This window comes from Hippocampus guttulatus, chromosome 16 (genome assembly GCF_054856545.1).
Source record: "Hippocampus guttulatus isolate MCC_2025c chromosome 16, RoL_Hgut_1.0, whole genome shotgun sequence".
NCBI classification, from domain to species: Eukaryota; Metazoa; Chordata; class Actinopteri; order Syngnathiformes; family Syngnathidae; genus Hippocampus; species Hippocampus guttulatus.
This window is the reverse complement of record NC_141276.1, coordinates 12,927,344-13,440,000: the sequence shown is the minus strand read 5'-3', so window position 1 is coordinate 13,440,000 and position 512,657 is coordinate 12,927,344. Positions and strand designations below refer to the sequence as shown.

The window sequence follows — 512,657 nt, the reverse complement described above, 5'->3', positions numbered from 1 at the left end:
TCTTGAATTAGGCCAGTTTAAAAAGAAAACAGTTGCGGGTTTGGCGCAATGCTGGTTTTAGTTTTATCTTGTAATCAGCTTGGAGCTCCTTGCTAACGCGGAAAGCTATTCCGGTCAGAGATTAAGACACGACACGAGCTATGTTCGGAATTTGGCACTTCTGCCCTCTTTTCTAATCACGACAGAGGACGAACGAATGGCTTTTTATGTAGTGGACTCCACTGTTCACTTATTAATCAAGAGAAATGTGTTTTCACACGAATCGGGCGAGGCGCAAAATACGTCATTGCTGTCGCATAAATTCGACGTATGAGAGGAACGTCCGCTGGTGGACTTTCCGCTGAGTTTGTTGCAACGCCATTCGAATGAAGCGCGTGACCTTTTCTAATTCCACTGGGGCAAGCAAGTATGTTCAGAAAGAGACGAACACTCTTTCAGTCTATTCGACAAAATTAATACAAGAAAAAACATAATGGGCATTTATTTGCTGCTCCTCTCATCCGCCTGTCCGCCGTTCCCTTTGTTTCGTCCCAGGTTTTTCTCCAGATATAGGGACTAAAATAATCAACAGCCTGGTGCCGAAGCGACATGCTTACGGGTGGCCATATTGTTGGGGGCAACGTCCGCATCAGAGACAATGCATGCACAGTACACCGAAAATAAATCATAATTTACTAATTTCTCCAATTTTCATGAGTTTTATTTTTTTTAAATTATAAAACTTGTGCCATTAACGCAGAGCATTTTAAATATAAATAGATATGTAGCTAGATTGATAGATCATAAATGGATGGAAGGATGCAGTTCCAGAGGCCAAGGAATCATGGAAGCCGCGCGATTAGCACGTCCGTCTCACAGTTCTGAGGTTGGCTGTTTGAATCCGGGCTTCGACCTTCTTTGTGTAGATTTTTAAGAGTAGAGTTTTCAGTGGGTTTTCCCCGGGTGCACAGGTTTCCTCCCCCATTCCCAAAACATGCATGTTTGGTTAATTGAAGACTCTAAATTGTCCTTAATGTAAGTGTAAATGCCTATATCAGGGGTTGGAAACCATTTACACTCGAAGAGTCTCTTTGAACCGGTTTCCATGCATTATAAGATCGAATGTTCAAAATAAATAAATAAATAAAGTACCCACTGTGATTGGCTGGCAACCGGTTCAGGGTGTCCCCCACCTAATGCCTGAAGACAGCTGGAATAAGCTCCAGCACCCCCAGTGACCCTTGTGAGGATAAAGCGGATCGGAAAATGGATGGATGGGTGGATTAAGTACACAATAATCAAAGCTTTACAAATAGTACTGTTAAATTGGTGGAGCTTACGTTATGTTTTATGACTAAATTGTACTTCCATCCATCCATCCATCCATTTTCTAATCCGCTTATCCTCACATGGATCGCAGGGTGTGCCGGAGCCTATCTCAGCTGTCTTCGGGCAGTAAGTGGGGTGCACCCAGATCTGGTTGACAGGAAATCATGAATTGAAGATCAAGAACAAGTACATGAGGAAATGTGGGAGTTCTACAATCATTTGTACAAATCTATGTTCCAAGAAAAAGAATGTGATTTGATGACAAAATTAAGAAAATAAGTGCAGCAGAAAAAGACATACCGGGTAATTTAAGCATATCGGACTTGCTATCTAATGCCTTCATGGAATGTGTAGAAAAAGGTTCCTTATCCTCTCATGAAAATGAGATTCTTCTGCCCTAACCATGCGTTTGAGATGAGAGCACAGCGTAGACAGCAAGCTAAACAATCCTCCAATAAAAATACGAAGATGAGAATCCACCGTTTGGTATTTTTATGGAGTCTTTCTTGTAAAACTGTACACAAATAGAAACACAATACAAATGTTTGTATAGCATCTAATTATACATTTGGAATGCTATTCGACACTCTTGTAACAGCCCTATTCTCTAACTTATTCAACAAAGCTATGGTAAATATCTACAAAGATTAATTCATGAAATACTTATACTGTATAGGACAATAAATAACTTGTACAGCAAAAGAGTGGTATATACAACTGTGTAAATGTACTTACAGATTGTGCCTGAATGTGTCAAAAGGAGGAAGATGGAAGTGGATGTTATTACACCTCTCCACTGTTTCATTCTTATGAATTAAAATGGCTACCCCACTGACTTTATGGGTGGTTCTAACTACTTCCACCACTAGAGGCACGGTACTGAACTGTAATACAATTACTGGGGGCAGAATAGAGATTGATAACATTATGGCGTAAAAACCAAATACGGATCGATTGAAATTCGATCATTGGAGGCCTTTAACGTTGTTATGCAATGACTATAAGATACTAGCACTGGTGTATGCAAATCAACTCAAACATGTTTTGGCTAAATTAGTCAGTGAATATCAATCAACTTTTGTTGAAGGCCGAGTTACTCATCACAATGTTAGGTTAATACGAGAAATTCTGCACTTTCAATCTTCCTTTGAAGATAAGCCTTTTGTTCTGTTCATTGGTGTCCTTAAAGCCTTTGATTCTATCAAACAGCAATTTTTAATCAATACACAAATTTGGGTTTGAAGCTAGATTCTGCAAGGTCATTAAAATGTTTTACAATGACATCAAGAGCGACATCTCTCTCAACTCAGGAATGACCCCGAGAACAAATATTCTTAAAGGAATTAGACAAGACTGTCCGGTATCACCAAAAATGTTCAGTCTGTGTCCCCAAATATTGGAATATTTCATCATTAATCACTCTGCAATTAATGCGATTAACTTTGGGGTTATTATTTTATTTTTAAAAAGACAAATCGACAGTTGTAAAGGCTTGAAAAGTGATCTCCATTTTCTCCAGAGCATCTGGTTCAAATTTCAACTGATTAAATGTGAAATTCTCTCATTGTCTTGTGATGAAATCCAAGTAATGTCTATTCCTGTTAAAAAAGAAGTAAAATATTTGGATTTATATATGTACAGTAATAGCAAATAATAAATTGAGGAAAAGTAACAATTCCAAAGACAAGTTGAAAGCTATGGAAAAGACTCAAAATCACTGGCCTCTCTATTTTTGGATGAAACAGATTATGCAAGGTCAAATCTGGCCTGTCCATGTCTGTCTCAATTTATTGTTCACCAATATTGCTCACCAAAACATTAAGAAAGCCATCTTACTTACATATGATTTAATATGATGAAACAAAGCACACTATGTAAGACAGTCAAAATTAGTCAAAAATGTAAAAAAAAAATAAAGACATTTTAAAAAGCAGGTTTCTGAATACAGCGCACTTTGAATCAATGATAGGAATGTTTCGGATGGATTTGATAAAAGACTTTCTTTCGGAAACTGAATCCATATGGTTCCATATTGCACAAAGTAATTTTAAGAAAGTTTGAGGTTTGGACTGAAATGTGAATATGACATCACAAAATTGCCCATGAAATTATCTGGCTTTCATAAGCAAGTGTTACACAAATGGAAAATGGCATTTACCCACAACCTTAGTCCACATGGTTCCACCCAACTACACAACAGAACAATAACGATACATCGAAGCACTCTGCTCGAGCAAATGTAGTTTGACTAGGGTATATTTGTAGCTGACCTTATGGATAGTTCTGGATCAATTATGCCGTTTGACTCTTTTGATGATAAATTTGGCAAACTGTGTTCTTATAGAGAATACGGAAAAATATGTCACACTATTCCAACTCCCTTAGCTCAACAAATTAAAAGCACACTTTCACATTCAGAAGTGAAGATAACTTTACCAGACATTCAAATTGGTCAATATAGAGTTGGAGATTAAAAGTGGAGTCATAGTAATTCAAAGAAATCTTCTTTATTGATCTGGTAAAAGCTATTAACTTAAAAACTAACGTAATGAACTCAAGAATCTCGAATAAACATGTAAAATATATGAAATGGCCAAGCCCTCCCAAAGCTAAAGAGTTGCAATTCAAGATTATCCGGAATTATTATGCAGCTGCTGATAAATTATGAAAGAGATTTGGTTTTGAGGTGGAGCCATGTGGTTTCTGTCACACACAGTGAAACGACTGAACTTTTTTTTTTTTTTTTACTTATGTCGAGTCGTCACACTATTTTGAAAGTCTTTGTTTAATTGGCAAAAAAAACAACAACATTGATACCATCACTCCCTTTAACAAACAACAATTTATTCTATTAAAGGATGAGTCCCCTTTTTTGTCAAAATTTATAAATATGATTATACTGGGGGCGGCCCGGTGGTCCAGTGGTTAGCGCGTCGACCTCACAGTGCAGAGGTTCAATTCCAGCTCTGGCCTCCCTGTGTGGAGTTCTCCCCGGGCCTGCGTAGGTTTTCTTCGGGTACTCCGGTTTCCTCCCACATTCCAAAAACATGCATGAAAGGCTGATTGAACACTCAAATTTGTCCCTACGTGTGAGTGTGAGTGCAGATGGTTCATCTCTGTGTGCCCTGCGATTGGCTGGCAACCGGTTCAGGGTGCCCCCCGCCTACTGCCCGAAGACAGCTGGGATAGGCTCCAGCACCCCCCGCGACCCTTGTGAGGATAAAGCGGATCATAAAATGGATTGATGGATGGATGTTACGTTTCGTATTGAACCAATATGGGAGGTGGTTTGTTCCGTATTTTCCTCATTGTATGCATCTGTCTCACACAAAGGTGAACACTGAATTTCACAATAATGAACAAAATAAAAGACAGGAAATATTAAAGACAGCAACGTGGTATTGGCGGGAGGTACGCTTTTCAGTGGCACATTTTGTGTTTTTTGTTGTCGTTTGTTTTTGTGCATTATTTTTCTATTCTGAATCATCGTGTCAATTTAGGAACCTCGTCATCATTACTCTTGTTGTGATGCCATAGCAATGGTCAGAATGCAGACCACACTGTGTTCCAATTAACTTTCATTGTTTTCCTAATTAACTCATTCAGTACCAGCCAATTCTGGACCAAGTCTGAAAAGACGTTTAAAAACGTCTTTGGGAGTGAATGAGTTAAAAATGTTTGTTCAAATGCACTGCGCCAAAGATGAAGCCACTGTATTTGGGATCACGGATTATGCCTAAACAAAACAGCACATCATGGATTTATGAATCATTTATTTTCAGCAATCACTTAAATGTGGGACAAAACAGGCCAGACTTCACTTTTGTGTCTGTAAAGAAAATTTAAAACTCTTGAATGCTATGCTGCTGAGTGCCTTCGAAAATGTGTTTATTCGTGTCAGGCTTTCAACAGCAGCATTTCTTGCCTATGTTAATGTGAATTTCTTGTATCACCCACACCCTTTGCATAGATCGACATCTAACAGACAGGTATTAATAGTATAAATTAAAGATACCTTATTATTCTTGTCCCAAGTCGATTGCAAGGGCTTTCGAGGAAAAATAAACCCAACCCAAAACATTTGTGTGTTTAAACCGAGGGCAACTTTGCCAAAAACGCCTATGGAAAGGTGCACCCAAAGTAAATTTGGAGCTGTTCTTGAACCATTTGGAGTATCAGCATAGTTTTGGTCTCTGTTTGAAATATTCAAAATTTTATCATTATGAATATTTCTCCCATACAATAAGAATCTGTGTAAGTGATCCTGTCACTGAACTATGGATGTTCGAAAACAGAAAAAAAAGGCGAATCTTATGTTTGCCCAATTTCTTTTCACAAAATCTGCCTTGAAAATGGATTTAGAATGTTGATTAGGACTTGAAAACACCACAGAATCAAAGCTTGAGGTCTCCCCAAGTTCCGGTTCAAATTCGACAATTGTAACATGTAGGGTACCATTCAAATCTCCAGAAACTCAGCTTTTAAAAGATGTATAACATGTTCACACATGTACTCAGCTGACGACGTGCATCAGCGATTTGTTTTGACAGATGACGGAGGGCCCTTCGATGGGCCCTCCTAACTTTAAGGGTTTAATGATATATTTTTGGGTTAGTGCACACTGCACCCTAATCATCCGATAGTCTCACTTTCACAAAAAGTATTTAAAATCAATAAATAAATAAAATAATACAGGTCACCTTGAACTTATGGTGGCGGGTGACCTGCATCACCGCAAGTTGTTAGCGGTCAGCAGTCTACAATTGCAGCTTGCGATCAGAACTGTTGCACTATATATTTTATTGTTATTCTTATTCTCATTCAAGGTTTGTTTCATATACAATTCACAGAGGGAAAAGAATGGATATCTGGAGGGCCGGGAGAAGCATTTAGAAACGGAACACGTGAGCTACGATAGTTAACACGCTGAAAAGTCCTTCCCATGCCTCTGCGTCAGGCCTCCACAAAGGTAGGTAGTGATTTCCTTTTCGCAAACCCACAAACTCTTGGTTCAACTTTATTTTTCTGTTTCGTTCATCTTTGGGGTCGCTATGGCTGTTGCTCATCATGGCATGTGTGAGTAAGTGCGTGCGTATGCGCGTGTGTGTGGTTGATTGAAAAGTAGATCTTCGGTCAAAAAGATTGGGCACCCCTGGTCTAGCTGAACCCACAAAGAACTTTTCAGAGAACACGAAGACTGTCAAACACTGCAGTCTTCTGCATTGCCCAGATTGTCACAAGGGCTGTGCTCCCGGTTTAAAATCCGGGTACTCTCTTGACCTATGTTAACAAATCCCGAGATACCAAACCAAAAGCGCCGAGAACAATGGGAAGTTGGATGACTTTGTGCTTATAGGGTGCAAGCAGGACATTTCAAATGCGAGGTCTGCATACATTATATGTTTCTCGTGGGTCTTGTCAATCACACTGCTGTCAGATGGGACAGAGCATTAAATAATTTAATTGGCTCTATCAAATAGAACAAGATCAGGCTTGTTAGCTTCCGTCGTATGAAGGCTGTATATGGGCGTATTCCGTAAAGGTTTGAAGCTATCATTTTCCATGATGCAATGAACATATACTGGGTCATACCAAGACAGAACATCAGAGTCAAGTTTGCCAGGGATGATAATAAAATGAACGAGCCACTCCATCATGACTCTTTTAAATAAAGTGTTTGTGCCAAAGCAGGACAACCACTACAACATGTTGGACAGCCTTATTATTATTATTATTATTATTATTATTATTATTATCATTATTAGTAGTAGTAGTTAGTCTTTTGCAGCCAATAATCAATTGTATGAAAATAAGCACACGGCAGGGCCAATGATGAGCATTATCACTAGTCAATCTGTCATTGCTGTACATATACGAAATAGAATACTGTTCAAAAACCTGTTGACCCTTTCTTCATATTTAATGTCAGACCTCGTCCAATATTGTTATGGCTAGGCATATTCAAATAGTTGTGTTGCTATGGTAACACAATAAAAGCAATGAAGAGTTAATTATGTACTAACAGTCCTAGAGGATGCAATGCAAGATAAACAAAAGTGACTAAACCTCCTTCATAAACAACAATCCCCCATGGAGAGCCCGCCCTGCAGTTAACGAGAGTGTTTATCTGTACTCCTTGAGCTTGTCAAGCATACTGTATCACTGCATCAGCACCCTGCCCATTTGCCAGCAATCTTTTCCGATCCTGATGCATGCTGCTCATTCTCTCCGCATTTAGTGTCAACACACCCTTCAGTAAATTGCTTATTTGCATTAGAAATATATTACCAGACTTTAAAGGCCACTTCCCTTAGATTTAAGGCTATGAGATGTTCCATAACTTAACACAGGCAAATGTCTTAGCAAATTTGTTTGACCCAATGACCCAAAAGGCTGAATGTCAAAAAATAACACTGATGAGATGAAAGGAATATTGAAACGAAATAACATCTTTGATCAAATTTTAAGACTTTTTAAAATCAAGTATTTGGCCCTGGAACCTTCTTGCTCTGTGGTCCTCATACATGAAGGTATGCCATGGCGTAGGCACGTACAGCTGCTGATGTAATTGGTTCCCTGTATATGTTAATGATGTGACTGCTGACCAAAATAGCAGGATAAATTCTGAAGTGTTTCAGGCACTATCATCTGCTCACATTTGGTCAAATGCTTCAGAACTCATTTGACATTCACAGTGTAGACCAGTGGTGTCAAACATACGGCCCGCGGGCCGGAACCGGCCCGCAAGGAGATTCAATCAGGCCCGCAGGATAATTTAAAAGTGGAAAAAAATGCATAAAAGACACAGAATTAATATTTTTAACAAGGTGCAATTAATTGAGTATCCGCTAGGGGACACTGTTTTGATCAGAGAAGAAGACAACAGCAGCCTCAGTCCGTCACTGAGACAGACCCATGGCAGCAGACGCTATCAATAGCACTCTCACATTTACACATTTAATAGCACTCTCCTTAGTTTGTAAGGTGTAGGCAGGGATTACATTTAGATTTTATATGCACGTGTAAATGGTTTAAAACTTCTTTTCTTTATAAATCTCATTTAATCTTAACGTGCATTACTATATTTTTCAAAACCAATTAATTGTTAAAGTTTGTACAATCAGTGGGATCAGTTGCAATGCATATATGTGAATGATAAAAGAAAATTGTCGAAGGAAATGTAAGGTGCTTCATGAAATGTTTTGTAAAAGATATGTTCATTAAATTTCAACATGTTCCTAATGTTCTTGTGCTTCTTTATAGCAAAACAAAGGTTAGACATATTGTTTTGGTTATTTATAGCAAAGTATGGTATCATTTTAATGGTCCGGCCCACTTGACATCTACCGAGGCCGTATGTGGCCCACCATGTGAAATGAGTTTGACACCCCTGGTGTAGACGGACAATGACCTGAAGCATACTGTGCAACCAACCAAAGGGTTTTTTGAGGCAAAGAAGAGAATGTTATGCAATAACCAAGTCAAATCACCTGATCTTATCCCGATTGAGAATGCAATTCACTTGCTGAAGACAAGGCTGAAGCCAAAATAGCTCAAGAATAAGCAACAACCGAAGATGGTTGCAGTTGTTATGTTTCTGTTTGTTTGGTTGCGTTTGGTTTTGTTCCCTCATGTGCCCTTTTTGTCGCCACCTGTTCTCGTCATCAGTGTCCCTTGTGTTTAACCCGGGGGTCAGCAACACGCGGCTCCCGTGCCACATGCGGCTCTTTAGCGCTTCCTAGTGGCTCCCTTTTTAAAAGGTTTGAAAATGGAAAAAGATGGGGGAGTGAAAATATATTTTTGTTTGAATATGGTTTCTGTAGGAGGACAAACATTCTTAACATTTTCCAATGCTATAAAAATATGCCGAATAAATATTGCATTTCAACATTTCTGTCAATGAAGATTTGCGTCATAGCCTGGGACACACGTTTCTATTAGCAGAGCTAATAAATTCCAACCTTCGACCTCATCATGGTGGGGGGGTGAATGGGTAATCTACCCGGCCAACAGAAGGCTCTGGTAGAAGCAGGGCTGGGGACACGGCTTTTCAATAAATTCCCACAAAACTTCTTCATGACTTCACGACAGACTGTAATTACGACTCGAGCTATGGCGTCCGCGCGAACCAACGCTCCTGCCCTCAGCTCGACGGGTTGAGTGATAAATGTGCAAGTCGGGCACCACTACCCCCTCCACCATCACCTCCTCCGACGCCGTGAGCGCCTCAAAATTGCTTGCTGGAACATCCGGACTCTCCGCGACGAAGGGACCCAAGCCCTCACCATGAGGTCACTTCACAACTATGGCGTCAGTGTGGCATGCCTTTCCGAAGTACGCCTCCCTGATGCCGGGCAGCGAGAGCTGAAGGTCCCGGGTGTCGATGTGGTCTACAAATCTCTACCATAGTGGAGTGACGGACAACAGCGGCCGGCACGGCGTTGCAATCGCCCTTGCTCCCGAGGCACAGGCTGCACTGCTGGGGTGGGAACCCATCTCCCCCCGCCTTGCCAAGGTGCGCTTGAGGGGTGCCTTTGCCAACATCTCTGTCGTGGCGGTATTCGCGCCCACATTGAACGCTGCTGACGTGGACAAGGAGCAGTTCTATCATAAGCTCCAGACGACTGTCGATGGCATCCCCTCCAATGACATCCTGATGGTCGCAGGACACTGGAATGCGCGCACCGGACCGGCGAATGACACCACGCGACGAGTGCTGGGGTGTTTTGCTCTGGGAAGACGCTGCGACAATGGCGAATGGCTCGTTAACTTTGCCGCCTCAAATCACCTAGTCGTGATGAATACACGCTTCCAACACCCCCAACATCAGCTAGTCACCTGGTACTCCAACGATGGGCGGACGACTAACCAGATTGACTACATACTGGTTCGGTCACGTTGGGCGAGTTCAGTCCTTGACACGCGGGCGTACCGTGGAGCAGACATGGGAGGCAAGAGCGGCTCCGACCACATGCTTGTGCGTGCTACCCTTCGTATCAGACTTAAAGTTAATCGCCCTCCAAAACGCACCACGTGGATCGATGTTGCAAAACTGAAGCTGGATGGGGGGGAAGAATTTTCAAGCGGAGGTCCAAAACCACTTCGCTCAACTACAACCGGCTTCCAATGAGCCGGAGCAGGAGTGGCGGGAACGCAAATCTACCATCGTTGCAGCTGCGCGCGCACACCTCAGCTCCACCAAACGCCAGAACCGCGACTGGATCACTGCAAACACTCTGGCCCTTGCAGAACGATCCAGGCTTGCGCGAGTAACGGGAGCAGCCAACTTCCGCGAACTACGGCGACTTACCACTCGGGCGATTCGGGCAGATCGAAATGCCTATGCGTCGCACACTGGAGCAACAATGGGCCTACCAACAACCGACAGTCATGTGCTTCATCGACTTTGCCGCGGCATTTGATTCAGTTGACTGGGGTGTGTTGTAGATGATCATGAAGGCTGACGGGATCCCTGTGAAACTGCTTCGGCTCATCCAGGGATACTACCGGTCAACCCGAGTCCGAGTGCGGGCCTACGGCAGCGAATCAGAAACCTTCGAGGGCGTCCGACAAGGCTGCGCGCTCTCGCCAACCTTATTCAACTATGCCATCGATCACATCCTCAACACTGCTCTCCATGGCTTTGAGGGTGTGAGGGTCGGCCGAGATGTCGCAGTGTCGGACCTGGCGTACGCAGATGACATCGCTCTACTTGGAAACACGTTTGAGGAAGTTGAAAACGCGCTGATGAAAATCCATCGAACCGCCCTGACCGTTGGAATGCGCATCAATGCCTCGAAGACCAAGATCATGTCCTCCCTCACCAACCGAGCTGACCAACGGTCGCTGTCACTGGAGGGCGTGACCCTGGAAAACGTTGATTCCTTCACATATCTCGGCTGCTCTGTGGTTCCGTCAGGGCAAGGAGAAGCAGAAGTCGTTCATCGCATCGGGGCCGCCAGATCCGCCTTCGTGCGCCTACAATGCCATCTGTGGGGTCGGTGCGAGATCTCGGCGGTGACAAAGGAGCGTGTCTACCAGGCGATCGTGCGGACCATGCTGCTTTATGGCTGTGAGACCTGGCCTATGAGAGTGGCTGACCAGCGCAAGCTAGAAGTCTTCAATAACGATTGCCTCCGCCGTATTCTCCGCCGCCGCCGATCGGACCGGGTCCCCACTGCTGACCTTCGTCGCTGCCTGCACCTTCGTCCCTTACCAGCGTTTCTCCTGCAACGCCGACAGCGTTGGTTCGGGCATGCGGCACGCCACCAGGAGGGCGAGTTGATCAGGGATGTTCTCCTTCCTGCTCCTGTGCCAGCCTGGCGCAAGCGGCGTGGTGGACAAGTCAAGACCTGGGCCACCACGATGAAAGATGACCTCGCGTACCTTTCCGGCCCCCAGGTGGTGGGTCTGAGACGGTGGAACCAGGACTGGCTGAAGCTGTCGGTTGACCTGGCACAGGATCGCCGCGCTTGGGCCGCCATGATCAGGGATGTCGTGCGCGCCAAGGAAGAAGCCGGTTCAACCCGCCCAGGGTGAAGGCCGTTGCAAACCAAAAAAAAATTAGCAGAGCGGGATGCCAGGTAGGTTGGCTGTTGTAAGAAGAAACAGCGTTTCATGTCCAATTCGCCGAGGGAACCGGCAAAGAATGGCAATCTGAAGGACCGAGAGAAGCATTTTAAAGCGGTGCACGTCAGCTATGAAAGTTAACACGCTGCAAAAGTGCGTCCCGTGCCTCATTCATTTTAGCCGCCGTTATGGCTGTTGCTCATTATGGCATGCGTGTGTAAGTGCGTGTGTTTGCGTGCGTGTGCGGTCACGGGTCAATCGCGGGAGGCTGGTTGATCGAAAAGTAGAGCTTTGGTCAAAAAAGGTTGGCCCCCCCTGCTCTACAGGATGCACTGCAGGGAAAAAAACATTTAATCAGGAAGGCTCATTGTGTATTTGTAGCTAAATTAGTCATTTTGATAGTAAGCTAATATAGATACATACAGCATGTGTTGCCTTCTTTCTGAGGCGTTTAATTTGTTGCGGCTCCAGACACATTTGTTTTTCGTTTTTTTGGTCCAATATGGCTCTTTCAACAGTTTGGGTTGCCAACCCCTGGTTTAACCAATCAGCTCCCTCAACCCTTTGTGTCTTGTCCAGGTGTTTCTCGTTTTCTCGTCACTTTGGTTCTATTTAGTTCCCTGAGTTCTGTCAGTCTTTGTTGGGTCATTGTGAGTCTCTGTGCGCTCCGCTCCTGTCGCGTTTTATTTTCTGTCACAGGTTTCTTTTGTTACTTTGGCTCCTTGGGATTGGCAGGACTATGTTTGAGCAATTGTAGCTAGTTAATCATTTTCCAGTGTTCTATTTTCCTGTTTGTATTTTTGTTAAATACATCTTGGTCAGTTCCACCTTGCCTCCCTGCTTTTTGGGGTCGTCCAATGACTCCACCATCATGCAAAACGTGACAGCAGTGAAGGACTTGCTGCCCAGGGATGAAATCCAGCGTCTGGTGAGGATGATGCGTTTCAGAATACATGCTGAAATTGACTGCAAAGGATTTGCAAAAAAGTCTTCAAAAGTGAATGTTTGATTTATGATTGTTAATATGTTCCATTAATATTGTTCCCTTTACACAACCTGTTAAACTCCCTTTGCCATTCACTACATTTGGATGTAAACCCTCAAATTAAAGCTGAAAGTCTGCAGTTTGAAGCCTGTTCTGTTCATTTCATTTCAAAACAATGGTGATGTTTGCAGCCCAAAACAATACTTATGGACCTGTCTGTAACAGTCGTTCAACCATCCAGACAGGGATTGAGCAATGCCAGTGTTAAATGTCCGTGTTGACCTTTTCCTGGCCGCGAGAGCCTCAGAGGCATCAAACATCTGCATCTCTTTATCTCCATCTGTCATTACCTTCACCCCTCTTCCCCCTCCATGGTCTCTGGATGTTTGTTGTTAGCTTCCTGTCACAGAGGAAGTGCCTCACCCTGCCACCTCGCTCGCTATTGGTCCCTTCTCTGATCAACTGTGATTTTGACCCAGTGAGGGGGGGGGGCTTACAAGATTGAAAAGGATTTGAAAAGGCAGAAGGAGGCTGCACTGAATACTTCTCGGCTTTACTGCCTGTTGGGCTTGGAGGTAAGAAGGCCATTCGTAACTTTCCCCACTAGAAAACTCGCTGTGAACTCTGTTTCTAATGTTTAATGCCGATAGATCAGCTGAAATTGTGTCATACCATCTGCTGCATATGTGTAATTATGTATGTTTGCTAAAGTGTATTTTACAGAAAAGGTGTGGTTAACCTCTATTTGTCATACACACTTAGTGTGGACATAATGTATATACTGTACAGGTATATACATTATGGTTTAGTTTTCTTTTTTAAAAAAACACTTTAGTTTTACAAATGCAGAATGGCAACTGATTGACCTCCCAGTGTGGAACAGTCTTATTTCATAATGTGCTGTTTGTTTGTAACTATATATATATATATATATATATATATAATGAATAATTGCAATCCCTTACCTGATGTGTTCTAGCATAGGAGTCTTCAGATTTCTTGGTGTGGCTACTCCCAATCCTTGTACCAGTGTCTTGATTCCACACGGACGCTGGACTGGTTTGGGGGGAGTTGTTCCAAGTAATAACGGCTGGAAATTTATTGCTCCGTTCCTTAGAAATTAAATCCGTTACGTGGCCAAAATTATGTTTTAGTCTTGGTTTTATGTGACAAGTGAATGGAGTCATCGTTGTCATCATCATAGTACTGTATAATTTGTGGAAGTAAATAAACAAAAGAGGAATGTGAAGACAAAATCATGTTCCTTTTGCGAGGTGGATGTCTCTCTTTTGTCAGATATGTGAACAATGTCAAATACAGGAACCCTATTCTTGATCAAATTGAATTGAACAAGCACATTTTTGATGGGAAATGTGAGTGAGCAATAAAAACATTCATTTTTCGTGTGTATGGTGTGTTTTCATTGCAGAAACTGCATTCAATGTGTTGACCCAGTAATTTCAAAACCCTTGCTTTGAGCTTGACAAAAAAAGGCTGACAAATCTGCATTAAAATGCACATGTTTTGGGGGCCAAAGTCAAATAAAAATGTATATTTATACATTAAAATTGGATCTACAGTGTTAATGTGGGTTTTAGTTCCTTCCCAGTGAAAGTGAGAATCTGAGTGTAAATAGCTGTATGCCTCCGTATGTGCACTGATTGAATGCCGACCAATGTGGGCAACCAAGCCTTTTTTCAAGCCAGCTCAAACGTTTTTGCAGGTACAAAGATAGAGAGCGAGGGTTGGAGTCAGGAAAAGACAAAGGGGAAAAAAAGGATGCCAGAACTTATAAGGAATCTTACACAAATAGTAGAGCATTTCAAAGAGGACTAGTGACTGACCATCAGTCCAGGTTCGCTCAAAGTCAGCTGGGAAAGGCTCCTGCTCCCCGTGACATTGAACAGATTAAATGGATAGAAATTGAATTGATAACATTGAGGTGTGAATGAAATGGAAGGCCAACATTTTATTATAAAAAAACATTCATTGTGAATCACTGCCCCCCCATCCCTGCCTCCTTTTTATATGAAAATATATTTTAAAAATTCATCCATCCATCCATCCATTTTCTAATGCACTTTTCCTCACAAGGGTCACGGGTGTGCTGGAGCCTATCCCAGTTGACCTCGGGCAGTAGGCGGGGTCCACCTTCAACTGGTGGCCAGCCAGTCGCAGAGCACACATGGACGAACAACCATTTGCACTCACAATCACACCCAAGGTGGCAATTTAATTGTTCCATTTACCTGCCAAGCATGTTTTTGGAATGTGGAAAAGAACTTGAGTACCCGGAGAAAACCCACGCAGGCACGGGTAGAACATGTAAACTCCACACAAGAAAGTTGGAGCCAGAATCGAACCATGCACTTCTACACTGTGAGGCGGATGTGCTAACTGTGCCACCTTATATATGTAACCAGGTGAACCTTACTTAGACGCTTGTAGTGAAGGCTTCCTTGTTTAACAAATGTAGCACTGTCACTTTAAGAGCCACATTAGATCAAAACACGCGGGAACATATGCAGCGTGTGAGAATCAGACCAGTAAGGGTGACTGACATGCACGTGAAGGAGGGTAGTCGCTGAACTGTGTCCACTGCTTGTCCCAACTTGATACACCCATGATCGTCGTCGTAACCCTGGCGATATTCAGAGCACAATATCTGGAGTGGTTTGGTTTGGAGTTTGAAATCGACCACTAGTGAGTCGTGTGAACAGCTGTACAGCAGAGGAGATCATTTGTGTTTGTCCACGTGCTTTGTACACACCCAACACACCGGAACATATCGACAAGCCACTGCTGTTGTCTATTGTGGCGTAATTGTCTTTAATCTGTTAGATGATTTTCTTTGATCTCTTAGATCCCTTTTCAAACTCTTTTAAAATTCAGTTTACATCTCAGACTTTCATCTTAAAGCTGTACAATTTCTCATTGTTCAGTCGGGAATAAAGCCCACATAAAAATTATTTTGTGTCCAGTCTCATCCTTCCAGAGACTCGGCTACATATAAAAAATATTTACAATAATCATTCAATAATCAATTTAAGGAACTTGAATTTGCCCATTTTAAGACTGTGTGGTAGCCTAAACATACACACACACACACACACACACACACACACACACACACACACACACAAATCAATCAGTGCTTGGATTGACTTTTCAGTCACTGGCCGATGGCCACAACACAGCCCAACATGACTGCATGAGATGTGATGCAAAATATATAAAGTTCATCCCAAATTATGCCTGGAGTTGGGTTATTTTTTCTCTCCTTCACCCCTCACCCCCATGAAATTTAAAAGAATGTATTCCTAAAATACAGAAACAACCACTTGATGTGTAGATTATTGGTGTGCTGAGCCAATTGTAACTGCAGATGTTGCCAAAGTAATTCCTAAATATCATTTGAAAATACCTCCTGAACACTCCCTAAAATGTCTTTTGTTTCTTTGATGGCTCAGCAATTTGATGATCATCTTATATGTGGAATACTACAGATCACATAAGTTTTAGATCATTATTTTTGTATGATTTTGTTGATGACTTCCTTGGAATTGTTCAGCTATATGGTTTAAACAGACATTTTAAACAGTAGGTATTATACTTATGTTATAGGTTGTGTCTCTCACAGGTAGTGAACCCTGTTGCTAAAACATTTTTAGATATTCTAATCAAGAAGAGAAAAAGGTAAGCTACATGGCTCAGGCGAAACGGCATCATAAATGTAATGACTCAGACCTGTGGTACAGTAAGTCATTACTTCTGCTTTTTTTTAACACTGTTAGTCCATATTATTAGAAAAACACACCAATATCAAACTTTTAAATATATACAGTATATATATAACATTCACATTGATTCACACCCGTTACTTGCAACCTGCAGAGTAATACTAAAATACAAATTGTACTGTACTCCAATGAAATTTGAATGATTTATTCAACAATATTTTTTTTTATTCATAGCATCCCATATGTTTTTCTTGTGCCTGAATACTGGATCTGTATGAAGGGTGTGTCAAACATAGCAATGGATATAGCATGACACATCTCCCCAAAAAGTGTACCATTGATGGTGGAGATTAATCAGTCCAATGATATGGCTTATTACCTGTTTATTTTAGAATTATAACAACGAACTATCAAGCAAAAGGTCAACTTTTTCCAAAAATGTTGGTGCCTAAATTGTCCTCCAATTCTGGAATGACGCAAGTACATTTCAGAGTCTGTCTTTTTCACGTTCACTGATGTCAAATGAGTTATATCTATTCTTCTCCTTTGATAAAGGTTTATTATAATCATTTCCTGATAAATATACACATGTTTATTTTGCCGCTTCTATCATCTTGTAAATCAGGGGTCACCACCGTGGTGCCCACGGGCATGAGTAGTCCGTGGGCCTATCCAAAAATAGCTCGCCGGTGATGACTCCAGGAATATTGGAGAAGCGATCATTTCAAAATGTGAACACTGGCAGATATTTTTCATAAAGTATGGCCAATTGATACTTAAGCTATTTGTGTCATTGTGAGAAATCGCTAATGTGATCAGTGTATTCTCAGAAATGAATATCATTAATCATTAATTATAACATATGAGGGTTCAAGCAAATTTATTTCTAAAGTGTATACTCTCCGCAATAATCAGATGCCGAGAAAGAACTCTTCGTATCAAAAAGGTTGGTGACCCCTGTTGAAAAGTGTGGCCGAGTGCCTGCTCACGAAATGTCAGGAGAGCCAAGGAGGACATCCAGTGGCACACCGGGACAACTACATCGACAGAGTAGCATGGAACTCATTGGGACAAGTTGTAGAACTATTGGGTAGGACGCTTCACTCCAGGCCCCGCCCCTCGCGGTTCGGCGTACACTACTATCAAAACTGTAAGCACTGTTAAGTGGCGAGTATTGACCCCTCAAATCTCTACCACGATTCGGGAACACCGACTCACGAAGGTACGAATACTCACACGTCTGACGCATGTTTATTCTGCCCATCACTTTAACAGTTACAGAGACGTTTAGTAAATTCTGTGTCGACTTTAAAATGTCACCCAGGTAGTTTGTATGGTAAAATGCGCGCCGTGTACGGTGAGAGGTTGTATTTCCATTCAGACTGAAAGGTAGTTATATCCAGCGTTGGGATGATTTTTAAATCATTTAGTCATTGTACAATTTAACGATGGTAAACTTTGATTTCGTTTTACTTGGGGGCGTCACATCGGTTCCCTCCGGGAACTTTTCTCGCGAGACCGCGCTCGACCGAAACCGGCATATTAAAATGTTACATTGTCGTTTATTACATTTGATAAAAGTCATTGAGTTGTCTCAAGTTGCCAGACGGAGGGGTACGGAGACAAAGCGATAGTTGTGAAAAGTGTACAACAAGTGCTCACAGTAAAGTTGGAAAAAAAATACATAAAAGTTTACAGTGACGTCACTGTGTTTTTCAGTCGCGCCATGGTCGGAATAGTGTTGTGGCGCCGAGCATTCAACGTGGTTATTTGATTTTGATTAAGTTGAATAATATACGGTGTATGTGCGCTACTCATAGAGAGGCATTTTACAGGAGAGAGCAAAAATACCGACAGACAAGACAGCGACAGTTAAGAGACTCGTTGGTAACACAGATATCAACCAAACAAACGGAGAGAACGAGAATGAAAGGGTGGGGTGATGCATTGTGGGAATCCCCAAGAGTTTCCTTTAGGCCAGTTTTTCTCAAAAATTAAGAAGACATATCACATATTTTACATTTGAAAAATCTCATGGCACACACCACCACATAAAAATGTTTCCCAAAGGAGGACTATATCTCGTGCAGTTAAGATGATCTATTCTGAATGTACTCACTGGCAACCAGGTAAGGGTGTATCCCGCCTACTGCTGGAAGACAGCTGGGATAGGCTCCAGTACGCCTGTGAGAATAAGCGGGATCGAAAATGTCTGGATGGATGGATGTTCCTTACTTGGTGTGAAATCCGACCCAGTTTAGTTGGATACAAAGTTATTACAGTGGTACCTTGTCTTGCAAGAAAAATTCCTTCAGTGACTAGGCTTGTTACTAAATTCACTCATACCGTAGCCTATGTTAAAGTCATAGTCCCCATTGAAATATATTCAAACGGCAATTAATCTGTTTCAGTCCCCCAAAGAATACCACAATTTTTTCATGACGTTTTTAAGAAAGAAAAGACTTGTCACTTTAAAAATGTAGAATTTCGGGCACTTATAAATCAAGGTACAGTACCACCGTATTCTGTTTAATGAAAGTTAACAGGTGGATACACAAGCACGTCGGCTTCACAGTGCAGAGGTACCGGGTTCAATTCCAGCTCCGGCCTCCCTGTGTGGAGTTTGCATGTTCTCCCCGGGCCTGCGTGGGTTTTCTCCGGGTGCTCCGGTTTCCTCCCACATTCCAAAAACATGCATGGCAGGCTGATTGGACGCTCTAAATTGTCCCTAGGTGTGAGTGTGAGCGTGGTTGGTTGTTCGTCTCTGTGTGCCCTGCGATTGGCTGGCAACTGATTCAGGGTGTCCCCCGCCTACTGCCCAGAGACGGCTGGGATAGGCTCCAGCACCCCCCGCGACCCTAGTGAGGATCAAGCGGTTCGGAAAATGGATGGATGGATGGAAGGTGGATACACAGGCTAATAGTATCCTCTACAACAGGGGTCACCAACCTTTTTGAGAGTGACAGCTACTACATGTGTCCTGATTGTGTGAAGGGCTACCAAATTGATACACGTCTGAAATAACATTTGTACAAATTACGTTTAATAATATTAGAATGTGTTATTTTTCATACTTAATGATTTTAATTTTCAGGCTCTGATCATCTTAAAGATGTCTCAAAATACAGCCACTGTTTGCATTTTTAAATCATACTTTCGACAAGCAAATCACAATCCTAGCACGGGCGGGCTATTGGTGTGGTCCTCACGGGCTACCTGGTGCCCGCTGGCACTACGTTGGTGACCCCTGCTCTACAATCTATTGGAAGAGGATTTAGCTGTTATTGCCTGCCACTGTACTTTACGGGAATACAAAGATGGACAAAGAGAGATTATTTGTTATTAATAAAAAATAATTATCATTCCAATTAAGTGAAACACCTACATACACACAAACACATTTTTCACATTCAGGTTTAATTTTTTTCCATTGCCTTGCAAGTTTTATGCATGTCAGAAATATGCAGTTTTTGTACAAATTCAGAGGTGTACTTTGACCCCAAAATCTTCTGCCTTGTACCTCTCATTCAAGTAACACAGAAGGAATATACATTTTCTAATTCACTTTTCTGTCTTACTTCATATTAGCTATGTCTATGAATCGCTCTTCCTCCGTGACCTCCATCTCTCTGCTTGAGATTAAAGCTGAGAGCCGTCTTGTTCTCCAAGCTTTCCTCCATCGAACACTGTCTGTCCCATTTCTGGAGCGGCCGGGCAGAATAGGAGGTGCTTACAAGGATGACAACAAGTACAGGTAATTTACTTGTCACTCAATGTTACAATAGTACAAGGGTTGGTGTTGTTCCTTTGTGTCATCATTTGTGACAAAATACTACGAGAAGATAGTATAACACATTTCTGTGGATATTGTGCCGCCATAAAATTGCCCTTGAAAAGATGATTTTTGTTTGTAGTGTTGTACTATCCGCTCCGCCCTATTTTATGTTTCTTGACCTTCTCTGTCAGGAGCAAGAACTCAGGGCCGCAATCCGGGGCGGGGTAGACTGACCGCTGCATTTGGTTACTAACTTGCTTCTCTTAGTCTGGTGTCTTAAAAGGTGCGCAAGTACAAATAAAATAGACGTAATATGTTGTCACACTCATTTAACTGGAGGCTTTATTCCATCCTCCAGCTTCATAAGTAATGTATTAGTGGCCCTTCCTTCGACATACAAATGTGAGGTGTCACATATGCAAGGTGGTGGTGGGCCCCAAAAAGCAGGCAGAAGGAAGGAGCAGGGTGTACTTGAAAGATTGTATTAAAACTCAGAAAATCCAAAACAAAGTCCAAAGTATCAAACAAAACACATGACTGAAGATAAAACTTAACAATGACTGACTGAAACAAACATGACGGCAGCCAACAAACAGCCACAAACAATGACCTGACCATGAGTGGTCGGGCGGGAGCCCTTTTATATTACTAATTACATAACGAACAACAGGTGTGCAGCTGCAGGGGGAGCCCTACAGTGCCACCTGTTGGTCACAAACAGAATCATGACATGAGGGTACATTTGTCAAAGTATCATCTAGATCAGGGGTCACCAACGTTGTGCCTGTGGGCACCAGGTAGCCCGTGAGGACCACACCAATAGCCCGCCAGTCCTAGGATTGTGATTTGTGAGTAGAAATTATGATTTAAAAATGCAAACACTGGCAGAATTGTGAGACATCTTTAAGATGATCAGAGCCTGAAAATTTACATAAATCATTAAGTATTAAAAATAACACATTTGAATATTATTAAAATGTAATTTGTACAGATGTTATTTCAGACGTGTATCAATTTGGTAGCCCTTCTCACAATCAGTATACATGAAGTAGCTCTCACTCTCAAAAAGGTTGGTGACCCCTGATCTAGATAGTAATTTTATTAGGTGTTTGAAGTTCTCTGAAGAACGGTAAACCAGAAAGGCCTAGCTTTGTGCATGCACCAAACAAAAATGAAAACAGAAAATGCTTGCCTTGCTCTGTTGCTGGTACTATTGTGTATGGAAGAGTTACCGGCCTTTAGTCTTAGGAATTGTAATTGTGGAAGGTAGATTACAAAATCACAGATGGGCCTGTCTGCTATTTAGTAAATTAAGATGCCAAAAATTTCAAACAGATGCGGGATCAAATCATATGATATGAAATGACGACACATCAATATGGCGGTACCCGCAAAGCTGTGTGATTCACGGAGAGGAGTGAAAATTATGTTATGTATAAATTTGTAATTACATCATATTATTAGGTGTTGGATTAGACGTTTCTGATCCACTGGTGAAAGGACACTTTGATCCTCTCCTCTTTCATCTATAACTGCTTCAGACAACAAAGTGTATGCAGAAAAGTGGTGAAGATTGCACGACTGTCTGTGTCCTATGTGTTGTGTTGTGTTATTTTTGTTATTTTGACGTCAAAATTTCCAGCAGCTCCTATATTTTGTTCTACTTCTTCCTTTCATAATTTTGCTGCTGTGAATTAGGAATTTCTCCATTGCGAGACTAATAAAGGTTTTCTTATCTTATATGATTTTTTTCTCTAAAAGATTGCGATTTAATCGTTTTTTTTGTGGTTTTTTTGTCTACCACAGGGGTGCCCATTACGTCGATCCTGATCGACCGGTAGATCTAGGACTTGTCCCAATTAGATCCGAAAGGTGTAGAGGAGAAAAAACAAAACATGTGTGTCTTTGTACATGTTGGTCATATATTTTTTGTGTTAATGTACACTGCACCCTAATCATCCTATCAGTCTCATTTCCCCCAAAAAATATTTTAAAAATGAACTAAAATAAAGCAGGTAAATCTTTAACCTACGGTGGCACGTGACCTACATCAGCGGAAGTTGTTTGCGCTCAGCAGTCTGCAATTGCAGCTTGTGATCAGAGCTGTTGCACTATATCTTTGATTGTCATTATTCTCATTCAGAGTTTGCTTCGTGTACAATTCACCAAGGAGATGGGCAAAGTATAGGAATCTAGAGGGCTGAGGGAAGCACTTTAAAACGGTACGTGTGAGCTACGAAAGTCAATAGGCTGCAAAAGTGCATTGCTTGCTTCCGTGTTTGGCTTCTCATCATGCGCGCGTGTGTGTGTGTGTGTGTGTGTGTGTGTGTGTGTGTGTGTGTGTGTGTGTGTGTGTGTGTGTGTGTGTGTGTGTGTGTGTGTGCGTGTGGAGGTTGGTTGAACGAAAAGTCGATCTTCGGTCCAAAAAGTTTGGGCACCCCTGGTCTACCAGTAGTCATAATTTGTAGCCTGCTATTAATGAACAAATATGCAATTAAACAACCACAAATTGGAGACATGACATTTTTTCACCTTGGCCCGGTGAGGGAAGTCTGGCCTTCGGTGAGAATGTAGTTAGTTACACAATACATGGGCATGGAGTTTTGTACTATGCATCAAAATGATGGGAAGCTTTTGTGGACTGTGCCATCACAGCCCTGTTGTTCATTATTGTTCACGCTGTTACTTCGTTCACAGTGCTATCGTCAATCCAGAACCAAAAGTAAAAGACGGATGGGATTCTCAAGCAGAAGATCAATGCTCAGGAGACGAGAAGAAGAAGGGGTTTAAGGACTTCCTTAAGCAGCTGCCTCGGCGCAATACTGTGCTCACCTCTGCAAAAGATGGGAAAGGTTCTCTTGAAAAGGACAGCAAGCCCATACCACCAAACATCAAAGAGCTATCGGAGGTAAGCAAATTATCTCAAGTCTCCAAATGTCAGTTGATGTGCAAACAAATTGCAGCAATAAAAATCTGCTCTTTGGGTTTCTCCTATGTGGGATTGCCACATTGAGTAACAGTATCCGTTTACGGCATTACAGTAGTTCGGAATGGGGCTGACTGATTTTGAAAAAGTCATTTAACATTTCCCCTCCCCCACAATATTTTTAATATAATATATAATAAATATTTCCTTTACGATTATTTTTAAAGGTCCTCTTCCCATGTAGTTTTTAACAAGCACAAGCAATAAATAAATATGCATTACAATAAACAATATCACATTCATAATACATGTTTTGTCAGAAAATGGATGGATGGATGTTACAGACATATTTTGGTTTGATAGGTTAAGTTTATGCTAAAAGGCAGATGAGCCATGAAATAATATGAAAGACAGCTTATCAGTCTACTTCAGTCAATTATTAATTTACTAAAAAGTAGCATTCTTTTAAGCATTCATGTCAACAACTTTACAAAATTTTACCAAACAAGTTTGGCAGAAACGAAAGACAGGAAGTCATAAAATGACAACCAGATTGAAAACAAATCTGTGACTTTGTCACTTCATCTTTTGAGGAAGCAATTGTCTGTGTGTACATGGCTAAATATGTATTAAAATGTACTTTTTAACGTATAATTTATACACACACACTATATAACCGTGTGTCTGTGTGTGTCTGTGTGTGTGTGTGTATATATATATATATATATATATATATATATATAGGCAAAAGAATGAGCACAGAACACCATCCAGTGTGGGTCCTTGGGCAAGATCCTTCACGTACCTACCTCATACAATGATGAGAGACTATAAAACGAATGACATGCCAGCTGAGACGTCGCTCGGCCAAACAAGGTCTGCGTCAGGTGCTGGGGAACCAGAGCACCTTGATGAAAAATGGGCTACTGGAACAAAGCGGAGATGGGCGAGATGCGATAACATGGCTCTGTTGGAATGCTATGACTCAAGCAACCCTAGTCAGAGGGGTTACATGCAGAGAATGTGGGCTAAATGGTTACTTCGAAACCCACAGTCACGGTTGACCACCAAACAACTAGTAGCTCAGTGTTCCAACATCCACAAACGGCAACTGCTGTCACAACTTGAGATTGATGAGGTACAACGCAGGTTCCATGGTGAAGGGCCCCAGGCTGCCAGATCAGAGGAGGAGGTCATACCAGAGGTTGGGAGGCAAGCCCCAATGAATGCAGATGATGAGATTGGGAGGCCAGCCCCAATGAATGAAATGCTGAGTGAGGCAGCAACTGACCTGAAAGCTAAAATCATGGTGAGAATGAAAGCTGGGCAACCGAGACTGATTACAACGGCTATGTGAAGTACCACCTGAAAGCCTCATGGAAAGTGTGAATGCAGCACTGAGGGCGATCCCTACCGTAACGATCACGGAAACCAATGAGCTGATATACGCTTCAGCATCAGTGATCCTAGAGATGCTTGGCTATAAGAGCAACCATGGAAGCCATGAGATACGTTACCCACCATGGAAAAGACGGTTGGAGGCTAAGATCAAGGCGGCTCGGAAAGATGTGAGTCAATTGACGGAGGCCCAGAGAGGTGTGATGAAAAGGCCGATACCCGAGAGGTACATCCAGATGACCATACCTGAAGCACTCGAAACTGCCAAACAAAGGCTCCAAGCCTTGTCCAGCAGCCTAAAGCGGTACACGAAAGAGAATGAGGCCAGACGAATAAACAGGCTGTTCGCAACACAACCTGCGAAAGTGTACGCTCAGTGGCAGGGTCCTAACAACAGAGCTGACCCACCAAGACTGGAAACTGAAAGGTACTGGAAAGGCATATGGGAGAAGGAGGTTGCACATAACAGCAGTGCACAATGGTAACCCTGAGAGAGGAGCACAGCAACCTCCTGAACAGAACCCAGTTACCATAACAGTGGCAGACATACAGGAAAGAGTCTCAGATATGAAGAACTGGACAGCACCAGGCCCGGACATGGTCCACACCTACTGGCTAAAGAAACTCACAGCACTCCATGAGCGCCGAGCAGCACAAATGAACCAGCTGCTGAGGGATGGGACTCACCCAGGATGGCTAACCGAAGGGCGAACAATCCTGATCATGAAGTATCCCTCAAAGGGTGCGGTATGGGACTGCACCCTTTGAGGGATCTCAAACTCCAACTATCGGCCAATAACCTGTCTCTCCACAACATGGAAGCTCATGTCAGGCATCATTGCGGCTAAGATAAGTGGACACATGGATCAATACATGAGCGAAGCACAGAAGGGCTTACCAGCCAGTAGAGATACCAGAGGAGGCAAACATCAGCTCCTGGTTGACAGAACAGTCGCACAAAACTGCAGGTCCCGACATACCAACAGCCTGGATTGATTACAAGAAAGCCTATGACTCGATGCCACATACATCACTGAATGCTTGGAGTTGTATCAGGTGAACAGGACCCTAAGAGCCTTCGTTGTGAACTCGATGAGGATGTGGAAACCACACTTGAAGCCAATGGCAAGCCACTTACCCAAGTGTCCATCAAATGTGGCATATACCAAGGTGATGCACTCTCCCCACTGCTGTCTGCATAGGACTGACCCCCCTAAGCCAAGTAATCACCAAGACAGGCTATGGATACCGCCTCAGAAATGGAGCTACGATCAGTCACCTCCACTACATGAATGACATAAAGCTGTATGCTGAGCGAAAGGGACATAGACTCCCTGATCCACACAACCAGGATCTACAGCAGCGACATTGGGATGTCATTCGGGCTTGAGAAATGTAGTCGGATGGTGACTAAGAGAGGTAAGGTAGTCCGCACTGAAGGGGTCTCACTCCCTGAAGGAACAATAGCAGACATTGAGGACAGCTACAAGTACCTCGGTGTACCACAAGCCAATGGCAACCTCGAACTGGCAACAAGGAAAGCGGCTACGGCCAAATACCTCCAGCGAGTGAGGCAAGTCCAAAGAAGCCAGCTCAATGGCCAGAATAAGACCCGGGCAATAAACAGCTATGCCCTGCCAGTGATCAGATACCCTGCAGGAATAATAAGGTGGCCAAAGGAAGAGATTCAGACCACGGACGTTAAAACCCGAAAACTCCTAACCATGCACGGAGGGTTCCATCCCAAATCCAGCACCCTGAGACTGTACGTAAGCCGAAAGGAAGGACGCCGGGTACTAGGGAGTGTGAGAGCCACTGTCCAGGATGAAACATCCAAGCTCCATGAATACATCAAAGAGAAGGCTCCAACGGATGACGTACTTAGAGAATGTCTCAGACAATGGGAAACAGAGGATGAGGCGCTGGAAGAGGAACCATCATGGGAGGACAAGCCCCGACACGGAATGTACCACCGGACCATAACTGAAGTGGCTGATCTCAAGAAGTTCTATCAGTGGCTTGAGAGTATGGACTGGAAACCCCAAGGTCAAAATGGGAAACACCTCCGAAGGTGGTGGAGAATGACAGAGCGAAGATCCTCTGGGACTTCCAGATCCAGACTGACAAGTTGGTAATGGCGAACCAACCAGATATCGTGATCATAGAAAAAATCAGAGGAAAGCCGTTGTAGTGGAGGTAGCGGTCCCAAGTGATGGAAACATCAGAAAGAAGGAACACGAGAATCTCGAGAAATACCAAGGGCTCAGAGAGGAGCTGGAGAACGCCTGGAAAGTAAAGGTGACAGTCGTGCCTGTGGTGGTCGGAGTACTCGGGACAGTGACCCCCAAACTAGATGAGTGGTTGCAACAGATCCCGGGAACAACATCGGACATCTCAGTCCAGAAATGTGCAGTGCTTGGAACAGCAAGGATACTGCGCAGAACCCTCAAGCTTCCTGGCCTCTGGTAGAGGAGCCGAGCTGAATGAGGGACGGACACCACCCGAGGGGTGAGACGAAGATTTATATATATAGAGCTGTCAAACGATTAAAATATTTAATCTAATTAAAAATGCAACTGTCATAATTAACTCAAATGAACTAAAAAATTAATCGTGATTACGCACACATTTTTTATTGTTTCCGAATTTCCTTTTATAGTTTTTTTGTTCTATTTTTCCCCATTTTAATGCTCTCATCAACATGGAATCATGAATCAGTTTTCTCTGTGCAAAATGCAAATATTTACTGAAATAACAATTTCAATTTTCAATTTTACATGAACATTTTTCACTTGGAGCAGTTATTCACACATAATCTCTCACACAATATTACTGTCCATCAACAACAGTGAAAAAATATTTTGTCACACAACAGCTGCTTTAACAGCTTTTTTATGGAATCAAAACAGAGCAATATAACATTATAAAGTGCATATCTAAGGTAAACTAGTACTCAGCCTCTAGTGGATTTAAACCATGGTTGCATACTTCGTTTTTCTCAAGTTTGCTTTGAACACAGCAGTCAGGCTATGTTGATTCTGTTAGTCCTTCTTGCGCGGAAGTCTCTCTACGGTTTTGTGTAGACATCATTTCGGATGACTACACTTGGTTCGATGACAACACTGGAGACGTTTTATTTTCGCTAGGACGCTACCACTGCACCGCTGAACCTTCGTTGTCATGTTACCTCCTCAGCGCACTGTCACTGTCAGACGAACACAAAGAAGCTCAAACCCGCTCTATTTATATGGACACGGAACACTGTAACCTTCCACACAAAATAGTTTCAAACAAGTAACAATCGCGTCAGTGGCATACATCGTATACCTGTATGGTACAGGTAAATTTGGTCTTGTCAGTGGAACAATCTGGCAACTTTTTAAAAGTAAACTTTCCATTCATAAACTCTTAAAGTATCCGTTTTTGGTGTCTCGCGCTGCCGTGGCTGGCAAAACAAACGTGAGTGGACCTGTGCAGCTTGTTGTTTTGTTTCTGGTTTATTTATAGAGCAACGTAACATCCGCTGTGACGTGTGCAGCGTTAATCTCGTGAGAAAAAATTTAATCCCGTTAAAATGTATTTAAATTCATGCCAATAAAAACACGCTAAACTGACAGCTCTAATATATATATATACACACACACACACATGTATAATTTATACAGTATCAAGATGTATATTTTAAAAAAAAAGACAAATTATTTTACTGGTCCACCAAAATTAAGGTGAGGTTTTTTTTTTGTTGCTGTTGTTTTCGTATTTCAGATTTTGCAGTTTAAAAACTTGAATCTACTACAGCTCAATATCGATTTAATTTGCCCTAATTCGGAACCAAACACACATTTACAATTGATCTAATGTTTGGAATAAATAAAAAAATCAAATAATGTACAGTATATCTACAATTCAGTAATATTTTATCATACAATGTGTTTCAAATTATGTATTCAGGATTTAAGTTCAATAAACACGTTTTTGTTTCCATGGGGAGGTGTGGTCAAATCTTATTTTCTTCTCTTGTTAGATGACTGGTACAAATCTCAGAGCAGATAACTGGTTTTCTTACGTGAATCTAATTAAAGTAAAATTGTCCAGGGTGTGCCACATTATAAAGCATCGTTATTATGCCTGGGGGGGAAAAAAGGAAATGGCAATCCATCCATCTATCCATTTTCTAATCTTCTTATCCTCACGAGGGTCGCGGGCGTGCTCCAGCCTATCCCAGCTGTCTTCGGGCAGTAGGCGGGGGACACCCTGAACCGGTTGCCATCCAATCGCAGGGCACACAGAGACGAACAAACATCCGCGCTCGCAATCACATTTATTGACAATTTGGAATGTTCCATTTGCCTGCTGTGCATGTTTTTGGAATGTGGGAGGAAACCGGAGTACCTGGAGAAAACCCACGAAGGCACGGGGAGAACATGGAAACTCCACATAGCCAGGCCGGAGCCTGAATCAAACCCTGCACCACTGCACTGTGAGGCATACATGCTCGCCAGTAAACCAAGAAAATGGCAATTTACACTGCATAAAAATTCCTTGAAACTTTAACTGCCACGGGGAAAAAAAGTAGTTATGATGCGGCCACCATCATCCCCTTACCCAAACCCTATTGAGAAGCTATGGAAGGCAGTGAGAGATTCCATCCATCCATCCAGTATCTGAACTGCTTTATCCTCACAAGGGTCGCAGGCGTGCTGGAGCCTATCCCAGCCATCTTCGGGTAGCAGGGAGGTTCAACCCTGAACTGGTTGCCAGCCAATCGCAGGGCAGACAGAGACAAACAACCATTCACACTCACAATCTAACCTATACAGTACTTAGTCAATTGTCATGTCAAAGAATATGATTCATTTGTTGTTGTTGTCTGAAAAAAACTTTGAAAGAAGTGTTAAATTTCATGTAATTTCCCTAAGAGATTGTGGGGGCTACAATGAAAACAAAATATTGTGATCCTTGTGTTCATTCTCATGAAATGTATCCATCAGCATTCTTGCACCCTAAATGTTGACCAAAAAACCTTTTTCGCGCAGGAAGATCTTTTGTCTCCTTCCTCGACATCTGAAGAGGATGACAGTGACAGGAAACAGAGCAAGAAATTGTACAAAAAGAAGATCAAAAAGAGCATTTCCAAAATTTTCAAGCTTAAGAGTAAGGAAAGCTTGGAGAAAGAGAGGGAGAAGAAGAAAGAGGAACCTGGATCTCAACCTCAGAGGCCTTCCACATTGCCATTTGACAAAACCACTGAGCCAGAACCAAGCCTTGTTTCTCCAAGTAAGCTTCTCAATTACAAACCGGAATTAAACAAACCAGCTTTGTGAACCACAATAATATGAAGAGGTTGGCACCACTGCAATGTGGTACCAACCTCCTGCCTTTTGAGTTGTTGCTATCGACAGTCCGATCTTGTAATATATTAAAAAAAAGTTTTCACTTTTATTTTCGCAGTATTTTCTTGCCCAAGGTTTCGGTCAAACACATTATAGCTCCAGGTTCAATTGAAAAAGGAACAAATGCGCTTCAGCCATATTTAAATACGATGAACAGTTGCAGGAGATACATTAGCAAGTTGAACTCCTCCAGTTCCACCAGGGTGTCTGTAAAACGACTTGTCGCAGGCTTGACACGAGCGTAACCCTTGTGTTGTTGTTTCCCGGGCATGTAGATCACCCTCCTGCGTTCTATCATGAAGTGGCAGAGAAGTTGGAAAAAATTGCCCAGAGGTCTGCCAGTACAAAGAGGCCGAGCCCCACTCCACCGCAGGCTCCCTCAGGTAATACACCTGTACACTCATATACATACAAACCCCACAAGGAAATACCCAACTCATTACAATCAAGTGGAAAGTCAAAACCTGTTCCTCAGGCTTGCCCCACATTCTACCGCACCACTATGTAAATTACATTTATTGCCTTCGTCACCTTATTGCTTCTGGTTGCTTACTTGTTAACCATGACTGTGTCAGAGACATCTTGTAGACTTCACACATACTTCCGGGTGTTGCAAAAACTTGACCTTCGATGTCATTTGACCAAGGCAGAGCAATTGATAAAGCAAGCTAAATATTCTGAATGTGTATTTTAATCTTTGGCCGTAATTTGAATGTGTGATGTATCAGTTGAAAAGACGATGTGGGGCAAAGTGCAAGGAAGACCAGGACAGCGCGTGCAAATTACAATCCACGTGGACAAAATCTTTGGTACCCCTCTGTTAATGAAATAAAAAGCCACAGCAGTCACGAAATATCTTGGCTTTGACAAAAGTTATAAATACTAAATAAAAATTGAAGGAAAATTAACTAGACAGTATGGTGGATCACTGGCTAGCACATCAGCCTTACAGTGCAGAGGACATGGGTTTGAAAAAAAACCTAATCAGCATAAATTGTATTTTTTACATTTTAGTGTATTGGAAATTGAGTTAATGATGTTGAGCAATTTTTGTATTTAAAATTTCTTGATTTTATTACATTGTATTTGTCAGTGTCATATAGTTCAATGAGCCAGTCAAAAATGTTTGCACATAAACGAAAAATTCAATTTTGATTTGAATTTCAGACAAACAGATTTCCTTTAAATCTTTTGTTACAGACAATAAGGCAGGGGTGTCAAACATACGGCCAGCGGGCTGGAACCGCCCCCCCCCCCAACAAGGTTTGATGAGGCCCGCAGGATAATTTAAGAGTGAAAAATGCATTAAAGAGACGCAATGAGTATTTTTAATAAGCTGCAATTCATGGATTATCCGCTAGGGGAACACTGTTTTGATCAGAGTAGAAGACAACATTGTTTTTATCAGAGAAGAAGACAAAAGCAATCTCAGTCTGTCACTGAGACAGACCCAACACAGCAGTAAAAGCCAGCTACCTAATTGCTAGCGAAATAGCAGTAGCATCAAAGCCGCATTCCAACGCTGACTTTGTTAAACGATGCATGATGAAGGCGGCTGAACTTTTATGTCCTGAGAAGTGACAAGCTTTAGCGAATATTAGCCTGATGAGGAATACTATAGATGAGAAGATTTCGGACCTATCAGCAGATTTAGACAGCCAATTGAAACAGAGAGTCAAGTCATTTTATCAAATGTAAAAGGTATGTTCATTAAATTTAAAGATTAATTTTAATTGTCCGGCCCACTTGACATCTACCGAGGCGGTATGTGCCCCACAATGTGAAATGAGTTTGACACCCCTGCTATAAGCGGTTCGGAAAATGAATAGATGGATAAAAATAAACGTTAGTTATTCTTTGTTGGAAGTGGTCTACATTTCTTAATTTTTTTTTCATTTTCTTTAACGTTCATAAGGATACAGTGTTGAATAAGTGTACATAATTTTTTTTTCGACAAACGATACTATTTAAAGTCGCGGTGGAGAGTTGGAGGGGCGCGAAAGGTTTTCGTTTTCCTCGGAGAGTCATAACAGAAAATAATTGAGTATCTGAGTATCTGATGCGTCAGTTTAAATAATCAAGCTATAGTGGTGGTAGGAAGTTTCCTTTTAATTCCTTTAGGTGCCATATAAACCTCTTACATCGTAAGAGTTAGAAAATAAGACAAACATGACGCCATGAGTAGCGCTTATCTACTCACATGTAAAGATGAATTAAACATATATTCTTATCACAAACATAAAACGTTTTCCTCGGAGAGTCATAACAGAAAATAATTGAGTAGCACTGCAATAGGGACATGTTGAACCAAGATGTATCCTTTAACACGGGTCCCCAACCTTTTTAGCCTCCCAGACCGGTTTAATATCAGACAGTATTTTCAGGGACCAGCCTTTAAAGGCCGGATAAATACAACAAAATAATATGATATGACCGGCATGAAAACTGTGGTATTTTCGAAAAATAAAAATTTGGCCTGGGGGTTTAGGACCTCTGCTTTAACTAGCACCACAGTGTCTTCAAACTTATAATCAGTCAGTCGGTCTATTAGAAGGCTGACAAATAGTCACTGTGCTGTTTGGTTACATAGTGTGTGCTACACTTAACACGGACCGGAGGAAGCAAAGGACAGCGCCGTCTCAGGAGATTGTAAAGAAAACAATGAGAAAGATTATGAAGAGGTCTATAACTCCCTCAGAAAAGCTGCATCGTCGAGTGCCAAATCTGAATGTGGACCTTTTACTATGTACTGTACTTGTGTTGATTGTGTGGTACATTAGCAGTGTATGGATAATTTTGGATTGGCTCTGTACATGGCTGCCTGATGACAAAAGAATTCCCTTTTTCCTAAAGTTACGGATGACAAAGAGCAAGTGGTGCAGCAGCTTATTCAAGTGCTGTCTGCCGAGGCAGATTCTATCAACAATAAGGTAGGTAAAAATTGTAACGTAATAATGTAATGTTCATTTTAGGACCAATAAAGCTTCATGTTTTGTATTTCTACACCACATAATTCACCATTCATTTGCCATCAGGGCATGAGTTTCTCATGTGATTCGGGCGTCCATCTCTTCTCATCATTCTGACCTGTTCAAATGTGATCTGCAAGGATTTTCTTCGGGATCAATGAATTGTTTCTCTGGTCTTGCACAGATCGAAATGGACCCATTTCTGCGCTCCAGTTTGTCTCGCCTATCATACACGTCTTATGTCAGGCTTCTTGACACTGTCAGCAGCACTCAGATATCGCAAGTCCCACTCCTCCTGCCGACTGCGAGCCCAACGTTACGCCGCATGGCCGTCACCATGGAGGTGTCGAGGCGGATAGTGACGGCTACTGGTGTGCATCGCATGCAAGGGTACGCAGAGTGCTACATGGAGACGTTCGCCCACTGGTTAAAGAGCCAAGGGGGATGGGTGAGTGATTGTTCCGTCTTCTGATATATTCCATTTAAAAGCCAGTACAGTAAATCCCAGAGGGATGGGGGCCGAGCCCTCCTGCAAATTGCAAGGGGGAAAAAAACGTGATTCCAAAAAAACAAACAAAAAAAAACACTGGACTTTTTTGAAGAGCCCTAATCTACAGTAAATCCTATTGAACATCTGCAAAAGGACCTGAAACATGCAGACTAGAGAAGTCACGTGTGTGCCACAGTATCCAGGGATGTCAATTTTCCGCAGATACGCGGAAATCTGCCCTTTTATTTCTTAAATCGATCATTTTTGTGAATCCTCTAAATCCGTTGAGAAAATTTTAGGGGGGTCAGGTACCTTATCGTCGAGTTTTCACGAGCTCTCCCGATCAGTCTTTCCATCTTCCGATTGTAAACAGCCCTGCGATTGGACGTGTATGATGTCTTACTTGTTGTGATTGGTTGCCCCGTCCAGGCCACGTCCCTTTCCGCTTTTTTCATCACTAGCCATTGCCATCCCTGAGTATCTGATGCGTCAGTTTAAATAATCAAGCAACAGTGGTGGTAGGAAGTTTCCTTTTAATTCCTTTAGGTGTCATATAAACCTCTTACACCGTAAGAGTTAGAAAATAAGACAAACATGACGCCATGAGTAGCGCTTATCTACTCACATGTAAAGATGAATTAAACATATATTCTTATCACAAACATAAATCAAGAGACAAATAAACCAAAATATTCACCTTGTTGCCACTTCCAACTAGGCAAAGTACTGTGGGACCTCTACTTATGAACGTTTCTTCATACGAAATTTTCAAGTTACGAAACGCCTCAAGAAAATATTGCCTGATTTTATTAAAGAAATTTGAAGATACGAAAGGGGCCTGCTACTCGAAGCTCCAAGTTTCCTGAACACAACATAATTATAGCTGCTTTGCCGTTGGCTATTACCGAACATCTTCCTCGCATCCCATTGTCTAAGAGGGACCCCTACTGAATGTGTCTATGTGTGTAGATAGATAGATATGCATCTATGCAACGTCCTCGTCATTCGCCCCTTGGACCATGAGGCGTTCTGATAGTTTTACGTAAATGTGAAACCCAGAAAAAGTGTTCACCGTCGGGCGATCGCTCACTAAGATGATGTTTGGCTTGGACATTGTCTAAAGCCAACAAAAGCAAATGTCCTTGGATCAGTTCTTGATAAAACGTCAGGCAAAAACCACTTCTGAGAGAAAACATGAACTAAAGAGGGCAAAAACCGATGAGGACGCAATTAAAAGTTAAATGACAATCATTTTTATTTATTTTTTCTTTGTTTTTTTACAATATGCACAACTCTCATTTATTGTGCAATAATCTAATTGGAACACGTATTTGTTACAGATTTTGATGCATTTTTATTTTAAACATTTCTGTCTGAATTTTTGTGGTGGCTCGTAACGGATTAGGGCATTTACATGGAGAACTCGTCTCTACTTACAAAATTTTCTTGTTAAGAAAATTTCCTTCCAGAACCAATTAATTTCGTAAGTAGAGGTACCACTGTATCTTTAAACTGTTAATTTATTTTCATCTGCAATCCGTATGACCTCCTTTGAATCGTTTCGATATATATACTATCAAATCACCGTCTAATCAGCTGTTATCCCTTTCCGCATTCTTTCAAAATAAGACTTGAGTGTAACAGGAAGCCAGCATAAAAGGTCCGATATTGCAGACACTTTGGCAAATAAACCCATAGTTCCTTCCAGTACCTGTTGACACTTTTTAAACTTTTGAACTGTGTGAACACAAAAATCAAGCAATGCCTGATTTTCAGTTGTCAATTTCCAGTCCATTTTTAAAATTTATTATTGCTTATTTTGGTTTCAAGTTATTTCAAGGAACATTTCTTTCTACAATTTTGTCAATGGGTGTAGCGGACGCGTACACAATGTGCCATCCTCATTGGTTTTTATATAATCATGTAGCACATGGGTGGCCAACCCGCGGCTCGCGAGCTGCATGCAGCTCTTTGGCTTCAATGCGGCTCCAGGGCTTTCACACGACAAGTGTCGAAAACACCACGGCAGTGGTGATGCCATTCAAATGAAGGCGGTAAATACACAGAACGTACTACGTCAGCCTATCATCAATCCCGTTACTTGATTGACATAGTGTGTGTGTGTGTGTGTGTGTGTGTGTGTGTGTGTGTGTGTGTGTGTGTGTGTGTGTGTGTGTGTGTGTGTGTGTGTGTGTGTGTGCTTGCACGTGGGCGATCGGGTCGTTCGGTGGGAAGTTCGTCGCTTCAAAAGTCGATCTTTGGCCAAAAAAAGTGTATGTGTGTGTGTGTGTGTGTGTGTGCGTGCGTGCGTGCGTGCGTGCGCCCGCGCGCGCGCAAGGAAGGGTATGATGTGGCTCTTTGCAGTAACACAGTAAAAAAATTGGCTCTTCGTCTCTGACTAGTTGGCCACCCCTGGTGTAGCATAATGCCTGTGGTTTGAGTTTTACTAACATTTTATATTTTTTGTTTCATCCTCAGGAGAGTGTGGTAGATATGAAGGATCCTGTGGAATACGACTGAAGAGAAGTGTGGAGTGTCTTGAAGAAGTCTCATTGCATCGTTTTATCTTATCTAAGTTATTGCTTTTTTCTTTACAACTTGGTTTTATTGTTGAATGAGACTGAAAATGTTTGAGGAATTATGTAATTACATAAGTCGCTGATGGTGTGTTGGTACACTCACCTGACTTATGTGCGGGGAGTGTAGGATCGGTTTTCGCTCAGTGACGGAGTGTATGGTTGTTCGTCCCAACCTGTGCCCTGTGGCTGACTGACAACCAGTTCAGGGGTTATTCCGTCTTTCCTCCAAAGTCAGCTGGGATAGGCTCCAGCAATTCCCGCGACGCTCTTCAGGATAAGCGGTGTTGAAAATGGATGGATGGTATTACATATGTTCCTGCTGACAACCGACAGTGAATGACTGTTTAAATTCAAAGGCCGTTCTGGAACCTGGAAAGGAAAAGTGAAATAAGTTACAGGGTCTAATGCGGTGGTCGGCAACGCGCGGCTCCAGAGCCGCATGCGGCTCTTTAGCGACATCTAGTGGCTCCCTGGGGCTTTATAAAAAATGTTTGAAAATGGAAAAAGATTTTGATAGTAGGCTAATATAGCTCAAATAGATATACAGTAGATACATGTTGCGGCTCCGAAAACGGAGAGCTGTGATGTTGTTTTTTTGTACACTTTATTTATGCTTTTAACAGTCTCGACAAACACAGTCACGTCTGCGTTCGACTCCGTGCCTTCTGTCTTCTCGCTCAACTCGAGAGGCGTTCAAAGACAGGCACTGAAAAACGGAAATTCATGATGACTTCACTGACACTAAGAAAAGTGAAAAAAATGCGCCAAAATGAAAAATCAAGAGAGGAAATCACAAAATAAATTCTATGGGGGTGTTTGTGAACACACAACAAAGGAATGAATAACATAAACAATTCTGAGACAGTCCAGTCTCCTACATACCAGTGTTGTGTCCAAGGACCGGCAACCCGAGGCCAAGGCCAAGGACTTGGAAAATTTTCCGGGGCAAGGCCAAGGCCAAAGACTTGAGAAATTTTCCGAGGCCAAGGCCAAGGACCAAGGACTTGCCTCCAAGGCCAAGGCCAAGGACCAAGGACTGATTTTGAAACTGAGGCCTAGTCGAGGACATGTATAAAACAATGCTATCATACAACTTGGCAGGTCTTCATGATTTGCAACACCCCTCCATCATAACCCTTTGCACTCCCTAACGCTTGAATGAAGTGTTTTTATTCAAAGAGTAGAACAGTAAGGGTACGTGTTATTTATATTGAGAAAAAAAATCACATGGTATACATTTATGAATTAATGTTTTAGTGCAGTAGATAGTAATCTCTCAGTGATAATTTTACAGTTTACCGGCAGCGAGTCCCAGGGACTCGCTGATCAGAAAAGTATGAGTGCCATTATGGACTGAGAGAGTCCCAAATTTCGAATTCTGAAAGCGTCTACTTATTCAATTGCATATGATAAAAACACAAACAACAACATATACATACAATGATAAACAAATGCTGCAAAAATTTAAATAATTCAGGAGCAGGCCTGAGGATTTCGGAAATTCATGGTAACCGTTTTTCGGTTCCGTCGGATTACCCAATGGGAAACCACGGTAACAAATGTTGGGTTCCGTAAACGTTCATCCTGGGAACCCATTTTTCTATTTTGACTGATATTGATAATCAAGAATTCCAAAACTCAAAAGTATAATGTTTCAAGGGTCAATGTTTGAAAACTACAATGAACATTACATCAGCAGCTGTGTACTCCAGGTTTATTCCAAAAAATAAATGGATCAAAAACTGGTGTACTCATGAGGCATCATCAGAGTATTTTTTCCAATATCACACTGCAAAGATTAATTGACTGGTACTCATTAATACAGGTAAGTATTGATGTGGCTTGACGTCCTCTTCCCAAGACGATGCATGTGCAATCTACGATAAATTTGACAAAAGAATTTAACACACGTCATCATTAGTTCTACCAACAGTTAACATTAGCATTACTACACCTTGTGACGAATGTTTTATTCATAAAGTTACCATGCTACAACCAGTAAATTATAGAATAACCAATACTGTTTCATAATATTTTTCATAACGATTAGCCTACAAATCTAATGACCAATTTGCCTCGTAATCGTGCCTCGCGTCGTATTTCGCTCTCGCGTTCTGTGCATACGTCACAGGTGAGTTTAGTGATACGCCCTTTGGACGATTCATACGAAAAATCAGACAAGCATTCCCATTTCTTAAACATCGTAATTAGTAGACCTTGGTGAGTTTTTTTCGCCGCCATCTCAAACTTTCATCCGCGCGATTCCTCAGTTTGCGGACTAAAATAACAACCCGCATGCGCACATAACGTCATCTGTTGTGTCCCACCCCCCAACACTGAAAACAAAACAAAACGAAAGTAAATTAGAAGAAACACACTCACACACCACACCACATCACAAACACACATACAGGCGCAGTGAAATCGCGTGGATCACACAGTCAACTCAAGTGCAGTGACTTTTATAATTATAATTTTTCGGTACCGACACGCTACCGGTAACGATTGTTACTGTGAAATCCTCAGGCTTGCCGTAGTTTGTTTGTTTGTTTGTTTTGCCTGAGAAATTTCCTTGCGTCCTAAAAACGCACATTGTTTGGAACTGTGCGTCCCGTGGGAAAATTATGCGTCTAGGACGCGGGACGCAGAGGTAACGAGATGGCTGAATCTCTAACCATTCTCTGAGTACTACTATTATTACCACTACCACTAATTCTACATTAATTAATACCTTCAACTTCACAATAATAATAATAAATAATTAAATCAACCATGATTTTAAACTATGTATTATCAATATTCATTATTCCAAACATGAGAAAGCATTCAGCAAACATAACTGGAATCGAGCAAAAGGACTCCAAATCCCAACGGCCAAACCCGAAAGTGAACTGCCGACATTATTGACTCCAGCTGTAACGCAAATTACTTGGTTCAAACAAACATTCTAGTGCCACCGCACAAACGTGACGACTGTGCAAAAATAACTAAATAAAAGACACCACTGTTACAGAAAGGCTTTACACGCTATTTAAACTGCCGATCGCGAACGCAACAAACCGTGATTGAAACTAACTGTGATGCCGCTCTTTATACGTAGCGCTAACTGTTACCTGTCAGTGGCAGACCCGCCCCTCTTGAAGCGCCAGAGTTAATCTATCAAAATGGGTTTCCTTCGATGGAATTTATTAGATCCCTTCGTGATTATTGCGGTCCTTATGCAAAGGATTCGAGGCTCTAATCCCTCATTGTGTCCGAGGACCGGCAATCCGAGGCCAAGGACCAAGGACCGCCCCTCGGTCCTCGAGCCGGTCCTCGAGGCCAAGGACCGGCTCGAGGAACACATCTCTGCTACATACATACAGCATGTGCTTCCTTCATTGTACGTTTTATAGAAGGCTTTTTTCTTGTTTTTGTCCTATATGGCTCTTTCAACATTTTGGGTTGCCGACCCCTGATCTAATGAAACTACATTTTTTGGGCGGGCATCAAGTGTTGAGTGAGTTTTCTTTTGATGATGCACACAAACTATTTGCAACTGCGTTATTTAACCGTAACACCTTCATGAAGAGCAAAATGCTGAATACTACCTCCATCGAGTGTGTGACTGTTTAAAGATGCGAGCTAAGCAAAAGTTTACGGTTCACTCTGTTCCCATCTGTACAAACAGGCAATTTTTTTTAATTTTTATTTTTTATGTAGCTTCAATGGATGTTTTCAGAACATCAAACCCTTCCTTGAATCATGCATCGCTGTGCACCAAAGTTTTTCTATTGTATAGGATTAGTTTTGAAAATGTTAATATGTGAAATAAGTTATTCAATGTCTATGTTTGGCTCCTCTGGGATCAGAGGATTTTATTGTTACGTTGTTACTTTGAATGTTTGTGGGTAGAATTTTCCACATGCAACAAATTCTGTTGTCCACTACAAATGGGAAGTTCTCTGAAATGAATACTGGATGTGGTTTTTACTGTGTTTATATTTGAAATATTGCAAAAGGGGGGGAAAGTTCAAGCAATATAAAACATACATATATTTATTTATAGTCTGAAGAACTAACTACATCTAAGAATGTAAAAGGGAAAATAATGGATTGAGCGACAAGCATCAGCGCTGGTTGAGTGGACAGTCAGTGCAAGTCTATCAATAAAGAAGAATTGACAGATGAGGGCCAAAATATTTGATGGCTCGAGGAGCTTTATTATGAACTTGCTATTTTTGCACTGTAGAAACTTAGAGCAGATAGAGGGTAGGGAAGAGAATTCCACTTGATTGCATGTAAACAAGAACTATGTAAAAAAAAAAAAAAAAAAACTTGCTGAAAATTAAACTGTCGACTGGAAGGATTCATGTGGAATGTGTTTTGTTGCATTTCAGCTCAGATCTGCAATATTCTCCTCGAGTTAATATAGTGCAGCGAAATATGAGTCATACACAAAACAAAAGAGAGAGACTGTTATGGAGAACAAAAGTAAAGGTGGCAGTGCGTACAAAAGCCAATGGGAGACAGTTGACAGGAGGTTAAAGGCAATGTTTAATAAGAGTCTGATGATCCAACATTTATATATACAGTGATCCCTTGCGACTTCACGATTCACTTGTTGCGGGTTGAGTGCATCACGGATTTTTCAAAAATATTCATTAAAAAAAAATTGCGAAAATGCCGCAAAAGGTCTGCGAGAGGCAGTGAAGGTTAGCAAAACAACGAGTCACATAGAGCAACATATACAGTACTACATGTATATTTCATGTTTATGTTTACTGTATTTTATTTATAGACTAATCTAACCTAACTTATACACACACACACACACACACACACATATATATATATATATATATAAATTTAAAAATTTCCTCATTTCACCCCTCGGGTGGTGTCCGTCCTCCATTCAGCTCGGTTCCTCGACCAGAGGCCAGGAAGCTTGAGGGTTCTGCGCAGTATCTTTGCTGTTCCCAGCACTGCACATTTCTGGACTGAGATGTCCGATGTTGTTCCCGGGATCTGTTGCAACCACTCATCTAGTTTGGGGCTCACTGACCCGAGTGCTCCGACCACCACAGGCACGACTGTCACCTTTACATCATCATCCAGTGTGGGCCCTTGGGCAAGACCCTTCACGCTAGAGCTAAGATCGGTCCTAAAAAATCGAGCCCGACCCGAACCGGCCTGAGGGTATTTAAGCCCGAGCCCGATCACTTAACTTGATTTGCAGGCCCGAGCCCGAAGCAAACCTGACATTTCATATTTTATTTGTGAGGACTCGGGAGGAGGAGGGGTGATTTCTGATAACAAAGCCTGTCTTTTGGAACGAAATCTAAGTTAAACAAGAATGTATAAACGTTTACATATTTTATATTTCTGTTTCTGAAGAGGTTACATTAACCGACAATTTTCTATCATTGACGGATTTTTTTTAAGAGTGGACGGGGAAAATTTAAGGCTGTCCGTCATTTTGACGGGTTGAAAATTGGGCCGTAAACCACCGCAGCAGTACGTCCTTAAGAATCTAGCGCGGCACTGTAAGAGAGAGAAGCAGAGAGACAAAAAAGAATAATGATGGGTGGATCATAGACAGAGGCAGAAATGAGTTCTTTGAATTGTCATCGCAAGAGTTTAGTACAGTACGTGTTGTGATGAGGCGACTTCTGTTTTTTTGCAAACCACGGTCTCTCGTGGCCAAAACTATTCACTGTCTCGAAAAAAAAAATAAAAGCCAGCGAGAGAGAAGCCCGACCCGACCCGAACCCGAACCAATGATTGACATTTTAAGACCCGACCTGAATTTCGGGTCGGGCTCGGTCTCGGGTGGCCCGATCTTACCTCTCATACCATGATGAGAGACAATAAAAAGTCTCATGGAAACTGTGAATGCAGCAATGAGGGCGATCCCTACCGTAACTATTACGGAAACCAATGAGCTGATCTATGCTTCAGCATCAGTGATCCTAGAGATGCTTGGCTATAAGAGCAACCATGGGAGCCATACGTTACCCACCATGGAAAAGACGGTTGGAGGCTAAGATGGTGTGATGGCCCGGCGAGGTGTCATGAAAAGGGACCTCTCTGAGAGGTACATCCAGATGACCATACCTGAAGCACTCGAAACTGCCAAACAAAGGCTCCAAGCCTTGTCCAGTTGCCTAAGGAGGTACACGAAAGAGAATGAGGCCAGACGAATCAACAGGCTGTTCGCAACACAACCTGCGAAAGTGTACGCTCAGTTGCAGGGTTCTAACAGCAGAGCAGACCCACCAAGACTGGAAACTGAAAGGTACTGGAAAGCATATGGGAGAAGGAGGTCGCACATAACAGCAGGGCACAATGGCTGGTGACTCTGAGAGAGGAGCAGAGCAACCTCCCTGAACAGAACCCAGTTCACATAACAGTGGCAGACAGACAGGAAAGAGTCTCAGATATGAAGAACTGGACAGCACCGTGGTCCACACCTACTGGCTAAAGAAATTCACAGCACTCCATGAGCGCCTAGCAGCACAAATGAACAAGTTGCTGAAGGATGGGACTCACCCAGGATGGCGAACTGAAGGGCGAACGATCCTGATCATAAAGGATCCCTCAAAGGGTGCAGATCCATCCAACTATCGACCAATAACCCGTCTCTGCACAACATGGAATCTCATGTCAGGCATCATTGCAACTAAGATAAGTGGACTCATGGATCAATACATGAGCGAAGCACAGAAGGGCATTGGTCGAGATATCAGAGGAGCCAAACATCAGCTCCTGGTTGACAGAACAGTCACACAAGACTGCAGGTCCCGACAAACTAACCTGTGCACAGCCTGGATTGATTACAAGAAAGCCTATGACTCGATGCCACATACATAGATCACTGAATGCTTGGAGTTGTATAAGGTAAGCAAGACCCTAAGAGCCCTCGTTGCGAACTCGATGAGGATGTGGAAAACCACACTTGAAGCCAATGGCAAGCCACTTACCCAAGTGTCCATCAAATGTGGCATTTACCAAGGTGATGCACTCTCCCCACTGCTGTTCGGCATACGACTGAACCCCCCTAAGCCAAGTAATCGCCAAGACAGGCTATGGATACCGCCTCAGAAATGGAGCTCCGATCAGTCACCTCCTCGACATGGATGACATAAAGCTGTATGCTAAGAGCGAAAGGGACATACAGGCCCTTACCCACACAACCAGGATCTACAGCAGTGATATCAGGATGTCATTCGGGCTTGAGAAATGCAGTCGGATGGTGACTAAGAGAGGCAAGATTGTCCGCACTGAAGGGGTCTCACTCCCTGAAGGAATAATAGCAGACATTGAGGACAGCTACAAGTACCTCGGTATACCACAAGCCAATGGCAACCTCGAACTGGCAACAAGGAAAGCGGCTACGGCCAAATACCTCCAGCGAGTGAGGCAAGTCCTAAGAAGCCAGCTCAATGGCAAGAACAAGACCCGGGCAATAAACAGCTATGCCCTGCCAGTGATCACATACCCTGCAGTAATAATAAGGTGGCCAAAGAAAGAGATTCAGACCACGGATGTTAAGACCAGAAAGCTCCTAACCACGCATGGAGGATTCCATCCCAAATAGGAGGACTGGGTGGCAGTGGGAGGGTACCGGACGCCAGGCTTTTCTGCATCAGATTGGATGATCTGTCTGAGCCTGTGTGCCAGTTTGATTGACATCGAAATGAGCCAATCACCGACCTTTTAGTGTAGGCATTCGTGTGAGCAATTTTTCAATTCGCATTCTGTTCTGAGTTGAGCTAGAGACTTCTCCTTATCATCTTAGCGACACTCTTTGTTATAAACAACTAGCGATGAATTAATCTTTTATTTCTGGTGGGTTTTATTGTAGTTCCTGTAGTTGTAGGACACTAATTAAGTCCCTGGAAAAGACGCCTTGTTGGTATGACAGGGTCACAGATCATTTTCTTGAAAAGGAACAGAGAGTAGAATTCACGTATAAATAAACTGACACATTTTATGATGTCGGCCAAAATTGAGCTTGCCCTCTTTGACAGACCAGCATCCGCCACTGATATATATATATATATATATATATATTTATCTCACTGAAATAAATTTCCAAATATTTAGCCTTTATGGCTCTCTTAGTCAAAAAGGTTCCCGACCCCTGCTCTCGCGTCAGGACGAATGAAGTTTCTGGTCTACAGTCTAGACCAGAAACTTCATGCAGAGCATTCATGCAAAGAACTCAGAACTCTTTACTTTTTTCCACAATTTATTGTTCTAGCCTTATTCAAAATCTGAATAAATGATTTTTCCGCTAAAAATGAAACACAAAAAAACAAATTTAAAAACAACCCAAAATTTGGATATATTTGTTCCTTTATACAACAATGCCGCAACATAAAACCTGAAAAGAAATAAAGCACACCAAGTGTTGAATGTGATACACTGTATGACATTTTCATTACAGTCCTAGTGGTAAAACAGACTGGCATTTAAAAATTTGGATGACTGACTTCATTCTTGTGAGAGTTTGCTTTTGTGGAAAATGAAATTTTCTCAAAAATTGTCACTTTTTATCCTCAAATTCAATTCAAATTGTTTTCTCAGTCTAAAAATTCATACCTGTCAACTTTTCGGAGCGCCAACCTGTATAAACTACCAAAAAAATCCTTATAAAGAGCAAAAAAATCCTTATAACATACCAAAGCATTTTATATGTCAAAATAACGGCAGAAAAAAACCCCACGAAATTTTCAATGATATTTATTGTAGATCTCCATACTACAATGTCTGGTTAATGTCTAATCATCATTCTACTTAGTGGCATTACTGTGTTCAGAGTTGTATTCCTGCGTTACTTTTTTCGTTACCAACTCCAAATGATTTGGAGTTGGTGAAAAAAAAACCCGGAAATGTTCAGAATCCGTATGATTTGTGCGATACGGCCATATACGTGAGATTCACCACAAAATCCGTATGAACTATGGCTAAACCGTATGAGTTGACAGGTATGAAAATTAATTCCTCTTTAGTGTAGCCCAGACACTGATGCAGACAGACATACTAAACCTTGGACAGTCAGTTTGTCAAGAAATGCCCATTTGCCACTGTTGACATGTTGTTTCAAGTTGTATGAAAAGTGATTACTCATCTCAACAGAAGGTGCAAAGCAAAAAAACAAAACAAATCCCCCTCCCCCAAAACCACGCCTTATCTCCTTCCTTGAAAAAGGTAGCCTGTGAGCCCACCAGTGCTCGGGCATTGGGATTTGCGAGTAGAACTTATAATTTAAAAATGCAAACACTGGCAGTATTGTGAGACATCTTTAACATGATCAGAGTCTGAAAATTGAACTCATCAAGTATTTAAAAAAAACCTGCTCATATTATTACCTTTAAATTACAAATTAACTTTAAATTTGGACAAATTATGTGTTATTTGAAATGTGCATCTATTTGGTGACCCCTGCCTTTGACTATTAACAACCATCATGATACAGTGCGAAACATATAAGACCGCCTGCCATCAAATTTTTAACTAGCATCAGGAGGTTCTTTCATTTCAATAAGCACTCAGCGTTTTTTACTCCAACTGTGTTTCTCTGAGAAGTCAGAAATCAATTAAACATAACATACAACCGCAAAATAATTTTGGGGGTCAGGAATACAGCTCAACTGTAATTTGAAATCTTAATTGCTAAATAATGTCGTTGACAGTTTTTGTAGAAAATTCCTGGATCACAATAAATATCAGTTAAAGGAGCTTCTACCATTGGTCTGAATAGTCTGCACACCCCTGTTCAATTGCCAGGTTTTTGTGATTAAAAAAAATGAGACCAAGATACATCATTTTAAAACTTTATCCAGCATTACGTGTGTGTGTGAGTGTGTGTGTGTGTGTGTGCCCGCGTGAGGTTATTTGATCGAAAAGTAGATCTTCGGTCCAAAAAGTTTGGGCACCCCTGCTCTAAAATGTCCCTCGGAGTGAGTGAGAGCGCGAATGGTTGTTCGTCTCTATTTGCCCTGCGATTGGATGGCAACTGGTTCAGGTTTCCCCCGCCTACTACCCGAAGACAGCTGGGATAGGTTCCAGCACCACCCGCGACCCTCGTGAGGATAAAGCGGATCAGAACATGGATGGCTGGATGGATGGAAATATTTTAGACAGCAATCGTAAAAATAAACTGAGATCATGCGGTTGGCACTGTTTCAAACTAACTGATCACATTCAAACTCATTTTAAACGGGGGTCAGCACTCACCTGCCCCCATTTAACGTGCATGTGATGAACCCAAAATAAAATTCACCTCTTCAAATTTCCTGACATTGTCATAGTCACATCTAACAGCGCAGGCTATGGTTTGCAGAGCTTCCACAACATCAAAAAGATCTCACTGCCATTAAATCCTAGACCTCCCTGCTCTCGCCAAAACTGAGGAAACAAGAACAAAAGCCCGTTGAAAGAGCTGAAGAAAATTCTGGCAAGTACTGGCTGTTTAGTTACATGACAACATCTCGCGTCTTGTTCATATGTCGAGGCTGTGGAGTAAAGTGGCAAGACGGACGCCATATCTCACAAAAAAAACAAACAAAAAAAAAACACACACACCTTAATCATGGTGGAGGATGCGGGGAAAAGCACAAAACATAAAAAAGGCTTCTGCTATAAAGAAAAATATGTCAGGAAAAGCCTACTAGAACATCTGAACTTTATTTGGGATTAATCAAGGAAACGAAGTTGTGACAATTGTGTGTTGATGCCAATTTATCATGAGTTTGAATGTGTTTGATCATTCAGAACAGAGCCAAATCCACAGTTATGAGAAGGTGTGTAACCATGTCACGGTTAGTTTTTACTTTGAATATCCAGATTTCTTTTTCTTATTTTCAATTGAGTTGTGCAGTTTCAAAGTCACACATTGTGATGGAAAAAAGATAAAAAATATCTTTGGCCCTTTCTTAGCACACACACACAAAAAAAAGTGTGTAGACTTTTTTTTAAAAGCTGCTATTGATGTCACAAGAGGTTGGCAGAACAAGACACAAATGTCCTCAACGTACTTAAACATAGTTCCATGGCAACGAGATGGTACTGAAGTAAATTTATATTAGACAAAACTTTGGCACATGCATTATAAAAATAAAAATAAAAACATAGGTGAATCCACAGTTTGTATTCCACAATACTGTTAATTTAGGATAGCTGTGGAATTAGCGTTAATTGGGTAGTTGCTTTATAAGTTTGTTAAGCCTCTGATAATGTCTCTAAACCAGCATTTTAAAATTTCTCAATTATCAGCATGTGGCAGTGTGGTGACAAAGTGGTTGACAGTCTTGGCTCAGGCCCTCCTGTTTGGAATGTGCATGTTGTCCAGTATTTTTTATTTTTTTTTGCAGGTACTCTGGCTTCTTCCCACATTCCAAGAACATACAAAAGTCAGCTGGGATGGGCTTTGGCTTATCCGTGATCCTAATGAGGGCAATGCTACAGAAAATGGATGGCTTTGACAAGCCCCTTTTGAAATGCTCTCATTCATTATAACAGGCTCTGTCCAAAGCAGATGAACATAAAATTGTATTGATAAGATTGAACACATTGATTTATGACATTTGCAAAGAAGAAAAATAGTGCCCACGAGGGTTTTGGCATCACCTGTTCAGATCAGCCTCCAAGGGCTTTTTGTCAAACTTCAAAAAACAACTTTTTGATCAACAATTGGAAGCTCCCCGCCCCCCCCCCCCCAAGTCATTTTCCAATAACAGGGCACAATGTTACTACTAGTGCTGCGTGTGTCAGTTTGGCAGTGGAACCGTAATGTGGCATCTTGAATGGTGCCCCACCATTATCAGCAATCCCACACTCAGTCCAAATACTTCTCAGCACACATGATTTGGCAGTACATCAGCATGGAGAACACCAGGGCCAAGATCTGATGAGAGAAGAGAGTTTGGTATGGTGAAAAAAAATGTGATCAAGGCTTTCTTTCAAAATCGTCATCTTGTACTTTAAGGCATAAAAATATCCAATAAGGATAAAATTAACTCATTCAGTACCAGCCAATTCCGGACCAAGTCTGAAAAGACGTTTAATAACGTCATTGGGAGTGAATGAGTTAAATGTAAACAAATGAGCGAAAACAAAGTAAGTCATAACTATCAGCCACACATTGTAAACCGATTCGCAAATAAACCCGGTCATAATAACATGCTAACATCATTACTTTTCAGAATTGTTGGAAGTAATACACTTTTCATCCATCTCAGGGTGCTTTGACATTCTACCACCCTTTGATGTCGACTTGAATTGACGTCAAAGTGCCCTCGGGCTCGCATTGTGAACATCACGTGACCAAACCCAGAAAACAGGTGAGCTGTGACGTCGACGTGTTTAGACACATGGAACATATTGCAAAGAAAATTTTGGACTTGACGTGCACTTTAAAATTCACTGCTGTGGAAAAATATGTTTGTCAAGAACTACCTGCACGACGCCAATACACACGCCAAACACCAGAACCGATGGAATGTTATCCAGAAGCCACTGCCTGGCCTTTTGGTAACAAGGCTGCAAAAAAGACACAGGTATGGGACAAGAAGAGAACGTCGTTTATCTCAAGATGTTAAAAAAAAGTATTTTCAAACAGAACATAGTGTGTTTCTGGAACTGCGGAATGTGTCTGGAATCATTAAAAAAAAAAAAAGAGTTGTAATGTGAATTTAAAATATTTCCTTATTCAGTACTGCATTGTGTTCTAATTATGTATTTCATGCCTTTATGACTACAAAGTAAAATGTCATAACAAACATCACATCTCTAGTGTATGTAAATTTAAAATAAAATAATTTCCTGTATGGTGGCCCGGTAGTCCAGTGGTTAGCACGTCGGCTTCACAGTGCAGAGGTACCGGGTTTGATTCCAGCTACGGCCTCCTTGTGTGGAGATGTTCTCCCCGGGCCTGCGTGGGTTTTCCCCGGGTGCTCCGGTTTCCTCCCACATTCCAAAAACATGCGTGGCAGGCTGTTTGAACACTCTAAATTGTCCCTAGGTGTGAGTGTGAGTGTGGATGGTTGTTCGTCTCTGTGTGCCCTGCGATTGGCTGGCAACCGATTCAGGGTGTCCCCCGGAGACGGCTGGGATAGGCTCCAGCACCCCCCGCGACCCTCGTGAGGATCAAGCGGTACGGAAGATGAATGAATGAATGAATAATTTCCTGTATTTTTTTTTCTTTTATCTTTGCCACTTAAGAGTTGTTTGAACTGCAATTGGCGTGACCTCCTCAAGTTTCTTGACCGTCATGTTAATAACGTGTCCACTGGTCCATTTGTACACCAAATTATTTAAGGTATTGTTCATTGTTGCATACAGTTTATGATATTTGCTCCATGTCCTGTAGACTTGGGCCCCCTGTCTCCTTATCTTAAGTCAATAGTCTCAAACTTGGGCCTTAAACTGGACAGTGACTTCAAACTTGACCGGCAAATTGGTGCCGTTGTTAAATCCAGCTTCTTTCACCTTAGACAGCTGTCCAAAGTAAAACCTCTCGTCTCTCATGAACACTTTGAGACAGTAATTCATGCCTTTGTCACATCCCGGCTCGATTACTGCAATTCCCTTTACTTTGGAGTCAGCCAGTCCTCCATTAAGCGCCTTCAGCTGGTCCAGAATGCCGCTGCCCGCCTCTTGACTGGTACTCGTAAGAGGGAGCACATAACTCCTACTCTGGCATCCCTTCACTGGCTCCCCATACATTTTAGAGTTATTTTCAAGATCTTCTTATTTGTTTTCAAATCTCTGAATAATCTCGCGCCACCTTACCTCTCTGAGCTCATCCGCCCCTACACACCTGCCCGGCGCCTCAGGTCTGTGGACCAGACATTATTAGAAGTACCAAGAACTAAACTGAGGCTCAGAGGGGATCGAGCCTTTTCTGTTGCTGGTCCCTCTCTCTGGAATGACCTCCCACTGAACATTCGGCAAGCCTCCTCGCTGCCCATCTTCAAAACCCTCCTCAAAACTCACTTGTATTCTTTGGCATTCGACTCAGCATGATTTAGATTTGTTCTTGGTTTTACTGTTCTGTGCTTTCTACCGTCTTTGTTACCGATTTCTTTTACTGTTTATTGTATATGTTAAATTGCTCCATGTACAGCACTTTGTATGCAGCGATGGCTGTTCGAAAGTGCTCTATAAATACAATTGAATAGAATTGAATTGAATTGAATGTACAACACTTTGTATACAGCGGTGGTTGTTTTAAAGTGCTGGATAAATACAGTTGAGTTGAGTTGAGAAACCGCATGACTGAATTGGATTATTTGTTTATTCTATATTAATTGCATTATTGGCCTATTGTTCTGAACCATTTCTACAATGTCTCCACCCGGGTGTTGCACTCAACTGCATTGCAGCAACTTTCAAATGCCCAATTATTTATCTTCCTATACAAATAAAAAATGTAATTGGACACGAACGAATGTATTATCGGTAGTTATTCCTTAAATCGCTAAAGAATGTTGTCCAGAAAACAAGGAAATAAGCATGTTGAGCTTTGTCCTGACACAAATAGAAAGACACATTCAGCAGTGTCGTTCACTGCTCCAAATGGACCGAGGACAGGAAGTGACATCACTGTACAAGGAAATTGCTAACTGCCCTTGTGCGATTTTTTTTTTTTTGTCCTACTAGGAATCATTGAAATTTTATAAAACACATCTGGGTGGCATGGCAAAACAATGCGTGCCGGTTTAAGGACCCCTTGGGAAATTCACTCTAATAATGCATGCAATATGTTGTTAATCTGTCCCACATGGGATGAATATATCGTTTCACAGGAAAAAAAAAAGTCAATAAACATTCAAGCACACTGCCAAATTGCATGCTTGATACATCAAGGGGCTGACTACGCTTGCAATACTTCACACTCACGTCTGGATATCATAGAATAGAAATAGTATGTATTTATTTGTGAAGACCTTTTAATGATTTAGACACCTGTTTATGCTGATAGACTGGAGTTCTTTCAAAACATGCATAATGAATAAACCAGTCCACTTTGCCTGGATTATTTGAGTATAAGACTATACTATAAAAAATAAAAAGGCATACATCAGCGATTGTCTCAGGTATCAGGGAGGATATAATGTTCACTAAACTGAGATTGAATAGAATGGTTGCTATGGCGACCAGAGTACACAGTATGACACAATGAACAGCAGCAGGCTGTTGTGGTTACACAGTAAGTCACTGGCAGCCACACGAAGCTCTCTGACTCCGGTATTTTCTGCTCTCTGCTGGGAATGTAGAAACAATTGAGTTTGATACACTTATGAGAAACAACTTGTCTTTTCAACCGGATTAGTAGAGACGATAGAAATTAGTTTAGATATATTCCATGCAAAGGCCAGACCCATTGGAAGTTGTGGTCAGTTTATGTTTTGATGGAACCCCCCCCCCCCCCCCAAATTGGTGTCCCCTGTGGCAGCTGTCAGTCATTTTGAGCTAGTGCATTTAAATGTGCAACTAGAGTTAAGTATAGTTTGATAACACGGGTGAAAGGGGGGGGGGGGGTTGGTGTCTGTTGCATTACAATTTTATGCTGATTAAATCTGATAAAAGCATTCTGATTCCAACATTTCAATTGTTTTTTTTTTTCCGAGCATGTCTTTTTTCTCTCCACATCATACCAGAAAAGCAACATTCCACAAATTAGCTGTAGTAAGACTTGCTATCTTATCACGATTAGACACATCTACTGTACATCCTAGTGACAACTTGTTTGTGCAGTTACAATTGAGACAGTGCAATGAGAGGTGTGTGCAGCTTCCAATAGGTCAGTGCTGTCAATATTGTATGTCCTTACAGAAAAGTAACAGAGTAGGAATTAGGAGGATTAGTCCCCTCTTCTCTTAACTATGTACAGAGCACCTAAAGTGACATGGAAGGGAAAAAAAACTTCGCGTTCCCTCGCAAAGATTGCAAGATAATGCAGACGCTCTTTTAAAAATGCGCCTTTGTGTACTTCCAGGTCAGTTTGGCTAACATAGACTCTCATGCGCGGATTATTGAAGGACAACAAGACTTCAGGGAAAGATTATCATGGAGGAGGACTTCGGAAACCGTATTTAAACTCATGAACAGATTTTATGTCTTTGTATTTCAAGCCAATTTCAAAGTAAAAATCCATTAAACTGGCCAACGGGTGAAAACGCTGCATATTTGTTGTTTTCAGTTACCCAGAAGATGACCCCTTGCAAAAAAAAAGAATAAAGTTTGCGTTATCTCGCAATCTTTACAAAGGAACGTCCATCCATCCATCCATCCATATTCTACCGCTTATCCCGGGGCCGGGTCGCGGGGGCAATAGCTTTAGCAGGGAAGCCCAGACTTCCCTCTCCCTAGCTACTTCTTCCAGCTCTCCCCGGGGGATCCCGAGGCGTTCCCATGCCAGCTGGGTGACATAGTCTCTCCAGCGTGTCCTGGGTCTTCCTCGGGGTCTCCTCCCGGTGGGACATGCCCGGAACACCTCACCAGGGAGGCGCTCAGGAGGCATCCGAATCAGATGCCCAAGCCACCTCATCTGGCTCCTCTCGATGTGGAGGAGAAGCGGCTCGATTCTGAGCCCCTCCCGGATGACCGAGCTTCTCACCTTATCTCTAAGGGAGAGCCCGGACACCCTGCGGAGAAAACTCATTTCGGCCGCTTGTAACCGGGATCTCGTTCTTTCGGTCACGACCCATAGCTCGTGACCATAGATGAGGGTTGGAACGTAGATCGACCGGTAAATTGAGAGCTTCACCCTTTGGCTCAGCTCCTTCTTCACCACGACAGACCGATACAACGTTCGCATCACAGCAGACGCTGCACCGATCCGCCTGTCGATCTCCCGCTCCCTCCTGCCCTCACTCATGAACAAGACCCCAAGGAACGTAATTTTTTTTTTCTTCCATGTCACCTGAGGGCTTTGGGGCTCCGTAACATTGGCACCTCATTGTAAGTTCTATTTCGTTTTATGCTCTTAGGGCTGAAGAAAACCTATAGATCAAAATCTTTACATGACAGAGAAATACTGAGATAAATTGTGGATTTCCGCATTCCACAAATTTGTTAAAAACAGCTGTCAGACCGAACTCAACAAAAAAATGTGTTCCATAATGTGATTGTAGCAAGAACACGCCAACTCACAGCGTACAGCAGTTTTATAGATTTTGAAAGTTCTATTGATCTGTGTTAATAATCCCAAGTAGGAAAGTAAAAATGTCTTGGACAACAGTGAGACATTACAGCAGAACTAAACAGACGTACAATTTGAAGCCTCAGGCACGGCCATGGAGTGGATGAATTCCATTAATCCCTTTGACAGAAGCGAGATTTGAACAAAACAGATGTTGACCACCTTCTTGGAATGGATTGTGTTCAACTTTATAGGTTTGACTGGATTGTTCTGTGTTTTAGTTACCGAATGAACATTTTGTTGTGCTAAAGAATACCACGACGATAAACTATTTGGAAAATACCAACTCAAAGGGTCATTTGGAATGATCTTTTGTGCAGTCTGACGGCTGATTGACGGCAAGTTGAAGGCATAGCGTATTCTGTTCAACCGGCACAATGCATTTTATTGACACTATGGCAACAACGGGATGGAAACTTGTCAGGCTCCACTGCCGTGTAAATGAGCGAGCATGAAACTAACCTCACTCCATCCATCAGTGCATTGGTCAATCCCGACGGAGCAGCAGGACGATGGCAGCGTTCCATTGAGTACTTCATACCAGTCGGTTTTATTCGTCACGCCGCAACATTTGAACTGGGAGACGAGGAGAATAACGCTCAAAAACATGACTCATGTGTATCGAGTGGTACCTCGAGGTTTAAAAGGTTCAAAAGTTTGACAACTTGGAAACAAATGTTGAAAATTATGGCGCTAGAATCGTCATCATACATGACCTGATATCAAGCCAACCTGTGCAGCAAAAGACTCGGCTTATTTTAAAATAAAGGCACATCTTTTTTTAAAGAGAGTGTAGCGTAATTGCTTTTGAGTGATAAATTATAGAATGATTGAAGTGAATGTGAAAACTTTACTTCACTTTTGGCCAGTACAGTTTTATGATGGTGGCAGTTAGGGGTCTATTAATATAAGTGATCTCAATGATGAATTTTATTTTGAAAGATGATTTTATCATAGCTCAACCAGCATTATGTACTTTGAAGTATAACTTGTATCTACTTTTCAAAGGTATACAGTGATCCATCGCTACTTCGCGATTCACTTACTGCGGAATCAGTGCAGCACGAATTTTTCACAAATATTTATTTTAAAAAAAACAAAAGCGAAAATGCCGCAAAAGGCCCGTGAGAGGCAACAAAAGTCAGCAAAACAACAGCGATATATACTACATGTATATTTCATGTTTATGTTGACTGTATTTTGTTATTTATACACTAACCTAACCAAACTTATACATCTTATACATGTTATACATATACATATATACAGTATATACATATACATATACATATACATATATACACATACATATACATGTAAATTTCCTCAGTGTGGGACAAATAAAGGATATCTTATCTTATATTAGTATATAGCATGAAGGATGTTAACATTTACTTCTACATGCATGTATACCATTAAATTCGGCCTTATAAATATATATACTCATACACGTGTACATCTACCTGTACAGGGAGGGGTACCTACTTCACGGATTTTCCTCTTTCATGAGGGGTTCTGGTCCCCATTAACTGCGATAAGCGAGGGATCACTGTATTGGGGACATCAGAAATCCGTCAAGAAAATAGCTGTGAACAAGAATTGAGTCATACTGTGCCAACATAAACTTACATCGCATGAGTTAAACTAAGTGAGGACTGGTGAGAGACTTAAGCAGGTAACTTCATTGTAATTTTTGTCACGATGAAATTGACCAGGTTTTGGGGCACAGCAACTTGATCAAAAGTCTTGGTTATTTAATGTGACAAGGAAATAAAACCCTCATTCAGACTGATGATGTAATCTGATGGAGGGTAACCTTCGCCAGAAGTGTGTCAACACATTTCTTGATATTCGCCATGGATTTTGTGGCAGGCCTTAAAGTCAACCCCAACATTTTCTTAACAATATGTTCTTTACACTTTCACTAGTCTAAAAACTGCATTCTGGTTGTTATTGCACTCATAGAATATGAGTTAAGCAGCAAAATCCACTCGTTTTTATCCATCTCAAGGGGCGGCCATTTTGCCACTGCAGTCGACTGAAAAATGACCTCACAGTTGCTCAGGAGTGTTCACCTGTTTTCTGAAGCTGAGCCATGATTGATCGTCACCTGAACCCTGAGATGTCATTTTCAGTTGACAGAGAATGGCAAAATGGCCACCCCCCCCACCCCCCAACCGAGATGGACAAAAACAGGTGGATTCTACTGCTCAACTCATATATTCCACAAACACAATGTTAATCACAGTGCTGTGTTGAGACCAGTGGGACTTCATAGAACATTTTTGGGGTTGACTTTCGATTCAAAGAGCAACAGCTGGACTCGGACGACGAGTACAACGACTGAGTTTGATGTGACAGAATGAGAGAAAATGATTTTATGACTTATAGGGAAACAATAGTTCCAAAATTAAATAAACAGTGAAATAATTCAAGAGCAAAATAATTACCTATACAGGTATATTGAAATAAACAAACAAACAATAAATAAATAAATATATGTATTAAAATAATTACAAATAATAATTACAGTCTGAGGATGAAGCGGTTCGGAAGATGAATGAATGAATGAATTACAGTCTACATATGTTGAAATATATATATATATATATATATATATATATATATATATATATATATATATATATATATATTTAGAGATTGGGAGGCAAGCCCAATAAATGTCCCTAGCAGCACAAATGAACCAGCTGCTGAGGGATGGGACTCACCCAGGATGGCTAACCGAAGGGCGAACAATCCTGATCATGAAGGATCCCTCAAAGGGTGCGGTATGGGACTGCACCCTTTGAGGGATCTCAAACTCCAACGATCGGCCAATAACCTGTCTCTCCACAACATGGAAGCTCATGTCAGGCATCATTGCGGCTAAGATAAGTGGACACATGGATCAATACATGAGCGAAGCACAGAAGGGCATTGGTATGGACACCAGAGGAGCCAAACATCACCCCCTGGTTGACAGAACAGTCGCACAAGACTGCAGGTCCCGACATACCAACCTGTGCACAGCCTGGATTGATTACAAGAAAGCCTATAACTCGATGCCACATACATGGATCACTGAATGCTTGGAGTTGTATTAGGTGAACAGGACCCTAAGAGCCTTCATTGCGAACTCGATGAGGATGTGGAAAACCCCACTTGAAACCAATGGCAAGCCACTTACCCTAATGTCCATCAAATGTGGCATATACCAAGGTGATGCACTCTCCCCACTGCTGTTCTGCATAGGACTGAACCCCCTAAGACAAGTAATCACCAAGACAGGCTATGGATACCGCCTCAGAAATGGAGCTACGATCAGTCACCTCCTCTACATAGATGACATAAAGCTGTATGCTAAGAGCGAAAGGGACATAGACTCCCTGATCCACACAACCAGGATCTACAGCAGCGACATCGGGATGTCATTCGGGCTTGAGAAATGTAGTCGGATGGTGACTAAGAGAGGAAAGGTCATCCGCACTGAAGGGGTCTCACTCCCTGAAGGAATAATAGCAGACATTGAGGACAGCTACAAGTACCTCGGTATACCACAAGCCAATGGCAACCTCGAACTGGCAACAAGGAAAGCGGCTACGGCCAAATACCTCCAGCGAGTGAGGCAAGTCCTAAAAAGCCAGCTCAATGGCAAGAATAAGACCCGGGCAATAAACAGCTATGCCCTGCCAGTGATCAGATACCCTGCAGGAATAATAAGGTGGCCAAAGGAAGAGATTCAGACCACGGACGTTAAGACCCGAAAGCTACAAGCCCCTACACGGGATGTACCACCGGACCATAACTGAAGTGGCCGATCTCAAGAAGTCCTATCAGTGGCTAGAGAGGGCTGGCCTGAATGACAGCACAGAGGCACTCATCCTGGCTGCTCAAGAGCAGGCCCTGAGCACCACAGCCATTGAGGCCCAGATATACCACACCAGACAAGACCCAAGGTGTAGGTTGTGCAAAGAGGCACCTGACACGATCCAACACATAACTGCAGGGTGTAAGATGCTGGCAGGGAAAGCCTACATGGAACGCCATAACCAGGTGGCTGGCATAGTCTACCGAAACATCTGTGCGGAGTATGGACTGGAAACCCCAAGGTCAAAATGGGAAACACCTCCGAAGGTGGTGGAGAATGACAGAGCGAAGATCCTGTGGGACTTCCAGATCCAGACTGACAAGATGGTAATGGCGAACCAACCAGATATCGTGATCATAGATAAAGGGCAGAGGAAAGCCGTTGTAGTGGATGTAGCGGTCCCAAGTGATGGAAACATCAGAAAGAAGGAACACGAGAAACTCGAGAAATACCAAGGGCTCAGAGAGGAGCTGGAGAGAGCCTGGAAGGTAAAGGTGACAGTCGTGCCTGTGGTGGTCGGAGCACTCGGGGCAGTGACCCCCAAACTAGATGAGTGGTTGCAACAGATCCCGGAAACAACATCGGACATCTCAGTCCTGAAATGTGCAGTGCTGGGAACAGCAAGGATACTGCGCAGAACCCTCAAGCTTCCTGGCCTCTGGTAGAGGACCCGAGCTGAATGAGGGATGGACACCACCCGAGGGGTGAGACAAGGATTTTTTTTTTAAAGAGAGAGACCGAGAGAGAGAGAGAGAGAAAGTTAGAAAAAAATATACTGAAATAAATTCATGATGATTTATTTAACCATGCATTTATTTATTTAATTTAGGCACAATTGGGACACACTGCTGCTTCTTCTGTAATGTTAATAGAACGGGAGTGTTTTTTTTTTTTTTTTTTGCTCGTTTGCTTGTTTTCTATACTTACCATTTTTTGGACATTATCCCAAGATTTTTTTAACCCAACTTCTGATTCATAACTTTTCATCCCCTCCTTTAATTCACCTTGTGCTTTGGAATCCAGCTGAAAAAAAGCAGAGGGAAAGAGATCAAATGTATTTATGCATTCATTTCTCTTTTTTTTTTTTTTACTGTGGTTCATAAACAAACCACAATTATCCATCCAATTATCCATACCATAATTATCTCAAACTGCTTAAAGCGTATGAGGGAAACGTTGTTAGGATTGCACGACTGTCCGTGTTTTATGTTATGTATTTATTATTTTACTTTATGTTAACTGTTTTGTTAAGCGCTTTGTTACAGCTGCAGCTGTTGTGAAAGCGCTATATAAATCAGCATGTATTGTATTGTATTGTATAATTATGCCCTTGAGAGAGCAACTAACGGAAGTATTTAAATTCTATTTAATATTCTGGTTTTCAATAATTAGATCTTATTTCCGATTTACGATATACAGAAAACGGATGTGTTAGGCACGACCACTCCAGGCTCATCAAGATAGACTATTATTTATTCATTTTATAACCTTTTTGTCCAATTTTCTCTTTTTATTTTCACTTTTTTCGGTTTATCATCTAATTATTTGGATTTTAAGCTACATCATCACTTCACTGATTTTGTGATGTTCATGATTACTGTGAATTCCTTGCGAGTCGCGGTTTTACGGTTGATTAATGAATGTTATCAGAATGATTGTAATTTTTATCTATTTTAATAAATCTTATAAAATGTATTGACGTCCACCTCAGTCATTTCATGATTTGAATCATGGACCACTCAACCTCCAATAATGAACAAACGGCGGCGAACAAGCATTAACATCGGGAAGCGTTAACCATCATTGAACGCGTGACTTAAAATATTTTACTCCGACATGACAAACGAACCCGAATGGTCCTCACAAGGACTATGGAACTTTAGACCTGAGTCAATAACAATTGCAATCGAGGAAAAATGAGAAAGAGCTGCTGTAAAAACGAAATGTCCTTATTATTTCCCCAAATCTGGAACGTTTACTATTTAGGAGTTTAATAAGGATTCAGACCGGGTTGGTTTCGTAAAATTAAAGGCAGTGAGAACTCGGGCGCGTCTTTCAGAGCATCGGCTTCACGGACCCCCTGCCTCCCCGCGATTCCGTGTTGCCACGGGCAAGGAGGCTCACTGGGGGTCCGCACCCCTTGGAGGAGAGTCGATTCGGATTGTACCCGATCCAATCCAGGCCCTCTGACAATATATATATATATATATATAAATACCGGTTTGTAAACACATTTAAAACATAATTATATTTGAATGAATCGATCACTGAATCAAACCAAACAATTATCATTAGAGAAGTTGCTTGTCATTTGTCGAAATAACTGTTTCAATGTTCAACTGCTTACTTTTTTAAGAACACTTTTTACTCACTCCATTTCCTACTGACTGCCAATGCAAACAGCCAGTCCCTCAGTCTACTGGACAGTGTCAGTAAAAACTGAAAAAAGTGTGTGTGAAGGTGAGCTCACCTGATCTCGAAAGATGTGTATGACCAGTGTGAGAGCAACTTCTGTCAGGACAAGGAGCAACAGGATCACAAAGAACTGCAATAAAGGAGAGGCGTTCAGTTAGAAACCCATTTCATTATAATAAATCGCATCAGCATACTGACATTGTCAGCATGACCTCGAAAAAAAGGGAGTGGGACAGTGCTGAGACTGCATATGTGGTCCTACCATGAACAACAGCCAGCGTTGCTCCTTAAGAGCCCCGAGACAGCCGAGAAAGCCCGTTACCATGGTGATTCCGCCAGCGACCAGCAGCAGGTTGGCTGCCGAGAGTGACGGGAAGGATAGAGGAAGAGATGAAAACTCGGACTGGGTGAACGACAGCCAGACTCCAACGCCGAACAATCCACATCCTCCCAGCTGTTTCAAAGATACAGTAGCATCAACTGTGCAATCTAAGTAGATTGCGTTGAAATAGGACTATCAGGGATTCAGATCTCCTCATACTCACCCAGAAGATGAGGTTAAAAACAAACATCACATATTTGATGCAGCACAAACATTTGCGAGACGCTGACATCCTGCAGAAAGAAAATAAGAGTCAACAGAAGAACCAAAATCTTATCGTCTCCAATACCACCTATTTTACTCGCGGGAAAGATTTTTCAACTCAGATGAACTTGTGAAATTGCTCTAAATGCTCTTGAGGGTCAGTCAAGTGAAGGGAAGGACAGTGTCTTTTACACTTTTTGCATGCTGTGGTATGATTGATTTTGTGTGTGTGTGTGAAAATGAGTAACTTTACTGAAACATTGGAAAGTGTAGCTTTGGAATTTAATGATATTGTAGAAGAAAATATAATAGAATAAAATTAAATCATAGGTGTCAAACTCAGGTCCTGGAGGGCCGCTGTCCTGCATGTTTTCCAAGTCTCCCTGTTGCAACACACCTGATTCAAATGATCAGATTGTCAGCAAGTTCTGCGGAAGTCTGACATTGAACCTGTTCATTTGAATCTGGTGTGTTGCAACAGGGAGACTTGGAAAACATGCAGGACAGCGGCCCTCCAGGACCTGAGTTTGACACCCATGCACTAAATAGTCTGCAATTGCAGCTTGCGATCAGAGCTGTTGCAATGTAGCTTTTATCATCATTGTTAATATTATTTTTATTATTGTATCAGTCAAAGTTCATTTTGTGTACTATTCACCGATGGCACTCGCGAAGAATGGCAATCTGGAGGGCCAAGAGAAGCATTTTAAAACGTGAGCTACGAGAGTTAACACGTTGCAAAAGTGTCTTCGAGTCAGGTCTCGATGAAGGTGGGCAGTGATTACCTTTTCACAAACTCATAATCCCTTGTGTCTACTTTATTTTTCTGTTTCATTCATCTTAGGGGCCGTAATGTCTGTTGCTCATCATGGCATGTGTGTGTTAAATGTGTGCATATGCGCGCATGCGTGATAACGCATCAATCTCGGGAGGTTGGTTGATCGAAAGGTACGGTAGATCTTAGGTCAAAAAAGTTTGGGCACCCCTGCAAGAGAGGCACTCAAGTGGAGTTATTTGTTTTGTTTTGTTTTCTAAAGGTTTTTTTGTTTGTTTGTGTTTAGTTCTCTTTTTTAGTTTGCATTAATTTAAGTTTGTTTATTAGTTCCTTTTTTCATTATTTATTTTTTTAAGTTTGTTTTTTGTTTTTTCATTTTTTTTTAGCTCCAATGAACCATGAACATACGAAATGATATTCTTTCTGTACAATCTGCATTGACAATGTAATGGAAAATAGACAATAGAACACATCTCAATGGCAGTTGAGAAAATAATGGTCACGAATACGAGGTACCAATTCAGTTTCATTATTTTTGTGAATTTGTTCCTCACACCCCCCTTTAGTGGAACGAGAGGACTGGGCCGCCTGCGAGTGCCCTGGAAAAGGGGAGAGGCTGACGGAAGCACCCGCTGAATGTCAAGAACAATAAGAACGATACATGCTTTCACATCAGAGTCTCCAATAATACCAGAATAAGTTGCTCGATTTGTCGCCCATCGCTTTTTTAAGAGTCGCTAGAGGGGTCTGAAAAATCGCTAAAAATAGCGAGAAAGTCTCTTAGTTGGCAGCACTGATAGTCTCAGTGCTGCATTCTCTAATTGTGTTTCCTTGACATGGTTACATAGTGAGACATTTCCTTGTCTTCACGAGATGGTTTGTACAGCTCCACCTTCACCGACAGAGCTACAACCTCGTGCCAGGATGAAGATGTGCACAGCTTTTGTCCATGCATCCGTTTCTTTGTGAATGTGAACCTGAAAGGTCTTCAGTCTGACGACTGACCTCATACAGGAAGTCAAATTGCTGACGGGAAGGAAGCTCCCTTCCCTCCTCAATAGACCTAATTATACTACTGCAGGCATTTCCCGTGGCCGCACCAAACCTGTGACACAGAGGAGTGCCCATTAGCTAACAATTACTGGTGCATAGTAACAACATGACATTTTAATTTGTGCTCTGTTTGTTTCAACAGCAATACGCTGCTGTGTTCATAAGGTATCAGAATCACTCATCACATCCCAATTTGTATTTTGAAATGTGTTTGTTGAATCAGTTTACTGAAGGCTTCAAAGATCTGCAAGATTCTTTATGAAAAAATCTTTCCATAATCCATCCATTTTACGATCCGCTTTTTCTTCACAAGGGTCGTGGGGCGTGTTGGAGCCTATCCCAGCTGTCTTCAGGCAGTAGGTGGGGGACCTGAACCGGTTGCCAGCCAATCGCAGGGCACACACAGAAACGAACAACCATCTGCGCTCACACTCACACCCAGGGACAATTTTGAGCATTCACTCAGACTGCCATGCATGTTTTTGGAATGTGGGAGGAAACCGGAGTACCCGAAGAAAACCCACGTAGGCCCGGGAGACCAGGCAACCTCCACAGAGGAGGGCCGGAGCCGGGATCGAACCCATGACCTCTGCACTGTGAGGTTGGCGCGCTAACCACACACTGGATGGTGTTATGTGCTAATATTTTTTGCCCCAAGTGGGATTCGAACCACCGTCTCCTGTATGCCAAACCAATGCCTTACCAACTGACCAACTGAGCTATCCAGCCGCCTATATATATATATATATATATATATATGCGCGTGCACACACACACGATCGTACATTCTAACTGCTAAATATATCATTTAATTAAATAGTGCAATTTCGTGATTCAGAATCAATCCATCGTTGCTATAACTCAAGTAGATTTGAAATAGAACATGATCAGGCAATACGTGATTAGTTTGTTTTCGTCTACGTTATGTCTTTATAGTTTCTATCCTTTTGAATACACACTAATGGCTAATTTGGTTGATTTGACAACTTCGTGCCTGGTTCCGTGCCTGGGCCACCACATTTATCTCAATTCTGCTTTATAGCTAAGAAGGAATGGGCACAAATGTCCACACAACAAACTTTAATGCATTGCAAATCAGAAACCTTTTATTCAAAGATGTTGTTGAACATTTAGGCGTTATTGATTGCTTGTAATTAAAAAGGCTGGGAAATACAAAAATAATTAACTGTAGTAAAGAAAGAAAAACCATTTCAAACAAATTTTTTTTGGGGGGGGGGGGCTTTTCCAGAACTCAAACTTACTTAATCATTTAATTTAAAATGAAATAATACTTCTTTTTTTTTTTTGGTAGGTATTTTTTACTAATTTAAACGCGTAAGGTTCCAGAGCCACTGCTTCCCTTATGACGTTTCATTTTAAAATTGTATTGTGATGAATTCATTTCAGGGGTGCTCTTTTTGACAACAGCAAAACATAAAACACTTTATCCAGTGACAAAGCCATCAAATGACTTTGCTCTGCTCTGATCCAAAGAGTGCAATGAGATCCGTACAGTTAATGTTGCTGCCCTTCCCCCGCCCCCTCTATTGTTGTCAATGACCGTAAAATGAATATTGATCTGAGGATAGCTCCCTGACTCTCATGAAAGTAACGATATTGAATTTGACAATGCAGACAAGAGGAAGAACCCCAAATGATTCATTGCACCGCAAGAGGGTTAGCTGCGACAGATATTAATCACTGAGAAGTCGGAGTGGACACAGAACTGATGTTTTGAGATCTTAAATATTGAACTGAATTGTTTGACAATCAACAAAATACAGAAGGTGATGAAAATGTTTTCATATACTTCCAAACTTGCATTGACTCTTTTATACATTCAACAATTGAATGTATAAAAGACACAGTTGAAACAATTGACATTTGTGTAAATTATGTGACCATAGTTATGGTGCATAACTTTTTCAGTGTCAGTGAAAAAAAAATGGTGTTCATGCTATTTTCATGATATGCAATTAAAAAATGATGAACAGATTTAGAAACTGTGCAGTACATCTGAGTTTACCTTGAGGATGTGTTTCCGTCCTGCCTGTTGTTGCTGTTAGGTTCCGTTTTGTATTTCCAAACTTGCAAATCCCTTTGTTTTCCTCTTCCTTTCCCGGTCCTCTTCAGGAGGAGAATCCCTGAAGCAGCCAAACGTTTCAAGAAGCCTTCTTCACTGTTCTCCGCTGTGCTTCTCTTCCCCCATTTAGGTTGTCTTCTTTCCTGATTCTCAACCTTTTGACTTCATGTATTTTTCCATCTGGAAAGCTTTACTCTAGTTTCAAAAGTTTCCAGATGTCTGAGTTTGGTCCGTCCCTTACGTGCTCCTCCCCTCTCCATTCTTTCCATGTTGCAACCCCCTGCTCCCCCCCCCCCCCTTCAGGCCACTACATCCACATTTTTTTTGTTCCATTTTAGGGATCCCTCTGATAAAGCCTCTATTAATGCAGTTGCACTTGAAACTATTCAACAGTCGATGTTAATTAGTTTTTATTTGTAAAATGTACAAACTTTCAACAGCTGGCCATTTGAATAAGTAGTAAAAAAAATATTGTGCTCCTGAGAATATTGTTTCGTTCCTTCATTGCAATTTCACACACACACACACACACACACACACACACACACACACACACACACACACACACACACACACACACACACACACACACAGTAGCTGAGCTAGTAAGGCTGTTGTCAGCATATTCTACCCATGCCAAATGGGACTCCCTGTAGAGGGCTCCTTCTCAGCCATGCAGCGGAGGAAGTTCATTCTCAAACACCTGGTTAGCCCTCTCCATCTGACCATTGGACTGAGGGTGATGCCCAGAAGACAGACTGGCCCCCGATCCAATAGATTTACAAAAAGCCCTCCACACCCATGATATGAACTGGGGACCCTGGTCTGAGATGATGTCGAGGGGGAGGCCATGCACCCTAAATACCTGGTGGACTAAATGTTTGGCCGTTTCCAAAGCCGAGGGGAGTTTAGTGAGGGAAGCAAAATGAGCCGCTTTGGAAAAGCGGTCTTCAACAGTCATAATAGTGGTCTTAATTTGGAATGGAGGCAAGCCAGTGACAAAGTCTAGTGCTATGTGGGACCAGGGTCTGTTGGGGTTAGGCAAGGGGTAGAGTAATCCAGCTGGGGCCTGATGGGATGCCTTTCTGCGGGCACAAGTAGCAACGAACGCCCGGGTGTCCTTCTCCATGCCACCAAAACTGTCTCTTGAGCACGGTTAGGTTGCGGTTGGCAGGCAAACTTCGAGGTGTGGGCCCATAAGAGAAGTTGGGAACGGATGGAGTTTGGAACAAAAAGGTTGCTTTTAGGACCTGTTCCAGGATTGGGTTGCTGACGCTGTGCTGTCTTCAATCTCCCATGTCAGGGCAGTGACAACACATCAAGAGATAATGATGGTCTTGGGGTGTTTAGTAAGCTTCTCGGGGGAGAAGGCGTCAGGCTTCGTGTTCGTATGTGAGCATGATGATGATAATAAATAATAATGATAAAAATAATAATAATAATAATGACCTGTGCTAGTTTAACTGCGAGTAACTCCCGGTCGCCTACATCATAATTGCGTTCAGTGGGAGACAAACGATGGGAAGAGATGGCACAAGGATTCAGGTGTTCTCCGGAACCTCCCCGCTGGGATGGTACCGCTCCAACCCCAGAATCGGAGGTGTCAACCTCTACGATGAATTGCTTGCTGCCCGGACTAGGACAGGGGTTGTGGTGATTAAGTATTTAAGTTGGTTAAAGGCCTTGTCTGCCTTCGCCCAGCAGAATGACACAGAAGAGGACATGAGTCTGTTAGTGGTGAGTCAACCCTACTGTCCTGAATAAAGCACCGGTAGAAGTTTGCGAACCCCAGGAAGTATTGACTTCTTTCCGTGAGCTGGGGACTGGCCACTCCTCCACGGACCGAATCTTGTTTGGGCCGGCTCGAACTCGTCTCTCCTGGATGACATGGCCCCAAAAAAAGCCACTGTGCTCACATTTCTCAACTTTGACAAAAAGGCTGTTTTCCAGTAACCTCACATGGAAGATATGTAACTCTGGGTCTCGGGAAAAGATTTATATGTCCTACAAATACAAACAAAGCGGTTCAGAAAGTCACGCAGCATCTCATTAATCAAAGCCTGGAACACAGCGGATGCATTGGTTAGGACAAAAGGCATAACGAAGTACTCAAAATGGCCTATGGGTTTCTTGAAGGCAGTCTTCCACTCATCCCCTTCCTTTACACACACCAGGTGATATGCGTTACGGAGATCCAACTTTGTGAAGATCCTTGCACATTGTAGGAGCTTGAAAGTAGAGTTCATTCAAGGCAGGGGGTACTTGTTCTTCATCATAATGCTGTTCAAACCTCTGAAAGCTATACAGGGCCTTGTCCTTTTTGGCCAAAAAAAAAAGAATCCTGCTCCGAAAGGCGAAGAGGAGGGCCTAATGACTCCAGCTGCCAAGGACTCTGAGATGTAGGTTTCCATCGCCTCTCTTCAGGTCGTGATAGATGGTATAACCAACTGGCCGGCAGGGGGGCGCCAGTAAGCAGATCAATGGCACAATCATAGGGACAATGAGGAGGTAGGGACAGAGCCCTCGTTTTACTGAAGACTTCCCTAGGGTCATGATATTCAGGAGGAATGTGGAACAAATCAGGTGAAGAGAGGACTGCAGACAAATGAAGTGACAATGTGTGCTCCAACCAACGATCTTGTAAGGACCAATCAATATGAGGGTTATGTAACTGCAGCCGGGGGTAGTCAAGCACTAGAGCAGTGGTGTCAAACATATGGCTCGTGGGCCAGAACCGGCCCCCCAAGGATGTTCGATCAGGCCCGCAGGATAATTTAAAAGGGAAAAAATGCATAAAAGACACGGAATGAATATTTTTAAATAAGGTGCAATGCATGGATTGTCCACCAGGGGACACACTGTTTTGATCAGAGTAGAAGACAACATTGTTTTGATCAGAGAAGAAGACAACAGCAGCCTCAGTCTGTCACTGAGACAGACCGTCACTTGACAGCAGACGCTATCAAGGACATGTGAATATTTTATTCTTTACACATTTAATAGCACTCTCCTTAGTTTGTAAGGTGTTGGCAGGGATAAAATTTAGATTTGATATGAACATGTGTAAATGGTTTAAAAATTCCTTTCTTTATAAATCTCATTTAATCTTAAAGTGCATTACTATATTCTTCAATACCAATTACAGTACTTGTTAAAGTTTTGTGCCTTTGTTCAATCAGCGGGATCAGTTGCAATGTATATATGTGAATGATAAAAGTCAATTGCACATTTGTCTCAGGAAATCTTTAGGTGCTTCATGAAATATTTTGTAAAAGATATGCTCATTAAATGTCAACATTTTCCCAATATTCTTGTGCTTCTTTAGACCAAAACAAAGGAAAGCCATATTATTTTGGTTATTTATAGCAGAGTATGGTAGAATTTTAATGGTCCAGCCCACTTGACATCTACAGAGGCCGTATGCAGCCCACAATATGATATGAGTTTGACACCCCTGCACTAGAGGGTTGTATAGAGCGATTAGAGAGATTATCGAGAGCAAGTCTTTCGTGACGGTTGTCGGACAGAACCAGCATGATGGGGTAGGTCCTTTGGTCCACCTGAGTTAAGACCTCACCATCAATGCCCACGGCTGGTATAGGCTTCTCCAGTGGCTCCAGTTCACCCCAACTGCTTAGTGAGTTGGTATCTAAAAAATTGTCTTCTGCCCCTGAAACAATTAGAGCCTGGAGTGGGAAAACAGTGTTAAATACACATAGTGTGGCTGGCGCAGATAGGTAGGTGGCTCGGGGCGTTTTAACAGGCTGGATGCTCGTCAGGACTCCCACTCCTACCGACAAGCTCCCCCATTTGGTCTGGAAGGACAAGTGTTAACGTAATGGCCCGGTTTACCGCAATAGAGACACTCACCAGCCCGTATCCTGTGGAGGCGCTTTTCCGGAGTAAGCTTGGCTCGACCATTTGCATGGGCTCTTCCTCCACAGGGTCGGCTGGAAGCTGGCCTGGCTAGTTCATGGACTGTTGGACCCGAGATGTCCTTTGTCTTTGCCTCTCACGTAACCTATTGCCTATCCTGATGGAGAGAGAGACTAACGCAGGCAGGTCGGAAGACACATCCCTAGTCACCAAATCGTCCTTGACCTTCTCGCTTCGACCTTCAGTGAAAGCCGACCATAGCGCGGCGTCATTCCACCGAGCCTCTGCTTCCAGGGTCCAAAAATTAACAGAAGTCTGCCACAGAGCGGTTACCTTGCCGTAGCTTCAGGAGTCGAATAGGAGTGTCCACAGCAGAGTTGGGGTAGTCAAACACAGTCCTGAGTCTGGCAACAAAGTCGGAATAGTTCATTCTAAAGAACTCACTGTCAGTGGTCATGGCTTCAGCCCATGCTAGCGCCCTGCCCTGAAAAAGCCCAATGACAACGAGTCCACACTGGAGTAGGAAGCCTCAACATCTTTCCAAGTCCCTGGAGAAGGGGTCTGTGTCACTCACATGAATGTCCTGGCAGGTTGTCGAGGGAGGTGCCACTTGAGCCAGCGAAGGGAGCCTGGAGTCTTGTACCGAAGAGGCAAGCGTGGAGACCTGACGAGACAATTCAGATTTTTGGGCTGATGCACACTGGCTGCTATCCTCCAGAGCACGGAGGAGTTGGTCATGTTGGCCAAGCAGAAGTGATGTGCCCAACTGTGCCGAGGCGCAGATGCCTGTGCCGAGTAAACCGGAAAAAAATCTGCCAAGCGCGCATCGAGGCATGTGTCGATTACGCTTGTGGCCACGCCCGAAGCCTCGGAACGCGCGTTGCTACGTCCGAAGCCTCGCGAGACGGGATTCCTACATCACCGCAAACAGTTTCGCGGGTGATTCGAAATTAAATTGGCTCCATTTCCCTGACCGCCATACAGCTGAGAACATGGCTACCGTTAAATCGGCACTCATGGCACAATTGGGCATTTCCACCAAAGTGACTTGCCTTGTGACAGATGGTGCAGCCAACATGGCTGCATGTGCCAGAGACCTTCATCTTTTTATGAATTTTAATGTGTGCGCCACACAAATTGTGTGGCGCACACATTAAAATCTGATCGTGAAGAAGGCTCTGGCAGAAAACACTAAGCTGTCTGAGATCCGTCTTCAGTGTAGGAGGATAGTTGGCTACTTCAAAAGCAGTACCACTGCAAAGGTAAATTCCTTTATTACACAGCAGTCTTCAATTCATGCTGAATGACTTGAATAATGTTTTGTTTCCTATTTTATTTTTATAGACAAGGCTGACACAGGTGCAGGAGCAAATGGCACCTACAGAGCCTGTGCTGAAGCTCATTCAAGAGGTAAGTTGACATCCATAACTGCTTCCACTCCCCTTCCAAACATTCATTCATTCATTCATTTTCCGAACCGCTTGATCCTCACCAGGGTCGCGGGGGGGTGCTGGAGCCTATCCCAGCCGTCTTCGGGCAGTAGGCGGGGGACACCCCGAACCGGTTGCCAGCCAATCGCAGGGCACACAGAGACGAACAACCATGCGCACTCACACTCACGCCTAGGGACAATTTAGCGTGTTCAATCAGCCTGCCATGCATGTTTTTGGAACGTGGGAGGAAACCGGAGCACCCGGAGAAAACCCACGCAGGCCTGGGGAGAACATGCAAACTCCACACAGGGAGGCCAGAGCTGGAATTGAACCCGGTACCTCTGCACTGTGAAGTCGACGTGCTAACCACTGGACTACCGGGCCGCCCCTTCCAAACAATAATGACCTTTTATTTTCAGGTGGAAACACGCTGGAACAGCACCTTCCACATGGTGCAACGCATGTACAACCTCCGGGAAGCCGTAGGAGCAGCCCTGGCAGGCCTACACACTGACATTACCCCACTCACATCCCACCAGTTGAGGCTCATTTCTGAGAGTGTGCAGGTGCTGTCCCCATTTAATGATGCCACCGTAGAGCTCTCAGAAGAGAAGAGAGTGTCTGGGTCCAAGGTCATACCACTTTTGGCCATACTGCACCACACCTTGGAGGATGACATGGGAACCATACAAATGGAGCAAAGCAATGGCTGAGGGTCTTAAAAAACAACCGAGGGACAAGCTCTACAAACTCCAAGCCATGAGCATCATGTCACTGGCAACACTGCTGGATCCCAGGTTTGTATCAGTTGTCTGTTTTTCTCATCTGTCTACTAGTACCAATAAATGAGAAAGTGCCTCTTGTTGAACAGTTCACAACTGCAATGAGTCTCACTGTCATTTGCAGGTTCAAAAAGATAGGCTTCTTTAGCCCAAATAAAGCACAAGAGGCTGACAGGAGGCTCACAGCTGAATGTGCGACAGTGATCCGGCACAGGGCATCTTCCTCCTCCTCCAACCCATCTTCATCAACACAACTGGACACATCAGAAGCTTCCCAGCCTGTGGAGCAAGGTAATATTCGATACATTCTAATGGTGTTAATTAAGCAATAGGAAATGAGCGGCAGTGCATTATTGTGGGATAAGGCATTCTTTTGCTCCCATCTCTACGATGGGCAGCCAGAACTGCCTGTTGGCTGTTAGTCTGTTTGTTGTGTCTTAGGTGACAAACTGTGGCGACGACTGAACCACACATTCATGCAGAGGAGGTACCCAGAGTGAGACCGCAGATGTGACTGTGGAGGTCCACACTTACCTGGGCAAACCCAACATAAGCAGGATGTCAAACCCCCTGGACTACTGGGAGCTGCACAAACATGTCTACCCAAACCTCTACAAACTAGCAATACCCTTTCTCTGTATCCCGGCCTCATCCGTCCCTTGTGAAAGACTATTTTCAAAAGCAGGCGAAATCCTATCTAAAAAAAGAAACCGTTTAAAGCCCAAAATTTTGGAAAAACTATTGTTCCTCAATAAAAATGAATGAAAGGTGTGTCTTGTTCCTTGTTTATGTCAATGTCTAAAATAAAGCAATCATTCTTTCAAGTAACACACGCACATTGATTCACATCACAACTCCCTGCCCTTTTGACCCCATCAAATCCATGGTATCATTTTAATCACTGTCTGTCATGACATTTATTTTCCACATGATGGCGCAATAGAACAAAATCGAGCCGGTCCTCGAGGCCAAGGACCGGCTCGAGGAACACATCTCTGCATTTTAAGTATACTGTATGCACAAGTTGGGCTCTGCCTTGCAACCTACCTCAAAAAAGGTCTGCCAACTGCTGAAATTTGCAACTGATTTAACCCCAAAGCAGAAGGAAGTGGTAAATCATCTGAAAAGGTTAATCGGAGAGTTGGATGAATTCAAGCGTCAGACGTTTTTCCGGTTTTGCACTGTACCTGATCTTGTAACCAACACCATTCTTGTGGAGTTCCAGGAAATGGCAGAGTTTAGTAGACGGCAGGCGGGGCATACATGTGGAAAGGTTCTGCATATTTCAACAGCAAAATTTTTTTCCCCAGATTTCCGATCAGAATTCAATGCCGTTCTTGAAAGCAATGTCTGGGTGATGGGCATTGTTTAGCTTTTTCACACCGGTAACTGTGTGAATAAGCCATCGTAGCTTGCATCAGCACTACATGGCTTCGGTACAGGACATTGTTCACAGTTTTCAAGAGGTTTGTAGAAACAAACTTTGCATTGTTTGTTTTTATAGTTTTATAGTATATAGAAATGGCTAGCTTGCATTGGGTGTTGTATTACAGTAATATACAGTTCTGTAAAGTTTGGGGGCTTTATATACAAAAAGGCCTAAGAAGTTATACATAACCATTGGATGGTTGTTTCAACAGCTATGCTGTATTATTTAGGTCCATGCCTCTATTATTAAAAGTTTTTGTTGCGTTCAATAAACTTAGTCTTCATCCACTATGTTTTTATGTCTACACATGAATGTCGACAGTTAATATCCTTGTGTGCAAAGGTGAATGGTTTAATAACATTTTACAGATATTTTCTAATGGCTGTTAAGCACATCGACCTCACAGTGCAGAGATGCAGGGTTCGATTCCAGTTCCGGCCTTTCTGTGTGGAGTCTCAGGCTACTCTGGACCCCCCACCTCCATGCCAAAAACATGCGTGGCACGTGAATGGAACACCCCAAATTGTCCCTGTGATTGTGAGCGCAGATGGTTGTTCGTCTCTGTGTGCCCTGTGGTTGGCCGTTCAGGGTGTCCCCCGCCTACTGCCCGATGACAGCTGGGATAGGCTCCACAGCATGCCTGGTGACCCTTGTGAGGATAAGTGGATCTGAAAATGGACAGAGATGATTTCTATCAATATTAACAATAAGACATTCATCCATTGTTGATCCACTTATTCTCACAAGGGTCATGGGCATGCTGGAGCCATGGCACTGTTTTAAATAAAGGGGTTTAAGAAAGGGTCTGTGTACTTCCAGCCCACTGCTGAAGAGAGAGAGTGCCATCTTTCTTTCTTTCTTCTTCTGAACCGCTTGATCCTCACTAGGGTCACGGGGGGTGCTGGATCCTATCCCAGCTGTCTCCAGGCAGTAGGCGGGGGACACCCTGAATCGGTTGCCAGCCAATCGCAGGGCACACAGAGACGAACAACCATCCACGCTCACACTCACACCTAGGGACAATTTAGAGTGTTCAATCAGCCTGCCACGCATGTTTTTGGAATGTGGGAGGGAACCGGAGCACCCGGAGAAAACCCATGCAGGCCCGGGGAGAACATGCAAACTCCACACAGGGAGTCCGGGGCTGGAATCGAACCCGGTACCTCTGCACTGTGAAGCCGACGTGCTAACCACTGGACCACCGGGCCGCCCAGAGTGCCATCTAGAGAAGTCAAAAAACAACTGGTTTATGGAGCAAATTTGAAGCTTCAAATAAAAGGCCTTTGAAATCTGACATGTTGTCCTTTTCGGCCAATTTAAAAATACATATTTTAAAGTCCGGTCCCTGAAAATATTGTCTGACATTAAACCGGTCCATGGGGCAAAAAAGGTTGGGGACCGCTGCCCTAGTGTCTCGAAAACCTGGTGTGGTTGCGGGATAACTAAGATTAATTTCTTTAATGATTTATTTTTAAATACAAATTTGATGTAGAATTACCAGTGACTTTATTTTCTATCTCAACTTAAAAACGCTTCTTGCCGCTGTTTTTATTCTCCTCTTCTTGTGAGTTTTTATCCTCCCTGGGTGAAATTATCGTTGCCCGACAGCCCAAAAATTACTTATTCTATATTTATGTTTTTTTAATCCAAACCAATGACATGCATGCATTATTGGACGCACTTTTATTTTGAAGGTGGCCAACGCAGCTCGGTGGCGGCAGTTACCATAATGCACAGTCTTCACAAACTCAGTGGCGGCTCACTGGCTTTAAATTTTGCTAGTGGAGGCTGTCTTGATCGCAGTACCACGACGCGCTTCCACGCGTAGCACTGCATTTTCTTGAATTTGTCTCAAAGATACTCAGGCCTCAACAGAAGGCGTCTGTCGTTGCTTTTATGGACTAAGCATCTAACGTTAAACATTCGAGTCTTGTTAAAATCGTCTCGGTGCACGTTGGAGCTTCTCGGCCTTGATTAGCTTAGCTTGCTACAGGCTAACCAGGACGCGTTTGAAATCACCAGATTGCTCAGTGGACACGAGACATGATTGTCGTTTGAACATTTGCGCAACAAGTGCAGGAGAGTACGAGTGAAACTTTGTGGCGTAAAAGTGGAGAACGATCGACCACGTCAACTACTGGACACTGTTGTCAAAATGCAGCCAGGAATTGTTCAACACGGAGCAGGTTTGGTCACTTACTCTCACTTTGGTCAGGATGTGCTTTTAGTTTGTTTTTAACAGTATTTATATGCCGTCTGTCTCAGTGGCACCTCCAGATTTTCCTTAAATATGGGTGGCCAGATGAGGCCACATAAAACCGTTGCATGGCACACCAAAACTAAAAGCCATAATTTCAGCAATTCATTGTACAAGGAGCGTCAGACTCACTTTTGTCACATGCCACATTGTCCAGTGGTTTGAAAAGGGCATTGGTTATTTTGCCGCTACCGGCAACTCTCCTTCGAGCGTTATTTTGCCGTAGACAGCTCCTATTGGTCGAATTCGTGATGGTAAGCAATAAAGCAGCACCTTGGGAACGACTGCTCGACGCACTTCGCCATGAGCTGGCACATTTTAACGGGCTCAGTATTTGTACTTGTACTTTTCTCGCGATTCCCTGCAAAATAACGGTAAATGGCATTTTAAAAACGAAAACCATTTGCAATTTTGGTATTGTGATGAGAATGATGAAGTCGATACAGATTGGCCACATAAAGTGGCGGGTCGGATCTGGCTCGCGGGCCTTGAGTTTGACACATACTTGTAGTACTTGTTGTACTTAACTGGCCAGGAGAAATCTGTCAGAAAGACTGAGAGAAATGTCTTTCCTTATATTAACATTTGAACAGCTTTCACTATTGACTTTAACATTAGCGCTACTGATGTTTTCAAAACGAAGCATCTGTTGTATTTAAATACGCAACACATGAAATTCCTTTTGTTGTGTGTTTAGTTTTACTGTAAATACCAACTGGGTTGTTTTTGCTTATAAGTAGTTTACTAATTGGGGCTGTCCCATTGGATTAGCGCTGGCAGGGATGAGGGCTGAGTTGTCATGTTTCAAAATATAAATGAGCAAAACCAATGGAGACTCACAGTTAAGTGCTTCAGTATGATAAAATAGAGGCAGTACAGTTGTTTGACTTTTTTTTTTTTTTGCAAGGAGGTTGATGGTATCCATGTTGCTTTTCACCAATAAAATGTATAGCATTCTATTACAAAGAATATTCAACAGTGCAAACTTCTTTATTTGTAAGATGACATATTGGTTATCTACTAGCACCAGCGTTGCTTTGCTTGTGCTTCATTCGTGGAAGGTGGAAAGTTGGATTTTTTTTTCACTCCAATTGTCCCAGCTCTGACCTCAAAGCGTTCGAGGTGAACGTAAACAGCAAAGATCTTCAAAGCATTTCCTTCATGTCATCATTTAATTTCAAGCGCTGCGCGAGCGGCATATCATCGCAGACAGTTCAAGCCACATTGTGTTACATGGCCTGGTGTCAAATAGCTAAATCAATGTCATAAAAAAATTAAAGCTAGCGATAGGTGAATATGTTTCTCATCACAAAGTGTGTTTTGCCATTCACAGTCTGTCTCTCTATAGGGAGCTGCCATTGTCGAGGGCACCGGCATGCTTCCATGTTTGTTTATGTTGGGGGAGGGGAGAGGAAGAGCATGCTTGGTGTGGATTTGAGACTAAGAATGGGTGTGAGGAGACGCCGGTGCTTATGTGCAGCAGTTGGAAAAAATAGTTTGTATGCAGAAAAATATACACTCAAAAATAGAGATCCACAAAATTGATGAATTCCAGATATTGATAATTTATCTTGAGGATCGATACTTAAAATATAGCACTCTGGATTGAAAAATTATTTTGGTATCGATCTTCCCATCCGTAGCGGGAATACACAAACAGTGGTAAACAATCACGGCGAAACTTAGACGCAGCTGAGCAGAACACCTTTGGAGCCTGTAGCGGAAGCCAACTGCTTCATTCCAGTGGTGAGTGACATCAATATCAAGTGTTTTATTGACAGTAGAAAGTAACAAGTGCAGAGATGAAAGTCCTCCGGATTTTCCTGGAATTCCGGGTTTTTTGCGACCTGAACTGCTGCTCCCTGCCACAATGAAAAACCTCAGCTGCGATGCCAACCTTACCTGGTGCTTTTCCCAAGGACATGCCTTTGGTGGCAGTGACATCCAGTTCAGGAATCACAGACAGGCTGTCAATCTGGTCAAGGGCTTTTGTTTAGGCAAGGTTTTCATGGCCATACAGCTCTGAGCAAAAAATCCCAAAAAATGTATTAAAATGTTCGAACAGGGTTTGAAAATAGGGACCAGACTGCCTAGGGAGCTACCTCTACTGGTTTTCTTTTTGAAGTTGACTTACTTAGCCATGGGATATTCTAAGCAAGGCAGTGGATGCTATTCGACGCATAGCTGGGACCCTAAGCAGTCATTCCCATCCCGGTTAGAAGCTAGTTGGTGTTCAAGGGGTTATCCCATGTTTCCCCCAGGCCTCTCTATTCCACAGGAGAGCCTCACAATCAGATCAATTTAATGTTATAATCCAGGACATAAAGGATAGGCTCCCCCGAAAATGCATCAGTACTTGAATTTGCTCATACTAAACAATAAGCAGTAACTCATTTGGCTCTCCTGTGAAGCTTCATTATAAATCTAAACCAGAATAACGCATGTGTTTGTCTTCTTGGGTCTTTCAGACATCAGTGAAGATGTTGGTCCTGCATGGCATTACCCAGAGCAACCTGGCGTGAAAGAGAAAGAGGAGGATGAAAAGGTCCCTCAATTAAAAGAGGAAGAGGAGCGGAAAACCCCTTATCTTAAAAAAGAGGAAGAAGAGACCCATGATATTAAAGAGGAAAAGCAGGAGAGTGAAATCTGCAAACTGCACGCAACGGGTGTGATTTTGAAGAGTGAAGATGAAGGTCAAAGTGAAGCTCGCAAAGGAGTGGTGCCTCCAAGCAGCAATTCCAGTCAACAAATGTCCACAGAAGGTTATGCAGACGGTTGTGAAGGATCACAAGCACACAGCCTCCTCCCACCAATATCTGACAGTGATGCTGAAAATGATGATAATTTTCCTGACAATGAACCTGAAGGTGCTATGACATATCACACGGACAACAAAGACTGGAAATGTTCTCAGTGTGGGAAAACGTTTACTTTTAAGAGCCGTTTGAAACAACACATGACAACACACACCGGAGAGAAGCCTTTTGCCTGCTCAGTTTGTGGTCAAAGATTCTCACAAACGCGTAATTTAAAAAGACACACCAAAACCCACACTGGCGAAAAACCTTTTGTCTGCTCAGTTTGTGGCCAAAGATTCTCTCAGAAGGCAACCATAAAACGTCACGCCAGAACCCACACTGGGGAGAAACCTTTTGTCTGTTCAGTTTGTGGCCAAAGATTCACTTTGAAGGCAAGCTTAACTTCGCACATAAGAATACACACTGGAGAGAAACCTTTTGCCTGTTCACTTTGTAGTCAAAGGTTCTCTCGGAACGTGACCTTAAAAAGGCATTCGAGGACACACACTGGTGAAAAACCTTTTGCCTGCACAGTTTGTAGTCAAAGATTCACTCAGAAGGGAAACTTAAACATTCACACACATATACACTTGGAAGAGAAACTCTTTGCCTGTTCTGTTTGTGGTCAAAAATTCTCTTGCAAGGGATACTTAATAAGTCACGCAAGAACCCACTCCGGTGAGAAACCTTTTGCCTGCTCAGTTTGTGATAAAAGATTCTCTCAAAGAAGTAATTTGACTCAACACACAAGAACGATGCACAGCAGCGAGAAACCTTTTGCCTGCTCAGTGTGTGGAGACAGATTCTCTCAGAAGATTATGGTCAACAGACACCGGTGTCCTGGGACCTCACCTATGAAAGATTGTGTTGGATTCTGACAGAAAATGTACTGTACATGTGCACAAAAGCTGAAAATGACAAATGAAAAAATATTGGACCTATCAAACCGTGCATTCGTACACGCTCAGGGAGGATATTTTCCCTTAATGAGTCACGAAACGTGGGAACAAGCACATGGATTCAGCCCTCTGATCCCAGATTCGGACTGGGGGAAAAAAGTCGAACACAAACATTTTTTTCAAACAAAAATATATGGCTCGAAACTTTGTGTTTTTGCAGAACGAATGTTTCGTGTTTCCCCACCATTTGTGTGTGTTTGTGTGGAAAAACAACAACAAAACCCACTAAAAATCCATTGTAAAATCCCTCATAGAAATGTATAAACAGTAAATCACACACAATTAAAATATTTCAAATTTCCATCTCCCACCAAATATTATTTTAACATTTGTGTGTGAAGTCAAGTATAAACAACTCAGTCAATACATTTATGTAAAGTTTACATTAAATTGACATTTAAAATAACTGCAGTTATATTGTTAGAATTTCCCTGTCATGCATATCGCATCTTTTTTTTTTGGCATTTGATTTGACTCAGGTTGGAGCAAATTATATCTGTTAGTGTAAATTTTCAATCTTTTATTATTGTGATGATAGCAATACTACAGAAAAAGTAACTGACACATCTTGTCAAAAGGCAACAGGTACAGGATTTGACAGTAAATTGAGGGATTTGCCCTTTTCCAACATCTCCCACAATGCATTGCAGGCAGACATAAAAGGGAGGCAAGCATTGTTTTCTACTGACTGTTTGAGATGGTGACCAATCGTGACCAAAATTCATATGCACATTTCTATTCTTGTCGTGGAAATATAAAAACGATTTGCACAATATTTGGAAATTATTGACAATAAATCCGAGCTCCGATGAGCAAAAACCGCTATCACCGCCACAAAATTAAATATATATATATTGTGCTGATCATTTATTTATTTATTTTTACAGGTTGAACTGGACAACAGTGCATATGCATTTTGGTGGTGACTGGTTGTCATTTTCATACATTTAGCAACGCTAAAGTTTGGTTCAACTTCATACAGTATAGAAAGACAGGCAGGCAGGCAGGAATACATTACATCAGAACATCCTGATCCACACACAATGACACAAACACTTGTTGATCTTCATGCACTGATATCCCTCAATGACAAGAATTTTGAAAAAGAAAATAACTCTTGCAGGTGAACCATGATGTTCTGCTATTCGCATAAGTTGCTTTGAGAAATGCATAATGTGTTCTGCAAAATTTAATTTTGATGTTAGAAACGCAGCAAAGCGGCTGAGAAAAACTGCAATAGCTAACTACGATGCACAGCGGTAGATGTCGGAACCCCTGCATGCGCACACAAATGCACACCTCAGGTGGACTACGAGTGGCTTTCATATTAACACAGACACATCGCATGAGCTTGTTTCTCTCATTCCAAATCAGAAATGACAGTGGCATGTCTATTGTGTGACTACACGTACCTGTAATGTTTCTGAGTTCACTCCCCGCCCCCAAAGCATTTTCCTCCAACCTAGCAACTTGATAAAAACTTTTTTTTCAGCAAAAGGGGGTGTACTGTCTTTTTGTCATGAAAATATTACGTTTCAATTTTGCATTGTTTGATTTTTACAATTTTTAGCTTGCCAAACACAAACCACAGTAAATAAAAACTGATTTAAAACACGAGACTGAGTGATAAAGTGTATGTACTTGGGAAAGGGATTCTGAGAAGGGTGAGAGTGTTGGTGTTAAAGAAAAGGTGGACCATGTGCTTATGCACTGTGGAAAGTTCAAGTTGGAGCGAGGGTGAAATGGAGTGTGAGAACACACTCAGCGTAACAAGAGTGTTATACACTCATGTTACAGTAGGTGGCGACATGCACCTAAACGTTGCGTGCAAGGCTCCAATAATTGAAGGACGAAAAAAAAACCCCAAAAGGAGGAGGCACCACGAAGGACAAACGCGCTTGAGCATGCATGTCTCTCACTCTCTCTCTCTCTCTCTCTCTCTCTCTATATATATATATATATGAGGGAATGTCATACAGTCTCTTCAAAACATAATTTCTCCAATGAGCACTGAGTTAACTTTAATCTGACACTAAAATTTGACGTAAAGTACGATACAAATTTACGGTATGCTACTGAACACTTTTTTTGTATGCACGATTTGACTTTGACCCCAAAATAATTACGATGCTTACTGGCTGTGTATAAAAGTAATACACCCAGAAATAATTTATCAAAGGTCATATTATTGCGATGTTTTTTTAATGATCATTATTATGCATGTCAACTGATTCAGGGTGTCCCCCGCCTACTGCCCGAAGACGGCTGGGATAGGCTCCAGCACCCCCCGCGACCCTAGTGAGGATCAAGCGGTTTGGAAAATGGATGGATGGATGGACATTATGCATGTTTCATGTAGTTTCAAAATGTCCACAACGAATTTGTCCTAAAGGATTCGCCGTACATTGTCTGCTGGAGCTTGACCACCGCATGAAAAACGAAGACAGGAGCTTCACCAATAACAATAATAACAATTAAAAGAACGAACCTGTATTCTTGTATTACAACTAAAACGCAAAAGCCTCAACGCAGAACGCCCATTGGTACTTTTGGGACTATCACATCACTCGTTCAAGCATCTGGGCCTCACTTGGCCTGCCTATTTAGCTTAGTTTGGTTGTTACTAGCAAAGAGTCGCGTTTCGTCGCTTTGCAGGGATCAGCTGTGAGCGTTAAGTGTCGTAACTGTCGTGTGAAAATGTGTGCAAGAAACACGGTCGAATACGAGGAGGAACTTTGTGGTGCAAAAGACGACAACGACGCTGTTTTCAGGAAGATTCGAGTTGGCTCACGCCAAGCAGGTTTGGTCACTTCTCTTTCTTGGACAGTATTGTGCACGAGCTACTTTTATATCCTATCCATGTTTATTTTCGATGGCGTGATCATTGAATTGCGTTATGTGACATCGTCGACATCCGGTCTCGTGTGATTTAACATCTATCATTCTCCCAAACACTTAACCTCATGATTTTCGCTGACCTTATGGAGCCTATCCCAGCTAGCAAGAGGGGTGATACATACAAATTTGTATAAAATAATAAAGTAGAAAGATAATTTTAACCCAGGAGAACCCACGGCGTCTCATATGGCACCTATAAATTGTGCTACTCAAATGCTACCCTGAAATCCCATCCATCCATCCATTTTCTGATCCGTTTATCCTCACAAGGGTTGCGGGGCGTGCTGGAGCCTATCCCAGCTGTCTTCAGGCAGTAGGCGGGGGACACCCTGAACCGGTTGCCAGCCAATCGCAGGGGACACAGAGATGAACAACCATCCGCGCTCACACCTAGGGACAATTTTGCGTGTACATGCAACCTGGAGTACCCGGAGAAAACCCACGAGTGCCCGGGGAGAACATGCAAACTCCACACCGGAAGGCCGGAGCTGGGATCGAACACCACGACCACTGCACTTTGACTTTTTAAATTCCAAAAAGTCAAATTTACCCCAAATCCTAAATTAGGATTAAAGCATTGAATATTTGAAAAAAACATATCTTGGTGTCCAGTGAACATATAGCAGTCATTTAAGATGACCTTTATTTGTCCCACACTGGGGAAATTTGTAGTCTACAGCAGTAAAAATTTTCAAACATTAGTTAGTTTGAAAAAAATTTTCGTTAATAGTTTCATTTCACAAAATGATTGTTTCAGAAAAGAACTGTACACAGTTCAATATAAGTGCAATTATAAAATATAGCATTAGCAATATAGTTGTAGAATATATATAATAAATTAGTAATAGCATAGAAAACACAGCATAAGGTGGCTGTGCTAATTACAATGGATACAGGTTTTCACGTATGTTTATTCAGCAGCCTGACAGCAGTCGGTAGGAACGAGCGGCGGTATCTCTCCTTCTTGCAGCGCGGGTGCAACAGTCTCTGGTTGAAGGACCTACTTGTCATGATTTGGTTTGGGACCAACAGGTGGCACTGTAGGGCTCCCCCCCCCCCCCCCCATGCAGCTGCACACCTGTTGGTCGTTAGGTAATTAGTTCTATAAAAGGACTCCCGCCCGAACACTCATTGTCGGGTCATTGGTGCTCTTTTCTACTGTCATGTTCATTTGTTGCTGTTCCTTTGCTGCTGCCATGTTTGTTCTGGAAGTGTTTTGGTTATTGATAGTTTTTGTTTCAGTCATGGTTTTTGTTTGTTACTTTGGACTTTGTTTTGGATTTAGTTTTAAATACAATTCGTCAAGTACACCCTGCTCCTCCCTCCTGCCTGCTTTTTGGGGTCCACCACCACCTTGCATCGTGACACTACTTAATGTATATTTCATAATTTTCCAGAGAAGAAAAGGGTTCTTGGGTTCTCCGGGGTTCAAAGTACTATTACAAAATGGACGATGGCCATTACTCGGCCTCCTCGCGCTGCAAAATCAGTTCAATCAAAAACAACCACAAAATATTAAAATAAAAACACTGTCAGATAAAAAAATATGCTGATAGAAAAGGAAAGTTCCAATCAAATCATTTCAAGAAATCCTAACAGACACCATGTGGATTTACAGAAGTGCATATACGTTTAAAAACACTTGCAGGATTTATGGAATACAGTTTAGATAATATGACCCATCATGGACAAAATGGGTTTTATTTTGGAATAGCCTTGGTCTCTGTTTTAGTCCAGTTTCAATCACACATGTTAGTTTCTATCATAACTAGTCAACCACATTTTTTATTTAGTCAATTTTTATTCATAAGTCAAGAATTACAGTCTTTATTTTAGTCCGCGAAAATGTACTTTTGTTCGGCTAGTTTTGGTTTTCAAAAACTGTCAACCTTTTAGTCAAGTTTTAGTCAGGACAATTGTAGGTTGAAGTTGTTTTTAATTATGTGAGGCATATTATTTTATTTTATTGAGATGAGCTGTTTCTGTTTGTTTTAGTTTGCATCTGCCCAGGTAATTTGTGTTTCCTATAGTTGTCTTGCAGCTGCTCAATTAGCTCTTACCTCTGTCCGCTTGAACTAAACTTGTAATCCAACTAAAACCACAGTTGCCTGACTGGTGAAACGTATCCAGTTAGCACTAATTCAACTTCACTCACAATTATATCAACAAGTGGATATTCTCACTATATGGTACAAGCTAGTAAATTAGCTAGCATTGATTTGCGGTTGGTTGAACATCATTGTTGGTATCGAAGCTACACAAATGTATACTTTTTTTGTGGATGATAGCCAAATGGTCGAAACAAAATGATCCAACGGCACAGGATTATTACATATAGTAAAAAATATTTTTTAACCAGAATTTCTTACAGCTGTTCTTCAGTTGTTTCTTAATCCCTTATATGAGTTATTGTGTGGATGTCTGAGTACCGTATTTTCACAACTATAAGGCGCCATTAAAAGTCTTAAATTTTCTCCATAATGGGCAGGACGCCTTATAATGCGGAGCGTCTAGTGCAGGGGATCTGTAGCGACGCGAGCACGCACACACGTTCAACCAATCAGCGCTGACGCAAAGGGCATCACACATCAAAGAGCTTTGATCTCTTTGAGCAGCTCTGCTAGTTTAGCCACGACGAACAGCTAAGCTAGAAGAGTTGAGACGACACCACGCTCGAGGTCGGACGGACATGCTCTTTCGTAATCTGTATGTTTTTTCTTTTTCTCTCTTTTCTATCCAAATATATATTTTTATACCAACAATAGCTGTCCTGTCCACGTCTTTTTTTTCTCGTCCTACCGGGGTTTAGCCAGTGTATTTATAAAGAGACCTAAAATCTCTTTAGATCTACTTTTCGATCAACCAACCTCCCAGGATCGCCCCTTACCGCGTGTCACCTGTGTGTGTGCGTGCGAGCGCATGCACACGCACGCACACACACACGCACACGCAAATACACGCGCGCGCGCCATGATGAGAAACCAAACACAGAAGCAAGCGATGCACTTTTGCAGCCTGTTGACTATCGTAGCGCTGATTGGATGATTACGATGATTAGGGTGCAGTGTACATTAACACAAAAAAATATATTACTAACATGGACAAAGACACACAAATGTTTTTTTTGTTTTTTTCTCCTCTACACCTTTCGGATCTAATTGGGACGAGTCCTAGATCTACCGGTCGATCAGGATCGAAGTAATGGGCACCCCTGCTGTAGTGTATGCGCCGAGTTCCAAAGCCTGACTGAGAGTACTTCTGGCCGACACGCTGTTTATAAAGGGAAAAGGCGGACATGAGTGAGGACAGGCATGCGGAATGAGTGAAGGGTGGGCGTGTAAGAGGACGCTAAAGGCACGTCCCTAGCAGGTACCAGTTGCCAATGCCATATGTTTAAAATGGCGTATGTTTTACCATGCCTGGCTGTGCCTAATAATGCAGTGCTTTTTGTGTATGTGTCAAATACAGAAATAGCACCCCGTTACTGAGACTGCGCCCAACAATACGGTGCACCGAATGGTCGTGAAAATACGGTACATTCTGACAAATCAATAATAAATGCTGCTCTTAAAAAAGAGGGCAATCAAGATAATAAACTTTGCAGATTATCTAGCATCCACTAATAATCCATCCATCCGTCTATTTTCTGATGCACTTATCCTCATCCTCATCTGATCTCAAGAAGTCCTATCAGTGGCTAGAGAGGGCTGGCCTGAAGGACAGCACAGAGGCACTCATCCTGGCTGCTCAGGAGCAGGCCCTGAGCACCAGAGCCATTGAGGCCCAGATATACCACACCAGACAAGACCCAAGGTGTAGGTTGTGCAAAGAGGCACCTGAGACGATCCAACTGACAGGGGTGGGTAATTATTTTCCCGGGGGGGCCAAATGAGAAGCAGAAAATATTGTGGAGGGCCGGGCCAAAAGTTAGAAATAGAAATAGAAAATAAAGAAGATAGCACAATGTCTTTGTATGCCAGTAATAATGTAACCTTCTCCTCCACCATCACACTCAGCACCGGTTCTCCTCAAGGATGTGTACTGAGCCCCCTGTTGTTCACGCTCTACACATTTGACTGCTCTCCGACTCTTATTAGCGGTCCAGTTTGCAGAAAGTTTTTAACATGATAACAAACAAACCATTCTAGGAAATGTTAATTTACTCGAGCCACAAGCAATTCACTCTGAGCATGGAAATTGCCAGAATCGGACTGAGTAAGAATCGGTTCCTTGTTTTTCAAAGTCTCGTAGATTTCATTCTTTCCGACTCCAGGCGTCTCCTGAATGTTTCGTACTTTGTTACCCGCTTCGTTTAATCAAATACATATCACTTTCCCTTCCATGGTCATTACTCTCTCCCTCTTTCTTCGTCTTCCCCTCCCTCCCTGTGCTCTGCAACTTGAAGTAACTGCGCCACCTAGTGTTGAAATACCTGTCATTACAAGTCCAAACGAAATGAGGGTTCTTGAGTGTATTTTTAAGTGATGCTTCAGAGAGAATCTTTGGCCACAATCTGAACAGGCAAAGGGTTTCTCACCAGTGTGTGTTGTGTTGAAGCTTGGGTCAAGTGCGTTTAATAATAAATCAGGAAAATGCACTGCGTGTGATTTGGTAAAAATAAGTAGAACTTCAGCACAATTTTTTTTAAAATATGGTTTGGTTCTTATTGTTTGTTTGTTTGTTTGTGTGTCTGTTTATTGGGGCGGTGGGGAGGGGGGTAGTACAGTACTTCATGAGTGTGTTCTTTCTAAAAGTACATATATCGCGTTGCCATGAAGTTTGTCCAGCAGGATTTGCCGTATATTGTTAGCTCTAGCTGGACCTCCGCAAGCCGAGGCCGAACTGCTTCACGTGCTTACTAAAAACAAACAAACAAACAAGCCTTACTTCTTGAATTCCAGCCCAAAAAATTAAGCCTCAACGCAGGACGTCAATCATGACTCTTTTTGCCAAAAACAATATTTGCTCAAGCTTCTGGGCCTACCTTAGCAATTTTAGCCTAGCTTGCTAACCGCTAACAGACGCCTTTGTCATCAACACATCGCTCATCAGAGATCAAGTGTGAGGGTCATTGTCGTTAGAAAATGTGTGCAAGAAGGATAGCACACTACGAGGAGAACCTTGGTGGAGCAAAGGAGGACAGGGACGCCGTTTTCAACAAGTCTTCAGCTGGCTCGAGCACTGCAGGTTTGGTCACGTGACCCGTGAACTGCTTATTCCTGTGTTCGTTTTTAATGGCAAGAATATCACCAGGTCGCTGTGTAAGGTCATACTGAGTATAATCATAAATAACTAATAACATTACTAACATCCAATCATGTGTGACTTCACTTGACATCTGTCATTCTCCGAAGCGCTTTTCCTCTTGGGGGTCGTGGGCGTGATGCATTGGAGCCGACCCCAGCTGACAATCGGGGGAGAGGCCAGTTCGACATTTAAATAAGGTTAGTCAAAGTAATAAGTAAAAATAAAAACGGAGGTACGTGACAAAAATATAGATATTTTTCAACCTTCAGATTGGATTCATTGCGAACAATTTTGTGTTCAGAAATGGCCGTTTCATTAAGTCACAATCGAAACAGATTTCTTGCATATTGTCACTACTTGTGTTAGATATTTTCATTAAGTTAAGTTTTATTGAGTAATGCCACTTTTGAACTTCTAGATGTTTTCAGTAGCCCCTGTACCAGAACAATGAGGCACAGGGGCTACTGAAAACATCTAGAAGTTCAAAAGTGGCATTACTCAATAAAACTTAACTTAATGAAAATATCTAACACACTTGAAAGCCAGCACAAAAAAAATTACAATTTCTTATTTATTTTTAGTAAAAGGCATAATCAGATGAGACTTGGTTTACTAATTATTACAGGGCACTTTGAGTCGAAGTTATGAAAAACATTTATTAACTATTTAATTTTTCTTTTTTTGTCAGGAAAAAAACAAGCCCTGTTGTGTTTCCGGTCAAAAGTGACCGTGTGCCATTTAATTGCAGACAAAGGAAATTATCCCCAAACTGCACTTACTTGTTAACCAGTCTACCACATGTGTTTTTCTCAGTTTCGTGCCTTATAATCGTCCCCACCATGGTCAATTTTGGGGGGGGGGGGGCAGCTCCTCATTATAAGTGTCGGAGGTGAAGAATTGAAAATGTTACATTGTGCCCCTTGCCAACTGCATTTAATATCTAATACCGTTTGCTTCACTGGGTTCTTTTCAGGAACACCGCCTGCTATAAAGCCACAACTTTTCCACCATATCTTTATGCCATATTTGGATGGCTTGATTGGCATATAACTGCTGGAATGGGCAGTGTAGCCCAAGTTTGGAGTTGGTTTTTAAATTAGTGGGAGTTGCTTCACACTTGTCCCAAACTTCTGTGGTCGCTGTCAATTTGTCTTGTTGACAACGGCCAGGTCTTGTATCCTCGTTGTCCAAATCAGTCACCCGTGGCATTTGGGATTTTTTGAGTCACATGCTGGACCAAAAAAAGTCCGACCAGACTCCACAACTCTTAAACCGCTTGTAGATTTTTTCTGGGGTTGTATCCACCAGTAGGACATCAAAAGCCCAATGCGTGTGTTGGTAACGTTCCGGGTTAGCAACTTCCAACTGACTTTGTCATTTTGTGTCGCTTTCAAGTTTACTACAGTGGTTACAATAGACTCAGTCAAAAGCAGCTCAAACCAAGATTTGATGCCATCAGTCTGTGATAGGGCACATTTTGTGGGTCTTGGGGTCCTCCTGGTGACATTTGACAGCATACCTTTATTCTCAGACAAATAGTAAATGGAGTGCACTTATATCATGTTTGCTCAACACCATATTGTGCCCAAAGACCCATACATTCATACACCAACGGGACGGGGATGGGGATGAAAACAAACTTTAAAAAAAAAAGGTCCATCAATTAAGAATTAAGGAAATAATGACATTTGACAGACGTCAGAAAGCAGGCAAAAATGAGACCTTGTTTCAAACTCAACAAAACAGTGGCCTGTGAGAAATGTCCTAGGTCAGGCAACCGGAGCAGGAAGCAGTCACAACTGAAATATGCACAACAAAGGTGACATCTTGGAAAATTTGGAATGCCATAAAAATGTGTTTGTCTGGATGACTTTGCTTGTATGACTTCAGATACTTAGATATGTCGATATTTTAAAAAAACAAACCCCAAAAAAGGAACGCTACCTTTCAACACTGTGGGGTGTCAAAGATGAGTTATTACGTCGTGCAGAGGAGGACACTTTACAAAAGGTTGCCGGTCTGTCATTTGTCATCTGTGAGCCAGCCATCAATGCACGACACCACACTGTCCCTAGAGGCCAAAACGTGCAGAAACAGCCGTTTTTTTGTTTTTGTTTTTATCGTTACTCTTGTTTTCGTCCAGATATTTTACTTTCTTCCCAATTTATTTTCTTGTTGTCCTTTCAAGTTAGATTGAACCCTTTCATGCACCCTGTAACTTGATCACATGGTAAGATGTCCACTGTAGTAACCACTGTCCTTGAAAGGGTTAAAGTTAAGTTGTCATTGATTCAAGGAATTTTTAATTTCTCCAAACTCAAGGACCAGCAATCTAAGGACTTTTTCTTGTCATATCAGCACACATTTCCATGACATGGCTTGATATCCAATCCCAAAATTCCCAGATTAACCCAGTAAATCCCAAGACTCGTGAAAATACATAAAATCAATGTGATAAAGAGAAAAGGGTATTGATGAAAATGCAAGCGGCTTGAATTTCGCACGATATTTGCAGGTTAATTCTGTCCTTGACAAAAAGAAGAGTGTTCAAAAATTAAGTCTTTATTGTGCAGGGATGAATGGGCATGAGGCGCTGATCGTTTTGAGGAGCTTAGTTTGAGTAGTTGAATAATTACCGAGTTTTGAAACCAATTCATAGTCGTTTTCTTAATCGTAATTTTAATCTCAGTCAAACTAATCGAGATTATTTTTTTCCATAGTCGTCCAGACCTATCAAAGGTGCATGAAGCCCACATTATAGAATTAAAGAATAGTCAAGTTCTACCTTGGGGTGTTCCGATCAGGGTTTTAAAATGCAGAGACCGATCATCCATGACTGCGATCGGCTGATACTGCTACCAATCACAATAATTCGATGTCAAATTTTAGAGCTATAACTTCTTTAAATAATTGTTCAATCTGTTGATTTATTTCAGTTAATTTAATCATCAGATTTGAACAAAAATGTTATTCAAAAACAGGACATTGTTTCGAGTTGACAGTGCAGAAAACTTTGATTCAGTTACTATTTTGTTTTGTAACATGTCAGAAAATAGAGGGGAATGTGGATAATTTTCTCCACGTAAAAGTATCTGTTTGCAAATGTCCCAACCTGATGTAACACGTCGTTGATCACTTGTGAGCGGCACGGTGGTTGACTGGTTAGCACGTTGGCCTGACAGTGCAGAGGTGCAGGATTCGATTCCGGCTCCGGCCTTCTTGTGTGGAGTTAATGTACTCTGGGTTTGCGTGGGTTTTCTATGGGTACTCCGATTTCCGCCCACATTCCAAAAACCCATGTGGAAGCTTTATGGAACACCCTAAATTGTCCCTCAGTGTGATTGTTAGCGCGAATGCTTGTTCGCCTTTGTGTGCCCTGCGATTAGCTGGCAACCTGTTCAGGGTGTACTCCGTCTGCTGCCCGATGACGACTAGGATAGGCTCCGGCACGCCCGCGACCCTCGTGAGGATAAACGGATTAGAAAATGGATGGATGGATGGATGGATTATCACTCATCACGTTTTAGGTTCACGGTCAAGGTTCAAGGTCAACTTTATTGTCAAATATGCTTACATGTGACATGCAGCATAGATGAAATTTCTTTCTCTCAATCCTCAGTGCAAATATGCATGCAAACATGCTGTGCATTAAACACACAGCTGAGAAGATCGCAGCTACACTGTATAAAAGACATAATATGCAATCTGAACAGCATAAACAATATAGACGATATAGACAATACAAACAGCATAAACAATGGCACTTGTGGCTGTTGTGGTAAAGTGAGGTAGTGCATTGTGCAATACGCAAATCGCAATATTCAGATTTCAGATAATGAGGGGAGGGTCATTGTCTGTGACAAGAGGCAGGGGTCGGGCAGAGGCAGAGGGTGGGGAGTGCGGGCAGAGCAAGGAGGGAGTTGAGTCTCCTGACCGCCCGGTGGAAGAAACTGTCTTTGAGCCTGCTGGTTCTGGCACGGAGACTTTGCAATCTCCTTCCTGACGGCAGCAGGCTGAAGAGGCTGTGGGATGGGTGGGTGGGGTCACCTGCGATCCGGATGGCTTGGCGGGTCAGACGGGAGTAGTAGATGTCCACAGGTGGGGGGAGAGAGACACCAATGATCTTCTCAGCTGCTCTCACGGTGCGCTGCAAAGTCTTTTGGCAGGACACAGTGCAAGCACCATACCACACAGTGATGCAGCTGGACAGGGTGCTCTCAATGGTGCCTGTATAAAATGTCTGCATGATGGGGGGCGTGGCTCTTGCTCTCCTCAGTTTGCGGAGGAAGTACAGGCGCTGGTTGGCTTTTTTGGCCAGTGATGAGGTATACTGGCTCCAGGACAGGTCCTCAGAGATGTGCACTCCCAGGAACTTGGTGTTGCTCGCTCTCTCCACTGTGGCACCATTAATGGTCAGTGGAGCATGCTGGGGGTGCGTCTTTCTGAATCCACAACAATCTCCTTTGTCTTCTCCACATTCAGGTGGAGATTGTTGTCTTTACACCACAAGGCCAGCCTGCTCACCTCACTCCTGTAGATTGTCTCATCGTCGTTGTTGATGAGACCCACCACAGTCGTGTCATCCTCAAACTTAAAGAGATTGGAGCTGGACGAAGGAGTGCAGTCGTGGGTCAGCAGTGTGAAGAGGAGGGGGCTCAGCACACATCCTTGTGGGGCACCTGTGTTCATCATGATGGTGCTGGAGGTGTTGCCGCCGACCCGAACTGCCTGTGGTCTCTCCGTCAAGAAGTCCAACAGCCAGTTGCACAGGGAGGTGCTGAGCCCCAGGTGGTCCAGTTTGTGGATGAGCTGCTACGGGATGTTGGTGTTGAATGCTGAGCTGAAGTCGATGAACAGCATTCTGACGTGCGAGTTCTTGGTCTCCAGGTCAGTTAGGGCTGAGTGGAGGGCGGTGGAGATTAAGCCATATCTTCCATTTCCCGGTCGAACAAAATCAAACTACACAACAGAATGAACTTACTCATCATCTGGCAAATCAGAATGGAATTTCATTTGGGTTCCAAGGATTGGCATGTTCCTGTTGCCAATCCTGCTGGAGTATGACATTAACAATTTGATGATTCATTTCATTCAGTATACTGTAAGTAATATAAAAAGTTGTGGAACTTTTAACTGTGGTTTTTCTAACTGAACACTGCGTGACACTCAAGTAAATTTGAAGACGGAGGCAGATGTGAACAGAGTCTGGACAATTTGCTCAACAGACGCCATCTTGCAGCCCAACCTGAATGACGCCACCTTTGCGACAGTTCACGTCTGCGACATTATCGGCACAAGTTTTTTTTTTGCTACCCCCGAAAAGAATCCGAATTTCATGATGAAAATTGCTGTAGGTATAGACTGGAAGGCAACAGTGCTGTTGGTTAACATATTTTTTCCCTGGTGAGAACAAAGCGGTGGGTCTAGTAGCCATTAAGGGCCAGCCTGCGAGCCTCTTCTTCAACTTCTGACAACAGTCATTTACAATTTGGAATTTGGAATTGATTGCCTCTGTCATAGACAGCATTATCAGATATTTTTCGCACTGCCACAAGGTCTTCGCAACAGGCAAATATGCAGAGAGCCACTGCATGATCATTGTTTGTGCTTGGGTTTTTGTGCAATTTTTTGTTACACATTTTGTTTAGAATAACTCTTCTTCTTGTTCATCTGCTTTGCATGGTGTACCTCAAATATAAATGTAATATATAACAAAAAAAGTCACAACGTGACAAAAGATTTTATAAAAATACAGTATATATATATATTGATAGATAGTTTTTTAAAATTCTTGTGTTGCAGACATCTGTGAGAATCTTGGTACGAAACAGCAGAAGCCCGAGTCCCCACACATTACGAAGGAGGTGAAGAACGAAGCGCCCCCATACATTAAAGAAGAGGAGGAGTTGGAGCCCATTCCTTTCAACGAACCGGAGCCGGCGAATGCCCACGTTAAAGAGGGAGCGCATTGGCAGCCCCCACATATAAAAGAGGAAGAGGAGCATTCTCTACACATATTCCCATCGACTGGTATCTCTGTGAAGAGTGAAGATGAAGGCCAGAGTGAGGCAAGCCAAGGGCTGAAGCCGCCAAGCAGCAGCAACAGCCGCAGCAGTTCAAGTCGACAAATGACAACAGACGGTAACGGAGACCACTGTGGAGGATCACACGTAGACGGCCTTTTAGCCCCACTATCAAACATTGACGACACAACATCACACTGTCCTCACAAGAGTGAAGATGATGATCCTGAACAGTCTGAAGGGGATTTGGCCTGTCGCACTGAAAAACCCTGGAAATGTTCTCAGTGTGGGAAAACCTTTGACTATAAGAGCTTTTTGAGAAATCACATGATTGGCCACACTGGTGAAAAACCTTTTGCTTGCTCTGTTTGTGGTCAAAAATTTTCTCGAATAATTCATTTGACAGTACACACAAGAACACACACGGGTGAGAAACCTTTTGTCTGCTCAATTTGCGGTCAAACGTTTACTCAAATCAGTAATTTGACAAGTCACACACGAACACACACTGGAGAGAAACCTTTCGCATGCTCGATTTGCGATCAAAAATTCTCCCAGAAGGGGAGTTTGGCAAGTCACATAAGAACCCACACTGGTGAGAAACAGTTTGCATGCTCAGTTTGCGGTAAAAGGTTTTCTCAAAGAAGTAATTTGACAGCACATTCAAGAACACATACTGGCGAGAAACCTTTTGTTTGTTCAAACTGCGGCCAAAGATTCTCTCATAAAATAAGCTTACAAAATCACCTAAGTACACACACTGGTGAGAAACCATTTGCCTGCTTAGTTTGCGGTCAGAGATTCCCTCAGAAGGGTGGCTTATTACAACACTCAAGAACCCACACTGGCGAGAAACCTTTTACATGTCCAGATTGTGACCAAAGATTTTCTGATAAGGGAAGCTTGAGGCGACACATAAGGACACACACTGGTGAGAAACCTTTTGCCTGCTCAGTGTGCGGACAAAGATTTTCTCAAAGTAGTAATTTGACAAAACACACAAGAACACACACTGGTGAGAGACCTTTTGCCTGCTCAGTTTGCGGTCAAAGGTTCGCAAGGAAGGCAAACCTTACCCAACACAAGAACACACACTGATGAGAGGCCTTTTTCCTGGCCGGGTTATGGTTAAAGAGTATCAAGGAAGGCAAACTTCAGGGGTGGGTATCGTCGCTTCATCACTAAGTTCCCGTCAGTATTTCAGGCTTACCCATGTGGGCCCAGTCCACCCCTCGTTGGTGACAGCCAATCGGCGTTGAGAACATAATTTCCACATCACTTGGATGTGTTGTGCAAGAGACACACAGCCAAATAAAGGAAAAAAAGAAATAACTCAAAACAACAGACACACACGAGCGCAGTGTGGTGGTCGATGAAATAAAAACAGTATGGGACATGTGATTGTGGTCTGTGAGACCCAAAGGTGTACAACGCGGTTTTATTTATTTTTTTATTTGGCTTTGTGTTAAATGCTCAATTTGCAGTCGGAGATTCTCTCACGGGTAATTTTACAAGTACAGATGCTGGCAGTGAACCAGTCTCTTGAAGTAATGTGAAAAAACCCCACAAGAAACACAATGGACAAAAAAAAAAGATGAAAATTCATATCTGTGCAATGTTAAAGAGAATCATATGACATACTTTCAATGTATGCATTGTGTAATGTTTGTGTTTGCTATTCGGCATTGCTGTATTTAATTTGCTAGTTGACAAATAATCAAGGGCGGCCCAGTGGTTAGCATGTCGGCTTCACAGTGCAGAGGTACCGGGTTCGATTCCAGCTCCGGCCTCCCTGTGTGGAGTTTGCATGTTCTCCCCGGGCCTGCGTGGGTTTTCTCCGGGTACTCCGGTTTCCTCCCACATTCCAAAAACATGTATGGCAGGCTGATTGGGCGCTCTAAATTGTCCCTCGGTGTGAGTGTGGGCGCGGATGGTTGTTTGTCTCTGTGTGCCCTGCGATTGGCTGGCAACCGGTTCAGGGTGTCCCCCGCCTACTGCCCGAAGACGGCTGGGATAGGCTCCAGCACCCCCCGCGACCCTAGTGAGGATCAAGCGGTTCGGAAAATGGATGGATGGACAAATAATCACATTTTATGAAGAATCTTGTGTGAGTGGATTAAATGAACTGTGACTTCAGGAAATGTCCTATTCCATGCTCAAGCATAAACCTGAGATACAGTATGTCACCAAAGCAGTGGCCTATGTAAATTCCAAAAGAAAAATGAACTATTTGGCGTATGTGCGTTACAAAAGAAAAAATAATCAATCAAATTATGAACTGTTCAAAGAGGGTAGAAACTGAAAAGGTCAGGGCTTACCACAGGCACCACGTTGTCCCCAAGGACCCCATGACGAGCCCGCGGGCCTGTTCTAAAAATAGCTCAGCAGTGGATTTGGTATTTCAGATCTCGGACGAAGCGATATACATCTATCGTCTCGTCATTGAGATATGAACATTGTGTTTTACAATGTTACGTGACCGTATTTATACTGTACCAGTGGATAAAATAGTGGTGCTTGTGATAAAAGGTACAAGTTGTCCGCACCTCGCCAGGCCATTCAATTGAATGGGTGAGAGTCTCCCCTTTCAACATATCCACACTTTGCTCATGATTATCGTTCATTTCCTATTCTTGTAGCAATGCGTGTCTTCCTTGACTGCCACTATCTTTGTGTAGATTAAAAATAAAAACAATGAAACATATGGTGTGGGCAGCCTCAAAATGCATTCCATGCTGCCACACACATCGCCCAATGAGAGTGAGTGAGTGAGTGCTTAATTGACAAACACACACACATACACACAATCCTCCCCCAAGTTAACACATGAATGGACAAATTGGGACAGAACAACAAACACACATAACCACTTGTGTTGTAGTGTAACATTTTTTTTATAATGAAAGCACCGTTGCAGTACAGTTTTATTTATAGGTGACTGTGAATTGTGATGGCTGTCTGTAAATTTTAATTAAAAACAACTAGACATTCCACATCATTTTGGATTTATATTTTGAACCCATGGTAATATTTTTTATCAAATCGCAATTGACATATCCGGCCAAAATATTGAGAGATGAAATGTTACCCATATCATACCTGTACAGCCGTATTCAGAAGTATGAAATTGATAGCCTTTTGCATTGATCGGTACTTAAACAGTAGTTCTTAGTTTTAAAAAGGACGGTCATCCCTCTAATTGGTCATCATGCCCAGAGTGGTGTTCCACAGGGCTCAATTCTGGGGCCTCTGCTGTTCTCGCTGTACAGTAAATATTCCCATCCCCGGAATTCTATGGAAAGGAATATCCTTCACCCGGAATAAAAACCTATGCATTAACATTTTGACTACGATATTACGCGTTACCGGAACTTGCGTAAGCTGAAATTCCACTATCCGTAACCCGAATGGAGGTGTAATGCCGCGGGAGCTTAAATACACGCAACGCCCACCCGATGCGATGGAAAAGACAACGCTGAAACAAGTTTTCACTTCGCGTTTTTCGATCATCAGATTCTAAACGACGAGTTTTTATTGCCGTGCGTTTTACTGTAATTGTGAATGATTTTAACTTTATTCACTTACGTCCTGGAGAACGCGGCACGAGCTTAAAAGCAGCACCCACTTGACATGACCGAAGAAACGTGTTCGCTTCGCCGTTTTCATTCATCAGATTCGAAACGAAGACGTGTAAGCGACTTTTTATTGGCATGCGTTTTACTGAAATTGCGAAAGATTTTTACTTTATTCAATTACGTCGTGTAGATCATCTCATCGAAACGTAGAAGAACTGTAACGACTGGAGCGGAGCGAGTGAAATGTGTCCGTTTCAGCGAGGCTGGACACAAAGTTAAAAAGATCCAGCAGACACTTGGAGTCGTAAAGACGCAAATCTACGAAACTTTAAAAAACAAGGCATCGATTCAACTCCTGATGACAAGCCACCATCCAGCAAGGAAGCAATGCAAATGGCAACAAAAATCCTTCAGTATGCACAAGAATTACCAGACATCGGTGATCAACGGGACAGTTACTTGCAACTAGCAAGAAAACTGTATGACACGCAGGCAAACATGGTCATAAACCAAAGAATGCATCCAACAAAACAATCCAAAATACACATTTTTTTCCCAGGACAGAAAAAAATAAACACTAAAATTCTGTACGTATTTTACTGTTGTGATTTTTTTGGGATACACCTCTATTGCAGTTTTTGTTATATAAACAGTTTTTGGACAGTATATTTTTGTATTTTATTGATTGTGTTGTGCATTTTGTCAACATACTTGCTGGTTCATAAAGGACATGTACCATGCTCATTTCCCAAATGAGGAATTTCTGTTATCAGGAAAAATTGGACAGCGCAAACACAAGTCCGGACTAGAGAATATTTACTGCATATTTTTATTTAATGCCTGCAAGACAAGCAACAAAGACAATGCTATGCACACAACAGCAAGTAATCGTAAGCAAACGACGCAGTACATTATTTGTCTGAGGCGGTCCTGCAGTCCAGTGGTTAGCACTTTGACTTCACAGTGCAGATTCCAGCTCCGGCCTCCCTGTGTGGGGTTTGCATGTTCTCCCCGGGCCTGCGTGGGTTTTCTCCGCGTGCTCCGGTTTCCTCCCACATTCCAAAAAACATGCATGGCAGGCTGATTGAACACTCTAAAATTGTCCCTCGGTGTAAGTATGGGCGTGGATGGTTGTTCGTCTCTGTGTGCCCTGCGATTGGCTGGCAACCGATTCAGGGTGTCCCCCGCCTACTGCCCGAAGACAGCTGGGATAGGTTCCAGCACCCCCCACGACCCTCGTGAGGATAAAAGCCGTTCGGAAAATGGATGGATGGATGGATGGATTATTTGTCTGAGTCACCTTCCTTATGTGTACAGTGCTAAATATGTACTGTAGGGAATGTCTGCTATTTGGAAGCTTACTTACTTATTCATAATAGTCAAATTGACCTAATTTCGATAGGTATATAGTTCATTTTTACAAAAGCACCGTTATGACTAACTTTTGGACGTCCAATTAAATGTTTAACAGCTCTAACCAAAGTGTTAAATACCTTTCAGTTTAGTGTTCACCACAGCAGTGGCGATTGCTCCCGGACTGCAAGGGAAGCTCGGCTTTCCCTAAAATGTCAAAGAATAAGTGATCAAATATATGAATGTAAATTTCATTGTGTGTACATGTCATTTACTAAATATGCGCTACAACGTGCTCAACTTTGTTTTCCGAATCAGCTTCTTCTTACTGGTTACGACGCGACTCCATCCATCCATCCATTTTCCGAACCGCTTGATCCTCACTAGGGTCGCGGGGGGTGCTGGAGCCTATCCCAGCCATCTCCGGGCAGTAGGCGGGGGACACCCTGAATCAGTTGCCAGCCAATCGCAGACGACGACGCGACTCCCTTCTCATTCATTCCCGCAGCTTCGCTGTGGTTTAAACGGTGGACGCCGAGCGTCCGCAGAGCGTCTATTGCCTGGACGTCGAGCGTCTGGAGAGTTCAAGGTAGGTTGTCCCAATGCGTTGAACGGAGACGAGTCATTGGATACAAGCTGGTTTTTGTCCCGCCCGCGGACGCTCGGCCTCTCTGGGACTGGAGGGCAGTGGGGAGGGTACCGGACACCGGACGCCAGGCTTTTCTGCATCAGATTGGATGATCTGATTGAGCTTGTGTAGCCAGTTCGATTGACATCGAAATGAGCCAATCACCGACCTTTTAGTGTAAGGCATCCGTGTGAGCAATTTTTTCAATTCGCATTCTGTTCCGAGTTGAGCTGGAGACTTCTCCTAATCATTTTAGCGACACTCTTTGTTGTAAACAAACAACTAGCGACAAATTAATCTTTTATTTCTGGTGTGTTTTATTGTAGTTCCTCTAGTTGTAGGACACTAATTAAGTACCGGGAAAAGACGCCTTGTTGGTATGACAGGGTCACAGATCATTTTCTTGAAAAGGAATGGAGCGAGAGTAGAATTCATGTTGAAATAAACGGACCCATTTTATGATGTCGGCCAAAATTGAGCTTGCCCTCTTTGACAGACCAGCATCCGCCACTGCACCACAGCACAATAATCCATGTTAGCTGAGTGGCAATTAGATCCACACAAGTCTTTGGTACAGGGCATCTTTCATTCGATTGTGTCCGATGTACCCAATGCCGTGACTAACCCGCATGCTTTAGCCCAGTGATTCCCAACCAGTGTGCCGTGGCACATTAGTGTGCTGCGAGAGCTCTAACGGTGTGCCGCGGGAACGAACCAAAATTCACGTAATTGGTGAGAAAACGATTTATTAACAACAAATCATTTATCTTTGTCCGGTTATCTATGCCAGCAACTTACAGTGACAGCAAGAACAAATAAATGACCTTCTGTTAGATGGTAAAAAGTAGGAAACTGACCAATATATCCTCTTTTTGTGACAATTTTCTTTGTTGGTGTTGGCCCGACACGTTTGTGGTAACGGCGGCGCTTTTCTTTGCTCTCCTTGCCTCCATCGGCGGCCAGAACACGCTTCTTGTTCTGGAAGATGGTCGGTTGCTTCTGATAAGCCCTCTCGGTCTGCACAAGGACAAAAGTACGCGTTCACAGCACGACCAAGAACAACGACAGAAGAACAAAAAGAAAATAATAATAATAATGAACCCAACCTTCTCTCATTGTTGAAGAATCAAGGCTGCATCAGCAATGCCATAAGGCGATGTCGTCAGAGTTTAACTTGGAGGACCATCGTGAGAAAAACACGTGCAGAGGTAAAAATTGAGCTGGGCAAATCCAAGAACGGGTTGAAGGTACCTGAAGCATGGCGACAGATGCACAGACGGGTTCTTGTGCCGCACCTCAAAACGGTTGTATTTCTTTATATGATGCAGGTAGTCACATCTGATGACGATGGTCCTCTGCATCTTAGTTTTGGTCACCACGCCAAATTCAATTCACAAGCATCACTGGATAGCCTTGACCATACTGACCAGAGAGGATACGGCCACGGATGGAGACGTTTCCCGTAAAAGGGCATTTCTTGTCCACGTAAGTGCCTTCCTTTGCCTGAGGGGACAAAACAGAACAAGCATATTAATCACTGTTAATTAAACGAAATGCGCCATTTTAGATGGCATCTAATCGCATCAGCTTTGCCAAAGGGCGTCGTCGTCAAAACGCTGCAGGCTTGGAAGACCGTCATGAGAGAAACATCACTTGCAGATTCAATTAAGACTTGAACAGGACTTGAAAATGGACCTCTCTTGGGGTTTTGAAGCCCAGCCCGACACTTTTGTGGAAACGTGGGAGCTTTCCTTTGCTCTCCTTGCCTCCATCGGCGGCCAGAACACGCTTCTTGATCTGGAAGATGGTCGGCTGCTTCTGATACGCCCTCTCGGTCTGCACAAGGACAAAAGTACGCGTTCACAGCACGACCAAGAAGAACGACAGAAGTGATTTTAAGACGAGCTACAGAGAACGTGAAGGTGGCTAAGCTAACCCCACTAGCAATCCGGCTGCTAGCGTTGCGTCACACGAGGGAAGCGGAGTTCCAACGGATTCCTCATCTAAAATATCTACTACACTTCTAAAAACCACCCCAGCGCGTTCTAAGAACCGCATGCGAATGTATATTAAATAAAATTGTGTGTTGATTAAAAGGTAAAAAGTCGTTTGCAACACCCGGGCCGTTTTCTCAAACATACTTGTGCATCCGGCATCTTGGCCAGCCAAGTTGGAAAGAGGGCTGAACACGCGCGCAGCGCACGGAAGTCGGTCAGATCGACCAGAAATGACGCAATACAACTATTATTTTTTTCTTTTTCTTTTCATGAAATGGAGGCCTCATTTGCCCTGTGTAAATGGTTTGCATCATTACTGGATCAGCAGCACCACCCTCTGGCTAAAATATGTATCGTACAAGGCGATAATCAAGTTAAAAGGTCTGCGCAGTACAGTCCACCAAAACTATTTTCCAAGCTTTAAGAAGTCGTCTAATAAAAGGATTGAAACGTGTTCATTATGAGTTCACGCAAAGGCACGCTTTGTTCTGGTGTGAGCTTCTCAGAGCTCTTTCTCGCTTTGCATAGTGATTCCACGTTCTGATTCACAAAAGGCCCCCTGATGTTCAACTCTCGAGACAGGCACTTTATCGCCGTTCTCATGTGCTAATGACCCCTTTATTTAGGAACGACAGCAGTGCGGGTAGCGGCGCTAATAGCCGAAACAGCAAAAATACTGCGGGTGGCCGCCTCTTTTGGACTACCGACCATCAATGCAACAGTGAAAACTAACGGCGGTATCCAACAGATCACGTTGGAATGACAAATCGAAAGTGTACAAATCCTCTCAAATGGTTTGGGTTCACAAGCAACTCCAGAAAGTTCCTTTCCCTGACCTCCTTTCATGCCTCCCATTCCCTGCGCCGTCTCCCCTCTTTTTAATACAAATCAGCCACTCAATGGCACGCACATGTTTGTGTGTTATTTGAACTCCGCCAGAGAACTTCAAACGGCGTTCAAAGTGAGTTTCCCCGCCAGTCCCAAACCGCCCTCCTCTCCTCTCCGCTCTGCGTCTCTTTTCCGGGGCACGCAGCCGTGCTCGCGAACGCACCTGATCAGAAGGTTGAGAGATGGGATTATGTATGCAAATGAGGCTTTGTTATTGGGCGCCGACATTCGCCATGCGGAGCAGAGGTAGCATGAAAAGGTGGTGCCCCCTCCTCACTTCACCCACGTGCCCTTTCCTTTTTTGTCTTTAGCATTACGTACATGCTGTGGAAAGAAGCCCCCCCCCCCCCAACCCCTTTTAATTTAGATCAAAACAAGGCAAGACCATTGGAGACTGCTGAAACAAATCGTACGCTTCAACCTATTGTTTGGACTCCCTTCAAACTGGCGCCATCTTGTGGCATTTTGGTGTCAGAGTACAGAGGTCCCTTGAGTTAAAAGTTCAATTCGTTCTGACACCCCACCAACAAGTAAAATCGGTCCTATCTTAACTTAAAACATCCTTTCCCACTGAAATAAATGGAAATGTTGTGCGCCTCGGTCTCCAGGGGACAGTATAAAACAACTCAACTCAACTGTATTTAGAGAGCACTTTAAAACAGCCATTGCTGCATACAAAGTGCTGTACATGGAGCAACGAACATATATACAACAATAAAGCAATAATCAGGAACAAAGATGGTAGTAGGCACCAAACAGCAAAACTAAGATCAAATCTGAGATCTGAGTCAAATGCCAAAGAATACAAATTAGTTTTAAGGCGTGTTTTAAAGATGGACAGCGAGTCAAAACAAGCCATACATACACAGACAAAGAACAACTTCATAACTGACTCAGGAAGCTGCGGTTATAGTCACAGTTGTAAGCAGAGGATAAAGAATAGATGTCTGTGAATATTGTACGATTGACTATGTACGTGTGCTGCTAATTTTGTTTTACCATCGCGTGTTAGCATTACGCTAGCCCTGGTTGGGAAATACTAATATCAACAACAATGCTGCAGTAAATTTAGGGTAGTAGTAGTCCGACATCGATGGACCTCCATATACTTGATATTGAGTGAAAAGATCATTCGAGGTCAAAAAATAATAATTACAATAGCGGATGAAACCTTTCCTCCTCTTCACTTTTACTGTGTCTGTATTACTTATTATTCACTTTGGTGTCCCTTGGCCTCAACATTCTTTCTCATGTACGATGGGGCCTCCAGCTGAGGTGCGCCATTTCCTTCATACCCTGCCCCCCCCCCCCAACTCCCCTTCTGTGGTTGCCCTGGAATTGATGCCCGCCTCCGCTCTGATCCACTCCAGCCCCGGCAGCTCCTTTATCGCAGCGGCCGTACATCCATGGCGGGCCAAGCAGGGCCGCCGGGCCCCCGGCGGCTCGTCTCATTTCCCCAAGCCCGCCATCCCTGTCGGCTTTTCAATCTTCCGAAGCAATTACAAGGAGATCCCCGTCTTTTGTCGTCTATCCCCGGAAAGAAGAAAGCGGGCGAGGCGGGATGGAAAAAGATGACAGGGGGCCATGGAGTTGCTGCTGGAGGTGCAGATCGGGCCAAGGCGGTAGACACTTGTGAAGGGGTGATATTAGGACTCACATGGTTCATTTGGAAAGGCTCCTGCAGGGGCCCAAGTGGGATTACGTTGCAGATTTCAAGTTCCCATGGAAGGGACTTGCACCAACCAGGGCTTTGGTGGCCGGCTCGCTGGCTGGGTGGCTGGCTTTCAGCTTGGGGGCCATAGGAGAGCTCTTTATGAGTTTGGGCTCTGTGTGAATGGACATGGCCAGCTCTCAGCATGCTAGCCCTCCATGTTGGATGGACACAGAGAGGCTATTGAAGTTAGCCAGACATCGACCCCTCCCCACTCCTTTAGTTCTCGCCCTCGTTCTGCTCTCTTTAAGGTTTGCTGGTGGGGAAAAAAAAGTCAATTATGCTCCAATTTCACACAGAATCGAAATTACCCTTGGGTGTCTGTATTTGTCGACAGTAAAACCAACACGACAAAGCCTTGGGATCTTTAAAAGATTCAGACTTTTTTTTTATGTGAAACATTGGGGGGGGGGGGGGTGTGGGTGATGAAGGAGTTTAAAATATATCTACTTTTGAAGCCACAACAGTGAATGATGAGGCAATGGGAAGGGGTCGGGGGGGGGCAAGCATAAAATATCAAACAAAAGTTAATCAATCTTCCTCATTAAAAGAATTTACCGTTGGTGCTGGTTGACTCAAATTCTTTGGGGCAAATGGCCAGACTCAAGCTGCAAAAAGTATGTTTCTATATTTTTATTTATTTATCTTTGGTAGCATATCTTTTAAATTGGACAGAGTTTGGACATCAAAATTTCAAACCAAAAGTGCAAAAAAAGTGCCATTAAGAAAACCAAATTTACAATCTATTTTACCTAAAGTGAGCGACTGTATATATATTAAAGATGCAAATGAAATTAAATGAGTCACAGAAGAAAGACAAAATCTCCAATAAAATATTTGAATTTGCATTTCACGACTTTTAAAACAATAACAGCATAAAAAATATTCATATCTTCGGAATGTGTCAACATTTGTTTGTACCTCAGTTTGAACACTGACACTGTCATGATTCGGTTTAGGGACCAACAGGTGGCACTGTAGGGCTCGCCCGGTAGCTGCACACCTGTTGGCCATTTGGTAATTAGTCGTATAAAAGGACTCCTGCCCGAACACTCGGTGTCGGGTCATTCATTGTTGCCTCTTGCTACTGTCATGTGTGTTGCTGTTTGCTCTTGGCTTCTGTCATGTTTAGTTCATTGTTATGTTTTAGCTTTAGTCATGGTTTTTGTTTGATACTTTGGACTTCGTTTGTTTTGGATTTAGTTTTCTTTGTTTTAAATACAATTCTCCAAATACACCCTGCTCCTCCCTCCTGCCTGCTTTTTGGGGTCCACCACCACCTCGCTACGTGACAGACACTTACAGTATGTTATTTTCAAACACAGAGATGGAGAGAAAATAATTATCTCGTAATTATTATTGCCCATTACGCAACATACAAAAAAAAATATCGGCTATCTAACAGAATTACAATGACAGCAATACAGGTACGCAACTTTTATTCATACCCCCCCCCCCCCCCAAATGTTAGTTGGTGTGAAAAAAATTGATAATCTAGCTGCAAAATGTTTTGTAATTACGTACCATGCCTCATAAATAATAATAAATACTTCATTATACATGGTGTCTTGTTCAAATTTTGAGATCCTCTGAGCAAAAGTTGAAATTAGACTAGGACACCGTGTACTTTCTCAAACACTGCAGGACGAGCAAACAGCATTTCATCTAAAAAGACAATTATCTAATCTGCAAGTAATTATGGATGAATGGTACCTGAAATGTACTTTGCTGAATAATAGTGCGACGTCCAAACAAGGGAACGTTTCAATTCGTTTGCAACCGAGTTACACTTTTCTGCCCCCGTGTGGTCAAATAGGGTACAGCAGAGTCTTTCAACACAGCCTTCTGAAAATCATTCAGTTCAGTCTCACGTTTCGAGCCAAAATTAATTGCGGTCATTGTGTTTTATATCTCTTGATTGACTGATTGTTCTTTTTTTTATTGGTTCAAGCATCCTTTTTTTTCCTGAGAACTCAAACAACCGTATGATACATTTATACAGAGAAAAAAAAAGACATCTTGCCACAATTTGCAATTACTCGACATGTGCAAAGAAGAAAATGTATTTAATCCCACCCCCATCTCACATTTATATTACAAGCCATACAGACGTACTAACTGTTGTATCCAGAGTGGTTAACTCAACACATATCCAAGTCCTACCATTATAGATAGCAGATGAAGAAATTGGTGTGTTACATGGATTGTATGTACAGTATATGATTGAGAAGGTAATCTTGTTCTTTTTTTTTTTTTGACTTGGCAATGAGTTGCATCTTCTAACGTTTGGCACTCAGCTCAAGCGGCTACAGTATGGAAGAAATATACAGTGGTGCTTTGGGATTTTTCAACTTCTTTTTTTCCAGATGAAAACTGTCATTCAGGTGATTTTGTTGCTTTGATTTATGAGCAAAAATTCGAGAAACAAGCACTGTATGGTGTCGGTTGAACAAAACAAGCAGCAGTTTAGAAGATAAGGAACAAGTTTCCAAACAGCCTTCAAGCTGTTTATTTCTACTACAAAACATCAAACAAAGACAATTACCCATGGAATAGAACCACACAGCTTTGCCCTCAGATAGCTTAATGCTAACACCTGATGCAAAACACCAAAGACAGGCTAATGAATAGCATCGATGGTCACATTGTGGCAACTGTGACCTCAAACTGTGCATTAACACATGCAGGCAATACTCAAAGGCATATATTCTTTATCCTGCGAAGAATGTTTTTGTTAGTTTTCCTACACTTATGATTAAGTTATATTGATTTTTACTGCATTGTGCATGCAAATACTGTACCAACAAAATAATTCAACATATTGCTGACCGTTGAATCTGCGCCATCACTCCACAGATGTCGCCCACAAAAGTGATGCACTTCAATGTCTGCTGTCTTCACCTTTCTCCCCTCATCACCCCATCCATCTTCGTCTACAGTCCCCCCCCCCCAGTCGTATCCCTTTGAACAGTGCTGACACAATGCATAAATACATAAATCTACTGTCTGTGCATGTAGCGTGTAATGTGTGTGTGTGTGTGTTGTGGTGTGCGGCAGAGGTCGTGCTGACATATAGGCGGCAACCCCGCGTTGACTTCTTTCATGTGTCACCGCATTACAGGCACACAACAAGGCCCGCCCCCACCCCCAGAACTTGTCACCCTGCCTGGAGGGGGTGGGGGAACAGAGGGGACAAAAGCTGCCAGTCAACCTAGGGGTGCCGGTGCCAGACTGGCTCTCACGCTCTGAGGCCGTGCCGCCGACCTGATGGCGGATGCGGCCCTGAGGTCAAAGGGCAAAGAGGCTGTTAAAGTGTCAGCTGATCTCCTTTGGTTACCAGGCACACGCATGTACAGACACACACGCACACACACACACACACACACACACACACACACACACACACACACACACACACACACACACTTGATTTAAGGTTGTATAAATCTAAGGGAGGTCACGGCTTCCACTCGTCATGGCCTTAATTCATACTTCAAAGGCAAATGATGATTTTTACACTTGTCCTCAAAGTTAACCTGTCTGCGTTCCTCCGCCGAGAGAGAAAACAAGATTTAAAAGCGTCTTTTAAGTGTAAATGGAGAACATGACGTGGTTCGGGCCGTTTGGCTATGTGACCGGGGAGCCTGAAAAACACTTATTACATGGAACATTAATACCATTGTAGCTTTCGAAGACAAAATAAGGCAGAGGTGACAGAATACAAATGATCGGAATCATGAAAAGTCTATCTATTGTATTTTTTTTTCAGTAAAGAGCCAAAATTTTAGTTGAAACAGTCACAACATTTCACTTGAAAGATACATTTGAAAAAAAAATTTTCAAACCTTTCCTTATCCTACTTCCCCAGAATCAGTTTTTCATACACACAGGGTAAACAAAGATTAGCTGCATAACATCTAAGTAAATTAGAACATGAAAAAAATAATCAATTAACACAAGTTTGAATGTCCCAGTTATTACAGGGTGTGCACACTTACGCAAACATATTTCAGTTTTTACTTTTCCTTCTCCATAAGATTAAAAACAGGTCACAATCGCGGTGGAAAACAATTTAAAATTATGTTGGCGTATTTTTTTTTACAAAAACATGGCATTTAAATCAGGGATTTGTCGACTTTTTATGTACACTGTGTGTCACGTATGCGAGGTGGTGGTGGACCCCAAAAAGCAGGCAGGAGGGAGGAGCAGGGTGTATTTGAAGAATTGTATTAAAACAAAGAAAACTAAATCCCAAACACACAAAGTCCAAAGTATCAAACAAAAAAACCATGACTAAAACATAACAATGAACTAAACATGACAGAAACTAAGAGCAAACAGTAGCAAAAGCAACAATGACCCGACACCGAGTGTTCGGGCTGGGAGTCCTTTTAAAGGCCTGATTACCTATGACCAACAGGTGTGCAGCTGCCAGGGGAGCCCTACAGTGCCACCTGTTGGTCCCTAAACCGAATCATGACACTGTGCATGCAGACTGATACAGTGGAATCCGCAATGACTAAAATCCATGCCAGGCAGTTTTTCTTCATCCAAAATTGTGAATATATCAAGACAAGCCATAACCCGAACTTTATCCATCCATCCATCCATTTTCCGAACCGCTTAATCCTCACTAGGGTCGCGAGGGGTGCTGGAGCCTATCCCAGCCGTCTTCGGGCAGTTGCCAGCCAATCGCAGGGCACACAGAGACGAACAACCATGCGCGCTCACACTCACACCTAGGGACAATTCAGTGTGTTCAATCAGCCTGCCATGCATGTTTTTGGAATGTGGGAGGAAACCGGAGTACCTGGAGAAAACCCACGCAGGCCCGGGGAGAACATGCAAACTCCGCACAGGGAGGCCGGAGCTGGAATTGAACCCGGTACCTCCGCACCGTGAAGTCAACGTGCTAACCACTGGACTACTGGGCCGAACTCAAACTCTATTGAGCTAAAAAATTTACATTTAGGACAAAATCTCAAGGCACACCACCTAACAAAAAAACTGCTGCAAAAGGAGATTCTGATCTTTATCTTCTTCTCAAAAGCTGTGCTGATCTCAACATCAAACCGGAATTTCAAGCGAGGCAAGACCCTCGTCCACAGCTTCTACTCGACGAATAGAAATAGGCACGACGGTAAATTGGCTTTTTTGTTCTGCCTGTCATCATATGTCAGTGGCATAGATATGTAGATGAATGAAGATACATTATTTGCATTAAATAAATCCTTTTTAAGACTAATTCAGTGAAATTGGACAATTTCCTGCGTACTAATGCGTTGGGTTCACAGCAATGTGTAGTCACCCGAGACTTTGTCACTGTGCGTCTTTTAAAAGTGACTTTGCTACCGACTGGCCTGGCTTTCATATTACAGCATTTCCCGCCCACAAGAGCAGGGATAAGTGCAAAAACAGTTAAAGAAACCTTGCGACTTTTTCTGACCTTTGCGTTGTTATCAAAAAATGCTATACATTAAAATAATGAAGAGAATTTCCCCAAAGATGAATTGCAACATCCTCCTCACCTCCCAGAGACAAAGAAAAAGGTAAGCGAGTGAGATTTAAAAAAAAAAGGAGTGGCAATCAACAGAGTGAAAGGAAGATTTTTTATTTATTTTTTTTATCCCGGCTGTGACGAGGAAAGATTCAAAGGACGACGAAAAAAACAACAACAACGCCCACACGCGCCCGCACAGCCGCTGCAAAAACAAATTAAGACGGAAAATGCTCAGGCTTGTCTCTGCCGCTCTCTTCAAACCGTCATCAGGCCTCTAATGGGGGCCAAGTTCAAAGCCCCACTAGACTCTCGCCCGCCGCTTTGCCGAGATGGAGGAACAACACTTTGGTCTCCGGCGCCCTCCTGATGTTTGTTTATCCTTTGCATCAGTCTCCCAGTCATTGATCCCCCCCCCCCCCCCCACACCCTTCCACGCCCTCTAACGCTCTTTATTTGAGTCCAACCCCCTTTTTCTTAACTCCATCCGCCATTGACTCCATTCCCTTTGACTTTGTCTCCTCTCATGCCTCATCTTTCTTACTCGAGGCAGCCTTCATCACATGTGCCACTCTTTTCAAACGTGACCATTGATCAATATGCGGCGGCGGCGGGCGGGCGGGCGGGCCGTCCCCCTGCAGGTTGGCTTCCAAGAGAGTCCCGGCTAACCTTGGATCCCAGTCAAAGCCTTGACGAGAAGGACCCTCAAAAACAACCCACTGTTCTCAGACAGATGGCGGCACAATGCCGAAAGGCGAATGCCTCTTTATCCACTGCATGCTCGCCTCTCGCCTTGCTATGACGGTAAAATGTTTACTCGCCATATTGCAGTTCGTCATTTTTAGCCAGGCGACAGTTTTTGATGTCTCTTTTGCGAAAACATAAACGCTTGATTATTTTCTGTACGAGGGGTTGCAGAACTTCACTTCGGGTTGTTTGTTTTGCTTAAAAGTTGACATGAATGTGATGAATGTGGAGTTGGCATCAGTTACTCATTCCTCATTGATGCTGATGCGGTGCAGTACAAATCACAAGGGGATAGAACACTTTGCAATCATCTACATTCACTGCCAATGGAATTAACACAGAGCAAACACAGGAGGACCAGCACACTCCGAGCGACGTGTCCGAGTGCAAAATCATTTTCCTGAGTGGCCGAAAGTGGACCATTGGTGTTGCTGCCATTAAAAAATGTGAATCACCGCTGCATGTCATCGCAACAATGCAGAAGGAACAGCCAACCAAAAATGTTCTAACTTTCTCTCTCACACACACACGCACGCACACACACAAATTAAAATGTTCCGATTTTAAGCATAATGCTGGCCACCACAGCACCACCAAGCTGCACCAGGACTGTATATACAATATGCATTAATTCATTCATTTTTCGATCCACTTTATCCTCACAAGGGTTGCGGGGGTTGCTGGTGCCTTTCCCAGCCATCTTCGGGCAGGAGGCGGGGGACACCCTGAACCGGGTGCCAGCAAATCGCAGGGCACACAGAGACGAACAACCCTCCGTGCTCACACTCACACCTAGGGACAATTTAGAGTGTTCAATCCGCCTGCCATGCATTTTTTTGGAATGTGGGAGTACCCGGAGAAAACCCACGAAGGCCTGGGGAGAACATGCAAACTCCACACAGGAAGGCCAGAGCTGGAATTGAATCTGGTACCTCTGCACTGTGAGGTCGACGCGCTCACCACTGCTCCACCGTGCCGCCTACAATATGCATCTTCTCTTAAATAACAATACTTAACCATATTTATAATTTCGGATGCATTTCTAGTCACAAAGCAAAGTGTGGAGAGTGTCTGTTGTTGAGATCCACGTGCAGTCAGTGACTTTTAATCCTTGACAACCACACCATGTTTTTGTGGCTCACTCAAGCATAATTCACTGCAGTATATTGTATTAGATCCCTCAAAACCCGATACAGACTCACAGTTGCTTTGTGAAAGGCAGAGAGTTGCTGACTGTTATAATTATTATTATTTATTTTTTTGCGAGGTCATTTGCTGGCCAGGTAACATTTAGGAAACCTGTCCTCGTTGCGGGCTTGCTGGGAATTCGCAATGTGTTCATTTTGTACTCAAATACATTGATTGTTTGTGTTTTAATAAACTGAAGTTTGTTTAAAGCCTGAGGGAGGCGTAAAACAATTTAAAAAAGGTTTTTATGCTGCACTGGCAATGATGGTGAAGGCAAAAAGCGAAGAAGCTAGGCCAACTGTTAGCTTAGCTGGGAGCTACATGGCAGTTCTCAACTCTTCCTCCCCTTATTGGAGTCAATGGCTTGAGGGGGCACCTTACACAAACCCTTCCATTATGCAAACTCCACACGGGAAGGTCAGAGGTCAGATTCAAAGCCCCAACTTCTGAACTCGGAGGCAGTAGACATGCTAACGACTAACTCACCGTGCCGCCTGACTGAAGATTCAGGGGAACTCACATTTGATGAATTTATGATTCGAGTCCTATTCTTTGTATCACTCCACAAAGTCTTCCTCGCCTCGTTTAGTACCCCCCCCCTTTTTTTTCTCTTTCCAAGATGGCACTTCCTCAAATGATTAACTGGGGCTATCTGCTCATTAAAAGGTCTTCAAAGCCTCGCATTGATGTAAAAGCATCCATTTGAATGTGTAATCGCCCACTGTGCCGCGAAGGCTGCTGGGCTCAGCGCAATTTCCTTCGGATTTTTATGATAGGCGTCTCTCAAAGAGCTAACAACAAGCTCGCTCGGAAGAAAGGCAGCGGACTTCATCAAAAAAAAAAAAAACTCAGAAAAAGTGGGCCGGCGCATATTTGCGAAGGCTTTGTTTATATATGCTGACAAAAAGAATCGTAAGATTACACGGAAACTGGTTGGGCTGTCAGTGCGGCGGAGATAAGAAGGTTGGATAAGAGTTGTTTGAAGATCAAAGTTGCGACATCCCGTGATGAAAGTTATTGTCTTTGAAAGACACTTCGAAAGTCCTGAAATTGGTTTCCGTCTGTGAAGTCGCACCTTTTTCCTGACATTGCCTGAATTTCACAAGAAGGTTGAACAGAGACGTCGTCAAACCGTGCCTGGAAGAGGAGGAGGAAAATAATGGTGGGGGGGGAGGGGTGGATGAAGCAATGCATCAAAAACTTGCGGCAGAACTTTACATCTGGAATTCCTCATCGGAGGGGAAATGTTTGAAGAGAAAATCAAACATTATCCCAATGAATAAACACAAATCTGAACGCGTGTTATGATCCGCTTTGACTTCGCGATGATATTTAGCAGATATTAAATGCGATCTTAAAACGAGAGACCACCAATTCATGGGGGGGGGGGGGGGGGTCGAGTCCAACCTATTTATTGAAGCAATCCAATTCAAGACATACTATTTTTTTTTTTTAAATCTGTTTGTGCGTGTGGTGGCAGACGTGGCACCTGGACTATTGACTCCAGGCTAAACCCTTCCTGATGGCTTTTTTTTTTTATTTTTTAGACGCAGATGGAGACCGGGGGCTCTTGACCTGTGACCTGCGCCACTAAATCACATCAGTCGTTTGGCTGCAAGGGGCCGCGCTGGCTTTCACCAAACAGATGGGCAGCTGTGCACATGCTCTCATGAGTGCGTGCACACACGCACACGCACACGCACACACACACAAACACACACTGGGCTGCCCGTAATAAATAATACAGCAGCTGTCAATAATGTGAATAGCACTTTTTAGATGGTACTTGGTTTAAAACGTTTGAGAACCACTGATCGACCCCGCCACAAAATGTCTGCCGTTCGCTATCATGGTGGAAAGAGAAGAAGCAACCCTCCAGGGCAAACGCCCCAAAACATCGACGCCACCTGGCAAGCATCTCCCTCGGTTCCCTCCAGTGGAAAGCGGCTTGGTGATCCCCCACAAAAGCTTCTGAGGTCTTCTGGGAAAGTTCCCCTCGGCGGAGACGGCCTATTTGTTGTCCGCACAGCGGGCAGCCTTGCATTCTTGCCATAGCTGTCTCCGAAAGCGTCAAGAGCAGCAGACCATCTCCAAGTCTGAGCGTCCAGATCTTGGTTGCCTGGAGACAAACAAACAAAGTGGTGGGGGCGTGTGACCACAGGAGGGAAGCTTGACAAGAGGGGGGGCAATGGAGGACTGGCTGTGTTTGTTTGGGATTCTTTGAATTTTTGAGACCAGTGGTACCAACATGGTCTCTGTACTCTCTGGTTTTTGCTTAGAGTTGAAGAATGACTCCTAAAAGCGAAAAGGGGATTCCATTTTTAAAAAAATCTCTGCCAGTGACATGGCTGATTAACTCATTCAGAACCAGCCAATTCTAGACCAAGTCTGAAAAGACGTTTAAAAACGTCTTTGGGAGTGAATGGGTTGTTGAAGACTGCGATTGGCTGGCAACCGGTTCAGGGTGTCCCCGCCTACTGCCCGAAGACAGCTGGGATTGGCTCCAGCACCCCCCGCGACCCTAGTGAGGATTAAGCGGTTCGGAAAATGGATGGATGGATGGGATGTTGAAGAACAACATATGGGAAAAAGTATTAGGACATTAAAATCCATTAAGTTTTCTATCGAGCAATGGACTTTGATGTCCAATCCTCCAATTTCTTCTGTTTGTTCCCCCCCCCGCTCCCCCCGTCTCATGGACCCTGCATCTCTACCGACAAGCTGGAACAGAAAACTGCATCCCTGCGTCATGTTTTGAAGCTTCACTTAGAGTATATTCTAATGTATCGCTTTTATGAAACTGCAAAAACATTGCAGGATTGTCAAGGAAGAAGTGGGTCGCCACAAAGATAGGAGGAAGCGGGCGGAAGAAGGGAGACAGTGTTGATATTTTGACGGGCTGCCTTGCTCCATTCTTTACCTATACCTGGCCCATCTCTGACATCACTCATTTGGATTTTAGCGACAGACTGCACGCTTCAATGTGTCATCCACATGTACATGGAAATCACAAGTACAGTGAAGTATTGTTGTGGAACTCGATATAGGTTCAACGTATACCATTGATTTGGATGGCTCGGCGCCATCCTGGCGGCGGCTGGCCAGCTGACTGGGTCGCACTAAAGTGCAAAATCCAAAAACGTATTTTTTGGGGTGTGTGAGATCTGCAACACTGCAACAAGTCAAATTATGAAGCGCAGCAAAATCGGTGGTCGGCACACTCAGGTTTGCCGCATCCTGCCATACTTTGGCCCGCCTACTTCCTGCCAAAACAACTCCAACCCAGGGAAGATCTTTTCAGTCCCCTCATGTCCTTAGTAAGAATCTGGATGGAAGAACCACAAGAACCAGACTGGCTAATAACCTCATCTAATCAACCCTCTCCGGTTCCAAGATTTTGGAGAAAGACTTCTTGGAAAAGTGGACGCAGGGGGACGAGAAGTGCATATTTTCAACCATTTTCACTTCCTGGAGGTGTAATGTGCAGGTGTCTCGACGCCTTTGTCTATATAAATGTAATGTCTAACATGTGTAGGCTACAATGAGATCATGAGAATCGGGAAGAAGAGCTCCAGACATTATCCTCAGAACATGTTTGGACTTCAAGGCAGCAGCCGGTCATGATGTAAAGCACAAATCTTCCCTGCTGGAACACATTGGAGGGGAGTTTGGTTTTTTTCTTTTTTTCCCCATCCACAAATGTCATTTGCAAAACCCATCTTCGATGAACTCCACCAACGCATGTTCCACGGTAACAAAACACGCCCACACAGTTCTCGTTTTGGGGGTGTATCTCCAGCTTTCCTTCTGCTTTTTAAAAAAAAAAAATTTTTTTGTCGGGTTGCCCTTTAAGAGCCTTTGGCCAAACGGCCCATGGCCTCTGTGATGTCATCAGCTGCCGCTCACCCCCGTCACGGTGCCCGAGGTTTGGCCTTTGAAGACGCATCTGATGGCCTTGGTTCCGTTTCATCCCGTCGGACGCTTCCAAAGCAGCATGTTATTTGGGCGGTGATGTCATGGCCGCGGGGACGCCGTGTCATGTCTGAGGCCCTGGGAAGCATCGAACACACGGCTTAGCTGCGGTCCGGGCCCCACAACATAATGACTATTATGCCTTTTGCTGCTGAGTTCAGATTTTTTTTTTCTTCTTCTTCTTCTTCTTGTTCTTCAAAGTGATGTGCTTAAGCCAAATTACATCTGCACATGATGTGAAAAGCTTTGACAGTCTTTGGATGATAATATCCTTGATGTCACCATTCAAAGCCCTAGTTTACGACAAACTAAAATGTTGTTGCCCCCCCCACCGTTCTTTTATATAAATACGTGTCAAGACTTGAGTTGTTTCAGGAAATAGCCTCATCCATATGACAACAGTTAACCACCCAAAATGATAAAGCGCATATACATCAAGCCTGGATGTAACTGAAACAAGGAAAAATTGACATGCAAACTCCAAATAAAACTCTGGGGGGGTCATGAGAAACATGTTGACTGGCAGTCATTTATCCTTCGATTCATTTACTACATAAAAACTGATTGTTTATTGTCCTTTGCATCTTCCTAGTGCTCATGTGCGGACTTCCATCCATCCATTTTACGATCCGCTGATCCTCACAAGTGTCGCGGCGGGGTGCCGCAGCCTATCCCAGTAGGCGGGGGACACCCTGAACCGGTTGCCAGCCAATCGGAGGGCACACAGAGACGAACAAACATCCGCGCTCACACCTAGGGACAATTTTGAGTGTTCAATCAGCCTGCCATGCATGTTTTTGGAATGTGAGAGGAAACCGGAGTACCCGGAGAAAACCCACGCAGGCCTGGGGAGAACATGCAAACTCCACACAGGGAGGCCGGAGCTGGAATCGAACCCAGTACTTCTGCACTGTAAGGTCGACGCGCTAACCACTGGACCACCGGGTCGTCATGCGCAGACCTGATTGCGGAAAAGGGGAGTAAAACAAACTTGTTGGCAAATGGTGAGGAAAATCATGTGGAGTTCTCTGTGTGTTGGTAAACCGTTTTGATTCAAACTCGTGATACCGAATGTGCATAACAAACAACAGCAAGAGTCGTTCGCGCTTGCCTGAAGCGGGCGCACTGCCATCATTGTCACCAGAGGACAATGCAGCGCAGACAAACTGCAGAGTGACACTTTTCGTGACAAAGATGTCTGTAATAAAGGAGATTAAAACTCTGCGTATTGAGTCACTCTCATCAATGACAGAGCAGTGAGATGACCAACTTGACTTTATGTTTGGAAAAGGGGGAAGGGGATTTTTTTAACAACGATAACTAATTTTCAATCTTTGAAGATGCCGTTTATGTTTTTGCTTTCGGGCACCAAATTGCGTCGCTTGAAGTGATTCTGGTTCCAAGTGTTGCACGGTGGGCTGCGGGGTTGGAACGTCATCACAAAAGGAACAATATTGAGTGTCGAGACTCCAAAGCCATTTGGGTGTTTATCCCTGTGGGATAATGTCGGATTCAGGCTCATCGCGCGGAGGCACCGGTGAAACGATCAGCGAACATCGTGCGAGTTTGTGGCGCTTTCAGGGAGCGAGATCTTTGCTTCCAGATCGCGCTCCTTGATATGAGCCCGGCTGCTTCAGCAGCGTGCCAACCCAGCACAAAAGGTTCCATTGTTGGCTGCACCTGTGCGTGTTTGTGCAGAGCAGCCGACTTGGCAGAGAATACAGAACACCTTGAGTCAGCATGTGCAGGGGAGAGGTCACTACCTTTGATTGGCCCAGACAGGAAGGAAGAGCGCGTTCATGCACACGCGCAAACGCACACGCACACACATGCACACACACACGCGCGCACACAGACGCCCTCTAACGATGGGGACTGCACTGGGCTAATATGCAGTATATTGAAATCCAATCATTTAAAAAAAAAAAAAAAGAGAGAGATAAGAGGTGGTTCAACCTTACGTAAGAGTGAGCCAACAGCTGCTGTGTGCGTCGGGAGATGTTGCATGCAGTAAGTGTATGCTCATACTTATGCACTATTGGAATAAAAATAGAGTACAGTGATCCCTCGCTCGAACGCAGTTCACTTTCTGCGGCTTCGCTGTTTGATGGATTTTTTTAGTGCAGTTTTTTTTAATGCTTTTAACCCTTGAAATCAGAACGCGTCGGTGGCGCTACGTGTCGACAGCACAGTATTTCCAAAAACTATTATAGTTATTTGTTGAAAACGTTTGTTTTTTTTGTAATTGGGCCTGAAAACAGGTTTTGGTCTTTGATTTCATTGTATAAATAGTTAAGTATTGTATAATAACTGTAAAAAAAATAATGTTCACTACTTCACGGATTTCACATATCACTGGTTCTTTTTGGAACGGAACCCTTGCGATAAACGAGGGATTACTGTACACTTATACGTCATGTGTGTTTGTATGTGTGTGTGTGTGTGTGTGTATTTACATCTGAGATAAAATTTGCTATAGTGAAAAGTCCCCCGTTGTGAAAAATTTCTTGCTGCAAACATGATTTCTTTGTAGAGGAGTTTCACTGTACTGCATTTTGGGTGCATGTGGCCAACATTAGTCAGCTCATAATGGGACCTAAAAATATATACTGTATAATTTAAATAAAATAAAATAAAAATCAAAGAGCCCAATATGTAGCTGGTTGACAGTCACTAAAATGTTTTACTCTGATAAACTGACCCGGGACTTTGCAACCATGTTGTCAGGTTACATGGGCGCATGAAAGGAATATATTAGTGGGGAGGCTGGCACAGAAGTGGGTGCTTGGAACATCATGAAGTAAAAATAAATAAATAAATATAAACTATTGTCTTATTTTTTTATTTTAACATGTGGCTCTATATCCAAAGTTGCTAACAAAGAAAACGACACGTAGCATTTTAATCCGTGGGGGATTATTCTCAGGTGCAAGTACACAACTTCCTCCTTTTAAAAAGTAAGCCATTGTTGCCATGTTTCAAATCCTGCAGGATCAAACAGCAGAACTAGGTTGCATACGGTGGTGGGAAGTGCTGGAGGATGAAGAGGATATGTTTACAGTTTTGCCCGGCGAGAACCAAGGCTGCATATTTCAGTGTAAACTACACCCAAGCCTATTGAAAAGTGTGCCGCCGAAATTTGGTATAGACCCGTCCAAAAGATGGAGCCAAAGGGGGGCTGCATTTCACAGCATGACAGGTGACACATCCGTAAATGTTGGTTGACGGCACCATTAACCGTCTCATCAGTTGATTGACAGATTGGAGAAAAGTTAACTTGGCAGCCAACGGACTCATAACCAGAGGTGGGTCGTAACAAATGGCATTTACTCAATTACTATTGAGTAACTTTTCGAATACATTGTACTTGTCAGAGAAGTTTTAATCCAATGTCACTTTCACTTTTACTTGAATATTTTTGAGATATTACCTTTTATTCTGTTGCACTGAGCGACATTCTGCTCGTTACAATCAATAGCATAATTGCGAGAAAGTTGGGCCTTGGGCTGTGTCCCAATACTCTATTCCAACAAAACCACTAGTCACATTTCACACCACTCAACATTCAAAATACGAAAAAGAAAAAACAATGTAATGCGCTGTCTCAGTCTCTCTTCAAGTTTACGCATTTCAGCTTACAAGAACTCAGATTCGACCTTCAGAAAACACTGCCATATCATCTCTGCCTGATGATCTTATTGAGCTGGTTCCCAAAGTTAAACAAAAACAATTCACGACAAATTGTTTCAGCAGATTTAGCCGGCATTTTTTTCACCTGCCCTTAATTTATAGAATTTTGTTCCCTATCATTGTCATTAAAGTGATATTGTTCAGCAAGTTACATCTTCTTACTTACATCCAAAGTTACTTATGAAGTAGTCTAGAGTTTGTTTGTTTTTCCCCAAAAAGTACTTTTACTCCAGTAATAATTTGGACAATTGCTTTTCACTTTTACTCTGGGTCATATTATTCCAAAATAAAAATATTATTAAAAAAAACTGTACTCTCGAGTACAGTTTTGGCTACTTTGACCATCTCTGCCATTAACCAGCTCATCTGTCCTCTTTATTTTCCCATCTGGAGGCCTCACTTGTCATCTCTTGGGCATCAATTTAGATGACTTTGATTCTTTTTCACTTGTACATCCGCCTCACCCCTAACGACAGGATGCAAACTTTCATTGAGGCTTAAGAATTTGTCGATTTTTAAGTTGCGGCCAAGCCCTCCAGCACGTCTTAAGTCTCACATTTCCGCCACCAGGAATGAGCAAAGATGAGACGAGAGGTAGATTCACAACAAAGGCTTTGGTGTATGTGTGTGTGTGTGTGGGGGGGGGGTTAATCCAAGCCTGCCAAATAGCTGTAGGGAAAATGACATTCCCCGTTTGTTTCTCTTTTGCAGCATTCCTGCCTCCACCTTTGACGTGCGCGACCAGGAAAGGTGAGACGGCAGAGGGAGGCAGGAAGTAACAGGCCGTTTCATGCCAAACTGATCAGGAAGTAATCACCTTCATTCCAGCAGGCACCTGCTGATGCACACACGCACACACACACACACACACGCACGCACACACACACACACACACATACACACACACACACACACACACACACACACACACACACACACACACAGGGTCCTCCTTCAAGCCACTCAGGTCTGCAAGCAAACAGGAGTGTGCCCCCCCGCCCCCTGCGAGGCAAGAGCAACGCTCTATTTCGGAGCACAGAGGATGAAGATCACTACGATGATGATGACGATGGTGGTGGTGAAGACACACACACACACACACACACTACATACTACACATACACGCGCATGCAAAAGCTTAGTGCCAAGTGCTCAGGGCTGAGGAAGCTAAGAATATACAAAATAAAAGCAGCGCATGACAGCAAGAAAAAAAAAGTGTGCTCAGGTGTTGTTCCACACTGGGGATTCTGAAGTTTGTTGAAAAAAAGATGATAAAAGTATAAAGTAACTCTGCTCCTGAGCAAGCCTCCACTGAATTCAGACCTAAACTACAAAGACAACAAAACCACACAGGTGGTACAGTATGTAACCAGAATTATGATAGTTGTCCGTTACTTCTTTTTTTTTTTAAATCACTCTTTAATTCACTTGGGAATTTGCCAAATTATTTTAGTCGATGTAAAGTGAAATAGAAAATGTATATGTATATATTTGACACACCAAAAAGATGAGTGTTGTTGACATTCCTGCCTACAGTAATGTGAATGGTTAAAAAAAAAATTGTCAGTAAAATAAAATGAGTATCCCAAATCAGCTTTTCTACAGTGCGACAATGAGGCCCTCTAAAGCAGCCCCCACCCATGAAATCTCGGATGTCTAACTAGACCATTTTCACCCTTCTTGCGTGTTCTTTGTTGACGACTAAAATCAGAGCAACTTGTTGAGCCCCAACTCGAAAGTGCAAAACATACACATGGAAAAAAAATGCAAAGCGCACACATCCAATAGGATTTTTGGACATCGGTGCAGCTACATTTTCATGAGCTTCTGCAAGAGTCGAGCTGTAAATACATTCCGTATTTTCCGCATTAAAAGGCGCACCTAAAAGCCTTCCATTTTCTTAAAAGCTCACAGCGTGCCTTAAAATCCGATGCGCCTTGTGTTTGGTCATTGCGGTAATATTTCGACCCCAAAATGGCTCCTTGCTCGAGACATGCTGACAACGCAGAGTTCAAACTTAAGGCGGTCGGTTACGCAGTTGAACACGGAAATCGAGCAGCGGCGAGAGAGTTCAACGTTAACGAGTCAATGTTATAACTTGCTGTTGGTTAAGTGAACTATGTCGCTGGTTTATTAAATACGTTTTACTAATATCTGATCAATCTGTTGGCGTTTCGTTGAACGTAGCTCCATCTAGTGGAGGCATTGTAGATTGCATCTTATAATGCGGTGCGCCCAATATATGAAGAAAATTTGTAAAATAGGCCATTCATTGGAGGTGCGCCTCATAATCCAGTGCGCCCTTTAGTGCGGAAAATACGGTAATTGAAAAGATTCAAGCTACCTGGTATAAATACATTTTTTTCTCCCCATCAAAAGCACATTTTCATTGTTTTTGGTATTTTATCGAAGAAAAGGACTGTTCAGATGTCTGAAGTGTTACTAAAGCAATATATATATATTAGCATCCAAGTCACTATTGTGCATAAATCAAGCTTCATGAATCAGCTTGTTTTCTGCCTTTTTGGGTCCAAAACAGGTGATTTGGGTGAAACCAAGCCACATTCTACTGCTAATTACTAAGAAATGGAATAAGGTAATTGTATTATTTTTTTTTTTGTAATGAGAGTCTAATCATTCATTTGGTAGTTTATGTGTTAACACAGTCAAAAACCACAATATTAAGTGAGCTCAATGCTCTAAATTGAGCGCCACTCAATAGAGTTTTTTTTTTAATGGCTCACAATGGAAGAGTTAAAAACTTTCTTTTACCACTGTATGACAGTTAATGTTCAAATATTATAAAACACACATACAAACATGCTCTTTTCCAGCCTCCCATCTGGAGATTAGGCAAGCTGTGTTAACATAAAGTCAAACAAACTTCCAAACAAGCCGCATCTTAATTCTCATTCTTTCACCACCTGACACACTAACACACACGCACACGCACACACTCTATTACTGTCACAATTTAACTGTCAGAGAAGTGTTTAGGAGCGACGGCGAAGATTTCTTCGCACACAGTCGGAACCCCAATATGCCCGCAAAATATCATTTACAATTCCCACACAGACGTATTAACCAACCGCCACTTATCTTTACATTGCCAATAAGGCCGGGCTTCAGATTACAGGAGAAAAAGTGAATAAATAAAAAGGAAAAACATCATCCATCACGATGCGCCCACACACTGCACGGTACAATTAAAGCAAATCAAAATAACAACATGCCCTGTGATGTGTGCATAAAATGCTGAGCAGACCCAATTGATCTCAGTTTTGGACGGAGAACAGACGGTGAACAGGGGAAAGATGTCAAAAGGAGCGAGGGTTCATTGTCGGGGCACAGACAGCGGCTTCAGACATGCAGATGCTCTTTTAAGAGTAAGCAAGCTGTGATTAAAATGACATCTGCATTTGGATCACAGAGGAAGACAACATTCAATTTGGTCCGCTGCTTTGGTCAAAGACTCCCATTTGAGACGCCCGTCTACAAAGTAGAGCACAAGTTTTGCTTCTGGTCAGTGTTGGAAAATGTTCCAAAGTGATCCATACCGTGTTCATTTTTGGCAAACAATCGTCGTCTTACTTGAGGTAAAGGGTTGGTCGCCAGATAATCGACAGAAAATGCAGTTCAGTTCCTTTCCCATTCATTGAAATAAATGGTTTCTCATCACACTTTGCGGGGCAAAGTGAGCTTTTTGCTTCTCATCAAAACACCTTTAATGGCAAAACTGAAATTCAACCAGAGAGATTGTCCCAAACCGAAACAGCTTTAATGGGCTGGACAACACCTGCCGCATTTATTCAGAGGTTGATGAAAGCACCGCGCTACGGCGCAGCAGCTAGCTAGCAACAAGTTCTGGCTTCCACCAAAATGATTCAGAACTGCGCTCGCAACTGTGAATGTCATGTGACCAAAACAGGTTAGTCCACTCCCCTTATGCTGCGCTAACTAGAATAAATACGGGTTGATGACATCATAGCTTGAACCTAAACTTGTAAAAAAAAAACAACAACTTTGTTCAACCCATCGTGCCACTGAGTTTGACACTTGGGATACAATAACATCCTACTTTGGTGAGTTCTGTTTGAAAGGGACAAGCAAATAAATTCTAACTCCACTGTTGTGCTTATACATGCTCCAATATGCAAGGAACACAGGTGAAAGAAGCTGCAGTACAGAATGTTGTTTCTCCACTGAACTGAAGCGCTTGGTTGACTTAAATAATTGGGATGAACTTTCTTTTGAGACCATGTGAAGGAACTTTAAAAAAAAAAAAAAAAGACTAGAATAGAACTAACAACTGGTGCAAAACACACACGGTTAAAAATGTGATCCGGTCAAATGAGTCACTCTTCGCTGGATTCTTGACATTTTGGTAGTGGCTTACCGCTCGAGAATATTACAGACTAACGGTTAACGCCGTCACTGGTGGGGGGATTCCTCTGCTTCTACAGACATGGTCCACTTGGCCTCCTAATCCCCGTTTGTACGCACCAAGCAGCACAATTTTGTCTCGCGGTCAAAAGTTGTAAAGGGTAGCAAAGTAAGTGATCCGTACAAAGGGTGGAGACACACTCTACTTTTGTTGACTCATTGACCGAGATTCATCATTACTATGTGGGGAGTGAATTTGTTTACTGTGTCCTTTGTATGACACTTGGGGTGTAACAGGTAACAGGTATTTATTTTCTGTTTTTTCCATGCAGAGAATTTGGTTCGGTAGAGAGGCATACATAGTTCCCACATGGAACGTATAAGGCAAGGCCGCACATATCTACCCTGTAAACGAATACAGTGCAGGTAAGCCTTTGATTAGCAGGTGTCATGGCTAGCGCTTTATTTTTGGTAGGACAACATATTGATGAATTCATAACACTGTTACTGTTGACTCCTATAAAAATTCCAAACATTCCAAAATGAAAACGTTTCATCTGTGATGATTAAATATTTGTATTTCTATTTCATTGTTATTTGAAGATACATAAAATTTAATAAAAAGTGAGATGCCTACAGTTGTTTCTTTCATGTTCGGCATTTTGTTTCCTTACTGCACCTAATGTGAAAGGAATCATGACCTTAAAATCAGGATACGTAATAGCATACCTCTTAGCACATTTAGCTAATTTTGAACTGTGTCTCCTCGAATGTTACAATGATGAATTTGGTAAACCAATGAGCAGCCAAGAGTCGTTTACGTATGGTCGTGCTTTCGGTATCAAACGGAATCCTGATTTACCCCGGGAATAGAAATTCTGTACAGGGGTCCTCGGTTTAGTCACTAAACATCGTCTTTCTATGCTAACGCTGTCATAATTACACTTCAAGGCCATAAATACAACCAACATACTAACAACATAAATACAACTAAATGTAACTGACAAATGTAAAACGGTAAGTAGGTTGGTCATTGAGCGTGCCTTCTTCTGACGTATTCTAAGGCCACTACGCAAGCTAGTTGATTGTGCATTGTTCATAACAATATATACGTTAAGGAGAGTCCTTAAACCGATAGCAAGTGAAGTTGTGCCACGCCACGAGACGGCAAAAACCCTTAACCTCTTTTTTGACCACCCCGCGCAACATTTTTGACCCCTTATGCCCGCCGTACTTGTCAGGAGAGACTGAAGCTTTGACAGGCTAAAACCAACTTCTGTTGCGTGGATGGGAACCACGGCCTCGATTTCTGTACGTCGCATTGCGCATCTGTCTTGCCATTTACATACATACAATACAAGCGTCAGTCTGAGAAGGGGCAATACTTTGAGGTCTGGACCGAAGGGAATTTATCACTGGTTCTGACTTAAATCTGTGGGAGATTAAGAGTAAAAGTAGGATCTACTTCTGTTCCTCTTTAAAGAATTGCAGAGACGTAACCGATCTTTCCTTCAAGGGCCAACGGCTTGCTGAGGTGCCTTCGTTTGGCTGTTTGTGTATTTGAATTGTTTGTTCCACCGCTGTTGCTTCATTTGCTAATTGAAGCAGAGTGTGTTGTAAAGGGGAACGGAGGGCGGGTCATTCGACCTTCGTGACGTGTCCCTAACATGATTGATTGTGACTGTCAGGCCTCTCAGTCGGGTGTCTCTCAGTGTCGGGGCTCCGCATAAAGGATTACACAAGCTCGTGCTAACCTTGGCTGGCTTTGTGTGCCTGGGGGTCTTGCATCAAAGACCCGGCAGGGGACTTTAGCATTTTTAATCAGGCGGGCCCCGACTCCGTGCTGGTGCAGGATGCCGGATCACTTTCATCACGACGACATGGAGAGAGCGGATAGGAAGGCGATAAGCACAACAAGCATGAAAGAAAAAAAAAATGAGAGTAGGCGGGGAATGGGTGGATGGGTACACCTGTCTCTCTTTTGTTGCTCAATTGGATAACCAGTGAAACACAAACCACAGTCACAATGACAGACGTATTTTTAAATTATTACAGTGATACCTGACACAACTTGTTTGAGAGTCACTCGGCTGATTTTTTTTTTTTTTTGCCACAACAAAGCAGCCCTTGGTCACACTTATCAAATTTTCAACAAAAAAAAAAACAGGCTTCAAGCTGTTGGTTGTCATGCCCAGTTCAGTTCAGTTTACTGTAAAACTAAATATAAAATAAAGAGAATTACATGATGCATATTTAATAGAGTGTTATAGAATCAAACAGAGTTTTGCATCATGATTTCATGCTGAAATTCTTTGGGCACACCGAGGCGTACAGAAAGATACCCATAATACACTCAGATTTGATGGTAGAACATGAAGAAGACCATCGCTACTGCAGTAGTATTGATTGTTTCTCACAAAGAATAAATATTGTATGTCTACATATGTTGCTGTTGTGTTTGTGTTTGAATATCCGTATGTACCTTATGCCTACTGAAACATTGATGCTAGTTCTGTTCGCCCATCCATGGGGTCTTGCATTGGATGTTAGCATTAAGCTAGCAGACGTTCCAAAGGCAGTTGTGTATGGTTTTAAAAAGTACGATACATCTTCTTTTTTTAAAACAAACACAAACATGACAACATTAGAGACATTTCAGTGGCGAAAGTTGTTTTGTTATACAAATGATTTGACTTCCACTTTCATTTGTTCGTTTCTGATGCGGCTCGTTCAACAATGAATGACTACCTACACGAAAACAAATACTGTATGCTCACACTTGCTAATGTCCTCCCGCCAACTCAGCAGGAAGTCATGAATACATTTCTGCGTTTTCCTCGGCGTGTGGCGGAAGCTTTCCGAAAACCGCAACAAAGACAAACGCGCTGTTGAAGCTGTGCCACATGCGCGTTAAATGTTCATCACAGCCGCTCTATTGGCAACCTCCAACTTTGAAGAGACACATGACCCAACAATGAGGTGGCAAATTTTCATGAGATGACAAAAATGAAACAAAACAAAATACCACAAATATATATGTATACACTCTATTGCAAAATAAAGGTGGTGACAATCATCCCTGGAGGGCCGGCACCCAATCATCCTCTACTTTTTGACCCAAGTGCAAGGTGGGTTCCATTGGGCGACGTTCACAGTCCGTCAAGTTAATGATCCGCGCGCATACACGCACACACACAATTTGGAGACCTTTGATGCACTCTTCAAAGCAGCAATAGCGGTGTGACAGGAGCATCTCCCCACGCTACCCGGGCCCCCCTGCCACGTCCTGGGCGACCTCGCAGTGAGGAGCCGGGTGGTGACCACGGGGTACTTTTTATTTGATCAGCTGATAGGAACACATTGGACCCTTCTCGCACATCTTTGAAAACAGGAATGAAAGATATGGACCTGGCGGGACGCGCATCCAAGGAAAGATTCCCTGATGTGCACAAGACGGAGGCCTGAATGTGTGCGCGCGCGTGTGTTAAATGAGAACAAACATGCAGGAGAAGAGAGGCAACTCTCAGCAGTAAGCAGCCGTTTGGACTTTGAAACTGCATTCTATTTTTTTTTTCTCTCATTCTAATGAATCTACAGTCGGGGGTGGCTCAGCGGGGTATTGCCTTGCTCAAGGGAATCTTGACAGTCGTCTTGACATTCTTTTTTTTTTTCTGTGATCATTCAATTTCAAAGTTGCTGAGCCAATAGGAGCACTTGACAGTTAAACGTCTGGCCAATCCTATTTCTTTGTTTCTTTTATTATGTACAAAAACACAATATTTTGGGTTCAGTATGACCTTTTTTCTCCCCACAATGAGTTTTTATATAGTACCGTGAGCTTTTTTTTTTTTTTTTAATATTGCCAACTTCCCCATAATTATCATATAGTGAGGTTCATATCATGATAATATTGTCCCATGACTTATGGATATTGTTGCAACCTTAATTACATTTGGACATTTTTCATGATACATTTCTCATTGTAAGTGCTGTATAAAAGATCCACGATCCTAACCCAACAACAAAGGGTATGAAGCAAAAAAAATAAATAAAAAAAAAACCCAAAAATTACATCTTTTTCTTTTTCCAGTGCAAAGTGCTCTCTTGCATTAAATTCATTATTCAAGGATGGCACAAAACTTGCCATGTGTATCAGTGTTTGTTTTGTTTTCAGCCCAAGCAGGAGTGAAGGGTGTTTCCAGTCCCTGTACCTGTTCCTGATCATCATTAGGCCTTGTACTTTAGGACTCTGACTTCTACGACCTGTTGGATTATTAACTTTGCTCGCTGTTTTGCCTCAATCTAGACTTCGATATTTTTCAGGGTCACTCTAGTTTTTCGTAGATTCTTGTTTCTAAGTATTTGCATTATTTTATTATTGCTCTTGATTTTTGGTTTCGTGTATTTGGACTCTTGTCATTTTTTTTGGTTTGTGTCACACCGGAGTGAGGGTTGTTTTTATTTGTCTGGTCACTTCCTGTTTTAGTTTGAAAGAACGACTCTTCTCATTTCAGGTCACTTATCCTTCCTCCTGTGCCCGTCTGATTGTCATCCCCATGCCATTTTGTGCATTTCTTCGCAAAAATTGACTCACTCAAAATTTTAATATCTGATGAGGATTAATATGATGTATAATGGCCTGTTCTGCATATGATTCAAAATCTGCAAACAATTATTAGGGCTGCTAATGTTGTTTCGGGAAATAAAAGAACCGGTTTAAGTGCAACTAAGCCATGTCTGCTATCTTTTGGTGAAAGGTTGTATCATGATTTATAACTCCAGTCGACCTCTGCATCCTTTCTGTTTGGCACCCATAGATTTACATATTCTTAGAATGATCTTTTTTTCCAAAACATTTTTTTTTCATTTGGATTTTTCAATTGCCCATCCCTGCTTTAGATTCTCCAAGAAACTGAACATTGGCGGTTTTTTTTTTAGAATGTTGTGCCAAGATGAAAACCCACACAAACACAGGGAACTCCAACAAATGTGAAATTTGACCTTTAACCTCAAAACGATAAGCGCTAACCACGACACCATTGTGGTGCCCTAACATTATTTCTTCCAATGGGAAAATTGTTTTGGAATTACAAGAGTGTATTCGATTTCCGTTGCGTCTAATTGATTCATAAACGACTCGAGGGCCGCGGCCCTGGCTGGCCACGTCGCTAATGCGCAATGAATGCGATGATAATGTGGCAGGCAGTGCGCCAAGATGAACTTTAGCTTTGTGAAGCTAAAGTGGCCAAATGACTGCGGCGTCTACAGCTGCAGTTCAAAGCCTATCAGCGTTTGAATCTTAACAAGAAAGAAGTGTGGGTGTGGGGGTGGGGGGGGGGGGGGGGGTTGGGTGCATGGGGAGCCAGGGCCACAGCCCGGCAGCTTTAGATCTTCACCCTCACACAAACACACACACACACGAAGGAAAACACACTGGCCAACATCAAAAACACAAACATTAAAGGCCGCGCAGACAATCGCACCAAGACCCACAGCGAGAGCCACAAGAGTGCTGACACACACAAAAGCAAAGAAAAACAAATGACACAAACACACACATGGACACGACATGTCCCCCCCCCCCCCCCCCACACTCCCTGTGTCCCCACGCGGCCAGCTGCAGGAGGTCACGCAGACGTGACAGTTGTGCTATCAGGCCAACATTAAGGCCCGCCGCTTTAAACACACCCGTTTGAAGTCACACCAAAGTCAGACCCCGGGATCTCTCATCTGCCGTCTTCCTTTTAACACCACAGTGCCGACATTTCATTCGCCCCCCCCACCCCCCACCCTTTTTTTTCATGCTCCCGCCTTTGAATTCTGCCTTTTTAAAAGACTAATTTGAACTTCTTCAAGGCTGGAAAAACAGGCAAAGGCGCGTTATTAAGATTCTTCCGCCTGGCGTGCTTCCTATCGCTGGCGTTCAAAGGTCCAGCAAAGTAACGCCGAGCCTCTGATGTGCGCCGATTGATAAACACGCCGCCGTTGCCGCCGTAAGTGGCCGACATAAGGAGGGCGTTTAAACCGCTGACTTTGTGCATCCTGATGCGGAACAATGATCTCGCCGTTGGACTAGCGCCGCTCGTTTGAATTGAGTTGATGTCTGCAGAATGGAACGTGAAAATGACATCGTTGTCAAAATGAACCAGAGGCTAAACAAGAAACGAAAACTCACAATAAAGGCCGCGGTTAAATGAGAATTCGAGCAGTATATCATCAGCAAATGGCCGGGAGGTTTTTGCAGCGTAACGACCGCATTTCAACCCTGTGATTACAGTTCAATTCGGTGCGACATGGGACTAATTATGGAAATGTCACTTTTTAATTGATTTTATTGCTCGTCTCCCTCAAGTGTGTAATTACGCAAGCAAGTAAATCTTTTGTTGGCTGCGTTTTTCTGGAAAGCGTGCCATGAAGTGAGGCTGCACTTGGGGCGAATTTACAGTTTTAAGTCCCCCCCCCCCGACACACGCAACGGGAACACTTTGGCACGGAGAAGATCCAAAGACGCTCTCAAGCGATGACCGACACTGCGGAGTTAAGTTTCACTAGATACCGAGATTTGCGTTCGCATCTGTGAAGCGGCATTTGTTTGACCATGTGCCACATACACACCGTAAAGTGTATGAAATGCTGCCTCACAAGTCCCTGGATTTCGATGAATTTTGGAATCTCTTACAATCCATAATAATTGATTCTATTATAGGGAATATATGTTGCACGTTTATGGATAAAATAACGATCACGATTTCTTTGATCAATATTATTGATTCATTCATTTTCCGATTCGCTTATCCTCACAAAGATCGCGGGGGGTGCTGGAGCCTATCCCAGCGGGGGACACCCTGAACCGGTTGCCAGCAGGGCACACAGAGACGAACAACCATCCACACTCACCTGCATGTTTTTGGAATGTGGGAGGAAACCGGAGTACCCGGAGAAAACCCACGCAGGCCCGGGGAGAACATGCAAACTGCACACAGGGAGGCCAGAGCTGGAATTGAACCTCTGCATTGTGAGGTCGACGCACTAACCACTGGACCACCTGGCCGCCATTGATCAATATTATAATCACAATTATTCATCGTGGTCAGAGAATCTGTACTGTCACTGTACTATTTTTCCACAAGTAACGTAGAGCTGTCTACAGTGCAAAATGAAACTTTAACATCAATGGATAATCGTTTTAGAATAATGAAAGAAAGAAAGAAAACAAGGGCTCGCTGAATAAATACCCCATTATCTTCATGTCAAAAGCGCTGTCAAGTCTTGACAACAGACTTTTCAAAAAAAAACATTAGCATTGTTGCAGGCTTAATGGAGCCTGCAACAATGCTTTTGCCCCCTAATGGTTGGCTGAGCACTGGCTGAGAACACGCCTGATGCAGCAGGACCCCCATTTTAAATGTAAATCTCACCGACAATCAGGTTAATTTCATCCCGGCGGCCAAAATTATGATCACAATTTAATTTGGACAAATTTTGCAGTCGTAGTCACAGGGTTTGAATTTGTGTCATTTGGTGCTTAATTAGCCAGGACTGATTAATCAATCTAAATTGCCCATAGGTGAGAGCGTGAACACTGATACAGGATGGGTGTATGATTAAGAGGCGACCTTGTAGTGCCGGCGAGCTAAATATGGGCTGTCAAGAATAGGAATTCAGAAAGTTGGAAATCGCAAGTCATCGAATCACAAGTCATCTTAACTGCAAGAAAACGATTGACATTGAACGTGTATTTGATCATTCCGCCACTGTCGGAACTACAGTGATCCCTCGCTATTTCGTGGTTCGTTTATCGCGGCTTCGGTGCATCGCAGATTTTTTCAAACATTCATAAAAATAAATAAATAAAAATTTTAAAAAATCCGCTCCGCTAGTGTGTGCTCAAACGTGGAAGGTCCACGTGGGGCACGTGTGTGTGCGTGCAGCATGGGCGGTGCAGGTGAGTGTATGTGTGTTGCTGAGAGAAAGCGAGAGAGAGAGAAAGAGAGAGCGAGAGAGAGAGAGACTTATAAGAACAAAAGCAGGTCTCGCCATCCTTAATTGTCTAAACAACCTTAATTGACTAATCATAAACACGTCTACTGTAGTCGTGGGATCGCTGGCCTGTGTGTGCGTGTGCGTGTGTGTGTGTGTGTGTGTGTGTGTGTTAGTGGCTCTGCTCAAGCGCAAAGGCCCACGTGGGGCAATTCTTTTTTAATACATATGTTAATTGGTCGCTACTTCGCGGATTTTCGTTTATCGCGGGTGGTTTTGGTCCCCATCAACCGCGATAAACGAGGGATTACTGTATAAGCAATACAGAGTGACCGTGTGAAGTCTCGATGCCGATTATAACTTGAGCTTTAGATGTCACCCCAAATATGACCTCTGGCATCACCGCCCGGAATTTCTGCTAACATTTTCCCAACGGCCATCATCAGCACAAGCAAAGTAAAAGAACAAAGTGGTTGGGTTGACCAAGCCGTTCTATGACTAATCTGTTTGAAATCAAGCTTGAGGGACATTCCTGTAAACAGAGAGCGGTTGGAGCACATGTGACGTTTTTTTTTTTGCAAAACACATTTAACATCCTCGTCAACATGCTAAGCGCGCTTTCCTGACAGGCTGAATGTTGAACTGTGGTTAGCAAAGTCCATGGCGAGAATCCTGGGCTGTTTGGTTTTGGGTTCGGAACAACTAACATGTTTTGGTGTGTGAAGCATCCCCTGACACACACACACACACACACACACACACACATGCATACTTCTCCCTTACATCCTCGCATGTTGCTGACCCGGGCTAATGTTTCTGTTTACTCCACTCAGTGTTTCACACATCAAACGTGGGTTTGTTTACTCCGACTCTGACCGCCCGGTCTGCCGGCCGGGGACGAGCAGAAGCAACCCTTTTTATTCCTCCTCCCCTTACGTATTAGAATTCCCCCCCCCCCCTACACCTTTTCATCTGGATCACAGCCTCCCTCGCCTCGCTTCTACTTTTCTAAGACCTTGCATTACCTTGCTTTGGAAAAAAACCTAGCAAATGTTGTTTGGCATCTTGCGTATTGCGCCCTCGTTGTTGAGCTTCACTTTCTAAGCCTACACCTGTGAAGTCAACCTCCTCGCAAAGGAGAGAAGTACAATTCATTCAATGCTAATGTCTAATACAACAACCTTTTTTCCCCACGGACTGATTTAATGTCAGAAAATATTTTCAGGGACGGATAAATACAGCATAAAATGATCTGACCCGCATGAAAACTGTGGTATTTTGTAAACATAATAATAAACACAAATTATTATCTGGCCGCAACACGCTCTGGTCACTCACTATGTTAACGTTTAAACGTGCCTTCAAAATAAGATACGCCACAAATACAAAGTGCAAGAAACATACGACTCGCCATCGCCGCATATTATGCAGAGTGGGCTTGGTGTGTGGGAATCTCCCGTTGAGATGAATTCGTATTTTAAGTAGGACCCCTGATACTGTCCATTAAATGTAGCCTTCTCTTTCTTGAAAGTCGTCGGCTCCTCTCCTCGGTCATTTTTCAAAATAAAACATATTTCAGATTCCGAAATGAATTAAACGGAGATAATGTAAGTTATTCATTCTTTCTGTGCGGCTCGGTACCAAATGACCCGCGTAACGGTACCGGTCCGCGGCCAAGGGGTTGGGGGTCCTGCATTACAATATCCATCCATATATCTAAACAATTTACATTTATTTTGTATGTATCCATTATATGTGTATACTGTATTATCATATCTTGGTGAACGGAATTTGTGTTGCAGCACCTAAAGATTGGGATGGTGAGTGTACATAAGCAAGTATGCCAAAAAAAAAAAGCATCATCAGCATAATGTTGTTGTTGTTTTTTTTAAAAACCATGAATTCGTTTGGAGTGCACATGCATATAAATGAGCCCCTCCCCAAAAAAGGCTATCTGTAGTTGTGCAGTATTTTTTTTTTCCACGGAGTCAAGGCAGGTTTAGTGTTCTCCAGCTTCCACTGTGGTGAATGCACAGAGCCCACAGGCATCATGCTAATATCCTCCCACTCACTCACAACCAATAGAGAGGCTGCCGAGAAACCCGATCCGGGACATCTAAGATGTTATAAAACAAAACAAAAAAAATGGCGCTTCGCTGAAAGAAATATATCCGAGAATTAACATCGTCATGTTAAAAGTTACTCCTCATGACTTTTGCGATAATGAGGACGGCGTGCTTGACCTGCTGAGATCCACGCTGGGCTCTCTCGTTTTGGGTTTCACTGGAGGGGAGCATGAGAGCATCCGTGTTGTTTAATAATCAGTGGGATGTTTGGATTCGAGATGCAGGTCAGCGCGAAGACAAGCCATCATCTCTGCATGCCCAAACAAGAACCACATGTTCCAGCAGTTCTGGTTCTCTTCACGGGCCGCTGCGGAAGAGAGCAACCCCTCGCCCTGGGAAAGAACGTAGAAACGCGCAAGATCCAAAGACATGTGGTTAGCCATAAAACTTCACATGTACTATAAAGCACCCCCGGCCCCCTTCGAGTTGCTTCCCCCCCCCCCCCCCCATCATTCCCCAAGCCCAGACTCCCATCGCCTGCAACCGCCCTGGCTGCCGACTCACACGTGGAGCCACAAGGAGCCGTGGAAACAATAAGGGAAGAGGAAGCGACGTGGGCCAACAATCGGACATGTCTGGCGAGGAAAAAAAACAAAAGCGTCGTGGGGGTGTGGGAGGTTGTCGTTATGTAGGCTGGCGGTGGGGCAGTGGCGACAGTCGGCGAGAGGGTGGCTGCAGGCCGTCATCCCGCCGCGGACCGACAACAAAGCCTATCCTGTGAGTGAGCTGAAACTCGAGTCAAATGTAAACACCAAGCGGTGGACAATGATGCCCGCTTTGTACAAAAATGATGCTTTTTCCTCCAGCTGCAGGGGAAGATGCTCAGTGGATTCCCCCAGCATCAAACCTTGGCGCGCTCGCTCGCCTGTCGGCATGGCAGCAGCTGACATTTCTTTGTGACACAGTTGGCAGACTGTATTTCAAGCTCTCGTTGCCTTTGGACCAGTCCCAAATCTTCACCAAATTTGAACGAGGCATACCAGCATCCGATATCTCTCGCGTGATATGTCAGTATAGGAAAGTACCAATACAGGTAATTATCGTTTTGGATCGATACAAACCTGTCTCAATGTATCAGGTACTCAAGAAGGCTGCCGATATCAGCCACCAATACTGACTACTGCATGGCTGACGTCGCTTTTTTTCTGTGCGAATTGCATCCTTCAGCATCCTCTCATCTGCCCTTTAGGACACAATATGCCTATGAACATATATTAGTTCATAAGTTTTCATCTACAGAACTCCACTTCATTTTTAAGACATAATGAAATAGAATGGCATTGTATGTACTTTTCAAAAATAAAACCACTTTTGTTTCTTAATGTTATTTGCCTTTTATTTAACCTACAAATGTGTCAGATCATTTTGCCTGACCCGATATATATATATATATACACACACACACACACACACACATATATATGGTACCGTGTTAGTGCTTCGGGTGCATTATTAGTGCATTGCTACCAAAACGTACGTTTAACTGTGGGCAGACGGAGTCCACACTCAAACTCTCAGAATTGTTCGGCCCGCCGCATACCGAGCAACTGAAGTGGACCATCACAAAAAAATTACAGTTGGAAACTCTTCACCGCACACCAAGCAATTGAGCACCGGTTGGCTTTTGAATCTCTGCGTCCAATATGCTCGTACTGCTAGTAGTTTTTCCATCAACCTACAAAAGCATGGCGTGATTGTCATGGAGGAAGCGGAAGGACACAAAGCCAAGTAACAGGTGAGACTAAAGGGAAAAGTCTGGACTGCACAACGTCAGCTACAAACAAGATTCCACTGTATACGATCCAGTGTCTTTCCAAAAGGGAGGATACAAAATGACGGCAATGCTACGAACCTCCATTCATTTACTCTGATGGTATTTTTTTAATGACTTCCTGCTACTTTAACGTTCATCAAAGCGAGGCCTTCCTCCAAGTAGAAGTTGCAATCATAACCCTGTTGATTCGTTTGACGGATGGCGTCTGTCTAGGAGTCCGACGGCGGTGGACCAGCAGGTCATCTGACTGTTCACGTGGTCACACGGCTACCGCAGCGGCGCCTGGCCAGGTTCCAGATGAGGCCCCTCTTTGGGTAGACCGCAGTCTCCCACGGCTGTCTGGGATGATGCCTGTGTGGAAAGGCTCCCGAGGCTGACCCGCGTTGTAAATGAGGGCGTTCGGGACCTGGAATTGAGGGTCTTGCTCGCTCATATTGGTCTCTGCTGGAATGTTTGGAGTGCTTTTAAGACGAACGGAAACAGACGATGAGCTGTGTTTTCCCAAGGCCTCGGCTGGAGCTTCCACTGGGCCACAATCACAATTGCTTTTTGGTTTATTGTTCACGTCAGGCTTCGACTTCACACAAAGGCCTGTGTCACAAGGACGTCATATTCTTCTGCGTGGCAGGACACTTACATGTCAATTTGACCAAGGAAAAATGAATGAAAAAACAACAATAATAATATTGATTTGAATAAGTTGGAGAAGGACAGAATGCTATCCATAAGTAATATTTCAACAGGTAAATTGGTTTAAAAATAGACATGGTGGAAACTGAGACAGAGATTAACATGACCATTGAGTGACTGGTTTTTATGTTCCTCGGATTTTGATGTTAAAACGAATAGCACGCCATTGTCTGCTAGCAGACTAGCTAGCAGACAATGGCGCGCTAGCAGGCTAACTAGCAAACAATGTTTGTTTTTTTCCTAAATAAGTCAAAGACAACCCAGCCAAAATATTTTTCACAAACGTGGTGAGAAAATGCCTTCCTCAAACACATCGATGGAGGATTATATCCCTGTCTGGCCCTTTTTGAAGTGGCTACTCAATCACTTCTCCTGCAGTCTTGCCATTTTCTTCCGGACAGGTTTCAACTGATTCTCCTCAAACACGGGTTCAGCTGATTAAATCAAATATATATACTGGTGTGTGTGTGTATTTATTTCTATATATATATAAATTTTTTTAGGAAATTGAAAAAGCCTAAACCTAATAAGCTAAGTCTAGCGGCACAACCCCAAACAACAAGCTACTGTCATTGTTTCAATTCAGGTCAGCGGTAGTCACTTGCTTTTCTGCCAGTCGGAAGTGCCCTGGCGCCCATCATATACAAACATTATGAAAAGGCCAATGTCTCATTTTTTAAAGAGGACAATCGCATGCTGACGTCAAAGCCTCAATTTGTCCAATCGAATCGCTTGTGCGTGATCCTGGTTGCACTTCCTGTTTAGGTTGCTGCCTCACTGATGTTCGCAGTTGGAGCCTTTGATCCAAGACGGTAGGTAGCGGATGCTGGATAGCGACGGCGGGGAACAATAGCATGCGGGGATGCTGACATGCGGCGGCAGGATGGCTCACAGTCATACCAACGCATCAAGGACTGACGTGTCAGCGTCGCAAAGCAGAAAACAATGCAAAAGGTCCAGAAGGCGCTCTTGCTGATACTTGGATGAGCTTGTGTGGAACCTAACGGGAGTTAGAGGATGAACTTACTTCATCCATCTATCCATGAAGTTCTCTACCGTTTGTCCCATTCAGGACCCTGGACAATGTCAGAGCTGTCTGGTTTCATCTATGCGGGACAAAAACATTGCTTTCAACACAAAAGAGCAGGAGAAGCAAGGGTCAGGTGTGAAACTTCACACCCCTGTCCTGTCATCCCCTTTTTACAAAGTCAGTCGATGTAAAATTGGTGTAATGACATGAGCTTGCCCATTCCAAGGATGGTTGTTTTTAAAAAACATTCAGCCAGCAAAATTTCAACTTTTGACAAAAGGTAGTTTTTAAAACTAGTTAAAAACTAGTTCTACTGAATAAATGAGGCATAAATGGTACAAATTGGTTGATTTTCAATGGATCTCAGCCGTTAGTTTTCTATCGATAATGCCACTCAGGAGGATGGGTGCAAAGGAAAGTCCGACTGCACTCTCAAAAGCAAACCAACCAATTGCGGCTCTAACACAGAGATACCCCCCAAAAAATACTGTACCTGCGCAAAAGGTCCATCACCCAGTACACAGCAAGGATGATTAACATCATTCAAGATCGGACCAGAGGTGTATATCAAATCGTGTTATATTGAGCGGTGCACACCCCAACAAACAACACACAAATGCATCAACTGTTATATACCCAGCAACAAATACACAAATATACACCAACGTCGTTGAACAAAAACTGCAAAACAAAAGAGCCAAACATTTCTTACCGGCTGCCCATGTGGCCTGTGTATTTGTCTGAACAAACAAATGTTGCCAAACCTTTCTGACACTTTAAATATGGCTCACCGGTGCACCACTAAATGAGTCTCAACAGAAACATGCTCAAGAAAAGGGATCTCAAACTCAATTTACCTGGGGGCCGTTGGAGCTCGGGTCTGGGCGAGGCTGGGCTGCATCAGGTTTTCCAAAAAATGCATTTATCAAAAACATACTGTATATGTATATTCTTCAGTGCTTTTGCTTCTGCTATACCCTGCACTTTTTAAGTGCTTCGATTCCGGTTTTCCACAAGAAAAGCTCTGATAAAAAATTCCACTGTTCTCAAATATCTTAATTTAAAATGTTCTACACAAAATAAGATTAAAAAGACAAATAAACAAATAAAAGAACGTCATTTCCGCCGGTACCAAATCGGCTCAGGGTCCTGCGCCTGCATATGACGTCGAGCACGGCACTGTTAGTGATTGGTTGAAATTCAGAAACCATGGAAACACAAAGCGTTTGTGGTTGCCGTGTAATATTAAATTACCGGGTAAACAAATAAAAAAATTGAATAAAATTTGAAAAGTATGGCTAGTGGCTAGCATGGAGCTAACGCTAACACGGACACATTCACATAAAACTTCGCTTGTGTGTATGTAGTAGTGCTAGCTCCGTGTTAGCGTCTGAGCACTCATTTCCCCCGTTCTTGTGCGTTTGTCACGTCGGGTCTGGTGCTTCGAAGCGTCCGGCTCCGGTGACAGACCCGCTGGCGTGTTGTTTATCTGTTTAAATTTGTATTCAGCATCGCAAGCGAAAGCAGCAGCGGCGGGTTGTTTACATCCGTGGTTTACACGTGTATTCAAGCTGGCGCGGGGCACCGTCACGCTGCCGCTATTAGTCCGGGTGCTCCGAAGCTGTCGGCCTTCGAATGAGACAGAGCGAACTATTTAGCACGGAGGTAGTGCTAACACATACAGGATCCATATCAAACTCGCGCGGGCCGCACGAACATTAAACTTTCATATCAGGGGTGGGGGCTCAAACTTAGTGTCCTGCGAGCGAAATGCATTTCTGCTGCACTAGACGTAAAGGTTCACATCCAAATGAAACCTTTTGAATAAAAATAAACCAAAACCTAAAGCAGTAACCCCTTTCAAACAGAAATCTTTCAAAATTAGAGCTGTGTCCGAACTGTCGTATGTAAATTCAGAATTGCCAAAGCTAAGGAAAAGTGTACGAAACCGCGGAGTGGTAATTACGAATGGTGTCGAGTGGGAATTGATCCCCGGGCAGTGGTCAGCAACACAAGCGACAAGCAGCAGATTCCCAGTCACTTACTTTTAGATGCACATGTTTACAATTGGACACATTTGGGCGTTGAAATCTTGTGTGGGCGGTCTACAATCGACTTCCAAAGTGAAGTGAGGAAGTTTGGGGAATGCCCTTTTGTGTTCCAGCAAGACTCTTTCCCGGTGCGCAAAGCAAGGGCCATAAAAAATCTCCCACAGACACACTCCGAAATATTGTTGGAAGTCTTCACAAAAGAGAGGAAGCGGTTTGCTGCTCCACTTCAAAATAGCAGCCGTGGGAAACTGCCCAAAACACACCGCATCGAATATATCAGTGGGAAGGAGACACACTCCATCCATTTTCTGATCCGCTTATTCTCACAAGGGTCGTGGGGGGTGCTGGAGCCCATCCCAGCTGTTTTCGGTCAGTAGGCGGGGACACCCTGAACCGGTTGCCAGCCAATCACAGGGCACACATATTTTTTTTAATAGTGTTCAATCAGCCTGCCATGCATGTTTTTGGAATATGGGAGGAAATACCCGGAGAAAACCCACGCAGGCCCGGGGAGAACATGCAAACTCCACACAGGGAGGCGGGAGCGGGAATTGAACTCGGTACCTCTGCACTGTGAGGTCGACGCACTAACCATTGGACCACTGGACCGCTGGAGACCCACTCACAAATATAAAATGAGAACGTCTCCGACATGGACAGAGGTACCTTGATTTGAGAGATTAATTTGTTCCATGAGCACACTCTTAACCCAAGTTACATCCCTTTTCCCCATTGACATGAATTGAATCCAACACATGCTCCTTGTGAGTGTTTTCATTTTGTATGAGCGTGACTGACCATATATCACATTCAATAAGTGCCTGAAAGTGAAGCCAAAATGCTTTGATTTAAAGATTCACTCGAGTGTGGTGTGTCTCAAGCTTCCTTGCAAGTCAAATTTTGGCATCACAAAAAAAAAAAAAATCAACCAAGCTAAGGCTCGTAACTCTTCCAGTTGCTTTTCTACTTGCCATGAGACTGAAGCCAATGAACAGCAATCACTGGTTTTGCACCAATAGTCCAAGCCGCCTCGAAAGACCTTCAAATGTCCCCTAAATCGAAGAGCCTGACCGTTTCTCTTCCATCCCCCTGTGTTGCAGTTCAACCAAGTGTGCAGGTCTTCAAAAAAAAACAAAAAAAACACCAAGTCCATCTAAAATAGCCTCGGACACAAAAGAGCCGTTCACAAGGTCCTCCTGCCTGAGGAGTGGTGCTGAGCGAGCGCTTGCGAAGAGTCCAAAGGGTGGCCTTCAAGTGTATGCGTTGACCTTTGCCGTTGAAAGCAGCCCCCAAATGCTATTTGAACAATTCATGATGCCCTTTCCGTATGAAAGCTGCGCTGTTAAAGCCGAAGCTACTTGAAAAAGGAAGGAGGTGCTGCGCATGGCAGACGCCTGAGAGCTGTTACATATTGATGCTGAATTATGGATGATGGCATCGCAACCACTATGATCTCGGAGGGTGAAAAAAAAAAAGCCCAGATAAGTGGACATTTGAACTGTCTGGGGAGCGTCAAAATTTTCCACCTGTCTCACTTGACGGGTACCATGCGGCATTATGTTGCCTCAAGACTGAAAGTCAGCTAGTTTTTTTCTTTTTTACCACAAACAGTGAGAAGACAGTAATTTGGTTGGTGGAGATACTGGACATTTGAGTAAGTCTGCCTTGAAAAAAGAAATGAACCGCTATGTTTCGCCTCATAAATTGACGTACTGTATTTCCACCGCTTAGTCAGCTCATTGTTTTATGAATAGCATCACTCATAGCTCTGAGACCTCCGAAGGAACATTTGAGAAGAGGATGTAACCGCAGTCGTTTGCTTATGCGAATGAGTAAAGGCTTTTTGTTGTGCTCGGGGGTCGGATGGTCACGTGTTCGTACAGTTTTAATCAGCGACGGCGTGATGAGATAATGCTTGAGATTTGGGGGACTTTGATGTTGCAGAATGGCAATACGCAGTATGTTGTCAACTTGAATGAAGGCATTTTTTCTGCGCTAGACTGAAATCAAACGAATTAACAACTGCAATTAGACCTGGATTTATTTCATTATTTTTGACATTTTTATGAAACTGTAACTTGCATGACAAAAATGTGGCTCATTAAGGCTGATCAGCTTCCGTCGTCTACCAATTTTTCAAAAATGCCGACGTCTTGAAAATTGTTTTTTATCGTCACGGCTCACCTACCTTTCTCATGATCATCCCGACTCAGCGTGGCAAGAAACTGCACGCCGCTCCAGACCAAAGGCACGTGATGTTTTTTTTGGTGTGTTTTCCGGTTTGGAACAACAGTGCTGATACTCAACAGATTCTCATCAGTCCTTTTGGTCATTGTTTCGGAAGCTGTTCCGAGGTTGTAAAGATCTATATTCTTGTCCCTGACATTTTCAGTCTTGCCTGTGCTAGACGAATAACCATTCGCGCTCACAATCACACTTGGGGACAATCTGGAGTGTTCCATTAACTTGTCATGCATGTTTTTGAAAAGTGGGAGGAAACCAGAGTACTCGGAGAAAACCCACGCAGGCACGGGGAGAACATGCAATCTCCATACAGGACGGCCGGAGGCGGAATTGAACCTTGCACCTCTACACTGTGAGGTGTATGCACTAACCCATAGGTGTCAAAGTCAAGGCCCCGGGGCCAGATTTGGCCCTCCATATCATTTTATGTGGCCCGCGAAAGCAAATCAAGCATGTCAAGTTCCATGATGCTTGCTAAAGTCTCAACCAAAATTTCAAATCGTCATATGTAATCCACAATAACAGTCACTATTCTTGACTTTTGATTTTAAAACTAGTTATCCATCAATTTGTTATGCGCTGTGTATGTAATATGTGGAGGTGATTAAACGTTTATATGGTTTCCCCATATTCATAACGGCCCTCCAAGGGAAACCGTAACTACATTGTGGCCCGCGACAAAAATGACTTTGACACCCCTGTGGCTAACCAGTTGAACACCGTGCCGCCCCGCTTCATACAGGATAAGCACTACAGAAAACGGGCTGGATGTTTTTACCACTTTGTCATTTCCAGACAGAAATAGAGATTAATATTGTATAAAAAGAAAGGTTTTCCCATGTACCTATATATTAAAAAATAAAATATCAAAAGTACATTGTGCCATCGTCAAAGACAGTTTTGAGTCCTCCTCCAGCTGTCAACGACTCCCTCGTGGCACTTAACTATATTTGTACACACCCGGATGCGAGTGGGTGTGCATTTTAATCCGGCGCTAAAAATAAGACGGAAAAATTCCCTATTTACGTGTTTGTTAGCGACTACATCACAGTGCCGTTTTAAGCGGGCTATTTCTGAAATTAAAATTACATATTTGCAAGCCGCTGTAATTACACGTCTTCTGGCGAATGGATGTGGCGTGCCCGAGCCCCGAGACAGGAAGTCGGTATTAACCTAGTAACGCCTTGTTTGTTTACTGGGCGACGCCATGTTGTTTCGTCTCGTGACGTCATTTTGAGTGTCAGCATTATGGCTGAACTCAATGGATGTGTGAGACAAAATTAAAAAACAAAATTGCCGCTGAGGGCCAAGCGGTTTAGCGTGTAAATAGCATGTTTTGCCTAACGGTCTCATTATCGCGCACTTTAAGATGCGTGCGTGGCTCGCGCTTAAAAATACAGCCGGGCTCTGGCGGCCAAATTAATGCAATGTGCTTTAATTTCCAACAGGGAGTAAATTAAGAGCTGATAATGGATGCAAATCTGACAAGAGTTTTCTCCAGCGAGGATCCAGCGAGTTGCGCTCGCCGCAGCAGGGTGGATGCAGATTGAAATTACAAACACACACACACACACATTCCAATTAAATCAAGTTCCATCCATACGTAGACTCCCCACCGCAAGTAAACCATAGGAAGCCATTTGCTCATTTGAAAAATAGAACATTTTAATAGAGGCTACATCTCTTCATAATTACAATAATTAAAGTACCGAGCTCTATGGAACGCATAATTTACAGTTTTAAGTGGAGCCGAAGAAGCCATGTAAAATATTATAAAACATAAAAGGATGATGAAACGAGATAGGGATTAAAAAAAAAAAAAGCATAAAAATATCTTTAGTTCCTTTTTTTTCAGCCCCTTGTGAAAATCAAGGGAGTAAAGGGACCCCTTAAAACGGGGTCAAACACGGCAAGAATCCATGTAGGTACAGCTGCTGTACTTCATACAAACACGACAGCATCATCATCATCATTCATCATCCAGCTCTGAGTTGCACACAAGTCAACTCGGTCAAACACACGCGCGCACGCACACACACACAAGCACATTTGGAGAGCAAGTTGTTGAGCTTCTGTTGGTCAAAATTCTTCGGGGTGTAAATATGTCTTTTTTTTGGGAGGGAGGGTGTATGGGGGAAGAAGGGGGGATGTCGGGGGGGGGGGGTCTTCGTGGAAACGAAGGCTATTTGTGCAACGCCTGCGCCACTCAAACAAAGGCACTGCAACGAGACGGATCAAGGCGAGTCCCAGAGAGGAGACGTCAATGATGAAAGTGACTCTTCAGAGAAAATGAAAAGTGGGGGGGGGGGGGGGCACAAAGAGCAAAACACCAGAGGTATTTGTGAAGTTTGCAGCCTGAAAAAAAAAAATAGATATATCCTTGCTTGTAGAAGTGATGATCATAGGAAAGGGAAAAAAAGAAAAACAAAGTGGAGCTGTTTTCTGTTTTTCCGCCCATCACCAAGCAGCATGTCCATGGAAGTGTCAAGTTGTGGGGCTGGGGTATCTTCAATAAATAGCAATAGAGAGCTTTACACTACAATACAAGTGGCACGGAAGGCGCCGGCACGGTGGGGGGGACGGGGCGGTTCGGTTCGCTTGCTTGCTTGACGAGTGGTCATTCACCTTCGGTGTCTGCCGACACGTTTCCAGAGAGCTTTCGCTCGGTCGTCCTTCATTGGTCTCAGTCCATCCTCTCCACCTTGCCCAGGATTTTGCCCTCATAGGTGGGCAGCAAGGAGCCGTCGTCTGACACTTCCTCAAACACGGCGCCGCACTCAAACTCGTCGCTGGCCTTCTTGAAATAGTACCTGTGGCAAACGAGACAGGACATGACGTTAGGACTCGGAAGCTCTTCTTCAGGGTTTTAAGACATGATGAACAAAAAGATTACCACATTCATTGTACTCTGACTTAACTCCAGCATTAACAGAGAATAAGCAAACGTACGCATTGATTTTCACTTTCGAAGTTTGTGAACAAGATGTTTTGTTAAATTAGGCAACAATGAGGCACTACGACAGCCCTAACCTTTCATTTAGACATCACTCCACCTCATAGGTGTTTCTGAACCGTTAATTTGGCCTACATCAATGGTCAGTGGTTAGCTAACTTTACTGTGGTTCATCAGATGAGGATGACTGTTGTGTGTGTACGTGTACGTGTGTGTGTGTGGGTGGGGAGGGGGCTGTCAATGCCGCTCTTAATATTCAGGTGCAGTCATGTGATTACATGACACATTAAGTCTCCAAACAGGATGCAGATGCCAAGCTAACAAGCTAGCGCGGGCAAAAAGTGGTCAGTCATTTGCGCTAGTTTGTATATCCGACCTAACTGTGTTTAGCGCCGACAAAATGACGAAATGAAACAGTAAAACAGCTTAATTTCTTTCATTTTATTATTATTATTATTTTTGTACATTTTTTTTTTTTTGGTCAAATCAATGATTGCACTTTGGCTGGTTAGCATGTCGTGCCAATGGCTAACTCTATGCTTAATGCCCCCATTGGCAGGACTATTTATGTTGGCAGAGTGCAATAACAGACAATTTTATTTTAAATCAAACAAATCATCATTTGTTGTCAATAGAAGCAACCCCACACAGGGGGGAAAGTTTTTGCTGGTGATGACAGATTCTTACGCCGCTGCACATACTAGTCCACAACCGCAAAGCGTCATGTCGATACCGTTGTAACCTTGATATATATATTTTTTGTCAGCATTGATATTTGAGCGATAAACCCTCCAAAAGACAAAGTGGATCTGCACCGTGCACGTACTAAGATTCCTGTACTTTTTTTGCTCTCTTCGGAGTTCTCCATCGGACGACAACAAACTTTCCACATGGGGGCGAGGGCAGGGCTGGTTCATGTGTGCTATGACTTCATTGATGCAACCCAGCACCATCATCATTTTTGAGGAAGAGAAAGCAGCAGGGGTGTGTTACTAACTGGGAGGGGGGGTCCTCACTAAGAATTCACCCATTAACTATGTAATGGAAAAAAGGCCTTGATTTGCACCGTGCGTATGTGTGTGGTTTCAACTGGAATGTTTGTGCGCATTTGCTTTTTTTTTTTTTTTTTTTTTAACGAGAACACGCAATTCTTATAAAAGTATAGTCTTGAGGAAAAACATGGGAAAGGAAGGTGTGGGGGTATTTTGCGGGTGGGAGGTGGGCTTTGCGTAGGCCAATGAGCACGCAGGTGGCCATTAATGAAAAGCAGCAACGTGGAAACACACACATGCGGCGTCGACGTGTTGAGCACACAAGACGATTGATAATTACGAGCATCACCCTGACGCATTCCTGAATAAGCCAAATCATGTCTTTTCAGTCTTTCAAGAGAAATCATCAAAGGGTCCTTTTAGCCGGGGAAGAAGCAGACACAGAGCCTGAATTTCCACTGGCACGTTTTATGTGGCTACATCTGACCCAAACCCCCCCCCGCCACCCCTCTCTTTTCGTTCCCTCACACTATCTCGCTGCTTGCACTGACATCTGGCACCAATATCGTCTGGCAGGGTGCAGCATTACTGTTCTTTGTTGAACCGCTGCCATGCTGAAGAAATGACCCAAGTCCACACATTCTCTGGCTGCTATTAAAGCGCCTGCCTGCCGCTCTGCACTCTTTTGCCCCCCGCACTAAAAATGCAGATGGTACGACAGAGGAAGTGGAGACGGCGAGCCAGAGGCAAAGGAAGAACAGTGGAAGGAATTGGGTTGGTGGTGGGGGGAAATACAAGGCACGGTGAGGTTGTGCTCGTCATCACTCGTGTTGCAAACTTTACAGTTCCTCTCCAATTACGGACGCGCATCTTCATGTCACGGCTGGCATAGAGGCCAGCAGCGTGGCCCCAGCATGGCCGCAATAAGGCGCGCTTCATCATTTTGCCTTCAGACAAAGTCACATCTCACTTGGCTTACACGGCCAACACATGAGGAAAAAAAAAAAAACAATACGTCAACATCATGAGTATACAACGCGAGCACAAATGTGCACACATCATAGCTGAAAGGGGAGGAGAACAAGCGGGAGGAGGAATGCCTCCCCTCGCTCCCCCCCGATAGCATCAGTGAAGCATTTGCATGCTGGCCATTTGTGAGAGTCTTTGTTGGTTGAAATGAAAGCGGCCGGGGCTTCAAAGCCGCGTATTAAGTGTGCCTTAGCATGGAAATCAATACCAGATGGGACCCAAATCGCTGCAGTACAAGCTCTCCCACTAACCCCCGACACCAGCCGCCCTCCCTCTTGTCCTTCTCATTTCACCTCCCAAAACATGTGCGCACGCGCACGCACAGGCCCGAATCTGAACCCAACCGATAACGCAACTCCCCTCAATGCAGATTAGACCCAAATCAACAGGGCAAAAAACCCCTAAACTGACTGCACTCGATGTCCAGAGGTTGCTAGTCCCCACCAAGCAAAAATATGATTCCTAGCTCCAAAACAATGATGTCATCGATATCCATAAATTGGCATCAATCTTGACTCCAACTCACCACTCACTGCTGACCCTAACCCGAGTCAATGTCACAATGGCAACAAATGTTTTGAAAAGGCACCCCAAAATCGATGCTGGATCAGCAATTTTCGCCTCGGCGAAAATTCTGCCGCATTGAACGCAACAGCCCGAAACAGACGTTAGCATATGTTCTTTTACCAATTTTATCAAACTACTTTTTATTTCTCTACTTTGCTATTAAATGTCTTAAATTTTTCATCTTTTTAACTCATTCAGTACGAGCCAATTCTAGACCAAGTCTGAAAAGACGTTTAAAAACGTCTTTGGGAGTGAATGAGTTAAATGTCTTAAATTCCGTTGCCTTTAAATGTCGTTTTCTAACGACGAAGCTCGTTGAGGTACCTTGTGTATGAAATGTGCTATGTAAAGCTGCCTAGCATAGGACAGGAGACATCGGCATTTGCTTGTGGAGACGCAACCTACTCACCAAAGAGGAGTACGATTCTACTGCTTATATGAAGAGGAGAAGCTAACTTAATTTTAGAGTTCTTTCAAATCACACATCAAAATCAAACATTGAAATGATGTGCCGTAGCGGCGGTTGAAGTCAGCCAAATTGGTCAGGCATGCTTGGAACTGTTGGGTTTGGGAGTGTCAACACCGCACCGCGTTGCCAGACCGCTAACGATCTCACAGCCACAATGCTGACGAAGCTCGGCACATGCGTGGAAATCATTCCCTCGATATAACTTTCAGGGTGTTTGTAAACAACAAACGCGAGGGTACTTCCGGGTGGTAACAACGCAAAAGGACCACTGCTGAAACCTGAACGGAAACCGACAGCAAACAAAACCGAGCAGCACAAAGTACTAGCGATGCCTTCGGAGATGCGACTTCATGGTCGAAACGCTCTTGACTATAAATGTGTCAAAAGTAGCAGTGCAACACCTGTAGCTGCCCCTCTTGCGCAGCTGCTCTTTGAAGTGGCCGAGGGTGAGACTGTGGCTCTTCATGGTCCTCCGGTAAGGGATCTCCTCCCCGCAGAAGAAGTACGTCACCACCGTCTCGCCGCTGCACAGCCCGTGGCTTGCGAAACCCTTCAGACACTCCGCAGTGCTGCAAGACATCGAGAGGCGGGGACGAAAGGTGTGAGAAGACGGCTGTGCGAGGAACAGTTGGCTCACACACACAGACCAAATAAAAAAGAGAGACAGACTGGCTGTAACTGTGTGACCCAGTAGTGCTCCTAAGTCTGCGCTTCCCCTGTTGTGTGCGTGCGTGTGCGCGAAGAAAAGGGCGGGGGTGGGGCTCCGGCGTTATCAATTCCCCTTCAGCTCGGTCCAAGGCTTTGTAGGCCCACTTCAGAGGGAGACGTCCGTCTCTTTGCTAAGCTCTGCTCGGCCCGGCCAACTGGCGGCTCACTGAAGGACGGCCAGTAAAAATGATCCATGTGAATGAAAGCCACGTCTCGGTCAGCTGGTGCGCTGAGACTGCACGTTCGAGCTTGACACGGATGGTTGTGTGCATGGGGCCTCAAATAAAGGGGTCTTTTCCTTGCTCTTCTGAGTGAGTGCATGCAGATGTTTCATCGCGGTCAATGATGATGCGACATACTCATTTGATTGGGGGCAGAGGCTGCTGCTGCTGCTGCTGGGGGGGTGAGGATTGGCAGGAGACATAGGGACGGACCCCTCACTCTGTAAAGGCACAAGGTGGCTCTTATCCCTCTGGAGACTGGACAGTGAATGCCTGCAGACGACATCATCATCATCAATAACAGAGTCACGACACAAGACCGTAATTAACTCATTCACTCCCAAAGACGTTTTTAAACGTCTTTTCAGACTTGGTCTAGAATTGGCCGGTACTGAATGCGTTAAATCCTTTGACAGCAAGACGCACCTTTGCTTGGCACTCTTGGTGGTGGAGACCTCCTCGAGACGGCGGCATGCCTCCTCCAGCTGGGCCAAAGTGTTGGGAGGGGGTAAGGGGGGCATGGCGGGGTCCTGGATGAACGGCTGCGACGGCTGGTGGCTGCGAAGGTGGGCACAGTTGCCGCCGCCGCCCCACGTGTGCGTCTGGGCCGAGGAGCCGCCAAAAGATTTTTTGGTGCTTTGGGTGCTGCACTCCCAAAAAAACAAACAAACAAAAACAACGACGAATTGAAGGCAGATCACACAACTCCCAAAATGCCAACCGTCGAGGGTAAAACGTGAAGCCATCATAAAACTTGCATGCAAGAATTATTTGCAGATTTCTTGGGCCAGGTTGTATACGCACATCAACTGGCACTTATCTGCCTAACTGGCACCTGCCGCTACGACAGATATTTTGCTTTGTCTCACGAAAAGTGATAAAATTCCGCAACTGCAGACATTTTTGCTTTGTCTGACCGAAAAGAAAACATTATTGGAGAGAGAGTGAGGTAGGAAAATGGTCTACTTTCCTATCCTTCTATTTTCTAACCGCATCCCAAAACAGGAAAATTGGTTGCGTGAAATCAACGCCAGAGCTCACCTTGACTTGTGCCGGCCTTGTCGCTTGCTTTCAAGGATCCACTGCAAGACGTTCTGAGCGGGATCGGCCGTGTCGGTGGGCAGCTGTAGGGGCCCGCACTCCTGGCCGCACCTGGCGGCCGCGCCATCCTCAAGCCCTGAGCGACACACGCGTCTGGACAGGGAGCTGGAACGCCTGCGAGCAAAACTATTATTAGGTCAAGTTCATGCGCTAAGCAAATCACTTCAACAGGTGAGGCGGGAGGCTCTGGTTGGTCAGGACTTGGGACAGCCTAGCGAACAGGGCTGAGAGGATAAAATCAGAGCCATATTGGAAAACATGTGGTTTTCTTTTTAGGGGGAAAAAAAAACTCCGAAAGTAGCTCATTCAAAAGAATTGTTGCTTTTTTGGGGGGATAAACGCTTGAATAGCCGTCACCTATTCAAAGATTAACTTGCATTAAATCAAAATTAAAATACAAGAAATGCTCTTCTGTAACATCCTGCTTTTTTTCCCGTCCCGATTTAAGAGACACTGCGGTAGAGTAAATACGCTACATTGAATTTTTTTGACTTTAAAATTAGAATACAGCTCCTTCCGCTCATCCATACTGAGATGTTTTGCATGACAAAACATGTATGTCGCTAGAGTTAGCTTTTGTGGGGGCGGGAGTAGGGCAGAGGGTGTCTGTTTTCGTCAACTGACCCCATGCCGGCGTCGGTGGAGACAGCGCCGCACATCTCCCGGCCCAGGCTGCGGCTGCGCTGGTAAGGCTGGCAGGGCTGGCAATCGCCACTAGTGGAGCACAGAGTGCGCACACGGAGGGCGGCGTCCCTCTCAAACTGCTCCTTGGTCTTGGTGGTGTGATGGTGGATGTAGTGGTGGTGGATGTGCTTTGTGCTCTGCCTGCTCACGAGGGTCCCGCCGGGGCCCAGGGTGAGCGTGAAGGTCCCCTGGTCGGGACCGGAAAGGGAAGCCTTGAGTCCGAAGCCTGCTCGTGGGAAGGGCCGGTGGTCGGGCGAACTGGAGCGAGGCGAGTGCCAGATGACGGCGGGCGACTGGCAGCCGGGGGTCTTCAGGACACGCGAGAGGTGCTCGTCCAGGATGGCCTGCGGGTCCTCCTCGGACGAGCCGGGGAGGAGGCTCAGCGGGTGCGGGGGATTCTGCTGGGCACTTACTACTATCTCTGTGTCCTCTCTTTCTTCCTCCTAGTGATAAACAAAAATTCTCAATAATAGACTGAAAGAAAACAAAACCATGAATGTGTACTTGACTTCAGTGAGAAGCACACACACCTCCTGAATCTGCTGCAGCCTCACCTCCAGAGAGCTGAGGGTGTCCTGTTCCCTCTTCAGGCTCTCCAGGCGGGAGATGAGCTGAGCAGCAAACTTTGCCGGCTCGACTGGGATGCCTTCCTTGGGTGGACAGCGGGTGCGCTGCAGAGAAAAGCAAAAGCAGTCAGCTGCGGCTCCGTCGTTGAAGGCTGCATGGAGCTGTCCTAAAAAAATTTTTTTTAAATAAAAGTGTGGTTGCAAAAGAAGGGTGTGGGAGGGGGATGGGAGGGGGCGGGGTCACAACAGGCTGGTTCCCTCAACCATCCTTAGCGGGGCTCTTTCAAGCCATCTCACTTCAAAGTGTCCTCCCGTCAAAAATCAAAAACGCAGCGAGGGGCAGGACGAGGTGATGGAGGTGTGTCTGTGTGTGTGTTCGGAAGAGATAGACGGGAAGCAGTCGCTTTACATTTCGGAATAAAAAAGGCACATATCGACAGGGGGTAGAAGAGAACTCCAGGGAGGAAGGATGAGGGGATTAAAAACAGGCCCGAGATGCAAAGATGCGCGCAGGAGGGCAGAGAAAAGGAACGTGAAGAGAGCAAAGGAGGCACATAAAAGGTGTCACAAAAAAGGATGCAAGATCAGAAAGGTTGAGATAATGTATCCCCCCCCCCCCCCCTTCCCTCTCCCCTGTCACACGCTGGGCAGCTTTGAGCTACTAAAGTGACAGAATATAGACACACACACACACACACACACACACACGTGTGCTCATATTAAATTATTTGCATTTTTTGCACTGAGGCTTTCTTGATTTTCTTTTTTTGTTGTTTTTTTCTCCCGTCCCTTTGTAGTAGAGATGAAGGGGAGGCGAGAGAAAAAAAAGTCAGCAAAAGAAGCGTTCCGATGGAGCCCAAGGCTGCGTGCGGCACCCAGGGAATGGCAGCCATCGCCAAAAATCAGACGGGGGAAACAACAACAAGGCGAAAAAAGTGAAAATGAAGCAAAGCGCGCGCGCGCCAGAGCGGGAGACGACTTGCCAGAGCCAATCTGCACATCTATTCCCCCCAAAAATTGGTGCGTGTCAAAACGGTGATGAAACTCGAGGTTACAGCGAGTTTATTTTCACAAGATAACTTGCTTTCACACTTCTTCCAAAACCTCAAGTTAGCTTCCATTAGGTGCCTTAAGCTAGCAACTCCCCTTTGACCTACTCAAAGCTCACATGACACGCTCAAACTCTTCCCTTAGATCCCTCACCTCCGAGGGAAGGGGTTGGGGGGGGGGGCGGCGATCGAGAGAAAAAAAGGGGGCCAGCTCTGTTGGAAGTTGTCACTTTCCTGCGCGCGTGCTCCATTCATCCTCGGATCAAAGCGCCGCAACGCGTCTTGAGTATCTGTGTTTTTGTTGGGCTCGTTTCAGAGCCCTCGGGATAAAGCGGCACAAGATCTTCCCTCAACTCTCTCCGACTGTGTTCTCCATATTTGCATCACTGGTTGGGGGAAGAAGAACCCCGGCGCGTTGTGAGCACGGTGGCGATAAACGGCTTAGAGGCCTCCTGCTCTCCCGCAGACTTCAAGGAACCCTAACGGGGGGGTGGAGGTGACACCAAAGGTAGCGAGAGGCCGTGTGTACGTGTGTGTGTGGGTGGGAGGCAAGGACTTTGACGTTCCTCCTCAGATCTTTGCCTGTGCTGTTGAGATTGCGACGTGCGACTATTCATAGAACCACGAGACCTCGGAACAGAGGGTGGTATGGAAATGACACCGCGGCACCGGGTTGAAAAAGTCTCGCATGTGGCATGTGTGCAGTTTGCGTGCGTGTACGTGCGTGCGAATCAACTTACGGGGAAAGCAGGCAGAGACACTTGGCTGTTCATGCGCATGTTGCGCTGCATCTCCCTCTGAAGCAGCTTCTTGGAGCTCAGTTTGTACGGAGGGATGCCATCTCTGGAAGAAAGAAAAAAAAAACATCAAACGGAGCGCCAGAATAATTAGTCATTGTCAGACAAATTCACAGATCAAAACAGCCATCGAGGAAGATGCCGTTACTCATCTCTCAGGCTTAATAGGCGATTAAAAGAAGTGCTACGCGGGCGTGAATTGCCAAGCAATTCCTGTTTTGGTACACAGAGTTCAGTTCAATTAGCCAGGCTGTCTTGACTTATGTTTCCATTTTAGTGTGTATGGAGGCTGCTAGGGTGACATCGCAGCACACTTGAAGCCGCCATTGTACTCAGCCAAGAGGAAAATGGTGGAGGAGCACGCGGCATCATAAAGACACCGGGAATCCTCCGTCCAGTTTCTGTTCTTCCATTCCTGTTGTCATTATCAACGCCGCAAGTACGCACGGCGCTGCCCTTTAGGTCAAGGGTGTCAAAACTCATTTGGTAGTTGAGGCTTCCCTCAAGAGGGCCGTTAACTCATTCGATACCAGCCAATTCTAGACCAAGTCTGAAAAGACGTTTAAAAACGTCTTTGGGAGTGAATGAGTTGTTTAAAAAAGAAAATTGTGTTTCATGGCATTATCACAACAAACTGATGGATTACTATCCATTTCTGACCTATGATATGATACACAATTAGATTTTTTTCTCAAATACATGAAAGGGCCTGCAATTTCACGGTGTTGCTTAGCCAAGTTTGTTTTTCTCTACCTCTCTACTTAGCGCAGCTAAGCTAGCATCCGCGGTCGCCACAGTTTTGCTCACTCCAGTCAAAAGCCTTCAATCTCATTTTTAATTCAAATTTATCCCTAACTGTGTCTGGAGTGAAGCACAAACTCCGGGAGTGGGGTTCTGCCATTTCAAAGGCGACACACAGCTTCGCGTCTTCAGAAGTAGCGTGCTTTGCGTTACAGGCTTAGTCAACATGACAACCATGAGTAGTTGAGCTCTAATCTATCCCAATTGGGCTATGGCACAACTCCTCGGAGCAGCGTTATTCTGATCGGTACAAAACTGGCACCGAAACCTCGATTGAGTCCATCCCTAATAGAAAAGCAATTCCATTTTTCCTCTCACATTGATGGCATTCTCTTCTTGCGAAAGGAGCGTTTGCACACCAGACGTGATGAGCGTTGACCGCCCGGTTAAAGCGTATCTACGGGGCCGCCCGGCTTCAAACGGCCTCGCACTTGACAAGAGTGAAAACTGTGTCTTTTCTGGGTTTCCTGGTGACCGAGCCTAAGTGAGCAGCACTTTTCTACTTTTGCTTTGAAATGCCACAGTCATGCGCATAAGCGTGGTTGGCCCCCACCGACGCACCCTCCTCACCACCACCCCAATCTTCATTTGGCAAGCGCTGCCTCTGATCTCCGCACATCAAAAGGCTGGTTTGTAAGATAAGGTAATGTTTGAAGTCTGCGCGCAGCTGCATTCCCCAGAGTCCAAGCAAATCCATAAATAAGATATAAGCAAAGAAATTCCCCCTCCGCCGCTCTCTTTCTCTTCCCACCCAACTGCGTCCTCTCATGCCCCCCCCCCTCCCACCCCAACTTCTTTTCTATTCCCTTCTTTTATGCATGTAGAAGATTCACATGTTTACAGGCCCATTAAACCGACATTCTGATAGGGAATGGGAACAAATGAGATGATGTGGTGGGTGGGGCGTGGGGGTCACAGGACAGCGTAAAGTACAGACAAATCAAAAAAATAGGCGACGGTTTCTTTGAAGCAGATACGCAGCAACATTGCTCAAATGGGAGACTCTTGATGTAAAAACAGGTTTGCAACGGAGTCCCAACGTGAGTGTTTCCAACGTGACGTGACTCCATCGTGACTAATCACAATGATTACACATTCTGTCCAAAAGTTCACGCGGCGCTCGTGGCCTTTGAGCGATGACGTGACCTAATGACGCCAATTCACCTCGGCGAAGGCGTCATTTGGCATAGTATGCCTTGGAGGGACGTGAACATCGGCATGAGGCGTTTTGAAAAACGGTCAATGGAATTACAACGATGATTCCTGACAACTGCTTCGTGAGCATGACCCAGATGGCCGCATTTGCTGCGTTTGGCGTTTTTATTTTGGAGCTTTTCTGACATCATGCAAGACCACTTAAGCCTCACAACTCAACATAACTCTTTTCGAGACTCAAACATCTTTCAACACGTTTTGCAAGGTGTTGAAAAGGGCTACAGTGAACGTATTGGTGGCTACTGTAATATTACGGTCTGTGAATTACGATACGCTGCTGTTACTTTTTGTCCTTTCAACAGCAGCACAAAAGGGTTTCCAAAAGTTGAATGTCATCATGGCTTTTAAGACAACATTGCCAAAGCAACAATTGTGTTGTGTGATTTTTAAATGACTGATTTTCATTGGTCCTGTGACGGTGACAATGTTCAATTGTCTTCGATTTGATGATTTTGAATAGGCCTATTGTTGGCCCAGCGAGCGTTTGAAGAGTGACTAACAATACGATGCTGCTACGATCCACAGTTGTGGTACTCCAAACAGAAACACAAGTGACAGAAAGTAATGTTTAGCTCAGGTGTCAAAGTCAAGGCCCGGGGGTCAGATCTGGCCCGCCACATCATTTTACGTGGCCCGTGAAAGCAAATGAAGCATGTCAAGTTCCATGACGCTTGCGAAAGTCTGAACCAAATGTTCAAATTGTCCTATGTAATCCACAGTAACAGTCATTATTCTTAACTTCTGATTTTAAAACTAGTTATTCATCAATTTGTTGTGCTGTGTATGTCATATGTGGAGGGGATAAACCATTTATAGGGTTTCCCAAAATTCATAACGGCCCGCGAAGGGAAACCGTAACTAGTATGTGGCCCGCGACAAAAATGAGTTTGACTCCCCTGGTTTAGAGGTCTCCAAAAAAGTCATGGCAAGTATCAGCACTAGTCTCGGCATTGAAATAGGCATGGATACTATTGGACAGCATCAGCAAATCCAAATCGATTTTTTTACCAAAAGTCAATTTTTTTTGTTTACTCAGACATTGATTTGGGCAAGCTACACTTTATTTTAGTTAATAATTTGTCAAATTTGCGGGATTGACCAATAGTATCAAATGGTGAAACTTAGGAGATTGCCCAAATTTGGTCATAGGCTTGACAGTGACACGAACAACACATCTAACGTGAACCCTTGTGCATTTTCGCTGCAATATGCCGACCGGGATGTGAGCCACAAAGTTTTTTCAACTTACACGCTGCCGTCGGTCACAGACATGTTGTCATCGGTCAAGGCGTCGCTGGACACTTCGCTGTCATTGGTGCTGCTGACCGGCGCAAACGAGCCCATGTGGCAGACGTCTCCTCCCCTGTACGGCCTGAAAGTCACAGCCGGGCAACATCCGGTGAGTGCTTACACAAGGCAAAGCTGATAAAGCGACTTGATGGAATCTCACAGGCGGGCACCCCGAGGTTGCATCGAACTCATGTTTTGCGTCAAAGGTGATGGAAGCCAAGCCTCTAAATGGCTCCTTAGCAACCTGAAATTCAAATTCAACTGGGCTGGGAATCCTCCCCCCCACCCCTCTTCGTTTATGCCCCATTTCTTCCATCTTCGGCAGCCAGCAGCTTCCCTCTTTTCACTTCCTTCATTCGCACTCAGTCTTTCCTCAGCGTTGACGTCCCGCTGTGCAGGCATCCTTGCCACGGCACAGGGGGAGGAGACCAGGAGGAGTGGCCAGGAGGGGGGGGGGGGGAATAGCCGACGCGGGAGTGTGTGCTGAGAGTAGGAATGAAATAGAGGGGTGGGCTAGAATGACTAACGCTGTATTGGGCCCCCAGCTCCAGGCTTGACCTTCAGAGGGGCTCGCAAAGAGTCAGGTATTTAACACAGCTGGCCCCACATTCTTCCCCTCTCATTTATCCTTTCTCCTCCCTCGCTTTATTTCAAGAGGTGCACTAAGCCCCCCCCCCCCCCCCCCCCCAGCCATCCTCCTTTTCAGCTCCTTTCGCCTCACTTTCGCTCCAAATGCACCCCTGACTTCTCCAAAGAATGAAAAAGGATAAAAGTGGAGAAAGGCGGAGGGAATCACAGGAGACTTGACGCAAATAAGAGGGAAGAAGAAGCGAGGACGGGCTGGTGGAGGAGGGCGGGGCTTATCTTCAACTGCGGTGGCTGCCATTTGGGTTTGTTTTGGTTTTTCATGTTGTCAAAGAGTCAGATTAGAAGACGCAAAGAGACAAGGAGAAGGAAGAAATGGCTTCCACATGTTTTGAATCTGGATGATGACAGGGGAAGGGGCTGAAATGGCTGAAAAGGCATTGAGACAATTCGAAAAAGCTTGTGAATTCGAGGATGAACCCGCTGGATGACTTGTCAAGTTGTAAACCTTGGAGGCCATTTCACCAAAAGCAACTCACCGACAGATTATCTTGTTTATGAGGTTGTAAACGCGTGTTTCAATGCGCCGTCAGTTTCACGCGCGTGACAAAGGCCACGAGAAAGATGCATGACATCATCGTCATCATCATCAACTCTGCTGCCAAAATACGTCAAGGTCAAAGTGGCGGCAGCGCGAACAAAGTATTGCGGTCATCAGGAAGCCAAGTCAGCCCTGCCTGGATTGTGAACTTTTCCAGTGGAAGATGATAGCCAGCCCGCCACCTGCCCCCCCACCCACCAACCACCATTGACCAAGTTCCGCGGAACAATTTCAAAGCGCCGGAAATCCGGGCCAGTGCCAGTAACAGGCGACTGCTGCTGCTCAGGATGGTGACAGGGCAAAAAACAGCAATGGAAAAGGACCTCGGCCTTTTCCAAGGTGTCACTCGGCTTGCAGCTCCTAACTAGCAATGGAAATGAAAAACTGTCAAAAAGTCCGGCCACTTCAAACTCCGTACAAAGCAGCAACAATTTAAAAAATCTGAGAAGGGTGCTGTGGGGAAAAATGGCTTTTTGAAAATATGGTTTTGTGGGACATGGTCTTCGGAAAATTTGGTAAAAAATAACAACAACAAAAAAAAATACAGTACAGCTACATTTTTTTCCCCATCATCTACTCGGGGAACCTGCTTCTACAATTGGCTGACCGGTTTCGTTTCAAAATATCTAACAATTTTTCAGGCAGGCCAAAATTTGTGTCACGACTTGTCCTAAACACTCGACTCAACTAGCGCACAAGACGGAAGCTTAATTGGTTTTCAAAAAATTCCCCAAAAATGGCGGCCACTACACAACGTTGCTATTCTGAACCAAATCTGAATCTGGGTGAAAAAGCTTACCTGTAGCCCCTCTCCATGACCTCCAGGCCCCTCACGGACGTGGTGGTCCTCTGCGTCTTCACCAGCAGCCCTCCGGCAGCCGTTTTGCTTTTGAAATCGAAACTCCACTCTTCTTCTTCGTTGAGCGTGGGCAGATATCCGCACATGACTTGCAGCTCGCTCAGGCCGTTGGGGTTGACGTGATTGGTGTTCTCGCCGCCGCTCCTCACAAACTTGAAGAAAACGTCAGAAGACAGGAACATCTGGTAGGAGTTCTCCTCCATGTTGGTCTGGATCTCCATCTGCGCCTGGTCGAACATGGCAGAGTCGATGTGCTGCTTTTTGATGTTATCTCGGATGAAGGTTTTGGTGGCCGGCTTGAGCTGCTTGGCCACGACGCCGTTGTTTTCGATGTAGCGCTTGTAAATGGCTTTGGCCACGCGCTGCGTTTTGGTATCCTTCAGGTCCATTTGCCTGAAGCCGTTGCAGGCGAACCAAAAGTCCAACGTGTCGGCGCATTTCTCCGCCTCCAGGAATGTCCGAAACAGGAGAGCGCCGTCCTGGTCCCCGAGGAGCGAATGCAGAGATTTGGTCCAGCGGGACAGCGGCGAATCCGGGGAGGCGCTCCCCTCGGGCTCCCCGAGACCATCCTCGTTCCGCCTGGCCGAGGAGCTCGGCGGGCTGAAAGCGACGGATTTGGTGGTCTCCGGTTTCATTATGGTGCGTTTGCCGGGGTGGCAGGGCGCCTCGCCCTCCTCCCCGGGCACCGGGGGTCGAGGAGCATCTTCGCGGAAACTGCTGGCGATGTGGTCCACAAGCAGCCAGCTCATGGCTCTTGAAGGCGGCGGGAGAAGACGCCTTGCCAGTGAGCGCGTGTTGTTCCGCCTTCTGAGCTTCGCCTGTAATCTCCTCGCTGTTTTATGTCAACAGGGAGCTTCTCACCGGCAGCCTGTCTTCACTCTAGAACACAAGACATTGATCGAATCAAAACCTGATCCGCCTCAACCTCAAAGGGACAGCCGCCCCCCCATCCCCTTACACACCTCCTTGATAACTTTTACAAGAAAACAGTCCACATAGTAGGAGGCAAATTCATGGCTGCACATTTGACATCTCTAATTTCATTTCAGTTTCACATGTATGTTGATGTAGCACTTGGTGAAGAACTGTGATAAGGCGTCATCATACAAGATTAGATAAAGCTGCATTCACTATGCAGTGTTTGACCATGAAGCGATCAAACTAGTCAAACATCTCACATAAACATTCGGGTTACGATTTGGGATCCATTCAACGGCCTGGATGAATCTGAATAAAGATAACCCAAATCCAGACGTGGTTTCCGATCCGCCGCGACATGTGCTTCATCGCGTCTTCGTCCCGAGTCACAAGCGAGTACCTGCGAGACTCAAATGTGGGACCAAGTGCGTCCAAAATTCAGGAAAAAACGTGACCAAGAAATAGTTGACCAAGTTTTCTGCACACCGGTGGATTAATTTGAGTTTCTTCACTACTTCTACGGCATCAAACTATCAGAACCACAATTTACGTTCTCTGATGTGTTTCTGTGCGTGACTTTTTTTAAGGTCCAAACCTGCGTAAAAAAGATGTCCAATGTGAGCAGTAGGTCCTGGAAAATGTATTAACTTCAAAAATATGAACTGCTCTCAATAAGAAAGCGACTTTAAATCGAAATAATTGGTTGAGCGTTTCCTTTGGAGTTGAAAATGTTCTAAAATAAGCGCTCCCCCTCCCAACAGGCTTGGAAGGCGACTTCAAAGGCGAGTCAACGGCACATCAAAGTGAACTCCATTGAAGAAGAAAAAGGAGGCGAGCACAAACTTACCATCGAGCCCGACGAGTTCGCTCCTTCCACAAACGAACTCCGGGTGTTTCTCTTTGGAGTAAAAAGTCACAATTGTATCCACGTAAGGCTTTATAATCCACGGTGGGGAGACCCCTCTCCTCCGGCTGGTTTGGTAGCCACGTTCGGCTCCGTCCGTGCACGCTTCGGCCGAGAGGGAAATGCAACTGGCGAGCGCGAGAGGGAAAAGGGGGCTGAAAAACAGCGCTTTCCTCCCTCTCTCCCTCTCTCCGCCTCCTCCTCGCAGTCTCCTCCTCCTGCTCCTTTCAGGCTGCCATGGCGCAACTGTGGCTCTCCTCTTCTCTTCAAGGCGACTCCCTCCCTCCTCCCTCACTTCAAAGTAAGTGCCGACCGGCGGGTCCTGGAAGCTACATAACAACCCAACGCGATGCCGGCCGCGTCGTCTAACGTCCCCCCTCCAAAGCAACAACAAAAAAAATCTGCAAAGTTAGCGCAAATGAGTCGCGTGGAGTCCTCGCCTCGACTCGGCGTGGGCACGCACAACTGGATCGCGGGGGGCGGGTTTAGACGACGTTTCTTTTTCTTTTTAACACTGCGGTTGAGTGTGCGTGGCCAGGACCTTATCAAAGGCGAGCAATCTTGCGCCAACTCCCTCGAGGCTTTGGCGCGTCACAAGTAACTGATCCACCGCCCCAATAACATTATCGCTGCAATCCCTCTGTTGCTACATCAACTTGAAAAGCTTTTTTTTTTTTTTTTTACCCCTCCTTTTTACCCGCTCTCTTTTTCGCTGCATAGTTTGCGAGATTAACCCACTGGAAGCCTCGGGGATGAACAACGCATGCACAGACGTGCAACAAATGGCTCGCTCTAATATGATTTTTAACAGCACACCACATCGCCTTTTAGAAGCCCTTCACTCTGTGCAATAAATCCACACAAGGTAAAAGTTTATAAAGAGCAACGCATTAAAAAAAAAGACCATCTGCAGACTTGCACAGAGAAAAACATCACTCAACAGCGCCTGTCAGTGGCGACACGCACCCAAGCTGAGACAAGTGCCCCCCCCCCCCCCCCCCCCCCTTGATAGCATGTAATTTGAGCAGCAAACCTCAGATCCGACTGGGATTGCATTTAAAAGCCATCGTAATAAGCGTTTAGCCCGATCAAACGCCGCAGTCATCGATGTCACTCCACTTGGAGAGTTAGCAGAATGATCAGTGTGTTGACTGCAACATTCGGCTGTATCAAGGTTCATTAGAGTTGTCATGACAAACCTCTGCTGGAAAACAGCATAAGGTGTGTCTCAGGAAATGTTCCAATTACACTTAATTTGTTCAAAAACGATTGGTTTGTTACCACAAATAATGTAGCTTTGTTCATCTATCCATGCCAGCGACATATAGCAGCAGGCGGAACAATAAATGCACTTCCAGGAGGTACAATTAGCTTGTTCCTTAACTGTTATCATTCAGACAACAGACGAACAACCCTGTGTTCAACTAAACAGGCCCGCATTCCACACTGAAGTATATTTGTGAATACATTGAGACAAGAACTTACTTATTGATTGATGTTTATTATACACGACTAAATTGCATGCAAAACTCAGTCAAGGAACAAACGATTTAAACTCAGAAGTCAAGGGCACCTTGGATGACAAATGACCTGGTTTAAGGACAAATCAAGTAACGCAAAACATTTTTGAGGAGAAACTATGGCACCGATTTCATCTTGGCGTGAACGCGCAATTATGCTTTTTCTTACGCTGCATAAACATCAACGTGAAACTTGACAGCGATGGTGTTAGCACCTCGCCCGATTGCGTGACTGTTGAAAAAAAGAAGGGGGAAAAAAAGGTAGCCAGAGCTAAACATGACAACGGCATTCATGTTTGTAAGTTTGCCGCAAAATCTACTTTCTGTACGATTGTGAGAATCTTAAATCAATTTTGTATTGCGCTTTTTTTTGTCAACATCAAATTATGCTGAACGTGTCAAGAAACAATGACAAGTTGGAAAACAAAAAAAACGTGAGCCTTGTAGCGAGGCACAAAGAAGTCCTTCAGCAGAAGCTAGCGGCGACTAGCTAGCAGGGCCAAGCCAGGTCCCAGCCATCGAGTCTCGGCTTCCAAATTCAACCATGGGACAATAACTCGCTGGTGACAATGCTAGTGAGGCTAAAGGTATATTTTCTAACCGTATCTTCGTTTGTGTGAACTTCTGTTAAGCATCTTTGGGGTTGAGAAAAGCATTATCCCAATTTTCAGGCTAGCTGTATGGGCTAGCGAACGCATGAAGGACACCGTGTCATTTTTTTTCATCTCCACATTCTTCTTTATTTGACAGTGTTTATTTTAAGCACACACCAATAAAAATAAAGTAACTACAACGTTGTTTTGGGGCTGAAACTGATTAATTGCATTCCCATTCATTTCAATGGGAAACATTGGCTGGATTTCCAAATGTTGGATGATGAATTAAAGACGTTACCCGTTTCCACTGTGGAAACCTCTTCTTGTTTGGTGGTGTGCTACCATCAGTGAAGGTTGAGAAACATTGATATGAAGGAAGTAGCTCGAGAGATGACCCAAATAGGTCAGTCGCCATTCCGATGCCGCTATTATCGCCAATTTGGTACACTCACTACCTGATATAAACCTAACGCTCACGCACAAAACCTCTTGAGTTTAAATGGAAAGCTTAACGCACGAAACTTCATTTGAGCGCCTTTTTTTTGCAGCACTTCCGCTAAAAGAAGTTCCGACTGAGATTACTGAAAGGTCAATCAGCATTCAGAAGCCATTTTTATTTTATTTTCACTCTATTTTACTTTTACTGCCACTTCTACGCTCACAAATACCTGACGTTTCAAATGTAACGTCTTAGCACTGCAGCAGAGACCTTGATATCCAAGATTTGTTTTAGTGAGCAAAGCACCTTTTTCCTTTTTGCCTTGTTTTTTTCCCTCCATAACCAAAGAGTAGAAGTCTTAACAAGGCGATGTTACGGGAAGAAACAAGAACGAGAGAAGAATAACAAACACGGGAAGTGATGTGAGCATTTGCCTCATCATATGTTATCAAAGTTAAAGTTGACCGTTTTGTTTGTTTTTACATTTTACAGTGGCTAAAGCTCGCCTGGCCGAAGATCCGGAGTCACTTTCAAGGACTGAAACACTACATCCCAGCAACAAACGTATGCAGACGCGCACAGATTAGCGTGAGCCACAAGTATTTGCTTCCGATTGGCGGCACATACAATGAAGTTGTCGACACTGTTGAGGTGGAGGCGTTTTTTGTGTTTGCCGATAATTCTTGATCCTTGGAGGTCTTGGAATAAAGCAAGCTGCATACATGCTAAGAAACCTGCAAACTATTAACTTGAGTTGTGGGGGGAGGGGGGGTTGCATCACATCTCCTTTGGAGAAGGGTACTCCTGGGTCGTGTCCCAATATTTTTTTCGTGCAGCTAAATATGGTAACCATAATATTAGGCAGTGCTACACCACTTCAAACTACGACTGCGATAACGAACATATTCATACATTAAATACGCTTTTAGGAGATTCTTGTACTGGATATACTGTAAAGTGTGCATGTGTCTATGGGAGGGATGTCAAACTCATTTCACATTGTGGGCCACATACGGCCTCGGGAGATGTCAAGTGGGCCGGACCATTAAAATTACACCATACTCTGCTATAAATAACCAAAATATCATGCCTTTCCGTTGTTTTGGTATAAAGAAGTATAAGAACGTTAGGAAAATGTTGAAATTTAACAAACATATCTTTTACAAAATGACTTGATACTCTATTTCAATTGGCTGTCTAAATCTGCTGACAGGTCCAACATCCTCTCTGCTATAGTATTCCTCGTCAGGCTAATCTTGGCAAAAGCTTGTCGCTTCTCGGGACATAAAAGTTCAGCCGCCTTCATCGTGCATCTGTTGAACAAAGTCACCGTCGGAATACGGCTTTGATGCTAATGCTATTTCGCTAGCTAGCAATTAGGTAGCAGGCTTTTACTGCTGTGTTGGGTCTGTCTCAGTGACAGACTGAGACTGCTGTTGTCTTCTTCTCTGATCAAAACAATGTTGTCTTCTACTCTGATAAAACATCGGACCCCCTCGCGGATAATCCATGAATTGCAGTCTATTAAAAATATTCCTTCTGTGTCTAGTGCATTTTTTCACTTTTAAATTATCCCACGGGCCTGATCGATCCTCCATGGGGGGCCAGTTCCGGTCCGCGGGCCGTATGTTTGACATCTGCGGTCTATGGTGATGTGACTAATAGCTACAACTATGGATATAGATAAACCGTTAGCAGGGTGAATTAGAAGCGACTGATGTGGGTCATACGATTATAAAACATCAAATGTAATGCAGACAATGTCCCTGTTTATTCAGCTATAGATGGCCAGTGCAGTGTGTACTCGATGCACCGTAACTATTCAGGGTGATGAAACAATTTGAATCGGAGTGAAAAAAGTACCAGGCAAGCCCGATCACAATTTAATGCTTCCCATCACCCAAGGCACTCAAGATAGCTGATGTACATCGTGACGCTACACTTATAAAAGCTGTTGAACCCTGCGCAAGAGTGCGTCGGCTGACCTCTGGCAGAAAACCCAGCAGGGTTTGGCGTGTACCCCCTGCCAGAAGCGGGGGCCAGTTGGGCTCTCCCGTCCTGCCCTGTCAACCCCTTATATGGCTCACGGGAGGTCCCCTTTGAGGTTGGTACGTCTGAGCCGGGACCAGGGGCGTTCTTGGCTCCTGGCCCTAAAAAAAGACCTTTGAAAGTGGGCTCGCGGAGAAAAGGTTACGGGGTCGAACCATCGCTCAGTCGGAGAATATATTATTCACGTGACAGGTCACACTCAGCGCCACCACAAATAGTACTACGACTAGAAAGTATACTTAAATCAAACATCTGAATAATTTTGCTTCTTTTATTTGCATGTATGGACGAGACAGAGCCGCTTTTGTCGCTGCTGTCCAAAGTCATGAAAACACATCCTTTTCAACAACTTTAGAGGCCTATATAGTTTTTTTTATGGCGGTCGTAACGGCTACTGGCCACCTCAGTTGCCGCCATAAACAATGGAGTGTGTGCGCTGTCCTGGCCGGAGCTCGCAGCCCTGTGATCACTAACTACTCTCAATTACAGTATTGTGTGCTGTTCCTCTCGGCTCGGGGTTAAACTCTTCCGCAAGACCCCTTTGAAGTATTCATCCCTTTATCTGGAGTCGGAGCCAAGAATTTGGGGGTGGGGGGTGGGGGGGGGGGGGGACAATGGAAAATGAAACCAAGAGGGAAGCTTACCGCAATTATCAAGCAGGGCCATGAGGAAGAAGTCAACTCACGCAGACCCAGCAAGGAAAAGCCAGTAGATAAAAGAGGGGAGCTGAGGCAGTCCATGTAGCACAGGGGGTGGAGTTGGAGGGTGGGGGAGAGAGTTCTGCTTCAAGTTTGTTTGGTGTGTACACACCCCGGGCCACAAGCAACTGCCGCGAGAGGAAATGGAGGCTAGATCTTCAAAGCAGGTGACAAAGGGGGGGAGGTGGGGACAATGGCCTCTAAGGGGAGCGAGGAGCTGCATGAGGGTCAACACACCAGATGAGTGAGGCGGTAAAGCCGTTCTTCCACTGAGCTGTACAGTTGAGATTGTCCGGTTCAGAACAGCAAGCCTTGATTTGTACTGTGAGATAGTTCAGTAGTGTCACAGCAAAGGTTGACAGGTGAGTTTGGGTCTGCAGTGGACTGGTCAGTAAACAGTCCTAGGGCACATTGAGACCAACAACCGCTCACAGGAACACCGATGGTCAATTTACAGTGTGTGGAATGTGGGATTAAGCTTTAGTACACGGAGAAAACCCACAAAAGCATCGAGAGAACAAGAAAACGCCAAACATAAAGGCCAGAGGCTCAAATCCCCAACCAACGAACCACGAGGCACACGCGCTCACCGCTTGTGTTCATATTTTGGGTCCTATGTTACTTACTGAGTTCTTCAGTGAGGCACAAAAACAAAAAGTCTGATCAGGATTTACCAGTCCCAATGGAACGGAACTGAACACCCTTATTTACGACAGTGCACCTTGGTGGTCACATGGATTTTACGGCTAAGACAAATGGATTTGGCTTTTCTTTCCACTGCACTCCACCTCCGTGACTTGTATAGTGCTGTGAAATAGCATTTACCCCCTTCCTGATTTCTGTGTTCTTTGTATATTTATCACACGCAAAGGTTTCAGTTCATCAAACTAATTTTAGTGTCACACAGAGACTACCCAAGGAAACACAAAATGTAGTATCGAAATGCCTATTTAATTTATTACACACAACACAACACAGCTTTATTTATAAAGTGCTTTCACAACAGCTGCAGCTATAACAAAGCACTTTTCAGAACACTGAAAATACTTATTAAGGCGCGCACACACACAAAAAAAAAAACTACCTGTCCCACTGTGAAAAGGTAATTTCCCCAACCCCCCTTGTTAAATGACAAAGTAATGACAGTTTTGGGAAAGCTGAGTTCAATTTCACTAGCACTACATTTGTTGAATCAAGAAATCACAAAAATAGAATCTGTCAGACAAAGTGAAGTTGGCTACAAGATCTCAAGAAACAAAACACATCAAGCCAAGATCTGAAGAAATTCAAGAAGAAATTAGGATATAAGGTTATTGAAATCTATTAGTCTGGAAAAGGTTACAAAGCCATTTCCAAGACTCTGGCCTCCAGCGAAACCATTATCCACAAATGGAGAAAACTGGGAACAGTGGCAGACATTCCCAGGAGTGGTCGACCAGCTAAAATTACTCCCAAGAGTGAAACGCCGATTCTTCCAAGGAGGTTGCAAAAGAACCTAGAACAACACCCAAAGAACTCCAGACCTCAGTTCAGGTCAGTGTTCATGAATCTACCACAAGAAAGACACTGGCCAAAAATGGCATCCATGGGAGTTCCCTGGCAAAACCCATTGCTGTCCAAAAACAACACAAAGGCTCATCAACAGACATCTTGATGATCCTCAAGACTTTTGGAAAAACATTCTGTGGATTGATGAGTGAAAATTTGAACTTTTTGGAAGATGTGCGGCCTGCATACAAATAGCACAGCGTTTGATAAAAAGAACACAATGCCAACAGTGAAGCATGATGGTAGCAGTGTCTGTGGCTGCTTTGCTACCTCAGGACAAGGACAACTTGCTGTGACTGATGGGCCAATGAATTCTGCTGTCTACCAAAAAAAATAAAAATCCTGAAGAAGAACGTCTGACAATCAGTTTTCACCCTCAAACTCAAGCACTCTTGCATCCTGCAGCAGGATAACGTTCCGAAACACACCAGCAAGTCCACCTCTGAATGTCTCCCGCCCCCAAAAAAAGGTTTTGGAATGGCCAAGTCAAAGTCTGGATTTGAATCCAATTGAGATGCTGTGGTGTGACCTTAAATGGGCAGTTCATGCTAGAAAAATCTCCAACATGGCAGAGTTGAAGCAATTCTAGGAAGAACAGTGGGCCAAAATTCCTCCACAGGAATGTGAAAGACTCATCACCAATTATCGCAAACGCTTGATTTCAGTTATTGCTGCCAAGGATGGCACAACCCATTATTAGATTCAGGGGGAAATTACTTTTTCATGTAGGGGCAGGTCGGTTGAGATTTTATTTTTTGTGCCTTAATGAATTAAATTGGCACGTATATCGTAAACTGCATTTTGTATTTCCTTGCGTTGTCTCTGCGTAATATTAAAATTGTTTTGATGAACTGAAATCTGTGTGTGAAAAATATGCAAAGAACACAGAAATCAGGAGGGATGGGGGTAGGGGAGGGGGGATACTTTTTCATGGCACTGGAAAGCGACACTTGTCTGCATCCCAGAAGGAGCAGCAGAAGGCAATCTGTGCAGCACCAACCCCAGATCTTGTGTCAGCACCTTGGTCAAGGGATCTGGCTGTAGATTGACGTATACTGTGGTGAAAACCCACACAAGCATGAAAAATGCAAAATTCCACACAGAAAGGCCCCAAAGTTGTTCTTTCTTTCAATTCTCGTTGCCGCATAGAAGTGCCGATTGTCCGTCAACCAATTTTAAGACTCTTTTTATATACTTTCAAGCTCTGACATGTCATTTTTGCATATTTGACGTGGGACCGTGCAGGGTGTGGTTTGAAGTTGGCAAATTTGTTGTGTTTGGCGGTAGTATCAGAGGCAGAGACTGACGTCAAAGCAAATCTAATTATCTGAATGCGCAACGTCCGCAGCAGCTGTAAGCTCTGTCTGACAGATTGGGAGCTCGACTGTTATGCCTCTGATGCGAGAACTTGCATGGAAGCCAGCTCGGTAGCAATTATAGACTTCGCCGAGTCTCGTCCACTCTTTAGGTCGTGATGCGGTACTTGAGATTGGTTTTAGGTGTTGAGACTGGTATTAGGGGGTCTTCATCTCAGAAACGATTGTCTTTTCAGTCTGTCTTGTTTCTGACTCAACCATGCAAGGTGATTGGACCCGGTCTTGTTCTTGACTTATGGTTTGAAGTGGTCTTGACTGGAAAGAAGCTTGAAGTGCGGAAGTAGAGGATGTGAGTGCTGGATGAGAAGGAAAGAGGGGGAGTCTTGTTGTCAGCAGACTCCAAAGGCATGCTGGGAATTGAGGAAGACAATTAAGAGTGAAGTTAAGACTGACTTTGAAGTAGGACATGGTGCATAATACCCTTAAAATGTTAAGGGATGGTAACAATCCTCCAGTTTGTTTGTTTGTTTTTTTATGGGAAGGAGTGGGGGGGGGGGGGTGTTTAGAGCGAGGAGTTTGAAAGGGTTCAGTTTAAGGGGAAAAAAGGTTGCATCATTTGAAGTGCCAATTGAGCCCAGAACGATGCCTGTTTTTTTTGTTTTTTTTTGGTGTCGAAATAGATAAAAGTCCGCGTGGGAGCCGTCGCCCACCTGTGCAGTTTAATGATGGGATGAGTGTGCGGAAGATCGACGTGGGAAAGCGATGTGTCACAGGCATCAACTGGGAGTGGGATGGCCAGGAAGAATGAGATATGAAAGGTTGCGCGGTAAGGTAGAGAAGAAATAGAAAATGGGAGAAGGGAGTGGGGGGGAGTTAGTTGTTGAAGGTTATTTATGCCCCTCCCTTGTTTTAATCCCATTTTGTGCTTGACTTTTAAATCTAGCAATGTATAGAAACAATGTCGGATGCACTGTCTAATCCTGTTTGGGCCATGAAGCCGGCTCCACTCTGACAGTTAATGACTTTCATTTCCTCTTCTTCTGGCAATCCAGCCGGCACGCCGGCACACACTTCACAGGCCAGACGCCACTTCTTTTTTTTTTCCGCCATGCTTGACAGGATGGCCGCCCTTCTCCCAAATCAGCCTTAACCCCAAACCCTGGACTCCCTCACTCATCCTTAATCCATCACTTGACACCCCCCCCCCCCCCCCCCCCCCCCCCCGGCTTCTTCCTCCATGCCTCCGGTGAGCTGATTAACTCACTCGCTCCTTCAACTGATGCCACATTTGATTTCTCCCCCCCCCCCCGCCTCACTTCCCCCAACAACAAATTAAGTATTTAAACTACTGTTTTCAACCACCAGAAGCAAAGAAATGCTACTTCCTGTGAGATTGTAGTCAGGATAGGGATGTGACGTATCGGTATCCTTTTAGTGTCATCAATAACTCAATGCAAATGTCGATGATTTATTTGCGTTATTCGTTCATCCGTGCTTCCATTTTGCTCATTAAGGCTGTGAATGAACTGAAGCCTATCACAGCTGAATTTGGGCAAGTGCACCCCGGACTGCTCGCCCGTTCATCACATGCTACTTAGAGTAAAATATCCACCGCAAGTACTTTAGAAAATAAAACCAAAAGGTCACTTGTTTTACTTTAAAATATGTTCACGTGTCTAATCAACTTTTTTTGTTTATTCTGTGACGACCGAGGAGGTTACACGTCCAGTGTGGCGTCCGGTTTAATTGGTAGCAATCCTACAATAAAATTGATGCACTATTTTTATTGGGTATTATTGCATGTGGGTCAACTGGATTCAAAAGATGCGCAGTGCAGCTGCAGGTATTTCGTATTTTTGCGAAACGGACAGTTCATAACTTGTGGCGTCCACGCGATGCTTGAATGGAACAAGCGGGCATGACAGCCATTGTTTCATCATTCTGAAGTAAATTTACGAAGCATAATTGGTCACGGGCGGCCCGGCAGTCGAGTGGTTAGCACAGACCTCACAGTGCCGTGCGGGTTCTATTCCAGTTCCGGCCTTCCTGTGTGGAGTTTGCATGTTCTCCCCGGGCCTGTGTGGGTTTTCTCCGGGTACTCCGATTTCCTCACACATTCCCAAAACATGCATGACAGGCTGATTGAACACTCCAAATTGTCCCTAGGTGTGACTGTGAATGCGAATGGTTGTTCGTTTCCGTGTGCCCTGCGATTGGCTGGCAACCGGTTCAGGGTGTCCCGAGCCTACTGCCCGAAGACAGCTGGGATGCAATGAATAATTGGTCATTCATCCCAGTTTTTGGAATGAATATCTTTGCAGACAGGCAGTGAATCTGTTGAAGTGAGAAAATAGTTCATTTCCAAATAATTCGGGACTTGAGTGCTCAGTGTTTCATTATTCCATGTAACAACCGTAACACCGAGTAAACCACGACGTTCAACAATCTCCTACAAACCTTTACGGCTGAGTCAACTATATTTATTCAGAGCACATTGCAGGAAGGTTTGATTTGAAAGCATATATCATTTTTAACTAGTTCAAGTTTTGGACTCACATGCCACACTCCTTGGGCCATGTTTTCAACCAGTAGTGTGAAAATTAAAGTGTATGTTGTTCTCCGTATTGGCCTCTCGGCTGAAAGCGGACTCAGACAGCACATTGCGAGCACAATTACACAGACACAACCCGCTGTGCCTTCGCGGCTGAAGCTATATTGCCTCTAAACCCGCTTTCAAAGCACACAGCTGCATATCCTTTTCACTGTTGGAGTGACAGGGCGAAGAAAAAAAAACAAAACAAGAATGGCATGCCATAAATACCATCGCGACAAAGTATCATATGAGCCGGCGCAGAGACAAAGGACTTAATGGGAGACAGTAAAATAGCGCAGGTGATAAGTGTCACTGTCGTGTGCGTGCTGCTAAACGGGTTTATTTATGCGAGCGGGCAAAAGTAGGCCTCCTTTGGTGCGACGTCTAGAAAAAAAAATGCATGAATGATGTCATTCAGGTGCCAGTGTAGTGTCAGCTAAGCCCTGTACTTGAGTCACCTCCTTTTTACAGCCTGACTTATCTCGGCCTCAAACGACCTGTCGCAGGAACAGAAGAACGCTGATAACAAAGGCGGAAAAAAAAAGCTTTGAAGGAGAAAACGCATTAACCAAATAATCTCCATTTTGGACAGACACGGACGGAATCATAAAGCGATTTCATATGGCCTTTTTTTTTCTTTTTTAACTATGCCTATAAAGTAATACCAGCATGACTCACTAAATTGTCACCGGGCAGCCTTGAGTGTCACGCTACTGTAAAACAAATCGCCTCGACGACCAACCCCTTGACAACAGTCGGCCCTGTGATGTGCAGATAAGCGGGCCGCTTTCATCCTTTAATGGTTGCCGCCCCGTCCACCCAAACGACAACCAGGGCTTTTTATTTACACCCGCACAATTACTGAGCTTATTTTGCGCGGGAGACAATCGATAAGCTGTCGGCGCAATAAGCGAAAAGATAACCAAAAAGGCACACGGACTCATTTGGGAGGAATTGGTGGCAGTCAGGAACGATATTGGCAGTCATTCAGTCACATCGAAAAGAACAGAGCTCATTGTGCGGCGTTATCTTAACTTGGGCAAAATGACACAACTGCAGAGAGTACCGACCTCTATCTGAAGTGCAAACGTTTATTTGGGAGAAGGTCTTTATTTATTCAAATGCATTTTTTTTTATATGGGCGGAGCTGCCAGACTGGAGATTTCGATTCAATGCTCAACGGATAATTGTTGCTTTGAAACAGTACCAGTTTATTTATAGGCGTCTATTTGAGTGAGTTTATTTGTAGCCATTCAAAACCTTCCCTTTTTCTTCTCAACTTCAGAGGCTTTTATTTGAAGGAGGCGTCTATTTGGGAGGAGAACCGTAGACCTGTTAGCATCGACTGTGCCTAAATACTGAGACTACTTCTCTCTCTCTCAAACGCACAGGTGTTTATTTGAAGGAGACGTCTATTTGAGAGGAGGCTTTTATGAATAGAAATGCTTGTGCAAGGGGCTAACCATGCTAACTTGATCAATTGAGTTAATTGTCAGTGTTCACTCGTGTCAAAATACTGTCTTGTTTCTGAACTCCAGAGGTGTTTATAGGAAGCGGGCATCTTTTTTGAGGGCTCTATTCGAACAACCACTTGTAAAAGGGCCTGATTTATCCGGACTGATGTCAGTCGAGGGAAAAGTGCTTGAATTCACACTGAAAATATCGCACTTTTTCCTGTAACAACATGTTTCCCAATCTCCGTAGGCTTCTCTTTGAGAGGAGACCTTTTATAGAAATCTATAACATGAATCTCTAGAAATGCTCATGTCAGGGCGGGACTAGTGTGGAAACTTGTCTGGCTGACAGAATTGGAGGCATTTAGACAATGTCTGCCTACAGAGGTGTTTATGTGGAAGGAGGCATCTGTTTGAAGGAATGCTTAAGTAAAGCGTAAAACTAGCTACACTGCTGCCAGTCAAACAGTTCCCAGATGATCTTTTTTGTGTTGCTCAACGGCAGAGGTGTTTATTTGGGGGGCGAGTCAATTTCAGAGGAGGCTTTTTTTTTTGGTTGGATATTTTTCTGTAACGGTTCAACTAGCTGTGTGGCTGTCAGTGAAATTCTTGGTAGGCATTGCCAAAACGTAACTTTTTTTTCAGTTTCTAACTGCAGATGTGTTTATTTGAGGGGAGGCCTTTATTTACAAGGATCTAAAAAAACTCATCGTGTGGTTATTTGATTGGTTTACAGCGGGGGTGTCAAACTCATTTTTGTCGCGGGCCACATTGTAGTTATGGTTTCCGGTGGAGGGCTGTTATGAATTTTGGGAAACCCTATAAGTGTTTAATCCCCTCCACATATTACATACACAGCGCACAACAAATTGATAAATAACTAGTTTTAAAATCAGAAATCAAGAATAATGACTGTTATTGTGGCTTACGTATGACAATTTGAAATTTTGGTTCAGACTTTAGCAAGCATCATGGAACTTGACATGTTTGATTTGCTTTCACGGGCCACATATAATGATGTGGCGGGCCAGATCTGGCCCCCGGGCCTTGACTTTGACACCTGTGGTTTACAGAATTGTAGCCATTCAAAAACTGCCCTAATATTGTGGTCTTTCCGTAGAGCTTCTTTCCCACCTGCAGAAGTGATTATTTGACGGAGGTGTCTAGAGGCTTTTATCGGTGGAAATCCTTGTTTAAGAATGGAGCGAAATATGCTGCTGTTAGATGAGGCATTTAATTGGCACCTTTATTTGAACAAAATGCTCGGGTAACAGACACAAGTCCTCAGTGATGATGATTGTGGCATGGCATCAATTTGAATTTGAACTATTTGAGGAAGGAGGGTCTCACGTTTTGATTCTGATGGTTACCTGCAAGCCAGGCACTTGCAGTAAATTACCGAATAAGGTTCCTTGCCTGATAAGCGCAAGCTACGACGGCTTCTTGTAAAACGGTCGAAAATGTGGAGGGTCACGTTCAGGTCACGCTAAAGAAAAAGGCCTTAACGTTTACATTCCTCTTTCTCAGATGACTTTTTTTTTTTTTGCTCTCATCACTCACTGAGAAGGCAGCAGAATGAAGGCCGTCACATAAATAAAGGCGGTTGTCAGGTTTCATTTGGAGACGGGCCAGCGGGTCTCGCACACACACGCACATGTGGTGTAGGTGAAGAAAAAAACAAGGCCATCATGTTCTTTGAAAAATACATTTTACAAGACAGAAAGTATGGACGGAATGTATGGAAGGCAAAGCTTGGCTACCAGTTACACCAGATACCAGCACCAGCAAGTTCAATGCAAAAGAGCACGACGCTTCCAAAACCTCCACACTCCCATGTGAAGAAGTTATTAGGAAAATAAAATCAAAGACAAAATGACCCACCTCCCAAAAAAAAATATAAATAAAAAAAACATGGAAATGAAGCAATGTCTTTTATTTAGAAAAATCTGATACATAAATGACACATTCCCACAAAATATGTTTCATAATAATAAAAATAATATAGAAGTACTCGAAATGTAATTGGATCCAAATTGAGAGATGCTTAAAAAAAACACAGATGATGATAAATTGAATTTTAAAAAGTATTGAAATAAAAAGTTAAAACGTGTAAAAAAAAAAGCACAAAATCTCAATTACCATTCTTTACAACATATTTATTTTTAAAAAAAAGGGTTATTTTTAGCTGTAATTTGCAGTGGGAACCTCACTGGATCCTACAGAAAGGCGATTGCTGTATTTTGTAATTTACGCTCATTATAAATGCCTTGGAAAGCCCCCCCCCCCCCCCAAAAAGAAAAAAAACTATTCCATTTTCGTTTAAAATGGGGTATAGGTATGAAAACCATATAAGAATGCTGAAGCACAAACATGTGGGCTTCCACAGTATACAGTAATACAAGCAAATATAATAATAATAATAATACCAAAATTGCCTTAGTCCAGGTCATGTAGATCTGCAAAGGTTGAATTGACTGAATATTAAATTTGTGGCGGGTTACTTTTTCATGCCCGAAGATGACATTAGCTTCATCGCACTAGGACTACTAGGAAGCTAATGTCAAGGCTATCGAAACCGCTCGTTTTCAATAACGTGAGCTCAATTTCAAAACATAATCTATCTTAACTTCACCAAAATTGATCAACGATCCGATTTTGGCCCATGTCAAGGTTTCAAGTGTTTATGTAAATGTCCGGACTCTTGTACTGGTTCCCATTTGATTGTAGAGGTGTAGCAAATATTGAGGCTAGGGAGTGTGTCACATCAAAACAAAAGGCGCCAAGTACTTCCGACACTTCTTACAAGACGTAAAACCAAGTGTGTGCGATGGGAGATGTAGTGGAAACGCTCGGTACGATCAATGCTCACATCTGATTGGTGGTCTCCGTGTCTCTTGAGCGGCTGTCCCACGCTTGAGGTGACCTGGACACAAAGACCAGCAAAAATCAACATCATGCCATCAAACGCCAGTCAAGAACGTCACCATGGGGGGGGGGCGGACATGCTTTCATCTGACTGATGTCTCCTTTGAGATCTAACCCACTTTTTCGAAGCGAGGTGGACCAGGAAGAGGGACTTAAAAATATATACACTGTATATATATACCGTATTGGCCCGAATATAAGACGGCCCTGATTATAAGACGACCCTCTTTTTCAAGACTCAAGTTTGAAAAAAGACTTTTTGAACACCAAATTAATTTTTATACAGAAAATAATTACAGTACATCTGAAACAAATTATTATAACAATATATTTGAGAGAAAAGCATGTTATTTTGCCTCATTCAAATCTAAAGTGCAATCACATTCGTAAATGAATGGCTTCTGGTTTTTGAAATGTAAATTACATCATAACTTCTCCTCAGCTGCTGGTTAACCTGGCCGATCTTCGACCCACTTTTCTCCAGATTGTCGCTACGTTTCTCCATTTTCTGTTATCTCTTCTATTATTTTCTTACCGCTATTTTTTATTTTTCTTCTTCATGCTACCGCTATTTTTATTTTTATTCTTCATGACAGGGGTTCACTTTGGCCTGGGGAGTCAAGTTCAGCATTCGCTTCAATTGTATCTGGCGCCATCTAGCGTCGTGAATGGGTATGATGTCTAGACCCCGAATATAAGACGGCCCCCACTTTTTCAGTCTTATTTCAATGCAAAAAACACCGTCTTATATTCGGGCCAAAACCGTATATATATTTCATGGTACATACATCCAGATGGGAAAAACAACTGGGGACAGCGCAACATTGCTTTGAAGCCCCTTGTGCAACAAATACTACCAGAAAGTGGTCCCATGACTTCCAAGTTGGATTTGTCCGGTGACTAAGCTCGTGAGAGGTGACGACGGAACCAAGCGTCACTTGTAGAAGCTCACGTTTAACTCCCTCGGTGGCGGTATTGAGTCAGCTGTTGGGATCTCACACCGTAATGAAAACCTAAAGTACTGAAGTACGCGCTTGATCCAAAAAGCGACCGTGAAATCTATGTGATGAGCATTCTTTTTTTTAAACTCCACATTTTTCTTCTCCACAGACATTCAACATGACGACGGAATGGGAATGGTGTAGTGGACTATGCTAGGTGGCACCAGCGAGACCGTTTTGTTTCAATCTCAAATCCTAATTCAAAACCCTTCCAAAACTATGACGACACAATGAACAACACTTGATATTATTTTGGACGAGCTTCCAAATCGCACAATTCCCAGGCGATCCCGAGTCCAAAACTAAATACTAACCTCTTGTTGCGACATGCATCCAGGCCTTCCTGTAGGAAGTCGGCCCTCCTCTGAAGGAATTTTACCTGCAACAGGAATATGCGTTATCAACCGTAGAGAATAAAGTTTTGTCGATATGACGGCTTTGGATGGGTTGTGTTTTTCGCTGGAGAAGAGCTGGAGTTGGGGGGATGGGGGTGGGGTGGGGGGGAGTAAATTCAGCAGGCTTGGTGGATAAAAGGCTCGGTTGTTGAGTCCAGGGGTGCCAGGACAGAAGGGTCGGGGTCATGAGATGAGGCCGCAGGGGTGAAGGCACAAGGGAACGGCGGGGAAGGTTATGAGGCAGGTTCGCCGAGGTGAGGACGCGACATGCTGCCGGCCTTTTGTCGAGCTGCAAAGCGGGGTGTGGGTTTATTTATCAAGTGTCTGGCCTAAAGTGAAAATAAACCCCGGCTACGTTTACACGCCGGCACGGAGACGCTGGCGCAGCATCAGCCCGCCCCCTAAAGAATCTGTATTGTTCTGACTGGAACATTCCTTTCTGAGACGAGGCGACAGGGGTGAGTTGGGGGGGGCATGGGGAAAAGATCGAGCATCAAACACCGGCGATGAGGTCCAAGGCCATGGGATTCTTATTCGTCAAATCCCCCATTGAAATGACTTGAAATACCGATTTCGGTATTTGGCGGAATCCAATTCCATGTGCCACAGCGAAATGTACTGTATGAAGAAGTGCTGCATTCATGAGTGAAAAAAAAAACTCGTATCGTCTTTACGGGAGTTTACCTTGAGGCTTTTTTTCAATCCCCTACCCTAACTGGAGTCGCCATGGTAACAAAATGCATACTCGCCATTGACCCAGTTGTATATGACGGAGCAACTTCCCTTCCTTTCACGCTTGTATGACAATCCACGCACCCATCCATTCATTGCTTATCCTCACATCAAGAATGTTAAAATGTCCCTTCAAACATGACCCATAAAGCGATGAAAGGTTTGACAGTGATCCCGCAGCGGACAGAGATATACTTTGGGTGGCATCCCGTTTAATAGACGTTGACAGAGCTGAAAACGAGATCTTCGCCAAATTCGGAGAGTTAAGGACAGCGTGAAATGGTAACGCTCACGTTCCGTCATGTTATGTAAATGTTGACCACATCAAAGCGCAAACATGCCCGCATCGGTTTTGATGCGCAATCCCGCACGTGTTAAAGAAGGCACAATCGTGCGCGAGCACGCCGCAGATATGCGAAGCATTCTGCCAGCTGCATGACACGGCGAATTGTGGGATTTGGTTTTTGGCCGGCGATAAAAGGCTGGCGAATTGAACCTTTTTTTTTTTTTTAATTCGCGTGATTACATTTTGCAACATTTCTTTCCACTGCATGGATTACCTGTCAATTACGCACTTGCTGGAAGTCGGTTGCGTTCAAAGCGCCTGAAAGATAATTTCTTTCCTGACATTTGGGAGCGGCAAAATTCCGATGTGAAAATACCTGATTCGTCATGTATTTTTATTTATTTATTTTTTTGCCTTGACGCATATGCAAACTGTCTCATGTGAGCGCGAAGCATCAAATTGGTGCCCTGGTCAGCCTCAAAAGGGTAAACAAGCGTATATGAATGCAAACAACAAAGTGGCCACCTGAGCTTTGAGTGCCGTGATGGTGTCCTCCAGTTCCTGTCTGAGCTCGGCGGGCAGCAGACCTTTCATCTTCTCCTCGTACTCCTGACGCAGTGTGGTGACCTGACGAAGGAGGCGGGGCAGAGCATATGAAAAAACGGTGGCTACAAAAGTCTCTTGGTCATCGAGGACATCGGGGGACAGAACTTCATTTTCATACAAAACGGTACGTTTGTTTGCATGCGGATTCAGCGTGGGCCGATTGGTCATGGGGGCGCTCCACATCTGGGGCAGGTTTACAATAGTTGGGAACTTTTCATGACAGTTTTTATTGCGTTTTGAGTTTTGTTGTTGTTGTTTTTTTTTTCAAAGTGAGGAATCTTCCAGCAACGCACACCAGGCATTCCCGACCCTATTCGTAGCTCACAGTGCTTCCCTCCCTCGTCAGAATCCCTTCACATCACCGCAGGGGGTCCCGCACAAGCCAGCACGACACCCCCTGCCGGCTGCTCACGTCTGGCGTCACTAACTCGATGCCACGGAGCATTTACACAACAGAACGCATCAGTGTGGCGACGGCGGCGGCGGCGGCTCTCTGGCAAGTTTTCTCGCAACCTCTCTGCCGGGGGAGGAACTGGAGGAAGTCTGTCTGGGGCTAAATTACATGCCGACCAAACCAGAGTCTGATTATAGAAGCTGAGAAAGGCTTTCTAACCGACAAGCACACATGAATGGAAAGCTTGCCAGGGTTCGCATATAGCAGCAGTGCGCGCAAACACAGGGTTTGAGCTATAAAAGAATCTGCGGCGTGAATCCAGTTGCTGAGTCAGGAATTGTTTTTTTTTTCCAATTAAGAGCGCAAGTCTGACGAGTGACATGAATGGAGCACCTGCCATAGCAAATTCCTGTTGGTGGAATTGCCAAGTGTCCCGATACTTTCGCCCATATGGCCTGCACTGGTACCTTGACTTGCCAAATTTAATATTAAATCAACATTTCCCATTGAAATGAATTGAAATTCTACATAAGCAGAGCTCTAAAAATGAGGGGGTGAATCTCAGCTCGTTGTGTCCATTACGAAGGCGAGAAACGACGACACGTTGGAAGTTGGACACGTCGAGGCACGTTTATGAACATAGTTAAGGGTTGATGGCAGAACGCCTGTGTTGTGATTGTGAGAAAAAGTGTGAGAATAAATGGTTCTGTCCTCAGTGTTCCACTGTTGTGGCCCCTCCCTCTGTTGTTTTTGGTTGCCTTTCCCTTAATTCAGTGTGGGTTGGGCGTCTCCCCAATCATTGCACCTGTCTCTCTGACACACCTGCCAGTCTTCACCTCATCAGCCACACTCACCCCTGCAGCGTCAAGAGCCACCCGTTGGTAGTTTGTCAGCTATCTTCCCTGCCGCCTCGGTGTTTACGCTCAGCCTTCCCGCACACCTTGGTTTGGGTTCTCTGACTGCCTTTGGTTCCTGCCTTCTTGACCTGTCCCTCTTCCCGACAATAAACCACTACTGAGTTCATTGTGTCTGCCTGTGGCTATTATGCTTGTCTTAAACTAAGCCGAATAAAAAGATGGCAAAGGTAAAGAGATTTTGGTCTCTTCATAATCACTTTCGCGAAACCCCGGTGGAACGAAAAAAGACGTCGTGGACAAGACAGCTATTGTTTGTAGAAAAATATATATTTGGATAGAAAAGAGAGAAAAATATACAGACGACAGAAAAACGTGTCCGTCCGACCTCGAGCGTCGTGTCTACTCAACTGGCTAACTTAGCTGTTCTCGTGGCTAGGCTAGCTTAGCTGTTGTCGTAGATCAAAGCTCTTTGAAGTGTAACGTCCGTTGCGTCAGCATTGATTGGTTGAAGCCAAAAGGCGCGCCCGTGCGTACATGTCCGCGTTGACGCACGCACTGCAGAGAGCAGCGGACTATTGACTGCTGAGTCGCGCTTCGCTTCAGGGCTGGATCCAAAGTCGGCGTAGGCGACAAAGAAAGGAAGTCGTAGGAATGACGGAACGGTCAGAATAGCCGATAGGAGGTGAAGCGGTTAGGGAAGCAGACCCGTCGGCCGCTGCGCGTGGTTTGGCTTGATGAAGACGCCAGACACGATTTCAGTGGCGGAGTGCTAGACGAACGGGACATCGAAGATCGAACTCGCGCTGGCGCACGCACAGCGGAGAGCAGCGGACTATTGGCTGCTGAGTCGCGCTTAGCTCGAGTGGCGTCGCTACAAAGGCCACGTTAAAAAATAAATAAATAAAAGCAACTGATTTGCTGATTAGCCTTGCGGTGAGTTAGCGTAGCAATAGCAAAACGCCAAGTGGCTGTTCTGCTGAACACACGGCCCGTTTTCTCCATTTTTGGTCAGAAACTGGAGGTTTGGTGCTTGCTTTGTCACAAACCAAAATATTCTGTGGGCCTTGCAAGATCAGTCAAAATGCTTGGCAATATAATTCTCAACGTTAGAGGTCTGATTTGAAAATGGATAGAAGTGGATGAATAAAATGAATGAATGAAAAATAGCACTGTATGGAATAAAACATAATGAAACTAAAAAGAATGGACAGAAAGTTGTTTAAAAAAAAAAAGTGTAATTAGTGTGTTGACCAGCCCTGAACCGTGCAACAGCTCGCAGCTCGAAAATCGGCACGGATGGGGCCCTCCAACAGTCCTGAGTCTAATTGTGTTAAGTGGTCACAATGACAGCAAAAATCCACCTTTCATCAGTCACGTCTTTCAAGTGAAGAGCGCATGAGTGAAAAAGATTGCCCCCCCCCCCCCCCTCGAAATCATTTTCCTGTTGTGGATTTAACTGATTGTTCTGGCTTTGGCTAATTAATCTTAGCGGGCACAATACGAGGGATTGGGAAGCACTTCAAAGCAGACCAATACTCTAAATGATCCCGACATAAAGCAGCTCACTCAAGTCGCTTTTTCCACACTCGACTCAGCTCAGTTTGGGAAAGCGGGGGGCGAATTGTACTAACTATGCTGACGATACCAGTCATCGATACAAAAAAAAAATCTGACATCAAGTAAGTCTTGGTAACTCGGCAGTTTATACCATATTGCTGTAGAGTGGCAGGTCGGACACATCCGCGAATCATGAACTGCGTCAGAAAAGAAAAGTCAGTTTTTCTGCCGTTGTTTTCAATGAAATTTCATATCAAAAGTGCAAGCAGTATCGGTACTCTGTATCAGTGAATTCACAAAAAGTGAATACTGTACCCTTACTGGTATCAGGGCTGAAAAAAAGGGCCATCCAACATCCCTAATTTTGTGCTTAGACTGGCAACTATTTGGAGCTGTTCATAATTCCCTCTGCCTTTTCAAGCCTATGAGAACATCTGAAGTTTATTTGGAGTTGGTGTCCGCTGGCTCCCATTAATCAAAGAGTTTTGAGTGGTTAACAGTGAAAACAGCCACAGCCCCAGTTGTGTGTGTGTGTGTGCACATTATTTGCAGTTGATTATTTTAGATTTTTTTTTTTAATTTACAGTAGCTTGACCTCATTTTACATCAAAATCCTGCCCTTTAAACGGGGTGTGTAGACTCTTGATATCCATTGTCAGTATATCCAGATTCTCAGTATATTTGGCTAAAGCGAAAAATAAGCTGAAGAAAGCAGCTTATTTTTTTTTTAAATAGCAGCACTGCTGCAGCGGAACCATATGCTATGCTAACAGAGGCTAACGAGGATGCTTTGCGGTGAATGTTGGACTTTTTTTTTTTTGCACCTCGCACCACACAAACATGACAGTAAACTGATGGGGAAGTTTGTCATCGCAAATATTCTCCTTTACATATTTTGAATGCCTGTTGAGATCTTTTATTGGAATGACAAGGGGGTGTGATGTGTCGGGAAAGGTTTTCATATCTAGGCCGGACTTCCCCGATCCCCGGCAAGCTTCGATGTGGCTGTTTTTCGCACGATCTTTCCTTCACAAAGCAATTGACGACAAGCGCCACCTCCAAGAGTCAAATTGAAACACCATTGCGAGAAATACAACAAAGCCACTGTCACGGGTTTCCTTCTTTGCAAGTCATAATGATGACGTTAGCTCGGATTTTGTGAGTAAATCTGACTCGAAATATGCACGTCTGCGTGCAAGCGTAGCTTGTTTTGTAATGCCATTGTTCTTCTGCCAATCAATAATAACCACCGCTGTGCACAACTGTAACCAAAACAACTATGCCGCCTTTGGTACCATCATATAATTAATATGATTGCTGCTCTTGGTAGAAAGTTATGATAACAAGCACTCGGCACAAAAGAAAAAACCAACCTTATTTGACATAACCCATAAAAATGTCCATAAAAATTTATCTACCATCATCCATTCATCAAAGATAACTTTCTTCACCAAATAAATGACGTTCAACACATACCAATCGGAACCAGAAACCACGACAACCGAACTGTGATATGAATTATTCCTACTGAGTATTCAAAGGGTAAGGTATAATTTTGCTCTTTTGTGCCATGAATGTACAGTCGATGTTGGCGATAAGACTGGTGACCATTAACGTGGACGAGTCCAGGGCTGCCCAACTCCGGTCCTTGAAGGGCCCCCGTCCTGCATGTTTTAGATTATTTGGAGTTACGTCTTCCCTCGGAGGGCCGTTATGACAGTGAAACCACAAATTATTACTGGTAGACAACAAATTAATAGATTACTAGTTTTGAAATCAGTCAATTATAATAGTTGGTTCAATTTTTGTTGAAGTGAGTGTAAAGTGGCTAACAAAATTATTGGCAAATCTCAACGTTATTTATTACACATGACAATTTCACATTTTGGTACCGATTTTAGCAAGTTGACACACAGGATTTGCTTTCACGGGCCACATAAAATGACCCGGCGGGCCAGATCTGGGCCCCAGGCCTTGAGTTTGACACTTGTGTTTTAGATGTTTCCCTCCTCCGACACACCTGATTCACATGATTGGCTCATCAGCAAGCTCTAACAAAAGCCTGATCAAGATCCTGTGTTGGAGAAAGGAAAAACATCACAAAGCTGCTGGAACGGGGCCCCCTGGAGGACCGAAGTTGCCCAACCCTGGACTCGACGAAACCGCGCTTGTGAAAAATCAAGAGCAACGTTTGATGTATCATGACAAGACTTTTGGATCAAGGCAAAGCAAGACGTGTGATGCGATTCCCCGAAGCTGTCAACTCCACGATTTCGACGGCAGCCCTTTTTCAAACGTAGCTAAAGTTCCTGATCAAGTGTGCGATTGCTATTGTTTTGAAGACTGCTCTGACGAGCGCCAGTCATTTCCCCCGCTCAGCCATCCGGAAATTACAACATTTCATCTAAATATAGTCCTCAGATGGTGGTGCCCTGTCGGTACTGTCACGCGCCATGTTGTTTTTTTTTTTTTGACAGCTGCCAGCGGAAAGGAACAAGCCCGCAATACTTTCAACGTTCAAGTGAAGTTTGTCACGTCGTCGGGAAGGCTGATGTATGCTAATGAAGGTGTGTCTAAGTCGTTGCCAGGAAGACATTTTTGTGGCACGGGTGACAAAAAACCTTGTCGGGAACAAGGTGGTACATCAAAAATGACGCCACTCACAAAGTTTGCACCTCCGCATACTATGAGTCGGTAACGTGAGTTCACCGAGTCGTGATTTGAAAGCCGCCTTGCTGAAAGAACTTCAGAAGTAAAAAATATGAAAATGCGGCTTCAGATCTGGCTGAGGGTGTGGGAAACGAACAAGGTGCTTCCCAAATTTTATTGAGGCAAGGCTGGGTGCCTTTGACATGAGAAGAATCTCACGGTGCAGATGTTACAGTCATTAGAAACCTTCAAACAACTGCGACTTTAACGCGTGGAGCAGCACAACACATACAAAGAGAGTTTGGGGAACAAGAAGTATCCAACCATCCATCCATTTTCCGTTCCACTTTATGCTCACAAGGGTCGCAGGCGTGCTGGAGCCTATCCCAGCCGTCTTCGGGCAGTAGGCGGGGGACACCCTGAACTGGTTGCCAGCCAATCGCAGGGCACACAGAGACGAACAACCATTCATGCTCACACTCACACCGAGGGACAATTTTTTGAGTGTTCAATCAGCCTGCCATGCATGTTTTTGGAATGTGGGAGGAAACCGGAGTACCCGGAGAAAACCCACGCAGGCCCGGGGAGAACATGCAAACTCCACACACGAAGGCCGGAGCTGGAATCGAACCCGGTTGACCTCTGCACTGTGAGGTCAACGCGCTTACCACTGGAGCACCGGGTCGCCAACAAGAAGTATTTCAACGGAAAAAAAAAAGAATTGGTATTGTAGGACGCTTACGGTCAGCAACTATCAATTCGGACTGGCCTGTGCATTGTAAAAGCCCATCAAAAACAATCACCTCAAAATATGTGAACGGGGTACAAGACCAAGGCTGCCAGAAGTCTTGATGGGACCGTCTTCAAGGGGTCCGAAAACAGAATGAGCCGCTGTGCCGCCACTTTATGTGCAAAGTCTGCAGAGGTTCAAAGTGGCTCTTCACTTTGAACCTCTCGCGCATCCGATTCAAAAGACGCGATATCGTTGTGTGGCGTTCATTATAAAGCAACCACAGAAATCAAGTGAGACACATTTTAATGTGGCGAGGTCTGTTTCGCACCGAGCAGCGGTGACGTTTTCGGCGGCAATGACAAGTGAAGGTTGGCCACCAAAACAAAGAGAAAAAGACTTTCGAGAGACAAGGCAGCTCTGGTGGCCAAACAAAAGAAAACAACATCAGAAACATTTTCCCCTGAAGACATGCAGTTCCAAGAAAGTTTGAGATGGATGGACATTTCTCACTTCCCACAGTGCATGGCAGCTCCTTTGCAAGACACCAACGGTGGGCAATGAAATGAAGAGAGACAGAAGTCAGAACTGACACCATCAGAAAGCACCATTCCTATTTTTATGACATCACAGTTTCATTTCGTTTCGATATTCGTAACCATCTTGCACTGCAGCCTTGCTGCCCACACGGCCAGACGCCGTTCTGACGAGAGGAGCATCCATGACGCCACGCGTGGCTTTGACAAACGTGGGCGTGATTGTTTTCGACTTCATTCCAAAGGCTACGAATTGTCACCAAAACTGTCTCTGAGACGATAAGCGTATGGATCGGATGCAACACTTTCTTTGTCCCTCTGGCCAGAAATAACAAAGACTTTTCTCAAGAATTATTTCGCCGTTTCAGAAATGCCACACAAACTCTGAAGTGCCACGTTTGCCTCAGCCAATCGAAATGAGACGTTCAACAAGCGTCGTGAGAATTTGATATTTCACGCCTTCATGTACTAATAAACAAAAGTATTTGCACCATGCGCCAGATAAATGGATCGATCATTTCGATAGAGATTGATGTCTCCTGTAAATATTTTCCGAGAGCATCAGCTTTTCAAGATAACATTTATTTGTCCCACACTGGGGAAAAATGCAGTCTACAGCAGCAAAATTGGGGTGAGAGGGGTGGGGGGGTGTTTCATTGCCCAAAATAAATGTTTCCGAAAAGAACTGCACACAGTTCAATATAAGTGCAATATAAAATATAGCATTAGCAATATATTTGTAGAATAAATTTGAGATATTTTCCTTTTTTTTGTTCTTCGGATTGCCCTACAAAAGCTTGCACAATGCGAATTTTACCAGGCGTCGTCTTTATAGCTATGATGCTTCCGGAAAAAAAAAATAAAATAAAAATGTCCACCTGTTGCTAAACCCAACTCTAATTTCCCCATTGCGGGACAAATAAAGGATATCTTATTTTATAAATATTACCTTTCTCACAGTCTTCTGCATCTGACTAAAATTCGCAAATGCAAACATGAAAAGCGTGCCTGAGATTTAAAAAAAAAAAAAAAGCATGATTAGCACTCGTCATTCTTCCCAAATTGGAAGAGGGGACATGCTCCCTCCTTTATGCAAATTTGTGACGACGCAGACAAGTGATGTGTGTGACCAGTGTATGAAGTGTGTACAAGGGTCAATGGGCAGATCAGAGGTACTGGTGGGGGGAGGGGGGGGGGTGGCAGACGACGACGGGTTGGTAGGTCGGCGAGAATGAATGCCTAACGGGCGACAATGAAGAGCCTCCTGTGCAAGTATAGTCATTAGCGCTATCTTCTCAGTGTGTCAAGGTCAAAACGCAGCCTGATTACAGGGCATTCTCGAGTGCCACGGAGAGTGTGTGAGTGTGTGAGTGTGTGAGTGTGTGTGTGTGTGTGAGAGCATAGGGAGTGTGTGTGTGTGTGTGTGTGTGTGTGCGTGCGTGTGAGTGTGTGAGCACACAGGTTTCCCTCTGAACACAGGCCGCGGTGGCGTTCTTGGCCCTAGGCGCGCGCTCTCTCTCTCCCTTGAAGCCAAATCTTCAAGAATTTGGGAAATGCGCGAGGGGGCATTTCTTTGGCCGGGAAATGGAGAATGACGGTGGAGTCACGGGGGATCGGAGGCTATTGGTGTGGAAACCAAGAAGGGAGAATTTGTTCCGTGTGTCTTGTATAACCTTCTGTAGTGTCTGCTAAGGATAGCGACTGCCGGGACGTCAAATAAGAAGCGTGACGATGTGACAGGAGTGCGTCGGGCGGCGCAATGTTAAGCCCGAGCGACTGATGCGGGGGCCTCGCGTGAAGAAAGGCAGATGAGGGGAGCGTCTGATTACCTTCTCTTCGCTCTCCAGCTCTTTGCCAAGCAGCGCCTTCTCCGAGCTGCGCAGCTGCCTCTGTAGACTTTCCACTTTCTCCCGCAGAGCCTGCGGGAAGGTAGAAGACAAGTCAGCGCTGTCGGCAGGCTGATGGAACATCAGCTCCAGATGTGCGTGTGTCGGTGGCGCAACGTGGAGCTGACGCAGGATGAGGCTATGTCGGCGCGATATGAACCAGGCTGCTGACTGAAACAATGACAAAAATGGTTGGACATGGAGCTCCCGATGCACAATTGGGATTTAGCAAAATCCCTTCTTGAGGCCCCTGTTTTTGCTCCCGTGCGACTCACCGAATTGCCGGTGAACAGTGCCGCAGATGGAAGAGCCATTCCAAAATGGGCACGAAAAACTGAAACAAGTTTACCCTTCTGTAAACAAGAAACACTTTATAAATAATACCCACATAGACATTATCTCACCAAAAGTAATAAGAATGAATTACACGAATTAATGATTCATAATAGGCTAAATTATGTTTTTCCTACCAAATTTTTTTCTGGTTTTCAAGATACAAGACCCAGCAGCAAGCAACAAGCCTTACAGATACAAAAAGAATTTTCATACGCATTTTCACGCGCACCGTATTAAAAGGCGCATGTGTCAGTTACTGGAGCTATTTCTGTATTTAATACATACACAAGACGCACCACATTATTGGACGCAGGCATGTAAAATGTATGTTAGCTTAAAAAGGTACGCTAGCATGTATGCACGCTAACGTATGTTTTTAAAAAGGCAACGAGAGCAAAACGGAGTTAGGTTGTACTTCATTCATGTATTTAACAATTGACTAATGGTATTTTTGGATTAATCGTCATTATCAAATCCATTAAAGTCCTCATCTTCTGTATCAGAAATGAACAGCTGGATAGGATCTCTATAGAACACGCTAGGTTCCCTCGCGTCATTGTCAGAGTCAGTCTCGTTGCTGTCTGGCTCCTCAGAAACGTTGCCGGCTTTTTTCGAAAGCTCAAACAATAGTGCAAGCAGACACCGGAATTATGGCAAGCTCCGAGTTCATTTATTTTTTCATAGCGGCCGTGAGATGGCAACACAAGGAGCCACAAATCAGCAGGGACGCTAAGGCGTGGAAAATAAAACATCCGGTCTTGGAGCGTAAGGTGGCCTGCTTTTTCTTGTCGTCTGCCGTTAAGTCCTTGCCCGGATGGATAGTTGGCGCCGTTTCTTAAAATGAAAGTACCTCCTTGAAAATGTTGGATTTTCATTTCTTCTGCAAGCGTTTTTGCCCTCAGTCGAATGATGACTGTGGAGACACGTCTCTCGGCTGTGTTTTGACTGTGAATCCGTTACCCGAGTTGATCTTCCAACTCGGGCCGCCTCGCCTTGTTTCCGCAGAAACTCAGCTTCATCTTCTTGACTTGGCGAAGCTTGTTTTCCTGCTACCTCCACTTGTGAACTATGGATTTGTTTATCTTCGCAACTGATTGCTTGAAATTTGAACTGTGCTTCGTAGGCATGTGTCTTCATGGGTGCCATTTTCCGGGTTCCAAAGTTGTTGTTGTTAGCGTCCTCTTTCACTTCCACACTTCCCCTTTAACGTCCACATGCCATCCTCAGTTACGTCCACCTTTTCTCTATATATTCCGCTCATGAAATATTCCTCTATATAGCGTGCCTGCATGACATCAAACAGTCAAGTGGAGCGCTCACCAAAGTCACACACCAATATTCAGAGGTTTTGGAACTCGGTGCATAGATTAGATGCCTTGTCCATTTTGTAGAAAATGTAAAACTTTTAACTCAGTCACTCCCAAAGACGTTTTTAAACGTCTTTTCAGACTTGGTCCAGAATTGGCTGGTACTGAATGAGCTTTAAGTCCGCCCTATGGTCGTGACAATACGGTATATAGAGATTGTGTTTCAAAACGATACTTAACTCTATTATTGTGTACGAATATGGGGGTAACAAAGCAAAGGAGAGTCTCAGTCACCTAAATGTCATCCGCTTCTTCCTTGACTTGATTTTGTGGTTCAATTAAAAGATAAAACAAAGTCTATTGCATGCAGAGCCTCAAAAAAACGCTAAAATCTTTTTCCGTTAAAGCATGGCGGTAGATGTGTGCTGCTCAATGGCTTGGCGTTGGGCTATTCTCCCATCAGCAGATATTCCTGACACAGTTGCATGTGTGAAGATGTTGGTTTTGTTGTTTGTTGGGCTTTTCGGGTGCGCAATTACAGGATGCTGTCGGGTGAGTTGGGTGTGTATTGGCAGGAGACGCTTGCTGTTTTCTATTCTCATCTGAACGCCGTTAACAGATAAGACCCCCCGAAACAGAAGTATCGATACAGGAATTGGAAGTGGGGGTAGGTGGGGGGAGAAAAGGCATCTCCGTTGCAGCTAGATGAGCTTCAACGCAACAAGGTTGGAACCGTCCTATATATAAGTGCCTAATAGGATAATAGCTGTCAAAGAAAGGCAGCAACAAAGCAAGTGATCAAACCCAATTGCTTCCTCTGTGTTGACGGGTAATAATTATATCATAAAAGTAATTACGGCAAAGCTGACCTCATTACGTTCTTTTTAAAGACGAGGGCAGAGACTTTCTCACTCTGGAGGATTAGCCAACTTTCCGAGACGCCGCGAAGCCGATCATTAATTGGATTGCTATAGATTGATATTTGAGAGGCAATAAAAGCGAGGCATCATTTCGCATTGGTTCCAAGCGCTAAGTTGATTACATTTCCCAACTGGGCGGCGGCTTCAATCATTTTGGCTCGTCCGAAATTCCGACAAGGAGAAGAGAAAAGAATGAGAGAGGAAAGAAAGTCAATAACGCACAGTTGTGTGAATGGAAAAAATGGTGCAGTTTGTGCCTGAAACACAGAACCAGATGTTTGGAGCGCACATGTGGACACTTCATCTTTGATTATTCGGGTTGAAAAGCGGAGAGTGACAGGTGCACATGTGCGCTGCACGCACGTAGCAGCGCCAAGCGTGTGTGTAAGTGTGTGTGTCTCAGGGTGGAGCGGGCTGGGGCGGGGGCACCCCAGCTTCACTAACCTCTGCGTGTGTCTTGCCCCTGTTGGAGTTGAGTGAACAAGCCAGGTGTGAGTTGATTTCTGGTGCGCCCCCGGGGGGCAGAGGTGAGAGGCATGAGCGGCAAATGCTCAAGCCATCGCGCTCGCACAGATCACACGGAAGTCTGCGTTTTGGGCTTCGGGGATGGAGCCTCCGACAGTTGACAGACGAGGGTTGACTTCCAAGTTGGTCTAATTTCCAAACGATTTTCCATATTTCAACGTAAACGCGATAGGCAATTCCGATCTAACATTTGAATATCCCTGTTAGCCAGTCAATCTCAATACATCGAGAGAGATTTACTGGATGTAACTCATTCGCTTGAAAACTTGAACTTACTGTCGTGCTTTCTGAAACATTCCGAATAACCACTTTACATGTGCGTAAGCGGACGGAGTGGGTCACATTAACCCTTTCATGCACCCTGATAACATGATAAGCTGTCCACTCTAGTAAGTATCCTCCTAAAAAAAAAAAAAAAAATACTCCGCCGAGTACCGGCATCATGACCGACATTAAATCAGAGCAGCGTAGTTCAGAACAAGAGAGGTTGGAGTCCTGAAATTTGATTTAACCCTTTCAGGGACAGCGGTTTCTGCACTTACTGTACATAAAGCAAGAAAAAAATAAACCGACTTAAGATTCAATTAGAATCTATTGAATGAGAAATGTGAAGACAATTTTAACCGAAATAAATATTTAAAAACAAAGGGTTCTTAAAATGACATGCAAACGTCTCGAAGTTCAATACAACTCAATAGTGCCTTGGCGGTGATTCTTTCGCAAACCACTAGAGGGAGCTTGCATAATAACAACTAAATAAAACTCAAACAAAGCAAAAAAACACTCAAATCTCCGAAAACAGTGCAGTGTTTTTTAAGCGTCCCTGTACCCTGGTGACATTTTGTTGTGTTTCTACAGTGGCACAAATAAAATGTGTATTTGACTGACATTTAAAGAGTTGGACTGAGCAGCCATTTCATGTTCTGGGGCTATAATTTCCCTCTTTGCCATCACTTAAAAAAACAAAAAACAAAAACACAATTGTTCATCTCGTTGAATATTTGGAGCGGATGATTCCACAATTTTAAGTTCCAGCACCAAAGTGTCCAATGCTTAAGCCGTTTGACTTTGGTTCTGCTGTACTTGGTTAAAAAGGAAAACCACAAACAGGCGGCACATTTGTTGTGAGTCATACTTTGTCAAGGCCAGAGTCAAACTTCACATGACAGTTTCTGTTTCCATGCGCCATCACTGTCTTTTGATCATGAAAAACACACACATGCACACGCACACACACCCGCACACGCACACACACATTGTGCCTGCTGTCCTTCCTCCGAAGCAGCGTAGAGTGAAAAGCACATTGAGTTTCATTTCCAGATCAACAGACTTCATTTAAAAAAAAAAAAAAAAAGGAGCTGCTGTTCGCCGGCTTGATCCGATTAATCAGGCTCCTTTGCAGACGGTCGCGATCCCGCCCCATCGCTGCCCACATCGCTACAAGCGTTGCTGTCGATTTCATCATTCGACTTTGTTTATCGTCAACCAAAGCTTGCCTTTCGCCGGAAAAAAAAACAAGCGAGCGGCTTGACATGCATAGTTCGTATGTTTCCGTACGTAACCGACGCGCTCCTTTCCAGAAAAATACACTCCAAACCAACAATCTCGTGAGACTTCAACCTATTCCATTTTTTTAGTGATGATGACAACAAAACCTGAAATAACTGCAACGTGGCAAAGTGTACATCCATCCATCCATCCATTTTCTGATCTGTTTTATCCTCACAAGGGTTGCAGGGGGTGCTGGAGCCAATCCCAGCCGTCTTCGGGCAGTAGGCAGGGGACACCCTGAACCGGTTGCCAGCCAATCGCAGGGCACACACAGATGAACAACGATCCGCGCTCACACTCGTATAATAGTGTATCATATGTATAGTCTACAACCCTCATTCAGTACCAGCCAATTCTGGACCAAGTCTGAAAAGACGTTTAATAACGTCTTTGGGAGTGAATGAGTTAAGAAAGACGATCAAAAAATAAAGTACTTTTATATCACGGCAAAAGTCGCGCGGCGCAAATGACAATCTGCTGTCACCTGCTGCCTACCCTGTATAAATAAGGGTTAATTAAATAATTGGCAGCAGTTCTCAACTGTTGTCACCCTTGGACTCGCACTGACCCATTGTTCCAAAGTTGTCATTCACTTTAATACCAGTTAAGAACCATCTTTTCTTTGGTCTAAATATAACCCCGAAAACAAACAACCCCTTCATTTAACACTTTCATGCACCCGGTAACCTGACAACATGATAAGCTGTCCACTGTAGTAACCGCTGCCCCTGAAAGGGTTAAATATACAGATGACGTTTGGGAATTTTTGGCGCTCTAGTTGAGTCATATAGCATTTGGAAAACTCAAAAGATGTGTTTTTTTTTACCCCCCTGTTGTTGTCATCGGTCTTGGTACAGCCCAGGTTTGAGATCAGCCTTTAGGACTGGGCAATGTAAATGTGCAAAAATGGGCCCAAAAATAAAGAAATTTTTAGGTCACTTTCCTGTTGTTTTTTTTTTTACATTTTTGATTTCACATTTTAGGATATGGCTTCGGTCTTGCCCAGTGGTCGACTGGTTAGCGCATCGGCCGGCCTCACAATGCCGAGGTGTGCAGTGTTCGATTCCGACTCCGACCTTCCTGTGTGGAGTTTACATGTTCTCCCCGTGCCTGCATGGGGTTTCTCCGGGTACTCTGGTTCCCTCCCACATTCCATAAACATGTGTGGCCGGTTAATGGAACACCCTCAATTGTCTCTAGGTGTGAATGTGAGCGCAAATGGATGTTTGCGTATGTGTGCCCTGCAATTGGCTGTCAACCAGCTCAGGGCGTGCCCCACCTACTGCCCGGAAACAGCTGGGATAGGCTACCGGCACGCCCCGTAACCCTAGTGATGATAAGCGGATCAGAAAATGGATAGATGGATGAATGGAGATGGCTTTCACTGACTTTTGTGCACGTCTAAGGCGCTTAAATGTGCCTCACAATTTCCATCGCCCTAGCCCAGTGGTTCTTAACCAGGGTTCAATCGAACCCCAGGGGTTCGGTGAATCGTTCTCAGGGGTTGGACAGAGCCTCTGCCATGGAGGTTTTAATTAAGGCACACCTGACTCAACATGTCAATTAGTTATAACACGCCCACTTGGCCATCACTGGCAGCAGATGATCACATGACATTGCTTGACCAATCAGTGCAGCGGGAAATGTAGTTCGCTCAGTAGTCAACATGTGAATGTTGTGATAGTACGTGGTGTGATTTAAAATAACATATTTTAATACATGCTAACTATGTCGAGCAAATAAAGAAAATGGTTGGACGAATATGTACAACATGGATTCACGGACCGTGATGGGACTCAGCGTCCTATCTGCATGATTTGTCAAGCCAAGTTGAGCAACTGTCGTCTCGTACCGGCAAAACTGAAGGAACACTTCTGTTGTTAATAAATGTTTTTTTTATGTCTTGAATTTGTTTAAAAAAAAAAAATCACATTTTAATTTTTCAATAATGAAGGGTTTGATGAATATGCATATGAACTGGTTGGGTTCGGTACCTCTAATAAGTTTAAGAACCACTGCCCAGCCCAAACATTCTGGGAAAGGGCTCCTTTAATTAAACCTCCGTAAAACAATTTTGTTTTGGGGGTGGGGCTGGGGTGTGTGTAATTGTTTCTGATCACATCACTTTTTTGCCAGGCCTGATGTGTGGGTAAAGTATGATGAGTTTTTGTGCATGTTTAGGCCATCAGCATAATAATAATAATAATCATAATCATAATAATTTCCATGAAAATAATAGGGACTTTGACACAGAACTATTTTTAGTGGCTGTCTGCGACCCACTTCGGGTTCCCGAGCCACCAGTTGAGAACCACTTGTTTAGGGAGTGCCTTGTGCCTCTCTCTCTCTCTCTCTCTCTCCCCTAACCAACGAGAGCTCAGTGGACATCACGAGCTTCCAGTAAGAGGTTCCACATTAAATTCAACATTTTTTTTTCCCCACTTCACTGGAGTGGTACTGACCTCAAATCAAAAAATGACCAAGCTGCAGTTTATATCTTGAATTTTCTTTTTCAATTAGGTCACTCACATGTCACTTTACAAACAAAAAGAAGCAGGCGATGGAAAGAATGGCACTTCATAGTCAGCTGCGTTCATCAGAAAGCTAGTCCCCTCCCAAGGCACCTCAAGAACCTGAAACATTGTCTTTACGTTCACAAATGTTCTATGATTACTACCATTACAATCCTTTTCTTTGTGAAAACATGTCATGTCATCAGTGCGCGGAAATGCATCTCATGCCACATAAATTTTTTTTAAAAAAAGTTAACAACCAGGTGCAGCAGCGCAAAACTCCCCGTTTCGCCAGTTTTACAACCTTTGCATGGCAGTTGTGTGGGCGGGAGTAAAACCTCGTCGTTGCACAAAGCCTTTTCGCCAAACTTCAAATCCTGCGGCACATCAAACAAAAGGCGGCAGCTTTAAGGCGTCGTTTTCCGTGTCACGTCAAGTGAAATGTGACTGACAGCTTGTAAACATTGACTCCGCCTGAAGACATTTTTTGGCGCATATGTTGCCAAAGGACCGTTTTTTTGTTTTATTTTTTTTTTTATGGGTGGATAGAAGCCATTTAACGCGAATTCCGGGGCTCGAACTTTTACCAACTCCTACTAGTGAATTCCACCCAATGAGGCTCTGTCAAAAGTATGGGTGAAAATTTAAAAAAATAGATATAATATCAAAAATTGCATTGATGGGAAAAGAGCAACGTTATTATGCAAACCCATTCAGCCATTCTTCAAACTGAAACAAAAGACCGCAGTGGTTTTCAGGTGTGGTTTTTCCATCTCATAAAACGTGACAAGGTGACAGAACAACTTGTAAATATTGTCAGCGCCCAAAGAGATCTGCACAGATGATGCTAAAGAAGCGGTTTTTATCTGAATTTCAGGGGCCGGGGGGTTCTGGTGTAAGAACAAGACGGATGAGTTTTGACGGCCACGTTATGATGCTTCGTTTTCAAGCCACACCTTAAAACAACTTCAACTTTTTATAGCCAGTAAAGATATTTTTATGGAACTTAAAAACGAGATCCTGAAAAAAAACACACAATAAAAACTCGGCAGACAGTTTAGCATAGTTGCCTGAAAAAATGTACCAACTGCAATTCAGCTATTTTGGTTTGAAGCGAAACTAAAGCTGCGTCCAAATTCGTAGGCTGCGTTCTCTGAAGGACCCAAGCTGGGGTTCTTTTAAGGCTCCTTCACATCAGAATCAGAATCATCGTTACTGGCCTAGTACAGGGGTGGCCAACCAGTCAGAGACTAAGAGCCAATTTTTTTTACTGTGTTACTGCAAAGAGCCACATCGTACCTTTTCTCTCGCGCGCGCGCGCACACACACACACACACACACACACACACACACACACACACACACACACACACACACACACACACACACACACACGCGCGCGCTTGCATGGACGCTCGCGCCTACCCGTGCACTCGCACACATATGCATACATGCCACGATGTACAACAGTCGGAACGGGCCGAAAATGAACGAAAGCTAAAGACACAAACAAACAAATCACCCCCCCCCCCCCCCCATTTCCTCCTCCCACCCCTTGCGGTCGACTTGGGACCAGTTCGCTGGCTCCCGGTCGATTGCGTTCGACGTATTGGGCACCCCTGCCTTAAAATCAGAGGTAATTCGCTGACTAGCTTAGCGCTTAGCGCCGTTTGAGCATGAGCGGTGATGCAGTCATCTGGTTGGTTGCCCTCTATGTCAATCAAGTAACGGGATTGATGATCGGCTGCCATAGTACGTTGTGTGTATTTAGTGCCTTTGTTTGAATGGCATCGCCACTGCAGAGGCGTTTTCAACGCTTGTCGTGTGAAAGCCTGGGAGCCGCATTGAACCAGCCAAAGAGCAGCATGCGGCTCGCGAGCCACGGATTGACCACCCCTGGGCTAGTATGTAGAACAAACACGGAATTTGTCTCCGGTAGTACAGGCTGCATTAGTATCATCATAAACAAGGACACAACAAATAAGTATGTAATGTCAGTGTACCGTTGTGCGGTGGTACCACCCAATGACAGCCGTGAGACAATGTGCAAAGTATCAAGCAGATATCAAGCAAGTGATCAGTGGTAGAATACAATACTACAACAGTTGTGCAGTTGGTGCCAGTAGCAGTATTTGTAGTCCAACGTGTGCAGATGTCCTTGAGCGCTTTAAAGTGCCTGGTGCTGTGGGATATAGATCAGTGACAGTGGTTCAAATGAGTACAGAGCTGGAGCTACAATGATTATAGCGGGAATGCTGTTCCACAGGTTTGTGCAAAATTGCAAAGAGCCACTATATACAGGTAGATTTGGGTTACTGTTTAGGGAGTTAATGGCTCGAGGGAAGAAGCTGTTTGAGTGTCTGCTGGATTTGGTGCGCATGGATCGGTAGCGCTTGCCTGAGGGGAATAGGTGGAAAAGGTGGTGGGCAGGGTGCCGGGGGTCCAGTAGGATTTTCCGTGCCCTTGTCTTGGTTCTTGCGGTGTGCAAGTCCTTAATAGTGGGTAGGGCGGTAGCCACCGTGGACCACATAAATTGGTACAAGAGAAGAAGTATTGAAGTGTCGGGCGGAATGTAGGCTAGGAAAGTTTGCTCCGAAGTAACGTTTGCTCAGGGCCCATCTCCATACAGGTTATAAATGAAATGTATTATTATTATTATTATTAAGTCACATCGTTTCGGGTAAAATGAGTGGCACCGACCGACTGACGGCTACCCCCGACCAATCCCGATCAGCGCGTGGACTGTTTTTCCACTAGTAACCGCTGTGTCACGTCACGATGCCAGACGAATAAATCCACTTGGGAGTTGACAGGAAACTATGCAAAGTATCCAGTGGGACCCTAAACCCAACACGGATCCCTGTTGTACCGGAAGACGACGAGCAAGCGTGACGGGCCAACAACAACGCCTCCGCCCTCAGGCCCCCGAGGCCACAACATCTTTACAATAAAACCCACTTGTGATTCCCGCAAATGTGAGACAGCATTTTTTGGAAGGTCTTCTGGGAAGCCAGACTTTCTAGTGGGCCTTGGTGGTGTCACGTTTTGTCTCTCATGTGGCTTCTGTATTTATGCTCTTCAAACACATCTCTGAGGGTTGAAGTCATTACAATAATAGGGACTAATCAGGACTCAAAATCGGTCCCTTGATGAATCATGTAAAGACGGTGGAAATGTTTAGCCGCAACGGCAGACAGGCGTGATAGATAGTCATGGTGTACACGGCAAAAACACCCACAGATCATATTCAGTCCAATAAAATACACATAAAAAAAGATCAGAAGAACACACTATAGATACTACTAAATGTGTTGTGTCTGTTTCCATAGCAACCTTTCCCAAAAACGCAGCCGAGTTTAGTTTTTTTTTAAATGTGTATTGTGTTTTGTTTGTAATCATGGAATTACTGATTTCACACTGACATGAAAGTCACGAATGTTCAAATGTTTTCTAAAATTCAGTTTACGTGTGTCCGTGCGTGCGTGTGTGTGTGTGTGTGTGTGTGTGCGTGTGCGTGTGGAGGGTTGTGGTTAAGTGTGTCCAGATGCTCCCTAAGCGATACAGCCTTTATCTGCCATGCAGGATCTTTCTGAAAAAGCCCGGGAAGAGGCAGGAGGATCTGATTTCCTCAGAGAAAACTGCAAAGAGAAGAGAATGCAAGGGGAGGGAAGGGGGTGGGGGGCGGCCGGAAGAAGGTAAATAGTACAGAAGAAGAGTTGCAGACCATCTGCAATGTGAGAAGAATACACTTTGTCCACTGCACAGTACTTACTCGGCTTCAAACAACTGATACTCGTCCGCAAATGAGACAGAGAAAAGAGCCTGTTGCTGTGTCTTAGGTTTGGATGCAGTCCCTATCCTCCTCCACAGTCTCCACTTTGCTGCAGCTCCACATTCTCATCCCTCATCAACTGGTTTCAAATGGCGGGCGACCTAAGAATACGTGGTGAAGGCACCTGCAGATGCCGCCGGATGTAAAAATGCCTCAAGAATCGAGTTGTAGTCTTGTAAATTGTGGTCCTTACAAAAGTGACAGTCTTTGTAAAATCTTAGCGTGAACTTGGCTGAGACTAAAAACTTGCCTTGAACACTTTCATGCACCAATAATGAATAACCTGTCACCTGATAACATGACAAGCTGTCCACTGTGGTAACCGCCGCCCCTGAAAGGGGTAAATGTGAGCAAGTGTGAGATGAGACTTTTCCAAGGCTATTTTCCAGATCTCCAAGTCTTCCGATGTACAGACGGCTGTTTGAATCTTGGCTAGAACGGTTTATAGCACCTGACGGTGGCCTTAGAGGAAGACCCCTTCGTGTGAATATCCTGCTCATTTCACAGGAGGTACTTTAGGACACGGTCTGTAGCTGTGGACATATCTGATTGAAACCTGTCACTTCTAGGAACTCCAAGTAAGGGTGAAAATGCTCGAAATGTTACTTTTATCTCATCATATTTAACCATTGTAAATAGCACAGCCACCTCATGCTGTGTTTTCTATTGCTAATTGCTATTGCTAATTTATTATATTTATTCTACAAATATATTGTTAATGCTACATTTTATATTGCACTTATATTGAACTGTTTACAGTTCTTTTATGAAACATTTATTTTGTGCAATGAAACACTTGTTTTTCGAGGCCATGCAGAAGAGCCCCCCCCCCTCCCAAAAAAAGTCAAATTCTGTTAAGTTGAGCATAAAAATTGGTTGACACGAAAATGTGTGCCTATAAACTATAATTCCGAAACCACATTTGCGATGCCCGGAAACCATTTAACCCGTTTGGTGTTCATCACACGGCCCTCTTGGGAGCTTTAGATCAGGGGATGTTCCTAATATTTGTCAACTGTGGGCCCTGTGAAGCCCCTTGAGACTCTTTTGTGGGCTACATAAATAAAATTGACGTGACTGACGGGGAGCCGTGCATGATCTTCCATGAAATCGTTGTGCACAGTTAAACCTGCGAGTTAAAACTTCTCGAGCTAACTTAGCTAAGCAGATCTTGCTCCGAAATGCATCGAACACGTCACTAAGCAGTGATCGTCGCAGAGTGTAAAGCGGTGTGTGTGTATGTGCACGAGGATTTGGGGAGGGAGAGGTCTCTCACCCGAGTAATCAATTAAATAATCGATTGGATAATTGATTCTGAATTTTTTTTTCTGAAAAAGATTAATTTGTGACAGACTCCATAGAGAAAGACTGGAACTGATATTGGGACCCCCAAACCTCAGAAATGTGAGGCAAAAATACTGACCACTTTGATCATGACTTCTCCCTCTCTTTTTTTTAAATCCAGTTTTAGTTCAAAACTCGAGTTAACGACCACTAAGTAAAGGGCAGTGGTCCATTATGGAAGAAATGTGATTGCTCCCTAAAAGAAACACTACAGAACACACACACACACACACACACACACACACACACACACACACACACAGAGCACTCACAGCCATACGAGCAGGTACGGGCACGCATGAATATCAAGTGAAGAAACTTCTCCAAAATGTGAGCGATCTTGCGTCAAAGGAGCGCGGTTGTGATCTCGGCGTTTTGTACACAAACGTGCGCGACGCCTTGGGATGTCGGTCTTTCCTGGGTGGTCTCCTCCTCGCGCAGATAAGGCGAGCGAGTCTCCCTCGGGTGAGGCAAAAGCAACAGAGGGCAGCGGGAGAAGGGGAGGAGGAGGAGGAGGAGGTAAAGAAAAATGCCAGGGGCCTCTTTAAACTTGGCTGTTTTGTTAGCAGCCGCTTCAAGTGCGGCGGGGGCCTTTCTATTTGCAGCGTGCTGTCAGAAGTTTCTCCCAAAGTCTGGATTAAAGAGATCCTCTAATGACACTGAGGCTGCAGAGAAGGGGGGAAAAAAACTGCACCGCCTCCAGCCACACACACACACGCACACGCACACACACACATGCTAGGCTAGGCGCACACACATGCACAAGGGGTCTGAAGTGAACACGCACAAAAAAATAAAATAAAAAAGATCAGTGTGTGGACTGCACACACACAAACACTCACACACTTGCACATCCACACCCTTTTGTCGATGTGTGCATGACAGTCGACTGATCTCCTAGTAAATAATAAAGGAGGCGCTAAGCTCAAGGAGAGATGGACAGCCAGAGAGGATGAGTACAGACTCTTTTAACTGCACTTTTATCAAAAGGACTGAGGGAAAAGTAAAGAAGTGAGGAGGAGGTGGTGGAGGAGGTGGAGAGATCTCCCCCCCTGAGGTGTTAGAGGGGAGAAACTGCGAGAGAACTGTGAGAAGACGCTTCGCTGGATATCATCGATATGGGCTGTCAATACTTTGAATACTTTGGTTGCCACTCAACTGCATCTGCGCAAAACCTCGAGTCCCCCCCAAAAAAATTGAAAAAAGAAGCTAAAAGAAAAGCATTTATGAAACTCCCTCTCACCCCCATCTGCTGCTGTCTATTGCGACGCCACTGATGAAAACAATCCAGTAATGAAGACGCGTAGCAAAGCGAGCTATGCCCACAAGGGGAACGTACTGTTCTCTGTCTCTCAGCTGCTGTGAGCAACAGTAGAAAGAGAATCGGAAACAAGGCTGAAATATGCACCGTATGCCTGCGCGGGATATTTGAGTGTGTGTGTGCTTGCGTGCATGTGTGTGTGCGGCTATGTTCCTGTCTCAGGTTGACCAAGTAGTGTCGCTCCATGGATGCTAAGTAAGTTTTAACAAAAGCACCGCAGGCAAAAAAAAAAAAAAGACTTTGTAATACTTTAAAAACCTGATTTGAAAAAAACAATCAAATTGGAATGTTCATTATAATATCGTACTTTCAAATTCCTACGATGCAGACAGCGCAATTGCTCATTTTGCAGTCCGTCTCGTGAGGTCCGTTTGAGACTTTTCGCTTGAGCTCCGTAGAGAGAGCAGAAACTATCATCAAAACACGTCCTCTGTTCACATGATTTCAAGATGGCAGCCGCCCGTGAAGTTGTCAGCGACATCTTATTTAACCTAACGACAAACAGCATCTTATTTAACGCTAACACATAAGGGTACAAGTCGAATGAAAGTATCACTGATAAGATGTTAACGTCGAAACAACTTTATAGATCCGATATTGTTTATTGAAAGATTAAGTGCTTGTTGTTTGTTGAAATATACAGAAGGACAATGAAAAATAATGGCATATTAAATCGGGGGGCGGGGGGAACCCCAAAACAGATTCCCGTATTTTCCGCACTATAAGGCGCACCTAAAAACATTCGATTTTCTCAAAAGCCGACAGTGCGCCTTCTAATCCGATGTGCCTTATATATGATCAATATTCTGATTTCTTGGACGAACTATTTTAAATGTTCTGTCAAGCGCTTTGTTACAGCTGCAGCGGTTGCGAAAGCGCGATATCAATCAAGTTGTATTCACTTAAGCGTAGCTCCATCTAGTGGATGCATACCGCAACCGCAGCCACTATTATAGCTTCTATTCTATTTCGCTTTTTAATGCGGTGTGCGCTATATATGGCAATAGTTTTAAAATAGGCCATTCATTGAAGGTGCGCCTTATACTCCGAAACGCCTTATCGTGCGGAAACTACGGTATGCTTCAAAATCGTTCTACCCGACTTCCGACGTTGACTTGAGAGTGTTTTGGAGCGTTTTATGATGCCGACAGGTTTGCCATGGAACCGGAAACGGACTTGAGGAGTATCTGTGCCTTCAAGTGATGACACCGTTTTTAAGACACCAGTGACTCACCAAGCGTGGTTGAAGAAGGCTTCTGCAGTTTAATGAGCATTTACCCTTTGTTGTCCGTGTTGGCATATGATCCCGAGGAGTTGTTCCACTTCCCACGTTCCCTCTTAGCATCCTGGAATGTTATCTCCCCGGCTCCTGCTTCCACCCCCTCTGTCTGATATGCGGATCAAACGCGGCCAGGAAGCCCTCGCTCACGGCCGGAAGAGCCATCAATCCGCCAACACCGGGTTAACATGCAGTGTTGCGAGCACAACAGTGTTAAGGCAGGCCAGTGCTAACAGATACATAAAGCCAGTCAAATGCTAATGGAAAGCTCACGGCAACCCCCCACCCATCCAAAAAAACCCCAAATGCACTCAAAAATAAAAGCACCATAAAGGACGAGCATGGCTTCAATAACTTAAATTTACGAATTTGGCACTTTCTGTCTATGGTCAAATTTTTTTTTCCACCCATCAATACTACCGGCCTGTAGTGTGTCATATTTGTACACAGCAATTTAAAGCATTGAAAATAGCACCTTGACAAATCTATGAAGTCTCTTGAACCGCCTGTGATAAATTCGATCCCTTCTATCACTCTGAGGGAGACATGCAGCATTATGTCACCTCAAGATCTCTTGTTTTATGTTGAGAGGGAAGAAATCTCATCTGTGCTGTATGCACATTTGACAAAGTTTTATTCAATTCAATATTGAAATCCAGGATTTTTTTTTAAAGACGGTAACATAAAAATAGTGAAGTTCAATACATATGAGTGAGACTGTTTTGTTGAAAATGGATAGCTGCAATATTTTTTTTCTGCCCATTGCATATATTTAGTTGGCTCATCATCCAATTTTTAATTGTATCACTCATGGCTCGACAACTTTTAAGAAACAGTTGGGGAAGATGATGTGACCAACAGCCGTTTTGTTTTTATAAAGTATTAAAGGCATTTTGTCCGATTGTTTTTTTTTTTTTTTTTCTGGGTGTGAGCACAGACTTTGATGTGGACAGCTGGCAATGGCACCGGAGTCTAATTTAATTTTAATCACTCACAGTGGAATAAATTTGTGTTTTTTTTCGAGTATAAATTCAACATGATTTTGGAGTGGTGTAATGGCATCAGAAATAAATAAAAGGTATCATACCAACAAAGGTGTTTGGTACCTCAAGCAAGATGGCTTTTGTTCATTGCTTGAAAGGGACTCTGGATCTTCAACCAGCCTAGCTGATTATGTCCAGCGGGAGAAACTCGGTGTGGAGTTTATGATGTAAATCATCCCCACGGTGCATCACAACTCCGCAGAAGTGCAGAACCACTCATTCAGCGACACATTTACAGTATGTGACAAAAAGATTTAATTGGTTGTTTTGTTTCACGCTTGATGGGTGGGCAAACACACCATGTCAGTAAAAAGTCATTTTAGGTCCGCTTTAATAGTCAAAATGGAGGTACCATTATCCTTGTCAGTAATTTTTGCACACAAGTGGAATACATTTGGTTCAATGTTTGGTTGGGAATGTGTCTTAACAAAGACACACACATGTATGCACACTCACACTCACACTCACACTCACACTCACACTCTCTCTCTCTCTCTCTCTGTGTGCTTCTGTGTGTTTCCAGAGCACCTGCTCTTGATCCACTGCTGCCATTTCTTCCCACAGGCAAAGTCATCCATCCTTTCAACTCCCTCAGAAACTAATGCATGTATAACACCACCACCGCAACTACACACGAGCTGCAGCTGCCACAACTAGTCCACTCGGATTGTTTGTTTGCGCACGCGGGAAGCCTTCATTACCGCTAGCCGCAACATGGCGCAGCGGCTAAATACTGTGATGTGAGCCACACATTGTACAGAGTCATCTACAAACGACGGGACACCGGTCAGTGTTGCATTATGTAAGCTATCACTTCACCCGGAGGATGTAGAACAAAGACCTTGCCTTTGACAAGCATGGCAGGAATGGACCTGGATCAAAAAGGTGTGGGCGCACACTCAACATACCGGCTATGCACGTGGGCGTGTGCCAGGGAATGCTATTGTGTGCCACGGAATTCTATTGAACGGCACCAGAGACAAGGGCACTAACTCAAAGCTATGTTTGCTCTAAGAGGGACAGAAAGAGTGTGTGTGGATGGAGAAGGCCCACGTAAGACAAGACTTCAGTGAGTGTGCGCGCGCATGTTTGTGTGTGTGTGTCTGTGTACACGGCAGGCTGGAGAGAGACGGGAAGCGCTGCTGCGGGGAGCGAGAACAGCGGCGCTGATCAAAGCCCGAGCGGGTGACACCATGGGCGGAGTGCCATTGTTTATTCACCAGCCACCTTCTCGCTTTTGGCAAGATGAGGTGAGCATGTGCGCCTCTGCACGTGCGTGTGTGTGTGGGAACGGAGTTTGAAGAGTTTGGAGACGCAGTCTGGGAAAGACAGTGTGTGTGGCAAAAGAGACAAGAAATGTGTGTGTGTGTCCTCCCCTTTCACTTGGCAAGGGTAACGTACGTTGGAGTTCTGTCACATTTGGCAGATGTGCAGTACAGCAAGTGTTTGCAAACAAAAACTCAATGCGCCCGCACTCACAACCACACCAATAAGCTTAGCAATAGATAAACACCAATTCAAATATACCGAAAAGCTGAAATAAATTGAGCCATGGACCACCGGACTACACTGCCTTAAACAAGGGATGCCAAGACTTTACATACATTGTAAAAACGCTCCGATACTATGCGATTGATACGACGTCACCAGCTTCAGACATACAACATCTGGGTAGGAGCCGTGCGTAGATATTTTGAGGTAAACATGGATGCCAACTATTTTAAAACATTGCAATCAAGGCTCGAGAGGCCCATTTGCGAGTCTCCCACCTCTGCCCTGCAGGCTGAATGCTTGATCCCGCCACTGTTTAATTTCAAACACGTAAGACATGCAGGTCGACATACGCACGGACTTGCACAGTGAAACAGCAGATGGCTCATTAGATCAGTGGTTGCTTTAATTGATCCACCGTTACTTGGATAAATGGGACAATTCGAGAGCTAATACAAAACATCATATAAAAAAGAACCTACATTACCTATATTACAGTTTTATACGTGACTAAAATGCCTTTTTTTTACTGTCTACAGTATATTTAATGTGTGAAACGTGTGGCAGGAAAAACTGCAGCTGGATGGTTAAAATTTCAGTCTGGGCAAAGTGTTACTCTACAATGTGTTATATTTGGGATGTGACGGACGCGTAGTTAAGGTGTATAGACCCACGCAACAGATGATTAAGTACACCGACACAGGTCAGTGCAAGGCATTATACGAGCAGTATCGCAATCTATAACTTGACAAAGATAATCATACTCATTACTTCAAATTGAAGGGTGTGTAGTTTGGTTATTTTTGGTCATACATGTCCAAATTCCTCCACCTAAAAGTCATGGAAGTACAAACCTTATAATGAGCAGACTTAAGTGCAGCAGTGTTTGTTCCTGTAAAGAGCATGGCATTCAAAGGCCGCTGCTGTTGACAGCCAACATTTAAGAAGTACAGAAGAGCCCACAGAGGGAGCTAAATTTGAACATGGGATTCCAGAGTAGTAAAAGAACAACTTTCTTGGGACGATCCAAATTTTCTTCCTGCGCCATTGTCAGAAGCCTTTCACTAGTCTTGTCATCAGTCCCAAACAATCTCAGCAAGTGACACACAAGGTCACCAACATCTCCTCCTTGGCCAGAAATCTTTCTTGTGCGTCTGAAAACAACACTGTGATGCTTTGAGGCTCCTAATCTAAAATCATTTACGAACGTGTCAGCATTGTAAGAAAAATACATCTGACTTGTCCATTAAAAAAATCCTAAGAGAGTGAAATAAGTAAATCTTACCGTTGGTAAGAAAATCGGGCCCAAATGCATTTATTTATTGATACAACAGTTCTACAGTCACTATTTATTAGCGAATTGTAATAAGTGGAAACAAATGATTATTTGTTTGTTTTTAAAAATTGGTTATTCGGCTCAGCCAACACAAATTGCAACTGTTTCCATTCGTAGTGCAACCAACAGACACTTTGGTGGCCTCGTTGATTCCAATGAGGTCATTTTCTTTCATTTGGCTGACAACAAAATGATAATGACGAAGACTCACAGCATTTGAACGCTAGTGCTAGGCAACCAGCTGTTGAGCTAGCTATGTAGCTGCTAGAGGCTTGAGGATCACTTCACGGCATATTCTTGGAGAATATTTTCATGAGCGAGACAGTCTCCTACTTTGTGCCATCTTTATGCTCATTTCCAAGATAAATGTCAAACGTCGCTTTGGTGGCCTGTGTGATTCCACTGAGGCTGATAACAAACTTACATTTTTTTTTTGCTAACCAGCCAACTGTTGAGCTAGCTAGCTAGCTCTGTGCCAGTGGCTCGAGATTTACTTAACGGCATATTCTTTACTCGTTATTTCCATGAACGTCTCCTCCTTTATGTACAAGGTGTGCAGTTTTAAGATAAGGGACACCTCTATTGTAGCTGCGTGTCGTATTCTTTGGCAAAAAAGAGTGAATGAAATAGCTTGACGTATAGTCAGTGGAAACAAGGTTTATTTACAGTGTGACGCCGTGATCACCACCATTCAGCACACCTTGCAATCAGCACCATCTTGCCATACAAATGATGGCAACATTATTAACCCCCCCCCCCTCCCCGAGAAAAACACACATTTAAGATTTTTTGGAGTGCTAAGTAGCAAGCTAGTTGACGCTCCAAGTTGTCTATTGTCCACACCATTGAAGAAGCAGACAAACAGCGGTTATTTTTCACCGGCTGTGTCGAAAGGAGACGGAACATACTGTGACGTTTCTTTAAAAAAATAAAAAATAAAAAATAATAATTGCAAGATTACTGGTACCCGCCCAGTACTGCTGATATTGTTTAGTGTAAGTTCCCACGCAGATAACCACTGACTGTTGATGTAGGCGAAATGAGTTGAATGACTCTTACCAAATTAAATTGCTTGCTTGGAACAAACTGTTGTTCAAACATGTTCAACTTTGAAGTTTCTGCCCTACCATGCCAATGAATTTGAATGACACACAATAGAGAGTGAGTGTAAAATGAGTGCCACGTTATGAACAGGACCGCTCCTTTTCGATGCCGTAAAAAGACAAACTCTGAACAAATGGGACGTTTTTGGGGAGAGCTTTTGGCTGGTGCTAGGGAAGAGGGGGCTTTTGGGGGCGGGGTGGGGGTGAATGGGGTTGGGGGGGGGCGATTTGTCAGGCAAGGCCAAAAAGGACATCTCTAGCTCTCTCAAGGGAAGTCTCTCAGACCTGCCCCTCTTTTACTATATGAGGCAGCTGCAACCACAGACAGACAAGGTTTGTGTTTGGGAACATGTCGCGTATCCCAGACACAACAAGTCTTTATTTAGCGAGCCACACCCAATCAACTGCCACTGTGTCCCTTTCGCCTTCCTTTGGGCACAACCAGCGCAAAGACGAGGAGAAAGAACAACTAGACTAAATAGACTAATTATCCGGCGCATTCAATCAAGTCAACGGGAATCCCGAGGCCTTTTCCAATATCATTACCTGGTTTATAAATGACGCCAGACTGGAAGAATTTGTTCTTAACCATCAGGACGAGAGCAACAGGAACGATGCGGAGAGGTTTCCAATTTACGGAGTGGAATGCAGCGGACAGATTGAACAAGTTTGGGGTCGACATAAAGCAAACAGGTCACAAAAAGACACCATGGAAGCTTGCAAGTTGCCATAAAAATGACAGGGCGCACGTAAGCTACAGTAAATGCATGCTCTGACAAAAGAAATTCGAGATCCCTAAAAGTCAAAGCCAGACGAGGCTATTCTTTCTATCTTAAACGAAATGGAAGACAATGTAAAAATTCCCAACTTTGAAATAAATGTCTAAAAGTAAGAGATATACTGCAAGCTTAATGATGGCGCCATTGTTGCACTGACCTCGTTGGCCTGGTTGGCCCGCTGGGTCATATTTGTCTTCTCTTGCGTCCATCGATTGTTGGCCTCCTCCTGTTGCCTCTTCATCGTCTGCTGCAGACCAACAGCTTCCTCTTTAGAGCTGCACACGGAGTGTTGCAGCTCAACAATAATCTAGACGGCAGACAGAATGGGAAAATGTATTTCAGTATCTCTAGATTTAACACACTTAATTATGTGTGAAAATACTGTTCAAATTCAAGTCAACTTTATGATCAAATGTGCAACATACAGCACAGATGAAATTACTTTCCTCTCAACCACAGGAGAGAGAGAGAGGAGGCGCTGCGGGTGCCCGCGCCGCCATCAAAAGAATTGTATTGTACTTGAAGGCTTTTTACTGAAAAAAATAAATAATACAATTTGGAGAGACGAGAAAGACCAAACTTGGTTGTCCTAAAAAAAATCAAACAAAGCTTATTTGATTCCATTTGAAGATACATGCCTTTTTAATGGGCGGTTCAGCTGAAAATGTTCTGAAATTTGTGTTGTTGTAGTCGTAAGCTCCAAAAGTAATCAAGACGACAGGATCAGGTGCGTGTGTGTGGGGGGAGGGGGATCAACAAGTGCCAGGAAACTTGATTTAAGCGTGCCCGATTCCAGTCGTGATTGAAATCTCGGGGGCTTAAAACTCATCAGAATGTGTAACAAGATCCGAGATAACGCCACAGGCCAACAAAGTGGAAAATCTGCCGATGGAAGCAGATTTACAAACAGAGGCTTAGATGAGGATCAAGTTGGAACGGAAACACGTTGGCATGCTGACAAAACCTCTCTCCTCCGATTGGAACAAAGCAAATAACTTATTGAACACCTTGAAGTGAATACAAAATGATTTCTTTTTTCCGACACCAACCTGTGCAAAAGTTTTAGGCCACTATTACATTTGTTGTTTGAGCACTTCTCACATGACCGTACATAACAGGGACGCTGGTAAAGGTGCTGGTACCTGTCTGTACAGTACTCGATATGTCTAAAAATGCTCCGATACTGCCCACACCAAATGGATGTACTGTCCATCTACCCATCCATCCAACCATTTTTTGATCTGCTCACAAGGGTGGCGGGGTGTGCTGGAGCCTATCCCAGCTGTCTTCGGGCAATAGATGGGGTACACCCTGAATTGGTTGCCAGCCAATCGAAGCGGAAGCACTGTTATAGGAAAATTGTTGCATCTCTAGTGCATAACTAGAAGGGCAGATCACCAAAAATGCCAACCAAAGAGACAGAAACGGAGTAGTACCATACTTGTGTTTGTTCTTGGTTTCTGACAAACAAATGGGTGTTGTCATACCTTACAGCGGTGCAAAGACACGATCAAAATCCTGAATCCTGAGAAATGAACGATTTTAATGCCAAGTTAAGGATTGTTTTTAGATTCATGGACTCAGGGCCCTTTAAGACTTTTGAAGAATTTGCATGCCCTGTTGTGAATGTCATTAAAAAAAAACATGAATTTTGCGCAGTATTCAAGCATAAACAGTATGTATACATGTGGCATTGAAGAAAAATTTAAAACGTTACCAGCCAATAGAAAAAAAGGAAGGGGTAAAGCTAAAAATAACCAATTGGGAATTTCTCACAGCGGGAGAGGTTCAGTGACAATATTTGGGATCAACATGTCCGCAAGGGGAAAACGTCGAACCCTCGCTTGCAAAATGCCTTCTCATCTAAGTAGTGATGAAAATACATTCCACATGTGCAGCGGATTTAGATGAATGGTCACCTACAATCACGGCTTTCCCACAGTGGAATAAAAGACAAAACAGGGAAGGAAGGAAGGAAGGGGAAAAACGAATGGGAAAGGGGGTTAAAAAAAAAAAACTTCCTTTTTGAAGCGCTGAGCCACTTTGTGTTGGTGTACTTGCGGTGTACGCCGAGATGAAAAGGCACTGCCGTGGCTTTCAAATCTCCCAGTCAAAAATGAACATTCTATTTAAGCCACCGTCAGGGAAAAGGCAAGATGACAGAGGAAAGCCAAGCAGACAGAGGTATGGAGAAGAAGACGGGTGGCGGCGGTGGCGGTGGCCTGCCGGTGCTGCTCCTCGCTTTTGGCCACACAGATAATTGTTTACTGTGTGCAAACTCTGGAGGACTAGCCCTGGTGGAATTTGCACAGTGTGGGAGAATGGCAAAAAAGAAAAAAGACAAAAAAAAAAAGATTTTTTTTTTGTGTCATAGGGATTGCTACTTGAGCCATACAAATGGCACATTGTTATGGTAATCGATCATTTTGGGATGTAATAATTACTTAGCAATATGGATTCCAGTTAGCTCCGGGGCAGCGTTTTACTTGTCAAGGCAGATGTCGTCAAAGACTGTTTAGCTAATCTTTTGTTTTTTGTCATGGAATGATGCAGGATTGAGGACGCTTTTTTAATAAAAAGGCCTGCAATCTTCATTTTATCAACGGACTCAAAATTGAACATCGAGGCTACTGAACGACAAATATAAACCAAAATCTGTGGCAAAATCTCAATATATATCAAAGGGATGATAAAGAAATCCTCGTCGACATAAACATACTTTTAGAAGCTGTCAAGGTAAAACAAAGCAATAGGTGATGCTGGAACATCCAATTGAATTGTAGCCAATCACAAGCAAGCAATCGCTGGGAGAATCCAAATCACAACAATGGAGGGGAGGTGTGTGGACTGATTAGGAAGTGCACGATAACTCACATACTTCAAAATGTTTTATCTCGCCATCATGCTCGATCACGAGGTCGCTATTTTTTGCTTTAGTAATGCGGCCATGACCATAATATGACTACAATGTCAATGAAGAGAGCGCATTTTGTATTTGTATTTATTTTTTGTCTGTTTGTCATGATTCATTGGGTGGGGTGGATCATAAAACGGTGAAACGTAACTCATGAATCCTGTATCAGCACCTTTATCCACATCATCACATCCTGTCCTGTTGATTTAAAATATAATTTTTTTTCCACCAAAAAGTGTGTAAAACAAATCGCTGTCCTCTTAAAATGCATCCTTAAGCTGTCAGGTTCACAACAAAGCAGTAGGAGGCGCTAAATCCCCTAACTGAAATTTTAGCCAATCAAAAGCTTGAAGAAAACAATTTGTGGAAAAGGCAAATTGAACTTTAGTGATAAAAGCCAAATGTGGACTAACATGGGAGTAGGATAAACTATGTACCATGTATACTATACACTAATATTTTTTGACACGTTTTTTTCTTTATGTAATTTGTGTGTTAGCAAAAAGCTAAACTTGAAAAAAAATCAACTCCTTCCATTAAATCTGGTCAAGCACTTTCCTGTAAAAGTAGAAATCTACACAACGCAACAAGTGGGAGTAATAAACCCGATTTGGTTTATTCATGCCTGCAAGGTCACATGTGAGCATCGTTCGAGTAGCTTCAAGAAGTAAATGAGTCCTATTTGCATAGTCCACCTGAACTTTGACCTCTTTCTCCGAGAGCGCGATATATCCTTGCACGGGTATCTGTGGCTGTGCGCCTCCCGTGGCCAATCACCGCCTCCTTCCTCTCTTGATGGCTGGTCAAGGATAAAAGTAATGATCTCCCACCAGTATCACAGCGACGACCCGTTGGAGCCTCATCATTAAGAAAAGCGGGAGGAGAAGGCGAGAGAGAAGCGGTTCACAGGTCACCCACTCGCGGCGCGATGCTGCGCAGGAGAGACGCTAATTAGGGCCCGTTTGCGTGCGTGAGACAAAAAGCCGAGTGGTACCGTGCGATACGGGGCCGTGGGTGTGCGCGCGAGTGTCGATGTGCCCTTAACGGAGCTCCCTCCGGATAACGTATGGCCGTGGTATGCTTTTTTAAATTGGGCTATTAAGCATGCGGCGGAGCACGGGAGCGATGCTCCCTGTCAGACAAGGAGGGGTTAATAACCGGGGTGAGCCTTTGTGGTTCAAAGGCCTCTTGTTTACATTTGACTGAGCTGCCCGCACCCCCCCTCCCCCTCCATCTCCACCGAGAGGCTACGCAAACACGGGACGCCTCCGTTCGGTGTTTACCTTTGTAAAACAACGCCTCCCGAACCGGTGACAAATAGCCGCTATTAATCACGCATATGCAGTTGTTTGGACAAAAACACCCACTTCCCGCATCAAGGTCTCGAACAATAACAATCTGTGCCGCAGAGAGCGGATGAAGAACATAAGAGAAACAAATTACACTCTAGTGACTAACGGACAGTGGCAAGAGGAACTTTGCCGCTCGTGTGAACATTTAACAGAGACCGAAACGATCACAACCTAACGCCTACTGAGCAATGCCGTTTTGAAGCTGCCAAATGATCTCGGTTGCCAGTCCAAAGGAGTCCTCACCTAAAGCAAAACTCCTTTCAACCCAGCATTTCCTGGCATCTGCGTCATTTCGGTGCACTGTGACAATTAGTGCTGGTCTCTTCCAGGGCAGTTTTTCAATTGTAGGAGCCAAAGGTTTGTACGCGGTGTTACGCAGGTTAAGCACATACCTGTACCTGAACATCTAATGCCATGAGTTACTTAAATTGAACAAAAATGAGCTTTTAATGTGGTTGTTGGCTTTTTGAAAATGACCAGAGCAATGCATTTAGTTTTGTCGGTTTGCCCCTTGCGCTATCACTTCCAATTCCACCGCTCTCAACTTTGTTTAGTGCTTGTGGTGGTCGTTCCAAATATTGTGAGCGTGAAAGCGAGTTTGTCTGTGATTAGCTGGTAACAAGTGCAAGATGCACCAAGTCTCACAGTCAAAGTCAGCTAGTAACTCAAATAAGACACTAGTATGCTTTCTTACTTTTCATGTCAAATCGAATCAAATGTTGCGTTGGCGTGTAAGAGTGATTACCTGTGCGGACCGAGCAAGTGTCTGACTGTACTCCTTTTCAATGTGCTTGAACCGGCTGTTTGTCTGTAAGGAGAGAGGGAGGTAAAGATGAGAAGGATAATCAACTTACAATGCCGTGAAAAAAAATATTTGTCCACCTCTCATGTTTCCGATCATGAAGCCAATTTTGATCTCTCAAAGATACCCCAAGCGAAATACAAAACTCAGTTTACCAAATGATGATTTTATTTATAACGGGGAATAGCATTGAGGAAAAAAATGAGGAATAAGTAATTGGCAGTTAACAATGACATTTCCAAGGCTTTGGGATACAGCAAACCACGGTCGGAGCCATTATTCACAAATGAAGAAAACAAGTGGTGAACCTTCCTTGGAAACAAAATTCCTCCAAGGGTATGACGACAACTCATTTAGGAAATCGCAAAGGAACAAAGGATAAGAACTGCAGGCCTCCCTCCGTTAAGGTCAGTGTTCATGACTCAACCATACAGACACTGGGCAAAAATGGAATGCGTTCCAGGGCGAAAACCACATCTGACAAAAACAAACACAAAGGTTCCTCTCACATTTGACTAAAACAACATCTTGATGATCCCGAAGACTTTTAGGGAAATATTCTGTGGACTGAAGAGACAAGTCGAATTAAAAACAACACAGTTCAATCTTTGATTAAAGGAACTGCACAACAATAGTCGAACATGGTGGTGGCAGGGTGATGGTCCGGGGCTGCTTTGTACTTCAGGACCTGGATGACTAACGATGAATAATGGTACACTGAATTATGTAGTAGGACATTAAAAGGAACGTTCGAAAACCCACAAATATTACAAGAATAATTCTTTTTCATAGTGCGACGAAGAAGGTTTGGATTTTTTTCCCCTTCAGAAAACCACATCTGACAAAAGCAAACACATAGATTCCTCTCACATTTGACAAAAACAACATCTTGATGAACCCGAAGACTTTTAGGGAAATACTCTGTGGACTGAAGAGACAAGTCGAATTAAAAACAATATTTCATGAAAGGAACTGCATAATAGTCGAACATGGTGGTGGCAGGGTGATGGTCCGGGGCTGCTTTGTACTTCAGGACCTGGATGACTAGCGATGAATCATGGGACACTGAATTATGTAGTAGGTCATCAAAAGCAACGCTCAAAAACCCACAAATATTACAAGAATAATTCTTTTTCCTAGTGCGACCAAGAAGGTTTGGATTTTTTTCGACCTTCAGAAAACCACATCTGACAAAAACAAACAATTAGATTCCTCTCACGTTTGACAAAAACAACATCTTGATGAACCCGAAGACTTTTAGGTAAATACTCTGTGGACTGAAGAGACCAGTCGAATTGAAAACAACACAGTAGAGTATTGGAATAAAGCAACCGCCCACCAATAGTCGAACATGGTGGTAGCAGCACGATGGTCCAAGGCTGCTTTGTACTTCAGGACCTGGATGACTAGCGATGATACTGGTGCACTGAATTATGTGGTAGGACATTAAAAGGAACGTTCGAAAACCCATAAATATTACAAGAACAATTATTTTTCAGCGGCCCGGTCGTTCAGTGGTTAGCGCGTCGACCTCACAGCGCAGAGGTGCAGGGTTCAATCCCTGCTCTGGCCTCCCTGTGTGGAGTTTGCATGTTCTCCCCGGGCCTGCGTGGCTTTTCTCCGGGTACTCCGGTTTCTTCCCACATTCCAAAAACATGCATGGTAGGCTGATTGAACACTCTAAATCAGGGGTGCCCAACCTTTTTGGACCGAAGATCTACTTTTCGATCAACTAACCTCCCGGGATCTACCCTTACCGGCACGCGCGCGCATGCGCACACACACACACACACACACACACACACACACACACACACACACACACACACACACACACACACACACACATGCACGCCATGATGAGAAACAGCCTGAAACTGAGGCATGCGATGCACTTTTGCAGCCTGTTAACTATCGTAGCTCACACGTACCATTTTAAAGTGCTTCCCTGGGCCCTCCTAGATTCCTATTCTTTCCCCGTGCCCTCGGTGAATTGTACACGAAGCAAACTCTGAATGAGAATAATGACGATAAAAGATAGAGCGCAACAGCTCTGATCACAAGCTGCAATTGCAGACTGCTGAGCGCAAACAACTTCCGGTGACGTAATCACGCGCCACCGTAAATTCAAGATTTACCTGCTTTATTTTATTTTTTAATTTTATTATTATTATTATTTTTTGGTGAAAATGAGACTGATAGGATGATTAGGGTGCAGCGTACATTAACACAAAAAATATATATTACTAACATGTACAAAGACACACAAATGGTTGTTTGGGTTTTTTTCTCCTCGACACTCCTCCGATCTACTTGGGACCTGTCTTAGATCTACCAGTAGATCAGGATCGACGTAATGGGCACCCCTGCTCTAAATTGTCCCTCGGTGTGAGTGTGACCACAAATGGTTGTTCGTCTCTGTGTGCCCTGCGATTGGTTGGCAACCAGTTCAGGGTGTCCCCAGCCTACTGCCCGAAGACGGCTGAGCTGGGCTCCAGCACCCCCCGCGCCCCTTGTGAGGATTAAGAGGATTTTTCCCTTTATCAATTTATTTAGAAACTGCATTTCATAATTACCTGGGCTTTGTGAGACATTAAAAATGATCCTAAACATTTACGTATGCAACAAAACAGGACACGCACCAGACATACAATCGCTGTGACCTTGTGTGCCCCGCAACTTTCCTATAGAAGAGGCCTGGAGCCTCTTGGCACCGGGCCACTAAGTAGTGACTGCATGTTGCACGGCGGGCGCCATTTCTATTTGATCTCCAGCCAACAATGCATCACTTCACAACAAGGTTGGGGAAATGAAAACCTAGCTGTCAATTAACTACGGGGAACAAAGAGGGACGATCAGCCCAAGCAGGGAGACAACATTCAAGTGAAGACAAACAAAGGCTGTTTGTCAGGAGTTCATTAAGCGCCGCTCCCCTCATTGTTTTCCGTTGTTTTCCTAATGGGAAGCCGGCCAGCCGCGATGCGAAGATTGCGAGAGTCGACTGTGAGACGCGGCTCCCGTCAGCTTGCAGCGCCGCCCCGGTTTCAAAGAGAGTCTTAACAGTGACTACAGGGAGATAATGAGTTGCGATGTAGATGTCAATGGCTGCTCATTTAGCCCGTGGAGAGGTTCATAACCAGAACTGTAATTCTGTCTGCATGATGAGCCACTTGGGTCTCTAAACAGTCGAAGAATCCAGACAATGGACACTCATTAGGAATTGTATCATACCAATTCATCCTGAAGACATGCTCACAATCAATTAACTCAATTCAAAACTCAACTCACATGAATTTATAGAGCACTTTAAAAACAATCACAGCCGCATAAAAAATGCTGTACATCAAGTCTCATGCAGAGATGAAAGTCGAAGAATAAAAATGTGATGAAAGACGAGTTTTAAAGCACGACAAAGAGGGGGGCTTGCTAAAGAGTTAATGGAAGATCAGTCCTACGGGAGGGAACGGCAATGGTACCCCCCTCCACCAAACCTTCCCCCCTGCCTCCCCCCGAGGCTCCGCTTAGTCCTCTGTACCTCCAATAACGTCTGACCTGAGGCACCGGGCAGGTATGGAGATGTGGCGAAGCTCCGAGAGGTAAGGTGAGGTGAGACCATTTAAAGATTTAAAGACAAATGACACAATCTGAAGAATGAACTCTGAACTCTGGAAAGGGAGCCAGTGACGGGAAGCCAGAATTGGAGTTATGCGCTCCCTTCCTATGAGCTCCAGTGAGCATGCGAGCAGCAGCATTTTGGACCAACTGGAGATGCTTGAGGGAGGATTGTCTGACTCCAAAAGTTAAAGTACAATAACTTTGCAATTGTCTTGGTTGGGTGTCAAAGGTGAGATGCAGCCTCTCCCAGTTGACTTTGGTAAACCCTAGAATGGTCGCCAGCCAATCGCATATCGACAAACAACCACTCACATTCTAGTCTACAATGAACATTGAATGTTTTTTTGGAAGGAGGTAGGAATCCTCTTGCCCTGACAGCTGGAGACAGACAAACATGGAATTCATGAATCAAAACCTAAGCCACGTTTGAACTCAGTTTCAAAACACACACCGGAACTCACTGCATTTGAACTTTGGTCTATTCAGCTGACCCCAACACTACCTTGGTCTTCTGGGTCTTGCGAACTTGGGTGTGTCACAAATTGCCTTATTGCTAAACATCCAATTTCGGACCCCAAAAACTATCTGGATTTTAACACCGATCTTTTTTTCTACTTCTTTCCCAACTTGATCCACTTGCCCTGACAGCCGGTGACAGACAAACTCCCTGTAGAAACACTGCGTATGTCATTGAACGCGCCGCCGGCTACAATCAACAAAGCAAACCTTTGGACTCCAACCACTTCCTGACAAACACTGCTGTCCCGCTCACAGCGGACACACCTGTCACCACGGTAACACAGAGCCATCACCAAGGATACGGGACGGCCCGTTTTCCTGCGCCAGGACTCTTGAGTGGCGGCGCTCGTCCCTTGGGAGGAGGGGGGGGGCGTTGCAGCTGATGAGAGAGGGGCGGACAAAGGAGGAGAAACTGAGGCGTATCGGAGACGGGCTCGGAAGAGGGGCGGGGCTCCTTGAAAGCTTCTTTGCTGTTGACACGTTTGTTGTCTTTGACACTGCAGCAGCTATTATTAGATGTTCATAATTTTTTTTTCCATTTTCATTCTTTGTCTCTTAATAGCTTTGTCGACAGTCCGTCTCAGAAAGATCACGAAGAACGTCATGAAATATTCTGCTATCAGACAGAAGTGGAAAGTGTTTTTCCAAAAACGGTTATCAGTTGTGTGTCTGTGTTCTGCATAAGAGTTTCTTGGATGTATACTTGATATCCAGTGAGAGTATTCACGTAACAATAGCAGTCATTAAAGATTGTTAGTAAGGCATTATTAATAACACTGGGGTAACATTATACCTGTTACAATTGCAAACTTGTCGGGACCACATGTTCTCTTTTCTTTCCACTTCGACACATCGAATCTTTACAGGATTTTTCAGGCCTGCATGGTACAGTGGTCAGGAGTTGGTCAAACGGCATTGGAAGGACTCTCAGACTATGAGAAGAAAATTCTTTGGTCTGATGAGCCAAAGATTGAACCTTTTGGCGTGAATGCCAGGCGCGACGTGTTTGGAGGAAACCAGGCACTACTCATCACCTGACCAATAGTATCCCGACAATGACGCATGGTGGTTGGCTGCATCACGAAGTGGGGACTCGGTGAATGTCCTTGAGTGGCCGAGCTTGAGCCTAGACTTCAATCTCATCGAAAATCTCTGGAAAGACCTGAAGGTGGCTGCGCGCCGACACTCCCCATTTAACCTGATGAAACTTGGTTAATACTTTCAAATGACAGGATCGTCATAGATATAATGTATTGCATTTTGGAAGTAACTTGCCCAACACTGGTCAGCATGCCCAGAAGTAAAAAAAAAAACATTACCGTGCCCACTACTAACAAATTCCCTTTATTGACAGCCACTTGAGGGAATATTTCCCAACATCATGCATTATACAGCTAAAGCTGCCCCAGGAAATACAATTCCAGTCTATAGTGACAACTGATAAAGACGGATAGCAACGTGTAACATTCTAGGAACACAACCTAACCTAGTCGAACGGGGGAGGAAAAAAATGGATTGCCAAATTGAAAGCCAAACCATTTGTACGATATGAGTCCGTGCGTGCTTGCGAGCACTTTCAAAGCGACGACCTGTGCCTTGCCGGAGGCCTTTTCGTTGCGCTGAAGGCACGTTGAGGCTGCATCGAGCTCTTCAATCGCCTCGTCATCCTGGCGGCGTGGAGCGCCGCGCTTTGAAAGGAGTGTGAGCGTAAGGATCTGAAAGCCACGCAGGCAGCACTCCACCAAAACTTCATTAAGAATCAGCAATGGGAAGCAGGCCAAACACACACACACACACACACACACACACACACACACACACACACACACACACACACACACACACACACACACACACAGACCAGGGGTCACCAACGTGGTGCCCGTGGTCACCAAGTCATCCCCATGGACCATATGAGTCGCAGGTGTGACTGTTTTAGAAATAGCTCAGGGACGGAGGGCACACGGTGATTTCCTCAGAATGTTGCTGAAGTGATCCTTTGAAAACGTAAACAGTAGCAGAGATGTATCAAGACCAAGTTCCATCCATCTATCCATTTTCTGAACCGCTTTATCCTCACAAGGGTCGCGGGGGCGCGCTGGAGCCCATCCCAGCTGTCTTCGGAAAGTAGGCGGGGGACACCCTGAATCTGTTGCCAGCCAATCGCAGGGCACACAGAGACAAACAACCATTCACACTCACGCCTAGGGACAATTTTGAGTTTTCAATCAGCCTTCCACGCATGTTTTTGGAATGTGGGAGGAAACCGGAGTACCCGGAGAAAAGCCATGCAGGGGGAACATGCAAACTCCACACAGGAAGGCCGGAGCTGGAATCGAACCCGGTACCTCTGCACCGTGAAGTCGATGCGCTAACCACTCGACACCGGGCCACCCCAAGACCAAGTGGACGCTTGATTACTGATTATTGTGAGAAATCAGAAACATGATCAGTCCTCCCATAAGTCAATTACGTTCATGATTAACCCTTTCAGAGACAGCGGGTACTACAGTGGACAGCCTATCATGTTATCAGGTTACAGATTATCATTATTGGCGAATGAAAGGGTTCGTAATCACTCTAATGTCACAGTAAGGTCATTAGAGCAAATTTGTTAGTTCACAACTGATAACCTTTCACATGAATCAGTGCCCAAGAAACAGCTCTCACTTTCAAAAGACCCCCTAAAACAGGAAATGGACTAAAATTCATACTTCAAGGCCCAAGCAACAGCTATTCTTTTCTGGGTGTGAAATTTGCCCAAGGTATGAGCCGAGTCACTGTTCTGACCACCAAAACAGGAAGAAACCCCACACGTACAGTACATTTGTATCAATGTTGCCAATGCACGTTAAATTCAGCGTGCCTTTTCAAGTCAGTAAGAAAGAATTTTCAGAATCTGTCGAGTGCAGTCTGTAACCCCGGACAGGATATTGCATCCATATGGCTTTTTTTTTCTTCCGCCTGCCCCTCCTCCGATATGTTTCCAATCATCTCGTATCGCTGAGGAACACTTGTGGTTCTAAGCATTGTCCTACAGTTGAACTTGTTGGGGAATATGTAAGTACCCCGGCTGACGAAGAGATGAAGTCAGTGGACACGTGAGGGGTGGTCCGCAGGTAATCAGCTCAAGGTCAAAGGGGCCTCGGCAACAAATTAGCCGCTTGTTAATGCCGATTTCTTAGGCTAGTGCGGAAAATTAATTCTCCCTCCTATACAGCCTTTCAGTTCAGGTGGCAGCAGCGTTTGCGAGCGTTCAACATGACTCTGCGTTCCAACGTCTCTCGTGAAAAAAAGAGTTCAATGTGGCAGCGCGGGAGAGCTGGGAGGAAAACGCTATTTGCTCATTTGTCTGTAATCAGCGCCGTCTCGCTGCGTCGTCTTTGTAAGTGTGTGAGCGAGGGAGCTGCTGCCGTAATGACAAGAGACTTTATTTTACGTTTGGCGGCGCGCCATCGCTGCCTGTCACTAGACGTTCTCTTCATCACCGCCTGCCGAATCTCTGTCAGCGCCACACGCCGCAGATGCGGTGTGTACAAGCAGACATCGAAGGTAAGCATACATCAGCATCATACAAGAAGAATTAGAAGCTACATATTACACCTTTAGCCCGTCTATGTGAACTACCGCCAGTCAGCTCAACATGGCAATGAGTTTTGTAGACAGAACTTGACAACAACTCGGCTCTGGCGTGTCGAGTAGTCAACCCATGCGAGTGCAAATTCTTACTTTCCGTCTTCCGTCTCACTCTATCTAGAACTGCTTCAAACAACAAAGCGTCTGTCAGGAAAAATGGTTAAGATTGCGCGACTGTCTGTGTTTGTATGATGTTATTTTGTTATTTTATGGGGCGGCCCGGTAGCCGAGTGGTTAGCACGTCGACTTCACAGTGCAGAGGTACCGGGTTCAATTCCAGCTCCGTCCTCCCTGTGTGGAGTTTGCATGTTCTCCCCGGGCCTGCGTGGGTTTTCTCCGGTTGCTCCGGTTTCCTCCCACATTCTAAAAACATGCGTGGCAGGTTGATGGAACACTCGAAATTGTCCCTTTGTGTGATTGTGAGCGCGGATGGTTGTTTGTCTCCGTGTGCCCTGCGATTGGCTAGAAGCCAGTTCAGGGTGTGCCCCGCCTACTTCCCGAAGACAGCTGGGATGGCACGCCCCATGACCCCTGTGAGGATAAAGCGGATCAGAAAATGGATGGATGCTTTGTAAAGCTGTTTGTTACAGCTGCAGCTGTTGTAAAAGCGCTGTGTAAATAAAGATGCATTGCATTGTATTGTACTTCTGACACCCCGACAAATCACTCATCGAGTGGTTTGAGAAACATGTTCATTTTGGTTTTGCCAATTTCCACAGCTTTTACCTTGAGTTCTCGGTGAAGTTTGCCAGAGCCAGATTGGAATACGCAACCGAGCTATGGTGTCTTTTTGTAAAAGGGGAGTTACAATTAATTGAGAGAGTGCAAAGTCAATTGACAAGGAGAACAACTGGCTTTTCTGAGTACGTATATCATGAACACCGAGCCAAATGTAAACATCAGTCTCTACCTGATCACCGCATTGTGTTCTATCTGGTGACGGTCTACGACATGAGTATCCATCTCCGGTCCTCGAGGGCCCCCTATCCAGCGTGACATCCAGATGTCTCCCTCGTCCTCTGCTCTACATTGATCATTGATGACCTAGCTGGTCTTCCAATCAATGCTAAATGCTAATCACCAATCCACCGTAAAAGATTCAGTTACGAGAGCTGTTGAAGGATCCTTCCGACAGATGCGTTTTGCCTTTTGAGACACAGTAGAGTCAAGTCACGCTGCGCAAGGAGTTCCCATTGTCCCATGGGACCCACAAAACTCCGACTGCTGGGCACGCCACAGACGGCCTCGCGGCAAAGGATCCCACTTCTGAAAGCATTCCCCAACAGAACTCTCCTTTGGAGAAGCTATAATTTGGAGATTATAGATTATTAATCCAGTACTCCATCCAGACCACAACATCCAACCCCTCACGATTTAGCAAAGTGATCAAACCTTCAACTGCAGTATGCCACCGTAGTACGAACACAATAAACTAATGAAATAGAAATAAATCTAGCATTTGAAACAAGGAAAATTGTACCATCAAATTTCATCAGACCACATTGTTTTTAGGTTGTGGTGTGGTGTCTGGGATGTTTTGAAATTTTGTTTCCTTCATCTGGATTCATCTTTAACTCCATCGTAACGGTTCATTCCGGGACTTGACAGTTTTCTTGTCACGATTATCCATTCCGAGAAATCACACGATTCCACTGACTCACAGTGAGGGGGGGTGACGCGTCCATTTTTGAAAAGTCACTTGCAGTGAACAAAAAACCCCCATCAAAAACGCTCTTTCCCCGATGAAAGGTTAATCATTGCAAGCAACTTTATCCCATTGGTCATTAAACTGGGATTGAACTGGGTCAACATTCAGTTTTCCGATGCAGGTAGACCTCGCTTTCCCCTCATTTACGCCTGCTTACCCGCTTTGATCACTCAGTCTGCCTGATGTCAAGATGCGAGACGCTGACTGAGGAACTGAGAAATGGAGGGCCTGACATCCTGGTGTCCCATTTAAAACTCCACTTCAAACCAAAGTGTAATCTGCAGCGCGCCACAAGTTGGAAGCGGCCTGACGCCGTGTTTTAATGCGATTGAGAAAGTGTGTCGTTTGCCTCCTTCCTTTTGGAGGACTTAAAAAAAAAAAAAAAGTGAGCAACCGAGTCGTGTGATGTTTTTCTTTCTTTCTTTTTTTTTTCCGGGGAGGGATGGCAGAGCCTTTACTTTGACTCTTTCATCTGCCGGGTGAGTCACTCCCTCACCGCCACCGGGCCTGATGCTGCACTGTGGAGCCCCCGATTTGTGCGCGCACGCATCAACAAACACGAACGCCGGCGTGCAAAACAACAACAGAGAACATCTCTTTTCTCTTTGAAACAATGCCGTATTAATATCACAACGGCTAAAGTTCAGAACACATCAAAGCATGTTGGCGTGTCACCACGATTAAGCCGCCCACATCCTTCAACTTGAACTCGTTCTTTCCCAAAAATCGGATACTTTTCTCCGCTCTTTTGTCTCTTAAGTGAATGTGGGCCCTCTTTGATCATCCTTGGCCCGTGTTGCTCAATTTAATCCATGAGCGAGGGTGTAATGTGATTTCGTGTATCTCCAAATGGCAGAGGACCGACCCCGGTAAGTCAGTGGTGACGGGGTGGGGCCAAAGAAGATGAACAAATCACACTCACAGTCACTGCAACCTCATATTCAAACCCCAAAGTCTTGATTGAAGGAGTCTGAACTTATGACTACAGAGTTGGGAGTCCACAGTCATACTTTGTATTGAAGGACTGCCGCACACGTGCGCGATGCTTCCGACCCGACCATCGAAAAAGTGGCCACTCAACCCCGCACATGAGGTCCTGGATACTTTTTATGCGCTAACAAATCGGAGGGCCTCCTGACCTTTTGTCTCACAACAACGCCACGTGAGAAGCATAGTGGAGAAAGAGCTTTTCTCGACAAAACAAACATCAAGCTCATCTAGCGGTTGCCACTCTTGTGTGGCCACGCCGGCGCAAACATCTGTCCGCACGCTTCCTGTCAAATTGGACGTATTTTTTCTTCCCCCCCCATTCCTCTTCCGAATTCTCTCTCTGAGAGAGGTGCGCGTTCAAAGCAACCACGAGGCACTCTAAAGCGCCCACACCAGCAGAAAATATGAAGGGATACATTTTCTGGGTTGTAGGCGTGGCTTACTAGATGAATGTCGCAATGCTGTGCGCATGTGTGGCTTCACTGGGCGGTGTTTTAGCCACCCCCCCACCACAAAAAAAACAAAACACTTCAGCACGATATCTCCACAGTTTAGTCCTGCGTAGCTTTAAGTCTTTGCGCGATTATCTCCAAAACGTGTAGCGTTTGAAGCAACACATCTCTGAAATCACTTTACAGGCTTTTCAACAGCTTCCTTGATGACATCAGTTTGGATGGAAGTTATTCCAAATATAATTGACCTTGTTGGTTTCAAAGTCCATAAGAAAGGCCGAGCGGATTCCCTCACGCTATTTCTGTCAAAGCTTGCGATACGACAAACTGCATTCTACTTGTCAAGACTGACTCATTATCCCGTATATAAGTTAGACTTAAGACAGGGGAGAGGTGTGTGTGCATGCGTGGGGGGGGGGGGGGGGTGCGGTTGGGGTGCATCGAGGAAAAAGAAAAGTTAGATAAGGAGGTGGTGTGGGTGAAAGAGGGGAAGCTGGAGCTTTGCTGTATTCCAGAGATGAGGCGTCTTTATCAGGCACCGAGGTGGCTTCACAGGCCTGTCAGTGGAGCACCGAGATTGGAGGACACACACACACACACACACACACACACACACACACACACACACACACACACACACACACACACACACACACACACACACACACACACACACACACACACACACTTGCAAAGATAAAGTTCAATGGCAATAACTAAAAAGCTCCTCCCTACCTAGCTACACACCTTCTCCTCACCATCCCCTTTGGATTTCTACCGCTAAACTAAAAAGCAGGGAACCAGCTTTTTCTTATCGTCTCTGATATTCTGTTTCTCATTATTTTACTTGCAAAACATCCCCAACCTCTCCGTCTCCCCACCCCGCTTTTAAACATCTTTGATGAGAATCCATTCATGGATTTAATGGATTTCTCTGGCCTTTTTTTTTCCTGGAACTGGGAGATGTGTTTGAAAAAAAACAAAAAAAAAACAAAGAAACTGGCCTTCCCTGGCTGTGCTTCCAAGAGCATAGTGGACTGCAGAGGACAGCGTTTTTCGTGCGCATCAAAAAGAATGAGACATTTTAAGCTTACCAAACAGGGCCATGCAGTCAATATAGATCTGAGGCTTGGCTGACTTCAGTCCACATGTGGGAATGAAAAACAGGGTGCAACAAAGTAGGAAGTTTTCCCTTGTCGCAACCAAGTCAAACTTGGAGATGGATTAGAAAGTAGCAGGGGGGGGGGGGGCGGACCGTGGGTAAAAGACGTTTGGTGATTTGGTTTTTTTTTTTTTAAGAAGGCAAAAAAAAGACGCAATCATTCATCTTTTTTTTTATAAAATGTAAAAGTAGTACATAGCTGACATTCGTATCAGTCCAAGTTCAACATTCAACTCTTTGAATCCACTCCAGATTCTCACACAACTATGGATTACGTACAAGAAGAAAGATAGGATACCGAAAATAAAGTGCCTTGACCAATCCAAAAGCAAAACAAAAAAAAAAAAAAAAAAACGGGAAGGGGAAAGAGCTCGACTCTTTCAAGTGGGAATCGCCCTGCAAGAACCTCATTCTCTTCTTCCCTGGTTCTGTGTGCCACATGAAGCCCAAAAAAAGGGCACTTTGTTTCTTCATTTTGGGAGTTAATGCTGCACATCTGGCGAATGGATGGTGTCTAATGAAAAACGCGAGCTTTGATGGGTTCTACCGGGAAGAGGGGTGGAGGGGGGGATTAACGTCTGATCAACACCACCTTAAATTGGCTTCCTGCGAGGGCGGCACAAGATTACGGCCAATTTCCCCGGCCGCTCTGCTAGTAGCGAAAGGTTACAACGCAGTACAAAAGGAAAGGCTCCTCCTCAGGTTTGAAGTTCACCCGGATTGGGTAAGAAAGCAAAAATGCACAGCTGGAGAGTGGATCAACGCGAAAACTGTCATTTCCACTCCACATGTGACCTCTTGAGCAATTCACAGAACTTTCATGAGTCATAATTGTACTCGACCGTGTCCTTAACGATATATGAATGATTACAACTAATACTGAAATAAATTTGAATGAAACGACCGCATTTTCACGATCTACAGGCGCACTTAAGAGTCATCAATTTTCTCCAAAATGGACGGGGCGCCTAATGCTGTCGTGTGACTTTGATGATGGGCCCGCTTGAAACGGCCAAAGTCAATTTATGGTGACGATGGCAAACACAGCTTTACTAGGACTGGGGAGCAGCGCTGGGCGAGTTACGCGACAATTTGTGAATGGATTGTGAAGGAGCCGCACGGCAACGAGACTGACTCTGACAATGACACGAAGGAACCTGGCGTGTTTGATTGTGAACTGGCTCAGCTATTCATTTGGGATACACACGATTAGGACTTTGGTGGATTTGAGTATGAGGATTGATCAAAAAAATAACATGAGTACTACTACTACTACTTCAATAAAGATAAGATAAGATAAGATATCCTTTATTTGTCCCGCAATGGGGAAATTACAAAAGTACAACCGAACTCAGTTTTGCTCCCGCTGCCTTAAAAAAAAAACAAAAAAAAAACCGTTAGCGTGCATGCATGCTACCGTATTTTTTAAGCTAACTTAAGTTTTACCATGACTACGTCCAACCATACAATGCGTCTTGTCTATGTGTTAAATAGAGAAATAGCACCCTGAATTGACACTATGCCTTTTAATACGGTGTGCCGTATGGTCATGAAAATACGGTAAAAAACAAAAAGCATTCTCAAAAAAAAGAAAAAGAAAAAAAAAGTAATAAAAATTAAATTAAATTGACACGCCTTTTAATACGGTGCGCTGTATGGTCATGAAAATACGGTAAAAAACAATAAGCATTCTCAAATGTTTTTAAAAATTTAATTAATGAAAACTAACAAAAGTCCACCCTGAAAACAAAAGAAAATAGAGAAAACCCCCCACAAAGAAACTCAAAATGAATTAAAAATTAACTCGGATGAAAATTCCCAAACTAGCATTTCCAAGTAGTTTACCTTGTCCTCTGCCGTTTCCTTCTCCTGCTGGTGTCTTCTCTGAAGATCACGGAGGGCGCGTTCCATGTCGGAACGGAGCGTCTCTTTGTCCAGGTTAGCCTTTTGCCTTTCCTCCTCGCGGAGCGCGGCCATCTCGGCCAGCTGCTGCTCGTGCTGGCCGCGGGCCACCTGGAACTTCTCGCGCAGACGCGACAACTGGCCCTCCAACTCTGAAATGGTCTGGAAAGATCACAGATGCAGGTGTTGTTTTGTGGAATGAGAACAGATGTGTGGCTCCGTGTATCGTGATTTGATATGACCGGCCTCCGGATTGCAATGTGTAACGGTAATTGTAATGTATAATGATGCGGCACGAACAGATGTTTAGTCGTGTTTGAAGCCTCGCAATGGCGAGGTACTGATGATCGCCGTGGTGTCATGATGCCAAAATGTGAGCAGCATGATGAAGACGATTGTTTCGATGCCACCTTTAACTGAGCCAGGAAATGTATCGGTCCATTCATGAGCAAGTATCGTAAACTGTAGACTAGAGGCAATTTTTTTCCCCCCTGCGGCTTTAATAATGGTGAATATTCCTGATAACTTCATTAATTAAATACAATGTGTCGCACAATGCATTCTGGGACCCAAAAATGATTTTTTTTTTAACAATTACAGGTGGCCGACTATACACAGGGAATAAGGAAAAGGCCCGCCCGCGAATCGTGAGAATCCGCATATAATGGTAATCTGTATTTTGATGGCTTTGCTTTTTTTGACGAAAATCGGCATCGGCCTTAAAATAAATAAATAAAATAATTAAATTAAATAAAAGTGTCGGATGGGCCCTACTCATGACAGACAATGATGCATTCTGAATGATGTACAACTACTGAGACTGGTTAGCGCGTTGGCCTCACAGTGCAGAGGTGCACAGTTCGCGACACTCGTGGGCATAAAGCGGATCAGAAAATGGATGGATGGATGGATGGAAAGTGCTTCCATTTGGTGTAAGTAGTATCGGAGCATTTTTAGACATATCGAGTATTATACAGACAAACAGTATGTTATTTCCGGTCATTTGAGGAGTGCTCAAATAACAAATGTAATAGTGGCCTAAAACGTTTGCACAGGTCGGTGTGGGAAAAAAGAAACAATTTTGTATTCACTGAAAGGTGTTCGGTAAGTTATTTGGTTTGTTCCAATTGAAGGAGAGGGCTTTTGTCAGAAGGGACTTAGCCGCAGATGGTACCCCTCCAGAAGGGGGCCAGCTTTCTCAACACCATAAAGGAAAAGAGAACATTGAGTAGTTTCCCCAAACATGACATTCTTCAATAGTTTGCTCTGCTTGGTGTGTGTGCCACAGACGTTAAGTGTGAGGACCTCTAAAATGGCCATCCCACCTCTCTTGACCTCGCTCTTTTCTGAACTACTTGGCCTTAACTTTGCCCTCTAATAGCTGCCAGGGAGCGTCAACATTACAAAGCAAAATTGCTAGCGAAAGCCACGGAAAGCCCCGAAATAGCCCACACTTGACAGATGTAATTAAGTCCCATCCCAACGAGTTTAGAACGTGTCAAAACTTCAAAAGGAATCCATGCACTTTCTTGGCCAAATGGCATCACTTGGCTGGAATGATGGAGAGCCCTTGCAGAGAAAAGGAGGTCCTTAAAAATCAATGCCTGATTGTTTTTTTTAAACTTTTTTCTGAAATGGTTTCAAGCAGTCATTCGGCGTTTATTGTTTTCATTTTGGCACCTGCGCTCCCCCTACAGGTGTGAATTGTTTTTGGGGACATGTAAAATGGATAGAAACTGTCAAAAGAAAGCCCTCAGCATTTCATTTGACAAGATGTGTGTGTATTTTACATATGAAACATCTTAATGACCAAAGAAATAAATTGTATATGCGGCAGTGCCTTGAGCTAAGTGTTTAATTTGTGTCATGACCACACTCATTACTGAAAATACTCAAATCACCATTTTGCACCGAAAAGAATGAAACTGTTCCGAGCCTGCCCGTGAAAAACAACCACATTTGTGTCATCTGTTCAGCACTCTTTCATATTGCACTTTATAAAAAATGACTAAATTAGATCAGACTCAAAAATGACTAGTCAACGGTTTTTGTCACATTTTTTGCTTCAATTCAATTGTGTCACACCATCTGCTTGGCCACATGGAGGCACTACAATCCACACGTGCAAATACATGGAGCCGGTCAAAACTTCGCAGTCAAGGGCACTAATCGTTGTTCTTTGCAGAGGATAAGGAATATGTCTTATGATTATATTGTATTATCAATGATTGTATTGTATTACTGTATATATATATATATATATATATATATATATATATATACTGCCTTATTATATCGTACCTTCTGCCAACGAATGGAAAAAAATAACATTTTTTGGGACCAATTGAATGGGAATTGGATAATTTTTTTCTCTCTCTTTGACTGCTCACTGGGTGAGAATCACTGAAGTAGGTGATCTCAGGTTGCCATGGCAATGACAGACTATATTCTCAGTATTGGCAGCCAGTGTAGCATCAAATTGATCTAATGTTATTATAGGAATGGCAAATTAGTGGAAATGAAATGGAATGAAATGAAATGGTTGTTTTAGCAAGAAGTGGGGAAACAAATGTCTCTCTCTTCCCTATCTACATTGCATGTCATAGTTTTTTTTTTTTTTTTTGCAGTCGGCTCAGCCCTCCCCTTCCCAACACCCCCCTCTCCCCCCGCCCCCCTCACTGAAAAGTCGGGGCATCACAGGACAACGCCATGAGAAGGCAATCACTCAGAACGACTCTGAAGCCTGTTTGTAAGCGAGCACTGGAGAGAATGAAGACGACTTCAAAGAACACGGTTTTTGCTTGTGCGCCACGCCCCTGACGCGCAAAATAAATCCACTCATTAGGAGCGCCGCACTTGCACTGTGACACAGGCGTCAGACAGCATCAGAAATTTTCACACGGCATCATTGCCAGTCTCTTTGTGGCACGTTGCCCCTCCGAGGCCAAACAAATATTTAATCCGAGTCCTCCAGAGTCTTTAATGTATAATTCTCATGAACAAATACGGATGATTCTTCAATAAATAAATAAATTATGATAATTTGTGAGCTTCATCCAGCCCGTGGCCATGACATTAGGAATGATGCGCATAGAAATAAATACAAGAGGCTAAATGGCAACGAGCGCCGTGCCCATGGGTGGAGGCTGATGTCAAGCTTTCTGCGGGTGACACCAAATCAAAGGACGCGGGGCAAGGTTTATCTGCTCGGAAGAACAAAAAGCCTGGAAATAAAGATCAAGAGAAAAGCATTCTAACTTATTCAGAAACAGCGTAGTGCTGCACAAACGTTGCCACTTAAATAGTTGAGCACATGGTGAGAAACCCGAGTGCTTTATGAACGCAAGATCGGAATCGTGTCTGGTGAGTAGAAATAAATCACTGGATTTGAGTTACGCTGTCAGTGGCTTCAATCTTCCCGACAGCGAGTAAGCGGCATTCTTAGTCCATACCTATATACAGTAAATCTGTGGGTTAGGAGAGCTTTCTGAAAAAAAAAATAGAGCGATTTGAAAGCGTCACGTGAAAAAGTTGTTTCCCACCTGTTTTACTGAAACTAACAACAAGTTCCCACATCCACACTACGTCATTTCTACATAAAATGCAGAACAGTGCCTCAGGGTATAAACCGTAAAAACAGCTACTAGCCAAAAATGCAGTACAGTGGTACCTCTACTTACGCAATTAATTGGGTCTGGAAGAAATTTTTTAACTAGAAAATTTTGTAAGTAGAGACACGTTTTCCATGTAAATGCCCTAATTCGTTCCATGACCCCCCAAAATTCAGACATAAATGTTTCCTAAAACATAAAAATGCATCCAAATATGTAACAAATACATCTTACAATTAGATTATTGCACAATAAATTGGAGTTATACATTATATATATATGTATTTATTTGGAGATACACAATGTAAAAAACAAAGAATAAAGAATAAAAAATGATGGTCATTTGACTTTTAACTGCGTCCTCATCGTTTTTTGCCCTCTTTAGTTCATGTTCTCTCTCAGAAGTGGTTTTTGCCTGGCGTTTTGTAAAGAACTGATCCGAGGACTTTTGCTTTTGTCGGCTTTTAACAATCCTTTGAAAAAGTCCAAGGCAAACATCAGCAAAGTGAGCGATCGCCCGACTGGTAAACACTTTTTCTGGGTGATCCACATTTATGTAAAACTATCGGAACGCCTCATGGCCCGGGGGCGAATGACAAGGACGCTGCATAAACACATAGCTATCTTTTATCTATCTACACACAGACACATTCGGTAGAGGTACCTCTTAGCCAATGGGATGCCAATAAGATTGGTTTGGTTTGGTTTGTTTATTGAACATAAAACATATACAGTAATAATTTGACAGAAAATAAGGTAAATAAAATAGTAAAAAGGAAAGAGAAATCAGTCATCATTCAACACAGTTATTATGTTCAAGGGAGTAGGAAGAAAGAAAGAACTTATCTAGTCCTACCCCGTGTTATGTGTTTATATCTAATAAATCATTTTTATATCAATCAGAAAAGAAAGAAGATGCTAGGTAATAGCCAATGGCAGGGCAGCTATCAGTATGTTGCGTTCAAGAAACTCGGAGCTGCGATTCGCGGACCATACTGTATTTATACCTTACTTGAAATTTCTTTCGTAACTAGGAGAAATATTTTCCTGTTAAGGCGTTTCATAACTTGAAAATTTCGTATGAAGAGATGTCCGTAAGTAGAGGTACCATTGTACACTGTACTTTGTACACTATTATGTCATAAAATATAAAAGAGCCCGCCTCTGCTTTAAAGAGATTAATCAGAATAATAAATGAAAAACGTTCAGATTACGTATGCGACTCGAGCGGGATGGTTTCTCATTAATGTTGTCAGTCAAACAGAACCCACGTGGCTCACACTGAAGTTGAGATGCAGTCCACGCACTCGCTGAGTTCATGCTTTTAAACGCACATGACGACTTCCTCCCTATGTGATCCGTTGTCCTAAATGGGAATCAATAGCGCGTGAGACGACGTGCAGTCACTTAAGTGGTGATCAAACGCTGGCGCGCAAGCTCAGCCAGACGTTTGTCCACGGCTGCAAATCAGTCCTTTGACAATCCCGGATCTGAGAGGCCAGTCACATCGTCAATGTCGACACACAACTCTAGGAAAAAGCGCCTTTGTTGCCGTCAACACGCTTTGTCATTTTCATCACATTCCTGGGATTGAAATGCTTTGGGGGTGGGGGGGAAGGACAGCATCCTTATTTGGCGCCTCTCGGAAGACTGCCACTCAATGCCGTTTGATGACCAGATGGTGCGAACTCAGAGAAGAAATCATTATTCAAGACAGGATTTGAGTGGAAGGCTGAAAAATGACATTTACATGGAACAGCAATGCCATTGTTTGCCAAGAAAAATAGTTTTTCTCCAATTCGGGCCCATTACTTAATGCCCCAGCATGTGTTTTTTGATCAGGGTTTTGTTTTTTATTTCTGACGCAGTCCAACAATGCTTTTAATTGAAAGACTTAAAGCCTGTGAAGTGAATTTTGAGATGTGACACATTGAAGAAGAATTTCTGAAAATGCGCAGATAAAGAGCCATGTAGTATTCATTTGTGGAGCGTTAAAACCATTCTTCATTTCAGTTTTCCGGATTTTTTTTTTTTTTAGTTCCCCTTGAGTGCCATTTAGAATCGGTATTTACCTTCCATGATTGTGATAACATGTGGTTAGCTAGCTAGCTATATAGCTAGCTAGCTGTTCTTATACTCCACCAAAAATCTTCCCTTTGGATAGTCCGCTGGTGTGGCTGCTTTAGAGCACCTCACTGTCAGCCATGAGTGCACGTTCATCATCGGAACAAGGCAGAAGAGTGAGAAGGGCTGAATTTTGATGGCCATTATTAGCATTTTTTTAAAAAAAATCTGAATTGACAGCCCGTAATCAGACAAGGGGATTCACACAGGCATGGTCATATTAGAACACCTCATTGTTGGCTGCGAGTGCACGAATGTCATGGAGACGAACACATCCCTCAATTCGGTGGGAATTTGTCAGACTTGTCATCGATCGGATTTCTGTGGGTGAGGGTGCGCCATGGCATATCGCAGCCACATGAGGCGCAAACCTCAGGACTGACGTGTCCCCACGTGACTTCTCCACCAACCACCGAGTCATCACTGGCAACTCGCAGGCAAGTGTCATGAATGCTATTTACGAGAATAAGTGGGAGGATGTCGTCCTGCGAGTGTGCGACTGACATTTGATGCCGCTTCTTGCGGCTCCTCGCCGGCACCTGTTCTTCTCCTCTCTCCCAAAGGACACAGATAACGAGGCCTCATTTGTATTTTTCCTTTTGGCAGCGGGTTGCATGATTAGCTACGAATCTTTTAGGCATCAGCGGCAAGTACAATGTCAGTGTTGTAAAGAAATGGAAATGGAAATTCCATTTCACACTCTCCTTGTGCTTTAGGTTTTAAAATAAAAGATGGGTAAGTGATAATATCACGTGTTGAAGCATCTGAGGTAAAATAGAGTGTTTTGATTGACTGCAACCAGAAGAGAAGCTGTTGCTTCGGTTTCAGTTAGTTTGCAATTCAGTTACAATAACAGTTTAAACCTTTCATGCACCCTGGTAACCTGATAACATAAGCCGCCGTCCCTGAAAGGGTTAAAAAAACACAATTATCTATAAATTTGTTGCACATTTAACTTTTGACAATAAACCTTGAGTGAATCAAACCTTGGGCAAAACTTATTTTTCAAATTGGCATTTGGCATTGCATATTTGTGTCATAATACATGCATCTCAAAATTAATTCAGATGAGCCACCTGAGTGTTAATGAGCAACACGCGGGAGAGTCCAAAAATATTCATACGGTGGCCACATTGTGAGTGAAATTTGCAATTTCTTTTTTTTAACATTTTCACCAAAAAGGAATAAAAAGCTTTAAAAGTCTCTACAGCTGCATAAGAAATGCTGTCAATATGACTCAAAATTCTGGCTGATTTGATGATCAGCTGAAACACACTGGACTTGACGATGCATTGAAATGAAAGCGCACTGGCCTGGTTTTGGTTCTCTCGGTTCAAACACAAAACTAGAAATCGGTTCTAAAACCTTCCATTTTAGGGCTGGCCAAAGGTGATGCTTGAGCTCCCCTAAAACGGGTCTCAATACGCTAAAGAGCACCAAATCCAGGTGGTGGAGCGGGTCTTTGTCTTCCATAGCTTCAGGACAAAGATTTAGTTATGGGCAAGTCTTTTCACTTATCCTGTGTATTGAATATTTGCGAGTCTTTGTTTGAACAATAGCATGGATAAACATGACATAGAAAGACCCAGAATTATACATGTACGTCTTATAGTGTATTTTAATTGTCTGGTGTGCTGATTGTTTACACATAACTGTAACGCAGTAAAAAAAAAAATGGAAAAAAATAGAAGCAAATGATCTGATGCGGCAGTTTCAATTTGGTTGAAACAGGAACGCGCTGCGACGAGAGCAATGCATTTTTGTGACATATTCAAGAGGATGTTTGCCATGTCATACTGCTATCATGGCAGTATGGATTAAAAAGTAACCCCTTTTAATTGCTGTCACTTTACTTTTTTCACTACAGCGCGGCAGATTTCACAGATTTCCCAGTTCTCTCAGCTCTACAAGTTGTCTTCCGTAAATGTTTAAAAAAAAAATGGTGATCTTTATAAATGTTGCGAGTCTGTCAGTTCCAACTCTGATTCGGCCGAACAGTGCCGGGATCAAGGATGACATGAAAGCAGAGAGGTTTTCCCTCCGGTTCAAGAATCTCACAGTCCTGTTCTTTATCCGTGCGAGGCCTGACGGAAAAACTGGGGATCGGCTGGCAACTGATCGCTACTATTCTGGTAGGAGTTTGTTTTCTGTCCCCTCCTGAAATCCCACCACCAACACCACTGTCATTTGGACACTGTTGTTTTGGTGTCGTCACACTGCTGAAATGTTCCCGACAAAGGGCATACTAAGCTAGTGTCGTTGGGAACTTTACGGGACATTTTTGAAAAGCAAAAAAAAAAACAAGCTCGAAAACATACAGCACAATTCATAGCTGTGAAATGAGCGAAAGAGACAATGGGAATATTGTTACGTTCACGTAATCCAAGACATGAATGTAAACCGAAAACATCATTATGGAAAAATTCCAACATATCGAAAACTGAAATGCATTTTGTCACACTTCTGCTCTGAAAATTGTGATTGAGAGCATTCAATGCTTTCGCGGAAGAATTACACCAGATGGATCGAGTTTATTTTCTCCATCTGACCATCTTTTCTCGGCTAACAGCGTACAAACCGTTAGAAAAATAAAAATAAAATCTCCCATCTTCAAGCGTGTGCCGCTTTCTCAAGTGGCTTCCCACAGAGCGCAAAGCTAACCTTGGCTAAAGTGAAGGCAAAAATGACCAAAGCGGTTACGGGATGAAGACCTGCTGGGGATTTTGATCAAAACACACAAAACTAAATAAAAATCATTCGCTCACTTGGGGTCGTTAAATACGCCGCCTAACGCACCATTGCAACAATGCATGTTGTAATCAGAAACTAACCGGAGTGGTACAGGAGGGAACAAAACCAACATATATAGAGTATAAGGAGCTTGACCGGTTGGTCTTCGAAAAGACAAAGACGATTTTGTTTTCATGGAAACTTCCACCAGCGAAGTAACCCTGCTTCCCGAATTTCTCCCAATACTACCACAAAACGGCAGCGCCGAAAGTCATTGTGAAAACATTTCAACGAAATCCAAAGTTAGGCTCGACTGATATCCGTCGGTTTTCTTTGTTTTAATTTAATTTCATTCAAAATTCTTACACCGCGTTAATTCACACTTTCTTTCCCGTCGTAGCGTTAGCCAAATGTTTTCCAAGACGCTTCAACAAAACATTGCGCCACCTTTGAATTTCTTCGGCAGGAATATCAATACCAAGTGTCGTAACCCGCTGTGCTTTAGAAACGGCAAGAAAACGGAGGATCATACGAAATGGTGGTCCGCAGGAGAGCGGGCGGGTCAGCATGTGTGCGTGCGAACATTGGATCAGTGGAGACCCCCTACCTGGCCATCACGCTTCCTCCACTCCTGGGTGCGCTGCTGGTGCGTCTGCAGGGCGGCCTTGGCCTGGCTCTCCAGGCTGCTCACCTCCCGCTGGCGCTCCTGGACAAGGCTGTCCTTTTCGGCGCAATGCTGCTGGTGCAGGCGCGTCCTCTCCTGCTCGTGCTGCACGCGCTGCTCAGCCATCTGATTGGACAAGCGGGCAAAGAAAGACTTCATCAGCCAACACATAGTCGGCAAAGCCCGTCGTCATGACAACTTGTCCGTCCGCACGTCCGCCCGTCCGTCCGTCCGTCCGGTTTGCGTGGACCACAGCCCGGGAGCCGCTCTGGTCCACTTGGCTTGGCGCTGGGACCATTTCAAAAAGTTTCCTTGGCTTCTTTGCATTTTCATCATGAGGCGGCGTGTTTACATCTGGCTAGCTCCCTCCGCCCTCTCACCTCGCCCGTCCGTGTAGCCCGGCCCTAACCGTGCCATTCGTCTCTCTTCCAATCTGCGCCCCCCCCCACTTGCCTTCTTCTGTGATCGGCATATAAAAGAGCATCTAGCTTGGGCTGTGTATGAAAGCTGGCAGGGGTTAGCCATCTGGCTGCAGCGACAACCCGATGCCCCATGCTAAGCGTCTTGACAGCATGTGAAAAATCGGCTTAGGCGACGACTACAACCGTTAGAAATGGTATTTACAAAAACAAAAGGAAGTGGCGGGAATTCGACTGAGATAACGGAAGACTCCGCTTTTGCTCAAACGTGACGTTCATCCGTTTGCTCGAACCGAAGTGACAATCACTGGGAGTCGAGCCGCGAAAGTTTCGTCATGTACAGTAGTGTCTCGAAATGAGCCTGGAATCAGTTCCCCTTCTTCTTCTGGGATGCAAAACCACAATTTCTCAGAGATTAACCACGCTGGCAGCTCAAGCTCAAGTTTGAATCCCATCACAGCCGAGAGCAAAGTCACCTGCTGAGAGGTGAGTCTTGCCAGCAGCCGCCGAGCCTTTCCCAGGCTCTGCTCTGTTCTCAGTAACCCCCTTACCCGCCCTCCCGCGGCGGGACTAGTGGCTGAGAGGACCGGGAACCCCCACACCAGCGTGCCAAGCCGGAGACTTGGAAGGACGGCAAGGGGCCCGGGGCCTATTCGCTTGCTGGCTTTGAAGCTAATCCCCCAGGCGCATTGTGTTTGACGGCACCCTACCTGGCTCATTGGCCGAACAGAGATCCGGCGTCTCCACGCCGGGTGCCTGGCCTAGCCCTAAACCTATCGCCAGACTTTGTGTGCTATTCAGAGCAGGTGATGAATGAGCGGCTATCGACAGGAAGCCGGATTCCGTCCTCACTCTTGAGAAGACGATCACTATGCTCACTTTATTTTAGTGGCCAAATATCAAGCCTGCGGTGTTTGTAGGCGCTTTGTTACATGGCTTCTGAAAAAGGCTTTGGGGGAGAATTATTGTTGGATAAAATGTATTTAATCCGTAGGGGTCAGTGACCAATGTGACAGACAAATCCAGTCAGAAAACACAATGAGAGGAGTCTGCGAGCGAAACTGTTGGCGAAGTCTACCACACGCTGTCACTCACGATGCTAACATGGTCAATTGTATGCTCGGTTGACAAATTAGCACTTCCCTTTTTCAACACACAAAAGATGCGAATCAAATCCACAGTCAGACTGTAGGCTGACAGACTGATGCATAATCGGGCAAATTTCTTTGACAACTACTCAGCAGGACATGCGGAAACAGAAATGTGGTGGAGGACATCCTCGGTTTGCTGTACGCGGCTGTTAAATATCCTGGACCGATTGGAATTTGCAGAAAAGAAGGGATCAGAGGTGACAGCAGAATGAAGAAAGTGGCGAGAAAGATCCATTGTAAGACAAGCCGGAGTAAAAAAAAAAAAAAAAAAAAAAAAAAGATGGGCAGGCGATGACAGAAAGCCGACCCAGCAAGATGTGATATCACGCAGTATCGGCATGCGGCGCAACGAAGGATGCCGCGATTCTTTGTGAGCCGACGTGGCGCTTCCAAAAGGGAAGGCAGAGTAGGTTACAGCACAGCTTGGTGCCACAGATGCAGAGCAGTTCGGGGTGTTGGCGCACAGCACGACTCCCCTCAGCCTGCCTGAGGGGAGAATGAGAGCCCGGCGGCGGGGGGGAAATCACAAATGCTTGAGAAGGACGACGACGTGGAGGACAAGAAACCAGACGCCCTTGTCTGCTCTCAGCGGGGGAGCCTGGGAGGGACCGAGAGGGGAAAGGACGTGAGCTCTCAACGCGGACACTCAAGTGACAATGACCATGAAGTGGCGCCGAGCACACACATCAAAGTGTGCAAATTCCGGCCTTTGCTATAAAGGTCATCCCAAATTCCCGACGGGGTGTCAAACCGCACCGCGTCACGCCGAAGTCTAGAAGACAGCACTCGGCCGCGTCACCGTGATGGGCGCGCCGCAAAACACAATTTCCCGTTTCAAAGCACGGCGGAGGCCGCTCTTGTAGAATGTTCCTCGTGGAGGTCCGAGTGAACTGATTCGACCTCGCCGAAGTGATGTCAGCTAACTCGCTGGGGTTGTTGTGAACATTGCACTTGTTTACATGCTGGCCTGGTTGGCCGTTTACACCGACGCTATGTTTAGACGAGGGGGGGGGGGGAACGTTTTTGATGCATTGCACGTGCAGACAATGTGCATAAACGCCCCGGGGACACTCATTTTGCATAGCAAGCCAGAAGCACCACGGAAACCGACTGCCTGTGCTTTCTATTTTTCAGGTTGGTCACAAAATAAATGACAGATCAGAACCATACCATTTCTGAGGTTTGAAATTCTCTCTGTTCTCTCACTGGCAAATTTCAAAACCACACACACGCCACGAACAGTGAAGATTTTAAATTGTCCCGAGGTTTGAAAGTGTGAGTGGACCTTTGTTTATTCATTGGCCTCCTAAATGATTTATCAGCATTCAGTTGACAAAACTCCGGCCTATCTCGTTCAGTACCAGCCAATTCTAGACCAAGTCTGAAAAGACGTTTAAAAACGTCTTTGGGAGTGAATGAGTCTATTATTTTGGTCAAGGTTCTTTTATAGGCCTATATATTGTCGATCTAGTGGTTACATTGTTCAGCGACATGAGAGGGTAAAAATATTCTACCTGGCTGTCAGTGTGAGGCTGCGCAGCTTTCCAGCCCCCCACTCATCTGCAACATCTAAAATAAATGTATTGTTAATTGAATAACTCCCAAGAGCTAATTGGAAAACGTGAACAGCGCTATCTTTATAGAGGCCGACGTGCTAATACCGCTCTTTTGAGTTTCGAACAAGTATAGATTTTGACGACACAGATGACAGCGTGCCGCGAATAATCCACATATGGGATGTATGTTTCTTCATTTCCCTTTAATCAGTGAAGTCGTGTCACACGCGTTCATCCGCTCTTGATTCGTCACATCGACAGGCCCTTCATCCGCGCGTGTTTTTTATCTTTTGAGACAAAAGGGCTTGCTGACGTGCCGCTAACCTGGCGTCGCCTCCTGTCAACTGCACCCCCCACCACTCGGGAATATTTCCCACAATTCCCACTTTGATTGTGTCGCTTTTCCTCGTGAGACAGGCTTCATCGTTCCTGAGCGCTGATAAAACTACACCATTACTTTCAGTTGCACCGCTCGGTGAATATGTTTCATTCCATAAATAAACGCATATCCGTTTGATGGTTCTAAGTGCCGTTTTGGTGATGTGGCGACGTAACCAGCTAAATACGTAAGCGTACGTATCGTATGGTTTAGGACATACTTGCGCAGGTGGCTATGCGTGGTAAATGCCAACGTTACCTGCTGCACGCTGAGGTCATTTTCGTACAACAGACACAATAAAAGCTTCCTATTATTCAAAGCGGCCTATTTGATGCGGGCCGCCGTGCTTTTGAAAAACAAAATAAAAGCCCTGAGAAAATGTTACATAAAGCCCGTAAACATTTATCCCGCAAACGCTGGAAAGCTAGAGTAACAAACAGTTGTTTGATGGTTGAGTAAGAGTTGTCATCGGCTTAGTGCGGTCCTCAGACGACTTTGGAGAAACTCAAATGGCCTCCGATAAAAAAAAAAAAAAAACCCAAAACATTCTCTAACTGTGATGTAAAGGTCATTGCACAGCAATCAAAGGCTACATGATTTCATGGATCACAAATTACAGGGTGCAATTATTTTTCTTGCGAGGCAGACGGCTTAATTATGCGCTCTTAAAACAAAGACACATGTCCTTGTGAAAAGTCAAAAGGAACTCATGCTCAAAGTTCGATGGAGTTTGCATGTCCTCGCGGTGGACGGCGGTGCCTTGAGTTACGAGTGTTTGTTCATTTGGCGTTTGGACGATTTTTTTTTGCTTCGACAATCAAAAACACGTCACGGCAAGCGGCACGTCCTTCATGACGACGATTCCTCAAAAAGAGGCTTGAAGCTTTTCTGCCAAACCAAACTTTAAAAACAGAAATAAATAAAAATTAGACAACCACATAGCTTTCCGTCACTGAGGTGCATTTAGCCTAATGCGAACGAACACTGTAAATCGCCAGTCGTGAGCATCGGTGTGATGTTGTAACAGTTTTTGCACCGATATTTGAATGCAAACGATGGAGCAATAAATGTAATACTGACAGGCATACATTCTTTATCCTCTGTGAAGAAAAACTAATATTGTGGCTTAAGATGGAGGAACTTGTGATGGCCTCCATGTTATTACGGTGCCTCAATTTTCTCCTCTTTAAGTCCATCCACTTAAAGACTTCTCGTTCTCACAATACGACCACGCGAAATGAGCCCAGTATCATATCAGGACAGCATTTTGCATGAATCATTTTGGACTTCCAAAGTACTCTTGTTAATATGATCAATTAGTGGTTCTGTTTCGTTATGCTAAAATATAAAATCAACATCCCATTCATCGAAATACTTCAGGCTTCAATTTGGAGTTTGGAGGGGAATCGGGTGACAACAATTCAGTCACTCTCTTGTTTTTGGGAAGTAAACCGTGTCTGATGTGAGGCAATGATGTCATCGTTATGGTCTGTTTTCCTGTCAGAGCAGAACAAACCCGGCCTCAAGTTTAGATGAGTTTCCAAAGAAGAACTACTTATTGCGTGTTCTCCACAGATAATACGCAAAGCTGCAGCTTAATTGAATCCAGTACTCCGTCAAAATGTCACCCTATCAGCGAGCAAGATTTAAATGGCTTGCGAAAACGCTTTCTCCACCTCTAATAGGAGAGGACATGATGCGACGATAAGGTCACGGCGCATCTGCGACGCAGATTACCTTAAATTCCCACTCACTCCGTTTGGCTGTTGAGACGCGATTGGATCGGAATCAAAAGCGTGTCCCTTATCATGAGAAATCAATCAGATGGGGGCGGACGAATAACAAGATGATTCCACTCGGTTGTCAGTCACCGTGGCTCGCTCGGCGAAGGGGAAGGCGATTGGAAACCAAACGGAGACAAAATACTTTCCAGCGGCCTGCTGCCACGGAAGGCGGCGACTCGCCGAGTTGAAAAGTAAACACAGACCTGCTGCTCGTATTTTTGTCTGAGGGCGTCGAGTTGCTGCGAGAACTCCTTGGATTGATTCTCACGAAGGCACCTGGAGTGCTGCAGGTCCTCCTGCACCTTCTCCATCTGCAGCACAATATGACAAATATTTCCGAGTCACCAAAAAAGCAGCAGTTTAACTAATTAATCATGAAAGACTGAAAGCGCTCTGTATGTGGGTCATAATGTGTGAGATGAATAAATAAGAAATCCCCCCGCCCCCAACCAAAAAACATTTCAAACAGAATGCCTTCAAATGATTTTTTTTTGAGAACAAGGACGGACGGAAACATTTTCATTTTTTTGGCAATACGTTCTGCCGTGCTGGTGTCACGTTAGAAAGCAGCAAAGCGGGGAAAGCAGGAGGATGACAGGGGTACTCTCCTCCATCCCACGGCTTTGATGTGGGCTGCGGATGAAGTCACATGAGTTGGGGGGGGGTGGCGGGAATCGGGATGCCAGGGGCTCAATGGGGAGATGAGCAACAGCAGCAGAGATGGAATGGAGATATAAAGGGGAGTGAGGATGGAGGCAGAAGACATCAAGAAAAACATGTTCCCAGCATCAAAATGAAAGACGATTTGTACCCCCCCCCCCCCCCCCCCCTCAAAAGCATATAATACAACTTTGACCTGCTCGGCTAGGGACCCTAAGGTGTGTGCTTTTCCAAATCATGTCTCATCATCTGCATGTACCACAGGGGGACTCCAATTAAGCTGCAGGACCATCTCAAGGATGATCAGTGGAAACACGATGCAACCTCAGCTCAAGCTGCAGATTCATGGCAAAGTCTGAGAATTTATTTTTCCTTTATTTTTTGGATCAATTTGCAAAAAAAAATAAAATACCCCAAAAAAATGCAATAAATGAATAATTAAATCACATCGTCATTATGGGATGTTGTGTGTAAAATTCTGAGGGGGAAAATAAATTTATTTCCTTTTGGAATGAGGCTAGAACAAAAAATGTAAAAAAAGAGAAGCAGAGTGCACTGACCGAAGGAAACTCGAGCTGGTCATTTTAAATACATGTTGTAATCCTTTTAAAAATATATATATTTAGTGTGACATTGAACTTTGACTAGGAGTGGCAATACAAGGCTTGATACCCGTTTTTATCAGGAACATTTCAAAAAAAAGTAGAGGCCACCCCAAGGCACCAATGTACTACTTGAAGACGACTGAATCATGCCTAGTCGTTATACGTCACTGGCATCCAGAGATGAACAAAGATGCATCATTTGTAAGAATTGTTTGATCATTTTCCAAGCAATTAAATCTAATTGGATAATTTTGCGCGGCACACCTGATGATCTCACGAATGTGCAGTGTTTGGGAATCGCTGCTCTGCACTTCCTCCCCCACCAAAGTTAAAAAAAAAAAAAAAAAAAAGGATAAAAAAATTCATTTTTTCCTCACACAAAAGCCTTAAAAATGTTCATGACCATCCTCATTGTGGGGGGGGGGGGGGGGGGGGGCAAAAGAAAACCACCTGTAGCCAAACTGACTCCCTGAACCGCTCTCGATTGGAGAAACTTTGCCTAAATAACGGCAGCCCACGCCGTTTGGAAGACTGACAACAAGGCACTCATTAGCGCCTGCAGTTCTAAGCGCGACCCGTTCCCTCGGCCACACCCGATGGCCGGCCGTGAGAAAGTGGCAACTGTGCCTGCAGGACATTTGGAGCATTCGATGTCTTTCAAAAGCATCAACCCGCAGAGTCATTATCATGTGATTAATGAGGTATGCGTTCATTATTGTGGTTACGCGAGTGTTGAATTGCAGTGCAGTCTCCCGAGAGGTGATTTGCTGCACTACGAGTTGCCAGTATCGGTAGCAATCAGCTCCATTTACAACCTCAATTCTCACAATTTGGCTTGGCTGCTTCCAAAACTGCATGGGACACGTTGCATTGTCACTCGAATCTGCCCACGGCCAACGACAATCAGCCGCGCCGGCCGCATCATTTTTCAACTGTATTCGGAACGGGAGTGTCTCTTGAACTGGTCAGACTGCAAATCCGTCATCTGCATGTCGCCATCCTCGAATTGGGCGGGTAGAGCAAAACTTGATACTTCCGTTGCGATTTTTACACATTGCATAAGAAGCATCTTGAGTGAGCAGGATGCATTTTATCATCCAAAACAAGCACAAAGGCAAAACAACAATTTCATGATGTCATTAAGTCGATTAAAAGCCAGCAGCGAGAAGACGCGAGAAAAGAATTCCAGGGCAGCCAGCGTGGCGCCCTCGCACATCTGCGGTCAGGCTGTGCTTGCGCCACGACAAAACAAAAATGTTTGCAAGTGTGTGCGTCCGCATTGTCTGGCTTAGAGCCTTTCGAAGCGCTCGCTCATTCCGGCGTAATCGCAACGGCGAGGTTTCCATGCGCGGGGATGCAACTGCATTCGCGGCGGGATGCGAGACTGAATGATGCCAGAGCACAGATGGAATAAGAAACAGGTGCACTTTATGTGTCACGCTTTTTATTTGATATAATGCGTCTGTCTGCATGTGTGTGTCTAGCATGCATGCGCGTGCCAGAGTCCGACCTGGAGTTTGAGTTGGGCCTCGGCCTTCTCGGAGCTGAGCTTGACCTGCCTCCTCAACTGCTCCAGCGCCATGTCGGCCTCTTGGAGGTGCACCCTGTGGCTCTCCCGGCTTCGGTCCAGCTGGTTCTCCGTGTCTCTGTAAACAAAAGACAGACAAAAGGAAAATGCTATGAAGCTGTCCAAATTCTGGAAGAAATTTCTTAACTAGAAAATTTTGTAAGTAGAGACGCGTTTTCCATGTAAATGCCCTAATCCGTTCCGAGCCCACACAAAATTCAGACATAAATGTTTTCTAAAGCATAAACATGCATCAAAATATGTAACAAATACATGTTACAATTAGATTATTGCACAATAAATGAGAAGTGTGCATAACGTAAAAAACAAAGAGAGTAAAGAATAAAAATGGTCATTTAACTTTTAACTGCGTCCTCATCATTTTCTGCCCTCTTTTGGCCATGTTCTCCCTCAGAAGTAGTTTTTGCCTGGCGTTTTGTAAATAACTGATCCAAGGACGTTTGCTTTTGTCTGCTTTTAACAATCCTTTGAAAAAGTCCAAGGCAAACATCAGCATAGTGAGCGATCGCCCGACTGGTGAACACTTTTTCTGGGTGATTCACTTTTACGCAAAACTATCGGAACACCTCATGGCGAATGACGAGGACGCTGCATCGACACATATCTATTTATTTATCTACACACACACACAGACACGTACGGTAGAGGTCCCTCTTAGCCAATGGGATGCCAGGAAGATGCTCAGTAATAGCCAATCGCAGAGCAGCTATCAGTATGTCGCGTTCAGGAAACTCTGAGCTGCGAGTAGCAGCCCATTCTGTATTTTCACCTTTCGTATCTTGAAATTTCTTTCGTAACAACAGGCAATATTTTCCTGTTGAGGCGTTTCGTAACTTGAAAATTTCGCATGAAGAGATGTTTGTAAGTGGTGGTACCACTATATACCAAAATACATCTAAAATTAACTCCAAAACCTCAGGTTTGATCTTAATTGACCAAAAGGAAAAACTTTGTAACTTTTTTCTTTTCTATATACACCTTATCTATTGGTCAAATTAGTTTTTGAGTATATTCCGCCCTGTGTGTGTGTGTGTGTGTGTGTGTGTGTGTGTGTGTGTGTGTGTGCGCATACGTGCGCATCCGCATAGCACCGCTATTGCTGGCAAATGTCAGGTCATGGCGAGACAGGCATGGTGAGAGCTGTCAGCAGTTTGCAACAAGCAATATGAGAGCGGTGAGGAGCTGTCAGGTGTTCAGGTGGGCTGCAAGGAGTGTGTGCGCGCGCTACGGTGGAGGCACTGTACTCAAGGTGAAAGGGTTGGGTTTTTTTTTAAAAATAAAATAATCTTGGTAGGTGATCATGCAGTCAAGACAATTGCATTTCCTAAGATCTAATACTGTGGAACCATCAGCGCTCGATTTGGGGACGCTTCGATTTCGATGTGGAACGATTCAATTCGGTTCCATTGAGCGGAATTTTGGCTCTGTTCAAGAGGGAAAGATACAATGAGTTTCTTGTTGTCAGTTTACAAATTGTACATGTGAATGACCGGCCAATATCTCGCCAATAGAAAACGATTGGATACATATCTCGATGTAATTAAAAGTGGAACAGACTCGATTTGGCTTGATTCGATACACTTTTAAACTCTTTTAAATCCAAACTGATTTCCTGATTGAAATCCTTTTTTTTTTTTTGTTACTCAGACATAATTCGTCACCACTCTTCACCTTCAACTGCGGGTTTTTTCAAACACGTTTCGTAACTGTACTCTTCATTTGTTTCCGCGGCGACACCTGTGCAGTTGTTTCCATGCCTCTTGATTGTAAACACAGTCGTTATTAGATTGGGGTCACTTGAAAAGTGGCAGAATGCATTTCGGCAGTCGATCAGAATGGGACTTTCTGTGCAAAAATCAACCCTTATTTCCCTCCTAATGAATATTCTGAATGTGAATGATTCAGCCCCCCCCCAAGGTGAAAAAACAGAAGGGAGAGTCCATTTTTCGAGCTGGCGGATGTTTCTTCAAGCCAATTACAACAAAAAAACACAAAAGGGGCGAGGGAGCACTTAGATACTGTACTGCACATTAATTTATGTTTAACAGACTATCAAGTGTGTGTGTGTTCAGTTTATAGAGGAAGGAAAGCATAAAAAAGGAATGAGGGCACAGGATTTAAAAAAGAATATGTCAGCTTTCGCGTCTCTTCATAGAGTTCTGCCTCTTTGTAATTGTGGTCTCTCTCATGTCGGACATCAAATGACAAAGACGCCCCCCACTCTTCCCGTTCCCAATTTTGCATACTTTGTAATTATTAACTCATTCAGTACCAGCCAATTCGAGACGAAGTCTGAAAAGACGTTTAAAAACGTCTTTGGGATTGAATGAGTTGATCATAAATGCAAGCGCTACCTCGCAGGTTCAAGCAGAAGGATACGCGGAGAGATTACAGAACGTGACAAGGGGGACTAGCGAGATGCTTCGAAGAACTTTCGGTTCAGCCTGACAAAATCATCGTTGGAAACGAGTGGCAACGGCCTTCGCTGACGAGCAAGCGTTTCCCGACTTGACCGACAAGTCCGCTTGCCGAATGACTGGGTTGGAGCTGGCTCAGCCCAGCCTTTACCTCCGAGAGAAAATTTGCCCACAGCAAACTTCGAAACCGTGTGAGACATTGAAACATATTATGCTCCAGAACTGGAGAGTCCGTGACCACATGGAAGCGACAGCTGTTCCTGGGAAAATAACTATATTCCTCTGGGACCGTGTGTGTGTGGTCATAAGGGTGGTAGACAGCGTGTCACCGTCAATAACAGAGCAATGAGGACGCGATGAGAGGACACAGAAAAAGACTCGGTCGCGGAAGCCTGGCAGCGAGACACACGCACGGAGAGGAAGAGCCACGGTGCCAGCGCCACGGCGGGCCGCCGGCCTTGAAATGGATCCCTGGTCAGGAAAGTGGAAGGAGAGGAGACTCAAATTAAAGATGTGCCTTCGCTAAAGAGGAAGTCTTCTCATCCTTAAATTCCAAAACGGGCCGGGGAAAGACGGAGGTGAAGGAGAAGCGTCCAAAGCGGCTGGCAATTGCAGAAAGGAAAGGACGCAGGGATGGCACAGTTTTTGGAACTGAATGGTGACTCCGCGTAGGATGCGGATAAAGAGAGACGTGCTAAATATAAAGCTGCGCAAATTCTCCACCAAGGGTGAGAGGTGGTGTTTTCATCACGGTTGGTTGGTTGATTGATTTTTTTCCCCCCTAACCTTAAGTGAACCAATGACACGAAAATGTCACACTCGTAAAACTGCTGGGTTAAAAGTCAGCCATTTTCCAAAGAATGTTACATTCAATTGACTTCAACTGCCCAAAAGGGCAACCAGCTTTGGCACTTCAGCCCACCCAAAGTTTTCAATCCGATCTGCTGGGTCAAAATAATGAACCCAACCTTTGGTAAGGGTAGCCCAAACTCCTGAAAATCCTCAGCTACCCAGCAAATGGCTTACATCGGCCATTCCACCAAATCGGAGCCATTTCACAAAATAAAATTCATACACTGGAAAAAACAAGTTGTATTTTTGAGGGACTCATTTAAGTTGGAATGACAAAAAAAAAAGTATCAAAGTTTGTTATCTTGAAATTTTTAATTCACCCGATTTCTTTTTTTGTGTACATGCATGTTGTGCTAAAGAACATCACTGTATTGCCATATAAGTCAACCGTGGAGCTGAACTTAAATTACTGTTTCAGCCTAAAAAATAATGTTTTTTTACAGTGCACTGTTGAAAAAAAATGGTGACCTCAAAATTTCAGGGCAACAACCAACACATTAAGTTGGACAATTCACCCATCCATCCATTTTCTGATCCATTTCTCCTCACAAGGGTCGTGGGGGGTGCTGGAGTTTATCCGAGCTGTCTTTGGGCAGTAGGCGGGGGACACCCTGAACCGGTTGCCAGCCAATCGCAGGGCACACAGAGATAAACAACCATCCGCGCTCACACTCATACCTAGGGACAATTTAGAGTAATCCATTAACCTGCCATGCCTCTTTTTGGAACTTGGGAGGAAACCGGAGTACCCACACAGACACGGGGAGAACCTGCAAACTCCACACAGGAAGCTCCAGAGCCAAAATCGAAACCCTGCGCCTCTGCACTGAGAGGCCAACATGCTAACCAGTCGACCACTGGGCCTCCCAAGTTGGACAATTCAACTAATCACATTTTGCTAATGAGAAAAAATGGCTTTCAAGCACCCCCTAAAAAAAGTGTTTACAGAACTAACTGTCCCTTGTATTGTCCCCCAACTTCAGCAAAAACAAGTCATCAAATTGTTTTGGAGCAAACAACTCATTTGCTTTGTTGTACTAACCAAAATACTCGCCATTAGTGTCATTTATATGTTTAAGTAGTTGTTCCAACTTACTGTTTTAGCTCGCCACAATACCATTTTTTTTCTTTTGACAGTGTATTCTGCCAAAATCTGATGAGAACGCATACAAAGAATGAGATAAATGGGGAAAAAAAATGAAAAGATCCATCCAAAAGGAGTTCGGTGTTGAATACGTTTATTTTGTGTAATTACGTGCCAAATTGCACGCTGTCTCAGTATGATGTGAGACCCTGTCATCTTGCCAATACGCTTGAACAGCCTTATCTTTATTGAAGTCAAGATGTCGCCCGAGTAGGCAGCCGTCGGAGGGTGCTCTCATGAGCCTTTTTTTTGTGTTTGTTTTGTCACTTTGTGTTTATTGTTACGTCGTGTGGACCTGATGTGGACTTTTTTCAGCATTTTTTGGCCACGGCATTCATCAAGGAGGAGACTCTGTGCTTGGTGGTTGCGCCTTCTCGGCAGCATGGGTATACCAGCACTGTTTTTTACTGGGAGGAATGTCGGCGCCATTTGACTGTCGTTGCTGGACAGTCCCGGGGCGCTTGTGTCTTGCGCCTGTAATGGCCAGCATTTTTCACAGCCCCGCTTTGTTCAGCGGAGAGATCGGTGCTGTTGAACGGTCTGCGGCTGGATGGATGTAAGGCTTGAGGAGCCGACGATGAGAAGAAAGGAGCGTTAGCGCGCAGCGCCGATGCGGATTTGGAACTGGGAGTCGCGGCTTGGAGTTTGAAGCGGATTACGTGGGACAGGAGAAGTGAACTCATCTCTTTTCGTCAATGGACGCTACAGCTTCATGTTTGCTTTTCCAAAAGCTTGTAGCAGACGTGTGCACATTTTCAGCATGACGTCTCTGACCCACTGGTGTCTCTTTCATCTATAACTGCTTCAGACAACAAAGTGTATGCAGAAAAGTGGTGAAGATTGCACGACTGTGTGTGTCCTATGTGTTGTGTTGTGTTATTTTTGTTATTTTGACTTCAAAATGGCGCCGCGAGAGTGGCTGCCTTTCCAGCAGCTCCTATATTTTGTTGTTCTACTTCTTCCTTTTATAACTTTGCTGCTGTGAATTGGGAATTTCTTCATTGCGAGACTAATAAAGGTTTTCTTATCTTATCTGGCTTTGTCAAAACTGAAAGGGATTTGTTGGAAACATGACTTTCATGGCAAAGTTAACCCTTTCGGGGGACAGCGGTTACGACAGAGGACAGCTTATCATGTTACAGGGTGCATGAAAGGGTCCACTTACTTTTCGGAAGGCATAAATCCCCCTCCGTTCTTCCTGTCGTCACTTATACTAATTTGTGAGATAGAGTTTATGCATTTGAAGAAGCCTTCTTAAATACGAACGCCTTTGTTTTTCGAGTTGTATGAAAGCATTTGCGGGTGTGCGAGTGCGCGCGAATCTGTGTCTGAACTCATCCAAATGGAATGATAACGAAGCCACAGACACTTCAAAGGGGCCCCGGATTGAGGGGGAGGGGGGGGGGGAGAGGGAGCGCATGAAAAGAGAGAAAATACAAAACTGAAATATTCGGCGTCCTCTGTAGGAAAAAAAATAAACCAGGCTTGGTTTTTCATCCACATCCCCAGAGAAGGAGAATAGAAGACTAATACGGAATAAGAGACAGACCAAAATAAGCGAGCGCACAAGAAAAGCAAGAAGAAAATAATCAAGACAGAGCAAAGGACTGCTGTCATGAAGGAGGACGCGTGCTCATTGCAGAGCCATGTCGCTTACATACACCTGCACAATGAGATGCCATGAAACCCACTAAGAGTTGAGATGGGACTCTTTATTGTTTGGATACAAATAATGATTGGAGTGCCTCAAACAACCAAATTCTGGTGAAATAACAGTTTTATTTTTATTTTTTTGCTATAAATGAGCCATCAGTATGGCTCCCCAGAAAGTGAAAATTGTATGCTGATGTGATATGAACCCTTTCAGGGACTGCAGTTACCGCAATGGACAGCTTATCATATTACCAGTTTACAAGGTGAATAAAAGGGTTAAAAAGCCCTTGAAAGTAGGGATGTGCGAGTACTGATGAAAGTTACCGCTATTGGCCGATACCGGGCTTATTTAGGGGGTATCGAGACCTCAACAAGACTGTCGATACCAGTCACCGGAACCCTCTCGTGGTTGTTCAACTGTCAGGAAGCCAATGGCATGGGTAGCTGACAGAACGTTTTGCGAAATGAACCGCATCCATGTCAATTCTCTCAAACGCCCATGAAGATGTATTAGCAAGATTATGTTATTGTTTGCATCGTATGAGGTGCTGCCCCTCCACCAGTGAGAGAAAATCCATTTATTTATTTATTTTTGGTCACTTGAGTTGTAAAACCATGACTCATGGACTCAAAATGTAGTCGCACCATTGGCCCGGGAGTATGCGGGTGGTCGTTCAGCTAGACAGATCAAAGTGTTGAGCCATGAACGAACAAATTGGGAAAATGTCACTTCAGAACAACATGAAAGTCAACCATCATCCCAAGGAATGAACTGCGATCCTGTTTGCAGTTTCCAGCTCCGTCAGAACTCAGTTACAGGACAGCAAAACAGTCTTAACCACATTTTAAACATGTGTTTGGCAGTGTCAAATAACACCGAGCATTATTATGTGAAGGCCGATTTCCAAATGGATCTCAGAAGACAGCATTACTGGTCAGGGATGAAGCGGCCATGCTAAAAACAATTTTATATGAAATGGGCCATACGTTGGAATTGTAATAATTGTGCAGCTCACGCGGCCTCATCTGTTGTTGTTGTCGTCGTCAGGTTGTTGGTATTTGGAATGCTTTTTTTAAGGCACCTCCAAATGAGACCCTTGGGGAGCAGTTTACATGGGAGAACAAATATTGAGCGAGGCTTTTCCAATATTCAAGTTCCATACCTCCACCTGTTCCTGCAGCTTAGCTCTAAGTAAAGCCTCCTAAACCTCCGCTGACTAGCCCTGGCCCACCATCATCATCATCTTTACCTCCGTGCCTGCCCGCCTGCCCTTCCCTCCATCAGCATTGTCATTGGAGCAATGCTGGAGACCATAAAACTACTTCCAAAACATGCATTGGAGCTACACGCACACGCATACACACACACAGTTACAACACATTACTTGTTGTAACTGTCATATGCTTATTTATGTGCTAGGGTCTTTTTTTTATCCTGGACTTAAATTATCCTCAGAAGAGGATAGTTGGAGCGTGTTTTTTTTCCCCCTCTCCCTACCTAGTGGTTTCCTTTCTGAACTCTGACTGTAAATTTCCCCATTGCGGGACAAATAAAGGATATCTTAAATCTTAAATACGCACGCGCAAATAGTAATATACCGCATGCGTGATATTCCTTAAAGAGGAGACGAGCACCGTGGCATGCATAACTGCATAACCAAGCAATTACTTAACAGTCAAATTGGCTCTTGAGCAGTTCAAAGACTGAGGTCCATCCGGAGTCCAAACTGGAGAACATTTTCTTTTCCCCATACAGCATGCTCAAGTGCAATAACAACAGCTTGTGCGCAGGTTTGGACAAAACAGTGGATGGGTTGAAGCGCAGGCGGCCCGGTGATCCAGTGGTTAGCGCGTCAACCTCACAGTGCAGAGGTTCAATTACAGCTATGTGGAGTTTGCATGCTTTCCCAGGATCTGCGTGGCTTTTCTCCGGGTACTCCAGTTTCCTCCCACATTCCAAAAACATGCATGGCAGGCTGATTGAAGACTCAAAATTGTCCCTAGGTGTGTGTGTGAGCGCGAAAGGTTGCTTGTCTCTGTGTGCCCTGCGATTGGCTGGTTCAGCGTGTCCCCCGCCTACTGCCCGAAGACGGCTGGGATAGGCTCCAGCACCCCCCGCGACCCTTGTGAGGATAAAGCGGATCGGAAAATGAAGGGATGGATGGGTTGAAGTGCATTTTCGACCAAAATAGAGCCACGCCTGCTCGCAGCTGAATACCAAATTTCCTGTCATTCCCTTTAAATGAGCCAGACTCTTCATTTTAATCCTACAATTTAACTCAAACACATTACAAATCAACAAACTCCATCTTTACATCATGTTGTTATGGCTTTGTTATATTGATTGATTAACCCTTTCAGGGACAGCGGTTACTACAGTGGACAGCTAGCTAATCATGTTATCAGGTTGCAGCATGCTTGAAATTACAGATGAAGCGGCATTTTCTTAAATTCGGCAAATGTGATTCGCAACTTTTTAAGGCTCTGCACATTGCCCGTTGTTGATGTGCTCATGGTTTTGGTTGCGCTAAAAAACATCATACTAAAAGTAGTTTGCCTCACTTACATTTTGTATATAAAGAAATAGGGCAGCCAAAATGTCTACAAGAGCCAATGCAAGCTATGACAAGCAAATGTTTGGCAAAACACTACATCAAAATAATACCGGGAAGGGGGGGCGGGGGGGTTCAGATCTAATGTTTATTGCACTCATCACAATGAAATTGCTTTGCAGTGCCTACTGTTGTTGCTATAGTAACATCCACCAAAATCTCAAATGCATGCAGCAGTGCTAATTTGCATGGCGGGACGAGGTGATGTCTTTTTTGTTATTTTTTTAATGCCAGAAGGAAAAGGTGTCGACAAGAAGAAGTGAGGAAAGGAAAGCTGAGAAACAAAACAAATACACACAATACAAAGAATAATACCCAGCCCGTGTACGTCTCACACACACCCGCCTTTCCTCGCTGGCACGCTGAGTAGCTCTGCTTATTTAATTGTATCTTGCGCCTTTCCATCATTGCACGCACGCACACACGCAGGCGTGCATGCGGTGTAGCTTGGACTTTGAAGCTCTCCTGGATCGCCTTAAAGGCCCCTCGCTGTTGCCGAGCAGACACATCAGACTGCTCATAGAGTGCGTGCGCGGCGGGGCCAAGTGCTGAATTCGACAGCGAGCCTGACGGGCCACTTTCTCGGCGCTTATCGGACAAACGAGGCAGCGAATTGACTCCTCACTGATGCTAACAGCGAGCATCGTTAAGGCGCCGCTGGATGCGTCTGCCGAGTTTTGAAAGCTTTGTTGCCGGGCGGATTTTGACAAGCGCAAACATAAAGTGGACAGAGGCATCAAATGCCCCTTTGAGATTTGTACACCGAATAAAAAAAGTGAGTTTTCATGCTCATGAGCACCGTCACAGACACAAAGAGAAAGTAAATCAAAGTACATCCTACAACTCAACTCAAGTGGGAACTGATTACATTTTTGGGAGGGGGCGTCGATTCGCTCAGCGGACTTTACTGCATAAGCAAACAGCAGAAACATTTGGAGAAAGAACTGGGCTAAGACACAAAGCGCTTCCAGTCACTGATGAGCATCCAAGAAAGAAAATCGAGCCGGGCACAAACTAAATCTCTTTACTCTTCGGAGTAACTATTGAGCCAAACAGTTTGAAATCTCTCAAGGGGGCTGAAGGCACCATGACTGGACAGTGCACGGCTCGGAGCGGGCCTGAGGTTGTAGAATGCGGGGCTTAGTTGGAAATCGACATTCTGCTTGTCGTTTCGCCAACAAATCTGTAATATGCTTGTGAACCTCTGTTCATGTTCCGCTTTGTATCGAGAGTGCTCTCGGCTAAGTGGGCGATGTTGTGCTATTTGCAAAGCTAAATGGCAAAGAGAGGAAGAAAGAGAGAGACGCATAGAAGAACACGAAAACAAGGGTTTGCAATGTGTCGAATTTATACTTTCAGCATTACTCGTGAATGGCTCCACGTTTAGCAGACTCCCCTCGGACGCGATTTAGTCAATCTTGCGCAACAGAGTATGGTCGAAAAATTGCTAAGGAAGCAGAACTTCCGTCTAGTTTATATGATCTATGTATCATCATAATGTGAATTATTTTGCGTTGTCGTGTATGTTTCGCAATACACATTGAATTATTTCAATAAAGAATCCTTATTTTGGACGATTTAAGGCGAAACACGACTCTCAAACCCCGCCGTACTCAAAAGACATCCTCGAAAGCCTCAGAGGGAATATAGCGCAAGGGCTGCCTTGCTAACTACCAATCCGAATTCGTAGCGATTGTTCTCCCCCGATTAAAGAATGGATTCAGCCCCAAAAATAAATAAATAAATAAAAACCAAAGGCTCAATTGTGATGGACGTTTACATATTAAGCCAAACCTGATACTGTACTATCCCAAATAGAGGCTCTCCTGTTATAGATGCTCGAATCCATTTAAAAGGCATTTTTTTTCCCTACTGAAAAGGAGCAGCAGCCTAACTTTGCAGCTTCACTTCATAGACACCATCTCTCATAAACAGAGTTACTGATTTAACTCCACTGCGAACCTTCACGGCAGCATCTTGCAAGGTATGATGACATACTGTACGTCCCGCTACAAGTTTTGAAGTACGATGACCACATTTTAACCCAGGGGTGCCCAAACTTTTTGGACCGAAGATCGACTTTTCGATCAACCAACCTCTCGCTATTGACCCGTTACCGTGCACGCGCATACACACGCACGCCATGATGAGGAACAGCCTGACACGGAGGCAAGTGACGCACTTTTGCAGCCTATTAACTATCGTAGCTCACACGTACCGTTTTAGAGTGCTTCCCTCTAAAACACGGGTGTCAAAGTCAAGGCCCGGGGGCCAGATCTGGCCCCCCACATCAATTTATGTGGCCCGCAAAAGCAAATCAAGCATGCCAAGTTCCATGATGCTTGCTAAAGTCTGAACCAAAATTTCAAATTGTCATATGTAATCCACAATAACAGTCATTATTCTTGACTTCTGTTTTTAAAACTTGTTATCTATCATTTTTTTGCGCGCTGTTTGTCATATGTGGAGGTGTGATGAAACGTTTATATGGTTTCCCAAAATTCATAACAGCCCTCCAAGGGAAACCGTAACCACAATGTGACAAAAATGAGTTTGACACCCCTGCTCTAAAATATATAATTGTTATTATAATTTTAATGATAAAACATATTGCACAAAAGCTCTGTTCACAAGCTGCAATTGCAGAGTGCTAAGCACTAACAACTTCCGGTGACTCAGGTCACGCGCCACCGTAGGTTAAAGATTTACCTGCTTTATATTATTTTATTTTTCTCATACTTTTTGTGAAAATGAGACTGATAGGACGATTAGGGTGCAGTGTACATTAACACAAAAAATATATTACTAACATGCACAGACACACTAATGATTGTTTGGTTTTTTTTTCTCCTCGACAACCCTTGCGATCGACTTAAGACCAGTCCGTGATCTATCGGTCGATCGCGATCGACGTAATGGGCACCCCTGCTTTAACCCTTTCAGGGACAGCGGTTACTACAGTGGACAGCTTATCATGTTATGCATAAAATGGTTAAGTGGGATATCCATACACCCAAATTTTATTTCTGCGTACCTGAGTGCATCCTCAAGTTTGGTAATCTGCTTCTTGGCCTGTGTCCTCTCTTTCTCCGCCTCATTGTGCAGTGCCAGCACCTGAGAAGAGAGCAAAAGTCAAGAGGAAGGAAACGCACGTGACCTTGCGCGTATGGTCGTGTGCCATCAAAAGTAGTCCGTCAGGGCCTCTGACTGCGCAACTATATGGCCGCCACATGGAGGCCTTTTTCATGTCCACGTGGTATTGCTCCTCTGACCGCTGTGGAAATACACGACAGACTGCGCGGAGGTTGTTAGCATGTGGCCTTGACTATATTGGGGAAAAAAAAATCATCAATAAGACATGACTGGCTTTCATCTCCAGAACGTTCATTTAAGTTCCGCTTGAATTAAGTGTGCGGGGGTCTGCTAAGTTCTTGCAGGTGTATTGGCCAATGGGAGGGTTGCCACACGCGCGCGCGCGCACACACACACACACACACACACACACACACACACACACACACACAGACACACACACACACACACACACACACACACAGTACTTTGAAGATGACCCAGGTGCAGTCCAGTCTTTAAACCTGATCTTAAGCGAAAAGGTCTGGTCCAGCTCAGCTCATTAACAAAGGCCACTTTATGAGTGCTTTGAAGAGCATTTCGTTATGTTAGGAACAGTGCAGCCTGCGATGAGGTGCAACAGGCCAAAATGACACATTCCCCCACGCAAACCATCTTCATTACGACAAAATAAAAATGGAAGAAATTTCCCATTCACGGAAGGCCTCATGTGTGCATTCAAGGCCGTTCTTGTGTGTAATTGGACACACTAGCGCTGTCATGTTGTTTCTCCAATATTTGTTTTGCTCTCAATACAGTTGAGTTGTGAGTTGAGTTGAAACAAAAAAAAAAGAGGAAAAGGTGACTCCAGACTTTACTCTCCAATAGAGGAAAATGTTTTTGTTTTTTCCCCCCAGGTTTGTTCAAGTCGGAGTTGGCTGGATGAGTTTTCATACATGGTGGCACAACGCACCTTTTTGTCAAGGATGATCTGTAATTCTTCTTTTTCCTTCTGGAATTTCAAAACCTGATCCTGGAGGGAGGCATGGAAGAGTGTGACACATAATCAATCCCAAATGTACTCGTGCGTTGCTTCTCCTTGCCCTAACTTGTGTCTGTCGCTGATGTTCACTGACCAGAAGCTGCTGTTTGAGCTGAGCAATAGTTTTCTCAAAATCCTCCATCACCTCGGAGGCCTGCAAGAGAGAAAACAATTTGAGCATGCTCACACCTGAACATATCTATTTTTATTTCATTTCATTGAGGAAATGTGGGTGGGGTCCTAACTCAGGTATTGCTGCCGGGATTTAATGGCATAAATGATGTAATTGCTGCGGCGTTACCTTAGCTACAGACAGCGCGTGCTCCTGATGTAAATGGTTAACGTCGGCCTTGTGTTTGGCTTGGAACTTCTGCAAGGTCTCCTCAAACAAAATGCGCTGCTCGTCCTTCTCTGTCTGAAGGACCGCCAATCTGGAAAGTGGGGTTGCACGCGCAGTAGGAAAGCTTAGGGATGCTAATAATGCATGTCATTTCATATCAATGAAAATCACGGACGTGCTGGGAACCAACATTCAGCCCTGGAATAGTCGAAAGCTCTGTCTTAAGCTGTATTGTATTGTATTCCTCTGGCATAGCTCCATCTAGTGGATTCATAACGCAACCGCAGCCACTGTTGTAGCTTCTATTCTATGCGCCTTATACTGCGGTGCACCCTCTACATGAAAACCGTTTTAAAATAGGCCATTCAGTGAAGGTGCGACTCATACTCGGACGTGCCCCTTACAGATATATATACACCTGTATGTATATACACACACATATACATACATACACATGACGCCCCTGATTAAGGGTCTTCAATGAAACTAATGCTGATATTTTGGGCAAGTTGGAGGAAGCCAGAAAAAACACCACAGGAGGGCCAAGTACCAAGATTGAAACCTAGGACTCAACTGTGAGGTGGACCTGCTAACCACTGTTTGTTGCCTCTCTGGTACTTCTTGTTATTTGGGGGGGGGGGGGGGGGTCAACCTCTTTTTACGCACATATCATATAGTAGTTATTGAAATCCTTCCATGTCATTTTACGCAAACTCTTGTGGCCAACATTTCCAGACCTTCTGTTGGCCTCCTGCAGTTCAGCACTGGCGGCCGCAAGGTGGATCTCCAGCTGGGCCTTCTCCTGCATTGCCTTCTGAAGTGACGCCTTGCTCTTCTCCACTTGGGCACACTGCTCTTTCACTTGCCGTTCCAGCTCACGCACCATTTGCACCTACAGGCCACACACATGTCGAGGAAAGTTTCATAATGCGCGCAAGATCCATTTGATGTATATTCGAGAAAGTCTGTCAGCTCATGCTCACTAGCTGTTTAAGAGCAAGTCTGAACTTGTGGTGAGGTCGACTTCAAATAAACTCCTCATGCACTGATTTTCTTCCAAGATATGTGAGTCATCAAAAGAAAAAAACATCTTCACTACACAAACTGTGCCAAAGGTCGAGGCAGCACTGCAGCAGGCAGCATGGGAAAGATCTTATCGTGTGAAAGTGTCTCAGAAGACTCCCCCCCCCCCCCCCGCCCCCCCTACTGTAAAAGAAAAAGAGAAAACTCAACTAGAGCAGTTTGTGAAGTATCGTGTCTTTGCGCTTTGGAACCATGACTTCAAGTTATACTTATACCATCATTTAAAATAGCGGCCTTCCTCGGTTGGGGGTGGTGGGGCACTATTTTTGGGACTAGTTGTGGGGCCAAAGTTGAAGACATCCATCAACACTGCATCAGTGACATACATGAAATCTTGCGTTTCCAATCTTTGCTTGGATGCACACTTGACTTTTAAACAGAATTTTCTGAAGACTAGGTAGTTTAACCCTTTCAGGGACAGCGGTTACTACAGTGGACATCTTTATATGTTATCAGGTTGCAGAGTGCACAAAAGGTTTAAGGACATCTCATGAAAACAAAACTTTCTGTATTAAGTCATATTTTTTGAGATTTTTTTTTAATTTACTACAGCAGTCACATCACACCCACTCATAAATTGCAAAGGTTTTGCACCTACAGTACATAAATATTGTGTTTATTTCAATAGCTCATTTCAAAAAGTGAAACTTACATTGGAAGATGGCAGAAAAGTTCATTTCTTTCACGAACAGACTCATTAACTCATTTACTCCCAAAGACGTTTTTAAACATCTTTTGAGACTTGGTCCAGAATTGGCTGGTACTGAATGAGTTAAACACATACATAAATCAGAATGAAATTTTCTGCAATGTTTCAATGACACGAATAAAGGAATTTTTAAAACTTAAGAGATTCACCTTTTGAATTGGGGTAGCGGTGTCTGGAACTCCATCTTTTGTGTAAGCTGTGCAGCGTGCTAAGAAAAGTGACAAGAAAGGGGCCTGTGTAGTGTTGCAACGTGCTGACACTTTTGGCAGGAGATGAGAAGAAGCACCTGCCCCAGCTCAGGCTGCCTGCTCCACCTGGACACTCTCAATGGGAGCAAAATTACATCCCTTAATAAGGTGTTCCCCATGTGAATTACTAGGTGCAAACTACAGGCTCCCTAAGCCACGCTATGACTCCTTCTTCCCTTTAAAGACTCAAAAGTGAAGCCTTTGAAGATCCCCAAAGAAAGAAAAAAAAATGTCATGTGAGGAAAATGACCTACGGCAAATTGATGATAGCCAGCGTTAGTCTTCTGAGAGGCTTTGGCCGGTGTGTACTGTAGATTGATGTAGGTTGTATTTAAAAGTAAGTGATAAGGGGTTCAAGCATTTTTAAAGACTATATATTGCTTTTTTTTCAGCAATTGTTTTTGAATGAATTTTTACTAGGGCCCGACCTATTTGCTAGTTTTTTTTTCATACAACATAAGCGATAAGGACATTCAAATACTCCCATCCAAAAACAATCCAAAGTAAAAAACAAACAAACAATAACAACAACAACAAAAACCAGCCAAAACCCATTTTTCTTACTTCTCTCTGTTGTAAAGTTAAACAAATACCTTTGGACCAAGAATTCTCTTATAGTCTCTCCAGACCGAATGCTGTTTAGCTGGCTAACTGCTATTAGCAGTTAGCTAGCTGTAATGAAGGAATCCAAACAAAGATTGTCTCTCTCCTATGAATCGCGGGTTTTCTACCAATGACACCTTATTTTATTTCTGAAAGTTTTGTATAACCAAGTTTCCTTATTCAGTCGACAAAACGGATGACGTCTTGATGGCACATCATTCAGACGCTGCATATGGAAGATTACCAAGAGACACACCTCAAACGATAACGGCTGCGCTTTCATATCCAAGTACCTCCTCAGTCACTGTGTCTGCAGTGCTGTGTGGAACGATAACATTCATATGCGTATCGGTATGACCTTGTGTGTCCATAATCAGAAGCGGTACGGATGGTGGAGGTCAAACTCCAACACAGTACAGTAGCCTACATCATTCTACTGCATGTTGTTGTTGTCCACTTACTCAAAAGCCTTTGTGGACAACAGTCATACATCAAACCGACATCCGCACGTCGGAGTAGGACTTTGCACTGTTATTTGGCCAAAATGCCAAATCCAGTCCATGAGGTTCTATGAGATAAAGTTCACTTTGAACATCTTACACGAGGCGCGTTTGTGCGTGTAGCCGAGCAGCTAATATATCACGACAGAGGACTCTTTTCATCCTGAGAGGTCTTGTCTGTCCTTAATTATTAAAAGAGGAGCCTTACCAGTGGCCCCACACTGTCCGCTGTTTGATGCCTTTCAAATGTGAGCTTGCTGACAGACGGCCGCAGCAATATGCGCGTATGCATTATGCGTGCGGCACGAAGGAATGACGACACTGACAACAATGCTATTTGTGGCTCACGGTGGTGATTAGCCACATTAAAAAGTGCTGCTCATGATCCGGCTTGCTATAAACCACCATTTTAAACACGTTCAACGCGATCAAAGACAGCGAGACTTTGCGAAAGGGTGTGCATGAATAAGGGCCACAGATATGAGGTTTCACTCTTGCCTAGATGATGCACTTTATTGGATCACTGATAGGCACCAACACATTTTAGATACAGTGGGAACGGTTTGTGTTAATGAACTCTGCCAAATTTCAATGATCAAAATAATAATAATTGCCAACTACGTAAAATGAGGCTTCAAAGTGTCGTCTGCGCTGAATTGTCAATGAAGTATCAGTTCCATGATCTGGAAAACTTCATCTAGCATCGTTGCTATACCGACACATCTTACTCTGATGGCTGGACTATATCCCAACAGGTCAACACTGTGACAACACGGCACTTCAAAACCAGTCAGAAGCCCCGGTTCACATGCTTGGCTGTCACATCCCACTATGAAATTGTTGGTTTTACCTTTCTCTTCCACCTTTTCTCTGTGACCTGCGCACACTGACGGCAGACAACAAGGCACTCTTAAGAAGAGGTGTCAAATTATCGCGTTAATTGCGGATAATTAACTGCAGTCATATTTAGCGTGTTGTTTTTTAATCGCTTTAATCTAAATTTTAATCTCTAACTTTATTGTTTCTGTAGGTGGCCTGCCTTTTGTGCCATTTTTATGTGTTGGCATCCTGTGTTCGAGTTGTTGAGGGTGAGGAAACAATGGTCAGTTACAGCCTGAAGCGGACATTGATTGGTTGTCATTATGTTTGGGCTCGTTTAGCATATGCTGATTGGCTCCCATTGGAGTTGGGCAGGCCAGGTAAACAGTGTTGAAGAGAGGAGAGGTGAAAATGGAGGGCATGTGAGCGTTCTCGGCCCAATGAATGAATAATATACATTCCAAAAATGCCCCGACGGCACTATTGGTAAAGGTAGAGTGTTGTGCCGAATTTGTAAGAAGGAGTTTGCTTACCACCGAAGCAGCTCAAGTTTAGCCTACCACATCAATGCAAAGCACCCAGTCGCGAGTGCAGCCACAGCTAACATTAGCACCGAAAGCGAGCCATAGCAAAGGCAAACTAAACTCGAAGAGAACACCCCGCATACGAGGCGAAGTCAAGCATAGCTGCTGTGTCCTCTGTGGCCTCTAGAAGTGATTTGTGTTTATTTCAACACTATTTTGTAATGATGAACAGTTTTATTTCTGAAGTGCTAATTTACAGCACTGTGATTTAAGGGTGTTTTATTTATTTTTTATTATCCGAAGCAAGTTCAGTGTTCAGTACTTGTATTGCTCAGAAAAGTATTCTTACTGTTTTTGATATGTTAACCTAAGCACTTTTTATGGACCTGATGTTCCATTTTATTTTTATTTTGTAATTTTTTTGGAGATTTACCAAAAACAAAACAGTGCTATTCCCCCTGGTGGTCAAAACTAAAGGTTGCAGGTAAGACTTGGGACTAGTCTCAAATACAGCAGAAAGTAAATGGCTCGGACTGCTTCTGTTCAAGTCTGTTTAAAAACAATAAACCACTTTATAATGTCACTTTTTTGTGATGTCAATCTTTTGATCTGCCTCAATAATGTAATGAATTTAAAATGAAAATCAGGGGCTTCCAAGCTATTTTTAAATGAGATTAACAGATTAATTAGATCAATTAATTACATATCATAATTAATTAATCTAACATTTTTTAAATCTCTTGACAGCACTACTCTGAAGTGCCCACTAAATAGCTAATTGTGTATCACGCACAGCTGATACAATGAGGGTGCTTAAATTCTTATTTTGTGAGGCGGAGATGACTCATGCCGGACGGTCAAGTGGGTTCCCGGACCTTGTTTTAGCCAAAAATCAGGAAACCTAAATCGGTGTCAAACATTTACACCTCCCCAACGGAGCACTAAATAGTTCTCAGTCTGTTCTTTTACAGCAATTACCTCCCAACATGAATAATGTATTTTATTTCTCTGAATTTACTTTACAGGGTCTTTAAGAACGTTAGCATGTCACATATGACACTCCCTATACGGTTAATAAAAGGTTTCAAGGTACTGCCAGCTTGAGCCTGTTCAAAAGAATTTACTTGACATGCCTTCCTACGGGAAAAATGCATTTTGAAATTAAAACAACACAGAAGTCAACCGGCATAAAGCAGCAGATTGTTTTCCACTCCACAAATAGAAACCTGTCACGTTACTGTCTGCATTGTTCTGGAATGGCGAAAAATAACATCCGCTCACGCAAAGCATTTTAATACTGTAAGCTTCTTACGATGTGATTGCACAACGGCAAGGCGCTTCTTTATCACCTTTGCAACCATGTAAAGCAGAAACTGTTGTTAGCCGTGTCGCCAATTAGACGTGAAGTATTGTGTGGAACGCACGCGGCGGCTTTAAGCAATGTAAGCCGATGTGCTTGCTGACGCTTGAGAGGTGTCGGCATCTAAAGGCACAGGCGCACGCGATCGTGTACTCACAGTGGATTGTGAGCGAGTGTTATATTCGGCCTCCATCTTAGCCAGCCTCATCTTGGTGCTCTCCAGCAGTTCCTGGATGTTGTCGGTGTGCTGCTTCTGCAATTCAAACTTCTCCTTCTCCACATCGGCCACTGCCGCAAGCAGCTGGTTGGTGGTGTTGGTGGTGGGGGCAACATCGCAACAAGGACACGTTGAATTATTCTATTTGTTGTATGACACCACGCACACTAACACTGCACGCAAAAAGTTTGAGATATCATGCTTCAACTAAAAACGGAATATCAACTTGCAGTGATGTTCATCACGAGTCTTATGCAATTGCACGCCTTTTTTTTCCTTTCTTTTTTTTTTTGCCTTTGGCTGAAGCAGAACATCCAAGCGCCTAAACTTCACCTTCTTCTCCCACTCATTTTTCAAGCAGTCGACGCTCTGAACTGTCATCTTCTTCAGCTCGGCAATCTGCTTGTCTTTGCTCTCGCAGATGACCTGGGATTCCTTCAGTACACTTTGAACTGCGGGCGAGCGCACAGCCGGGGAGGGGTAAAAAAAACAAACAAAAAACAAACAAACAAGAAGTAGTCAGGATGAGCCTCAGGGTATGCAAGACATGGACACACACAAACACAATGTCCTCCTACATGCCCGCTAAAGCAGTGGTGAATCGAGGTCAATAACTGGCTGGTGGTGCTTTTCTTTCCATTCCAATAGAGGCTTGAAGGGACTTCAGTAAAGAAGAAGTGAACAATTTGACGCCAAGCATGAAAACATACTCCAGGATTACATTTCGGATTGAGCATCACAGCTGGACAACGTCAACGTGCACCAGCGCATCACAAGGAATCGTATCATTTTCACCTTGAGTGTTCTACGACATTGCCATAAACATCCTTGCGGTTAACCCCGCCATCCTGTGATGCCCCCCGCCCCGTCACCTTTCCACTCCAGTTTGTGGATCATCTCCTCAGATTCCTTCTGCTGGGCCCGATAACGACTCTTCAGCTCGTCAATCTCCACATTCCTTTGGTGCAGGATCTAAGCAGGTGGAAAATATTCAGTGCAAATGATGCCATCAATCATTCTTAAACAACAGGGACAAATGTTAATCTATACCATATGGCCAAAAGCATTAGGAGAGATACAGCAACAGCTGTAGCGGAGGCGAGTCCTTCAGAGATGATAAAGAATATATGCCTGCAAGCATAATTGTCTGGCTTTAGACGAAAATGTGGCATTGTTATGACCTCTTCGGATAATTAAAGGTTTTCATGTCATTTTTCGAGGTGAATTCATTCAGGCCTTTATTTTGGAAAAATCCAATTTAACTTGTTCTAAAGAACTACAGACGCTGGACTTTTTCCTGGTTGATTCCAAAGGGATTTTTTTTTTTTTTTAAGTCAGTTGTGCACCAAAGCCAATCAAAGATGCCCGTATGGGCCTTGGTGTATGTCCTAGGCAACAGCCACGCTTGCATGGGAACGGTTTTACCGCAAATCAAGGAAGGATTAAGATTCAGGAGGCGCTCAGGGGGTTTGATTGCCGTCTGTATGATGTTCCATATGCCTGGTAATTCCTGTGGATGCTGCATGTAAATGAGGGAAATGGCCCCTGAACACAGCACCTGTGCTGAGGTGTGACATGCTAACTGCCTGTACATGATGCTGCCATCTGGGTACAATTAGTCAATTAGACCAGGGGTCCCCAACCTTTTTTGCCCCACGGACCGGTTTATGTCAGACAATATTTTCAGGGACTGGCATTTAAGATGTGGCGGATTAATACAACAACATAATATGGTATGAGCTGCATGAAAACTGTGGTGTTTTCGAAATATAAGAATAAACACAAGGAGCGTCTAATCTGGCTGCAACACTGATCGCTATGGTAATGTTTAATGCCTTCAAAATACGATACAATGCAAATTCAAAGTGCATGAAAATGACGACTCACCACAGCCCCGAGCTTGATTTTCTGCAACTAGAGGGCCCCATCTCGGGGTAATAGGAGACAATGACACCTCAAGTGTGTGGTTTATGTCCAGTCTACTTTGTAATTTTGTTTTAGTCGCCGTTGCTGCAGAAACCCCCCACCGCACACAGGTAGGATGTCGGAAATAGCAACAGTGCTATTGTGGCGATCTCAGAGTATTCAGCCATAACTTTAATCCAGTTGTCTCGAACGTACTTTTAAGGCCGCCGTCATTTGCGATCTCCAGCAGTTTTTTAACTCATTTTGCGACCTCCAATGTTTTGTTTTTAGCGTAATCGGTCACGTGACGGAGAAGCGTGGTTTGACGCGAGTCAAGCGTGACACAGGCGGATGTAACGGAGAATCCGGTAATTTTTCAAAATAAAACATCTTTCGTATTCCGAAATAAAACGGAATTAAGGCAAGTTCTTTCTGTACGGCCCGGCACCAAATGCCCTGCGGACCGGTACCGGTCCGCGGACCGGGGGTTGGGGACCCCTGAATTAGACCACGGGGGGTTGGTTTCTTCTCAGTTTAAAAAAGAAAAACGGAAATTCTGACAAAATTTGATTAGACCACAGAAGATTTTTAGGGCTAAAATGGCAGAAAATGTGCTTTTTTTCCCTTTTTTTTTTAACAAAGCCAGTGACACTGTATTGTTTTTGTTTTTGAAACCCTCATTGTGTTCTACAGCAGCACACTTAGCAGCTAATCCGGTCGTTCTTGGAGTAAAATGGACATGTGTGATGAAAGGAAAAGCAAAGCAAAGTTCATAACACATTTAGGATTTTTTTTCCCCCTAGCATCTGACTGAAAATGTTTATTTTTGGGGGGGGGTTGTTGTTGTTTTTTTTGTCGGCGACCATCAAGAAATGTGATGACACAGTGACAAGAACAGAGAGAGGACACGGGAGGTGGCAAATGACGGCTTTTATGGTGGCAATTTTGGGCTTATTGCTTTTTATACCCCAGCCATGGTCCAGTCTTGGCATACCGGTAGTTGGAGCTAGCACTCATCTTGCATAGAGCGGAAATGAGAAAAAGTCCTTGATCCAAAATCCCGGAAACAGAATTTATGTTCCGGGTAAAACTGCACATATAGAGTTCAGTACTATGACGAGTGTACATATAAAAATAGTCATTAAAGTATAAATCAGGATAACCGTGCCGTTCGTTCCAAACAACCAAATGCTCTTTTATACACTCTTCATTTGAATCATGAGTGTTATTGCGTTGAATCCGAATCGTAACATTTGCAACATTTTTGCCCATTTTCTGGCACATTACGGACCAAACTAGGAACTGAATCTTAACGAATTTAGATGTGTGAAATTTCTGCACTGCCAATTTGAAATAATGGCACGTTTTGGAGTTAAGTGAATAAATAAAATAATCAGCACATGTTTGAATGCGGTACCTTTAGTCATGAGCAGTACACAGAGTCTAGGCCTCTTTTCATTCCTAAACAAGGAGGAGGACAATGTCCAGCCCTTCATCGGCCCATACATTATTGAAATGGTGCTAATTAAAATGAAACCTTCCATAAGGCTCGTCAAAGCGCGCGCCCCTAAATCGTTTCTCTTTGAAGCCATTAGATGGAATACAGAGTCAGATTCAGAGGAAATGAAATTGGACATAACTCACCATCTGCGTTTAATTAAAGAGCGGGAGGGAGAAGCGAGCTGTCATTGCGTCTCATCAAGCGCAAAGCAATGGGCATCTTAAAGCTGGGAGAGATCGCCCCCCCCCCTACCACCCTTTTTTCTTTTCTGTTTTATTAAAAGCTTCTGTCGCAGCAAAGGAAAGTCATGCCGTGGACGTGACAGATACCAGGTGCTTGTTCTGCAGCTTATCTGATGGGCGCCCGGTGTGAAGTAAACCATCTCCAACGCTTTGAAGAGAAGATTGTTTGCAGAATGGAAGGGGGTGAGGGGGGCAAAAGGAGCGAATCCTTTCCTTTTCATTAGCCACCAAGTGGAGATAAGAGGCCATCAGAGCCGAGAGAACCAAGTTGAAGTAGACGTCAAGAGGACTCAAGCTGGCCCGTTGGTGCACCATCATAAAATTAGGCCAACCATTGAAATCCCCTCTTGACTGGTACTCGTAGGAGGGAGCACATAACTCCTACTCCGGCATCCCTTCACTGGCTCCTGATACATTTTAGAGTTCTTTTTAAGATCCTATTATTTGTTTTCAAATCTTTAAATGGCCTCGCGCCACCTTACCTCTCTGAGCTCACCCGCCCGGCGCCTCAGGTCTGCGGACCAGACATTATTAGAAGTACCAAGAACTAAGCAGAGGCTCAGAGGGGATCGCGCCTTTTCCGTTGCTGGTCTTTGGAATGACCTCCCACTGAACATTCGGCAAGCCCCCTCCCTGTCCATCTTTAAAACTCGTCTCAAAAGTCATTTGTATTCTTTGGCATTTGACTCTGTATGACTCTGACTTGATCCTAGTCTTACCGTTTGGTGTTTTCTACTGTCTTTGTTAGTAATTTGTTGTTTTTATTGTTGTATATATGACATTTGCTCCATGTACAGCACTTTGGAGACAGCGATGGTTGTTTTAAAGTGCTCTATAAATACAGTTGAGAAAAAGATCAGAGGTTTGAGCTTAATTCAGTGAGTCCTATGGCAACATTTTAAGAAATGCACTGTACCAATGAGGATTACTTGTTTTGTAATTTAATTTGCATTGAAGCCACCTGGGTGTGCCTGTTGCGTGCTCTTCTTGCGTATTTAAACAAAAGCACGTCACAGACTTGTTATTAAGAAAGCTGGCAACTGTTTACGGTTGTGAAAGAAAATGCATTCTCCGGTCTCTCCTTTAATGTTGCTTTCTCACTTTGTCAACATCTGCGTCATGTCGCTGCTGCATTTTCACTTTCTCCTCCTGATGCTTGCACTCCAACACTTTCACTCTCATGTCAACCTGCAAACAAAAAAAACGACAATAAAAGGTGAAACTATGGCCTTTTTTGTTTTGATGTTATGATGACTTCAAGATGGCGCCGCGAGAGTGGCTGCCTTTACAGCAGCTCCAATACTTTTTGTTCTTCTACTTTCTTCCTTTCGTAACATTGCTGGTGTAAATCGGGAATTTATCCATTGTGAGACGATTAAAGGTCTTTCTTATTCTTGTTTTTTTTTTTTTTGTACAAGTTGCTTAGCAAAAGAATCAGTTTGTTAAGCGGCCAAATTTTCTATGAATATTTTCATATCTTATCAACACATTGACAATGATAAGATGATGAAAGAAGTCACATATTTCCCGAGCACGAGCAATTATGAAATGGCACAGAGTAACATGCAAAGCGTGGGCAGGGGTTTTGCACTGGGTTGGCCCCTTTAGAGCGCCTCATCGTCACGGCATGGAAAAGGCACTGGAGGCTCCCATCGGATATATTTTCACAGTTCAAACGTGTAGGCATAAAAAATATGCTAGACTAAGCAGACTAAGTAGAAATGCTATTTGATTGACAGTGGACAGTTGAATGGGGCGTGGTTTCAGCAGACTCAGCAGATACGCCTACTACGTTCGAGAGCGGCAAGAACAGATTTTTTTTTTTCGTCAATTTGATTACTGTATTTGGTGATTTTTTTTTTTTTTTTTTTAGTCTTTCAAATTTGATCTTTAATCTTTCAAACTTGACTTTTTGTCGCGGGCCACATTACAATTACCGTTTCCCTTAGAGGGCCGTGATGACTGAAACTATACAAAGAAGTCAAGAATAATTTTTTTATTAAACTATTGTTTCAGTAACTATAATGAGGGGTTTGGTAACAAGAACATGTTTACAATATGTCACTGATTTGTTACGGATGAAAATTTTAAATTTTGGTACACATTTTAGCAAGTATCATGGAAGTTGTCATCGTTGATTTGCTTTCACAAGCCACTTAAAATGATATGGCGGGCCACATCTGGCCCCCAGGCCTTAAGTTTGACACGTGTGCCCGTGACACTCTTGTCTAGGGTGTGTCAAGTTTGGAAAAGGTCTTAAAAGTTTCATCACTTTGACAAGAACTGAGCAGAACAGGCTCCTCCAAATAATCAAATACAATGCATTTGACTTATTGAAGCAGCATATGGTTCAAAGTTATTCTTCTACACGTTCCCACGGACTGTAACTGTAACCGTAAAATAATTGCTTGTTTTTTGGGCTCTTCCTCAATTCCCACGTTATTTCAAGAAGCTTTAATGAGCGCCAAGTGCTAATTCTGTTGTTTTATTTGGTTAATTACGATCTGCTCTTTCTTGAAAGGCAACATATTTTCTCTGCTCTTTTCAAGCTGCGAGTCGCCACACTGTGTTTGTCCTTCCAAACACAAAGGGGAAGCTTTAATAGAAGGAAAGGAGCCCATCAGTTTGATGTGGCGACTCATGTTTTGTCAGTGTCTGGTCCTGGCGTCTTCATCATCCCCGGGGCAGGGTGACAACTGGGATGCCTTTGAGCGTGGGAGTCGGAGTATGTGTGCAAATGTGTCACAGAATGCTGCTTGGCCACTCGATTTATGAAAGAAAACTGCCAAAAATAATACTTCAAGCAAAGTCAAGTAGCTAACACTAGACTTAAAAGTGATGGAACCATCCATCATCCATTTGTTTTTGGCAGTACAACGCTTGTCCTCAGTATGTTGTGGGTGATAAATATTAACATTTTACCACTTGGTGGCAGAAATGGTGAAAAGTGGAGACATGAGAGCCATTTGATGAGTGTTTTTTTTTTTGCCTTGTTTATCAAATGGCTGACACTGACAACTTTGTGGCATTTTGTGTAAAAAAAAAATGGGAGGGCAGATTCCGCAACTGTTTATTACCAAGCCTGCCGCTCTGCTCGGCAACAGTTGGACAAATTGTGGCAACAGTGGCATCATAAAATATGAATGAAAATGTTACTTTTAGAAATACGTGCCTCAAAGGGGGGGGGGGGGGGGGCGTAAGCATCTTAGTGGGCGGGCACCGAGAGACATTCAGCACAGCCATCTTTCTTAACTGGCTAGAATTAGCATTAGTGAAATGGGTGTCCGTAGGTACTTTGTTATGTTTTCTGACTGTACACTAGAGGGCAGTGTTGCTATAAAAAATACTGCTCCGATGAAAAGGGGAGGAGAGGAGCTCTGTAATGGCGACTAAGTGAGTTGTACAAACTAGTGTTGTGATGTTGATAGCCTGTCAAGAAAATAAAATATTTGGCTACAATCTGGCCTTGTTATTTTGCCACCCACATACTTAACCCGGTTAGGGACTATTTTTAAAGGGACGGACGAATACCTACTTCTGTCTTTGCTTAGTTCGTCCTTTAAATACAAAACAAAACAAACAAACAAAAAAAAACTTCTTGTCCTCCGTGATCCAAAATGGGCGTCGGACAGAATGCCCATCTCTGGTGCTTTTATTTTGAAGGTCTGAATTGTAACGGGATATTTTCGACAGGACTTGCATTGTCAAATCATCAGAGGTTCCACTCTAATGAATAATAAGTAATTTCCTCTCAGGGCATGATAAAGTATCTACCGAGTAAGAGTATAAAAAAAAAGGTGTGAGCCGCACTGATTCATCACGCACTTAGACTATAATTCATTCTGAAAAGTCTACCCTTGAGGATGTTTGATTTAGTCATCTGCCTTCTTTTTTTGTTGTTGTTGATCCATCAAGATTTGTGGGTGCAAGTGAAAGGACAACAAGAGAGTTGTCAGCGCGTCAACGGAAAACGTAAAGGACGGGCAAGTGCGAGAGGGGGGTAAAAAAAAAGCGAGATGATTGAAAAGCAGGAGAGTAAACGCAGAGCCGATTCTGCAGACACAGAAAAAAATGGATGGGATGCGTGAAGAAGAAGAAAAAAGGCACATGTGGAGGTGTCACTTTCTCAGCCTTTATTCAAATGCTCTTTTGAGAAAGTTTGTCAAACTAGATCAGAGGCGTTAAAAACTTGTTTATAAAAGGCGTCAGTGAAGGAGGGAGGAGGAAGAACGTGGTACACCTAAGGCTTCAGAGACGCCTTCAATCAGACCGTCTGGGTGGTGCTGCTTTTTCCCGCCTCTCTTCTTCAGAGTCATAGCTGGCAAGATGTAAGATGCCATCTTTTTTGACACCTCCCTCTTGAAAGGATGAGCGGATGGGAGTGCGGAGGGGGTGTGTGAAAGAAAGCGTGTGTACGGGGGAGGCAATCTGAGGCAAAGACGCAAACGGTTGCCCTCGAAACCGGCGCGGGGTCAAGGCCTTTTTTTCCCCTCGGGGGAGGAGGTGGGGGTGGGGATGCGCTCGCAAAATGTCTGCAAAATGTTCAAGGTTGCTTTTGTGCGCTCGTCTTTCGTCTCGTCGGAGACGTACAATGTTCTGCCGTGTGACTTGCATCCTTTGCAAACACAGATGCTCAAGGATAGTCGGGATGCGCCATTCTTTTCCACTGTCTGACAACAATTTACATTTGTTTGTGTTTGTCCAAACGCTGAGAACAAAGCGACACTATTGTTCAATCTTTGGTCAATGTGAGTTTTGTGTTATCGCGATCGGTGAAGAGATGTTTTCTTGCATTTACACCTTGTACCGTATTTTCCACACTAAAAGGTGCACTGGATTATGAGGTGCACCTTCAATGAATGGCCTATTTTGCAATTTTTTTCATATATTGGGCGCACCGCGTTATGAGACGTAATCTACAATGCATCCACTAGATGGAGCTACGATTAAGGAAAAGCCAACAGAACGATCAGACGTCAGTAAAACCTATTTCATAAATCAGCGACACAGTTCACTTAACCAACAGCAAATTATAACTAACTCGTAAACGTTGAACTCTCTTGCCGCTGCTCTATTTCTGTGTTCAACTGCCTAACCGATCGCCTTAAGTTTGAACTCTGCGTTGTCAGCATGTCTCGAGCAAGGAGCCATTTTGGGGTCAAAATATTACCATAATGACCAAACACAAGGTGCACTGAATTTTAAGGTGCGCTGTAATGTTTTAAGAAAATGGAAGGCCTTTAGGTGCGGCTTTTAGTGCGGAAAATACGGTAATTGTTTTTCTGACTGAGACAACACACTACAACGGGCAATTAAATAATCTGATCCAATTAGTTTGGACAGCACTTGTTTCAATTAAAATTTTTTTTCTTTTAAAGATGTCTGATATAATTGTACAGCAACAACAAGGATGGTAAATGCAATATTAAAATGGGACACGTTATGGAAAATGGACTTAAAACAGAATCAACATCTCCACACTGAATTTCCCGGCCCATTACATGATCAGCAAGGGTGCATGAAGATCCAGGGCCACGTTCAGGCTTCCATGTGCCACAAACGCCGTCAAGCATTATACATGGCAGGATAGAAGCGGGCCGACGTTCAATCATGTGTGCAATGTTCTTTCTTTTTTTTAATGCATTATAGAATAAACTGTTCGACTTGTGAAATGAATGAAACGTCTAACACTACATACAGGAGACCAAGCAGGTAAAACATTGTGAAGAAGCCAGTGTGGTCAGGGGCTATTCATTCTCGCCCATGAGAACAGTGCTGCCATTAGATACGAGTTGAATTCCTTGAGTGACCCAAAAAAATAGTGCTTGTTCAATATTGTGCTTTACAAAAATCGACCATGACAGCTACAGTGCCTGTATTTGCTAATTTTATCCGAAAACCCCACCAAGAGTTTCAGTACTAAAACTGACATGATAAAACAACACACACTGAAATGTTCAATATGCGTATCATCAAATGTAGTGCTTAAAAAAAAGAGGGGAAAAATATAGAGCTTTAGAGTTTTGTTTTTAAAGAGTTTTGCAAATAGCAATTGGCTCCAATTTTCGGCAATTGTCCATATAATATAAATATACACAATATAAAATACATGCATATTGCTTTATGTGCGGGGGTCATTCAATAAATAAGGTGAATTTTTTGGGATAAGTACTTCTAATCCTTTTTTTTTTCCCAATGTCCCAGCACCGTCACACACCTTTCCCATCTGTGCACAAGATTCCATATTCCCCCAGCGTAAAAATGTCTCAGCCAGACACTACAACACTTTTGTATTCATTGTCACTTTCAAACTTCGGTCCAACTACGGTCAACTGCTTAGGCAGGTCAAGAAAGACATCAAGAACAAAAGCAGGGGTCATCAGTCAGAAGGAGTCATCTTGCATCATGATAAGGCAAGGCCTCACACGGCAGCAGCCCAAACGGTGCAGACCATCAAGAAGCTGGGCTGGGAACTGCTCTTTTTCCTTGAATCTTTCCAATCATTGCCGATCAGGCAGATATTTAAAAACAAAGACTCGGACTGGGACTCGGGTGCCCGAAGAAAAAATGTGATTGAAACATCCAGAACTGAGCACTTGAAGGCAGGGCAGGACTTTTGCAACACATTTTCCACAATTCCTCCAACGGTTGTGACATACTAGGCGAGTCAAAGCAAAAGCGGCTTTACTGGAAGATTTCTGAGCCGTCACTCATTGTTCCAAAGGAAAAGAGCAGTCACCATTCTTGTCGGTGCAGCTGATGGCACAGTCAGATGGATGAGGATCAGTTTAGTGAAAAAGCTGATGTTCATTAAGCCGCTGTGAGCTTAATGGCATACGGCATATACATTTAACACTTGAGAAAATTTCCAGCTAAGCCTGGAGGATTAAGGGGGGAGTGATGTCACTGTGATTTGCCCTACACTTGACATTCTATAGCTCGGCTCCTTTTGCCCCCCCCCCCCCCCCCCAATAAAAAGGTCTGATAATGGATAAACAGCACCTCTGCTGGTTGCAACCAAGTACCACACTGTGTTTTAGCCACTGAGTACGAGTTAATACAATAAATAAGTAAATAAATAACTAAACCTAAAATCGAAAAAACGTTATCGCCCCCCCCCCCCGACAAAAAAACCCAACTAAAATTACACGTTGTTAAAACTAACACAAGAATGTTTTTCATTTTGGTCAATTAAGATCAAACCTGAGCTTTTGGAGTTCATTTTAGATTTATTTTGGTATACAGTGGTACTACTACTTCCGAACATCTGTTCATACGAAATGTTTAAGTTATGAAAGGTCTTAACAGGGAGATCTTGCCTTTTGTTACGAAAGAAATTTCAAGATACGACAGCTAATACAGTATGGGCTGCTTGTTGTAGCTCCGAGTTTCCTGAACGCAACATACTCATAACTGCTCTGCCATTGGCGATTACCGAGCGTCATCCTGGCATCCCATTGGCTAAGAGGGACTTCTACCGTATTTGTCTATTTGTGTAGATAGATAGATATGTGTCTATGCAGCATCCAGCGGCCATTTTTGAAGGATTGTTAAAAGCCGACAAAAGCAAACATCCTTGGATCAGTTCTTTACAAAACGCCAGGCAAAAACCACTTCTGAGAGAATACATGGACTAATGAGAGCCAAAAACGACGGGGATGCAGTTAAGTGTTAGATGACCATCATTTTTATTCTTTACGCTATTCTTTGTTTTTTACATTATGCACACCTTTCATTTATTGTGCAATAATCTCATTGTGAAATGTATTTCCTACATTTTTTTAAATGCATTTTTATGCTTTAGGAAACATTTACTGTATGTCTGAATTGTGGCGGGTGGCTTGGAAAAAATTAGGGCATTTACATGGAAAATGCATCTCTAATTACAAATTTGTCGAGTTTAGAAATTTCTTCCAGAACCAATTAATTTCATAAGTAGAGGTACCACTGAAGTTGGATGTGCTAAGTGGCATTTCCAAGATGGCCACAGCCAAGAAACCAGGATGATCTTCAATCCCGCAAAACAGCCCAGAAACTAATGTTCAGAGATTGACGGAAGACTCAGAAAGCACGCACACTACTGGAGCATGGGTGCATCTGCATTCGCAGTATCATCTTTCATGAAACATTGATGGATTTAGATCACTATTGCGCTACGCGTTTGTTTTTCGAATCTCAGTTTGTTTCTTTTCTAACAAGGACAATCTGAAGATGATCATAACAGTCGCGGATAAAAGCGCAAGCTATACGATCCAATCTGAATATCTGAAACGAACCAAGTCAGAAATCCTTCAATTTTGCCACAACGCCAAAATGTGACAAAAAAGGTCTCCATATGAAGCACTCATTGCCATATGGCTCCCCAAAGTTCACACCTTTTCATCGAAAAAACATGATTTGATGAAAATCCAACCTTTACAATATTTTGGACTTTATGGTGCATACCTCCTTGCTCTGCAGCTGCAGGTCCACGTCATCAGGCAAGGTGTGACTCCTAACAAGGCCGGACTTGAAAATCTACAGTCAGAAAAATGTCATATTGAATCTTTACAAGGATTGAGAAAACACAAACAGTACGGTAGGCCATATGGGACAATTTACCGTAGACGAGGTCCTTCTTCGCAAGTACCCCGGCTTCTCAATCTGAAACAAGTTTAAAAAAAAATAAAAGACAAAAAAACAAAACAGAATACCGTTAGCCCTCTTGTTGTCACCTTCCTCTTCAGACAAACCCTCACTGCGACAAGTCGAACCGACATACCTCTATCACTCTACCATAAACAATGCGGGAGACACATCAAAGGCTTTTCGGGAGGGGGGGGGGTGGGTGGAATCTCTTCCATCAACTCTTGTCTGTTTAGAAAAACAGGCATTGTGTATTTCCGCTCTCGACGTGCCTTTTGTCAACACGCCCGAACCGCTAAGCCGTAAGCCATCTCCGGTCTGTTTACTTGCGGATGGACGCTAATGTGTAGACGTCCTTGCCAATAACTGACGTTCTTTGATTCGAGCACCAAGCTCAAAGAAACAGCAAAAGCAAACCACTAAACCCCCATGAGAGCGAATAAAGGTCACAGTCGAAGTGATTCGACGGCATTAAATCACCGCGGTCGACTCGGAGAAGGGAAAGAACACTGTATCGCTATTTGATATTTGTTTATGACCCACTTAGATCCCTGTGAACTCTGACAATAAAGCCTTTTTCTGTGTCTTTGGGGGCCTTGCCGACGAGCGGCGAGATCACGGCCTTTCGCTTTCAAAACGGGCTTTGGAGATGACTGACAGCGGTGGCGCCAAATAAACAGTTGCCTTGCTTATCTCCTTGACGCGAGGATGAAGTGGGAGAACAAACAGAAGGGAAGAAAGCGCACAACTAAAACAACATCTGACGCCACGCCGAGATAATCCACAACGGGATGCGAGATTGGAGGACGGGAAGAGACGGAAGAATTGTTCTGTCAATAGAGGGATGACGTCATGAAATGGAGGAACGTACCATTCGCAGAATTCCAATAACCGGGTAAACCAGATTTTTATTTTATTTATTCTTGTTTTGTTTTTATGGCATACTGTATGACGCGATGGAAAAATTGTTCTGTCATCGATAGAAGGATGACGTCATGAAATGGAGGAACGTACAATCCGCTGAATTCAAATAATATTATTATTGGGGTTTTTTTTGTTTTTTATTGGCGTACTGTATGACGCCGAGCATGACTGTAATCAAGTCCTAAGAAAGCAGATTGGCCCAAATATAAGACGGTGTTTTTTGCATTGAAATAAGACTGAAAAAGTGGGGGTCGTCTTATATTCGGGGTCTAGACATTATACCCATTCACAACGCTAGATGGCCCAGATATCATTGAAGCGAATGATGAACTTGACTCCCCAGGCCAAAGTGAATCCCTGTCACGAAGAATAAAAATAAAAATAGCGGTAGCATGAAGAAGAAAAATAAAAAATAGCGCTAAGAAAAGAGAAAAAAATAATAGAAGAGATAACAGAAAATGGAGAAACGTAGCGACAATCTGGAGAAAAGTGGGTCAAAGATCGGCCAGGTTAACCGGCAGCTGACGAGAAGTTGTGATGTAATTTACACTTTGGTTTGCATATTTAAATGTTCAGATATTAAGATTGGAATGAGGCAAAATAACATGCTTTTTCTCTCAAATATATTGTTAAAATCATTTGTTTCAGATGTACTGTAATTATTTTCTGTATAAAAATTAATTTGGTGTTCAAAAAGTATTTTTTCAAACTTGAGTCTTGAAAAAGTGGGGGTCTTCTTATAATCAGGGCCGTCTTATATTCGGGCCAATACGGCATATACCCAAAAGCGAGGAATCAGCCGCGCTCTAATTTGGATCCTCAAACCAATGGATCAATCAACTTCCTTTCAAATAGCAGCCCTGAAATCAAGCACGGCCCAAGATAGACATGTCGGTGAAATGCTGCGATGCACTACCGCCAAAGCATTACGCTATCCCGTGCGCCCATGTGCTGTGCGGGCACACCTTCCCGTGTGCCCACACACGTTACAGTGCACACGCACAAAGTCTAGCCTTCCAGTTGGCAGGGCATCACTGAAGTCTGATACGGATGGACGGCTCTGCCCCAAACACAGGGGGGGGAAGAGGGACAAGACTCCACATCACAAGGCCTGGCTTGCCGGCCAAACAAACACGGCGTGATTGATGGCTTCCTAGTTTAGCACAGAATAACCTTTCAGTACTCCCGAGTGACCGCTGACAATGGAGGGCCAAGTGGCAGGGACTACCGCTGAATACATTGCACTCCTCCTTAGTCAGCATTATGTTTTTGTTTTTTTGTTTTTTCAACTGCAAGGTGAATGGATGTTGCACCTCACGCAATAGCCGCTAAAAAACAATGGAAATGATTGTGGTTGGTTGAATCACTGGGAGACTCTCCAGGTACTCCGGCTTCCTCCCGGATGCCCTAAATTGCGATTAATGGCGAACAAATTACAGTCATAGACTACCCCCAAACTGCATACCGCCCCCCACCCCCCAACATGTTCTAACAACTTGAGCCACCACATACATTATACCGTATTTTCCACACTATACTGCAGCGGCTCCCAAGCTTTTTTGCCCCAAGGACCAGTTTAATGTCAGACAATATTTTCAGGGAGCGGCCTTTAAGGTGTGACGGATAAATACAACAAAATAATATGATATGGCCTGCATGAAAATTGTGGTATTTTCGAAACATAATAATAAACATGACACAAGGAACGTCCTATCTGGCCGCAACACTCTGTGGTCGCTATGGTAACGTTTAAGAGTGCCTTCAAAATAAGATACGCGCAAATACAAAGTGCATGAAGACGACGACTCACCATCGTCACATATTATGCAGAGTGGGCGTGGTGCGTGGAAATCTCCCATTGTGATAAATCCGTATTTTAAGTAGGACTCCTGATACTGTCTATTACATGTAGCCTTCTTTGTCTTTAAAGTCGTAGGCTCCTCTCCTATCCCTTGGCTGGGCCTTTTCCCCTTCCCAAAGACGTTTGTTTTTTCCTCATTTTGCTAGCTCCTGGGTTTCATTTTAGCGGTAACCTATCACGTGACTGAGAAGCGCGGCTTTAATCTGTGTCAAGAGTGACATACTGTAGACGGAGGTAACAGAGAATCTGGTAATTTTTCAAAATTAAAACATCTTTCAGATTCCAAACTGAATAAAACGGAAATAATGTAAGTTATTTATTCTTTTCTGTGCGGCCCGGTACCAAATGACCCACGGTCCGGTACCGGTCCGCGGCCCGGCTGGTTGTGGACTGCTGCTATAAAGCGCTTCGGAGTATAAGGCGCACCGTCAAAGAATGGCCTATTTTAAAACTTTTGATATATCGGGTGCACAGCATTAGAAGCTGCATAAAATAGAAGCTACAATAGTAGCTACAGATGTGTTATGCATCCACTAGATGGTGCTACACTGAAGGCTACGGAAGTTCCGTAGAAGGCAATGCAATACAATACAGCTTTATTTACATCGAGGTGTCACAAGCGCTTTTCACCCAGAACATTTTAAGTACTACGTCCACGAAATCAGATTATTCATCCATATATAAAGAGCATCGGATTATAAAGCACACTGTCAGGTTTTGAGAAGATTGAACGCTTTTAGCCGCGCCTTGTAGTGCAGAAAATACAGTTCTCTAATATTGAACACAGGTAACAACCAATCAAAATGCACATAAGCGTTCACAAGCTAAAAATACGATTCTGGGTTTTAAAATAGCCATACAAAGTCAGTGTGTAAAGTATACTGAGCCTCTCAAAATGTTTTTTCTTTTATTCTCGCCCGCATCCTCTTTGTAGCACCGCTTTGACTGTTACTCTCTCTTTTAATGGTTGACTAAACGTGAAAGTACAATAGAGTGTATGCGCAGCCTCAAAAGTCAATACAGGTTCGCCGTTTTACATCGCACGGCATCTGTGGATCATATTATTGAATGTGTGGGTGTGAGTTGTCATTTTCTTGTGATTGCCACATCACATTGTGGCCTTTACTTCTTAGCCGAGTTAACTAATCGATGCAACCCCAACTTTCTACCCCTGTTGGGTTTTAGTCTGTCAGTTTCTTTTTTTTCCCCCCCCAACACAGACGCAAACGGCATTTAAAACAGATGGCGGACAAGCTGCCTGAAAGTCTGCATCTTTGAAAGAACAACAAAAACAAACCAAAAAAACATCTTTGGCCAATTTTTAAGTGTCCAGTATGTCCACCAAGCCAATTCGTCGCAGCTCAGGTAAAATAAAGAAACCAATTTCAGCAGCTTCAAAACATCTGAAGCAAAAGCTGAATCCGCCCCAGAGCATGTGCAGGCTCGTCTCTGCTACAATTTCACACGAAGAGGCCGCTTTGAAGGAGAGCGACTACAAAAACTTCTATAAACTTGAAGGGCTTCGCTTGCATGTGTTTATGTGCCGAGACACATCTGTTGATTTGAAAGAGGCTGTCGAGGGGGTGGGGGTGGGGGAAGCATAGCCAAGCAATAACCGTTATCAGCATCGCAACACATGAGGAGAAGAGGAGCTGGAGTGTGCGCACGGCTTTATGTCTGCTGATGGATAACCCAGATTAGCGCCGCACTGAAGGACAGATCAGGTTTAGGGATGGTACAACAGAGAGAAATACAGGTTGGAGGGGTCTGCAACAAAAAAAAAGTAAGTTTGCATGGTGAACGTGGTTCCTACAGGTGCAGAAAGAGAGAGTATGGGGGCAATCTGAAGAGTGTTTATTGAGCTCTGGCCTTATGCACTCCAGACTGAGTGGATAAGAGAAGTAAATATGCCTCGGATGTTTAGTTTACACCGCCAGTTTCCACTTCACCACCCAGAACAGCGGGAAGGTGGTCTTCGACACACGCCGGTACGATTTTAAATGAATGAGACGGCAATAAATAATTGCAGAACCTTTTCCACATTTAATACCTGCACAAAAAATTTAGGAAAGGGGTGGGGGGGGGGGATTCGCATACCCTTAAAACGCCAGAGGTGCTCTAAATCTGTCAGATTTGCAAGGGCATCTCTTGAGCACAGCCTTCGCTTAACGTTTCCATTTTTAAAAATTAATTTTGGAGGGATGTCAGGTTTTTGAGAACATCAGTGGGCATGGTATATTTCTTCCACTTTTTTTAAACCATCAGTTTTGACTGTTGTCATTACAAGTCATTCAAAACTGATCAATGTGCTGCAGGAAATTACTCTACCAATTACTCTTGAATCCTGAAGAGCTATTGATGTGAAATGCCCTCAACGTCAATTGCCCTCAACTACTTTCTTTTTACAGGAATGGGTGGCGAAACATCTTGGTTTTCACATAGCCACAAAACAATATACTCTGAGCCCTTGAAAGATCAAGTCGAACCCTCTAAATCAGAGGTCCCCAACCTCTTTTTGCCCCACAGACCGGTTTCATGCCAGACAATATTTTCAGGGACAGGCCTTTAAGGCCGGATAGATACAGCAATATAATATGATATGACCTGCATGAAAAGTGTGGTATTTTCGAAACATAATAATAAACACGAATCATGACACGAGGAACGTCCTATCTGGCCGCAACATTCTCTGGTCGCTACGGTAACGTTTCAACGTGCCTTCAAAATAAGATACGCCACAAATAAAAAGTGCATGAAAAATACGACTCACCATCGTCGCTTATTATGCAGTGGGCTTGGCGCGTGTGAATCTCCCGTTGGGAGAAAGCCGTATTTGAAATAGGACTCCATGATCCTGTCTATTAAATGTAGCCTTCTCTTTCTTGAAAGTTGTAGGCTCCTCTTTCTGTCTCCTGGCTGGGCCTTTTCCCCTTCCCGAAAAAACTTTTCAAAGACGTTTGGTTTTTTTATGCGGTAACCTATCATGTGACCGAGAAGCACGCATTCACCTGAACATCTTTCAGATTCCGAAATGAATAGAACGCAAGGAATGTACAGTAAGTTATTTATTCTTTCTGTACGGCCCGGCACCAAATGACTGGCGGACCGGTACCGGTCCACGGCCCGGCGGTTGGGGACCCCTGCTCTAAATTGTCTGCCAGTCAAGACATTCTCTTTTTTGAAAATGACTGGCAGAGAAAGCGTTAACTGCCCCTAAAATTGTTATTTACAACAAATCATGCGTCTTTGTTCAAGTATCTGCCTGCAACACATTGTGACCGGGACAACAATTAAATGCTCTTCCACTAGATGGCGGTAGAATACAATTACTGTACACACCTGTTTATCTACCCATCGTCATGCCAAGAACCGAAAAAGTAACTCTGTGTTCAGCTAAATAGGTGCAGATTCCACGGGAATAAGTTTGTCATCAATCTGGAATTTTTTTTAGATCTAACAATAAAATACAACCACCCCGGCGAGGTATTTAGTATGATTGTTAACTTGAGACGTTGCCCTGACTGTACATAAGGCGCAGACTCGCTGACAGTTCCGGGTTCGCCGTCGGCACGCCTCTGGACTCACCCCCAGGTTCCAGCTGTTGAGCCGAGCCTCCAGGTCACTGTCATCGGGAGACATCTGCTCCGCATCCACCTGATAAGCGGAAGGTTAAAAACAAGTGGGTACAAACTGGGAATTCAATGCCGATGATGAAATAAAACAAGGGAATTGAGACAATTCCCTGACAGCGCTTTGACTGGCAGTTTGGCCTGAGGAACAGCCGATTATCGTGACAGCATAGAAATGCTTCCGGCAAAAAAAAAAAAAATGCAGGCAATTGATGCCTCCCCTTCAGTTGAGAACAACTACCATTCATGGACTATAAAAAGTAGTTTCAAGTAATGTGTTCTTATTGTATTATCATTTTCCAAATGGGACTGCAGCAGAATTGACTGTCTAATCTTGTCTTGACAAACGTAACTGACTAACACCTTTATTTGATGGTAACATCTCCATATTTTTTTTTTTTTTGTGAATAATTCCTCTTCAGAGTTTGTTGGAACAATGGGTAAAAATAACAGATGGTGTGAAGACAGACTAATGGTATCTATTAGTACATGACAACGAAATTAGACTGTTGAAAAAAGGATTGATGTTTGTTGATATTGTTCATTAAAAAATTTGGCTGCACAAGGAAGTGATTAGCGGCCCGGCGGTCGGGTTTTTAGCGCGTCGACCTCACAGTGCAGAGGTAGCGGGTTCGATTCCTACTCTCTGTGTGGCGTTTGCATGTTCTCCCCGTGTCTGCGTGGGTTTTCTCCAGGTACTCCGGTTTCCTCCCACATGATAAAAGCACGCATGACAGGCTGATTGAACACTCCAAATTGACCCTGTAGGTGTGAGTGTGAGCGCGGATGGTTATTTGTCTCTGTGTGCCCCGCGATTGGCTGGCAACCGGTTCAGGGTGTCCCTCGCCTACCGCCCCAAGACACTCTAAATGTTTTCCCATGCTTGGAGGTGTTTTCTCGGGGGTACTAAGCAACAGTGTACTGAAATACAGCCGTACTTGGAATGGCGCTTGGAGTACTTGTAACACGTGGTTTACATTTTGCTTCAATGACTGCAAGACATTATTCAGCAATAAAATCCGCCCAATTAAGAGAATTCTATCTGAGGGTATCGGCCTCTTTAACAGCTTACATGCACAGGTGCTCCCCTCCGATAGAAAGAGCGTTGTACTCGCCCCCCCCCAGATGTTTGCTGGTTCCACAAAATTTCCGTCACGCCGGGAATTCCGTAGAAGGGGAATAATTCCGCTAAAATGGCAAAGATTCCCTCCCCTCCCACCTCGCCACGGTCTTTCGTTACATTTTTTTTCAATATGTTGTAGGATTGCTACTTCTGGGGGAGTGTGTGTTGATACAAGCAGAGTTTACTCGAGCGGCGAGTATTAAGAAGGAGGAAATATCTAATAACACAGATTGAAGAGAAGTGGATTGGCTGGGTGTAGCCGAGGAATCGGTGACTGGAATACCCAAAGATTAAATTACCCTTCTGATTAAAATGGTATTAAAAGCCTGAGACGCTCATGAATAACACAAATGTCTCATCCCGTATTTTGGAATGCCAAACTAAGATTGTATGTCACCAGAATTCACTGTACTTTTTAATTGCCTTTAGACTAACCGATTGGTCAACTAATCAGTTAACCAACTCAGCATGGACGACATACAGTGCAGTGATAAATTATGTTTCGATTTTGATTTGCTGTTAATGCTGCTTTGTCAATATGTTTCTTTGCTAGACTTTACATGGATCTGATTGGCAGGATCGGATCAGCAGATATTTTGCATTTTCGATAATGCCGTGTCATGTCATAATTTATCAATGACATTTTATATACCGTATTTTCACGACTATAAGGCGCCATTAAAAGTCTAAAATTTTCTCCAAAATGGACAGGACGCCTTATGATGCGGAGCGTCTTGTCTATGCGCTGAGTTCCAAAACCTGACTGACAGCCGACACGCTGTTTATATAGAGAAAAGACGGAAGTGACTGTGGACAGGCATGCGGCAAAGAAGTCGGCCAATCAGTGAAGGGTGGGCGTGTATATATATACACATATGCAGAGCGAGAGAGAGAAAAGGCAGATGTGAGTGAGGACAGGCATGCGGGGAAGAAGTCCGCCAATGAGTGAAGGGTGGGCGTGTAAGTGGACGCTAAAGGTACGCCCCAAGCAGATACCAACACCTGTATAGAGTGTGGCTATGTGCATTGTTGCAAAACAACTTCGGTTTTGGTTTCTAAGAACCCCCGAAAATAAATTCTACAAAGAGACACACCTACGAAGCTCAGTTCAAACTTCAAGCCATCGGTTATGCTTTTGGCATGCGTGCCCATCTCACAGCAGCGGTGAAAAACCAAGTCAAGCAAATGAACTCTGAGCTTGCCGTTATTCCCGGAGGCTTGACTAAAGAACTCCAACCGCTGGACATCGGCATCAACCGGGCGTTCAAAGTAAAGTTGCGAACGGCATGGGAACAATGAATGATCGATGGCAAACACAACTTTACAAAGAGTGAGAGGCAGCGCCACAATTTGCGAATGGATTGTGGCTGCTTGGACGAACGTGTCTGCTTGCACTGTTGTTCGAGTTTTTGGCAAAGCCGGCATCATTTCTGTGGAGCCACATGGCAATGAGAGTGACTGACAACGAGAGGGAACACGGCGTTTTTGATGGATTACCGGTACTTGCACAATTGTTCAATTCTGATACAGAGGATGAGGACTTTGATGGATTTCTGGGTGATGATTGATCGAAAAACGTGAGTACATTGTACGATGGCTAAATAAAATACAACGGAACTCCGTTTTGCTTCGTTGCCTTTTTAAAAACGTGTTTTTAGCTTGTATCTGTATGTCTTGGCATGCTACCGTATGCTACAAGCTAACGTGTTTTTAGCGTGCGCGCATGCATGTCGTATGTTTAAGCTGGCGTATGTTTTACCACTTTAAAATTGCGCCCAATAATACAGTGTGTTTTGTCTATGTGTAAAATACAGAAATAGCACCCATTAATGAGACTGCGCCCAACCATACGGTGCGTCGAATGGTCGTGAAAATACGGTATATATACAGTATATAAATTTACACACACACACACACAGGATGTGTTTTTTTTTTTTAAAAGTAAACTTTGGGTATTAAAGGGCTGGGCCAGTCAACTGTCGATTAAATACTTTCTCTAACTTGATTCATTTTCTGATTGGCTTTGTGATGGGCAAACTTTTTTTTTTTAAATAAACTTGATCAGGTGATCAGCTCTTAAATCGTGATCGTGTAAAGCCAAGTCTTTGTTACACATAAGAAAACAAAAAAATCATCAATTAATCAAGATCAACTTGACTTTCATGACATAGTATAAAACACGCACACACAAATGAAAAACAAAACAATCAGTCTTAAAAAAAGGCAATCAAGAGCACCTCTAGTGGTCGCCACCAAGCAGTGCACTCAACTGCATGATCCATTTTCCGGTTGACTCCACTCAACAGTGTGCCAGTCTGTCACAGCGCACTTCTCGAGACAGACAATTAGTCCTACTGAAGCCACACTACTTACACTAAAGTTAGACAACTACACTGGCAAAATGTTTTGGAATGAATTAATCGACGAATACGAGGTGAGCCCATCCCGATTTTGAAGTGCATTCGGACGCCGGCCTGTGAGTCGTAACGTTTCCCTCCAACTTCATGACGGATATGCTGGAAGGTTTTCAGCTCAAAAATTTTTATTTCCTCTTGTCTGCACAGAATACGTTGGGGGAATTTCCTTGAGCTGGGTGGGAAACAGACTTCTGGGCTTTCCAAAATGTGCCCTCAGCCAACATTAAAGAAGAAAGCCAATCATTGTGGTAACAATTTGTGTTGGCACCAGCAAGTTTGCTGCAAATAATTCAACGCGTCATCACAAATCCCTCGCAGGGACAAATAAATCTGCAACGCACACACGCAAAAATAAAAACAGGATGCCAGCGGTTGGGTGAACTCACCGCTCTGGCTTCATGTGTGGGTGAAGGCTTGAGTGAGCTGGAGGCGCGCGCTCCTCGTGGGGTCTTCTCCTTATTCAGATGGCGGGCTCTGCAATCGAGGCGGTTCGTGGGACAAAAAGGGTGGGGGGGAGCAAAAGACAACGCTTCAGTTTAGCCTGCCTGGCTTTGTATACACATCAACCTGTGGCTGGCACCAGTTGCATACTGGTTTGCATCTCATCTCTTTTTGGCAAACACGGCCGCTTTACGTCAGCCTCGTCCTATACATTTCAACATTTTGTCTATCACACAGCTCACTCAGTGCCTCTTCATGTCAATCACTTATGCCGGAGTCGGGTCATTGGGACACGTTTTAGCAAAAAAAGAAAGTTGAATGCTGTGTTATGCTTCAAACCACAACTGAATTGAGGACCACATCGTTTTTTGAGTTTTTATGTTTTCAGCAATTACCTTCAAACGTGTCATGCACTGAGAAAACTTCACATTGCAGTCTTTCATTCATTCATTCAATTTCTGATCCGCTTATCCTCACAAGGGTGGCGGGGGGTGCTGGAGCCTATTCCAGCCGTCTTCGGGCAGTAGGCGGGGGACACCCTGAACCGGTTGCCAGCCAATCGCAGGGCACACAGAGACGAACAACCATCCACGCTCACACTCACGCCTCGGGACAACTTAGAGTGTTCAATCAGCCTACCATGCATGTTTTTGGAATGTGGGAGGAAACCGGAGTACCCGCAGAAAACCCACGCAGGCCCGGTGAGAACATGCAAACTCCCCACAGGGAGGCCGGAGCTGGAATTGGTACCGCTGCACTGTGAGGTCAACGTGCCTACCACTGGCTCACTGGGTCGCTTCAGAATCTTTCAATTCTATCATTTCATTACAAGGTCTTAACAGCCACACCCTCACCCGAGAGGCAAAGAAAGTTGAAAATGACTTCAAATTACTTGATTAGTTTTCATGATGAAACGCATTCAAATGTCTCACTGTGTGCTGGCTCGCATCCCACTATGTGTGAGTTGCAGCATGAGTTGCGCTGAAGCGCATACATCCATGAAACTTGGAAAGAGGGAGGCGGGGGCGGGGGGGTGTCGAGCTTCGCAATCTCAGGCCTCTAAGTCAACAGGTGGATGAGGATAATTGAATCAGATGTGTCTGGAGTCTGAGGCTCGGAGATCAAAGCTGTGGCAAGTCAGGCCAGAGTTACACACACGCACGCACGCACACACACACACACATGCGTAGGGAAGAAAATGAGAACACCATGAAGAGCCTCAGAAGCTGCAGCTCGCCTGATTAAAGCAGCCTGACATCAGAACACCAGCCTGACCTCCAGGTGCACAGCCAGCCTCGGGGCGGACCAGGAAATCAGTCTGACCTTGGGACGCAAAACATCCAAACACAACCAAACACCCCCCCCCCCCCACCCCCAACCCCCTGAGGGCAACCTAAGTGAGCGAACGAGAGGCTAAAGCGTTTTTCTAAGGACATCGCTGGCGACTTGTGCCACCGCGAGGACGATCTGACTGTCGCTGAAAAACAGACGGAAGAGGGGGAGGAAAGGGGGCAAAGGGTTAAAAGTTCTCACATGTGGATGAAAAGCACACAAATGGGAGACAGGAGTCAGACAGACGCACAGGGAAGGAAAAACAAGGACATAAAAGGGAGGCCCAAGAGAGGAGCTATCAACTCAACTTCAGCACTGAACTTGACACGAGAAGCAAGCCGGCCAAAATGAGCTCGGACACGGCACGTTTTCTCTCGTTTCAACATCACCCCCCCCCCCCCCTCCTTTTTTTTAACACTATGTGACATCACTGCACACTAATGCCCAAAGCTACTTGGCATGATTCAATTGTTTCTGCCACATTCTTGCACTTGGACCAAGACGACATATTAGTTCGTGACTCCATCTTGTGGTGTCCTTTAGGACTGCACAACAGTTGTCATGAGGCTTCTGTGTAGTTTTTGGTTTTGTGGTCTGGAATTCACTGAACCAAATAATGGCTCAAATGATCCCAATGTGAACAAGATGTAACAAGTCAGAGAGTAACACTTCATCATGAAGCCACCAACTTGTCACTTTGTGTGGGACGCAGCAGCTCTTTGCTTCGCCACATAGGTGGCGAAGCCCAGAGTGGGAATATCCAGCCATTCATCCATTTTCTGATCCGCTTATCCTCACAAGGGTCACGGGGGGTGCTGGAGACTATCCCAGCTGTCTTCGGGCAGTAGGGGGGGGGGGGGACACCCTGAACCGGTTGCCAGCTAATTAGAGGGCACACAAACAACCATCTGCACTCACACCTAGGGAGAATTTAGACTGTTCAATCAGCCTGCCATGCATGTTTTTGGAATGTGGGAGGAAACTGGAGTACCCGGAGAAAACCCACACAGTCCGGGGGGAGAACATGCAAACTCCACACAGGGAGGCCGCAGCTGGAATTGAACCAGCGCCACTGTGAGGTGGACGTGCTAACCACCGGACCACCTGGCCGCCCAAGTGGGACTATTAAGAATGGAAATCAGGCCCAGTGTAACATCACAGGGGAGAGGAAATTCTGAACTTTTGGAAAGAGACAACAAAATATTTACTTGGTTTTTCACCACGTTTGTGGAGCCCTTAATGGTATCTTGCCAAACAGAGCGAACCATTTTCAACATTTTACAACGCTCAATAATTTGTAAAAATCCCTAGGCAGAGAATAATCAATAGTACCTACTCATGAAAAAAAATGAAAATAAATTGACCAAATTTGGACATAGGTGGTTTTGACCGGACGCTAGCAAAATAGTAAAAAATACATTCATGCAGGCCTTGGCAACCAGAGTGCAATAAAATACACACACACACACACGCACAAGAGGAAAATAAGAATTAGGTAAGCTGCAGTCATATTAGGGATATTACACAGAGAATAAAAAGAAGATATGCCTGTCAGTATTGTTAGACTGTTGTGTTTACTCAACTCAACTTTATTTAAAAAACACTTAAAACACAAGAGCACGGCCCGCGTGAGGATAAGCGGCTCGGATAACGGATGGATGGATAGTTTCTTAAAGGGTTCGAACACCAAGACGCTGATGCTATTTGTGAGACGGCCTGCGGCATTTTGCATGATGTGTTTGCATGAATTTAGTGGGCTTTGACTTCCTTATTTTATGTTGAGTTTGACAGTAAGCATTTTCTTTTTCTCAACAATTATTCACGATCTGCCGAACTGCTGCTTGGTGTGAAATGACCGAGTTCATTGCTTCTGACATTCCAAAAACATTAGCTTCAAGTTAGCTTCATTTTAGAGTCGAAATTGTCCATAGGTGTGAACGTGCTTGTGAATTGTGGTTTGTCTCTTTATCGTAGGGCCCTTGACATTGGCTGAACACTCCAGGTGAAAAATCATCTGGGTTACGCTCCACCTCACCCGGGACTTTAAATGAGGACTAAAAAAATCAAATGGAAATAAAAAGGCTCACATGAGAGAGTGAGGAAATGAGCTGTTCAGCCTTCTCTTCACAAGTGCAAAAGCGCAGGGGGGGAAAAAAAAAAAAAAAAGGTGAGAGAGATGAGCGGCTCCTGGTGTTCTCCTGCTGTTTTGAAGCGCTGCCTCTTTGAAAAGTCCAAATGGACAGCTCCTGCAGACTGACGCAAGGAGCAGGCAATGCCTTCTGCTTGCTCTTCAGATACGGCGCCACTGAGCAAATACTGCACAAAGGCTACCTCGAAATAAGCCATGCGTGTCTAGCTTGGCTGCCAAGTTCAATGTTTTCACGCCGATAAAGGAGCATCACAACCAAATGCTTGTGTAAATATTGAATGAGCCACGGGCGGGAGATTGAGATGCTCCTAAAAAGGCGTGGGTGTGTTTATTTACGCAACTTAACATCTCTTTGAGCAAAGGTGTAATTTCATGGCAAGGCCATTCTAAAAAGATTCAACAATTGAGACCAATAAGACCCTCTTCCGTGCATTGCGGTTGAAAAACGTACTTCATATCTACTGGATCAGGGGTGCCCAAACTGTTTTGACCGAAGATCTACTTTTCGATCAACCAACCTCCCAAGATCGACCCGTTACCGCGCATGCGTGCATACGCACGCACACGCACGTACGTACACGCGCATGCCAAAATGAGCAACAGCCTGACGCTGAGGCATGCGACGCACTTTTGCAGCCTGTTAACGATCGTAGCTCACGCGTACCGTTTTAAAATGCTTCTCTCGGCCCTCCAGATTCCCATTCTTTGCCCGTCGCCGCGGTGAATAGTACAAAACAAACTCTGAATGACAATAATGATAACGATAAAAGATTAGCGCAACAACTCTGATCACAAGCTGCAACTGCAGACTGCTAGCGCTAACAACTTCCGGTGACGCAGTCACACGCCGCCGTAGGTTAAAGATGACCCGCTTTATTTTAGTTTATTTTTTAAATACTTTTTGTGAAAGTGAGACTGATAGAATGATTAGGGTACAACAGTGTGCATTAACACAATAAAATATATTACTAACATGCACAGTGACACCTTTTTTTTTTTCCTCTACACCCCTCGGATTGATTTGGGACCAGTCCCTGATCAACTGGTCGATCATGATCGACGTAATGGGCAACCCTGTACTGGACGAGTATATACTGCATGTCAGTGGCGGTAAAGAGTTTGATTGCAGTTCATGAATATAAACACCCACAGTTAAATATGGATATTATACAGCAAAACAGTACCTGGTCAAAGCAGTGTTTGGGGTGGAAGTGGTTCCATCTTTGAGCAAGGCGGCAGCCAAACTGTCCTCGTCATCCAGCTCTCCCATCACCCAGTCGGGCAGAGTCACTTTGCTGTGGTCTTCTGACCCACCAATCAGTGGCTCATCAAAGTAAATGGACTAAAACAGTCAGACACCATTTTTCATTATGTTTCAATGGTGTAATTCGATCATAGGTGTCAAACTCAGGTCCTGGAGGGCCGCTGTCCTGCATGTTTTCCAAGTCTCCCTGTTGCAACACATCTGATTCAAATGATCAGATCATCAGCAAGCTCTGCGGAAGCCTGACATTGAACCTGTTCATTTGAATCAGGTGTGTTGCAACAGGGATTGGATTGGATTGGATACAACTTTATTGTCAAATGTGCTGTATGTGTAACAAACAGCACATATGACATATAACAAGAGGAGCTGCTGCGGGTGTCCGCGCCGCCATCAAAAGAAAGTTAAAAATGACAAAATAATAATAAGGGAGACTTGGAAAACATGCAGGACAGTGGCCCTCCAGGACCTGAGTTTGACACCCATGAATTAGATGAAACTACAATGATTACCATGTAAGTGGGAAGGTTCTTGAGGCTCCCATGCTGTGGTTTGCTGGCAAACGGCCCTTCCAGGACGCCTCTTTTGAGCATGTGAAGAAGCAAACGGGCATGCAGATTGCGGTTCTTGTGACCCGCGAGACTTGAGCCGCATGTTGCTGGGTCGCACAGCTTCTTTATCCACAAGGCACAGTGCTGGCGCTCTGAATGAAGACAGGGTGGATTTGTAAAACAGTTACAGGGGACATATTGGAAAATGACTTTTAATTGCTTGAACACTACTGGTTTCCAACACAAAAGCAAGTATTCTGCCTTTTAAACAACGCTTGAAATATATTCTGTTTGGATAAAGGAAATGCGTTACATTAAAACACATTGACGAAAAGTTCTTACCAGTATTGTTGGGGTGTTTGAGGACATATGGTTTCATCTCCAGAACAAAATGGTTCAATTCAGAGTTCAGCTTTTCCAACGACACCTCATTTTTGTTCATGATGGCCTCATTACTCGAACAAAAATTATATTAACTATCAATCAGAGTTGTCGAGTACTGATGGAACATTAAATTACATCCCCATAAGTAAACGGGATGTTATTCTGACGTTCTTGGAGCTTGCAGTCAATCGAAATCCAACAAAATCACTGCAGCGGATGCAAGCTAACAAGAAACACTGAAAGGAAGTCGGTGCAAAGTTCCCCAGATATTTTTGTTCCTTATAATACAACAACACGTCAGTACCGTATGTGCATAAACGCGACGAGGACGGAACATTTACACTTAGTTTTTTCTTCAGGTACCTTGAGAAGCGCTGCAGCGCTTAGTTTGATTCAAAATCTCAGCGTCTCCGATTTACGCCACTTCCGGTTTCCACGACGGTTGTTATGGAAACCTTCGCTGGTTATACTTTGACACGAGGTCAACATAATCCCAAATTTGAATAAATATACAAACACCTGGAGCTATTTTCATGGAACGTATTTGCTTTTTCGTATATTTTGGTCACCGATGGTGTAAAAGACAAGCAGTTATGTCACGATGAGAGTCGAACGCCAATTTAGTGACTTTTACAGTTCAGTTTATAGATGCCATTTTCCTGTACCACCTTTTGGTCAAACTGTAATAGTTTTGTAAATTGGTACCGCTTAAGTTTATTCTTTGTATTTTTGTTTGACTGAAAAAAATACAGTACCGACTACGTCCACACGGCGACGCCAAACATCTGCAGTTTGCGAGGCACTCTACAAGGAGGCGGTGGGTTACGCTGCGTTCAAATACGCTTCGTATTTCGTAAAACCGGTCGTTTGAGTTAATTTGAAATTTGCTAAATTTCGAGACGCAAATGACTCTTTTGATCATTTCCGTGGTTGATGTACGAGTTTTCTGGTGTTTGTAATAGATTGAACTATGGATGATATAAAATCCCATCGTCAGTAAACGCTTCACCGCTCACGTCAGACTGAATGAAAAAGAAGCGCTTTGGCCGTGGCTCAGACAGAGAGGAGGCGTGCGAGCTGTCAAGAGGGCTCCAGCAGGAACTGCATCACTTGACAATAGCGGTGAAGAGGCAATAACTTCACACAAGTTGGCGCCGTGTAGTTTTATCGCCCCATCCCCTTTCCTCCATAATGGCTGATCACCATTTACATTATAACGACTCCGCTGGTGTTGGCAACAGATTCGCCCGCAAAGGTGCTTTGCGGCAGAAAAACGTGCACGAAATCAAAAACCACAAATTCACCGCTAGGTTTTTCAAGCAGCCGACCTTCTGCAGCCACTGTACGGACTTCATATGGTGAGTTTCGAGTTGCGCTTCAACTTGAAACTTAACTTTTGTTCGCAGCGCTGACTGTTTGTTTACGTTGCAGGGGATTCGGCAAACAAGGGTTCCAATGCCAAGGTAAATTTCGCAAATGTAATTTATGTTGCAGGCATTGCACGTAACTGGCAAAATGCCCTTGTGGCTCATTGACAACGCAGCGTAAACTTGTTGCTCGCTTACAAAGGGGGCTTCAGTGTGCAGCCGATTTTGATTGCAAAGATGAAGCTATGTGAAAATTGCACGTTTTAATTCACACAAGACACGTTTACAACTCAAGATCAATTCCTCAGTGCTTCACTCCAAAGCGGTTTCGGGCATAGTCGTGATATCCAACCGGCGGGTGCACAACTCGAGGAGTGTAGCTGGCTTTGGTGAATAGAGAGCTGCCTCGCTCGTGGCCATTTCTGGAGCGGATGATGTAGGTTGGTGGCTTCTCTGGTTCCTCTTCTAGTTCAGCCTGTTTTTCCTCTTCCTCTGGGTCCCCTCCAGTTTGTGGAAACCATTCAAGGACGCTAGTCGTCATCTCTTAAAAAGTTGTGCCACCAAGTGTCAGACAGGTATTCAGGCTGGGCACCACTGAATGGCATGTAATTTAAGACGGCAGACACCTCCGGGTGGAATTGAAAGACTCTCTCAAAGACAAGGAGGTTGTGGCCTCCATTCTGGTCTTGATTACCAGAACCAGGTGGTGCTACATCAGAACTACTCTGTTGATCGACATGGCGAGCAGCATTTTTAACACTACGAGGTCCCACCAGTCCATGTTGGTCCCATGAGCTTCAGGAGTGCCAAGGCTGTGTGGCACATGTTGCCAGACTTTAGTAGGGTCCCAGTAGAGGTCTTCATCAATCACTGGATTATGTGCGTCAGCGGTTTGTCCATTTCTATGACCTACAACATGAGTAGTTTGAGTAAATCACAGGTCGCTTCAGTGAAAAGGGATGATTTGGACTGTGGCCTTACCTTGTTTAACGGGCAACCCAGTACTTCCATTTAAGAGGAAAAAACACACCAGAGAGCCACTACAAAACAGGTTTGGGGGGGGAAAAAAGGTTGTGATACAATGTGATTTTCCAAAACAGATAAGAAAAGGGGGACATCAAGTCAAATTTACAGCAAGACATTCAGTGCAGACCCACTAGTGTAAATGCTCTGTTCTGATTTTATATTGCATTTGTAGAATACATATTATGTAGCCAAATTTAGTTTTCATACCACTTGCTTTTGACTGAAAATGACAGTGGGCTCATGTAACAGCCAATCACAGCTCACCTGTTCTCTGGGTTTGGTCATGTGATACTTTCAGTCGACAGCAAGTGGCAAAACTGTCACCATCTGGATGAAAAACGGGTCAATTTATCCTGCCACTTCATATTCCACAGATGCAACAATAAATCAGAATAGAGTTTTGACTAGGTGGGCAGCATAGAACAAATTTGACTCGACATCCCCTGTAAGTCACATGATCTTAAACCTGCTATGTTTGGAAAGATTGACAAATGAAATTTAAATTCATGTGCCAAATCACAGCAGAGGTTCTCATAGCAGAAACATAAATAAAAAAATCTTACATAATCACAAAATAAAATAATTGATCAAAATAACCATTCTCCAAAAGTAAGGCCTTAATCAACCCTAAAAGAGATCTTTAAATCTACAGTTCATGAAGTCAAAAACACATGCACCCCAAGTACAATACACAGCACTACTGTAGTTGAAAAACTCAAGAATTTGACTCAATTCATAGACTGTAATCACTGTAGAATGGTTTCATAGTTTCAGGCATTAAACATTTGATATTGTGATAAGATTGGACCTATTGGCCACCCTCTAGTCTTTAACTGGTAATGTTCAGCAATTGACATCTTAAATTTGCTGAAAGTGACCTTGAAAAAAAAATATAACCATTCTCAAAAATAACACTTATGTGCAGTTCAATGGTTAAGCAATACACATGCACATAGTTGTCCAAATTCAAGTTTATAGGTGAATATTAGGTCCAATATTAAATTATTCTGAATGAGTCCGTGTTCCGTGATCTTGAATTAGATTTAAAAGTGGCCTTAAAATTGTCTCATAACAATATGGAAAGGTAGCGCATGAATAAAACATACCATAAAATAACTCCAAGAGTCATGGCTGCCAGCGAAGAAGAAGGTGGGGGGGGGGGGGGGGAGAGAATAAGAAGCAACTTGCACTCCTCAAAAGTTTCACCCTGAGTGAATGCAGCGCTGAAATGACAACAGCCCACGAGGCCTCGCCTTTATCCTACCTAGCAACATTACACCTGCCCCTTGATAAGCAATTAGCGCTCAGCAAGGATCAGATAGAATGGAATCCGCTACTCATTTCATTTTATTTATCTATCCATTTTGGTTGCATTTGCAGAGGCATGAAAATTTAATGACAATTATTAAATATAATTCAATAGTAGGCAAAATAAAGCACAGACATATGGGGCTGTGTATATGTGTGTATGTATGTATATATATATATATATATATATATATATATATATATATATAAAATGCATATATAATTTTTTTTGTAACAGATCCAAACGTATCTTTGTTAGTGTTGGCATCAATATAAGTTTTGGGGGGGAAAAAGGGGGATAATAAATGCATGATTTTATTAGGGCACGAAGAATGCTAAAAGAGCCCTCTGGAAGCTTTCCCATTTGCATATTATGTCTCGAGACATAAATAAATGCTTGTATACCAAAACGTTCCAGAGTGTGTGCCCCCATGTGTCCAAACCTGGCATTCTGATTCATATTGTGTTATCGGAATATGAAATGCTGATTCCAAAAAAAAAAAAAAAAAACTTTTTTATTTTTGTTCACTCACGGGGTGCGGCCATTTTGCCTTCTACTCCCACTTGCTGTTGACTGAAAATGATGTCACAGTGAGCCTTCTTAAGCACAGTGATGTCATTTTCAGTCGACAGCAAGTAGCAAAATGCCCCCCCCCACCCCTGAGATGGCCCACAACAACGGTAGACATTTTGTGCTGTTTACATTGGAATATTTTGTCTCTCCATCATATATATTAGACTGACATCAGTTATTAATATTCATACAGCTAGTTTTCTCCCGGTTAGTGTAAATGTCTGATGCCCGACTATGCTGCGGACAAGAACCTCAGGTGGTTTTTGCGAGCCTTTTTATGTGTGCCAAGGGAAGGGAAATTCGTGACATTAGATGTGTTCTTGAATACAAAGTGTTGCCTTGAGAAGTGACCCCGACGTGCATGCCTAGTCTGGGCACATTTGGTCACATGGTGACGGAACAAATTCAATTTGTATCTGAATGTAATATGGCGTAACTTCCTATTATTAATGTTTCAAAGCTACTCCTCCACAATTGTCTGTGTGAAGTAAAAAGCAAGATTAGTCGGATGCCTTTATTCATTTGCTTCAGGGATGATAAAACGGTTGCTGGCAGTTTCCTGCCATTATTGCGCCATAGCTATGCAAACTCTTTCCTTGAAGCACTTCACTGTGTGTGTAGGTGGAGTGCCATGCTGTTCCCAGGGCGATATCCCCTTTTCACTGTTGAAAAGGTGAGATGCGGTTGATGGGCGTCTGCTTTTGTGTGTAATATGCTCACCCACAGACAAAGACATCTAATTGCATTGCTTGATCGAAAGAGGACATCCAATTTTTAATCCCTGGCGATGGTTTTGCCTCCGATTCTTCTGATTTGGGATGCGTGTTGTAGTCAGACAAAGATACAAAGCGAGGCACACGCATAACGACAACCGAACCAAAATTTGTACATTTTCTCAACATTGTGATGAAAGTCAGCATGGATGCAACTTTTCAGCAATGGGAAAGTTAAGCGACATCTATGCCACGACCTACAAGCAGCAGTATTGTGCTCCAAACTGGTATCGACAAAACAAGTTCAGAACATTCATCCAGTTAAAAACATCATTAAAAACGAACCACGTGATCAAATGAAGTCAAATGACGGTCTCTTAATCTGAGGACTTTGTCCAAGTCTTGTCCGATACAAATGTATTGTTTTGCCACTTACATTAAACTGGCGCAAATGCAAACTTCACAGTCTGGATGTTGCTTTCCCACCAAAATTTCAGGGACAGGTACATTGATGGTTTTCTTTGGTCCGAGACATGTTAGACTCGTGTTTTATTCAGCAAACGATTGCTTGTAGTTTTTGCCAGACGCTGCCTACCCGTCTGCCAAGCAAATGGTTGGTGGCCTGGGCTACGAAGCCTCTTTTTGGCTTGCACGCTCACGCGCTTGCACAAGCACGAAAGCTCAATTTCTCCGCACACTTTCCGAGTTCCAAGGATTTATTTTTAATTCCTGGCTTCTGACATTGCAGATAATCCTGGACAGGACTTTGTCTGTTGGCGTCTCACTTTACCGAGCGGCATATGAATACGTTACAGCAGTTAGGGTAGAAATTTTCATTTGAATGACTCGGCCGCTGAACTTTTAATTCCGGGAAGGAATAAATTAATGTTTCCGCTCGCATGCATTCAAATCTCTAAATTGTTGATTTGGATACATGACAACGGGAAGCCGCCGCTCATGGATTCAGTTCATGTTGAGTGACTTTGTGAATGTGGGTGGTCAATCATGCCCAAAGTCATTTGGGATAGGCGACCCTAATGACGAGAAGCGAGACAGAAAATGGGTGCTCGCGGTAGTGCAATGGTTCAAATGGCTGACTTTCAGATGGTGTGAGATGAATTTTCATGAATTTTAATGATTGGGAATCAATTCAGGATTGGAGTGGATGAAAAGATGCATTGGTAAATAGACAGATGGACGGGTGGATAGAAAGTTTCAGTTTCGGCAATGCTATCTTAAGTCAAACGGTGAAAATTAACTCATTCAGTACCAGCCAATTCTGGACCAAGTCTGAAAAGACGTTTAAAAACGTCTTTGGGAGTGAATGAGTTTTTAATTATTGTGTAAAATATGTTTCTCCTTTGCCCTGTCACCACCTCTCAAGTCGCTCGTGCATTTTGAAAATCCTCGCATCCAATGTCCAGTATTAACCCCGACCACTTCGCCATAAAGAAGTCAATGAGCACATTTCCGTCACTGACCCATCCGCGGTCAGCGGTCTAACCCCCCCCCCCCCCCCACCCACCCACGCAGCTTCTTAACTTCAGCGTGTGTGGGAAATAACAGTGCCATCTGGAGGGTGGGGAGGACGGCCTTATGTCTGGAAACAAGAAAAGCGGCTGGAGATGGTGGGAGAGCCTGCAAGTGGGAGAGGTGGAAGAAGACATTGTTGAAAGGATGGAAAGAAGCTGAGGAGGAGTCCAATCTGTCAAGTCGACGAGGCTTCCTGACCACTCGGTCTCAGTACGTCGATGTTGTTGTTCACATATACGGACGTTTATTAGGAATGTCGCTCATTCTGAGGCATTTAAACAGTCTGTCAGACGAATCCAAGTGTGGAATGGATGTTTTTAATGAGTTAAAGCTAATCTTTAAACGTTGGTCTCAAACGTTAATGTTATTGCTTGAATGTAGTACAAATAAACTACAGTATCCCTAATAGATAATAATTGAGTCTTGAGCTGAAATAAAGGCAGACGTGTACATAATTAAAGAGGGTATTTTTTTTAAGATCCAGGACAAAGATGAATGAGGAGTGAATTAACATTCAGTTCCAACTGAACCCTTCCGGGCACCGTTGGCTCTCTGTTCACTTCTTAGAAGAGCAAATCGTGTACATCTCCCCGCTTACTCTCTCTCTTTTCTCTCTGTTCTTTCCAAATGGCCAAAATGTAATGTCCCAAAATGGGTCATTATTCATTATTCACATAATTAAGTTTCAGATTTGATCAAGTCAAAGTCAAGTTTGTGAGATACTGTACCTCGGCTAGTTAAATCACCGCTTTTGCAACATATCAATGAGTTCCATGTCTTTGGGAAATGCGCAGCACATTCACTGCAATCAGGGCTGCAAAAGTTACAAAATATAGCGAGCAACCAAATCGCTACGTTTGCAACACAGGCTATGCGTTTGTAGCAGTTCCATGGTGACAGTCATGTTGTTAGTGTAAGCGGTGAATGTCAGTGGGGATGCATTTGGAACTTTGCAGATAGCTTTCCCGCAGCTCGTAGAGGTCTGTAAGGCGCTCTGACAATTGAAAGGTTAGCAGTTCAACCCCGTGGCTCTCACCACAGACCGCATCCAAGCGTCCTTGACCGAAAAACTGAAGCCCAAACTGCACCTGATGACCAGCACTCATCAATTTTATCGGCTCTGGCTGCTCTTTACCCACCCTGCTGGCTTGCCAAATTATATTTTAGGGCCATACAGCCCTGTGGCCAAAAGTGTTTTCATCTGTTAGCGGCCCTGTGGAAGGAGTGACACAAGACCGTCTTATCGTGTATGTCAGCATTAAGAAAAAAAAAAGACTCAGACGAGGATGAAGGGGAGAGGATGGAGAATGTGATAATGACTGCGGGATGGAAGAAGGCTTTTCACATTTTGAAGCAGACCTCAAATGCAACTTATGTCTCATCTCTGTTGTGATTAAATGTACAGCTAGCTAGCGAGCTAACCTAAGTCATTATTTGGAATGTAAAAGGGCCAATATTTAGTCTGTAGAGCTTTATAGATTTCGGCCTTTTCCAGTAATTCATTTCAACTCAATTTATTAATAAGAAGAGTGTATGTAATATTTTGGTGGTGTTTTGTATGAAAAAGTCTCATCCCTTAAAGCTATGATGTTGTAAAGTCAGCATGCGGTGTGAAGCCTTGAGATACGAGTGCCCTGACTTATGACTTTTTCACGATGCAAGCCCCCATTCAGCCAATTTTCTGTTATGACTTGCGAACAAAAATATGAGGTACGAGCACGAGGTGGAAGCAGTTCGTGGGCAACTCTTCAAAAAAAGCCATTGAAGTTTACTGTCAAACTAAACATAAAACAAAGAGTGGTATACATTTCCTCAAAACAAAGACATTGTTTTGCTGTCATGGTTTTGCTCGGTCTGTGTTTTTTGTTTTTTTCAGCAACAGCAGGAGTGGAGGGTGTGCCTCTCCAGCCGGTGCACCTTTTTTCCAATCAAGCCTACCATGTATTTAAAAACTGCCAGGCTGCCTAGTCTCTTGTCGTATTATTGACCTTGCTCGCTGTGTATGCTCAAGTGATATTTTCGAGATCTCTTGCCCACGTTCATAGTCATTCTAGATTCTTGTTCAGAAAGTCTTTTGGTACTTAAGGGATTATGGACTACTTTAAGTTTCATGTGTTTAGATTTTGCCATTTCATTTTGACTACTTACGGTTGTCAAATTTACCTTGCATCTTACAAGCACGTTCTGTTCATATCTGGTTTTCCTGGCTTGTTGTTGCCAGCGATTTCTGTTTATATTTTGTCGGTACTTCATTTTTCGGTGTACATATTTTTTTGTAAAGCAGTTTATCTGAGTCTGCATTTTTGGGATCCACATTCCAGCTGGTTCTTTTTAGGATCGTGTCAGCTGTGGATAAATGTGAACAAACAATTGAAAACCACACATACGGGATAACGGATAAGATCAGTGTTGTGGTGTTACAACCCTCTACCAACTGATATTTGAACACAAAAGGTGGCGCAACACATGTATCTAGAAAGGTACGACAGCAATACTCCCTGGCCTATATTCTTCATCCTCTGCAATTAAGGAAGAATATATACATACTGTTTAAGTTGAAGGCAACAACAACAATAAGAATACAGTAGGTGCGCAAATCTCCTTGTAACATCTTGAAAAGTATCCAAAAAACAGGTTGTGTGTTTGCGTGTGCCTCGCAGGAGCCTGCAGGCTTCATGGCCCCACAAAGCGCCATGTTTTTGACATATAAGCGGAAGTGACCCAGATCTTCTCACGCACAAGCCCTGCACGTTGTCCTGCCCTGTCACAAAACCGTTCAAAGCAACACACTCGTATTTGTGCTTTCATCTTTCAAAGTTACTGTACATTCTTGCCAGATAAAGCAACGCACAGCTTTGGAGCAAAACAGAGACAATAGCAGCCCTTTTGTTTCCCAATGATCCTTAAGTGATGATTCATGAAAGGATCTACAGCTTTGGTTTCTATGGTTGCTTTGAATCGGATGTGAATGTGGCCGTGCTATTCTAAAGCGCTCCCCGCAGAGCAAAATCCACTAGGATTTTTCACATCAGCCCCTTTCTCTGCGCAGCAGTGACTGCCACAAGTGCAATATTTCGTTTTCGCAGACTGTCTGAGCAGATCATGTCACGGTGTTGTGCTTGTATAACACAATGTCATCTAGTGACATAAAAAAAAAAAAAAAAAAGAGGTCTTTTGGGGAGGCGTTACTCAGCCGGGAGTGGGTCCTTAATTGTCGGGAGAGCTACTGTCGTATTTTTTTGCTGAGACACAAAGCTGTGTAATAAGATGACACATGCTCTTTCCCTAATCGGCTCCTTTTCCACCATAAAAGGCAAAACAGTATTTGAGCAAACAAGAAAGAGAAAGGAACACAGCCTTGCGGCTTCTTTTGCCTTTTATATGCCAATTGACTGTATATGCTTTATACCTTCCCCGTTTTTGTATTCCTGACTACTCATGTGACCCACATAGCCATCATTAATGGTAGGAGTGGCCCGTTTAAGGAGGGTGGCAACTCGTTATGTGTTTTTGTACTAGATCAGTGTGCCGTTAAATCTGAGCAGGGCGCTCTGAAGTGCTATCATCCGTGATCGACCCACGATGATATATAGAAAAGACATCATCAGCAGCACGAGACATTTCACCCCATTAACGCTCCCTACTCTTATCCACTTGCCCATCTGTCGCCATAGCAACATAATAAGCCATAGGTGTGACCTCATGGCTTGGACCGGCGCTGAAGAGATCAATAAAGGAGTCCCGTGTCTGTTGTGTACGTGTGCTTTGCCGTCTCCTCGGGGGAAAATTAGAGCAGAGTGAGCGGCTCACCTCGACACACCCCACCTCTCCAGCTGTGCTCAATGAATTCGGAGGTGATTACACCTGCGGCTATTTTGGATTTGAAGAGATTTCAGGCTTGACCCACATGAAGTGAGCGGAGCACTGTGTAAATGAGAGTCATTCAGCCGAGACGCTTGAGAATCCAAGGACAGAAAGCAATGAGAACATGTTTGCCAGCACCCTCATCATAAGACGGGAATCCGGTTCTGCTTATTTCGGGACCATTGTTTTTATTAAGGGGCGGTAGTCCAGTGGTTAGTTCGTCGGCTTCACGGTGCAGAGGTACCGGGTTCGATTCCAGCTCCGGCCTCCCTGTGTGGAGTTTGCATGTTCTCCCCGGGCCTGCGTGGGTTTTCCCCGGGTGCTCCGGTTTCCTCCCACATTCCAAAAACATGCGTGGCAGGCTGTTTGAACGCTCTAAATTGGCCCTAGGTGTGAGTGTGAGCGCGGATGGTTGTTCGTCTCTGTGTGCCCTGCGATTGGCTGGCAACCGATTCAGGGTGTCCCCCGCCTACTGCCCGAAGACAGCTGGGATAGGCTCCAGCACCCCCCGCGACCCTAGTGAGGATCAAGCGGTACGGAAGATGAATGAATGAATGGATGTTTTTATTAAAGATTAGAGTCAACCGTGAAAAGGTCACGAGGGGACGAACGCCTTCATATACTGTGTGTGTTTGGCAATTGTGAGTTGGAAAGGTTTTTTTTTTTGGTTTTTTTTTCTGTTTTAAAGCAGCAGCCTGCCCACAAAGCATTCCGGTGATCAAACGTAGTATGCGCTTACAATTTGATCCGTTTTATCCATTTGTTTTTGCTCCTTTTCTACTTTCTTTTCCCAAATCTCTCTCTCTTTCTTTAATCTTTGCTTCTACATTCTTTGTTTTCAAAAGCAAGGTTATGCTATGCTATGTTCTGTTCAAAATTACTTCATATTAAACCGTCCTCCTTGGGTGTCTTAAGAAAATATGACAGCATTCAAGCAGATGGTGGAAGTTTGTCAATTCACTCAAATTCAAAAATAAACTTGACGTGTAGCGGTCCAGATGTGAACTGACACTGATTCTGGACCCCTATAAAAATAGAGAAAGTGATTTCACTTAAATGCAGGCTGTAACACAAGGCATTTCAGTTATGTGATGTCTCAGTCTGAACACTAGGAGGCACTATGTAAAAGTGACATCCCTGTCTAACTGTGTGAATATGTGGAGTTTTGGTATGTTGGTATTTTCGTAGATGGGCCACACTTATAAGTGGTGCGTTTGCGCCATTGTGGGAGTGAACACAGCCGACTTGATTCTCGGCCAATCAAGGTGGCTGTGCTCATTCCCTTTAAATTCAGCGCAGGAGAACCGTGCGGTCTACTTGGCAGAGACAGAGAGAAACAGAGACTTGGCAGAAACATAACGGACTCGCTGGAATCCGTGCAGGAGACCAGCAAAGTAGTTTTACAAGGAGTTGCGGATGATGTTAAGTTGGCCGCTCTGAAGTGGGCACTTTGAGACTGACTACCCTTCACTCCTGATCCGCAGTGTGTGTGTGTGTGTGTGTGTGTGTCTGTGTGTGTGTGTGTGTGTGTGTGTAGGGGGGTTATCACACACAGACACACTTGCGCTGCTGTCAGGGAGTGCTTTTCAAAATGTGTGAAAAATAATAATGATTTTAATAATAATAATAATGTATTTAATTAATATATTACGACAATGATTCGAAGGGTTCAGTGCACACCGACGCTGTATTTTATGAATGAAATGCATTGATGTACACTATACATATCAGCGACGTGGAATCTGTCTTCCTCCTCATCGATCAAATCCACCCAAATCACCTCACATCACATTCCCCACAACTTAGACCTGGTTTCACCTGGTCTAAAGTCCAGCCTACTTTCTCTCACCAAATTGTCAGGTCCGCCATGGGCACATAACAGACCATTCAGCAAGGCGCAGCGCGGTCTGTCAACTTCCCAAACATGATAAACTAGACCAGTCTTCCTCAACTGGCGGACCGCGATCCACGACCGGACCGCCGACCTCCTCTGTCCGGACCTCCTCTGTCCGGACCCTTGGCAAATTGTATAAAATAATAAATTATAAGTGACTTTTACGTTATACATTTGATATTTTTGGACTATAATCTGCGCATTACCGCCATCGCTTGTTAAAATTATCCGTTGTATTCTTTGCGTGCACTAACAGATGTATTGCTGAGGACCGCAGCAGCGCGACTGTGTGTGTATAATGTTTGACGAACTGGAGACCCTGACTGAGCAGGGCATGTCGGCGATAACGATGCGCTGATTGGCTCCTCTGAACTTAAGGTGTGCCCACACATAAGCGTCAGCACGCATCTATCCCAATACACTCTCATTCAAAATGGATGATTGTGTCAGGAAACAGACGCATGCGCGACGCCACAGTGTGCTCACAGCTTCAGCCCAGGAGAGCCGCACACAGACAATTAGACAAAACGAATCGCGGGAGGTTTCGATTGTGTGCAGTTTTGCTCTCATCTACCCGGGGATCTTTGCAGTTGTTTAACAGCAGAACACCGCAACATGGTAAATGAACATCCCAATGGCGTCCTCAAATAATATTTGCATGCCTCAGACATTGCATTCACCTTTAGTGGAAGAACAGCACTGCACATTCCTGTGCTCCCTTGTGTCAGTATTTAAAATGGTTCTTAACTCCTCTTCTGATATATTTTTCAGTGATTTCAGAGGGGATGTGAAAAGGGGAATTGTACAAATGAAAAGGATATTTTTGTTTTCATCTTTAGTATTTATTTTGGTAAAATTAGTATTTTGTTTTTGTTAAATTAAGGGAAAAAAAGACAACTACTGTTTAACAAAGTTAAAGTAAAAATGTCTTATTTCCCTAAAAGGGCTATTTCTGTTATTAAGCAGGCACAACTTAACAAAATAAAGGAGTTCCTGTGCCTCAACACAATACCTCTCATTATTTGTTGTGTACTCGCAAAGTGAATAATTGTTATTTTCATGCACCCCATTATTGGTTGGTTGTGAGGAGTGTTGATTTGTATAAGCTTGGCTTGACCATACTAAATGGGCATATAGCCCTGCTGCCCATGACCGCCGTGCATGGGACCGGACCTTGGTCTTATTAAAAAAAAAAAAAAGTGGACCTACAGAATTTCTAGTTGAGGACCACTGAACTAGACTTATTCCGGCACGAAAATGTGCCGGTTTTCACACAGAGTGCACCTGTCTCCCAAAATAGACCCCAGAGTCAACTACGTCAACAAACACGTCGCAATCTATGCTAGTTTCTCTGTGTGTTAAGGCCGCTAAAAAATAAATAAATACATAAAATACAAAGACTGTTTCCTTAAATTATCTCCACATGACTGATGTGGCTTCTACTCCATCTTGTCAGAGTTTTAGTCAGGCTTGTAAAGTGGTATCGGGGTGTAGTATCGGAGCCTTTTTTGAAACATAGGGTTAAACTACCTTAACTTTGAAAAGTGGCATGTCCACTGCTCGCGAGCTAGTGGCTCTTGCATGATGCTAACTCAGAAAGCTTCTCCTGGTATCGACCTTTCCTGAAGAAAAAGCCAAAGGAAAAATTGTATCGTGTCTTGAGATAAGGCAAAAGATAAAAACAACCAGAAAAGATAAATAATGAATATGGCGCAGTGTAAAAAGACACATTGAATGGAGTGGGGGGGCCTGGGCTGGACACATGGGACTTCACCAGCCTCAGAGTAATATTTCTGCTATTTCTGTACAAGGACAAAGATGCAGGGGGGTGGGGGTGGTGGAGGGAGAGTTTAATGTGTGTGCCAGTTTTCTGAAGCGTGTGTTCCTCCTTCCTGCTCCCGTGGTGCTGGAAGCCAGCATATCTATGTGTGTGTGCATGCGCATTTTGAGGGTCATCCAGAAAGAGACTGAGGCGCAGCTTTTAGTCATCATCACACCTCGCTCTCTTTTTTTTTTTTTACCTTCCACTCCATCTGTCTACATCACAGGAAACACATTTAACACCGTAAACACATTGAAATATACAAATTTGCCCCTGCGTGTGACCTCACACAAACTACTGAAAATGTTGTTGGGGGTTTTTTTTCCCCATTAGCTGTCAACTTCAATTTGGGTTGCATTTTATTCATATAATGCTGTCCACTGCTCGTGCTGCCCTTGCAGCATTGTATCCAAAATGCAGATAATATATTGTACCGCAAATGTTGTTTGACGTCACGCCAGAAATGCATTCAAATAAAGGCCTCTGCTCGTCTTCAATTAAATACATCAACACTCTCAGCCACGACTTGTGGAAATGCGAGTACTATCGAGGCTGTAAATTGGAGTAGTGCATATATCTCGTCTGAGTTGCTTAATTGAAGGTGCACGGGAGCGTCTTTCCCAGCCTTCCTGGTCCGATCGGAACAAATATAGCAACAGGCACCACGGGGGGCGATATGCCAGAGTGTTTATTTTGGCGTCCGACAACGAGGGGAAGGAATCCTTCTCCTTATATTAGCATTTATTCTCCACAGGGTCCCACTGATGAAAGCTCCGGAGGGAGTTTGTCTTGTTGATTTGTGTGAATCTGTTTACGCATTGAGATTTCTCTTCATCTCAACCGCGTAGCTTTCAAGTCGACATCTCTTCTTATTCTCACCGTTGTGAATAAAGGCCAAAGTACGCCTCACTTTCATCACATTTGCAAAGTTTGCATTCAAAGTGGAATTGCAGTTATTGCCCATAAAGGTGTGTGGAGATTCTATTGCAACCTTTTCACAACTGTTTTTCATTCACTTCTATGCATCCTGCAATTCAATAGACATTGTGTTGCTCCTCTGCCTGCCTTGGCCACCTGTGGGTTGTGTCATGCAGACAAACGGATATACACGGGGGTGGTCACTCTTCAGTGAGATGCAGAGGATAAGAATATATGCGCGTGAGTATTATTTGATCATGTCTACAGGTTTTGCTCCACCATTTGTATTCAATAGCTGCTACAACACCGATGCTATGCCTTAGCACGTTCCCCTAACGAAATGAACCCATCAACATATTTACAAAAACTTGTTAGCACGTCCACCTCACGGTGCAGAGGTGTAGGGTTCAATTCCGGCTCCGTCCTTCCTGTGTAGAGTTTGCATGTTCTCCCCGAGGCCTGCGTGGGTTTTCTCCAGTTACTCCGGTTTCCTCCCACATTTCAAAAACATGCATGGCAGGTTAATGGAACACTTTAAATTGTCCCGAGGTGCGATTGTAAGCAGCAATGTTTGTTTGTCTGTGTGCCCTGGGATTGGCTGGCAAACAGTTGCGTGTACCCCGCCTACTGCCCTAAGTCAGCTGGGAGAGGCTCCGGCACGCCCTGTGAGGATAAACGGATCAGAGTGGATGGATGGATTAAAACGCAAACACAACTTTTGATTTCAAGTGACACGCACACGACGGTAGCCGTTTAGATAAGCTAATGTCATGTTACGATGACAAAAGAATATTCTTGGAGCTAGTAATTGACATGAATTACTGTACTCCACATATTGTAAAATTTACGAACAACTCAGTGTGGCTGAAGCATGGTGGAATCATATATCCACCAATTTCAGTCCATTGAAATGGTTCTGCTACAACGGCAGGTTGTCATAGTGATGGTAGTTTCAGAGATGCTTTTAGGCCAGTGTTAATAATGCTGCTGCAGGGATGTTTGTAGATGAGCCATCCATCCATTATCTTAGCCGCTTCCCCTCACCAGGTTCCCAGGCGTACTGGAGCCTATCCCAGCTGTCTTCGGGCAGTAGGCGGGGTACACCCTCAAATGGTTGCCAGTCAATCGCAGGGCACACATAGACAAACAACCATTTGTAACTAGGGACAATTTGGAGTGTTCCATTAACCTGCCACGCATAATTTTTGGAATGTGAGAGGAAACTGGAGTCCTTGGAGAAAGCCCACGCAGGCACGGGGGAGAACGTGCAAACTCGATACAGGAAGGGCAGAGCTCGAAATGGAACACCGGACCTTTGCGCTGTGAGCCGGACGACCTAACCAGTCGACCACTGTGTCACCAGATGAGCTATTCATCAACTACAAAATGAGTATACTGGACAAAGAACAGAAGTGTAGCTCTGTATTCCAGGAAATGGGACCAAAAGTTACTTTGAAATCCAATAATATCTGGAGTGCATCAGTCTAGACCAGTGATTCTTAACCTTTCTAGAGGTACCGAACCCAACGCACATTCACCGAACCCTTCATGAGTTACAAATATATACTGTATATTTTTATAAATTCAAGATATAAAAAAAACCTGCATTAAAAACAGAAAAAAATTAAATAAAATATCAAGAGATGTGTTTTTTGTTTTTTTTGTTTTTTTAAATTCATGACGTACTATCACGACAGTCACACGTTGACTCCTAAGCGAACTAAATTTCCCGCAGTACTGATTGGACAAGCAATGTCATGTGATCATCTGCAGCCAGTGATGGCCAAGTGGGCGTGTCACTAAACTAATTAGCATGTTGAGTCGCTTGTCTCTTACCCTCCATGGCAGAGGCTCCGTCGAACCCTGAGACCGACTCACCGAACCCCTGGGGTCGATCGAACCCAGGTTAAGAACACACTGCTCTCGACTGAATCGATGGAGAATTTCAAGGAAATATGCATGGGAAATTCAGATGAGCAGTTTGGGAAAATTTGGAATTGGAAACATGCCATGAAGTGGCAATTGAGAGGAATTCCATCCATCCATTTTCTGAACCGTTTAATGAACCGCGACAAGCGACAAGGGTCGCGGGGCATCTGGAGTCCATCCCAGCTGTCTTCGGGCAGCAGGTGGGGGACACCCTGAACCGGTCGCCAATCGCAGGGCACACAGAGACAAACAACCATCAGCGCTCACATTCACACTTAGGGACAATTTGGAGTGTTCAATCAGCCTGCCATGTATGTTTTTGGAACGTGGGAGGAAACCGGAGTACCCGGAGAAAACCCACGCAAGAACATGCAAACTCCTGAAATAGAACCCAGTACCTCTGCACTATGAGGTCGACGCGCTAACCACTGGACCACCGGGCCGCCTTGAGAGTAATTCAATGCCCAAATTCATGTATAAAATTCAAAGCTATGCAACGCCGTCATCACTCGAGATGTGTTAGTTACCCTGGTTTACCACTCTGAATTGTTCAAAGACTGACGAAACCCTCTCCCACGCCAACCCACTGAAAAACGTAAGTGACTGATTCCTTCAGTCAATGGTTGGATTCCAGTTGACGAAATTGTCCACATTAGTGAATACATCTTGCGCCAATGATCTATTTAGTAAATGACTGCTATACTCCCATTTATTTCCATCATTTTCCAACAACAGATTCCGGCATTGAAAATAGCTGTGATTTTCCAACCCTCGTACTCACTTGGTTTACCCACTTGTGATAAATACGGCAAGAAACAGTCTGTCCTGTAGCTACTCCGAGCACATTCAGACTACTTTGCCCTTTCGGACAATAACCAGCACAAAATGTCATCCAGTCACCAGCTTGTCTATCCCAGCGGAATGTGGAGAATAAAAGAAAGCAGCCTTGGGTCCATCTGCACCGGCAGGCCAGAGAAGTGGAAGGGAGCAGGAGGAACTAGGTGATGTGAAAGGACGCTGTGTGCGTGCACTCGTCGTGCCAGCGTTTGCAAGCAATCCAAATCAATCAGAGGGTTCATCGTGGAAAGAGGGCCAGGCTCTGAAAAGGGCTCATTGTCTCCATTTTTGGGAAGTGGTTTCTGTTTTTAATTTACTTGCAGCTGCTTCTGTGGAAGGCCACAAAAAATTATTCAAACCTTTAACTGCCCCGGATCCCTCATTGTTCCTAATTATGCATTGTAACACACCGATTTCAGCAGTGATTTCATTATTGATCAGTGGATGTAGAAAAAAAACTCAGTTGCGATATAATGACCTGCTCAAATCTGATATTGCTCAAATTTCGTCCCCTTAAACACAAACGGTGCAGGACCACATGTAGACAGACAAAGGGTTAATGCTTGCCGGCATATATTGTTTCCCATTTGCAAAGAATGAGACCAGTTAGCCATTTTACCTGCCTCAGTAGCAAGTCTGTCGGATTTACTTCACTCCTTTTAGACGTGCCAGCCCTTGCAGCTGCTTGCAAATGTTACACCTGTCTCGGTTTTTCATGGAAAACGCTTATTGGTGGTTTATTTTTTTAGCAAAAAATGTTTGATTATTTTTTTTCCCAGATAATTTATAATGGGCATCAGTTATACACAGATTTTCGCTATTCGTAAGCTGGCCTTGATGAATCGAGAGGGTCCACTGCACAGGACTTCATATGGTAGTTAAATGCTGACATGATCTCGAGTTTCTTTAATTTTCAGTGCAGGTGCTTTTAAACTGATATCTTAAATATATCCATCCATCACAGCAAAACTCAATTTGGTGAATTAAACGTGCTGACAAAAAAGATAAATAAATAAATAAATAAGTAGGTGGAAAGGAATGGGAGAGATCGCAAGTGGGGATTGCAAGAACCTTCTAGAAAAAAAAAATGCCATTTCACCACAGCTGCTGGCTTTTGTTCCAGTTGATCCTCCTCCTTCCAAATGATAGAAGCCATGCCCGGCCTCCACTAAAGGCTCCACACAGGCGTGGATGCAAGTATGTGGATGAAGTGAGCCAATTAGCGCAGCGCAAGCGATCCAGAGTGATGAGAGGAGCCATCCTTTTCCTCCCTCCCGCATCCTTCTGTCCATCCAGTGCTGTGAATCAGCATTAAAGCTGCTGAAGTAACACGACAGTCGAGCCAATCGCTTGACGCTCGCAGCGGCCATGTTTTCTGGCTCAAGTCTCTTGACCTCAATACAGCATGACTGCCTTTCTCTGGGGCTTTGCACTTTTCATGCCGCACAAAAAAAATAATACTGTATATATATATATATACCTGTGTATATATATAAGGGACTTCTTGAGGGCTTAAGAACAGCACGATGTGTTTGCTCTCAAATGCACTCTGAAAGTAACAATTTGGAGAATTTTTGCCCTAAAATGACACCTAGGAAGTGGTTTTAATGCTAAATTGGGTTTGTTTTGAAAACAGTTCCCAGGTGTCCTAATCCAGTGACTGCTTACCAATATGCCACCAGAAATGATCCAATATCACTTAAATGTTCCAAATGTTTTCGCATGTTCCTTCAATTCCTGCAAGTACAAGTGCTTTGTGTTCAACTAAACGGGATCCGTATTTTACACTGAGTAAGTTTGTCAGTAAATTGAGACTTCATCTTCAAGTATATGATTTGGTGCCATACTTTGTGGGTGTGCTGCAAGATTTTACTGAAGTAGGATATGTGTCTCGGCTCATCAAGAGTGGAAAATGCAGTCTCTATTACGGTTTTATCATAATGGTCATATGTGCATCCCAAAAACTCAATGCAGATTGCAAACTGGAGGATGAGATGCCAAAAATACGTCATTAACGATTAGTCGACTTCACGACTTGAGCGTCAGCACGATGAGATAAATTCGACTCATTGACCAGTCCACGAATCCAATGATTAAGACACCATTTCTTGTCTTGCTGAAATCCAGTTTTCGGGGCTTAACAGAAGCTAACGTGTTAGCTAATGCTAATATGTACATCCACCCCCAACAAAAAATTCAATTAAGAATGCAGACTGGAAGACGAGATGCCCAAAACACGTGAGGAGTGATTAGTCGACTTCAAGAGATGATCATTAATGCGACGTGGGAAAGTCAACTCATCGACTAGTCAATTCAGAGCTTTAGCGCAGAGTGTGCAATGCTTGTGTTCAAACGTCCTTCCATATCGATTGACCTCTTAAGAATAAAAGACTTGTCCACATTTGATGTTGTCTCACTGGTTCCCCCCCCAACACAGATTTTTTTTTTTTTTGTGATTTACAACCTGATTTTCCACGCTTGCCAAAGGTTAGAATGATTCATCCGAATTTTGGAGTGCCGTGTTTGTTTGCCCGAGTGACTCGCCTCTTCGCAGCGCGTAGCAATATGAATCATACTATTGCAACGGCTCCCCGTTTGATTCATGCCACTCAGCCGAGGCACCTCTGGAAAGACGTGTCGTGCGGCGTTTGATGAAATCTCACACCGTTTCGTCAAACGCAATTGATATAAATTGGACGCAGGCTGCTCGTCCAGTGAGACGTTCGTCATTGATGCAATTGCAAGATGATGCAAGATGTTTTTTTTTGTGGTGTTTATATACAGTATGTGACACATTTATTGTGTATCATGAGCAGCTGAGTTGATTGCATGTCCTCTGAGGCTTGAATAGCTCTTGTTATATCCGTCAAGTGTCAAATGTTGTTTTGGTGCGCTTGAAAGTGCGACCGTTTTTTTGTTGTTGTTGTTTTTTTGGGGGGGGGGTTGTTTTTTTTGACTGCTCGTGCAAATTTCTTACACGTTCTGTAATGTACACATCTCCTCCTGTGTTTTATATGTTTTTGTCCACGTTCATATATGAGAGAAAACCGTGTTTGAAAAACATTCGTGTTATCAAATGTCACTCACTCCTGCGCCCAAGTGGCAGCTAACGGCACTACAACCACAAAATGGAGAAATGCGAAGTGACAGTAAGCTTTCTATGAAGTGCTTGTCACCATTGATTGCCCCTCTGGGACAAATTGAAATCCTGCAAAGTAGCTGTCGTGAGATTACTTCATCAAGAAGAGTAATGCATTAGATTAGTTCTCAGTGCAAAAGAAGGGATATGCTGTATTTGAGTAACACGTTACTTTCAAATGCGTTACCGGCATCACTGTCCAACACACTTTGGGCTGTTAAACTGAAGACAAAAGTGGCCCATAAGAAAAATCTTATAATTTCTGCCACACCTTGCATTGGTGGCTTTTATCTCCACAAGAAACACCAGCAAAATATTTGCTGATGCCAAGTTTGACATCAAGCATGATGGTGGTAGCAACTTTTAGTGCATATTTGGGCTCATGGCCCAGATCTGTTTTGGTCAGTACAACAAATCCACGTCCAGATGAGCAAAATAGAAATTATCCACCGCATTATTAGTCAGGTTTGGAGTATGGTGAAAAGAAACTACCACAACTGGTCTTCTTCTCTTGCTAGTCTGCACAATTAGAATCCATCAAGAAATTCATTACCGCAGCCACCCGCCGCGTTACCGCATAATTAGGTTGGTGCCTTTTTTTAGCATGTGTATTTACATGTGTGCTTGTTCTCGGCTCCTGTTGACACCCAGTCTTGCTTAGTCTAATATTGTCCCTGTGCAGCTGTGTCAGACTTCGGAGTGTCTGGAAGGCTCCCAATTAGACAGACGCATTACATTACTACCACTGTGGCACCTGCGACTTGGCAGGTGATACGTCACCGCATGGACCATGATATGTACTTGTTTAAAAAACAAAAAACGTCTCTTTCTTTGTGCACTAGGATGATTGGCAGCTATACAATTATACGCACAGATCTGGTTGTGCTCATGTGTCCATCAATTACCATAAATGCGCATGCACGTGCGTGCGTGCGTGCGTGCGTGTGTGTGTGTGTGTGTGTGTGTGTGTGTGTGTGCGTGCGTGTGCGTGTGTGCGCGCGCGCGTGTGTGTGTGTGCACTCACAGTCATGTTTGATTCATGATGCTTTGTCATTGTATCTACTGTGTGACTCATAAACGTCTGGCAGCCAAACACTCCCACCTATAGTTGGGAATAATTGAACAAGGCCTCCCCTTGTGGATTCGGAATACAAAAACAAAACAGTGATCTACACTTGAATCCATCTGCATATATTTTACATATTTCAAAAGAGAAAGGTTGACAAAAAGAGCAAATTGAAAATTAGATGTGTTAATGAGTAAGAGTTGGCACAGTAATTTGAGAAGTAGTTCTTTCGACTTGGTATTAATCAGGACACATTGTGATCACGCTCAAGTGAGGGGATAAACCAACACCAAGTGTTTTTGATGAAAAATGGGGTTGGGACAAAAAACAATAACATCAGCCACTATAAAAAAAAAAAATCCTCGTCTCACCCCTCGGGTGGTGTCCGTACCCCATTCAGCTCGGGTCCTCTACCAGAGGCCAGGAAGCTTGAGGGTTCTGCGCAGTATCCTTGCTGTTCCCAGCACTGCAAATTTCTGGACTGAGATGTCCGATGTTGTTCCCGGGATCTGTTGCAACCACTCATCTAGTTTGGGGGTCACTGCCATCCCAAATCAAGCACCCAGAGACTGTACGCAAGCTGAAAGGAAGGAGGGCAGGGACTCGTGAGTGTGAGAGCCACTGTCCAGGATGAAACATCCAAGCTCCATGAATACATTAAGGAGAAGGCTCCAACAAATGACGTACTCAGAGAATGTCTCAGACAATGGGGAACAGAGGATGAGGTGCTGGAAGAGGGACCATCATGGGAGGACAAGCCCCTACACGGGATGTACCACCGGACCATAATTGAAGTGGCTGATCTCAAGAAGTCCGATCAGTGGCTAGAGAGGGCTGGCCTGAAGGACAGCACGGAGGCGCTCATCCTGGCTGCTCAAGAGCAGCCCCTGAGCACCAGAGCCATTGAGGCCCAGATATACCACACCAGACAAGACCCAAGGTGTAGGTTGTGCAAAGAGGCACCTGACACGATCCAACACATAACTGCAGGGTATAAGATGGTGGCAGGGAAAGCCTACATGGAACGCCATCACCAGGTGGCTGGCATAGTCTACCGAAACATCTGTGCGGAGTATGGACTGGAAACCCCAAGGTCAAAATGGGAAACACCTCCGAAGGTGGTGGAGAATGACCGAGCGAAGATCCTGTGGGACTTCCAGATCCAGACTGACAAGATGGTAATGGCAAACCAACCAGATATCGTGATCATAGATAAAGGGCAGAGGAAAGCCGTTGTAGTGGATGTAGCGGTCCCAAGTGACGGTAACATCAGAAAGAAGGAACACGAGAAACTCGAGAAATACCAAGGGCTCAGAGAGGAGCTGGAGAGAGCCTGGAAGGTAAAGGTGACAGTCGTGCCTGTGGTGGTCGGAGCACTCGGGGCAGTGACCCCCAAACTAGATGAGTGGTTGCAACAGATCCCGGAAACAACATCGGACATCTCAGTCCAGAAATGTGCAGTGCTGGGAACAGGAAGGATACTGCGCAGAACCCTCAAGCTTCCCGGCCTCTGGTAGAGGAGCCGAGCTGAATGACGGACAGACACCACCCGAGGGGTGAGACGAGGATTTTTATTACACACACATACACCCTAACACTAACCCAAATGAATCCACACCGTCACCGTCAGTCAAAGACAGACGGACAGGCAGATATCCTAATATCCTATAGCAGGGGTGTAAAACTCATTTTTGCCGTGGGCCACATTTTCGTTCCCGTTTCCCTTGGAGGGCTATTATGACTGAAACCAAATAAAAAAAAGTCACTAATAACGGTTTATTCAACTATTGTTTAAGTTACTGTCATGAGGGGTTTGGTTATGAGAAAATGAATTCAATTTCAGTCTTTTATTTATTACATATGATAATGTTTTAATTTTGGTAGAGATTTTAGCAACCATCATGGAAGTTGACCTGTTTGATTTGCTTTCGCGGACCACATAAAATGATGTGGCTGGCCAGATCTGGCCCCTGGGCTTTGAGTTTGACACCAGTGTCCGATATGGATGCCTCAAATCCGGCCTCAGCTCATCAGTACAGCACTAATATCAGTTCTTCAGTGCAGACAAAGAACACATGACTCAGTGCTGTTAAATTGTCTGCCTACATGTGTTGCTGCACTGTTTGTGCGCTAAGTGGAAGGCAAACCGATGTGGTTGTTTGGTTTGTTTTAGGTTTGGTAATTTCAACTGGGAGGCAGTTGAATGAGGCAAAATGTCATGCTTTCTCCCGTTTCTTTATACGGTGCAGTGCTTTTGCATGGATTTGCTTTACCTATTCATCCTTCTGAATGTTGAGGTTGTGGGGGATGATTTTGAGATAAGCACAAATTCCTTGAGAACTTTTACGGCTTTGTGTCAAGGAGGAAAGATCATTCATTGTTTTGTCTGATCTCGGAGCATTGTGTGCTTATTTCAATGTGCCATCTTTGTGAAGTGCTTGCTCAATGCTTTCAAGGTCAAGCCGTCTCTGTGTGAGGCGGACCTTGTGGAGCTCGCTGTCAGCCATTGTTCGAAGCGTGTCTCTGTCATTTGGCAATCTTTTACCCCCAAACCTTCTATTTGTTGCGGCCGATCACTTTATTGGCAGGTCGATGCTTCTCGTTTGGTTTCTATAGCTTGTACGCGATTTCCCAAAGGTGGCGGGAAATGGTCAGAGATGGAACGGTTCACAAAATCCTCCGTTTGGTTTCTATCGTGGTTTGGTTGTCATGACCCTTTTTCATCAGAAATGCCTTTACTGTAGGTGTCCCTAAATATATCATTGAGGTTGACTTTCAAAAGGTACTGACTTTTTTTTCCAGTACATCAGTTTTTTGTGATGCGTGTGTGTGTGTGTGTGTGTGTATGTGTGTATATATATATATATATAAAGCCGGCCTGGTGGTGTTTTTAGAATGTGGGAGGAATCCGGAGTACCCGGAGAAAACCCACGCGGGCACCGGGAGAACATGCAAACTCCACACAGGAAAGCTGGAGCCGGAATCGAACCCTGCACCTCTGCACTGAGGCTAACCACTTGTACACCGGGCCGCCGCATTCTGCCATTTGTACCTTAAATAAATGAAACAAAATGTCATTTTACTCAAACCAAAACACAAAGCACACCTACGGATACATATTTAAAAGGGTCTTTCATTAAATTTTTTTTTTCTTTCACACAGTGACCGTAAAAGTATCAGTGCCAAGGCACTGTTGAGTGCAAGTGGTCGAGGTGGTAAACAGATATGGTTGCTCAGTAAGCTTCACACTTGATCTCCTCAAATTCTCACGAGAACCGGACGATACAGGCGGGTTGAAAGGAGTCACGCTTCTGCGTCACACTCCCGTTAGCTTTTTGGATCAACATTCCGTGTTTTTATTCCAAAACAGTTTCCACTGGCACTTTCTGATGACAGAAATGGCTTTCTTCCCATCATTCACTCTCTCCGGTCTTACTTTCTCACACATGCACGCAAACACACACACACACACACACACACACACACAGTCTAATCTGAGATCTGCCAGTGTTTGTTTGCACACGGATGCCAGTCACAGCATCGGACCACCTGTGCAATTATAAATATCCATGGGCCAGGTGGAGAGGAAATGTCTTCCCTCACTTGCGCACCTCACTGGGGTTGAGCGCTCTTTGTTCCAAGCTGCTTCTAAAAATAACCAAGAGGTAACACGCATACATCTCCCCTTCAAAAGGGGGGGGGAAAAAAGAAGGAGTGTTTGATACCACCAACACCTGGCAAGAGACAATCAGGCACCATTGATCATTTCTCAACTCCGTACATGCATGTTGGGTTCATGCAAAAGAGGATGGATTCAAAAGGGGAACGCGTTTGCAAAGCTTTTCGAGATTCAGACCCAGAACCCCAAAACAGGGAGGCATGTGTGACACGTACGCCAGCCACTAGTCCACCGTCTTGCCTGAAACAAGACATAACTACGTGTTTTTCAATGTGCATCCTTTCCAAGGGTATAACACGGTGACAGCCGAAGTCGTTTGATGTTGAGCTGCATTTGCACATCTCTCCACCTGTCGCATGCACATCCTTCTCTCTATACTCAGAAAAGTGCTTTTTGCTCCCAATGAACCATCGGGGGTCCAGATTGACTGGATGTGACTGGAGGGTATTGTGCAGGTCTGGCCCCCGCAGGTGGTCTCGCGCTCTCTTTTTGCTCTCTCTCTCTCTCTCTCTCTCTCTGTTACTATCTTTCTCCATGTACAGTAGCTCTTTCTCTCTCCCTAAGTCTCTCTCATTCTCTTTTGCTGTCTAGCTAGCTATCTCTTACTTTCTCTTTCTAGCTAGCTGTCCATCTGTAGCTCGATCTTCTTTCTCTCTCTCTCGCTCTCCGTCTCTCTTTCCCTTCTAGCTCGCCATTTATTTGTCTATTTCTCTTTGGCTTTCTCACTTGCTCTAGCATCTATCTGGCTCATTCTGTTAATCTACTGTATCTCTCACTCCACCTCAGTCTTCCTCCGTTCATGTCTTTCTCTGCTTTTCTATTTGAAGGTCGATCTACTGTATTTCGCTATCTCTTCGTCTATAGCTCTCTCTCTCGTATCTTTTATCATCCTCTGTCTTTCTCTATCCATCTCTTCTTTCTCGATCTCACATCTCGCTCTCTCTCCACTATGAACCTTCCTCCTGAATGACTGCCATTAATTGCATTGAAGGTATAACTTGGTATATTACCGATTTGACCGGATTAGCCGGTGCCAAAATACACTTTCAAAAGGGTCAGCGCGTGTGAAGAGGATTAGAGCTTCCTCCACAGTGTGATGTGCGAGGTTTTCACGTGGTAGTATTATTCATACAAACACGATGCATAATGAGCTCTTTTTTGTTTTCGGTTCTCGAGCAAACTGCAATGTGTGCACGCATCCCCTCAGAAGGAAACGTTGCCGTTGCGTAATCTGCTTTGCAATGCCCATATCGCTGCGCCGAAGCAATTAGGCTGGCAAAATCAAAACCAAAAGAAAAAAAAAAGCTTGCAGTAATTAATCCTAACATCCCTGACGCTACAGTATGTCAGTGTGTCACCTCCCGCTCCCGCCACTTCGCACACGCCTCAATGTTTGGACGCAACCATCTGTGGAGATCTGCACTCCTTTCACTTCGCCAGTCGCCACATGAGTCATCAAAGGAGATTTATTTGAGACGACCGGATTTACTTTGTTCTCCTTCATGTCCCGTCAGACTCGGTTGAGACAATGTTGTTACGTCGTTGAACAATTTATGGGTGCGACCCTCGGGGTGTGTTTTTGTCGCCGTATGTTTACCCTTGGTCGACGTGATGCTAAACGCTAACCTGACACACCAGATGGTTTGCTTGACAAAATGTCTCGCAAATCCGTCTGGGAAAGTGTCAGTGGAAACTGTTTTGGAGTAAATCGGATATTCCGTCTGTCGTGAACATTGAAGGAGACATATTAGAGACGTTATTTTTTGAATCCGCTCAATTCAACTTTATTTCTAGAGGACTTGAACAACACCCACAGCTGAAGCATGGTGCTGCATTTAAAACATCCATCCATCCGTCCGTTTTCTTCTGCTTATCTGGGGTCAGTTCGCAAGGGCAGCAGTTTTAGCAGTGAAGCCGAGACTATCCTTTCCCCAGTCACTTCGTCCAGCTCTTCCCAGGAAATCCCAAGGTGTCCCCAGTCCAGCCGAGAGAACGTGTTGTGGGACATCCCTGAGGCTTCCTCCAGGTGGGACACCTCACCAGGAGGCATCATCACCAAATGTCCGATCTACCACATTAAGCTCGTCTCGATGTGGAGATGCAGCAGACATACTCTGAGACAGCCTGATTATATCTAGGTGGGACTTTTCAACTTCAAACACCAGCTCAGGCTCCTTACCTGCCAGAGAGGTGACCTTCCATATCCCTCGAGCCAGCTTCTGTAGCCAAGGTCACTCTCCACCCGACCCCTTTGGCCCCGCCCACAGGTGGAGGCCCATGGAAAGGGGGACTTATGTTGCCTCTTCGGGCTGTGGCCGGTCAAGGCCCCACGGGTCCAGGCGGTCACCAATTAGCCTCACCCCCAGGCCTGTTCCCGAGTGGGACCTCGTGACCCACATCTGGGTCATGGGGAAAACATCTTCCAAAGTTCTTGTGCACAATAGGAGGTCTCAGTCGTTCTTGGTCTGGTACCTCACCGAGGACCAGTTTTCCATTGGTGACCCTGCCAGTGGCATAGGGCCCCAAAAACTTTGCTCATATGATCTTAGGGACACACAACCGTCAATATTTGAAATCTCATCATCATAGCGTGTGTGATGTCACCCAGGTTTGCCATAAGCCAATTTTGACTGGAAGCAAGCAACCATAGATTTTTCTTATGGCTGATAGTTGTCGAGTAAAAGTGTTCTTTGGCAAATGAGCAACCCCAATGTCACATCCAACTACTGCTGAAGTCAAGGTTCATTGATTTTTCTTTTGCAACATTTGCCAGTTAATTGTCACCCATAATGAGATCAAAGAGTATCAAAACTGAGAATGTGAGGAGTGCGTGTATTCCATGTGCGTTTTAAGGACCAAATGATTGATGGCGAGATGGAAATGTGGACGTCATCAGAGACCTCGATTCCTATATTGTATGACGGCAGGGAGCAGAAGAAGAAACCTGATCAACCACAATAAATCCTCAATGCGATTTAATCGCTGTGACAAAAGCCGGGATGATTCATGCTCCTCTGCTTTGCTCCCAAATGCAAATGCTTTCTTCATTTCGTTGACGGTGGAGACCTGTAAAGCCTTCCCCAAAGAAGAGGGGGGGAAAAAAAATTACCTTACTTTTTCTCAAGGATTAAATGAGGTTGTGAACTGGTTTTCTTCTCTCTTTTTTCCCCCTTATTTTGGCCTCAATGGAAGAATTAAGAGGGCTGCTTGTGGGAGTGCGCTCATACAGTCAACCATCTTCCATCTGTCGTGAGCCTTAAGGAGTCCAGAAATCACATTTGGTGGTAGCATGTGGATCACAAGAGTCGCCATAACATTTGTGCCGGGCGATAAATAGCTGAAATGCTGATTGTGACTCTGAAAAGCTGAAAGCAAAATTTGAAGACATAATAAAATAAGCGAGGAAGAGACGAGACCGTTATTCATACCAATGCTATTGTACCTACAGTGAAACTCCTCTACAATGAAACCGACATGGGCGAAAATTCCCCCGAGTGTGAAAAAATGCATCAACACCATTCCCACTCTCCTACTTCCCATACAACGAGAAACCACCTGTTGCGTGATACGAAATCTTTTTCTCTGCTCTTGCCTCGCAAAGAGATTCACTACAACGAAGTTTAATCCAACAGCGACCTCCATTGCTTCGTTCGGAAACGGCAACAGCAACCACCACACTGGTTTACACAGCTCCGAGTTTTCTGAAACACAACATACTCATAGCTGCTCTGCCATTGGCTTACCGAGCATCATCCTGGCCTCCGATTGGCCAAGAAGGACCTCAATTTCTATGTGTGTAGATACTGTAGCTAGATCCGTGGAAGATAGAGTGGAATGCATCCGATTAGCTGCTCAGAGTAAATTGCTTGTGCCTCAACGGACAGTCAAATAAATGAACGTTTCCTGGAATGCTTTACTTGTTTTCATGCTGAAAACCTTACGCTAACTGGAGCGCTAATTAGAGAGAAGGCGAGTTCCATCGCATTAACTATGGCCAGCGAGGACTACGAAGCGTCCCGTGGCTGGCTTTAAAAGTTCATTGCATGACAACAGCTGAGCAACGCTGTCTTGGGTGGCGATCGAGGGGAGGTCGAGTTAGAAACAGTGAGATAGTGGAAAGAAAAGCCACCGGGTCCAGGAAGTATTTGTTATTGTTAGATTCAGACGCAGCATGAACGTTGCATTGCTAAAATGGCTACAAAACGGACCTTTGGATGTCAAGCAGCTAAGACAAGAAGCGCTCTGACGTTGGAAGACAGGGTAAAAGGGATCAAAATGAAAGACGGGGGAAGCAAAATAAAAGACATTATCCAAGAAATTGATGTAAGTGAATGCTGATCGTAAATTTCGCAATTTCTTTCCTTTCTTTTTATACTGACTATATGAAGTGTCAAATAAGTGTGTGCTCATACTTATGCACTATTGGAATAAAAATAAAGATCACACATACGTTTATGTGTGCGTGTAAACATACGTTTGTGTGTGCGTGTTTGTCTGTGTGCATGTGTTTACATCTGAGATCAAATTTGGTACAGTGAACCTGTTGTGAAAGATTTCTCGCTGCAAACATGATTTCATTGTAGAGGAGTTTCACTGTATTAGAAATGCTTAGAAATTATACATATATACAGTAGATATAAACCGTATTTTCCACACTAAAAGGCACGCTGGATTATGAGGCGCACCTTCAATGAATGGCCTATTTTGTAATTGTTTTCATACATTGGGCGGACAGCATTATAAGATGCAATCTACAATGCCTCCACTAGATGGAGCTATGCTCAAGGAAACACCAACAAAACGATCAGTAAAGACATCTATTGACAAAGCAGTATTAGAAAAATACTGGTTAATCGATTCGTTGACCAATAGGTGATTATACAAGCAATTGTGCACATTTGTGATATCACTCATTTTTCATTTATTTATTTGTTACCTCGTAGAATCAGCTGACTTTGCAAAGTTTGTGGCCAGATTTGTCAATGTCGGGGCTTCTATACCCAATAGAGACGCTTTATCCAAAATGGAAGTTATCTTGGCGGCCTTGTGTCCTCTTTATTGTCGGCAAGCTGGTTTGCTCCAGTTGTGTGTCATCTAAATCCAGCTTGCATCTACGTTTTATTTTGGTGGCGGCAGTTTATCATCGCAATGACAAGTGTGAGGCTAACTATTTTGCTGAGTTGTTTATCCCCTCCGCTCTCTCCCTCACATTTCCTCTTTATTAGTGAAAGAGATTAATTTGTTCGCTGCTCCTCCACTCCGAGGGGAAATTCACCTCCCGGAGAGTATTCGGTTCTCCGAACCAACCTTGTGCAAACATTCATTACTCCTGAAAGTGCTCATTATAAGAGAGTTATCTCTAAAAGTTGCTGATGTTTACTGGACGACTCAATGGAGTGAAAATAGTGGCAAAGTTGATTTTGCACGACAGCGCACATGACCGGCTAGCTCTCTTGCATCTGGACACAGGCCGAAGCTGACAGATTGTGTGAGAAGGGGGACGGGGGGGCATTCCAAGCAAAAGTAGACAGAGTGTGTTGTTGTTGTCACAGATGTACATGGGCCCCCCCTCCCGCCCCCAAAAAAGACGAATGACGTCAGGTGTCATGTGTGCCATGCCCCACGGCGTCTTGGAACTAGCCGACGGCTGCAGCAGCTTCCATCAGTGACGCCGGTGACATTCTGTGTGTGGGATTGAGCGTGTGGGCGTTTGTGCGTGCGCGCGCTTGATTGGCTTTCCTTTCCACAAACTTGTCGGCCTTGCAAGCAAGCAGAATGGTTTGTTGATTGTGCCTTGTTTACAAGTGAAGTGGGCTTACAAGCATACATATTTTCAGCATTGCAACCGCTTTTTAAAAATGTGAGCCTGTGGCGCGAGAAAGAAAACGTGTCTTCTTCCTGCTTTTGTATGTGGCATACTACGATTGTCTAAAGGAAGTGCCGCTACCCACTTCAGCATAGTTCATTGGCACCAGCATGTCACCAAAACAATACTTAAGTCTAAATAAAGCTACTCGACTCACCTCGACATACTGTAGTTAATCCGGTTGTCTAAATTAAGCTCCTCAATTTACTTAAATATAGTTATTTGGCAACATGTCGCCAAAGCCCAAATTTTGTCCAAATAAAGTTATTGTATTCACTTCAGCATACTGTAGTTGCTTGGCACCAGGATGGTGCCAAAGCAATCCGGTCGTCTAAATTAAGCTCCTCAATTTACTTCAATATAGTTATTTGGCAACAACATGTCGCGAAAGCTCAACTTTTGTCCAAATAAAGGCACTGTACTCCAACTTACTGTAGTTCCTTGGCACCAAGGCGGTGCCAAAGCAACACGATTGTCAAAATGAAGCTCCTCAACTTAATTCAACATCGTACCTTGACAACAAAATGCCACAGGGTGGCACCAAAGCAACCAAATGAAGCTCTTCAGCTCACTTCAACATAGTGCAGTGGTACCAAAATACCACAGGATGGCGCCAGAGCATCACTTTTGTCGTAAGTAGGCCCCTCAACTAACTCCAATATAGTTCCCTGCCACCAAGATGCCTCAAGATTTCACCCAAGCACTATTTTTGGATATGGGTATGAAGCATCTCAACTCATTTTCAGGATTACCAGAGGATTGGTTGCCCAGCTAAAAATGTGACCAGAGAAATTTGACCCCATTCACTGTACGTGTGTCTTGACACCCTACTTTCCCGTTTTTGACTTGCAAATCTGTCTCTTGCTTTTGTTTTCCAGTGTGCTGTTTTGTAGTTCACAAACGCTGCCACGAGTTTGTAACCTTCTCCTGTCCCGGAGCTGACAAAGGTCCCGACACAGACGTAAGTTGTCAATGCTTTTCAACAGTGACGTATTGGCTCGTCCGTCGCTCCCGTCTATGTCTTGTGTCACTCGCTTTCTGATTGCGTGATCAACAGTACCTGTGGCCGTATTTAGTGGGATATGAAAAGATGACGCAGTTCATGGAGTGAATGGCGAACGAGCCGTACAGCGATTCAACGTCGCTCACGTTGCAATGCTTGCTTACGCACGTGTAAAGAAATGATTTCTTGGACATCAAAAGCCCTTTCTCGGTCTTGTTTTTCTTGTCTTCAAGTTTATGGTGTCACAAAAGCAAAAATATAGATACCGTATTTTCCGCACTAAATAGGCACACCTAAAAGCCTTCCATTTTATTAAAAGCTAACAGTGCGCCTAAAAATCCTATGCGCCTTGTGTCTGGTCATTACAGTAATATTTCGACCCCAAAATGGCTCCTTGCTCGAGACATGCTTACAACGCAGAGTTCAACATGCAGTTGAACACGGAAATAGAGCAGCGGCAAGAGAGTTCAACGTTAACGAGTCAATGTTATAATTTGCTGTTGGTTAAGTGAACTGTGTCGCTGCATTATTAAATACATTTTACGGACATCTGATCGTTGTGTTGGCATTTCCTTGAGCGTGGCTCCATCTAGTGGATGCATTGTAGATTGCGTCTTATCATGCGGTGTGTCCAATATCTGGGAAAAAAATAAGCCATTCATTGAAGGTGTGTCTCATAATCCAGTGCGCCTTTTAGTGTGGAGAATACGGTATATATGCATTAAAAAAAAAATCACTGCTCAGCTTGACCCTTCTTTTCAAAAAAGGCTCATTTGTGCCGCTCTTTGGCGAAACCAACTCATGTTCTACCGCAACAAGTCTACACTTTCTTTTGGTGGGTCAAAACTAAATATTTTTTGGGTCTTGAAAGACTGTTCTGGCAATTTGGGGGCTTAAGACATCTGCGAACTGTTTTTAAGTCAAAATACGCCATCTTTAAAGTGACTTTTTGTCAGTTAACACGAGTGGAGTGGTGAAACCCGAATTTGCCCCCGTGTTTATCCACCGAGAGGATTTCTGCAACACACATCAACGCGTTAACGTATCTGATCGCCTTCTGACCGAGCGATTATGACTCACTCACACCCGTCGCACCACTACTCCTCCATCTCTGATAGTCATCTTCTGAATCAGCGAGGCGTCATCGCGCGCGCACACAAAAGCGGTGGGCCCTTTTTCGCAATCGCAGGTCGCCCGAATGGCGTCACGCGTCCGACAGATGCTTTGATCCGCTCCCATGTCGCAAAAGGACAGATGTTGGCATTAGCATTTGAGCGCAAAGCACTTTCATTCAGTACATTGTGTAGTGGAGGTGGTAAATAGTCGGGTATTATTTGTCAAGGACCACTCCTGAGTCCGTGACTCACCCCGAGAGAAACAATACGCGTTTCACAACCAGGTTACGTGTGCGCCATCTTACACACGGATGGAGTCCCTTTACAAATCTTCCCTTTTTGATATGCCTTCATGTCATTGATAGATTTGGCCCCGGCGACTGCGGGAGATTATGTCTCGCATGTTGCCATTACTCACGTCGGGGGAAAAAAAAAAATCCTCTTTCCCACCATCTGTCTTTCGCCCTGATTACTGTCACGGCTGCGCAGCATTTTATAGCGTGTGTTAGCGCATTAGCATCATGTGTCTCTAGATGCCTAAGCGGACAAATTTGAGAAATGTTTTTACCAAAGATGCCTTGCTACTGGGTTTGCAAACCTTTCACGTTCTCGTCGTGCCTGCCTAGTTTTTCTCCAGCTTCCTCCCACATCCCCCCCAAAAAATAAAACAAGAATGCACGAAAGATTTGGCGCTCCGCTTCCAGTCCAGTAAGTTAGATATCAGCCGCAGCCAAACGAGGTCATGTGTAAATCAGCTGCAGTTTGTCACTTAGATTACCAGAGGCTCACTTTAGCTTCCCGGGCCCGCCGCTGCCCATGTTCCAAAAATGTCAACAAGGAACAAATTTCACCACTATACTGTTCATCATAAAATTAGTTGACCTTCCGAAATCTCCTGCGTGGCTTCTTGTGGTCGTGCAAGCGTGCCGCGTTTGACACAACACGGGATAATTGTCAGAGAATGAAAGCGGAGGGTTTGCGTCACACTGGCAGACGGTTGAGCTGCGACATGACACAACTTCTTGTTCGCTTCTTTCGCCTTGTGGCAACTGTTGACATGTGTGGCAGTTTGAGACTTGTTATCGTCTCCTCTCCGAAACTACCGCCACCCAGGCCTCTTGTACCATTTCAAAATGATGCTACAGCTCGACAAATCATTCACCGGTTTAGGTTCTGAGGAGATGGAAAATAAACCCAGTAGGGTACTGAGGTCAGCAGACTCGGGTCAAGTAGTGGAGGCCAGAAAATGCTAAAACTGGGAGGATCAACTCACGGTACGTCGTATTTATGAAAAAGAAAATTGAAGTAGTATGATTTATGGCAGGGTTGAATTGAGCTGATTGAGGCCTACTTGATATGTGGCTGGATCCACAATTTCATGACAGATGTGGCAAGTCCTCAACAGGGGCTATGTGACTCAATGCGCTTAGTGGCCAATGCTTTTTTCGACCTTGTCACCGGTGAACCTCAATCAAAGGTATGGGAAAATAAAGGCTTGAAATCAAAGATCCAAAGAAAAACCGGTAATATCATGTGATTTGCGATTGGTAAGTTCAAACTGGAGACCTGTTCCTGCTTTTTTTTTTTTTAAATATATATGAGGGCAAAGGGACAACATCATTACAGTTTTAGAAAGGGCGAAGCAAGTGCTTACGTATTCAAAGACAACAACCAAAAATGACCCTTTTTATTGAGCGATGGGAAAAAAAGATAAGCAGCGGTTTAAAACAACACCAACTCTCGTCTCTGTGCCAAAACACGTCTAATGATGCGATTACATAACAGCAGCCTGTGCGATTCCCTCCCCCCCACACACACACACCCCTCCCCTTTTCATGACCATCTCTTCTCATTAAAAGTCGTCATCCCGCCGCCTGACAATGACGGAAGCCCTTTTTTTAAAAAATAAAATGGCGTCGGCAGACCTGAGACAGCAGCAGGAGATGAGAGCCAAGCAATTAAGAGGATGGAGGAGATTAAAGTGGAGAGTTTCAGCATTGCGACTCGGTCCTTCCCTCCGAACTTGAAGAAATTGGTGCCGCTGTTGGAGAACTGCAACGATTATGCACCCACAAACCACACCATTGAAATAATACACTTATGCCTGAGAATGCAATTAGTGATAGTCTGACAGCACTCTTATTACTCTGCTTGTGTGTGTGTATGTGTGTGTGTGTGTGCGTGTGTGTGTGTGCGTGCGTGCGTGCGTGTGTGTGTGTGAGAAAGAGATTGTTGTGTCGGCTAATTAAAGTCTGATAATCATGAAAGATAAACTACAGTTAATCGTGGCAATCAAAATGCATGCCAATTACTGTATGTCTGACTAATTAATGGGTATACGCAACCCACTTTTAATGACAGTTAATGTGCCGAAATGCGCCTCATCTTGGCAAGTTCACAAGAGGAAGAAACACAATAAAGGTTTGCAAAAAAAAAAAAAGATAAAGGTAAAATGATGAGTTTAAAGCACATGCAGACTTGTTTCATGGCATTTTGCAAGTTTAATCGAGTAAGGGGTGCAGAAGAACATTCAGGGATGAATTGTAATTAGGGCTGAAACGAGTGCTGGAGTAATTCGGGTACCTTGATTTAAATAACTAAATTAACTCCATGCTTGAGGTGTTTTTACGACCTCGAGTACACGCTAATTTACGGGTTCACCGGCGAGAAGAAGTCAAGCTAACCATATGACAGAGCAACAGTCACACATACAACAGTGGAAGGTAAACAGGGTCAGGGAATCTGTCCTCACCCCCTGTCGCGATCATCAATCAATGCGGTTATAAATATAGTCATAGATACAATGAAGGAGACTTTCACAACTGCTGTAACTGCCTCAGTAAGCTGCAGTAATAATCATAGTCATTTTTGCAGAGGATAAGGAATATGTGCCTTAAACAACACTGTGATTATTGATGTTATCAGGTTACAGGATGCATGAAAGAGTTAAATACCCAACGGGCTCGATATTGTTTGTCATCGATGTAAATCCAGTGCAGAGGCTGATTCGCGTAATTTCAAGAGTGAGGGGCTGCGCCGCTGTGGGAGTGGTGTGGGAGTGGTCACAGCCAACACAGTCTATCCTTGCCAATTATAAAGCAGCTCCATTCTTTCCCTTTTAAATGGAATGGTCTTATTCACACATTACGACAGTCTCAATATAGAAGAAGCACATCTGCATTATGAAGTGGGCCCTTGGAGACCACCCCCACCCAAAAACTGCTCCTCACCCCACAGCTGTTCTGGCCAACGGGATTATTCAAACAAATACAATAATAAATCCAAGGACAGTAAAACATAAACACACTCAGAGCACGCTCTCACACAAGCTGCTGTCAACCACCGCTCTCGCCCAGACACTCATAGGCAGACTTGCTGACATCGCACACCAGCTCAAAGATCCTGCCTCTTTAACCCTTTCAGGGACAGCAGTTACTACAGTGAACAGCTGATCATGTGATCAGGTCACAAGATGGTTGAGGGAACATGCATCCACAAACACTACAATGCGTACAGGAATTTTTATACATTTTATGCTTGCTATTAGATGTTTTATGTTCAAATACTTTGATAATGTATTTTAAAAAGGGTGTTTTGATAGGTTTAACTTTGTTTTACTGCGAAAAAACAAACAAACAGGGATTGACTCTAACCGAAATTCCCCCTGGGAATAGGCTTTATTTCGCTAAATTGCTTTTCTATTTGTGTTTGAGTGCATTGCAGTGTGGTATAGAAATGAGCACAAAAGGATACAAACCCACGCTTCCAGACACATATACCCACACCCACACACACACGCGCGCACATATTGGGCTGCCCTAGAAATGTTTTTTTTTTTTTTTTTTTTTTTTTTTTTTTTTTAGCGAGGAAGCTAGCTTCTTCGAAAGGTGGACTCTCAAAAAAACAAAAAGTTCAGCTGACATTTACCTCTCCCGGGTGAACTCAATGATTTGCCTACACTTGGCGCTGACCCATTTTGATTACTGCGTGCCCTCAAGAGCAAGCTTCTCTGCTCGATCTGATCAACAACAAAAGCACGGGCTTTGTAAATATGTAACAGCATATTTTATGGGCTGCATTCGCAGCTATTAGTCCTGATTACATCCAGGAAGGGGTCTTGATTTGATTTCCCGGCCAATCAAAGCGGCTCCCTTCATTCCCTATTAAATTCAATGCCAGGGAGGTGCGCGGTCAGTATGATGGAAGCATATACTCAACTCGATCGGCAAGTGCAAATTTCATTTTTAACAGGGGTGTCAAACTCATTTTTGGCGCAGGCCACATTTTAGTTAGCGTTTCACTTGGAGGGCCGTTATGACTGAAACCATATGAAGAAGTCAAGAATAAGTGTTGATTCAGCTATTGTTTAAGTTACTGTCATGAGGGTTTTGGTAACAAGAAAATGCTTAGAATGTATCTCTTATTTATTACATATGAGAATTTAAGATTTTGGTAGACATTTTAGAAAAGATCATGGAACGACATCTTTGAGCTGCTTTCGCGGACCATATAAAATGATGTGGCGGGCCAGATCTGGCCCCCGGGCCTTGAGTTTGACACGTGTGATTTATAAGGTACTGCAAGAAGAGAGGGCGGCCCGGTAGTCCAGTGGTTAGCACGTTGACTTCACAGTGCAGAGGTACCGGGTTCAATTCCAGCTCCGGCCTCCCTGTGTGGAGTTTGCATGTTCTCCCCGGGCCTGCGTGGGTTTTCTCCGGGTACTCCGGTTTCCTCCCACATTCCAAAAACATGCATGGCAGGCTGATTGATCACTCTAAATTGTCCCGAGGTGTGAGTGAGGGTGTGCATGGTTGTTGGTCTCTGTGTGCCCTGCGATTGGCTGGCTACCAATTCGGGGTGTCCCCCGCCTACTGCCCGAAGACAGCTGGGATAGGCTCCAGCATCCCCGCGACCCTAGTGAGGATGAAGCGGTTCGGAAAATGAATGAATGAATGAATGAATGCAAGAAGAGACATTCAGATGACGCTGATCATGTGTCTGAGTGTGACAGCCCGCCCGCAGTACAAGGGTGCTTATAAAAAGATATTAAAGATAAGAATAAAAATAATGCATTCATTGAATAGATATACAGTATATACATCGATTCAGAGAGTCTGATACATGTTGATGTCAAATTTATGAATGAAATACAATAACATGAGCACAGAATCTGTCGGCCGGAACCTAGATGAAATCCACCAAAGTTGCATTCTGCCACCTGCGCCACAACTTAGACGTGCTTTCACCTGGTCTAATGTCCAGTCTACTTTCTGTCACCAAATTGTGCGTACCCTCATTTTTATTTATTTTTTTAATTGAGGGTCACTTTTTTTAAGGAATACAATATGTCTCTTTTGAAAGCTGAATACCAGAAATCTTTTCCAAAAGTGCTGCAAGGGTCACAATTGACAATGTGCATTCTTTTCCCTTTGCCCCCTATCCTTCATGTTTCCTGGAGTCCTTTACTTCTTTTTTGCAACCCGTGCATTCCGCCTCCGTTGCCGTCCCGTCATCACAAATGCGAGTGTTAAGACTGTCGGGGGATGCAGGATTTGCTTTGCTGTGATAAATGCATTTCTCTTTTATAGACGCCCACAAAGAAGCATGTGGACGCCCGCAGGTTTTCGACTTGCGTGTGTGTGCATGAGAATTATTTGGTCAGCAGGTGCCGGCAACTCATTTTTGAAAGCGACGAGTTTGCATTTTGTTGCAGTCGGCTTCATAGGACTGTCAGTCTCACCGACTTTCTGACTTTTTCCCGACTGGTATCAAGCATTTGAGTCCATCTGTTTACACTGTTTGACAAGAAGAACACTGAATAAACGTGAGCTTTTTTGCACGAGCCGCTAGCTATTCTCGTCATATGCTTGTCACTTCTGATCAAAAAAGTTGAGTGTTAAACTAGTGTGGGAGGGGTTATGTGAAATTAGTGGCTGAAACATTTTATACTTGACTGATGAAATAAAATATGGCCAGTCCAGTTCATAAAGATTTTATGATGGCTCAGTTTGGACTCTCAAATAAACTACTTGGCGACTATGCCTTTAGGCTGATGATATGAGAAATTTAGTGGTCTATAATTGCAGTACCGCCTTATGTTCATGCCAACATTATTTAGAGTATATAACAGAGTTGTATACTGTCAAAACTAAGAGACTGGAACATGACTGCACTCCTCAAGACTTTCCACAGTCTCTCAGTTAGATGGAAAATAGACTTTAAAAATATGCTTCTGGTCTATAAAACACTGAATAGTGTATGTCCTGAATACATGAAAGAAATTCACCGAGATAAGGTGAGAAGCTCGGTCATCTGGGAGGGGCTCAGAGTCGAGCCGCTTCTCCTTCACGTCGAGAGGAGCCAGATGAGGTGGCTCGGGCATCTGATTAGGATGCCCCCTGAACACCTCCCTGGTGAGGTGTTCTGGGCATGTCCCATCGGCAGGACTCAGGACACGCTGGAGAGACTATGTCACCCAGCTAGCCTGGGAACACCTCGGGATAGAAGTGGCTAGGGAGTGGGAAGTCTAGGCTTCCCTGCTAAAGCCGCTGCCCCCGCGACCCGACCCCGGGATAAGCGGTAGAATATGGATGGATGAATGGAAATTTTCCGAGAATATAAACCTAGGATGGTTCTGACGTAGTGTAGCTCAGAGTTCGAAGCAAACATGGTGCATCAGCCTTAAGCTGTTATGCTGAAAGCAAGTGGAATAAGCTGGCAACAGAATTGAAGTCAGCCCGAAGTGGAAATACTTTTAAATCCATGCTAAAAATTATGCCCAGAACTATGATTAAGGTCGTTTACAGCATTTCTTGAACATTTTTTTCCCCAAATCATGTATGTTCTATGAGTAATTTCACTAAAATACTTTTTATTTCTCTACTTTGTTTTTAAATGTGTTAAGGAATTTATTCCTGTAATTTTTTTAGCCCCTCTCTGTTGTTGGATCTGTTCAAACACTTGAAAGAAAGAACGTAGTATGCTGTTGAAGGTATTTCCTGCTTACTGTGATTACAATCACCTTTAGTGCCCCTTGACCCCCACCAGTTTTAGGGCCCCCTCCAGAGGACATGTTTTACATCAAAAGAGGAACTGTTATCTCAAGTATCTGTGTTCCTGCCATCACATTAAAGCTCAGACCGAAGACAATAGGGGGTAGTGGTGGTCTGGTCTCACCTCACCACTCCCAACTTTCTCCAGCCACACCGGGTCAGATGACATGTCAATTTCTTTGTTTCCGGGATTTGATATTGATATTTGATTATGATATTGTCTCGATATATTCTCGTGACTGGATTTTTTTCTCCGCTTCCTGACGAAATCTGAAACTCTCAGGAGCCCGAATCAATTCGTAAACTGCAGGAAAGAAAAAGAAAACCTTCGAAGGTGCTGTTCGTCTCCAGCCTGTATTTGGATAACCAACATCCTCATCATCCGAAATTAACAAACACGCGGAGGAAGAGAAAGGCCGACTCTCTCCCCAACAAATGTCTTCAATTATTCCGTTTTTTTAATGTCCAAAAATTCTTTGCCTTTAAATGTTGTATTTTATCTTCAAATGTTGCCTTTCAAAAGGTGTTTTGTAACTATGTGAAGCACATTGGGTTAGCTTGTGTATGAAATGCGCCATAAAAAGAAAGCTGTGCCCTCGCTTTGTATAGAAACCTTAAAGCAAACTTTATGAGGTCATTCTTATTTCACATTTTAGCACATCCATTAATTAGCTTGAGCTGCTGACATCACTGAATCTTGGGGCGGCTGTGTCCATTTTAACTCCATGTGAGCCTAATAAACTAACATTTGTAAAATCTCATTTCCGACAAGAAACTAGATCAACTATTTTCCTAATCAGTCAAAAAGTCTGAAAGCAAACAGCTTTAGCACAATGTGGAGCAAAAAAATAAAGAATTAAAAAAGAACGCTTCATTTCCGTGGGGAATGAGAGTTTAATGAGTGGGGGATTTATAAACGTAAAGCCCAATGAAGTCATCCAATGTAATTCATCAGATGGGATTTATAGAGCCAGCCTATCCCCTGTTTGTATAAACAAATGCATCTATTCGTGGCATTTACAGCAAACAGGTAAACAGTGCGTGTGTCTTTTGAGGAGTGCAGACTGCAACCGAGGAGCTGACCTATTCCACCGTCTGGAGGCGGAGGTAACTCACTGTTTAATGCCACCACCGGGGAGGGACCACAGGGGGGACATCAGTAGGGGTTGGGTGGAGCGGCTGGAAAAATCAGCAATGGGTGCTTTTTTTTTAGCCAAAGTGAGATCTCAAAAGATGCGAGTTTTCCCTCCACACAATAGGCAATAATCAGAACCGCCACAAGAGGGGTTACCTCCCAGTGTTGTTGCTGTGGTGGTGGAGAAGAGAAACAGCCGGTTGACTTCCTGTGACAAAAAGATATTAGCTTCTGGACACTCCACTCTCTAACCCCCTTCTGAAAGTGAACAGAGGCATCCAGCCCTTGAGGGCCATTGATGCCGTATTGTTTTGGAGGTGCACAAATACAGTATTTGAAAATGGATCTCCAAGTGAATGTTTTTGAAAATGAAAAAAGGCTGAAAATGCCCTGTTGGGAAAATAGAGCACATTCCAGTGTAGGCATGTGCACATTCGTGATGTGAGTATCACACAGTAATTACAATGCAATATTAGTGCAATAATTTGGCGGTGGACATGTTCCAGACCAACCGGCCATAGCTGCAATATATCCATCCATCCATCCATTTTCTGATCCGGTTATCCTCACAAGGTTTCGCGGGGTGTGCTGGAGCCTATCCCAGCCAATCTCCAGGCAGTAGGCGGGGTGCGGGAAACCATATAAATGTTTAATCCCCTCCACATATTAAATACACAGCGCACAACAAATGGATGAATCACTAGTTTTACAATCAGAAGTCAAGAATAATGACTGTTATTGTGGATTACATATGACGATTTGAAATTTTGGTTCAGACTTTAGCAAGCATCATGGAACGTGACATGATTGGTTTGCTTTCGCGGGCCACATAAAATGGTGTGGCGGGCCAGATCTGGCCCCCGGGCCTTGACTTTGACACCTGTGCCATACAGGAAGGCCACAGTCAGAATCGAACCAGTCGACCACCAGGCTGCCCCAGCTGCAATATAGAGAGATCATTAAAAAAAGGAATTGTTTTACCCCTCCCTACCGCATTATATAGTGCCTTTTAATTTGGCCCTGCTGTTTTTTCTCATTCCAAACAAGCTTCTGTTCACAACTCGGAAAATTTACATGAGCAGCATGAGTCACATTTGCATTCATTCCGAGTGGCGAGCTGACATTTTAAACTCTACTGTTGCTAGTCGTAGGTCTTTAACAAGCGCTGTAAATCATGTTGTTGGCGCTGCCGGTTCCCTCAGATAAAAGTACAGACAAAACATGGCAATCAATTTTCCCCATGAGGCGCCAGGCCGAGGTGCCACGCTGGGCTCTTTGTGTCTGCCGCCATCGCTCCGACAAAGCTCCACCAGGGGACGTGGCAGGTCTTGGGGGGCGTCTGCTTTCCGCTTCTTCCTCAACCTTCACCGTTATGTAATGTGTCGCTCAAGACGCTGAATGTCAAAATCCCTGGAGGGGTTGTTTAGTTCGGGATGCATGTGGCTGATAGTTTTACAGGTGTGAGTTTTGTGTGCTTGTGTTTCTGGGGCACTATTTCGAGTTCTCTTCTTCTTGACCCGGAAGCCGCAGTGGAGAGGGGATTATTGTATTTCCTATATTATAGCTTCTTAATTTCAACATAGCATGTCTTTGTTTGTGTAACAGTGTTGCGTCATCACCACAACCACATTGCTCTCCACTCGTAACAATTCACTGTTACATGCACATGGTACAGAGCGAATTAAGAGCACATATAAAGCGTCAGTATAACAAAGCTGTGTGACTTTATCTTGAGTGAATTGAAGCGTCATAGGTCATTTTATCATCTCATGTCATCGCGTCCCCTCGTCTAATCATGAGTATAGATCGTACGGATAATCCGGAGTTCATGACTCGCTAACACCTTGAGGATTAGTGACCCTGCCGACGGACCGGCTGCTGATCTTTTGGTGTTAATGTAACAAGTCTCTGATTACTTGACAGATAGGAGAAAACTACATCGGTCAACAAATAGGCGGTTCGGATAAAGTGATAAGATACCTAAGCTGCCTGTGGCTTAGTTGGTTGGGAGCAAAGCTGCTTTTTCGACACTTCCGACAAAGGGAACAGAACAGCTGTGCGTCTTATGCAATTTCCCCGAAGTGAATAGTGAGCTCGCGCACATATTGCAACGCGACAGTGCATCGGTAAGCAAATTGGTAGTCTGCTGGATGGGAAAATGTGTCACTCACACTTCCAAAATAATGTGTTTGCATGCGATTTCATTTCATTCATTCATTTCAGTACTGTGATGCCACAACCACAAATGCAATGTGAGCTGTTTATTGAATGAGCCAAGCCAGTTCATGATGTCACTCACTATCCCACGCTACTTATCGGCACAAATCCAACACATGATAAGATAAGAAAAGATAAGAAACCTTTTATTTGTCTCACAATGGAGAAATTCCCAATTTACAGCAGCAAATTTATGAAAGGGAGAAAGTAGAAGACAAAAAGTATATACAGTACATACAGTAAATATAAATATAAAAATAAAAATTTAAATATAAATATAACCGTATTAAAATTGTAATTGTCATTCAATGACAATTTGAGCCAAAGTGAGTCTCACCCCCACTCATGAGTCTCATGAGTGGGGGTGAGTCCAGGTTTTCAGGACCTGGGGTAGTTTTCAGGACCTGGGGTAGTTTTCAGGACTGTCTATTCAATGAATACTACTGTATGTACAGTAAATCTTTAAAATTCAGTTTATTTCTCAACATTCCTTTTTGGCCAGTGGGGTTCCCCAGGGGTCAAGCCCGACACCCCTATTATTCAATCTACACGTTTCAAAATTGAATTGAATCAAAGGAATTCAGCTTGACAAATGCAGGCATGGCAGATGTGAAGCTGAATTCAATTGTACTTTTAAATGGACAATTCTGGGGCACGATCATTACTTCTGCCCTCAGTGCACAAGATAAACAAATCCGAACACAGTATTGTCGCAGATGGCCATAGAGGATTAGTGTTTAATTACATCCCAGGCCACAAATGGGCTCGAACTCTTGAGCTTGTGTATTCCATAAGCTTCATGTACATTCCATAATGCCCCTGGCTTTGTTGCTTTGTTGATGCTTCCAAACCCTCTGAGCGTTGTGCTCCGTGCGTTCATCCTCAGCAAAGATAAAAATGATTATTATCGTATCCTGCTGGTGCTGCCACTCACTGCAAATGTATTGGGATATGAATGGAAGGTAATGTGGTTGTCATTTGATAGATACTTTCTTCACAGATGATGGGGTTTGTTAAATGAGTTGAATATGTTTCATGTTTACACTATGTTGATGCTTTGTCAACAAGTGGAGTTTGTCATTTTTTTGTTTCAATTGAAATTTTATCACAATGTTCTCGGAAGAAGAAGGTCAGTGCAAAAAAACTAAAAACAATATCTTTCGACACACATAGGCTTGTTCAAATACGAGAGCTGTCAAAACCAATTGTGATTCTCAGTGTAGTATGTGTGCCACTAGTGGCGTGCGAGCTCCCTCTAGTGGTCAGTTACAACTCTACTGAATTAAGCACAAAAGAAAATATATTTAAAACAACAATGCAATCAAACATTAAAATGACTGAAAATGTCTCATAAGATGAAGACGCCGAACCGAAGAAAATGAAGTGAGACGAACGCGCATTGAAAACAAATGCAGCCTAGCTACATTTCAGTTGACTCATTTGGTCTTTAAGAAATGCTTGTTTTTAAACCTGTATTTTGGTTGCATTTTTATTTCATGTTTATGCGCGAGACTAATTCTTAATGTACATTTTTGTCTATAACTAAGTGCACTGTTTAAGTTGTGTTGTCCTAATCATTGTACATTAATTTTCATCTGAAATCCTAATGGTTAATAATCATAAGCACAGGCGACTGTGTGGATATGCAATTTTATTCCACGGTGGAAAAAAAAGTTTAGACACCACAGGTTGAGTCATTTGGCCAGTGAACAGTGCGTCTCAGTGTTGCCATGTTTGCGGTGCATGATGTTTTTCGGAATATGCTGGTCACAGTCGTGGATGAAAGGTTACAATGAATGAGAAGTAAAAGGGTCACTTGTGAGACACGTTGCTGAGCAAACTCCAGGCAAGATGAATTTTGATGCTCTCCTGGTAGTCCCAGACTGTGGGTCTAATGGATGTCCCTAAATGTACCCGTGCCGTAAATCAACATATGCATGCGGGTGTGAGAGATGGATCGAGAGAAGTATGCACCTTGGGATCCTTTCGCCTCTGTTTCGTTACAATGTCACATTGATGAATGTGCAGGTATATACAGTAAAAAGCAAGGTTGCTCCTTGCTTTTTTTATTCATTTTATTTTTTTTGCAAGTCGAAGCGTGAGTAACAGTGCATGAGCAAAATGAGGACTGTGGCAAAGCGCTCTGGCAGTACGAAGAGATTGATTGGGCCGGTGGCTACCACATCTTGCGATCTTCTCAGAACATCATGGTTCGCGAAAAACAACACGAAAAGTAAATCTAAATCTGTCTAATTACGATTAATATTCATGTCTCATCCGAATTTTTTTTCTTCTTTTCAGTGCAGGTCAACAGAAGTACCCCAGCTCCTTTTGTTTTTAAAAATGATGCAAAGGTCTATCCGCGCACATGTAAAATAGGCGCCATATCCTCGTCGGTCTCAATAAACGCCGTGTTTGATGATGAAAGTCGAGTTGCAATGAAAGGTGCCGTGTGCATACACGTAAACACTGGCTCTCCTCTGCCAATTAGACCAATAGGGGGCATGAGAAGGGGCCAAACACCTGCCTGTTGTTTTTCCCTCCTCTTTGCTCAGTATTTTAGATAATGCTATCATAGAACGACATCAACATCATCCCCCGGTAATTGACGACACATCTCATCATCGAGAAATCAACCGATCCTTTAATGCGGTGTGGCTGCTTTAGGGATGGCACCGTGTAGCAATTCCGCCTAATGAGCTCATTCGTTGCTCTGCGTGTGCGCTTGTGTCGGCGAGTGAATGCAACGTTTGATATCCTAATGCCTTTTCATGTTTAATTCCCGAGCAAGATGAGAACGGTGCACAATCGGTGGAGGCACACAACAAACGCGGCGATCAAACACGACGAGCAGCCCCATCGGTGAATCTCTTTGCATGCAGGATTACTTCACCGCATCTAAAAGAGCTGACTGTAAATACAGTTGGGGATTTTCTTTTTAAGCCATCATTTGGATATGGCTGATTTCGTGTAATGGGAAAGGAGAGCAACTATTGCCAATGTACTTCTCAACCATTTATTTAACACTAAAACAGGACATTAAATCTCATTACCAAAAGCTTTTCAGCCATAAGAAGATGTGAACCAAAAATGAATGACATGACTCACCATTCATGTCAGGTGAATTGAAAACTCTGAATTGTCTTTTAAACTCTGTCTGTTGCTTCACCGCAAAAATCAGCCGTATCATATGAAATCACAAGATAATCACAACAAATTATATGGTGGATTATGCGAAAAGGATGACCATTGATTCTATCGCAGGCATCGTCTGATTCACATTTTTGACTCAATCGTCTGTCCTGCTTCAATTTGAAGGATGCTGACGATCATCATCGCCTCAACAGTCCCAAAACATCACCATGGACACCATAAAAACTATTCGACGTCCACATGAAAATATATTTGTAGGTACTGTCTAGTGCAGTGGTGGGCAAACTACGGCCCGCGGGCCGAATCCGGCCCGTTGGTCTTTTTAATCCGGCCCGCCGAAGGTTGGTCCACAATTAAGGTTCGATGTGAATGATTGCATTCATTTCAATTGGACTTGTAATGACAGGCATTTCACCGCCAGGTGGCGCATTGACTTGAAGTTGCAGAACACGGGGGGTGGGGGGGCAATCTTTTCGACCACCTAGTACCTCTGTATCGCTCTACTTCTACTGGTCTGATCACAACCCATCTGCAGCGATGCACAGGCTAAAATAGGTCATCAACAACACTTTTGTCATTTAAAAAAAGTATATTAATACCGTACTTTCATGCTTTTGTTCTGTTGATGTTTGATATGGACTGTCAACAAATGCAGTTTTTTTTTTAATGCACCATAGCTCGTGCTGACCTGGCCCTTCTGTCAAATTTTAAAAGTCAATGCGGCCCCCGAGCCAAAAAGTTTGCCCACCCCTGGTCTAGTGCATGCCAAAGCAGCAGGTAGAGCTCTCAGCATAAATACAAGTGTTATTTTACAGTGTACATTATGTCATGAATCACACCACGACATTAATCATAAACACAAACACCTCCACCCCCAAGCTGACATTTGAAAATATGCCGGTTATCAGAAGCTAACGCTGACAAGACTGTTAGCTAATGCTAAACTAATAACACAGCAGCTCTGCTTATCCTTTTGATTTTGATACGGTCGTGCTTCCGTCTAGTCTGGTGGCAGGGCTCTGGCCATGTCTTGAAAGTGCCTTTGGATCTTTGCCTGGCCTCGCGGATTAAGTCATGGGCAGAGAAGCTCAGTGTGGAGGCGCTTATTATGTAAATTAGTATCAGTTATGCACCAGTGCAGAACTGCTCCCTCACTGACATATTTTCAGAGCGGGACAGATTTAAGATTTCCTGAGTTGTTTAATTTCACATTTGGGTTGTCAGGCAAATATTTGGATACAAACAATATAAAATCCTTTGTTGTTGTTGTTTTTTATAAAATGTCACCTTCAATTCAGTGCAAGAACAGTTTACATAGCCCTATCACCAAAGGTGACTGGCGTACCTTGAAAATGTTTTTAGTGACACTGGTGAATTGCCTATGTGGGTCAGGTGAGGTGAAATGGCTCTACACGAGCTTTTCCAGTTTTTTGCACGTCTACTTGGGGGTCAGGTGGTGAATGAAAACAGGCATACCAACGAGTCCATAAACAATGGCAGCCAGCAGCCTGAGGGCACTGAGTTCACATTTCCTCCGTCAAGGTGGGCTGGTGCCCAAGGAGCAAAAAATAGCAAGGCCTCCTGCCAATTAGAATTTTCCTTGACCGTCATTTCCCTGCCATTCGCAGAATAACAACTCCACATTCTTCTCTCCCTCTGCTTCTACTCTATTGCCAGCTTTTTCTCGGCTCCTCGTGTGATTTGCATTCAGTGACGTGGGCCTGCTGTGTCGGTGTATAATTGCTTTTTAATCAGAAGATGAACTGTTTATTATGGGACCTTTGAGGTCGATCTCAATCCATTCCTGCCAATAGATTTTTCAATAAGTTAGTCGTAGGAGCTAAAAACTAAATCTTTGATCCGTAAATCACCAAGACATTTTGTGGTTCAATCAGAAGTGGGATTTACACAGTCCTCTTAATCATGATGTTCATTTGACATCAGGAGACCAAGATGGCACCCAAACAATTGATCACCATGACTTCACATCGGATGTTTTGCGACGGGAGCTTGCAGTGTCTTCAGCAAGTTGCAATAGAGTGACTGGGAGAGTCACAGAAAGGCATAGGAGTGAACATCTACATTTTACCCTTTGGCAGTCGGTGAGCAAATGTGGGACAGCCATGTTTAGCCCTGTCGCAAGTTGTTCAGTTGCATCTGGAAGGCTGGCTTATTAAAATACATTGACTTCAGGCACCGTTTGCATTCTAGGAAGGGGCAAATACTCATCCCCTTAAAACGCTTCCATCTCAGATTAGAGAATGAGGCTGATGGAAGAGACAGACCAGTCACCAGCCTTAAACGGAGGGCACATGAAATGGGGCGTCAATTAAGACCCTGCAGACGAGACAGCACTGACTTTGCACCATATATTCGTGCAGCATTGCCGATCCAATCTTGAATGGCGCTTTGTGCTACAACCGCAAGCTAGTTGTGGTGATCTGGCAGTCAAGTCTGGATTGATTGCTCCCCCAGGCTGGTTGGTGGTGGTCAATCAGGCTGCACCTGTGCAAACCTCCACTTGATATGCCTGAGATGCCCACTGCAGTTTGCCGGTCCGTCGTGGATGAAGGGTCACAGAAACCCCTTCAGGCTCGAACTGCGAAATTCACTAAATTGTGTACAAGTTTGCTCTGTTTCTTCCAACCCAGGGAACACATAGACAGGTGGAGATTACTACCTCGCCTGCTGCACACCAAAGACTTTCCTGCTCATCTGTAACTTACCTCTGCTAGCCTGCCAGATCTGCTGATGCTACTTCACCTTGCCTATTGCATCAATAAAAGGTCCAAAAACTGTGTCTGAGCTTAACAGTGTGGACTGGCCAACAATGGACCCATGCCTCCAAGAGCTGTCAACTGTCACTAGGCACTTGCCAGTTAGAGAGTTCTGCTTCGACAACATGAGCAGATGCTTCAAGCCTTGGTCAGTTCTAACTAAACTATCATGAACCAATTGTCTGAGTTGACCCAGCAGCTCACCAACCACTCTCTTGCCACCCCTGCTCCTGTCTCACTGCCCCCCTGAGATTCATATGCAATGGACCCTGAGTCCTTCGCTGGAGATTTGGACAACTGCAGAGGGTTCATCCTTTGATGCAACCTGATGTTTTGCCAGCGCCCTCAGACCTTTGCCTCTGATGAAAGGAAGGTTCATTATGTTATAGGGCTCTTCCCTGGGCAGAAGCAACATTCTCTTGGGAGTCAAACCTGGACATGGACTATGCTGAATGTCGGTCTCGAGGCAGTTTTTGACCATCCTAAGCGTTAGGTAGAGTCCCCCATCTCCTTTTATTTCTGAAACAGTGGAACCGGTCTGTGGCGCAATATTCAGTGGAGTTCTGGACATGGGCAGCTGACTGTGGGTGGAATGAGGAAACCCTCCGTGGCATTTTCCGTAAGGGTTTGCGCGTGTGGATAAAAAATGAGCTGGCACTGAGAGATGTTCCAACAAGCCTGGCCCGCTACGTTGAACTGGCAATCCGTCTTGACAAAACGCCTGCTCGAGAGGGCTGCTGAGCAGCGACAGGATGGTACATGGTCCTCTTACCCATGTCTTACCCAAGAGGGTAACCGATTTTGGTCCCCACGATCCGTTTCCATCCCTTGTCCTTCAGTAGAACAACCCAGGGAGGTACCTATGCAGGTGGACTATGCACACCTGACCTCCACGGAAAGGATGCGTCGCATGCGGGACAAGGCATGCATGTATTGTGGGACCCAGGGCCACTTCATCTCAGCCCGCCCAGTACGGCCAAACAGGCCTGCTCGCCAGTAAGAGTACCCTGTGCTACCAGGCCAAAACAACCCTGCACCTACGACTACCTCCCCGCTGGTTCTACCAGCCTAATTGTACTTCAGTCCATTCCAGTTTCCTCTGCAAGTGTTGGTGGACTCGGCAGCTGAGGAGAACTTCCTGCGGTTGGGTGTGCTCTCGTTCCATTAGAAAGACCTCTGGTAGCCCATGTCTTGAATGGGAGGGATCTGGCCTGAGTGACCCATCGCACATCCCTGTCAAATTGGTCATGTCTGGTAACCACTCCTTTTAGGTCATCCCTGGTTATGCACTCACAACCCACATCTCAATTGGCACATGCAAGAAGTGCTGGGATGGAGTGAGCACTGCCACAAATTGTGTTTGAAATCTGCTTTTTCTGTTCTTCCCACTGCAGACCCCGAGGCAGGCCCTCCTACCCCTGACGTAGACTTGGCTGGCATTCCCCCTCAGTACCATGACCTACAGAAGGTATTCAGTAAATCTAGAGCCATGTCCCTTCACCTCACCAGCCCTGACTGTGCAAGTGACTTACTCCCTGGGGCTCTGTTACCTTCTGCTAAACTGTACAGTCATTAGCTGCTAGGATAAAAAAAAGACCATCCTCCTCCCCAGTGGAAGCAGGTTCTTTTTTTGTAGATAAGAAAGACAAGACCCTTTGTCCCTGCATTGACTACAAGGAACTGAACAAGATTACCCTGAAGAACCGTTACCAGCTCCCCCTGATTAAGTCAGCCTTTGCCTCATAGCATAATTCTACAGTATATTCTCCAAACCGGATCTGCATAATGCCTACCATCTAGTACGCATCTGGGAAGAGGATGAGAGGAAGACGGCTTTTAACACACCTTGGGCACTTTGACTACCTTGTGATGCCATTTGGTATCGCCAATGCACCGGCCACCTTCCAAGCCCAAGTAAACAATGTTTTCTGTCACTTTTTGAACCACTTTGTTGATGACATCTTGATTTACTCCCGCAATATGTCTGAACACACTCGGCATGTCCGTTAAGTCTTACAGAGGTTGCTAGAGAACAAGCTTTATGTCAAAGCTGAGAAGTGTGAGTTATACACTCAGTTTAATGGTTTTCTAGGATTCATTAAAGTCCGGGCAGCTTCAAGTCGACCCAAAAAAAACTTAGTGTCATAAGGGATTGGCCCACACCCACTTACCAGAAAGAATTGCAGCCTTTCCTTGGGTTCGCTCATTTCTATTGGTGATTTATCCAAGGGTATAGCCACATAGCCTCTCTGTTCGCTCCTCAGTCATTAAGTGGCTTCACACTTCCAAGCTGGCCTGTTACCCAGGAGCCAGTCGCACTCTCTTTCTTATACGAAGGTAATGTTGGTGGTCCTCTATGGATGTCAAAGATCTTGTTGCAGCCTGCCCCACCGGTGCCGGTAACAAGCCATCTCACCAGATCCTGCAGGCCTTCTTCAGGCATTCCTTCCTGTACCTCATCGGCCATGGTCCCATATTACACTGGATTTTGCCACAGGACTACCCAACATCAGAGGGAACAGCACTATCCTCACCGTTGTGAACCGCTTCTCTAAAGCGGTTCATGCCATTTCACTCCCCTCTACTTTCGAAACTGCAAATCTGATTGGGACACATGTGGTCAGAATACATGCCATCCCACTTGCGCACTGTGTCCGATCGTGGCCCCCCAAATCACTTCCAAGGTTTGGAAGGCTTTCTGCAAAGCTTTAGGGACCACAGGCAGTTTAACCTCTGGTTTTCATCTCCAGTCCAATGGCCAGTCAGAGCGCACCAACCAGGACCTTGAGAATGCCCTCCGCAGTGTCAAATCATGCAGTCAAGTTTTAATTGATTGCTCCCTCCCCCAGGCTGGTTGGTGGTGGCTGATCAGCTGCACCTGTGCAAACCTCCACTACAAATGCCTGAGCTGCTCACTGTAGTGTGCCGGTCTGTCATGGCTGAAGGGTCACTTCTCAGGCTCAAGCTGTGTAATTCACTAAATTGTGTTCAAGTCTGTTCTGTTTTTACCAGCCCTGGGAACATATAAACAGGTGGAGATCACAACCTCGCCTTCTGCACACTAAAAACTTTCCTGCTCATCTGTAACTTGCCTCTGCCTGCCTGATCTGCTGATGCTACTTCACCTTCCCTATTGCATCAATAAAAGAGGCTTTCTGCCATTTGAGTCCAAAAACTATGTATGAGCTTAACACGAGTATTATGATAGACAAAATTTATATTACCGTATTTTCACGACTATAAGGCGCCATTAAAAGTCTAAAATTTTCTCCAAAATGGACAGGACGCCTTATGATGCGGAGCGTCTTGTCTATGCGCTGAGTTCCAAAACCTGACTGACAGCCGACACGCTGTTTATATAGAGAAAAGACGGAAGTGACTGTGGACAGGCATGCGGCAAAGAAGTCGGCCAATCAGTGAAGGGTGGGCGTGTATATATATACACATATGGAGAGCGAGAGAGAGAAAAGGCAGATGTGAGTGAGGACAGGCATGCGGGGAAGAAGTCCGCCAATGAGTGAAGGGTGGGCGTGTAAGTGGACGCTAAAGGTACGCCCCAAGCAGATACCAACACCTGTATAGAGTGTGGCTATGTGCATTGTTGCAAAACAACTTCGGTTTTGGTTTCTAAGAACCCCCGAAAATAAATTCTACAAAGAGACACACCTACGAAGCTCAGTTCAAACTTCAAGCCATCGGTTATGCTTTTGGCATGCGTGCCCATCTCACAGCAGCGGTGAAAAACCAAGTCAAGCAAATGAACTCTGAGCTTGCCGTTATTCCCGGAGGCTTGACTAAAGAACTCCAACCGCTGGACATCGGCATCAACCGGGCGTTCAAAGTAAAGTTGCGAACGGCATGGGAACAATGAATGATCGATGGCAAACACAACTTTACAAAGAGTGAGAGGCAGCGCCGGGCGAGTTACGCCACAATTTGCGAATGGATTGTGGCTGCTTGGACGAACGTGTCTGCTTGCACTGTTGTTCGAGTTTTTGGCAAAGCCGGCATCATTTCTGTGAGCCACATGGCAATGAGAGTGACTGACAACGAGAGGGAACACGGCGTTTTTGATGGATTACCGGTACTTGCACAATTGTTCAATTCTGATACAGAGGATGAGGACTTTGATGGATTTCTGGGTGATGATTGATCGAAAAACGTGAGTACATTGTACGATGGCTAAATAAAATACAACGGAACTCAGTTTTCCGTTGCCTTTTTAAAAACGTGTTTTTAGCTTGTATCTGTATGTCTTGGTATGCTACAAGCTAACGTGTTTTTAGCGTGCGCGCATGCATGCCGTATGTTTAAGCTGGCGTATGTTTTACCACTTTAAAATTGCGCCCAATAATACAGTGTGTTTTGTCTATGTGTAAAATACAGAAATAGCACCCATTAATGAGACTGCGCCCAACCATACGGTGCGTCGAATGGTCGTGAAAATACGGTACATATAAAATGACGCCTTGGGTACGTCAATGGGGCAGCCGTATTGGATGTGGCAAAGTGCAGCGAAATGTGAATATGCTTCCTCCTTGGAGATGTATCATCAAGCAAAATCTCATTGGATTGATACGGAATGATTGCTTTTGAATGTATGATGATATCCTAAGTTTTACGATATTATTTGCCGAATGTACGGCTAATATTAGGGCCACATACAATATGGCGTATGGGTTGGCATATCGCTTCGACTCGGTTCAACGATTGTTTGCTTTATGGCTCCCATGGAATCTTGTGTTAAAACGGTTCAAATACCTCTTTCATTACTGAAACTAATGTGGCATGTCCTTTTTCCACTTGCCATACAATGATGCAACATGACAGTTTAAAGTAAACCTATAGTGGAGGAATCTAAACGTTGCCTAATGTGCCAAAACTGCGGTTGATGGTCACCAAATTTTATGTTAACATTTTTACTTGTACTCACATCAACCTCTGAAAATAGAATGATCACCCAAGTATTAGGGATTTTAGGATGTTTTCCTCTTCACGAGAGAAACGAGTCCATAAAATACAAAACACATGACATGTCTAGCATTACATAATGCCACAATTTGAAAAATGTGCAGGACTCTCGCATGCAAAAATTGACGTATTGATCGCATACACGCACACCCGTGTATAAAACCTTATTTTCAGTAACACAGTAATTGATTGTTGCAGATAAGACTGGCCATCAATCAAAAAAATGACATCCGTGTTTATATTTTTAATGTCTTAGTGATCAGCATAAAATAGCTACTATGATAGAATAAAAACTTTACTTTTAGAAAGCCATGCCTCAAATGGCGGGTGGGGGCGGGGCATAAGCATCTTGGTGGGCGGGCACTAAGAGACATATAGCACAGCCAGCTTTCTTAACTGGCTGGATTTATCGTTTGTGAAATGGGTGTCCGTAGGCACTTTGTTCGCTCTCTCTCTACACTAGGTGGCAGTGTTGCTATAAAAATACAATTGAGATAAAAAAGGAAGGAGAGGAGTTCTGTAATGGCGACTAAGCGAGTCGTACGTGTTATGCTGTTAATAGCCTGTCAAGAAAATACAGTGTTTGGCTGTCCTCTGGCCCTGCTATTTTGCCTTCCGACATCACATAATTAGTCTGGTTAAGGGCAATTAAAGGGACGGATGAAAACCCACTTCCGTCCTTGCTTAGTCTATCCTTTTTTTAAAAAAAAGTAAAAATTCGTCCTCCATCCTCCATCCCAAAAGTGGGTCGGGCCGTTCCAAGGGATGGAATGCCCATCTCAGATAATCAGTCCCTTCTGTTTCTCCGGTCAAGTGTCGTCATTTGAATTTGGGTTTCTGGAACCCTATCAGAGTGTCAATCCCCAGTCGCTTGTATCAAACATCTTTTGTGCCAGTTGTGCCGGCCAACGTAAACAGCTGCTCAATTAGACGTCTCTTGGCACGGCCCGCGTCCATTCACTGTGTATTTGTGCTTTTCTAACACTGGAGCACTGAAACGGGCAAGATGCCTTCCAGGATAACAAGATGGAGAGAAGTGTCAGACGAGCAACGCAAACTTTACACATTGCCATACACACTGACAAAGGCCTGACATTTCGCTTCCAGATGGATATTTTGGCATTATCTGCTTTGATTCGTCCTTGCTTGCTTTCTTCTTGTCAGTCATGCACAGTTTGTGAGACGCTGGTGGATGACATCATCTCCACCTGTGTAATTCTCCAATGAAAGTCAGTTGGGATCGGCTACATCTCACTTACGACGCTAATGAGGACAAGCGCTAGAGAAAATGAATGGATGGATGGCTGTCTCATGTACATTCTTTTTTTAATCTGTGGCTATAAAAAGAGCTACCTCCTTGCTGTTTCATTCAGGCGGAAAGTTCAATGAGATGTGGTTCTCTTAAGATTATGTGGCCAGAAGGCATATCATGCGCCAGTGTCAAGGCCCATATAGTGGTGCTTTGAGATACAAAAGCCTTGATTTATCTTTTTTTTTTTCACACAGTACAAGTTGTCATTTGACTGAATTGTTTGCTTCGCGATCCAAGTACTGTATGGTGGCAATGATTCGATTCAGTTAACAACGAGCAGCAGTCTGGCAGATAGTTGACAAATCTTGAAGCTTTTTATTGCCTCTCCCAGCCCACTGTCAAACTAAACATAAAACAAAGAGAATTACACAGTGTGTATTAAAACAACCGCATAACTTAGCCTTTCATAGTGTCTGTTCATAGATTGCCCTACCTGGACAAATAAATATTAAATAAACAAACAGGATAAAGCACACGTTAATTGTACCTTCTGTCAACTGGTGGAAGTTATTGTTGCGCTCGACACTATACGTCGCTGGCATGGCGGGATGAATGAAGACACGCGTCTAGTAAATGAATCATTTTGTGTGTTGCAGCACACTGGTTGGGAATCAACATCTTAGCGCTAACATGCTAACAATGCTTCCCCGCTGTCATCTTTCCAGGATCCCAGAAGCAAGCACAAGTTCAAGATACATTCTTACGGCTCTCCCACTTTTTGCGACCACTGTGGCTCACTGCTCTACGGCCTCATTCATCAGGGCATGAAATGTGACAGTGAGTATGGCGTCTATGCGTCCACAGATTCTCTCTTTGTACCATCCCTAATGAGAACAGATGGGAGTACAGTTGATGGTCAAAAACTCACCTTACAGCAGTTTCCACTCAAATTATAATGTTTCTACGAATCTATCTACATCCTGTGACTTCTTTATCCTATTTTCCTACTTTCTGCAGTACCCCTAGTAACTAGGTACTGCATCACCAAACTTTAACCATCAAAATTTTAATGTAAAACATACCGCACACATGAAAAAGAACTTGAGCGGTTTGTCTGTTGTGCTAGACAAGAAGCAGCAAAGAGGGAAGCTGTCAACTGCACCAGTGGCTTTTCGTGCTCACCGTTGGAGAGTTAGCCAATGACCGTTTTAACTTATTATAGAAAGACATGCTAGCTAGTGAGCATGAGAAGCTAGCATAACAGTCTGTAATTCTTCACTTTGTGGTTCTTCTTTCCAACAAGCACGAACAAGTCAAGTGACAGTGTGTAACTAGACTGTTACATTGGCTTCTCATCAAAAGCTAACATAACTGTTTATAGCACCACTCAGAGCTGCCTTTTGTGTAACAGCACTAACAGATGAGCTCAAATGCATGAAACCAGTCGCTAAAGATTCAAAGTCCTCATTCCCAAAAAGCTACTTGATGAGGCCAGTGACAATGAAGATTTTTTTTTTTAAATAAGAAAATACAAGTACAATTGCTAACAGCTCTGACCTTCTCTTAATGTGAACCATTTAGGCAATAATATGCAACCATCATGACTTTATATGCTGGAAAATGTGGCCAAAATTAGGTGTGCCGTATTTTCCGCACTATAAGGTGCACCTAAAAGCATTCAATTTTCTCAATAGCCAACAGTGTGCCTTATGATCGGATGCATCTTATATATTGATCAATATTGTGATTTATTGCACGTAGTTTGTAAATGTTTGGTAAAGCGCTATAAATGTTTGGTAAAGCGCTATATTACAGAGGCAGCGGTTGTGAAAGCTCGATAGAAATAGAGCTGTATTGTATTGCATTCCCTTTAGTGTAGCTCCATCTGGTGGATGCATAAAGAAACCGCAGCCACTATTGTAGCTTCTGTGCTATGCGTCTTATAATGCGGTCCGCTCTATATATGAAAACTGTTTTAAAATAGGCCATTCATATAATGTATAAGACGCAGCGCCTTATACTCCGAACCACCTTATAGTGTGGAAAATACGGTAATTAATTGTGCTAACGCCTCATGTGATGATGACGACATCACGGTTGCAGAAGAGATTAACCTTGGAGCCATTTTTCTTTTGCATGAACAAATTTGGTAGTACTCCAAACTTTGTGGGTACCACTGTATTCTCAACAGCACTGTAGTGTAGTGGTTAGCATGGCTGGGGTTCGGAAACTCAGAAAATTTGTACTTTAGGTTCTTTTCTAATACACATGTCCACGGATCGTACATTTAATGTCCTCTAATTTTAGACATTTTATGCTTGTGATTTTATTTTTATGTTACCATTTACAATGTGTTGTAAAAGTTGTGTTGTAATGAGATTTTGTGGTCTTTCCATTTTACAGCATTTCACCTATCACGGGTGGATCTAAAACGGTGGTTCACTGTGTGTAAAACGGCTAGATGGATGGATTCTTTTCTTATTCCCCCATTTTCTCTCCCTCATCACATTTCTTTCCTCTCGGTACGCCGTGCCCCTCATCTTCGCAAGTCATCTCCATCCATCACCTTCTCCCACTCTCTCCTCTTACGCGCTCCATCCATCTGCGGGTCGCCGCTCGGAGCCCTGATCGTAGATAGGTAATAGGAATGGGGCAGAACAAATTGGTACATGTTTCTCCTCCTCTCTCTACCATGTCCTTGCCTCCTTGCAAGGTTTTGGCTCCACAGGTCGGCCAAGTCGAGGGAAGAAAGTGCTACTTTTATGTGCTTACGGGCCACAACATTAGGTATAGATAAACCTGATTGGTTGAATAAGGAATTCTTTTTTTCTATAGTCTGTATGTGCAGCATGTATGAAGTTTCACATATAAAAAATTTCCAATGGCTATATAGTAGCCAGCTAGCAATTTGTCTTCTGACAAATGTTGCCGTTTTGAATACCACGTCTTTTTTCTTTGAAACCTAACACCCCTTTGCTCTCCTTTGCTTCACATTTTGTCACGTCCAGCCTGCGACATGAACGTGCACAAGCAATGCGTGGTCAACGTGCCAAGCCTGTGCGGGACAGACCACACCGAGCGCCGGGGTCGCCTCTTCCTCAAGATTGAGGTCAGCAGCGACAGGCTACATGTCACAGGTCAGTCTTAATGCCCGCCACAGCCCAGTTTGGCTGCATTAGTGTGTGTGTGTGTGTGTGTGTGTGTGTGTGTGTGCGCGCGCACGCGTGTGCGGATGACGTGTGGAAGCGGCTCCCCTGCTGTGACTGAGATGCTGTGAAAGATTTGAGAGCTGTTCACGCTAATCTCCATGCTCATTCATGTTCATAAAGTGGAGGCTGTTTGATTTGTTTGGATGTGTGTAATTGTGCACTTTTGACTCTGGGACACCGATGGTGCATTTTGGGTGTGCATGCGCTGCCTCGACCTAGATATTCCACTTCACGTGGCCGTGACAAGCAAAATAACTGCTAGCTGTGGTCTCAAAATATGAGTTCCTCCACCTATTATCCGCTTCCAATAAGTGCTTTGAAGGGGACATATTATGGAAAATTGACATTGAAATGAAATGCAATGGCATCTAGTTGAAAAATTCAACTCACTTTATTTTCTCCATTGAATTGAACCGAAATGCCATCAATTCATTCCAGTGCCCCCCCCCAAAAACACCAACCCCATTCCCCCCCCCCTCAGTTTCCTTGGTTACCATGCTCATAAACATAAGGAAAGTGGCGACAATGCAGCTCCCAAATCAAAGGGACTCATTAAATTGCACTTAACGTTGAGCAATGAGAACAAGACGATGGTCAATGATAGGGGAGGATGCCCTTGACGGCCATCCAGAAAAAGGAACAGTCCTTTAATAGTCAAGCAAATTGTTTTCTATATGTACAGTGTGTGTGTGTCTGTGTCTGTGTGTGTGTGTGTGTGTGTGTGTGTGCGCCCGTGATGTACTGATGTAATTGTTTGATTGCCAACACAAAAAAAAGCTCAATCCAAATGTAATTGCTTGTAAAAACATCAACATCTACAGTATGCCAGCATCTTACTAAGTGCTACGCGTATTTGTTTGTTGGTAGAGCGACACTTCCAAATTAGCCTGTCACTCAAAAGCAGCACCTGGATTGGAGAACGGTGCAGCATAATAACCCTCAGGGAGGTGAAGGAAAGTGACAGCTGGGTCACCAATATAACCTCTTCCTCCCTCGTGTGTGTGCCTGTCTCTCTCTCACACAAACACACACACACCGGAGTGATTGCTGCGGTGCTGAGCGATTCTCAAACAGGAAAAACGCACACAGCAGAAAATGAGCGAGTCAATTCGTGATTGACTCGTGGATTTTTGTAAAAAAAAAATTGCCACTGCAAATGGAGTTTTGTACAATCACAGTTGTCTTACAAGTGGTCATGCGTGTATCATATCCAAAGTTGATTGACACTGGTACGTGTTGCGTTAATCAGCTATGGTAGATTGTACATCCTGCATGTCATCAACGAGTGCAAACTGTATAAACAGATGGGGCAGAACAGAAGCAGATATCAATCGCTCTTAATCATTTCATCAATGACTGTGGCGCTTGGTCAGATTTTGGATATACCATCCTTGATTTAGTCACTGAAATAACAAATCACAGAAACTATAACTAAGGGATGGCAAAAGTTCAAAAGACCCCGTCTAAAGAACGGAATTTTGTATTGTCTGTCTACATGTGTTGCAGCACGGGTTGAGTTTGAAAATCTATTGCTAACACTGCCACACAGATGCTAATCGTTAGCCCTCGTATCGATGGAGTTTCCCCATTGTATTTTAGCATTCACATAGCAGTGGCTATGTAGTTGCTTTAAATGCACAACATGTAATTCATGTTGTTCTATGTTTAGTTGGACAAAACTTTGAGTGGGAATGGCAATAAACAGCTTGACTCCTCTCTTTGAAAAATATATACAAAATCAGCCAACGCATTCGCATCCTCAACTGGAGGGAGAAAACAAAAAAACACTCCTCTAACACATATTAGGTCTGAAAAGAGAACTGGAGGCAGTGGAAGTGTGTGTTCCTTTTTTCCTGTGTTGGGTGTGTGTTCAGGCTCAGTGCTCTAATGACCGCAGTGTGTGAGCAGTGCAGCCGGAGCTTCTTGTTTTGTTTTTTGTTTTGTCTGGCTCCCGCAGACAAGTGATGGGCTTCTGTGTAGTTCACCGCTCCATTCAGCGTGAACTTGATGAAATCTTTCCAGTCAACAAAATCGACAAATCTCTCAGGGTCTCACCACACAAGCGCGTTCCTCTTCATCATCCCCGACACTCCATCTTCTCCTTGTTGTAATACTGTATTGACTTTGCCTCTCTGTATTCCAGGTTCCATTCAAACCCTGCATAACTCTCAAGATGCATGTATCAAGGCACAACTACGACTTAGTAATCAATGATGTGAGCTCTTTGTTGCCCCTAAATTTGAATTCCTAGCCTCTTGACATTTTGGATGAATCTAAGACGTTTTCTCTTCGGGCATGATTCAAGGTCCATAAATGAAGAGAATGGGGCCTTTGGACAGAGCCCTGTGACACACCAGTCCTTGTAGAAAGTTTTCCCAAAAGCTGTTCTTGCTCGAAGCTCAAAAATTTTCTTCCTGTAGGGCAGGGGTGTCAAACTCATCTTTGTCGCGGGCCAAATTTCGCGCACGCACGCACGCACGCGCACACACACACACACACACACACATGCGCACGCACACACACACACACGCACACACACACACACACACACACCTTTTTGTCCTCTCTCCTTGCAGAGTTGACATAAATAAACTGAGGGCATCTGAAGATGTTTTATTTTGAAGTGTCAAGAAAAGGCCCGTACGCCTGTACATACACACACGCTCACCTACAGTACACCCACTTTGAAAGGGCATCTGAAGTTCAGGCACACGATACTGTTAACTCAGGTTGAGCCTTCCTATGGCTGACATGCTCGCCTCAGGTTTGAAGCACAGCCGCGGAAGAATGCCCCAACGCCATCAGGCTTTTCAAGTAAATACTGAAGTAGCAAGTTGGACAAAATTATAGAAACCATCATAAGTGTCCAAAAATGCAGACAGGTCAATTTTTGCGCGGATTGCTCCAAGTGTGTTGTGCGACGCCAAATTAGCTGGAATAAGCTTTGCTCTGAAAAACCAATCAGAGGATGAAAATTGTTGTGGTCACCCAGGGCCAGTGAGGACAAATGTGAATCTTATTTGTTTATTAACCCTTTCATGCACCCTGTAACCTGACAAGATGATAAACTGTCCACTGTAGTAACCGCTGACCCTGAAAGGGTTAAATGTGACCATTTCTTTAAATTGAAGTTACTTGGGCCCACAGTACTGTTTGTGAAGGGCTCGGGCATATTAGATTAGCAATGGCAACACACGATTAAAATCCGATCGGACAACAAATCTAAAAAAAACAAAACAAACAAAAAAAAAAAAAAACATCCGAGACACAGTACATTGACTGTAAGCAGTGCAGCCAAGATGAATTCTACAAAATGAATGGAATGGACATTTAGAAATAAATGACTACAATTTGCATGGGTGAAATATTTGAATTTAGGTTGTAAACGTCGGTCAATTTTACTAACTGAAGTTGACAATCTGATCAATGACCACAAGTACGCTGAGTCGAAGACCGCAGAATGCGTCCGACTCAGCGTATGTCTGTGTGCAACATGACGTGCTGGCTTGGATCTCTGGCAGCACACAGAAGGGATGCATCCACAGCTCAAATTTTGGCCTTGTAGTGCAGCCCCTCCAGATTATCAGACATTCTTAACTCGCACATGGCATTGTTATGCAACAACACATTAGAATTTCAAAGCCCTTTCGTGAGAGGATGCTGGCGGCCCGCTGCCGCAACGCACGCAGCCGCCCAAACCGGGGATCACATTTGCTCGCCTTTATTTTTCATGTCAAGCAACTATTGAGCTTGGACATGCGACGCAGTTCCACAGATTTGAATTTATTTTACGTTTTTCCACATTTACACTTTAGTATAGAAATCTAAATATATTTTACAATCAAGTATAGCCTTTGCAAAATTTCATATCATATCATTACATATCAAATTACGTATTGGTCAGACATAAGTCAGAAACCAAAATATTTTACCGCCGCGCAAAAGTACCATTCACACACAAAGGCACGTTCACATAATATTTTAGCGTTAACCCTTTCAGGGACAGCGGCCACGACAATGGACAGCTTATCATGTTATCAGGTTACAGGGTGCATGAAAGGGTTAAAGTGCACGCAAGTAGTTTCTGCTTATCGGGAAGTTTTGATGTCCACGCGTGTTGTCTTTTTACGAGCAAACAAGTCCTAAAAAGTGCACGGATACAAGAAGGCACATGCACACTTATTCGTGTTGGCAAGTAGCTCACAGGGAGCAGGCAGTGGGGAGGATACACACGGCAAGCAGCTCTCGTTGTAGCTAAGCAACAACAGACAGTCGAGATGAGCCTTGATCACACTTTCATTGTGTGTGTGTGTTGCTTGTTATCAACATTTACAGTACAAGTTGCTTGCCCGTGGAACGCTGTCTGAGCACTTATGCCATATTCTTCATATCGAGTTTAAAGGTGCTAGCATGATCTTTGTCTTCATTGGTAAGACAACATACAGGATAAAGAAAGGCAAAGATACATACATTCAAACATTCAACCTCCAAAATGTTTCTTGCTGTTCCACAATTAAATACTAAATCTTCTCTCTGTTGTTGTGCATGTTAAGGGACCAAAAAAGAAGTGATATATTTTCAAATTGGATCGTGTCTGTCGTAGTCAACATTGGCCTACCAAAGCATAACAAGTCCATAGATCTTAGGATGGATGTCAAGGATATTGACAAAATGGTCAGGATGAGCATTACTTTAATATTCAGCTTAAGGGTCATACAGTGAAACTCCTCTACAACGAAATCATGTTTGCAGCAAGAAATTTTTCACAACAGGGGACTTTTCACTCGAGCAAATTTTATCTCGGATGAAAAAACACACACACGCACGCACACACACACACACACACACACACACACAACATATATGTGTACTCTTTATTCCAATAGTGCATAAGTATGAGCACACACTTATTTGAAGCATCATATAGCCAGTGTAGAAAGAAAAAGAATGGGAAAGAAATTGCGAAATTCATCCATCCATCCATCCATCTTCTACCGCTTATCCGGGGCCGGGTCGCGGGGGCAACAGCTTTAGCAGGGAAGCCCAGACTTCCCTCTCCCTAGCTACTTCTTCCAGCTCTCCCCGGGGGATCCCGAGGCGTTCCCAGGCCAGCTGGGTGACAGTCACTCCAGCGTGTCCTGGGTCTTCCTCGGGGTCTCCTCCCGGTGGGACATGCCCGGAACACCTCACCAGGGAGGCGTTCAGGAGGCATCCGAATCAGATGCCCAAGCCACCTCATCTGGCTCCTCTCGATGTGGAGGAGAAGCGGCTCGACTCTGAGCCCCTCCCGGATGACCGAGCTTCTCACCTTATCTCTAAGGGAGAGCCCGGACACCCTGCGGAGAAAACTCATTTCGGCCGCTTGTATCCGGGATCTCGTTCTTTCGGTCACGACCCATAGCTCGTGACCATAGATGAGGGTTGGAACGTAGATCGACCGGTAAATTGAGAGCTTCGCCCTTTGGCTCAGCTCCTTCTTCACCACGACAGACCGATACAACGTCTGCATCACAGCAGACGCTGCACCGATCCGCCTGTCGATCTCTCGCTCCCTCCTGCCCTCACTCGTGAACAAGACCCCAAGATACTTAAACTCCTCCACTTGGGGCAAGATCTCTCCCCCGACCCGGAGGGGGCACTCCACCCTTTTCCGACTGAGGACCATGGTTTCAGATTTGGAGGTGCTGATTTTCATCCCAACCGCTTCACACTCGGCTGCGAAACGCTCCAGTGAGAGTTGGAGAGCCCCGTTTGAAGGAGCCAACAGCACCACATCATCTGCAAAAAGCAGGGATGCAATACTGAGGCCACCAAAACGGACGCCCTCAACGCTTCGGCTGCGCCTAGAAATTCTGTCCATAAAGATTATGAACAGAATCGGCGACAAAGGGCAGCCTTGGCGGAGTCCTACCCTCACTGGAAAGGATTCCGACTTACTGCCGGCAATGCGAACCAAACTCTGACATCGGTGGTATAGTGACCGAATAGCCCGTATCAGGGGGTTCGGTACCCCATACCCACGAAGCACCCCCCACAGAACTCCCCGAGGGACACGGTCAAACGCCTTCTCCAAGTCCACAAAACACATGTAGACTGGTTGGGCGAATTCCCACATACCCTCGAGGACCCTGCTAAGGGTGTAGAGCTGGTCCACTGTTCCACGGCCGGGACGAAAACCACACTGCTCCTCCTCAATCTGAGGCTCGACTTCCTGACGGACCCTCCTCTCCAGCACCCCTGAATAGACCTTACTAGGGAGGCTGAGGAGTGTGATCCCTCTGTAGTTGGAACACACCCTCCGGTCCCCCTTTTTAAAAAGAGGGACTACCAACCCGGTCTGCCAATCCAGAGGCACTCTCCCCGTTGACCACGCGATGTTGCAGAGGCGTGTCAACCAGGACAGCCCCACAACATCCAGAGCCTTGAGGAACTCCGGGCGGATCTCATCCACCCCTGGGGCCCTGCCACCGAGGAGCTTTTTAACCACATCGGTGACTTCAACCACAGAGATAGGAGAGCCCACCTCAGGGTCCTCAGACTCTGCTTCCTCCAAGGAAGACGTGTTGGTGGAGTTGAGGAGGTCTTCGAAGTACTCTGCCCACCGGTTCAGTCGAAGTCAGCAGTGCCCCATCCCCACTGTACACAGTGTTAGTGGTGCACTGCTTCCCCCTCCTGAGACGTCGGATGGTGGACCAGAATTTCCTCGAAGCCGTCCGGAAGTCGGCTTCCATGGCCTCACCGAACTCTTCCCACGCTCGGGTTTTTGCCTCGGCGACCACCGAAGCTGCGTTCCGCTTGGCCAGTCGATACCCGTCAGCTGCCTCTAGGGGTCCCACAGGCCATAAAGGCTCGATAGGACTCCTTCTTCAGCTTGACGGCATCCCTTACTGCTGGTGTCCACCAGCGAGTACGAGGGTTGCCGCCACGACAGGCACCAACCACCTTACGGCCACAACTCAGATTGGCCGCCTCAACAATAGAGGCACGGAACATGGTCCACTCGGACTCAATGTCCCCCGTCTCCCCCGGAACATGGGAAAAGCTCTGTCGGAGGTGGGAGTTGAAACTCCTTCTGACAGGGGATTCCGCCAGACGCTCCCAACAAACCCTCACAATACGTTTGGGTCTGCCAGGACGGACCGGCATCTTCCCCCACCATCGGAGCCTACTCACCACCAGGTGGTGATCAGTTGACAGCTCCGCCCCTCTCTTCACCCGAGTGTCCAAAACATGCGGCCGCAAATCCGATGATACAACCACAAGGTCGATCATCGAACTACGGCCCAGGGTGTCCTGGTGCCAAGTGCACATATGGACACCCTTATGTTTGAACAAGGTGTTCGTTATGGACAGTCCGTGACGAGCACAGAAGTCCAATAACAAAACACCACTCGAGTTCTGATCGGGGGGGCCGTTCCGCCCAATCACGCCCCTCCAGGTCTCACTGTCATTGCCCACGTGAGCATTGAAGTCCCCAAGCAGAACAAGGGAGTCCCCAGCAGGAGTACTCTCCAGCACACCCTCCAAGGACTCCAAAAAGGGTGGGTATGCTGAGCTGCCGTTTGGTGCATATGCACAAACAACAGTCAGGACCCGTCCCCCCACCCGAAGGCGGAGGGAAGCAACCCTCTCGTCTACCGGTGTGAACCCCAATGTACAGGCACTGAGCCGGGGGGCAATGAGTATGCCCACACCTGCTCTGCGCCTCTCACCATGAGCAACTCCAGAGTGGAAGAGAGTCCAACCCCTCTCGAGAGAACTAGTACCAGAACCCAGGCTGTGTGTGGAGGCAAGTCCGACTATATCCAGTCGGAACTTCTCTACCTCACACACCAGCTCGGGCTCCTTCCCTGCCAGAGAGGTGACATTCCATGTCCCAAGAGCTAGCTTCTGCAGCCGAGGATCGGACCGCCAGGGTCCCCGCCTTTGGCTGCCGCCCAGCTCGCATTGCACCCGACCCCTTTGACCCCTCCCACGGGTGGTGAGACCATGAGAAGGGGGACCCACGTTGCCTCTTCGGGCTGAGCCCGGCCGGGCCCCATGGGTGTAGGCCCGGCCACCAGGCGCTCGCCAACGAGCCCCACCTCCAGGCCTGGCTCCAGAGGGGGGCCCCGGTGACCCGCGTCCGGGCAAGGGAAACTGAGTGCCATCGATTTTATCTATCATAAGGGGCTTTGTGAGCCGTGCTTTGTCTGGTCCCTCACCTAGGACCTGTTTGCCATGGGTGACCCTGCCAGGGGCATAAAGCCCCAGACAACTTAGCTCCTAGGATCATTGGGACACACAAACCCCTCCACCACGGTAAGGTGACGGCTCACGGAGAGGAATTTTACGAAATTTACGATCAGCATTCACTTTCACTTACATCAATTTCTTGCATGTCTTTCACTTTGCTTCCTCCATCTTTCATTTTGATCACTTTTGCCCTGTCTTCAAGCGTCAGAGCTCTTCTTTTCTTAACTCATGCAAAGGTCCGTTTTGTAACCATTTTATCAATGCAATGTTCGTGCTGTGTCTGAAACAGACAATAACAAATACTTCCTGGACTACTGAGCATGTGTAAACCAGTGTGGGGGTTGCTGTTGCCGTTTCTGAACAAAGCAGTAGAGGTCGCTGTGGCATACTGAGGTCGGGTTCGACTTTTGCGGAAGGCTTGTTTTCGTTGTAGCGAACCTCGTTGCGTGGTAAGGGCAGAGAAAAAGATCTCGTATAACGCAACAGGGGGACTTTTTGTTGTAGGGGGAGCAGAAAAGTAGGAATGGCTTTCATGCATGAAGATTTTTTCACACTAGGGGGGTATTTTCGCCCATGTAGGTTTCGTTGTAGAGAAGTTTCACTATATTAAAAAGTAGTAGGCCAAAAGTGGCACTAGTAGGGTAGAAAAAAAAACATGACTGGTGTCATGTCTGTCTTGATTGTGTTCCAACTCCAGCGAAGGGCGTACCTCGCTACCCCCATCAAGTGTTATTTTCTAGACCTTGCAATACAATTCATAGTCGCTCTCATTTGGAATTATTTTGTCATTTTATTGTTGCTCTCGATTGTCTTTGATTTATTGGCGTCTTGACATTTTGTTTGTTTATTCTTGGTGTTCCGCTTTTTTCTTTCATACATTGCTTATTTGGTTAGCACGAGCGTGGCACGGTGGGTGGTCCAGTGGTTAGTGCGTTGACCTCACACTGCAGAGGTCGTGGGTTTGATCCCGGCTCCGGCCTTCCTGTGTGGAATTTGCATGTTCTAATTTGCATGTTCTCCCCGGGCCTGCGTGGGTTTTCTCCGGGTACTCCGGTTTCCTCCCACATTCCAAAAGCACGCATGGCAGGCTGATTGAACACTCAAAATTGTCCCTAGGTGCGCGCGTGGGTGGTTGTTCGTCTGTGTGTGTCCTGTGATTGGCTGGCAACCAGTTCAGGGTGTCCCCCGCCTACTGCCCGAGGATGGCTGGGCTGGGCTCCAGCAACCCCCACGACCCTTGTGAGGATAAAGCGGATCATAAAAGGGATGGATGGATATATTTATTCCTGGCTCCTTGTGACCAGCGATTTCAGTTCATTTTCAAGTACTTTGTCTTTAATAAACATTTTTGTAATTGCACTTTGTCTGAGCCTGCATATTTGAATCCAAAAACCTTCTTCGGTTCTGTGTGAACTTGACACGAGCAAGACCCAGTTGTTGTCGTGTGCTGCCGAATTGTCTTACCGTCGAGGACAAAAAATGTACTCGTACCTGAATCTTAAGCTGGACATGAAGGCTGGAGCATAAATGCTCCAACGGCACTCGATACTTACACGCTTTTGGTTTTCCTGCACTCCTCATTTATATGCATTTGTTTGCTTGATTTTGTCAGCGTAAAGTTGCTTTGTCGTTGCCATGGAACCGAGTGATGCCTGCAAAGCACAAGGGGAGGAGCGTCGACATAATAATGTGGGCTGCTGAGCTTTTTCATGTCCGCCTCGAAGTTCAATTGCTTGTGTGTCTCATTACATTCGTCGTCCTATTCCCCCCACCCCCTCCCACACACACACTTTTGCGTGTATGAGCGTGCCTGTGTGACTTGCTTGTGTCGAAGGAGTGATGCAATGAGAGGACGGGGCCATTCTATGCTATCAAGTAGGAATTGAAGTCAATTATGAGGTTGAGTCACACCATTGGGAAAAAGGTAAACATTTGTGACGTTGGCAGTTTTTTTCCATACACCGTGACTACACTGCCCTCTAGTGGTGGGAAGTGGCTTTGCATGGGAAATTGACCAATCAAATTGGCACTTAATTCCCTCTCAGAAATGAATCTTAGGTTTCTGAAAATCCTTTTTCTTAATTTATTAACCAAGCTGTTAAAAATAGAGGAAAATGTAACTACGGAAGCAGGGCTTTGTTGTTGCTTGTGAAATAACTTCCAGTAAAGAAAGTTGGTAAGAATAAAAGGATACATCGAGAAATAATGTTTTAATGACATGCAGCGTCTTTGTGCATCCTCATGAAAGATTCCATTTGTTGATGCTTTTGTCATAACTCAAAAGAGGAGAGCGTGTCTGGCCATTTACTGTAGATATTGTCGCCATGGTGAAAGTGGCAAGCTCTCGCCCCCAACCAAACGCGCGTGCACACACACACACACACATACACCTTTTCCATCCCATTGCTGTTGCTATGTAACAGCCCTCTTCACGCTCCCATTTGTCAGTCCTCGCACAGGCAAATGTCACACTTTTTGCCTCCGGGTGTCTCAGGATCAAAACTGGCGGTGTAGTATGTGCTCCTTATACACTCTTACTGTATTTTTGGGTGCTAAAAAAACAGCAACTGTGGTAGGCAGGCTCCCTCTATTGGTACACAAAACAATCGCTGCTAAAGTACAGTTCAGCTGTATTTAACTTCAAAGTTGATTTTTTTGCAAAATGCATTTGGATTAAATTATAAGATAAGAAAACCTTTATTTGTCTCACAAAGGAGAAAATCCCAATTCACAGCAGCAAAATTATAAAAGAGAGGAGTAGAAGCACAAAATGTGTATAAATAAATATAAATTGTAAAATATGGATATAAGCATATTAAAAATGGGTGAGTGGGGGTGAGGCCAGTCTTGGCTTAGTATTTTCTATTCCCATTATTTTGACTGCAACAACTTTTATAACTATTAGATTGGCTCCTACTACGACCAGTGGCTCAGTTGTACAACAACAAATCTTCCGAGCGTCCGGAAAATTCCGGGCAGAATCGGACCATACAAACATAGACTAAGGAAAGTTAATCAAACAAAAATATCCCCTTGCCCCCAAGTACAAATAATGACGCTGGACAACAAGCCAGGAATAATGCAAAGAAAATAAAAAGCCTTGCACAAGGCAAGGAACGAAAAACAGGAACAAAAATAACTTGGAACAAAAGTTCAAGAAAGACCAAACTGCGTGGACAACAAACCGTGGATACACTTAAACTCACCAAGTAGGACTTACTTGAATAACGAAGAAGCAAAGGCAAGAGCCAAAAAAACTGAGAAAACATAAATCGAGGCAAGAGTCAAAAACGGAACGAGAGTAATAAGAGAGCGTCGAGACAAAACGCACACGAACAATGACTTTGAGCTCAGCAAAATTATCCATGAAGTCCTTAAATAGTCCCAATAATTGTGATGCCAGACAGATGGCAGCCGGAAAACTCTGCTGCCACCTGCTGGACACAGAAAGTGATAATGACACAAACGCTGCAACCACTACCATGAGAGCTCCTTCATCTCCTATCCAGCTGCTGCTACAACCACCAGGACATCTAGTACTATTCCTACGAGTACTATGACAGTTTTGACTATTAGCTACTTCTGTTGCAAATACTACTGTTTCTACCACCGTGATCAACCACTCGTGCTTCCCATTGTCCAATTGCTTGCTACTTCATACTAATGTTAGTTAAGGGGTCGTCGTTTTTAATGGGAGCCTCTACTTTACGAACGGCAAAAGGAGAGATGGATTCCGTTTGAACGCAGCTTTATTGAAAGGAGGGGGAAAAAAGGACATCTGCACCACAGCACGATCGAGAACACACTCTTGGCAACTAAAATCACTTCCTGCTTTCCCTTACTTCAACAGCCAATCAGAATCTATCAACATAAAAACATGTCTAATTATTAAACAACAGAATGAAATGTAGGTCATCTTAACATGAAATATGATGCTCAAACATAAATTGATGATTAATAATATGACATAAGCTTACGCTAACTACCATGACTACTCTTTCTCCTTCTACTCCTATTAACTACTGCTGCTCCTACTACCAGCACCACCGCCAGTGTTTTTTTCGTCTATGACTCCTCCTACAGTAGGGATGGCCAACCCGTGGCTCGCGAGCCGCATGCGGCTCTTTGGCTGGTTCAATGCGGCTCCCGGGCTTTCACACGACAAGCGTTGAAAACACCTCGCCGGTGGCAATGCCATTTAAACAACGGCGCTAAATACACAGACCGTACTACGTCAGCCGATCATCAATCCCGTTACTTGATTGATATAGAGGGCAACCAATCAGATGATTGAATCACCACTCATGCGCAAACAGCGGCGCTAAGCTAGTCAGCGAATGACCTCTGATGTCCAGGCAGGGGTGCCCAATACGTCGATGGAAGCCAGCGGACTGGTCCCAAGTCGACCGCAAGGGGTGGGAGGAGGAAATGGGGGGGGGGGGGGGGGGGTTGTGCGTTTGTGTCTTTAGCTTTCGTTCATGTTCAGGCCATTTTGGCTGTTGCACATCGTGGCGTGCGTCCGTATGTGCGTGAGTGCATGGTTGGGCACCCGCGTGCATGCGTATGTGTGTGTGCGTGCACACAAAAAAAATGGCTCTTTGTCTCTGACTGGTTGGCCACCCCTGCCCTACAGCTTCTGCTAAATACTTTGACTGCAATTCCCCTTCGTATCAACTGCGAGTGAGTCACAGGGCATGATTATCTTTGTAAAACGACTTGACTTTGAGCCATCCCTTGTAAATGGATCTCATTAGCTTAGCTGATGTTTATCCAAAACGCATATTGTGTCTCACAGGGTAACTTGTGAAGACCCGCTGAAGCTCTGCCATCCGCTCTACAAATGGAACTTTTTTTCCCCCCCTATCGCCTCTTTCCTCCTTCCTGCAGTGGGCGAAGCGAGGAACCTGATCCCTATGGATCCAAATGGTTTATCGGACCCTTATGTTAAACTCAAGCTCATCCCCGACCCGAAGAACGAAACCAAACAGAAGACCAGGACAATCCGTTCATCCCTGAACCCGTGCTGGAACGAATCCTTCACCTTGTGAGTCATGCTCCCATACACTTTTTTTTTTCTGTTAATTTTTTTTGTCCTAATATGGATACAAATGTCACATTTTAAAGACTTTGTCTGATCCCTGCTGTCCATATTGTCACGTTAACCCTTTCATGCACCCTGTCACCTGCTAACATGATAAGCTGTCCACTGTAGTAACCGCTGTCCCCGAAAGGGTTTTAAAAAATAAAATAAAATCTCCTCTGTGTGTTTGTGCTCAGTAAACTGAAAGTATCGGACAAGGACCGCCGTCTGTCCATCGAGGTGTGGGACTGGGACAGGACCACGAGGAATGACTTCATGGGCTCCATGTCGTTCGGAGTGTCCGAGCTGATGAAAGCGCACACGTGTGGATGGTCAGTTGGGGCATGTTTCAGCACAACACTTCAAATTGATCAGACTCAAAATAAAACAGGACAGGCAGTAACGCTGCATTTCGAGAACAGTCCTTCCTTTTGGAGGCTCTCAGATGTGTCATTCAAGTCTCTAAAATCCAGTCATTCAAGTCGACTGGTACACCGACCACATTAAATAAGACGTTTGGTTGTTGCTGTGATTTGAACTCATTTGTCTGACTTTAGAAGCAATTGTACAACTTTTGAGTAACTTTAGAGATCGATTTTGTTTTGGAGGGGTTTTCACTGAATTATAGCTGCTCTCCTTGTATGAAAATCTAAATATATCAATGTTATTATTTTTTTTTTTAATCTGGAAATGTGCGCCCGTTTCTCAAAGGTACAAGTTGCTCAACCAAGAGGAGGGCGAGTACTACAATGTCCCCATCCCGGAGGTGGATGACGTGGATTTGGAGCTCCGACAAAAGTTTGAGGTGAGGCCAGCCAGACGGACGTACGAAATGTTCTCTTTTCTCTACTTCAATTCAGAAATTGAAATGTTTCACGGTGAAATATGTCATTGTTTTATTTTTTTACAATTCTGAAAAACCGCAAATTCACAATTTATAATTCATCAGAAATTCAAACGTTAGATAAGAAGAAATTAGATACACTTACACAAACTAATAAGAGCTGCATGAACAGTTAAAAATATTGTCAACAAGGCAGTGCAGTTGAACAGTAAATGACACTCGTAGGTTACATTGCAGACCACCCACCCCATCAATAAGTCATATCCACCTTATAGAAATACCCTTTAAATACACTCTAGGCATGTTTTTAGAACATTTATGGCACATGGAATTTTGTGAGGTCTTTCACACACTTAAACACAAAATATATGAAGAGTGAGCAAGAGTAATAGATAACACAGAAATATTGACAGTAAACAAATCTATACACAGGTATATGCTCAAAGATTTTTATGTTCAAATGAACCACTTATTTCTTTCTGTAGGTGTAAAAAGCAGGATTAAAGCCAAAACTAAGATACGGTTGAACTAGACCCAATCCGTGTTTTCACTTTAAATTTGCAGTGTACTGTACTGCCATCCAGTGTCAGGCAGTGTAATTACACGTAAGGCAGAACAAAATGGAGTTATGGACGGAACACAAAAAATAATACATCTGTAAACTAGCGGGACTGCGAACCAAGAACCGGCGAACTGCATTACACTTTAAATTGGGGGGGGGGGGGGGGACTGCGAATATAAATCAGCAATATTATCTTTAAACACCAAATTTTTCATCTGGATCAATTTTTTTGTGGCCGTTGAGCGTGTAGACACACAAAGTCTGATTGAAAACTTTGCTCATCTACAGTATATCATCCGCAAGTAATATAGAGGCACAAGCATGTCGACACTGTTATTAAACTTCATCTTCATGTTTGCGGAGCGGCGCTTTAATACCGAATGGAAATATTAGCCCAACTCTACACACAGCCTCTTATTGTTTTTTCCCCCCCCCCATCTCCTTTCATAATCCGGCCTGCCTTTTGCCCCCCCTCAAAAGCTCGCACCTTTACATGATGCAGCCCGGTTACCGTGGAAACTAGCAGGAGATGCTGAAACGCAGTCAAATGTTACAGCATTCATTTCCAGCCGTGCTTTTGACTCTCTGTCAATGTGATCATTCATATCAGAGCTTCGCACACTATACTGTAATTCAACTTGCACCCCCCCCCCCCCCACACACACACACAAATAAACCCAACCCTGAACGTAAGTAACTAACCAGTGAGTTTCTTCTCTTCCCCCGTAGGCCTGCCAGTTAAATATCCACTATCTCAAGGTAGCCGCTCTGCTTGCTCCTCCTCCTGTGTTTCTCTATTTCTTACACTGCCGACGTACTACTCTGGACTGTTTGTGTTTGTGCGTCCACAAGTGGATCCGATTCACAAATACGACCTACCTAGCCAATAATACTGACTGTACTCGACTATGTGTGTGTGTGTGCCTTTGGCGGTCTCTGAACTCCTATTGGTAGTTCTCTTGTCTCTGTGAGCATGAATTACAAACCGTGCGGGAGGACACACCGCAAGCGACCAAGAACAATAACAAGCACTACACATTTTGATCGATCCAGGCAAAAAGCAGGACTCTGCATTCTCCAAGGTCGCATGAGCCATATCTGAAATTTGAAGCAGCGTTGTCTCTTTGCTTAGCTGCAATAAGAGCGACAATAAACGGGGAAAAAAAGAATACAGTATCTGTCATTTTTAGTTTCGACTTTTTTTTAATGAAGCTTAAATTAGCATATTTGCACACTGGTCAACAGCAAATTTTAATTAGAGATGGCTTTACTTGTCCCTGAAGGATATTTTTGATACCGATTTCAAAAATGTCTTTACTTTTTAAAAAGCACAACCATTTTTGACATATATTTTCTTTTGTTTTTTTGAAATCTTTTTGCTTTTGACCTTAAAAGCTTGCACAATGCGGATTTTCGAATTTACAGGTATGACGTTTGAGAAACAAAATCCACCTGTTGCTGAACATAGCCCTTAATTCATAAATATTACTCAATTGTCATCATGGTATTGAAAACTTGCCATGCTCGAGAAAAAAAAAACAGTACAGAAGCAGTGCAAAAATATATATATATGTAGGAAGGTTTCCTCGCATAACTAACTAAAAATAATGTAAAAACTGGTTGACCAGTGTTATTGTCTCCCATTGCCATGACAACCACGGATGATTTGATATTGGTGGCACTAAGTGTATTTTATTTCAATCCTTAAAATAATACAGAATTAACTACATCTAGTAATAAATAATGTTTATATTTATTTATAGGGTTCTTATTTTATGGTATTTGTATTTACCACCAAGATAGTTAGTCTGCCACTGTCAAGAGACCTGGGGCAAAATATGAATATTGACATAAAAATCTAATTAATAACTGGACTTGGAAAAAAATAAAAATCAAGTTGTTTTTTTACATTGCGAAGATTTCGTTCAATAGTACTGTGTTGAACTTGAGCTGCACATCTTTCACTTTTTTTTTCTTATGAATAACCCCCCCCCCCCCCGCCCCCAAAATCTACTTGCCTGTGTACTAACTCACGTCCTCTTGCTGCGCTGGACACTCACTCACTTGAATGAAGACCCATGGCGTGCATGCTCAATCTGTCCACACGGGGGCAGTGTCATACATGTAAAGACACCGTGTGTAGTACTGTACAAGGCTGCCGTAGCTCTGTGTGCGTGTGTACGAGCAGTTTTCCGTGCGTTCGGGTGCTTGTTGACGTTGTCAATCACAATTAAACACAGTGACACAGTAACATGTATTTAAGACCGCCTGCCACCGATATAATTTGCTTTGTACTCGTGTATTGGTGCCGAGGCACTTCAACTCCCAAGCGACCCGATTAATGAGCTTTCGCGATGCGACCCCTCGCTGGGATTATTTATTTATTTAGTCGTTTTTGGCTTGAATTGCAGGCAGAAATTTAATTGCTTAATTTTAAACAAAACGTTTTTTTCCCATCTGAATCAGACCACATTTGAGAAGGTATGCTCGAATAATGCTAACGCAAAATGTTTAATGCCATATATGTGCTAACAAAACTAGTTTTGGTAAGAATAATAATAATTAGTTTTGGTAGTTGTAACTCTTATGGCAACCACAAGATAAGCAGCAACAAGACAGACAATATAACAATACTCATAGGCATACATTATTTCTCCTTGGCGTAGAACGACTAATCTTACTGCAATGTACCGAGTCTCATGATGTGAAAATCTCGTTGGTCAAATATACTGTACATGTATTGTACTGCTCCCCCGTTGTCCAAGGTGCACACAATGGAAATTGTTTTCTTACTCGACATGAATTCGCATTCAGTTACTTGATTATTTTAAGTGTTTTGAGTTGCAAGTGTGGTCAAAGCACAAATGAAATTCCCACAGTAAGTCAAGCCACTGCCGTATCTGCTTTGAACCTCCTCACATTAGCATTTTGATGCATTATAGAAGGAAAAGGGGGGCTAATTGCCAACATGAGAGATTGTTGGTCTGGCAACAGCTGCTTGCCTTTTATTTTGATGTTAGCAGGCAGCTGCCTGCGAGCTGGCAGGGTCTTAGTTGTCTTGCTTTGTCGTCGTCGTCGTTCAAAGACAACCATGGAGCCAGTCATTAGAGTGGCACACGGCCTTGGTGTCAGCAAGGGAAAATTGTCATCTCATTGCCACGGAGGAAATTAGCACATCATATGATAAGAAAAGATAAGAAAACCTTTATTAGTCTCGCAATGGAGAAATTCCCAATTCACAGCAGCAAAGTTATGAAAGGAAGAAGTAGAACAACAAAATATAGGAGCTGCTGGAAAGGCAGCCACTCTCGCGGTGCCATTTTGAAGTCAAAATAACAAAAATAACACAACACAACACATAGGACACAGACAGTCGTGCAATCTTCACCACTTTTCTGCATACACTTTGTTGTCTGAAGCAGTTCTATGCAATATATATACACACACACACAGATATATTTCTTCTTAAATAGACAACTATTGAGAATTCCACTTCGCCGTTTGTTTTTATTGACTCTTGGGATGTTTCGATCAGAGTATGCCATCAATATTTGTCAACGATGGGCTAAAAAGAGCCCTTTGGCACCCTTGTCATTAAGAGTCAGATAATACATTGCACTCGACTTGATAATAGGAATGTGGATTTTATTGCTTTTGTTACCAATGTTTCATGCCTAGTTAGGTTTCACCCACCCTGTGGAATAAAATCTGAATATTACACCCCCCGAAAGCTGTAATTTTATTAGAATGGACAGTAGTTGCAGTATTATGGGAGGGAAAGTCCAAAAGGTATGACAATAACCGTTATGAAGTTAGAACACAATGGGGGGGTTGAAGTCGGTGTCTTTGATATTATCATATGCAAACGACCATTTTGTCGAGTAAAGAATTTCTTACAATTGAACGCCATCTTGCCTAATCCTGAGAATTCAGTCGGATTTCATTCTGGCAATCTGTTATTTTGTTTGCATAACATCTGTTGCGCGTGTTTGTCTTGGCCGTTTACTTTTTGTGCGCCGGCCGCACGCCATCGAAAATGCGGATTGTTCAAACGTTGGATGACGAAAGGCGCGCCGTCCGCGTTTGTGCTTTTTGACCGCCGCAGAAAGCCAAGCTGGGCCACGGAAAGAAAGTCATCACGCCTTCGGACCACCGGCGCTTCAGCCTCCCTTTGGGCAACGCTGAGCGTTTGCGTCTGAGCGACTTCAACTTCCTGGCCCTGCTGGGGAAAGGCAGCTTCGGCAAAGTGATGCTGGCCGAGATGAAGTCCACCGAGGAGCTTTACGCCATCAAGATCCTGAAGAAGGATGTGGTCATCCAGGACGACGACGTGGAATGCACCATGGTGGAGAAGAGGGTGCTGGCGCAGAGGGACAAACCGCCATTCCTCACACAGCTCCACTCCTGCTTCCAAACCGTGGTGGGTGAAAACTTGCCCGCATCTAATTACCAAGTGACCAGGGGTTTTATTTTTTGCCATACATCTGGTTCGGAAGTGGATGGTCAGACAATATGTGGCCCCTGACAGCGGTTAAGTTGCCCATCCAAGTTCTTGAACAGCAGAAGTACAGAATGTAGCAATAACAAATTATTTGGGGGGGGGGGGGCAGAACAAACAAACAAACAAACAAACAAACAAGCCGCATTGTTTTGCCAACAAAACAAAAATACAATATTCACAACCATGAGTCAGCATTAAAATATGTCATTGTCACGTTGCGAGGTGGTGGTGGACCCCAAAAAGCAGGCAGGAGGTATTTGAAGAATTGTATTAAAACAAAGAAAACTAAATCCCAAACCCACAAAGTCCAAAGTATGAAACAAAAACCATAACTAAAGCTAAAACATAACAATGAACTAAACATGACAGAAACTAAGAGCAAACAGCAACACACATGACAGTAGCAAGAAGCAACAATGAATGACCCGACACCGAGTGTTCGGGCAGGAGTCCTTTTAAAGCCCTAATTAGTTATGACCAACAGGTGTGCAGCTTCCGGGGGAGCCCTACAGTGCCACCTGTTGGTCCCTAAACCGAATCATGACAGTCATCTTACGACAATGAAGTGGTATTTTTCCAAAATAAAGCCAAAATACCATGATATTAAAATCTAAGTTTAGTGAGGGCAAAAAGTAATTTTAACAGGGGTGAATTACAAAAAAAATACTTTTTTTTTTCGTAATATTGCAGTATTCATCTGGAAAAAGTCTTGGAAAAAAAATGGGACCGTATTATTGCAAAAATACATATTTGGTTCTTGAATAAAATACGACCAGACTTCGAGCGTTAACTGACGGATGTGCCTTTTGTTCGGAGAAAACATTTTAAAGAATTTCAAATGAACTTTATTCAAGCAAGGTTATTGTGATACGTCACAATCACGTGAACTCTTTTTAGAGGCCTAAAGCTCAGGTAGGGAGGAGCAATGTTGCTATTAAAGGCTATTATTCCTTTTGACTTATTTTATTTTATCTAATGTGTGTTTTAAAATATATACAGTACATTTTTAAAACAAGTTTTCATAGGTCAAAATTAAATAAACGAAAAATGAAAATAACCTGATGTACAAGAAAGAAAATCGACATTTTTTAAAATCAGGGTCAAAAATACATTGGGACACATGAAGCCGTGTCCGATTCAAATTTCCTGCCGAGTGGTTGCAATGAAAGAACTCAAGAGAGATTCATTCGTCTGCTTTGTGTTTAGGATCGCCTCTACTTTGTGATGGAGTACATCAACGGGGGAGACCTCATGTATCATATCCAGCGAATGGGCAAGTTCAAGGAGCCGCAGGCCGTGTACGTTATTTATTATTTTTTTCCTCCTCATGATGCAATACAGGCGGCCAAATGGTCCAGTGGTAGGCACGTCGACCTCACAGTGCAGTGGTTCAATTCCAGCTGCGGCCTCCCTGTGTGGAGTTTGCATGTTCTCCCCGGGCCTTTGCGGGTTTTCTCCGGGTACTCCGGTTTCCTCCCACATTCCAAAAACATGCATGGCAGGCTGATTGAACACTGGAAATTCTCCCTAGGGTTGTCTGAGTGTGAGTGTGGATGGTTGTTCGTCTCTGTGTGCCCTGCGATTGGCTGGCAACCGGTTCAGGGTGCCCCCCGCCTACTGCGCGAAGACGGCTGGTATGGGCTCCATCACCCCCCCGTGACCCTTATGAGGATCGGAAAATGAATGATGCAATACAATTTGAGTCATGACTTTATTATTCATTCTTTGATTCCCCTCCGCCCCAACAGTTTTTATGCAGCCGAGATCGCCGTTGGGCTATTTTTCTTACACCGGAAAGGAATTATCTACAGGTGGGTGACACTTGACACACATGCAAACTCATCTGGAAACAGATAAACAGTTTATATCGACTAAGCAACTTAAATACTCAGCTGCGATACTCAATTGCGTTTCAGTACTGTATGAACTTTTACTACAGACACCCATTCCGGTCCTCATATGATGGTATGGCTTGGAGAGAAACCGGTGCGCTGGTCACTGAAAGGTGACTGTTGTCACCTTTTGTGTGATGTGGGAGAACACTGGCACGGCTTTTGGCCGCACACCTTGCAATGAGTCCTTTTGCTTCTCTGACCATGCCAAGCAGACTCCTTTTCGCCATTCGAAAGTTGATCTTGTCGCAGTGCGTTTTCTCCTCCAGTGGGTGACGTTGCTTATCAGAGTATGCTGTCGATACTTGCAGGTGACATTCTTTGCCGTTGAACTTCAAATATCTTGATTCCGCTTTTCAAAATAAGATTGCATTCCATCATCTGGAGTCTTTCCAAACTTGAGGTTGACTGCTAGTTTGGGAGCAGTGGCAGCCATTGAGCATCGAGCTCAAATCTTTCTTGTCTGCGCCCGGATGTTTGGCGCAGGCACGAGCTTCAATTGCTGCTCTCTGAATTAAATGTTTTACTCAATGTTGGAGAGACTGACATTGATTTGGACTTGGCTCTTGGCATAATTTTTATTTTCGCCAGGTTTAGCAACGTTGCCATGCATTAACATATTTGATCAACTCTATTGTGCACAATTAATTTTGCTTTGAAGCGTATGTCGTGTTTTTCTCTCTCTGCAGAGTTTGACAACTTTCCTTTCCTTCATTGCATAATTTGGTTTTTGTCAAAATAACAACGTGCAGATATTGCCCGACGTCCTGCATTAACTGTAGACTTTTGTAACGGTTACAAATACCTTTTGCGTTGTTGGACGTTTCGTGGCAGATTGCGTTTGCGTCCGATGATATCGAAACGAATACCTTCACTACCTTCATTTTCCCCTTCAACCCGTAACCAAACACACCGTCTGACTTTTCAAAAAATAATTGGCCAGTAAATGATCTTAAAAGTGGCCTACCTTTCATCCAAAGTTACGTGTCGCGCATCCCGACGATGGAGTTGAGTCCAGCGAGCAAAGCCGCTCGCTTGTGCACTCCACGCGATGTCCAAAACGAAAACCAATCCATCGCTGTCCACTCGAGCCAAAATGAAACGTTAACCAGTTCCTCGATGAACGACTAGCATGACATAAATATAGAGTCTTTCCAATAAGATATTTATCATTGAGGGGCTTTATAAAAAAAAAGGTTTAGAACTCTTCGGACGGGAGGCGTCATTTCACCCTAAAAAGTCCCACGGTGCTGTACGTCTTTAAACAGTTTAGTTTTCCAAAAATCAATTCCATGTCCGCTCATTTCCGAATCAAAAGACAAACGAAAAAAACAACAAAATCAAACTTGTCTTTCCCGTTCCCACACCTGCCACTAATTACTTGGAGCGTCCTTTTTTGGGGGGTTAGGGGAGGGGAGGGGTCACCAAAGAAGCACAGCCCAAAGAGAAAAACCAAGAAATTCCCCCAAAAACGAAATTTACACAACCCTTCATAATTATTGGCAGGCCTGGTTGAGATACTGTATGTTCTTTAGCTTCTAATAAATTCTGTTTTTATCAAAATAAAAAAGAAGAAAATCCCAAATCCAACAAATGTATTTATTCGTTGGGGGAAAAAAAAATCCACGTTAGACTCATTTAACGGCAGCCATTTTTGACAAATTTTTGGAGGCCAGAATAAACAGAAAATTGAGTTCTCGAGTTATTTGAGCATGGAACCGACCAAAAGATAGCTTGAACCCCCTTCTCTCATCAGAAAAAAAGTACATTTCTACATTTTTACCATTCTTTAATAAACAGCAGTTGAACTTTGGCAAGTTTCATGAAAATATTTGTTTTAGAAAGAAAAAAAAGCATTTTGTGAAAGAATGCTTTTCAAGCAGAACTTTCACTTTGCTGGGGGGGGGGGTTTTCATTTGTCAAACATCAAATGTCAAATATCTCAAATATGTAAACAATGGTTTCCTACTAGATAACAACACAACACAAAAAAGGTCACTTTGATTGCAAAATAACCGTTTATTGCAAGATTAACAATACACTTGTTCCAAGATAAACTTCATGCATGACGTTTTCATGAACGTTGAACTTTGTCTGTGAGTGTGTGTTTGTGTGTCTACGTGTGTGCGCGCGTGTTCGTCAAGGGGGACGATGGGATCCGTCCTCTTTTTTGAATTGAAAAAGCTCTGTTGTAGCGTTAGCTAGCAATATTTTGCCATGTTCTCAACACCACACTGTTTTCGCACGCCACCTCACGCCGTAGGATCACCGTACCACACCCAAGCTCTGATCAAAGCCACTCCCGCCATCTTCTGGTAATTTATATCAATACTGACCGAGAAGGTGCGCTAAACCCTTGATTCATATTTTTTCATAAAAAAAAAAACACCCGAAACGTTTTGATACTAAATGAAAGGGTTTTTGGAAAAGTACTATATTTTCACAACCATCCGGCGCATCGTGTTAAAAGGCGTAGTGTCAGTTATGGGTGCCAATCATTAAAGAGGGCACAGACAAGCATACACTGGTAACAAAAGTTACCCAATTTATGTCAAACAACTTTGATATCCGGAAGAGCCAAATACGAAGTCTAGTGGCTCTGATGAAAGACTAAGTAGAGATAAGAAAAGCGAAGCACAGGGTGAGGTTGTCATTGGCCCTCAAGACGAGTGCTGCTTGCGTTGCAGGGACCTGAAACTGGACAACGTCATGCTGGACTCGGAGGGCCACATCAAAATCGCCGACTTTGGCATGTGCAAGGAGAACATGTATGAAGGCATGTCCACGCGCACCTTCTGCGGCACGCCCGACTACATCGCACCAGAGGTGAGGCGCTCATGGTGAGGAAACGCTCACCGACGACTTTCTTCACTTTAGTGCAGCGGCGCCTTGAGATCGCAAATTATCTTGCCCCCCGTTGAAGTGAGTGGAAAGCAAAGCAAAATGTTTGGAATATATTTTTAAGAACAAAAATAGCACTCTATAGCGTCATACAGTTAACATACTGTAAGTAACTTTTTTTTTTTTTTTTGCTCCAATTCAATAGACATAGTGCTGCTCCTTCTGGTGTGCACGTCTTGGCCTCTTGGAGGCAGTATAATGCGCAGATAGTCATGAATTAGACCACCGCGATTGCTCAGTAATCCGTAGGAGAGGGTGACACTGCTGGCCCTTCCCACCCTCCACAGAAGAAATCCATCTCGTGCCAGTCCCAGGCCATAATTTAAAAAAACAAAACAAAACAAAACAAAAAAACGAATCCAGTCAGCCACTATATGAGGAATTACCATTTACGGTGTTGTAACTTCATGACTTCATTATGCCTTTGCAGACAATGACTTGTGTGTGTCCTGAATGACATCATAGCCATGTAGTCTTTTTTTTTTTTTGTAATTGTAAATTGAAGGACCGGCACAAATTGTACCGTTTCCTCTGGGGGGTTTTTTGCTAAGTGCAGCTGCATTTTTGTTTTTCAACGCATCTCTGATTATTGTGGCGTGAGTATGTGTGTGTGTGTGTGTGTGTGTGTGCGTGCGGGTGTGTGGGAGGGGGGATTGTCACACGCGATCGTAAATTGAAAGGTGGGAGAAAGCGTCTTTGTCTTTGTAGTTAATGGGGAGGCTGATTTGGTGGGTTTGGATGACGTGATTTTTTTTTCCTTTTTCTTGTTTCACTCAATTTACCCTCTTTCTTGTGTTATCTTGTCTCTGTCAGATTATAGCCTACCAGCCATATGGAAAGTCAGTGGACTGGTGGGCATATGGTGTTCTGCTGTATGAGATGCTGGCAGGACAGGTAAAGAAGTGCAGTTGATGGGCACCGTAGAATGCAACTCGCTAGAATGGAATGCTGAAAGATGATTGAGACGCTCATGATTACGAAGTGGTCCCTTTACAGCACAGGTGTCAAAGTCAAGGCCCGGGGGCCTGATCTGGCCCACCACACCATTTTATGTGGCCCACGAAAGCAAATCAAGCACGTCAAGTTCCATGATGCTTGCTAAAGTCTGGACCAAAATTTGTGTCATATGTAATCCACAATAACAGTCATTATTCTTCTGATTTGAAACTAGTGATTTATCCATTTGTTGTGCGCTGTGTATGTAATATGTGGAGGCGATTAAACATTTATATGGTTTCCTGAAATTCATAACGGCCCTCCAAGGGAAACCCTAATTACAATATGGCCCGCGACAAAAATGAGTTTGACACCCTTGCTTTACAGTGTCTCTCTACATACATGATCCAAAACATCCAACAGTGCTTTTTTTTTTTTTAAATCACCCCCATTTCCTCTAAGGCACATCGTGTCAGTGTTCACCCTTTTATGCACCAACAATCATAACCTGTAACCTGATAACATGATAAACCACTGTAGTGACCGCTGTACCTGAAAGGGTTAATGCCCTCTTCGTCCAGTGTATACCTCCGAACAGTAACGTTAGCATCAATGCTAAAGCAAACGCAATTTGAGGAGTTGTTCTAGCCAATAATACCAACAAAAAAAAAAAAGTGACATTCTTTTCAGGTACACATTTCAGAGCAGTGGTTCTTAACCTGCGTTCGATCGAACCGCAGGGGTTCGACGGAGCCTGTGCCATGGAGGTTAAGACACACCCGACTCAACATGTCAATTAGTTATGACACGCCCGCTTGGCCATCGCTGGCTGCAGATGATCACATGACACTGCTTGTCCAATCAGTGCTGCGGGAAATTTTGTTTGCCTAGTAGTCACCGTGTGACTGCCGTGCTAGTACGTCGTACAATTAAGAAAAAAAAGTATACCGGTACTTATCGCTTGAAATTTCATTTACTTTTTTCCTGTTTTTAATCAATGTGTTTCTTTTAATATCTCAAATTAGTAAATTGGTTTTGTTTTTAATCGCCTCACATTTCAATGACTTGATGTCGTACCGCTCTTTCCATTTGTTCCTCCGCAGCCGCCATTTGACGGGGAGGACGAGGATGAGCTCTTCCAGTCCATCATGGAGCACAATGTGTCCTACCCCAAGTCCATGTCCAAAGAAGCCGTGTCCATCTGCAAAGGCGTACGTGCACCGGCATATCACATTGCGGCTCTTACAATGCATCGCGCTCCACCTCAGCAATACCGCGGTGTATTTTTCACTACACCCGCTATATTGTGGATTTTTTGGCTTTTTTTAAACCTTTTATTACAGAATTTAGAGTTGCACGCCTTAAGTGTAGTATATATACAGCTAATGTGAAGTGTGAAAAACAAGATGTCCCATTTTTGCGTGGCAGCTGATGACCAAACACCCTTCGAAGCGCCTCGGCTGCGGGCCCGAGGGAGAGCGGGACCTCCGGGAGCAGGCCTTCTTCCGACGCATTGATTGGGAACGACTGGCCAACAGGGAGATACAACCACCGTTCAAGCCCAAAGTGGTAGGGAGTGCTCAACGCTGACCTTGTTTTTCCCAAAATCAGCCGTCATAAAATTCATTTTTTCCAATTTGGGGGGAAAAAAATCTCGTTGCTTCATTTGCTTCATTTTAGTGGAGGCATTAACTATAAGACTGAAACATTGTATAATAAATCCGATGTTGTTTATTCTTGTTCAGATTCATTTATTGCTCGTCCTTGTTAAAAATACAAAGGATGAGGACCTTGAACAAATCATTGCATATGAAACTACCATATTGGCCTGAATATAAGACGGTGTTTTTTGCATTGAAATATGACTGAAAAAGTGGGGGTCGTCTTATATTCGGGGTCTAGACATTATACCCATTCACGACGCTAGATGGCACCAGATATCATTAAAGCAAATGCTGAACTTGACTCCCCAGGCCAAAGTGATAATGAAAGTGAAAATAGCGGTAGCACGAAGAAGACAAATAAAAAATAGCGGTAAGATGGAAAAGAGAAGAAAATAATAGAAGAGATAACAGAAAATGGAGAAACGTAGTGACAATCTGGAGAAAAGTGAGTCGAAGATCGGCCAGGTTAAACGGCAGCTGAAGTTATGATGTCATTTACATTTCAAAAAGCAGAAGCCATTCATTTACGAAGGTGATTGCACTTTAGTTTACATATTTAAATGTTCAGATATTAAGATTTGAATGAGGCAAAATAACACAAAATGTACTGTAATTATTTTCTGTATGAAAATTAATTTGGTGTTCAAAGAGTCTTTTTTCAAACTTGAGTCTCGAAAAAGAGGCGGTCGTCTTCTCATCAGGGCCGTCTTATATTCGGGTCAATACAGTTCATTCACAAAAACAAAACGCAATTCCATGCCTTAGTGTGTGGACTTTGTATCCACTGCAACTTGTATAACATCTATTTTTGTACAGCAGTCAAAGTGTTATTTTTTCATTTGTTGGTTTAGCTGGAAATATGACAAGAAATTTGCTAAAGATTGTTCATCAAGTTCCACGTGAAAAGTTATGCTGACTCCTTTCCACCGCATGCATGATTGCTTAGTTGTGGATTCGGCCTATGAATGTTGTGAATTTCACCATCCAACCCTTGTTGAGGAGCACCAAGTTGTGCAAAAGGTTGTGAAGCCTTCAACATTTAGTCGCAATTGATGCTCATGCCAGAAAGCGCCACTGCAGTTTGGCAATTTCAAACGTTGAGCTGTAAAGATTGAACATTTGGAACTTTTCGAGACCCATGCACTTGCATCATTCGTTTACAGTGTTTGGCGTTGAAAGTAATCCCGCGTGTTTTTTATTTTAGTGCGGCAAGGGAGCAGAAAACTTTGACAAGTTCTTCACGCGCACGCAGCCCATGCTGACCCCGCCGGACCATATGATGATCGCCAACATCGACCAGAGCGAGTTCGCCGGCTTCTCCTACGTCAATCCGCAGTTCACCCATCCGTCGCTGCACAGCGTGGTATGAGCCAACGCCGCCTCAGACCGGCCGGCTCCCCCCACAAAAAACAAACAAACAAACCCACAACCGTCTCACGTAATCCTTTGTCCGCAAAGTTCAGACATCTTGGTATTACTTCTGTATACTGTGCGCAGATGGGACTGAGGAGCACACTTGGGGTTTGGAGGGGGGCGGGTGCTGCATCAACCACCGCTTCCCTAATCTGCACACTCGCTCCTTGTGCTTCCCCCTGCCCCCCCCCCACCCCCCTTTCTCCTGCAATGAGCTGCAATGCACGACAAGAACAGCCAATGTATATTTGCTGGATTTCAAAAACAAAAGGCACGAAAACGTGCACACCAGTGCCAAAGTACGAGCGGTTGAATATTATAACCAGTCGCAGTTGGTGTTAATTGAGTCGATCCCGCCCCCCTGCTCCCTTCAGAGCAGACTTCTGATTTTTGGTTCTTTTGTAGACGACGCCACGTGAAGGTGACAGGCGACAGTGTTAGCCAGTTTAGTTTCAAGAAGCTATTTCCATATGCACAAAGCTGTTCCGTGCTTATGTTTCCGACTCTGTGCGAGCATTAGGAATTTTTGAGCTCTCAAAAAATGTTTGATTCCACCAAGGGTTTGTCGTGTTTGTCGCAGGTCCCCGTTTCTTGTAAATATCTTCCCGCGTAAACAGAGGTTTTATACTAAAAACTGAATGTGTTTTTTCGAAGATTTCTATGTTCCGATGAACCCCTCCCCCCAACCCCACCTTTCCCTTGCCATCCCCAAGGTGAAATTTGGCTTTGCGGTAATGTTGAAACTCTTTACGCCCTGTAGTAGTGCTTCTCAAGATTTTTGCACAAAATACCACCTTAAAAATAAGTACCAACAATCCTGGCCGATGTTAAAATACATTAGCGTCGTCGGCCTCAAGAGTCCCAGAAAGTATATTAATTACAGTGGCGCCTTGAGATACGAGTTTTTTTTTTCAAGATACAAGCTGTCCGTCGCATGATTTTTTTTTTCACTTTGATTTAAGAGCACAGACTTGAGATATGAATGCTTTAAGATGGCAGTGAATCACTCAACAACAATTAGCTTTTTGGAAGACTGAACAATTCTTCAAAAATGGCCCCTCCAAGTTTAGTGTCAAACTAAACGTAAAGCAAAGGAAATTACGCATGATGTATTTAAAATAACCACATTACATTGCCTTTAAGTCTGCTAGCTTAATGCTAACACATGATATGAAATGCCATAGGTACGCTAACAAATAACATCGATGTGGCGATGATAGAACGCTTTGAGGAACAGATTTTTTTAAGCACAAACAGTGCAGCAACACACATAGACAGACAATATTCATAGGCTTGTATTCTCGATTGGATGCAAAAAAAAACAACTCCAGTGATACCTCGCTATTTCATGGTTTGTTTATCGCGGCTTCAGCGCATCGCGAATTTTTTCAAACATATTCATAATTTTTTTTTTAGTCCGCAAAAAGTCCGCAAAAGGTCCGCGAGAAGCAGCGAAAGTCAGCAAAACGACAGCGAGTCACATAGAGCAACATATACAGTACTACATGTATATTTTTACTCTATTTTGTTATTCATAAACGAACCTAACTTATACATCCATCCATCCATCCATCCATCCATTTTCCGAACCGCTTGATCCTCACTAGGGTCGCGGGGGGTGCTGGAGCCTATCCCAGCTGTCTTCGGGCAGTAGGCGGGGGACACCCTGAATCGGTTGCCAGCCAATCGCAGGGCACACAGAGACAAACAACCATCCACGCTCACATTCACACCTAGGGACAATTTAGAGCGTTCAATCAGCCTGCCATGCCTGTTTTAAAAACTAACAGCTCTGAACTGTACTTTGGCAGTGGTTCTTTGGCATCCACATAGCGTCAGTTTAAGACGTGTTGTTTTTGGCGAAAAGCATGGAGGACTTCTTTCGGGTGTGTGCATGCGTGTGAGGAGAGACGTGTTCTAAGCATGAACGAGAACCTCTGCATGATTCACAGTAATCCCTCCAACACGGAGGGAGCATGCCGTTGTCCCTTTTCTGTCCGGATGGTGTGCTTTCATTGTTTGCTCCGTCTCGCTGTCAGGTAACCAAACTTTGATAGAATTGCTTCTGTTGGCTTTTTGCTGCCAAAATGGAGTCGTCTTGGCTTCCGGTAAAGCCTGTCAGCTTGAGTTATTGAGTGTACGGAAGTTTTAACGGCTGCCAAATTTCACCTGAAATTCACTTGCGTAACAATTTTTGCAGCTGTCACGTGGACCAAAATTAGGACGCTGACATGTCTCACATTGAGAATCTGTCTGGGAAGGAACTCGAAATGCCGTCAGATAAATCAAATGTGGAGCTCTGATTCGCATTTTGAGGGTCAATAAAGCTGAATGCCACTTCACTAAACTTTGCACACACATTTGGGCCTAGCGAAAAATTTGCTTTTCATACACGATTAGATTTTTATTTCCTTTTACTTTTGTCTTTTGTTGTTATTTATTGATTGATTTATTTTGTTTTGTGGTATTTTTATGTTCATCTTATTTTATTTTGTTTTATTGTATCTTGTTTTATCTTGATCTTCATTTTTAATTCAGTTTTCCTGTTTTGTTTGGTGGCAAACAGCTCACCTGTGACGCTTAAAAAGGCCAGATGGAAAATGAACCGCTGGATTATTACCGGTACATTGGACTTGATTTTCTTTTATTTTATACCACTCATCCTGCTCAGAGGAAAGCTGGAGCCAGACAATTAGTCAGTTATGGTTCATATATTTATGAGGTTGAATTTCTGACAGTTGTTATCATAAATGATCAGTATTTCAAAAAGAAGAATGGGAATGAACAGGGAATTTATACAGACTGTATTGTACGCAGGTTTAAGTCTAAGACATGCCAGCAAACTTTGAAAATTTGTATTTCAGGCTTCAGTTGATTTGTGAATGGCACTTTATCCGTCCGTCTAATAAAACAGACCGATACAAATTCAACATTTTGAAGCTTCTCTATGCGTTTTCAACCATTAAAATCCCAAGTTACAGACTAACCTGCTCATGTAAAAATTAATTCCCGTGATTTCCCAATGTGCAAGTTTAGCATTGTAAGATGCCGCAAGAAGCTCCAAAGTCAGAAGAACGGCCATGTTTGTTTGTCTCTCGCTGGCCCACCCGACTCGTCTTGTTCCTCTGTTCTTTGCGCTAGAGCGGATACTGTGTATGAATAAAGTATAAAAAATATGCACCAGTGTGTGTCAGTGTGGGGCTGACTTCTTTCAAGGTGTGTTTGGACAGGACTCGTATTTGCGGTCACTCAAACTGGAGTTTTCGTCTTGGCTTAGGGGTTTTCAGACCTTTTTACTCTCTTCTCTTTTCCCACTGCGTATTGCAATTGCCTAGTTTTAATATGAATTATACGGGGCAATACTGGATGTAATATATTGGTTTGTTTCATTGTTGTTTTCTTTAAATTATTATCGTAGGCCAAGATATTCCGTATTGTGTATAGCAATAAGAATTTATTTGCTAACTATGCTGAACAAAAAATAATAATAATAATGATAATAATCGCCGCTGTTTCTCTCAGTCCTCAAATGAGAACTTTCAATCACAATGATTTGGAAAAAATGAAGTTGCTTGAGATGGGCCAATACACATTTTGTGCCGTTCATTGTGTGTATCATCAGATTTCATTGGAAAAATTCATTTTGAGGGTCTGTGATGAGACTCCACGGTCCCTAGAGGGCGCCCTCTACCCACACATGTCAGCGAGGGCTTTTATGGTTGATGGGCCGCCAATTGCGACTTGAAAACATAAAAGATGAGAACAAACATGAAGCAAATGTGAGTTTCTGTTGCAGGTGTTAATTTATGGAACGATTATGAAACATAATTGAAAAAGTGGGAATCACTCGACTTGTGAATCATTCGACGCATTCAAAAAAAAGGTTCGAAAATAGATTTGGTACAAAAATATACCAATCAGGTACACTGCGTTGAGCGAAGACATCTAGATATGATCTTATCCCTCATTTCCATTTTTCTCTTGGTGTGTTTATACGTTCAATCGCTCAATCGGTCATGTAATCAAATCAATCCGTGTCAACCTTTTCTTGCCTTCTCTTGCACCACTTCCTGTCTGCTGCTTGTACTGTGACGTCAAATTGTTCCCTAATTGTTTCAAAGCGAAGCGGCAGCGAGTACGCGTCGTCCGTTGGTGCCAACTCCTCGCGATGCGCGCACACGACAGTACGTATAGTTCATTCATGAGCACTCATTACACATGCAAATTATATAGGTAAAAAAAAAACATGCCCGAATCATCAACACATCTGCTGCAAAAGCTTGCTTTATGTAAGATAAACGTGAACGTGACCCACCGTAGATTTGACGCAGCATAGGAAAGCCAATGCGACTTGGGATCTCGCGAGGGGCAGGAAAACATCATCATCTTCATAAAATAATAACACTGCCATGAATCACAAGGCTTCGCATTAGAATTTACAATCACACAGAAAACCAGTGACTTTGTCATTTTTAGACATCTTCATCCGGGGTATTACCGTCATCATCATCAGGAGATATGCCTTTATAATTATTCGCGTTAATGTCACACCAAGCACCATTGTCTTGAAAAATCACAAATGCTTGCTCGCGCACGCGCACACGCACGTCAGTCATGGCTTTTTTCTTTTTTAAACAGCGGCGTCACAGTTCCGGGCCAATAATAAATCTCAAAATTATTTTTTTTTTTAATGATTATATTTTAAGGCTTTTTTAAGTCCACCCAAACTGATATATATATATATATCTATACATATATATGAGAGAGAGAGAGATCGATATATATATACAGTATATATATATAAACGTAGGCATACAATGTTGAACATTTACAGGTGGTGTCAAACCGTTTCACAGAATGAAAATAAATACTGAAAAAAATTTGATAAGAAGTCAGGTTATAGTCCGATAACAACACAAAAAGCAAGCAAAGGTTACGAACCCAAACACGTTACAACAACGATGGCAAGTGGACAAACAAACAAACAAAAAAGCTTAGTTGGACTGGTGCCCTCAAGTGGACCTGCTGTATTAAAAAAACTTTGCAAAAGACTTCCGAGGCATATTAAGGCCACACTGAAAAGACTGGGGGGAATCTTGTTGAGAATAAAGTTCTGCTAGTAACCACGAAAAAAATAAACATGGGAAAAAAATGTAGCAAGTTTGTGAAAAAAAATGTATAAGAATGGGGTGTCATGTACAAAAATGTATCATTGTATTTTTTAAAGGAAAAATTAATTAGGGGAAAAAAGCAAGCAATTTTGTTACAAGGGGCGGGATTTTACAATACCATTTTTGACCAAAACATGTACCATAAGGTGTAACTTGACAAGATTGCCAGCAACATGTTTGGTCTTTTATTCTCAACATTGTTTTCCTGAAAGAAAAAAAAATTGTTTTGGTTTTGAAAAGTTTGTTTTTGTTGAAAAACTACTTTTTTTGTAAAATCACAACTTCCATTGAAAAACCTGGTTCATTTCATATAACTTTATTCTATATATACATGTATATTGCAATATTACAATTTTCTTTGTGTGAAATTACCTTCTTCCAAAATCATGATAATTAAAAAAAACATGAGTATTTTATTCCTATAAAAAGTTTTTTTTATTGTTCTTATAAAACTACCACTTCTTAATCGTGATGATAGGATTTGAATGTCGTTGTAACTTGAGTTTTGTAAAATAGCAATTTTAGTCCAACTTTGCCCTCTTTTTTTTCTCAAGAAGAGCGTTTTCCTCTTATAAAACAGTTTTCTTGCCCTTTTAAGGAGTAAGTCTTGTAAAATATCATTTATTTTCCTCCAACTATGATATCTTCTTCGTTGTAAAATTACAATTTTATTCTTGTAAAATGTAGCTTTTATTAAAGCTTGATTGACATGAAATAACTTTGTCACACTTATTTTTATATTTTGCTATGTAAGGGCTGTATTCGTGGTAATAACCTTTGCAGAAAATAATCTTGCAAATTTAATTCAATGAACTCCCTTTTTTTCATCCATAATATTCCAACTTTATCAGAGTAAAACAACAATTTCATCCTTGTAAATTACTTTTTTTTTAACTGATTTTATATTAATGTCGTTATCCATGTAAAATACTGACACATTAAAAACCGGCAACATTTTTCTTGTTTCTCGTAAAATTAAGAATTTATTGTCATAAAACATTAGAACTTCATTGTAAAATTTCACATTTGACAACTGCATATCAGGACTTTTCTGGTGGAAATGATGGCTTTGTTTGTAGTATCAAGTATTGCTTTTTTTTTTCTTTTCAGTGTAACCCTAAAAGTTCTTGCCCGCCTTTAATACACAAACGCAAATCAAAAATATGCACAGTTCATAATTGTCTTGTCCTTCACTAGTGGATGAAATCAGTCCAGCTGACTCAAGACTCTTTTTTTTTTTTTTTTAACCCTGCACACTTGCTGAGGTTTCAATCTGGCAGCACACACGCGCACTTACAAACACGCAAGTGCATCTGAAACATGTTTGAGCGGAATGAGGTGAGGAAGGATGGGGCGTGCACCAAAAAGTCTGTGTGTGTGTGTGTGTGTGTGTGTGTGCGCGCGCGCGCGCGCGCAGTTGGCCCCTCTTTCAACGGGGTGCATCTCAATTGTCCACCCGCTCAAAAACAACAACAACAAAAAAAAAAACATCACATCACCGGTTTTGTTTTTGCGGTCTACGCTGAGGTATCCGACATCATCCGGGCGCCGCTTCACTTTTTGTTGGCGACGCGTCGCTTCCTGGTGGCGAGCATGTCGTAGAAGGGGTCTCTGCTGATGCTGGCCCTAGAGATAAATGAGGAGGCGACGTGAGAGGGAGGGGTGGGCGGGGGAGGGTCTCCCGCATCTTTGATATGGAAATGATGCACTTACAAACCCTTGCTTTGATTAGATGAAGAAAAAAAAAAGGAAGGGTTTGTGCAGTGACCTAGTTTGGTTTCCATGGTTTCCTCCTCGTTACTCGGCGGAAGTGAGGCGCACCTCCGGCCGACGCGTGGAGTCAAGCGCAATCACATGCGCTTTTTTGGCGCCCTATTGTGCCGTTTTGTGGGCAAACAATGCCTGTAAGAGATGAATCGGCAACGAGCGAGTCGCGAAGCCGTCGGGAATTCACGGAGGGGCACGCTTTCACGGCTGAGAAATCCTGTTAACGCCGGTGCCAAGCAAGAAGGGGGATCAACCCCCCACTGTGCATGGATCTCATTCACTTCACAGCGCCACCCGACCAAAGTTGAGCGACAACGAGCTGCGATCAAGTTTGACGCAAAACACGAGGACGCTGGTCAAAAAATGTTTCCTGTATTGTTTTTAAATCAGAGATGCAAGTACACTTTCCTACATATTTTTTCTCGAGCTAGTTAGTAATTAGTAATCCCCGCAAGTGTAATGTTAACAAACAAAATGCCATAGACATGCGAACAAAAAATATCAATCTTGCCTTGTGTTGTAACACTTCGAGCACCGTATATTTGAATACAAAGCGCAGTTTTAATGTTCAAATGTTGCTCTAAAGTGGCTAAAAGTTCTCATTTAGATGCGCATTTGAGAGTTTAACCCTTTTGTGCACCCTGTGACCTGATAACATGATAAGCCGTCCATTGTAGTAACCGCTGTCGCAGAAAGGGTCAAGATCCATTGCAAGTATTTCTCCATTGTTGCAATTTTGGTCTTACTTGATGGATTTGATCCACTCCTCCTTCTCCTCAGGCGTGGGCGCCGATATCCGGTAGACGACGTGGTTGCCTTCCACCACGCGGCCGTCCGCCTCCGTCTTGCAGGCTTTGATCACCTGACCCTTGTGGTTCGGGTTGTACAGCTCGAAGCAATTCTGCATGACCACAAAACGGCAACGTCAGTCCCGCAGGCGCAAATACGACGACTGTACCGTCATTTCGCGTGTATAATATGCAATTAAAAAAATAATACATAAGAACCAAAATCCCCCCCCCCCCCATATTGTACAATAGGTGATTAAAAACTATTTTTTCACATTTTATCGACATTTACCAGTTTCTAGATATTGTTGCGGACATTTTATTTCCTGTTTCTGGTGTGGTCGTAGCAGTGCAGCAAAATAAGAGCTAAGATGTCCTTATTACATACCTCTTCTCAGCACTGGCTTTTGTATGTTCTGTGAGTGTTGATTAGCCACATTAGCTACTAGCCGTTCATAGCGCTTTTTTATGAACACGTAAGGGCATGTCGTTGGCCATTTGCATACTGTACAGTCACCTAATGTAATAACTGTAGCTTCTTGCAAATTTATTACGGGAAGGTGAAGAAATTATGCTGACATTTACTTACTGTACGTGAGGTTTTCATAAAGTCGCGAAGCGCTATTATATTTTTTACGGCCACTAGATGGTGCTATTATACTTTCTTTTCTGAAGGATTTTAGAGCAGCACACCTGTAGGCAAGGTAGTGCAGGCCTCCAGACTATCCATCACTTTTTTTTTTCGAGAAGCACAGTGGGTGTATTATATAAGTGGGGTATTATTCACAGGAAATGACAGTATTGACCATATTCAGGCACTTCACTTGATTCCGACATTTTACACTGAGATCTTGGGGATCCCCGCAATTGAGCACAACATGTTCTTTGGTCACCGGGGCCCCCCTCTGGAGCCAGGCCTGGAGGTGGGGCTCGTTGGCGAGCGCCTGGTGGCCGGGCCTACACCCATGGGGCCCGGCCGGGCTCAGCCCGAAGAGGCAACGTGGGTCCCCCTTCTCATGGTCTCACCACCCGTGGGAGGGGTCAAAGGGGTCGGGTGCAATGCGAGCTGGGCGGCAGCCAAAGGCGGGGACCCTGGCGGTCCGATCCTCGGCTACAGAAGCTAGCTCTTGGGACATGGAATGTCACCTCTCTGGCAGGGAAGGAGCCCGAGCTGGTGTGTGAGATAGAGAAGTTCCGACTGGATATAGTCGGACTTGCCTCCACACACAGCCTGGGTTCTGGTACTAGTTCTCTCGAGAGGGGTTGGACTCTCTTCCACTCTGGAGTTGCTCATGGTGAGAGGCGCAGAGCAGGTGTGGGCATACTCATTGCCCCCCGGCTCAGTGCCTGTACATTGGGGTTCACACCGGTAGACGAGAGGGTTGCTTCCCTCCGCCTTCGGGTGGGGGGACGGGTCCTGACTGTTGTTTGTGCATATGCACCAAACGGCAGCTCAGCATACCCACCCTTTTTGGAGTCCTTGGAGGGTGTGCTGGAGAGTACTCCTGCTGGGGACTCCCTTGTTCTGCTGGGGGACTTCAATGCTCACGTGGGCAATGACAGTGAGACCTGGAGGGGCGTGATTGGGAGGAACGGCCCCCCCGATCAGAACTCGAGTGGTGTTTTGTTATTGGACTTCTGTGCTCGCCACGGATTGTCCATAACGAACACCTTGTTCAAACATAAGGGTGTCCATATGTGCACTTGGCACCAGGACACCCTAGGCCGTAGTTCGATGATCGACCTTGTGGTTGTATCATCGGATTTGCGGCCGCATGTTTTGGACACTCGGGTGAAGAGAGGGGCGGAGCTGTCAACTGATCACCACCTGGTGGTGAGTAGGCTCCGATGGTGGGGGAAGATGCCGGTCCGTCCTGGCAGACCCAAACGTATTGTGAGGGTTTGTTGGGAGCGTCTGGCGGAATCCCCTGTCAGAAGGAGTTTCAACTCCCACCTCCGACAGAGCTTTTCCCGTGTTCCGGGGGAGACGGGGGACATTGAGTCCGAGTGGACCATGTTCCGTGCCTCTATTGTTGAGGCGGCCAATCTGAGTTGTGGCCGTAAGGTGGTTGGTGCCTGTCGTGGCGGCAACCCTCGTACTCGCTGGTGGACACCAGCAGTAAGGGATGCTGTCAAGCTGAAGAAGGAGTCCTATCGAGCCTTTATGGCCTGTGGGACCCCAGAGGCAGCTGACGGGTATCGACTGGCCAAGCGGAACGCAGCTTCGGTGGTCGCCGAGGCAAAAACCCGAGCGTGGGAAGAGTTCGGTGAGGCCATGGAAGCCGACTTCCGGACGGCTTCGAGGAAATTCTGGTCCACCATCCGACGTCTCAGGAGGGGGAAGCAGTGCACCACTAACACTGTGTACAGTGGGGATGGGGCACTGCTGACTTCGACTCGGGACGTTGTGAACCGGTGGGCAGAGTACTTCGAAGACCTCCTCAACCCCACCAACACGTCTTCCTTGGAGGAAGCAGAGTCTGAGGACCCTGAGGTGGGCTCTCCTATCTCTGTGGTTGAAGTCACCGATGTGGTTAAAAAGCTCCTCGGTGGCAGGGCCCCAGGGGTGGATGAGATCCGCCCGGAGTTCCTCAAGGCTCTGGATGTTGTGGGGCTGTCCTGGTTGACACGCCTCTGCAACATCGCGTGGTCAACGGGGAGAGTGCCTCTGGATTGGCAGACCGGGGTGGTAGTCCCTCTTTTTAAAAGGGGGGACCGGAGGGTGTGTTCCAACTACAGAGGGATCACACTCCTCAGCCTCCCTGGTAAGGTCTATTCAGGGGTGCTGGAGAGGAGGGTCCGTCAGGAAGTCGAGCCTCAGATTGAGGAGGAGCAGTGTGGTTTTCGTCCCGGCCGTGGAACAGTGGACCAGCTCTACACCCTTAGCAGGGTCCTCGAGGGTATGTGGGAATTCGCCCAACCAGTCTACATGTGTTTTGTGGACTTGGAGAAGGCGTTTGACCGTGTCCCTCGGGGAGTTCTGTGGGGGGTGCTTCGTGGGTATGGGGTACCGAACCCCCTGATACGGGCTATTCGGTCACTATACCACCGATGTCAGAGTTTGGTTCGCATTGCCGGCAGTAAGTCGGAATCGTTTCCAGTGAGGGTAGGACTCCGCCAAGGCTGCCCTTTGTCGCCGATTCTGTTCATAATCTTTATGGACAGAATTTCTAAGCGCAGCCGAAGCGTTGAGGGCGTCCGTTTTGGTGGCCTCAGTATTGCATCCCTGCTTTTTGCAGATGATGTGGTGCTGTTGGCTCCTTCAAACGGGGCTCTCCAACGCTCACTGGAGCGTTTCGCAGCTGAGTGTGAAGCGGTTGGGATGAAAATCAGCACCTCCAAATCTGAAACCATGGTCCTCAGTCGGAAAAGGGTGGAGTGCCCCCTCCGGGTCGGGGGAGAGATCTTGCCCCAAGTGGAGGAGTTTAAGTATCTTGGGGTCTTGTTCACGAGTGAGGGCAGGAGGGAGCGAGAGATCGACAGGCGGATCGGTGCAGCGTCTGCTGTGATGCGGACGTTGTATCGGTCTGTCGTGGTGAAGAAGGAGCTGAGCCAAAGTGCGAAGCTCTCAATTTACCGGTCGATCTACGTTCCAACCCTCATCTATGGTCACGAGCTATGGGTCGTGACCGAAAGAACGAGATCCCGGATACAAGCGGCCGAAATGAGTTTTCTCCGCAGGGTGTCCGGGCTCTCCCTTAGAGATAAGGTGAGAAGCTCGGTCATCCGGGAGGGGCTCAGAGTCGAGCCGCTTCTCCTCCACATCGAGAGGAGCCAGATGAGGTGGCTTGGGCATCTGATTCGGATGCCTCCTGAACGCCTCCCTGGTGAGGTGTTCCGGGCATGTCCCACCGGGAGGAGACCCCGAGGAAGACCCAGGACACGCTGGAGTGACTATGTCACCCAGCTGGCCTGGGAACGCCTCGGGATCCCCCGGGGAGAGCTGGAAGAAGTAGCTAGGGAGAGGGAAGTCTGGGCTTCCCTGCTAAAGCTGTTGCCCCCGCGACCCGGCCCCGGATAAGCGGTAGAAGATGGATGGATGGATGGATGTTCTTTGCACATGTTCTCAACAATTATCACTTTCACAGGGATAATTGTTAAATTAATTGTTAACTTGAAATCCAGAGTGTGATGACTCCAATGCTGCCGCCTCTGCTCGTAACAGCAAGCGTTTGGCCAATAGAGGGCGACACTCACAGGCTTCCTGGGATCCTCCACCTCCCTGATACTAAGGTTCTCCAGGGGAATAATCCCACGGGGCTCCTTGTCCTGAAACATAAAGTGGAGCAGCAAATGAGATGATGACTGTGTTTTGGCGAGGTGAAATCAATCCGGCCCGTTCCACCCGCTTCCATTCGTGTGCCATTTAACAAGGCACGTGATGAGTCCGAAACGATAGCTAGCAGGCTAGCGAGCGTACAATGCTGATGTAACAGCTCATGGCGACACGCAGGCGGTGAGACCAAATCTTCAAGGACGCTCATTCACGAACACAAAAGCAGGCATAGCTAGCAGCAAATTACAGTTTGTTTGTTTTTTTGGGGGAAGAGATGTGAAGAGAATTCATTCAAGCTATAATCATGAACACTAAAGTAAGTGTTATACTGAAACGGCAACATTTTGCTGCTTCCAATCCATGTTTTGTTTTGTTTTTTCCCTTTGGAATTAGTAGTGCCAGCCCATCAGTCCTCTGATTGGTCAGAACAAAATTCAGTGGCACCTGTATCAGCATTTGCAGTCAGTATGCTCTGGTTTTTTTTTTTTTTTTGGGGGGGTGGGGGGGACGTTGTTGTCGTTTGACTAGACAAATACTTGTTTTGAACAGCTGGGTCTGTATACTGAATTTTCCACACTAGGCGCTTCAGTGTATAATGCGCACCTTCAATGAATGGTCTATTTTTAAACTGTTTTCATAAATAGGGCACATTATAAGGCACATAGAAGTTATAATAGGGGCTGCTGTTGCGATATGCATCCACTAGAAGGCGCTATGCCAAAAGGGATCCAAAATTATACAATAAAGCTTTAGTTATAGAGCTTGCAGCTGTAACAAAGCACTGTACATTTAAAATACTACGTTCAACAAATTAGAATATTGATCCATATATACAAGGCGCAAGGGATTGTAAGGCGCACTGTCATCTTTTAGGTGCGCCTTATAATGTGGAAAATACAGTCATTTTATCAAATTAATATCAATCATTTTAATGTGATAGTGGTGACATGGAAGTCCCCAATGAACAACGTGCGCATTGTTGTTGTCACTGCATTAGTAAGAGTTGTGTGTCCACGTCACCGTTGTGTATTCAAAGTAGTAGAGGCAGTTGTCTGTCAGGATGAACCACCTCCTCTTCCAGGTTTTCACTCTGCCTCCTGAGGGGAAGATCAACGGCAAACGGTAAGTCACAAAGTGGCCGACCAATTTTTTCCAGAATCAACTTTTTATTTCTTATACTATTTTAAGTTTTGGGGAGGAAAAAAAGATTGGAAAAACTTAAGCTGCAAGGGGCAATGAGTGTCTCTGGACTTTTGTCCATGCAGGACATTGTAAACGCCTCCATTCATAGCCAAACTCCAGTGAAAGCATCCGTATAGGTGTTTGTGTGCTTTGACCCAGCTTTTCCACTTTGCACTCCAGCATTTCCTTCCTGTTTTCTTGGCGCCTCACACTAAGCCAACAATATCTGGGCCGCAAGTCACTTACGTTCCAATAGACTCCGGCTATTGAAATGTAGCGCAGACAAATTTCCGCTATGCGTATCTAGCCATTTATCCGCTTCACATCCTATGGAGGGGGTATTTTTAGAAAGCCGTCACCTGCAGCGCTGTTGCTCTTGCACAGACGCTCTGTTTAGACTGAAAAACACATAAGGGTCAATAACAAGAAAGGTGACGATGCTTCCAAGTATGGAAGGGGCAGCGGGAAACATCCCCAACGTATGACGTAAAAGTCAATTGGATCATGTTTAAATTACACTCACATGGGGAAAAAAACAGGATATAGACGACCAGGTTTTAACTCCATGTTAATGCACACACACTATTGTGAACAGTCTAAGGATTAGTAATCCTTCAGTTCATTCTGCAGTCCAAAATAATGAATTAAAAATGCCCTATTTATAACGGCCCAATTACAAACAGAGAGATAAATTCCAATAGCGGCCTGGGGTAGTCGTACACTCAACTGCAGATGGGACATATTAGCTTCTTTTAACATTTCATAGGAATAAAAAGTGGATTTTATTGCAGTTCAAAAAGTTAACTGTGTGCCAATGCGAATATATTCCCGTTGGGCTTTGTTTCATTCTCTTGAGGGGAATGCAGAGACGCTTATTTGAGGGAAGGGTTTATTTGTCACACAGTGACAAGTTGAGTCACACGGTTGGACTGCGCCAACTTGGGGAAATTGGTATTTAAGGTTTCCAACATTTAAGTCATGGAATAGCATCCCTTTTGCACCAACACTTTGGGGTCAGTGAGATAATGATGGTTGGATGGTGCAACTATAACTAACGAAATAAAATATTTGTAAAATGTCCCAAAATAAAGGATGGGGGAGTACTGATACCAGCTATCAGTATGGGATCCGATGCCGGGCTTATTTCAAAGCTGCCCATACCAGGCATTAGTCAAACTGTGTGTCATTGGTTTAATAAAAAATTGACATAACAAATGTACTAGTAGTATCGGTTGCTTGGTATCGGTATCCATACTCGGGTTACTAGTGGTATCGGTTACTTGGTATCGGTATCCGACTCAGGAATTTAATATTTACTAGTAACGGAACTTATTATTTGTACTAGTAATGGATACTTAGAATTTTTTTTTTTTTTAAAAACCGTTAAAAAAACTACTTGTGCATGTGCAGTGACATTATTTAGTGTGGCTTCATCGTAATATGCTTGAAATGTTACGATTCCCTCTCGTTTCTCCTTCACTGTCCTCTCGACTGTGTCCAACGGGTAGGACAGAGTACAAAGGTATTGATTCAAAAGCAGGCGAGTGACGGGTATTGATGAGAAGAAGAAGGCCAGGAATTAAACGTGGCCACAAACCTAATTTAAGCAGCCAGCCCTCCCTGTCTGGGTTGAAGAACGTGTGCGTCAGGTCGTTGCCGTCATCCTCCGGGATCTTAAATGGTTCGCTCTTGATGCTGTCGTACAAATTCTGCACAGCGAAAGAGCGAGAAAAAAAAAGCCACGTTGACTTCACATTGACCGGATGAGAGCAAACATCCATCCAAGGCAGTGCATTAAAGACGACATTGACAGACTGCGTTTCCCCTTTCAGGCCGCCGAGCAATCATGCTTCATATGTTACTGCTTTGATTTAAAGAGCACGTGGCGCCTGTTTTTCTATTCAAGTCAGGACTAAAGTACACAAAAACAGTCGCGGAAGGGTGGCTGGACCTGCTTTTACATCTCGGTGTGTTGCTTCACAACCTTCCGTGGGCTTTTATTGCGGAACATTGGACGTGATTTCAAAGGTTTGTCATTGATGGTGGAAGCCCCTCACCCTGAGCAGCTCTTCCGGGAGGTCTCCGCCTTCGTTGATGCCACGGTTCATGGAGATGAAACGCTCCACGGGCGGTTTGTCTCGGACGTTGGGGTTGTGCAGGCTGGTGTTCAGCATGATGATAGCAAATGAAAGCACGTAGCAGGTGTCTGTGGAGGTCAAACAGGCATATATTCTTTATCATCTGCAAAGGAAAAAACGGACTGATCACTGCAGCTTAGTTGTCGAGGTCTTTTTCAGTGTTCCGTCATCAAATGTACGTATGCATGTATTCTACGGACGGCACCTTAGTGGCCAATGCACACAGTACCCACTGAATTCATGATTAATGACGATGAAATCCCGATGCAGAAAATGTTTAATTATTTCCATTATTTCATATTATTATTGTACATGTTTATGAAGTTCTTTACAGTCGAGTGCATTTTTATTACATTTTGTTGGTGGGGGGTTTTTAGGAGCTGAAACAGAGTAATGGTATTTCAATTCACTACAATGAGGAAAGATGATTTGGGTTACAAATCACTGGAGTTGCTGGTCTGATCACTGAAGAAAAGTTCAGTTGAAAGTCAAGGCGCCACTGCAATTGAGTGCAAATTTTCCCTGAAACCACATTTTGATGAATTTTCTTCAACGCCTCACTTTTAAAACCCAAGTACAGAAACAGTCTGGTTACAAAAAAAAGGCCCCAAAAAACTACCAGTCATAAGGAAATTGAAATACGTGTTTTCTCAGTGGCTTAACAGTGTTAATTGTTGCTGGGATGACAGGAGCAAATGATTTGAAGGACAGAAATCACTCTTTTCTCCCCGCATCACCCGACTCACTTTAATCAACAAACAGCTTGTTGCTGTTGCACTCAAACACACTTGTATTGATCTAATGACACCGTATCACTTACTCCCTCCCTCCAGCCTGCCTCCACACATCTCCTCCATTAGACACTTCCGTCAATCGGCGCTGTCCTTTAGAACCCTGCGCGCGCGCGCTGGCCGTCTTGACGAAGCCGATAACTAAAGACTGGATGTGTTGCTGCGGAAATGCATCAATATTCATGACCAGAACAAGCCCCTTCGAACAGTCATTTGTGTAATGATAGGAGGCAACGGGGGACGCAGGACCACTATTGACCCACCTCGATCGATTTCTTTATCACTGTCTGAGACATATGATGCGGTTGATGATTTTGCAGTTAAAACGTACGAACAAGGCAGATTGCCTGAGAACGTGTCAATGCTGAGAAATATTGTTGTCCGTGTACTTGCGCTTAACACGAGCTCACCTGTTGCACATCCAAATTATTAAACCAAAGGAATATTGAGGAACACATTTGGTGTGTGTCGGAGTGAAGGCTGCAACGCTGATGTGGGGCCAAGTAGGGCTGATGGCCCGCTGTCATCAATCCTGGCTGACTCATCAATCAACCACAGTGCGTGCGTGTGTATGTTACCTGAAGACTGGAAGACGCCAGGATTGCACTGACAGTATCTCGAGGCGAATGCCTCCATCATGCGATCGATCTTCTGCGCTTCGCCAGGAAGTCTGAAGCTCCACAGGAACTGCCTGCAACGCGAATACGGTGGCAGCGCGTTTGAATGAGAGCGCGGCAGCAGATGGCCCTCTAAAGTCGTTACTTTTATCATCGGTAATAAACGGTCATACATTGGACGGGCGCCTTTTAAATGACCTCACCGACATTTGTGGCTCGTTTGAATTGATTCTTGAAAGGACAGCCTGACAAAACATTGAAAATGGGATGAAACTGTGGAATTGGACGATAGTATCGTGAGCGTAATATTCCATTAACAGCATGAAACACCAAAGCTGTACTTCTAAGAGAGAAACGAATTGTTTTACGAAAGCAAAAAATAAATAAAAATAAAAATGGAAAAATAATTGAAAAAGGATGTCTCGTAATAGATGCATTTAGTGGCCACAGAACTAGGTACACCTGGAGTTCTTGCAGAAAAATGATCATTCAAGGATGGCACAAAACTGCTGAACAATAGTTTGTTCGAGGTGGGTTTTCCCCCAAAAAAATCAACTCACTCAAATTTGTAGTATTGATATTGAAGATCCCTAGCTGCCAGTCTTCACCCAAAATGAGGACGTTTTCACTGTTGCAATATTTTTGGAGAGGAGTGTCGGATGAGAATGTGACTCTCGGCGCAGTCCGCCCAAACTGAGCTCGTGCGTCTTTGTTAACTTAGCAGGCTGCTTCCTGGTTCACGAAGGGTTTGTACTTTTCCAATACTGGGCTCAGTTGCATTGCAGTGACTCAACAGGAGCAAATCGATTCTATGCGAGTGATTGCCAAGCGGTGTCCCGTGGCCCGTTCGTGCAGGCCCTCGAGGCAAACTCACCTCAAGGCTTGGACCAGGTTAAGATCTGCGAACTCGTGAAGCTCCACAAATGCCTGGAGCACCTTGATGTTGAAGTCATCCCTGAGAGAGTGAGCGAGAGAGAGCAACCGTCACATCCACATTCACACTGCACTTGATTGCTAATTGAAGGCATCTGTACTTTGGGGCTGGCTGTTCTTCAAAAAAACAAAAGAAACTTTTTTTTCTGGTGTTTTTACTTCTGGTTAGGTGCAGAGTGCCTGTACATTTTTGCCACCTTGCTTGAAATTGCACCGTCAATATGAAGCACGATGTTTCTTGGCATGGCCCCTGCCTCGTGAATCCGCAACTAATTTCTCCGAAGCATACCGGATGTGACAAAGTGATGATGAGGAGGATAAAGAATGCAGCTGGAGGACTCACCGCTCCCCTAAGTAGTCCCCGATCACCGTCTTGTTTAGCCCCTCGCCTTTGTAGAGGAACTGCGCAATGTCCTCTGGCGTGTTCTGGAGGAGATCGTTTTCCAGAAGGAACTGGATGCCCTTCAAACCCAACAAAAATGGTCAAAAAACTATTTTTTTTTTTTTTTGACGCTGATTTAAAAAAATGTCTAGCACATCAGGTTTTTGAGACATTTTCCTTTTTTGTTATTTTTAAATTTGACATGTAAAAGTGCGCAATATGGATTTTAATCCGTATTGTAATTTATTTCTATGATGTTTAATTATGAGTAATATAATGTGCAAGAGACAAAACAAGGGCAGATGTGGAATCAGCGCGAAAAAAAAAAATCATGCAGAAAAGTTTACTTGCATCCCTGATTCAAAAGTGTTCTAAAAATGTGTTGGTCCATGTTATCCTAACCCAGACAAACTGTTTGGATCAAATTTAAAAGACGGTAAATTTTATTGTGAAATTGATCCAAAATACACAAAGAGAATATACAATATAAGGTATTCTTTTGTAAAGGTGCCACAAAGTGTCTGTCCACTGAATCAGTTCTCAAGTTGAACCTTGAAAGTATCCATGCCATTTTTTTAAATAAAAATTTGAATGGGACAGTGGTCACGGTGTATAAACGCTCCCGATAACTGTTTGTGTTCCTGACACATTTGCACGGGTTATCATAAACATTCAGGATTCATCATCCACATTATGAGCTCAGACAGGCGACGAATACAACTTGAAAAGATCTGCAGTGCATAATTTGACCCAAACAAAATATGAAGAGGACATTTTGTTGGCTCAGGTCCAAATCAAGAGGTGAGAAAGAATCATTTCTGGGCGTTTGCTGACCTTTTTGGGGTCCATGTTGAACTTCTTCCTCCCCATGGCGATTTGTTTGTTTCGTTGTGTGGTTTTGCTGCGCAGAAAAACAAAGATGCAGCCATGACGTGTTTGGTCAACTGTCACCTTGTTGGCCAGCCAACCATGTTTGTTTAGGATCGGTTTTAATAGAGGCGCTCCAATAAAAGCCTCATTTTGCACAAGCTCCAACAGGGAGGCTTTCCACCTTGGTGCAGGTCCCTCATGTTTGCTCGCAGCCAAACAAGTCCTGAGCGGTTTGGCTGCTGCACCTGGGACACGAGACCTCACTCCACCTCATCAACCAATCAGATGAAAGCTTCTGAGGCTAGACGCCTCGCTAATGTTTAGTCTGGGGGATTACAACACACGCGTCAATACAATCCGTTCCTCACTGTTGCACACACACACGCACGCACACGCACACACACATACACACACACACAAGAGGAAACGTAACCACAGTAAAAAGCGGGTAACTTCTTATTGTGGGGACAATGGTGAACATTCACGCTGCGGAGCATCTTTGTTATTTTTCTTCTTTTCCGTCCATGCTCACTGAACACTATTTTCTCTTTTTAGGCAGTTGACATGCTCTTGTCAGTCACAAGCATGAAATGAAATGGAGCACCAAGGCAACGTATTTAACAAATTAAAAAAAAAAAAAAAGCCAAATGTATACATAAAATGTTTTTTTTTAACTTGTGTTCTTTTCAATGAGTCAAACCAAATATTGAACAACATAGGTGATGATAAAATGAATGAATAAATTCATTTGGACTTCAATTTAACCCCTTTCATCCACTCAGTAACCTGATTACATGATAAGCTGTCCAGGGTAATAACAGCTGTCTCTGACAAGGTTTAAGAGGGAAAAAACGGTTACATTAATGCAATATATATTATAATGATTTCCGGTGGTTAAGAAATGTTGACTTTGGCGTGCACTTATTAGATTGAATATGACTTCTTGAGGAAAATGTTGAAAAGTGGACATTTGTAGAATGTGGAAAAACAGTCGGCAGGATGTTCTGAAAGAGCGGAACATTGTCAAGTCGGAATGTTTTGAATTCTGGAAATGTTGACACATCACAAAAGTAAATGTAAGATTCTGAGCCTATCCCAACTGAGTTTGAGTGAGAGTCGAGGGACATCCCTGGACTGCTTGCTAGCTAATCACGGGATAGATATGGACAAATGGTCACATTCCCAAAGAATTTAGAGTCTCTAATTAACATAATAAGCAACCAAACACGCAAACACTAAGTCAAATCCGGGACGACCATAATTTTCATGACCATAAGATGGATATAATAGTCTGAAATTTTCTCCAAAATGGACGGGCCGCCTAATAATGCAGGTCTCCTCGTGTACACGCCGAGTTCCAAAATCTGGGAATGCTGTGACATCTGCCATGCTTATACAGAGGAAAAGTGGATGTAACTGAGGACAGCAGGCAGACGTGAAATTGGGAAAGGTGGACCCTAAAGCAGCAACATTTGGCGGATTACAAAAAAAAAAAAAAGCTGGCCATCTTCCGCTCCTTCTGCAGTAAAGAGTGTCATGTTCTTCATTACATTTAATAAAGACGATTTCTTGGAGATTTGAATCCTGTATTTTGCCGCTCTGTCAACTTCACTTGGTTTCCATGACCGACTGTTCTCTCGACCAATCTCCTCTTTCCTACATAGCCAATTGGGCTACGGCAAGTGATGAGGGACAAGCATACTTTGCATTTTTTGTAATACAACAAAAAGATTGCCGACGAACATTATTCCAGCCCAACCATGGGACGAGCTGCCGCTCACTTTCGACATCTCGAAGCACCACACTGTAGAGAAGAAGGGGACCAGCACGGTAACGATACGCATAACGGGGAGCGTGAAGTTGGCTTTTACTGTTGTGTTTGGTCGCCATGAAACAGCCTAAGTGACGTTGCGAGCGGCGTGGGAGTGTTGGTGAACACTGCTTTACTAAGACAGGGAGGCAGCGCCGGGCCATCGTGACTGGATTGTTGATGCTTGGGCTTACGTGTCTGCTTGCGCTGTTGTTCGAGTTTACGCAAATTTCATTTCTGAGGAGCCGCACGGCAACGAGATGTCAATAAAGTACAACCGAACTCAGTTTTGCTCCTAATGCCTTTTTAAAAAAACAAACGTTAGCATGCATGCATGCTAACGTATTTTTTTTTAAGCTAGCGTAAGTTTTACAATACCTGCGTCCAATCATACAACGCGTCTTGTCTTGTGTATGTGTTAAATATAGAAATAGCACCCATAAATGACCCCACACCTTTTAATACGGTGCGTCATATGGTCGGGAAAATACGGTACCTGACTGTGAGGCAGATGTGCTAAACCCTCCATCACTGTGCTCGTCACTCAAATTCATGTTGAAATCCAAATTTTACAACTTCTGAGCTAGCATTATATAATATCTGTCATTTTTCAAAATCATTCAGCTCTAATAAAGAAGCACGACTTGAAAAAAAATCGGAATAAGGGGGAGGATTGCGCTGGACACCAATGCTAACTCACCTCTCCCCGACGCAGGTTAACTGCTCAATTTCCGTCATGACTTCTGCAATCTCGAACTTCAGCCGCTGCAAAACAAAACCAAAAAAAACTGATCAACGAGCTGATGCACAATATGTTTTATGAATTCTCCACAAGATGGAGGGAAAAGCGAGCGCTCCATCAGTCATCCAAGTGATGAAAGGAAACGACAGGCTGCAGCAAAACAAAGAGCCGCTACTCACTTTAATATCATCCAGCAGCTCTTTTTTCCTGCGTCGGATGTTGCACAGCTCATCTCGTTCCTCCAGCGACAGGTCTTCAGGTACTGTGGAATGCAGAGAGAGGGGAAGTAAGGATGGGGGGAAAAAGAGGACCCTCAGCCAGTCAGAGTCGCGGGGATTATGCTTGGCGCTGCCGCCGAGCAAAAATGCTCGTGATGATGACCTAAATTAAAAAAGACACCAAAAAAATGACTCAATGCAGCAGTGCCTTGAGATCCGAATTTCATTTGTGAATCGGCAAATTGAATTGACATCTCTTTCAAGCCACTTCTGGAAAAAGGAAAGGAAAAAGAGCATTCTATAATATGGCGCTTTATAAAAACATTGCGGCGTAACAAAGAAAGACAATGTAAAGACCGAACTCGTTTGTGGAGCATGATTTCATGCAGCAATTCATTTCATTGTGCTCTTCCTTCTGGTGTGATCCCGGTGTGGCCACTGGGGGCAGTATAAGACAGTCAAGCAGACACAAATGAAGAATAGTTTGGAGTGACCCAGTGAGATGTCAGCAGCCTTTCTACACAGATGATAAACAATATATGTCGCTGGGTGTTATAATATTTAAGGGGTTCTTCTAAACAGCCACTCTCAATGTCAATGGCAATTTCCATTGTGCGTTAGTATTGAGCGCGTGTCTCGCTCTTAAGTTTGAACTGACTGGAATCGTATGTCAAGTTTGAGCTAACAGGTTGAAGAGAAAAAGAAAATGGTTGATTGACAGCTTGTATCACTGCGACCGTATTTCAGGTCACTTGCATCTCAAGGCACCGCTGTCTTACATCTCGACAGGACGGGGACACTGTTGGAAGAGTGCTACATCAGCGACAAGTTTGACACACACACACGCACATGAACACACCTGAGCATCTGTCACGGTGGCCTGGCTGCTTAAATATTAGCTTTGATTCACTTGTTGTCGGCTAATTAACACAGCGGGGAGTTGGAAGGAGCCCAAACACATCCACACACACACACACACGCACACACACACACACACACAGAAATATTCTATCCCGCTGTGCTCCCCGAGGACACCTATTTATCCGCCATTTAACCATGTTACAGCAACCTCCGCTGCAGGACACACACACACACACACACACACACACACACACCAGAAAACAGCAATCCGGTTGAGAGTGAGCTGACAGCAAGTAGGTCATTTTCACATGGAGTTAGAGCAGATTGTGCCTCTCCTGTGCTTTCTCTCTCTATCTGTCTATTTCTCTCTCTCTCTCTCTCTCTCTCACACACACACACACACACACACACACACTGAGCCCGCCCCCACCCCTGCACAAAAGTGGGGGTGAGCGCTGATTGAAAACCCCCGAGTGAATCATTCGCCTAAGCAGCTTTGCAATTCACACACATTTTCTCCCTCCGCTTTTGTTTCTCCTTAAGTGGAAATAATGAACGTTTTCTTCCTATCTGCAGAATCTGCCTCTCGATTCTTAACGACTGGTTCGATCCAAAGGCACCGCCGACGCAGCTCTTTTGTGTTTTGGCGAGACAGAGTGAAAGGAACTTGCATCTATTTGGGCAGTCGGGTCTGAGGGTGTAATGCTGCTTTTTTATTTTATTTTATTTTATTTATTTATTTTTGCCACAGAAGAGCCGACAGTCAAGAGACAGAGGTCCAGTTGGCTTTGGATGACTCGTGAACCGTAAATTGACCTCATGGCTGCAACGATGAATTGATGTCAACTTAATTGATTTAAAAAAAAAAAAAAAAAAAAAAAAAAAAGCTCAACACGGACAAATATTACTGCTTCCACACGCACCGCTGTAAAAATAAGTTGCCATGATGGCAGCAACACAGGAGGAAAGATTCTGTAAAAAGGACAGAGTACGTCCAAAGTATGGGATTATTTCCCATTTAAAAAGCAAATCAATTGCAATGCAATTGTGAGCATAGAAGTTAAAATATCAACATTTTCTTATTTCATGGAAGCTACCATCGCTAGTGACAGTGGGAAAGATTACACCGAGCGGCTGCACTAAAGGTCTTCGGACTAACACACCGTGTCCTCAACTTTGAGCATTTTCTACTCCTTCTTGATGTAAACTACAACAAAACCAATTTCCCCTCCTGGAATGACTGATTGCCAACTAGTGCAGCCCTATTCAGGAGAGCTGACCATCTCATCATCTTGCAGAGTCAGAAAGCGCGCGAGCGGGCCGCAGAACGAGACAAATGGTCTGCACAGACGGAACCTCGGATGTCTGCGCGTGCAGCGCTCTATGTGGGCAGAGCGCAGTCATGTGATATCATTGACTATTCGGCTGTGGGCGAGGAAACGATGCATTCAACATGACTTTTCCGAGTAGCGATGCGTACATTCCCAAAGAGAGCAAGTCCGTCTCATGTTCGATATGAATCTGCCATGCGCATCTGACGCCATCATACGCGCGTACTGTCCGTGGAATGCCACTCACATGCAAACAATCAATACACCAGCGGGTTGAGAGGGGGCGGGGGGTCTTAAACATAACTTGTCCACTTTTTCAAACAGACACCATGACACTCACCAGTTCAAGTAACCTCCGACCGACGATGATGGTTAGTTCTCCAGAGGAGACCCAGATGAGAGAATATTACACACGAGTGCTTTGAAGTTGAAGCATTGTCTTTAACCCTTTCAGGGACAGCGGTTACTCCAGTGGACAGCTTGTCATGTTATCACGTTACAGGGTGCATGAAAGGGTGAAATTGGGTTTAGTCGTGCTCTAAAGCAGTGGTCCCCAACCCCCGGGCCGCGGACCGGCACCGGTCCGTGGGTCATTTGGTCCCGGGCCGCACAGAAAGAATAAATAACTTCCATTACTTCCGTTTTATTTATTTCGGATTCTGAAAGATGTTTTATTTTGAAAAGTGACCCTATCCTCTGTTACATCATCTACTGGACGTCACTGCAGGTCAAGGCGCGCTTCTCGGTCACGTGATAGGTTACCACTAAAATGAGACCCGGGAGCTAGTAAAATGAGTGCAAAACAAACGTCTTTAGAAAGTTTCTTTGGGAAGGGGAAAAGGCCCAGCCAAGAAACAGAAGAGGAGCCGACAACTTTCAAGAAAACGAAGGGTACATGTAATAGACAGTATTAGGAGTCCTACTTAAAATACAGATTTATCTCAACGGGAGATTCCTGCACACCAAACCCACTCTGCATAACATGCGGCGATGGTGAGTCGTATTTTTCATGCACTTTGTATTTGCGGCGTATCTTATTTTGAAGGCACGTCTCAACATTACCATAGCGACCAGAGAGTGTTGCGGCCAGTTAGGACATTCCTCGTGTCATGATTCGTGTTTATTATTATGTTTACGAAATACCACAGTTTTCATGCAAGTCTTATCATATTATTTTGTTGTATTTATCCATCACACCTTAAAGGCCGGACCCTGAAATTATTGTCTGACATTAAACCGGTGCGTGGGGCAAAAAAGGTTGAGGACCGCTGGTCTAAAGAAGAAGAAAAAAAATATGCGACGACATCCCAAATAAAACACTAACTAACCCGCTTGAGTCAGTCATAAGGATCTGAGTGAGAAAGACCGAGATCATATGCTAATTATTCCCACTGCATGCACACAAATGAGCAGATGACGACGTTAGCCAATTAAAAGCTGGCCCGGACCGCAACATAGCAACTGTACAGTGAGATGTGAACGACTAAAATGGGGCGGGGGGTGGGGGGTTGGAATTACTTCAGGGAACACAGTGAAACTAAATTTTGGTCAAACTCCAATTTCCTAATACTAAAAGCAAAAAAAAACAGTATTCTCCACCAATTATTTCATGGGCAAACATGATTTTTCTTTCTTTTTTTTTAATGCATGTGCGCTTTCATGGTGAAGACTGACACTTTTCGGCAAGCGTCAAGAACAGAACACAAAGTAGCGAAGCCCTTCCCTGATTTTTCCGCAGCTTAGACAATAGACGGACCGGCGTCTGCTTTGATTGGGAATAAAGGGCAGGTCCTTCCCGTAAACAACGGCAACCACGTAAACGTGGTGATTTCCCGCCATGTTATGGGAACGCTTACACAAGCTCACGACCAATGCATTGACTACAAAAATACGCGTAACCCACCGCTGGCATGAGAATGATGCAAGCAGGAACATTGCTGGATAAAAATACATACCACATGGCCTTTTCCACTCCCTGGCTCCCATGCCATCAGCAGACACACCTTTGGAGCAACTTATTCTCTTCTAAAGTGTAACCTTGTACTACCTAGGTGTGCACTAAAGGTCATTCGACCCACTCAGAGCTCATCCTAAAGCTTCAGCAGAAGGAGCGAGTAAACATAGCCCGTACAGGCACACTGACAGCTCCAAGCATGTGATAGTTAAAGCCAACATTCCTCCGAAAACAACCGGACAGTCTGGACAAACCGGTCCAGTTTGCTGCTACTCATTTCTTCTTGTCATGCTGTCGACTCGTGCTGGGTTTTTTTTCCCCGTCTCGCACAAGTTATGTAATGTTCCTCTTCGAGTTTTTGTTGAAGAACATGCAGTTCTCACAACAAGAACCGGACAGCTGTAAAGGTCCCGTATCTGTGTCATGATTCGGTTTAGGGACCAACAGGTGGCACTGTAGGGCTCCCCCGGCAGCTGCACACCTGTTGGTCATTTGGTAATTAGTTGTATAAAAGGACTCCTGCCCGAACACTCGGTGTCGGGTCATTGTTTGCTTATTGCTACTGTCATGTGTGTTGCTGTTTGCTCTTAGTTTCTGTCATGTTTAGTTCATTATGTTTTAGCTTTAGTCATAGTTTTTGTTTGATACTTTGGACTTTGTTTGTTTTGGATTTAGTAGTGATGGGTCCATGAGGCCTCATGAGGCGTGTCGACACAATGACACACTGTGTTGATACTGTACTGATACTGTGTCGCTGACCACTGCCACCTGCTGGACCTTCAAAATCCCTGCAGCCAACCTACTTGACAGACTGAACAAACTGATTTGATGATGACGTGTATACAATGCACTACCTCACTCTACCCACAATAGCCACAAGCGCCATTGTTTATGTTGTTGTTTATGCTGTTTATATTGTTTATATTGTCTATACTGTTCAGATTACATGTCTTTTTTATACAGTGTAGCTGCTATCCTTTCTTAGCTGTGTGTTTAATGCACAGCATGTTTGCATGCATGTATGCACTGAGGATTGAGAGGAAGAAATTTCATCTATGCTGCATGTCATACATAAAGCATATTTGACAATAAAGATGACATTGACCTTTGACAATATCATTCACATCCATGCATTCATATTGTATCATTCAATGTGTTTCAATAATGTGAAAATCATGTGAATGAGGATGCTTGTGGGCTTTATCTTCACAATTTTGATTTAGAAAAATAAGAAGCTCCAGTGTTTTAAATTTCAATCTGTTGCGTTTAATGCATGCTATTTCCCCTGTTGTGGAGAACACACACACACAATGGAATAAGACATGTCAAAAATCCGAGAGGCACTTGGAGAGACAAGGAGATTTTAATAAATACCTTATTCTCCAAAAGGAGATCAAAATGGCTCTACACGGCGGACAATTTGTATTTGTCCGGAAGCTGCTCCATAATATGCACGTACTGTAGCAACGTCACTCGAGTGAAGCGCGTCTCAGCAGTCGATAGTCTGCTGCTCTCTGCTGTGAGCGCGAGCACGTACTCGCGGCGCCGACCCAACCCACGCCACATATTAAGCTTTGAACTACGACAACAGCTAAACTAGCCTAGCCGATGTAATGATGGTCAGCAGACAAGGTTTACGTTTTATGTGACTTTTAATAGCAACGTGGCAGAGTCATCAAACATGCGGTGTGCTCACTCGCAGTCACTTTCTGGAACTCCCCCTTATAGGCGGGACCTCTCAATCAACTGGAGTATGACGTACAGTACAAACGTTCATAAAGCACTTCTCATATAATAATAGCCTATTATATGACAGCCGACATGATGCTCGAAGTCAGACGGACACATTTTTTCTGATAATCAGTGTGTTTTCCGTATTGCCCAAACATATATTTTTATTCGAGCGAGGGTGAGGTCTGGCTTGTTTCGGCAATCGGCATCGTGTCGCCAGACGCACTTCCTTAGGATACACTGTGCGGGCTTTTGCTGCGTCAACGCCCCCTGCACTGAGTCGACGCCCCCTGGACTAAGTGGCGCAGCTTGGACTGTGCCAAGCAGCCGATGCAGTCTAAACTGCACCGGTGCAGTTCACGTGTCAATTAGCAGCCTGGACTGTGTCAACGCAGCCGATGTGTCAATTAGCAGCCTGGACTGTGTCAACGCAGCCGATGCAGTCTAAACTGCGCCGGTGCAGTTCACGTGTCAATCACGTGACGTAATGAAGCAGCACATGCACCGACACGTGGTTTGCTCTGTGAGCCCGGCGCATGCGTCAACGCATCGGTGTCGCTGGACCCATCACTAGGATTTAGTTTTCTTTGTTTTAAATACAATTCTTCAAATACACTCTGCTCCTCCCTCCTGCCTGCTTTTTGGGGTCCACCACCACCTCGCTACGTGACAGAATGACCCGACCACCTGGACCCCGCAGGTACTACGGATTGGTCCCTGTTCCACCATGTGCCTGACGGAGCGCGTCTGCGGCCGACACCCCTTTCCCCTTTCAGGCAGCGCTGGGGATGCGGCTGTCCTGTTTTCGTCTCGTCAAGCCGCGTCTACGGTGGGCCGAGCCCCGTCCGCGTCTACGTTGAGCCGAGGCTCGTCACGTGTCTGTTGGAGCAGAGTCACATTCACGTCGACGACGAGCCGTGCCACATCCACGCCCACGTCAGGCCGAGCCCCTGTTCACGTCCGGCTGTTCCATGTCCCCCGTTACGTCGAGCTCAGGCCACGCCCAGCCAAAAGGATTGCCGTTGCTTTTGTTCCTGTTCCCTGGCGAGGTGAAGGTCACCGTCGCTTATCGTTCATGTATTTCGGCGAGGCGAAGGTCGCCGTCGCGTGTGTTCTTGTTCTGCGGCGAGGCAAGGGTTGCCGTCGCTTTTAGTTCCTGTTCCCCGGCGAGGCAACCCTTTTGGACAACTTTGGGACGTCTGGGATCCGTCCCTTGAGGGAGGGGTACTGTCATGATTCGGTTTAGGGACCAACAGGTGGCACTGTAGGGCTCCCTCGGCAGCTGCACACCTGTTGGTCATAACTAATTAAGGCTTTAAAAGGACTCCCAGCCCGAACACTCGGTGTCGGGTCATTCTTGCTCTTGCTACTGTCATATGTGTTGCTGTTTGCTTCTGTTATGTTTAGTTCATTGTTATGTTTTAGCTTTAGTCATGGGTTTTGTTTGATACTTTGGACTTCGTTTGTTTTGGATTTAGTTTTCTTTGTTTTAAATACAATTCTTCAAATACACCCTGCTCCTCCCCTCTGCCTGCTTTTTGGGGTCCACCACCACCTTGCTACGTGACAATCTGGAGGAGAATGCTGCCTCCGCTTTGCTGTTAAAGTCCACTCATCTTCAGAGCATTGAAATTACTCCTGCAGCGACTGGGAATTAAATAAAAATATATTTGAAGCTAATGGTCGTCTCCCGCTTGCCTGGTTGTTTTGTCGTCACCATATGGTTTCTGTCCTTGATAAGACTTTCAATTCTTTAACTCTTTCAGGGACAGCGGTTACTACAGTGGATAGCTTATCGTGTTATCAGGTTACAGGGTGCATCCATCCATTTTCCAATCTGCTTTATCCTCACAAGGATCGCGGGAGGTGCTGGAGCCTCTCCCAGCCATCTTCGGGCAGTAGGTGGGGGACACCCCGAACCGGTTGCCAGCCAATCGCAGGGCACACAGAGACGAACAACCATCCACGCTCACACTCACACCGAGGTACAATTTGGAGTGTTCAATCAGCCTGCCATGTGTGTTTTTGGAATGTGGGAGGAAACCGGAGTACCCGGAGAAATCCCACACAGGCCCGGCGAGAACATGCAAACTACACACAGGGAGGCCGGGAATGAAATTGAACCCGGAACCTCTGCACTGTGAGGTCGATGCGCTAACCACCGGGCCGCCCTACAGGGTGCATGAAAGGGTTAATTGGCCAATTAGCCAGCAATCACATGGGTAACATCAGCTGGCAGGTCAGAGGATAAATGGAAAAGACACTCATGCGGGACTGCGGCCCATTAAATAGCAACAGATGATAAATATCAACAGATGATAACAGATGATAAGATGATAACAGATCGATTTATTGATCTGATCATAGGAGTCCTGCGTGGAACTGTGATTGTTGATTAAATCCCGCATGCCAGTGAGGCGTGAACGTTTGAGAGTGCTTTGCGAAGATAGCAAATGTTGAGTTCTCATCTACGGTCCATACACCGCCGTGCGCACACAACGATGCAGACAAAAACATACTTCAGCAACAGCGAGAGATTTTTAAAAAAAAGAAAAAAAAAGGCTACACACAGCCAATTTTGCAGCATCGAGCGTCTAATCGCAGAGCTTGCTTCGCCATCCCTTGGCTATGTTTTCCATCCTGTCTCGCCTCTTGTGGATGTAGACAAACCAGCGCGTACGCTTCCCACATTGACAGGTTGCTCAGATGACCGTCTTGTTGCGCTTGCTGCGGCGGCACAGCGAGCCCCGCTTGTCCTTCGCAGCACTGCAGAGCGACCGCTTAGTGGCAACTGACGTCTGCCTCCGCAGCACCAGCAGCCCCGTCACGGCTCATCCTGACAGAATAAATTTTGCATGATGCAGCAGTAGCTGCTGCGAGGGTAGAAACATGCACATTGTGCAAAAAAAATAAAAAATAGAAGAATCTGAACGATGGTGAAGATGTGCTGAGCCATGTCAATGAATTGAATGACTCGGTGACCCCACTGAGTGAGTCACTGAGTGTTACAAATCCTTTCTGTGGCAGTCAAGTGGCCAGAGGCTCAGAGGGGGCTGCAAGATGCTGGAGCCTGGCCACACACACACGCACATACACACACACACACAAAAGTTGGAAGACGACAACAGAGATAGCAGCTGAACACAAACTCGGTTTTGCTTTCCAAATTCAGGGGCATGCTCGGAGCGTTCAAACACTTGCAAAAATGCTATCAGAAGAAATTAGTGTTAACGTTCCCCTGCAGGAACCCCCCCCCCCGCCCCCTTTGAATAAATGCCTGACAATATTTTTTTGTGAATACTGAGCCAAAAGTGAGACAACAATGTGTGACATATCGGATATTACTCTCATATTCCTCTCGGAAATTGCTTTTGGTAGTTGCAAGCCCGGAAGGAGCGGAAGCAATAAATATCGTTCTAGAGGAATATGAGCAAGAAACGCATGACCTCAACGCAGCCCAGTGGGCAAAAAACGCTCACATATCAATAAGAAGCGGCCAGCTCAAATGAAAGAGTCTGTGGCGTGACAGCCAACGCATGAAAGGGAACGTCATTGAAATGTTGAGACTGTAGAAAACGTTGGGCCATGCTGAGATTGACAAGATTTTCAGCGGGATTAGCTGCCAAGTCGGAAGCGAAAAAACATCCTCGACTCAAGCCAGTATTGTTAATTGTGACGACAAGACAGTTGGACGCACACGAAGAGCAGGTTGTGATCAATGCTGAAATGTAAAACATGCAGTCTTCAATTAACGAGATGCCTCCCTGCAGCGGCGACGTAACCAAAATGTCTTGGGAGTGCGCCGCAGTCTATCTCTCACCTACGCAAACGAAATCTCTAATCCCGGTACATAGTCGCTCGCAGCAGTACGTGTGGCGGTAACTGAGCACGTATTCTAAAACCGCCGCACGAACTAGTTACCCGTGTGCCGTTCCTAACTTTGAAATGTCATACATCAGTACAGTTGTTTCATGTAGAATGCTTCGATTGTTTTACATCCACAGAGGGTGCATTGTCGAGCACCATCGCATTCACATTATCACGGTGAAAGCCATTAGCCTTGATTTCACTGCGCTTCTTCTAGGTGCGAGTCATAAATGTCCTACTTCCATGTTTTCTGGATCACACACAGCATACGAATCAGCCCCCCCCCCCACCCCCGCCAAGTTTCAGCCCAGCCGGAGATGCTTATAATCACTTAACCCTGCGAGTTCAGAGCAGTTCAAAGTGATCCGTGGATTAAGTGGGAACCCAGACGGAGCTTCACGGAACGATCGTCAGATCTTGGAACATTCCGCCAAGAATGCAACAGCATTTGCTGAAAGAAACTCTGCCTCGATCGCTCCGGGAGGGGAGAAAACGCAGGTCTGGCCAAGCACTGGGTGTTCCAGCACACAGGCCATGGGATACACCTTTTTCCTGCGTCTACGACAGGTCAATCTTTGGGGGCTTACATAAGTGTTCTTCCCCTCCCTTTTCCTGTTCATTTGACCCTCTCTTCCTTTCCGTGACCCTAAACGCCTCTCCACCACCCAGATACGCCTGGTTGCTAAAACCCAACTTGCAACTGAGGTCCCAAATGAAGTCTGCTATCCTCATGACACCAGACTCACCAGACGTTAAGGCGGACTCCAAAATAGGCCAATTTGTCTCTGATCCTTTTCCACTCCATCTTGTCTCAGTTGATCTTAAATGCATGTCATTGTTTGTTCCACTGGAAGGAAATTGGACACGTACTGGAGAAGAAAAAAAAACTAGTGTGCATTCTCAGTCAGCTGCTCCAGACACAAAAACAACATTGGACGCTTATGTAAAGTTCAACTGGTGGAGTTCAAGTTGCTCTTACCAATTCAAACTTAGCGTGTGTGGGAGTCGTCACAGTCCAGACCTTTAACTTCCGTATGGTTCGGGCTGGAATAATGTCTGGTGAAATCGAGCTGACCAAGAGGAGGTCTCTGCAAAGTTGAATGTGATTTGTGATAATTGTGAGACCAAACTCTACGAGCGCACTCTAATGTCCGTCTGGTGGAGCCTCAAACGGAAGCCAAGTCTGATCTTTTGGTTTTTCAATCATTTGTACTTTCATTGTACAGTGAAACTCTTCTACAACGAAACCTACATGGGCGAAAATGCCCCCTAGTGTGAAAAAAATATTCATGCATTAACACCATTCCCACTTTCCTGCCCCCATACAACGGAGAAAAAAACCCCTGTTGTGTTATACGAAATCTTTTTCTCTGTTCTTGCATCGCGACGAGATTCACTAAAATGAAGTCTAATCCAACAGTGACCTCTACTGCTTCATTCGGAAACGGCAACAGCAACCACCACACTGCTTTACACATGCGCAGGAGTCCAGGAAGTATTTGTTATTGTTAGTTTCAGGCGCAGCAAGAACGTTTCATTGCTAAAATTGCTACAAAACGGACCTTAGGCTGTCAAGCAGCTAAGACAAGAGCTCTGACGCTGGAAGAGAGCATAAAAGTGATCAAAAGGAAAGACGGAGGAAACAAAATAAAATACATTATCTAAGAAATTGATGTAAGTGAAAGTGAATGCTGATCGTAAATTTCACAATTTCTTTCCCTTTTTTTCTTTCTACACTGACTATATGACGTGTCAAATAAGTGTATGCTCATACTTATGCACTATTGGTATAAAAACAAAGAGTACACATACGTTTGTGTGTGTGTGTGTGTGTGTGTGTTTACATCTGAGATCAAATTTGCTATATTTGCTACAGTGAAAACCCCCTGTTGTGAAAAATTTCTTGATGCAAACATGATTTCGTTGTAGAGGAGTTTCACTGTAACACATCCAGAACCTCCATAAGTGGTACATGGAATGCGCTTTTAGAGGCAAAAGGTTCATTTCACCCGGGATCGGTCACCGATCAACCAATCAAAGCCCTATAGCGAAATATGACACTATCACTAAAGTAAGCCATGCGATGGACCACGGTATAGTCCGGGCTTTATTGCTTTGTGTGGCTACTCAAGCTCCAAGTAAACACCCACAGCTTTGACAATGACGCTTTCCTGCCAAGTATTTGCAATGAAGGTAAACCGGGTCATTTTGTCAAGAAAGAGCGAGACTTGGCCAAGAAACCACAAAGAGGTTGTATTCAATAAAGCCCAATTTGTTCCAACATGTGACGACTCCGCTCCACTTAACCACAGCAAGTGGGCTGCGGAGACAAAACAGGCAGTCGCAAACAGCGAAAGCCGGGTCTTGAATGTAACGGGAAGCTGTCCTCCCGATGAAAGGCGCCAACAACTCCGAACCGGGACGGCCGTGCGTCATCACCCCACAGACCGCACGCTTTTTAAATGGGTGCTTTTTGCACAACATGGCAACAAGTGCGGACTGTGGCCACCCGTGTGAGCTAGCTACACTGTGGAGCCACTGTCTGCTAACTAAATGCGCTAATTCATCCCCCAAGTGGGTCCGTGACGAAGACTGAGCACATTCGGTAAGTGGAACAAACAAATATACAGCAGCGCCGTGCGCAGGTCCGGGCCGAGCGCAAATGGTGCTGTCAAAGTCACTCGTGTAGAACAAGAAAGTGGAAAAGTGTTCAGGTGGGATGCACTGTAGGAAAGCTTTGTGGGAGGTTTTGAAGGGCGCAGAGTGAGCGGAGAACCAAGAAGTCAGCTGAATAAACCATTATGGAGGGATTGTTGAATCAACTACCTTGTGCCAGCGAGCATTGCATTGTTGACGGTCATGTGTGGAATACGTTCGTTTTCAAAGCCTTGCAAGTGGAACCAACTGCACCGTACGGTCCTTAATTCTCTGAAGCCTCACAACACATTCAGGAAGAAACAGAAACAACATGTAGTAAATGAACCGTCAAGGCTTGAAATAAGCAATTTGGCAGTGCAGTTTGCGAGTCAAAATGCGCATTTTTGCATCTCAATCCAACACACTGAGACCCAAAACTGTGAATGGGCATTTGTCGGGTAAACGCGGAGATGCCAACTCGTTACGGCCGGAAACACGTGATTGAGTCGAACATCTATTATCCATTTTCCGATCCGCTTTATCCTCACAAGGGTGGCGGGGCGTGCTGGAGCCTATGCCAGCAGTCTTCGGACAGTAGGCCGGCAGGGTACACCCTGAACTGGTCGTCAGCCAATCACAGGGCACACAGAGACAAACAACCATCCGCGCTCACACTCACACCTAGGGACAATTTAGAGCACTTATGTCAAAACCAAGGCCCGGGGGCCAGATCTGGCCCATCACATCATTTTATGTGGCCCGTGAAAGCAAATCAAACAGGTCAACTTTCATGATGCTTGCTAAAATCTCGACTAAAATTTAAAATTGTCATGTAATAAATAAGAGACGTATTTAAGCATTTTCTTATAACCAAACCGCTCATTACGGTAACTTAAACGATAATTGAATAAACTGTTATTATTGACTTTTTTTATTTGGTTTCAGAGATTAACGGCCCTCCAAGGGAAACGGTAACTAAAATGTGGCCCACGACAAAAATGAGTTTGACACCCCTGATTTAGAGTGTTCCATTAACCTGCCATGCATATTTTTGGAATGTGTGAGGAAACCCGAGTACCCGGAGAAAACCCGCAGGCACTAGGCAGAACATGCAAACTCCATACAGGGAGGCCGGAGCCGGAATCGAACCCCGTACCTCTGCACTGTGAGGCGGTCGAGATAATCAGTCGGCCACCGGGCCGCCCTTGAGTCGAACATTTCCAAAGAAAATGTCAGAACAGTGCGAGATTCGGGAGGTGGGGAGGCGCAGCTGGCCCGGTGGCTCCCTCATAACAGATCGGGGAAGAGCACCTCTCTTATGCGTGAGGCTGTCTGCGCCAAATTGAAGCATATTGCCGCAACGTGCTTAGTGTATGATGTATGGATGCGTTGTGCAGTTCACATGAGTCATCGCAGCTAATCACACCGAGGCTACATAAGCCGACTCGCGGCCAGTAAAGAGTGATTCAACATAAAATGTCAAGGATGATGTGAAGTCAGTAAGTCCATCTTGATGATTGTGAAGTTCTCTTGCCGGTGAACAGATTGAGTAGGAGGAATACCTGCGTACCCCTTTAGCTATTTGTCAGCTTTTGTCTGGCACTTTGTCCCCACTCAACACACAGACATTTTCCCTCTTAGCATCCAGTCCAACGACTGCACTCACATTTTGTTCTTTCCACACACTTGTCAGTGACGTTGCGCAATGTCAGGAATTTTTCAGAGTTGGAAATTGTCCTTGGGAATGAACAAACCAGAAATTTACTCAAATAGGGAAAATACTTTTTTCTCCCAATTTTGCCATGTCTGTCCTTTCGCGAGGTGTCCCTATTAAATTTTGACCCTCATCATCAAGCCAATTCATCACCCTTTTCGCTCTTTCCTCCTTTCTCTTCTCGCGCTACGCTTTTCACTTCTTTTCTCTCTTTCACTCTCTCTTTTCTATCAGTCTCTCAATCTCTCTCTGTTATTCTCTCTCACAATCACTCGCGCTCTCACTGTCTCTCATTCCCTCCATAGCCCCGATCTCCCTCTACCACTCCCACGCTCTACCTCCTCATTGCTCTCTCTCTCTCTTCCCTCGCTCACTCTCCATCTGTTTCTCAGTCTGTTGGACTCTGTTTTCCACTCCCCCCCTCCTGCCCAGAAGACCCTCCCCCTCTGAGCAACCAACTTCGCTGCGGGTGCATGCGGGGGTGTGCGAGTGGGTGCAAGGAAAGAGGAGCCGATTGCGCTCGTGCCACCAGATTACCAAACGACGACGGTGCGGCGGGTGGGACGGCGCGCCCGCACGTTCCTTTTACAGCTGCGGGCCTCGAGTCAGCTAGCACGCATGGCTGCAAACACAGCGCCATATGTCCGTCTGGTTTAGCGCTCACGTGTGCCACCTCCGGAGGCCATGCCGGCAGCCCCCGCAGCACAATGACAGCTTTGTGCCCCGCCGCCATACCTCTCGTTAGTGTACACCCTGCAGCTCCGCAAGCCGTCAGCACGCGGGACTTGGGTCTGGCTGGTGGAAAAACAAAAAGTGCGGTTTCCCCATCCCACCTGCGGCGATCAGGAAACTTGGCGATCTGATAGCTTTGCGAGCGCCAGACAGCTTGGCCTTGTTTTGAAGCAATGTGCAGTGAACCCCCACTATATCACGGTTCTTCGTTTACACACTTGCACAGATTTTTTTTTTAACTCAAGAGAAAAGCAGAGTATGCTTGTAAGTAACAATGTATGCTTTGTTTGTATGTGTTGCTGCTCCATAGGTGTTAAGTAGCCGTTGTTTCAAGGTTTATCATTACCATAACTTCTATTTTCTATTACATTGGATTTCCTTTTGCTTTCTGTCATCTTTAAAGTAAATTTCAATTGGGAGCAGCTAAAAAAAACAAAAAAAAAAAAGCTCGAAGCAAGTACGCTTTGCATCAGTTCAGAGAACTGATGAAGGTGGATCACACTCATCAACTTTTGCCATCAGCCAACTTGTGTCTATCAAAGAAAGTAATTGAGTTGTCATATTGTGAGGGAAAAGTGTTGACATTTTATGAGACAAAAAGAATTATTTCACTTAAATAAAATCTTGCTTCACCCCCCCCCCCCCCAAAAAGTCCTAATTATTTGGAATAAAGCCATCATATTAGGTAAAGGGGAAAGTCTAAATTTGACAGGAAAGTGATCATTTTACTGTAAGAAATTTGGAATATGAAAAAAATAATTTTATGAGATATTTGCAATTTACACAGGAAAAAGGTGGAAGGTTATATAATACATTTGTAGTATTACACAAATGTTATGAAAATTTGAATGCAAATTTGTATCACCATGATGAAAACAATTTTCCAGAGTGAAATCACAATATTTCAAGAAAAAAAAAGGTGCATGTTTACAAAAATAAAATTGGAGTACTCTGAAAAAAATGTTATTTTATGGAATAAACCAGATAAAAAGATTAAATCGTGTAAGAGTCATGATTTAACTGGAATAAAATTCCCAGGAAAAAAAAGTTTTATGGACATGTGTTACAAATGTAAAGCTGTTTTTTGGAATGGAGAAAAAAAGGTCCTAATTTTATGGTTTCGTATTCTGTTGAGGAAATATCAGCATAATTTCATAGAAAAAAGTTTAACAACACCACAACCAACGACAACAAGTCATCATTTATGAGAATAAAGTGGCCGTTTAACGAGAATACGAGAACAATTACAGAATAAATCAGATTAATATTCCAATACAATACAATTCTTTATTTATATAGAGCTTTCACAACAGCTGCAGCTGTAACAAAGCGTTTTTCAGAATAGTTAACATCCATCCATCCATCTATCCATTTTCTGATCCGTTTTATGCTTACAAAACAGTCACAATATGACAGAATCGTTTGTTATTAGAACAAAGTGTAAATAATGCACAGTTTTTGTTTGGGCTCTTTGTCCTAAATTATTATTTTTATTTTGTCAATTCAGGATGTTGGCACACCCCACAAAAATACCTATTGAGCACTAGCCCTAATTCTCCAGTGAAGCAGATTCTCAGAAAGTTAAATAAAATTGCAAAATCATTGTTTGAAAACCAAACCGTTCTTCAGGATTAAATAAATGCAAATGTCTTGTACTTCAAAATTAAATACAACTAAACCAAACGTACTTAATTTGGTTCTGCCATTATTTTCTTGGACTCTTAAGATACCTTCATTCATGCTCATATGTTTGATTGTAATTAATGTTTTAAATGTACCCTTGGGAGGATAAGCAGCTCACTAAATGCATGGATGGATGACGAATGCATTTAGTTTGTAGATTATTATGCTGCATAATGTCTATGCATAAATTATGCATAGATTGGAACCACTCATTGATCTAGCAGCACCTAAATAAATACAATAACATAACACTCGCAATGATTATGGTAATGGTGATTATGATGTTGCAGATGCTGTATCATGGGCTGATCGCAAGTGTGATTCCCATAACGTAGTTGACATTGTTATCACATGTGGTGCATCGGTCAACCCACGAGTTGCCTTCACGATACTCACCCAGGGTGAGTGTTAAGTCAAAATTGACTGTCATCCATTCGCATTATTTTGACGACAGAGAGCATATTGTTATCACTATTATATTCTGTGCCATACCTTGGTTGTCTTCGTCCATACTAGCAGACTGCGATTCAGGACCGCTGCTGACAGAAACTTCCGGCCCACAAATAAGCTTTGACTACGGCTCCAACGCGCGTCCTGATTCCCCCGCCGGCCGGCAAAGCGTCAAACGCACAGCTCGTCTCGCGGGTAGCTTCTCTTTTGCGGGAATATGCTCGCCATTTGGGCTTCGACCACCTTCCGGTACACCCCCTTTCGACCGAGAACGATGAGTTTTAGGAGGCGGCGGCGCGGAATAAGGAAGCTGCGGACCCCCTCGGTCAATCGCGGAGAGTGTTGGCGTTACTCAAGTACGGCTGCTCTTCTCCTATGGTAACGGGTAAAGCCGTTAAGTTACACTCGACACACAGAACAATCCCAGAAAAATGCTTTATTTCAAAGTAAAAGTATTAATTTGAACGGCGGAGCAGGGTTCGTCGATTACATTTCCTTTTATCTTGAAATCTGAAACCGGAATGTGTTGCGTTTTTACGTTTCACCTTATTTGAGTTCTGCCTCGGACACAAACCGCGAGCGGTTATCGAAGATGAATCTCACGTGACACACAAATAGACTCACGAAATACTGCTTGAAAACTAAGATTGTTGCATTTTAATGAGTAGATGGAACAAAAAGAACCTTTTTGCCTCGTAATATGTTTAAATGAGTCAAGGCAATGTTTATTGAGAGTTGCGTTCAGGGACTGTCAGCCTTTTATATTTACGTCCACCCATGATCTACCCATTTCCTCTAGTGCTTATTATCCTCATTTGAGCTGAGAAATGTTGAATGATGGATTTTTTAAAATCATTTGGAAATTTGTGGAATGTTACAAATATGAGCCAATCATGGAGATGTGGAAGTTTGAAAACATGAAAAAAACTGAATGAAAGAATCCATCCATCCATTTTAAGCTATCTGGGTCACAAATGAGCTGGAGCAGGAATCGCCAACCTTTTTGAAACTGAGATCTATTTCTTGGGTACTGATTAATGCGAAAAGTGGCCAGTTTCATACCCACTTCAGCTCAAATTACCCATAGTGGCATGCTTTAATTATGAGGATGGCACAGATCATGTGAATGATTTCTGACAAAATTTAGGAAACATACATATCAATAAGTAATACTTTACTACGATACTGGGAGCGTTTACATTTCCAAATGATGACTTCTACAACATTACTGGAAAATCCCTAATGAGCTATTTTTAGAACAAGCCCGTAGGCTACTCATGTGGTCCTTGGGGAATAGCACCGTTGGTGATCCCTCAGCCAGACCCTATCCCAACTGATTTTGCCACAGCCTAGACTAGTCGTCCGTAATTGCCAGGCACATTTAGACAAACAACCAACCATCCACACTCACACCTTTATTTTTGCATTGTTGCTGAAGCTAGCATGCAAGTTAGGGATATAAGAAGAAGCCGGCGTACCCTAATACAACCCACAAAAACCCGGGGACCCCCAAGGCAATTCCGAGGATGGCGAAGAGTCTTACGTAATCATGGAGAATTATCAGGTGTGGAAATCATGGAATGGAAAACACACGTACACACAAATGGAGCTTGAGTGTGTTTCTCCAACACACATGGTTACGATTATTGCATTCCTGCCTCCCTCCTCGTGGAGAGGAAGGGGGGAGTGCGCCCACTTCCTGTGCATATTAGTATTCCAATGGTCAAGCTTGAACAGCTGTTTTAACTGCGTTCATGTATATATTCTTGCAAATACAGGCTTCTAAACAAATAACCAGACATGACGTAAACTACTTGACTGCGGTTTCCTGTTTTATCCATCCATCCATCCATCCATTTTCCGATCTGCTTTATCCTCACAAGGGTCGCGGGAGGTGCTTGGAGCCTATCCCAGCTGTCTTCAGAACCGGTTGCCAGCCAATTGCAGGGCACACAGAGACGAACAACCATCCGCGCTCACACTCACACCAAGGGACAATTTAGAGCAGGGGTGGGTAAACTACGGCTCACGGGTAACAAAGTACGAAACATTCAGGAGACGCCTGGAGTCGGAAAGACTCAAATCTACGAGACTTTGAAAAACAAGGAAGCGATTCTTACTCAGTCCAATTCTGGCAATTTCCATGCTCAGAGTGAATTGCTTGTGTAAATGAACATTTCCTAGAATGGTTTGATTGTTATCATGTTAAAAACTTTCCGCAAACTGGACCGCTAATAAGAGTCGGAGAGCAGTCAAATGTGTAGAGCGTGAACAACAGGGGGCTCAGTATACATCCTTGAGGAGAACCGGTGCTGAGTGTGATGGTGGAGGAGAAGGTTACATTATTACTGGCATACAAAGACATTGTGCTATCTTCTTTATTTTCTATTTCTAACTTTTGGCCCGGCCCTCCACAATATTTTCTGCTTCTCATTTGGCCCCCCCGGGAAAATAATTGCCCACCCCTGATTTAGAGTGTTCAGTCAGCCTGTCATGCATGTTTTTGGAATGTGGGAGGAAACCGGAGTACCCGGAGAAAACCCATGCAGGCCCGGGGAGAACATGCAAACTACAAACAGGAATGCCGGAGCCGGGATCGAACACTCGACCTCTGCACTTTGCGGTCGACACGCTAACCTTTGCGGTCGCCTTTCCTGTTTTACTTCAAGTATAATGCGAATTAATTCTTCTTGATTTGAGTCAGGCCCTGCGATTGGCTGACTCCACACAGGAAGGCCGGATTCTAATCCAGAACCTCACATTGTGTACTGTAGTATCTGTAACCTGGGCTGGTGAGTGATGTGGGTGCCAGCGAATAAGTGTGTAGAGTTGGCTGGCTGTTAACTGGCTAAGTGCGCTTGACGTCAGTTGTGGCCGTGCCTGAATGTGCTTGTTACAAGTTAATTTTGTTACTGTTCGTTCAGTAAAGGAATTGAAAGTGCACCAGAGATGACTTGACCGCCTGTGGAGGGATTACAGTTCATTTCACCTCGCAATGGTAGTCTCTATTAAATTAGTTGACGACGTTTACGATACCTTAGACGTGTAGTTTGTGTAACATTAGTTAATGAGAAATTATCACTGCCAAGCTTCGTGGCAAAAATTTTGCAGCAAAATCCTGTCAAAAATTCATAATATTAAATTAGATATGTATGATTTCAAAATATGAGAGACAGTGAAAAATGGGAAGACAGTATGGCGTGTGCAACACCTTTTGTGACAATCTGCATGTCCACCCAAAAATGCTTGTAATTTCCGCTATATGCCACAAGATAGCATCAAATCTCTTTTTTCTATTAGACACAGCTATGGCCTGAATAAATGAACCTCCTTCCGTCGCTTGAACAGAGTTGCTTGGCCCAAAGCTACCACGAGGCAACATGTTGAAAGTGAACCCAACTATTTATACTGCATTAGACATGACTTGGCCTGAGCACCAGAACAGTGAAGATAGGATTTTTTTTCAGCCAATAATGAAGGATACCCCCTACAACCCCGCAAGAAAGAGTGAATAGGCAAATTGGCAAAAACTGTAGTGTGAAAATGTGTGCATTCTCTGTACAGTGAAAGAGAACATCACATCAAACAAATATTAAGCGACAGCATTCACACCGCAAAACAAAGCCACTAAGTGATGTGATAAAATGTGTGTGGGTTTTGGTTTGTGTTTTTGGGGGAGAGGGGGTGGGCGGGGGCAACCACAGACCTCTCACCACACCCCCGAGGAGGCACACGTCTGGCAGATTAGGCCGAGCGTCGCGGGGGAAACGTCTGCGGTTCTCCTGACCGACTTCACGTGACCTGATTGAGCAGTCGTATCACTTCATATGCTCCAGTCACCATGGCGATGCCCAGAGGGGCATTGGAGCACCCCCCCCCCGCCACCCCTAGAGCCCAACTGCAGACACAGTCAAGGGAAACCCTTGCATCTTTTAAACCGTCCCACAATGTTGATGTGCCCATTATGTGTTAGCGTTTACTCGAGGGCTTTTTCAAAGGGGTGTGATTCGGTTAAATACACGACATGTAATTTGCTGCCGCCATCTTGCTCCGTAGTGCTTAAAGCTCACTCGTACGTAAGACAAGGCAAAAAAAAAAAATCTGCTGGCTCATGAACTTATGAAGTTGGGGCACTTGTGAGTCAAAGTAGCACAGTGGCTCAATGCAGGCAAACTGTACGACACGTCATGTCAGTTGTTAATTTTAGTTGATGCTCTCCGCGGACCTCTCAAAAAAATAAAAATAAAATAAAATGGACCACGCCATTTCTGTCACAAAATTCTGCATTCAGCGGATCTGAATGGATTAAAAATCTAGTTTGCACCCAACAGTGACTGATATTTATCTGTGTAGGCTAGTTTCGAAGGTTCCACATCAAAAGGACGTGAGCAGCTTTCTTTCGCAAATCCTCGGCATGGCGAAAGGGGGTTCCAACCTTGGCTGATGGCATGTTTGCAATGGGTGACGGGAAGCAGACAGTGACAGGATATCCTACTTTGGCTCAGCATTCTTTCGAACACTTTTTTGTGTGACTCTCTAATATAATATGGTTGCCAGACACTTGCAGGAACCGTTGACATTTTTTTCCTTTTTTAAGAAACAGCGCCAACATTCCAAACATTTGTTTGATATTTGAATGTTAATGCTGTTTTTGTTTTTTTTTTTGCCTTGCAAATAACCCCGTTCATCCCAATTCTTCCACCTCCTTCTACTCCTTTGATTTGCTTTTGAGGTCGGCCCTTCTCGCCATCTCATTACATCGCTTTTCACACTTTCGCATCTGCCACCAGTCAACAGCAGTTGGACTGAAGGCGTATTGCAAATGTGGTTAAGTCCATAATCCAAGCACAGCTTCAAAAGACATGAGAAAAAAAACATTCTTTGTAACCCCCCCCCCCCCCCCTTTCTTGGCTTTATCTGCAAAAATAGATTTGAGGTCATTGGAGGATATTTCGACCACCGCTCTGATGAAATTGTAAAGAAATGAATGTTAAGTATAGATGACCTTTGACGAAGTGAAATTGCAGTTGTGGTAAAAGTGATTCAGAAATATTTTTAATACCAAATAGCTCGCGGCCCGGTGGTCGACTGGTTAGCGTGTCGGTCTCACAGTGCAGCGGTACCGGGTCCAATTCCAGATCTGGCCTTCCCGTGTAGAGTTTGCATGTTCTCTCCATGCCTGTGTGGGTTTTCTCCGGGTACTCTGGTTTCCTCCCACATTCCAAAAACATACACGGCATGCTGATTGAACACTCGAAATTGTCCCTGGGTGTGAGTGTGAGTGTGGATGGTTGTTCGTCTGTGTGTGCCCTGCAATTGGCTGACAATCGGTTCAGGGTGTCCCCTACCTACTGCCCCAAGACAGCTGGGATAGGCTCCGGCACCCCCCGTGATCCTTGTGAGGATAAAGCGGATCAGAAAATGGATGGATGGACACCAAATCAAGTATGATTTGGTTGATTTGTCTTTCTTGTAATTCTTTAAACATTTTGTTTTATCTTTTAACCCTTTCAGGGACAACCGTTACTACAGTGGACAGTTAAGCAAGTCATCAGGTTACAGAATGCACGAAAGGGTTAAATACTCATAATTACGCTCAAATGTGTTTCCAAAAATACAACGGGCCACCCTGTTAGCCAAATTTTATATAAGCATAACTTTATATTCAGCCGTAAGGGAGTGTGTCACTGGACTAATTTTACTTGGAAAAAAAAGACTTATTTTTTTAAATACATGGCTACGTTCTCGATCAGTTTGCATAGGAGGTAGCATAGCTAGCAGAGCCATAATAACACTGATTTGCAACTCTGTTACCGTAATCAGAGGAATATTTTTCGTGTGCTAATTTAATTGCTATTCAAATGAAACCCTACTTTTATAATTTAATTGTAAATAATTCAGTCTGCAATCTTTTTTGAAACATGTTAGGTGGCTCGTTCGGCTTATTTTTTACAAAATTGTGCAGAGTAGTAAAATACGTGACAGGACATCAGAAAAAGTGTTATCGTTGATCAGGGGTGCCCAAACTTTTTGGACCGAAGATCGACTTTTCGATCAACCAACCTCCCGTGATCGACCCGTTGCCGCGTACGTGCACGACCATACACATGCGCGCGATGATGAGCAACAACCTGTCAGAGAGGTATGCGACGCACTGTTGCAGCCTGTTAACTATCATAGCTCACACGTACCGTTTTAAAGTGCTTCCCTCGGCCCTCCAGATTCCTATTCTTTGCCCGTGCCCTCGGTGAATTGTACACGAAACAAACTCTGAATGAGAACAATGATAACGATCAAAGATATAGCGCAACAGCTCTGATCACAAGCTGCAATTGCAGACTGCTGAGCGCTAACAACTTCCGGGGACACAGGTCACACGCATGTGAAAATGACTGATAGGATGCTTAGGGTGCAGTGTACATTAACACAAAAACATATATTACTAAAATGCACAAAGACACACAAGTGGTTGGTTTTTTTTTTTCCTACTCTACACCCCTCGCGATCGACTTGGGACCAGTCCGCGATCTACCAGTCGATCACGATCGACGTAATTAGCACCTCTGTCGTTGATGGTCGAACTAAACTAGTCAAATAAAATCAGATAGGAGGAGATAACCTTTACGAGTCCCACAGTGGGGACATTTGCGAATATATGGACAGCAACATGATAGTTTGTGACCTGTTTTTCTCAAAAACGTACCCAAAAGATACAAACTAAAAGTTTCATTTTTCAAAGATATTGGTGGCGGCCCGGTAGTCCAGTGGTTAGCACGTCGGCTTCACAGTGCAGAGGTACCGGGTTCGATTCCAGCTCCGCCCTCCCTGTGTGGAGTTTGCATGTTCTCCCCGGGCCTGCGTGGGTTTTCTCCGGGTGCTCCGGTTTCCTCCCACATTCCAAAAACATGCATGGCAGGCTGATTGGTCGCTCTAAATTGTCCCTAGGTGTGAGTGTGGGCGTGGATGGTTGTTCGTCTCTGTGTGCCCTGCGATTGGCTGGCAACTGATTCGGGGTGTCCCCCGCCTACTGCCCGAAGATGGCTGGGATAGGCTCCAGCACCCCCCGCGACCCTAGTGAGGATCAAGCGGTTCGGAAAATGGATGGATGGATGGAAGATATTGGTTCACAATTGACCCCTTTGGTTAATATCAGCAGCCCATGCGAACTGGTGTCACTCAATCCCAGAGCTGTCTGTGGTGCTGAAAACGCTGACACATTTGTAAGAAAGGTGGCGTCTTTTTTTTTTTTTTTAACCTCTCTCATTACTGCCTGCCTGTCACTTTCGGATCAATATTATTGGTTAAACTATTTACTGTAAATAGCCTTGTTCTGTGCCAGATTGTAATCCTGATGCTGTAGCGGGGTCATTGTGTTGCCACACCGTAGATTGTGAGGTCACAATCTTGATAAAGAAAGTTCTGTGCAACTTGTGTGTGTGTGTGTGGGGGGGGGGGGGGGCAGCAAGGCAATGAGTAAAAGTACAGAGGAGGCAAATTAAGAAAAGCTTGGGCGCAATAAGATGTATATTGCTGAACTATTTTCACATTCAGGTACAGTAGATTTATTCAGGTCAGGTTTCCTGAAGAATTGATTCTTGGAGTGGATTAGATAGATCGTAGATGTGATAAGGCAGCGAGGGTGAATTGATTCGACTCAAAAAAATGGAGAAAAAGAACATTTTACCCATAAAACATAGAAATGATTGACAATCAATCAAATTTACTTTCATTGTACAATGACTCTTTTCAAATGCAGATAGACAAATTTATAAAGGCATTTATTTATTTCATGAAATATCTCCTGACAGTTTCAGTTTAAGTGACCATTTTTATACAACAGAAGGTGTTTGACTGCTACCTCAGAGTTTAAACTAATCAAATTGCTCAGATGTCTTGTTTTCTTAAACAGAACTATGATTTCAAATACTCCGTTTTTTGATTTGCCAGCCACAATGGGCTCTCTTATGTTGACCATCGGAAAAGCGTTACGCCGCGCGGTGTGCACAAAGTCGTGTTGAGGCGGCGTATTATAAAGGGGAGGTTTGCGCTCTTGTGGGCGTGAGCAAAGCCAACATCAGTCGCCAGCAACCACAATGGCTCCCGTCATTCCACTCACCGGCGGAATGTGTGGACTTGCACACAGCACATCTCCCGGCAGTGGCTTTTGTCTCCTATCTGTGAGATGCCAAAGGCTAAACTGGCTTTCATCTTCTTTATTCCACTCCCCCTATTTTTCTGAGGGTACAAACGGCAGTCAGTCATAAAAGGGGTAAACTAGTAAATATAACCCCATTTATCCTTCATATATAGAAATGCCACATGTGTGTATGCGTGCCAGTCTCCTCTCTACCATAAGTATGTTAAAAAAAAATTCCTCTGTCAAATCCCTAAAAAATAAATCCTCTTTTTTTTCCTCAGTGAGGGGGGAGGGGAAGGAACGGGAGAAAAGGCTTGTCTGTCACTAAGAGAAATGTGGTTGCCGGGGCAACATGGGATTTTTTTTGTTTTTACTGTTTGTTTGGGGGGGGGGGTTGTTTTGTTTGTTTGTTTTTTACACCGCAGCCTGGCATCAGGAGCGACTAGCTCGGATGTTTGCTGGGAACATTTTGTGCCCGCTGAGGATGGCACAAGTTGGGAGTGATTCTTTTCTAAACATGCATTTGGGATGAGTACGCAAACAGGGTTGAGTAAACGTTTGTAGTCAAGGGCCACACTGGATTTTGACGAAGGACTGATTAGGTCAAGAGTCGCTTGTTTGTCATGTGCGCAATGAGGACACAACGCCAAGAGTAAGCAAAGTTTGCAGATTCATTCTTTTTGTTGTTGTTGTAATGGCAAAAAGAATTCAAAAAGTTTTATGTGACAAATAACATTTAAAAAGGCAATGATGCTATTTGGCCAGTAAGATAAATTGTTGAGGTAAACATCGCAGTTAAACGTAAACTACTGCTGCCCCCGTGTGGACAAATCTGTTTTTACAGCACATTCAGTCGCAGAGCAGCTCAGACTTCCCATGAGCAAAAAGGTTATTTTAGTCATAAATATTACAAAACAAAAGTGCATTACTAGGCCTGGGTAGCGATACAGATTTCCCAAATCGATTTGAATCAATTCACGTTCTGGAGAAAATATGAAACAGCTCCTAGAAACTGTGAACAACAAATTAAAAAACTGGTTCGACAGAAATAAATTATCACTTAACTTGAAAAAAAACAAAGTTAATCGTTTTTGGCACGAGACCAATCAAATACCAAGTTAAAATTAAGGTAAACTCAATTGAAATAGAACGAGCTTATGAAAATAAATTTCTTGGATTAGTAATAGATGCAAAATGATGCTGGAAGCTACATATCCATCCATCCATTTTCCGAACCGCTTGATCCTCACCAGGGTCGCGGGGGGTGCTGGAGCCTATCCCAGCCATCTCCGGGCAGTAGGCGGGGGACACCCTGAATCAGTTGCCAGCCAATCGCAGGGCACACAGAGACGAACAACCATCCACGCCCACACTCACACCTAGGGGCAATTTAGAGCATCCAATCAGCCTGCCATGCATGTTTTTGGAATGTGGGAGGAAACCGGAGCACCCGGAGAAAACCCACGCAGGCCCGGGGAGAACATGCAAACTCCACACAGGGAGGGCGGAGCTGGAATCGAACCCGGTACCTCTGCACCGTGAAGCCGACGTGCTAACCACTGGACTACCGGGCCGCCCGGAAGCTACATATAAATAACGTTAAAAGAAAAATATCCAAAACCATAGGGATCCTCCATAAAACTAAGGATGTGCTGAATAGGACATCTTTGTATACATTATATTCTTCATTATTACTTCCATATATGACCTATTGCGGAGAAATACTGTATGGGGAAACGCCAGTAAAACAAACACACTCCCTGTTCTAACACTACAAAAAAAGCAATCAGAATAATCACTAGATCCAAATATACGGAACCCACAAATCCACTATTAATTAGATTAAATACGATGAAATTTTATGACCTGGACGACTTCAAAATGGCCCAATTAATGTACAAAGCACACAATAATCTCCTTTGCCAAAACATCCAGAAACCCTTCGAATTTCGAGAAAGCTGTTATAATTTAAGGGGTACTGACCTATACAAAAAATCCAAAACATGAACTAACATCAAGCAAAGGAGTGTATCTGTAACAGGTGTCAATCTGTGGAACAATTTTGGAACGGACCTGAAAATGAGTAACTCGCTTCAAAAACAAATTCAAGAGAGTAGTACAAGAAAATTATATAATTCAGAATTAAGTTGATAAAATTTGATACATTTATAAAATATAGAAATAGATCAGAATTACATTGATAAATGAATTGAACAGTAGTATCTGTTATGAATGAGAGAAAATCGACATATAAAGGTGTTATATGAGTATGTATAAATAAATCGAAAGTTGTATCATTAGATAAGTATAGTACACATATGCATTTGGCGATATGTAGACTTTTTCCTTTTTTCTGTAATGAAAAAATGATTAATTCACATAATATATAACAAGGTGTAGGACTGGATGAGTTTTTTACTTCTTCCTACTCCTTTGAACATATAATTTGTGACGACGACTATTTTCTTTGCCTTTTTATATCTTGCTTGCTGTCACTTTTTGCCAACTTGTTGCACATATTTTATATGTTCAATAAACAATAAACAAACAAAACAAACAAACAAGGGTCTGATTCAATTTACGATTCACTTTGATTGATTTTCGATTCGATTAAAAGGGTTTCACGCAGGACCAATTTTACTTTCATACGGACGACATTCTCACAAGGGGCAATGCTGCAAATCGTAGAAACTTTTAGCTCTTACTTTGTACATTTGTAAAAATATGAAAATTTACGTTAAGATCTGAACCCGATGCAGTTAGTTAGACTAATCGTGCATATTTTATTGAACATGACCCGATCAAAACAATCAATCATAATTTTCATCTATTCCAGCCACAAGGCAGGCCGTGTAAATAAAGTGGCAAAAACACAGTATCAGCTCGTGACATTCACAAAGTTGTACTTTATTACTCTCTTTGTGTTTTTAAAAAAAAACTTCCAGACATCCCTTCAGGCTTGTTGGCACTGCTTATGGTGCTTCCGCCACGTTGTTTTGACGGGCTATTCTCCCGTGATGCGAGTACTGTTGTCACATGAATAAATGGGGAAAAAAGACATATTGAAAGGATCCATTTATGGTCTAACGAGTCGATATCAGATGATGAAAAAGGAATACCGATTTGATTTTCTAAAGGCAGCCCTCTACAATACAGTATTATATTAATAAAGCCATTCTTTCACATTTCAAATTTGCCCAGCTTTGTTCTAAGGATCCAAAGTTGCGCTTTTTCTTTGGCTTTTCTATCGTCATTTTTGAAAAAGGACTGTTCATCAACAAAAAGTGATTCTTTTGCCCATATGACACTTCACTCCAACTCAATCTAACCCTGAACACTTCTTACAATTTTCAAGGCAACGTTGTAGAAATTCCATTGTAGATTTAGTGGAAAGACAGGGACTGTTGATTAATTTATTGCTTTCACAAATTCATTCATTTCCATCCGAACACACTCACACAAATAAAGACGGCAGATAAAAGCATTTTCTGTCTTCCGTTGTGAAGACCATCTTCTTCACCGCCGAACCCGTACCGGCAAAGAGCAGAAATAACGTTGAGTGAGCTTGACGCCTGGATAAGCACAATGCTGTATTTCCTTTAAGACTGCAAAGTTTCCACTCGGGGAGCTGAGGTGAGGTAGCCAGCGCACTTCAAGACTCAATGCAACTTCCATTCAAATGTCCACGCAAAAAGTCATGCTTGCGTTCACGATCAGCTACAATATTGGATTGCTGCTGTGGTCACAGCAGAATACATAAAAGTCAAAGGTCAGAGCCGAAGATAGAATGCTCACCAAAATGTCGGCATATTAGCCTTGGGGGTGACATTTCAAGACGAATCGAAAAGGCACTGTAACCTTGGTGCAGTTATCTGCTGAATGTTTCAGTTCTTTTCGCGCAACTTGCTGTTCAACAACATGTAGCCGAGCGGCAAAATGTACAAGGGTTTTAATACAAAGCCTTTCTGTGACTCTTCCAGTCTTGCTGATGAGTTTTTGGTGACCCTTAAGAGGTTCAAGAGCAGGGATGGGTAACTGGCAGCCTACAATATTTTTAAAAAAATGTTTTTTTTCCTCAAACCCAAGAAATTCTTCAAAAAAACACTGATGAACAGTCAATGTATTTTCACCAAGGAAAACAATAGGAAATGTGGGGGAAACCAGCAAAAAAAATCCCAAATGTGAAAAAATATTGAGCGGGGAAAAAAAAGAACAAAAATCTGCAAATATGTGAATCCATGGGTGCAAAAGTGCAACTATGCAGAAGGCATGTATAGTTTTAGGTTGTAATATCACCAATCACCACTAGATGACAGACACATTTTTGTTGTGTTTATATTTTGGGGGGGAAATTGGAATGATAAGCAGGACAAAGTCCCACAAAAAAAAATTGAGTGAGAAAAAAATTTACAAAATGATTTTTTTGCACTTAATTTCAGATTTTTGTTCGGTAGTTTTGTGTCGTCTTTGAATGCAAATATTTACGCAACAGAGCAATTTATGCTGGTGAGAAAAACATTAATCACAGTATGTGATTAGTTTATTGTTTGCTGCAAAGCTTTTGTTGTTGTTTTAGTGCATCATTTATATATAGTATGCATTGAAAAATGCAGGATCAAAAATGACATCTTGTCCATATTTAAAATAGCATTTTTGTTCTACATCTGGTTAGGAGCTGCGTGGGCCCTTGTGGCTTCCCAGTAGCACTGAGCTCACTCAAGCATTTCGGTTGCTCATGGCTTTTCGAGATCATTCTGTATTCGGGTTTCATCACTCTGGGACGGCCCAACAGCGGAAATCAGAGCAGCTATCTCTGTAGAAATCTCAACTTGAGACTCATGTGTTTACAAGTTGCATATTGCTCTGCTCTTAGCCCGCTACCTTGATTCTGGCCTGTTTGACGTTGTCGATCTCTGTCAACTTTGGGCCTGTGAAGCCCTTCGAGACACTTTTGAGCACTTTTAAAGGCTCCTCATTTCCAGTCAACTTGACTCTGTTGCAACTTGCTGATGACTTCATACTCTTAAAACTCAGTGGCTACTTCCTTGTTAAAGCCTCATACTGTAGATCAGTTTTTCAACGTCGGCTTTGGGTCATGATGTCAATACGTCAACGGCAAGATGAAGAGGACTATTTCAATTTGAATTCTAATTGATCCAGGACAGACATTTAATGGTTCATGCAAAGATTGAATGCCATTTCCAAATGTTGTTGTTCAGCTCCTTGTTCGAGAACAGCAAGTTGTGCAAAAAGTATTGGGACAAAACAGTTAGACGCACAGAACACACATGCCAGAAACTGCCACTGCACTTTGGATTTCAAAAGTTTACAAAAAGTCAAATGAAGTTCACCTGTAAAAAGAGAGGCATGCAGGCTGCCCCGCGTGTTTCATGAAAGAATCACAGTTTGATACAGTTCAGTTGTATTTAACTTTTAAGTTGCTTTAGTTACATTTCACTAAGTACTGTTTTTTTCCCCTCTATATTTAAGTACAGGTTTAATGTTCGACCTGCATAATGTTACAGTGGCCAGTGTCATAGTGCATTTTAGGTTCCCCATGAAATTTCACCCAAAAGTCCAATATCCCAAACTTTTTTTTTAAAATAATGTATGTGTGTTGATAATGGATGATCATAATCTGACATCCAAAGAACAAAAGGCAGTGTCGCACCAGAGGTGGGAAAAAAAACGGAGCAGCTCCTGAATCTCAAACGGGATCCTTCGTCCCCACTCACAAGTCATCTCCAGGCACGCCACCGTGAGTGTCCTCCCCCAAAAGGCACTGGACTCGCGGCGTAAGGGCGAGAGGAAAGTTTGGCTGCTGCCTTGGTCAGCCAGCTGGTGGCGAGCGCGTCCTCCTCCTCATCAGGAAGCTCGGCGTTCGGTCCAAGCAGAGTCATGGACGCCACCGTCAGTGGATCTCAATGTGGACCTGACAATGACAATACAATAGGAAGGGGAAGGAAACTAAACATTTTGAACTTCGCTTCCACCATTGTAACTCAAAACACTCACATCTTAAATGTCTTTAATACGTTACTGCCTGCCATAAGACCAACAACGTCATGTTTATAATAACAAAACAGGCACTCTATGGTATTATACTTCATAAAAACGTAGCTACACTAACGTAATTAAAGAGGATGTACAGATATTAAACACTTTGCGCATCATCATTTCATGTAATGTGCGGCTTGGGCAAAGCAAGAGCCAATATTAGATGTGACGGTATGATAACCGTGACCAATGTAGACACAGTAACACAGTAGTACAATTACAGCTCTAAAATCACCTTTTTTTTTTTAAGTTTAGGGGAAATAAAAGCAGTTTTTTTTCCCATTCAACATCATGTATGTTATCCCATCCATCCATTTTCTAATCCGCTTCTGCTCATAAGGGTCGCGGGCTTGCTGGAGCCTATCGCAGCTGTCTTCGGGCAGTAGGCGGGGACACCCTGAACTGGTTGAGGTATTTTATTTGTAAACAAAATATTGAATATTTGGTACAGAACAAATGTGTACCATGTTCAGTATATATAAGTAAAAAAATGTGAACATTCTTCTACTTTTTAGTAAGTGTCCTTGGGGCTAACTAGTACCTGCTGGCACCATTTTCCCCTTCTTTTTTTTTTTTGTTTGTTTTCAAGACAATGCACCTTAGTGCAGGCAAAAAAAAAAAACCCGATCTGTGTTTGTAGTGTCTCTTTCGTCCGCACTCCTCCATCTCCGTGCCTGAATTTCATCCGCGACTTTCGTTAGCTTGCAAAACAGCATTTGGAATTGTGTATTAGCATTAATGTAGTGAATTTGTGGAAGACAAAGTCATACTGTTTGGTTAAACTCGCAACATATAACTCTGTGTTCTACGTGTAGTTTTACTGCAAATTTGCAAAGGTTTTTCTGCCATAGGAAATAGTATCAATAGAAATTGAAACAGTCCTGAGTCAAACTGTAACCATCATATGATTTACAACTTATTCATGCTACAGCAACTACTGTGACAGTCTTGAACATGATTCTTGCGAAAAAGATTCTGAATCTCAAAGGGGCTAATCCTGGCTAGCTAAAGGTAAAGAAAGACGAAACGAAGCAAAATCATTCCAAAAGAAACAGGTTAAAGCACTCTCGCAAAATACCGTAAGCATTTTTTTCAACCTTTGATGGATACAAATGAATGAATTGTTTTCTGCTGTTGTGTCCACTTGACGTACCTGAAGTCTGACATTAAACATCATCGAAGCGACAAGATAGATGTAGGGGAATCGGATACGAAGTCGCCAGGCCAAATCGAAGAATATCAACAAAGTCCTGGTCAGGCCTTTGGAAAACACTCCGTAGGTGCGCCCTGCGGTGCCCGAGAAGCGGAGCACCAAGTGAGACAGCCCCGTCATAGAGACCAACGAGTCAGCCCTCGGGGTTCACTCGACGGGCACGGCACGGAAAGAGGAGACGGCTCGGGAGCGACGATTCATGTCTTATCCCGACGCCGAATGACACCTACGTGCAACTGTTGACACCGGCTTTGACTTGTTGTGTTGGCAGCAGTGCTCCACCCTAACCGCTGCCTTTCTTTCTATTCCTCCTAAATGGTGTTGTTGTCATTCGGGGGGACTGAAAGTGCTGCTAATATTTTGACGTTTACCCCTGAGTTTAGACTGTCAGGCGAAAAGACGCAAAGAAACTATTCATGCTAATTTTCTATTTTGTAACGTTTCTCTTGGCTTCTGCACTTCAAGCAAATGTATCTTTATTTAATTAGTTCTTTATTTTGTTCATTGAGATTTCATCTTAAATGTGTTGCCTAATCTACGAAGGGCCTTCATAATTAGTAGAGCTAGCCACTGTGCAGTAACATAAGCATAATATTAGCAATGGGACTTTTTCCTTTCACCTGTTAGATTTTTAATTCATCCTGACAGGGCCAGAGTGCTGGCCCTCTACAACGCCACAATTTTCAACGTTTGATTCGTTGGTCAGAGTAAAACTTGTTGCTGCCAATTTCGACATGAGTGGCCACACACAGTATTACCGCTATTCAAATCCACCCGTTAAATACTGTAGCCAAAATATGGATGGATTGACTCACATTATAAATGCACAGATTTTTTTAACACAAAAAATAATTGAAAGGGGATAAAACTACAAGTGGCTTCCAAAAGTAAATAAATACATAAACAAAAGGTCTCACCCCCGCCCCCCAAAAAAATCTGCAAATAAATAAATCAGACGTTGGTTTGTGTGTTTCCACTGTATATTTAATAATCAGCATTTGTACTGCATAAAATGTAGTTTATATAAATGTGTTGTGTTTTTGGTTATTAGATACATACTGATTCTAAACTGTTCCAGTTGATGTACATGGCACAGTTGCCTGCAGTTATGTTGCATTGTATAGTTTTGATTGTTCATATAATTGCAAGATGCAACATGATGGTGATCATTTTTAGAAGTGGATTCATTGGATGGGACCCCACTGAAGGCCCAGGTACCTAATACATTGCCCCCCACTGTCATTTACACGTGGTCCCTTTGTGATCCGTATTCGCTTCTTTCAGCTGTCACTGTGCGAAAGTGGGCTGCACCCTGAACAGGTTGTCAGCCATTTTTCAATAAACTGTCTTAACTGTGTCTGCAGCTCAAAATACTTCAGTTTCACATCATTTGCTGTGCTTTGGTGCACAACTCAACCAGCAATCATCGAAATACGTCTAAATAAACATTCGCTGAAATATAACGGAAAGACAAAATAAATCGTCAGCTTGTTTGTGACTTCCTGGAATAGGGAAACAACCTGAAAGACAAAATTCCGGTTACTCAAAGAGGTTAAAAATGCGCTGGTGTGACGTCATGTGTTACACATGAAGTCGTCCGCCTGGCATTTTTCTTCAGCACCTTTACGCACCCCTAATCTAAAATTACGCTTTTGTTTAAAATACTAGCGCACATTAAAATGTTATATTAATAATAAAACCTTCGCACTTAGTCGAGAGGAAGAATTATTTCCAAGACAACAAGTCGTGGGCAGAACACTCCAGCAGCCCGGATGTACCAACTGGTGGCAGTAGCGGAATTGGGTTTTTTCCCCGCCCCGCCCCCCCTCCCCTCCTTCTTCTCAGGGGTGGTGGCTGCTGTTTTGCTTCGTTAGCTTCCCGTTCGACAGCATGGGAATGTAAGCGAGGAATCTCCCGAATCAAAGTTGCGTCAAAGTGCTCCATAAGTTGAAGCAACTTCGCCGACAGCATCTTTCCGAATCTCCGGAGCACTTGGACCGGCTGGAGCGAAGCTTGCAGTGGATTTGAGCGGCCAAGCCATAGTGGACAAAGGGAAGACTTGCGAGCTAACGTCGGCTAGCTCCCGGGGCAAACCTTAGCATTCCACCATCTAGTGCGGCGCAATGCAGGCCATCAAGTGTGTCGTTGTCGGGGACGGGTGAGTCAATTGAGGGCGAGCCATTTTTTTAAAAATATATATATATATATATATATATATATATATATAGGTGAAAAGGAAGTAAGGAAGAAAGGCAGCAGCATATATATATATATATATATACACACACACACACACATATATATAACCGAAACGTAGATTAACCGAGCGATTGCGTCAACGTACGGGTTCAACATTTAAAGCCTCTTTCGTGGTTCCCCAACTTGGCTGTTTGATCTTAAAAGTTAGCTCGTTGGTCTTATCAAATTAATGCGTTTCGATAACTTTTTACAAATATTACATTTGCCGAGCCGCTACTCAAATTGCACTCTGGAGTCGTTATTGTCTCGCTTGTACTTTACTTTTGCAAGCCTTGTCGGCCACCGTATGTTTGCATTCCTTCCCTTTGGTTGTGATATGTCAGAACGCGTGGGAGCTTGCGCACGCGCCCCTTATTCTGGGTGTGGTGGTGGTGGATGCCACAGCAGCAAAGTCATGTGTGGATCTGCTGCTGCCTTTCTTCCTTCCTTCCTTTTCACCTTGATTTTTGACACAGCGGCCGCCCACCTCGGCAGCACGTACGCGAGACGTTGGAAATTTCCAATTTTGATGAGCCACTTACTTGCGATTGCACCGTTTGCTGGTTGGCCTTTGTCATTTTCACTACAGGAAGTAAAATCAAACTGTTATATGTTCAAACTGTTATCATGAGTTAAAAAGAAAACGACTCATAAACAATAATCGTACAGGTTGTTTAAAACTGTACGAAAGCAAAGGTATCCACTGGACAAACTAAAAATGAGGTGAAAAAAGGTAATTGCCCTTTTAGGATATTCGACCGACAGGAAACAGTAGACTGACAGTAAACAAGTTGTCCTGGTCATTAGTGAAAGTTCGCTACTGTACAGTAAACCTGAAACAGAGTAACCATACCCTGCATTTGGAGATGCCTGACATTACTTTTGTAAATCACCTTTGGATGCCCACAATCTGTAACCATTATAAAAGATTTCTCGGCATGTTTTTAATGGTCAAACAAGTGGAAAGCAAAGTTACCGTCTGTAAAGCAGAATTACAGTAAAGGAAAACTACACCCACTTTGAGGATAATCCACATTATTATATCTGTCTAGACCAGTGGTTCTTAACCTAGTTAGCGGTACAGAACCCAACTGGTTCATTTTCACATTCACCAAACCCATCATGAGTGCAAAATAAAAATGTGATTTATTTATTTTTACGAATTCAAGACGTTAAAAAACACATTTATTAAAAACAGGAAAAAAATTAAATAAAATTTCAAGACATCAGGTTTTTTTTTTTTTGCACAAAATTAACCAACCACTGATGGCCAAGCAGGCGTGTCATAAATAATTGACATTTTGAGTCAGGTGTGTCTTGACCTCCATGTCAGAGGCTCCGTCGAACCCCTGAGACCGATTCACCGAACCCCTGGGGTTTGATCGAACGAACGCAGGTGAAGAACCACTGCTCGAGACAAATGTGTAGTTCTATTATTACTCTGGAAGGTGGGGCAAATCCATGCTGAGTGGGGGCAGTATTAACGCTCTTTTACGATCGGGGTGGGGGGGGGGGTATCCCAGAAGGGGAAATTTTGAAAATAGTTTTGTCAATTAAAAATCGATTAAATTGAAAATAAAGTCCTGAAATATGTTCCAGGTAATCATTTTACTATTACAAAAGCTTTATTTCACTGTGTCGATTATTATTAACTGTCAAACAAGTGGAATGCTAAGTTCCACTTGTTTGACAGTTCGTCACGATACACTAAAAGTAAAGCTCCTCTCCGTTTGGGTTTGACTGGCAGATTAAAAAAAACAGACTTGACATCGGTCTTGTTGATGTTTTTTCTTTTTTAAAGACACTTTTTTTCAACTCCGCTGAGTTTGCAAGTCCAGCAGATGGATTATATCGTGTCTGTCTGAATCGTTAAGTGTCCAGGACAGTTGAACATTGGTTGCTTTTCTCCATCCTCCCCGCAGAGCCGTGGGTAAGACCTGCCTGCTCATCAGCTACACCACCAATGCCTTTCCCGGAGAGTACATCCCCACTGTGTGAGTAGTTGTTGTCCTCTTCCTCCTCATTACCACCATAGCCCTCCCATTACTGCATTTGTGGCCAGAGATAAGGCGGCCTGACAAGATGCAAATCTCTACCGCTCGCCCAACTCTTCTGATCATTTTCCAACCTTCCAGGGAGGTGCTTGAAATTCAGGAAATTGTACACCCCCCCCCCCCCCCCACCTCAATTATTTCTCAAGTTTTGGAAATTTCTTGAATTATTGGATCCGTTGGAGAAAGTTTCCATGATGCTCACTGACTGAATAGTTTGCTTGTGAAATCTTAAGCAAAAAAAAAAATTCTAACAATAAAGACGCCGAGAGTATGTCAGCATGTGCTTGAGTGTAGAAACTAAACCTCCTGAATGTGTAAGTGCAAAAGGACGGCAATTTTAAGACAAAAGAGTCTAGATTTATGTCACGTATGTGACGAATTGTGACTTTTGGAAGCATTTTCTTCCAAAAGAGAAAAAAAACTGCATATCTAGTTTTGCATGCCTTTTATTTTATAATATATATTTATGTAATAGTGTTAGCGTTTATCATGCAAGCTCTATTTTTGTCTGAATAATCGATAAAATGATTGATTCTAAAACGACAGAGTTTTGAGTATGTACAAGTACATTTGAATAAATGGGAATACAGTATTGTGGATTTTTGGGAGGTTGGGGCGTTCAAGTCAAGTGTATATATAGAGCACTTTCAAACAGCCATCGCTGCATACAAAGTGCTGTACATGGAGCAATTTAACATACACAATTAACAGTAAAACAAATCGGTAATAAAGACGGTAGAATGCACCAAACAGTAAAACCAAGAACAAATCTAAGTCATGCTGAGTCGAATGCCAAAGAATACAAGTGAGTTTTGAGGAGGCTTGCCGAATGTTCTGTGGGAGGTCATTCCAGAGAGAGGGACCAGCAACAGAAAAGGCTCGATCCCCTCTGAGCCTGAGTTTAGTTCTTGGTACTTCTAATAAAGTCTGGTCCGCAGACCTGAGGCGCCGGGCAGGTGTGTAGGGGCGGATGAGCTCAGAGAGGTAAGGTGGCGCGAGATTATTCAGAGATTTGAAAACAAATAAGAGGATCTTGAAAATAACTCTAAAATGAATGGGGAGCCAGTGAAGGGATGCCAGAGTAGGAGTTATGTGCTCCCTCTTACGAGTACCAGTCAAGAGGCGAGCGGCGGCATTCTGGACCAGCTGAAGGCGCTTAATGGAGGACTGGCTGACTCCAAAGTAAAGGGCATTGCAGTAATCGAGCCGGGATGTGACAACGGCATGAATTACTGTCTCAAAGTGTTCATGAGAGAGGAGAGGTTTTATTTTGGCCAGCTGTCTAAGGTGAAAGAAGCTGGATTTAACAATGGCACCAATTTGCCGATCAAGTTTGAAATCACTGTTCAGCCATTCAATTACAAAAAAAAAATGAAGCTCAAATCGATTTACTCCACTCAGAATGATTTTTACTTTTTGACGATTGTAGTTTACCAGCCCACATAAATCCCAAGTCCATGCGACGTGTGACTGAAATCAACTAATCTGTTTTTAGGAAGTTATAGAGATGGAAAGCAAGCGAAAGGCCAAAGAGGCCTAATCTAATAATTTCCCCAAAAATCGGATTTGACTAAAGGTTGAATGAGTTCTTGACAAATATTTGCGCACTTCTCTCAGCTTTGACAATTACTCCGCCAATGTGATGGTGGATGGCAAGCCGGTGAACCTGGGCCTTTGGGATACGGCAGGACAGGAGGACTACGATCGACTGCGCCCGCTCTCCTACCCTCAGACGGTAGCCACCGGAGCATCACGCTCGCACAACCACGTTTGCGTTTTACACTCTGACCATAAGTGTTTCTCCCCCACCCGCTAGGATGTGTTCCTCATCTGCTTTTCGCTCGTGAGTCCGGCCTCCTTTGAAAACGTCCGTGCCAAGGTGAGTCAGTGGGGCACCACCTGGATCAGTTTTGGGACCCATCAAAAAACAAAACAAAAAAAGCATATGTGCTACTATTTATTTATTTTGTTGTGCATTGAGCAAATATTTGTAGGTATAAGTGAGCTGATGAAAGTCTGCCGCGCAAGTGGGGGGAGGGCAGTATTTGTGTACTTTGATGCCTTTGCATGTGGGCAAGGGGAGCTAAAGTCGCAAATGCACTGCCATCGTGTATTGTACAGGACGAACATTCAAATAGAAAATGAGAACATGCACAAGAAGCTACCGTAGGTCACAACTCGCACTCGATTTAAGGCGCGGTGTTTATTCAAAGGGAACACGTAATATTATTGTGGTCCAGTGTTTTCATTTGTTGACACTGAACTCCTGATCCGTGTACTGGCAGTGGGGTTTTAGTTCGTTTTTGTTTCATTTTGAATCAATTTTAATTTGTTTTCAGAACAGGTTTATTGGGCATTTTTAGTTTTGATTTTAAAAAATGCTTTGTTTTAATTTGTTTTATTTTATTTATATAGTTTTTTAATAGAGGGAGTATGCAAGTTTAAAAAAAAAAGGCCACTTTGTAAAAATGAACCCAAAAATCTCGTGGATGATTCTGACAAAGGAGAAGAGTCAGGGCATTTTAGCGATAATCTAGTCACTTTTATAACTTCATTTAGCTTGGGTTTTTATTGTATTTTGTTCACAATTCAAGTGTAGTTCTTTTGTCACTTTACGTAAACTCCGATAACCTTGACCGGCAGTGGTACCCTGAGGTGAGACACCATTGTCCCAACACCCCCATCATCCTGGTGGGCACCAAATTGGATCTGAGAGATGACAAGGACACCATGGAGAAGCTGAAGGAGAAGAAACTGGCTCCAATAACTTATCCCCAAGGCCTGGCAATGGCCAAAGAAATTGGTAAGCAATTTCCTTTAACTTCCGTCATTGTTTTTCCAAAGTCCAAGTGGATGTTTTGCAAATGTCTCATTTCAGTTCATCACAAAGCCCGTCAGTATGCCTTCGTGAAGTACTGCGGAAATTAGAATACTTACTGTTGAGGAGGCTGAAATCAGAGGACTTGGTCAATTTGAAGTAATACAACGGCCCTCAAGATTAATCGATGATCAAAATAGCTGTCGGCGTATGTCATAAGTGATTAGTTGTCAATTAATTGATTCATTGTTGCATCGGACTGGAACAGATTTTGGCATTACAATTCCATTTCAATGGGGAAAATTAATTTGATATGACAAAGCTGAGTTATGAATAAACGTAACTTACGACAAGGTCCCGCTGTATTAAATATGAATTGTCAACAGCTGCAGATGACGTCGGTTGCACCACTGCACGCTGTTGTTTTGCATTGTTGCCTGGCATTGACGCTTTTCATATAGATCACGTCAAAGTGGTGGTTTGACAAAGTGAAGTATGCGGGGGTCCCACTGAACGCCCAGGTATCAAATGTTTGACGCCCACCCCAAACATCTGTACCAACTCAGGTTCCGTCAAGTACCTAGAGTGCTCCGCCCTGACCCAGCGCGGCCTTAAAACGGTGTTCGACGAGGCCATCCGTGCCGTCCTGTGCCCGCCGCCCGTCAAGAAGAAGGGCAAGAAGTGCAGCCTCCTCTAAGAGTGGTCCTCGTACCGGCGAAAGCGCCGGGAGAAACGACGCCAGTATACCTACCCACCAAAATAACAATGTACTTTTTGCTTCCTGTAAGACGTAGCTGCAGCGGTTCTCGCGACTATCCCCTCCCCCATAATAACATTGAATCTACATTGAAAGGATTGTAACGTTGTGTACTGTAAAGACAAGAATGAAAATGTCGAACTTCATTGAGGCCTTAAGTTAGATCCATTTGCCCCACCCCCACTCTCATTTTGTTTACAGTCTGGGTTCTTGTCAGTGGGACTCGCATTTCAAAATGCACCCTTCCGGAAATGCGTCCACGCTGCTATTTGTTTGCTCCCACAATCGATTGTTCGCAAATCCCTCACCAGCAGTTACATTTTTATTTTGTTTTTTTTAACACCGACAGTGCTATTAATCCTCAAACACTCCTAAAACCATCCGGGCAAAGCATTTTCTTCCCCCTCTCCCCAGACATGTCTTTGTAGATTTTTGGAACAGTTGGTGGCGGGGAACAAGAGCACCATTGATGCTCCTTGGGCATTTATCAGCAACTTTTTTTTTTTTTTACTCCTTTGTTTATTTTGAAATCGCATCACTACTGGCGAAGTGAAGTCACTTAAGACGACGAGCATCTGTGCCTGTCAAAGCTACTGTCGGTTCTGGCGTAGTAGATGGTGTACTCCTCTTTGTTATAATCATGTGATTTTTTTATTTTTATTTTTTTTGTATCTTACACTCCACTCACTGTATTGTTGGACTAACACTATGAATATGCTTTTATTATTTGTCACCTCTTTTACAGCTAACGCTACTTTAATAACCTCCCGATCAAGCCTGTCTTTGTGTAATGACGCCGATGGCATGTATGTGCGACGTATACTGAAAAAAAAAACGTTCAAATTAGGATCGCTGCATTTGTTTTGTTTGCCTCTTTACAAAATGTATTTAAACTACTAGTACAAGGAGTTAAAGAACACATTGCTCATCTGTTGTTTTTTTCTATTCAGACATCAAGCTGTGCTTAAATCCAAGCCAATGTCATTGTGACTCCTTTTATGAATACAAAGCTATTGTCACTTTTTTTTGTTTTTGAAAAAGCCAATAAATTTCAATAAAATTGAACCCGGGTTGTGTGATCCATCATTTTCATCAACCGACACAGACACTTGTGGCAATAGCAAAAATGTGTAATGTATGCCCACATATTTTTCATTCATTGCCAGTATTAATATAAAGCATAATTTTTACCCCAAAATAAGATCCCCAAGAACTATCATTTCAAACTCATCTTAATAAAAAAGCAATTGTCTTACAAATGAAATAAAAATGCTCAGAAAGTGCGAGCGTGCCACTGTGTACGGTATGTTGGCACTTTGCAAACTGCAAAACAATTACTACTTACCTGTGAGCAATTTCATTACATTTTTGACTCAGTGATGCATATTCTCATTACTTACAAAACTGTTCCGCTTTAAGGACTTGACTGAAGCTTACGCTGAGCAGCTAGCTGCTGTGCCAAAAAACACCAGAAACAAATCATGCTCATAACTTTTATTACATAAATCAAAAACCTGACAAGGTCTAGAACAGTATATTTCATGAACCCACAGGGTTTTAAAAAGTTTTGCAAACATCACAAAACGATACAGAACCAAGATGAGCGGCTTTTTATTCTCCTCGTCACTACTTCAGGAGTCAACAAATCGTAACAAAGTTCCCGAAGTAGTTGGTATGCTAGAAGAGAGGGGAAAAAGCAGAAAAAAAACAGTTGGACGAATGTGAGACAGTGGAAGCAACCAGGTTGTATACAATCCTCATATAAGTTTGTTTTCATTTAAATACAATTTTGCCCATAGGAAAGAAGAGAATATTTATTCTAGCTCCTAAAACCTTTATGAACTGGACAAGAAATGATTTAATTAACATTAACGCCGAGCAAAAGAAGTCGTTAACTATTGTGTAATTATATACATTCTGTCAATTCTTTGATTCCATGTGGTGCCAGAACACGAAATGGGAACGAGCCTTTTTTTTTTAAAATTAAATAAGGACTTCACAATCAGCTGTAATACTTCAAGAACAATTTTTTTTATGTTTAAACAAAAATACAATATATTTTTTTTTATGTTTAATTTATCGTATAACAAATAAATATGACACAAACAGTAAATTATATTCTATAAAACAATTTGATTTGCACTAACCAGCTCAAATAACAGTAATATTTTAGTGTTTCTTTGACGAATTTGTATAATACACAATATTAAAACAATGTATTTTTTACCATTTCATTTCAAATACCATTCACTTTTTTTACTTACATCCCAACATATTATATTATACAAATAATTTAACAATTTCATGGACCCTGTAACCTGATAACATGACAGCTGTCCACTGACGTAACCGCTGTCCCCGAAAGGGTTAAGCATGAGTATCTAGAAACGTGTTTCTTCAAAAAAAATTGAATATTCATGACATTTTAACTACTATCAGAAGTAAAAAAAGTTCTGTTTGACTTGTAAGACATCCCCCCCCACCACACCCCCCCTCAAATTTAGACTTGAACTCCAAAGTGTTCCACTGCACAGATGTATGACATTCAGCATAAAAGGCAGCGAAACGAGACGGCAAGCAGGAAGATACAAGACTGCCGTTTGTTTACCTGTCTATCAGCTCGGCGCCGACGAGATCGTGGATGTGGTACTTGATGTGGAATTTCACTTGCGAGGTGGTCCGCCGCCCCTCAAGGTCAGCCTGTAACGCTTCTCCGTACCTGGACTTCTTCACCATGCCCAGCACGCCTTTCCGACCTGGTAGGCGGGCAAAGGGTCGCAGAGGGGTGATTGGGAGACAACGTTGTACCGTCGAACTGTACTGTCAAACTTTTCACCATGATGTCAAGCATACTGCACTTCTTTTTTTTTTTTCCCCCTCCCACCATTAGCAAACTTCTCTATTTGTGACCTCCACTTGATTTATCCTCCCATAGCTGGATTAATACTTTTTTTTTTATACTTGAAATTTAAAACCATCTTTAGGGTGATATCTGGCAACCCTAAACAAGTTTTTATCATTGTTCCAGTTCAGATTAGCGGTCAACAGTTACTTTTCTACCACCCGCAAGTATTCCTGAGCATACCTCGACACCCACCTTGTATGAAGTATTTGGTGAATCTGCCAGAGTTGGGAATGGAGAGCCACCAGCTGCCGGCGTCCCTCACAGTCAGCACCCCGGCTTTCACCAGTTGCCTGGAAGGCAACAAAAATATTGATGAGTTGAGGTATTCATCGTTGATTGTTTAATTGGTCATGTTCATTTATCAAGGACTTTATATAAATGCTCATTCCCATTCTGAGGTATCAAGCTGAATTCTACCGAAATTATATTGAAATACTGTAGTGTTTATTCAAATATTGTATGACATCCATCCATTTTCTATAATACCGATTTCTGGAGCCTAACCCGACTACTACACTCTGTTCTGCTTTCATCACAAAGGCAATTCTGAAGAACATACTGAGAGGGAATTGAACCCACTGCATAAAATGCAGCTATGTGAACCACTACAAGACCAAAGTCCTTATTTAATTTCACCGTCAAATCTTTCACACGTTAGAGAAAACGTTTTTTTTTTTCTTGACTTACGTGATTTCAGCATCCGTGAAGAGGAACTCCCTGATCATCTGGTCTTTGTTGAAGCTCAGATCTGTGCAAGGCGACAAAACTTTCTCCAAGAATTTGTCGACCGTCTCTCGAGTCGCTTTGCCCTCTTCTCCGGCCAACACTTTGGCCTTGTAGTCAGACGTGAAAACCAGGCCAAATGCCTCGGCGTCGAAGCCGAGCTGGAACATGAGCAGCTCCCCATTCTCGCACAGCTTATTCTGCAGGCGTTTTGTTTGGGCTTTTACAATGAGACTCCATCCAGGTATGGTTTGAAAACAAGGGAACTTTTTTTTTCTTTCTTATCAGGGACCAAGGCGAGTCGATCAAATGCTCTCACGGGCCATAATATGGCCCATGGGTCAAAGGTTACCCAACCTTATTTAACAGGGTGACATAACAAAACACCTTCACATGAGGCTCATCAATAGTATTACAGTAGCTATCATACTGCCTAAATGCAAGCAAAACTCACTTGATATTACACGTGGTAAAAAAAAGCACACAAGGTGAAAAGTGGTGCACCCTATAAATAAGACAATTTCAGCGAAACAAAAGAAAAAATGGATGTGTAAAGTGATGTTCTGGTTTCATGAGGTTTTTCGATAAAAGCATGTCACAAATATGACAACTGGGAACAGAAATGGGAAATCAGATCGAGAGGGAGGATAGAGGACGAATCAACATACCACTTCTTTGTCCACCAGAGTCTTGTCATGGTGAATGCTGTACAGTTGGTGCTTGAGTACAATTTGAGGCAAAGTGTCATTGAAAAGCTTTCTGGGGAACAGCGTCATGAGGTACTCCAGGCTCGCTCGAACATCAGGCGGACCTTTTGGGTCAGAAGGTATTTTAGTTGACCTTACCGTTACCAACCCCCCGCTTAGTTAAAAACACAAACTATAGGCCCATAAAGCTGTGGCACTCACCTTGTTCATCACTCTTAATACCAAACTTCTCTGTAGCAGTTCGGCTTTTCTTCACCTTGAAAATGTCGGAAATCAGAGCTCGTTTTCTATTCATACCTGGAGAAGTAGAAAAGATGTAACTTCAATTAGTTGTACCTGTTACAATAAGGACATTCGTATTCTTATTGTAGCAGTGATACATGTTACTGAGGTACTATGTGGTTCTTCCCCCGTTTTTTTACAAATCAAAACTGAAGTGCAAACAGCACTCACTTAAATAAGTATTACGTGAAGTGGAGTAGCAAGTCACTCCAGACTGAATGGTTTGATTTTAATTACGTTGTGTATCATAAGCTCTAAGAAAGTAATGGAATGTGATTTGAAGTAACGTGTATTTTCTTTTGCGTCAAGCTCTTACCTGAACGGTTACTATTGGCAGAAGTACACACAAATACATCATTTCGATTGAACTACGTGTCACCTGGGTTAGCTTGAACACTTATTTTGCGATGGGCTGCTAGTCTTCCTCTGAAAAACAATGAGTCACGCAATTTGTCAATACTGCCCTGTCTGGTCATAGTCGTCGTTACATACCCCGTAGACTGCTACAGTTTATTCTTCTTCTAACTGACATCCAGCTAATTCCAATTGCAATACTGACCCCAATGGTTAACAGTGGTCTCTGCACTTCCCGAGTTTGTGTTGTTGTGTTTATTTGGGCATATTTCAACAAACAGTATTGACCGGTATTGAGCCTTATGGTGTAGGTTCCGAAACAGGCGCTAGCGACAAATAATGACTGCATAGGCCGCTTTTTAGACCTAAAGGCGTAGCAGGAACAGCGCTGTTTTGGGGGATCGCTATATACGCTAGTTAGCTTGCTAGCTGCCCTTTCTTCTTGTTTTTCATGTTTCCTATGCAGCTCCGACTAATCCCAATTACAGATCGGGAAAATTTTGACTACTTAGCATTCTTGAGTCGTGTTTCAGCATGACCGACTCTGGTACTCCTAAATGAGGTAAGTGGCGTAAAACAACAACAACAACATAACATGCTACAGTATCAGCGTTTTTTTTTCAACCGCGTTGTTCATAATTTCGTGTATCATTGTTGAGTGCACATGCACACACGTTCAAATGCAATATTATTATTGGATGCCCATAATGTACTCGCTCAGCTGCCTTGACTCAATTTGACATCCCATTCTGAATCCCTATGTTTTAAAATGATGTTAGCCCATCCTTTAACGTAATAACAGCTGCAACGCTTCCTGTAAGGCTTTCCACAAGGTTTAGGAGTGTGTTTGGGTTGATTTTTGATCATCTTTCAAGCAGCAAATGTGTGCGGTCACACACTGATGCTGGTTGACATGGCCTGACTTTCTAAGTCTCCACTCTAATTCATCCAAGTTGAGTAGTTTGGACAACCCTGGAGTTGACTGCAATTTCCTATCCGCTCCTCGCAATTTACCAATTGAGGATCACTGTTTTAGGTTATTTCATGTACTCCCTCTTCTGTCTCCCCATCAGGCAAGCATGAACCAGCACCGCTCCCACAATTCCAGCTTTCAACAGCAGCGGCAAACATGCAAGAGATGGAGAGATGATAATGAACAAAATGACAGAAGATATAAATCTTCCAAACCAAACCATCAGCAGCACCAGTCCTGGCTGTCAGCTCGTCCAATGCCACCGAGCGCTCAGTCTTTGAGCACCAGCAGAGACCTTTACGAAAGAGACTTCCCCCTGTACAAGCAGCCTGTCGAAGTGGGCTCCTTTTCTCTGGACTCTGAACGCAGGTTCTTCAATGACAGCAGGCAGCTGAGGTACTATGTGGAACCTGAAAAAAGCCCACATTTTGACCTGCGGGATGGATATGGGGAACGTTATATAAAAAGGGATGAGAGTGTGAAGGAAAAGCTGGACCACATCCTCCGATGGATCTTGGCCAATAGAACGAAGCTCACACGGAGGGCGGAGGCGTCATCTTCATCGTAAGTAGAGGTGGGAATTGCAGATTTATTTGCCATCCGACCGACGTCACACTACTTCCTTGATGATTTGAATTTGTTCCACAACCGCAATCATAATTCAAAACACTGCTTTAAATGAATGGACATTTTCAAAATAGAACTCCACACCACACATTATAAACATACACTAACAGTTACATAGAATGGAAGTAATTAATAACAGTTTTTGCATCATGTTTTTATGCTTTAAATCAATGACGTCGTGTATTAAAGGGGAAGTCACACCCCAAATTTTCTTGCAACTATGTGCCTTCACCAGTCCAAACACACCATTCTGATTAATGTTGCATTTGTGGAATAGGAGTTAAGCAGCAAAATCCACCCGTTTTTAGCCATTTCAGGGGGCAGCCATTTTGTCACTTGCTGATGACTTCAAATAACATCACATTTGTGATGGCTAAAAATGGGTGGATTTTGCGGCTTAATTCGCATTGCACAAATTTAATATTAATCGCAATGCCATGGCAAAAAAAATCATACCTTATAGCCTTTCAGTACGCTCGCTTTGCCTGTTTGATATTTGACAGTGTGTGTGACGATACAGTACAGTAAGTTCCACAATTGGGATGAGACGACAACAACGTCAACCACACTTACCCTTTTTTTTGGTTTGTTTTCACTCTCCCTTGCAGAGGTTTCGATGTCGACTTTGTGACGTGGCGAGGCCATTTGACCAAACTTCTGACCACGCCCTACGAAACACGAGAGGGCTGGTTGCTGGCCGTCACCAAATTCAAGGGGACCCTTTACGTCAGCGAAGTGGAAACGGATGCCGCTCGCCGGGATCGAGAGACTCGCACCGGGAGGCACCAGGAAATGATGTATTGGGGATACAAATTTGAGCAGTTTATGTGCGCAGGTACGGACGTACGTTTGATCGTTTTGTTTTTTTTTTCATGGTCAGACACCTCCAGTATCATGTTTCCTTTGTTAGCATCTACAGGGAAGTTGCATTTACATGGGAAGGGAGGGTAGTGCAAACAGACTTCCAAGGCCAAATAAAAAAGATTATCACATATGGCATTCAATGTGATAACTTGGCAACCCAACCATTCATTTTCTCTAGGACGAGCCCTCATTAGGGTCACTTTCTGGTATACTTTGTCACAAGTTCCTTTGCCTTTAAAACGTACACTACATCTCTCTAAAAGGCAAGATGGACGGCTCCCCCGATTCGAGCGGCGTGGTCAACACCAACGAGGCTTTCTGCACCGTGGTCCAAACTCGTCTCTCGGATCACAGGCTGCTGTTCTCCGGTGAAGTGGACTGCCGGGACAAAGATCCGAACGCTCCGGCTCCTCCCGCCTGCTACGTGGAGCTCAAGACGTCCGGAGAGATCTCTACCCCCAAACAGCGGAGCAACTTTTACCGGTGAAAAATGTCAAATATGCGCGCCATGGCTCACTAAAGATTGCCGATTACTGGTTTAGGGATTGCCCTGGATTAAGATCTCGGATTGTTTGCTTATCAGGTTCAAATTGCTCAAGTGGTGGGCACAGTCCTTCCTCCCCGGAGTCCCACGCGTCGTGGCGGGCTTCCGGGATGATGACGGAGTTGTTATCTCCGTTGAGACTTTCCACATCTCCAAGATTTCACGGCTCATCAAGGTAGGCGTTGCAGCTGGCCGCGTCTTAACGTGAACCGAACGATCGCAACAACGCGTCTGCGTCTTGTGGAGCAGGCCGAGGATAGGTGTTGGAAGCCGACAGTATGCATGAACTTCTGCAGCGACTTCCTGACATTTGTCAAGTGCGTGGCTACCGAAGACGATCCCCGGTGAGTTCCCAGCATATCCATGGCCCAATGAGCCGTAAATAACGATTCTTCCAAATTTTTGACGTTGTTTTAGTGCAAATAATTACAAGTACTTTCTGAAAATATTCACATTTATTGATGATTACCTTGTCGCCAATCATTATAAGTTATACAGTATATAAAAAAAAATTAACATGATCTTTTTTTGTAAAACGAGAAAATGTAGATGAATGCCTGAGCAGGGCACACGGAATGCTTTCTTAAAATATATTCTCTGTCTTTCAGTGTGGTGTATCTGTTCTGCTGGAATCCTCGCTGTGACGTGACCTACTCGGTCCACAGGGACTCCTCTTATTCTTTTCTGCCAGACTGGTACGTGAGGGAAATGAGCTGAAGATTCTCGCCTGTGAAGTTCCCAGATACACTCAGCAAAGACTCTAAATCAAAATTTTGCTACATTTTTCTTGTTTTAATGCAACTCAACGAGGACACACGACGACGAACTTGAATGCAAAGAACACTAATTGCAGTATCAGTGAGCCTTTTGTCTTGCGTCATCCAAGAAGCTGTCACTAGACATTCTCTGTAAGATGGCTGGATAGATCAATGGGTTGTGTCAAATGATTAAAAAGATCATAAATGTATTGTTGTGTCGGAATATTTTCATTGACAGAAAATCTTGACATGGTTTTGGTCCATGAAACTGACTTAACCATTACCCTTCAAGTCCCTGGAAAGTAATGATCTTTTCAGTTTGGGACACAGACAAATTTGAAAAGTTAAAAAAACACACACATGCATGCATACACAGACACACAAAGAATATAAGCGGCTACAGAATAGTGAAAAAAAGGGTCTGAATGTGTGAAAATACACCTGCCTGAAAAATGGATGCTACTTTATCTGTGTGTACAGAGATTGTACATAGCGGAGAAGGCTAAGGTACACCAAGCGGGAGAAGACACTGTTTCGGGAGAGAAATAAGAGACTAGGTTGATGAGCCTCTGGTAGCTCATCAAGAGCAGGTAGCCTGTCGAATACGATGTATGCCACTGACGCGATTGTTACTTGTTTGGAACTATTTTGTGTGGAAGGTTACAGTGTTCCGTGTCCATATAAATAAAGTGGGCGGAGCTTCTCTGTGTTCGTCTGACCGTGACGGTGCGCTGAGGCATGTCGAGAGTTCAGCGGTGCAGTCGTAGCGACCATACTGAAAATAAAACGTCTCCAGTCTTGTGCGTGCCTCGAACCAAGTGTAGTCATCCGAAATTATGTCTACACAAAACCGTAGAGAGACTTCCATGCAAGAAGGACCAACAGAATCAACATATAGTCTGACTGCTGTTCAAAGCAAACTTGAGAAAAACGAAATATGCAACCATGTCTTAAATCCACTATAGGCTGAGTACTAGTTTACCTTAGATGTGCACTTTATAATTTTATATTGCTCTGTTTTGACTCCCTAAAAAGAACTGTTAAAGGAGCTGTTGTGTGGCAAAATATTTTTTCACTGTTGTTGATAGACAGTAATATTGTGTGAGAGATTATGGGTGAATAACTGCTCCAAGTGAAAAATGTTTATGTAAAATTGAAAATCGTTGTTTCAGTAAATATTTGCATTTTGCACATAGAGAACTGATCCATGATTCCATGTTGATGAGAGCATTAAAACGGGAAAAAATAGGACAAAAAATATGAAAGGAAATTCAGAAACGATTAAAAAAAATGTGTGAGTAATCACGATTAATTTTGAGTTAATTACAGTTAATTATGCCATTTGCGTTTTTAATTCGATTAAATATTTTGATTGTTTGACAGCTCTAAATTAAACACTATGAAATTTTATGACCTGGTTGACCTGGGGGGTTGAAGTTGCCTCACGGGGCAAAAACAGTTTGCAAGTGTGTGTGTGTGTGTGTGGATGTGTGTGTGTGTGTGTGTGCGTGCGTGCATGGGTGCGTCCGTGCGTGTGTGTGTATGCGTGTGTTGAAGAGATATGCACTGTTCCTTCAAAAGTGAAACAGTGCATGATTCCTGTGGTGTCTTGAATTCATGAGTAATTAAACCGAAACTTCCACTTGAGCAGAAAAAAAAAACAAGTGAAGGCAACAAGTCTTGACTGTGCTGTTGGGATCGTCACACTCTCACACTCGGTTCCCGGATAAGGTGAGACTTTTTTTTTTTTAATGGGCTTGAATTTGTGTTGATAGAGCATAAAATTAATCAAATATACTTTTTTAATCATTAGTTTCAACAAATAGGTGTGATTTGGTTTGGATGATGTTCTTGCTTCATGATTTGATCTCATTTACAGACAAATGCTTGGGGTGAAAAGCTCTGAAAATCTGGCAATGAATATTCAGTGGGTGTAAATGGAGGTCCACCGGTACTGATCCAGGATGTGAAGATGAAAATGCTCAGTTATTATTTAAAGCAGTTGTCCCCAACCCCCGGTCCACGGCCCGGTAACGCTCCGTGGTTCATTTGGTACCAGGATGCACAGAAAGAAAAAAATAACTTGCACGACTTCAGTTTTATTCATTTCGGAATCTGAAAAATCACAGGATCCTCCGTGACATCCGTCTATAGTACGTCACTCTTGGCGCAGGTCAAGGCGCGCTTCTCGGTTCCGTAATAGGTTACCGTTTAATTGACACCCAGGCGCTAGCAAAATGAGTAAAAAAACAAATGTCTTTAGAAAGTTTGTTTGGGAAGGGGAAAAGGCCCAGCCAGGAGACAAATGCAGGTCATATCATATTATTTTGTTGTACCACACTTCAAAGGCCGGTCCCTGTAAATACTGTTTGTCATTAAACCGATCCGTGGGGCAGAAAAGGTTGGGGACCGCTGATTTAAAGCACAGTTATTAGTGAATAAGTAGCTTCAGGATGTTAAGTAAATTCACACTTGGACTAGAATGCCTCTATTGTTGAATAAAACGACACTTTTATTGGATTTGGGGATGAACCGCAAATGCGCTAAAACCTTTACAAGTGAACTTAATTTGACCTTGAAACTTTTAAATGCACCAGTCCAACTGATCAGTGTTTCAATTCTTAACTATAGCCTCCGGTTTTTTTTTTCATTTGGGGTTCCCTCACTTTCAGACAACAATGTACGCTGCGACTTTGAGTACCAAAAGGAAGCCGTACGAAAGATGCTCGCCTCCGTTCAAAGAGCGAGTGGAGGAGGGTTCCTTTTCCCTCGACACGGAGTGGGGATTCCACCATGACAAAAGTCAGATGAGATACTTTGTGGAACCCGACGAGACACCAAATTTTGACCTGAGGAATGGCTACAGTGAACGCGACATAAAAGGAGATGAGAACGTCAAAAAAACTCTGGAACACATCCTGAAATGGATCTTGGCCAACAAGTCGAAACTCATGCAGAGGACGGCTGCATCATACGTGTCGTCGTAAGTTACGACAGAGATGCCTTGAGATATGAGTGATGATGATGTGAGATATGAGCAGTCGTTCGTCCAATTATTTTTTTCCCCGCTTGAGAATTGTGGGCAAAAATTTTGAGAGTTAAGCACTTTTACTCACGGAAGTTTACTGTCCAAAAAAAAAAAAAAAAAAAGATTAATCAATTTATAACAACCACGTTGCTTAAGTCCACATAGCTTAATGCAAACAAGCGATGCAAAAACTCCATTGACAAGCTAATGAATGGCATCAGTCTCACGGTGCTTTAACCAATTGATATTTGAACGCAGTAACAACAAATAGTGTACCCATACGGATAATCTAACAACATTCAAAAGTGTATATTCCTTTATCATAGGCAAAGAATGACCATCACAAAGGCCCAACCAATTAATCAGCCGGACGATATTCGATATTTTATCATCTTTTTATTTTATGCATTAACACATTTCAATGTAAGACAAAGATAATGACGTTCAACGCCCCCCGCCCCCAAACTAACAAACAAGGCCAATTTTTAACGTTGTTTTCTCAGCTGTAAAGTTAAACAACTACTTGAGGACAAAGTATTGAGTCATATTTTTATAGTTGACCATGTCAAGGGACCAAAAATGTTATTTTACTCATTACATTTTTTTTTCATGAATGGGCCGTTCGGAACCTTATTCTGCAAGAATCAAATTCGGTCAGGCCTGAATTATCAATGCGGCTCAATGAAAAGCTGTTACCGTCTCCATGTACATCCTATATCGCATGTTTTATACTGCCCCCAAGTGGGCAAAGTGACACCAGCACAATAATGATTGAAGGGAAGCAACTCATTTCAATGGGGTAATATGGTTTTCGGTCACGAGCGAGCTCATGGTCCTAATTGAACTCGTATTTCAAGGCACCACATAACCCCGACTTTTTGCTTTGACACCAATAACATTTTCCATTTTTTTTCTCCCCAGAGCTTTAGCTGACTTTGACTTCGTAACATCGCGAGGCCGTTTGACTAAAGTTTTCTGCACACCTTTCTATGGTGAAACTGAGTGGTCGCTAGCCGTCACCAAGTTCCAAGGAGTATTTTACATCAATGAAGTGGAAACTGCGAGTGCATACCTGGCCCGACAGAACCACACCGAGAGTCATGAGGAGAAAATGTACTGGGGGTACAAGTTTGAGCAGCACATGCGCGCAGGTAGGACTTGCATGGTTTGTAGTCGGGAGTGTTGGAATGTTTTTGTTTGCTCTATATTACATCGCTCAAAAAACCCATGCTGTAAGTGAAATCCGCAGCATAGAAATACCCTTTCTAAATACCTTAAATGAAAAAATGCCCAAGGCATGTTTTTATAGAATTTATGGCACTTTTTCTTTTAGGTTCTCTAAACACTCAACATATAAGCACATTTAAATGGAAGAGCACAAGATCAATCACTACCACAATATTGTACAAACCTGTTGACAGAAAACAAATCCGGAAACGGTCCGCGAGAAGCTGCAAAACAACAGCGAGTCACATAGAGCAACATATACAGTACTGTACTCCATGTATATTTTTTTAAAAAACATTTCCAAAAAAAAAATTTTTTTTTATATGTTTGAAAAAATCCGCGATGCACTGAAGCTGCGATAAACGACCCGCGAAATAATGAGGGATCATCGTACCTCACTTTTTCACTTATCCCTTGACTTCTGTAAAAGTCATTGGGGCGCCTGCGAAGCCTGTGCCAGCACTCTCCTCCACCAGTCTCTGTCCTCCGCTGCTCTTTGGGACTCTGCCAGGCCCAATCCTGTCCATTCTTGGATGTTGTCCTCCCATCTCTTTTTCTGTCTTCCCCGTTTTCGGTTTCCTCTGTCGAAGGCCTTCTTGAAATCGACGAATACGTGGAAGAGGTGTTGTTGGTGCTGAAGATATCTCTCGCAGATTATCCTCAGGTTGAAGATCTGTTCTGTGGTGCTTCTCTTCGCTCTGAAACCAGCCTGTTCTTCCGTAATGATGGTCTCAACTTCGGGTTTCGGTCTGTTCAACAGTATCTTCAGCATAACTTTGCTTGGATGGCTGATCAAGCTGATGTTGCGGGAGTTGTTACAGTGCTGAAGATTCCCTTTCTTGGGCAGAGTGATGATCAATGACTGTGTCCAAGAGGATGGCCATATCCCAGTGTTCCAGATGTTGTTGCAAATGATGGTAAGAGCGGTGATGATTGCCTCTCCTCCTGCCTGCACTAATTCCGCAGGTATGTTGTCACGACCTGCTGATTTGCCTTGTTTCAGTGATTTTACTGCTGCTTCGACTTCTTCTCTCAGGATGGATTCTCTAAGGATGGATTGTGAGCCCTCTTCTGTTGTTGGCACAGGGCAATTCAGTACCGTTGGGTCTCCGTTGAGCTGGTAGTTATAAAGTTCAAAACAGTATTCTGTCCACCTGTCTAAAATCTCTCTGTCTTCAGTGAGGCATTTACCTGCCTTGTCCTGGATACTCGTAGGTCTTGCTTGCTTCTCAACGGTAAGGTCTTTCATCACCTGGTAGGCCTTCTTGGTGTTGTTCCTTTCTCGGCCCTCCTCTATTTCCGTGCATTTTTGTTCAATCCAGGTCTCCTTTGCTTTCTTCATCTCTCTCTTGAGTTTATTGTTTGCTTCCCTGTATTTCTTGGCTCCCGCTGGGTCTTTCTTCTCCTTCTTCAGTTCTCTTCTTTTGTCACACAATGCCAGGATCTCTGCTGTGACCCAGGGTTTCTTGGGGCGCTGATGTCTTCCGAAGATTTTGCTTGCGGTTTCAACTACTATTGAGTTGAATGCCTCCACAGTTGCTTCTAGGTCGAGATCGTTCTCATCCAGGATCGTCAGTGGTGCCAACTTCCCTCCAATCATTGCCTGGAACTCCTCTTTTACTGTTGGGTCCTTCAGTTTCTCTAGGTTGAACCGCAGCCTTGTGAATTTGGGCTTGTTGATTTTTCTAAAGCGCACTTTGAATGTCATCATCACCAGATTGTGGTCGCTTCCAATCTCAGCACCAGGGAAAGTACGAGTGCGAGCGATGTTCACTCCAGCTCGAAAGCGGTTGGAGACCATGATGGTAATGATATTGGCCACCCGGGCTGTGCCAGGTCCACCTTCTAGAAATCTTGTGCTTACCAAGTGTGTTTGTTATGACCAGTTTGCTGGCAGCCGCAAACTCAGAATCAGAATCAGAATCATCTTTATTGGCCAGGTATGTAGAACACACAAGGAATTTGTCTCCGGTATAACACGCTGCATTAGTATCATCGTAAACAACAAATCATTGAACCATTTTAGAGTAACCAGTAGCAGTATTTGTAGTGCAAGAAGAGTGACTACGTCAGTGACTGTTTAAGGAGTTAATGGCGAGAGGGAAGAAGCTGTTTAAGTGTCTACTGGATTTGGTGCGCATGGATCTGTAGCGTCTGCCTGAGGGGAGTAGCTGGAAAAGGTGGTGGGCAGGGTGCGGGGGATCCAGGAGGATTTTCCGTGCCCTTGTCTTGATTCTTGCAGTGTGCAAGTCCTCAAGAGTGGGTAGGGGGGTGCCAATGATTTTTTCCGCCGTCCTAACTGTCCGTTGAAGTCGGATTTTGTCCTTTTTTGTGGCGGCCCCAAACCAAACCGTGATTGAAGAACACAGGATTGATTCGATGACTGCCGTGTAGAACTGTCGTAGCACCTCCTGTGGCAGGCCATGCTTCCTCAGCAGCCTCAGGAAGTACATCCTCTGCCGGGCCCTTTTCAGGATGGAGATGGTGTTGACATTCGACTCAGCATGACTTAGATTTGTTCTTGGTTTTACTGTTTGGTGCTTTCTACCGCCTTTATTACCGATTTGTCTTACTGTTTATTGTGCATGTTAAATTGCTCCATGTACAGCACTTTGTATGCAGCGATGGCTGTTTGAAAGTGCTCTATAAATACTGTTGACTTGACTTGACTTGACTTGACTTCCCACTTCATGTCCTGGGAGACTGTGATTCCCAGGAACTTGAAGGTCTCGACGGTTGACACAGGGCAGTTGGATAGTGTGAGGGGCAACTGTGGAGAAGAATGTTTCCTGAAGTCCACGATCATCTCTACAGTCTTGAGCGTGTTCAGCCCGAGGTTGTGTCGGCTGCACCAGAGCTCCAGCTGCTCCACTTGTTGGCGGTACGCAGACTCGTCGCCGTCTTTGATGAGACCGATGACCGTGGTGTCGTCTGCGAACTTTATGAGTTTGACAGCTGGATCTGTTGAGGTGCAATCGTTTGTGTAGAGAGAGAAGAGCAGTGGAGAGAGGACACATCCCTGTGGGGCTCCAGTGCTGGTGGTGCGTATAGATGATGTTGTTGCTCCCAGTCTCACCTGTTGTGTCCGTCCCGTCAGGAAGCTGAGGATCCACTGGCAGATCGTAGGGGACACACCGAGGTGGAGAAGTTTGGGGGTGAGGAGTTCCGGGATGATGGTGTTGAACGCAGAGCTGAAATCCACAAACAGAATCCTTGCGTAGGTCCCTGTGCTGTCGAGGTGCTCGAGGATGTAGTGCAGACCTATGTTGACTGCGTCTTCCACAGACCTGTTTGCCCGGTAGGCAAACTGGAGAGGGTCCAGCAGGGGTCCGGTGACTCTCGGAGTCGGAGACCTCTGTCATTCGTCAGCTGGTTGTATGAGGGTCCGCATGTGCCCCTCCAGTTTATGTGTGCGTCCTCTCCAATTTTGGCATTCCAGTTCACCTTGTACCACATGGATGTCTTTTTTGGTGTCTTATCAATGATTTCCTGTAGCTGGTTGTAGAAGTTTTCAATAACTTCATCACTGTAGTCCGTAGTCGGTGCGTAGGCTTGAATGACCGTGATGTGAAAGGGGGATGCCTTTAGCTGGATGGTGATCAGTCTGCTTGAAACTGGGCGGCAACCCAAAACAGTGTTCACAATGTCTTTGTGAACATGGAAGCCGGCGCCTTCTTCGTGTTTGTCTTGTTTTTCACGATAGTACAGCTTGTTACCTTCCATTATAGTTGTTTCGCCTATGCTGCCTGTCCATCATGTTTCGCAGAGGCCCAGAAGGTTCCAGCAGTATCTGCTCATCTCATGAGTGAGCTCTTCAAGTTTACCAGTTTGCAAGAGCGTTCTGGTGTTCCATGTGCCAATGACAATGTCCTCTCGGGCACGTATCTTTGTTTTCACAGCACCAGTAGCATATTTGACACCTCTGCCCTGGTGTAAAGCAGCTGGCGCGGTCCTTGTTGACCCGGGCGACGACCGAGCCGGTATGGGGTCTTTGGTGGTCTTCTTCATCATGGCGATTCTTGGGCATTCTGACCTGGCAGAGCCCATCCCTCTCCATGTCGTAAGCCACGGCCGAGGTCACCCGTAACTGAGTGGTCACAATATACACTATATTGATAATCCTGGCCAAAGATGTACACAGATGATCAAATGAATCCACAGCCATCGTTTTCAGGAGGCGTAAAAAACAGGATTGAAGAGGATTGATGTTCAATAATCTTCAGTAAAAAGTTCTTGGATACGTTGAAAACTCCGCTAACCTCCACGCAGAACCCAGGCTAAATTTAGCTCCTCCCGAACACACAAAGCTTGTCTCTCTTCAAAATGTATTACTTTGCCATAATTCCTTGACAACACAATGAAATTCTACGACCTGGTTGACTTCAAAATCACCCAATTAATGTATAAAGCACATAACAATCTCCTTTGCCAAAATATCCAGAAGCTTTTTGAAATTAGAGAGAGCTGTTATAATCTAAGGGGTACTAATCAATACAAAAAATCCAGAACAAGAACAAACATCAAACAAAGGTGTGTATCAGTAATAGGTGTCAATCTGTGGAATAAGCTTGAAACGAACCTGAAAATGAGTAAATTGTTGGAGGAGTTCAAAAACAAATTCAAAAGATGAGTACAAAAAAACTACATGAATCAGAATTAAGAAGATAAATTTGATATATTGATAAAATATAGTATTAGAACTGTTTGTTCTTGTTTTGGATTTTGATCAACTTATCAATTGTGTTCAAGAAATGCTAATTATAATGAATATGAGAAAATTGAAATAAAAAGGAGGAAGAATAATTATATATATATATATATATATATATATATATATATACAAACCAAAAGGTGTATTTTCCTTTCATAATTTTTGTTTGCCTTTTGTCAATCTGTTATTGTGTGTACTATATATGCTCAATAAACAAACTAACTAACAGAAACACGCCAATTCCCATTTAGAAAGGACGTTGGCGGTGTCTTCTGACATTTTACGGCACATTTTTTTCATGTGCGAATAGGTGAATTTCTAAATAGTGAACATATAAGAGGGATTACTCTATGAGTAATTATTATTCAGTTGCTCAATACTGGTGACCATTTTAGCAACAATGGTGGCTATGTTTGCCTCCCCCCACACTCAAAGACAAAGTTGACGGCGTACCTGATTCGACTGGCGTGGTCAACTTCAATGAGGCCTTCTACAGCGTGGTCCGAACTTGTCTTTCGGACCACAGGCTTCTGTACTCCGGCGAGGTGGACTGCCGGGACAAAGATCCGAACGCTCCGGCTCCTCCTGCCTGCTATGTGGAGCTCAAGACATCAGGAGAGATATACACAGACAAACAGCGGAGCAAGTTCCGCAGGTTGGTTCAGAATAATCGCAGAGGTGCCACAAAATCAGATTTTCCATATTTTGTGAGAAAGTGGTCAGATAGCAGAGACATCAAGTCATGCGTTCAACTCTCACTGCAAATTCCAAGTCTTGGCTTTTTCACGTTTTTGATTGACATCAAGGATGAAGGATGTCATCTGACACAAGTGTACTTTGACCTCGATAGAACAAGACAAAATTTGGAGATTTAGCGACCTCTTGTGAGTGGTCTCTGGGATTTTCTTCTCATCAGGTTCAAGCTGCTCAAGTGGTGGGCACAGTCTTTCCTCCTCGGAGTACCTCGCATCGTGGTCGGCTTCAGGAATGACGATGGGCTTGTCGTGTTCGTGCGGACTTATCGAACTGCCGAAATTCCACAGCTGGTTCAGGTATACAGTACTTCTTGTTTTATAGGAGAGGCGGGCCCACAATGTGCTTTTTTGTCTTTTGTGCAGGGTGAGTACTTGGGTTGGAAGCCAGAAGTCTGCATGAACTTCTGCAGCGACTTCCTGTCTTTTGTCAAGCGTGTGGTGATCGAAGACGATCCTCAGTGAGTTCCCAGTTCAAATACTTTCTTTCACTTGTGTGAATGCTGAATCGCTGGCACCAGGCCGAAAAAAATCCTCTCAAAATTTGGTATGTCATCACGAATATTTTTTTTTTACAAATCTAGAGGATTGCTTGTCAGTGCACGCGTGTGTGCAATTATCATTACAGATTTTACCTAACTCCGGGGCACGACATAAAGTCCTCATTCATTTTATTCTCAAATTCTACATAACGGTACCTAATTCGAGATATCACTGGCTCTTCAGCATTCACGTGAAATTTCTTCAGGAATAGCATGATCCAGTTTTTTTCCCTCTCCATTCAAACTATTCATCTCTGGTCTTCCAGCGTGGTGTATCTGTTCTCCCGGAAAGCACTCAGTGACGTGACCTTCACTGTACACAGGAACTCCTCTTATTCCTTCCTGCCTGACTGGTATGTGACGAAAAAATGAGCTAAAGGGAGACACACCAACTTCATTTCATACTAATCGAAACGATGCATGCAAAATAACAAAGTTGAACCGCCATCACATTTGCGATGCTTTGTGGCTGACAAGTCAAAGCAATTTTTTTTCCATATGAAAGTCATGTTAAGTGAATGAATTCTAGGATGTCGCTGCCGCAATCTTAAAACCTTTATTAAACATAAAATATCCTTTATTTGTCCCGCAATGGGGAAATTACAATCAGACTTCAGAAAGGAAACTGCTGGGTAGGGAGAGGGAAAATAAATAAATAAATACAGTATAGTCTGTCAGCAGTTACCATTTAGGTGACATCGCTTTTATCAATTGGCTGTGGTATTCGTTTTTGTTACGCTTTCAATCTGTGTATCAGTATGTACGATGAAATAAAAACTACTGAGGAAATAGTGTGTTGTCCTTCTTCCAAGCTACGAAATAGACCTCCATTCTCAGAATTGTATAAGAATTTTTCTTTTTCATTTCGTGCTGGTCATACTGGCCAAGGTAGCGCAGGAAGAAGGCATGTAAGTATGCAAATGGTCCTGTCCTTGGTCCTGTGCTGGTGATGTGCGCAGATGACTGACCACACCCTGTGAATGACATGTTCCAGGCTGGCTTTGTACAGAGGCTGGTTCCCAGTCATCTCCAGCCTCTGCTGCTCCAACTTTGTCTACTTCTACACCTTCAACACACTGAAAAGGCTGACGGTCACAGGGCCGCAGCAGTCGAGACTAGGCAAAGACCTGCTCATGGGCATCATATCAGGTGAAACGCAATCCGCTCTGTGATGCTGGGAAATACTGTCAAATGAATTTGTCCCATGCCGAAACTATAATTGTGTCAAGGGAAACCAATTGTCGCTGTTGCTCATGCAGGCGCGGTGAATGTGCTACTAACAACGCCCATGTGGGTGGTCAACACTCGTCTGAAGCTCCAGGGGGCCAAATTCAGAAATGAGGACCTTCATCAGACACACTACAAGGGCATTTTTGGTGTGTGTAGCTGTCAACTTATAATCAAACCTTTTTCTGTGAGACGGAGGGGGTTTTTTTGTGCCTTTCGTTCTTTAGATGCGTTCTCCCAGATTATAGTGAGCAAAGGGGTGGACCAGATTTGGGTTTTCATGTTTTTTGGGGGGGTAAGGGGGGGGGGGGTTGCAGACCAACAGCGGTATAATGGGGACTATTAGGGAGAAGTGATTTCATTCGGCTCATGTGAATTCCCTTTGGATGAATGGGGAAAAGAATCTTGTTGTTTTGGGGGGGGGGGGGGGGGTTCCAAGTTGACTCACAGGGCGAAAACAGTTTGCTGTTTGTGTGTGTGTGTGTGTGTGTGTGTGTACGCGCGCGTGCGTATGTGTGTGTGTTGAAGGGAAAATGGGCAGGGTTTCCTTGGAAAGTGAAACAAACAGTTATCCTGATTCCTGTGGTGTCTTGAATTCATGAGTAATGAAACCGAAACTTCCACTTGAGCAGAAAGAAAACCAAGTGAAGGCAACAAGTCTTGACAGTGCTGTTGGTATCGTCACACTCTCACACTCGGTTCCCGGATAAGGTGAGACTTTTTTTTTATGGGCTTGAATTTGTGTTAGATAGAGCATAAAATTAATCAAATATACTTATTAAGAATTGGTTTCAACAAATAGGCGTGATTTGTTTTTAATGATGTTCTCACTTTATGATTTGATATGATTGACAGACAAATGTTTGGGGTGAAAAGCTCAGAAAATCTGGCAATGAATACTCAGTCGTTGTAAATGTAAGGTCCACCGGTACTGATCCAGGATGTGAAGATGAAAATGCTCAGTTATGATTTAAATGAGTTGTCCCCAATCCCCGGTCCACGGCCCGGTACCGCCCCGTGGGTCATTTGGTACCGGGCCGCACAGAAAGAATAAATAACTTAACACGACTTCAGTTTTATTCATTTCGGAATCCGAAAAATCCGCTGTTACATCCATAGACAGCACGTCACTCATGGAGCAGGTCAAGGCGCGCCTCTCTGTTCCGTAATAGGTTACTGTTAAAATGAAAACCAGGAGCTAGCAAAATGAGTAAAAAACAAACGTCTTTGGAAAGTTTGTTTCGGAAGGGCAAAAGGCCCGGCCAGGAGACAGAACTTTATAGACAAAGAAGGCTACATTTAATCGACAGTATCAAGAGTCTGACTTAAAATACGGATTTATCTTAACGGGAGACTTCCGCATGCCGAACCCACTCTACTCTGCATAACATGCGGCGTTGGTGAGTCATATTTGTCATGCACTTTTTATTTGCGCTCTATCTTATTTTGAAGGCACGTTCGAACGTTACCATAGCGACCAGAGAGCGTTGTGGCCAGATAGGACGTTCCTTGTGTCATGTTTATTATTATGTTACGAAAATACCACACTTTTCATGCAGGTCATTTCATAATATTTTGCTGTTCCACATTTCAAAGGCCGGTCCCTGTCAATACTGTTTGTCATCAAACCGATCCGTGGGGCAAAAAAGGTTGGAGACCACTGATTTAAAGCACAGTTATTAGCAAGTAGCTTCAGGATGTTAACTAAACTCACACTTGGACTAGAATGCCTCTATTGTTGAATAAAATTAAACTTTTATGGGATTTGGAGATGAACCGCAAATGCGCTAAAACCTTTACAAGTGAACTTAATTTGACCTCTAAACTTTGAAATGCACCAGTCCAACTGATCAGTGTTTCGATTCTTTACTCTGTAGCCTGCGGGGGTTTTTTTTCATTTGGAGTTCCCTCACTTTCAGACAACAATGTACGCTGCGACTTTGAGTACCAGAAAGGAGCCGTATGAAAGATGCTTGCCTCCGTTCAAAGAGCGAGTGGAGGAGGGTTCCTTCTCCCTCGACACGGAGCGACGATTCCACCACGACAAGAGTCAGATGAGATACTTTGTGGAACCTGACGAGACACCAAATTTTGACCTGAGGAATGGCTACAGTGACCGCTACATAAAGAGGGATGAGAATGTCAGAAAAAATCTGGAAAACATCCTGCATTGGATCTTGGCCAACAAGTCGAAACTCATGCAGAGGACGGCTGCATCATACGTGTCGTCGTAAGTTACGACAGAGATGCCTTGAGATATGAGTGAATATTATGTGAGATACGAGCAGTTGTTCGGCCAATTATTTTTTTTCCCCGCTTTAGGCTTGTGGGCATAAATTTTGAGAGATGAGCACTTTTACTCACAGAGGTTTACTGTCCAACCAAAAAAAAATCAATGTATAACAACCACGTTGCTTAAGTCCACATAGCTTAATATGAACAAGCTATGCAAAACGCCATTGACAGGCTAATGAATGGCATCAGTCTCACGGTGCTTTAACCAACGGATATTTGAATGCAGTAACAACAAATAGTGTACCCATACGGATAATCCAACAACACTCAAAAGCGTATATTCTTTATCATAGGCAAAGAATGACCATCACAAAGGCCCAACCGATTAATCAGCTGGACAATATTCGACATTTTTATCATCTTTTTATTTTATGCATTAACTCATTACGATGTAAGACAAAGATAATGATGTTCAACACCCCCCCCCCCAAAAAAACCCCACACTTGGGCAAAAAACAAACAAACAAGGCCAATTTTTAATATTTTTTTCTCAGTTGTAAAGTTAAACAAATACTTGAGGACAAAGTATTGAGTCATATTTTTATAGTTGACCATGTCAAGGGACCAAAAAGGTTATTCTACTCATTACATTTTTTTTTCATGAATGGGCCGTTCGGAACCTTAATCTGCAAGAATCAAATTCGGTCAGGCCTGAATTATGAATGCGGCTCAATGAAAAGCTGTTACCGTCTCCATGTACATCCTATATCGCAGGTTTTATACTGCCCCCAAGTGGGCAAAGTGACACCAGCACAATAATGATTGAAGGGAAGCAACTCATTTCAATGGGGTAATATGGTTTTCGGTCACGAGCGAGCTCATGGTCCTAATTGAACTCGTATTTCAAGGCACCACATAACCCCGACTTTTTGCTTTGACACCAATAACATTTTCCATTTTTTTTCTCCCCAGAGCTTTAGCTGACTTTGACTTCGTAACATCGCGAGGCCGTTTGACCAAAGTTTTATGCACACCTTATGAAGGTCAAACTGAGTGGTCGCTAGCCGTCACCAAGTTCCAAGGAGTATTTTACATCAATGAAGTGGAAACTGCAAGTGCTTGCCGGGGCCGACAGAACCGCACTGAGAGTCACGAAGAGAATATATACTGGGGGTACAAGTTTGAGCAGTACATATGCGCAGGTAGGACTTGCACGGTTTGTTGTTGGGAGTGTTGGAGTGTTTTTGTTTGCTCAATATTACATCACTCAAAAACACATGCTGTAAGTGAAATCAGCAGCATAGACACCCCCTTTCTAAATACCTTGCATAAAAAAATGCTCTAGGCATGTTTTTATAGAATTTATGGCATTTTTTTAGGTGCTTTTAAACACACATAAGATAAACACATTTAAATGGAAGAGCTCAAGAGCAATCGATAACACAAAAATATTGTACAAACAGTGCATTAATCCCTCTGTTGACAGAAAACAAATCTGGATTTTATCCATAATTTATATTTATTTATTTTTAGTAATTATTATTCAGTTGCTCAACACTGGTGACCATTTCAGCAACAATGGTGACTATTTTTCCCACCCTCAAAGACAAAGTTGACGGCGTACCTGATTCGACTGGCGTGGTCAACTCCCGTGAGGCCTTCTACAGCGTGGTCCGAACTCGTCTTTCGGACCACAGGCTTCTGTACTCCGGCGAGGTGGACTGCAGGGACAAAGATCCGAACGCTCCGGCTCCTCCTGCCTGCTATGTGGAGCTCAAGACATCAGGAGAGATATACACAGACAAACAGCGGAGCAAGTTCCGCAGGTTGGTTCAGAATAATCGCAGAGGTGCCACTAAATCAGATTTGCATTCAACTCTCACTGCAAATCGCAAGTCTTGGCTTTTAGATTGACATCAAGGATGAAGGATGTAATCTGACACAAGTGTACTTTGACCTCGATAGAACAAGACAACACTTTGAGATTTAGCGACCTCTTGTGAGTGGTCTCTGGGATTTTCTTCTCATCAGGTTCAAGCTGCTCAAGTGGTGGGCACAGTCTTTCCTCCTCGGAGTACCTCGCATCGTGGCCGGCTTCAAGAATGACGATGGGCTTGTCGTGTCCGCGCGGACTTATCGAACTGCCGAAATTCCACAGCTGGTTCAGGTATACAGTACTTCTTGTTTTATAGGAGAGGCGGGCCCACAATGTGCTTTTTTGTCTTTTGTGCAGGGTGAGTACTTGGGTTGGAAGCCAGAAGTCTGCATGAACTTCTGCAGCGACTTCCTGTCTTTTGTCAAGCGTGTGGTGATCGAAGACGATCCTCAGTGAGTTCCCAGTTCAAGTACTTTCCTTCACTTGTGTGAATGCTGAATCGCTGGCACCAGGCCGAAAAAAATCCTCTCAAAATTTGGTATGTCATCACGAATATTTTTTTTTTTACAAATCTAGAGGATTGCTTGTCAGTGCACGCGTGTGTGCAATTATCATTACAGATTTTACCTAACTCCGGGGCACGACGTAAAGTCCTCATTCATTTTATTCTCAAATTCTACATAACGGTACCTAATTCGAGATATCACTGGCTCTTCAGCATTCACGTAAAATTTCTTCAGAAATAGCATGATCCAGTTTTTTTTCCTCTCCATTCAAACTATTCATCTCTGGTCTTCCAGCGTGGTGTATCTGTTCTCCCGGAAAGCACTCAGTGACGTGACCTTCACTGTACACAGGAACTCCTCTTATTCCTTCCTGCCTGACTGGTATGTGACGAAAATGAGCTAAAGGGAGTCACACCAACTTCATTTCATACTAATCGAAACGATGCATGCAAAATAACAAAGTTGAACCGCCATCAAATTAGCGATGCTTTGTGGCTGACAAGTCAAAGCAATTTTTTTCCATATGAAAATCATGTTAAGTGAATGAATTCTAGGATGTCGCTGCCGCAATCTTAAAACCTTTATTAACAGTACAAATGTTTTTACCCGTCGTGTCATTAGAAAACGAGTTAACCGCTGTAGTATAAAGTCAAACTACTCACCTGATAGAAACGTAATGCAGAGTGTAGGATTGTGTGATCGATTTTCAATTTGAACTGATGATGAATTATGAAACGAAATGTGTCCGTCAGCAGTTAACATCTTGGTGACATCGCTTTTATCTAATCGCTGTAGTATTAGTTTTTGTTACGCTTTCAATCTGTGTATCAGTATGTACGATGAAATAAATAATGACTGAGGAAATAATGTGTTGTCCTTCTTCCAAGCTAAGAAAAAAAAAACTCCAGTCTCTGAATCGTGTAAGATTTCTATTTATTTATTATTATTAAACCTTGTATTACTACAACAGTACAAAGTGATTTTGGTCAGATAATTAATTTAAGGCAATATACAGGATACTTTCAAATATTACCAAACAAGTGAAAATGGCTTCATGTAATAGTTGCATGATGAGTTATTTTCAGGTAACCATAGCACCCAAGTGATATGAGCCTGCGTCATGTCTGACTTTCGACTAATTGTGTCCGGCTCACTTTCTGCACCACAGGCACTTGTTCATGCCACCAACAGCAATGGTGTGCTTTTGAAGAGGTAACACTTGGCAATGACATTCACAATCGAACCAAGGCGGCACATTGGACTCTCTTTCACATAATGTTGTATGAATAATGTGTGTTTTTCTTCTTGCAACCGATGACCCGGTTCAATGGGTCATTTCTTGATAGGAATGACTCAAGAACATTGTAAAAGTTGTGTTGGGCAACCATCCGTCCTTTTTCCAGATCCTTTCTCCTCACTAGGGGACGGGTTGGAGCGATAGGCTTTAAAAAAAATGATGAAACTGCATATAACTGGTCTTTGTGTTTTACCACCTGTGTCAGTTCCAGTGACCTTGGAAAGGTCCGTTGACCGTTGATATAAAATGCCACTGTGTCAATAAACCTGCCTAAAGAGCACTTCACATTTTTTTTCCTTTGGTCATTAATTCGGAGTCACACACAACTTTCGTTAAATTAAAAAAATCACATTTTCAACTTCCAAATCCTATTAAGACGAATAGTGATCTTCGGCATCCCCTGAAATTCAAAACAGGATGAGAACTGGTTCGGTAGAGGCCCTTTTTGAGGTAAATTGCTGTTAGTTATTTAAATCACATGAGCTGGTTGACTGTGGTAACCAAACTTGATCTGTTTAATGTACTTCACCTCCTTCTGGTTAATGTGCATCATTGAGCGGAGACTTGGAAGCTGTGTCAGTCCCACTCTTCAGTGCATCCACACCTGGCACGGCTGGATTTGTACTGCAAGTGACTACCTACTCATTGCTTTAGCTTCCTGTGCAGGCCCATGAGCTTGAAGGTGGCGGCGGTGATCTTCTCGTACACGACGAACATGAGGGCGGCCGTTAGCACTGTCTGAAGCAGCTTGGCCTCCAGGCCTTTGTACAGCCCCAGAACGCCGTGCTTCCTGTCACAAATAGAACACGCGTTTTTTTAATGAACCACCAGCCATCATACACGGACTGGTAATCCAAATATGATCTGGACTTTAGACTGATCCTCAATAACTTAGCTCCTGTCGCAGTTCAACCCAGATTCCAGTTGGAGGACGATTATTATGAGATTTTTCCACAAATGAAAACAGTCGCTAAATGCCAGAATATAATACCTGTGATAAACTTGATCAAATAATCCACGGATCAAGAACGACACCACGTTATTCACACTAACTGTCCTTGTTTGTGAAAATGAATGATGATGTGATTGGTCTATTAATGAGCAGAGCTATATCCCGCGTTATAAGAGGGTGTGCGCACTTCTGCAAACACAATATCTCGGTTTACTTTTACTTCCACTCCAAGGTTGTTGTTTTTTCATGAATAGCTGTATCGTGGGCAGGCACGACAATTGTTGTGAAAAGCGCTAGGCAAATAAAGACGTATTTTACTGTATTATATTAACAAAACAGTAAGCAAAATGGATGAAGAGACAAAGCAGGGTTGTCGGTGCGTCTTAAGAGCAGCACTTACTGAATTCGTTCCATCAGCAAGGAGAAAATACTTGCCAGACTTCCCATCAGGCTGCCCTTGCCATCACCTTTGTACTGGCCAAACTGATAAGACAAGCACGCACTTAATCACTCAGTAAAAATGAACACGTCAGCATGTTTAAAACCGAGAGCCCACGAAACCGAAGCAAAATCTACCGTGGCCCCAGAGGTACGAAAATGGACAAAATACAAAATTTAATATTCAAAATGACAAATGTGCACAACACAAATTAATGAACTGTTTCAGTTTAAAAGGGTGGTTAACTGTACCCTTTATTTATTATTATGTGAACAATCACAAAATAATAACAATTAGTTACAATACATGGGTATTGTCCACTTGAAACAGTAGAATTGCTCTCTGAATTTTCTGAAATTACTGTTTCAAAAGCGGAATTATGGATGGAACTCAACTTCCCCAAGCTAACATCATGTTTGTTCCTCCTTGGGTGGCAAACTCGAGGAGAAGGAATAAACAGCGCCTCTACTGGTGGCTACCAAGTAGTGCAGTCTATTTTGCCTCCGATTCATCCATCCATTTTCCGAACCGCTTAATCCTCACAAGGGTCGCGGGTGATGCTGGAGCCTATCCCAGCCGTCTTCAGGCAGTAGGCGGGGGACACCCTGAACCGGTTGCCATCCAATCGCAGGGCACACAGAGACGAACAACCATGCGCGCTCACACTCACACCTAGGGACAATTTAATGTGTTCAAACAGCCTGCCATGCATGTTTTTGGAACGTGGGGGGAACCCGGAGCACCCGGAGAAAACCCACGCAGGCCCGGGGAGAACATGCAAACTCCACACAGGGAGGCCGGAGCTGGAATTGAACCCGGTACCTCTGCACTGTGAAGTCGACGTGCTAACCACTGGACTACCGCCTCCGATTCAATTAATCAATAAATTGATGAAACTCCCAACTAAGGAAAGAGCAAACAATCACAAAATCCAACACATAATCCAGTACTTACCCTGAGTATGGCTTGAACTGTCTGCAGTGGATACGTGGCGGTGGTTGCGATGGCTTTGGCAACAGCTCCGATGAGGAAGATCTCTGCAGATGATATCTGTGGAAGAGTGCCAGCGCAGTCATCATAATATCCATCCGTTATCCGAGCCACTTCTCCTCACAAGGGTCGCGGGCTTGCTGGGGCCTATGTGCCGTCTTCGGGCAGTAGGTGGCGTACACCCTCAACTGGTTGCTGGCCAATTACAGGGCACACAACCATTCACACTTACACTTAGGGACAATTTTAGAGTGTTCACTTAACCTACAATTCATGTTCCTGGAATGTGGGAGGAAACCGAAGTACTCGGAGAAAGCCCATGCAGGCACGGAGAGAACATGCCCACACAGGAACGCCAGAGCCTGGAATCAAAACCAGTCGACAGGTGTGCCACTGCCATCAAAATAATTTCATTTGATAATCTTTTTCATGATATTAGGAACTAATGGAGAAAGACGTCAGCCAATTTCGAGCATATACATGCAGGAAAATAAATGAAATCCTTTTTAAGTTGATAGTTTAAAGAGGAGAAAAGAACCCTTGAAATCGTCACCCAAGGCTAAATTTGAACTTTTGTCATGTTTCCAGTAATCCTGTTTTAAGTTTGAAGTAATAAAGTGCATTTTCTGAAATCCAAAGTCTTATTCATTCACTTGTTTTGGAGTTTATGCTCACCTTCCTGCCACCTTTTCCTGCCCCCCTCTTCATGGACTCATAGATCATGAACTGCACAGCTGGGTTTAAGACGAGGATGAGCGAGGGCAGCATGCCGTTCCACAGCGTCGCCACCCCTTCGTTCGCTATAATCTGGGAGAACGCATCTAAAGAACGAAAGGCACAAAAAAAAACCCTCCGTCTCACAGAAAAAGGTTTGTTTTTAAGTTGACAGCTACACACACCAAAAATGCCCTTGTAGTGTGTCTGATGAAGGTCCTCATTTCTGAATTTGGCCCCCTGGAGCTTCAGACGAGTGTTGACCACCCACATGGGCGTTGTTAGTAGCACATTCACCGCGCCTGCATGAGCAACAGCGACAATTGGTTTCCCTTGACACAATTATAGTTTCGGCATGGGACAAATTAATTTGACAGTATTTCCCAGCATCACAGAGCGGATTGCGTTTCACCTGATATGATGCCCATGAGCAGGTCTTTGCCCAGTCTCGACTGCTGCGGCCCTGTGACCGTCAGCCTTTTCAGTGTGTTGAAGGTGTAGAAGTAGACAAAGTTGGAGCAGCAGAGGCTGGAGATGACTGGGAACCAGCCTCTGTACAAAGCCAGCCTGGAACATGTCATTCACAGGGTGTGGTCAGTCATCTGCGCACATCACCAGCACAGGACCAAGGACAGGTCCATTTGCATACTTACATGCCTTCTTCCTGCGCTATCTCGGCTAGGATGACCGGTGTGGATTTGGACTTTCTATTCTCATCAACTACAAAAATAAAAAAACAACACTATATGTTAGTTGGTCCGATCCATTTCATCATGAGAAGCTAAATTCTTAAGGCACATACTATATAGCCCACTATGTTCTCCAATCTGGCCTGCTGAGCACTGACATTATCGTTAGCCGAATAGCAAACTAGTCAGTTTTAAACATTAGTTTTTCTTAACATTAACAACGTTTTTAACAAGGAAAACAAGAAAAAAAGACATCAAATTCAACAAACGAGTCAAGTTGCTTTGATTCAACCTTTGTTCGAAATGTGTTCTTTAATAAGGAAAATGTCAAAATAATATTCTACTTTTTAATAACAAATAGTAATTAGACAATTAGATTGAATGTGAAGAATTAAACTCTTTGTGCATCATGAGTAATTCACTGGGATTGTGCAGCTCCCTGTGGCGGGTGCATCTTGGTCACCTGCTGGGAAGTATCATAGAGACATTTGGATATACATGGAGACTGTCACAACATCTCAGTGAACTGCTGTAATGTGAAGTCTTTTTTCAGAGGATAAAGAATAAGATACCTGTGAGTATTGCTAATTGCTATATTGGTTGTCTACATGTGTTTGTGATGGTGTACATCACTGTTTGTGATGAAAAAAAAGTATTACTAAAATGGTTATAACACCGTGACACTGGTGCAATTCATCAGCCCTTCTATTGTGATTAGCATTGATTTATTTTTGTTTGTGTCTGTCTTTTCAAGGGGAACTAACCCTGCAGTCGACTTTTCGCTGTGTCCAAAGGGAAAAAGGTGGTCATTGCTGTCACGCTGCCCTGAAATAACAAATACAATTACCGAGATTCAGTTGAAAGTTACGAACGGTAGTATTGACGTTTTGCTATCGTACTTCTCTTTCTTCCACTCACCATTGCACCTGCCACAGCGTGAACCAGAGTCTCGTAGGACAGCAGGGCGACCGGCGAACTTCCATTAACGGACATATTGACAGCCTCTTCCCGGTCACGGCACACGGTTTGTGCGGCAAGAACTTCGAGTCTTAACCGTCTGGCTTGCTGAGTAATAGTTGTTCGGAGTCAACCATTCACGTGGGAATGCCAAACTGTCACATTAGAAGAACCAGGAAATAACGCCGTTGTTAACTCATTTGGCTTCCGCATTCCTTCTTCGTGGTGCGCACAAGACAGTACTACTTACGAGCGCCATCTGACAGTTTACGAGGCAATTACACCACATTAATGCTAAGCTACCGATTAGATAGATAGATAGATAGATAGATAGATAGATAGATAGATAGATAGATAGATAGATAGATAGATAGATAGATAGATAGATAGATAGATAGATAGATAGATAGATAGATAGAAACATTACAAACAGTACAACAAGGGGGGGGGAAATCAAGCATTTTGGTGTTTTATTTATTGATGTTGCAACCGTATGTTAAAAATTACTCAGGGAATTATGGTATGAGGCTAACATTTTGAAATAAATTATTGCTCAATTATGCTACAGTAATATTTGTGTATTTCAATTCCCTCATCAAGGGTGGGCAAAAATTTGCCAGGACTACATTTAATATGTAAAGTGGTTAAATGGACCAAGTAATTTGTAGCAAAGGATATCAATAAAAACTAATATTATACATTTAAAATGAATGAACACATTTTAATCAACCAATTTAATGGAGAAAATGGTGACCATTTATTGCAGCTGTCATAGAAGAGATAAGCACTGTAGAATGGAATCAGTAAAGCAGGCCTGCAGCAGGCTAATTGCCACAAAATGGGAGGTTTGCTCACTGGACTGGACTTTGCCATTGTTTTATGGCTCTGAGCTGCTGACATGTTGACGCCCTGTGTGAGCTCACTTCGTCTGAAGGCTTTGTGCTCCTGAGGAAGGTGAAGAATTTGTTTCTGCTCTCTCTTTGTCTTCCTAGGAGAGGACAGCCATGTCTCGCTACCACAAAGCGGCCATTGACGGTTACCTGGACCTTTTGAAGGAGGCCACCAGGAAGGACCTAAACTCTACGGATGAAGATGGCATGACGCCCACTCTGCTGGCTGCTTTTCATGGACATGTGGATGCGCTCCAGCTCATATGCAGCAGAGGGTGAGAATTGTTCTGTAACTTCTTCATCTCCTCTTGGATTCATATGCAGAATATGTGTGCTTTATAGATTTTTTGGATCATAAATGAAGTGTAATGGGTGAGTTTAGATCATTTGAACCTATAACCTAAATCATTTAAACCTAACTGGACTCCTCAGCTGTTCTCATTTCTCATTTTCTGAACAGAAATAATGTAACAGGGCTTGGTGAGATGGCCTTAAAGTGTTATCTCAGTTTATTTTCCCCAAAAATTGATTTGAATCATATTTTCTTTGGCTTGTAGAAAAACCAAAAGACACCTTGTTATTGAAAACAATTCATGCTTTCTGTTTTCCCCTTTATGGGATTTCTTTCCTCGTTTACAATTTGTTTTATTACTGCCGATACGAAACACACCCTTTTTATTTGTTTCCTCGTCTACAATTTGCTTTATTATTGCCGATACGAAACACACACTTTTTATTTGTGTGTGCGTGTGTGTGTGTGTGTGTGTGTGTGTTTGTGTTCAATCACACTAATAGCTTTTTCAGAAGTCGGAAAAGTCAGTAAATATAGTTTTACCAAACTGTGAAATGATCAACACTGACTCTGCTTTTGTAAACAAGTTTCACTGCTTGCCGCCATGTTTTTAGTGTAATCAGTGTGTATCAGTGCGAATGTGCAAAAATGAATCATTTTACTAGTGCTGCAACATGAGTCACTCACACATTAACATTCCACTATGGTTGTCAAAACCAAACCAAAACGTTGATCCAATTTCGTGGCAACACTCTGATCAGCTGGGCCAAATATTTCAGCAAGGGAAAAAGAAAAACAAAAGAATCCTTTATTCACCCCCTTCTCCAGCCCTCATTAGACACCACAAAAGAGCCTGGTCACTAACTAGCACGTCATTCTCACTGTCAATCTTCCCAATGAAAGGCAAGGCTCGCTTCAATAACGTGGCCATAAATAATTGTCGCATTATCCATGACATGCACAGCAGTTGCTGCTGTCATGACTTTTTATTACTGGAACAGTGAGGCGCACCTGTTGAGGACTTTACATCTTAATGGATTACCAATTTATCTTGCCTGTGTTTGATTTCCAAATGATTTTGTTGGCCTTGTCATGCAATCACCACATTTTTTAACATTTGTAGCTGTGATGGTCAGAGTTGAATGACTTCAGATTTTCATAGCTCATGCAAATTTGATAATCGTCGTGTCAACCTCGACTAATCGATGACATCACTATTATTTTCAGTAACTTTACCCAGTAATTTTTTTTTCCGCATTTAGACAATTTAAGGACTCGCAGACTTTCAGAACCCAAATAACTCTAATACTAATTCACATCACACAACTACAGGGTTTCTACTGACTTTAGTACTGCAGTTTAAAAACGGAAGGTTTTTATTCAGTCATGTATAGTAAGGACCTTGCAGTTGTCTTATGTGGTTTGTTGCTATCGTTTTAAATGTTCTGAGGTGCCTGTGAGGCAGTGAAGGTTATTAAGGGGATTTGTGATTGGTTGAGTGAATCAGGGGGTGTGGCCAGAGCATGAGTGTGTCTCTCTGGCTGTCTGCTGGAAAAAACATTGAGTGAAAAAAATAGGTTTTTGTGTGTGTGTGTGTGTGTGTGTGTGCTTTTATTCCTTTCGACAACAAAGAGGTTGTTGAAACTGCTCGTTGCATCATCAAAGCATCCTCTGTCTGTTATAAGACAAGGGTTTGGTGAATTTGCTAAATGACAGCTGACATTAGGATATCAGTTGTTTGTTAGCTGGCGGTACCAATCTGTTAGTTCATAGCACTTGTACTGTTGTATTTGAGGCTAGACTTGCATATACAGTATAAGTGACCGTGCTACAGTTACATTTCAGTGCAATATTTACACATGCTTGAGGGATGGACACATCAGCAGTTGCTTTCAGGACAGGGTCGGTGTTAATACCACAACACATGATTGGGGATTAAACAACTTCAAGCTTCAACCGTCGTTGCATGATCGACTGTCACCAACTAGTCGATGTGTCGAGTAGTTGCTGCATTCAGTCATTAGTTTTCAAAAACATGGACGTTAAGTTTATTGATGCCTCCAAATGACGTGCCAATCTGAGTTTTTATGGGGGGTTTTTGGTCTCATTGTGCTCTCTGACTGACTGTCAGTCCACAGTGTGCCTGTACCCGCCCCCTCAACGACAGCTAGGATCGGCTCCAGCCCACACATGACCCTATTGACCAAAAGTGGTATCGAAAATGAATGGATGGATGGATAATGTGGAATAATGATTACTATGCAAGTAATAGGGAGGTGTTTTGTGTGTGACAGGGGAGACCCCAACAGAAGTGACATCTGGGGAAACACACCGCTGCACCACGCCGCCGCCAACGGCCACATGCACATCCTCAGCTTCCTCGTTAGTTTCGACGCCAACCTGTTCGCGCTGGACAATGAGCTGCACACGGCGATGGACGTGGCTGCTTCGCGGGACCGCATGGAGTGCGTGCGCTTCTTGGATGCCGCCGCCTCTCAGCAGACCAATCAGAATCCAAAGAGAGTCGTCCGGTTAAAGAAAGAGGCCAGTAAGGAAGCGGAGAAACGGGTGAAACTTTGTGAGAAGGTGAAGCGGAGACACCAAAGCAAGATGGATAAGATGTACCGCGGGACGGATGCCTCGGGGGCCGGTTCAGATCCGAGCGACACCTCGACCTTGTCGAGCGTTGGCACCGTGACTGGCATCAATGAGCAGTTTTCCAAACTCATCGCCTCTGACAAATCGGACTCCCTGACAGCCAGGGTGAAAGGAACACTGCAAAAGAAACTTGGGAAAAAAGAAAAGGGCACTCTGCAGAGATCTGCGGGAGACGGGAACGTCATTTTCCTCAAACAGGAGGACCCAGCGTCGGAGAATCCGGAATTTTTGGAGGTTTTCAACGAGCAGGACGAGAGCATGCTCGAAGATGAAAGAGAGGCCGGCTACGAGAATGATGACGAATTAGGCCAAGTCAAACAATCCATCTTCAACAGGCCCGGCCTGGGTGGTCTTATTTTCATGAAGAGGATGAGCATGGACACAGAGGACATCACCAGTGGGGACAACGAGAACCTTGGCTACCTCGTTCAGAATAAAACGATCGAGGGAGAGGAAGACTCTTCTGGCCTGGAGGGCAACGTCGACGCGGAGGTCCCGTGGGAACAGGACGATCTGGGCCTGGATGACGATGAAGAGGAAGCATCTCCACTTGATGCATTCTTGTCATCTGTCTCCTTGCCCGAGTTTGCCCTGGCGTTCACCAGAGAGCACCTGGACCTGGAGGCGCTCATGCTCTGCTCCGACGAAGACCTTAAAAGCATTCGCATCCAGTTGGGGCCACGCAAGAAGATCCTGGAAGCTGTAGCGCGTCGTAAGAATGCGCTGGAGAGACCGGGTGTTATGGGAGACAGCTGCCTGTGATAACCACAATAAAACATGACACTTACAATTTGTTGTTTGATGTACTGCACAAAAGGTGATTCAGTGATCAAACAAAAATATATCGTGTGCGAGTAAGGCCTTGCCAAGCTTTCGATCATTGCCAACAGCGTTTCAAAATATCCATACTCTCTCCTTATTCTTCCCCGTTTGGTCTTCTTTGTGGCCATCCGCTTCATTCTTGACAATCGCGCCATGTTTTTGTGGTTCAATTAACCAATAATAGAGTACAATATATTGAATGTTGGGCCTCAAAACCCAATAAAGAGTTACAGTTTTTCCATTGCAGTGTGCCCGGTAAGTGTGTGGTACTCAGTCGCTTGGTGCGGCGTGATGAGTCATTGAGTGTATTTTCTTGTCAATTGTTCAGTTCAGTCACTGTGAACATGTACAGCAGGCCTCATGCAATAACTGTCTCCGTGTTTGAGTCAGCCATTAGGAAATGGAGTATAAACCTGTCTCTTCAAGTCAAATTCAAATATTAACAGAAATGTGTTCATTTAATGATTGGATCAATGCACCTGTAAAACATTCATATTGTGGACAACTTTTCTTTTAATCAATAAATTGGCCTCAGTATTATGTGTGAAAGATATAGAAAAGAGATCCAAAACTGAGCTCTTGTGATACCATATTTCAAATAAATACTGCGGATAACTTCAGGTGAGGCGGCCCGGTAGTCCAGTGGTTAGCACGTCGACTTCACCGTGCAGAGGTACCGGGTTCGATTCCAGCTCCGGCCTTCCTCTGTGGACTTTGTATGTTCTCCCCTTGCCTTCGTGGGTTTTCTCCAGGTGTTCCGGTTTCCTCCCACTTTCCAAAAACATGCCTGACAGGCTGATTGAGCACACTAAATTGTCCCTAGGTGTGAGTGTGAGCGTGCATGGTTGTTTGTCTCTGTGTGCCCTGCGATTGGCTGGCAACTGGTTCGGGGTGTCCCTCGCCTGCTGCCTGAAGACGGCTGGGATAGGCTCCAGCACCCCCTGCGACCCTCGTGAGGATTAAGCGGTTCGCAGAATGAATGAATGAACTTCAGGTGATTGGTCGAGTGACCTGTGACCTAAAGGGCGGCAGGTTTGAATTGCTGTCGAAAAGTAACATTTCCCTGTGTATCTACTTTAAAATTTTACAGGGGTTAAAAGGCTAAAAGGACACAGCCATCCATTGTTGCTTTTTGCTGCCATTTTATGAACATGACAAACAGTCAAACATGCCAATAAAAATGAAAAACACAGGAACGTGGCCATCTATCTATATTGGTGACGTATAGTGAAGGCAAGAGTCAAGAGGACCAATAAATGCTCTTCCATGAGATTTGCAGAAAGTACAATAAAACTCTAATTGCCCCACGGGGATAAATAAAGTTTTCTGAATCTGAATCTGAATCTGTGTTTCTACCTGTTGCCATCCATATAACAGAATAAGTCACTGCTTCCTGCGAGTATATGAGCTTTTTGTTCAATTAAACAGGCCAGATTTCACATACTAATACATTTACGAGCAAACTGAGGACATTTTTTCAGCTGTGGTAGGATTGTGCCGCGATTTATATGTCAATTGGGTGCCCGCTCAATAAAGGTCGGGAAACACTACGCCTCTTTGCCAGTGAGTGGCAGTAACGAGCCCGAAGAGTTGTTTACCAACCCCCTATAAATAGAACAAGAGTCTACACTCAGTTTTATCGTTTACCTTGCCGGGATTAAAAGTGTTTATGAGCACGATTATGCCTACAGGTAATTACACTCTCTTATTACGAGGTTTGCAATGTCACTGCTCCGTACGCCATTAAAATGACGGGGGGAGGTCAACGAATTTGTCAAACCGACAGCTAATCTGTTACCGTTACCTTGCAAAATTAAGCCTCATTAGTAAGCGAGCTAACAGGTCGATTCCTGGCCGCCAGACTCTGAGATGTCAAATTTTAGTGTTTTGCGTAATATAACGACTTGACATGACTTTGGAGCTCGTCATTCTGAGTGCAGTTTAACTGCCCAGTGTGGAACGGCATTTAAAAGTGCCGCTTTTCCCCCTCTTGTTTCTCCGTCTGATTCGCAGGATTTCTCGCCAGCGTCGGAAATGTCTGAGATTGTGGCAGACAACTCTCTGATTGCCAACATCCAAGAGGAGACCTGCGCCGCAGCTACTCCTGCATCCCCGTGCAGCGGCGATGATTACTTGTTTGTGGAAGCCCGGCACCCCAACACGGTCTTGCAGGGCCTCAACACCCTGCGGCTCGAAAACTCATTCTGTGATGTCACACTGTGTTGCGGTGGACAGGAGTTCCCCTGTCACCGCATCGTGCTGGCCTCCTTCAGCTCTTACTTCCAGGTACCCCTGAGTTAATGTTGCCACAAAGTGTCTTTGACCCGTCCCCATTTCACGTGATACCGAAGCCCTTCCCATGGTTTGTGACTTGATACTGGCCTCCACTAGGCAATGTTTACCACTGACCTGAAGGAGTCCAAACAGGAGCGAGTGGCCATCAATGGAGTAGAGCCACAGATGGTTGGCATGTTGGTGAGCTATGCCTACACGTCGGAGGTCTACATTTCCAAAGCAAACGTCCAGGTAGGTTGTGACAACTTGTGTTTAATGAGCACAAAACATATTCCAAAAGTTTGCCCACCCTTGTGCAAAATGTCATCCCAGACCTCGGCACAATTCACAAGCGCGCAGTTCAGCAAACACATAGTGTATTTCTCTTTTTCTTTGACTATTGTCTTTTAATACAGTAAAAGAACAGCATAAGAAGAATATAAATTGCGTGAAGTAAGCAGGCTCCAGTATCACGTGCTAACCCGCCAGTTATCAAATTCAGGATCGTCGCAAAGTTGTGTCTTCATCCAACCATTGTGCCGCTGGGTGGAAACTCAAGGAGATGTGAGCCAATCTCTTTTTCGTCAATGGACGCTGCAGCTTCTTGTTTGCTTTCAAACTTAGCTTGTAGCAGACGTGTGCACATTTTCAGCATGATGTCTTTGATCCACTGGTGAAAGGACACTTTGAGTCGCTCCTCTTTCATCTATAACTGCTTCAAACAATAAAGTGGTTAAGATTGTACGACTGTCTGTGTCTTATGTGTTGTGTTGTATTATTTGTCATTTTATGTTAACTGTTCTTCTGATGGCGGCGTGGGCACCCGCAGCGGCTCCTCTCTCTCCTAAGGAAAAAAAATTCATCCGTGCTGTATGTTGCACATGTAGCACATTTGACAATAAAGTTGACATGAACATGAAGCTTTACAGTTCCAATGTTTATGAAACGGAACTGTACAGTTGGGTGTAAACTTAACAAACGCTGTTCTGTCCAGGCGCTGCTGGCTGCAGCCAACTTGCTGGACGTGATGGCCGTGCGCGAGGCCTGCTGCAGCTTCATGGAGCATCAGATGGATGAGATCAACTGTGTGGGCATCCACTGCTTTGCTGAGGCCCACTCCTGTAAGCAGCTGGAGAAACGAAGCATGGCGTACATTCTCAAGCATTTTAGCCGTGTTTGCCAGCAGGTGAGAGGCTTGCGTGTTGGTGCTGTCCTCAATTGAAGAGCCAATGTACCATGTAACTTAAGGTTGAATGCCCCAAAAGTAATACAATTTTTGAACTTCTACTAAAATCTTCAAAAATTCAACCATTATGTGACGCCTCGCCAGGTTTCAGTGTACCCCTGCTTTTTGTTGGGGGGGGGGGGTGACCGGGGTATCCCATGAAGAGTGAAACTTTGCGTTTAATATAAATAATTTGGTGGTGGTGGAGAGAATTAAATTGAATATGCATTTTCTAAATGAAATGCGGAAGGACTTAAAATATATATTTTTTAAATGGAACAAGAAAGAATCCCCAAGTGCCAAACCGCGAGGGTGCCCTGTAGTCTCGCACCACTGCACAAACTAGTTCATTATGTGCAAATTGTGTAATACTATTTAGCATCTCGGATCATTTGGATGCGATAAATTCTTCAGCGCCCTTTTAATCAATGTTTAAATTCTCTCTTGCAGGAAGAGTTTTTGACATTGTGTGTGGACAAACTAACCGAAATCCTTGCCAGTGACCACCTCAACGTGTCCAGAGAGGAATTGGTCTTTGAGGCCGCCATGCTGTGGTTAAATAAATGCCCAACCCGCAAGCAAAGCTTTGATAAGGTCACATTTGAAATGTACAGTACATAGTTGCATCGTGTGTGTGTGTGTGTGTGTGCAGTATGATGTGGTGAAATTTGAAGCGCTCTGTTCTTCACTCTTTTCCCAAAGGTTTTGGAGCACGTCCGCCTGCCCCACATCAGCCCTTACTACCTCCATGACGTGATTGAGTCTCTGGATGTGGTGAAGGAGAACCAGAGCTGCCAGAGACTCATTTCAGAGGCCAAAGACTACCTGCTGCTGAAGGACCGCCGAAGGGAGCTCTTCTGCTCCCGGGTACGGCCGCGCCGATCCACAGGTCAACATTTTATTATCAAACAGATTATATGGAGCGTGGGAGTCATTTATCCATTTAGTCATTTTAAGTGACTCCTACGCAACACATCATTGTCACAATATTGGGTTGAGCTCTAACCTCTGTTATGATTCTTCTGTTTCCATGATAACAGGAACGTCGGAAGTCATCATAACAGTTGGCGGAGAGGACGACAAAGTGGTGCTGCGCAGCGTGGAGAGCTTCGATCCCGTTACGAATAAATGGCGGGATCATGCCTGCCTGCCATTCGCTGTGAGCAAGCATGGGCTCGTGGTGTCAGGTGAGCCAACGCAAGTCATATGCAAGAGTGTAAACCAGCAAATAAAATATAGAGCTGGGTGATAGAAAACAAATCTCAAATTTGTTTTTACCACATGAATGTTTTTTTTTTCTCCCCCTCCTCTCGCTCCCCCTTCGCCTCCCCACTTGCTGAAACTACATTTATTTCTCCTGCTACCCAACAGGTGTTAAAAGTTCCTTTTTACTTGCATTAGCTTCCAAGCCCTTTTTGTTTTTTTAAAGGGGAAGTCCAACCCAAAAACTTCTTTACAATAATGTTTCGTATGCATACCCACTGATCTAAGCATGACATTCTGATTTAATGTTGCATTTCTGGAATATGAGGTAAGCAGCAAAGGGCACCTGTTTCATCCGAAGGGGTAGCCATTAGCCACATGCTGTCGACATGAAAATGACATCACAGCTGCTGGGGTAACGACCAATCACGGCTCAGTTTCACAAAAAAGATGAGCTGTAAATTGATGGTTGCATGAGCCCTGAGCAACTTTGATGTCATTTTCAGTCGACAGCGAGCGGCAAAATGGCTGCCCCCTCAGATGGATAAAAAAGGCGGACATTTTGCTGCTTAAGTCATATTGCGCAAACGCAATATAAATCACAAAAACGTGGTTAGACTCATGGTGCTGCATAAAACATAAAAAGAACAATTTTGGGTTTTCAACCTCCACAAATCGTTGTTTTTTTGTTTTCCCCTCCCCTTTTAAAGATGTGAAAAACCGTCCAACATATTGATGAATTACAGCTTTTTGTCATGTTTGTCAAACTCACTTGTCGCTGTTTTGAAAAATACTCATTAGACTCGCTGAAATCAGTTACAAAATATAACTAAGTTTCCCATACTGACTTTTTGGGGGGGAAACTAGTGCTTCCCTGTTCAGACCTACGTTGTTACTGTAAGCTGGGCCGCATTTTGAATGATTAAATCTGCTAATAAAAGGGGGTACAATAAAATATATTTGTATTAATTGTGCTGACAAACTTGAATTATATCCAAGCCCCACCATGATATGTTCCCCTGTCTCCCTTGTAGACTCCACTCTATATTTAGCCGGAGGGGAGTTCCCTGATGGCTCGGCCAGTAGGGAGATGTGGCGCTACGACCCGTGCTTTGAGACTTGGATGGAAATGGCTCCCATGAACACGTCTCGCTCGGAACTCGGTGCGTCTGTCTCAGTGGGGTGCCATCATAAACATCGCAACACTCAACCTCATTCTTACAAGTCTCTGTTCACTCACTGCTTTTGTGCTCAATTCTCAGAACGGATGTGGGGCTTTCTGTTTAGCAGCATATTAAGAACGGCGCAAAAAAAGAATGCATTTGACTAAATCAAGCGTCTCTCTTTCTCTCTCCTTGCGGGCAGGCCTGGTGATGCTGGATGGATTTGTTTATGCTGTGGGGGGCTGGGAAGGTCACTTTCGTCTGGACTCGGTGGAGTGCTACAACCCTCACACCAACTCCTGGCAATTCACGGGCTCCGTCAAAATGGCAGTCACAAGTCCCGCCGTTGTAGCGCTGGACGGTCTTCTCTATGTTACTGGTAGGACATACTGCTAACGTACTGTAATTCTTATTAAAGGGTCTTCCAAAGCAGATTTGAATTACTCGACAGGTTGAGTGAGATCGAGTCACTATTTAGTGTGAAAGCACCTATGGGAGGAAATTTCTTGAAAATTCTGTTTACGCTTTTTAAATCCTGAATTGCCAAACTTTCCTGCTCTCCTGTTGACGGAGAGCGTTTTGCCTTGTCTTGTAGGTGGAGCAGTTTTGGAGGATGGCGATGGCTCAGATTACACACAAGTGTACAACCCTAAAACCGCTACGTGGACGGAAGTTTCCCCAATGCAGATTCCTCGTTCTGGTTCAGCAGCTTGTACGCTGAAAGGAAAGATTTATGTCATAGGTAGAGTATTTCACTTGGCTTTGTTGACTTGAGTGTCATTGTGTTTAAGCACAATACAGTTGCATTTAACTCATTCAGTACCAGCCAATTCTGGACTGACAAGACGTTTCAAGACGTCTTTGGGAGTGAATGAGTTAATCTCTTATAACTGTGTTTTAAATTTATTTAGGTATAATTTTGAACTTGTGTGGAATACCTTTAATTTGAATCATTTAAGGACTTAAAACATTTTCATAATGTTACAGTAGCTTGCAATAATAGTAAATATACAGTTTAATAATAAAGCCTCTACCTCATTTTTTGGTGAACTGTTAAGCTTTTGTATTTAAATGTTAGTGTTTTTTGTTTTTTTGTGGTGGTACTTGGTGTAAAAAGCTTTGGAACCTCTGCGCTTAAGTGAATCAAATGGCCATCCTACCGATTTTATTTGGAACTTTAGGGGGGTGGCACGCCTCGAAGGAAAACACAGACAAGGTTGAGTGTTACAACCCCAAGACCAACCAGTGGACCATGTGCGCCCCAATGAAAGAACGACGCTACCGGCCCGGCGCTGCCGTGGTGGATGGCAAGATCTACGTCCTAGGAGGAGAGGAAGGATGGGACAGGTGAGAGGAAAGCAAAACTCTCGGCACCTTTTGCATTCGGTCGCATGAACTTGATGCCTGATCTCACTCTGTTAGATATCATGACACAATCGAGAGGTACTGTGACGAGACCAACACATGGGAGATTGTCGGGGAGATGCCCACCAGTCGAAGCTGGCTCAGCTGCGTGTCGCTCTTGCTGAGAAAGAACGATTTGTCACACTACTACACCAGTTTGCCAAACAGCTAAGTGATGACATCCGAGAGCAATGCCTTCCCGCGTCAACGCGCACCCTCAACAGGAACACAAAACCACCATGCTCATAGCTGTATTTTTGTATTATTAGTAGTATTGTTATTTATTTGAACTCCGTGTAACTGTGAGAGTGACAAGATGCTGTTTGGGCCAAGAAATCCAACTGTGAATATTTTTCGTAAAGTAACCATGCAAAGGATAAACGTGAGCTGTGCTTTGTATTACAAATGTTTAAGGATTGTAGTTATTTCGTGTGAATTATTTTTGTAATTGGTGTCAGTAAATTTTAATTAGAAGTGACTTTAATAAAATTATTCATTATCTTTTGAAACAGCTGCCTGTCTTCCGGTTTTCTATCAATGCATCCATTGTACTGGCATCAAATGTATGCTCTGGTAAAATGTGATGTTTATGATTCAGCCACAGCTACCTGCTTCTTGTTTTAAAATTCTGATTGGGGGAAACACAAACCTGTAGTAGAGGGTCATTTTTCAAAGTCTGGCTGCAGATAGTTTAAAATGGCTTCCCAACTACCATTGAGGGGCCCTTGAACAAGGTGCTGTATATGGAACTGATGTGGAACACAAATGTGCAGCGCAGTATGAGCAGGATTTCTCGTGGGTTTATAAGGAGTAACATTAAAAATGTCTTCAGAATTATGGTGAGTGTTGAAATACAGTTGACTATTTTATTTAGATTATTTATATGTTAAATGTTTTGTAAGGCGCTTTGTTACAGCCACAGCTGTTGTGGAAGCGCTCTGCAAATGAAGATGTATAAGGTCACTTCTCACAAATTGGCAATGAAGTTCTCATGATGCATGCTGACGTTTAGAATAAACTGGTTGTAGTGTAGGTACGACGTTAGGCTAAAAATAAGTTGATTTTCATTGATTTGAGTTATTTGATTTGGCTGAAGGAAAAATTTTCCAAGATTATACAAATCGCAAAAAATATTCTAATAGTTCCATTGTCATTTGAGTTGCCTAAAATGGGATGAACAATTAAATGGCGGCCGCAGCCGCTCCTCTGTGGTTGAGAGGAAAGAAATTTCATTTCTGCTGTATGTTGCACATACAGCATATTTGACAATCAAGCTGACTTGACAATTTTTTTTTTTAAATCAATATTTTATTTTGAGGACAGAGAGACGAAACCTGGTATGCAAAAATAAACATGAGCATTTGTCGTCCATAGTCCATCAAAAACTGAGCTTTGTATCATTCAGGGTCGATCAAAAGCGGAGCTTTATAAAGACAGCGCGCGTGTTTTGGATTTCGTAACATTGCCACGGTGCACCTAATGTGCACTGGTTGGTGAGTAAGATGTTGCGGTGGATTGTGGGTATGACGTCCCCTTCCGCCGTATTTGTCCTACACCGTTCGGACGAGTTTGGCGTCATGAGGGGAATTCGCTCCTTCAGTAATCTGTCTGTGAGTTCTACCGTGTCTTCATGTGTCACGGCCATTAAGTCCAATTTGGCGATAGTGTCATACGTTGAAAAAAATGTCAAGATGAACTTCAATTTAGTTTATAGTTAGCCAGCCGGCTAGTTTAGCTTGGGGGTGGCTAATGCTGCGTTTTTGTTCTAAGGGGGGAAAATCCAGGTGTTCCTGCAATTTATATGCATTTGTGTCAGTTGGATCAATACCATTACAAGTGCGCAGAACGTCAAATGTGCGATAATCAATGTGCGCGTTTTCTGCTGCTACTTACCTCAGTTCAACATAACGTGAAGGTCATACTGTACCCAGACTGGATTGTCCTATCTGCATTTGTAAACAGTCCCCCCCCCCCCCAACCGCATTGAACTCAAAGCTCATATTTCACATCTGGACAATCTCACGGCACACCACCAATTAAACATGTCACAAATATGTATGTACTGTAAGAATAGATACCGGTACTCCTTTCAACCACCTCCGAATGCAATTCAAACGTGCCTACAGTGATTGGAATTATCACCAACCAGTTGGTTTCCCCTCATTCAATCATTTCTTTTAAGTTTCACAACGGAAATATATGCAGTTAAATGTTGTTAGATGCTTTTTGGGTTGCAATTATATTGACGTACAATTACTTTTTTTTTTGCGGCCATCTTAGCTCTTCACCTCTGCAAGTGACATACACTGATTGCGTGAAGATGTCAGAGGGCATCAACCAATCCCAAAAGCAAATGTTTTCAATAATGCCATTGTAGTTAGCTTTTTGCTAGGGCCTAGCTCAGCCTTAATTTGTCACTTTTTTGTTTGTCACTCATGTAGAAAGGGTGCTATGCTGCCGCCAGGCCAAGTGAAGCGCTTACTGAGTCCTACGCAGGGCACAAGTCGTCCGCAGTTGCATTGCCCGTTCCTCAAAATATCCAGGTAGGTGCTGCTTTAGTTCACAAGCTCATTTGTGTTCCTGACCTTAGTCCAACATAGCAATTTTGTTTGCATCAGGTGTCCAAGCTCCCAAACGGTTTGGTGATAGCATCTTTGGAGAACTATTCCCCGCTGTCCAGCGTGGGTGTGTTTGTGAAAGCAGGGAGTCGCTATGAGACTGTGGAGAACCAGGGTGTTGCACATGTGCTGCGACTGGCTGCCAACCTAGTAAGTTGTCATGTGCTTGCCTCGTAAAATCCCTTTGTATCATTTGTGTACTTTGGCCCACACGGTACACCATCATCTTTGAAATGGATGGCACTGATTTAGATATGCCCACAAAAGAAATCAAAGAGCATTGTTTTCATTATTCACGTTAAGTGATAGCATGCTACTGACTGAAATGTTTGTCTATTATGTTTTGGGGGGTTTTCAACGGGGCGGGTGGGGCAGCATGTGATCCTATTCCATTGTAAAGTTCACTCTTGGAAATAACTTTAATGATGTGCAACCACGAGTAGATGACATCTATTGCCCCATTTAGATATGACCTCAGTACAGTTTATGAGTCCACTGGGAGAAATAACTGCATTTTGTGCAAATTACCTTTTTCTACTGCTGATTATAAAAAAAATGGAAAAAGACAGAATCAAACTTTTTTTTTTGGTGAGAGTCTACTCTTATATTGTAGATTGTTGTTCACTGACCACAATATTCTGTGGTCTTCAAAATGTCAAAATGCTCTAAAATGTCTAGCAGTGAAGGAGTTTGCATGATAACATGGCATACAAATTAAAATTTAAAGTAACATTTAAAATAAATATGAAAATGAAAACCCAAAGAGATCCATGCTGTCCGCTATGCAGTTTATTAGCACATGAAAGAATCATATGCTCTGTAGTATTCGTAACAACAAATACTCCGCCTTTCACTAACAATCAGAATGGTTTGCCTAGACAATTTTAACTAACACAATAAACAACTTGGGTAAAACAAAAAATATACATATAAAAGGATAGGAAGGCAAGAAGAAACAGAAGCAGGAAAATAAACGTCAACTTTTCACACTCATTCCTTTTGTTTTGCAGACGACTAAAGGTGTTTCTGCCTTCAAGCTCTGCCGGGGTGTTGAAGCCCTCGGAGGCACTCTGAGGTCAGTCCCCCTCATGCTCACCAAGTGGCTCTCTGTCAAACAATTGTAAGTGTAATCCTCATGTGTTTGCCTGCAGTGCTACATTATCCCGAGAAACCATGGTGTACACCGCACGCTGCTTCAGAGATGACCTGTAAGTGCGGCGAGTGTGAGGCTCTTTTCCGCTGAGTTGGCACTCCATTGGTCGCTGTGCCTTATGCTGGCATAAATGTATTTGTGTGTGATCAGAGATAATATATTGGAGTATTTGGTCAACGTGACCACGGCGCAGGAGTTCAGGTCCTGGGAAGTGAGTGACCTGACACCCAGGGTGAATGTGGACAAAGCTCGGGCAAAGCAGTCTCCTCGGATAGGTTTGTACTGATCCCATTAAGATCAGCTTTTTCTTTTTGTTTGTTTTTACTCTTGATAATGTAAATAGTTAAAGAACACAACGGGGCTGCTCGCCATGATTCGCTCACCCCTGAAGTCGATGCTACAATCCAAAATGAAACGTGTGCCTGAACTTTATCAATCAATACTTTGAGCAGGAATTTAACATGATGTTTCAAACTAATGATATCTTCTCATTTGTGCAATTGGGCCCAGTGCAGATTCTAAAATGTCTTTCTCCATCTACTTCGTTCAGGTGTGATTGAGAAGTTACACGAAGCGGCTTATAAGAACTCCCTGTCCAACTCATTGTATTGCCCAGACTACATGGTCGGCAAAGTCTCTCCTCAGCAAGTATGGGTTTGCACTTTTTTTTGTTTTTGTTTAATTGATCAATCCACCACACAATCATAGGCAAAGGGCTCTTACCAAAAATTAATCTCCTCTGTTTTTTAAAATTATATCTTTACTTTCTGTGTGTGCGTGTGCGTGTGCGTGTGTGTGTGTGTGTGTGTAATGTCAGCGTTATGGCAATGCAGGCAGTTCCTCAGATTACAGCGTCGGTCCATTCCTACAGCAACAAAGTACCGTATTGGTCCGAATATAAGATGGCCCTGATTATAAGACGACCCCCTTTTTCAAGACTCAAGTTTGAAAAAAAGACTTTTTGATCACCAAATAAATTGATATACATAAAATAATTGCAGTACATCTGAAACAAATGATTCTAACAATATATTTGAGAGAAAAAGCATGTTATTTTGCCTCATTCAAATCTTAATATCTGGACATTTAAATATGTAAACTAAAGTGCAATCACATTCGTAAATGAATGGCTTCTAGTTTTTGAAATGTAAATGACATCATAACTTCTCCTCAGCTGCCGGTTAACCTGGCCGATCTTCGACCCACTTTTCTCCAGATTTTAACTACGTTACTCCATTTTCTGTTATCTCTTCTATTCTTTTCTTCCTTACTGCTATTTTCTATTTTTCTTCTTCGTGCTGCCGCTGTTTTTATTTTTGATTCTTGGTGACAGGGGTTCGCTTTGGCCTGGGAGGTCAAGTTCAGCATTTGCTTCATTGGTATCTGGCGCCATCTAGCGTCCTGAATGGGTATAATGTCTAGCCCCCAAATATAAGACGACCCCCACTTTTTCAGTCTTATTTCAATGCAAAAGACACCGTCTTATATTCGGGCCAATACGGTAATGTGAATGTGGGCACAAGCCCTATCACCAACCTCCACCAAATGTACTGGCAAAGTTATGAATCTTAACTAATAACTTTCCCTGTGTAGTGTATGTTATTAAGTTTGGGTCCAGTGGAGGAAGCAAAATTAGAATTTTGGGGTTCTAGTGGGAAAAGTTTGTGAAACCCTGCCTTTATAAAAACAACTCCCTCTGAATTATTTGGGGCAAAGACAATGCTGAGCACTTCTATGTTTATCTTCCACATGTAGCTGCACTCATTTGTCGAGGACCATTTCACTACGAGCCGGATGGCTGTCGTCGGGCTGGGTGAGTGTCTTATCACGGATGCATTTTGCGACATTTTTTTTTTAACATCGATCATCCTGCCTAGAATCTTGTTGATTTCAGGTGTAAAACACTCTGACCTAAAAGAGCTGGGCGAGAGGTTCCTCAGTGTCCGCAGTGGGGCTGGTGCGCCCGTTGTTAAAGCGTCTTACCGTGGAGGTAAAGACCATGCTCATTAACTTCATGAAAGCGCTGTGCCCGCCCACGTCTATCGCAACAATGTTCCATTCCTGACAGGTGAGCTTCGTGTTCAGAACAAAGACAACCTGGTTCACGCGGTGGTTGTCAGCGAAGGCGGCATGGGTGGCAGCACGGAAGCCACCGCATTTGTCGTGCTGCAAAAGATCCTGGGAGCTGGACCACATGTAAAGCGGGGCGCCAACATCACCAGTAAACTGAGCCAGGGCATCGCCAAGGCAACCACCCAGCTCTTTGATGTAAGAAAAAACATGGAGTCAAGGATGGAGTTAGTTTTTTTTGTTGTTGTTGCCGTCAGAAAACAAACTATTTATTTATTCATTCATTAATTCTCAGGCACCAAAAAAAAAAAAGAAAAAAAGAAATTCATTTCTTAAAAGCACATCTTAAATGACTTCTGTTGACACCACACAAGTAAATCTTTCCACAGGAATCACTGATTATGTATGTTACATACGTTCGAAACAGAATTGCCTAGAACGGGTGTCAAACTCATTTTTGTAGTGGGCTACATTGTAGTTATGGTTTCCCTGAGCGGGCCATTATGACTGAATTTTGTGAAACCGTATAAATGTTTGATCGTGTCCATATTATTACATATACAGTGCACAACAAATTGGTGGATAACTAGTTTTCAAACTAGAAGTCAAGACTAATGGTTAGTTCAGCCATTGTTTACATTAATGTAATAAGTATGAAATGACAATTTTAGATTTTGGTTGAGCAGCATCATGGAAGCATCATGGAAAAGCAGGACATGCTTGATTTGCTCTCGCGGGCCACACAAAATGATATGACGGGCCAGAACTGGCCCCCGGGCCTTGTGTTTGACACCTGTGGCCTAGAAGGTCATAAAAAGTTCACGCCAAGCTAAGCAACATTGATAGTGTGATTGACATGATGGAGTATTGCCATTGATGAAATGTTATCACTTTGATGTATTTTTTTTTTGTAAATAAAATCAATTAAAACACGAGAGGTGATCAACTGATGAAGTAATGGGAATGGTCATGTCAGTGCCGGTGGTTGGAGCTGTATGCAGAAGTCGGTGCTTCAAACACCAACATTATGTCACTTGACATGAACTCAAGAGCTTTCCAATTCCTTTTTCCAAAGTATCTGCTCTTCTTTCAGGCCTCAGCCTTCAATGCCTCATACTCTGACTCAGGTCTTTTCGGCGTCTACACCATCTCACAACCAAACGCTGCTGGAGACGTGAGTGCTTGCGCGCACGCACACAAAACCATAACTGTCCATAGCCTGCAAATCACCAAACACTCCTTTTTTTTGCCATCTTGTACAGGTGATCAGAGCGGCTGTCGCTCAAGTGGGAGGAGTGGCCGGGGGTGCCGTGACGGCGGATGACATCACCAGAGCAAAGTGAGTTTGGCATCATTTTAAATTGACAGTGCACAAATGTAAATCAATTAAGATTCAGTCACTGGCTTGGTCTAACACATCAGAAAATAAGGACAAATGTTGATAGTTGATTTCAAAAGTAAAAGCTAATTTGGATTTGGATTCTATCATCGAGGACAACAAAAATCTGATACTGCTGAGAATCTGAAATTTCAACTATTTCTAAACAATTAATTGACGATCAAAAAAAATTCTCAATTTCACAATTGATTACTTGTCAATTAATCGTTGCACCTTTTATACTGTATCTTTATATCTTGGCAGTGGGTGGTTAAACCTGGAAATTGATTATTTTCTGTAAGATGCACAGTATCTCAGCCACATAACATTGTAGAGATGTTAAATGTCTGGCTATCCTTTGCGTGCAGGACTCAGGCCAAAGTGGATTATCTGATGTCAACTGAAAGCTCAGACGGCCTGATGGCAGAGATGGGCGCTCAGGCCCTGGCGACCGGAACGTACGAGCCACCCGAGACGGTTCTCCAGGCCATCGACGCCATCACCCAGGACGATGTGGTCAAGGTGAGTGTCTTCTGAAAGTGACTATGCCACCCGTGCACAACTTCCACAGAAGGAAAGAAAGGATGGCTTGAAGGTGTGCTCCAAGGGTATATGCAAGGATGGGAGGAAGAATACATGGATCAAAGGAAAGAAGAAAACAAAGAGATGTATGACAGAAAAGAGGCAAGAAGTAATAAAACTTATGTCGAGGGATGGCTGTAAGTAAGAAAACACGGATGCTATGAAAGTGAAGGTTGCTATAGGGTGACGGAAGGAAAGAAGGACACACGGGAAGGATGGATGACTGAAGAAAACATGATATGAAAGAAGAGGAAACAAGGGAAGAAGAATGGAAAAAATGAAGGAAGGAAGGAAGCAAACAAGGATGATGTAAATCTCGCTTGAAACCATACTTTAAATACACCGAATTTTGTATTTAGTGTGTTTAATGAGTATAATTGTAAATGCGTTAAAAAAATATATACCTACTTTTGGCCTACATTGTATGTCTATCTAATTTAATCCAATGTTCTTTCCTTTCAAGGCTGCAAGAAAATTTATGGACTCCAAGAAGACGATGGCAGCTAGTGGACATCTTATCAATACACCTTTTGTGGACGAGTTGTGAAAAGCATTCATTTACAGTCTGTCCAACTACAGTGAGTGTCATCACCACAAAAAACAAAAACAAAAAAAGGGGGGAGCTGTCCAGTCGAGCTCGGTTTTGCTCTTGTCCGCTTCTGTGAATAGCTTTGTAAATTAAACATGATCACAGTAAAACCAAGCTTGTTGTTCTTTCAGTGTGTTAAGTCGCTCATGAGCCACTGTGTGGAGCCAAACGCCTGACTTTCCATCTATGGTTGAACATGGAAAAAAACGGGACCTCAGTATTCCCAATACTGGACAGATTATTAGGTACATCGACACAATCTATTCGCAATTGAAATTTCTACCATTTGATGCTATGTTTTGCTCATTGACATACTGAAATATAGACTTCCTATTACTTGCACTAAAGCACAAAAAGAAGATATGGCTTCAATCATACCCCTCGCATCAAAATATCCTCATCAAGGTCACTCTGGTATCGATCAGGGGTGGGCAAACTTGTGTGCAAGGGACATATTTTTATTTTTTTAACTCTACAGATGGGCCAAGTCATTTGTAAATGAGGTCAAAATATGTAAAATGGTTTAATAATACAAAACCTTATCATTGTTATCATTAATTATAAATAAAGTAACCACCTATTGTATGTTTAGTTTTGTATTTGATCATTTACAATATTAGAGGTGAACCAGTTCTTTGAGATTAATGAAGAAATGAATAGACGCGTTTAAGAAAATTGCATGTGTGCTGTACACAGAGATTAGTAAAATATTTCAATGATGTAATTTTAATTAATTCATTGTATCAGTCTTAATATATATTTTAATATACATTTTTAACTAAAGCGTGTTTGCTGCATTTGTACAAAGTACACAGCTTACAACAGATAAATTAACCAATTATTTAATTAGGTAAATACAGTACATAAAAACATTAAACTTTCAAAACCATGTAATTCCACAGACAGGGCGACCCGGGACAAGACCCCCCCCCCCCCCCCCCCCCCATGTTACCCCTATCCCCACCCAACCCCATCCGATAATATCGCGAGAGTATTGAACGAATCCCCCACCGCGGGGCAGTGAGTGTGTGGACCAAGTGGGTCGATAGGCTCGGCTCGGGACGCCTAACAACAACCACGGGGCCATGTTGCCCCTCGCTCACTTTTCGAACCTGTAACGGCGCGTCGTGGACCTCAATTCGCTTGCGCCCCTGCCACTCTCCCCCCCTCCTCTTCTTCCACCTCCAGCACCACACCAGCAGCAGCAACAGCGGTCCATGGAAGAAGAACAAGGAGCGGGGAGGAGTGAGGCTGCTCGGCTAACAAACGGAGGGAGAACCGGGAAGCCGCAACGGTGATGGGCTCTCGTCTTCCATGGTGACTTCGCCAAAACAACAGCAAACCACCCACGGATAGCACTGCTTCGCTTCTTGCGCGCCTCGGTTTCTGTGTGAAATGCTTACCCAGTCGTCATCTCGGCCGTCGCGCAGCCTGCGGGCCGCAGCTCGGCTCACCGAGCCCAAATCTGGGAAGTAGCTAGCCGCCTGCTAGCCAGCCACATCTTTACCCGATGCTTCCCAAAGCATCGGTGGGGGACAACGCAAGCCCTTTCGCCGCGAGCTATTGTTTGACCAGCGGGTCGTTTTGAGATGTGATCCTTCGGCGTGGTGGAGAAAGGGAACTAAAACATCGCTGCGAAAAAATGCACAGTGGAAGCACAACAGCCGGGATCCCGCTGAGGTGCTAGAGGAGGGGAGCGAGGTTACCGACTACAGCCGCCCCACTGTTTCCCTCTCCCCGGGGTCAGATTTGGACAACGACCGCCACATTTCTCCTCCACTAATCCATGCCTCCTCCCCATCCTCGTCATTAACATGCTCCTTGGATGAAGGAGAAAATATGGATAAGCTAACCATCATTTCAGGGTGCCTGTTTCTGGCGGCGGATATATTTGCAATAGCCAGCATTGCAAACCCAGACTGGATCAACACTGGCGAGTCAGCAGGTAAGTGGGGAGTTCTGGTTGCCTTTTTGTTGGATGTTCGTCCGCTGCAGCCGTGAAGCTGCGTTTATCAACAGATATTCACTTAGAATTTACTCCTTTCATTTATGGGCAATTGAGATCAGTGGCTGTCAAAAATTTACCATTTAAAAAATAATACTTATCTCTCCCAGCGCCACCATCATGCTTCGTGTGTTTTTGCGTAAAGCCAAGTGCAGACAAAGGAACAAGTGTCCAAATAACTGTTTTCAGAAGACTGTTTTCACTCGCTCTTTGCATGTTCCAGCCACAAAGTGTCGGTCATAGCAGCATTAACAGTAAGTGGTTTGGTTTTTTTTTTTTGATTGACGAAACAAATGCACGTGTTATACAATGAGTCAGTTTTAATAATCTAAGCAGTAAAAGTACAATCATATCCAGTTAACATATACACAAACAATGAAGTAATTAATTTTAAGTTTTTACTTTGTGAAAACAAAATACATGTGAAAGATCATCGTCGGTTACAATTCAATTTGTGTATATTTTGATTTTTTTTTTCCTGTAAGAATGTAATGGAAATTTATTGCTACAGGTTCACTGTTAATCACAACACCTTGGAAGGTTTCCAAGCAATTTTTAGGGTACTATCTTAACATGATCTGCAGTGTAAACATAACTGGGTATAAAATGTAAAAACATTTCATTTTAATTCTATATATATAGTCATGAACAAATAGTACAGTGCAAGTGATTGGCAGGTGATGACCTTCAAATAGTTAGCCTTTGCATCGTCCTTAATTTACTGTCGTCATATTTAAAAAATAAAATTAAGAAAATGACAAACAAAACACAACATATTCAACAAACAAGTCTAGTTATTACGACTCAAATACTTTAATGACTCAAAAACTACACCGACAAAGAAATATTGCTATTTTTATTGATATTAGGACTTTTGACTCCTGGCGATTATGCCAAGTTTGCTGTTCTCCAAAAAATACTTTACTCAGCACAGAGAGACACATGTACCCCATGTAAAATGAATCTTTTAGAGCAGGGGTAGGGAACTCCGGTTCCTCGAGAGCTACAGGTATATCCTGCCTGTTTTAGATCTCTCTCGACTTCAACACAACTGATTCGAATTATTAGCTCACCAGCGAGCTCTGTAGGGGCCTGAAACGATCATGAAGAATTGAATCAGGTGTGTTGGAGTAGGGGAGGAATCTAAAACGGGCAGAAAATGCCTCTTGAGGAACCGGAGTTCCCTACCTCTGTTTGAGAGGTTCACTGAACTGAAGCTAAGCTAAGCGGTGTCACGCACTGATGCATGCAACCTGTTCTAAACTCATTTGCATACAGCAACACAATTTTAAGGATCTGAAGCCTGTCATATTTTACCGTTTGGCCTTTGATTTTCAGTTTTATAATCACTGACAGTATATGACACCCACTATAACTTGGACTGGAATGTTACATGATTAAATACGCGGATAAACCATTTTTGGTCCGTTTCGAAGTAGGGAAAGGAACATTTGATCACAACCAGATGTTATCTTGTACACTTTGCGGAATACAGCTTAACAGTTCGATGTTCTAATCAGATAAGTACCTTGGCACCACAATAAGACCTGAGCATCACGCGCAATAGTTGGATCCAAATGATTCAATCATTTATGATAAGGATGGACATTTAAATGAGCCGGGGGAAGTACGTGAAGCTGAGCATTTCTCAGTACAGTGGAACCTCTACTTATGAAATGAATTGGTTCTGGAAGAAATTTCTAAACTAGAAAATTTTGTGAGTAGAGATGCGTTTTCCATGTAAATGCCCTAATTCGTTCCAAGCCCCCACAAAATTCAAACATAAATGTTTTCTAAAGCATAAAAATGCATCAAAATATGTGACAAATACATGTTACAATTAGATCATTGCACAATAAATGACAGTTGTGCAACAAACAAAGAATAGAGTAAAGAATAACAACCATGGTCATTTAACTTAACTGCGTCCTCATCGTTTTTTGCCCTCTTTAGTTCACATTCTCTCTCAGAAGTGGTTTTTGCCTGGCGTTTTGTAAAGAACTGATCCAAGGATGTTTGCTTTTGTCGGCTTTTAACAATCCTTCAAAAATGTCCAAGGCAAACATCAGATATAGGGAGCAATCGCCCTGCTGGTGAACACTTTTTCCTGGGTGATTCACATTTACCTAAAACTATCAGACTGCTTCCTGGCCCAAGGGGCGAATGACACGGACGCTGCATAGACACATATATATTTATCTATCAACAGTAGAGGTCCGTCTTAGCCAAGAGGATGCCTGGAAGATGCTAGAGAATAGCCAATGGCAGAGCAGCTGTAAGTACAGTATGTTGCGTTCAGGAAACTCGGAGCTGCGAGTAGCAGCCCAAACTGTATTTTTACCTTTCATATCTTGAAATTTCTTTCGTAACAAGAGGCAATATTTTCCTGTTGAGGTGTTTCGTAACGTGAAAATTTCGAGACGTTCGTAAGTAGAGGTACAACCATAGTCCTATAACCTTCTAAAGAATCCACATTGTCTACAGTCTCGTAGAAACTCCTCAGATGAGATGGAGTGCAGTGAGTGACCACCACGACGTGTGGAGTCTTGACATTGTCCTCACGTCAGCGTGATATCCTCGGGCAATAACACTTGAGGCTGATTTCCTGGGTTGAGCCATTGTTGCTGCAGTGTGATTCTTGGCAGCTCCGCTTAATGACTGCGCCCTCCATACCCGCCACTTAAAGTGGACGTCACTCTCCAGAGCCTCAAGAACCTCTGATTCACTCTGGGCGCTCGCACTCGTCTGAAAACGGCAAAATCATATCCAAGAAGAGACTACCTTCTTCTCTTCAAGTTACGACCTGAGACCGGTGACGCTTTATTACATGAAGTGTGTGGTTTTTTTGTGTGTGTGTGTGTGTGTGTGTGTGTGTGTGTTTTTCATTGTTTCATTTCAGCCTGCCCATTTTCCCCACACCTTATCTTCACAGTTAAACATGCCACATCTGTCCTTTTGTTTTTGGCAGTGGTGTGAATCCTCGCTGAATGTTAACGCAAGATGGGCACAAGAAATTGATTTGTTTCAAACAACGCTGTCCAACTTGTGGAATTCAATCAATTTCATGTTATGTCAACAAGATGATTGTGTGTACCTGAGGCACTTGCGCTAAATAGCAGTGGGTAGGGCACAATGGATTCAGTCCCATCTCATTTGCTGCATAATTAGGCAGAAATAGATATCGAACCAAATTGGGGGGGGGGGGGGGGGCAATGTTTGGTGCAAGACCTAGCGTACAAATCAAAGTAAAAAAAAGTTCATGCCAGTACATCCTTCTGGCAGCAACTTCGGTACGGTTGAAGTAACATTTGACATAATTTCGATGGTCACAAGTGCACAGTAAGCTGCAGTAAGAGTAAGTCGTTTTCACTGTGTGCATTGTTATGTTGTCTTTGTTGCTGCACCATTTGGCTCGTTAAATTTGACAGCAAACCTCGACTTGGAATGGCATTAAGCACGGATGATTGATCAGTAATATTTTTCATGATATGGGAAATGTCCAAATGTTCTGACCGCCGCTTTTTATGCCATTATCATACTGAGCCAAATGTTGCTGCCTAAAGCAATCACTTTCAAAAGCCATTGATCAACAATGACTTGCCGCGCAGTGTAATCCTAAGCAATCATTTAGTCCGCACTGAAACCCATTTATAGCTTTGACTCTCTTTGCTCGAAGTGAAAGATGTTTTTCAGCTGCCAGCGACTTGGGAGCTATCGTAGAAGAGTTCATTTGCAGTCCATCAGATTGCAATTTGAAAGGTGCATCCCCTACGCTGATTCATTTTCAATTAAAAACTCAATAGTATTTTTTTTCCCCCCTGTAATGCTTGCACTTGGATTGCTATGTTGAAAGTCTTGCAACACTTGATATCGCGACAAAAATTGGCATTTGTTAAATTCCAATTAACTGTTCATCAAGATACCGGAAGAGATTTTTCATGAACCTTGTTTTGTGAAATTAGGAACAAAAAAAAGTCCTTTGTTTTGTGCTCCATTGTTAGTGGGCGATTGTTAAAGCCCCTATCACTTGCAAGAAAACAGCTGTTGGCTGCTGTTCTTTCTGCTCACCACGCATTTCAGCAGCGCCTTTGACTCATCCCGCCAGAGTTTACAAACAGCAGTGCCCTCAATGCCCCGCTAACGATAGCATCGTCATGCTGAGGATGAGCAGTTACTGCAGCCGTTTCCTCTCATTTGGACCAATGCATGGCGAGAGCTTCATTTTTGTTTTTTGATCCAAGTGTGTTAAATTGCAGGCAGCAGCAGGGCACAATGGTGGCGCAAATGTTAGCAGAGGAGCCCTTATCGTTGGAAATTGTCTGTCAACTAGTAATGGTGAAGTAATGCGGGCCATGTCTGCTGCCTAATGGGCGCACATTTTCTCGGTTGTGGATACAAACAAGCTCGGGGCGTGTGCATGCAACATGAACATTATGTTCAAATCACTTGTCAGTGGGTGAAACACTTTCAATTTTTTTTCTGTGTAGTTGAAAATTTGCCGGGCGTCCATTTGAATTCCCATTGGACTCACACGGTGCGTATTCCACGAGTTGATTTGTTGTATTTTTATAGTGTTCACAACGGAAGAGAATGTTATTGTTGAGAGATTTCATGCTCTACATAAATAAATATGTATTGTTTTGAATTGAATTGAATACAACTTTATTGTCAAATGTGCTATACAGCACAGGTGAAAATTGTGTCGTGTTTGATAGTTGTTTGAATGACTTAAGACTTTTTGCTAGCCTATTTTGCAGGTTGTAGGTTGGGAAATTACAGTCTTTGCAAAAATTATGATAGATGGGTCAATGCTAGCTAATCAATTATTTATAATTACAGTCAAACCTCGGTTTTCGAATGTCTCTGTTCTTGACCAAATTGGTTTTCGACCAAAAATTTTGAGTTTTTTATGCCTCGGATTACGACCGAAAATCGGTTCTTGACCAAACTGAGCGCACTTGAATGTGCCACTTGACTCCTCTCACCTTCCTTACATGAGGAAGTGACACTTCCTCGGGTAGACGAGGAAGTGACGCTTCCTCGTGTAGCGTTCTCCATTGTGAGCGGATGTGTTCAATAATGTTTATTTATTATTATTTTTTTTTAAAGAGCGTGGTTTCGGTTTTCGAACAGCCTTCTGGAACGGATTATGGTCGAAAACCGAGGTATGACTGTATTTATAAAATCACGTTCAAACGCCTTCACTGCCTCGCAGACAGTCGGAAATAGTAAAAGTCTCATTCCAATTCACCCAACGCAACTGCAGGGTCGCTACTTGCCACAGTGCGGTACTAAACAAAAATCATAGAAGAGGCGAATACTTTGCAGGGATGTATTGCAGTGACCTTGCTACTGACCGCGTTACTCGGGTCCTTGCTAGAGTTTTGTAAATTCTGACTGACTCTGAGGAAGTGAAAGTGTCTGAGTGTGATTTGTGATAGGATCAGTGAGTCGGGGCGGTGCAGTGACTTGCAAAAAAAAGTGGAGCGCGCCGGCCTGCGTCTGTGGCATGTAGGCTGGATTTAAACAAAAATTGGGGTGTACTGGTGGTGATGGCAGACATTGACCTGTTCTGGTGTTTATGTTGTTGATGCAAAAATGTGTTGAGCAAGTAATCGACTTCAAGCGATAGCCACCATTGCTTTAATGGGGAATTGAGTACACTTGTACAACCTCTCTTGTGGAAAAACACTGCAGTGAGCACTCCCAAAAATGGCTCGTCCTGTCACAACACACACTGCACGCATTTAGCGTGCTTTTGCTTTGCTGAAAAGCCTATACTTGATCCTGAAAAAGGTGGAACCACAACAGGCGTCGTCCACGTCCCATGCTGTGCGTCTGCCGTCCGGTCTGTTGGCAGGACATTCCACGGAGAGCCACTGAAACAGCGGGATAGCCAAAGATTCCGGGGAAGTGGTTGTAAAGCGGTTCCCCTTAAATCCCATGTTCTCCTGTTCTTAGCACAAGTTGACCTCTCACACCTCCCGTTCTTCAACATGGCCATGGTTACTCCGTAATAGAAGGTTGACTTTCAAAATCACCTGCAAGTCATTAAGGTGCTGTATTTGCTTTTCCCCGTGACCTCTATTTTCAATCCCTCATGGAGTTACCTCATAAGTGCTCTATCCAGTGACAAAGGAGTTCCCATGACGATAAGATAAGCTCTGAGGCAAAGCTACCCTTTCCCGGCGTATATTTAGCTCACGCTGACAGTAGTTGCTTTTGAATGGCAGGCGTTGTTTGCGTGAGCTGTATAGCGGTTTTGCTTTGTTGTCGCAGTCAAAGGCAGGCTATCACTGGGTTTAATACAAGGGGCAGGAGTTCCTCTTGACCGCTAAAATACTAAGGGGCGACAATAGCTCGTTCCAAAATGGACGTTACAGACAAATATACTTACCGTCTTTCGGTATATGGTGAACGTTTTGAAATGATGTTCACTTGGCAGGCTGCAAGAGAAGACAGTGTGTTTTATAGACCTTACTCGAGAATCATTTTGTACTTTGGAAAGCCCACGGACGAGGCCTGGCTGTCGAGATGACAATTTAAGTATTTTATTTAACCATTTTGCATTTGCATCTCTGGACACAGTGCAGCAGGAGCAGCAGCAGTGGCGGCACCCCATTATTTGTCTACATTTGGTAATTACGTGTGACGGATAACCCGCTGATTGAAAGCACTAGCAGGCATGAAGTGTGCACTGCACTAATCTGCTTTTGCTTAGTCAGGTAGAAATTCCCCTTTAGGTGCAGCCTAATTGAATTCCGCCATCGAGAGTGGCTGCACCGTTGCCAGTGAGTCATGTTCCAAGCTCCGACTGCTGACACTTTTGCTGCGCTGCCGCTCTTCCTCATTTCGATACCCGAGGCCATACATTTGTCCCTCTGTCTGATCTAATCTGGTCATGTCCAGTACACCAGCATCCATTTGCAGTGGGCTTTATGATGCGTCATGATGACAATTTTAAGAGCCTGTTTGCTTGAGTAGATTTAGGAGAAACCTTCACGACTCAGTATTTAATTGCCAAAATTTGTGGATTAGATACAGTGGTACCTCTACTTTACGAACGTCTCTTCATATGAAATTTTCAAGTTACAAAACGCCTCAACAGGAGGATATTGCCTGTTGTTATGAAAGAAATTTCAAGATACGAAAGGTAAAAATACAGAATGGCCTGTTAGTCGCAGCTCTTGACTTTCCTGAACGCAACATACTTAAAGCTGCTCTGCCATTGGCTATTACCGAGCATCTTCCTGGCATCCCATTGGCTAAGAGGGACCTCTACCGTATATGTCTATGTGTGTGTGTGTATATATAGATAGATATGTGTCTATGCAGCGCACTTGTCATTCGCCCCTCGAGCCATGGGGCGTTACGATAGTTTTACGTAAATGTGAATTACCCAAAAAAAGTGTTCATCAGTCAGGCGATCACTCACTTTGCTGATGTTTGCCTTGGACATTTTTGAAGGATTGTTAAAAGTCGACAAAACCAAATGTCCTTGGATCAGTTCTTAACGAAACGCCAGGCAAAAACCACTTCTAAAAGAGAACATGAACTAAAGAGGGCAAAAAACCCCGATGAGGACGCAGTTAAAAATTAAATGACCATCATTTATTTTTCTTTATTCTATTCTTTGTTTTTTACGTTATGCACAACTCTCGTTTATTGTGCTATAATCTAATTGTAACACGTATTTGTTACCTATTTTGATGCATTTTTATGCTTTAGAAAACATTCATCTGAATTTTGGGGGGAGGGGGGGGTGTTGGAACGGATAGGGCATTTACATGGAAAACGCGTCTCGACTGACAAAATTTTCTAGTTAAGAAATTTCTTCCAGAACCAATTAATTTTGTAAGTAGAGGTAGCACTGTACATAGATCAATAGATAGATCCCTGTATTTACAATAAATGGAGTACATAGCCATCAAGGCTGACATGAACAATAAACAAGTCATAGATAATTGATAGTTTCCCAAGCCCTCCAAATGAAAATGTATGCACGCTGGTATAATTAGAGCCACCGTGTGGACAAGGATATCACAGAATCTGTGGCAAATTAAAGAAGTCTTTCCATTCCTGCCTAGCCCCGGTCTGTGCTTTGTCAAGTTGTCTAGTCAGCGAGGGAATCACACTTTGCTCTTCTCTCTCAGGTTCGTGTCATTATTTCAGACACAAATTCCCTGAAATTGGTGCTGCCTGCCTACTGTGACACCATTGAATTTGAACTTTTCTTGCTTCTTTTCCCCTGGGGTAGACTCAGCCCAGAGGTTAGTTATGTAAGATGGGTTTGGGGGGTGATATAATGTCCATGGATAGTTTGGGAAGTAGCTTCACCGGGTGTACACAATGTCATTTGTTTTGGCTGCAAAGTGAACTTTGAATGTTATCAAACAACTGCAGTGGCAGCCGATAGTTTGTCATTTGATGGGTAACACGCATATAGAGCAATGGTTCCCTGCCCCATTTAGTCTTTTATGTTGCTTCTGCTTCACTTGTGCATTTTTTTCACAATCAAATCATCTTAAAGCCATTCCTTTTAACTCATTCAGTACCAGCCAATTCTGGACCAAGTCTGAAAAGACGTTTAAAAACGTCTTTTGGAGTGAATGAGTTCAGTGTATTGTTGTAAGATAAGTTTGATATAATTTCGAACCTTTTTTTGATCATAGTTTGTGGTAAATTTATGGCGTAAGGTTTTTAAGTTAGTTGATTATTAAAAAAAAAAAAAAGACAAGCATCAATGACTCACATTTTTTGCGATGAATCATTTACTAAAAATTATCCATCCATCCATTTTCTAATTCGCTAATCCTCACAGGGGTCATGGGCGTGCTGGAGCCTATCACAGCTTTCTTCGGCCAGTGGAATACACCCTGAACCGGTTGCCAGCCAATCACAGGGCACACATAGACAAACAACCATTCACACTCACAATCACACATAGAGACAATTTAGAGTGTTCCATCAACCTGTCACGCATGTTTTGAGAATGTGGGAGGAAACCGGAGTACCCATAGAAAAGCCAGCAAACTCCACACAGGAAGGCCGGGGCCGGACTCGAACCGTGCACCTCTACAGTGTGAGGTGGACGTGGTAACCAGCCAAACACAAATTCGTGGATTAAACAAATTTGTGGATTAAAATAAAAGTAGCACCCCCCAAAACTAACCTGCCCATCTGTAATGTTGCTTTCATTAAAAAAAAAGGATAAAATCCTGGCCACTATTTGTGGAAATGTTGCTAACTCAAGTGAGTGTAATCAAAACGTGATTTCCCCATCCAGGTGCCCTCACAGTTGGTCTAGTTCGGCAATGTCAGACCATCCACGGACGGGACCGGACTTGCATCCCTCCCCGGTTGCCCCCTGAGTGGGTCACCACGCTGTTCTTCATAATCATGGGCATCATCTCCCTCACTGTTACCTGTGGACTCCTCGTGGCATCACACTGGCGCCGAGAGGCCACCAAGTACGCCCGCTGGATCGCCTTCACCGGCAGTAAGTGAGCTGCACAACGAGAGTTAATTTTGCTTCGCTGGACTCACTGTCAGCATCTTCTCCCCGAAGCTTTCCCCACTTTGCTCCGTCTCACTGAATCCGCCTTGATATATCTTTTACAAAAGTGTCTGCGCTGCTTGAGTATATATATTCCCGCTATGGTATTTTTAGGCTTCTTCAAATTGATTGGGCTATGCTCCTCTGAGTCTCCCAGAGAGAACAGTGTTGTTATGGATATTTTATCCACGTTCTCCCGACATTTTAATAATCCAAAAGGCAGCCTTTATTTTTGCTTCCATGGCAGCCATGTATTGTTCTCTGTTTTGTTTTGCTTGAACATCGCCACTCTTTGTTGTTTTCTCCACAAAATTCTCAAATTGATGAACAACTCCATCTCATTGTTTGACAGAGCCACCGCGTTCATCTGGCTGTGTGGGTGTTGAATGGTCGCTCGGCTCAGAGAATAGACAGCCGCGAGCACGCTTATGCGGATGACGCCACGGCGTAGCCTGGAATGCAGCCATTACATTTTTAGACTGCCGGACGCGTTTTATATTGCTGACGTCTATGTTTGACGGGCTCTGACGCCCTCCCTTGTGATTTGCATGTCAGATGAAAAGCTGACTAGTCTTTCTATTTATTTATGGGGGGGGGGGGGTTTCTGTAAGTAAAATCTATGTTCAGAGACCACATGTACAGTATACCCTGGAGTAGTAAAGTTGACAAATCGCTTCACCTAAAAAGATCCTCACATGACTGACATGGCTCCCAACGACTGTATTTAGCCATGTCAGGTTAGTGTCATAGTATCAGAGCTTTTCCATCAGCACAAGTACGTACTAAAATCTTGGCTTTAATTTTTATCCACCATTAAACAAGTACACACCCAGAGGAGGTGGGGGCGGGAGCATGCTGTTACCTTGGCAACCGCGAGCAATCGCCTTCCCCTGCTGTGCTGCTAGTGGTCAAACAAGACACGAGGTGTATTAACAACAGTATTACAGCAAAATCACCAGTGGCTTAAATGAGAAAACCAGAACCGATGCAATATGTTTTCGTGGGGGACAAAAAGTACAAAGTTGAGGATTCTTCAGTCAACATTCTATTTTAGGCTTCACAGGGATGAGGAGGCAGATGTGTTTTGTTTGTCCTTTCAAGGTTGCTGCGCTCGAACTGTGATAATGGACGGCTCATCTTTTGGCCACTGACTCTGAAAAGAAAGAGGGATTTCAGAGGACTCGATGAGAACATTCAATTAACAGTGCTCACCTTGAGCACCAGCCATGTTACTTGACGTATAATCAGACAAAGTAAATTAGGCTCGATGTAATTTATGTCGCCTCATGCCAAACAATATGACACAACCTAATTACTGGGATTCCAGAGCTATGGCGAAAAACCACGAGCGACTCCTTAACCTCTGCACCGTTACTCCAATTAAAGCAGCAGTGCGTGGTCCACGTCAGTTTGATTGGCCATCGTATGAATGAGTCAAGAAAATCCTGATCTGAGTCTGCTCTTTTTCAGTTGCTGGAAAAGCAATAGCTTCATTAACTCACAGGTAATTTGAATACAGAAGATAAATGTGACAAGGAGAAGTGTTGGGTGCTGAGATTATCTGTGACGAAGAGAGAGCGACAAACGATGAAATGCCTCTTTTGAGTGGAATTAGAATTTTTATTTGCTGTAATCGAACATAAGATGTATCTTGGACATTTGGAGTCCCATTACAATGAATTGGTACTCCTGTATTACTTGTTGGATGCAAGTTACCAGGGTACACTCTCCCAATATTAAAAACACACGATTGAGAACAGAAAGTGTCGAAGCAGTTTTAGTGTCTGGTGCTGTGGAATATTGATCAATGACAATTGTTCAAGTATGTAGAGAGCTGGCGCTACAATGATCAGTGCGGTAATACTGTTCCACAGGGGTGCGTAAGAATGCAAAGGGCCACTATTGATTTGAGTTACTATTTAGGGAGTTAATGGTGAGAGGGAAGAAGCTTTTTGAATGTCTGCTGGTTTTGGTGTGCATGGTTCGATAGCGCTTACCTGAAGGGAGTAGCTGGTGGAGGTGGTGGACAGGATCTGGGGGATTTTAGTTCCAGGTTGTGTTGGCTGCACCAGAGGGCCAGCTGCTCCACTTCTTGTCGGTACGCAGACTCATCGCCGTCTTTGATGAGGCCGATGACTGTGGTGTCGCACTTTAGGTTTGACGGCTGGGTGTGTTGAGGTGCAGTCGTCAATGTAGAGGGAGAAGAGCAGTGGAGAGAGGACGCATCCTTGGGGGCGCCCCAGTTCTGGTGGTGCGTGTTGATGATGTTGTCCTTCCCAGCCTCACCTGTTGTGCCCTGCCTGTTAGGAAGATGAGGATCCACTGGCAGATCATAGGAGACACACTGAGCTGGAGAAGCTTGGAGCTGAGGAGTTCAGGGATGATGGTCTCGAACGCAGAGCTGAAGTCCACAGACGTGACCCTTGCGTAGGGCACTGTCCCGTTGAGGTGCTCCAGGATGTAATGCACCCCCATGTTGACTACATCGTTCACTGACCTGTTTGCTCAGTAGACAAACTGCAGGGGGTTGAGCAGGGGTCCATTGATGTTCTCTAGGTGGTCCAGCACAAGGCATTCGAAGGACTTCATGACTACAGACGTCAGAGCAGCAGGCCTATAGTCGTTCAGTTCCTGTAATTTGTAACTGTCCTCAGGCCATTCCGCACAAGATTATTTGTAACTGCCCTCAGGCCATTCCGCACAGATGCAGAGCGATTAGCATTAAACAGTTTAAGTACAGTTTAGTTGTATTTAACTTTGCACGACAATATATTTTGGATTAAATACTTTTTCACTGTTTATTTTGAAATATTTTTTCCCCGTGCGATTTTTATTAAAATGAATCATTTAATTACCGTTTTTTTCTCTCACCATTTTCTACATGTTCGAACTGTCATTGTTACAGTGGCTAGCATTATTACTTTTTAGGAATGAACACTTAGGACTGCGCTTCTGTGTTTTACAGTTTTTCAAAATGGCGAATCAAGCATATTTTCATGTGTTACTTAGCGTAACAAGTTTGAAGAGCATTGGGCTAAATTAATCTGGTAGAAAGTCGATGACTTGGCAATTCAAACTGGCCAAGCAGGTGATTAAGGAGGGGCAGAAGGTGGCCAGTCTAGCTAGCAGTTGAATTGGGCTCCGGGCCACAAGTGCTGAATGGAAAGCTTTGTGTAACCCGTGCAGACTATTTCAGTGCACACACTCAAATTTCTCTTGGGTGTGACTTGTTGGAGAAGAGGGGCACTAATACTTGCAAACAATCAACACTCAATGCTTGCCTTGCATTGACAACTGTTCAATACGTGTTGAGGATCCATAATTTATTTTTTCCCCCCCCCAGAGTTATGATCCGGACAAGACGTTTTATTGTTAGCTCAGTCGATAGGATCTTGACGTTTTTCCCCAATTTATTCTTCTTAGCACAAATTTATATGGTAGGGCTAATATTATCTCCTGGCCAAACAGATGGGAGGCTATCGGCCAGATGTTGCTCATTCAGCAACCTGTTAGTGTGACTTATTATGCCTTTCCAAAATAATGAATATGGTTAACGAGGATCATGTTCATATAGCAGTAATTTGCATTATTAGTCATCAAACTGTGTTTGTGATGTGCAGGTTGTTGCTCGCTTGGTGTTGTCATGTTTTCTCAGAGATGTTGCTCGTGCTGTGTTGAGTTCCATCTTATCTGGTGTGGATAAATAGAGCTGGATTGTCTTTTCTTTTTTTTTTTGTTTGAAAGCTTTAAACGTACTTCCTCGTTTTCATCTTTCAAGCTTGCTGAGGAATTTAAAGCTGCTATTCAGCCAGCAAGTAGTTTAAACAGCTAACTTGGCATCTGTGGAGCAACATTGAACGTGAGAATTGAGCTAGAGGATCGAAAGGAGGATTTGGGGCTTGATCCAAAACCAAAAAAATGTAATTGCGGCGGGAGATGCTACATTCAATTACTTGGAGTAGTATTGTATATGAACAAGTATTTTGGAAACTGAAACTTCTGACTTTTGACAGTGATTCATGATAGCGTCCCATCGTCTAATGAAGACAAATGAGCATTAATTCTGCGGTGTACAGAGCTGCCCAAAAGTGTAAACATCAACTCGTCTTGGTGTACACTTTCAGAATGAATTGCATTTAAGGCCTCACCAGTTCAAATGGAGGTTTATGCAGATAGGCTAATGGGCCAGTCACATGACAGGGAGTACAAGTGAAGAAATGACAGAGGCGCGCGTATTGGCAGTTAAAATTTAGAAACGTGGAGATAGCAGATGGCCGCTTTACCAATAATGTGTGGTGACATTGATGTGAGGCGGAGAATGAACCTTTTCAAAGTTTAAAAACCGAGAAAAATACGTATGAAAAGCATTATAAGTCAACTGCGAACCGTACCGATTGGATATTTTGGGAGCATTTACGGAGGCAGTCTGCTTGGTAGAAACAAAGGCTTGCGCCACATAAGTTCAGACAGTTCTGCAGGCAAAATGGGGTCCCATCTAACTGTTCCTAATAAAGTGTATTGATCTGTTTTATCTCTCGCTCATGCAGTGATCCTGTTCTGCATGGCGGCGCTCATCTTCCCCATAGGCTTCTACATCAACGAGGTGGGAGGCCAACCGTACAAGCTGCCCAACAACACGGTGGTGGGCTCCTCCTACGTGCTCTTCGTCCTCTCCATCTTCTTCACGATAGTCGGACTGCTGTTCGCCGGCAAAGTCTGCCTCCCGGGCTGAAGGCTGGACCGTGCCTGCCTCTGGACAAACAGAATAATTTGTCGGGATTGACAGGACACGCAGCCACAGAAAATTCTCTGGCCACGATTTTCTGGGACCTGTTGAAGTATTGAACTTCTAAAAGATGACCCAAGGTCAAGGTGGCGAGGGAGAGCATGGGTGAGGCGGGCACGCCGCCACTGTTCATTTCATACATGGCGTCTCTGTGGTTCTGCTGGCGAGGGTGCCGTTGTCATGGCAACTACAGGGATAACGCCTGTACAGAGTTCTTAAGGACCACTGAAGCCCTTGACTCCTCCCCCTACACCGCTCCTGCCCATTGGGCCATATCGGGCCACGCTGCCCTTGGCACACATCCGCACTGTCACCAATGTTTCCATGTTGCTACGTTTAGGACCTCTTTGCTATTTTTCAGTGTTCATTTTTTTTTCTGTTGTTGTACATTTTTATTGTGTTCGCCTTTCCACAGAAGTATTTTGAGTGTGAATGAGGAGGTGCTGGCTCTTGACCTGGGTCGCCACTCGCCCGTCACATCTTATGACCCCCCCCTCCCCCGTTCCCCCAAGACGAAGGCGTGTGGGTGGCGCAAATGAGCGCGCATACCACGTCCCTGAGGTCACACACGCACACACCAGCAAAGGAGAATGCCACCGAATGCAACACAGCTTACATTGACTAGCCCAAATGGTTCTCGAACTTGAATGCAATTGTATTGAACTTGCAATCCCTCTTAAGTGAAAAATTAATCCAGTGGTGCCTTGAGATACGAGTGATTTCAATTGGACATACGAGCTGACGTCAACTCCCCCCCCCCCTTGACTTGCAAGTACAGACTTGAGGTATGAAGACTGTCTGGTGGCAATGACTCAACTCGCTGCACAACAAGCAGCAGTTCGGCAGATGCGATTACAGTATTTGAAAAAAAAAAGACTTCAAGTCATTTATTGCCACTCATAGTTCAAGTTTAGTGTCAAATTAAACCTAAAGCAAAGGGAATTACACATTGTGTATTGAAAATGCTCAAACAGGTGCCTAAAGAAAGACACTGGAGCGGGCACCCGCAGCGGCTCCTCTTGTTGTCTATTGTCTGTTTAAGAGGGAGGAAATTTAATCTGTGCTGTATGTACAGCACATTTGACAATAAAGTTGTACTTGATACTTGATACACTGCTAGGTTAATGCTAACATACGGTTCATTTGTTTTCCACGAGCAGCACAATCAATTGAATTTCATCATTCAATCATAATGCTCGTGATTGAATGCATAATTAATGGCGTTTGCCTTCATTTCAGTGGAGAAACACGAATTCAGATGTGAGTGCTTTGAGTCACGAGCAAGGTCACGGAACAAATTAAACTCGTATCTCCCCAGGCACCCCTGTGGTTCTCAGTCTCTGCACGTTTGAAGCAATTATCGACAAATGTGTGTGTGACGTATTTCGAAACAAATGTCGCTTTCACGGCAAACACATTGATTTAATAAGTAAAATACGACTGAAGTAGTGTTCCAATAGACTGTGAATTGACATCATCCTTTTCTATTTGTTCGCACTCTTGTTACTGCTAAGTACAGCCACAAGGACATGCGGTTAAGTGTGCTGCTTCAAAGCCGTTTTGAAGGGACTTGCGCTGCTAAATATAGCTCCGGGTATTGACTCCTTTGGACAAAAAAGCTGCAGTTGCATAAGGTGAGAAATCGTCTGATGTGGATCTTGACAATCGGCGGTATTCTTCTTTAAGGTCAGCGCAGGAAGGGAGCGAGGAGGGAGCATTGCTTTGTCCTCTTTTGATATGACGACGAAGGCACAAGGGACTGCAGGTCACGTCCGTTCATGGGGCTGCGCCTCAGTGTGCTGCTCTTGAGCTTTGTGAATGGAACACACACACACACGCGCATGTTACACAAAGAAGTTTTGTCGGGTGGAAAAACACCCCACTGCGAAGCCCCTGGGCCCAAAGGTGAGGTTATCAACCAAGAAACAAGAATAGAATATATGAATACAAATTGTTTTGGTATCTCAATTCAAGTTAAGGCTAACAGGGAAAGGTCAAAGTCATCCTAAATACTGCATAGAAAGATTAAATCACCCCAGCGACTTCATGAGCTCTGGTGTTGGCGTTTGCCATTAGTGATATGAAAATAGGGCGTAAACTTTTTAATATCTGTGTGTGAACAATAGTATTGTTGAAGTGCAAAAAAACAAACAAAAAAACTACAGTTACTGGGTTTTACACAATCATGATTTTGGAACTGATCAGTGAGTAAAAAAAAAAAAAAACACAATAACCGATCAGATCAGAAAATGGACTAATCTATTTAATTCGTTACCCTGGGTTTGGGACCGACTGGGCCACAAATTGCCAACATTTCGGTGTCATTTATGCCCATTGAAATGCATTGGGAAAAATTATTACCAATGAAACCACCACAAAAAAAAAATCCTGAAAGATATTGATATGTTGAGAAACCTTGGCTCATCACGGTTAACATTTTAGGAGTGATCAAGATTGCGTTTTGCCGTCATGTTTTATTCTGCGCAGCCGATCAATTATGTCATTGATGGATTCTCAACTCAACTCAATTGTATTTATAGAGCACTTTCAAATAGCCATCGCCGCATACAAAGTGCTGTACATGGAGCAACTAACATATACAACAGTAAAGCAACAAATCGGTAATGACGGATTGGCAAATTATAACATTACAAACACTGGAGCGCGTGTGTGTGTGTGTGTGTGTGAGCACAATCACAAAGCCCAAGTCACCAAGTCTTAAGAGTTTTATAACGGTTCCCCTCCTCACTTTGTTGGTCCAGTATTGTGCCATGCCCTGTTTTTGTTTGATTATGATGTACAGACACAAAGGCAGGATTTTCTGTTTTCGGAAGGACTGTACATTCAACAGTATAGCTAACATGAATAGTTGCACCAACGTGTAAAGAAAAGAAAAGAGAACTTCTTACCTCATTGTTTGTATTATTTTCAAATGGTGGCAAAGTGTGCCCTCTTAATTTGTCTCTTGCCTTGATCGGATGTCTACACGAAAAGCCTATGGACATAGGAAAATTATTTATCACTGAATAAAAAGAGGAAACTGGCTGTTTGTGACTGACTGGCAAACAATGTGAGTCATTGTTCTGACCGAGAGAAAGTTCAACCTGATTGAAGTGCTTTCATGCGTCACTTTTTCATGATTGCGTCTCGAGCTCGAAAGTCTGGTACACATTTAAAACATCTTAAAATGTGAGTTATCCTCCTCATGACAAGAGAATAATCAGTTTTTTTAAAAACTAACCTTAGAATGTGTGGCGCGCTTGACAATCTCGAATCTCCTCCCCAAAACCAGATGTTTCGCGTAGTACCCGGGTTGACCTAGGAGAGGCAGCATGGAGCCCCAGGACATCCACACTGCAGTCAATACAAAGAAGAAGCGGAGGAAGCTAACAAACAATGGTTCATTATCGGTTTTGTTCTGTGCAAATAAGGAAATAAAATCACGCCACATCACAGGATAAGTGGTCAAAATAATCTTTTCAAGAAACCCAAGATTCATGCCTTTACTAACAACGATTGGAAACGGTTAAAATGCTTGAATTCGGTCTGAATATCGATATACGCGTGCGCGCGCGTGTGTGTGTGTGGTGGGGGGCTGTACCTTGCTTCAAGTTGGATGTCCCCATTTCCAATATGTCCAATTGTAAAAATGGTTCAAAAATCCGAAAACCTTGATTGTTTTCAAATTTAGAGGTTCCACTGTGACTACCTAGCGCTCTAACTTAATCGGGATGAAATAGGCAAAACATTTTAATTAAGCATGATTTTGTACAAAAACAAATACACTGGAATTAGTATATATTTTTGGTCTATTTTTACACTTTCCTTTTTCAACACATTAACACATTTACAACATAAGACAAAGATAATGACATTCAAACTTTCCTCCAACCCCCTCCCCCCATTAGCGGCTAATTTTAGCAGATTTTTCTCTGTTGTAAAATTATACAAATACTTAAGGATAGAGTGATGTAAAACATTCATATTTTCTGACTAATTGTTATTTGATATACAGGGTGTGTGTGTATTTATTTATTTATTTGTTTATTCTGTGAGCATTGAGGGACCAAAAAGAAATTAGTGTATTCATTTTATATATATTTTTTAAATGAATCGGCCTATCCATTGGTTTCTGAATTTTATCCTGCCAAGTGTTGGCATCTTCATCGGTTGGGCTCTAATATTTACATTTAGAAGCTCAGCAAAACTTTTTTTGTCTTTGCTTTTTCATGACTCAAGCTTCACATTTGAAAGTCTAAATTCATATTTTAACTGTCCTTCAAATCTTAATAGCATTTTAAATGAGGAGAAAAAAAACCACAGGAAAATAATGATTTCCACTCTGAAGTACCGACACCTCTGGGATTATTTGGAATAACTGATTTTTTTCCCCTGCATTTCCAGGGCAGTTTCTCCCCCAAGCTTGTATGTGACCACAATGACGATGATGGTATTTGCCAGAAAGATTCGAAGAAAGCTTGACAGGCTTTGCTGTTCGGCTGCCTAATGCGACATATCAGCACTGACAGATCGCAAAACAGTTCTCGGCATCCAGATGGAGGGGTGATGCGATTCTGGCCTAAAATACACCCAGTTGCGCCACTGAAAACGTCAGGTGCTTATCTTTTTAGTTTAAAATCCTACAAACAGAGGCTTCAAATTCTGATGTACTCATTTATAAAGCCTATTTGTTGATGGTCAAATAGAATTGACTGTTTTTCCTCTTATTGTGCAGGACAAGTGATCTGCAATGGTCCAATAAGAACACTTGATTTGCATTATTGGAAAGAGTTTCTTTTTTTTTTATTTGAATGAAAGGACCCTGCCAGGATACCTGTGGGTGCCAATAAACAGTTTGAAGCCGCTTATTTATTATTTTTTGTTTGTTTCATTGTTCACCATTTCCCAAATCAGTGCTTGTATCTCAAATTTACACTCTTGAGTCAAAGCAAAAGATAAAAAATATTCCGAATGATAAATACTTGGACATTTTGTCACTTGTATCTCAAGGCCCATCTGAATATGATCTAAAAATATGTATTTTTAAAATCAGATATTTTATTGCAAAGACATCCATCACTCACCCTCGAGAGAGAGAGTATGTGGAGGAGGAGGGGATTTTCGTTGTATTCTCTATTCCACCATAATGGCTTACGAGGGCATCCATCGGCATGTATCCAAAGTGCCGGGAATTTATTTATTTATTTATTTTTGATGACCGCCTTCAGCATCCACAGGGTAGGAAGTGAGAGGCCCGGCAGAGGATGGTCACGTCTCCTCCACACACTGACCTAGGAGTGTATGTCTCTCTTTATTATTGCGCCTGTGTTACTGTTGTATTTGTTTTTAACGTCTATTCCAGTGTGTGTTCCTGGGTGTGTGTGTGTTATGTTGTGAGTGTGTTCCTGAATGTGTACGTTGATCTTTCTGAGTATGTTTTTTTGGGGGGGGGCGTGTTTTGTGTGTGCGTGTGTGTGTGTGTGTGTTACTACATGCACATCGGATGTTACAGCTTGTTTGTTATTGTGTGAGTGTGTGTGTTAACCGTGTGCGGACATGACTGAATATGTGTTGTGTATGTATGACGTGTTTTTTGAGAACACCGAGAAATCCTAACGTTGTCCATCTGGCCACATTTGAACATTCACAATTGTCATGCAAGTAGAAACTGGTTAACTGCTGTGTGATCAAAATAAAATGAAGTCACCATGAAGAGTGCAAAGGACTATGTTGGCAAACGGCCCACGGACCAGACCTTGGTGAGCCCACCTGTTCCAGTGAGTCCATTTTACCTTAGAGCTACTCTCAGTGTGTGTGTGTGTGTGCATGGCTGCGTGCGTGCGTGTGTGTGTTGTTGTTGTAGCACAAGGAGCTGGAGGAGGCGTGGGCAGTCTCACGGACCCACAGACCATCCCGCCTGACCGGACGGTGTTTATTTCTGCTCAGCCCCCCCAGTGTTTATTTCCACCAGGGTATGAATTTCTTGTCTGATCGGCTTCCCATGTTATTTTAGATCAGCTGCCTGGGAAGGGATACATGAGAGAACAGTGTATATGCCGCTGCCAGTACATACACAAACACATACACACACACACACACACACACACTCATACATGCACACAGATGATAATGAGGACTTTAGTAAAGAAAGAAGAGCTTGGTTTTTTTCCATCTTGGTTTGACAGATTGTTTAAAAAGTACTTTGTCCTTTGAGCGTTTAGCATTGTAATTATTTCATAATGCCTCGGTTGGAACATGAATCATCATTCTATTAACCACAAAATCTCCTTTCATGTTTTGAATATTGCATAGTTAATGAGGAACGCGATGGAAAATTACATTTTATTCATGTTTTCTGCCAACAAAAATGTTATTTACAATGCTACCATGTGATCAAGATAATATTTAAGGCACTGATATAACAGATTTTCTAATAATGTTAATGTTTTAACTTTTTAAATGATCAGACTTGGGCCGCCTGGTGGTAGACTGGTTAGTGCATCAGCCTGCAGAGGTGCAGGTTTCGATTCCGGCTCTGGCCTTCCTGCATGGGGTGTGCATGTTCTCCCCATGCCTGTGTGGGTTTTCTCCGGGTACTCCGGTTTCCTCCCACATTCCAAAAACAGGCATGGCAGATGTATGGAACTCCTCTAATCTGTCAGGAGGAGTTTTTATGGTGTCATGGTACACTCGCCTGACTTGTGTGCCGGCAGCATGCGATCGGTTCTCACTCAGTGACGGTGTGGATGTGAATGTGAGTGGTTGTTTGTCTCTAGATATGCCCTGCAAC

At 43.7% G+C, this 512,657-nt stretch overlaps 21 protein-coding genes, 4 long non-coding RNA genes, 1 other non-coding gene and 1 pseudogene across 39 annotated transcripts in view; 15 read left to right on the top strand and 12 right to left on the bottom strand.

Annotated features, from left to right (window-relative positions):
* The window catches only part of nosip (nitric oxide synthase interacting protein), a 24,993-nt gene extending 24,687 nt beyond the window's left edge, over nucleotides 1–306 (bottom strand). Inside the window, exon 1 of the mRNA XM_086132540.1 lies at nucleotides 1–306. This exon is cut by the window's left edge and continues 75 nt beyond it. The gene's annotated coding sequence lies outside the window, so the exon portion shown is untranslated.
* A 13,099-nt stretch (nucleotides 307–13,405) lies between these two features.
* LOC147193272 (uncharacterized) lies at nucleotides 13,406–15,831 on the top strand. Its single transcript, XR_015103140.1, has 2 exons — nucleotides 13,406–13,437; nucleotides 14,957–15,831. It is a non-coding gene; the product is annotated as an uncharacterized LOC147193272 (long non-coding RNA).
* A 1,903-nt stretch (nucleotides 15,832–17,734) lies between these two features.
* On the top strand, nucleotides 17,735–40,482 carry bcl2l12 (BCL2 like 12). The gene is made up of 8 exons (XM_086133695.1): nucleotides 17,735–17,824; nucleotides 20,191–20,356; nucleotides 23,075–23,285; nucleotides 29,738–29,978; nucleotides 30,370–30,477; nucleotides 32,948–33,024; nucleotides 33,248–33,511; nucleotides 36,032–40,482. Exons 2-8 carry the CDS (start codon nucleotides 20,193–20,195, stop codon nucleotides 36,071–36,073), a joined length of 1,107 nt encoding a protein of 368 aa, XP_085989821.1. The 5' UTR covers nucleotides 17,735–17,824; nucleotides 20,191–20,192; the 3' UTR covers nucleotides 36,074–40,482.
* A 3,879-nt stretch (nucleotides 40,483–44,361) lies between these two features.
* On the bottom strand, nucleotides 44,362–64,323 carry tspan4b (tetraspanin 4b). Its single transcript, XM_086133363.1, has 8 exons — nucleotides 64,050–64,323; nucleotides 60,155–60,224; nucleotides 59,872–60,063; nucleotides 59,665–59,739; nucleotides 58,122–58,217; nucleotides 53,789–53,902; nucleotides 48,577–48,660; nucleotides 44,362–48,025 (listed from the first exon to the last, which is right to left on the bottom strand). Exons 2-8 carry the CDS (start codon nucleotides 60,221–60,223, stop codon nucleotides 47,957–47,959), a joined length of 699 nt encoding a protein of 232 aa, XP_085989489.1. The 5' UTR covers nucleotide 60,224; nucleotides 64,050–64,323; the 3' UTR covers nucleotides 44,362–47,956.
* Nucleotides 64,324–67,487: 3,164 nt separating this feature from the next.
* On the bottom strand, nucleotides 67,488–71,385 carry LOC147193269 (uncharacterized). The gene is made up of 3 exons (XR_015103255.1): nucleotides 71,245–71,385; nucleotides 68,557–68,646; nucleotides 67,488–68,466 (listed from the first exon to the last, which is right to left on the bottom strand). It is a non-coding gene; the product is annotated as an uncharacterized LOC147193269 (long non-coding RNA).
* Nucleotides 71,386–73,382: 1,997 nt separating this feature from the next.
* On the top strand, nucleotides 73,383–79,257 carry LOC147193268 (uncharacterized). Its single transcript, XM_086132453.1, has 2 exons — nucleotides 73,383–73,812; nucleotides 76,352–79,257. The coding sequence occupies exons 1-2, from the start codon at nucleotides 73,782–73,784 to the stop codon at nucleotides 77,557–77,559; spliced, it is 1,239 nt and encodes a 412-aa protein (XP_085988579.1). The 5' UTR covers nucleotides 73,383–73,781; the 3' UTR covers nucleotides 77,560–79,257.
* Nucleotides 79,258–85,349: 6,092 nt separating this feature from the next.
* On the top strand, nucleotides 85,350–94,801 carry LOC147193267 (uncharacterized). Of its 3 annotated transcripts, none has more exons than XR_015103169.1 (3): nucleotides 85,350–85,725; nucleotides 90,268–90,672; nucleotides 91,588–91,720. XR_015103169.1 is itself a non-coding variant. In XM_086132452.1 (2 exons), the coding sequence occupies exons 1-2, from the start codon at nucleotides 85,623–85,625 to the stop codon at nucleotides 92,904–92,906; spliced, it is 1,422 nt and encodes a 473-aa protein (XP_085988578.1). In that variant the 5' UTR covers nucleotides 85,350–85,622; the 3' UTR covers nucleotides 92,907–94,801. The 3 variants fall into 3 exon arrangements, 1 of the variants encoding a protein (XP_085988578.1); XR_015103168.1 differs by lacking the exon at nucleotides 85,350–85,725 and adding an exon at nucleotides 85,742–85,982; XM_086132452.1 differs by lacking the exon at nucleotides 90,268–90,672 and having other exon boundaries at nucleotides 91,588–94,801.
* Nucleotides 94,802–98,099: 3,298 nt separating this feature from the next.
* LOC147193264 (small ribosomal subunit protein uS17-like) lies at nucleotides 98,100–99,576 on the bottom strand. Of its 4 annotated transcripts, none has more exons than XM_086132458.1 (6): nucleotides 99,506–99,576; nucleotides 99,060–99,200; nucleotides 98,792–98,867; nucleotides 98,616–98,719; nucleotides 98,471–98,537; nucleotides 98,100–98,381 (listed from the first exon to the last, which is right to left on the bottom strand). In XM_086132458.1, the coding sequence occupies exons 1-4, from the start codon at nucleotides 99,518–99,520 to the stop codon at nucleotides 98,697–98,699; spliced, it is 255 nt and encodes an 84-aa protein (XP_085988584.1). In that variant the 5' UTR covers nucleotides 99,521–99,576; the 3' UTR covers nucleotides 98,100–98,381; nucleotides 98,471–98,537; nucleotides 98,616–98,696. The 4 variants fall into 4 exon arrangements, with proteins under 4 accessions (XP_085988584.1, XP_085988583.1, XP_085988582.1 ...); XM_086132457.1 differs by having other exon boundaries at nucleotides 98,616–98,702; XM_086132456.1 differs by having other exon boundaries at nucleotides 98,616–98,867.
* On the bottom strand, nucleotides 98,493–98,569 carry LOC147193266 (small nucleolar RNA SNORD35; annotated as a pseudogene).
* On the bottom strand, nucleotides 98,939–99,022 carry LOC147193265 (small nucleolar RNA SNORD35). The gene has a single exon (XR_015103341.1). It is a non-coding gene; the product is annotated as a small nucleolar RNA SNORD35 (small nucleolar RNA).
* Nucleotides 99,577–140,862: 41,286 nt separating the features above from the next.
* Nucleotides 140,863–156,568, bottom strand: axin2 (axin 2 (conductin, axil)). Its single transcript, XM_086132519.1, has 10 exons — nucleotides 155,760–156,568; nucleotides 153,734–153,856; nucleotides 150,412–150,514; nucleotides 148,587–148,727; nucleotides 147,997–148,499; nucleotides 147,313–147,486; nucleotides 146,698–146,916; nucleotides 146,410–146,544; nucleotides 145,744–145,911; nucleotides 140,863–142,142 (listed from the first exon to the last, which is right to left on the bottom strand). The coding sequence occupies exons 1-10, from the start codon at nucleotides 156,566–156,568 to the stop codon at nucleotides 142,016–142,018; spliced, it is 2,502 nt and encodes an 833-aa protein (XP_085988645.1). The 3' UTR covers nucleotides 140,863–142,015.
* On the top strand, nucleotides 153,641–161,732 carry LOC147193262 (uncharacterized). Its single transcript, XR_015103171.1, has 4 exons — nucleotides 153,641–153,883; nucleotides 155,786–156,004; nucleotides 156,272–157,942; nucleotides 160,689–161,732. It is a non-coding gene; the product is annotated as an uncharacterized LOC147193262 (long non-coding RNA).
* Nucleotides 156,600–289,352, bottom strand: cep112 (centrosomal protein 112). The gene is made up of 27 exons (XM_086132518.1): nucleotides 288,913–289,352; nucleotides 288,532–288,722; nucleotides 287,940–288,097; nucleotides 283,220–283,307; nucleotides 279,250–279,318; nucleotides 272,856–272,897; nucleotides 272,700–272,771; nucleotides 265,356–265,442; nucleotides 261,479–261,578; nucleotides 260,940–261,058; nucleotides 260,547–260,690; nucleotides 255,281–255,435; nucleotides 254,505–254,634; nucleotides 254,298–254,357; nucleotides 254,135–254,194; nucleotides 253,124–253,203; nucleotides 241,334–241,469; nucleotides 238,762–238,869; nucleotides 233,213–233,395; nucleotides 224,084–224,302; nucleotides 210,100–210,162; nucleotides 205,246–205,395; nucleotides 184,352–184,441; nucleotides 175,719–175,820; nucleotides 174,095–174,159; nucleotides 172,724–172,777; nucleotides 156,600–156,698 (listed from the first exon to the last, which is right to left on the bottom strand). The coding sequence occupies exons 1-27, from the start codon at nucleotides 289,010–289,012 to the stop codon at nucleotides 156,677–156,679; spliced, it is 2,847 nt and encodes a 948-aa protein (XP_085988644.1). The 5' UTR covers nucleotides 289,013–289,352; the 3' UTR covers nucleotides 156,600–156,676.
* A 675-nt stretch (nucleotides 289,353–290,027) lies between these two features.
* prkcab (protein kinase C, alpha, b) lies at nucleotides 290,028–379,587 on the top strand. Its single transcript, XM_086133771.1, has 16 exons — nucleotides 290,028–290,312; nucleotides 290,386–290,417; nucleotides 321,368–321,450; nucleotides 345,890–346,001; nucleotides 348,173–348,301; nucleotides 361,496–361,652; nucleotides 361,886–362,020; nucleotides 362,400–362,493; nucleotides 367,200–367,514; nucleotides 368,802–368,893; nucleotides 369,344–369,406; nucleotides 372,175–372,313; nucleotides 373,202–373,282; nucleotides 374,428–374,535; nucleotides 374,753–374,893; nucleotides 376,193–379,587. The coding sequence occupies exons 1-16, from the start codon at nucleotides 290,146–290,148 to the stop codon at nucleotides 376,355–376,357; spliced, it is 2,013 nt and encodes a 670-aa protein (XP_085989897.1). The 5' UTR covers nucleotides 290,028–290,145; the 3' UTR covers nucleotides 376,358–379,587.
* Nucleotides 379,588–380,667: 1,080 nt separating this feature from the next.
* Nucleotides 380,668–415,423, bottom strand: cyth3b (cytohesin 3b). 2 transcript variants are annotated; one of them, XM_086133773.1, is made up of 13 exons: nucleotides 415,089–415,423; nucleotides 398,048–398,130; nucleotides 397,827–397,891; nucleotides 395,281–395,347; nucleotides 394,408–394,526; nucleotides 394,006–394,086; nucleotides 393,093–393,205; nucleotides 391,643–391,791; nucleotides 391,183–391,294; nucleotides 389,424–389,500; nucleotides 388,325–388,396; nucleotides 384,086–384,240; nucleotides 380,668–383,198 (listed from the first exon to the last, which is right to left on the bottom strand). In XM_086133773.1, exons 1-13 carry the CDS (start codon nucleotides 415,105–415,107, stop codon nucleotides 383,126–383,128), a joined length of 1,185 nt encoding a protein of 394 aa, XP_085989899.1. In that variant the 5' UTR covers nucleotides 415,108–415,423; the 3' UTR covers nucleotides 380,668–383,125. The 2 variants fall into 2 exon arrangements, with proteins under 2 accessions (XP_085989899.1, XP_085989898.1); XM_086133772.1 differs by lacking the exon at nucleotides 415,089–415,423 and adding an exon at nucleotides 402,234–402,418.
* Nucleotides 415,424–426,069: 10,646 nt separating this feature from the next.
* smim10l3 (small integral membrane protein 10 like 3) lies at nucleotides 426,070–430,794 on the bottom strand. 2 transcript variants are annotated; one of them, XR_015103277.1, is made up of 3 exons: nucleotides 430,394–430,794; nucleotides 428,919–429,115; nucleotides 426,070–426,209 (listed from the first exon to the last, which is right to left on the bottom strand). XR_015103277.1 is itself a non-coding variant. In XM_086133831.1 (2 exons), exons 1-2 carry the CDS (start codon nucleotides 430,571–430,573, stop codon nucleotides 429,095–429,097), a joined length of 201 nt encoding a protein of 66 aa, XP_085989957.1. In that variant the 5' UTR covers nucleotides 430,574–430,794; the 3' UTR covers nucleotides 426,070–429,094. The 2 variants fall into 2 exon arrangements, 1 of the variants encoding a protein (XP_085989957.1); XM_086133831.1 differs by having other exon boundaries at nucleotides 426,070–429,115.
* A 1,502-nt stretch (nucleotides 430,795–432,296) lies between these two features.
* Nucleotides 432,297–439,385, top strand: LOC147193257 (ras-related C3 botulinum toxin substrate 1-like). Its single transcript, XM_086132470.1, has 6 exons — nucleotides 432,297–432,611; nucleotides 434,614–434,685; nucleotides 436,363–436,480; nucleotides 436,562–436,624; nucleotides 437,389–437,548; nucleotides 438,130–439,385. Exons 1-6 carry the CDS (start codon nucleotides 432,577–432,579, stop codon nucleotides 438,258–438,260), a joined length of 579 nt encoding a protein of 192 aa, XP_085988596.1. The 5' UTR covers nucleotides 432,297–432,576; the 3' UTR covers nucleotides 438,261–439,385.
* Nucleotides 439,386–439,799: 414 nt separating this feature from the next.
* LOC147193256 (winged helix repair factor 1-like) lies at nucleotides 439,800–443,438 on the bottom strand. The gene is made up of 7 exons (XM_086133697.1): nucleotides 443,254–443,438; nucleotides 442,857–442,952; nucleotides 442,617–442,759; nucleotides 441,913–442,148; nucleotides 441,418–441,515; nucleotides 440,929–441,076; nucleotides 439,800–439,997 (listed from the first exon to the last, which is right to left on the bottom strand). Exons 2-7 carry the CDS (start codon nucleotides 442,948–442,950, stop codon nucleotides 439,952–439,954), a joined length of 765 nt encoding a protein of 254 aa, XP_085989823.1. The 5' UTR covers nucleotides 442,951–442,952; nucleotides 443,254–443,438; the 3' UTR covers nucleotides 439,800–439,951.
* Nucleotides 443,439–443,485: 47 nt separating this feature from the next.
* On the top strand, nucleotides 443,486–447,266 carry LOC147193255 (decapping and exoribonuclease protein-like). The gene is made up of 7 exons (XM_086133696.1): nucleotides 443,486–443,853; nucleotides 444,365–444,828; nucleotides 445,500–445,726; nucleotides 446,019–446,238; nucleotides 446,339–446,474; nucleotides 446,549–446,643; nucleotides 446,908–447,266. The coding sequence occupies exons 2-7, from the start codon at nucleotides 444,371–444,373 to the stop codon at nucleotides 447,014–447,016; spliced, it is 1,245 nt and encodes a 414-aa protein (XP_085989822.1). The 5' UTR covers nucleotides 443,486–443,853; nucleotides 444,365–444,370; the 3' UTR covers nucleotides 447,017–447,266.
* A 1,387-nt stretch (nucleotides 447,267–448,653) lies between these two features.
* Nucleotides 448,654–457,715, top strand: LOC147193254 (decapping and exoribonuclease protein-like). 3 transcript variants are annotated; one of them, XR_015103249.1, is made up of 8 exons: nucleotides 448,654–448,788; nucleotides 449,730–450,040; nucleotides 451,007–451,236; nucleotides 455,212–455,372; nucleotides 456,459–456,678; nucleotides 456,940–457,075; nucleotides 457,142–457,236; nucleotides 457,584–457,631. XR_015103249.1 is itself a non-coding variant. In XM_086133525.1 (7 exons), the coding sequence occupies exons 2-7, from the start codon at nucleotides 449,736–449,738 to the stop codon at nucleotides 457,687–457,689; spliced, it is 1,092 nt and encodes a 363-aa protein (XP_085989651.1). In that variant the 5' UTR covers nucleotides 448,654–448,788; nucleotides 449,730–449,735; the 3' UTR covers nucleotides 457,690–457,715. The 3 variants fall into 3 exon arrangements, 2 of the variants coding, with proteins under 2 accessions (XP_085989651.1, XP_085989650.1); XM_086133525.1 differs by lacking the exon at nucleotides 455,212–455,372 and having other exon boundaries at nucleotides 457,584–457,715; XM_086133524.1 differs by lacking the exon at nucleotides 455,212–455,372 and having other exon boundaries at nucleotides 456,940–457,236; nucleotides 457,584–457,715.
* Nucleotides 457,716–458,435: 720 nt separating this feature from the next.
* LOC147193253 (uncharacterized) lies at nucleotides 458,436–458,792 on the top strand. Its single transcript, XR_015103250.1, has 3 exons — nucleotides 458,436–458,466; nucleotides 458,577–458,693; nucleotides 458,772–458,792. It is a non-coding gene; the product is annotated as an uncharacterized LOC147193253 (long non-coding RNA).
* Nucleotides 458,793–459,098: 306 nt separating this feature from the next.
* LOC147193252 (decapping and exoribonuclease protein-like) lies at nucleotides 459,099–464,028 on the top strand. 3 transcript variants are annotated; one of them, XM_086133650.1, is made up of 7 exons: nucleotides 459,099–459,255; nucleotides 460,464–460,774; nucleotides 461,752–461,981; nucleotides 462,386–462,605; nucleotides 462,811–462,946; nucleotides 463,013–463,107; nucleotides 463,456–464,028. In XM_086133650.1, the coding sequence occupies exons 2-7, from the start codon at nucleotides 460,470–460,472 to the stop codon at nucleotides 463,562–463,564; spliced, it is 1,095 nt and encodes a 364-aa protein (XP_085989776.1). In that variant the 5' UTR covers nucleotides 459,099–459,255; nucleotides 460,464–460,469; the 3' UTR covers nucleotides 463,565–464,028. The 3 variants fall into 3 exon arrangements, with proteins under 3 accessions (XP_085989776.1, XP_085989774.1, XP_085989775.1); XM_086133648.1 differs by having other exon boundaries at nucleotides 462,811–463,107; XM_086133649.1 differs by lacking the exon at nucleotides 459,099–459,255 and having other exon boundaries at nucleotides 460,445–460,774; nucleotides 462,811–463,107.
* Nucleotides 464,029–464,077: 49 nt separating this feature from the next.
* On the bottom strand, nucleotides 464,078–469,411 carry slc25a17l (solute carrier family 25 member 17-like). Of its 2 annotated transcripts, XM_086133732.1 has the most exons (9): nucleotides 469,161–469,411; nucleotides 469,007–469,067; nucleotides 468,207–468,273; nucleotides 467,966–468,120; nucleotides 467,739–467,855; nucleotides 467,515–467,660; nucleotides 466,804–466,899; nucleotides 465,811–465,893; nucleotides 464,078–465,248 (listed from the first exon to the last, which is right to left on the bottom strand). In XM_086133732.1, exons 1-9 carry the CDS (start codon nucleotides 469,233–469,235, stop codon nucleotides 465,101–465,103), a joined length of 948 nt encoding a protein of 315 aa, XP_085989858.1. In that variant the 5' UTR covers nucleotides 469,236–469,411; the 3' UTR covers nucleotides 464,078–465,100. The 2 variants fall into 2 exon arrangements, with proteins under 2 accessions (XP_085989858.1, XP_085989857.1); XM_086133731.1 differs by having other exon boundaries at nucleotides 467,515–467,855.
* Nucleotides 469,412–470,061: 650 nt separating this feature from the next.
* Nucleotides 470,062–474,401, top strand: anks4b (ankyrin repeat and sterile alpha motif domain containing 4B). Its single transcript, XM_086133017.1, has 2 exons — nucleotides 470,062–470,364; nucleotides 472,676–474,401. The coding sequence occupies exons 1-2, from the start codon at nucleotides 470,204–470,206 to the stop codon at nucleotides 473,799–473,801; spliced, it is 1,287 nt and encodes a 428-aa protein (XP_085989143.1). The 5' UTR covers nucleotides 470,062–470,203; the 3' UTR covers nucleotides 473,802–474,401.
* A 1,071-nt stretch (nucleotides 474,402–475,472) lies between these two features.
* LOC147193249 (kelch-like protein 24) lies at nucleotides 475,473–481,639 on the top strand. Its single transcript, XM_086133953.1, has 12 exons — nucleotides 475,473–475,552; nucleotides 475,875–476,147; nucleotides 476,253–476,387; nucleotides 477,130–477,321; nucleotides 477,811–477,954; nucleotides 478,063–478,249; nucleotides 478,401–478,547; nucleotides 479,598–479,726; nucleotides 479,929–480,105; nucleotides 480,322–480,468; nucleotides 480,908–481,073; nucleotides 481,149–481,639. The coding sequence occupies exons 2-12, from the start codon at nucleotides 475,896–475,898 to the stop codon at nucleotides 481,300–481,302; spliced, it is 1,830 nt and encodes a 609-aa protein (XP_085990079.1). The 5' UTR covers nucleotides 475,473–475,552; nucleotides 475,875–475,895; the 3' UTR covers nucleotides 481,303–481,639.
* Nucleotides 481,640–482,597: 958 nt separating this feature from the next.
* On the top strand, nucleotides 482,598–489,634 carry uqcrc2a (ubiquinol-cytochrome c reductase core protein 2a). The gene is made up of 14 exons (XM_086132752.1): nucleotides 482,598–482,740; nucleotides 483,572–483,673; nucleotides 483,749–483,898; nucleotides 484,759–484,823; nucleotides 484,900–484,956; nucleotides 485,052–485,176; nucleotides 485,452–485,549; nucleotides 486,657–486,714; nucleotides 486,796–486,891; nucleotides 486,970–487,169; nucleotides 488,065–488,145; nucleotides 488,234–488,310; nucleotides 488,718–488,871; nucleotides 489,395–489,634. The coding sequence occupies exons 1-14, from the start codon at nucleotides 482,633–482,635 to the stop codon at nucleotides 489,476–489,478; spliced, it is 1,455 nt and encodes a 484-aa protein (XP_085988878.1). The 5' UTR covers nucleotides 482,598–482,632; the 3' UTR covers nucleotides 489,479–489,634.
* A 920-nt stretch (nucleotides 489,635–490,554) lies between these two features.
* On the top strand, nucleotides 490,555–508,912 carry mosmoa (modulator of smoothened a). 2 transcript variants are annotated; one of them, XM_086132753.1, is made up of 3 exons: nucleotides 490,555–491,465; nucleotides 500,812–501,024; nucleotides 505,629–508,912. In XM_086132753.1, the coding sequence occupies exons 1-3, from the start codon at nucleotides 491,360–491,362 to the stop codon at nucleotides 505,811–505,813; spliced, it is 504 nt and encodes a 167-aa protein (XP_085988879.1). In that variant the 5' UTR covers nucleotides 490,555–491,359; the 3' UTR covers nucleotides 505,814–508,912. The 2 variants fall into 2 exon arrangements, with proteins under 2 accessions (XP_085988879.1, XP_085988880.1); XM_086132754.1 differs by lacking the exon at nucleotides 490,555–491,465 and adding an exon at nucleotides 496,409–496,690.
* Nucleotides 508,913–512,657: the final 3,745 nt, after the last annotated feature.

What these genes read in the sequence shown, in the direction of transcription:
- bcl2l12 (XM_086133695.1), top strand. Translation starts at nt 20,193, where the DNA reads ATGTCTATGAATCGCTCTTCCTCCGTGACCTCCATCTCTCTGCTTGAG. An exon ending in AAGGATGACAACAAGTACAG is followed by an intron (nt 20,357 to 23,074) that starts GTAATTTACTTG and finishes CTTCGTTCACAG; the next exon opens with TGCTATCGTCAATCCAGAAC. An exon ending in ACCAAGCCTTGTTTCTCCAA is followed by an intron (nt 29,979 to 30,369) that starts GTAAGCTTCTCA and finishes CCGGGCATGTAG; the next exon opens with ATCACCCTCCTGCGTTCTAT.
- tspan4b (XM_086133363.1), bottom strand. Translation starts at nt 60,223, where the DNA reads ATGTCAGCGTCTCGCAAATGTTTGTGCTGCATCAAATATGTGATGTTT. An exon ending in TTTTTAACCTCATCTTCTGG is followed by an intron (nt 60,064 to 60,154) that starts GTGAGTATGAGG and finishes TCTTTGAAACAG; the next exon opens with CTGGGAGGATGTGGATTGTT. An exon ending in AACGCTGGCTGTTGTTCATG is followed by an intron (nt 59,740 to 59,871) that starts GTAGGACCACAT and finishes CCTTTATTGCAG; the next exon opens with TTCTTTGTGATCCTGTTGCT.
- LOC147193268 (XM_086132453.1), top strand. Translation starts at nt 73,782, where the DNA reads ATGCAGCCAGGAATTGTTCAACACGGAGCAG. An exon ending in AATTGTTCAACACGGAGCAG is followed by an intron (nt 73,813 to 76,351) that starts GTTTGGTCACTT and finishes TGGGTCTTTCAG; the next exon opens with ACATCAGTGAAGATGTTGGT.
- LOC147193267 (XM_086132452.1), top strand. Translation starts at nt 85,623, where the DNA reads ATGTGTGCAAGAAGGATAGCACACTACGAGGAGAACCTTGGTGGAGCA. An exon ending in AGCTGGCTCGAGCACTGCAG is followed by an intron (nt 85,726 to 91,587) that starts GTTTGGTCACGT and finishes CTTGTGTTGCAG; the next exon opens with ACATCTGTGAGAATCTTGGT.
- LOC147193264 (XM_086132454.1), bottom strand. An exon ending in GCTTCAAAACCCCAAGAGAG is followed by an intron (nt 98,868 to 99,059) that starts GTCCATTTTCAA and finishes TTGTCCCCTCAG; the next exon opens with GCAAAGGAAGGCACTTACGT. An exon ending in CCGTGGCCGTATCCTCTCTG is followed by an intron (nt 98,616 to 98,791) that starts GTCAGTATGGTC and finishes GCCATGCTTCAG; the next exon opens with GTACCTTCAACCCGTTCTTG.
- axin2 (XM_086132519.1), bottom strand. Translation starts at nt 156,568, where the DNA reads ATGAGCTGGCTGCTTGTGGACCACATCGCCAGCAGTTTCCGCGAAGAT. An exon ending in GTCATGGAGAGGGGCTACAG is followed by an intron (nt 153,857 to 155,759) that starts GTAAGCTTTTTC and finishes TGTGACTTTCAG; the next exon opens with GCCGTACAGGGGAGGAGACG. An exon ending in CAAGGCCGGCACAAGTCAAG is followed by an intron (nt 146,917 to 147,312) that starts GTGAGCTCTGGC and finishes TTGGGAGTGCAG; the next exon opens with CACCCAAAGCACCAAAAAAT.
- cep112 (XM_086132518.1), bottom strand. Translation starts at nt 289,012, where the DNA reads ATGAACAAAAATGAGGTGTCGTTGGAAAAGCTGAACTCTGAATTGAAC. An exon ending in GAAGAAGGACCTCGTCTACG is followed by an intron (nt 272,772 to 272,855) that starts GTAAATTGTCCC and finishes TTCTGACTGTAG; the next exon opens with ATTTTCAAGTCCGGCCTTGT. An exon ending in ACGGAGACCACCAATCAGAT is followed by an intron (nt 156,699 to 172,723) that starts GTGAGCATTGAT and finishes CTTGTGTTCTAG; the next exon opens with AGTGAAGACAGGCTGCCGGT.
- prkcab (XM_086133771.1), top strand. Translation starts at nt 290,146, where the DNA reads ATGGCTGATCACCATTTACATTATAACGACTCCGCTGGTGTTGGCAAC. An exon ending in ATGAGATGCTGGCAGGACAG is followed by an intron (nt 373,283 to 374,427) that starts GTAAAGAAGTGC and finishes GTTCCTCCGCAG; the next exon opens with CCGCCATTTGACGGGGAGGA. An exon ending in CACCGTTCAAGCCCAAAGTG is followed by an intron (nt 374,894 to 376,192) that starts GTAGGGAGTGCT and finishes TTTTTATTTTAG; the next exon opens with TGCGGCAAGGGAGCAGAAAA.
- cyth3b (XM_086133772.1), bottom strand. Translation starts at nt 402,264, where the DNA reads ATGGGAGCCAGGGAGTGGAAAAGGCCATGTG. An exon ending in TCAACATGGACCCCAAAAAG is followed by an intron (nt 394,527 to 395,280) that starts GTCAGCAAACGC and finishes TTGGGTTTGAAG; the next exon opens with GGCATCCAGTTCCTTCTGGA. An exon ending in AACCTGGTCCAAGCCTTGAG is followed by an intron (nt 393,206 to 394,005) that starts GTGAGTTTGCCT and finishes TTCGCGTTGCAG; the next exon opens with GCAGTTCCTGTGGAGCTTCA.
- smim10l3 (XM_086133831.1), bottom strand. Translation starts at nt 430,573, where the DNA reads ATGACGGGGCTGTCTCACTTGGTGCTCCGCTTCTCGGGCACCGCAGGG. An exon ending in TGTTTAATGTCAGACTTCAG is followed by an intron (nt 429,116 to 430,393) that starts GTACGTCAAGTG and finishes TGTCATTGTCAG; the next exon opens with GTCCACATTGAGATCCACTG.
- LOC147193257 (XM_086132470.1), top strand. Translation starts at nt 432,577, where the DNA reads ATGCAGGCCATCAAGTGTGTCGTTGTCGGGGACGG. An exon ending in GGAGAGTACATCCCCACTGT is followed by an intron (nt 434,686 to 436,362) that starts GTGAGTAGTTGT and finishes CACTTCTCTCAG; the next exon opens with CTTTGACAATTACTCCGCCA. An exon ending in GGCAATGGCCAAAGAAATTG is followed by an intron (nt 437,549 to 438,129) that starts GTAAGCAATTTC and finishes GTACCAACTCAG; the next exon opens with GTTCCGTCAAGTACCTAGAG.
- LOC147193256 (XM_086133697.1), bottom strand. Translation starts at nt 442,950, where the DNA reads ATGAATAGAAAACGAGCTCTGATTTCCGACATTTTCAAGGTGAAGAAA. An exon ending in TTCACGGATGCTGAAATCAC is followed by an intron (nt 441,516 to 441,912) that starts GTAAGTCAAGAA and finishes GTTGCCTTCCAG; the next exon opens with GCAACTGGTGAAAGCCGGGG. An exon ending in GGCGCCGAGCTGATAGACAG is followed by an intron (nt 439,998 to 440,928) that starts GTAAACAAACGG and finishes CCTCTCTTCTAG; the next exon opens with CATACCAACTACTTCGGGAA.
- LOC147193255 (XM_086133696.1), top strand. Translation starts at nt 444,371, where the DNA reads ATGAACCAGCACCGCTCCCACAATTCCAGCTTTCAACAGCAGCGGCAA. An exon ending in GCGGAGGCGTCATCTTCATC is followed by an intron (nt 444,829 to 445,499) that starts GTAAGTAGAGGT and finishes TCTCCCTTGCAG; the next exon opens with AGGTTTCGATGTCGACTTTG. An exon ending in TGAGCAGTTTATGTGCGCAG is followed by an intron (nt 445,727 to 446,018) that starts GTACGGACGTAC and finishes TCTCTCTAAAAG; the next exon opens with GCAAGATGGACGGCTCCCCC.
- LOC147193254 (XM_086133524.1), top strand. Translation starts at nt 449,736, where the DNA reads ATGTACGCTGCGACTTTGAGTACCAAAAGGAAGCCGTACGAAAGATGC. An exon ending in CAGCGGAGCAAGTTCCGCAG is followed by an intron (nt 456,679 to 456,939) that starts GTTGGTTCAGAA and finishes TCTTCTCATCAG; the next exon opens with GTTCAAGCTGCTCAAGTGGT. An exon ending in GTGATCGAAGACGATCCTCA is followed by an intron (nt 457,237 to 457,583) that starts GTGAGTTCCCAG and finishes CTGGTCTTCCAG; the next exon opens with CGTGGTGTATCTGTTCTCCC.
- LOC147193252 (XM_086133648.1), top strand. Translation starts at nt 460,470, where the DNA reads ATGTACGCTGCGACTTTGAGTACCAGAAAGGAGCCGTATGAAAGATGC. An exon ending in GCTGCATCATACGTGTCGTC is followed by an intron (nt 460,775 to 461,751) that starts GTAAGTTACGAC and finishes TTTTCTCCCCAG; the next exon opens with AGCTTTAGCTGACTTTGACT. An exon ending in GTGATCGAAGACGATCCTCA is followed by an intron (nt 463,108 to 463,455) that starts GTGAGTTCCCAG and finishes CTGGTCTTCCAG; the next exon opens with CGTGGTGTATCTGTTCTCCC.
- slc25a17l (XM_086133731.1), bottom strand. Translation starts at nt 469,235, where the DNA reads ATGTCCGTTAATGGAAGTTCGCCGGTCGCCCTGCTGTCCTACGAGACT. An exon ending in AGCGAAAAGTCGACTGCAGG is followed by an intron (nt 468,274 to 469,006) that starts GTTAGTTCCCCT and finishes TTATTTTTGTAG; the next exon opens with TTGATGAGAATAGAAAGTCC. An exon ending in CAGTTCAAGCCATACTCAGG is followed by an intron (nt 465,894 to 466,803) that starts GTAAGTACTGGA and finishes TTGTCTTATCAG; the next exon opens with TTTGGCCAGTACAAAGGTGA.
- anks4b (XM_086133017.1), top strand. Translation starts at nt 470,204, where the DNA reads ATGTCTCGCTACCACAAAGCGGCCATTGACGGTTACCTGGACCTTTTG. An exon ending in CAGCTCATATGCAGCAGAGG is followed by an intron (nt 470,365 to 472,675) that starts GTGAGAATTGTT and finishes TGTGTGTGACAG; the next exon opens with GGGAGACCCCAACAGAAGTG.
- LOC147193249 (XM_086133953.1), top strand. Translation starts at nt 475,896, where the DNA reads ATGTCTGAGATTGTGGCAGACAACTCTCTGATTGCCAACATCCAAGAG. An exon ending in CACGTCTCGCTCGGAACTCG is followed by an intron (nt 479,727 to 479,928) that starts GTGCGTCTGTCT and finishes CCTTGCGGGCAG; the next exon opens with GCCTGGTGATGCTGGATGGA. An exon ending in GGAGAGGAAGGATGGGACAG is followed by an intron (nt 481,074 to 481,148) that starts GTGAGAGGAAAG and finishes TCACTCTGTTAG; the next exon opens with ATATCATGACACAATCGAGA.
- uqcrc2a (XM_086132752.1), top strand. Translation starts at nt 482,633, where the DNA reads ATGTTGCGGTGGATTGTGGGTATGACGTCCCCTTCCGCCGTATTTGTC. An exon ending in GCAAAGTCTCTCCTCAGCAA is followed by an intron (nt 485,550 to 486,656) that starts GTATGGGTTTGC and finishes TTCCACATGTAG; the next exon opens with CTGCACTCATTTGTCGAGGA. An exon ending in TAAAGCGTCTTACCGTGGAG is followed by an intron (nt 486,892 to 486,969) that starts GTAAAGACCATG and finishes CATTCCTGACAG; the next exon opens with GTGAGCTTCGTGTTCAGAAC.
- mosmoa (XM_086132753.1), top strand. Translation starts at nt 491,360, where the DNA reads ATGGATAAGCTAACCATCATTTCAGGGTGCCTGTTTCTGGCGGCGGAT. An exon ending in CAACACTGGCGAGTCAGCAG is followed by an intron (nt 491,466 to 500,811) that starts GTAAGTGGGGAG and finishes TTCCCCATCCAG; the next exon opens with GTGCCCTCACAGTTGGTCTA. An exon ending in CTGGATCGCCTTCACCGGCA is followed by an intron (nt 501,025 to 505,628) that starts GTAAGTGAGCTG and finishes TCGCTCATGCAG; the next exon opens with TGATCCTGTTCTGCATGGCG.